This window comes from Panthera tigris, chromosome C1, assembly GCF_018350195.1.
Source record: "Panthera tigris isolate Pti1 chromosome C1, P.tigris_Pti1_mat1.1, whole genome shotgun sequence".
Lineage (NCBI taxonomy): Eukaryota > Metazoa > Chordata > Mammalia > Carnivora > Felidae > Panthera > Panthera tigris.
Window position 1 is genome coordinate 62,174,122 of NC_056667.1, and position 538,818 is coordinate 62,712,939.

Here is a 538,818-nt window from a genome sequence, read left to right on the forward strand (position 1 = left end):
TTTAGCAAATAGTATGAACTTAGAGTATCCATTATATATTAGTGATTATTCTAATTACTTCAATTAAAGAATGTCAGAAACTAATGAGGTTTGGTGAGCTCCTAAAGGATTTTTTTCAAGTCTAAACGTTTTTGAACTTTAAACTCAAGTCTGTTACAAATATTTTTGAGTTGCATATTGCTGAGATTTATCTGTATGTTATCTTTTTATCTTTATTCAGAATCTTTTTACTAAAGCTATAGGACTCGAATATATTTGTCCTCCAAGTACACTTGAAATTCTCAGTCCATCATGTTTTCTTATTAAACTATATATTTTTATTAAACTTCTTTACATGATAGCTTTACATATTTTATTGGCTGAATCTGAGGAATAGTGAGTTCAAGAAATAAACTTGCTAGAAACTACATTTAAAACTAGCACAACTGTGGTGAAGGAGTAACTTCAAGAGCAAATTTCCAGGTCATAGAATTGATTTGACCGAAATGTTAGAGGAAATCTATTCCTAGTTGTCCAGTTAATAAAATCTATTTAAAGACTAGTACTTGGTATGTCAAGGGCAGGCAGAGGGGGCAGGGAGAAGAAAACTAGCCTAAAGGGACTGAGTCCTCTTCTTTTTCTAGCCTCCTTTAAGTCATTTCTGAGAGTCCACTGCATCCTAGATTTTGAGTTTGTCTCAGTTTGCTTCATTCAGTATACTTCGAAGTCTTTTCTTGATAATAATTTTATTCCCCTGTCTGCTTGCTCTTGGCAACAGCTGACCTGGCTACAAGCCCAAAACATGGTAAATGACAAATCACTACCAGATGAATCTGCAAGTTTTACATAGAGTGTTTCCTCCAGGCTCAGAACACTTTGAGGCCCAATAAAATTACTGGAATGATTCAGAATCACAGTGAGATCCATTTTTTTGTGGAAACCCTCTAGTTCTGCTAGACAATAAAGCACTAATGAAAAGTCCCATTAATTTTCAAAATCAGAATATATAAAATAAATTATGACAGGCAAAGAAAAATTGTAATGGTGACTAGAAAGAAAGTTACTAAACAAAAGATATCATGATAAATTCTCAGCTTTTAAAATATTTTCCTAAGTAGTTTTTTTAATAAAAAAAATACCATAAAAATTATGCATGATAATTCTGTATTGAAACAGTAAAAATCAATTCCTCAAAAATAAAAAAAAATCACACAATCTGACCATTAAAATGTTTGACTATATATATTACATATATAATATACATTTTAAATATTTGTGATGATACAGTATTGGTGTATATTACTTTTTATTTTGTTATTTTTTATGATAAGACTTTTTAAAGTTTTACTTTTTAAGGCTGCATTATTGGGTTTATGGATAAGTTTTTAAGGATAATTTTTCTAGGATCTAATGAACTAAAAATAAACTAAAATAGAAAATTCAGGTCTATGACAAATCCACACAAAAAAAATACACCTACCCATCTGAATTAAAAGTAATTCTTCTGGATATTTATAATATGCAATTTTTCATCTCTTAGGAGTCTTAAGAATCTACCTTTCTCGGTCCCTAACCATAAATATCAGATTTAAAAATCTTACTTTATCAAAACTTGTTCTGAAAAATGGTTGGAAACCACGTCCTAAATATATGTGGTATAGTTTGGGGGAAATGTTTATGACATATTGATGGTCATGTATACAAGTAAAAATGTCCAAGGTCTATCAAAACGGAACATCTGTAAAATGCTTTGTAAAAGAATGTAAAAGAAAAAGTTATAAATCAATTTGTGGGAGTTTAAAACAATGCATATTTGCCCTGTGCTTTGCAGATTTGATTTATTCTCAGACTGAATGATGCTTACAACATTTAGCCTTTGGCAAATCTCAAGAAACCAAATTTCTCTATAATTCCCTTCTCACTGAGGTATCCTCATTAAATTTTGGTTTCCTGGCAAGCTCTTGCGATCAGAAGGCCCAGGTTTTAATCCTTTGCCCTTCACTAACCACACACATTTAAGAGTGTCACTAAGCAGGGGCACCTGGGTGGCTCAGTCAGTTAAGTGGCCAACTTCAGCTCAGGTCATGATCTCACAGTTTCTGGGTTCGAGCCCCACATAGGGCTCTGTGCTCACAGCTCACTGCCTGGACCCTGCTTCGGGGATTCTGTATCTCCCTCTCTCTCTGCCCCTCCCCCACATGTGCTCTCTTTCAGAAATAAAAAATAAACATTAAAAAAAATTTTTTAAAAAGAATGTCATCAAGCAGGAGCCTCAGCTTCTACACCTTGAAAAACGGAAACTTGGTAATGGCTACTTATGATAGCCTATTTAAGAAGGATTACTTTTAGGATCAAATTTGAAGTGAGATTATACATTGGCAAAATGCTGTTTGAAAGTATGCAGTACTCCATATAAGAAATCCTATTCCTAGGGCTGTTTTCTATGGCCTAGCAATATTCATGCTGCACCCTCTCTTCCATTTTCACTCCCCTTTCATAGGAGTTGATTCAAAATATCACCCTTCCAAATCCTAGCACTCAGTTCAATTATGTGATCATAAGAAACCTAGAACACTACCTAAGAAAATATAAGTGCAGTTCTCGGGGCTTTCTAAAAGCCCTGTTCTCGCCATGTTGTCTAACTGATTAGAAAGGTTCCCCCTTGGAATTAAGGCCTTGGCAGAAGAACTGTAAAGACCTACTTACAAAAGGCTTTTGCAAACTGCCCACTTCTATCTTTCCCCTGAAACTATAACCCAGACAAGGCAGATGTGAATTTGAAGTGAATACACCTCATTCCTACAGTAGGAGGAAGACATACACGGGAGTTACCGACATTAAAAAAACAAAATGGGTATATAAAATGAAACACGAAAGTTTATCCTATTGCCAGTAAAAGAACAAATCTAGAATTACTCTGCCACTCCCACTCTACCCCCTCTACCCCCCATCCCTCTCAAAAGGTACAGTTTGGCTATGAGACTAACTCCTGAAAGTTGCCATTTTTTTTTTAGGTGAAAGTCTAAAGGAGTTTCAGGGTTTATTCAAGTTATCATTTTTTTTAACATTGTACTCACAATGAAGAAACCAAAGACTATGCTAAACACAGAAATAGCAACCCCTTATCCACAATCTACTGTAACCATTGGGAGAAGTGGGGTACATTATAGGGGATGAGCATTTTCCCTAAAATTATCATCTTTTTTGAAACTTTGCCCAATGTACTAATATCAAGAGAATTTAACTGTATTGTCTTATGGGGGTATTGTAAAAAAAATAAAACCAAAACAATGCAAGCTTTTTAGATTAGTTAAGAAACTGGCTGGAGCATCATCCTTTTCTGTCATTGATTATTACCAGTTTTAAACTGCAAATTTGCAATGAATGCTCTATTCGTCAGGAAAAAAAAAAAATTACTATTGCATGAGCAAGATAAACTCCCTTGGACCTTCCCAGTTTGCAAAGTTCTCTTCCCAGCTTCTCCCTGTCTTCCTCCCTGGCTTGAAGCCATTGCCTACGGAGGGGCCACCCAAGACTGACACCGAATGAATTTCAGGCAAATTCCATAGGTCAGCCTGACTTCTCTAGTACAGAGTACTAAAGTAAATGGTTATAATAACTAAAGCAGCATTGTCCACAGGCTCTGAGTGTTTAAGGTTGATGCCCCTCCAAAATGAAATTTCAGTGAGCTGAAGATAGAAGTAAAAGAAACTTCAAAGGGTCACGTCTAGACGACACCTTCCTGTCTCAGGGAATTGCCTTTAACCTCCACTCAGATGCAGATGAGAGAGAAGGAAAGCCTGTCAAGCCTCATTGACCATAGGTAATGGTACAGGGTAATTTCTTCTGATAATGTCACCCAAAAAGGAAATCCTACAGACTAAACCGATTAAGACCTCAAGGGAAATATCATATGAACAAAATTGTTTTTTGTTTTTTACTTTTGGGGGATTGTGGGGAGGCGAAAGCGTTGTGGATGGGATTTTTTTAAGCTGATTCACGTCTTTTTGTGCAGACAAAGAAAATGGAACTAAATTTGAGGAAAAAAATGTGATATGTAACAACAAATATGCCTTTTACAACCCCCCCCACATTAGATATTTATGAACTCTCCAATCTTTGGTTCCCCACAATCAGAAACCATGTGCCTTTTCTAAGACAGTTATTACTTTAAAAGGAAATAAAGTTGATTTTGGTAAGTTGGATAAATTAAATCTTCCCATGTGTTTCTGAGATGAGATAGAAAGATAGGACTTGTGATTGAACTGATTATATGCGAATATATATTTAACATGAACATATTTATAGAACACATGTATTCATCTATAGTGACTAAAGAAATAAGTAGGAACATTTAATTCTAGTATTTTCAAGTTAAGATACCTTATGTGAGTAGATGTTTATTATGATACTACATATTTTTACTTGAAATTGATTTTTTAAAATAAGACATGGGGCACCGGGGTGGCTCAGTCGGTTAAGCGCCTGATTTTGGCTCAGGTCAGGATCTCACCGTTCGTGAGTTTGAGTCCTGCATCGGGCTCTGTGCTGACAGCTCGGAGCCTGGAGCCTGCTTCAGATTCTGTGTCTCCCTCTCTCTTTCCCCCTCCTCTGCTCATGCTCTCTCTCTTTCTCTCTCAAAAATGAATAAACATTAAAAAAATTTTTTTAATAAGACAAAATCTTTGTTTTAAATTATTTTATTTTCTCCTTTTGTCCAAATATCCCCTTTAAATCACCTTTTGAAAAGAACAAGTGTTTTAGTTCTTTACTATGACCACTGATGTATTTTGAAATGTATGTGTATGTTAAGGGAATGTGCTTGACAGTCCAAGAAACTACTTGTGATGATTCTATAGTTATATGAATGTGAACAGACTGTGAAAAGCTGATCTTGCCAGCCATCCCTGGCCTGTTATATGGGTGGAAATAACTTTTTTGTTAAGAAATCTACATCTTTCAGACACTGTAGCTAGTTAAACCTATAGTAGCTAGTCAAGTGGATCTATCTTCTTATTTACCAGGGTGGGCCCTACAGTATTCTGCATTGTTTGAAAATAGGCTTTGGTGTACCTTTCTTCTCACTCAGTTTGACATCGTACATAGTAGACCCCATCCATGTGTCATCCTAAGACAGAGAAACAGTCACCTCTACACCTTCCCCCATGCGACTGCATTTTTCTGCAAAATAAGACTTAGACATGATTGTCACACTTCTTTTTAAAAGTTACCCATGATACTCTAGAACTTCGATTTGGTGAGAAGCATGAAACCATACTGTCAGGCACATTTGCTAGCCTTTTCTATTTGGTTTTCTGCTTTTCTTTGAGCATGTTTTTAAACAGTGTGACTCAGGGGTGCCTGGGTGGCTCAGTCAGTTAAGCGTCCAACTTCAGCTCAGGTCATAATCTCACAGTCTGTGGGTTCAAGCCCCACATTGGGCTCTGTGCTGACAGCTTTAGAGCTTGGAGCCTGCTTCAGATTCAGTGTCTTCCTCTCTCTCTGTCCCTCCCCCACTCATGCTCTGTCTCTGTCTCTGTCTCTCTCTCTCTCAAAAATAAAAAAAAATTTTTTTTAAATGATAAAAAATAAACAGTGTGACTCAGGTATCAACATTCTTATAGACCATCAGTTATTTGTTACTAATGAAATTATATGCTTAATCTGAAGAGAAAAGAATTCTCTCCACTGGTAAAAGTCAGATTGGAAACTTCAAAGCTTTTATTATTTTTAAGTTACTATTTTTCAAGTTATTAGTTTATAAGTAGTATATGTTATTAGGTAATTAAGGTTAACAAATTTTACCCAGGAGAAATCTTTTAAAAACTTGCTTATTAAAAATTCCTATTGGTGCACCTGGGTGGCTCAGTTGGTTAAGCACTGAACTCTGGATTCTGGCTGAGGTCATGATCTCATGGTTTGTGAGTCAAGCCCCACAATGGGCTCTGTGCTGACAGATCAGAGCCTGGAGCCTGCTTTAGATTCTGTGTCTCCCTCTCTCTCTCTGCTCCTTCCTGCTCATGTGTTTTCTCTCTTTCTCTCAAAATAAATAAGCTTTAAAAAAAATAAAATCTTTAAAAAAAAATTCCTGTTTTCCTGATTGTAAAGGTAATTAGAGAAACATTTTGAAAATATTTGAAAAATGGAAAAGCATTTAATGAAGAAAATAAAAATCACCAACATTTGATACATTATATTCTATTCTTAATTTCCCCCATATATTATTTCACATATGGTTGAGATCATATATATGATATTTTTTAAATTATTTTTTTTTAATTTTTTTTTCAACGTTTTTTATTTATTTTTGGGACAGAGAGAGACAGAGCATGAACGGGGGAGGGGCAGAGAGAGAGGGAGACACAGAATCGGAAACAGGCTCCAGGCTCCGAGCCATCAGCCCAGAGCCTGACGCGGGGCTCGAACTCACGGACCGCGAGATCGTGACCTGAGCCGAAGTCGGACGCTTAACCGACTGCGCCACCCAGGCGCCCCTTAAATTATTTTTTAATATTTATTTATTTTTGAGCAACAGAGAGAGACAGAGTATGAGCAAGGGAGGGGCAGAGAGAGAGGGAGACACAGAATTCAAAGCAGGCTCCAGGCTCCGAGCTGTCAGCACAGAGCCCAATGCTGGGCTCGAACTCATGAACCGCGAGATCATGACCTGAGCCGAAGTTGGACACCCAACCAAGTGAGCCACCCAGGCACCCCTATGTAAAATTTTGTCATTTGAAAGTCTCTTCAGAAAAAAAACTTTAATAACCATATAATATTCTATTCTAGAAATATACTATATCTTAAAGATTCACCTATATTGGATATCTTGCTTGCTCCAAATAGCATGCTATTAAACACAACAAAAAAAGTTGTACTCCCTTTGTACAAATCTGAGTAAATATTTAGGATTCTTTGCTCAGGATACATTTCTAGACAGCTGAGGCAAAGGGTATGGATTTTTTTTAAGGTCTCTCCTCCCTAATTTAAAAATAAAATAATACTCTTTGCTCAGTAATTGTAAATAAAAAAGCAGTAGGGAAAAAATACCCATAATGTTCCTCCTCGTGTAACTGCATTTTGTCACATTTCCTTCCAGTCTTTTTTCTTTCATTTTATCATAACTGTATATATACTTTTGTATCTAACCTTTCTCATCTAATGTATCAGAAGCATTTTTCATATGGCATTCAAATAATTTAGTTATTATAAATTATTGCATTATGTTCCAATCATGAAGCATGATTTACCTAACCATATCCCTAAGAATGTAGATTATTTGCAATTCTTACTTGTTACAAGAAAGGTTGTGTCAAACACCTTTGAGTATAAACCTCAGTGAGAATTTATATTATCTCCTTGCATAGATTATTTAAAAAGGAAATGCTGCCTTATAAACATTTTATAAAGTTTTTTGCTACATAATGCTAAAAGCTGAACCAGTTTTTCTCCCAGAAAGGGTATAGCTGAGCCTCACCCTCACCAGCATTAGTATCAAGATCTGCTAATCTGATTATTTGTATTTTTTCAGTAACTATAGTGGTTGAAAAATCGTTTCATATATTTCATAACCATTTGTAATTCCCCTTTTATAAAATAGTCATGATTTATGCCCATTTATTTATGAGATTTCATGCTTATCATACAGAGTTGTATGAGCTCTTTATCAAAGTTTTCAATTCTTTTCCATATTTATTGCAAATTTATTTCATCTTGTTAGAAAATTTATTGTTTAGGGGAGCCCAGGTGGCTCAGTTGGTTAAGCATCTGACTTTGGCTCAGGTCGTGATCTCACAGTTTGTGAGTTCAAGCCCACATCGGGCTCTGTGCTGACAGCACAGAGCCTGCTTTGGATCCTCTGCCTCCTGCCTCTCTCTGCTCCTCCTGCACTGGTTTTCTCTCTCTCTCAAAATAAATAAATAAACAAATAAGAAAATTTATTGTTTAAATAATACAAAAGACAAATTGCATTTAACATGTCATAGTTTATATATAAATAGTACCTAAAAAATTCCCTGAAGTATTTTAAATATTACTAAAATAATATTGTGTAAATTATTCATGAGTACTCTCTCTTAAGAAAGGCTAACTTCCATTCATATGAATATCAACTCTAAATTAGCAGTGTTTAAATTAATAAGGCTTTTCTGAAAGTAGGTTAAGTGTACTACCTATCTTTTGTCACTTTAAAGACTAGGGATGACTATAAAATAATGATAATTTTATTTTGTTTTCAAAGTTTATTTATTTTTGAAAGTGAGAGGGTGTAAGCAAGCAGAAGATGGGCAGAGAGACAGGGGGAGAGAGAATCCCAAGCAGGTTCCACACTGTCAGCAAGGAGCCTGATGTGTGGCTCAAACTCAGGAATCACGAGATCATGACCTGAGCTGAAATCAAGGGATGGGCGCTTAACTGACTGAACTATCCAGGTGTCCACATGGTATTTGTTTTTGTTTTGTTTTTAAGTTTATTTTACTAATTTTGAGAGAGAGAGAGAGCATGGGAGGGACAGAGAGAGGGAGAGAGAGAATCCCAAGTAGGCTCTACACCATCAGCAGGGAGCCCGATGTGGGGCTTGAACTCACAAAAGGCAAAGTCCTGACCTGAGCTGAAGTCAAGAATCAGTTGCTCAACCAACTGAGCCACCCAGGAGCACCCCTCTTTTTTTTTTTTTTTTTAACATAGAAAAGCCTGAGAATGTACAGAGATACCACTAGATCCAAACACTCCTATAGGGATTTCTTTTACAGATATTCCTTTACCTTTTTTTTGTTTGTTTCTTTCTTTCTTTTATTTTCTCTCTCTCTCTTTTTCTTTTTTTTTTTTTTTTAGAAACTTTAGACTTGGATACATCAAATAAAACCAATATCTGAGGGGAAAAAAATAAAAATCCATAATAAGGGGAAAAAAAATTAACTGATATGGGCCATAACAGAACCCAGAGACTATGTTCTTCTAATTGACAAATTTGAGGTGTTTCATAATTGACCTTTTGACAGAAAATGACCTATTAAATTTGCATTTTGTGGTTTTTGGTGTTAAGGTCTATATAACAAGCTAGGAAGGAGTATAAAAGTATTTCCAGAAGGTAAGAAACAACATATAGCATCAGCTTCAGGTCCTCTACAGCATCTTTAATTATGAAAGAGTAAAATAAGCACATAATGATATTTTTAAGTGCAGAAAAATCTAAACAAATTTGGCAAAATACTTCCTTTCATTACATTAATAGTAGGAAATAAATTTCACAAAAATACTACTTAATCCACTCGAGATTATAAAGAAAGTATTTTAATCACAAGTGTAGATATTAGGTCAATATAGGCATTTATCATGATTCAACAAAATTGTCAAGTGACAGATTATTTTTCTAGCTTCACAAAGTCTTTTCAAATAATTTTATTTAGTTATATTATAGATTTTGAAAATTATTTTATAAATTCTAGAGAGCTAATGAAATTATTACTCATGCTTCTTATTTTGATGTTTTGGGGGGTTAGCAAATTTTGAGTAAAAAATTACATTTTTAATATCTACTTGGGTAAGGAGTTGAGTCATTCATTTTATAAGTAGAATATATTTATTTTAATGTATTAGGAACCAAGCGGCCAATGAATAATAATAGCTTCTACATAAGCATCACATTACCCATAAATGATTCACTCTTGTAGAAGCTTAACCAAGCATATATATTAGAATGTATTAGGTAAAACCTTGCCAAAATAACAGATTATTTTCAGAAATAAAGCAATTCCAACTTGATTTACATCCTTTTCTTGATTGAAAAAAAATATGATGCAAATTAAAGCTAATTCATATATTCTCTATCAGTAATAAATTGGAGGAAGGGGAATAGTAAAAGGTCATCACACACATAATCTAATTTCAATATATGGGTCTCCTTAATTTCTTTATAAAAGATTGGAAAACTTCCATGTTTTTCCCTCACAAATATGCTCATATATTAACATTTCACTGACTGAAAGCACAGCCATTTTTCTCATTAACAATGAAATCAACAATAGGCATTTTGAGAATTGGTACTTTTTCCATAGGATCCAAAAAGGAAACAATCAAAAAAACAAAAAACAAAAAACAAAAAACAAAAAAAAAGGAAACAATCTTTTATCATTTAAAATGTAACCCAATCTGCATATGAGATATTATGTGGTTTTTTATTGTAATTTTACAGTAAGTATATATACATAATACTTGCAGTTAGAAAAATAATAATAATATTTAATGAGTCCCAAAACATTTTTTTTCTGATTTACTTTCATGGAAAAAAAAAAAAAAAAAAGGGTTTCTTAACACAGCAATACATGTTTACATGTATTAGGGGAGAAAATGTTAATAGTCCTAAAAAATGAAGCCATGAAGTCATCATATCTACTGTTATAATTAATCAAATCAAATCAAATAGTTCACAAATAATTCACAAATAATCTGGCTCAAAATTATACTTTCTTTAAACAATTGCTATAACTAGGGATCCATGCATGGCTTTCTCTTTGAGAATGTCTGAATCATCTAAGTACCTCACGATCATTGCTGTTCTTTCTTCCAAAGTAAGTCAAACATAAAACAAATCTATCCTGATTCACATACATATAAGAGCTTTGTGTCCAATGATTTGGATATCATGAAACTGCTGGAGCCATGCCTTTGACAAAACAGATGGAATGCAGCTAAGAAAATAAAAAGTAGTTTCCAACTCTAAATGCACTGTTACTTTGTCTAAACATAACTCATTATTTCAAATTATAAAATATAAAAATATATCTAGTGCTGGCATACTTTGTGAAATGCAAAAGAAAACAAAATAACCTAACCTCTTCATTGCAGTGTCTTTAGTTTGATTGAACACAACAATTATTTCAAAATGCCTTTGTCAAGGTTTTTGGTTTTTTGGTTTTTTTCCTTGACAGTGGCTTTGAACATTTTGGAGCAGATTAATTTCTTATTTGTGGTCACACAGAGAAATTCATATAAAAGTAATGCCTAATTGTGACCCAAAAAGATGTTTGTAATGAACTATAATCTTCATTAATGAATATGTATTATATTATTGTTAACCATACATAACTATAATTAACAAAAGATTACAGATGTTAACTATCTTTATAATTCCACCTACATTAAATATTATGTAATCTTATACAACTTAATTATAATTATTTAAGTATACTGATTAAAAGAATGAAACTGCATATTCTAATAGCTTTTCATATATAAAGTAGTATTTTAATTTAATAGCTTTTTATATATAAAGTAGTATTTTAATTTTTATTGTTACTTAAGAAAAGCTTAGTTAGGAGCATTATTTCCTTAGCTGTTTAATATGTTGTTTATCAGGAGGCAAATAAACTATTATAATTTCTACAAAGTGTTTATTTCTTTTTATTGTTTTGAAATTTCATTTTAGTAATGACTTCAACAGTCCATACACAAAATATCCAAAGAAATGTATAACTATTTTTAAATGGTTGTTTTAATATCATTTTTCCCAGAAAATATTTTACTTCACCAGCTCAGTAACAAGTTAATCTGTCAGGCCTTAATATTGTTATTTCCCTTCACAGTAATAACAGCTTAACAGAGAATAAAGATGTCAGGGGCAAAAAAAAATACTGAAGGCCCTTGCTATTTTACCTTGAATAAAGGCTCACTTTCCAAATTCTTTATCAAAAACAAATAATAAAGGGCAGCTGGGTGGCTCAGTTTGTTGAGCAACCAACTCTTGATTTCGGCTCAGGTCATGATCCCAGGGTCATGGGATCCAGCCCCATGTTGGGTTCTGCACTGAGTGTGGAGCCTGCTTGGGATTCTCTCTCTCTCTTTCCTTCTCTATCCCTCTACCTTTCCCCTGTGCATAGGTGTTTGTGTGCACATGTGCACACTCTCTAAGATGAAAGGAAGGAAGGAAGGAAGGAAGGAAGGAAGGAAGGAAGGAAGGAAGGATGAACAAATGAACTTGGGGCAAAGAGTCTATTAAAATATACCTTATTTACACTCTAATTTTGATTAATTGCCTTTATACACTCATAGATAATAAATTCAAGGTATTACTAACCAAAATTTTAAAAACATTATAATAACATATTTTCTATAATGTGGTTATTTTGTAAACTTTTTCCAAATAGAATTACAACTCTTCATTGGGTAATTTAAATGAAATTTTGATTATTTCTTGTATCATTTTAGTCATTTCATAAATCTATACTTAGCATTTTTCTATGATAATTTAGGATGTTTTCTGAACAGTATTATTTAAAACATTTTTTGTTTGTTTCCAAGGAAAAGAATTTTAAAAATGGCCTAAAATTAGAAATGTTTTACTCGTAATTTAAATTTTTCTGAGACTCTCAGCCTAGTGTTCTTTTAAAAACAAAACAAAACAAAAACAAAAACATAAAACAAACCAGCCACGTTTACCAATAGATAACAATAGCTAGGCAACCAAAATAAGTTATACTTGAGTATTAAGAGAGGTTTTTTTTTTATTTCCTCTTTCTCCCAGGTACCTAAAATCCTTTCTAAAGACAAAATGCTGATTAAACTATAATATTCTAGGTAGATCTAACAGTAGTATTGGCTGAAAGACAAGTAATGGCATTTATCCATTATATTTTTATTGAACATAAAATATATAAACTAATTAATTCCTTGTGAACACTATAAACACATCAAATACAATATTTACTTATAAACTGCTAGATTTGTAATGAAGCATTTTCTTATACTTACAGATTTATTAGGAGGAAAAATGAAAAGATACTAGAGCCCTAACCTAAAAAGATCAGCAGTAAACATGTTTAAAACTGCATGTACTATACATTAGTAGCTTACCTTAAAACTACCAATATCCTAGAAAGTCTCTATTACTAATGCATAGGCCTTTAGTCAATTAGCTATTGCCACCACGACTGCTGACCATCCAAGAGACTTAGAGGTTGTCAATTGGTAAGCCTTAGATAAGCAAAATGTGAAAAGAACCGAAGCCAAAAAAAAAAAAAGAAAAAAGCGCCATGTAAGTCCTCGGCCCAATTGTGTTCTCTAATACTCAGTCCTCATGCCAGAGAACTATAGACTTTCCCACTTGACCTCACCATTAAAGTTTCTTCAAAACCAGAGTTCAAGCCAAAGAGAGGCAAACACCTGAAGATAGTGATATTTATTGTAAAGTTTTTAAAATTCATTTTCCCCAACAATTAAAATAGTGAGATAGTGAGAAAGGTCTAGATGAATGGTATATAAAATAGGTAGAAACCTTCAACTATCAGAGCTGAAGCATAACTCTCTAAATTTTTGGCTGGCAATATCAATAATATGTATTTACCCCCTGGATTTCATTATTTTCAGAAGTGTTCAAGTGGAGGTTTTAATTTCCTCTTCGTTCTATTTAGGACAGATGTATATGTTAAGAGACATTTACAAAAATATGAAATTACTATGCTTTACTTTAAAACACATAACTTTTCTCTGTTTATAACCTCAAAATTCATGAACATATTAAAATTTATTTTAATATATCCTTTATTTCTTGAAAATCAGGAAAAAGTAATCAATGAGGAGTATTTGCCCCATGTAATTCCACAAATTGGAAATTATAAGCAAAACAAGTGAACAGTAATTCAATAAAGAGAGAAGAGGCAATACCCCAAAGCAAACTCTCAAAAGCATTCCGGAGACAGTTTAAAGTTTAGCAAAAAAGAAAGTCTAAATTCTTTATCAGACGCTGAATTAATGACTGAGTTATATACCCCACAGCTTAAAACTATTTTGTAAAGTAAAAAATGGTGAAATTGACTTGATGGTTACTTAGACATGTAAAATACTTTCTTAAATATGGAAGCTTCGGCTGCATCATGATAAACAAGCCAGTTGGACTATTATTTTTCTCTGATCTAAACTACTAGATCAGCTAGCAGCTAGAAATAATTGAGAGATGTGGAAAACCTCTTTGCAAAACAGCTTTGTAAATAGCATGTTTGTGCTGAAAGTGAGATAAGTAGTAAATACTTAAGATTATCTCAAGCCAGCAACTTTTGAATAGTGTTTGTCTTTGAGGTTTTTTTGGTTTTTTGGTTTTGAGATTCCTCCTGTCCTGTAGACAATGAGGTTTTGGTACTGTTGGCTGTCTTTTTTAAATTGTTTTTAACATTTATTTATTTTTGAGAAACAGAACAAGAGTAGGGGAGGGGCAGAGAGAGAGAGAGAGAGAGAGAGAGAGAGACAGAATCTGAAGCAGTCTCCAGGCTCTGAGCTATCAGCACAGAGCCTAAAGGGGGGCTCAAACCTACAAGCACTGAGGTCATGACCTGAGCCAAAGTCAGACGCTTAGCCAGCTGAGCCACCCAGGCACCCCTGATATTGTTGCCAGTTTTTTAAACTATATTCATCAGCTCCATAGGGTCATGGCCTGTAGGAGGGAAGTAAAATTTCATTTTTTCCCACTGTGTTCCACATCCTTCAGTATCTGGCCATGAATTTATACATTTATACAATAAATATTCATTGAGTACCTACTACCAATGAGATAAATAAGAAATAATAAGAAATATGTTTTAATGGACTTTTTACCTTTAAAAAAATTCACTAAGATTTATTCAAATTAAAAAGTTTGCAAGAGTGTTTACAGTTAAACTATTTATCATAACTTAGCTTTGCTCTTAATTCTTATGTTTTTTAATTATTTGTTTTATTTACTTTGAGATTTTAGAGAATTTGCCTATGTCTACTTTCAGGGTTGAATTAAGTTGTAAATCTTTAAACAATCAGACTTAGCAGTAACCTTGAAGAAGAGAAACAAAGAAGGACTTTTAAGTTTATTTTGAAGGATGTAAGAAAATTCCTTTGGAGAGAAAAGATGGAAAGAACTATAATACCCTACATTGGAAAATAGGCTCACAAATATTTTTGTATTATCATCTATTCCCATGTATAGGAAAAATTATTTCAAGAGTAAATTGTTTAATGTCTATGTCAGCTATTAAGCATCAAAGGACCAGGAAGGACTATGTCTGTTTTGTCACCAGTATGTCCCCAGCGTCTGTCAGTGCTTGGCAAATAGCAAGTACTCAATAAATATTTCGAGAGAATATCTTCAGGACATTTTTTCCATTCTCTTGCTGAGAGAAGACAAGGTCTACTGATGTTCTCCTCATCACTTAGGTTATCTATATATGTTTTTAAAAAAAAGTTCTAGGGGCACCTGGGTGGCTCAGTCGGTTGAGTGTCCGACTTCAGCTCAGGTCACGATCTCGCGGTCCGTGAGTTCGAGCCCCGCGTCAGGCTCTGGGCTGATGGCTCGGAGCCTGGGGCCTGCTTCTGATTCTGTGTCTCCCTCTCTCTCTGCCCCTCCCCCGTTCATGCTCTGTCTCTCTCTGTCTCTCTCTGTCTCAAAAATAAAAATAAAAAACGTTAAAAAAAATTAAAAAAAAAAAAAAGTTCTAGTGGCTCAGTCAGTTAAGGGTCCGACTTTGGCTCAGGTCATGATCTCATGGCTCATGGGTTCAAGCCCAGCATCAAGAACTGTGCTGACAGCTCAGAACCTGGAGGCTGTTTCAGATTCTGTGTCTCCGTCTCTCTCTGTCCCTCCACCACTTTCACACTCTCTCAAAATAAATAAATAAATAAACAAACAAACAAACATTAAACAATTTAAAAAAAAGTTCTATCTACTCTCCCCCTTGGGGGAAGAAGAATCTTAGTGCCACAGCTTTTTCCTTCTCCATGGAAGGGTTTAGACTTCACCTTCCTAAGGGGCTGGCTGTGAAGGGAAGACCAACAATCAGCACAAATTGGAGGAAGAAATGTAGTTAACCCTTAGGTATGTAACTTTGTAATTCAAATAGTGTCTGAATCTATTTGTTATTCCATGAGGACTTCCCAATGAGTTTTCACTTAACAGGAAGTCTTTTTGGATCTCATCATATAAACTCTTTAGAAAATTCCAAGCAGTTCCAAATTCCTAGGTTGCACACTATCTACCAAAATCAAGTTATTTGAATTTATATATGAATTACAATAAAAACCACTGTCAAAATTCTTTGTTATGTTCCGTAAGTGCTAATGAGCCTTTATCCCTGTGGCTCTTTTTGTTTGCACTTAGAAAGCCCCCCATAATTTATGCTCCTACAAATTTATAATGTTACCTAAGAATTATTTATTGCTATACATTTTAAAAAAATCTCTGATACATTATCTCATTTGATCATCACAATGATCCTACAAGATAGTCAAACAAGTTATTATCTTCATTTTATAAATGAAAAACAGGCATAGAAAAGTCACAAGGCTAGTAAGCAGCATAGAAAAGTCTTTTAACTCCAGGTTCAGATTTTTTTAAAGAAGACCTAATGCAGGGATCCCAAACTACCAATCTTCATAAGCATCTTGACATTCAAGTTTTTTTAAATCAATATTAATTTTGAATGTACATAAGCAAGGTATGTCACAGGCCTACAACTCCCTATTATATTTTATTGGGCCCCTTCCCACATTCGTGTTACTACCTGGTCACTGAAGTTATCTGCATTCAGATCCCATCAAGAAGAACAGCCATTCGTTTATTCAATGATCCATCCAATTGTTCATCACAGTACAGCCACTCTTCGAAACACTAAGAATCTCTAATTTCATAAGATATGGTCACTGCCTTCAAAAAGTTTTCAAGCTAGTAAGGGACTCAGATAAACCCACCTGGACAACTGGGTAGCAGGTAGAGGAATGTACAAAGTGCCAGCCAGACAGAAAGATCAGGTATTTAAATCAGAATGTGGGGATCAGATAGAAGACAATCATTGTATGCCTAATTTAAGTCTCCATTACCTCTCTCATTTTGGCTTTCAAATGGCATTCCAGAGTGCAGCTTTCAAAATTTAAATTCTGAGTCTTTATTACCTATTCTGTCATATAGAATGAAAACTACAGAGACACCCTCAGATTAAGCTCAAATCGTTACAGATTTGTGTTAAATTTTGGTAACTATGTTTTGGAGGAGAGTCTAAGGCTACAATTCTACAACATATTTAAATAGATCTTCAATGTATAATGGAAAGGCAGAGAAAAGACATGCCTTATTTCTGATCAGTAAAGGAAATTATAGTCATTGTAGCTAGATTAAAGCCACCTCAAATGTTTTATTTCGCACTATGTATATACCACTGTGTTGTAAGTACACATGATCTTATACCAAATTCAGGGAAGGTAAAAAGCCACATAAGCAAAATTTACCTAAAAGGAACTTACCCAGTTTTCTATGTATTACCTAAAACTCACTAAGCTTCTAGATGTAGAAAAAATTGTATTTTTAAAACTATTTGTTGATTTGTTAAACAGGCTCTGGCTCAACCACAACATGAAAACTTCTTAGGTTTCACATCTCGGAATTTTTACCAAAAACCCGAATTCAGTCACAGATTGTCATGTGACGGTTTTGTATTCAAGTCTTTAAACTCTTAGCCTCAAGGCTTAGTATGTATAGAAGTGCTATGAATGTACTGTTCTTTGTTTTACACCTTTAACCATTCTCAATAAATCATTTTGGATGTTGCTCTTGGTTGAACCAAAAATATACAATTCAAGATAAACTATAGGAGTAATGTAATCAGGGAAATACAAAATCAAAACCACAATGAGATACTACCTCACACCTGTCAGAATGGCTAACATTAACAACTCAGGCAACAACAGATGTTAGCGAGGATGCGGAGAAAGAGGATCTCTTTTGCTTTGTTGGTGGGAATGCAAGCTGGTGCAGCCACTCTGGAAAACAGTATAGAGGTTCCTCAAAAAATTAAAAATAGAACCACCCTACCACCCAGCAATTGCACTACTAAGTATTTATCCAAAGGATACAGGAGTGCTGTTTTGAAGGGGCACATGCACCCCAACGTTTATAGTAGTGCTATCAACAGTAGCCAAAGTACGGAAAGAGCCCAATGTCTATCAACTGACAAATGGATAAAGAAGATGTAGCATATATATATATATACACACACACACACACACACACACACACACACACACACACACACAATGGAATATTACTCAGCAATCAAAAAGAATGAAATCTGCCATTTGCAACAACATGGATGAAACTAGAGTGTATTATGCTAAGTGAAACTGGAGGAAGACAAATACCATATGACTTCACTCATATGTGGAATTTAAGATACAAAACAGATGAACGTAAGGGAAAGGAGGCAAAAATAATATAAAACCAGGGAGGGGGACAAACCATAAGAGACTCTTAAATACAGAGAACAAACAGGGTTTCTGGAAGGGTTTTGGGTGGGGAGATGGACTAACTGGGCAAGGGGCATTAAGGAGGACACTTGTTGGGATGAGCACTGGGTGTTATATGTAGGTGATGAATCACTGGGTTCTACTCCTGAAATCATTATTGCACTACATGTTAACTAACTTGGATGTAAATTTTTTAAAAATAATTAAATAAATAAACTAAAGGAGTAATGTAGAAGTACATGTTGACACAGAGGCTCTGTTACTCATCCATTTCTTCTCTCCTCCCTGTGTTAGTTTCATCCTTAGGCATTTCTTTCATGGCCTCAAAATGAATATATTTGCAACATGCTTCCTTGTTTATTTTTATGGAAAATAAGGACAATCCAATATTCTGGGGATCAAACAAAATTCCCAAGCATCATTTTGATCAGACAATCTTGTTTCTTTCAACAATATTTATTGATCACTTACAGTACATCAAGTACTATTTTTGCTACTGAGGATATAGCAATGAACAAAACATATTCCTTATTTTTGTGTAGCTTAAGTTCCTATAACCATTTCAGAATCAATCACAGTGAGGACTAGTTTACCCCCCATTAGTTTGGAACTGGTGGACTTAGGGTTAGGATAAATCCTAATCAAACCACATGGCTACTACACGATGCTGTAAGGAATAAGATATTGGTAAGACAAATGCAATCTTTATCACTCTGACCTGGTAACATTTTGGCAATGGATATTGATAATTACTTGATCAATTAATATGGAATTCTATATGAGTTGAAAAATATATACAGAATTATTTTATATGGAAATAACCTATACCTTGAGGATAATGGAAGTAATCTCCTACAGATGTGAAATGAGCTGCAAATCCCAGCCAAACAGGATGAGAAGACTTCTGTTCTACTCAGCTACTACTGAGATGTCAGCCACACAAAACGAAAACAAAAACAAAAACAAAAACAAAACTTTGGCCATGCCAGTGTTTTTACCACCATAATTAAAGTCAGGATTATATTGTATAACATTTTTTAATGTATATTTTTAGAATATAAAAAATATATAAAATGTGTATTTTTAGAATGTAAAATATTGGGGTGCCTGGGTGGCTCAGTTAGTTAAGTGTCTGACTCTTGATCTCAGGGTCATGAGTTCAAGCCCTGCTTTGGGCTCTGCACTGGGTGTGAAGCCTACTAAGAAAGAAAGAAAGAAAGAAAGAAAGAAAGAAAGAAAGAAAGAAAGAAAGAAAGAAAAGTAGAACATTATCATGCTCCAGACCAAGCATATAGTGTTCTAGTTTCCCCTTCAGTTTCTTCCATGGCCAGTCTTCATCCTTGACTTTAGTCCACTTCCCTACAAATATCCACTAAGGACACCTGTATAGAGGATGGCCAAATTCATTATAATTATCAGAAAACAAAAAATGCATGTCATACTCATGATGGGTGGGAAGTCTTCTTGGAAGAAAGGACAGAAAGAATATGTTGAGCTTATTAACAAATGACCTATCAGATCATGTTACCCATTTCTAGCTCTGCCTCATCTGCATCATTAGTAGGGTTTATTTACACCAAACTCTAACGCTGAATTACCAAAAATAAGATGTCAGAGCTACAGCCTTAGGAGAATTACACTCAGCTGTGCCTGCAGTGGACATTAATTAAACAACCTACCAACTGCCCAATTCGATGAATATGGCTGTTCAAAGAAAAATCACCTCCAGCTTGAATGGAAATGTTCAAGAAGGCAGCATTTAAGCTAGGCTTTAAAGATTGAGGGAGAGGCACTGAAAAAAAGAAGCCTGCTTAGGCATTTCTCATTTTGTTAGACTTGGATTCATACTCTGGGCTGGAGTCACTTAACTTTTAAGGTAATTCTGTCTAGCTTTGGAGAAGGAACTGCTGTTGGTTAGATGTGAAAATTCAGTCTCAACTTGGATTCAGTAAATAAACTATGACATGATGGTACTCTTTTTATTTTTTTAATGTTTATTTTTATTTATTTATTTATTTATTTATTTATTTATTTATTTATTTATTTAGGGGGGAGAGTGCAAGCAGTGGAGAAGCAGAGAGAGAGAGAAGGGGACAGAGGATCCAAAGCAGGCCCCATGCTGACAGCAGAGAGCCTTATATGGGTCTCGAAACTGCAAACCATGAGATCATGACCTGAGCCAAAGTCAGAGCTTAACTGAGCACCCCCCTCCCATTTTTTTAAATATTTGTTTATTTTGAGAGACAGAGTGTGATCAGGGGACAGGCAGAAAGAAAGGGAAAGAGAATCTCTCAGGTGACCTCCATGCTTAAGGCTAAACCAACTGAGCCACCCAAGAACCCCAACATGATGGTACTCTTAAACAGAGGTATAACCTAAAGAAAAATTTCTCTCTGAGGGACAGTCATAACTAAGATTTCAAAGGTGGTTTGAGAAAAGCTCTTGAAAATCTGTGAACAGTGATTCGCCTTTAAAAACTATCAAGATTTTCAATGATAACTTACTCTGATGACCCTTATCTGACACCCCCCCCAAAAAAAAAAAAAAATTGGAGGAACTGGAGCTCAGAAAGTTAAGTGATTTGCCCAAGGTCATCACACATCTAAATATCAAAGGGGCTGAAACCGAACTACACAGGTCAGCAGAGTACAAAGTCAAGAGCTTTCATTTCAGCTGGAGTGGAAGCAAGGAGTTGAGGAAAATGGAGAGGATCAGAAATGAAATGTGTGACAACACCCAGTATGAATTAACTGATCACATAAAGAGATCTGTGATTATGGTGAGACGAAATGAGACGCAATGTCCTCTAAAAGGAAAGCATAATACAGACTTACTCCAAAAACCATGATTAAAACAGAAGACAATTAAAATAAAACATCTCCTCAAGGGTAAACGGCATTCAATTAATTCAGTCAAATGTTTGCTCCTTTCTCTCCTGGTATTTTTCATCATTGTATATAAAAGATGGAAATTATACTCTAAAACTACATTCTAAAAACTAATCTCTAAAAGTGTTAGAAAGAATAAATTTAATTTGGCTTTAATTCTTGTGTTAAAGAAACTTAACATCTATAATTTTTACTCTAAATTCCCAACAAAACTTTATATAAATAAAACTTTTTTAAAAGTCTGCTAAACAATCACCAATTTGTTTGTATGAAAAATAAACTCAGCCTTGTAGCTTTGTGATAATTAATTCTGCAAGTTAGCAAATATATGCTGGAAAAAATAGCAAATTGACTTAAATGACAGTCTTTGTAGAAGGCTCCTCTCCTTTCCTAATCACCTATAAAAATTTACAGTGATGAAAATATAAAATTATTTTGCAGGAGAGAGGGAAGTGGTAAGAGGAAAATAACTATTTTAGATTTTAGAATTAAACCTAGAATTTTTTTCTAGCTCAATTCAGTGTCCCACCACTATTCTTTCAGCAGATTCTACAACAGACCCAAGAATTAATTGTGATGCAAGGCTCAAAATAAGCGAGCAGATGTGTCAGGAACAGGAAGCTAATACTGTCCCCTTTCTACACATGAAAAAGTACAGAAAATATAAGTTATCTCAGAAGCCATACAGCTTTCTGGAGATAGTTCACTTTTGTTCACTTTGTCCCAAACGAATGTCTTTAAAAATTTTAAAACATACAGAAAGTATTGTTGTGAGATCATCTGATACCTTACCAATTCAAAGCCCAAGGAGTAGACAGAAATCATTACAGATTGCAGGGATGAACTAGTTGTATTATTGTCAGTCTCCTTAATGGACTGGAAATTTTCTGAGAGCAAGGACCACCCGTGTCTTAATCTTCTTTATATTCCTAGCACTGGTATTTGTAGGTGTTTGATAAATTGAACTCATGAAGATGTATATAGTGTTCTTTCAATGATTATTGACATTCATTTTGAGATCATCTCCCTTTTATACTGATGTAACTGCAAAAAAATTTTAAGAAAATACATCTAGTTACTTATTCTTCTAATCCCAGGTTTTAGTTGAGTATAACCATGAACTAAATATGTGTAGGAAAAGGCATTAGACCTTAAAGGGGCACACAGAAAATTGGTGCAAAACTCCAGATTGACTAAATCAGGTTTGTTATTTTATCCATTAAATAGTCTAAGCAGATTAATTGGAACCAGACATGTGAAGATTCGTAAGGTTTGCTTTTTTTTGGTAACATCAGTTATTAAAAACAAAATTTATAGGTTATATTTCAGCACATCTAAATGAACAGTTTAAGGAAAATATGGATCTTGATAAATAATTTTTTAGAAGTGTGTGTAGGCAAAATGTTATGAGACTGGTTCCCTTTTCTATAACCAGATTTATCTCACAAAGTACTAAATTCCAACAGTCTTGCATAAATAATGCCAATTACCTACATCACCACAGATATATTTTATATAGAAATGAAATACACCAAAACAAAGATTTGTCTTCCTAAAGAAACAAATAGAAAGAAACTATACACCTCTAGGCAATTATCTAATGGTCACACCTTTAATCACAGCATCTGCAATAAAAGCAGTCTGTCCAGGTAACAAGTGCAAGAATGTGACAACCTATTTTGGGCAGATTTCAATCAAAGGGAACTTCTTTGTCAATTAAAGAATACTGATTTCCCAGAATGAATGTCAGTGGCATATTAACTCAAATGTCAAGGCATATATTTCTGGGCTTATAACTAAACTGTCATGTGAAATCATTTTTAAGGCTTTATACTGGGATATACACATGGGCTACAAACAAAATAGGTACTGTATCAACAGGAGTGTTGCATTTTAGAAAAGATTTTAAAAACATGCACCATGTTTTCACTTTTTCACAACTCACTTTTTCAACCCAATTCCAGTCTTGTAATTGTACCACTATTAGCTATATATGCTTAGCCACTAAATATAAATACTTGAATATTTTTTGAATTGTCACAAAGAGCTCTACTTTTAAAGAGTTCAGAAGTGGGTATCATTGCTTGTTAGCTTTTGATAATAGTATCTAAAACCTTTATGAGTGGCCATAGGATAAAAAGAATAAAAAATACCACTTTAGTTAGGCTCAATAAGTTTATCTGAATGTGTTACACTTAATATATATTTGATACAGTCACCTTACAATGTTATTCCACTTTATTGTTTAAACTACATTATTTTACACCTTTGGGCATAGTGTCAAGAATGCAAATTCCTAAATTTAGTATATGTAATGAAGAAATACATAAATCATCAGACCTATACATTAACTCCCATAGCCACCGCATCCAAATTTGTGTGTGTGTGTGTGTGTGTGTGTGTGTGTGTAGCAGTTGTTTATGTGGGTGATTAGTTGATTTTAATTTAATAGTTTTGTTTCCAAATATTTTTATTTTTAACATCTTTACTATTTTAATATTGTTCTTCCTACCCAACATTTAGCTAAACTTCTGTTGACCTGCACAAATGTGTTTCTGATGTCTGTCAGCAAGTATAAAAGCATAATTTCATTAAAGTGTATTATATATGCTTGGGACTGAGAGAACATTATAAAATGAAGAAGTTTGGCTAAAGTTCAACTGGGCATCAAATAGCACTGGCAACAACTTTCTTAAACAGATGGTGTAAAATCTTGCTAACACAATAGTGTGTGCTTAACACAGGAACAATATCAAAAACAGATGTGCCACAAATGACCAAAGTACCAAACAGAAACAATAAACATGGATATATATTAAAAACGATGCCCTTGCCAACTGAAAAAAACAAAAGAAAAGAAAAGCAAAAGCAAAAGAAAAACACCAAACAAATGCATTTCCTTGTCAAATAAGAAATGCTACTGATATTTTTCCACACCAAGCTTGGCACACACATATTTTTCCCTTTGGCTTCCTCATATGTATTGATATTATACCCCTGTCAGGGTGGCTAAGATTAAGAACATGATTTTGTTAGACATGTTAAAAAAATTAATCATAGTAAAAGAAAATAAGAGAAATTTAGCAGATCTGTGAGCTCCTAGCCATCATTTGAAACTGAAAATACTCTCATCAGCCCAGAAAAATCTCTCTCTCTCTCCTCTCTCTCTCTCTCTCTCTCTCTCACACACACACACACACACACACACACACACACACACAGACACACACACACCTTTTAGAAGAGTGTATACAGGTGCCTGGTCAGTTAAAAGGATTTGCCCGAACATTACACAGCAGTATTAAAGTACCAAAGGACTATGACTGGCACTGAAACTAAAGCCAAGTAGAAGAAACTCGAATCCCTTATACAGGCCCTCTGAGGCTGTAATCTTCTCCCCTCCCTGGATTCAGCTCAGGCCCACCACACCTAGGGCCTGGCCTGCCTATGTAGACACCGGTGCCTGGAGGAAGACTCTTCCACAGGCAACTTGGAATCCGCAGCGGGTCTCGCATCTGTATGTCCCGCGCTCCGGCCTTCTTCATTCCTCGCTCGGGCATCCCGAGCCTGTCCACTTTACTGAACAGCTCAGACATACGTTGTTCTGGCCTGGTCAGGCTTTGCCCCATTACCTTGCTTGTGGTTGGCTTGGGTTTGGGGTTTTACCTCTACATTTAACAGCTTTCTCTGGGGTACTAGGATGTGCACTCTGGGGCTTTTGAAGACTTGAGCAAGTTACCTACCTACTTACGGGCAGATACGGCTGAGGGGAAGAAGGGCTTGCTTGGGTCTTGGGCTTCCTCAGCAAAGAAAAGTCTCAACGTCCTCTGGAAGCCAGATCTGATTACTGGAGACAAACGTTTCGCATTTGAAACTCAACCTTCCTCCCTAGGGTCGCCCACGGAAAAGGGCGCGAGGAGGGCAGTGGTCAAACCCACCAACACGCTGAGCCTGACTCAGCCTGGCGGGGAGTAGGCATGGGAGCTCAGAGCCGCGGCCGTCCCCCTCCCCGAGTTTGGATTAGTGATGTGGGGTTCACGCACGGTCCCCGGCCTGCCTTGCGGCCCAGAGCACGTTTCTGGGCTTTCTCCCTTTGCTGCGCGCCGCGCGCCCACACGCTTGCGCCTCCCGGATGCGCCGCGCGCGGCGGGGTGTTCCCGGCTAGTCCGGGGCTGTAGCCTGGCTGGGACCAAGACCCAGGGGCTTGAACGCCGCGAGGAGCTGCGTGGGGAGTTGCCGCCAAAGACTGCCGCCGGCGGGGAAGGGCCTCAACCCCCACAGGAGGCGGCCTGCAGGCCTCCGCCTCGGGCTAGGGGGGTTACCAAGGAAATACAACAATATTTATGACCAGCAGGCGATGAGAAAGTGTTCTCCCAGCACGCGATCTACCCCCATCCTCCGTCAACTTCTCATCCCTCTAGTCCGTTTCCTCCGCGGGTTCCACACGTGCATCTGAGCCTTATATAACTGACCACGGACCAAGGGCGGAGGTCAGGTCCCTGCAGCCTCATCCCCCGCTCACCCCCGCTCCTGAGAGAATTCCGTCTTCCAGGACTCCAGGAGAAAGGGAGGAGCCACACGACCAACCAGCCAGGAGTGGGGACTTGGCTTTACACTCTGCAAGGCTCACACAATATCCTTTACATAAAGCAAGGTTGAGACCTTGGAATAGGTTTGCATCCATACTCGGCCGCTAATTTGCCATGACAACTTGGCCCTTCTCTCTGAGCTTTAGGTACCCCATCTGTGAATTGGGTATCCTGATATATACCTCGTAAATTATAACGCATTTGAAATCTGGGCGATGTGAATGATATATAACAATAAATGATATTTCTTATCATAAAAGGATAGCTACATACATGTACACATTCATCTCTAAAAATTCAAAGGCTTTTTAGGAAAAGAAAACATCTCAGCCAGGAGGGGGGGCAGTGTAAATAATTAGATATTATGGTTTCATTTACTAACTGCTTTTTCCCCCCACCCTGATATTTGAAAGACAGATTTACATGGATTAATGCTCGTATTTCTTTGATACCAGAAGTTTTCCCCACAATATCCCTAAAATTAATTATTGCAGGACGGCAGAAGTTTTCTGAAAGGAAGAGGAGGAGGAAACCTTGAAAAGACACCTGTGTACTAAAAGTCTCCAAGAAACTGTTGCCTATTGTTTCCGATGACTTTGAAATTCAATAGTAAATGCAAACTATAAAGCGCTGAGGCAGGTCAAGGCATTATTCCTGAAAGATAATGAACTTGAAGGCACCCTTTTTTAAAATGCCCTTCTGAGTCCTCCAGAGGAAGGGGTGACTACTCAAAGGAAATTGGGATTACATTCTTCTAAAACAATTTTTGCCACGTGGGTATGTTTGCAGCAGCTTTGACTCTGTTGTGCAAACTTTCTTGGTTTGTCTGGCAAGATACTCGGGTCTTCAAGATAAAGCGTGAGTGTTTTCCTCCCTTAGAGTCAGCATAAATTCAACAATAAGGGGCCTGGTGCAACCATCCCAGATATAGAGACCTCTTTCAGCCCTTTTCCAGAACTCAGGGCTAATTTCTGAGTCCTGCAAGCTACTGTTCCTGCTCAGGACCTGTTTCTGTTGGAGACCAGCTGGGTCTGGGGAGACATTAGGCCAAGCCACCCAGGCACTCAGGACAGGCAGTTATGACCTGGCACTGAGACGGGATTCATCCTGTTTAAGACTCCATCTATTGCCATGAGTCTCCTCCATGTTCTCCTGCTGTTTTGCAGACTGAAAACAGGGGTGCATATTCTTTCCAGGCCAGAGAAGACTGAGAGCACCAGTATTTGGCTCCACATGACCTTGGCTTCCATCCTGACTGTCCACCCCAGGTCCCCTTCTTGCTCTGGAGCAAGCCAAAACTTATGCTGACTTATGTCTGGCCAACACCACACAGCATTTCCATGTATGCAATCAGAAAGGGGCCATGGAAGCTTACCTGGCCACTTTCACAATATTCAGAAGTTTGCACAAATTCAGAGGACTCGGGGTGTTATGGAGATTTCTGACGTCCAACATGTTCCTACTTCAACTCCTAACAGCCTCCTCCTCTGCAACTGAGACTCAGACCCTGATGGTTTCTTAGACACCCAGAGTAGGTTTCCAATTTAACTGCAAATATTGAAGTCCGAAGGACCCTCAAGAAGGGTGGAAATGAACCATGATGCCAGAAGACCCAATGGAGTTGCAAGTCTCTCACCCTAAAAGAAAAGGAAGCCCAGGAATTCCCTTAATTTAAATTGTCAGAATCTCCATGCCCTTCCTGCCTCACTCTTCTAAGGGATTAAAAGATTTGAGTTCTGGACAAGAAAGTCCCAATGTAAAGAAGTAGCAAGATAGAACTAAAAACACACAGGCTGTACCTGCCAGCACATACTTTCTTTCATTCAAAAAGCCATCCTTTATTGCCTGGTACCAGGCACTAAACTAGGTTTCAGAGAGTCAGGAACAACACAAGGTTCCTGCCTTCAGGGTGCTTGCAGCCTACAGGAAGATCTGGTGGGGTCAACATTATTCACCCGTTTTGTCCGGAAAACTGTTTGCCACTGAAGTGGCAAAAGAAGGTGCCACGAGATGACCTGTGCACAGCCAGAGCAGGGCACCATGGGCTCTGCTGCATTCCACGCAGTGACCGGAACTTTGGTCCAAGCCAAAGGAAAGTTCCAGAAGTGAGTGTGGTCTTTCCGACACAGGAGGTAGGGAAAGCTGAGTTCACTCGTTCAATCCAGGCTTTGATCCACTTCCTGATGATTAGCCATTGGGTTCTGTAATTTGCAAAGAAGAGAGAGATTTTTACCACCCAATTAAAGGCTCGATTCTTTTCCCCCCTTTGTGGCTGGTTTGACACTCCAAATCTTTCCATGGAATTTAACCTGGGCACAGTGAAAATGGAGGTAGGAAGAGGGCGCTCTTTGCCACTGGATACCAGGTGCCCTGTATCTCGGGGCAGCCTGAAGCCACAGCTGGTAGCTGGACCAACTGTGCTGGAGCTGCAACCCAGGCCAGTTGGACTATGTAAAGAATCATCTCGGGCATCCATGATGGGTGAATGAATCCATTAATTGAAGGTGTCTGTTTTTGAACTCCCCACAAGGAGGGCAACCCTGGGGAATGGTTAAAAGGCAGGACTTGAACTTGGCCTGTGGGTTCCAATTTCAGCCCAGCCTGGTAAAATGGCCTTAGGGGAAGTTACTGAAGTAGGGTTATACACCTCAGCACCAGTGGGGCATTTGACAAGTAATGAGAAACGACTATGATTACCGCCACTTTCACAATAATCAGAAGTTTGCACAGACTGACAGGAGTCAGGGTTCCAAGCATATCAATGTGCCAGATTAACCCCCAAATAAACAAGTGACAAAGGAGAAGGAAAAGTTTTTCATTGTGCCTTCTTGGGCCAAAATGCCATGGTAGAGTGGTTCCCAGCTGCGAGCTCTTCTCCAGCATCTATGTAGCTCTGAGGGCCCTGTTTGGTATTGGCGACCGGATCTGTTGAACTCCTAGAAATAGACAACTGGAAGCCAGGTGGATGCTGAGGAGCACTGGCCTCCCTGTCCTCTTCAACTGGGGTGTGAGACCTTTGGCGACGCCTCTGCATCCAGACCTCTCTTAGGGCTGCAAAGGAGGACGCAGGGGGGAGCGTAAGAAGATTAAGAAGAATCTACTGCACGTTTGGTGAACACATTTCAACGTCATTAGTGCTGTCATCTCCATTTTACGGATGAGAAAGCCGAGGTGTTAAGTTATTAAATTGCTCTGGAATCCATTATAGGTTTGACTAACTTCAAATCCCATACTCTAAGAGCACGTTGCCTAGTTTCTTCAACCTTGAGCTCCCACGAATGGACGCAGGCAGTCAGAAGTAGGGAAGAAGGAAGGGAGGAAGAGAGAGGGAGAGAAGAGGAAGGAAAGGAAGAAAACACTGCCGCATTTACAAGAACTAGTCTCCTGAAGCAGAAATCCATGTAAAAAGTTATTTAACTTTAAAAAAAATTGTGTTTCAAGATTATTCCGCAGGCCTTTTTTTTTTTTTTTTTTAAAGCATCATTTTACCGGAAACATCGGAAAAGCAACGACGGGGTGTGGCAGTGTTGTGGGAAGATGTTGTCGCCGAGATTGTGGGCGGGACCGCCCGGGTTTGCGTGGGGCGCACCCACACTGGCTAGCAACAGGAGCTGTGTGTTCTATTATCCAAACCGGATCGAACTCTACGAATAGGAGACTCACACAGCCCCACTCAACCCGAGAAACACTCTCAGGCGCCCACGTTTTTGCCTTTAAACGCTGGCTTCCTTGCTCCCTGGCCGGCGTTTAGTACGACTCTCAGGGATCCCTGGGGAGGAGGAGGGTGAAGGGAACCCTGCGGGCTAGGCTTTCCGTCCTCCTTTTAGATTAGTGGGCTCCTGGCTAGATTCGCCCTGTGAGCCTAGTAGGATGTACATTAAAACACAGGGCGGGGAAAATACGGGGAGGAGGTTTAGAGAGCTGTTGGGTTTTGGGTTATTGCGGGTTTTTTTTTCCCCCTCTCTCCACCTCCTAGTTCGGTTCTTACAGAGTTGTGTGGACAGAGGTCTGTAGAAACAGGTTAGAATCAGGTTTCCCCTGGTCCTGCCGCGTTGCTTATTCTCAACGGTAAAAATGCATGTAAAATTAGCTGCTCCAAACCACAAGTGTGCTTAAGGCGAGATTGTGGACTTGGAAATATCACAATGGGTAAATAGTGAGAAGTGGACTTCCGCGCTTTGTGCAGTAGCATTTAGTCCGGAGCGTCCCAGACTGCGTCTTGACAAATTTCGGGCTCCACAGGGCTCCTAACTCTCATCACTGGTATCACTGGTCCCATCAGGCGAGAAACGCTTCCCCGCTCTCCTTCCGCAGAGGACTGGGCGAGTTTACTCGCGCTCTTCAGGGACGAGCGCACCAGATGAAAAGAAACACCGAATCCACGCGTACTACCCTCTCGGACGCAGAACTTGGCTTTCAGTTGAGTCTCTAGAACCGCAGGAGACCACTGGCCCCGGCAGGCGACTGCAGTTAGCGAAACGGACGCCTGGCGGGGCGGCAAAGCCCAGGAGGTGTCTGCGCGCCAGTGCGTTCCCGGCTGTCCCGCGCATAGCACGCTAGCCTCGCTCGGAAGCCCCCTGAGCCTCGGCCGGGCCCGCAGTGGGGCAGAGACCAGGGGGTCCCAGACCGAGGCCCTCGCCACGTTTGGGCGTCCTCCACTGGCGTGAATAAACACGCTCCTCACTTCCCCTCAGAAACTGTGTGACAAGGTCTGAGAAGAAGCCTGGGACCGGTAAGTCCCAAGGTGAGCGCGTTGCCCGCTGCCCGATCTCCGAGGGGTGACGCGGTTCTGAGCTGCTCCAGTCTGGGAGAAAGCCTCTGGAAGCTATCTCCTTCGGTCTCTTTCCAAATTAGTATATTAATAATGGTTAGACGGGGTGGGAAAAATCAAAGAAAACACTCCAATCCCTGGACCAACTGTGACCTTCGCAGTTTCGGAGCTCTCTAGGCTGACTTTTTTACCATCATGGGTAAAGAGGTATCCACAAGAATCAGCCAGAAGCTGTGCCTTCTCATGGGCGCGAAGGTCTTCCCTACCTCACCCTCTCACAGTGCTCTGGCCGGCCCCAGGCGCGGGACCGCGGGGGCCGCCAGCGAGGGTCGCCGGCGGGGGAAAGCGTAGGGGTGCGACGACTGGCGCTGGTTCTGCGCCCTCGGGCCCAGGAGTCGCGGACGCGTCTGGTTTGACCGTGCTTCCGCCCAGGCCCCAGCTGTGCCTCGCCCAGGTCTCCGCAGGTCTGACCCGAGCGGGTTCTCGAAAGCCGGTGGAAGGCTGGAAGCCGGGGCGCGCGCGGATTCAGGAAGCCAAGATGCCGAAGGTTGCTTGAGGAAACTCCAGGTTAAGTTCCCTCAAACATGTGGTTACTCACCGCGAGGAGCTCAGAGGCAAAGGGTTCAATAGTCAAGTTGGTGGGGACTTTCCCTACTTAAAGTAATAATTTGCTAATTCGGATCTATTGCTTTTAAATATCGAGTTCCAGAGACCTTTGTCAATGCAGGCTTAATTTCATCCTACTGATGAAGGATGTTTATAAACGGCTCCTGTGGAGGAAGCCGAGTGTGAAAATATCAGTTTTATGCCTTTTGATAAGAATAACCGAGGTGGAAGGCTTATTAGGCGATTACAAATTTCGCAGCTGCTCGCCGCCCAATTAGGCAGCTCTTCGCGGTGAGTGGAAACTGTAGGGGTCAGAACCGGCTGGTGTTCCCGCTCTCCATTCCCGGACCTCCAATCAAGGCCTGGCTCCCCGAGACCCAGACCCCTTCCCTGACGCCCTCCGGGTTTAGGGAGACACACCGAGGGCCTCCCAGCTCGCCAGGGCCTCCTCCCAAGCCTCTCTGGGGTTTTTTTGTTTGTTTGTTTTGTTTTTTGTTTTTTTCCCCCCTGAGCCTTGCAAAAAGCCCTGCAGTCCAGGGGTGTTGGTTAGTCCCTTGGGTGGGCTTGCGGTCTCTGATTTTCATTTAAGGATTTTCACTTAAAGCCATCTAGAAATTTCTAGTAGGTCGGAATCGCCCCCAACGCGGGCCATTTCTCTCCCACCTGCAGAAACACAAGTTGATGTTTTTTGGTGCGTCTTCCTTCGACCAAAATTGGCTTCAATTGGAGTTTGGGCTAAAAACCCTTCTTACAAAGACAAACAGAGCACTGGTTTTTAGCGCAAGAACCTAACTTTGCAAAGCAGCGGGCGAACTTTTCCTTTGCCCCCGCGGAGGAGGAGCGTGGGTAAGAAGTGTGACGCGAGCTCCAAGAAGCCGCGCCACGTTCAGGAGCAACCCCTCGGTGTCTTCACCCCTGACAAAGGGTCAGGAGGTCCTTGGGCCCAGCACCAATGGGACGCTCAGCACCGATATTCAGGGCAAGTACCTACACACACACCCCTCCTCCCACCTCCGCACGCGACCCCAGCCAAGGCTTACATTGCCGAGCACATTGAAATAGACTCACCGCCGGGAGGCCTACAGTGCTAGGCTGTGGGCGCACAATCACATCGCGGGAAAAGGTCTGCGTCCGGCAGTGCGTCAGCAGTTAAGTGAACGCCAGACCACTCTTTTAGGTCTTCTTATGTCTGACGACCATTCCTCTTCTCCATGCCCAGAAGCCTCTAAAAGTGAATCATTTCCAACACTGATGCAGAGATAGGGGCTCTTAGATCAAGATTAGTATTTTGAAAACTTGATTGAGAGCCGAGCCGACTGATTAGGCGAGGGTGGGTGGAAAGACCGCATAAACGCCCGCGCCCCCGCCCTACTTTCCCAAACAGCTCAAAAGCGCTCTCGGGATTTCCGAATGACCCGTGCGATGAATTCTCCCGGATAGTAGCCAAACAGTACCCCAGATTCACTTTGCAGACCCTAATAAACAGAAACTGTAACTAAATCTCTGAACTGGATCTTTATTTCTAATTTTTCAATCCTCTCTATGCACGGCCTGATAGAGCCAATGTTCTGACGACTCTCTTTCCATTCGGAAGAGCCATCTCGAGATTGATGCTATTTCATGGAAAATGCATTATGTGGATTTTCCCCCAAATACTAATTTTTGCACTTGATGAAAAACACAAGAGTTTCTGTTCTCCACGCACAGGTTAGCGTTTTGAGAAGAAGTTGGTCCACCCTAAGTCTTCAATTCTGTAAGAGGGCACAGATCACAGCGTCCTCTATCCCCCCTCTTCGTCATAAATTTAAGTGAGATCTCCCAGAAAGGACCGGAAGGGGGATGGCTGATATTAACGTGTGCGCAGCTGCACAAAAAGGAAAACAATGGCAATAGGAAAATGCTCTAGGGACCCTCGTGTTTATGGGAGAAAAATGTACTTAAGGGAAAACTAAATTTGCAGTGGTTGTTTTGTCCCAGACTGTTATACAGGCTCACTGCAGTACAGGAAAGGCTACCTATCTCTGCTTATGCCCCTCCTGTAGGCTGCTGTTGACCTTTTTAGACAAGAGTCCTTCCATCTTACTCTTTAGACAAATAAGGCAAGGAGATAAGAATCTGTAAGATTATATATATATGTGTATATATATATATATCGCCATCTAATTGAAGCAACACCACATGATTTTACTAAAGGCCTTTAGGATATAGAGACTCCCAGGTATTCTTATGTTTTGCTTTGTTTTGTTTCTTAAAAGGGAAACTTGGATATAAAAATTATTGTTAAATAGTCCCTTTACATACTACATAATGAAGTAAAATTTGTACCATAAAGAAGCTATTTAAGGAAACATACCCTCCAATCCTAATCAAAATTATGGTATTCTGAGAACACCGCCCCCTTCGCAAACCCGCAGCCAAAATTTGAGGCAGGAGCTGGTCCCTTCTAGGGCTTAAATTTTGTCTAGGAGGAGATGAAAGAGCAATACTATTAGCAACATACTTTTGTCTTTCTTGTAGCCTTGATTTCAAATCTAGTCGCAAATCATAAGCTTTTGTGCTGCTCAGATGTTCCTTCTTTATCTTAATGAGAAAACTTTTCGCAAAGGGAGCGCCAACCTCTGATAAGTCAGCCCCCAGGCTGCCAGGGAGCGGTCGAGTTCCCCGGCTACACAGGAGAGCTGCATGTTTCAGAGGAATGACTAAAAAGTTTAAGTCACTCAGACCTCCGCTTCCCCTTCTGCTTGCTGCAGAAAGAGATGTAACCTGAATCTTTGTTTAGGTTTTGGTTGGGGAGCGAGAATTAAAAAGCCACGGCAAATGCAGAGAACAGATTTTTTTTTTTTTTTAAGTCAAAAGTTAACAGGCCATTCCCAATGTTTTTTTTTTTTTTCTTTAATACTAAATCTGGAGTAAGTTGGCTTGCCCTGATAAAGATCTTAACATGTACAGAAGGCGGGTTTTCCTTAAGGAGGTGAGGCTATTCCTCCAGGAAAAGACTTCCCCCCCCCCACCCCCACACACACACCCCCTTCCCTCCCTTTATGCAAGGTTCCACCCTCTGGAAAACAAAACTTTTTTTTTTTTTTTCCTTTTCCTGGAGGGACAGAGTTCAGTGAAGTTGGGATAGGAATCTTAGGAACAGCCCGTCAGTGGTAACGGCCACAGCGGCCTCTTTGGACGAAGACTTGTTTGTAGCTTTCTTACTCTTCTCGGGGTCGGCTTTTATTAGTGTGTTGGGGCGGGGGAGGGGGACAGACCGGCAGGCACGGACAGCCGCTGACCCTCTGGAGTTGGTATGTGATAAGCAGCCCTAGCAGTGCCATGTATTGGAAAAGCGATCAGATGTTTGTGTGTAAACTAGAAGAAAAGGACGTGCCGGAGCTGGCAGTTCCCCCTAAGAAGGTGAGCGAGCCGACGTCTGGCCAGACCAGCTGAATTGCAGTTTCCTTACAACGCGAGCTGTTTGGGCTCCTAAACGAGGTTCAGAAATTACCTGTAACGGCCTCAACTTCAGACCTGGCAATTTTTTTTTTTTTATTACGTAGTAGCGTTAGTCAGTAATCATTGCCTCCCCTCCCCACAAGCTCACTTAACCTCAGGCATGGAGACTGTAATTTGGGAGACGAAGCCTCGAGCCTAAGGCGTTCTCGGGTACATGTGAGTCTTGCTTTTGTTCTATTTGCCGTGGTGATTGATCTTGGCGGTGGGGAAGAGCGTGTCGGGAGGGCCGGGCGGCTTTCGGGTGGGACTAGAGGCTTGGCTCCGTGCGTGCAGCTGCCCGCGGGCACTGGCCCGCGCAAAGGCGCGGAACCCGCCGCCGCGCGACCCGCGCTGACGCGGGCGCACGCACAAACACAAGAAGTCGTGGCTCCTGGAAGGCCCTGGGGCATCCCAGGGAGGGCCAAGAGGGCCATTTTACTTAAAATACAAAAAAAAAACCCAACAACAACAACCCCCAGGGCACGCGAATCACACCTTTCGTCTAGTCTAGTAAGTGGGGGAAAACTGACAAGCTCTCACGTCACTCTGGAGGCAGGACCCGTGGGTGTCTCGCGTTTTAAGTTTGAAAATCATCTGCAGCCTGTTCGAGCGCGGCAGAGGGTCCCGCACCGGATACCGCTGACTTGATCTTTGCTGGGACGGTGGCGGGGAACACCCGGCGAACGCGGGGCTTTACTGCTTAAACTCTCCTCGTGTCTGCGAGGATGCGGCCTCCGTGTGGCGGCGCTGGGTCCAGCCCAGGGAGCGCACCGGAGGGTCCCCGCTGAGGGCCGGGGGACTCCCAGGTTCGGACAGTATCTCGTCTGGTGCAGCCAGAAGGAGGACGAGGGAGGCGAAGAGTCAGAAACGCAGGTGTGGGCCGCCGGAGTTCGGCACCCCCTCCGCGCAAACAGGAGTTTTCGTAAACGAAGGCAGCAAAAGCCTAGGAGAGGCTGCGTTTTCGTTTAGGAACAAAACTCCAGTAAAGGCTTGGGAACACTTGAGTAATGCGCGCTGTTGCTTTAAAACAGTTTGACCGAGGTTGGGTGAGTTTTAATGGCACAAATTAAATTCAGCTGGATATTTTCCATTATTCGACCCGCTTTTTGCGCTGGTTAAAAATAATTCTCTAGTAGCTCAAATGTTGACTTACTGAGCAGTAAGTGGCAATTTACACCTTAAAGAAACGAGTGTAAATCAGTCGCAGCTCTAATTGCTGTAAGTTTACGAAAGAGCTGCTGGCTCGGTTTAATCTGAAGCATTTTCATTCAAATCGTCATCGGAACAAACACCAGGCTTCTTAAATCCCGCTGTAATTAGCTTTCAAGTATCCTATTAAACCTCTTCACCTTTCGGGCTATCCAATTCAAAACGCTCCTTTTTAAAAATATATATGTGTCTTGCTCTTTTAATTGAGGTTATTAAAGAAATCAAGTTTCTTCCCCCACCCCCTCCTCAATCCTCTTTTCTTCTCTCCCACTCCACCCCCCCTCCCTTCCCGCCCCTTGCACCCGCTTTAGTCTGGTGGTCCCCGCTCCGCCGTGATTGACGTCTAGAAAGAAAATGCTTTGTGCTGGGATGATTGTTATTAACTTGTTACCCCCGGTAGGGGGGCGGGGAACCGACTTGCTTCGGCGAGCGCTAGGGACCCGCAGCCGCGAAAGCGCCGCGGCGCGCCGGGCAAGCCTTTAGCGCCCGGGTGGCCGCCTCGCCGCGCGCTGGGGCTGCGCAGCCGCCGCCCGCGGCGGACAACGGAGAGGCTGCGCTCCCGCGCGTTTGCTCGCGGCCCCGGGGCCCAGGAGCCCTGACGGCTGCACGCGCGGCCGGGCGCGCTGGGGGCCTTCATTAGCCCGCTCCGCGTGCCAAGAAGCCGAGGCTCTGGGCTGCGCTTGCCGGCTCTGAAGTTTTCCTCATCGTTTTTCCCCATTTTCCCCTTCCGCTCACCCCGCAGTGCCCGGGGCTCATGTCGGAGGATTGCGGGCGGATTGCAGCCCTGGCGGCCGGGAGGACTCGGAAAGGCGCCGGGGAAGAGGGACTGGTGAGTGGGGAGGGACATGGCTGTTGGAGGCTGGAGGTGTGGAGACGGCCCAGGACGAAAGGCCGCTGTCCGCGCTCTCTTCCGTGGGCCCAGCTGGCCCTCCAAGGACCGGGTGCAAGGAAGGCCTGGGGCAGGGCGGGGTGGAAAGCTGGGCCGGCTGGACGGTGGTGCAGGGCTGTAAGGCGCCCTTGGGTCCTTGAGGTCAGGGTCAACAGCCCCAGCGGGTGGGTGGCAGGAGCTTGGACTTGGCGGGGGGGGGGGGGGGGAGGAGGAGTGAGAACAGGAAGGGAGACCTCATGAACTGGGGGTGGCCTGAGGAAAAGGAGGGGAAGGGGGGGATCCCGGTGGGTCGGTGGGATGAGGAGAGGAGGAGGGGTCTAGAACCGCCTGAGACTGCGCCTCACGGCTTCCTTCAGGTGAGCCCCCAGGGAGCGGGGGACGAGGACTCGTGCTCCTCCTCGGCCCCGCTGTCCCCGTCGTCCTCGCCCCGGTCCATGGCCTCGGGCTCCGTCTGCCCCCCTGGCAAGTGTGTGTGCAACAGCTGCGGCCTGGAGATCGTGGACAAGTACCTTCTCAAGGTAGGGTGGAGCCGCGAGGCCCAAGGGGAGCGGGGTTACTCTAGGAAAAGAGAAAAGTTTTTCCTTCTTTTCCTTTCAAGTTGTCTCTGCAGGTTGTAGGCTTTCTCAGCAGAACAGCCCGGTCCAGGGAGAAGAAATCTTAGAATCTCCCATGTTGTAATACAGCTTGTTGATGACACGTCGTGGTCTACAAGTGCCGATACCCCGGGTGGACGTACTGGAGTCAGCCACCTACTTATAGAAAAGCAAAAGTGGGCTAATCCTTTTACTCATTTGGAAACAGAGTCCAGGTTATGGTCCCTCCACCCCCGATAACACCCACACACCTGCCTGCTTCTAAGAGCTCCTGGTCAGTATATGTTGGCTGATTCCCCTTTGCAGTGTCTCCTTTGGTAAGGACCACTGCAAAGCGCTTTAAAGGGCCTTTTCTGGACAGATTTTTTACATAGTCTTATTTTTAGTAAGTTACTTCAGGCTTTTTCAAAGAAAAAATTTGTAGGAACATTTAAATAAAAACCGTTTTCAGGCTCTTATTAAGAGCCTCTTGTTAAGGCTTGATACTTGGAGGCCACCCAATGCTTTTTTTCATGTCACCTCCAGTGCTTGTGGGGAAAAAAATAGAAATTGATATAAAGTTAGACCAAAAAAGAGAGAAGGAGGGAGGGAGGGAAGGCGGGAATGAAAGAAAACAGAAAGGAAAGCAAAAAGAAAGAAGAGAAGCGTCTATGGATGCCTGGGATGAAGTGCTTCATGTGGTAGTTGGAGAGGTGACTGTCTTAATTGGTTTCACTTCTTAAAATATTGTGCGGGAGTTTTGGAGTCAAAATTCTGGTAGGCCACAGTTACCCATGCCATTGAATGAAGGATCATGGTCCCATGTGTCTTAATCCTAATACCATGGGTTTTCAACTTCAATGGCTTTTTAAGACTACTATTTAAAATAATCTCTCCTACACTAAATTAGTAGCAAGCCAATTCACTTTCTATTCCCTCCTCACCAATCTGTCCACACCCAACATCCCCATTTTTTCAAAAGGATTAATTTTAGAGAGTATGAGTTCAAAAAGCTAGTTATTGGGCTCCTTTAAATTTCTACCTCAGTGTATAAAGCTGCTTAATCTGTAAAGTGGGAATAAAACCCTATAGATACAACCTAGATAAAGCATCAAAAGAAGTTTTGGTGAAAAAATTAAAAGTAACTAAATCTTAATTGGTGGATTGATTCTTAAAGTTGACAGATTAGCATGGCTTTCTCTTTAAATCTGCATTCCTAGGATACCCTTTTCACTGTTTCTAGACCTGAGCCTTTCACTGTTTCTAGACCTAATATCTCAAAGTCATTTTTTGGATCAAAATTAATTTATTGTCAATGAAACCTCTTCATAATTAGCATAATCTTTAAGAATGTTTCTGGACATTCTTAAAGGCTATAAAGGCTTTTCTAGCTCCTCCAGAGAGAATCTAGAAAAAAAGGGTATTACAAAGTGACTCTTAACACACCTCTGAAATACATAAGTTATTTCTAGTGTTCACTTTTATATGTTAAAACTTTACTTGTACCTCATATTATTTACTTGTATGATGTAAAATATCTAAGTTACCTAAATGAGTTACATAAAGCTTTTCTTTGTAGGAATGTAATCCAGTGAGGTCTTCTATGCACACCCTTATTCTGTCCCTTTTGTACATATTAGTATATTAGCTCTAACTAAAGTTTGACACTGTATGATTATATAAAAATGTTGAGTTTTTTTTTTTAATTTGTATACTTATTCTAAAAGAGAACTTTAAATTCAATTTGAGTCACTGGTGAAAATTGTTGGATCTAGACCTAGTAGAGTATTTGAGGGTACAACGATCTATAATAAAAACCATTTAATACAGAAAAACATCACCTCATGAGGGAAGTAAAATGGGGTTAAGACAAAAATGTAGGAGAGGAATTAGATGGGTCTTTGGCTTCATCTAATATTTCAGTGCCCTGTCGTTTGGGTAGACTTTCTGGCTTGGTCTTATATACATTTATATATTGGATCAATACCAGCCATCAGGAAAGGTCTATGTTCTTCAGAATTTTCTCTTTACCTTACTTTTCTTTCTGGAAAGTAATGGAAGATGAGGAGGGTTTTTGTTTTTTTTGTTTTTTTTTTGTTTTTTTTTTTAAGTAAACTTTAAGAAAAGGTAGCAAACCAAGCATTAGGTTTGGCTTTAGGAAGTTAGAGGGTGGCCATGACTCTGCCCTGAAGCCTGAATCTACACTTGCTTGAGGAGAAGAAAAAAAAAAAAGATCCTGGATAAGATCAAAATTTAGAAGTCCCTAAGCATTGAATACTAAAGGAAGCTTATATTTTTAAACTTTAATTGGACTATGTTAGGAAAAAATAGAAGGGAAATACACACTTATTTCTAGGACAACATTAACCATTGTTAGTACTTTTTTATTCTGACTTCCTCAAATTCATTTTCTTTCTTTCTTTCTCTCTCTTTCTTTCTTTCTTTCTTTCTTTTTTTCTTTTCTTTCTTCTATTTTCCAAGTTTTCTCATGTAATAAACATTGTAGTTCAAGATCCAAACTTAAAATTTTAAAAATTTTACCAAAATGATATTCTCATTAATGCTTTGGAAGGAGGCCCATAACTGTAATTAGAAGTAAGTGAAACTTTTTCCTTCAGCTTTAAAGTACCTTTTATGTTTTGTATCACAGAAAAACATTTTGAAGAGTAGTACTAATCTTGGACAAATTATTGGACAAATAGGGCTTTTGCTACAGTATTTCATGATAAAGACCATTTCACAATTTCCCATTTTCACAATTTCCTAAATATTTGAAACATTAGATCCACTTGTAGGGTGTAACTGTGTTTTTGCATCATTGCAGTTTTTTCATATGAAATGAAATTATGCTTAATTAGTGAAGCATAAACTCAGTTCTTGTGTGCATTTAACAAGAGCAAACTTTGGGAGCGTGTGTTATGTACAGGCAGGTTCAATCCTGTACACATCTTCATTCTTGAAAGCTCAAGTTGTAGTGCTTATAGTATGATAGCAACAGTTTAAGGTGAGGGTTATGATTTGTTCTCTGAATTGATAATATTTCACGTGCCTATTTAAAAAATATAAGGTGGCGTGATTTATTAAACCCTATTTTATGCCTTACTACTTGAAATACAAATGGCAAACAGTGCCTGGGTGCCTTCTTAGAACCACTTATAATCAGATTAATTTTTTCTCCAGTAATCAAATCATTAGGTAGGGTTACCAATACTTTACTCCTTGATTCTATTATTTAATGTTAGAAAGTAGCCAGGACTTCTGCCATATCAACAATTAAATCTACCTTAGCCATTACTGTTTGGTAAGGGAAATGGATTGCCTGCCTTCTTTATAAGGGTAAGTATCTTACAAGGCTTCTTTTTCACCGTCTTTCTCTCTCACTTTAGTACACCATTTATAATTGGCCAGAAAGTAGATTGAGAAGGTGTGTGGCTTGACTTCTTCAGCCACCAGGTTTCATGGCAGGAAGACCTTGGTAAAAGAAAAAAATAAAATAAGCCTGTATGTAGGATTTCAGAATGACCAAAATTTTCCGTGTTCATAGAAGTTTGATTTCAAAAAGAAAAAAAAAAAGCACACACTCCGATTTCTTCAGACAAATTAAAAAAATAAACACAAAATAGAAAATATACAGTTGTGATCTTTTGTGGTGTCTAAAAGAGACTATATCTAGACCGATATTTGTGTAAATGACACCATTTAGATAGAAACATTCAGAGCATATGTTAAAATATTAAGGATCTGGGTTTTAAAATTGCTCAGTGTGCAAAACCGGTGGATGGTACTCTGTAAATATGGTATTAAAATGGTTTCTTATTTCCCTTTACAGGTGAATGACCTGTGCTGGCATGTTCGGTGTCTCTCCTGCAGTGTCTGCAGGACCTCCTTAGGAAGGCATACCAGCTGTTATATTAAAGACAAAGACATTTTCTGCAAACTTGATTATTTCAGGTACGCTATGGAATATTTTTAGCAGGCACTCCAAGAAATTATTTTGCAAAGAAAATTTTGTAAATAAGCTTTCTGGTCTGGTTTTACATATTAAAAACCCGTTTTCTTGTATAATGGATTTCAGAATGAGAATGCTTCACATTTTTAAGGTATAGCTTCTACTAAAACAAATAAAATAAGCATGTTTATGTGTTTTAAGAATTCGATATACAAACACTAATTTAAAATAATTATTCCCACTTGGAGGAATGAAAGTTTGAGATATTAAAAAAAAAAAAAGGGAAACTTCTTGCTGTGCATTGATAAAATATAAAATAAAAGATGATTTATTGTGACAGAGACCCTTGTTTGCAGGGCATGATAAGATAAAATGACATAATTATGGGGTGGGGGGAATCAAGATTTTGTTAAGTGTTTATCAATTTACTATAGAATAATCCCTAGCTATACCCTACAAAATGTCAGCAGTTTGGAGACTATGATAAATCATATAATTTAGAGGAACCAACCATTCCAATATCAAATACACCAAGTTTGATTATTCTGTGTGAATATCTGATTTCTTTTTGTCTCTTCTTTGATTTTTGTTTTGTGAGATTGTATTGGTCTAAGATATTAACATTTTCTCTATGAACTCTCTAAACATTTCTTAAATGTATAGTTTCTTCTAGGATATAATTCAGTTTTTAATGGATAGCTATCTAGAAATTGAAATTATCCCTAAGCATGATTTTTTAAAATTGCTATATCTTTTTTTCTTTATTTGCATTTCCAAATGAAGAATAATGTTTATTGTGAAATTGATACTATATAATGAAGTTTGTAATACCAATTATGTTGTTTATTCTCAGCTTCAGAAACTGGTTTCAGAGAGTTTAGTGATTGATTTGAATAAAATTGCTAATTTAAAGCAATTCATAAAACGTAGAGTCCTTTATTTTATAAAGTCACAGAATTTTATAATTACTAGAAACATATTTCTCATCAGGTTTACTCTCCATTTCCTCAAAAATAGTAGCAATTTGTCTCCTCTTTGACTTAAAATATGAAACTCTTTAATTTTTTAAACATAATTTAAAGCTTTTTGAAAGGTTTGGTTTCAGAGACCTATTGAAAATCTAGTTCTTCAGGATTTTCTTATACTTCTTATTTTATTATATTTTGAAATTTAGTTTTAGGATTCAGTTCTTCAGACTGACTTAAAAAAACGGGCAGTCCCTCTAACAATATATTAATGAATAGAAACAGACACCCATCTAGTTTGATGTGGATATGTATTTCTCCCCCTCCTGTGGCTAGTGATATGATAGCTTATTCACCATTGGAAACATACCTGAGTTTTCCTTCCTCACCCTCAGGGTGAAAGTCTTCTGTTCTACCCATTTTTTGATACTATCAGTTTTAAATGTTTAAATATTTTAATTTAAAAAATATTGAAAGCATTTTTAAATTATCTCAATTTGGTTTTAAGAAGTCATTTATCTTCAGTGGTATGCTTTTACACTTTTAGGTGTCAGTCTGCAATGTATGTATGTTTGTATCTTGAGTTTCTAGGTAATTTATAAAATATAAACTTATTTATATTTGTTACAAAAGGGATATTGAAACTCATACTGCATTTATTTTAAAAGGAAAAATCCAGTCTTCCTTTAACGTAACAATGAGGAGTTTTTGTTTTATAAACAGGTTTGAATTATGACAGTTATGTCAAGTCTTGATTGCTTACCATATTGACTTCTAGAAAAGTAATTGATTCCTGTTTCACTTTCAAAAGATTTAAACACTTAGGTTAATCTAGTGAGTATTATGATGTGTTAGTTTACTCTTAGGCTTATAAGTATCTCATCAAACATTAAAATCTTTACCTGCTGCTCTTCTATTTATGTAGAAGGTATGGAACTCGCTGCTCTCGTTGTGGGAGGCACATCCATTCTACTGACTGGGTCCGGAGGGCCAAGGGGAATGTCTATCACTTGGCATGCTTTGCCTGCTTTTCTTGCAAAAGGCAGCTTTCCACGGGAGAGGAGTTTGCTTTGGTGGAAGAGAAAGTCCTCTGCAGAGTGCATTATGACTGTATGCTGGATAATTTGAAAAGAGAAGTGGAAAATGGTAAATATATACTTAAAATACTTTAGAGTCTTTGGGGACGGTGAATACAGGGAATAAAAAAGATTTTTCCTAAGGTCATTTTAATGCATTATTTTGTGCAGTGTAATTGTGGTAAAAGTCATTAAGCATATACTGTTAGTGATGATCTCCATCTGTTTATTTACAGGGAATGCCATGGCATGCGTATTAGCCTTGTACCATATTTTCAGGCAGCAGCCTTGAATTTAGGGTCTGTTTGGCTTTTCGTAACCAGTTTTCCTGTGTTTGTCTCCTAAGGATGAATCTTAGATATGTGCTCTTCTAATTTTTTGCACTTTTGACTAAAATATACGAGCCTATAAGTGGAGTGTTGTTTCCACAGAATATTTGTAGTGTGTTTTAAAACTTAACTCCCAGATTTGGACAATTTACAATTTTGCACTGAGCCAAGAGATGCAAGAAATATATTACTGCTTGATCAGTAGAGCCATTTGAGTTACTAGTATATATGCTGTTGTTTTTAAATGCAGGTAATGGGATTAGTGTTGAAGGTGCCCTCCTCACAGAGCAAGATGTTAATCATCCAAAACCAGCAAAAAGAGCTCGGACCAGCTTTACAGCAGATCAGCTCCAGGTAGACATGACAATGAATTCATGATTTTTGAATTCCCTCCTGATGAAAATAAAAAACACACACAAAGAAAACCCAATCCCTCCTCCCTCCAAAAAAAAAAGAAAAAACAAACAAACAAACCCCAAAACAATCTCCATGCTGCCTAAAAACATTTTCATGTTTTCAAAAAAGTTGGCCTGTGCTTTTAAAGAAAGCTAACTTGGTGAATGTATGAAAACATACTTATTTCCCTAAAATGTTTATCAATATTCTCAGAGTCATGATCTGGTATTAGTCATTCAAGTTTTATTTTCCTGGGTTCTATTGGTATTAATGTCAAAGTGCAAACAAAATGTTGATCTGTCCTGGTAAAATCAATGTAACTCAGGCATTTATTTACATTACTACCTATAATTGTGATAGAAGACAAAATAGTTTAAGACTATTAACAGAAAGAGACATACAGTGTGTGGGTCTGTGGGACACTAATGTGCTGCCTTTTTAAGAAATTGCGATGAGCCTTTTAATGGCTAAGATTGTACATTTTCTGAATAGGAAAGAATTGAATATGCCTTACCATAAACAGGAATCTAGTTATTGACTCCAGTCAAGTAGACATTTTCTTCTTTTTAAAAGGGATAAAGGGAGGTAATTCTATATGATGCTAATGGTTGATTATGTCTCCTGAAAAAGGAAGGATTATTTTCTGTTTGGTTGTCCTAAATATAATTGTTATAAATTCAATCCATGTCACTTGTCAAGAAAATAATTAAATAATTACTTATAATTAAGTCTACACATATAATGATTCTTTCTGGCATTTTTTCAGATAAAGAAATCACGTTTTCTAAAAGATTAATGTGGATGAGGTATTTGTTTTATATTCAGGTAAAGTAACATTTATTGAGCACCTACCTTGTACTGCTGGGTGCTTTACACATAGTATTGGCCTTAGCTCAAACTTTAACGGTTAGTTATACAACATTAACAACTGAGTAAAAGTAATATTCTGAAAATCACAAATAGTATTCTAAGACTTGCCAGTATTTAAGGTGAATATAGTAAAAGGGTTTCAGGATAAATTTTTTTATTTGGAGAAAGATTAAGAAAGAAATCTTGATGTGATACAAATATTCCAAGGGAACTTGGATTACATAAAACCCTAAATTAGGAGATATGAGTACCTGTGAGAGACCTGGAAGCAAAATATCCAGTAGCTACAAAATGTCTGAGTTAAAATAGAATTTCTAGTATAAATATATTCTGTTTTTAAAATGGGCTGTTTCCATGAAGGTCTGGCTATAATTTTAATAATTATAAGTCTGACAGTAAAATTTTATATGAAATTAAAGTTATTAAAATTGTGAAAATTTGAAACAACTTTAGGTAGATATACCATTTCATACAGGAAGATAATCATAGGTACTGATTAAAGAGGGAATATTTGTGAAGGTCTTTGTGTGTCGATTCCTACACTAGGCATTTATCTACACTGTCTCCTTTAATTCTTAACAATAATTCTTTGATGTAGGTAGCCTCTTCCAAGAGGTGTAGGAACTCCCCTCAAATCAGACTACCAACGGAATGGCAGAGAAGAGATTTGCAAACTTCCCCAATCCTTTGGTCTTTTGCTTGGCCTCCAAACCATGAGTGGAATAAAAGTTCCACTTAATAACAGCAGCAGCTAAAACAAGAGTTAGAGTCTGAATCTTGTATATTAGCCTCATAGTTTTAAATTGCACACATGCATGAGCTATTTGTATCATCACATGCATTTTTATATGAAAATGTGATCTGACTCATGAGTTTTTAAAGATGTATTTGGGAATCATAGGTTTTAAAAAATGAAAATAGAAATGACACGCTTTCAAAGCATATACTCATTTTTTTTTTTTTCAGTATTTATTAGTATCTATTCTGTGCCATGAATGGCTGAAACAAATGAGATACAATCTTTGTCCTCAAGTGATTTTTTATATCTTGGGAATCTGGGATACATAGCTGTAAAGTTGTTTTTTTTTTTTAAGTGTTTGTTTATTTTGAGAGAGACTGCATGCCTGTGGGCAGGGGGAGGGGCAGAGAGAGAGGAGAGAAAGAATCCCAAACAGACAGCACTGTCAGTGAGAGCCCAATGCAGGGCACCATCTCAGGAACCATGAGATCATGACCTGAGCTGAAATCAAGAGTCAAGCGCGTAATAGACTGAGCCACCTAGGCGCCCCATAGCTGTAAATTTTTAAACACTTAAATCACTATATTTTGCCAGAACCTCTGATACATCAGGCAGTGTACCCTTTATGTCAAATTGTCCTTTCAGAAAGCTGAATATATTCTAGTAGTGCTTGAATTCAGCAAAATAATAAAATACTGTAGATGATCAGTAAGTCAAGACTATTAATGAAGCACTGCTTTGGACAGAGGAGAGTTAACATGAGAAGAATAAACAAGATGATTTCCCAAAATTATTTAGAAATTTATGGGAAGAAAAGATTTTAAGATTCACAAAACAGAACAATATTTTGTGTTGGCAAGAATATTTCAAATATTGCCCCATGTGTAGAAATGGTATTTAAGAAGTTCCTGCCAATATTATGGTTTGCTTATTGTAGTTGGAAGCACTTGCTCAGTGATTATTAATATTAAACATTCCAAGGTTAGCAACTACTTTAATCTACTTTCAGATTGAGTTGGTCAGTTGCTACTATGCAGATGCCGGTCATCTCTGAGATTTCCTGGCCTTAAAATGATGAGTGTCTACAAAGGTTCACTCCTTGACCACATTAAAAAGAGCGCAGAAAAGGAGTGGGGTGGGTTTCAACATCATTAGTGACTGGAGAACAATGAAATTAAGTAGAAATGAAAACATTTATTTTGTGAGATTAAACATTGATAAGCATGTATTATTTTCCCTTTAGTATATACCAATTTTAAACCATCAGTATTCATTTAAGTTTTTGCTTTATTCCTTGATGAGAAATTGCTTTATTAAATGTAACTTGGTTCCATTATTAAACTTGTGAATTTGAAATGCATTTGTGAAAAGCATGCTGTCTTTTGTTTTATAAATTATCAATAATGGTCTAACAAGCAAATCCTTAAATATCTGTTTAGCTTTTCTTCTTGAAAAATTAAAATATAAAGACAGTTAACTTGCTCATTCTTTTTTCTCTTTGAGATGTTACATGCTCAACTACATATAAACACAACTATTTGTACATGACAGTGTTGAAACAACACGTTTTGAATAAGAAAGGGAGAATGAGGTGAACTGAATGAGATTATAAACTTTTAGGCCATTCCTGCCCATTTTTTAAAGTAAAAATACATGTGCTGTTTACAGAGAGTGTGTGAACAAATATGGTTGGAGAGGAAGTCAGGAATACCTTATTCTAGAAGAGTCACTCTTTGGAACTTAAGTTAAAAAAATTGCAAACCTCATAAGGTTTCCTGGAACAACATTGGTCTTTTTCTCTACACTATCTTCAGATTTTTCTCACGTTGTCAGGGTCCATTCTGTTACAAACACTTAAGCATGTACTATGTGATGGGAAAGGGTATTAGCTCTTGGGGAAATGAAGAGTAAGACATTTCCTTTGCCCTCAAGATGCTTACTTTCTGCTATTGAGAGCTATACTTGCCAATGAGTTATTTAGCTACCTTGTGACATGTGTAGTGGCAGAAGACTGTATTATATGAGGAGCATAGTGGAGCGTGCAATTAATTTTGCCTATTGGAAATGATGCTGAGGCCACTGGTGCTTAAGGTCTTTAGGTAGGTTGGTTACCCCCATCCCATACCTATGGACATGCATAATCATGTTGGATGACAGACTCCCCTGTTCCATATTTTATACTAGTTCCCTAAGTTGATTGGCTTTTAAGTTATAAAATTCAAATATCCCTCTTGATTCCCATGATTTCCTCTTCAGAAAGAATACAAACCCCTTGACTTGTGCTTTACTCTGATATTCCCTCTCCATGTTTCTCCTTTTACTTTGTATTCTTGGTAGTTATTGACATGTCCATATTTTTGTCTCAAAAAGTTGAGGCCAGGGACAATTTTTTCATATATCACTGTCTCATGACCCTTGGCACCGTAGTTCTAATCCAGAAGTCCATATTGAATCACCTGGGAGCTTTTTCAATATACAGATGGTTAGATCCCAGGAAGTTCTTATGGGTGTCAGATGGGTGTCAGATCCCAGATATTGTTTTACATAGAACAAGTGTTCAAAACAATTAATGTTGGACTAATTACAATTAAATGGTATCTATCTTTTGCACTGTATGCTATTTGCTGACTGATGAAAGTTATAGTATGGGCCTGTTTAGCTCAGTAGCAGTTGGAGATAAATGTGATAGTATTTTTGTATTTTTACAAGTTTTCTAATGCAAGAAATTTTTAACAAAATGGAAAAAATTAGTAAACAGGCTTATACCATTTATTCATTTCATTTGTATGTTGTAAGAAAGGAAGAAGAGCAAAGGGGAGCTCATTTTTAACAGCATAGTTGAGAGAGAAGTTTTATGCTGAAATGGATTATTTTTTAAAAGGTTTCAATATAGCAACTTGTTTGTAAATTTACAAGATATGCTTTCTTTTCATTTATACATATTTCCCCATACTGATTTTCAAGTAATAAAATACAAGTATCCTATCTTCTTGTTCATGTCTTATCTCTCCTGTCATCAAAATGCAGAAGATTGAGCTTCTTATATATAACTATTTACTACCTATACTTTTTTTTTTTTTTAAAAAAAAAACAGGTAATGCAAGCACAATTTGCTCAGGACAACAACCCAGATGCACAGACTCTCCAGAAACTGGCAGAAAGGACAGGCTTGAGCAGACGTGTGATACAGGTGATTATTTTTAAGGTTAATCAAGAGATACTAAAAGTTCTATTCTAGGCCTTTATAAGTGTGCATTAGTTTTTTGTGTGTGAAGAAATGGCAAAAAACATTTGCTTTCTATTTTAGGTCTCTACACTCTACTTCAGCTTTTTAACTCTGATAATTGGCTTGCAAGGGCTAGGCTTCCAATTGTTAATGACTTTGTGCGTAAGTTACTTCATTCCACGCTCACAGCAACCCTAAGATCCTCAAGCTGAAAAAGGCAAATATGGTTCCAAGCTAGATCTGGTTCTGAAGCCAGTAATTTTTTTTCCAACTTTTCTGTGATTGTATAAGTGAGTGCGTGTGTCTAGGGGTGAGGTTGATGGCCTTTGTTAAAGATCCAGGTAGAGATAGTGGTATGAATAAAGTCAGGGAAGGATAAATTAGAGTGAATTCATTGAAACGTAAGATTTATATTTGCAAATTGTGAGAGCTGAAAGTGCTGGAACTGAACTTGGAGGGACCTGCAAGTATAGAGTTCTCTCCTGAGCAGGAGAAAGCCATGGTATGTGAATTCAGGAAGAAAGGGCTAGTGGCAGTACATGGGAAGAATTAGGGTAGAAAGAAGCTAGAGATATATGGTTAGTTGGGATACCCAGCAAAGTAGTCGTTTTTTGAAGATAGTCTTAAATGAGGTAGTGACCTAGAGTTCACTGAGAAACATTTTATTGATTGCACAGATGGGAGAAAGACAGGAAAAGGACCTGGACACTCTAATGGGACACTAGCTGTGCTAGTCATGCAGTGATTGTGGAATTTGGGGATTTAAACAAGTATTTTAAAAGATGATCAGGACTAAGCAAAAAGATCCAATGCCATGAAATTGGGTAAAATCCTTTAGAACAAGATCATAAACAGTAAAAAGAGAAGAATGGACTTTAGGGAGAGAGCAGGGTAAGAGATACTATTTGAAAGGGATGCAGTGACAGCTGGGATCAAGGAATGAGTCTAGTATGGAGGCATCATGGAAGCCAGAGGAATGTGTTCAAGGTGGAGGTGATCAACTGTGTCAAGATCTTATAGAGAAATCAGGGAAGTGGAAAATAATTTTAAGTAACACTCAAGATTCAAAAAGTTTAAGGAATTAATGCAAGTAACCATAACCAGCAAGATGAAATTCAGTTGCAGGGAGCAGGGGGAGGTAAAGTCCAACATTATACATGTGTTTCATTTCCTCAGTTGAGTGCTTGATAAATAGGTGCTCATTTTTCAGTTTATTCTTGTTAAGGCTGAGCTGTTTCATAATTAATAAATCATCTATATAGAGTATCTGATGGGGAAAGACCTGATGGTACTGCAGCTCCTCTAAAGACTTAGATTCTCAGTGGATTTGGCTGACAGCACTCTAATGAGGTTCTCTGAGGAAGTGAGCCACACAACCTCAATGCTTTTCAGATATCCAGGGTATTGTGTTTATTTCAGAGTGCCAGATTTTAAAAAGGGGTCTAATAAGGAACCAATCTGAACAGACTGCTTCCTTTAGAGGCAGGCTAACAAGGTCATGACAGAACTAGAAATCATGTGCTAATATTAACAGTAACAAGAATACTTATCTGGAGATGAGATGCTAAGGGAAGGAATAGGATAAAAAGACTAAGTAACTTTAAGTATATGTGGAAGGCTGCCCTGCAGACTAGCAAAATCAGGTCTTTGCAAAGGAATATAGGAAAAAGCTGAGTTTACTCATAATGAAGAACTTTTTCAGCATGAAAGTCTGTGAAAATGAGTGGGCTGCCATTGGAGATAGTGAGTTTCCTGTGCCTGAACATGGAGCTTCCTTTGTTGAGATAGTACAGACTGAACGGGTTGAAGGTTCTTCTAATCTGAGAGTCTATACGTTCAATGACCATGATTGCTCCAGCTGAGTCAATTCATGATTATTATGTTTTAGATTATTTTGAATTTGGAAGCAAAGGAAAATGAAAGATTTTCTGAGGTTTCTTATTATTTCAATAAATAATGACCCCAGACAATGTCATGTGATTTCTAAGTATTTAGGTCACCAGTATTATGTGCAAGTTATCTTGGATCCAAGTACTAGAACCTGGAGAATATATTGTTTGATGGTGGCTTCTAATATGTGAGGATTGGATTTAAATATTTTTGATAGGACGGCAAAGGAAGGAACATGCAAATATATATATTATTTGTATATATACATATCGTCCTTCGTGGTAATTTTGAAGAGTCAATTTCTGTTATCTCAGATAGTAATCATAGTCTCTATGTCCAGTCTACTTCCTGGGATTGGGCACATTTTAGAAAAATTAGAGTTTTGATTACTAGGCCTTGATTTTAATGTGCAAACTAGGTTATCCAACGATTAGGTAAAAACAGTGGTCTGATACACAGAGACAGTCTCACCTTTACCAACTAAAGTCTGCTTAGCGAGATATTAGTAACAGCAGATCTTTGTTGTACTGAAATCACAAAATATAGATGATTTTACTTTTAACACTGCCTTCAGATACAATCACCGTTCACATACCCTTTCCAATAGGTGAATTATGAATTGTTCATCTTATGGAAACAGGATAAAGCAATGCTATTTCTTCCAATTAGTGTCTTGGGAGTACATATCCATATTGAAATTTACATGATTTTTATTGTTGCACATCTTAAGCATTAAACAATTTAGTTTATTTCCAATTTTTCATTATCATAAAAAATGCTGAAATGAACAACACTCTATAAACACCTTGCTCACTGGTTCAATAGTTTCCATAGGATAAATTTCTAGAAGGGGGGTTGTTGAGTCAAAAGCTAAAACATTTTAGGGCCTTTAAATAATTAACTAATAGTACAAAAATCAGCTTCCAGAAAGTTCATACCAGTTTTTTCTGCCGGGAGCTACATATGCAAGTTCCCTTTCACTAACTCCTACAAATCCTGAATACTATCATTCTTTTACATTCTTTCTAATTTTGGCAGAAAACCTCATTGTTTTTGTTTATGCTTCTTTTATTATCAATAACTTTAACATGTTTGTTTATTTCGTAATTTTAGAAATTGTATGTTTTTAGTCCACTTTTCTATTATGTGGTTACTTTTCCATCTTACTGATTTTTATTGTTATGTTAGACTTCCATAGTTTCTTTTTCATTTATTTTCTCCACATAGAACTTTTATATTTTTATGTATTAATATCTCTCAATACTTTTTTCTTATAGCTTTGGCCTTTTTTATACTTCCTCACCTAGAAGTTATCAATATTAACTTTTGTTTTCTCTTAAACATTTATGGTTCCAGTTATTTCCATCTAATTTTTAATTTACCTGGAATTGACTTTTGGTTACTAGTGAGGTGTAGGGAGTTTACCATTTTTTTCCTCACAAATGATTAGCCAGGTTTCTCTAAATCAGTATTATCCCATTCATTCTCAATAATTTAAAATTCCATTTTTTTCATACACATAAGTCTTCTGTTTGGCTCTTTGGGCTTTCTCAGAGATTCATCTTATGGATTAGTCTTTGCTTTCACAGAATATCTACATAGCCTACTCTTAGCTTATAGAGTTTACAATTTGGAACTCAAAATATTTTAAAGTTTTTTTTAACTCTTTTAGAGGTTTGCAAAACAGAAGGAAGAAATTTTGAGTCAGTGAGGAAGGTCAAAAGTACTTGTATTTGAATTCTAAAGCTGGGTAGCCCTCATGTCAGAAGTTATTTTCTAAAGTCTGGAATTGTCAACTATATTTTTCTGTACAAGTTACATGACATTAAAATTTTTTTTTAATGTTTATTATTTTTGAGAGAGAGAGAGAGAGACAGAGAGCAAGCAGGGGAGGGGCAGAGAGAGAGCAAGACACAGAATCCAAAACAGGCTCCGGGTTCTGAGCTGATGTCAGCTCAGAGCCCGATGAGGGGCTCGAACCCACAGACCATGAGATCATGACCTGAGCTAAAGTCAGCAGCTCAAATGACTGAGCCACCCAGGTGCCCCCATGACATTTTGTGTTTACAAACCTCTCTGCTTGATTACCTATTGATGATCTTTCCAAAGAGCTATTTGAATCCGTATTAAGGTAATTTTTCTATTTATGTCATACCTTTTTCATATTATTTCCAAAATCTGGAATTTTTTTTTTTTAAACTACTGAGTAGGTTCCATCCAGTACATAATTTATTGGAAACATAAGATACTTTGAAAGAACTCTGGCAACCATAGTACCATGTGTATTAGGTTGCATGTAGTCCCCTGGGATACATGTCTTCTGGGTACTGTTGGGGAAAAGACTGGTGACAGCCGTTTTCTCTTACAAGTTTGAGAACGTGTGAGTGTATCTTCTTGACTGGGTGGGTGACAGTAATGATGCTTACTGTTAAGGAACCTGTGGAGGGAACTGTGAAGACTCTGGATTTCTATTTACATATCTAAGAGCCTAATACTCCAGAAAATGGGGGAGAAGGCTGTGACTTCCCACTACTTTTTCTTGATATATGCCTACATCTTTTTCCTGAAACTTCCTCAGGTGGTACCTTTCAGCCACCTGGCCAGGGATGCATACCCCATTGCATTAATTTTTTTTTTTTATTTTTTTTAACATTTAATTCATTTTTGAGAGACAGAGCACAAGTGGGGGAGGGGCAGAGAGAGAGAGGGAGACACAGAATCCCAAGCAGGCTCCAGGCTCTGAGCTGTCAGCACAGAGCCCAACGTGGGGCTTGAACCCATGAACTGTGAGATCACGACCTGAGCTGAAGTTGGATGCTTAACTGACTGAGCCACCCAGGTGCCCCTACCCTGCTGCATTATTAACTTCTGTTACTTTAGTTTTAACTCCTTGAGTTTATACTTTGAAAGCCCTCTATTTTTGAGTCCCAAGGACAGGATGTGTGTTTGAAATCAGGTCAGCTTTTTTATATAAATCTTTTTGCAGGTTCCTTCTGTTTGACATTATTCAGCCCCAATTCCCTTGTGCCATCAAACACCTACCAGCCCAGGGCAGAAGCTTATGTCCTTGATCTCTCCCTGGCCCTCTGTCCTGAAACTAAAATGTTCTTTGTCTTAATTTCCTAAAAGTTTTTATTCCTCCACTTCTCTTTCTCCTCATGACGAAGTGTTTGGAGTGACAGCAAATAAGTGCTATAATATTTTAACATTTTAATAGAGTAACACTCTATAGTCTAGTTTCATCTAGTGATAGGGAGTTCGAACACAGGCAGATTACTTACTGGAAGTATTCTGGGCAGCCTAGCCTCCCTCACCCTGACCTGGAAGCAAAACGATGCTTGCCCTGAATTTGATTCCTTTATTTCTATGATAGAGTGGACCACTCTTTCATGATTAGCTTTTTACATTTTGTGAACTGTTTTACTAATGGATATGTTTGTATTTTATTTTGCTTAAATATTACTCATTTTTTCTTATTATACACCTGACCTTAACATACTTCTTAGGGAATAGTCTATGTATTCACTAAGAAAAATTGAACTCAGCAGGTTAAAATGTGATTGGAATAACTGAATCAAGAGGTTTGTAGAAAGCTTTAAGTTCTCAGTAGGGATTTTAGTCATTTGGGAAAAGATTTGAAATAAGTCCAGCAGGTGTCTAAGAATACATTTAGTTGTTTTTTTTTTGTTTTGTTTTGTTTTTCTGATTAAAATGGCTTTTTTGTTTGTTTTTCTTTTTGTCCCAAATGCCAGTGGTTAAAGACGAGGAAACTTTTCTGGAATTCTCGAACTTCCTCCCTTCCTTTTTATTTTCGAAGATGCCAGTGTAGTATAGAATTGGCTTTTAAATAAATCACCAGATAGTTATTATTTGAGCAAAGAAAATGACCATTGATATTTGTGCAAATGTTCTCTTCAGTCTATAGAACTGTTTAAAAACCTTACTTAGATTTTTTTTTTAAACTTTTATTTCTTTTGAGAGAGCACATGCTCGTGCACTCAAGTGGGGTAAGGGCAGAGAGAGAGAGAGCGAAACAGAGAATCCTAAGCAGGCTCCGCACTGTCAGTGCAGAGCCAAATTAATGCGGGCTCAGTATCAACATGAGATCATGACCTGAGCTGAAATCAAGAGTCGGCCTCCCAACCGAGTCACCCAGGTGCCTCAAAAGCTTATTTCAATTTGTATTGTGCTTATATGGTAGAGAAATTTAGGATACATTTCTTTTTCTTTTTTAGCCTTAATAGTGAACAGTTTGACTGACAGGGGATGCATTTCTTTTTAAACTGAGTTGATAATGTACTCAAAAGCTGAGATGTGACGTACCTATATTGCTTTTCTCCTCCCTCAGGTGTGGTTTCAGAATTGTAGAGCACGCCACAAGAAACACGTCAGTCCTAATCACTCCTCCTCGGCCCCAGTCACAGCAGTCCCACCCTCCCGGCTGTCTCCACCCATGTTAGAAGAAATGGCTTATTCTGCCTATGTGCCCCAAGATGGGACGATGCTAACTGCGCTGCATAGTTACATGGATGGTAGGTATCCCAACCTTTAACAGCTGTTTCCCAAGCAACCAATAAGTGATCGTTTCTAATATTAGATTGTTGATAGGACTCATATTTTGAAACATTACCTCAGTAGTAGATGAAAAATATTGTGGGGAAGTGCAGTAGGGGGCAGAACTGTCCAAACATTCTTATTTCTATAACAACATTTTGAGGGACAAGTTTAACACCCACTTTACAGCTAAAATACAAATATTAATAATGACTATTAGTGCTTGATTTTTTACTTAGGACGTTAATTTTTTTTTTTTTTTTTTTTTTTTTTTTTTTTTTTTTTTTGCTTTTCACCTGGTATTTAAATAATTTATTTTCCTATGGTCAGAGAAAGTATTCACACTCAGACTTTTAGATTGGAATTTACGGAGTTTTGTCAAAGAAACTTTTATATTGAAGCAAAACATACATATAGAAAAGTGTACACGTAAAAAGTATCCAGCTTGGTGAACTATTACAGTGAACACATCCACGTAAATACTGACTAGATGAAGTAGTAGGACATAATTAACACCCCAGAAATCTGTCTTATGTACCCTTTCAATCATTATCCTCTTCTTCCATAGCAGCATTGCCTCGACTTCCAAAGTCATGTTTTAGTTTTGCCTGTTCTTGAGCTTTACATAAACTGCACCATATGGAACGTATTCTTGTGTATCTCACTTCTTTCCACTACATTGTTCGTGAGATTCATCTGTATTGTTGCAAGGATCAGTGATTTGTTTTATTGTTCTATAGAATTCCACTGTAGGAATATACCACAGTTTAACCATTTTATGGTTGATAAACATTTGTGCTTGAGCGTGCTTAGGCTTTTATGAATATGCTGCTGTGGACTTTATTGTGCATGCCTTTTGGTGCACACTAATTCACACTTCTATTTGGAATACACCTGGGAATGAAACTTAGGGTCACAGGCTATACATACACTCAACTTCAGCGGATTCTGCCAGTTTCCCATAGTGGTTGAACCAGTTTACACTCGGACCAGCAGTAGGTGAGACTTCAAGGTGCTCCACATCCTTGCTAACACTTGATATGGTGTGACTTCTTGCTTTTAGCCAATTTGATAGTTGTGTAGTGCTTATCTCCTTATTTTAATTTGCTTTTTCCTCATGACTGGTGAGATTGAACATGTTTTCACTGGACATTTGTATATCCTTTTTTTGTGAAGAGCTTATTCATGTCTTTTGTCTGTTGGTCTGTTGGTTTGTCTGTTGTTTTTTTCCTTGATTTATCTTCGTTCTTCCTATATTCTGCATATAAAAAAGTTTTTTGATGATTATATGTATTGCAGACATCGCCTACTTTTCAGTGGCTTGCCTTTTTATACCCCCTTAAGGGTATGTTTTGTTGAGCACAAGTTCCTAATTTTAATATAGTTCATTTCATCAGGTGTGTTTCCCCCCCCCCCCCCCCCATTCACGGGCAGTGCTTTTTTTGTGACCTGTTCAAGTAATTGTTTCTCTCAAAGATAATGAACATGTACCTCTTATACTATCTTCTAGAAACTATCTTCCCTTTGATCTTTAGATTTACAGCCCATCTGGAATTGAATTTTGTATGTGGTATGAAATAGGAAGCAAAGCTCTTGTTATATTGATTAAAATACCAATGTCTCAGCTGTTTTATAGTGCTACATTTCTCATAAATCAACTGTTCATATAATGTAGGTGTCAATTTCTGTACACTCTATTTTGTTGGTCTGTTTATTTTCATAATAATACCTTAGTGTTTTAATTACGCAAAGCCTACAATTCTTTATATCCAGTAGAAAAGTCTTTCTACTTTCTTGTTACTCAAGTTTGTGTTGCTCATTCTTGACCCTTTGCATTTCCATAAATTTTACCAGCTTGTCAATTTCCACCACAAAACCCACAAACAATTGAAATTTTGATATAGTCTATTAGACCAATTTGTAAGAAACTGCCATCTTAATATCACCTTCCATACTATGAACTTTGTCTATTTATTTAGACCATCTTTAAGTACTTTTTTTATATTCCAGAGTTTTTGGCTTAGCACATCTAAGGTTCATTCATAAGTATTTGTTTTGATGCAGATGTTAATGGTATTTCCTCTGTATGTGAAAATCTAGGTTGCCAGCTATTTTTCCCCCCAGGACTTTGAAGGTAACATTGGGTTCTGGCTTGCACTGTTTCTATTGTTTAGAATATGGGTAGTTAATCTGATGCTACTTGTTGAAATAAGCTATTGGTCTAATTCTTGCTCTTTTGAAAGTGAATGTCATTTTACTGCAGCTTTTCTCTTTGTATTTGTTTTTCAGTTTTATTATAATGTGCCTAGATATGCTTCTTGAATATGTAGTTTGATGTATTTCATTTAAGTAAAAGTCTGTTTTTGTGTCTTTAAATATTGTTTCTACCCCTTATGAAAATATCCCATATTTTCCACCCCTTTGAACTTCCATGTATTGAGGTATTTTCTTCTGACTTCTCTCCAGTTCACTAATTCTCTAATATGCTGTAAAACTCACCCACTGAGTTCTTAACTTCAGTTATTGTATCTTCAGTTTTAGAATTTCTATTTCATTCTTTTATAGTTTCCACTTCTATGCTGGAATCCTCTATTTTTGCCACTTTATTCCTTAACAAAATTATTATATTAATTATAGTTATATTAAATTTATGTCTGATAACTCCAATATCTGGATCTCTTTGTTTTCAGTCAAGTCATGTCTTCTTATTTGCCTTTTCATTTTTATTGCACTTCAGACATTGTGTATGAAAAATTAGAAATAATTTGAGACTCCGGATGATCTCTTCCACCAGAGAGGATTTGGTTTCACCTCTGGCAGAAAGTTAGGCTAGGATAAGATCAACTTAATCCAATGAGGCATCACTGCTTACAAAGGCTGGTATATTTCTGGGTCACTATTTGTGTTTAGCCTTCTAGGATCCCAGACAGAGCCTGTGTTTTGTTTCTGTTGTTTTAAATGAAGGCTTCTCTTCATTGGTCCCTGATCTTTCGTGTTTGTTCCCCACCACCCAGCCAAAGTCTAAATCCTGAAAGTCTGCTCCAATTCTCAGCCTGTCAGACATTTCTTTTAAAATTGTCATTAAACTTGGAGGGGGTGGAGGGTAGTAGCCTCGGTTCATTTCCCTTCTCTTCTGGGACTTGCTTTGCAAGTTCTCACTGTCTCGGTATCTTTCAGATGCCTTCCAACAGATTTGTAAAAATTTTGTCCAGCTCTCCTAGTTGTTCTCAGAGGGAGGTTTGGTTTGAAGCATCATAGCCCTTGCTGAGAATGGAAACCTCATTTTAAGTTTGGGTTAAATAAAAAAATCAGAGCCTGTACCATGGTTGCTATTATACTAGCATTAAAATTGTATGTGTTCACATGAATGACTATAGTTTTGCCTGAGTCAAATGTGCTTTGATGTATGTTTAGAGAAGAGGTGGTTAAGCATTCATAAATGAGAAATTGGGGGTCATCCTACAGACACCTTTATATGGAAGCTAGCAGTGTCTCTGCAGACAAAGCTTATGTTTTCTAGCTGCAAGGTAAAGTGCAGTGAATGGGGTATGGATGGAGGACATTAAAGTGTCAAAAGCTTGTGGCCCCAAAAGAGGTTTTGGGGGTAAACTATTCCTGGATTCTCATTTAATACTATATTCATTGTGCTGAATAAGTTAATGCTTCTGCTGAGGTTAGTGGAATGAGTGTAGCTTGGTGCCCTCAGCTATAAAGAGTAATGAAAGTGCATTGCCTTGGATTGTTTTGGTTTGTTTTTAAATCAGTTTTATTCACCCTACAAAACTGATCCACGAATTTCTTTCTATTTTATAGCTCATTCACCAACAACTCTTGGACTCCAGCCCTTGTTACCCCATTCAATGACACAACTGCCAATAAGTCATACCTAATTCCTTTTTTCAGGGATAGAAATGATTAAGGATATAATCTTGTCATTTATTATGTATAAAATACCATTGAAAAGATATTAATGTTAATTTTTTATTTAACACTCAAAGCATTTTCGACATCACTTTGCTGCCCAGGTATGTATCTATTGTTGGCCTGCAAGACACTTTTATTGATTCTTCATTTTTTGTAAAATTTATGTTTACAAGAAGAAAACAAATCAACTTTTTTTTTTTGTATTGTCTGGAAATAGTTCACTCTAGTGTGTATCTGTTAATTTATTTGTCATCAAAAGAGCACTTTGCCTAAAAAACAAAAGGACTGACAAGTGTGCAACATGTTTACAATCCTTTGTGAAATCGTAGTTTACCCTTAGTTTGTATCTGTAAGTTATTGTTATAAATATTACCTGTATTTTTTGTTATATACAACTTTATACTTTGAAGCTTGTATCTGTGAATTTTGCAACTGCAATTTATTTTGCCAATGTTTTCTGAATGAATTGAATAAAGCTTCTGTTGTAGCATGCCATGCAAACACATTATTGTGTTTGTGGTTGATGAATTATGGCTGTAAATAACACTATAGTTTAATAAGCCCACCCCTCCAAGTTTATTAAACATTTTCCATTCTTGTGAAAGTTTCAACCAATTTGTCCTTTCTTGTGTGTGCTTTCAACATTAAGTCGACGTTAGTCTCTTTCAAATATAACAACTCTTAATTTTAAAAAGTCATTTTGTTTTGAGCTGCGTTTTGAGTACATTTTAATAGGAAACTTATTTGTAGACGATTGCACTTACTCAACAAAAGAACACGTGAAAACATCTGATTTGGCAAATTATCCTTTTAAACTAGCTAATAAAATTAATGTGAAAGAAAAGGTAGAGCACTTTTCCAAATGATCTTTTTGGGTAACCCAAGTCAGAAATGAAATATGGGCCATAAGAATATATTTCTTCAGGGGTGAAAAAGGAGAACTAAAAGTATTTGGAGTTTATGAGCAATGTTTCTAGAGCAGACTCTTTACTTTTTCTTCCTAGTGAACACTCTTTAGGGATTGTGATTCTGAGAGCTGAAATCTAAACCCCAGGACTTTATCCTATGTAGCAGTGGACGCTTGTCTTGGAATTACAAAAGTAAGTGGTGCCACCCTCACTAATTTTTGGATTTAAAGAACTTAATCAGTACTCACTTCTTGTTTTTCATATACCAGTAAGGGAAAAAAAAGGTAATGGGATAAAAAACAATTCTTAAGAATCTTAAGTTTAAGTCTTTGTTTAACTTAGCAGATTCACATCTGGCTGAGGACTGGAAGTAATAGTGGAGTATTTGTAATTCTATTCTAGTAATCATAAATGCAACCAGAAAGCAATCACGTGGTTGTAAGTAACTCACTATCTGCCTCAAACCAGAAGTAACAAGCCTAAGTTTCACTATGGGAGAAAGGAGGAAAAAAAGCTTTGTTTTGTTTTGTTTTGTTTCGTTTTTAACCTGCTACTCCAGTTAGATTTTTTTTTTTTTTTTTTTTGGCCAAAAACGAAGAGTGTAGCCAATAGTCACTCTAACTGATCGTGTGAGATTGATACTAATCTCCATGGGTTTTTGTCTACCTGTCCCAGGCACGAAGTGGTGAGGTCAGCTTTACCTCTACCAGATGTTGAGACAAGCTCTTCTAGTCTAGCCAAGCTCTGCACTGTTAGCAGTTTATAGCATTTCCCAGCTGGATGTAACTGGCATCATTTAGCTTGGGAGGTGCTTGATTGTGAGTCTTTCTTTCTTTTTCTTTCTTTCTTTCTTTCTTTCTTTCTTTCTTTCTTTCTTTCTTTCTTTCTTTCTTTTTCTTCCTTCCTTCCTTCATTTCTCTTTCTTTCTCTCTCTCTCTCTCTCTCTCTCTCTCTCTCTCTCGTCATTTTCCTGTGCTTACCACCCTCTGACTGTTCAGAGTTTTTACAAACCATATCACTACACTTTTTAGTTCTGAAGATGAATGCCCAAAGTTGAAGTAAAACTTCCATAACAAAGAGGTTCAAAGCTGTCAAGGTGAATGAGATTTATATCCTGCACATAAAGCTGTTAATAATGAAATGAGATAGATAAGAATGCACTAAAAAATTTACACATAATACAAACATACGACTGTGTTTTCATTTCTACTAGTGGAAATCAGAGATCCTAATTTTATAACATTAGCAAAGAATTGGAGTATTTCCGTATTAGTAATAGTGTAAGCATGTAGGCACAGTGCTTATTTGCTTGAAATTGGGGGTGATCAAACAACTTTTGTGAGGATTGAAGGAAGATTTTTTATCATTGGATTAGCAAAGACCTGGGTAACATAATAGTTATCTTTTAGGGATTCAGAGATTCATAACCTATGAGAGAGTAAGTAAGGGATTAAGAGAGCATAACTTTTTGCTATGTAAATCAATTGAATCACCAATTCAGACATTGAAACTAAAGTCACATTAAGTGATTCTTATTAGTTGTACAAGGTGGCATTAACATTTAGCAGTACTTCTATATTATGCAAATGTCATTCTTAAAATCCCACATTATTTTAAATTAGAAGTACATTTGTTTTGAGTATCATAATAAACATTATTAGAATCATATGTGTTTTTAAAAATTGTAGGAACTTGAACACTGATAGCTTGTAGTATTTCTTGGTAAATTATGTATATAATTATTCTAGTAGCATTATGACACTGGATAGTATCTTGGGACTTTGTTATGACATTGAGGACTATACCTATTAGTAAAAGAATTTTTTTTTTTTTATAATTAGAGGTCATTTGGATTGCAATACAGTAAGTACCAAAAGTATATTAGCCCAGGAAAAATTCTTATTGACCCCCCCTCCCCACCATGGGAAGTAAGGAACTGAAATTAACACTATTTGATTTTTGCTCTTGTGAAATGCAACTAAATTTTTTAGAGAGATAAATACATTTGATTTCAAAACAAGTTCAAGTACACAAGATAGTGTCTAATAAACATCTGCTTTGATTCAGTCACATAGTAAATGCTATTTTATAGCTTTCTCTTTCCCTTTAATATTATAATCATCTTTCTAAGTCAAATATTCACCTGCAGCATCATTTTAATATATAGCACTATATTGCTGGGATGAAACAAACTTACCAGATATATAGATTGTCTCTAATTGTTCATATAATGAACATATATAACATCATAAGTACTTTTAGTATGTTCTGAGTGCCTTAGATGTATTTTGTTAAATATTCATAGCCACATCATGAAGCAGGTTCTGTTATTATCAGCCTTATTTTACAAGTGTGGGAATTAAAAAGTAGTATGTCCAGTATCTCAGTAAGAAGTAACAAAGCCAGAATTTGAATCTAGCAGTTCAGTGATACTAGATACCACATTTTTTTTTTCCTTAAGTTTATTTATTTTGAGAGAGAGCCCTTGAGTGCTCAGGAGAGAAGCAGAGAGAGAGAAGGAGAAAGAATCCCAAGCAGACTCCACACCATCAGCACAGAGCTGATGCAGGCAGGACTAGAATCCACAAACCATCAGATCATGACCTCAGCTAAAATCAGGAGTCAGACCTTTAACCTGCTGAGCCATTCAGGCGTCCTGTAGATACATTCTTAACTTCTGTACTTCAAGCACTATTTTAAATAATACCATGATGCACATGTCATAGCTACCTTTTTATTCACATCTATATTTCCCAAATATAAATTCTTAGAAGTGGAATGGATGTGTATATACAATTTAAAGTCTCTTGAAAGTCATTAATTGTCCCCACAATGCTGCACTAATTTACATCTCCACTAGCAGTGTTTGAGGTATTTTCCAAAGCACATGTCTCTCCAGCCTACCAGCGGAATTAATATCTTAATTATTTTTCCAATTTGGTAGTCAAAAAGATTTTTTACTGCTTGATATGGGATTTTAATTTACATTTCAGAAAACTAATTTCTTGCAAAAGGGGTAAAGTTAAACACAAGCCACCACTTTTGTTACCTTTCTTCCTTTAGTTATTCTACATTCATGGCTAAGTGAACATCCTTTAGGATTTGTTCTGCTCAGGTTTCATTCACTTGCAATCAAATATTTTTCTTTAGTACCTGGCACTTTTTATACCATCATGTTTTATTAGTTTTGTTGATGATTACATTGTCACCTTTATTTACATGGTCCCTCACATCTTTCTAATGCTTTTCTGTATATTATCATGTCCCCGTATGGGGGACCTGAAATTTAAGGAACATTGACGAATATAGTTAGACTTTTGGTTTTGATATGCAAGAGGTCTCAAGAGCATCATATTATTTCAATAAATCTGTGTAAAGACATCAGGAGAATAAATTCATAAGTTCTTCCCAGTTGCCTGGATTTCATAAGGCACTCCAAAGAAGATAGACTTCCACAGGCCTAGAGGATGTGAATACCCCCCTGCAGGAACTGCTCTTCTCCCTTTCTCAGTTGTGTCTGTATTTACAGTACTTACCAAGGATCTGTAGCTGGTGGGAGCTGACGGCAGAGTTTAGGAGTGGAGTGTGTGTGTGTGTGTGTGTGTGTGTGTGTGTGTGTGTGTGTGTTGGGAATATCACAGCAAGAGAAACAGATGTTAAGAAATAAGGGCTAATGAGTCTTGGGAGGGACTTGCTTTCCATTGCATTCCACTGTGTAATACAGTAAACACTAGACAAATAGTTAAGTGAATGAGGTTGAAAGGAGAATAATACTTGAGCATCCTAGGAAAACTTCAAATTCTAAAGGAGTTCTCCTTAATTTCTCTGAATATCCTTCCATCTTTCAGCAAATATATATACCTATGGCATTTTATATATTTACATGCCATCTAGTACATGAGATATAGGGCACCTGGATTTTAGCACATTCTGTGATGCCAATAAATATATAAAAAGGATCCACTTAACCTCCCTGGAAACCAGTTTCCTCAACAGTAGAAGGAAGATTTTTATGAGGCAAAAGTGACATGATGAATGAGAAACACATAGTAAAAACATGATCTATTAATTTAGGAGGGTGGGGGTAGTGGCAGAAGATGAGGCAAGCCCAGGCTGGATTGTTGGAGCATGAGAAGTCTGGCAAGCACGGCTCCTACCCCCGTCAACCCCAGGAGGACAGTGCCCTATCCATTTCTTTAAATAAAGTCAGAGGTGGAATATCTATGCTGGTAATGAGTTCCATCTTCTCATATGAAGTTCTTCTCTTATCCCAACCTCAGCACAAATGGAAAACATCTATTGGTTTTCCACATAAACTCACTCCTTGATCTTAAAGAGTTTTTCAGACTAGTAGAGGTGTTACCTTCAATAATTTGGGTGTAGAAAATCTCTATATGATTTAGCTTACAGAGGTGATGTGAATGTTTGCCAAAATATGTTTTTTTTTTCACCCAAAGGAGTTATGATGCTACATTTGAAAATGGAAACCATTGTTACAAATTCAATTTCAAAATATTTACTTCCCGGAACGAGGGTGAAGTCTCTAGAGAACCACTACTGGTTATTAGCTCACTTCTTTCAGATGCACTGGAATGAGTCTTCTACTTTGCCAGCATGGTTCTGAACCACAAAATTTCATCTTTGGTTGAAACTCCTCCAAGCGTGAGACCATGTGTAATTCTCCTAGTTCATCATTTATCTTTTAGAACATGGCCTGCTGCATTTCATGACAATTGTAAAAAAAAACATGTCTTAGGAGTCTTGGTGGGCAAAACTAGCTTCACAGCCTCTTTAGCAGAGCCTGGCACTTGCAGGAGATCAGTAGTAGAAGGAAGGTGGTAGAGGGATCAAGAAAATTCTAACAAAGACGTGACTCCCACCCTCTGACAGGGTTGCACTCCTGTTAGGATGGCAGAAGGGAGATTGTACTGAAACTAAGTGGAGATAGTCAGAGTTGGCAGGGAATTCATGGATTCTGATGAGCACACTGGGCTCACATGCGGCTGGAAACAAAGTGCCACGTACCAAAGAGGGCAGAGTCTGGGTAGTATTGAGCTGATTCAGGAGCAGGCAGGCCATTTGGCTCTAAGAGCAGATTTCTGGCCTCTGTGAAGCATGTGTTTATTCTGATCTGTCATGGACATGTGTGGAAACTGCATGGTGGTACCAGGGCTACAGAAGATGCATTACAGACAAAGTCAAAACTGAAAAGATTCTCAAGTCATATAGTCTGAAGTCCTGGTTTTGCCACACTCCATTGGTGTGACTCTGGGAAAATTATCGAATTGTGCCTTGGTTTTTTCATAAAAAGAAAAAAACAATAATAATAGCCCCATCCCCAAATGGTTGTTGTGAAGATGCAATACAATGCCTATAAAGTGCTTAGTGAGATGTCTGGGGCATAGCAAAGAGGGAAGATGCCACAAGCCTTCACACTAGCCTTCCTTCTCCTTTCCCCAACTCTCTTTTTCTGGCTAATAACTACTCATCTTCTAGGACTTACTCAGGCATCTGAGTTTCTGCTCAGACATCATCTCCAGGAAACCTTCCCTGGCTCTTCCCCACCCTCTTCCCCATCCCAGCGTGGACCAGTTGTTGCCTTTGTGTTCCCATCATTTCTTCAAAGGATAGCTCTATATTTCACCTTTTTTTTTTTTTTTTTTTTTTTTTTTTATAATTTTCTTTGTTCAAGTTTGTCTTAAGACTAGACTTTGGGAAACATCAGAATGAGGATCGTTCATGTTAGGGTCTCTAGAACCTAGCAAAGGACACTGACCCAGCAGTTTCTTTACCAGGGCTGACAGCTTCATGCCAGCCTGAAGGCAAGCTCCTGGGGGCAGCCTTTCCCCTGCCTGCTTCTCAGCTTGGGCTGCCCCATAGCCCATGGAAGGTCTCCAACTTGGATGGACCTGTTTCTTGTTCTCTTCAGCTAAGCAAAACAGACAGTTGGGCCATTATCGAGTAATTCAGGCAAGAGAAGCAGCCAAAGCATATGTTTTTATCTGAGTTACTCAAATTGGCTGATTCCCCAGCCTGCAGTTACTAGGTAATTGCTCAATCTTCCACTTGGCTTTTGCTGTGTAAATGTGGCCACAGAGCCTTTTCATTTATTGAGTGGCTCCTCCCATCCTCTACCGAATACAGCTTAAAACATAAAATTTACCTTTCACCATGCCTATGGTAGCTGTTCAAGGCCACAGCTGACCTCACTCCAGTAATCTTGTAGGCTGAAATGTTTGGATATGAGGTTGGTAATTGTCTTTTTTATCTGTGTTTTGGATAATCTGTCAACTCTCTTTTTGGTATGAAGAGAGAAGAGCCATGGACATACAGGATACATACACATGTGCACACACGAACACAAACAACTCAGTCATGTTACACATTGGAAACTTTCTATATCTTGGCCTCGGGTTCAGGAAATCCCTTTCTCAGTAACCTATGGCCATGGCTCACTCTAGTCAGGGAAAGATCACCGGGTTTGGTTTCAGATAGAGCCTTGTTCCAACCCCAGCCTAGTCCAACTTTATTACCTACGTGACCTTGGACATATCATTTACCAATTCATCACAGGCTGTTTGTTTTACCCTTAAAGTGTTTGTAGAATCTACCTACTTCCTTACATCTTTACCACTAACGGTGTAAACCATCATTTTTCATCAGGGCTATTAAATTAGCTACACAGTTATTTTCCTGGCTTCCACCTCTTCTCTAAAATATATTCACACAGATCTATTTAAAACCTAGGTTAGCATGTTTCTGCTCAAAACACTCCAGTGGCTTCCCTTCATATTCAGAAGAAAATCCAACATCCTCCATAGCCTTGAAAGGCACTTATTACCAGGTGGCTGCCCCCAGCTCCAGCCTGTTATTTTTTACCTTGTCTCTTGCCCTTGTCCCCACTCACTCACTCACTCCTCTGCTCTCTTGCTTTCAGCACACTGGCCTCCTGGGCTTCAGGCAAGTGGGCAGGATAAAATAAGATTTTCAAGATTTAGAAGAAGGCATCCAGTCTGCCACTTTCTGACTCTGTAACCCTGGGAAAGTTGCTTAAACTCATGGACCCTGTTTTCTTTTTTATAAATGAGCATACAATTATCCACACTGCAGGACTGCCATGAAGATTAAATAAATGAGAAAGGAAAGATAAAGCAGTTAGCCCAGTATCTGGCGTATTATCAGCCCTAAATCAGGAACTAGTGGCTACTAAGAGTGAGAGGTGACTGAAGCAGGGGAGAGGGGAGAGGGTTCTCTGAAGCAGGAAAGCAGCACTAGAGCTTTCCCTAAAACACTAAGAACAGAATAACACTCTCCCTTACAACCGGGTCTTCAATTTCAAGCCCAATTTCTGCTGAAGTTCAGCCTAAGCTTCTTCTTTTGATGTTGTTAGAAGAAATATTTACACTCCTAACTATCAGTTACCCATCTAAATGCACTGTTAATCTCCTCTGTGCAGCCACCCTCCCAGCCCACAACTCATTGGTCTAAAGGAAGCCAATCCCTCCAAGAATGTATTCCTCTGAAGCCTGATTGATCGTGATTGCCTTTCATGGCTCCTCTCCAAATTCTCTATATCACTCTTCAGCTCTGGGTCCTATTCAATACTGGCTTCACTAATGCTGAGGAGGAACTCCCAGTCTTTGCCAGAGAAATTGGCTCATATTTCAGGCTTCATGGGGCTTCCCTGGTTTCACTGCTACATGAACACTGGTAATCTGACACCTCTGCCAACTTCATTTTTGCTTTTTTCAGCAGATACCCAAGGGCCACACTTCTCCATTGCCAAAGGAGTAGCCAGTATTTGCCATTCAGACTCTTACCTTTGTGCTAACATGTATCCACCCTAGCCCAGTGTCTCATGCCTGCTGAATAATTTTCTCTATTGAACTGTAAATTCAAGACTTCAGTGCTCCTGGGTCAAGAATTTCTTTTGGACTGTGGAGTCTAAGAATAAGTGGATTTGAGACCAAGCATCTTCTACAGCACTTGGAGTTTTATTAAGCTAAATGAGCAAACAATATAAAGCTGTGTTTAATAGCCCAGGGAATTTGGTAAGTGCTGTCCCTTTGGCCTAAATAATAACAGAGAATTACTCAATTGGCCAACAAACCAAGGAAAAATAAAAAACTTTCCTATGAACTACCTTGACTTTTTAAACTTCCCCAAATTGACCATGTTATGTAATCTTTCAAAGGACCTGTGGACATCAGGACTCAGAGAGTGCTTTTAAATCACTGAAACATAAGCCCCATCTATGTCTTTACAAACCAATGGCTAAAAAAGAGTAATATGTTTTAGATAGTGCTCTAATTCAGTGTTCCTCGAATTTTAAGGTACTCAAGAGTCATCTGGAGACCAGGGAGATGTTAGAAATGGTTATACCCAGAGATCCTGATTTGCCATATCTAGGATGGGGATCAGAAATCTCTGTCTCTCATATAAAAGCACCGTGAGGTACCTGCAGCAAATGGTGAGAGATCCCACTTTTGAGAAACCCTGAGGCAGTAGGAGGAGATTTAAACAGCAGTTTTTTGATAAATGATTGTGTCCTGTGCAGGTGCTAATTCACACTCTTTGCCCTTATCAAGCTGCTGTTAACTTATCAAGGGTTTGTTGTAAGCTGGGGCTTACAGTACTTATGTTTACTCACAAAAATATCACAGTGTAAATTATTCTTATTCCCACTTTATAGATGATACAACTGGGGTTCAGGGTAGCCAAAATGTTCCTAGTAAGCTGGAATTTGAACCTAGGTCTTAGTTTTGTTTTGTTTTGTTTTGTTTTTTTTCCACTACATATGTCACCGTGAAGGTTGAGAAAGAGTGAGACAGGTGGCCTGGGAGGGAACCAACCAAGGCACACTCAGAGCTAAATCATCCCTGGGAGTTCAAAAAATTATAATGAACATTGAGTCTGTTTTGTTTGTACCAAATATTCCTTTTGCTGATTTTTTTTAATTCCATGAAATCTTTGACCGAGATGCTATTTGGCATTACACAGTTGCCAAAATGTGAGTCAGTCCTCTGGATGACTGCTTGTTAGTACCCTACATCTACATATTTTCAAATATTCAGATGTTTTGGATAGTCACAGAGACACTGGCTTCAGACTAGTTTTCTAATTTTCAGGTAGGAAATCTGAGTCACTCAGTGACCAAGAGATGGGGTCTTTTTTCTTTCTTTCTTTCTTTCTTTCTTTCTTTCTTTCTTTCTTTCTTTCTTTTTCTTCCTGTTTCTTTTATTTCTTTTCTTTTCTTTCTTTCTTTCTTTCTTTCTTTCTTTCTTTCTTTCTTTCTTTTTCTTTCTTTCTTTCTTTCTTTCTTTCTTTCTTTCTTTCTTTCTTTCTTTCCTTTGTTTTCCTTCCTTTCTTTCTTTTGGTACATTTTCTCTCCTTGGTATGCATGAATATAGCCACTTCTTCCAAAAACAGTTGGGACTCAATATGCTTGGTGTTGTCAGAGGTCATTCTCATATGAGAATCCTTTTCCCAAAGAGGCTGGCAGCTGGAGGTAAAGGGAATCAGTGTTAACAGGTATGTCCTCCATGCCTCAAGAAAAGTTTGCCCAAGCTGGAACCACAACATGAATGGTTTGCTTTGCTTTTTAGAATTGTGCTGTTTTTAAGATGGTGAAACTTGGTGTGAGCGGGAAGACAGCACTAGGGAAAGACTGCTGTCTCATCTCAGATTTCAGTTGATGCTGTATAACTATTTCCCTTCCCTTCCCTTCCCTTCCCTTCTTTCCTCCAAAGAAATAATGGTAAGCAAAGGCTGTATTAGAGACTGGCTAAGAGAGAAGGAGCCTGGTGAGTCTGAGACTTTGCTGATGAACTGAATAGAGAGAGTGGCTTTAGCTCCTACACTGAATGTTGAGTCAACATCTTGGCAGAATGATTGGTGTTTGTGTAGGTCAAGAGATCGTGGACTAGAAACTTCAGGGATGCTCTGGTAAAATAATAGCGTAGAGATTTGCACAGCAGCTGCATGTCTCATCCCTGGACTTGCCAAAGCTTCCCCCATCTTTCATCTCTTGAAGCACAAGAATTCCTCTCTTGCAACAATACTTTAATTCCATTTTAATATCCTTATCCATCAAATGGGGTTTTACAGTCTAATTTCATGACCTTATAGCACACAAACTATACTCCATATCACAACTCTTTGGACTGCTTCGTATAGACATGTGGGACCATTACATTAGTCCTGAGGATCTTCTGACAGTCACACTTGAATATAATTTGCAAATTATTTTACCCTTGTAAGTCTGGGCCTAATAACCATTGCTTAAACAGGAGATCTTAAAAGAGAATAGGGATAATTTGATTGTAGCCACTGTTGAACTTGTCCATCCAAATCCTTTTAAAGCTTTCTTTGACAAAACATAACTTCTAGCTATCGTGAAATGAGACTGCCTGGAAAAGAGGCTTACCTCTCTGCCAGTGTATGACTTTCCCCCAACCTTTTGTGCTTCATTTTATTTTCCATGACTTGAAATGAAACTCACATCATTTCCCTTACCAGGATATTTTGAGGCTCAGCAGGAATTTGGTTGGGACATATTTTCCTGAGCATCTGCCTGAATTCTCCTGCATTGAATATTTTTTAATCCCCCTTCTTTTAGTCATGCTCAGAGACTCAGTGCCTTGCAGGATGCTGGAACAGTCTTTAGAGATCATTTCATCCAGTACCCTCAATTTACTCTCTCTGAATCCACATGCCCCTCCCTTCTAGCTTGTCTTTAGAGATGGAAACAAAAATAATCCATTTCAGGCCCCCTGCATGAATCTCTGAGGATCACCCTGGGCTCTGCTAAATGATTTGCTTGCCAGTGGCATCTCTGTGGGATCACTGAGCTGCTCCCAAGTCTTCACGACAGTACCTGTTTGTACCTTAAAATAACTCTTAGCTGGAAACCCTAACGTCAAACTCTGAATTTTGTCATTCTGACTCTTTTCAGCCCAGTCTCTTTCTTTTGAAGAAAGGCTCCAGCATTAAGAGTTGATCGTGAGCACATTCAGCCTATTCTGGGAAGCTTTTGGTAGCCTCCATTTCCACAAAGGAAGGGAAGATCTCTAGGGGAGGAAAAAAAAGACTGTATTACTACTTGACATTTAGTAAACATTTATTATGTGCCAGGCACTGTGCCAAATACTTACCCAATTTTTTTTTAATTTTTATTTTTTGAGAGGTGGGGGAGGAACAGAGGAAGAGGGAGAGAGAGAATCTCAAGCAGGCTTCATACCCAGCATGGAGCCCAATGCAGGGTTCCATCCCATGGCTACCACGAGATCACAACCTGAGCCAAAATCAAGAGTTGGAAGCTCTACCGACTGAGCCACCCAGCTGCCCCTGTGTTAACTTTCTTTAATCCTACCTATATCCCATAAGTTAGTTATTAGGGTCCCTATTTCACATTTGAGTAAACTAAAACATAGGTCACGAAGTTTGTAAGTGGCAGAGCCAGGACTTAGATGCAGGCAGTTTAACTCCAGAATATATATTCTTAATCATTATGCTACTCTGTCTCCAAAAAACTAAGACATAAACAAGAAACCATCTTAAGTTACCAACTCAGGGAATTAAAAAAAGGACCTGATCTTTCAAATATTTTAATGAAATAATTCTAAGACCTTCTAGGATCAACAAGTGTGTCTTTCTTCCTTTCTATTGTAGTAGCTTCTAGACTCCCAACTATATAGTTCCTCAGTCCTAGAAGGTCTCTATATTAGGATGGTCCTAAAGAGGGAACACTTTTTGTTCTGTGTTGAAGACTCCCTTCTTCATATGGTGTCACTGAAACATTGGTAGCCTAGTAACTTAGTCATGATCCCCCACTCCTCAGCCTGGCAATCCTGGAGCCTGGTATAGCCCCTGTCCACTGAAGTAGGGAAGTGACATCAAGCTTGTCCTGTCTCTGGTGTAGCTGGGTGTTCTTCAGGTACAGAGAAGACGATGTCTTTCTTCTGAATCCCCACACTAGGTGTACTCACCTATTGAATCTCCCTACCCCCATAAACCCAAGTTCTCAATCATTTTATATGCTTGGTTCTATAGATTCTCTTTCATACACACACACACATGCATGCACCCTACACTCTGCAGCCATTTTTCCCAAGATAGGTCTGTAAGAGCTTAGAGCCTAGGACCAGCTCCTTCCTCTAATTATGTGCTCTGGTCCTGAACTCCAGCCTCAAAATCCATCTTATTTCCTGTTTCAAGATAAGTGACATTTCCTTTAGAGAAATCCCCTCAATCCACCCCAACAACTTTGTATTCTAGGTAGGACATGATAAAGTGTTACAATTCATGGTAGCAGATGGAGTATGTCTTCACCACTCCTGGTCTTCATGAGAAGGTACTTTCTCTAAACACTCTTGGCTGACTGACGCACCCTTTACACCTTCCTTCAGGAACAGGCATACTAGATAAGTGAGGTTAGGAGGAGTGCTAGGAATGCCCTCATTCCTCTCTCCCTTCAGAGCCAGCTGCCCTTAGGGAACAGGCATTCTGCTCTGCTGTTATTACAAAATGTGACTTATGTGCACAGCAGCAACAGGCTTGGCCCCAGAATTAGACGGACTGAGCCATTTAGTCAGCCTTGGAATGTTTTAGCCCCTGCTCCATGTGGGGCTACCCCTGTGCACTCTCTGCATGGGCTAGCAATAGCTATAGTTTTCACTCATTAAAATCATCCCCAAGAGCTGTGCATTATGCCATCCAGTCCTCAAACCATTCCTTCTATAGTTTCCATATGTTATGTTGTGGTTCCCATGTTAAACATGAGTAAATTGGAGCTTCGATTGGTCAAGTGATTTACTAAGGCCATACAGCTAGTCTTAGCCCAGGTCTTTTGAAAACAAAAATTAGGGGTGCCTAGGTGGTTCAGTCAGTTGTGTGTCTGACTCTTGATTTCAACTCAGGTCATGATCTCATGGTTCGTGAGATCAAGCCCCATGTTGGGCTCTGCACTGACAGTTTGGAGCCTGCCTGGGATTCTTTCTCTCCCTTTCTCTCTGCTTCTCCCCTGTCTGTCTCTCAAAATAAATAGATAAACACTAAAAAAATTAGATAAACCTTGTATGTCGACACTTTGCTTTGGGGGTGTCTGTATAATTCTAAGGGATCATAAATGAAGGAAAGGGAAAAGTGAGGCAGAAGAAGGGATAGCAAATTCAAAAGAGTACTTTACTATGAGCTTTTCTCCACAATGGTTTGCTTGGTCACAGGGGCTTTTCTAGAAAGTCTGAACAACCATGTGGAGCCATTGTATCTCAGCACAATACATCTTGGAGCGAAAAGCACACCATTATCTATTGGCTCCTTCCTATCTCCTGTCTTTATTTTTATCAATATTTATCTATGTGATGTTAATTTTCCTTGTTGGGGAGACAGAGTCTCCATGGGTTCTGTCAGTTGGGCCTTGGTACTGAAGTCATTGTGACTGCTGCCATGAATGTGGGCAGAGATCACAAGCAGTATCATAGGGAATGACCTCGGCTGTGTGTGGGTGAGTTGCCAAGAAGGTGCAGGACTAAGCACAAAAGGTGAGTCTGATACAGGTAGTAAGTGGCAGGGCAGAGTCATACCCAGGGCAGTGCTTTCCCATATAGAGTATAGTCTTGTGTCCACTTATGTTCTAATTCATGTTCAAGGAATGAAGAACTTCTCCCAAGAAAAGTCAGTTCAGCACTGTGCTTGGTACTTTGAGAGGTACAAGATGAGCTCTTTATCATTCAGGGTCCTCCAGAGAAATGACCAATCAGATATATACAGATAGAGAAAGAGAATTTAATTTTAAAGAACTGGCACATATGATTTATTGTTGGGGATGACAAGTCTGAAATATGTACAGGAGGCCAGAACGCTAGAAATGTAAGAGTTGATGTTGCAGTCTTGAGTTTGAGATCTGCATGGCAGGTCAGACAGGCTGAAAACTAAGGCAGGGTTTCTGTGTTGCAGTGTTGGACCAAATTTCTTCCTCTCCAAGAAACTTCAGTTTTTGTTCTTAAGACCTTCAAATCATTGGATGAGGCCCACCTCCATTTATTCAAGTCTACTTGCATGCAACATCCAAGCCAAACAACTAGGCACTATAGCCTACCCATGTTGACATGTAAAATTAACCATTATAGGATTCATCCTTCATCTGGAAATTATGATATTAGGAATTACTTGCTGGGGACACTAAGAGATATTGGAAATCAGCAGACTTGAAGTGACTGCAGTTTCCAAGTAGAATCTATAACAGTTGCTAATTCTTTTATCATCATAAAGTTTCCTTCCAATGCCTTGGGGCTGGTCTGCATTCAACTTGGTGCGGGGACACTTTTGGGCTACCAGCAATGAGGTTTTCTCAGGTTTCTGTTTAGGAACAGCTGCCCAGATGGATTCTTTGTGCCTGTATCCATGACAAAAGTCTCCAAGGAAACTCTGAGAGGTTTAAATCTCTCATTTGGGGAATAGAAGAAGGAAATGGTTTGAGAGGACATGGTGATCCCTTGGCACAGGTATCACCAGGGCAAAATCCTTCAAACTGATAACATAGTAGAGGATGGTTTCTGGGAACATTGGTCATTTACTTTGAAGGCAGCTCTGAAAGGGCATATAGCTGTGATTTCCTGAGTATCAACGATGATAAAGACATCATGTTAGGCACTCAACACAGAGGATTCAAAACAATAGTACCAGATAGGTATTTAATAGATGAGAAAATTGAGAAAGAATTTCAATAACTCACCCAAGTTCCGCCAGTAGGTAAATGGCCTACCTAAAAAGAGCTCTTTTTCATTATAATTAGAATTGAAAACAGCTGATTAGCTGTGCTAGCCCAAGGTCAGAGTAAACTTGCCTAAACTGCTGTCTTGCTTACAGGAGGTGAGTAAGTGAATGAGTCATCACAATGTTTTTAAGTGGGTAAGCAGCCTTTTATTTGTCAGCATAACCCTCTTCCAATGACGTCTTACATCAAACCTCAACGTATCAGAAACACAATAGTGTACATACTCCAGCTGATGCAAGGATGGAGGAGCCAGAGCATCCTTTGAGACATTCCTGTTTTCTTTACCTACAGCCCCTGAGGCACTGCCATAAAATTACAAAATAAGGCCAAAGTTTGGAAAAGTACCAACTGATTCAAGCCCCCAACTCAGCATGAGAGTGCACTATATACCTGAAAAAGTCCTCTTTTGGGTACTAAGGTGTTAATATGGAACTCTCCTTATTTCAGTTCCTGTTGACAGCAAACCCAAATTCCAAAACGAATTGTGAGATAGACTGCTATGGCTGAGAAACTGCTGGAGGAGTTGTCTACAACATATAGGGTATGAAAGGGTCAAGTTCTTAGAAATTGGAAAGGTCTTCATGGAGGAACATTTAGAGAGTCTCTTCCTTACCATCATCTCAATTCAAGGGAAAGGGGCTTCCCTTTCAGTGGTCCACTTGCCTCCTCCAGCTGGCAGGTGCAGGGACCAAGGGAGGAGAAATAGAGAAAGGCCTGGCCAGCTAGAACAGAGGAGAAACGCTTCTGCATTGGGAAGGGCCTGCACGTTGTATCTGTATAAGGGAAGCCATTGTGGGGGTTTTGTTTAATGGCCAGCCAAAGAACACTAAAGTCTCAGCAGAAGAGAAGCTGCATAAGATTACTAGGGGCGGAAGGGAAAGAAGCAACTGTCAGACTAGATTGTATTCACCCAGGTCAAGGGCATTGTGGACATGAGACCATGTAGCAGATGTATTGGCCTCTCTTGCCCCCATCATCTCTCCTTCCTTCCTTTGCTTCTGCCTGGAATGGAATGGTCAGAAATCAGTGAGCGGGCTGAGAGAGGAGAAACAAGAGGCAGGGAAACAGAGAAGGGCCATTCCAACATCTCAGTCATTTTGTTGTTGTCAGCAAAACTCAATTCTTTTATTGTCATTTAAAAAAAAAATTAATTCCAGTATAGTTAATATAGTGTTATGTTAGTTTCAGGTGTATAGTATAGTGACTCAAGAATTCTATACATTACTCAATGCTTGTCAAAATAAAGACTTATTTCACTTAGCAATATGCTTCTTACATCCATCCATGTTGTTGCAAATAGCAAGATTTTATCCATTTTTATGGCTGAGTAATATTCTGTTGTATATTCTTTATCCATTCATCTATTGATGGACACCTATGCTGCTTCCATAATTTGGCTATTGTAAATAATACTGCAGTAAACATAGGGGTGCATATGTGTTTTCAAATTAGTGTTTTCATATTCTTTGGATAAATACCCAGTAATGGAATTATGGGGTCATATGGTAATTCCATTTTTAATTTTTTGAGGGAAATCCATACTGTTTTCCACAGTGGCTACACCAGTTTGCATTCCCACCAGTTCACAAGGGTTCCTGTTTCTCCACATCCTCACCAACACTTGTTGTTTCTTGAGTTTCTGATTTTAGTCTTTCTGACAGGTGAGAGGTGATATCTCATTGTGGTTTTGATTTGCATTTCCCTAATGATGAGTAACATTGAGCATCTTTTTGTGTGTGTGTTGACCATCTGTATGTCTTTGAAGAAATGTCTGTCCATGTTCTGCCCATTTTTTAACTAGATTATTTTTTTATTGGTGTAGAATTGTGTAAAGTGTTTACATATTTTGGAGATTAATCCTTTATCAGATATGACATTTGCAAATATCTTCATCCATTTAGTAGGTTGTCTTTTAGTTTTGTTGATTGTTTCCTTTGCTGTGCAGAAGATTTTTATTTTGATGTAGGCCCAATAGTTTATTTTTGCTTTTGTTTCCCTTGCCTCTGGCAACCTATCTAGAAAATCTTTGCTACAGTCAATGTCAGAGAAATTACTGCCTCTGTTCTCTTCTAGGATTTTTATGGTTTCAGGTCTCACGTTTATGTCTTTAACCATTTGGGGTTGATATTTGTGTATGGTATAAGCCAGTGGTCCAGTTTCATTCTTTTGCATGTAGTATCCAGTTTTCCCAACATCATTTGTTGAGGAGACTGTCTTTTCCCATTGCATATTCTTGCCTCCTTTGTCAAAGATTAATTGACCATGTAATCATGGGTTTATTTCTGGGCTCTCTATTCTGTTCCATTGACTATGAGTCTATTTTTGTGCCAGGCCCATACTGTTTTGATTACTACCACTTTGTAGTATATCATGAAGTCTGGGATCGTTATTTCTTCCGTTTTTGTTTTTTTTTCAAGATTGCTTTGGTTATTCAGGCTCTTTTGGGGTTCAATATGAATTTTAGAATTATTCTAGTGAAAAATGCTTTGGTACTTTGATAGGGATTGCATTAAGTCTGTAGATTGCTTTGGGCAGTATGGGCATTTTAACAGTATTTGTTCTTCCAATCCTTAAACATGCAATATCTTTCCATTTGTTTGTGACATCTTCAATTTCTTTCATCAGTATAGTTTTGAGTACAGGTATTTCACCTCCTTGCTTAAGGGTTTTCCTAGGTATGTTATTATTATTGGTGCAATCGTAAATGAGATTGTTTTAATTTCTCTTTCTGCTACTTCATTATTAATGTATAGAAATGCAGTGGATTTCTGTATGTTGATTTTTATATCCTGAGACCTTACTGAATTCATTTCTCAGTTCTAGTAGTTTTTTGGTAGAGTTTTTAGGGTTTTCTACATGTAGTATCATCCCATCTGCAAGTAGTGAAAGTTTGGGGGCACCTAGGTGGCTCAGTTGGTTAAGCATCCAACTTCGGCTCCGGTCATGATCTCACAGTCCGTGAGTTCGAGCCCTGCGTTGGGCTCTGTGCTGCCAGCTTGGAGCCTGGAGCCTGCTTCAGATTCTGTGTCTCCCTTTCTCTGACCCTCCCCCGTTCATGCTCTTTCTCTGTCTCAAAAATAAATATTTTTTAAAAATTTAAAAAATAGTGAAAGTTTTATTTCTTCTTTACCAATTTAAATGCCTCTTATTTCTTTTGTTTCCAATTGCTGTGGATAACACTTCCAGTACAATGTTGAATTAAACTGGTAAGAGTGGACATCTTTGTCTTTCCTGAACTTTGGGAAAAGCTCTCAGTTTTTCAACACTGAATATGATGTTAGCTGTAGGATTTTCATATATGGCCTTTATTATGTTGAGGTATGTTTCCTCTAAACCTTTGTTGAGGGTTTTTATCACAAATGGATGCTGTATTTTGTCAAACACTTTTTCTGCAGCTGTTGAAATAATCATATGGTTTTTACCCTTTCTTGTGTTGATGTTATATATCACATTGATTGATTTGTGAATATTGAACCACCCTCACATCCTAAGAATAAATCCTACTTGATCATGGAGCCTAATTGTATTAATGTATTGTTGGATTTATTTTGCTAATATTTTGTTAAGGAATTTTGCATCTATGTTTATCAGAGATATTGGCTTGTAGTTTTCTTTTTTGTTATGTTTTTAACTGGTTTTGGTATCAGAGTAATGCTGGCCTCATGGACTGAATTTGGAAGCTTTCTTCCTCTTCTATTTTTTGAAATAGTTTGAGAAGAATAGGTATAACTCTTTTTTAAATGTTTGATAAAATTCACCTGTGAAGTTGACTGGTTCTGGAATTTTTATTTTTATTTTTATTTGTTTAAGTTTATTTATTTTTGAGAGAGAGAGAAAGCATGCAAAAGTGGAGGAGGGGCAGAGAGAGAGGGAGACATAGAATCCAAAGCAGGCTTCAGGCTCTGAGCTGTCAGCACAGAGCCCAACGTGGGGCTCAAACTCACAAAACTGTGACAACATGGCCTGAGCCAAAACCAAGAGTCAGACGCTTAACTGAGCCACCGAGGCACCACTGGTCCCAGAGTTTTTAAATTACTGATTCAATTTTATTGCTGGTAATTAGTCTGTTCAAATTTTTCTATTTCTTCCTGATTTAGCTTTGGTAGGTTATATGTTTCTAGGAATTTATGCATTTCTTTTAGATTTCCAATTTTTTGGCATTTAATTTTTCATTATATTCTTTTATAATTCTTTGTATTTCTGTGGTGTCAGTTGTTATTTCTCCTCCTTCATTTCTGATTTTATTTTAGCCCTCTCCTTCTCTCTCCTGCTGTCTCTCTCTCTCTCTCTCCTGCTCATGCTCTCTCTCTCTCTTTCTCTCTCATGAGTCTGCCTAAAGGTTTATCCATTTCATTGATCTTTTCAAAGGCTGAGCTCCTGGTTTCATTACCTGTGCTACTGTGTGTTTTTTTTAGTTTGAATTTCTTTTATTTCTGCTCTAATCTTTATTATTTCCTTCTTTTCCCTGGTTTTGGATTTTCTTTGTTTTTCTTTTCTAGGTCCTTTGGGTATAAGATTAGGTTGGTTGAGTTTTTTCTTGTTTTTTGAGGTAGGCCTGTGTTACTATAAACTTCCCTCTTAGAATAGCCTTTGCTGCATCCCGCAGATTTTGGAATGTTGTGTTTTTCATTTTTATCTGTCTCCACATATTTTATTTATTTCTTCATTGATTGTTTGGTTGACCCATTCATTGTTTAGTAGCATTTTATTTAACTTCTATGTGTTTATTATGTTCTTTCCAGATTTTTTCTTGTGTTTGATTTCTAGTTTTATAGCACTGTGGTCAGAAAAGATGCATGGTATGTTTTCCATCTTTTTGAATTTGTTGAGGCTTGTTTTGTGGCCTCACGTGATCTCTACTGGAGATGGTTCGATGTGCACTTGAGAAAAATGTGTATTTTGCTGTTTAGGATCCTATGTTCCAAATATATCTGTTATATCCATCTGGCCTATTGTGTCACTCAAAGCCATTGTTTCCTTGCTGGTTTTCTGTTTGGATAATCTATGCATTTGATGTCAGTGGGTATTAAAGGTCCCCTACTATTATTGTATTAGTATCAATTACTTCCTTTATGTTTGTTATTAGCTGCCTTGTGTATTTGGGTCCTTCCATGTGGGGTGCATACATATTTACAATTTTTATGTTGTCTTGTTAGATTGTTCTCTTTATGATTATATATATTACATATATATAATATATATGTAATATATATTATATATATGTAATATATATGTAATATATATATATAATATATATATATAATAGTGTGTGTGTTTTATCTTTGTTACAGTCTTTGTTAGAAAGTCAGTTTTTTTTCTGACATAATTATTGCTACCTCAGCTTTTTTTTTTTTTTTTTTTACTTCCATTTGCATGATAAATGCTTTTCCATCCCTTCCCTTTCAATCTGTGTGTGTTTTTAGGTCTAAAATGAGTCTCTTGTAGGCAGCATATAGATGGGTCTTGCTTTCTTATTTTTTTCCCTTTCCATTACCCATGTATTTTGATTGGAGCTTTTAGTCCATTTACATTCAAAGTAATTTTTGATAGGTATGTCTTTATTGCCATTTTGTTACTTGCTGTATGGTTGTTTTTGTAGTTCTTCTCTGTTCCTTTTTTCTCTTGCTTTCTTCTTTTGTAGTTTGCTGGCTTTCTTTAGTGATATACTTGGATTCCTTTGTCCTTATTTTTTGAATATCTATTATTGGATTTTGATTTGTGATTACTGTTAGGTTTATATATGACATCTTAGGTATAGCAGTTTATACTAAGTTGATAGTTGCTTAAGTTTGAATCTATTCTTAACATTTCTCCCCCAACATTTTAGGTATATGGTGTCATACTTGACATCCTTTCATTTTGTGAATCCCTTAACTGATTTTTATAGGTATATCTTAATTTTACTGCTTTTATGTTTCCTAATTTGCCTACTCCTACTTAGGGTCTTTCCTTTCCACTCAAAGAGTCCCCTTTCACATTTCTTGTAGGGTGGTTCATTGGTCATGAATTTGTTAAATTTCTGTTTGTCTGGAATTCTCCTTATCTCTCCTTCTATTCTGAATATGCCTTGCTGCATGGGATATTCTTGGTCAAATGCTTTTTTTTTTTTTTTTTTCTTTCAGCACTTTGAATATATCTTGGCACTCCCTTCTGGCCTGCTATATTTCTGCTGAAAAATGAGCTGATACATTTAACTGTCGTCTTTTCTCTTGCAACCTTTAAAATTATTTCTTTATTGCTTTTTTATTTTTTGGCCATTTTAATTACTATATGTCTTGGTGTCAACCTCCTTGGGTTCATTTTGTTGGGGGCTCTCTGTGCCTGCAAGATCAGGATTTCTGTTTCCTTCCTCAGATTTGGGAAGTTTTCAGCTTTTATTTCCTCAAATAAAATTTTAGCCCTCTATTTTCTCTGTTTTACTTTTGGGATCCCCATACTGCAAGTGTTATTATGCTTGGTAGTGTTGTTGAAGTCCCTAAGTCTATTTTCTTTTATTATTTTTATTTTTTCCTCTCTCCTGTTCAGTTTGATTGCTTGCCATTACTCTGTCCTCTTGGTCACTGATTCATTCTTCTGATTCCTTTAGTCTACTATTTAATCCATGTAGTGTATTTTCTAATTTCAGTTACTGAGTTCTTCATCTCTAGTTCTTTTTTATGTTTTTTATCTTTGTCAAAAGTCTTACTGAGGTCCTCCACTCTCAAGCCCAGTGAGTATCTTTATGACCATTACTTTAAATCCTCTATCAAGCATAGTGCTTATCTCCATTTCATTTAGCTCTCTTGCTGTGATTTTGTCCTGTTCTTTCATTTGGGACATATTTCACTGTCTCTTTATTTTGTCTACTTCAGCTATATCTTCTGCTCTTGATAATAGTGGCCTTATGGAGAAGAGGTCCTATAGTGCCCTATAGTGCACTGACTCTCTTTCTCAGAAACTAGCACCTCTGGGGTGTCTCCTGTGTGTATTATGTGCACCTTGATTTTATGACTGAGCAGCTTTTGCCTTCAGTTTAGACATCTGCAATGGACTGTGGGACAGAGTTTGGTCCCTGTGTCATTAGTGGGCTAACCCAGGGCAGCCTTGGGATTGAGTTGAGACAGATCAGGTCTTTGCCAGAGACGCAGTAGTGCTGACCTGCAGCAGACCATAGTGCCATCAGGGTCTGCATTGTCTGGGGGCATCTTCAGCTGTCAGGATGAGATGGGCCTGTTTGGAGGTGGCAGATCTGCAGAAGTGCATAGGTGTGGGATGCATGGTGTTAGCAAGGAGGGGACCTGGTGCTGAGGCCTGGCTGGAGGGAGCTCATTTGCTGGAGAATGCAAGGGCATGGTGCCCTGTTATGTAGTGGGTATTGGTGGTATGCAGCTGTCTATGTGTTTATGCCAGGGGGTAGGGGAGGCCAGTGGTGCCCACTGACTCCTTTGTTCTTAGAGAAGTCTCCCAAAGGTCCCTGCCCCTCCAGCACAGGCTCTGAGATAAATAAATAAAACTCCCTCCTGTATATTCCAGGTGTTTTTCAAACTGCTGTTTCTATGCTGTATCTCTGTAGGGCTGTTTATTGTGTTGTCTTTTTTTAAGAGTAAGGACTTTGGGGGTGCCTGGGTGGCTCAGTCAGTTGAGCATCTGACTCTTGGTTTTGACTTAGGTCATGGTCTCATGTTTTGTGAGTTCAGGCCCTGTGTTGGGCTTTGTGCTCACAATGATAAACCTGCTTGGAATTCTCTGTCGGCCCCTCCCCCACGTGTGTGTGTGTGTGTGTGTGTGTGTGTGTGTGTGTGTGTGCGCGCGCGCGCGCGCATGTACCTGCGCTCTCAGTCTTTGTCTCTCTCAAAATAAATAAATAAACTTAAAAAAAAAGGAGTAGGGACTTTATTTCCTCTCACTCTCCTAGCTATCCCATAAGCCTACTGATTTTTTTGAATATGTTTTATTTATTTTTGAGAGAGGGCACAAGCAGAGAGAGAGGACAGAGAATCTGAAGCGGACTCCACGCTGACAGCAGCAAGCCCATATGGGGCTGGAATTCATGAACCGTGAGATCATGACCTGAACCAAAGTTGGCCGATCATCTAACTGAGCCACTCTGGTGCCCCTGATTTTTAAAGTTCTTGGTGTTAAGCCCCACTGATTATAAGAACTCACAAAAGAACTGATTGAAAACTCTGTTTGTCAAAGCCAAATGTTAAGGGCGTTTGTCTTTTCTGAGTGGGTTCCCTGGTGTCAGAGTCTATTTCTCTCCCTTCTGCATGCCCGCAGTATCTCTCTCTCCTGTGAACAGTCCATCAGTCTGTTAAGCTTGGAAAACCACTCTCTGCCCTTCCTATCCTCTCTGATGTGGCCTCTTCTCTGTATTTAGCTATGGAGCATTTGTTCTGCCAGTCTTCAGGTAGTTTTCTGGGCTCTTTATACTGATGTGGGTGTTATCTAGTTGTATCCATGAAACAAGGTGAGCTTAGGGTCCTCCTGTTCCTCCATCTTCCCTGGACCCTGTCATTTCTAATTACTGGTGTGAGGCTGTGATTTTTTACCTTAAGTAGCTGTAGAACTTTCTTTCACTTAAAAGGGAACAGAAAAGTCATGTAATTGCCTCAGTTTTTAATCCAGGTTAGGGCAACACAATTCTCAAAGAGCAGGTTTAAAGAGATAGTGTGAAGTGAAAGTCAACTTTCATTTGTGTTTATAACCCTCACACTTTGCTTATCCAACATACTGATTTAATTTCATATTATACATTTTGTGACTTTTTTTCTGTGGATTCTAGTCCAGTCTCCAGGAACTCACAGACCAAGACTGTATATGACAGCTCTTAAAACATTTAATGGAAGTTTGTCCTGTCTCTCCTTAATCCCTTATCCCATGTTCATTTTTCGTGGATCATACCTTCACAGTTCCCTCTCCCTGGATCTCCCTTTTCTGGAACTTCTGCCGTTTGTCTTGCCTCTCATCCATGTGCATCCCAGGTCTAGGTCCAGCACTGTATGTGTGGAGACGATTCTTCTTTGTTGACTGTGAGGAGAATTCTTCATGTTCTTTAATGGGCAATCACCTCAGGTAAAAAAAAAAAAAAACAAAAAAAACCTAGCTCCAAGCATGTGAAGACTTCTGAGCTTTGCTTTCTCTTCCCTCCATTATTAAACTCAGTCCCCTAACCTTCATTATGAAGACATCTGCAATGATCTGGCACCGGTAACAGTGGCCACAGCTTTCAACTTCCAGCCTAACAATCAGACAGTTTTATCAGTCCCCCTTTCAACACACTTTGTGGGCATTGCCTGTTTTTAACCACCTTCTGAGCCTTTCCTTTGTCCTTCAAAGAGGACTTTATGTTCCTTGCTACTTATTTTTCACTGACTTTGGCATGTATCAGCACTAACTATTCCTGACATCTTGGCCTGTTTTTTAGAAAACCCTCCTACTGTACTTCAAAAGGGACTACTCCCTAGAAATGGTATCACATAGCATCTGCCTTTGTAGATAGTGCCATTGTCATTTCCTAAGATATCTTTTTGGTAAACAGCTGCCTCCTGCCTGTATCATCAACAGGTAAACAGCATCATCAAAATATAAGCAGGCTGCTTCTTTCTTGGAATGAAGGAAAACAAAACACCAGTGAATAAATAGAAAATTAGGATGCTTTCTTTCTCCTTGGCATTCTTGTATTTAATTAAACCATTTTCTAAAAAGAAAGTTTGCATCAACATTTGGCTGATTTGAATGCAAGTTACTAACTGGGTTAGCCAAGCAAACCATGAATTTATAAAAATATCATAAATATAACTCAAACCTTAAAGTGAAGTGTAAGTCACTTGATTCTCTTCAATGTCAGTACATTGGGCACATGCAGCTGTGGGTACGATGTAATGTATGGAATGGGTCTAAAGGCAAGTTTTCAGCATCAAGTGTGTCATACCTCAACCTTCCAGAGATTTTAAAATTTCACCAGAATTCATAAAGTAATGGTATTAGGTTGAGGTAGTAGTTGTATTTTTTTCAATTGCACTCACGTAAGTTTAATTTAGTGCCAAATTCTAGTATGTAATAAAAATACAAGTTAAAGGCTGTCTGGTGGTTAAAGCTTGTTTTTTTCTTCCACCTGCCTTACTGAGAAAGCCCCTGAGAGGCCTACCTTCTCCACTGAATGGCCTATTTGAAGGCCTCCATTTATCCACTGTTGCTGACAACATCAATGCTGAGAACATTTCTATATGATACATTCTTAAGATGAAAGTTTCTTAAAACCTTGAAGAAAAAGTTATAATTTCCTCTGAGTGTATCTGTGGTAGGATTCTTAAATCTTGGGCAGTCCCAACTGTGGACACCTTGGATAATGTCAAGAACTATTTCAGAATTCTCCTACAAGAACTCAAAGAGTAAGTTAAAATAGAAAAGTAAATGTCATTCAGACCCTTCTTCTCCTCTCCTCTTTTGCCCAAATAAATTGCAGTTAATTCTAGAAAAACCTAGAATCAAATCCATTTTCCTCTCTCTACAGAGTAGCTTTTTCTAGATTCCTCATTTATGTTAACTGGGCCAGTGTGCCTAACAGAGAAGACACTCAATAATTACTTCCTTGCTTGAATTGGATAACTTACCTAAAATTTGCAATATCATTGTATTTTTAAATTTATTTGATTTTACAGTTTTTATATAGGCCACACAACATTGTTTTTTAGAGGTCTGAATGCTGAGAAGAGAGAGATCTGTTAACATTAAGGACACAGAGTTGCTTAGTGGCAAACCTAGAGTTAGAATGGTCATCTTCTAACTTGAATTTTTTGATGTCTTTACCAGATTCCACTAATCTTTAGTATGTAAAACTAAATCTTTATATATTGTAACTTACTAAGACAAACAAGAAAACCCAAGAAATGAAGACACCCATATATTTTCTGATTATGTTGCCATCATATTTAGTAGCCCTTTGCTGAAACTAATATCTCAGAGTAATATCAAATGTTAGTAGTGCCATAAAAATGATATAGGAAATTATATTAACCCACTGGATTTAAAATGCATTCTACTAATCAATAAAAACATCCTTTCTAAAATTGATATTTTTATTGTTCTTTTCCCTCACCAGATTGTAAGCTCTACAAGGGCAAAGACCAAGGCAATTTTGTTCAACATTGTATTTCCACCATCTTGTTGTGCCTAACTAATAATAATAATTTGAATGAATATGAATATTGGCCATTTAATCAACTGCTCAATGATAGTTACTCATTCATTAACAAGTGGGTTATTTGCTAGGACTCTGCCAAAATAAGGGTGAATAGGCCATGGCCCCTTACTCAAGGAGTTCACAGCTCAAGGAGGAAGAGAGACTTATAAATAGATGTTTGTCACACATAATGGTTATCTCTAGGAGATGTTTGAACTGAACACAAATGAGGGAATGGCTAATTCCACCCTGAGGAATCAGAAATGATTTTCAGAGAAATATTTTTCTCAGCTGTGTCTTAGAAAGTGAGAGGCCAGAGAGAGAGAAATGGATGAAGTGTGCAAAGACTCTTCAATAAAGAAATCTAAGGGAAAAATATTTTTTCTCAAGAACTTACAAGTTAAGACTATTTAAATTGACTTTCTGGGCTTTTGTTTTGCCATTCAGAATCAAACAGATTATTCTCCATTAATCAAATTCTTTTTCCCCCTGTATTCTTTAGTTTCAAATGCAAAGTTGAAAACAGATTGTTACCCTTAGCCACATTCTCACATGATGACTACTTTTCCCCAAATCCGGAAATTGTGATTTGAAGTGAGAGTCAAATTTGACTACATTTGTGCCCCTTATTTTGTCTTCACAACACTGTTTTTTTTACATTATGAGATGTAAATATCATTTCTCAACCACATAAGATTTATATATCTTGCCATAAATGAATAACTGCTCAAAGTAATAAAATCAAGATTCTTTAAAACAAATCTTCAAAACACCATTTATACTAGTCCAAGAAATTTAAAGGTATATTTGGTAGAATCAATTGTATTTAACCATGAAAATGTTAATTTTGTTCACTTATATCTGCATATTCAGATTTCTGCATTTCTCTTAAAGAGAAACAAAACATTGCAATGTTTAAAATGTCTGGAATAACAACCTTTAGGGAAATAAAAGCCACCAAGTCTTGTGCCAGTAATAGTTTTATTATGTTATATGAAGTATTAACATGTTTACTTAATATTTTGTCCCAAGAGTTGGAGTTAAAAAAGAGAATTGATTATGCTGATGGTTACATGACTCTACATTTGTTCAATGCATAGAATCATAGATTTAAAAGGTCAGTTTTATTGTACATACATTTAAATTTTTTTAATTAAAAAAAAGGGAGGAAGGGAAGAAAATAGACTTTGTTTTATAATTTGGAGAAAACTAAACTTTGGGTCTTTCTCCTGAGACTGCTCTGGACTGTTTTCCAGAAGGCAAACACTTGGTACATTTCAAGCAGAATAATTAAAATCAATCATCCACACAGCCAGGCCAAGAATGAAGAGCAGCAAACTTAGGATTTGACAAGAAGGAAAGAGATCCAAGACAGGAAATTGACTTGGTCAGACGTGTGGAAAATCAAGGCAACCCACAAGGCCATTAATGAAGGTCCCCATAAGACAGCCTAGCCTCTGCTTCTGCACCCCGCCCTCAGCTCAGGCTCTCTCTCCAGCTGGGAGGATTTATTTCAGGGAAGCTGTGCCAGCATCTTCCAAGGGAAACACAGTCGGAGCACGTTTACCAAACGATGCTACAAAGGAGGCGCAGGTGGCACGCTGGAAGAATCTTCCTTGGGATCAAAAGAAGGAGCCAACCACAGCCAGTAGCCCTATCTCCATCTAAGGAAAACTCAGCTCCACTGAACAGATATCTCAGCTCCAAACAAGGGAAAACCCAGATAAGAAGGCTTTGTCCTTGGAAAACAATAGAAGCAGTGTCTTTTCTTGTTTCCTGTTACTGGACCAAATTGAGAGGCAAATACATTAAGGTGGTCACTAGAAATGACCTAAAGATAATGGGACTGAAAAGCGTTAAAAGGGATATGGAAGTGGATTAACATCACTGGATAGAAGCCAGTGTTACATCAACACTGTGCAAGGATTAACCAAAGAGGATATAAACTAATGCATGACCCCAAGCCAAGCACTTCTGTTAGCCCAACAATCTGTAGGGTTAGAACTAATGCTTGCTGAAAGTTCTACAAATTTACATGAAAAAGAGGCAAAACATGTATGATCACTTTCTAAGCAGTTGAATGTTTGAATCCTAGTGGTACCAGTTACTGGTAGTATGACCATGAATAGGCTATTTAGTGTGTTTGTGCCTCACATTCTCTATCTGTAAAATGGGGAGAATGTTAGTGCCTATTTCATATAGTTGTTGTGTTAAGTGAGTTAATATATACAAGGCACTTGTTAAAGTCCCCAACATATAGTAAGTGCTATATAAATGCTAGTTAGTATCATTGTCATAAAATAAACATTCCAGGTTAGAGTTGGTCTTGGTATGCCAATACTAAGTATGTTCTGAAATAACCCAAAAACCTGGCCAAGGTCTGGGAACTATGGAAAGAGGCTAGTTTACAAAATTCCTGAAGTTTTCTTGCGGAGACATTTGCTAAGACTTATATGGGTTCTTTTGGGATTTCTAGCCATATCTTCCTTGAAGCCAATTTTGGCATTCCTAGTTCCCAAGGCCAATACTTTTAGAGTGACAGTGAAGTGGCATAAGCCCTGGGTTGGCAGTCAGGTGACAAGTACTTGGCTGAGGTATTTTTCTGAGTTACTTGTCAAAATCACTTCTTCCTGGGCCTACAATTTCTATTACAAGAGAGGGGTAGACTAGATAACATCTGTGTTTCCTTGGAGTTGTGTTTTGTTTTTTTTTTTTAATTTTTTATTTGCTGTAAAATGACTTTGTAATCTAAATACCTTCTGGGTATCTATACCTAGACACTCCCTGCAGACTTCTCCACCTCTATAAGCAAAGAGTATTTCACCTTTCCTATTATCCCATGAGCCCTATATCCTTTCCTTCCTGAGATTCCTGAGAATGATCCCATTTCTTGGTCCCAGTGCAAAGCTTCAGATGCCCTGGGTTGTCTCTCCACATCTCTTCTCTGTCTCTTCCTTCGTCTTTGAGCAGCTGCTTGTGTTCAGGCTCTCTTTAGCCCTCCTTTGACCTGAGCTGCTTATATTTTAATGAGCACGCTGATCACCTGGGAATCCTGTTCTAATGCAGATTCTGATTCTGTTGGTCTGGGACAACCAGTTTCCACATTTCTAACAAGCTCCAGGTGGTGCCAAAGCTGCTGGTTACCTACCACACTCTTGGGAGCAAGGCAGTTAGTCTAGTGAGAGCCCCAGAATCCAGATGTTTTCTTTTTTAATCCAATTTTCAGGTTAGTATTCCTAAACTTTGATCCTGTTCTTCCTGCTAAAATATTATGGCTTGCATAATTGAATAGTAAATAAAATCTCTTCACAATAAAACCTCAGCCAGTGCTTCTGCCTTAACTCCTACAATCCCTAGCCTACATCTAATCTAATTTATCTAAGTAGCCTACATTTAATCTGCCTAGTTGCTTTCAGGATGTGTTTTTCACTTTCTGCTTTCATGCCTTGCACAGGCTCTATAATGTGCTTGAAATGTCATCATACTTTTTTTATTTCTGTTACTCAAAGTCTTTTTTACTTTATTATTATTTTTTTATTTTAAAGAGAGAGCACACACACATGTGAGTGGGGGAGGGGCAGAGGGAGAGAGAGAGAGAGAGAGAGAGAGAGAGAGAGAGAGAGAGAGAGAGAGATTGATTAAGCAGGCTCCACGATCAACTCAGAGCCCGACAGGGTGCTCAATCCCACTACCCTGGGATCATGACCTGAGCCAAAATCAAGAGATGGACACTCAACCAACTGAAGCACCCAGGCGCCCCTGTTACTCAAATTCTTGACTCAGATATGATTCAGTCCACAAAACATTTCTGTTTCCTTGAAAGTCATCCTGTCCTTTAAATACCTGTGGTACTTTGTTTACTGTCTTTATGGTGATTCACATTCTGCTTTGTAATTTCTACATATGCATCTGCTACCTCTCCCATCAAACCAAGGGTTTCTTGAGGAGGTGCTTCAAAGCAGGAAATAACGGTTTAAAACAAATGAATGGAAGCACTCTGTCACTAATTATTTAAACTTATACAGGCTGAAAATATGAAACAAATTTTAAAAAGGCTTAGATAGCTTCTTACTGCATTGCACGTTAGCCATTACTGAGGGTGACTAGGATTTTGGGGGGCATACCTTCTACCTTTCACTCATTTACCTTGCATTTCTGAGTGCTGTCTCTATGTAGGACTCCATGCTGAGGGCTGTGGCAGTACCCAAAGAATAAGGCCAGCATCCTGAAGGTTGTTATCATCTGGTGGGAGGGATGGTAAGGAGCAGGCATGAGGCATTTCACCATGGGTTGCTTGGGACATGGCCTGAGGCAGAGTCCTGGACTGGAGGCTCAGTAAGTCTGGTTCCTGACATAATTGTTATGTTCTAAGAATCTATGACTCTGGAGATAGTATACTTACTAAACAAACACCATGAGGATTTGTGCAGAAATGTGCTTTCAATGTAATGCCGCCTCTGCATTTGATAGCCTTCCTTTCCAGCATTTATAGCCACCACCTGTGCTTTCATTATTCATTTCAGTGTCTCTGTCTGAGGCTGAGACACTTAATTTTACAGTGCCTCAAGGGAAAGCAGGGAGTTTCTCTCTTGGACTTAAACCCTTCTATTAACTCATGAGTGATTCTCCTAAGAATTAAGTCTCATGGACACACCCATTGCCTATGATAGGAAGATCAGAAAGCATTGTCATGGCATCCTTAAAACTTATTGGTGAGGCTAAGTGAAGACTAGTGATTTTGTGATTTCTGCCTCTCCTGAGAAATTACATTGTTAAAAGGCTTAAATATGTGATTCCCAATCATTCCTCCTTATATTCTGAGAATTAGAGAATTTAGAGCTTGAAGTTTAGGGATAGACCTCATTCCCTCATGTTTTCCTCAATGAAGAAACTAAGACACATGATCACACATTAGCTTTGTGGCCGAGACCTTAAAATTAAGTCTTCTGAGACTAGGACTAAATGGTTAAGTGGGAAGAAGAAAACATTATTTGTAACTATATCTATCTATATTTTATATCTATAGCTATAGCTATTTTTGTATCTATCTACCAATCATCAAGCTTTGTGAGGTGTCAGGTACTGTGTATTTAGTGCTTTAGATGCCTTATCACATTTAATTTTAATAATTTTATCCCAATACCAAGAGGTAGGTGTCATCCCAACTTCACTGAGAAATCTGAATTTCAGAGAGGTAAAGTACCTTGTCCAAGAATGAATGTGTGAATGATGCACCATGCCTCTAAACCCCTTCTCAAGGGAAGACTTTACCTGGTAGCCAATAATAGCAAGGGGCCCTGCCAGCTGGTGATATGAGAGGAACAAAAAGGAAACAGGCTATTCTTATTCCACCTTGTGGGTTATTCTCTCTTTCTTTCTTTTTTCTGGTCTCTGAGACTCATTGCTCAATCTTTCTGGACTTCATTCCAATAGGCTTCCCTAGCTCTTGTGCTCACACCCACGAGCACAATGGATACATCTATCAGATGGTATCCATTCCTGGGGCTTCCATGGTCCCCCTTCATCAAACATTTGTTATGTTAACTTCAAGCCCCTGTAGTCATTCATCAACATTGTCTGCTATGCCTGCCCCAACAATGCACAAACCAGTGTTCAAAACATGGAATTCATTTCTCTCTCTTTTCATCTCCCTTTTGGAATTCCCATTTTCTTTTTATCTCTAACATCTTTCTCCAATATCTTATATCTACCCTCAGTCTCCTTCCAAAGACAGTGCAAGTCCTGCCTTCTCCATTAAGTCTTCTTCCATCTCATTCACTTATTAAAGAAGCATTCAATGAGTAGCTATATATAACAGGCCCAGGAGAGAGTAGAGAACAAGAGAGACAGTCCGTGCCCTCACTGAGCTTATAGTCAAGTGGGGGGCTATAAATAGCTTGTAATGACAGCTATGGAGGCAAAGCACAGGGCAGGGATAATTTAATATACTTTTATCTCATCCACATTACCCCCATGCAGAAAGAGTTTGCTAACTATGAAGTTGAGTTTTTTTCAAATCTGAGAAAAGACCTTGTGGCAGGATCTATACCCATGCATTTGCCTCTGGGGCATGTGAGTATCATTGCTGTACTCTGGGGTCTTTGAGGACTAGGATACCTCATAGATGGTTGATATTCAAGTGGTCAGTGCCAGGTGGGAAAAATTCTTGGAGCAGCTCTGCATGGATGTAAGCACATCCTGGATCAAGCAGCTGCTTCTTCAGGGGCTTACTGGGTGGTACTGGCAGGAATTCCAATTCTCTGGAGCTTGAATGAAATACACATGGCACACTTTAATGTGAATTCAGTTAAAAGCTGGCTGGAGAACAAATGACAGCCAAATAGCTTGCACTGCCATACTTGTGAATTTTCCCTTTGAAGACTGTGTCAGTACTATTCTTCCCTCCAAAATCACCATGTTAGAAACTTAATGAGGGTTTTCAGTGGTTTGGTGAAAGATAGCAGCACACAACAGGAAATATTTTAGATCAGCTTTTATTTCTGTCCTTAAGGTCATTATGGTATCTGGCTAAAAGCTTCTTGCAGAGATAGAGATTGTTTTTAGTATTTCTGAAATAGTAGCAATGGATGAGATGGACTCACACTCATGCTCATACTGTATTCTAGGCACATACACCATACCACCCTCTGAATACACACACAGTTGCACTTCTTCCACACGTGCAGGCACACACACTGTGGGCACAGTGCTCTGAGGCAATCAAGGCCCATCAAAAGGCCTCCCTATTTGTGGTTTATTTTCTGCTTTTAAGTTCCATTAAGTACCATTTGAGAGTGACTATTTCTTAAGAGCCCACCCCTGGTAAAACCAGCTAAAGAGGAGGTTTTATGCTCAAGACTAACATGCAAAACAACAACAAGGAGAACAATGTGTCAGGAACAGACCAAAATTATTTTAAAAAGAAGTTCCAAATAGCAAAAATAAAACAACTTTGTTTTCCAAAAAAGAGTTAAATTAAACATCTCAAGAAGTAATTTAATTTTAAAATTATAAATTAGGAAAACGTAGGAACATTTTTAACATTTGGTATGTTTTATACCATATTTTTTGTTCCTTTAACATCTACTTTTTATGAGCTTGGAAACATATTTTGTGTTCATATATCCTCTACCTCTTTCTATCATATAAATGCTACATTAGCAGTCTGAAAAATACCCTACTACTTCAAGTAAATCATGTGAAAAAGAACATGATTGTACAATTCCTAACATCTTTTAGTAGTTTGATTTCTCTTGATGTCATGTTCCAACAACACAGTGGTATTTCAAGTTTCCTGTTAAAGATGGCAAAATAATTTGCCTATTTATCAGTTTACATGGCAAGTTGAAATAAACACAGTTATTTACATGACATGGCATAAAATGATTTCTAGCTTTCCTTTTTTTTTTTTTAATGGCCACCAAAAGATAATTAGGACCCCACCCCCCCAAAAAGGAATACTTGACTTTAAGCTTGGATTTTTTTCTTGGCTGATTTTGTTTATGATTTGTGGGACCATATTGTTCTGCCTCAGGAAAATAGGAGCCCTCATAGAAGCCTGAAACAGTTCCCAAGAAAGGCCTGAAACCTGCATTTTATTGGGGACCTTCTGCCTGGGAAGCCACTGTAAGAAGCAGAATGAAAAAGATATTCCATAGATCTACAGAAACTTGAGTAGCAGGGCCTGTGGAGAAAAGCCACCAACCAGACATACAGAGTGCAGATCTGTGGCCCCAATTTTGAAGGCTACGATTGTTCAGTTGTACAACTTTAAATTGAAATGTTATTTGGTTTTCAGCATTACTTAGAGAACAAGTAAAGGTTAAGAGACTGTAGAAATGCCATCCAATTTACCAACTTCACCAGCCTGGCTTAATGCTGGAATTTAGAAAAAAGAAGGTGACAGTGAGGAAGTATGAGTCAGAAGAGCTGAAATCTCGGTGAAATTTCCCTTGGCTACTCAAAAAGGGTCTGTCATTAGTGAGCCAAGAACTCAGGCTTTGTTAAGTACATCTCATTTGAGATTTGAAATGAAGCACCAGGGAAGGATTGAGAGTGACCCATGTTCTGAGGACATTTACTCTGGCCTGGCTGTGGGGGTGGTGATGGGAGGAGGCCCCTACTGCTACCATGCCCTTCACTAGCTTCTCAAAGAGGCCCAGATAAGCTGTCTGCTGGATAGAAGGCAGTGGTAAAGTCAAGTTCTCAGGGGGCCTGGGAAGTTCTCAGTCAAGAGAACATCATTAATGGCTACCAGGCACAGAGTGTTTCTGTTTAATTCGCCCTCTCAATCACAGGCACGATGCACATGATGCCATTTCAAGCTAAGAAAGCTTCTGAGCAGTTAACACCTTGTCTGTCCATGGTCACATAGTACCAGGGTTAACTTGGAACCAAAGCTTACCTGATGCCTGCTTCTAAACTCCATCCTAACATCCACTGTGCTCTATTCCTGGTCTCTGTCATTTGCCATTCTTAGTGTCGTGGTGTTCAGAACTCATTCCATGAACCTGATACTTTATACCAGAACCCAAGCTTCTAGTGGAAGTCTTCATTTTTATTCTTCCTTTTCCTCTCCCAACCCCATTTCTTTGCAAGGACCTTATTAAAACCTCAATTTCTTATAGGCAAGGGGAAATGAAATAGAGAGTGAATTAGAGTGAAGAGAAATACACCAGCTTCTCATAACAGCAAAACTTTGGCTAAAATACCGGAGCACAGAGAAAAGGAGGCAGATGTTTTTTAATCCCTTAATCATAAATCATGTTGGGACATCATTCTTTTTTCTTTGTTTACTTGGGCTAAATACATCTATGTGATTGATTTTGTTATAAAGTTTCAATGTTTATCAGAAGATGAAAACTATTTTATTACTGGCTTCTAATTTGTTGAGTTTCTTTTTCAATAAATTTATGAATTACATTCAGAGGGCATCCCACTTTCTGTAACATTGCTCTCTTGTATCCTGCTAGAGACTTTTTAAATCTATCCATAGCTTTTTCTATTCTTTCCCTGGATACCAATGCTTTTCCCAACATCTTCCCTTCTTTTCTTCTCTTTTCTTTTTTTTTTTCCTGTGCACTGCAGACACTGTTGCAGCAGAAGAAATTCACCTGGCTGGAAAAATGTAGAGATTTCGAGGTTAATCTAACAATGCATCAAGTCAGGGCTCCCTTGAATTTGCATGCAAAGTGGAAACATCTTTTCTTGATAAGCTTCTCCCACCCCTTTTAAAACACAGTGCTTTTTAGTAGCAAAGGGCCAGAATATTAACATGCCCGTATTTGCAAGCCTTCAGTAGAAGGGCATTTTACTTCATTCACAAGATTGTTTTCTCCACTTCTTTAAATTAATCCGAATCATACAATAAATTCAAAGGACTGGAAGAAAAATAAGGCATTAAAAAAAAGTTAGTGACTTCAAATAGTTAAATTCATTGCTTTTTAAAAATTTTAATTACATATAGTTAGCATACAGTGTTATATTAGTTTCAAGTATACAATATAGTGATTCAACAATTCTATACATGACTCAGTGCTCATCATCTTAATCCCCATCACCTATTTCACCCATTTCCCCACCCACCTCCCCTTTGGTAACTATCAGGTTGTCCTCTATTGTTTTTAAGTTTGTCTCTTTTTTTCTTTGCTCTTTTTTTTTCTTAAATTCCACATATGATTGAAATCATATGGTATTTGTCTTTCTCTGGCTGACTTATTTCACTTAGCAGTATATTGTGTATAGAATATTACTAGGCCATTGAAAAGAACCACATCTCGCCATTTACAATGACATGGATGGATTTAGGGAGCATACAATTAAGTGAAATAAGTATATGTATATGACACTTCTTCTTTATCCATTCATCAATTGATGGACACTTGGGCTGTTTCTGTAATTCCATAATTTGACTATTGTAAATAATGCTGCAATAAACATAGGGGTGCATATATCCTTTCAAATTAATGTTTTCATATTCTTTGGGTAAATACCCAGTAGTGGAATTACTGAGTCATATGGTAATTTTATTTTTAATTTTTTGAAGAATCTCTATACTGTTTTCTACAGTGGCTGCACCCTTTTGCATTCCCACCATAGTACATGAAGGTTCCTGTTTCTCCACATCCTCACCAAAACTTGTTTCTTGTGTTTTTTATTTTAGCCATTCTGACAGGTGAGAGGTGATATCTCTGTAGTTTTGATGTGCATTTCCCTGATGATGAATGATGCTGAGCATCTTTTCATGTGTCTGTTGGCCATCTGTATGTTTTCTTTGGAGAAATAACTGTCCATGTCTTCTGCCAATTTTTAATTGGATTATTTGTTTTTTTGGTGTTGAGTTATGTGAGTTATGTAAGTTTAGAGACTAAACCATTATTGAATACATCTTTTGCAAATATCTTCTCCCATTCAATAGGTTATCTTAGTTTTGTTTGTTTTCTTTGCTGTGCAGAAGTTTTTTATTTTGATGTAGTCCCAATAATTTATTTTTGCTTTTGTTTCCCCTGCCTCAGAAGATGTGTCTAGAAAAATGTTGCTACAGCTAATGTCAGAGAAATTATTGCCTCTGCTCCCTTCTGTAGGTCTACATTTAGATCCTTAATCCATTTTGAGTTTATATTTGTGTTTGGTATAAGCCAGTGGTCCAATTTCATTCTTCTGCATGTAGCTTTCTAATTCTCCCAACACAATTTGTTGAAGAGGCTTATTCACATTGCATATTCTTTTCTCCTTTGTCAAAGATTAATTGACCATATAATTGTGGGTTATTTCTGGCCTTTCTATTCTATTCCATTGATCTGTGTGCTTATTTTTGTGGCAGTGCCATATTGTTTTGATTACTACTGCTTTGTAATATATCTTGAAATCTAGAATTGTGCTACTTCCAGCTTTGTTTTTCTCTTTCAACATTGTTTCAGCTATTTCGGGACTTTTGTGGTTCCATACAAATTTTAGGATTGTTTGTTCTAGTTCTGTGAAAAATGTTGTCAGTATTTTGATAGAGATTGCATTAAATCTGTAGATTGCTGTTGGTAATAGGGACATTTTAACAATATTTGTTCTTCCAATCCATGAGTAAGGAATATCTTTTCACTTGTTTGTGTCATCTTCAATAGCTTTCATCAGTGTTTTATAGTTTTCAGAGTACAGATCTTTCACTCCTTGGCTAAGTTTATTCCAAGATATTTTATTATTGTTGGTGCAGTTATAAATGGGATTGCTTTCTTAATTTCTCTTTCTGTTGCTTCATTATTAGTATATAAAAATGCCACAGATTTGTTTACATTGATTTTTATCCTGAAACTTTACTGAATTTGTTTCTCAATTCCAGAGTTTCTGGTGGAAACTTTAGGGCTTTCTATACATACTATCATGTCATATACAAATAGTATGAATTTTACTTCTTATCATTTTGGATGCCTTTTATTTCATTTTCCTTTTTTAAATTTTTATTTAATTTATTTTTAAAAATTTACATCCAAGTTAGCATATAGTGCAACAATGATTTCAGGAGTAGATTCCTTAATGCACCTTACCCATTTAGCCCATTCCCCCTCCCAAACACCTCCAGCAAACCTCTGTTCTGCATATTTGAGTCTCTTATGTTTTTATCCTCCTCCCTGTTTTTATATTATTTTTGCTTCCCTTCCCTTATGTTCATCTGTTTTGTATCATAAAGTCCTCATATGAGTGAAGTCATATGATATTTGTCTTTCTCTGACTAATTTCACTTAGCATAATATCCTCTAGTTCCATCCATGTAGTTGAGAATGGCAAGATTTCATTCTTTTTGATTGCCGAATAATACTCCATTTGTGTGTGTGTGTGTGTGTGTGTGTGTGTGCGCGCGCGCACGCGTGTGTGTGTGTACACATACACACACACCACATTTTCTTTATCCATTCATCCACTGATGGACATTTGGTCTCTTTCCATACTTTGGCTATTGTTGATAGTGCTGCTATAAACATTGGGGTGCATGTGCCCCTTCGAAACAGCACACCTGTATCCCGTGAATAAATGCCTAGTAGTGCAATTGCTGGGTCATAGGGTAGTTCTATTTTTAGTTTTTTGAGGAACCTCCATACTGTTTTCCAGAGTGGCTGCACCAGCTTGCATTCCCACCAACAATGCAAAAGAGATCCTCTTTCTCTACATCCTCGCCAACATCTGTTATTGCCTGAGTTGTTCATGTTAGCCATTCTGACAGGTGTAAGGTGGTATCTCATGGCTTTGAGTTGCATTCCCCTGATGATGAATGATGTTGAGCATTTTTTGATGTGTCAGTTGGCCATCTGGATGTCTTTTTTGGAGAAGTGTCTACTCATGTCTTTTGCCCATTTCTTCACTGGATTATTTGTTTTTTGGTTGTGGAGTTTGGTGAGTTCTTTTTAGATTTTGGATACTAGCCCTTTGTCTGATATGTCATTTGCAAATATCTTTTCCCATTCCGTCGATTGCCTGTTAGTTTTGCTGGTTGTTTCCTTCACTGTGCAGAAGTTTTTATTATGATGAGGTCCCAATAGTTCATTTTTGCTTTTGTTTCCCTTGCCTCCAGAGAGGTGTTGAGTAAGAAGTTGCTGCGGCCAAGATAAAAGAGGTTTTTTTTCCTGCTTTCTCCTTGAGGATTTTGAAGCTTCCTGTCTTATATTTGGGTCTTTCATCCATTTTGAGTTTATTTTTGTGTATGGTGTAAGAAAGTGGCCCAGGTTCACTTTTCTGTATGTTGCTGTCCAGTTTTCCCAGCATCACTTGCTGAAGAGACTGTCTTTATTCCATTGGATATTCTTTCCTGCTTTGTCAAAGATTAGTTGGCCATATGGTTGTGGGTCCATTTCTAGGTTCTCTATTCTGTTCCACTGATCTGAGTGTCTGTTTTTTTTTTTAATGTTTTTATTTACTTTTGAGACAGAGACAGAGCATGAGCAGAGGAGGGGCAGAGAAAGAGGGAGACACAGAATCCAAAGCAGGCTCCAGGCTCTGACTGTCAGCACAGAGCCCGATGTGGGGCTCAAACTCACAGACTGTGAGATCATGACCTGAGCTGAAGTCAGACGCTTAACCAACTGAGCCACCTAGGCGCCCCTCTGAGTGTCTGTTCTTGTGCCATTACCATACTGTCTTGATGATTACAGCTTTGTAATACAGCTTAAAGTCCGGGATTGTGATGCCTCCTGCTTTGGTTTTCTTTTTCAAGATTGCTTTGGCTATTTGGAGTCTTTTCTGATTGCATACAAATTTTAGGATTGTTTGTTCTAGCTCTGTGAAGAATGCTGGTGTTATTTTGATAGGGATTGCATAGAATATGTGGATTGCTTTGGGTAGTATTGACATTTTATTTTATTTTTTTATAATTTTTTTTAATGTTTATTTATTTTTGAGAGAGACAGAGAAGAATGCAAGTGGGTTGGGCAGAGAGAGAGATAGTCACAGAATCCGAAGCAGACTCCAGGCTCTGAGATGTCAGCACAGAGTCTGACGCGGGGCTCAAGCTCATGAGCTGTGAGATCATGACCTGAGCCAAAGTCAGACGCTCAACCGACTGAGCCACCCAGGTGCCCCAGTATTGACATTTTAACAATATTTGTTCTTTCTACCCAAGAGCATGGAATATTTTTCCATTGCTTTTGTGTCTTCTTCAATTTCTTCCATAAGCTTTCTATAGTGTTCAGTGTATAGATTTTTCACCTCTTTGATTAGATTTATTCCTAGGTATTTTTGGATTTGGTGCAATTGTAAATGGGATTGATTCCTTGCTTTCTCTTTGTGTTGCTTCATTGTTGGTATATAGGAATGCAACCGATTTCTGTTCATCAATTTTATATCCTGGCACTGTTGAATTCATGGATCAGTTCTAGCAGTTTTTTGGTGGAATCTTTTGGGTTTTCCATATAGAGTATCATGTCATCTGCGAAGAGTGAACGTTTGACCTCCTCCTGGCCAACTTGAATGCCTTTTATTTCTTGGTGTTGTCTGATTGCTGAGACCAAGACTTCCAATACTATGTTGAATAACAGTGGTGAGAGTGGACATCCCTGTCGTGTTCCTAATCTCATGGGGAAAGCTCTCATTTTTTCCCCATTGAGGATGATATTAGCGTTGGGTCTTTCATGTATGGCTTTTATGATCTCGAGGTATGATCCTTCTTTCCCTCATTTCTTAAGGATTTTTTATCAAGAAAGGATGCTGTATTTTGTCAAATGCTTTCTCTGCATCTATTGAAAGGATCATATGGTTCTTGTCCTTTCCTTTAATGATGTGATGAATCACATTGATTGTTTTGCAGATATTGAACCAGACCTGCATCTCAGGTATAAATCCATGGTCATGGTGAATACTTTTTTACTGTATTATTGGATCCAGTTGGCTAATATCTTGTTTAGGATTTTTGCATCCATGTTCATCAGGGAAATTGGTCTATAGTTCTACTTTTTAGTGGGGTCTTTGTCTGGTTTTGGACTCAAGGTAATGCTGGCTTCATAGAAACAGTTTGGAAGTTTTCCTTCCATTTCTATTTTTTGGAAACACCTATTCAACACAATAGGTTTTAACTCTTCCTTAAATGTTTAGTAGAATTCCCCTGGAAAGCCATTTGGCTCTGGACTCTTGTTTTTTGGGAGATTTTGGATTACTAATTTGATTTCTTTATTGCTTATGGGTCTGTTCAAATTTTCTATTTTTTCCTGTTTCAGTTTTGGTAGTTTATATTTTTGTAGGAATTTGTCAGTTTCTTCCAGATTTCCCATTTTATTGGCGTATAATTGCTCATAATATTCTCTTATTGTTTTTATTTCTGCTGTGTTGGTTGTGAACTCTCCTCGTTCATTCTTTTTTTTTTAAATATGAAATTTATTGTCAAATTGGTTTCCATACAACACCCAGTGCTTATCCCAACAGGTGCCCTCCTCAATACCCATCACCCACTTTCCCTTCCCTCCCACCACCCATCAACCCTCAGTTTATTCTCAGTTTTTAAGAGTCTCTTATGGTTTGCCTCCCTCCCTCTCTAACTTTTTTTCCCCTATCCTCTCCCCCATGGTCTTCTGTTAAGTTTCTCAGGATCCACATAAGAGTGAAAATATGTGGTATCTGTCTTTCTCTGTATGACTTTTTACACTTAGCATAACACTCTCCAGGTCCATCTACGTTGCTGCAAAATGCCATATTTTATTCTCTCTCATTGCCAAATAGTATTCCATTGTATATATAAAACATAATTTCTTTATTCATTCACCAGTTGATGGACATTTAGGCTCTTTCCATAATTTGGCTATTGTTGAGAGTGCTGCTATAAACATTGGGGTACAAGTGCCCCTATGCATCAGTACTCCTGTATCCCTTGAGTAAATTCCTAGCAGTGCTATTGCTGGGTCATAGGGTAGATCTATTTTTATTTTTTTGAGGAACCTCCACACTGTTTTCCAGAGTGGCTGCACCAGTTTGCATTCCCACCAACAGTGCAAGAGGGTTCCCGTTTCTCCACATCCTCTCCAGCATCTATAGTCTCCTGACTTGTTCATTTTAGCCACTGTGACTGGCATGAGGTAATATGTTAGTGGGCTTTTGATTTGTATTTCCCCAATGAGGAGTGACGTTGAGCATCTTTTCATGTGCCTGTTGGCCATCTGGATGTCTTCTTTAAGAAGTGTCTATTCATGTCTTCTGCCCATTTCTTCACTGGATTATTTGTTTTTTGGTTGTGGAGTTTGGTGAGTTCTTTTTAGATTTTGGATACTAGCCCTTTGTCTGATATGTCATTTGCAAATATCTTTTCCCATTCTGTCAGTTGCCTTTCAGTTTTGTTGATTGTTTCCTTTGCAGTGCAGAAGCTTTTTATCTTCATGAGGTCGAAATAATTCATTTTTGCTTTTAATTCCCTTGCCTTTGGGGATGTGTCAAGTAAGAAATTGCTGCGGCTGAAGTCAGAGAGGTTTTTTCCTGCTTTCTCCTCTAGGGTTTTGATGTCTCACATTCAGGTCCTTCATCCATTTTGAGCTTATTTTTGTGTATGGTGTAAGAAAGTGGTCTAGTTTCATTCTTCTGCATGTTGCTGTCCAGTTCTCCCAGCACCATTTGTTAAAGAGACTGTCTTTTTTCCATTGGATATTATTTCCTGCTTTGTCAAAGATTAATTGGCCATACTTTTGTGGGTCCAATTCTGGAGTCTCTATTCTATTCCATTGGTCTATGTGTCTGTTTTTGTGCCAATACCATCCTGTCTTGATGATTACAGCTTTGTAGTAGAGGCTAAAGTCTGGGATTGTGATGCCTCCCACTTTGGTCTTCTTCTTCAAAATTACTTTGGCTATTCGGGGTCTTTTGTGGTTCCACACAAATTTTAGGATTGCTTGTTCTAGCTTCAAGAAGAATGCTGGTGCAATTTTGATTGGGATTGCATTGAATGTGTAGATGGCTTTGGATAGTATTGACATTTTAAGTATTTATTCTTCTAATCCGTGAGCACAGAATGTTTTTCCATTTCTTTGTCTCTTCTCAATTTCCTTCATAAGCTTTCTATAGTTTTCAGGATACAGATCTTTTCCATCTTTGGTTAGGTTTATTCCTAGGTATTTTATGATTCTTGGTGTAATTGTGAGTGGGATCCGTTTCTTTATTTGTCTTTGTGATGCTTCATTATTAGTGTATAAGAATGCAACTGATTTCTGTAGATTAATTTTGTGTCCTGCAACTTTGCTAAATTCATGTATCAGTTTTAGCAGACTTTTGGTGGAGTCTGTCGGGTTTTCCATGTATAATATCATGTAATCTGCAAACGTGAAAGCTTGACTTCATCTTTGCCAATTTTGATGCCTTTGATTTCCTTTTGTTGTCTGGTTGCTGATGCTAGAACTTCCAACACTATGTTAAACAACAGCAGTGAGAGTGGACATCCCTGTCATGTTCCTGATCTCAGAGGGAAAACTCTTAGTTTTTCCCCATTGAGGATGATATTAGCTGTGAGCTTTTCATAAATGCTTTTTGATGTTTAAGTATGTTCCTTCTATCCTGACTTTCTTGAGGGTTTTTACTAAGAAAGGATGTTGAATTTTGTCAAATGCTTTTTCTGTACCGATTGACAGGATCATATGGTTGTTATCTTTTCTTTTATTGTGATGTATCACATTGATTGATTTGCAAATATTAAACCAGCCCTGCAGCCCAGGAATGAATCCCACTTGATCATGGTGAAAAATTCTTTTTATATGCTGTTGAATTCGATTTGCTAGTATCTTGTTGAGAATTTTTGCATCCATATTCATCAGGGATATTGGCCTGTAGTTCAGGCCAGTTTTTTGCTGGGTCTCTGTCTGGTTTGGGAATCAAAGTAATTCTGGCTTCACAGAATGTGTCTAGAAGTTTTCCTTCCCTTTCTGTTTTTTGGAACAGCTAGAGAAGGATAGGTATTATCTCTGCTTTAAATATCTGGTAGAATTCCCCAGGGAAGCCATCTGGTCCTGGACTCTTATTTGTTGGGAGATTTTTGATAACTGATTCAATTTCTTCATTGGTTATGGGTCTGTTCAAACTTTCTATTTCTTCCTGTTTGAAATTTGGAAGTGTGTGGGTGCTTAGGAATTTGTCCATTTCTTCCAGGTTGTCCAGTTTGTTGGCATATAATTTTTCATAGTATTCCCTGATAATTGTTTGTATTTCTGAGGGATTGGTTGTAATAATTCCATTTTCATTCATGATTTTATCTATTTTGGTCTCCCCCCCCCTCCTTTTTTTGAGAAGCCTGGCTAGAGGTTTATCAATTTTGTGTATTTTTTCAAAAAAACAACTCTTGGTTTCATTGATCTGCTCTACTGTTTTTTTTTTTTTTGTTGTTGTTGTTGTTGTTGTTTTAGATTCTATATTGTTGTTTTCTGCTGTGATCTTTATTATTTCTCTTCTTCTGCTGGGTTGAGGGTGTCTTTGCTATTCTGCTTCTATTTCCTTTGGTGTGCTATTAGGTTTTATATTTGGGATTTTTCTTGTTTCTTGAGATAGGCCTGGATTGCAATGTATTTTCCTCTCAGGACTGCCTTTGCTGCATCCCAAAGCATTTGGAATGTTCTATTTTCATTTTCATTTGTTTGCATATATTTTTTAATTTTTCTATAATTGCCTGGTTGACCCATTCATTCTTTAGTAGGGTGTTCTTTAACCTCCATGCTTTTGGAGGTTTTCCAGACTTTTTCCTGTGGTTGATTTCAAGTTTCAAAAAAGTATATTCTGTTGCTTTGGGATGCAGAGTTCGAAATATATCTATCAAGTCCATCTGATCCAGTGTATCATTCAGGGCCCTTATTTCTTTATTGATCCTGTGTCTAGATGATCTACCCATCGTTGTAAGTGGAGTGTTAAAGTCCCTTGCAATTATCACATTCTTATCAATAAGGTTGCTTATGTTTGTGATTAATTGTTTTATATATTTGGGGGCTCCCATATTTGGCGCATAGACATTTATAATTGTTATTTCTTCCTGATGGATAGACCCTGTAATTATTATATCATGCCCTTCTTCATCTCTTGTTACAACCTTTCATTTAAAGTCTAGTTTGTCTGATATAAGTATGGCTACTCCAGCTTTCTTTTGACTTCCAGTAGCATGATAGATAGTTCTCCATCCCCTCACTTTCAATCTGAAGGTGTCCTCAGGTCCAAAATGAGTCTCTTGTAGACAACAAATAGATGGGTCTTGTTTTTTTTATCCATTCTGATAGCCTATGTCTTTTGGTTGGAGCATTTAGTCCATTTACATTCAGTGTTATTATGGAAAGATATGGGTTTAGAGTCATTGTGATGTCTCTAGGTTTCATGCTTGTAGTGCTGTCTCTGCTACTTTGTGGTCCTTGCAACATTTGACTCACAGAGTTCCCCTTAGGATCTCTTGTAGGGCTAGTTTAGTGGTGATGAATTCCTTCAGTTTTTGTTTGTTTGGGAAAACCTTTATCTCTCTTTCTATTCAGAATGACAGACTTGCTGGATAAAGGACTCTCGGCTGCATATTTTTTTTGTTCATCACATTGAAGATTTCCTGCCATTCCTTTCTGGCCTGCCAAGTTTCAGTATATAGGTCTGCCACTACTCTTATGGGTCTACCTTTGTAATTTAGAGCCTGTTTATCTCTAGCTGCTTCACAATTTTCCCTTTATCCTTGTAATTTGCCAGTTTCACTATGATATGTCGTGCAGAAGATGGATTCAAGTTACATCTGAATGGAGTTCTCTGTGCCTCTTGCATTTCAATGCGTTTTTCCTTCCCCAGATAAGGGAAGTTTTCAGCTATGATTTGTTCAAGTACACCTTCAGCCCCTTTCTCTTTTTCTTCTTCTTCTGGAATTCCTATGATATGGATATTGTTCTGTTTGATTGCATCACTTAGTTCTCTAATTCTCCCCTCATACACCTGGATTTTTTTAATCTTTTTTTCAGCTTCCTCTTTTTCCATAATTTTATCTTTTAATTCACCTATTCTCTCCTCTGTCTCTTCCATCCATGCTATAGCCACCTCCATTTTATTTTGCACCTCACTTATATCATTTTTTAATTCCTCATGACTATTTTTTAGTCCCTTGATCTCTGTAGCAATAGATTCTCTGCTGTCCTCTATGCTTTTTTCAAGCCCAGCGATTAATTTTATGACTATTATTCTAAATTCTTTTTCCGTTATATTGCTTAAATCAGTTTTGATCAATTCGTTAGCTGTTGATACTTTCTGGAGTTTCTTTTGAGGAGAATTCTTCCGTTTAGTCATTTTGGCTAGTTTTCTGTCCCTTATGCATATTAAAAGCTTTGTGCTCTGCACCTGCAACCACTGCTATATTAATGGAGGCTCATACACTGTCCAGGGTCTGGCCCTTCAGGAGGTGTTTTTTCAGGGATTGTTACTTGCTTTCTGTTGTTGTGACTTTGGTTATTTTATTACCCTACTCATAGTAATATTTTGTACCCCTCACCAGGTGTGCTTTGATTTATTCCTTGGTGTAGCCCTGTAAAGGAAAACAGATAAACAGGAGACAAAGAGACTCAAACACGCAAACAAATAACACAAACAAACAAAAACCTAAAGACTAAAAACAAAAAACCCAAAAACACTGACTACAGATAAAGAAGAGGGTGGAGGCAGTGCTGATAGTAGAGCATATACAAAAAGAGAAATGACTCGGTGCAGGGGATGAGTAAACGTTGATTAGGCAGAGAGACTAAATGGCTTAATCCAGAGAGAGAAAGGTAAAGAAGGAGGCGTGGAAAAGGAGACAAAGATAAAATTACTCAAAGTAACTACATGGCTTAATTATTCTGGAGAGAAAGAAAGGAGTGTAAAGAAGGAGGTGTAGAACATGTATCAAGACAATGAATTAAATATGCCTGTTTAGACAGACCAATAACCAGGATAACTAGCCTAGGGGAGGGAAGAGATGAGGAGAAATGGGGGGTGGGGCGGAGAATATATCTATATATCCAGAGTTGACCTAGAGTTAATCCACGCAATTGCTTGCAGGTAGTAGCTGTCTGCAGGGTCTTTGCGATCCGATCCGGTGAATATGCAGTTACTCAGTACAAGGGGGTGTGGTTTGGTGTTTTCTGGACCCACCTCCACTATGGGCCCCAGGAGTGATCCCTGAGGTCCCGCCTTTGGGGGGGGGGGCGGGGGGCGAGCGGGAATGGTGCTCTCCCAGTGTCTTCTCCATGGAGCAGGACCTGGTGGACTCTGTTTGAGTTGTCCTCACTGTGCAGCGGGCGCAGACAGGGGCAGTCCTTCTCGCTCCACCAACTCCCCTGACCCTGCACTTGGCTAGGATTCAAATTCTTTCTCCATGCACTCTGGCACTGGGGAAGCACCTCTCAATGCAAGGATGTGTGGTCCTGGCTGGCTTTGTCTGTGCCACCACACTACAGGGAGAACTGACTTCTCCTATTGCGGACGAGAGCCGCGGCCCTTGCTGTGAGACCAAGCTCCCGGAGTGACAGATGCAAGCAGGCTTTGTGTTTTCCCACAGCACTCCCAGGAAACAGCCACCTTATCCTCCTGCAGACTGTGCCCTCAGCCTAGCCACTGCACCTGGGGTGGCGGACGCAGGCAGATTCTGTGCTATCATGCAGTTCTCCAGGAAGGGAACCACTTTCTCCCTCCTCTTTCATTCTTGATTTTATTTACTTGGGTCCTTTCCTTTTTCTGTTTGATCAAACTGGCTAGGGGTTTATCATTTTTTAAAAATTCTTTCAAAGAACCAGCTCCTGGTTTCATTGATCTGTTCCACTGTTTTTTGTTGTTGTTGTTGTTGTTGTTGTTGTTGTTGTTGTTGTTGTTTTGGTTTCGATAGCATTGATTTCTGCTCTAATCTTCATTATTTCCTGTCTTCTGTCTTCTGCTGGTTTGGGGTTTTATTTGCTGTTCTTTTTCCAGATCTTTAAGGTGTAAGGTTAGGTTGTGTATCTGAAACCTTTCTTCCTTCGTTTGGAAGGCCTGCATTACTATATACTTCCCTCTTATGACTGCCTTTGCTGCATCCCAGAGGTTTTGGGCTGTGGTGTTATCATTTTCATTGGCTCCCATTTGCTTTTTACTTTACTCATTAACTTCTCGGTTAGCCCATTAATTCTTTAGTAGGATGTTCTTTGGTCTACAATTATTATCTTTCCAAATTTTTTCTTGTGTTTGATTTCTAGTTTCATAGCATTGTGGTGTGAAAAATATGCACCATACGATCTTGATCTTTTTGTACTTGTTGAAGGCTGATTTGTGTCCCACTGTGTGATCTATTCTGGAGAACGTTCCATGTGCGCTAGAGAAGAGTGCATATTCTGCTGCTTTAGGATGAAATCTTCTGAATATATCTTTTAAGACAGGTCCAGTGTGTCATTCAAAGCCATTGTTTCCTTGCTGATTTTATGTTTAGATGATCTGTCCATTGTTGTTAAGTGGGGTGTTAAAGTCTCCTACTATTATGGTATTATTATCAATGAGTTTCTTTATGTTTGTGATTAACTGATTTATGTATTTGTGTCCTTCCACATTTGGAGCATAAATGTTTACTATTGTTAGGTTTTCTTGGTGGATAGACCCCTTAATTATGATATAATGCCCTTCTTTATCTCTTGTAACAGTCTTTATTTTAAAGTCTAGATTGTCTGATATAAGTATGGCTACTCTGGCTTTCTTTTGTCGATCATTAGCATGATAGATGATTCTCCATCCCTTTACTTTCAATCTGAAGGTGTCTTTAGGTCTAAAGTGGGTCTCTTCTAAACAGCATATAGATGGATCTTGTTTTCTTATCCATTCTGTTACCCTATGTCTTTTGATTGGAGCATTTAGTCCATTGATGTTTAGAGTGAGTACTGAAAAATATGAGTTTATTGCCATTATGTTGCTTGTAGAGTTGGAGTTTCTGGTGGTGTTCTCTGGTCTTTTCTAGTCTTTGTTGCTTTTGATATTTTTTTTCATCTTTTTTTTTTTCCCTTCAGAGAGTTCCCCTTAACATTTCTTGCAGGGCTGGTTTAGTGGTCACAAACTCCTTTAATTTTTCTTTGGGAAACTTTTTATCTCTCCTTCTATTTTGAATGATAGCCTTGCTGGAAAAGAATTCTTGGCTGCATATTTTTCTGATTCAGCACATTGAATATATCCTGCCACTTCTTTTTGGCCTGCCAAGTTTCTGTGGATAGGTCTGCTGCAAACCTGATCTATCTTCCCTTGTAGGTTAAGGACTTTTTTTTCCTTTGCTCCTTTCATGATTCTTTCCTTGCCTGAGTATTTTGTGAATTTGACTATGATATGCCTTGCTGATGGTCAGTTTTTGTTGAGTCTTATGGGAGTCCTCTGTGCTTCCTGAAATTTAATACCTATGTCTTTCCCCAGTTTAGGGAAAGCTTTCCACTATGATTGGCTCACATAACCCTTCTACCCCTTTTTGTTTCTCTTAATCTTCTGGGACCCCTATGATTCTGATGTTGTTCCTTTTTAATGAGTCACTGATTTCTCTAATTCTTAAATCGTGCTCTTTTGCCTTAGTCTCCCTCTTTTTTTCTGCTTCATTATTCTCCATAACTTTGTCCTCTATATCACCTATTTGCTGCTCTACCTCATCCATTCTTGCTGCTGTGACATCCAATCAAGATTGAAGCTCAGTTATAGCATTTTTTTATTTCATCCTAACTAGCTTTTACTTCTTTTATCTCCACAGAGAGGGATTCTAAACTATTTTTGACACCAGCCTTTTATTTCATTTTCTTATCTGATTGCTGTGGCTAGGACTGCTAGTACTAGTTAAGTAATAGTGGTGAGAGTGGACATCCTTGTCTTGTTCTTGACCTTAGGAGAAATGCCTTCAGTTTTTTAACATTGAGTATGATGTTAGCTGTGGGTTTTTCATATATGGCCTTTATTATGTTGAGGTGTTCCCTCCAATCCTACTTTGTTGAGGGATTTTATCATGAGTGGATTTTGTATTTTGTCAAATGCCTTTTCTGCATCTATTGAAATGATCATATGGTTTTTGTCCTTCTTTTATTGATGTGATGTATAACATTGATTGATTTGTGAATATTGAATCACATTGCATCCCAAGGGATAAAATCCTGCTTGATTGTGGTGAATGATTGTTTTTATGTTTTGTTGGATTGTGTGCTAATATTTTGTTGAGGAATTTTGCACCTGTGTTCATCAGAGATATTGGCCTATAGTTCTGTGTTTTTGTAGTGTCTTTATCTGGTTTTGGTGTCAGGGTAATGCTGGCTTCATAGAATGAATTAGGAGTTTTCCTTCCTCTTCTGTTTTTTTGAATAGTTTGAGAAGAATAGGTTTTTAACTCTTCTTTAGATGTTTGGTATAATTCATCTCTGAAGCCATCTGGCTCTGGAATTTTGTTAGCTGGTAGTTCTGTGATTATTGATTCAATTTCATTACTGGTATTTGGTCTGTTCACATTTTCTTTTTCTTCCTGATTCAATTTTGGGAGGTTATATGTTTCTAGAACTTTATCCATTTCTTCTAGGTTGTGTTTGTTGGTACATATCTTTTCATAATATTCTCTTACAATCTTTTGTATTTCTGTGGTGTCAGTTGTTATTTCTCCCCTTTCATTCAGGATTTTATTTATTTGAGTCCTCTCTCTGTTTGTTTCTTATTTAGTCTGGCTAAAACCTTATTGATTTTGTTGATCTTTTCAAAGAGGCAGCTCTTTGTTTCATTGGTCTGTTTTATTATTTATTTAGTTAGTTTCTATTTTGTTAATTTCAGTTCTAATTTTTATTATTTCCTTCTAATGATTTTTCAACTTTGTTCTTCTTGTTCTAGTTCCTCTAGGTGTAAGGTTAGTTTATTTATTTGCAGTTTTTCTTGCTTCTTTAGACAGACATGTAATGCTATAAACTTCCTTCTTAGAACAGGTTTACTGCATCCCAAAGATTTGGGACTGTTGTGTTTTCATTTTCATCTGTGTCCATATATTTTTTATTTCCTCTTTGATTTTTTGGTTGACCCATTCATTGTTTAGTAGTATATTATTTAATCTCCCTCTATTTCTGTGCTTTCTAGGTTTTTTCTTGTGGTTGATTTCTAGTTTCATAGTGTTTTGGTCAGAAAAGATGTATGGTAGGACTTCCATTTTTTTTTTAATTTGTTGAGATTTGTTTTGTGGTCTAATATGTGATCTCTTCTGGAGAATGTTCCATGTGCACTTGAAAAGAATGTGTTTTGGGGTGCCTGGGTGGCTCAGTGGGTTAAGCATCTGACTTCAACTCAGGTCATGATCTCATAGTTAGTGGGTTTGAGCCCTGTGTCAGGCTCTGTGCTGACAGCCCAGAGCCTGGAGCCTGCTTCAGATTCTGTGTCTCCCTCTCTGCCCCTCCCCCCACTCACACTCTGTCTCTCAAAAATAAATAAATCTTAAAAAAATTTAAAAAAAGAAAAGAATGTGTATTCTGTTGTTTTAGGATACAGTGTTCTGAATATATCTGTTGGATCCATCTAGGATCCAATGAATTAGATCCAATGAATCACTCAAAGCCACTGTTTCCTTGCTGATTTTTTTGCTTGGATGATCTATCCATTGATGTAGGTGGGCTGTTAGAGTCCCCTACTACTATTATATTAGTAGTGATTACTTCCTTTATGTTTGTTATTAACTGCTTTATTTATTTTGATTCCACCATGTTGGGTGCATAAACATTTGCAATTTTTATATCTTTTTGTTGGATTGTACCATTTATGATTATGTATTGTCCTTCTTTATCTCATTACCATCTTTGTTTTAAAGCATATTTGTCCAATACAAGTATTGATAGTCCAACTGTCTTTTCACTTACATTTTCATGATAAGTGTTTCTTCATCCTTTCACTTTCACTTTCTGCATGTGTCTTTAGGTCTGAATTGAGTCCCTTGTAGCAGCATATAGATAAGTACAACTTTTTTATCCATTCTGTCACCCTATGTTTTTGATTGGAGCATTTAGCCCATTTACATTCAAAGTAATTATTGATATGTGTATAGTTATTGCCTTTTTGTTACTTGTTTTATGGTTGTTTTGGTAGTTCTTCTCTTGTTTTTCTAGTTGCATATCTATTACTGTTTTTTGATTTGTGGTTACCATTCATTTTATATATAGCACCTTCTGTTTATAGCAATCTATATTAAGCTGATGGTCACTTAATTTTGATCTCATTCTTTACTCTTTTCCCCTCCACTTTTCAAGTATTTGGTATCATATTTTACATCCTTTGTGTTTCACTTGACCAATTTTTACAGATGCACTTAAATTTTTTTTTTTTTTTTTGCTTTTTTGCTTCCTATTTTTCTTACTCTTTCTTATGACTTTTGTTTTCCACTTACAGAGTTCACCTTAACACTTCTTGTAGGGCCCCTTTAGTGGTTATGAATTCCTTTAACTCTCATTTGTCTGGAAAGCTATCTATCTTCTATTCTGAATAATAGCTTTGCTGGGTAGTGTATTCTTGGCTGCAGATCCTTCCCTTTCACCACTTTGAATATATCATGACACTCCCTTCTGGCCTACAACATTTCTGCTGAAAAATCAGCTGATTGCCTTATGAGGTTTCCCTTGTATGTAACTGTTTTTCTCACTGCTTTTACAATTCTTTCTTTATCACTTCATTTTGCCATTTTAATTAAAATGTGTCTTGGTGTGGACTTCCTTGGGTTGATTTTGTTGGGGGCTCTCTGTGCCTCTTGGATCTGGATTTCTCTTTTCTTCCCCAGATTTGGGAAATTTTCAGCTATTGTTTCTTCAAATACATTTCTGCCCTCCCCGCCCCCCCCCCCCCCACCTTGTCTCTCTTTTCCTTCTGGGATTTGTATAATGGGAATGTTGTTACACTTAATAGTGTTGCTGAGGTTCTCAAGACATTTTTATTTTTTATTTTTTCTCTCTGTTCAGCTTGATTGATTTCTATTACTCAGTCCTCTAGTTTGTTGATCCATTCTTCTGCTTCCTGTATTCTAGAATTTATTCTATTTATTATAATGTTAATTTCAATTATTGAGTCTTCGTCTCTGATTGGTTCATTTTTGTGTTTTCTCTCTGTTAAGGGTCTCACTGAGGTCCTTCAATCTTTTCTCAGGTCTAGTCAGTATCTTTATGATCATTACTTTAAATTCTCTAGCATGTATATTACCTACCTCCATTTTGTTTAGGTCTCTTGCTGTGGTTTTGTCTTCTTTTAGGAGACATATTCTTCTGTGTCCTCATTTTAGCTGTCTCTGTTTCCTTGTACTATGTCTCCTGCTCTTGAAAGCAGTGGCCTACAGTGCAGTGTTGCCTGTTCCCCAGAACCTGGTGCTTCAGAGGTGTCTCCCATGTTGTGTGTGTCCTACTGTTGTGGTTGAGCTGCATTTGCCTTTTGTCCATTCATCTGTAATAGCTCCCTTTTCCTGTTGTGGGCAGGGTTTGGAACATGCATCATTAGTGGTCCAATCTGGGGTGGCCTTGGGCTTGACTTTCATCAGACTAGGCATTTGCCAGAAATGCAGTAGCACCAAACCACATGGTCCTTTTTCTTGTTTCCCTCTGAGAAGCTCTTGTTGGTAGGTGGGGCCTACAGTCAGATAAGAAGTCTGCCCCAGTCCCTTGCTAGGGCTGCAGTTGGATTGGTAATTATCTTCCCCTCTCCCTGGAGCAGGAGTCACTTTGGAGTAGTTCTGGCCCCTGTTGGGTGCTTGTGTACTGCCGGGCTTTGGCACTGCTTTAGATGGGCTTCAGCAAAGGATGTATCAGAGGGGACAAGTCTGCAGTAGAATATGGGGCAGGGTGCATGTTGTTAGCAAGATTTGTGTGGGTCTGCTGGGGGAGAGGACCTGGAGCTGCTTTATAAACTGTTGCTGCAGGGCTAAAGGGAACGACTCTGCAGCAGAGTGTGGAGGCAGTGCTTGTGGTGCTAGCAAGGTCCCTCGGTTTGCTATGGGAGGGGACCTATAGCTGCCAGGCAAAACTCCTGCTGAGCTGGAGGAGGCAAATCTACAGAAGCATACAGTGGTGGTGCACACTGTTAGCAAGCTAGATAGTGTTGACACTATGCTCATTTCTGCAGGTGTCTGTTTATCTAGTCTGAGAGGTAGGGAAGGGAAATGGTACCCTCTGGCAATTTTGTTCCTGAAGCCTCCCAAAGATCCCTGCCCCTTCAGCACAGGCTCTGAGATTAGTAAATAAGTCTCCCTCTGGTATACCCCAGGCACTTTTCAAAGTTCAGCATCTGTGCTGTACTCTGGGGCTATTTGTTGTGCTGTCTCTTTAAGGGTGAGGACTCAGATTCCTATTGCCCTCCCAATTCTTCCAGAGGCAAGCCTGCTGTTATTTAAAGTTGCAGGTTTTAAACCCCACTGACTGTAAGAACTTGTGAAATCTGCCCCTTTGGTTTTCAAAGCCAGATGTTAGAGATTCCTCATCCTTGTGTGGGTTCCCCATGCCTGGTGTGCCTGGTGTGAAGTTCTCCTCTCCCCTCTCCATACTTATAGCATCCCTCTTTCCCAAATACAGTTCTGTGGGTCCCTTTAGCTCCAAACTGCATTTCTGTCCTTCCTACCTTCTTTGATATAGCCTCTTCTCTGCATTTAGCTAGGGATAGTCTGTTGGGCCAGTCTTTGGGTTGTTTTCTGAGTTATTTACACTGATGTGGGGATTATCTACTTGTATCCCTGGAAGGAGGTGAGTTTACGATCCTGCTACTTTGCCATCTTCCCTGGAACTTTCAAACTGATTGCTTTTAAATGTGTCACATAACAGACTCCATTCTTCCCAGCATAGAAACCATTAGAGAAGATATTGCCAGAATCTGTGCCATTTTGGCTACCTTTTCTTGTAGGAATTTGGAAAGTGGTGGAGAAATTGGTTAATTTGACCTGATAAATTTAAGAGGGTCCATGACCTTGACATTACTCTGATGTCCAAGCCTTGTATAATGTGGTATTCAATTTTCATGAATGAATCAGTCACATTTCTTTTAATGTGGGTTAGCTTTGTTTTCTGGGGGGTGATAGATTAGTAAGGGCCATAAGTAACTCAGCTAGATCCTGAGAGAAGTCTTCAATATCCATGTTAGTTCCAGGACAAAAAACATGGTTTATGGAAAGTTACTTTGGAAAAGTAAATTATTCCTGTTATATCAGTAAGCCATTTCTTTTCATCTATGATTTATTGAATTGTATTCTTATAATCCTATAGCTATAATTTAAAAACAAACATTTGCAAACACTTAAGGATAATATTTGCAAGAAACTGGAAAGAATGTCAAGACACCATTTCATATATCATGGTCTGCAATAATAATTTTAGTTCAATTTTGTCCCATCTTATGCCAACAAAGACTGATTTATAAAGCATGTTCCCTACTCCAGAACCAGATAATACTGGAGATAATTATTGTGCCTGGTTAGAGTTTAAGAGCAATTTCCTGAGGCACCACTTGTAAAAGTGAAAGAACATACATTGGAATGAGTGCTGTTCAGCTATATAGTAAAAGAAAAATACAAAATTGTTGCACAGAGCCTGTTTTCCAATATTAGTTTAAATAATAACTACATTATGCCTGGCAATCCCCCAGAACCTTTAATATTGTGATTTTAGTGTATGGATTCACAAATTCTTTTTAAACTTTGTAGGCGACACAAAAACATCTAATCATAATCCAATTTCAAACACTTTATTTAGAAATATGATTAGCTCCTTATCATCTAAAGTAGGAGTTAATAAGATTTAAAGCAGAATTTAGATTTCTTCTGGAAACCAAACTATATCTTTATTTTAAATAAGAATCATTAATTAATATCTAATTCAATTTGTAACATTTTAAAAGGACATTGAAAAATGTAAGAATATTGTTTTATGTTTTCATTTAAAGAAATCCTTTAAATATTAAAGAAAAAATTAATTTTGAAGATTTAACATAATTCAACTAAAAAATAGATTCTTACATATTTGTCAAGGAATAGCTAGACCTAAGAAATCTTTTAGCTTAAGTTAAACAGTGATAGGTCTGCTTAATCTTGCTTTGGGAAACTATTGTTAGTCAGTGTTGACATTTTGTAGGTTCTCTAAATTCATCCCTGCCTTTAAAATGATGAAATTTGCTTCATACAATGTTGGTAAAACCAAAGGAGGGACAGAGCAAACTTTTGGCAAATTAAAACAAAGACCAACTAATTCAGGTCACTGGGTTTTAAAAAATCCATCTCTTATCCATTCGTTTTGATATATTTACTTTAGATAAATTATCAGTTTCCATTATTTGATCTCACAATCAGTGCACAGCTAGAGAAAAATAGAAATTTTTAAAAAGATAAATTTAGATGTTAAAAAAAATCACCTTTGTTGATAAAGAGAAGATTCTGTTATACTATGGTAGGTTTTAAACACTAAAGCTTTTCACATTTTCTAGCTTAAAGAAATAAAAACGTTTTTTTTATCTAAATCTTTATTAGAAGAAAAAAAACATTTAAAACAATGAGTAACATCAAATTTCATTATTAAACATTTTAGTTATCAAAGATATTTAGACAATATGTTCCTAATATTTCTGCACAGCAGAAGCACAATGATTATAGAGCTCAGACTGTCATGTGCTCATGTGAGTTTTTTTGGCATAAAAGAATATCTAAAGTCACATTCAAACAAATGTGATCATAGATAAGCTGACAGTAACTTACTGTTGATTCTCAAAGCTTTCACAAATTATCATATTTGATGGACATTCCCTTGGGGTAAATACTTTAACATTGAGTAACAAACTGAATTCATTTTCTTTCAAGTTAGTAGTACTAGTAAAATTATTTAAAATTTAATTACAAATTATGTTCTGTTTATATTAGCACAATAAAAGTTAACATTATAAATAAACTGATTATTTCATATCAAAAGTTAGAAAATGAAATAAAATACATAGAACACTCCTTGATGATGATAATCATTTAAAACAGAGCTAATTCAGTACATGACAGCTATGAGCACCCTTTGCAGGGGTAGAGTTTCCCTTTATAATTTTTCAAAGTGTCCCTTTCCAAACTGTATAAAAACACTGAGAAATGTAGTCTTACACCTATTGTATTTTCAAAGATCTACTATAGAAAAGATTAGATTTTTAAACTTCTCACTTTTAGTGTAAAAAAAAAAAGATCAACAAGCATCCTTTCAGGTTTTTTTTCTTGCGTGTAGTACACATTTGTGAATGTCCACTAGGCGCAAGGGAAATTGTTTATGCTGCAAAACGTACTCTACATAGTCACTAGGATCTCAAACATACTGAAATGACAAGTGGTTTCCAGTCAGTGAGCTAAGAGGGAAACAAATGCAAGAAGACTTGTTTCAATCACTAAACATTGCAGGTTCTGTGTGTGTGTGTGTGTGTGTGTGTGTGTGTGTTTAAACGATGTTTGTAAACTTGCCCACAAAAGCTGGGTAATATTAAACAGCCAGTAAGGCACTTTGTCAGAGAGGACGAAGTAGTAAAGGCTGGATGGTTGGCAATTTGTTTAATAGGAAACATTCTATACTTAGAGCAAAATCTGGAGCAGGCAGTCCTTTTACCAATTTACTGTCAAACGGGAGTTGGGAAAACTTTAAAATTTTCTCTTTCAGTTTGTTTACCAATTTTCCCTGCAGAAGTCTTTTAGTTGCAATTTAAAAAATATATTAGGAGATATCAATTCAAATAATGTATCATTTTTCAATCCAGTATTTAAAAGAATATGAACATATTCACTGGTGTTTTCAAAACATCCAAGCCACTCTATTTAAAAATGAATTACAAAACAGAAGATTTTAGTATAAAAATGTACCATGTTATTAACAATTCCCTTGCGACTTCAGATGGCTTCACATATTACAGTATAAGCTTTGGTATTAAACATGCAAATAAAAGCCAACAAGGTCATGAATACAGTGTTCCCAACACAAAGCACTTATGAAGCTAGCGTTGTGCAGACACAGCAGATGAAGATTTGGTAACACACCGCTGCACGATGACCACAGTTTGCACTTCTAAGGCTTCTTAGTTTGCATACTTGACTCGTTCAGAATCTTCAGGAGAGACTGACTCATGTAATAGGGCCTTTCAGTAGAACCATCGTTTCTTTCCATATCTTCCACTAGGAGGAAGAATGGCACAGAGTAAATATCAAAGCAAAACTGTAAGAGAAGTAACGTCGCCATCTACTGCATACTTGCTTTACAGCAGTTTAAGATTTTTTTTAATAGCACAGTTTTGGCATCAACATTATTGTAAACATACCTATGAGAAAACAAGCAGCCCTTGTTATTATGTTAGTAAAATATTATCTCATTGTGTGTACCAGCTCATATTCTGTCAATATGCATGCTTCTCAGTTGCATGATTGAGGAAATAACTTTTACCTTCTTTTGGATAGCAAACTTAAAAAAGAAAAAAAAAAAAAATCCCCCAGGAATTTCTAAATTCACCTTCAAATTTCTGAAAAGTAGTATGTACTCAATTCACTTCCCAAATTACCATATGTGTCAAAATTTCTTTTGTTTTGCAATCAACAATTTATGTAGCATAGTTTTAAAAAATAAGATTTGTGAAATTTCAGTATATTTTAAACTGCATGTTTTGAAAAAAATGTTTTTTGCAGTTATGACTTTAATTGCTTTGTAAGATAACAGCTTCTATTTTTCCCCCTCAAAAACAATACTCATTTTTACTATCAATTACACAAAAAGTAACTAGTGGGGAATATTTTTTCTGACTAGAAATAAGCCCATATATAGTTAAAACTTCTACACTTAAAGGACGAATCTCTAAGTAGTAAAGAAGTTATTTAAAAATATTGAGCCAAACAGCATTCCTTTTCCTATGATTTGCACCAACGGGTTATATCCTTAAAATATAGCCAGTTTTAGAATGTGCCTCCATTTAGGCAGTGAACACTTTTACTCTAGTGAATTTTTTGGTCTAACCAGCATATATAATGTTAAATATTTAATATACGGGCCCCATCTAGTCTAAGATTCTAAATGCAGAAGTTGTGACTATTAGAAGTCTCCAAATTAATCTTTGTCTTAATTTTCTAACTCCTGGAACAGCCAAGAATGTAAGGAGAAAATAAGCCAATCAGTTTCTCACATGTTGATTTGTATTTTATTCAAGTGATTTTCCAAGTTTTATGTGTATCAGAATCAGCTAGAGAATTTTATAATAATTCACAAGCTGCCCTGCACCCAAATACAACATCTCAGAATTTCTTAAGGAAGGGGCACAGGCATCTATATTTATAACAAGTTCTCAGAGCGATTCTGATGCATACAAAACAATTAAAATTGTTTTGTTTCATGATTATGTATCAACATTAGACTACTCCGAAAGGGGATTTATTTCCTATCACTTTTCAACACTTGAGAGGTAACTATTTACTAGATCTCAGTTGTAACTTCTTTACTATTGACTAATAATTATAACCATCCAGAAAGATAGATTATCACTCTTCTCTGAATTATGATTCAAGGAGAATGAGAGTGAAGAAGGCCCTTGGTCAAGATGTGAAGACAAGTGACACTTTTGACTATAATGCTCTCAAGAAACTAAGAACAAGATGGTGGCCGTTATAAAGACCACTGTTTTGAAAATCTTTCTTATTTAAGCTGTCACAGAGTTAGTCTACATCTAGGTTCCCATACTTCAGAATCATTAAAGAAATTAGTTTTTATATTAACTTGTGGCACAATGATACATTTCTGACTCTTTTTAATAAAAATTCATGGATCATATTTAGATCAAAATGTTAGATCAACACGTTCCTTTCTGTCAACAATTAAATAATTCTTATACACAAGTTTAGTGTAAAAGCCAAAACAATACTCCTTGATTAAGTGTTCCTTTTGGGGTAACTTTTATACCATTAGCCAAATCATACAAACGTGCACACAGAGATTGGGCAGGAAAAGTGCTTCAGTGTCTGATTTATGCTTTGCTCCACCATACAAAAGACTAAGGGGATGGTTGCCAGAAACGAACTTATTGCTCTGGCCAGCAGGGGTGGAGTATAAAAATAACTTTCCTGCTAAGCTCTGAGGGAGATTTCCTAACCCACAGTATATACCCCTGTAAAGGTACCAGACAAGGTACCTATGGAGTGCTTAGGTATATTTCCTTAGAGTAAAATCTGAAGGTCTTACTCATCTATTCTCTTTCCCCAAAGTTGAACTCAAACTAAACCTTTTGTAGAATGAAGCCAAACAATGTCTTTAATCTAGAAAAACAGGTTTGCTTATAAAAACAGGCGTGCTTATAAAAGACATAATCACTCTTCTGAAACAAATCCATTCCAGTTTTCTATATGGCAGGAATAGGGAAATAGAAATTTGTCTCTGTTTGGGTTAGAGACAAGAGGCATGCATTACATGGCCATTTCAGTTTTGTTCAGAACATTTTCACAGTGGCCAGAGGTTCATATCATTGGAAATGGTATTCCAGAACTCAGATTCAGCTTCACTATGAATATAATTACACTAAAATGAAGTGGGCTATGAAGGTTTCACAGTAATTTTTACCTAATAATGCTCTCTATGGAACTTGCATAACATTAACATCTCTATGTATATTATGGTCTTGAATCATGTACTGAAATATACTTCCTAGAGAAACATGAATACAAATTTAATCACAGTTTAGATAGCTGTCCACTAGCTTGAGCAGCTATATAGGCATAGTACCATATTTACAAATTTAGTACCATAAGCTGGTTAACTCTATCAATCTTTTTTATGGCTAATTGACGATACATTTATAGTGCTTTCAAAAATTGCCTGAATGTCTTTTACAAACACATTTATAAAAAGAAAGGCTATCAAAGTGCTGCAATGGGAAACAGCACTCTGAGTTATAAAAGTATTGTTTTAAACACTTTCAGCTATAGGCTTTAAAAATATGTTTGACATTTACACCTTGCTCTTCGGCTGGGACCACAGTCTATAAAGTATCCTAGTTCACAGAGGCTACTGTCATCAAATGTCTGTCACCTCAAGTGGTACCAGGTTCTGGCTTTTCAGCAATAAGCATAGAAATTTCACATGACTCAAAAGCCTCATTTTTGAGTTACACATGATCTAATTTACAAAACTTCTATTTAAAAATGAATGTCACTGTTTGGAGCTTTTCTACTCTTTCTGCTTCTGGGAAACTAGTTGCATCTTGTTCAGAGTTCCGTGCAGGGTAGGGGCTAGGAAGTAGGGTTTTTCTGTGGATCCATCATTTCTTTCCAGATCTTCACCTGTATATGCAGCAGCCAAAGCAGGCAAAAGCAGCAAGCGGCAGCACAATTAAATATTTTTAGAAATTGGAGAGTCAAACAGGGAAAAATCAGAGAAATTAGTGTTAGAAAGTCAAATATAAGACAAATTAGTACCATTAAGTTGCTGATGCTCGACAAAGTAAGAAATTTCAACTTCTGACAGGAAGCACTAAAACTTCCTAAATCCCCCCCAATGCTCAAAGAGGTTTATTTTGGTAGTGTAAAGGCTAATAAGATCTTTCATGTCCTTTCAAAAGTATTATCTCTCAGTGGTGACTGTTCATTTCAGAACGGTAAAATGTCACATCCTCGGAGATGAATCTGAACAAAAAGTGTATGACCCTGTGATAAATGTAGAACAATAATTCATTTTCAGAGTTCAAAGTCACTTTTAATGGTAGTCCACACCCTAATGTTACAGATGAAGAAAAGGGAGGCCCGGCTATACGAAATGATCCTCCTGAAGTCAAAAGCTCTGAGGCAATCGGAATGAGGTGAGGATCCAGCCTCTTGTCACTTAGTTCAGTTCTTGTCCTACTTAACTATATAAGGCATCCTGTTTTAAATCCCTTCAGATTGCATTAGAAAACTAATGTTCTCTGACTTCACGTAATACATGAATTTAACTTCCTATTGTGCCTAGGCTAGTAATTAAATGATGGTGTGTTCACTAACACATATTGGGTGTTTCAGGGAAAGCATCAGAAGGATGCTGAGAAGCAAAGACAAGTCAGCGTGTAATTAGCTTTCCTAAAAGCTACATGCAATTTGCAGCAGATAATATCTATCAATAAACATACAAGTACAACTTAATTCTATGTTTTCACTGGTATATTAAAAAAGATTTTGTTATTCATAGTCCTTATTATGACAAAGGATAAGAAATATATAAAATCATATAGGATAATTATGGATTTATGGAATAAATCTAAATTATTTTTCATCCTTATCTTTTAGGAATGGTTGGATGATTTAGATTTTTGCATTAGACTTCATAGTGACCTTCCTTACATACAAAATGAAAAGCTAGGGGGGGAATATGATGGACACTGAACATTTTTGTTCTTTCACCTTCATCATATTTCTATATGATAGATCATATATCTATATTGTTATTACCATTTGAGACATTGTTAGGATGCCTAGTATGGATCACATTAATAATCATCTACAACTACTACTGTTTTCTCGTACTGGGACCAGACTTCTCATTGCCTTGTAATGTAAAAAAGATGCCATGTTTCAGGGCACCTGGATGGCTCAGTCAGATAAGCATCCGACTTTGGCTCAGGTCATGATCTCAGGGCTTGTGAGTTTGAGTCCCGTGTCGGGTTCTGTGCTGACAGCTCAGAGCCTGGAGCCTGCTTTAGGTTCTGTGTCTCCTTGTGAGTTATGCCCCCAAATAAATAAATAGTCAGTTTTATTCAACTGGATCACTCAATAATGCCTTCACAGAATGTTTTCTCTGCTTTTCTTAAGAGCAATGTGCCAGAGAAATGATCTCTCAGAAGGTACAGCTGTATGGCTAACAGTTTGTTCTTTCATCCTCAGAGCCTACTTTATTAGCCTGAAAGTGAAGGCCAGATCAAGCTCCTAAGGTGCTAGGTTCTCCAGGGATTTTAAGAGGAGATACTGATAGAAAACCTATCCATTCTGAGTTGCACATGCCACCCAGAAGCACAGCAAAGTCAGTGATCAAAGTTCATAGGAAGTATTTTAACTCTAAGCATCAGAACTGATCTGTTTCGTGGGCATTCTCCTCTATGAATCCTATCTGTCTAGTATGAATTGGCTGTATGTGTCTTTGAAACCATTGCCAGCTTGGCTCTATCAGAATCTATAAAGGCTCTCTTCAAAGAATTCCTAAAGTCCAGTCTCAAAGCCCAGTCATATTCTCAGTTCTGTTAATAAAACACAAGAGAATCCACTCATTATCATAAATTTGAAAACACTAAGAAATACTAAATTTGAAAGTACTAACACCATGCCATGAAGCCTGAGGTTCATTTCAGTGGCTGACCCTGCTGTGCTTTGCAAACTCCATTCTCTCAGATGTTAAGGTTTAAAGAGCATCTACTAAACAATGTCTCTTTTCAAATAAGCACTATTTGGTAGTTGCAGCCAGGTCATAGCAAATCCACAAGCCAGCTAAGGACATGGGTCTTAACCTTCTTATCTTTCACTTACTCTCCAAAGGGAGGAAACACATATACTGAAAACTTACAGAAGCAGATGAAAATTGTATCAACACACATTGCATAGACGCTGAAGAACCCATGTGCAACTAGGTAAGATCCAATAATGACTGTCTGTAAATGAGTAAAGAAAATGAAGATGTTATTAACTCAGCCAGAAGAACAATAATGCAGCTTTAAATGAAAGTCATGAAGAGAAACTTTGAAGTACCCTATGTTAGAAAATATTTCAATATAAAGACCAAGGAAATCCAATGGTAACGTTTTTGGGTGCCTTGTACTGGGATTTAAATGTATTAGATTACCTGCCAGTTGTTTTACCCCTATCCCAAATGCCCACCAAAAATATCCCAATTTTTTTTTTTTTTAAGGCAGTAAAGCATGGGAGTTAACGTAACACACTGCCCAGGTTTGAATCACATGTCAGGCTCTCAGTTAACAAGTTACCTAACCTCACTGTGCCTGCTGCCTCCCATAAAAAGTTATTGGTGGGCAAGGGAAGAATGTGAATAGCAATAATATTTATGACATATGGAGTTAATTGTTATAGATACTGCAGGGCTCTGACATATGGAGTGAGTTAATTGTTATACATACTGCAGGGCTCCTCCCAGGTCCTCTCCAGCTGCTGCATCTATCCCCCAGTTAGGAATGTAGGCTGCTGATGACTGAGCAGGTTCCCTCATTAGGAATTGCCCTCACTGCAGGGACTGCCTCACCCAAGCTTATAGCCCCATCTAGGGGACGACCCCTGGCCAACAGCTGCCTGATGCAGCATGCAAATTCTTTTGTCAGAACTTCCTGTAATTATGTCTGAGGGCTCAGCTATAAATGCAGCATCGGTCAGCTTCTTCCTTTGCCCATGTCTGCCTCCTTACTTCCTTTTTCAAGGGTATCTCAGGAGAGCACTTCGTAATAAACCTTCCACATGCAATCCTCTCTCTCAGAGGTTGTTTCTAAGGAATACCGTCTAAAGCAGAATAAGGCTTGGCACGAAGTAAGACCAATAATGTTAGCTGTCTTTATTTTTCTAATTCCTTTTTGCTTTTTCTTCTGTCATCTCTGATCAATCAGTCAGTGTTACCCAGTTGCTATGAATGAATTGTGACCTCTCAAAATGCATATGTTGAAATCTAATCCCCAATGTGATGTTATCTCGAGGTGAGGTTTGAGGGAGGTAATTAGGTCATGAGGCTGGGCCTTAATCAGTGGGATTAGTGCCATTGTAAGAGGAGATAGGAGAGATGATGACCTCTCTCTCCACCATATTACGATACAATGAGAAGGTGTCCCTTTGCAAACCAGGAAGAGAGCTCTCACCAGGAACTGAATCTGTGGGCACTTTAATCTTGGGCTTCTTAGCATTCAGAACTGTGAGGAATAAATTCTTGTTTAAGCCACCCAATCTATGATATTTTTGTTATAGAAGCCTGAAGTAAGACATCAGCTCTTACCAGCAAAGGTACCCAGTAGTAATTTAAAGATGTTGGTCCTTCTATAATCGTTGGCAATCTTTGTGTGAAGAGTAAGAAGGCCAGCACACCTACATTGGAAAGGCAGAACATGTCTATTATGTACTTGCAAAGGAATAGTTTTTTGTAGTAAAGGAGTTTCTCCTAATACCTTCTAAAGTTATGTTTATTATTATTACTTACCTATACATCCAGTAACTAGAATTTTCCCCAGGATTAGTACAAAGTCTGTAACGTTATCCATAACTGCAACTCTAAGAATCAGAAAAAAGAAAGTATAATTTTGTGTTTAAATTACATTTGTTACTTGAAATTTATTAAAGTAAATAATTCATGGGGTGCCTAGGTGGTTCAGTTGGTCGAGCGTCTGACTTCAGCTCAGGTCATGATCTTGCTGTTTCTGAGTTTGAGCCCCGCATCAGGCTCTATGCTGATAGCTCAAAGCCTGGAGCCTGTATTCGGATTCTCTCTCTCTCTCTCTCTGCCCCTCCCCTGCTCAGGTTCTGTCTCTCTCTCTCTCTCTCTCTCTCTCTCTCTCTCAAAAATAAATAAACACTAAAAAAAATTTTAAGCATTTAAATTTTTTGAGCTCATTTTGATATGTCTTTGATGGAAATTCTATTTGGCATTTGTTCAGTGCAAGGAATGAAGACAGCCTCTGGGGATTAAGTTCTGACTTAATTTTGATGAAGTAAACAGAAGATGGCATTGTCAGGCACTATTGGTGTCAGCCTATTTTGAAGCCTAAGACACCCTGACTCCTGAGGATGTTTCATATCTTCCCTGGTTTTGCTATTCAGACTCTGTCAATTTTGGGAGAGGGAAATTGCCAGAAACATGATGTTCGTGTAGAGAATTTCTTGAGTAGTGGGGATAATAAAAATGTATAAAATGCAAGTGGGTGTGAAGATATAGATGAATGAGGGAAGCAACAATTCTAAGATATAAAAAGAAATAGTATGAGAGAGTAGATTTAAATCTATCAAATTGAAAGATAATATTCATGTCTAAAAGACCACCATCACTTTAAATAACATGTGAAGTATATGATGCTCAAGGTTCACCAAATTGTCTTTTGCAAATTCAACCTGATTACTTACTTACTTTAAAACATTTCTCATCAGCAGATTGAAAGCCTCTCTTGCTGACTTGCAGAAGTTTTTGCCATATATTGCAATCTGAAGAAAACAGTTGATATTATTCTAGAGTCAGTAACATACCCTAACAAGACCAATAGACAACCCAGTGAGAGGAAAATGAATTCATTTTCACCCAAACAGCTACTCTCATTCCTCTTTCCAGCATTTGGGTATGTGAGAGACATGGGAACTATGTGTTCTCAACTCTGCACAGCTGTCAGGGGCATTGACAATAAGGTGCACTTCAGATGCTATATGCTTGTAAACTCCATGGGAATTAGACCACACCAAACAGAGGCATGTCTTTTTCTCAAATATCAGGACATGGCTTCTGTTCTTTGAAGTGTTTTGGCTAGGGTTTATTGTAAATAGGTTAAGTGTTGCAGCATTCAAATTAATAATTACTCTCAGGAAACCAATGCCTTTTGATACATTTGATTTACTCATTAGGAGATTCAATACAGTATTCTCACTGGAGGTAAATTAATGACAGTTTGAATCTTCATGACTATTTGGATCACTCCTGCAGACTCTGTCATGGTGATAACAAACCAGTATCATAAGGTTGTAGTTGCTAAATTTTAGAATTATACTTTTGGAGCTCCTATTTTAAAAAATCTCTTCAGTAGCTTCCCTATTCCTAAATAACATATTCAGTTAGGCCCGGTCAATGCCCACACATTTCAACATAAGATTTCTTAAAAAGACCATTCTGTATGTGAATCCCAGGAAGGTATTTTTTCTTTTTCCTCAGAGTGATGCATAGACTCAGCTTTCTTCCCACTAAGCTATGTCAAAGACACACAAAATCTTTTCATTCTAGCACATTTTAAAATTTCTAAGGTAAATATTTTCCCTCTTTAAAAAGATATTAACAGTAATAATGAAGTACAGTTAGCATACTACTCAACTAGGAAAGCATGGCCCTGAATCATGCATTGGATTCACAAATCCTTATATCATCATGGTGGTAAATTCAACTGCATGATGTAAAAAGTGTTAGAGATGGGAAATGTAGACATGGGGTTGGGGTTTGCAAAGAAGAAACTTAGTAAATAAAAAGTAATCTACTTACCATAATATAGGCATTTCTGTTCAAAAACTTTACCACTGTTTCCAAACACCAGAAACAGCATTTCAGGCAGCATTGTAGAAATTTAGAAATATTGTTCTGGGCCTCTATGAAAATGAGATATTCAAATTGATGAATTATTTGTGACTAAACTCTAGGAATCAAAAACACAAAAACTTTAAAAACAGGCTTTTAATTTTTTTCAATTGTGGTAAAATATACATAAAAGTTACCATTTTAACCATTTTAAGTGTATTAATTCAATTGTGTAAAATACTGTACAGTTCAGTTCAATCCAGTAAGTGCATTCACAGTGTTGTACCACCATTATCACTATCCATTTCCAGAACTTTTCATCTCAAATAGAGACTCTGTGCCTATTAAACAATCACTTCATTCTCCCCTTTTCCCAGCTCCTGGTAACCTCTGTTGTATTTTGTATGAATTTGCCTCTTCTAGATACCTCATGTAAGTGAAATGATACAATATTTATCTTTTTGTGTCTCGCTTATTTCACTTAACAAAGTTTTTAATGTTTATCATTTCATTCCTTTTTAGAGCCTAACAACATTCCATTGCAGGTATATATTACATTTTGTTTATCCTTTTATCTGTTAATGGAAATTTGGGTTTTTCTACCTTTTGGCTACTGTGAAACTTGTGTGCAAGTCTCTGTTTCAATTCCTGTTTTCAATTCTTTTGAGTATATACCTGTAGAAGTGAAATTGCTGGATCATATGGCAATTCTACCTTTAGCTTTCTGAAGAATCACCATAATGTTCTCCACAATGGCTATACCATTTTACATTTCCATCAGCAATATACTAAGGTTCCTAGTTTATCTTCATCCTACAAATATTAGTTATTTTCATTTTTTAAAATAGTAGCCATTCTAATGGATGTGAAGTGGTACCTTCACATTACACATAACCACATTACAGTTTTGATTTGCATTTCCCTAATGAATAATACTGAGCATCTTTCCATGTGCTTATTCGTGATTTGTGTATCTTCTTTGGAGCAATGTATATGCAAATCCTTTGTGGAAGGGACCAAGATGGTGACATAGGAGGTTCCTGAACTTCCCTCCTTCTGCAGATGCACTTAAAGTACAGCTACATGTGGAACAATGTCTTCTGAGAAAAAAACAGAGACTAACTGAATGACTCCTACCCCATCAGCAAACTAAGAAAATGACCATAGTGAAACGGGTAGGAAATGTTTAGACAAACTTCCTGTAAAGCCAATTTCTGGCACAGAACCATACTATAAGGAAGATACCCCCCAATATCAGGCTCTTCCTGAGGAGTGAAAGGTTTGGACAGCACATATAGAATTCCAACTTTTAAGGCAACCACACAAAGCACAGGCCGCCAAAACTCTTAGCTCTGAAAGCCAGTGGGGTTTATAACCACAAGTCCCACAGCACTATGCAACACAAATAGGCAGTTCTGTACAAGCACATATGGTAGCACTCATTGTGGTTGGACAGTTGAATTCATCCAATTAGAGAAGCAAAAAGAGAAAAGAATGGATAGAGTGATGGATGTATTGGACACTACCAAACAGACCAATATGGAGGTGCCAAAAGGAGGAGAGAAAGAAAGGGGCAGAAAGTTTATTTAAAGAAATAATGGTGGAAAACTTCTCTAATCTGGAAAAACAGACAGACATCCAGATCCAGAAAGCCTAAAGAATACCAAAAAAGATGAATCTAAAGAGACCTACACTGAAACACACAAAATTAAATTTTCAAAAGTTGAAAGGTAGTTAAAAGCAGTGGTAGAAAAGTGACTTTTACCTCCTTCCATATGATTATCAGATTTTTCAGCAGAATACTTATAGGCCAGAAAAAAGAAGTGGAATGATATATGCAAAGTGATGAAAGAAAAAAAAAGCTGCCAAGGAAGAAACTCAGTGTGGCAAAATTGTCCTTCACAATGAAGGACAGATAAAGTTTTCCTCACAAAAGCTGAAAGAGTACATCACCACTAGAGCAGCCTTACAAGAAACGAAAAAGGGAGTTCTTTAGGCTGAAACAAAAGGATGCTAATTGATAGCTGAAAATATGTGAAAGTATAAAACTCACTGATAAAAGGTAAATAAATAGTTAAATTCAGAACACTCTAAAATTGTAATGGTGGCAGGTAAATCACAACTCTAGTATAAAGATTAAAATACAAAATATTAAAGATAACTACAACTACAATATAAAATCTAAAAATATGTAAATTGTGTCACCAAAAACACCGTAGCATAAAATGTGGGGAAAGTGTAAAAATGTAGAGTGTTTGTACATATTCAAAATTAAGTTATCAGCTTAAAATAGATTGATAGAACTATAAGACATTTGACATAAAATATACAGCCAGAAAATAATTAACAAAATGGCAATACAAAGTCCATAACTATCAATAATGTAAATGAACTAAATTCTCCAATCAAAAGAGTGAATGGATTAAAAAAAAAAAAACTCAACTATAAGCTACCTACAAGAGTCTCAGTTCACCTTTAAAAACACAGACAGGTTTTGAAATGAAAGTGAGGGATTGGGAAAATATTTTTCGTGCAAAAAGAAACCAAACTAAAGTGGGAATAGCTTTACTTATATCACACAAAATAGACATTAAGCCAAAAACTGTAACATGAAGGCCATTATACAGTGATAAAGGAGTGTGTTCATCAAAAGAATATAAAAATTATATTTATGTACCCATCATTGGAGTACCCATCATTTATAAATGCAAAAATCCTCAACAAACTATTAGCAAACTGTATTCAGTAGTATATTAAAAGGATAATACACCAAGATCAAGTGGATTTATCCAAGGGATATAAGGATGGTTCAATACATGCAAATCAATAAATGTGATGTACCACATTAACAAAATGAAGGATAAAAATCATCATCATCTCAGTAGATGCAGAAAATTAATTTGACAAAATTCAACCTCCTTTCATCATAAAAACTCACAATAAATTGGTTATATAAGTCATCAACATAATAAAAGCCATATATGACAAGCCTACAGCTAACATCATAATCAATGGTAAAAAGCTGAAAGCCTTTGCTCTAAAATCAGGAAGAAAACAAGGATGTCCATTCTTGCCATTTTTATTCAACATAGTAATGGAAATCCTAGTCAGAGCAATTAGGCAATAAAACAAGTAAAAGGCATTAAAATTGGAAAAGTTGAAATAAAATTGTCTTTGCAGATAATACAATAGTATTTATACAAAACCCTATAGTCCAGCAAACAAATACTATTAGAACTAATAAATGAATTCAATGAAATATAGGAAACAAAGCCAATATTCAAAATTCAGCTGCATTTCTATATACTAACAACCAACTATTGGTAAGAGAAATTAAGAAAACAATCCCATTTAAAACTGCATCAAAACCAAGAAAATACCTAGAAACAAAATTAACTAAGGTGGGGAATTACTTGTGTATTGAAAACCATAAGCCATTGATGAAATAAAGATACAAATAAATGAAAATATTCCATATTCATGAGTTGGAAAAATTAATATTATTAAATGTACATAATATCCAATACAATCTACAAAAATCAATGTAATTCTTATCAAAATTCCAATGGAATTTCTCACACAAATGGAAAAAACAATCCTAAAATTTGTTTGGAAGCACAAAAGACTGAATAGCCAAAGCAATTAAGAAAGAAAAACAAAGCTGAAGGCATTACATGTCCTGATTTCAAACTATATTACAACGCAATGGTAATCAAAATAGTATATAGCACTGGGAAAGAAATAGACACACAAATGAATGGAACAGAATAAATGGAAAGCCCAGAAGTACACCCATGTATATATGCTCAATTAATTTTCAAAGAAGGAGTCAAGAATATACAGTGGAGAAAGGTTAGTCTCTTCAATTCAGTTGTTTTGGGAAAACTGAATGTCCACATGCAAAAGAATAAAATTGGACAATTATCTTAGACCACACAAAACAACTCAAAATGGATGAAAGATTTGAATGGAGACCTGAAACCATAAAACTCCTAGAAGAAATCATAGGGTAAGCTCTTTGACATTGGTCTTAGAAATGACTGGATTTAATACCAAAAGCAAAGGCAACAAAAGAAAAAATAAACAAGTGGGATTGCATCAAACTAAAAAGCTTCTGCACAGCATAGGAAACCATCAACAAAATTAAAAGGCAATCTATGGAATAGGGGAAAATATTTGCAAACCATATATGTGATAATGAGTTAATATCCAAAATATACAAGGAACTCCTAGAACTTAATAGCAAAAACCAAAAAACAATAACCCAATTTTAAAAAATGGGGGGCGGGGCACTGGGGTGGTTCAGTCAGTTAAGCATCCAAGTTTGCCTCAGGTCATGATCTCATTTGTGAGTTCAAGCCCCACATTGGGCTCACTGCTGTCTGCCTGTCAGTGCAGAGCCTGCTTTGGATCCTCTGTCCCTCTCTCTCTGCCCCATCCCCACTGCACTCTCCCCAAAATAAATACGTAATTTTAAAAAATGGGCAAAGGACCCAGACAGACATTTTCCCAAAAAAGACATAAAGATAGCTAATAGGTACATGAAACAGTGCTTGACATTACTAGTTATCAGAGAAAGTAAATAAAAATTACAATGAGATAGAAGATAGGATGTCTGTTATCCAAAAGACAAAAGATAAGGATGTGGACGTGTGGATGTGGAGAAAAGGGAATTCTTGTATACTGGTGGTAGGAATGTAAATTGGTACATCTACTATGGAAAACAGTATGGAAGTTCCTCAAGAAATTAAAAATAGAACTATCATACTATCCAGCAATTCTACTTTTGTGTATATATTCAAAGAAAATGAAATCACTGTCTCATAGAGATATTTGTATTCCTATGTTCACTGCAGCATCATTTACGATATAAATGTATGGAAACATGTCATTTAATGGATCAGTGGATGAAGAAAATGTGGTATAAACACACAAGGAACATTATTCACCTTTTAAAAAGGAAATCCTGCTTTTGCAGCAACACAGATGAACTTGATGGGCATGATACTAAGGGAAATAAGTCAAATAGAAGAAGACAAATACACATGATATCACTTATATGTAGAATTTTTTAAAATGTTGAACTCATCTTAGAATGGGGGTCACCACAGGCTGGGGAATGGGGAAAATATGGAGAACTGGTAAAAAGTACAAATTTGAAGTTGTAAGTTGAAAGGGTGAAAAAGGTAATGAAAAAGGTCTTAGCATCCAATGCACAACATGGTGAATATAGTTGATAATACTACATTGTACAATTTAAATTTGCTGAAAGGTAGAATTTAAGCATTCTCATCAAAAATAATGAGAGAGAAAGAAAGAAAAGAAAAGAAAAGAAAAGAAATGGAAGGAAGGAAGGAGAAAAAGAAAAGATAAATATATGAGGTAATGGACATGTTTGTTACCTTGAATGTGGGATTCCTTTCACAACGTATGTATATATCAAATCACATGATGTTGTGTAATATAAATATATTACAATTTTGCAAATTATACCTCAATAAAGCTGAAAAAATTTACATAATTTTAAGAATCCTTTGCTCATGTTGAATTGGATTGTTATTGTTGAGTTGTAGAAGCTCTTTATATATTCTGAATATTGCTTATCTGGTAGATGATTTGCAAATATTTTCTCCTATGGTTGTCTTTTCATTAGTAATGTCTCTTAGTAATGTCTTTTGATGCACAAGCTTTTTGTATGTGTGTGTGAAATCTAATTAATCTTTTTTTTTCTTTTGTTGCCTGTGCTTTTGGTGTTACATCTAAGGAATCTTCATCAAATCCAGCGTCCACAAAGATTTCCTCCTCTGCTTTCTTCTAGAGTTTTACTTTTGTTTTAGTTTTTGTGTTTAAGCCTTTGATCCATTTTGAATTGATTTTTGTATATGGTGTAGAATATGGGCCCAACTTAGTCCTTTTGCATGTGGATATCCAGTTTTTCTAGAAATGTTAATTGAAAAAATGGTCCTTTCCCCATTGAATGGCCTTATATGTGAGGGTTCATTTTAGGGTTCTCTATTCCAGGTCTCTGTGTCTGTCCTTATGCCAGCACCACACTTTTTTTTTATGTTTATTTATTTTTGAGACAGAGAGATAGCATGAGCTCTGGAGGGTAGAGAGAGAGAGAGGGAGACACAGAATCCGAAGCAGTCTCCAGGCTCTGAGCTGTCAGCACAGAGCCCGATGCAGAGCTTGAACTCATGAGCTGTGAGATCATGACCTGAGCTGAAGTTGGACACCCAACCGACTGAGCCACCCAGGTGCCCCCCCCCCCCTACTGTTTTGATTACTGTAGCTTTTTTTTTTTTAATTAATGTTTATTTTTGTGAGAGACAGAAAGCAGGGAAGGGGCAGAGAGACAAAGAGACACAGAATCTGAAGCAGGCTCCAGGCTCTAAGCTGTCAGCACAGAGCCCGATGCGGGGCTGGAACTTGTGAACCACAAGATCATGACCTGAGCCGAAGTCGGACGCTTAACCAACTGAGCCACCCAGGCACCCTGATTACTGTAGCTCTATATTAAATTTTGAAATGAGGTATCTGGGAGTATTCAACTTTGTTCTGTTTGAAGATTGTTTTGCCAATAAAATATTTTAAAGTGCATTCAAAGTAGAGTTTGTTTGTAAACTATATGTGTTATGTGTAAAGGTTTATGCTGATGACATCTACATTTATATTTTAATCCTGACTCGTCCTGAGCCCCAGGTTTGCTTCACATCTCCACCAGGCCAAAACACAGTTTTTCATCTTTTCTTTGAAATGTGCTTCTCCTGGTTTCTACATCTTAGAAAATAACATCACACACACATTTTCTCTCTTTTCTTCACCACTGCTCCTCTTCCTATCCCCTCCTGCCCCATATCCTCTCAGCAAGTCCCACTGGCTTTTCCTTCCAAACATATCCCTGGCCTGACCACCTCCATCCTTATTATCCTAGTCCAACTTGTAGTCATCATGTTCTCCCCAACTCTCTGCCCCAATCTATTCTCTTCACAAAAGTCAGGAAATCTGAGAAAACATAATTCTGAAGTCTTACCTTTAAGATGGCGGTCTAAGTATTCTAAGACTATTCTAAATATTTGAATTGATGCAAGAATTAAAGATCCAAATGCTAGGGATCCTGTGTGATATCTGGGTAGAGATAAAATGGTAATGAAAGTTAAAATATCTTTACTATTAACTAAAAGTATGCTAAAAAATTGTAATAGGTAAAAAGGATCTGCAGGCAGATTGCTAGGGAAGAGCTGCTTACACTTTCTTATTCAGACTGATAAAAGTCTTCACAGAGGATTTTAAATGATAAACGTCTATTTTGCCCTTCATCTACAAAAATGATACCAATAGCACATTACAGTCAAATAGAATGTTTGGGTGAAGCAATGGAGAGACACAGCTAAGTTAACTCTTAATTTTTAATTTGGTGCCCTCCCCTACCACTTTTCTCCAGAAACCTATGGCTTTTTTTTTTTTTTTTTTTTTTTAAGATTTTAGGTAATCTCTACACCCAGCATGGGGCTCGAACTCACAACCCCAAGATCAAGAGTCACATGCTCCACCAACTGAACCAGCCAGGTGCTCCACCAGAAACTTACGGCTTTTACAAGGATTTTGGCCTGGTTTGGGATTATAAAACTGTGGCTGTAAAATCAGACATAGCTAGTGGACATCCATGAATTTTAAATCATGTCTTTGACCTCATTTTTACCTTTCCACTTGAATTACATAAGCATAAGACTGAATTACAAGCACACTAAACACAACTGAGAAGATAGATGTAGGGCTCAATGTGAAACTTACCGTATAGCTCGTCCAAATGCAGTAAAAAGTGGATATGGTGGGATATCATCAGGTTTTTTCAAGGCCCAGTAATAAGAAGCAAAGGCACCAGCAAGGGCACACTGACCCAGTGCAATGACGAAGTTTATAAGCCAGAGAAAGACAAATAGATTGAATATCTGGAAGGTAGGGATGTACTGATGGTACAGGCTCTTTCCACCATAGAAAGCAAAGTTACACTGAGCCCCAGGGCAAGCTTTGGCAATTTCAGTTGTATTAAAAATCTGCACTCAGAAAAAAAAATACAGATATCATATTAAATGCCATTCTAAGATAACACCTTTCCTTTCTCCACTTATGTAGCCCCCAATTGCATGTCCTACTATTCCCCCATTAGCTTCTGCTGTTATTCCTATTTTCTCTCCCATCACTTTATATTATTCTTTAATGAGCTCTGGAAGTGTTTGATTTTCCATGATATGTTCACCACTCTGCCCCCGCTAAAATTTCACATTTATTAGTGTTGTTGACCATACCTGCTTGTTGGGTATGTAACAGAACAGATGAGCTCAGGAAAGAATAGTGCTTTCTCTCTATTCTGCCTGCCATTTTCAGTGCTCTCCTAACATCTGATCCACCCTTCCCTTCTTAACAGTGATTCCCATTAATGCCACTATTTCAGAATGATTTTTACAATTGCTAGGTGAAATGTAGTAGACTTCTGTATTGAAGTAAGTTAAAGAGTTAGTTTCTTTTACTTACCTCTGGGTCACAGGTTGTATTTTCATGTTTACATTGCCCTTCTGGGGTTATGACTTTGTATACAGGTACCCCTGATGTAGCCAAGTAACTGGGTTAGTCTATTAAGGATAAACTATTTGCTGGTAGATTGAAAGTAGATAGACAAGAAAATAATGCAGATCACTCAAAAGTCCACTGAGAGATTAACTTCAAAAAAACTTCTAATCTTTTAATAATTCATACATTTTTCAGACCCAGAATGATAGAAGATGGGTTAGCTGTACTGAGTGATCCCTTAACATTAAAATACAAAGGAATTTTCTTCAGTTATTGCCAAGAAGAAGTACCATATGTGAAGACAAAACAAAATCTACCATATGACCTATCTGAGGGGAAATTCAATCAGTAGAAAAACTTTTTTTTAGAGCTTAGCAAAAAAAAAAAAAAAAAAAAAAAGGAAAAACAAAAATAAAAAACCTTTAGTGTGTTTCTAGTCTTCCCAGGATGGAAAACACTGGACACAAACTCTTGGTTCTTGAATAACAGAGTGGACCTGAGGTTTAAAGATGTCAATTACCAAAGGATACACTGCTATCACCGCCCAGTAGGAAATACAGATGGAGAGGAAAATGAAAGTTAAAAGTGGATAAACTAATGTAGTAGGGATATATCCAATGGCTCTGAAATAAAACAATAGTTGAAATTCAAAATGATCCACAAGATATAAATTCTCAAAGTTTTCTCTGTTTACACTAGAAATAAGCTTTATACTGAAGTGATTCAAGAACTGTGGTAATAACTATTGACCCTTTTTTGCTAATCATTCTGGCATATTCTTGGTTGGCTTTACATTTTACTTAAGTTTTATTTATTTGTTTTTAGTAAATTAGAGGCCTTCTTTTAATGCTCATATTTCATTCCTGCCAAAAGTTCCCCAAAGTTCCCCAAGTTTCTGTGTGACTCAAAGATTTGATACCCCAAACTTTTTCGTCTTTGGCTATTTCCTTATGACTCAAAGATTTGATACATCATAATCATAGTACTTCCTTTTGTTTATATTCTTAGACTTTCAAAATTGGAGAGAACCTTGAACATCATCTGATCAAATGTGAGAATCCCTCCCTAATTCAGGAATCCCTTCTATACTATTTTCTAAATATGTTTGTTTCTAGTAACCACATTGAGTGGTAAAGACTTACTTTTGTATGACAGAGCTTATTCTCTGTCATATGAAATTTAGAAAGTTCTTCCTCATATCCTGGACTGTTACTCATCCACTACCTTTTGGAAAAGAAATGTTCACCTTTTTCATATAGCAGCCCTTCAAGTTACTATTCTTTTATGTTCCAGTATAATCATTCCCTTGATATTTTCTCATAAGTCATAGTGTCTGCAATGTTCACCATCCTAGTAGCCCTGTTCCTACTTTTGAATGATCTTTTCAGCATATGACACTGAAAACCCAATACTGTTTGATTTAGCCACTGAGAATTATGATGGAACCATTTCCACTCCTAATGCATTGGCATATCTTAGATTCCTTTTGCATTTGTTACCTCGTTCACCTATTTGAGCTATGTTTTGTCACCTTTCTGCAGATACTGCTGTTAGGTGAATCATTGAGAATCTCATGTTTACCCTGTATTCTCACAGCAATTTATTCCAGCTCTAACTTCCCCTTGGAAAAAAAAAATCAACCTGTCATAGTTGTATTGCCCTCTACCCCCCCCCCCCCACACACACACAGAGGTGTAATAGTGGGGCAAGTTACAGTGAATTACAGTATCATATTACTTAATAAATAAACCCAGAATATCAGTAGTTTTCAGTGGCTAATGATTGGGCTTCAGTTATTATGGGAAGGAGGGTTTAACAAACTTCTTGTTAACTATTTAAACCATTGGATTCAGGTGGCACTATTATAATTATAGATGACAATTTTGTTAAAATAATCCTTACAGATGATTTAAAATATTTGCTCTCTGGTCATTAGAACTTAGTTTCCATTGTTCTAAATAGAAAGATGGTCTGTTGGCTTTATAGTAATGCTTTTCTTGTTTCTTCCATGCAGTATTCAAAAGTTTAAAGTGTTATCCTCAAGTGACTTTTTGGAATAGTTTAGAAACTGTAGGTGTCATTACCTCCCTGCATGAATTTTAGTGTTTATTTTATAGCATTTTTTTAAGTTTATTTATTTTGAGAGAGAGAGAGGCAGACAGAAGGAGAGAGAGAAAATCCCAAGCAGTCTCTGCACTGTTAGTACGGAGTCTGATGGGCTTGAACTCACCAACTTCTGGGCTCAATCTCACAAACTGTGAGATCATGACCTGAGCCTAAAGCAAAAGTTAGATGCTTAATTGACTGAGCCCCAGGAGCCCCTATTTTATAGCATTAAAATTTTTTTTTCAATGTTTGTTTATTTTTCAGAGACAGAGCATGAATGAGGGAGGGGTGGAGAGATCAGGAGACACAGAATCTGAAGCAGGCTCCAGGCTCCGAGCTATCAGCACAGAGCCCGCTGCAGAGTTGAACTTACAAACCGAACCATGAGATCATGACCTGAGCCAAAGTTGGAAGTTGGATGCTTAACTGACTGAGCCACCCAGGCACCCCTAGAGCATTTCTTAATAAAAAATTCCTGAATTAAGAGCTATATATATAAAATGTATAGTCTGGTGCTCCTAGAATCAATTATTCTATTAGCAAATTTTGTCACTCATATAGAAATGGTAATAGCATATAATTGACTATAGAATTATGGTGATTTAAAGTTTTGCAAATGATCTTAACCATCAATATTAACATATGATTCAATATGGGAGTAATACAATATACAATACGAGTTACTTTTATATAGCACCTTATCACTCTCACACGTTATTATCCTAATATACATTTGGTGTTTAAAAAGTGCTAATACATAGACTAATAGGTTTGAGCCCTATTTCACCCTATGATAATTGAGGTTTGGAGATACTGAAGGATTTGTTAGCATGACCTTTCTAATTATTGGCAACGTCTGAACTTAATTCCTGATGGAAAGCAGATTTCTTTAACAAGTCTTCTTAAAGGGAAAATCATCTGGGGCATCTACACAATAGACAGTGACTGATTTGACTGACTGATACACATATGAGTTTCTCCATCAGGGTCTTACTTGCTCCCTTCCTTCAGCAGGGCAATGGAGATGCGGATTCGTTCCCTGAGGAAGATCAGCATGAGGATGATAAACACTTCAAGAAGGCAGAGTATTACCACTTTAAACAGGAAAAAAAAAAAATTAGTGTGTGATACAAATCAATCCAAAAAAACAAACTTTCTCCGCAAAAGTTAGGACTGAATTTCGTGATTATTTCTGCCAATTCTGACTCTCCATAATTTAAGCAGTGCTACCTCTCCCCAAATGCCAATCTTAGAAATTCACTTGCAAAACCTCCAGGAAATGCTGAGAAGTCTAGATTAAAACCTTTAGCTAGAGTTTGAACAACTCAGTGGATCAGGCTTCCATTTTATCTATAGAAACATTTCACACCATTTGTAAAAATGAGACAGAAGGAAGGGCTGCTCTAGGCAGTGTTATTTTAGATGTGTTCACTTACACTTCATTGATTAAGAGAATTACAGAAAAAACTTTTTGAGCTGTCGACCCTGCTCACAATGCCTCTTCATTAATTGACCTTGCTGACTGACAGGGCAGGCTCTTGCCTGCCACATTTTTATTTTGTGACTCCATTCATCATGGCTACCATTGATAGAATCAGGGTATAAACCCAACTCCAGTTGTCTGATCAAAGTCTCAGAATTAGAACTAAGGGAATCTACTTCAGTTTTGAATTAAAGGTTATAAAGCTCTTGACCTCTGAGTTATACAAACTCAATGAACTGTGTCAAAACCACCTTTACGTGAAGTGAGTGAATTTGCAAAGAAAGAATGAAGTATATGTATATTAAGGAAACAGAGCAGAGAGGAAATCTTGGGTTCTTTTGGCTTTCTGTTTCCCGGATCCAAATACACTTGAAAGTCCAGCTGCTTTTCTGTTGTTTTGAGTTTGATGAGACACTTCTATATTCTTATAATAAGTCCCAATGCCTTGCCCCTAGCTTGTTCCAATTTTCTTTTTGGCTACCTTAAATTAATTTCTTTTTACTTGAATCCAGATGGTCCTAATTATTATATTTCCTCAATTCTAAGATGCATATTTAACTTAGTAATAACTTTTTTAGGAAAAATAAGAAAATCCTTCATTAAACATCTTTTCATTGACCATAAGATGCATCCTGACTTCAGAGATGTTAAAAAGTGAAACATTATGGATCTTAAAATTAAGGAAATACAGCACCGCTAATAACAATCTGAAACTATAGAAGAAACTTAAGGGAAAGCTATAATTCCCATCTGTGAAAGAATCTGTTCCATTATATCCTTGCTAGACAGTAATTCTGCTCATGCTTGAACACTTCAAGTGACAGGGCACTCATTTCATTCTATTGTTATACCACCAAGATTCTGATGTTACAGCACATATCACTTAACATCTCCAAGTAGAAATCAGCTAACCCAGAGATGTGAGAGGATCTTAGTAACGTATCATCTCGCCACTATGTCTTCTTTTAGTGAAATTATGTATTTATGTTTTCATGCATATTTGATTCTCTTAAATTGAGTCCACAATTATGGGGTATAGCCATATTAAGCTAAAATCATTATCTTAGAACAAACCTAATATAAGATATGCCAGAATCACTCTATATTCTGAAATTGCGTTGATAAACAACGTTGCATATTAAACTTCTCCCTTTACAAAACTACATATCTAAAAATGATTACAAGGATTTTATTGTCTTTTGAATTTAAATATTATATTCTTTTCCTGTGTTTGAATAAGAGCAAAGAATGGAAATCTGGTTTTTGAGACCCTGTAGAGAAGTTGGTGTTATTCTAACTTCTCAGAGGAGGAGACTGGGATAACTAATAGCAGAAATGAGAATAGAACCATCTCCTAACACTACCCCAAACTCATAAAAATGATAATTTTTGTATGTATAACTGCTTATTTTTAGTGTTTCCATCAATGAGTGTAATTTCACATTACGCCTTTCTCTTTGGTACCTAGAATTTTGTCCAAACAGAGCAAGTAATCAATTATTGTCTGATAAATGGGTTGTGAAAGTAGAAGCTCATTTGAGGAAAGACTGGTATTGCTAGACTTGAAAATAAAAGCAAGCTCTGTATTTTCCTCAAAGGAGATCCTTTAACTTCTTCAGTGGCAGATTCTGATCATGTCAATGATTTTTGTGTGGAAGGCACTGAGGAGACAGCTGTGGGAAGACCACAGAACCTGTAGCTAAGATCCATCTGATAATAAAATTAGAGGTTTCAAAACATAATGGATGAGATTCATCATCTTTAGACATGGTAGGTAATCACAGTAGATTTCTGACAACATATGGAATCATTCAAATTCAGGAAAACTGTTGAGGATACAAATCCTAAGATGCCTCTGATTTTTAGTTAGAAAGAAATGACTACAAATGAAATAATTCTTCTGCAACATATTTGGGGGGAAAAAGTGTTCTATGAAGGGAACTAATCTGCATAAGAGCTGCACATGGGAACCAAAGAACAAGGATGTGACATTTTGACCTAGCATTGCCCGAGAAAAAGAAAAGTCAAATGTGGCAGAAAAAAGGGCTAGGTCATCAAGCTTGGCATGAGCCTATAGAAAAAGTCTCTCAAGATTATACAACCCTGCTAAAAAAAAAAAAAAAAAAAAGCTTCTCATTATTAATTTTGTTGCTCACATGCCTTCATCCCAGGAAAGCAGTGTCCTAGATGGAATATGTCTGCATTCTGGTCAGGAAGAGTATCCTATTAGTGTAAACAACTAAAATGGAAGGCTGGTGACATGAGATGGGCCTGTCCTTGAAAACCTGATGACTTCCGGGTGAAGTGATAAAAGCAAGTTTTCACATTATGGGGATGGGGCCCCTGGACCTATGATGCCCCCATCAAGATATTACTCCCCTCTGAGGCTCTCTCTGGGTTTCTTACCAGGCCTCTTGGAATATGCTTTCCCTGGTGCTCTAACTTAAATAATATGAAGAGTTTCTTTTAAAGCAACATGTAAATAGAGATTATTTTTAAATCTTGAGTAAAGAATATTAATCTCCGTGAAGTGGAAAGAATATGATAAAAACCATTCTAGGAATATAAAAGTGATCTCTGAAGTCATCTTGCTGTAAAAATTTTTTTAATTTACCCTTAACTAATTCAATAATCTGAACACTTCAAAAATGTAAATTCATTTTGTTAGTTATTATTACAATTCCTATAATAGTTTAAAAGTCTTGCTATGAAAAAAAATGTTTTTTTTCTGTTTTTAAAACAAATTTGAAAAATCCAACTTTTTTTCCTTTCAAAACACCTTTCTTGGATATCAAGTTAATGGCTATAAACATCCACATCCAAAACATTTTAAGTTGAAGGCAAATAGCATGAGATCATTGTAAGGTAATATTTCCTTAGATTATATAATAAATTTCCCTCAATGACTTTTCCATTTACTGTAGCTAGTAAAATCATAGACACATTTACTTTTATGACATTAGTGATAAGTATATTTAACAGGTTACACCAACCCAAGATTTCCTTTAGGCAAAAAAAAAAAAAAAAAAAAAAAAAAAGATTTCCTTTCATTATTAAAACTTTAACAAAACCAGTTTTTAAAATCCACTCACTAAATGTGAACCATGTTTGTTTCAGTTGAAAGTACATGCTTATATCAGTCTGAATCCCGATGTCATATACAGTTAGATGAGAATTTGGCTGTCCCTGAAGATTGCAGTATTCCTGGTAACAGTGGCCTATTCCTTGAAAAGAAAAGAAAAACAGACTAATATAAAATGTTATTTTCTGAAATATAAACTATACACATCACACATATCTACAAAGGCAAGATTCATATTTACGGAGTAAACATTTTATGTGAACCTAATATTCTAAATGTGCTGTTGTATTCAAATAAATGTTACCAGTATTTGCCTGGCTCACTGTGGCAACATCTGGCTTTATATGTCCTTTTGACTAGAAACAACCTCAGTGTCCATCGACAGGGACTGGCTAAGTAAATTATGGTATATTTGTATAGTAGAATACTATCTTTTTATATAAAGAAGAGAAAGTGTACTGATATTCAATGATCACTGAGATATTTTGTTAAGTGAAAACAACAAGGCACAAAATGACATAAAAAGTGTGCTGTAATTCATATAAGAAGTAGAACAATCTTTATATATACTTTCTTGTGTACACATAAAGTATCTCTGGAAGGATACACAGAAATACATTTTTTACTTCCAGAGAAGGAAACTTACTGACCAAGGAGTAAAACGAGAAGGCAAATTTCACTGTATAAACTTTATACCTTTTGAAGTTTGAAGCACATAAATAATACAATCTATTTAAAAAGCAAATTTTTAAAAAAGATTTAAGTTGAAAAAGGAGTGCTTTTGAATTAAAAATTTTAGGTGAAGTCATGTCTTGATAGAATTATCTAACGCATAGTCTTATCAAAGATTGTATCCAGGCAAAGCAAATATGGACTGACTAGATTTCCCCAAGACACTGTATTGCAGACTGTATAATGACTTTTTACATAGTCTAGATAAATTGGGAATAAAAAAATAGAGTTAATGAGTTTATTTTTATGACCAATGAGTATGGATTAGGTCCATTGGAAATGTCCAGGCAATAATAGGAAAAACTGCTTTAAAAAAAATAAAGTTTATTTATTTATTTAGAGAGAGAGAGAGTACACGCAAGCAGGGGAGGGACAGAGAGTAAGGGAGAGAGAGAATGCCAAGTAGGCTTTGCACTATCAGTGCAGAGCTCGATGTGGTGCTCAATCCCACAAACCATGAGATCATGACCCGAGGCGAAATCAAGTCAGTTGCTTCCCTGACTGAGCCACCCAGGCACCCATGAGGAAAACTTCCTTTTAAACCCCAACTGTAAACTAACAGGTTGTTTTCTAGATATCAGGTAAGAAAGAGGGTGAGGTCCATGGAGAGAGGCAAGACTAGACTAGAATGGACATTTGTTTCTCAAAGAGATATAAGACAAATCTCTTTCTGGTCCTGCTTTCCCAGTGTATTTTTAAAAATTCCTTGGGCGCCTGGGTGGCTCAGTCGGTTGAGCGTCCGACTTCGGCTCAGGTCATGATCTCGCGGTCCGTGAGTTCAAGCCCCGCGTCGGGCTCTGTGCTGACTGCTCAGAGCCTGGAGCCTGTTTCAGATTCTGTGTCTCCCTCTCTCTCTGACCCTCCCCCGTTCATGCTGTGTCTCTATCTCAAAAATAAATAAACATTAAAAAAAAAATTTAAAAATTCCTTTAAAAATGAGGGGCGCCTGGGTGGCTCAGTTGGTTGAGTGTCCGACTTCAGCTCAGGTCATGATCTCACCGCTGGTGAGTTTGAGCCCCGTATCAGGCTCTGTGCTGACAGCTCAGAGCCTGGAGCCTGTTTCATATTCTGGGTCTCCCTCTCTCTCTCTGCCCTCTCCCGCTCGTGCTGTCTTTCTCTGTCTCTCAAAAATAAACATTAAAAAAAATTCCTTTAAAAATGTTTTTGGAATATCTGATACATACAAAATTATGTAGTCAAATGAACACATATAGATGCATCACCTAGTTTAAGATTTTATAATCTTAATTTTGCTCTAATTAAGCAAAATAAATTTTTGTCTTCTGAGATCTCATCCTCTCCCTGCCTCTCCCTGCCAAAGAACAATTATTCTGAATTTTGTGATTATTCTTTTGTTGTAAGAAAAAGATGTGTTGAAATCGCTCAAGAGTTGGGGCACCTGAATGGCTCAGTCGGTTAAGCGTCCGGCTTTCAGTTTCAGCTCAGGTCATGATCTCAGTTTCGTGAGTTCAAGCCCCACATCGGGTTCTATGCTGGCAGTGCAGAGCCTTCTTGGGATTCTCTCTCTCCATCTCTCTCTGCCCCTCCCCTACTTTCACTGTCCTGTTTCTCCCAAAGAAATAAACTTAATAAAAAAATAAGAAGAGATCTCCCAAGGGAGATTCATAACTTATACAAGTTTTTTATGATTTATTTATCCTTATGGTTTATGAATCTTGAATCTATTTCATTAGATGCATATATGTTTAGAATTGGTATATCTTTTAAGCAAATTCAATCCTTTCTAGCTATAATAATGCTTTTTATTCTAAAATCTATTATGGCAACTGCAGGTCTCTTTTGGTTAATGATTTAAAATAAATTTATATTCCTTTCACCAATTTTTTCCACCCTCCACCATCCCCACCTTCCACCTCTGGCAAATATCATCTGTTCTCTGTATGTACAAGCTTGTTTTTTTTAATTTTATATTTTTAAGTTTTAATTAAAATGTAGTTGACCTACAACATAACATTAGTTTCAGGTGTAGGGATTCAATAATTCTATACATGACAAAATGTTTACTATGGCAAGTATAGTTACCATCTGTCATCGTATAGTTATTACAATTTTATTGACTGTATTCCCAGTGCTGTACTTTGCATCCCCATGGCTTACTTTATAACTTGAAGTTTGTACCTCTTAATTTCTTTCCCTGATTTCATCCATCTTCCCACTTCCCTCACTTCTGGCAACTACCAATTTGTTCTATTTATGGGTATGTTTCTGTGCTTGTTTGGTTTTTTAGATTCCATATATACATAAAATCATGTGGTATTGGTCTTTCTCAGACTTACTTAATAGCCTCCAGATTCATCTATGTTGTTGCAATGGCAATATTTCATTCTTTTTTATCCATTTTTTTTAACAATTTCTTTATCCATTCATCCATTGTTGGACACTTAGGTTGTTTCCTATCTTAGCTATTGTAAATAATGCTGCAATGAACATGGAGATGCATATGTCTTTTTGAGTTGGTGCTTTCATCTTCTTCAGGTAAATACCCACATGCGGAATTGCTGAATCATATGGTAGTTCTATTTTTAATTTTTTTTAAGCATCTCCATACTGTTTTCCATGGTGGCTGAACCAATTTACATTTCCTCCCAACTTGTGCAGAAGGGTTCCTTTAGCTCTACATCTTTCCAACACTTATTTCTTCTCTTTTTGCTAATATGTGTGAAGTATTATCTTATTGTGGTTTTGATGTGCATTTCCCTGATGATTAACGATGTTGAGTACCTTCCCATGTAGCTGCTGGCCATCTGTATACCTTCTTTGGGAAAATGTCTAGTCAGCTCTTCCAGCCATTTTTAAACAATTTTGTTGTTGTTGTTGTTGTTTATTTTGTTTTGTTTGTTTTGTTTTTGGTTTTTTGGCTACTGAGTTTTGTGAGTCCTTTATATTAGCCCCCTTATCAGATATCTGATTTGCAAATATTTTCTCCCATTCAATAGGTTGCTTTTTCATTTTGTTGAGGGATTACTTTGCTGTGTAGAATCTTTTTAGATTATGTAGGTTCACTTATTTATTTTTGCTTTTATTGCTTTTGATTTTTACATCCTGTTAACAAAAATCATTGCTAAGACCTGTGTCAATGAGCTTACTGCCTTTGTTTTCTTCTGGAATTTTATGGTTTCAGGTCTTATATTCAAGTCTTTAGATTCATTTTGAGTAAATTTTTGTATATAGGTGTAAGAAAGTAGTCCAGTTTTTCCAACACAATTTGTTGAAGAGACTGTCCTTTCCCATCGTATATCTTGGCTCCTTTGTCATAAATTAACTGACCATATACGAGTGGGCTTATTTTGGGGCTCTCTATTCTGTTCCACTGATCTATGTGTCTGTTTTTATGCCAATACCATACTTTTAAAATTACTATAGCTCTGTAATATAGCTTGAAACCAGGGTACATTATGCCTCCAGTTTGGTTCTCTTTTCTCAAGACTGCTTTGACTTTTTGGGTTTTGTGGGGATTTTTTTGTGGTTCCATACAAATTTTAGGATTATTTGTTCTACTTCTTTTAAAAGTGTAATTGGAATTTTGATAGGAATTGCAACAAATCTGTAGATTACTTTGGGTATTATGCAGATCTCAACAATATTTATTCTCCTAATCCATGAGCACAGAATATCTTTCCATTTATTTGTATCTTCTCTAATCTATTTATTAATGTCTTGTAGTTTTCAATACATAGGTCTTTAACCTCCTTGGTTAAATTTATTCCTAGGTATTTTATTTTTCTGATGCAATTTTAAATGCGATTGTAAATGGATAGATTTCCCAGACAGAAAATCAGTAAGGAAACATCAGCTTTAAACAACATGTTAGATCAGGTGGACTTAACAGATATAAACAGACTATTCCATCCAAAACAACACAATACACATTCTTCTCAAGTGCACATGGAACATTTTCAAGGATAGATCATATGTTAGACCACAAAACAAATCTTAATAAATTTAAAAGAACTGAAATTATATCGATCATCTTCTCTGGCCACAGTGGTATGAAACTAGAAATTAATTACATGAGGAAAACTGGAAAATTCACAAATATGTGGAGATTAAACAACATGCTACTGAACAACCAATAGGTCCAAGAAGAAATCAAAAGGTGAATAAAAAGTACTTGAGACAAATGAAAATGGAGAAATAACATACCAAAATTTGTGGGATACAGCAAAAGCAGTTCTAAGAGGGAAGTTCATAAGGACACAGCTTATCTCAAGAAGCAAGAAAAGTCTCAAACAACCTAACTTTAGAACTCAAGGAACTAGAAAAAGAATAAAGGAAGCCCAAAGTTAGAAGGGAAAAAAAAAGATTAGAGCAGAAATAAATGTGATAGAAACTAAAAAGATAGAAGATCAATGAAACTGAGAGCTGGATCTTTGAAAAGATAAGCAAACTGGACAAGTATTAGCTAGACTCACCAACAAAAAAAGAGAGGACTCAAATAAATAAAATCAGAAATGAAAGAGGAGAGGTTATCACTGATATCAAAGAAATACAAAGGATCATAGAAGACTACAGTAGATCCTTAAGCAACATGAAGGTTAGGGGTGCCTACCCCTGATGCAGTCAAAAAGCCATGGCTCCCCCAAAACTCAACTACTAAAATCCCAGAGTTGACCAGAAGCCTTACTAATACCATTAGCAGTTAATACTAAATATTAACATTTAGTATTTAGTATGCTATATATACTAGGTACTATATTCTTATAATAAAGTAAGCTAGGGAAAGTAATATTATGAAGAAAATTGTAAGGAGGGGCACCTGGGTGGCTCAGTGAAGTATCTGACTCTTGATTTTGGCTCTAGTCATGATCTCATGGTCTGTGGGTTCAAGCCATGCATCAGGCTCTGCACTGACAGCCTATTTGGGATTTTCTCTCTCGTTCTCTCTCTGCCCCTCCCCTGCTTGTGTATACATACTTTGTCTCTCTCCCTCAAAATAAATAAGTTAAAAAAAAAAAGAAAATCATAAGGAAAAGAAAATATGTTTATAGTACTGTATGTGTGTGTGTGTGTGTGTGTGTGTGTGTGTGTGTGTGTGTGTATACACATATATAAAACCTGAGGGCACCTGGGTTTTTTTTATATATGTATACACATATATAAAACCGAGGGCCACAGTGTGGCTCAGTTGGTTGAGCATCTAGCTATTGATTTTGGATCAGGTCATGATCTCACTGTTAGTGACTTCGAGCCCTGCCTCAGGCTCCATGCTGACATTGTGGAGCCTGCTTGGGATTCTCTCCCCCTAACCCTCTGCCCCTCCCCCACTCATTCTCTCTCTCTCTCTCTCTCTCTCTCTCTCTCTCTCTCTCTCAAAAATAAAGATTTTTTAAAAATTTTCATTTAAGTGTACCCATGCAGTGCAAACCCATGGTTCTCAAGTGTCAACTATATTAAGAAAAATTATATGCCAACAAATTCAACAACTTAGAAGAAATGCATAAATTCCTAGAAATATACAACCCACCTAGATGGATACATGATGAAACAGAATATCTGAACAGACCAAACTAGTAAGAAAAATGAATCGGTATCAAAAATCTCCCAACAAACAACAGGCCAGGACCAGATGGCTTCATGGGTAGATTCTACCAAAATTCAAAGAAGAATTAATACCATCTTTCTCAAGCTCCTTCAAAAAATGGAAGTGTAGGAAACATTTCTAAACTCATTTTACAAGGCCAGTATTATTCTGATGCCAAAATCAGACAAGGACACCACAAAAAAATTATTGGCCAATATCCCTGATGAATTTAGATGCACAAATCCTCAACAAAATATTAGCAAACTGAATTAAACAATACTTTAAAAATATCATATACCATGATCAAGTGGGATTTATTCCAGGGATGCAAAGATAGTTCAGCACCCACAAATCAATAAATGTGATGTGCCACATTAATGAAATTAATGAAATAAAAGATAAAAATTGTTTGGATCATCTTAATAGATGCAGAAAAAGCACATGACAAAATTCAACATCCATTCCTGTGTAAACCAAGATTGCTTATTGAGCAATTATTATGTGCTAAGCAGCTAAACACTATATGTACATTATTTTAAAAAAATACTCAGAGTCTGGGGTGCCTGGATGGCTCAGCGGGTTAAGTGTCTGACTTCGGCTCAGGTCATAATCTCATGGTTCATGAGTTCCAGCCCCATGTCAGGCTCTGTGTTGAGAGCCTGGAGACCGCTTCAGATTTGGTCTCTCTCTCTCTCTCTCTCTCTCTCTCTCTTTCTCTCTCTTTCTGCCCCTCCCCTGCCATGCTCTGTCTCTCTCTCTCAAAAATAAACACTAAAAAAATCTTAAAAAAATTCTCAGAGAGCAAAGGAACAAACCATAAGAGACTATTAAAGATAGATAACAAACTGAGGTTTGATGGAGGGAGGTGGGTGGGGGATGGGCTAGAAGGGTGATGGATATTAAGGAGGGCATTTGTTATGATGAGCACTGGGTGTTGTATGTAATCGATGAATCACTGAATTCTACTCCTGAAACCAATATTGCACTGTATGTTAGTTAATTCATTAGAATTAAGTAAAAATTTGAAGAAAAAAATACTCAAGAGTCCTATTGTGTAGTTGAAGACACGACAAATTAGAGAGACTATGTACTTGTAGAGGGTCACACAGTTAATATGCAATGAACCTGGGATTGTGCCTTTTCAATCTCCAAATTCATGCTTATAACCCCAGTTATATAGTCTCTCCTATGTAACTCTTAACTTGTTCTGGTCAGTAAGAATTGTTCCACTGATGTTCAAGGGCACTTGCCCACAAATAGCCTGGCTTTTTCTCTGCTTAGTATGATACATCCACATTGTTGTTTGCCTTAGTAAATAGGCTATTAGTAGCAAATGGTTGGTTTCCCACGATGTGGAGAAAGTCAGTTGTCCAAGATAGTAGCAGAGGTCAGTTATATGTAATATTATACTTCTCAGTCTCACTAGACATTTCCCCACTCAATGCATGGTTTCAAGCTGATTTGCCACACCATTAATTGCTGAGTTAGCACTACACCTAGGGAGTCAACGGGGAGCTGAAATTGGTTATTTCATCTGCACTTGTGATATATTGACAATCTTTCTCCCTCTTGCCACTGTCAAACTGGCACTACTGCCAAACTCGGATTTTTCTTGCTCCCTAAAACAAGTTAGTGAAATCAATACCAGACTTTATTGTCCTTCCCTTCTTGATGACAATAAAAGTGATTGAATCACATGCCCAGACTCTAGTGGTAGAGGGCAGAGTTTATTTTGAGCGCTAAGCGAAACACACAAAAAAGACTTTTAAACAAAAAGCTTTCTTGGGGGGCGCCTTGGTGGCTTGGTCGGTTAAGCGTTCGACTTCGGCTCAGGTCATGATCTCACGGTCCGTGAGTTCGAGCCCCGCGTCGGGCTCTGTGCTGACATCTCAGAGCCTGGAGCCTGTTTCAGATTCTGTGTCTCCCTCTCTCTCTGCCCCTCCCCTGTTCATGCTCTGTCTCTCTCTGTCTCAAAAATAAAATAAACGTTAAAAAAAAATTCAAAAAGCTTTCTTGGGAGTTTTTCGATTAAGGGGTATCAGTTCTTACATTCCTCCACCAGTCTGACCCACCTCTTCACATGCAGCTGCACAGTAGGAGCAGATAAAGAATACCTACAGAGACGTAACAACTGTCTAGAAACCAATTGAGGATAACGAGGAGGACAGTAACAATAAACCAACACATATTGAGTGTTTCCTGTTTTCCAGGTATTGGTCTAAGAGCGTTATATTCATTGTCTCATTTAATCTTCACAATCTTGTAAGATGGAGATACTATTATTGTGCTAAGGTTACGAATAAGGAACATTATTGGGTTTTACAATCATTAGGAAACTTTTCCAAAGTTCTTTAGTTACAGGTTATGGAATTGGGATTAGAATTCAGGCTAACCACAGAACTGGGAGATTCAACTGCATTTTTATATGGATATGTGTGAAGTTCTTCTTCGAGTGACAAAAATAAGAATTTTGCTATTTTTTGTGTCTGCTACCATAAAACTACATTGTCAATCCAAATGGTATTGTAGGGGAAATCACTTGAATAGAAACATCTCAAATATTCATATATTGACCCAAATATGTATTAGCAGACTAAAAGGAAACTGCCATAAGTGTTATATTGTTCCTTGGGAGAGACTTCAGTGCCTTTTTTGGTGTTCACACTGTACCTGTACTGCTTTTGAGGTGACTGAGTTTTTCATTAGATTTCAACCTTTATGTACAGTAACCCTCCACCCAAAGAGTGTAATTCAGAATACTTGACTCTAGAGGGTGATGCCTCATTATGGAGTACGGGCCAATTATTAGAATGTGTGACAGTACCTGTGTTAAAAGTATTGTGTTCGAAGAGAAAAATAGATCACACTTCTGTAACTATGCAGACCTAGCCTATGACCAGACAGAAAATTTAAAGGAATAAAATAAGTTGTCTGAAATATTTTTTATCAGCCTGAAAGGTATTCTTTTTATCTCCTTCTTAATAACTATGAGGCATGAAACCAAAGGTCAGTAAGGAAAAAGAGTAGAACATTTGACAGCACTTTTTTTCAAGATAAAGAAGATAAAAGTTATAGAAATAATATATGCAAAATATAATTTTTCTCAGTTTAACACTTTAGGGGTAGGGGAGTAAAGAATAATTCAATTCACTGCCAGTAAAATGCTTTCTGGTAACTGATACTGGCCATAAATTGATAATGAAAAGAAAAGGACTACTTTGAAATTTGGTGATTTTAAAAGGAGTGATACTTACCATAACCTATAATTCCAATCACACCCACCATGAAGACCCAGAAGAGTAATCCAGCTATGTATCTCAGGAGTATCACAAACATCCAACTAAGGAACATGGCGATAATCAGGCCACTAGAGGAAATAGAAGACAATACATAAAGGAGGCCACGTGTGCTAAACATAACATAATGTTAACAGCAAGACAACACTTTTTTTTTCTATTCAAAATCATTCTCTTTATTTTACCTAGCTATAGAAACATTTATAATATTAAAATGCATAAACAATAGTTCCTATTAAGACTTTTATATGAAACAGTAGGACCATCAGGAACTTCATACCTGAGTCAATCTTTGTGTACCTGGCTAAGCTGAAGTCTGGCAGTAACCATTATTCAAGGAAAAAAACAATTCCTCCAATCCACAGTTTTGGCCTATCTGCCACAGCTGCCCATGCCATATTTTTCCCTTCCACACATCTCACTAAGTCATAAAACATATCCGTGATAATTTGTGCTGTTCTGTCTACCTCTTGACTGATGGGAGGAAACCTTATGTAACAGAACTATCTAGAAGCAAGAGAGCAGTCTTAGGGCAGAAAAGAAAAATAATTGCCCTCACATAGTTCCTGAACCCTTTTGTAGTCACTATTATGGTGTAATTATCTAATAGTTTGTGATGTCTATCACCAGACATATATTTCAGGTCCCCAGTGATCTATGGGTCATTATATGGAGCCATGATAAGGCCTCTGTCTCTCCTGGGCCATGCGACTTTATCAAGCCATCAGCAGCATGACTATTTTTTTTTTCTGTTTTAATTTCTTCCTGGAGTTTGAGCTAGTACAGATGCTTCTCCCCCATCCAACCCATATATCCAGGTTATAGTCATACTGAGTTCCTCTTGTTACTTTCATTAAACAGAACTCATAAGAGTAGAAATTTGGATGATGCTTCCATTAAAAAGATAACTCTGATGCTCTTTTTAAGTTTCCAAACATAGAAACACAGCTTGTTACATTTATTGAGTTCATTGTCTCTAAGTATTATCTTTTTTTGTTTAAGAATTTTTTTAAATATGATATTGATTGTTAAATTGGTTTCCATACAACACCCAGTGCTCATCCCAACAGGTGCCCTCCTCACTCCTCACTGCCCATCACCCACTTTCCCCTCCCTCCCATCATCCATCAACCCTCAGTTTATTCTCAGTTTTTAAGAGTCTCTTATGGTTTGGCTCTCTCCCTAACTTTTTTTTTTTTCCTTCTCCTCCCCCATGGTCTTCTGTTAAGTTTCTCAGGATCCACATAAGAGTGAAAACATCTGGTATCTGTCTTTCTCTGTATGACTTATTACACTTAGCATAACACTCTCCAGTTCCATCCACGTTGCTACAAAAGGCCATATTTCATTCTTTCTCATTGCCACGTAGTATTCCATTGTGTATATAAACCACAATTTCTTTATCCATTCATCAGTTGATGGGCATTCAGGCTTTTCCATAATGTGGCTATTGTTGAAAGTGCTGCTATAAACATTGGGATACAAGTGCCCCTATGCATCAGCACTCCTGTATCCCTTGGGTAAATTCCTAGCAGTGCTATTGCTGGGTCATAGGGTAGATCTATTTTGAATTTTTTGAGGAACCTCCACACTATTTTCCAGAGTGGCTGCACCAGTTTGCATTCCCACCAACAGTGCAAGAGGGTTCCCGTTTCTCCACATCCTCTCCAGCATCTATAGTCCCCTGATTAGTTCATTTTAGCCACTCTCACTGGCATGAGGTGTTATCACAGTGTGCTTTTGATTTGTATTTCCCTGATGAGGAGTGACGTTGAGCATCTTTTCATGTCCCTGTTGGCCATCTGGATGTCTTCTTTAGAGAAGTGTCTATTCATGTTTTCTGCCCATTTCTTCACTGGATTATTTGTTTTTCAGGTGTGGAGTTTGGTGACTTCTTTATAGATTTTGGATACTAGCCCTTTGTCTGATATGTCATTTGCAAATAACTTCCCATTCCATTGGTTGCCTTTTAGTTTTGTTGACTGTTTCCTTTGCAGCACAGAAGCTTTTTATCTTCATGAGGTCCCAATAGTTCATTTTTGCTTTTAATTCCCTTGCTTTTGGAGATGTGTCAAGTAGGAAACTGCTTGCGGCTTAGGTCAGAGAGGATTTTTCCTGCTTTCTCCTCTAGGGTTTTGATAGTTTCCTGTCTCACATTCAGGTCCTGTATCCATTTTGAGTTTATTTTTGTGACTGGTGTAAGAAAGTGGTCTAGTTTCATTCTTCTGTATGTTGCTGCCCAGTTTTCCCAGCACCATTTGTTAAAGAGACTGTCTTTTTTCCATTGGATATTCTTTCCTGCTTTGTCAAAGATTAATTGGCCATACTTTTGTGGATCCAGTTCTGGAGTCTCTCTTCTATTCCATTGGTCTATGTGTCTGTTTTTGTGCCAATACCATCCTGTCTTGATGCTTACAGCTTTGTAGTAGAGGCTAAAGTCTGGGATTGTGATGCCTCCTGCTTTGGTCTTCTTCTTCAAAATTACTTTTGCTATTCGGGGTCTTTTGTGGTTCCACACAAATTTTAGGATTGCTTGTTCTAGCTTCGAGAAGAATGCTGGTGCAATTTTGATTGGGACTGCATTGAATGTGTAGATGGCTTTGGGTAGTATTGACATTTTAACAATATTTATTCTTCCAATCCATGAGCACAGAATGTTTTTCCATTTCTTTGTCTCTTCTTCAATTTCCTTCATAAGCTTTCTATAGTTTTCAGCATACAGGTCTTTTACATCTTTGGTTTGGTTTATTCCTAGGTATTTTATGATTCTTGGTGCATTTGTGAATGGGATCCATTTCTTTGTCTTTTTGTTGCTTTATTATTAGCGTATAAGAATGCAACTGATTTCTGTAGATTAATTTTGTGTCCTGCAACTTTGCTGAATTCATGTATCAGTTCAAGCAGACTTTCGGTGGAGTCTATTGGGTTTTCATGTATAGTATCATGTAATCTGCAAACGTGAAAGCTTGACTTCATCTTTGCCAATGTTGACGCCTTTGATTTCCCTTTGTTGTCTGATTGCTGATGCTAGCACTTCCAACACTATGTTAAACAACTGAAGTGAGAGTGGACATCCCTGTCGTGGTCCTGATCTCAGGGGAAAGCTCTCAGTTTTTCCCCATTGAGGATGATATTAGCTGTGGGCTTTTCATAAATGGCTTTTATGATGTTTAAGTATGTTCCTTCTATCCAGACTTTCTCGAGGGTTTTTATTAAGAAAGGATGCTGAATTTTGTCAAATGCTTTTTCTGCACCGATTGACAGGATCATATGGTTCTTATCCTTTCCTTCATTAATGTGATGTATCATATTGGTTAATTTGTGAATATTAAACCAGCCCTGCAGCCCAGGAATGAATCCCACTTGATCATGGTGAATAATTCATTTTATATGCTGTTGAATTCGATTTACTAATACCTTGTTGAGAATTTTTGCATCCATATTCATCAGGGATATTGGCTTGTAGTTCTCTTTTTTTGCTGGGTCTCTGTCTGGTTTGGGAATCAAAGTAATGTTGGCTTCATAGAATGAGTCTGGAAGTTTTCCTTCCCTTTCTATTTTGTGGAACAGCTTGAGAAGGATAAGTATTATCTCTGCTTTAAATGTCTGGTAGAATTCCCCAGGGAAGCCATCTGGTCATGGACTCTTATTTGTTGGGAGGTTTTTTTTTTAATGTTTTTATTTATTTTTGAGACACACAGCATGAGACAGAGCATGAGTAGGGGAGGGGCAGAGAGAGAGAGGGAGACACAGAATCCGAAACAGGCTCCAGGCTCCGAGCTGTCAGCACAGAGCCTGACGCGGGGCTCGAACTCATGGACTGTGAGATCATGACCTGAGCTGCAGTCGGATGCTTAACTGACTGAGCCACCCAGGCGCCCCTGTTGGGAGGTTTTTGATAACTGATTCAGTTTCTTCGCTGGTTATGGGTCTGTTCAAATTTTCTATTTCTTCCTGTTTGAGATTTGGAAGTGTGTGGGTGCTTAGGAATCTGTCCATTTCTTCCAGGTTGTCCAGTTTGTTGGCATATAATTTTTCATAGTATTCCCTGATAATTGTTTGTATTTCTGAGAGACTGGTTGTAATAATTCCATTTTCATTCATGATTTTATCTATTTCGGTCCTCTCCCTTTTCTTTTTTAGAAGCCTGGCTAGAGATTTATCAATTTTGTTTATTTTTTCAAAAAACCAACTCTTGGTTTCATTGATCTGCTCTACTGTTTTTTTTTTTTTAGATTCTATATTGTTTTCTGCTGTGATCTTTATTATTTCTCTTCTGCTGGGTTGAGGGTGTCTTTGCTGTTCTGCTTCTCTTTCCTTTAGGTATGCTATTAGGTTTCATATTTTGGATTTTTCTTGTTTCTTGAGATAGGCCTGGATTGCAATGTATTTTCCTCTCAGGACTGCCTTTGCTGCATCCAAAGCATTTGGAATGTTCTATTTTCATTTTCATTTTTTTGCATATTTTTAAAATTTTTCTATAATTGCCTGGTTGACCCATTCATTCTTTAGTAGGGTGTTCTTTAACTTCCATGCTTTTGGAGGTTTTCCAGACTTTTTCCTGTGGTTGATTTCAAGTTTCAAAAAAGTATATTCTGTTGCTTTGGGATGCAGAGTTCAAAATATATCTGTCAAGTCCATCTGATCCAATGTATCATTCAGGGCCCTTATTTCTTTATTGATCCTGTGTCTAGATGATCTACCCATTGTAAGTGGAGTATTAAAGTCCCCTGCAATTATCACATTCTTATCAATAAGGCTGCTTATGTTTGTGATTGTTTTATATATTTGGGGGCTCCCATATTTGGCGCATAGACATTTATAATTGTTATTTCTTCCTGATGGATAGACCCTGTAATTATTATATCATGCCCTTCTTCATCTCTTGTTACAATCTTTCATTTAAAGTCTAGTTTGTCTGATATAAGTATGGCTACTCCAGCTTTCTTTTGACTTCCAGTAGCATGATAGATAGTTCTCCATCCCCTCACTTTCAATCTGAAGGTGTCCTCAGGTCCAAAATGAGTCTCTTGTAGACAAAAAATAGATGGGTCTTGTTTTTTTTATCCATTCTGATAGCCTATGTCTTTTGGTTGGAGCGTTTAGTCCATTTACATTCAGTGTTATTATGGAAAGATATGGGTTTAGAGTCATTGTGATGTCTCTAGGTTTCATGCTTGTAGTGCTGTCTCTGCTACTTTGTGGTCCTTGCAACATTTGACTCACAGAGTTCCCCTTAGGATCTCTTGTAGGGCTAGTTTAGTGGTGATGAATTCCTTCAGTTTTTGTTTGTTTGGGAAAACCTTTATCTCTCTTTCTATTCAGAATGACAGACTTGCTGGATAAAGGACTCTCGGCTGCATATTTTTTTTTTTTGTTCATCACATTGAAGATTTCCTGCCATTCCTTTCTGGCCTGCCAAGTTTCAGTATATAGGTCTGCCACTACTCTTATGGGTCTACCTTTGTAATTTAGAGCCTGTTTATCTCTAGCTGCTTCACAATTTTCCCTTTATCCTTGTAATTTGCCAGTTTCACTATGATATGTCGTGCAGAAGATGGATTCAAGTTACATCTGAATGGAGTTCTCTGTGCCTCTTGCATTTCAATGCGTTTTTCCTTCCCCAGATAAGGGAAGTTTTCAGCTATGATTTGTTCAAGTACACCTTCAGCCCCTTTCTCTCTTTCTTCTTCTTCTGGAATTCCTATGATACGGATATTGTTCTGTTTGATTGCATCACTTAGTTCTCTAATTCTCCCCTCATACACCTGGATTTTTTTAATCTTTTTTCAGCTTCCTCTTTTTCCATAATTTTATCTTCTAATTCACCTATTCTCTCCTCTGCCTCTTCCATCTGTGCTATGGCCACCTCCATTTTATTTTGCACCTCACTTATATCATTTTTTAACTCCTCATGACTATTTTTTAGTTCCTTGATCTCTGTGGCAATAGATTCTCTGCTGTCCTCTATGCTTTTTTCAAGCCCAGTGATTAGTTTTATGACTATTATTCTAAAGTCTTGTTCCATCATATTGCTTAAATCAGTTTTGATCAATTCGTTAGCTGTCGCTACTTCCTGGAGTTTCTTTTGAGAAGAATTCTTCCATTTTGATATTTTGGGTAGTGCCTGGGGTGGCTCCAAACTGCAGGGCACTTCCCCTGTGCTCTCCAGAGAAACTTGTGTTGGTGGGTGGGGCCGCAGTCAGACCTGATGTCTGCCCCCAGCCCACTGCTGGGGCCATAGTCAGACTGGTGTGTACCTTATCTTCCCCTTTCCCAGGGGCAGGACTCACTGTGGAGTGGTGTGGCCCCTGTCCGGGCTAATTGCATACTGCCAGGCTTATGGTGCTGCTTCGATGGGATCTGATGTATTAGCTAGGGCGGATCTGCAAGGTGCACAGGGCGGGAGGGGCAGGCTTAGGTCCCTTTGCCATTGATGGTCCCCTCTGGGAGGGGTCCTGCAGCACCGGGAGGGAAGCAGACCCGTGGGAGGCCTGGATCCACAGAAGCACAGCATTGGGCATTTGCATGGTACAAGCAAGTTCGGTGATGGGAACTGGTTCCCTTTGGAATTTTGGCTGGGGTGTGGGAGAGGCAGATGGTGCTTGCCAACACCTTTGTTCAAGCTGAGCTCTGTCTTCCAGGGCTCTCTCTCCCTCCCAGTGTCCTCTCACCCTCCCTGCTCTCCGAGAGCAGAGCTGTTGACTTTTAACATTCCAGATGTTAAGTCCCACTGGCTGTCAGAACTCACGCAGTCCAACCCCTCCCCTTTTGCAAGCCAGACTTGGGAGCTCTGCCTTGCAGGGAGAGTTGCTCCTCCACCGTCCCGGCTCCTTCCTGCCAGTCCGTGTGGTGCACACTTCCTCTCCACCCTTCCTACCCTCTTCCGTGGGCCTCTTGTCTATGCTTGGGTCCGGAGAGTCCGTTCTTCTAGTCTTCTGGCGGTTTTCTGGGTTATTTCGGCAGATGTGGGTGGAATCTAAGTGATCAGCAGGATGAGGTGAGGCCAGCATCCTCATATGCCACCATCTTCCAAGTATTATCTTTTAAAAAATCTTAATAATTGTTGTCACTGGATAGATGACAGCATTGTATCAAAGTAACTTCTCAGGTCATATTCTTGCATATTCTTTCTATATACAAGCCACGCCCTTTTAAAATCACAGATACTTGGGGCACCTTGGTGGCTCAGTCGGTTAAGTGTCCAACTTTGGCTCAGGTCATGATCTCACGGTCCATGAATTCAAGCCCCACATTGGGCTCTGTGCCTTGAGCCTGCTTCAGATTCTGTGTCTCTGTCTCTCTGACCCTCCCCTACTCGTGCTCTGTCTCTCAAAAATAAATATCAAAAAAATTTTAAATAATAGATACTTTAATGCTTAAATATTCAATATGTTTGAAGGATTATTCTATGACATAGTCCAAGGCAAATATTCAAAAAGATCAGGGAGAAAAATGAAATATAACTGTCTATTCTGTTTTTAATTCCTTCATAAAATTCTAACTGCATAAACTAAGGGCCAGCACATTAGTCTTTGGCTTTATATTTATGAGATAGATGGAGAGCAAAAGAGTTGGAAATAAAGGGAGTATTTAGGTCCTAGTGGTGTGAGTGGTGTCTACATAGGGTTTCACTGTGTGTTGGGAATGAGGTGAACAGGAAGGTCTGCCATAATGCATACTTTTTTTCAGATAGTAATTGAAAAGCCCAAAATAAAGAAGAAATGTGTAACTTATCTAGTAATATTTGAGTCTGACAATAGAGGAACCAGTTTAACTCCTATCAAGTATAGACTATACTCTCTGCTATGGAGAGATATTCTGAAATGCTGATAAACACTGATACTAATTATTGTGTTTAAGACAAAGCATTGAAGTGAGTAAACTCTCAAAACACTATCTAGTTTTACAGCTCTACAAACTAGTCACTAGTATTTTACACACATTACAATTTTGACTTCAGTAAGCACCATATTGTTAAATCTCTCTCTCTTATTTTCCTAGTGGTTATAGAACTGTTCCTTGAACCCACATTTTTTATGCATCTTCTATGTTCCAAGAACTGCCTGAGGAGTTAGAAAAATGGAGGTGAGTTAGAGTTACCACTGTAAAGAGTTCAGAGTTTATCAGAGAAAAAGAACCAGGTAAATAACATACAAAATTCTAGGTGCTATACAGATGATAGCTATGTGTGTGTGTGTGTGTGTGTGTGTGTGTGTGTGTGTGTGTAGGTACGCGCATGTGTGCAACACACACACAGTGGATAGGTGGGTAGGAGGAACACAGAAAGAAAAGAAATTAACTATATCTGAAGAAGTCAAGAAAGACTTCATAAATTACACAAAAGCTCATTTTAAAGAAGATGGAGTTGCCCAGGACACAAAAATTGAGAAATGCACATGCTATTTGATGTGTTGAGAATATAGGATTAACCAAGCAACATGGGTGGAGATGAATCTGGAAAACTAGTTGGACCAGGTTGTAAAGGGCCTGATAATTATCTGAAAAAGTTTTCTGGTTTTTTTTCTTTAATTTTTTTAATGTTTATTTATTTTTGAGAGAGAGACAGAGGGTGAGCAGAGGACGGCAGAGAGAGAGGGAAACACAGAATCTGAAGTAGGCTCCAGGTTATGAGCTGTCAACACAGAGGCCAATGTGGGGCTTGAAACTACAAACTGTGAGATCATGACCTGAGCTCAAGTCAGACGCTTAACCGACTGAACCAACCAGGCGCCCTTCTCTTTGTTTTTTGATCACGAGGGAACCATATATGCTTTTAAGTCATAAAAGCCAGATAGTAACCACAGCCTTAAATATACCAAACACATGTACCTGCTTCAGTAGAGTAACTGCATTTCCCCTTACCTTTCAGGAATGCAAATCATATGTCTGCAAATTTTTAATCTCCTCCTCCCTTCATACATTTTTTTCAGTTCTGCATAACTACAGTGACCTTTGATAATGGTAATAACAAACATTTCGTGCAAAGGATGTGTTTAAAAATAAAAATGATCCTTTGGAGGGCAATGGAAAGATAAATGAGAAAATAGAACCAGAGAAATAAGACTACATCCACTGTAGCATATGATAGGAAGTAAATGTGCTACAGATGTTGTTCCTGCACGACTTGAAGTATATTATATGTATGTTTATACTTTTACTGGTAATTTAATGAATAGAGTTCAAATTTACATTCTTATAACCTTTGTAACACCGGTAAATCTTCATCCTATGTGAAAAAGAAAATGGCAGGAACTAAGATTTGAGTCAACCTTTTATTCACAAATATGGATGGGGAATTTGAAGAAAGAGTTCTACAAGGACAAAATCAGGCTGGGGATGGAGAAGAAACCAATGTTTTCACTTACAGGAGAATCCAATACCAAGTTGTTGCATAGTCTTCAAATATTTTCATTCCAATTGTCCTTGCATCAAGTATTTTATTGACACGGCTGAATTCAAAGAAGGAAAAGATCAATTATTTTTTGATCACCACTAAACAGAAATGTTCATGTTATGATAAAAAGTGTTTTGCAAGCTGCTGTTCAAAACATTTTTATAAATCATTTATCAAAAGTCACTCTTTCCCCAGCCACAACAATATGTGAGATGTCATTTTGGTAGACTACAAAGGTGGCTATAGCTACACACACAGAGAATGTGACATTCAAGAATGGTGAACAGATCCTTTTCAATGTATATGACATGTCCTCAATATTGCAGAAACCTCACTATAAGAAATGAATTTAAATAAGATTAGCCTTTAACTTACAAAATCCATAGAGTCAAGAATAAACATCATCCTTAATTCCCTTTTCTAATCCTCTGACAGCTGTGCAGCAGGAAGATACCATGGGGCACATCCAGAAAAGTCCACAAATCATTAGTGTCTGGTTTGATCAGTTATCAAAGAGAACACACTTAACTACAACCTGTTGCCCCTTTGCCCATGTGCCCCAGTTACAACACCCCTCCTTCCCCTAAGGTAACCACAATCCTGACTTTTATGATAAGAATTCCCTAGTTTTCATTTTAGTCTTAACACTTATATAGGCATCACAGTATAATTTAATTTAGTTGTGCTTATTTTTAAATTTTTCTATCAATGGAACTGTACTTGTACTATTATTTTGTGGTTTCTTTCACAAAGCTTTATATTTGTGAAATCCATCCATGTTGCTATGACATTTTAAATATGTAGGACCTACACTATTCTACTTGGACTACTGAAGTCTTTCAAGGAACAGAAATATATTTTTGGAATATCTTTATTTTTCACTTTTAATTCAACAACTGAGCTATGCAGTGATACTCTGTGTGTTTGTGCACACACGTGAATGGATGCACGCAGGGAATTATATTCCCCAATAACCTGAAACATCATGATACATACAGCAAGGGAAACAGTAAATTGACTTCACTGTAGTTAGTACGTAGAAATTGATATAGTTCTGAAACAGCCTTTCCTAAGACCCTCTTCCCTTTACAACATCTGGCAGTTTTATTATTTCAGTCATTTTTTTAAATAGTGATTTAAAAAGCATGTTTTTTTTTATTGTGTTGATTCAACAAATAATGTTAAGGACTTCCAATATGCTTACTGAGGTTTCATTTCTATACCTGTTAATAATGAAAGATTTAACCATTTTGAAAAACATCATTCCTCTTTCTAATTCTCTTTGGTTTCTCCTTTACCTGCTTTTCTTAATGAATATACACCAATTTCTCCAATCCACAGTGACATGTATATTTCATAATAATACATAATTCTTCCTTTATAACATTTAACCTAATGGAAGCTTTAGTCTTGTGCACGATAACAGAATGCATCCAAACTAAAAATAAAAATGTAAACAAACATACTTTGCAGCTGCCCTGAGTTCTATAGCATTTCTTGTCTTTCCACTTCCATCTTCAAATGTCGTCTTATTTCCTACTGTGAGAGTGCCATTTTTAGTAGAGAAGTCAGGGAAACATCTCTGGAGAACTGTAAAAAAATAAAATTATGGTAATCACTTTTCTACGTCTTCCTATGTGATGTTCTCCTTTTCTTAAGCTTTCTTTTACAATCAAATTTTTGCTGGATAATGTATAAATTGCTCAACATGGGTAATCGCCCATTACTTGATGATCAGGAAGGCCTTTTGATGGTTCTAAGACTGATATAGATAGAAAATTTGATCACAATCAGAAGCTACACTCTAAACTTGTTGATTATTTTGCACATGGTACATTCATCAAGCAGCCAATAAGTAAGATGCACAGCACAGGTTTTAAAAGAGTAATATTGATAACGTATCTAACATTGTAAAAGCATTTTAATAAAAAGGCTTCATTTACTTGTATGACTAAATTTACTTTTTCTTATTAAAAAAATTCTAGATATTCCTTGAGTGAAACTTTGAAAACTGGAGATTCGTGAACAGTTCCTTAAGAAAGAAGAACAAGTTCAAACTTTAGGCTATTAAGACAACTGAATTTTTATTTGTGAGGTCTTAATAATTTGTCTCCCTTCCAGCTTTCTTATTCACAGGGTTTTTGGAGGAGCTGGAAATAGAAATTCTAAAGCTATCAAAATGGTCCCCACACAAAGCGTGGACTGTCACCACAATTTCTGAGAAGTTACCTCACTGTTAAATCTTCTATGCACTTATTTTGATTAAATAGAATCCTTGTTTCTTTACCTATCTGTATTCCTAAAAATATTTCAAAACCCCAATTTTAAATGAGGAGGGAAGAGAAATCAGAAATGGATCATTATTATATTTTTTGGTACAAGAAGCATCACAGATTTGCATGGGTTTGCAGGCAGTTTAAACTTGAAAATATTAAAGCAGTTGATGTAGGGAAAGAAGAAATAGGTGTTTCCCAAGCCTTTCCTGACATTTCTGTCTTAAAATGATCTCTTGTCTACCCACACCCACCTTCTGTAGCATTTAAAACATGGCCCATTGCTTCAGTATCCTCCACATCTCTCTCTGGTTCTTCCCTGGCAAATTTGACATAGTAGCCTCCACCAGCTGCCTCTATTCCCTCTCAATCCAATCACATTCTTCCCCCATCATTACAAGGAAACTGGCTTCCCAGTGATCCCAATGGTCTCCTAATTGCCAAAACCTCCACATATCTTTTAGTCTTCATCTTGCTTGAACCCATTATCTAGTACAGTGCTTGGTATATAACGGAACTCGGCACTATTTGCTATTGAATTAACTTTTCTGTCTTTGACATGGTAGGCAACTCCTGCCTTTTGAAATGCTCTTCCTTTGGCTTACATTCCCAGATTCTCTCCTGTCCTCCCTTCAGCCTTTCTGTATTTTCTTCCCCTCTCCACTCCTTAAAGATGACTGTTTCTACCTACAAAGTCCCCTAACCTTTTTCTGGGCAATTTCATCCAGTCGGTTAGTTTCAATCACTAAATGTGCTCATTTTATATTTGGAAAGTAGAGAAAATATGAAGGAAGATACAAAACAAGACATAGTCCTACTACCCACAATGAACTCTATTAACATTTTAGATGTATTTCCTTCCTGTTTTTCTTCTACTTGAAATTTTTTCGAGAGTCATAACCATAAAATAAATTCAGCGCTTTCCCTGGTTTCTTTAATATTACTTATTTTCTTTTATAACCTCTTAAATGAGTAAATTTTACTAGGTGCATACTATTCCATTAAGTACTATACTTAGTCCCCTATTGAGGGAATACAAGTTGATTGAAATGTTTACCATAATGTCTCCTTTACTATACTGTGAGGGACTATGCTTTATTCATTTTTGAATCCCCAGTATATAGTTTATATTGTGTGATTTAACCAATCTTTACTTGTAAGGGCAGGGATGTTTTATACTTTCATATCCATTTTATCTTCAATGACTAATGATTCATTTTTACCTTTTTGTAACATTGTTCTTGGCTACCGACACTTGTTGCTCAGGGGCTTCCTGGCAAAATGTAGTTGCTTGCAAGACCTTGCTTCAGGGTCCTCAATGACCCAAAGAAAAGGGATGGGGGGGCATGTAAGACATTGTGTTTGATGGTAGCTACTTCGATGGCACCTGACTTTCTACTCCAATAGAAAAGGATACCTTTGTACTTCAATAGAAAAAAAGAAGAAAGAAGAGAGGAATGCCCATAGTTTTGCCACCTCCAAAACACTTACTATTTTGGCATATTTCTTTGTGATCTTTTTCTTTGAATAGTTTTTTGTTGTTGTTGTTTATTTTAATTATATATGTTTGTCATTATAATGCATATAAAATTTTATTTAACATTATAGTATACATACAACACTTATATTTAATAATTCTGAAATATTCCATTTAATGAATACATCATAATTTATTTAAGTACATTCTTGTTCTTGGATATCAGAGTGTTTTATTCTTTTTTTTTATTTTTGTTTCTTCCAGATAACATTGTGCCGGACATCTTTATGTAAAAATATTCTTCTTTGTAGTTAGGATATTTGTTAGAAATGAAAATTAGTGATTATTTCATTTTTTTAAAAAGTTAGATAAATTTTATATAAACTTTAAATAAAATTTATAAGTCTTAAAAACATAATATTGATTCATTTAGGAGATACATAAACATTTTAAATTTCAAATTATATGACAAGTGTATGTCCCACTTTCACTCCTGAGGCAACTTCTGAACAAATTCTTAGGCTGATTTCAGGCACGAGTGTACAAGATTACATCCTTGTATGCTTACATGTGCTCACAGAGCACCAAATAATCAATCTTATTAGGCTTTTAAAATCAATCTTCAATCTTTTTTTGTGTATGTTGACATAGCAAAACCCCAAAACTAACAGAACTCCAATGGAAATATCCCTGGCTGGAGTGACAATGGGCTTTAGCTTTGGCTTCTTCCTAATTAATTCTGGGACACTAAGCCAGTCATACAACTATTCTTGGTTTCAATAGTGAAATAAGGGAACTGGATTAAATAACTGTTTGGTATATTATGAGTTCAAAGGTAAGTAAAAACCACTTACATGGTTTACTTGGAAAAATCGCTATTGGACAATCATCATCCAGTAAAACTTGTGTGAGAGTCTAAAATGGAAGGGAGAGTATGTTAGCATTTCAAAGGCTGTGTAATGACAACTTTTATTTTCAGTATAAAAACTGTGTCCTTTAAAAATTTAACTCCATAATTATCTCATTATTCCAAACTACTCTCCTAATAAGAGGGATTTTAGGATTGTCACACACCCATACTTTTTTTTGACAAACACTCTTAAATTTCCTAACTGTAATTCAAATCAATAATAAAACCAGACCCACTGAAACCAAGGCACATCTTTGAAAGCATGTATCTATGTCTTAGTCACATTCTGAATCTCTAAGTCTTGGGTTTTGCTTCTGGAAAAACAGTATCTTCTCTAATTAAGAAGCCATTAATACCACTTAACATAATAAGGCTTTAGAATTCCTTTATAAGTCTCAAATCTAGATAAGGTTTGAGGGTTCTTTTTAATGAATAATTATCAAATTGGGTTTGAAAGTAAAATGCTACTTGTTACTAAGTAGCCATGGATCTTCATCACCACATTAATGAAATGGTGACGTTAATAAAATGAAATGACATTAACTCCTAGATCTTCACAGCATACACTTCATTCAAGTAGAGAATTTGTTGGTTTCGGGGAATAAAGCTAACTTACCAGACTTAACGAGTCTTTCCTAACACCCCAAACCTACAAAATGATATACTATAAATGGTATATGTATGTTTGTATGTACATGTGCATTTGTGTTTTAATGGAACAGTACCTAAGCATTTCTTAGAAGATTTGGGAGCTTGTCCATTACAAATGCTCATGTTACACTTGAGATAGAAACAAAAGTTAAATTCTTCTCTAGCTTTAAGCTTAAACCCACATACCTTTGCAGGCTTAACAAAAGTGGACTTGCAGAACTGGCTGTAGTACGTCCAATAGTTTTTGTTTGTTCTGTACGTAAATTGTATTTCCATGTAGGTTAAAAATTTTTCTGGGCACTTGGAGACACAGATCTATGAAGAAAAGGAACACAGTGGTGGGAACTGAATTGAGTTAAGCAAATCAAGGAAATATCCATAAGGTTAGATTTCTAAGTTATTCACCACTATAAAGAAACTTAGAAACTTAAATCAATTTTCTAATTTATGTAAAAAATAAAATGTCATGCACTAGTTATCACTCTCTACTCCTTGCCCTTCAGTAATGATCTGTGTTAAACAAATCAGATGTTGTACAATGATGGAACTGTTTTTAACTTCTGATTTTGAGATAATTATAGATCTACTTGCAGCTGTGAAAAATAATATATTCCACATACCTTTCACCCAGTTTCACCCAATGGTAGTAACTTGCACAATTATAGAGCAATATCACAACCAGGAAATTGATATTGTTACATCCACTAACCTTTAGATTTCACCAGTTTTACGCACGCTCGTGTGTGTGTGTGTGTGTGTGTGAGCATACAGTTCTATGCAATTTTATCATGTGTAGATTAATGTCACCACTACCACAAGACAGTGATGGACTTTTAACAAATATTTTCTTATTAGTCTCTCAGTTAGTAGATAAGAGTATAATGCAAGATTAATTTTGCCTATGTAGCTTATGCATTTTCAGGGTTAGAATCTTGCTTCCTTTCCTACATATAGATAAAATAATGATTAAAAATGCTCCAGATATTGATAACTTATTCCACTAATTACTATCAGTGACAGTGAATAATCAACAACAGTTCTCAAAATATGAGTATTTATTACCATAAGAAACTAACAGAATTAGGGCTATGTGGCAGGCAATCATTACATTGTCATTTAACCAACACTCTGTCAAATGTGGACAGAGAGGTTACCAATGCAATCATTTTACATTAATGAACTTAGTTAGGGGGCCTATTAATGCCAAACCAGATCACTGTGCTAGCAGTCCACAGAGCCGATGTGGAATGACTGAAATCCAATTAGAAACTCCAGAGAGAAAGCAGAATCCAAGAAGATGCAGTCTGTTGACTTTGTTTTTGCTTGTAGTTAAAACAAACAAAAAACAAAAACAAAAACAAAAAACAACGATCCTATTAACCATGAAAGTTGCAGTCCTCGTTCTCTCCTCCATCTCCAGTTGTTCCTTATGAAAGCCTTCTCAGCTCTGACTTGCTCCATCTCCCTGCTGTGCTTTGGTAACCTGACTGGTCAGATTCTAGCTCAATCCACTGCTACTGAGCTGACACCTCTTTCCTGTCTGCTGGGTCATGTTTCTAGTGTCTACAAAAATTTTTGGTGTCAGGCCCACAGCTAAGGTAGGAGGTGAATAAGTAAATGGATACCTCAAACCCCACAGTTAATAATGTTTTGTAGTAGCAGCAGTCTAAATTTCTTCTGGAAGTTCTGACAAGGCAAACAACCTGTCTCTACATTCATGTCTCTGTAGGCATTTTGTCAGTTTCTCATACATACATAGGCTCTCTGTCTCTCTCATACACACACTCCCACAGTTCTAGATGAAATACTGAAGTTTCACAGGTATCTTTCTACAAAAGGCGAAGAACTGTTTAGGGACGTTCAAAGCATCCAGCATGCTCATATCTTTTAGAAGAAGGCTAAGCTTATTATCAATGCAAATGTCAAAATTTCATTCTGATCGGAGCTGAGCTGAACAAACTGTTAACAAATTGGGAGATACTTTACAGACATTTAGACTTTGACAATTATAGGACTTTGAAAGGTAACTTCACTAGTTCCCCCATTGGGTACATTTAAATGGATTTTTAAAATGAACACTGAAAGTACTAATGCTTTCACAGGCCTAAATGACAGTAGGAACTACTGAGTTGGGACCATGATGAGTTCTGTATTATGTAGTATACATACATACAATGTACACTACATATTAAAAATGCTGTGTATGCAACATATACAAGAAAATAATTAAAATGGCAAAATGTAGTTTGTTAAAGAGAATCACATCAAATTTCATCCCAGACACAAATGAGCTGTTAAAAAACAATACAGTTACTGCTTTTTACTCTCCCAATCTATCAGACCAATTTTTTCACTTCAAATTGGGTGCTGATTAGTAGCAATCAACATATAATTAGCTAAAAATGAAGGTCACATTGAGGTCGGGTATCCTAATTGATCATAGTCTGTCCTTTAAATGCTTGCAAAACATGTCTGGACCATGCTGGCAGTTAACAAAAAACATAATGCATAAAAATATGGCTTGGGTCAGTAGATACACTAATGTCTGGCAGACTAAAAGCAAGTCTCCATTATTGGCAGCTAAAATATATCCTGACTCAATTCTGATTCTTTGGGTAATCACAAAAAGGCACTTTAAATGCAGCTCTTCATCATTATTTTTATATCTTCAATTCATATAGATTTAATATTCTAATGCAAATAAGAATTTGGTGAGTAGAAGAGAGTTATACTGATGGTTAAAGCACTGCATTTACTATGAAAAAAGCATGATCTAGTAAATAATTTATAGTGTACTTAAATATAAATAACATACATACATGAGTACATAAAAAAGCATAATGTATAGGATATTTTTGTATGTATGTTTCCTCATGGAAATGATGGATGTGTATAATAGAAAATTTCCTAGACTGGGAGTAGAAAGATATTAACTAATTCATTCATTTATTGCTTCAACAAATACTTATTGATCACCTACTCTGAGCCTGTTCTAGGCACTGGGGACACAGTAGTGAACAAAATATAAAAATACTTGCCCTTAAGCTGTTTACCTTCTAGTAGAGGGAAGATGATAACAACAAATAAGTAAAATTGTTTGTTATAAAATGATAATAAGTGCTATGGAGACAAATAAAGCCACAAAGGAAGTTAGGGGATAAAAAGCAGTTGAGTGGGATTCCAGTTTTAAATGGGAACTCAAGGGGGCACCTGGGTGGCTCAGCCGGTTTAAGTGTCTGACTCTTGGACTTTTGATTTCGGCTAAGGTCATAATCTCATGGTTCATAAGATCAAGTCCCATGTCAGGCTCTGCACTGACAGCACAGAACCTTATTGGGATTCTCTCTCTCCCTCTATGCCCCTCCCCTGCTCATGCTTTGTCTTTCTCAAAATGAATAAATAAACTAAAAATAAATAAATGGGTAGTCAAGGAAAGCCTTGCTAAAAAAGTAACATGTGAGTCTTGAAGAATAGTGATCAAGCCATAGTCATTTGGAGAAAGAGTACTCTAGGCAGGGAGAACAGCAAAGTCTAAGGCTCTAAGGCAGGAGCATTCCTGGATCCTTCAGAGACAACATACTAGCTGTATGACCCGAGTGTAGTGAGCAGAGGGATAGTAACAGCATATGTAGTCAAGAGTTGGACAGAGAGTGAAGGGTCCTGTAAGGCCATTGTTAAGACTTTGCTGTTAATCTCAGTAACTTGAGAAGCTATGGGGACGAGGACTGAACAAAGGAGAGATATAAATGTGAGATATTTAATAGGATCACATTGGCTTCTGGGTAGAAAAGACACTGTAAGGGGTTGAAAGTGGGGTAAGGATAGAGGCAGAGAGACCAGTCAGGAGGTCATAGCACTAATCTAAAGAGATAATGGTTCTTTGAAAAAAGGAAGAGATAGTAAAAAGTAGTTTGGTCCAGGGTATATTTTGAATGGAGACCAGAAGAATTAGCTGACTGTTCACACATGAGTGTAAGAGGAAAAGAGAAAATCAAGGATGATACCATGGTATTTGGAGGTGGCCTTAACTGAAACAGCGACGATTGTTGGGATTGGAGAAAAGATTTAAGGATGAAGTCAGAGATTAGGAATTGAGTTTGGACATATTAAATTTGAGATGTCAACTAAATATCCATGTAGAGACATTGCACAGGTGATTGCATATCAGGATCAGGAGTTCAGAGAGCAGACTTTTCTGGACATGTAAACTAGCGAGGGCAGCATGCAGATGATGTTAAAAACAAAGAATTGGTGAATGAGATCACCAAGGGAGTAAATGTAGATTTTCAAAATGGCCAAGTTTAGTGATAGGAGAGAACCCCAATGTTTATACGATGTTGGAAAGATGAATAAAAACCAGCAAAGGAGACTAACAAGGAATAGCCAGAGAGTTGGGAGGAAACAAAGAAGAATAATTAGTGCCCTGAAAGCCAAGTCAGGAAAATGTTTGAAGGAGGAGGGCTTGAATAAACAATGCTGTTCGATCAAATGCATGTGGAATGAGAATTAGCCATTAGTTTAATAATATGGAGGTCAATGGTATCATTTGGAGGCAATTAGAGTAGGAGTAAAAGCCTGAATGAGAATGAGAAGAGAGGATTTAGACACACTGAATATAGACTACTCTTTTGAAGACTTGCAAAAAAGAGGTACAGAGATATGGAGCAGTATCTGGAAGGGGGTGTGGGATCAAGGAGATGACTTAGTAGAGAAGGAACAATGGTAATAAAAAAAATACCCACAAAATTTCTGCAATGATGTGCTTGAGTATGTGAAAGCAGGTGAGATATAATGCATAAATGGATAGGCTGACTTTAGGAGGGCAGGCAGTTCATACACAGTGAGACAAAGAAAAGCAGAACAAATATATGAACATAAATGACACTTGCTAGGCAAGAGGATGTTACTGCAGGAGCTTTTAAAAGTTGTCTTCTGAATGCCTGTACTTTTTCAGTGAAGTAGGAAGCAAAGTCGGAGGCTGACAAGGAGATTGGGAAGGAGTTCTTAGGTGTTGGAGGTAAGAAGAGAAGGTATGGAAATGTTTTCTAGAAGAGAAGACTAGAAAACAGATAAGGGGTCTGTAGTGTGGTTGTGAGACAGCACTGAGGGACACTGAGGTTAGTAGTTCTGAGTCTAAAGGACAGTTATGTGTATTTTCTCCAAGAACTCACAGCTGCCTGAGTTCAGGCATAGAATAATAGGCAGAGAACCACATTTAAGTAGGGATGAAGTTCTGCCAGGAAAGAACAGCTAAGTGGGAGGAGGGCATAGAAATTGAGGGTTTTTATAAGGGAGTGAATTTAAAGAGGGACCTTGAAATCTAAGTCAGACAAAGAAAGAAATGCAAACATGAGGGAACTGAGGGATGCTGTGAAGAGGTTAGCATTAGGGGTTTGTAGGTCCTGGTGAGTTACAATTATGGGAGTTGGAATGTGAGAGGATGTCTGAAATTGATATTACAACAGTGGCGAGTACTGGTACTGACATGGTCAAGGATTTGGCCTTGGGAGTGGGTGGCTATGGTAGAAAACCAAGTCTTGTGGTAGAGGTAGTCACAGAACTAAGATGTCAATATCTCAAGTTGGCTTTAGTCTCAGTGGTAAATAAGAGATCAAAAGTCTGAGAGAGACATGAGGAAGAAAGAAAGCAAACAGATTTACTAACTAGATCAGGGAAGATCTTTGGCAATGGTTTACTGGCACATGGAGCAAAGCAGCAGCAAATAGGTTAAAAGCCTATTATGTTTTTGAGGCAGTTGTGCTGCTACAGAATTCATGAGCTAACCTGAAAAGTCCTTTGACTGTTAAAATAATCTTTGAGTTGCTGAATTTACACAACATAAAGGGAGCTTTAGAGCTCTATGCATCCCCCCCCCCAGCAGATATCTCCAATGCTCAGTAGTGATGTGGTCTGAAGCTAGCAGATAGGAAATAACCCCACAGTTGGTTGAGTAAAGGACTTATAGGATGAAATGGAAAATATAATCCAGGTCAAATAAAGCACCATTCTCCAGTGCCATGCACTACAGACCACTATGTGTTTATCACCCTTCCCTTTCTGAATGGGAGTTTGTATTCTAATTATCCTAGTCCCATTCCCCATTGTTCATTTAGTGGAAAGACCTGATAGACAATGTATCACCCATAGATCCTGAACTTTGGGTTAAAGACAGTACTACATGGGACACTGGGTTGTCTCCCTTGGAAAGAAGAAAGGTATTCTGGAGGACAGATGGACAGACTATGGAAGACACAACTAAATGCCCACTGAAGTCTGTGCCTCACCCCCTAACTGCATTACTTTAGTCCTTCTTTCTTGCATGCATGTGTGAACATATAAAACTAATATATATGTTGTATGAGTAGAATTTCAATATGTGACACTTCTAATCCAAGGCTTTTAAGAGCAGAGATGCTTTATTCATCTTCTATTTCCTTCTGGCAGGTGGATACAGATGATGAGAAGGACTTAAGACAGAGCCACCAGATGAAAGAAGCCTAGAGAAGAGTTGCCTACTGACCATAAACACTAGCCTTAAACTGTTATATGATCAACAATAAACTTTATTGTGTTAAGTCACTGAAAAACTTGAGTTTATTAGTTATAGTAGCTAGCTTTTCTCTTCCTAATACTGGTCTGGAAAAAAATACCACTTCTGGGGGTAGGTGGTTGGACAAAATCAAAGAGGTTCCTTAGCGATGCTACATTTTGATTTTATATGAGTAAACACAAGCTCATGCTTAGGTCTTCCCACCTTCCATAAATTCATCATTAACCACACACACACAGAATTCAAACGGAATTCAGGTGGAATTTCTAACATTCAAGGTATTTTTTGTCTTACCTGTGTGGTAGGGCACTGTAGGTTTATCACCACGGAGGGACTGGTACAGCTTAATAAGTTAAAGTAAAACAATATGGTCTTGTTCCTGTTAAGAAAACAACATAAAATAATCGTTTTAGTGACTGTGGAATGTGCCATATCATTTCAGATCCTAAATACTTTTAATATAATGACCTTTAAAAATTGGCTTCATTTTCTCTAGGCAGCTACAATATAGTTCCCAACTCCCCTTTAAACTGCCTAACATTTAAAGCTCCTTTTTGTAATAGTAAAAAGTTAAAATAATCAAACTGTGCATTAATAGCAGATTGATTAAATAAAGAATTCTACATACACAAAGGAGATTTCATTGTCATTGAACATAAAGTTGAGGGGTGCCTGGGTGGCTCAGTCAGTCAAGCCAAATCTTGATTTTGGCTCAAGTCATGATCTTACAGTTCATGGTTTCAAGCCCTGTGTCAGGCTCTGAGCCTGCTTGGGATCCTCTCTCCCCCTCTCCCTCCCTCTCCCTCCCTCTCCCCCCTCTCCCCCCTCTCCCTCCTCTCCCCCCTCTCCCCCCTCTCCCCCCTCTCCTCCCCTTTCCCTCCCTCTCCCCTCCTCCCTGGCTTGCATGTTTCCCCGCTTCAAAATAAATAAATAAACTTTAAAAAAAAAGAAAAAAAGAAAATAATGTTGAAGAAAATGTTTAATGGATAAATTCACAATACATTAATTTTAGGAAGCAGGTTACTCTGCCATTTGGCAACTCATGGTTCTCTTTTGAATCTCAATTTCATCTGTATAATTAGGATAATACCAGCCCTACCTACTTCACAGAAGTGTTGAAAGGAGATAAAATAATATATTGTGGACTCATGACAAGTGGTTGTCCAACTTTAGTATGTATCTCTAAATCTTGGGAGTGTTTGTTGAAAATTGTGATTCCTGACCCCTTCTCTACCTTTGAGAGCCCAAATATTAGCAATAAGAGGCCTAGGAATTCACATTTTTTTCCTTTTTCTCACCAGCAGATTCAGACACAGGTGGTCTATAAGCCATACCTTGAGAGAACACAGCCCTAAACATTCAATGTCCCCAACACCTTGTCAAGTCCCCAATTAATTAATTAATGTGACTACATGCATAGCAGAAAATGCATAAAAGAGTGTTGAGTAATACTTTTCCTACTGACTCAGAATCACCAAATAGGACCCAAAGGTAAGAATAAAGAAAGCTCTCCACAAAAATTTCTGGCTAGACTCCTGCATCACTTCTACAGTCTTCCTGCCCTGGTCTATGTAAGCAAAAAGGTGGGGGTAGGGAAGTAGACTAGAGATAGTTGTATTGGTAAGACAATGATCACAATTTAGAGGATTTTCCATCTCCTCCTCATTGAAGTTGTGAATTGTTTTTTTCCCAATTCCAAATTACAGAGGGCTCTGAGAATCACTCATAAAGACTGAGGGTACCTGTAGGAAGAGCAGATCAGCATGTCATTTTCCAACTGTATACCTCTTCTGTGGCAGACTTATTCATCAGTCTTCTGTGCCCATTTTGGGAATGAGAAATGAGACCCAACGAGACCACAAGAGGGTTAAAAAAAAAACCCAATGGGGGCAGCATCGAAGCAGCCTATTATAGGAGGATATGGAATCAAGTAAATGGGCTTGCACCTCCCTGGTGATACCTCATCTGCCATCAAGAGACAGGAGGTGAGTCACCAGGGATAGAGCTGAAAGGGTTTGGATACAGTCAAGCCAAAGCTGATCTCTCAAATGAAAGGACTATTTAGTAAGGATTTTCCCAGAGAATTTCTCCTTGTATACCATGAGAGAGCCAATTTTTGGATGCTTCCCCTAAAGAGGGTGTTGATGGCTAGTTAATTATGTTTTAGCTGTAGTAGCAACAACCACATAGGACTAGGGCAGTGGCCAGACACTCCTTCTCCTTCCAGCCCTCACAACACAAAGAAAGAACTAGAACCAGAAGAGAGGGAAAAGAAGGAAGATAGCAAACCAGGCCCTCTCTTCCTGTCTCAATTCCCTTGCAGGGTTCAAACTTGAACTAGGGGATTGGAAAAAATGAGATTCAAATATTAAACTGGACTACACTGAACTCTACAACAATAGTAAGGGCCTGGAAAGATATGGAATCTACTCGAGATGTCAAAGAAGAAAGACTTGAAAGAACTTTGTTAAGGGCAGTGATGGGGGAAAAATAAACCAATTTCATGTTTGTAATCCTATCAAGTTCAGATGACTCAAGAATATGGCCATAAATTTATACACAGTATTCACAAAACTACTTCATGATTCCCTAAGAGCCAGCTTTGCTCTTTCAGCACTCAAACAACCCTACCACCCACAGTCTTGTGGTACATGTGATTCAAATTTGTACCTAAGCAAATGAATCAATTATTGACAGGTCATGGATCACTGGAGTTCCATGGGAATAGTTAAAACTATGAATTGTAAATCACTAGGTGTCAAGTGTCTCCCATAGGTAAAATTGATTTATAAACTGCAAAATGCTACATAAACTCAAGTTATTCACCAGATTATGCTATTGTCAAGGGTAAGGTTTATACCTTATTTACCTTTATATTCCTATCTTGGCAACACTTAACCTAGTACTTGGCCCATTCCAGATATTTACTAAATGTTGTAGAATGAGAACAATTCGAGAATAAGTAATTGTCATTTAATCTTAGAGTCCTCCTTAGTTTTCCAGCACAAATCTATAGTCACTCTATCAGTGTATCTGATATCCTTAAACTTCAGTGAACCTCAGATTCCTCAGGTACAGAGTAGATGATGGTGGTTGCAGCTGAACAATTCTGTGGGAGTGACTGAGGAAGTAACTATTTAACTTAAATTATATTTCCACCAAAAAACAACAAAATATCATCAACTGAAAACTACTAATTCAAGAGGATATACCATGCACTTAAGCCTATCTCTCCTATTTCCTGAGACTCATAGAAATAAAAGAATGAAATTTTTAAAAAGTAATAAACCTCAGGGCACCTGGGTGGCTCAGGTATTGGTTAAGTGTCCGACTTCAGCTCAGGTCATGATATTAGAACTTGGCAGTTCGAGCCCCACATTGGGCTGTGTGCTAACAGTTCAGAGCCTGGAGCCTCCTTTGGTTCTGTGTCTTCCTCTCTCTCTCTGTCCCTCCTCTGCTCATACTCTCTCTCTCTCTCTCTCTCTCTCTCTCTCTCTCTCTCTCTCAAAAATAAATAAACATTAAAAAAATTTTAATAAAATTAAATTTAAAAAGTTATAAACCTCACCATGCAAGCTAAGGGTAGGAAAAACAGGATCTATTCACAATTGCATAAAGGAGTTCAACAATTTTTGGAAGAAGGAAAACATATGAGAGTGTGTTGAGTAATGAATGCACCACACCAGGGCATAGAAGAATGGGATACAATTTGAATGTTAGAAATCATGAGATGCTGATGGTGCTTGGGTGGCTCAGTAGGTTAAGGATCTGACTCTTGATTTCAGCTTGGATCATGATCTCCTGGTTCATGAGATTGAGTCCCACATTGGGCTCTGTGCTGACAGCACAGAGTCTGCTTGGGATTCCCTCTCCCTCTCTCTTCTCTGCCCCTCCCTGCTCACATGCATGCTTTCTCTCAAAATAAATAAACTTAAAAAAAAAAGAAAGAAAGAAATCATAAGATATTGGATTCAGAATTGATAGTGAAAAATGTGGCTGAAAACAAGATTAATTGAAGGTTTATATACAGATTTACAATGCAAATCATCACCTTTCTGCTTCTCCCATACCCCTGCACTTGGAATTCCAATGTCCAGGAAAAATAGACAAAACCGAGGCCTCTTTTGTGGAACCTTCTGGGGTTAGCAAGGACTTGTATGGGATTTGGTGCCCCAGCCTACAAGCCTTCATATTCTGGCATTTTGAAAGCCTATGCCTGACAGCCAGCTTCCCATCATTTTATGCTGTAGTGAAATCAGAAAGCAAACATGGCCCCCTCACCCTAAATAGGACAGAGGTCTCCCAGGAAAACTGACCTACTAATGTAGCCATGGAATGAATTCACACAAGCAACTTAGGTCTTTCTTTAGTAATATTGGATGATCAAGTAGAATCAGAAAAGTAAGGAGAAATCAGAATATGAAAGAAAAAGACTAAAGTAAACAAAACTGATGCTGGATGAAATCAAATAATTTAGGGCATAGGATGGACATTAAAAAAAAATCCAGTATTTTCAAAATAATTCAAGCAGATTGTCCATTAAATAAAAACACTATGTCATTACAAAGGAATAATGAGAGAATAAGATGGTTTTTAAAGATTAAAAATATGAGGAAGATGGAAGAGGAGGAGGACCCCAAGCTCAGCTTATCCCATGGATACCTTATTCCATGGATATCTTTAGCAAATACTTGGTCTGACTCAACTCAAGTGCAAGTAGGCCACAAACTGGCCCATTAATATAGGGACCAAACACTGCCCCAAAAAAGGAAAGAGCCACTGTGGATGACTCAATTAAAGGCAAATGCAGCACAGCCACAAGAGTAGGGCACACACAACATACATAAGAGACATTCCTAAGGTGCCAGATTCTGGTGAACAGGCGACATTGCAGTACAGGCCACTATAGGACGTCTTCTTCATACAGCCATTACTTTCAAGAGAAGAAAACATAGCAGAGATTCCTAACACACAGAAACAGACATAGAGTGTTACACAAAATGAGGAGACAGAGGAGTTTGTCTTAAATAAAAGAACAGGACAAAATCACAGCAAGAGAGCTAAGTGTAATGGAGGTAAGTAATAGATATGCCTGATAGAGAATTTAAAGTAATAGTCACAAAAATACTCAATGGATTTGAGAAAGGAATGGAGGACTTCAGTGAGACCCTCAACAAAGGGATAGAAAACATTAAAAAGAACCAATCAGAGATGAAGAAACAATAACTAAAATTAAAAATACACTAAATGTAATGAATAGTAGACTAGAGGAAGCAGAGAAACAGATTAGTGATCCCAAGGACAGAGTAATGGAAAGCAATCAAGCTGAACAGGAGAAACAAAAAAATAATAATAAAATTTTAAAAAATAATAATAATACAAAATGAAAATAGACTGAAGGACCTCAATGACACCATCAAGTGTACTAACATTTGAATTATGCAGATCCCAGAAAGAGAAGAGAGAACAAAGGGGGGAGAAAATTTGAGGAAATAGTAGCTGAAAACTTCCCAAATCTGGGAAGGAACTAGAAATCCAGATCTTAGAGGCACAGAAAGCTCTCAACAAAATCAATCCAGGAAGGTCCACATCAAGGCACACAGCAATTAAGTTGGTAAAAAAAAAAAAAAAAAAAAAAAAAAAAACTAGTGAAAAAGAGAGAATTTTAAAAGTAGCAAAAGAAAATAAAACAGTTGCATACAAGGGACACAAGAAAGCTATCAGCTTATTTTTTCAGCAGAAACTTTGCAAGACAGAAGGGTGTGGCATGATATATTCAAAGTACTAAAAGAAAAAAACCTCCATCCAACAAGGCTATCATTCAGAATACAAGGAGAGATAAAGAGTTTCCCAGATAAACAAAAGTTAATGGAACTCAGTCTTTCATTTAAACCAGCCCTACAAGAAATGTTAAAGGGGACTCTTTGAGTGGAAAGAAAAGACCATAAGCAGGAATAAAAAATGTAGGAAGCACAAAAGCAGTAAAATTAAGTACATCTATAAAAATCAGTCAAGGGATTCACAAAATGAAAGGATTTAAAGTATCACATCATACACCTAAAACATGGGGAGGAGAGGAGGAAAGAATGGGTATACATTTCAGTGACCATCAACTTAGTACAGACTGTTAGAAGGATAAGACGTTATATGCAGAGGCACCTGGGTGGCTCAGTTGGTTAGATGTTGGACTCTTGATTTTGGCTCAGGTCACGATCTCTTGGTTCAGGATTTCAAGTCCTGCATCAGGCTCTGCACTATCAATGGAGCCTGTTTGGCATTTTCTCTCTCTACCCTACCCCACCACTCCCCTGCTTGCACACACTCTCTCTTTCCCTTAAAATGAATAAACTTTAAAAAAAGATGTTATACACAAACCTAATGGTAACCAGAAATCAAAAACTAGCAACAAATATGCAAAAATAAGGAGAAAGGAATCCAAGCCAATCATCTAAAGAAAGCTAACAAACTGTGAGAGAGGAGAGCAAGATAAGTAACAAAGAAGAGCTACAAACCCTCCTCTCCCATAAAATAACAGGAAAATGGCAATACATACCTATCAATAATTACTTTGAGTATAAATGGACTAAACACTCGAATCAAAAGACACTGTGTGATAGAATGGATAAAAAAACAAGACCCATCCATATGCTGCCTATAGGACACTCATTTCAGACCTAACAACAGATGCAGATTGAAAATGAAGGATAAAAAAGCAATTATCAGGAAAATGGAAGTAAAAAGAAAACCAGGGTAGCAATACTTATATCGGACAAAATAAACTTTCTAACAAAGACTGTAAAAAGAGTCAAAGAAGGTCAGTAGATAATGATAAAGGGAAACATCTAAGAAGATATTACAATTATAAATATTTATGCACCAACACAAAAGCACCCAAATACATAAAACAGCTAATAACAAATATAAAGGAAACGATCAATAGTAACACAATAATGGTAGGAGACTTTAACACCTCACTTACATCAATGGATAGATTATCCAAACAAAATCAACAAGGAGACAGTGGCTTTGAATGACAAATGGACTAGATGAATCTAAAAGATGTATCAGAACATTCTATCCTAAAATAGCAGAATACACATTCTTTTGAAGTGCACATGGAACATTCTCCAGAATAGATCACCTATTAGTCCACAAAACAAGCCTCAACAAATTCAAAAAGAAGGAAGTCATACCATGCATCTTTTCTGACCACAATGCTATGAACTAGAAATCAACCACAAAAAAAAATCTGAAAAGAACACAAATTCGTGGAGGCTAAATAACATACTACTAAACAATGAATGGGTCAACCAAGAAATCAAAGAGGAGATAAATGAAAGTGAAAACACAATGGTTCAAAATCTTTGGGATCCAGCAAAAGCTGTTCTAGGAGGGAAGTTTATAGCAATACAGGACGACATCAAAAAGCAAGAAAAATCTTAAATAAGCAACCAAACCTTATACCTAAAGGAGCTAGAAAAAAAAAAAAAACAGTAGAAGGAAAATAAAAAGAATAAAGATTAGAGCATAAATAAATGAAATAGAAAGTTAAAAAAAATTGAACAGATCAATGAAACCAGAAGCTGGCTCTTTGAAAAGATCAACAAAATTTATAAATTTTAGCCAGACTCAGAGAGAGCAAGAGTGAGAGCACATGTGTGAAAGAGGAATCAAAGAAAATCAGAAATGAAAGAGGAGAAATAACTGATACCACAGAAGTATAAAGCATTACAAGAGAATATTATGAAAAAACATATCAACAAATTGGACAACCTCAAAGAATTGGATAAATTCCTAGAAACCTATAATTTCCTAAAACTGAATCCAGAACAAATAGAAAATATCAATAGACTAATTATCAGCAATGAACTTGAATAAGTAATCAAAAAACTCCAAAAAAGCAAAAGTCCAGGACCAGATAGCTTCACAGGTGAATTCTACCAAACATGTAAAGAATGGTTAACACTTGTTCTTCTCAAACTATTAAAAAAAAAAAAATAGAAAAGGAAGAAAATCTTCCAAATTTAGTCTATGAGGCTAGCATTACCCTGAAACCAAAACCAGCAAGGACACTATAAAAAAAGAGAACTATGGGGAAGCTTGGGTGGCTCAGACAATTAAGCATCCAACTTTTGACTTTGGCTCAGGTCATGATCTCACAGTTCATGAGTTTGAGTCCCATGTTGGGCTTTCTACTTACAATGCACAGCCTGCTTGGGATCCTTTCTCTCTCTCTCTCTCTCTCTCTCTCTCTCTCTCTCTGGCCCTCACTTTCTCTCTCTCTCTCTCTCAAAAATAAATATTAAAAAAAGAGAACTATGGGTCAATATCTCTGATGAAGACAGATACAAAAATCCTCCACAAAATACTAGCAAATGGAATCCAACAATACATTAAAAAAATCATTCACCACGACGAAGTGGGTTTTTTTTTTCCTGGGATACAAAGGTGGTCCAATATTTGCAAATTAATCAACATTACACATCACACAAACAAGACAAAGGATAAAAACCATATGATCATTTCAATAGATGCAGAAAAAGCATTAGACAAAGTACAACAACCACTCATGATAAAAACCCTCAAAAAGTAGGTTTAGAGTGAACATACCTCAACATAATAAAGACCCTAAATGAAAATCCCACAGCTAATAATTATGTTTAATGCTGAAAAACTGAGCTTTTCCCCTAAGAATCAGGAACAAAACAAGAATGTCCACTCTCACCACTTTTATTCAACATACTACTAGAAGTCTTAACACAGCAATCAGATAAGAAAAAAGAAATGTAAGCCCTCCAAATTGATAAGGAAGAAGTAAAAGTTTCACTATTTGCAGATGATATGATACAATATATAGAAAACCCTAAGGACTCCACCAAAAAAAATACCAGAAATGAATAAATGAATTCATTCACTGAACTAATGAATTCAGTAAAGTTGCAGGATACAAAATCAATATATAGATTTCGTTGCATTTCTATACATGAATGATGAAATGGCAGAAATAGAAATTAAGGAAACAATCTTATTTACCATTGTGCCAAAAATACTACCTAGGAATAAACATAATCAAGTAGGTGAAAGACCTGTACTCTGAAAATTATAAAACACTGATGAAAGAAATTGAAGATGACACAAATAAATGGAAAGATATTCCATGCTCATGGATTGGGAGAATGAATATTGTTAAAATGTCCAAACTACCCAAAGCGATCTACACATTTAATGCATTCCTGATCAAATGATCAACAGCATTTTTCACAGAACTGGAACAAACGTTCCTAAAATCATATGGAAACACAAAACACCCCCAAATAGCCAAAGTGATCTTTAAAAAGAACAAAAATGGAGGTATCCCAGATTTCAAGATATACTACAAAGCTATAATAATCAGGGGCACCTGGGTGGCTCAGTCGGTTGAGTATACAACTCTTAATTTTGGCTTACGTCATGACCTCAGTTTGTGAGATCGAGTCCTGTGTCAGCCTCTGTGCTGACAGTGCAAAGCCTGCTTGGGATTCCCTCTTTCCCTCTCTATCTTCCCCTCCCCTGCACATGCTCTTTGTCTCTCTCAAAACACATAAACATTTTTTTTTTAAACTATAGTAATCAAAACAATATGGGACTGGCACAAAAATAGACACATAGATCAATGGAACAGAATAGAGACCCCAGAAATAAACCCGTGATTATACGGTCAAATAATCTTTGAAAATGGAGGCAAGAATGTACAATGGGAAAAAAATCTCTTTAACAAATGGTGTTGGGAAAACAGGACAACTAAATGCACTAGAACAAAACCAGACCACTGGTTTACTCCATACGCAAAAATAAACCCAAAATGGATTAAGAATCTAAATGTAAGACCCAAAATCATAAAAATCCTAGAAGTGAACAAATGCAGTAATTTCTCTGATGTTGGCTGTAGCAACATTTTTCTGGATCTGTCTTCTGAGGCAAGGGAAACAAAAGCAAAAATAAACTACGAGGACTACATCCAAATAAAAACCTTATGCACACCAAAGGAAACAATCAACAAAACTAAGCATCCTACTGAATGGGAGAAGATATTTACAAATGACATATCTAATAAAAGATTAGCATACAAAATATATAATGATCTTATACAACTCAATACTCAGAAGACAAATAATCCAATTAAAAAATAGTCAGAAGAGGGGCACCTGAGTGGTTCAGTCAGTTGAGAGTCCAACTTCAGCTCAGATTATGATCTCATGGTTTGTGAGTTCGAGCCCCATGTTGGGCTCTGTGCTGACAGCTCAGAGCCTGGAGCCTGCTTGGGATTCTGTGCCTCCCTCTCTCTGCCCCTCCGCTACTGCCCCCCCCCCACCATTCACACCCTCTCTCAGTCTCTCAAAAATGAATAAACGTTAAAAAAATTTTTTTAAAGGGCAGAAGGCATGAACAGACATATCTCTGAAGACATACAGATGGTCAACAGACACATAAAAGGATGCCCAACACTGCTTATCATCAGGAAAATGCAAATCAAAACTACAACGAGATATCACCTCACACCTGTCAGAATGACTAAAATCAAAAACATAAGAAAAAACAGTGTTGAGCAGGATTTGCAGAAAAGGGAACCCTTATGCACTGTTGGTGGGAATGTGTACTAGTACAGCCACTGAGGAAAACAGTATGGAGTTTCCTCAAAAAATTCAAAATACCATATGATTACCATATGATCCAGTAATTCCACTAATGGGTGTTTACCCAAATAATAGAAAAACACAATTTAAAAATATATATATATATCCCTGTGTTAACTGAAGCATTATTTATAATAGCCAAGATCTGGAAACAGCCCAGTGGGATCATACATACCATGTACACACACACACACACACACACACACAAACACAGACATAAATACATACACAGTGGCATACACACACACACACACACACACACACACACACACATAATGGAATATTACTCAGCCATAAAAAGAATGAAAGAATAAAAAAGAATGAAATCTTGCCAGTTGCAATGACATTAATGGATCTAGATGGTATAATGCTAAGTGATATGAGTCAAAGAAAGACAGATATTATATAATATTTCACTCATATGTGCAATTTAAAAAACAAAACAATTGAACAAAGGAAAAAGGGAAAATGCAAAAACAGACTCTTAATTGTACAGAATAAACTGATGGTAACCAGAGGATAGGTAAGGGGGTGGGGTGGGGAAGGGTAAAATAGGTAAAGGGGATTAAAAATCACACTTATCATCGTGAACACTTAATAATGAATAGAATTGTTGAATCACTACACTGTATACTAAAACATTGTATATTAAGTATACTGACATTAAAATAAAATTTAAAAATAAAATGTAATGAGGAATGGACTGACAGACTTCTAGCATGACAGAATGCAGAGCTCCATAGTTCCATTCACTAGCAAAACTGTATAGATTAAAAAACTGTTTTTATCATAAATATGCATTTTTTTGTTTTTAGAAATTTTAAAATAACTTTCCTATTATCAATGCTACTTTAATGTTTAAATTGACAAATCACAAGGTATATATTTGCTTCAAGACAATAAATGCTAAATATTATCAGAACAAACCAATGATGTTTTCTGACAAGCAAATATTTCAAAAGTCATTACAATAGCCATAGTAAACTAAATTACTTGAAGAGAAAAAAAATTTTTAAATATGATTACCAAATTTTAAAAAATAACAAAAGAACTAAAAAACATTTGAGAAACTCTCCTAGAATACAGAATAAAATTAGATGAAAAATGTAAGGAGAAAATAAAAGGCATTAAGAGAAATCCAGGAGGGAGAGGAGCTAAGATGGCAGGGTAGTAGGAGGACACTGGGCTTGCCCCATCCCTTGATCACAGCTAGATAAATATCAAATCATTATGAATAACCAAGAATTAGATCTGAGGACTGACAGAGTAAACCACACAAATAGAGGGAGAGAAGAGGTCACATTGTGGAAAGTAGGAGGTGTGGAGACATGATTTGGGGAAGAAATGGACTGTGGGTGCTGTGGAGGGGAGAGAGTCCTGGTCACAGAGAAAGGCCAAAAAGAGAAAAAGAGAAAGGGAGGGAAATGCATAGGGGACCACATAAGGAAAACACTTCCCCAGAGCAATTACTGGCAAAGTCAGAAGGGGTGTTTTTTGTGAGTTTTACAAGTAGCAAGGCTCAAAGACTGGAGTTTTAGAGGTCAGCACTGTGGCTGGTGTGGAGCCCAATGGGTGGGGCTGTGCTCCTGTGAAGGAGGGGGGAAGATAGCCTGGGAGCAGATGGTGAGACCTAAGGATCCCCTGGGATGCACTGGGATAGACAGTTCCTCCTTCTTGGAGTGCAACTGGGAGAGGTTGTATTGCCTCTCCAGGCATCATTTCTCAGCATAAACTAACTTCAGTAAGTAGTACAGGGCCAACACTGACTGCCTAACCTACTTACACCAAGCCCTGGCCCCCACGGTGCAGCAGGTGCTGCTCTTCTTGGACAAGTATGCTGCTTTTCTTGGACAAGTGTGCCTGAGAAGCAGCAAAATATCCCAGAATATCAGCACAAACACCCACACACACCATGTCTACTGACCACAGAGTTCTGCAAAGCTTCAGCCCTGGTGGAAACAGATCAGGTCTTAACAAGCAGACCACAGCACGCCTAGTTAAAACTCATCACACTTTGGCCAAGGTTCAAACACTCCCCACTGCAGGGAAAGAGAAACTGCAGAAGATCGACCTGAGGTAAAGAGCAGTCAACACAGTACAGTGCACACAGCATACACCAGAGACACTTCTGGAAGCATCAGGCCTTAGGCAGTGTATGACTTCTTCTTCATAAACCCATTGCTCTCAGGAGCAGGAAACCTAACAGGGTTTCCTAACATACAGAAGAAGACAGAGATCTAGACAAAATGCCAAGATAGAGGAATTCATCCCAAAAGAATGAACAAGAAAAGGTCACTGTCAGGAATCCAATTGAAACAAAATAAATAATATGCCCAGTCCAGAATTTTTTTTTTTTAATTTTTTTTTCAACGTTTTTTAAATTTATTTTTGGGACAGAGAGAGACAGAGCATGAACGGGGGAGGGGCAGACAGAGAGGGAGACACAGAATCGTCTCCTCTGAGGGAGACTCAGAGCCATCAGCCCAGAGCCTGACGCGGGGCTCGAACTCACGGACCGCGAGATCGTGACCTGGCTGAAGTCGGACGCTTAACTGACCGCGCCACCCAGGCGCCCCATGCCCAGTCCAGAATTTAAAGCAACAATCATAAGTATACTAGCTGGGCGTGGAAAAAGCATAGAATATGCCTAGGAATCCCTTATCACAGAGATAAAGACCTAAAAACTAGTCAGGCTAAAATGAAAAATGCAATAACTGAGATTTGAAACCAACTGGATATAATGATCACAAAGATGAAAGAAGCAGAGAAGTGAATAAGTGATATAGAAAACAATTATGGAAAATAATGAAACTGAAAAGAAGAAAGAACAATACTGGATCACAAATGTAGACTCAGGGAACTCACTAACTCCATAAAGCCTAACAACATTCATATCATAGGAGTCTCAGAAGAAGAGAGGGAAAGGGGGCAGAAGGCTTACTTGAGGAAATTATACCTTCTCTAATCTAGAGAAGGAAACAGACTTCCAAATCCAGGAGGAACAGAGAACTCCCATAAAAATCAACAAAATCAGGCCAACACCTAGACATATTGCAGTTAAATTTGCAAAATATAGTGATAAAGAAAAAAATCTTAAAGGCAACAAGACAAAAGATGCCCTTAAGTTACAAGGGAAGACAAATAAGGTTAGCAGATCATTCCATAGAAAGTTGGCAGGCCAATAGGGAGTGGCATGATATATTGAACTTACTGACTGAGAAAAATATGCAGCCAAGAATACTCTAGCCAGCAAGGCTGTCATTCAGGATAGAAGGAGAGGTAAAGAGTTTTCCAGACAAACAAAAACTAAAGGAGTTTAGTTAACTAAACCAGCAGTTTGGTGGTCACAAAAGCAACAAAGACTAGAAAAGAACACAGAATATCACTAGAAACAATGACTTCACAGGTAATACAATGGCACTAAATTCATGTCTATCAGGGGCACTTGGGTGGCTCAGTCAGTTGAGCATCTGACTCTTAATTTCAGCTCAGGTCATGATCTGACAGAGAGATCAACCCCTGCATCGGGCTCTGCACTGACAGTATGGAGCCTGCTTGGGATTCTCGTTCTCCTTCTCTCTCTGCCCCTCCCCTGATTGCTCGCTCTCTCTCTCTCTCTCTCTCAAAAAAATTTTTTTTTAAATTTATATCTATCAATAATCACTCTGAATGTAAATAGACTAAATGCTCTAATCAAAAGACACAGGGTGTCAGAATGAATAAAAGAAATAAGACCCATCTATATGCTACCTACTAGAGACTCATTTTAGACCTAAAGACATTTACATATTGAAAGTGAGGAGATGGAGAACCAACCATTATGCTAATGGACACCAAAAGAAAACCAGAGTAGCCATACTTCTATCCGACAACTAGATTTTAAGCCAAAGACTATAATGAGATGAAGAAGGGCACCACACCATAATAAAGGGGTCTATCCAATAGGAAGATCTAACAGTTGTAAATATTTATGCCCCCAACTTGAAAGCACCCAAATATATAAAACAGTAACAAACATCAAGGAACTCATTGATAATAATACAATAATAGTAGGGGACTTTAACACCACACTACCTCAATGGACAGATCATCTAAGCAGAAAATTAACAAGGAAACAATGGCCTTGAATGACACACTAGAGCAGATGGACTTAACAGATATATTCAGAACATTTTATCCTAAGCAGCAGAATACATATTCTTTTAAATTCACATGAGATATTCTCTGGAATAGATCACATACTAGGTCACAAATCCATCCTTGACAAGTACAAAGCAGCACAACATACATTCTTTTCGAGTGCACACAGAACATTCTCCAGATTATATCACACATTGGTCACAAATTAGTCCTCAACAAGCACGAATAGATTGAGATCATACCATGCATATTTTCAGACCACAATACTATGAAACTTGAAGTCAATCACAAGAAAAATTTGGAAAGATCACACTCACATGAAGGTTAAAGAACATCCTCCTAAAGAATGAATGGATCAACTATGAAGTTAAAGAAGAAATTTAAAAAAATACATGGAAACAAATAATAAAAAACACAACAGTCCAAAGTCTTTGTGAAACAGCAAAAACAGTCATAAGAGGGAAGTATGTAGCAATATAGGCCTGCCTCAAGAAGCAAGAAATAACTCAAATACACAACCTAATTTTATGCATAAAGCAGTTGAAAAAGAAGAGCAAATGAAGCCTAAAGCCATCAGAAGAGAGGAAATAATAGAGAGTAGAGCAGAAATAAATGATATAGAAAGAAAAAAGAAACACTAGAACAGATCAATGAAAACAGGAGCTCATTCTTTGAAAGAATTAACAAAACTGATAAGCCCCTAGCCAGACTTATCAAAAAAGAAAAGAGAAAGGACCCAAACGTGAGAGAGGAGAGATCATAACCAACACCACAGAAATACAAACTACAATAGAATATTATTAAAAATTGTAAGCCAACAAATTGGGCAATCTGGAAGAAATGGGCAAATTCCTAGAAACATATAAACTACCAAAACTGAAAACAGGAAGAAAGAGAAAACTTGAACAGACCAATACCATCAAAGAAATTGAATCAGTAATCAAAAATCTCCCAGTAAGCAAAAGTGTAGGCCAGATGGCTTCCCAGGGGAATTCTACCAAATATTTAAAGACGAGTTAATACCTACTCTTCTTAAACTATTTAAAAAAATAGAAATGGAATGAAAGCTTCCAAACTCATTCCATGAGGCCAGAATTACCTTGATTCCAAAACTAGACAAAGACTCCACTAAAAAGGAGAACTACAAGCCAATATCCTTGATGAACACGGATGCAAAAATTGTCAACAAAATACTAGCAAATTGAACCCAACAGTACATTAAAAGAATTCACCGATCAAGTTGCTATTTATTCCCAGGTTGCAGGAGTGGTTTAATATTCACAAATCAATCAACATGATACTACATTATAAAAGAGCCATATGATTCTCATAATAGATGCAGAAAAAGCATCTGACAAAGTACAGCATCCATTCATTCATTCATGATAAACATTCAACAAAGTAGGGATAGAAGGAACATACCTCATAAAGGCCATATATGAAAGACCCACAGCTATTATTATCCTCAATGGGGAAAAACTGAGAGCTTTTCCTCTATAATCAGAAACAAGAGAGGGATGTCCACTCTCACCACTGTTATCTAACATAGTACTGGAAGTACTAGCCTCAGCAATCAAACAACAAGGAGAAATAAAAGGCATCCAAATTTGCAAGGAAGATGTCCAACTATCACTATTTGCATGACATTACACTTTATGTAGAAAACCCAAAAGAATCCATGAAAAAATTGCTAGAACTGACACACAAATTCAGTAATGTCTCAGGACACAAAACTAGTGTACAGATATTTGTTGCATTTCTACACACCAATACTGAAGAAGCAAAAAGAAAAATCAAGGAATCAATTCCATTTACAATTGCACCAAAAACCCTAAGATACCTAGGAATAAACCTAACCACAAAGGTAAAAGATCTGTACTCTAAAAACTTATAAAACACTTATGAAAGAAATTGAAGAGGACACAAAGAAATGGAAAAACATTCCATGCTCATGGATTGCAAGAACAAACATTGTTAAAATGTCTATTCTACTCAAAGCTATCCACACATTTAATGCAATCCCTATCAAAATACCACCAGCATTTTTCACAGAGTTATAACGAAAAATCCAAAATTTGCATGAAACTGCAAAATACTCCAAATAGCCAAAACAATCCTGAAAAAGCAAAGCAAAGCTGGAGGCATCACTATTCCAGACTTTGTACATTACAAAGCTGTAGTGATTAAGACAGTATGATACTGACACAAAAACAGACATATAGATCAATGGAACAGAATAGAAAACCCAGAAATGGACCTATAACTATATGGTCAACTCTGTCAAAGCAGGAAAGAATATCCATTGGAAAAAAGACAGTCTCGTCTAAAAAAGGTGTTGGGAAAACTAGACAGTAACACACAGAAAAATGAAACTGGACCACTTACTTACACCATACACAAAACTAAATTCAAAATGGATGAAAGACCTAAATGTGAGACAGGAAATCATCAAAATCCTAGAGGAGAACACAGGCAGTAACCTCTTTGATAGTGGCCGTAACAACTTCTTACTAGATATGTCTCCAGAAACAAGGGAAACAAGATCAAACATAAACTATTGGGACTTCATCCATATAAAAAGCTTCTGCACACAAAGGAAACAATATTCAAAACTAAAAGGCAACCTTTGGAATGGGAGAAGATATTTGCAAAGGACATACCTGATAAAGGATTGGTATCCAAAATCTATAAGGAACTTATCAAACCCAACACCCTCCCCAAACGATTAATCCACTTAAAAATGGGAAGACATAAATAGACATTTTTCCAAAGAAGACATCCAGATGGCTAACAGACACATGAAAAGATGTGCATCACTCATCATCAGAGAAATACAAATCAAAACTACAGTGAGCTATCTCCTCACGCCTATCAGAATGGCTAAAATTAACAACTTAGGAAACAGTAGATGTTGGTGAGGATGTGGAGAAAGGGGAACCCTTTTACACTGTTAGTGGGAATGCAAACTGATATAGCCCTTCTGGAAAGTAGCAGGCAGGTTCTTCAAAAAGTTCAAAATAGATCTACCCTATGTACAGCAATTGCACTACTAGGTATTTACCCTAAGGATGCAAAAATACTGATTTGAAGGGATACATACACCCTGACGTTTATAGCAGCATTATCAACAGCCAAATTATGGAAAGAGCCCACATGTCCACTGACTGATGAATGGATAAGGAAGATGTGGTATATACATATATATAGCATTACTCAGCCATCAAAAAGAATGAAATCTTGCCATTTGCAACAACGTGACTGGAGCTTTATGCTCCAGTATTATGAGTATTATGCTAGAGTGAAGTAAATTAGCGAAAGAAAAATACCTTATGATTTCATTCATATATGTTATTTAAGAAACAAAACAAAGGAACATAAGGGGGAAAAAGAGAAAGATAAACTAAGAGACTTTAAAAAACATTTTTTAATGTTTATTCATTTTTAATGTTTTATTTATTTTTGAGAGAGAAAGAGAGACAGAGTGTGGGTGGGGAGGGGCAGAGAGAGGGAGACACAGAATCTGAAGCAGGCTCCAGGCTCTGAGCTGTCAGCACAGAGCCTGACAGAGGACTCGAACTCAGAAGCCCCAAGACCATGACCTGAGCCAAAGACAGAGGCTTAACCAATTGAGCCACCCAGGTGCCCAATGTTTATTCATTTTGAGAGAGAGAGCGACAGAGACAGAGAGAAAGCGCGCGTGCACGAGAGAGAGCGGGGGAGGGGCAGAGAGAAAGGGAGACACAGAATTGGAAGCAGGCTCCAGACTCTGAGCTGTCAGCACATATCCCCATGTGGGGTTCAGAGTTATGAACCATGAGATCATGACCTGAGCGGAGGTAGGACGCTTAACCAGCTGAGCCACTCAGGCACCCCAGGACTCTTAAATACAGAGAACAAACTGAGGGTTGCTGGAAGGGAGGTGTGTTGGGGGATGGGTTAAATGGGTATTAAGTAGGGCACTGGTTATAATTAGCACTGGCGAATTAATTCACAGAAGTGCTGAATCATTAAATTCTACATCTGAAAGTAATACTACACTGTATGTTTACTAACTGGAATTTAAATAAAAATGTGAAACTTAAAAAAAATTAAAAGATGAAGCCAGGAGGTCCAAGATTTGAGTAACAAGAGTTCCAAAAACACAGCCAATAAAATGTAAAGAATGAAAACACAAAGAGATAATTGAAAAAATTTTCCAGGCTGATGAGTCCTAGTTCTTCAGAATTAAAGGACCCAAGACTGAACAAAAAGAATTTAAAAAGAGAAAAAGACCTACATCACACTGTGAGATTTCAAAACTCTAAGAATAAAGAAATGATTTTAAATTTTTCCCAGGGAAGACAGTTACCACAAGGTATGTGAACCACACTGGCATTGAACACACTGAACACCAAAAGCATTGAAGCAATGTCTTCAAATTTGACAAAATTGTCTTTAAAGCTACAAATATATCAGTAGACCATCAATCAACTATAGAGAGAGAAAAGAAAAATATTTCCAGAGACTCAGCAAATATACCTCCTGTGCTTCCTTTTCTTAGTAAGATCATTAAGAATTTCTCCATCACAACTAGGGTGTCCAAAAGGAAAGAAAGAAATTGGCCTATAGGAAACAGTATATGGGACACATATTAAAAAAGGTGTTTGTTGTTCATCTAAAATTAAAATGTAAGCAGTCATTCTATGTTTTTGTTTGCTAGAGCTGGCAACTCTAAAATCAGGGTCTGATCTTATGAGGTAGACAAGTCCCAGAATTAAAGCTATTTAGTAGGCCTACAATTTGCCAGGTCCCGAGTGAGAGAAAACAGAAGCTCTGCAAGGTAGGCCTTCAAAGAAAAGGGGGCCTCTGAAAAATGGTGTGATTGTGATGGTAAAAAACCTTGTGGCCCTGATTAAACCTATTCAAATAAAAAAGTACAACACCTTCTAGGTCCATCCATGTTGTCACAGACAGCAAGGTTTCATTCTTTTTTTTTTTTTTATGGCTAATATTCCATTGTGTATATATACCACAAAACAATTGGACAAATAACGACAACAAAAGAGAAACAGACTTGTAAATATAGAAAATAGGCTGGTGGTTGCCAATGGGGAAGGGATAAGGGGATAGGCAAAATAGGTGAATGGGGATTAAGAGGTACACATTTCTAATTATAAAATAAATAGGTCACGGGGATGAGAAGTACAGCGTAGGGAATAAAGCCAATAATATTGTAATAACTTTCTGTGATGACAGGTGGTAACTACCCTTAACATGGTGAGCATACAGAAATATATAGTTGTCCAATCACTATGTTGCACGCCTGAAACTAATGTAACATTAGAAGTCAACTACAGGTCCATTAAAATTTTTTTTAAAAGGAAAAGAACTTGCTGGCAAATAAAATATTATAAAGAATGTCAATGCCCTATGTTAAAGCAAACAAAAATGTGGGATGATACCAAGCCACTAAAAGAGCATAGGATTTGACTTTAATACCAGTGACCTAGTAGACGTGAAAATGTAATGGCCTGGTATTGAATAACATTTACACAGTTATAACAAAAGTCTCTTGTTTCCAACTTCTAGAATCAACCTACCAGTAGTTCTATCAGTAGAACATGAAAGGTCTGTTAAAGTTGCAGAACTGAACTTAATGACAAATTTGATTCTATAAAGGGTAAATATAGAAAGTGGAAGGTGAAATGGAAAAGAAGGAGGGAGAGAAGGGTAGTAGGATAATATCCTCCTTTTTTATAAAAGAGAAGTCAAAACACTGACAAAAGTTAATGGAACAAGAAATAGAGGCATTAGTATACTATTTAAAGTCACAAAAGTAACTATGTGAAAATCTAAAGGTTAGTAATCTAACTGCAAACAAGGGAGGAAGACGGGATCAGGAAAAGAGATAATATAAAGGAATTAAATATTTTTCATAGCAGGCTGTCAATGGCTACTTCTAACGTTAATAAAGCACAAAACAAAAGAATACATATATTATTTAAAGTTATGCAAAAAAAAAAAAACACCAGAAGAACTAAGACCAGTGTAATAGACTGAATGTGTTCCCCTGCAAATTCATTTATTGAAATACTAACCCCCAATGTGATAGTACTAGGAGATGAAACTTTTGGGATGTGACTGGAGCCCTTGTGAGCAGGATTGCTCTTATGAGAGTGCTCTTATGAGAGACCCCAGAGAGCCCCATCCTCCATTTGAGGATGCAGAGTGAGGACTGCTGTCCTCAGGGTGGGGAATGGGTCCTCACCAAGAACCTGACCACGCTGGCACCAAAATCTTGGACTTCCAGTCCCTAGTACTGTGAGAAATTAATTTCTGTTGTTTATAAGTCCCTTGGTTTATGGCATTCTGTTATAGCAGCCTTAACTTACTAAGAGAACCAGAGAGAGAAGAGATGGTCTCTGTGGAATGAAATTGTGGGTAAGGAGTGCGGACAGAAGGCCATTGCTTTTATTGCTTTTATAAGCTCTTCATTAATGTTTGGTTTACTTTCACATGTATTTATTGTACTGATATAGATTTTAAAAATTAAATCAGGTAGTAAGTACACCTGGACTTGTAGTGTATTCAAACAAATTTGTGAGAACTCTTTGCCATTTTATGAGAGGTTCTACAGCAAATTGAAGACAAATTTTATTGCTTGACTTAGATGCCAAATTGATGCAAAATTTAAATGGAAGGGTTTTGTCCTCTTAATATTACTGTTTCTTTAACTAAACCTTATAATAAGGGATGGGTATTTTAATCTAATTTGGTAACTGTGCCGCATCAGACAATATTCAAAATTGTTTTAAGCACTTGTTATAAGCTGAAGTTTTTGTAGTAGCCAGAAGGTGGCATCAAAATCAATTGAGTGGAAATCCCCAAGAAAAGGAGCATACTCAAATATCAAGAATAACTTCCCTAAAACTCAACAGGCAGAGAGAGTTACATCAACAAAGCACTCCATTTCCTTTGAGGTCTCTCTTTTTCATCTGTTTCAACATTTTAGAAAACCCCCAGTGCTTCCCCTAGCATCCTTTTGGTTAGGCATGGATAAAAAAAAGCACACAGTAGCCAAATTCTACATCCTGAATACTACCACACCATCTCTTAACATGGAATTTACACTTAGTTGTAAGGAATGTCTTTGAGAATGGAGAATCTAGTGGTGTTGTGTGTACATAATGACACTAACAAGTATAAATACCCTGTTACAGTCCAACAAGTATTTTCTGGACTGTATCGTTTGGGATGCCTAAATTAATGCATTTTACAATAGTAATTTATTTGTGTGTGTTTTAATTAAATGATAGTTTACCCATTTATATTCAAGATTTTTAGGACTGGTAAACATACGTTATAGGACTATATCATAATTTATTTAATCAATCTCCTATTGATAGTAATAAAATGGAAATAGCCTAAATGTCTACTATTTCTTTTTTTTTAATTTTTTTAACATTTATTTATTTTTGAGACAGAGAGAGACAGAGCTTGAATGGGGGAGGGTCAGAGAGAGAGAGGGAGACACAGAATCTGAAACAGGCTCCGGGCTCCGAGCTGTCAGCACAGAGCCCGACGCGGAGCTTGAACCCACAGACTGGGAGATCATGACCTGAGCCGAAGTCAGACGCTTAACCAACTGAGCCACCCAGGCGCCCCAAATGTCTACTATTTCATAGTACCTATATCACTATAACATTAGAAAATTTTATGCAAATTTCCACTAGATAAGTTTCTAGGATGAAAACTGCTGAATCAGAAAGAATATACAAATTCTATAAATATTGTATAGAGGCCACTTTTAATATTTATTTATTTTTGAGAGAGAGAGAGCACAAGCGAGCACATGAGCAGGGGAGGGGCAGAGAGAGAGGGAGACACAGAATCTGAAGCAGGCTCCAGAATCATGACCTGAGCCGACTGAGCCACCCAGGCACTCCAAAGCCACTTTTAGACAACAGGCTTGAGCACTGGAACATGATTGAGGCAGAAGGGCCCAAAGTGACCAAAACCCCCTGGCTGGATACAGACAGGCCCATCAGGCAGCCTACCTCAGAATGTCCATAGGCCCTAACCAATAAATGGGCTACTTATAACCAGTCATAGTTACCAAAACAGGATATTCCATAGGTCACTGTACCTCCTCACCTTCTTCCTTTAAAAACGGTCCCTACCCACTGCCCTCCTTGCAGACAGCCTCTCCTCTGCTGTCCGGCCCACAGCTCCCTTGCTCCGTATTCAATAAACGTCTCTCTCCTTTGTTGCCTCAGGTGAATTCTTTTCACTGTCTGTGCCACCAGCTTCCACGTGATTGTCATCCCACATTTGGAGGCCTCATCCACTCAGGTGAGATATTACATTTAGACACCATATGTTTGATAAAATGTGATAAATATTATATTTCACTACTACAGTAGAAAAGGATATGCTTTTTTCTCCTCACTTTGATCAACACTGTCAGATTTTAAGGTTTTTAATTTGGTAATAAGCAAAAATTTTAATTTGCTAATAAGCAAAAAAAAAATGTATTAATTTGCATTTCTTTAACTATGGGTGAACAGTGCTATTATTATTGACCATTATTTGTTTTCTGTTTACGACTTTTACCAACTTTTATATTGAATGACTGTGTTTTCCTCCTTGATTCTGTAGCAGTAGTTCATATAATAAAGCTATTGACCTATTGTCAGATATATATACATTGAAAATATTTTTTTCTGGATTGCCGTTTATCTTTTAACTTTGTATACAGTGAGAAAAGTGGTAATATAGTGGTAATATATTTTCAAATAAAGACTTCTTTACCCCATAATTCTATAAATATACCCCTGAATTTTCTTCTTTTACTTTATTGTATATTTTATATACAGAATCTTCAAATTTTCAGGGCTCATTTTGGTGTAAGGTAGGAGATAAATATCCATTTTATATTCATAAATAGCATTTCAATTAATTCAGTATGATTTAATAATTCATCTCTTTGCTACTGACTTGAAATCTCATCTTTATCACATTCCAAATTTATACTTGTATTTATTTCTTCCTGCCTATTTCTAGGATACTTCCACAGTGCTTTAAGTGATTAAAATATAATATTTTCATAAATGTTTTCGCTTACTATTAAAAATCCTATCGTTTGAACTTTCTTGTTAAGTTTTCAAATTAATATACACTTATTATAAGAATTATAACAATTGAGAAGCTTAAAAATATACATTGGAATAGCACAGATGCAGAAAAAATATAAATTATATATTATATAATTATTGTGTGATAAATATGGTATCAGAAATCAGAGGGGAAAAGAGCATATTATTCACAACTATTTGGAGATAACTGCATATGCAACTGGAAACACATTTGATTACTACTTCAGTCCCTCTACAAAAAAGAAATTCCATGTAGATTAGAAATTTAAATATAAAAAAGGAAGCCATAAAAATATTACAGAAATATAGGTGAATGTTCTTTTCCAGAGTAGGAAAGCAATTATAATCATGACACAAGATCCAGAAACTATAAAGGAAAATCAATAGAATCACTCCTTGAAAATATAAACATAAATTTTAATGACTCCATTACATGAGAGAAGTCCTAATTTACTATCATCTACATATTGTTGGATCTCTGTATGGTTTCCAACACATTGTTATTATAAATAAGACATTAACGAACATATCTTTATTTTGCTTTGTTTTGTCTTTGAATAATCTTTACGTGCTGAAATTTGTGATCTCCCATTTTTGTTGGAAATAAGTAGGTCATTGGCTTGGGTGTAGAACACTTATTGTTACAGAGGCCTTTTTAAAAATAGCCTATTTTAAGAGCCAGAGACATGTGTAGGATTTTTTTTTTTTTTTTTTTTTTTTTTTTTTTACTACCTGGTGCTTTCTTTGTCCTTCATAGTATGAAAGTTTTGTTGGCAATGTCTATGATTTTTTGAGTTACTGAGGTTAAAATAAGAATGCCCACCCTACTTGAGGATTTAATCCACTCTCTGATAGGCAAGGAGGACCTTTTTGTACAGGTCAGCTTGTCTGCCATAAACTCAATCTGACATGATTAAGGATTTGACCCTCCCCCCTGCCCCACTACCCAATGTCTAGGTTTTTTTTTTATTATCTGTAATGATTCTACTCTGTGAATTTTATTAACCCTTTCCTGAATCTATTATTTAATTTGTATATCTTTTGGAATAATAAGCTCCCAAGTTATGGGTGGGCAACATAGGTAACACAACAAATGTTCACACACACACACACACACACACACAATGTTTTGAGCCTTGTTTTTTCTTGTTTTTAGTGGTAGCAAGGGCTGTTGTTTCTGTTTTTCATCCATTCAATACCAACTTTTATAGAAACTGAATTGGTTATGAAGAACTAGGAGATCTGGTAAAAACCCAGGTATTGCACGAAATGGACCAGTGAGAAAGAGTAACATTGTTTCAAAAGTGAGATTTATGTTTTGTCTTGTTTTTAGGGTAAAAAAATAGAAAACTTGCCTTCAGAAATTGGAAACTTTTGTTATGATTAACATTAGAAAGGAATTTGATAAAACATTCTCCCTTGTTTGCTTCAGCTAGTCAGTCACTGTCTCTAGTAGCCAAGTAGCCTTGAAAAACCTACCACTCGCTGAAGACTTTCTGTGTGCACCCCTTTGGGAAGTAAAGTGATTTGCCAGTAGGTACTGTGGCAAAAACAATTCTAACTGCACTGTTTGGCTACTTAGAACTCAGCCTTCCAAAAGCCCATTTCCTAAGAAATTTTAAAACACGGCTTCTGATAAAATCATTCGTCCAACTCATCCATCATAATTATACTTTTACTAAGCAGAATCTTCATGCATCCCAATAAAATGCTGTATAACAATGACAACTTGTCCTAAATCATATAGTAGGAAATTTCCCAATTCCTTACAAATTGTCTCTAGGAAAAAAGGGAGGGAAAACTTCCTTTATGAATTTTAATCTTACTAAGCCTACTAGGATTAATGTAAAAGTGATTTTGTCACTAGCTAGACCCCAAAACCTGGCCTTTACTGCTCACATGTTTGTATCCACCAACACTTGTCCCACATTTCCCTTAAGCTCTACTTATCTCTTAACTCAGACAAAGGACCTTATGGGCATAGCATCCTGTGATGGCAAACAAAACTACCCCTCAAGCAATAATGACTTTCTGAGGAAGAGCTCTGCTGGTCCAGACCACCCAGACCAGTTTGAGCTAATCCCACAACTCACTCCTGCACAAATGGACCACGGGGTGACTTCTGGAATGACCAACAATAACCTTTACCTAATTATAGTACTAAAATCTCTGCCCAGCATGGAGCACAAGCCTCATTTATGTAACATATAATATACATATAGGCATGTTTCTTTAAGGTACATGTGTGACCGTATGCCCACTTCTACATACAATGACAAGGCTTCCCTATTAAATATTCATCCTGACCCTAAATAAAAGGAACACTTTCACTCTTGCCCAGGGAGTCACAACTTTGGAAGTTATTCCTGCGATTTCCTTATTTGGTACAAATCAAGTTTCCTTTGTGTGACAACTCACTTGGTGTAGTTTCTATCTGTGACTCACCAAGGAGCAAACTCACGTTGGTTTGGTTACAATTCCTAAGTTCCAGCTTAGACAATAAAACCAGACAAAGGAAAGGGGTCATACTCACTCATTGGGGGTGCCCTTCTGGCCACAAAAGTGGCCCTTGCTGTCTGTAGGGTAGGCCACTCTCCTGGGGTCGCCATGTACCCAGGCTGCAGGAACAAGAAAAGACAAAAACTCTATCAGCAATAGCCGACTAAAGGCAGTCTGATTTGAGAAATTAGAATGCATCACTGCAACACATTAACCTCTCCCCTCAGTCACAGGAGATTATTGATTTTCTTCAAAGAGTAATTTCTTAATGAAAAGTAAAATAAAATATGGATGAATCAGTCAGAAAACACATTTCTCTTAATCTCTCAGGATTCATCTGGGTTGTAGCCAAAACCTGAGGTAATGCATTTAGAAAATGACATTTATTAGAATGTGAGTTAGAGGGCACACTACAAATGCTTGGTTGGCTGAAAGACACTTTTTCTAAGGCTTAAAACTGGATGACTTCATAGGAGAGCTAATAAATTTACAGCCAATATTATGATGTCATCCTTTTGGGTTATACATAAGTGAAAACCATTAAAAAATTCAAAGGAATGAAACTGTAATGTCTAATTCACATTAACTGGTTCTTTCTGACTTCATGTGACATTCTAAAGGCAAATATTAGCAACTTTAGTGCAATATATAATAAAGATTTGCTGTACATTTTGTCTGTTAATCTCAAAGCTTACTACAAATACCAAGTATTCTCAAACTTCACAAAAACAAAAACTTGATTCTGTTTTCCCGGAAGATGCTGGGCTCTACCTCATATAGACTCATCACGCTTATTTTCCAAGAATTAGAAACTTGACTGACAGCTAGACTACAGAATGACAGAAAGTAACATGTGTTATCTAACTGAAGGTTTCTAAACTTTTTTAGTTTGAAAAATCCCTAAAAACTCTAGAAAATGCATTGGTCATGTAGTACTACTTGCCTCTGCATACAGAAAACAGATCTCTTTGTCCGTTGCTTCCTTTAACATGTGCCCAGCTATATCCTCACCCACATTTATCGGATTTGACAGTTCATGTAATAATTCAGTCACCCTTATGTACATGGCCTGTGTGACTTGAGAAGATACAAAAAAATCAATTCTGAATGAGGATCATATAATATGGAAGAGAAATTTTTCACAATTTTTCTCATCCACGTCTTTCCTTTTAGTATCTAAGTACCCAGAAAAGTCTCCTGTGTCTCATTCTTTCTTCAATGTCATGAAGGCCAAATAGGCTTCATCTTCTAATAGTCTTACAAAATCTGACTACATTCAGGCAGTCCTCTGCTGCCTTATCTTCTTGTCTTTATTTCCCAGAAGAAAGTAGATTATAAATAAAGAATTTAAATGTCATCTAAGCATTCAGTGGACAATGTCTCTGGATACTATTTAATTATATTGTTTTTATATATTATTTTTGTCACATTTTGGCTAAAACTAAGAGGTTCAATTTTACCTATCTTCTGTAATGTATTTTTAAATTTTTCCCTGAAATATTTTATCCCTTTTCCATACAAATATTAATTCAGAAATGGCACCTGAAGGAGTATTTAGATTAGCTAGGTTGGCTACTTAATATATTTATGGCCCTGAGTAAGTTGCTTGTTTTAGTCTTGGCTTTCTAATTTGTTACTGTAAAAATGGGTATAATAATGCCAAACCCCATAAGAATGTTGGTAATATGAAAGAAGATAATATAATAGAAAGCCCAACTGCTTGGCATGAAGTATGGACTTGGTAATGTTAGTTCCTGTCTTATTTAGGTTTCCCCAAAACCAAACCCTGAGACAAGGACTTTGCTACAGTTAGGTTAATTTGGGAGATAATTCTAGGAAGCTCATGTGGGAGTGAGGGAAGGAAGAAAGCCAAAAAAGGGAATATTAACAAGTGGGATACTGTTGGGAGCCATGGTGACTCCATCCTACTGGGCCCTTCTGAGGAACCATATAGAACATGCTTGTTGGTGGGCGTGATGACATAGTCTACCATAGCCGCAAGCAAACTCTGAAGAACCGAGGGAATGTGGGGTAGGACATCAGCAGAATCTGCTATGATTTCCTTTCCCTTTTTCATAAATCAATTAACCAAAGAATTTGCTAAATGGCCATTGTGTGTGCTGTATGAGAAGTCAATTTATGTCAGATTTCTTAAGAAACGCATGAAAAGGAGACGATAAAATTTGCAAGAGCCATAGAGAAGAGATGGGACCTGGGAAAGACTGAAAAATGACTAGGACTCGGACAGGTGGCCAGGAGCAGGGAAGAAATTACAGACTGAGGAAACAATAGAATAAGAGCTTTGGTGTATTAATTGCTCACAATGTATCAGGTACTATGCTAAAAGTATTACATCCATTGTCTCATTTGAGTCCCACAATAGTTCTATGAGGTTGATATCATTTTCACCTTAACTCTATAGATAACTGTAGCTCAGAATTTTATTTACTTCTCAAGGTCACACAGTTTTTCAGTGGCATAAGCAAGGGTTTGAATTTAGGTATGTTGCTGTCTAAGGCTCAAGCTTTAACCACTGAGCTATCAAAGCTATAATGCTACCCATTAAAGGATAAATTAGGAATGAGCCTGTTAACAGTGGGAAACAATATGGATGTCAGCAACATGAGGATCCGCAGTATGTTGGACACATATGGTAGGAAAGGAGATGACACCAGTAATTTTGGAGCCTTTGTCATTTGGAAAGAAAAAGCTTTGTACTTGGCAGAAGAGGGAGAGTATCTGGTTGAGAGGCATCGGATGCCTGGGAACAAAGGAGAAGGGGGCGGGGGAGATCTAATTATCAAGGGAAGAATTCTTTCTTGATTCTGTAGTTTTGAATTCTAGCAGGTGGCTGTGTTTACTGAGTTGCTGCTACACCTCTCCAGGCAGACTCTGGCACAGAAGTTGTGCTGCAGATCATCTGTGTTTGAGCTGTAACATCAAATCTGTGACCTAGAAGCTTCAAGAGCCAGTTCAACCAAGTCCCCACAGTCAAGGATATCTAGTTTTCTCTTTAATTTTTTAAAATTTATTTTGAGAAAGAGAGAGCATGCACATGCACAGGGGAAGGGCAGAGAGAGGGGGAGAGAGAGAATCTCAAGCAGGCTCCTCACTGTCAGCACAGAGCCTGATGCAGGGCTCAGTCTCACAAACCTGGAGATCATGACCTGAGCCAAACAACTGAGCCACCCAGGCACCCCTAGTTTTCTTTATCTTCTCTATCAGTTCCTGTCTTCCCACACCTGCACTGGAAGAACTTGACTGGGGAAAAAAAAAGAGGAGAACAAGGAGATGTGCAACAGCAGCATTTTGTCTGTTAATAAATTAAGGGATTTCTCACATTTTACTCCTTTTTTTGGAATTTCTCTATTCATGGCAATTTTAGGAATGTGCCGTACAATATGGTAGCCATTAGGCACTCATGTCCACTGAGCATGTAAATGTGGCTTACCTGAATTGAGACACATAATAAGTGTAAAATCCACACCAGATTTTAAAGACAGTATGTAGAAAAAAAGTATAAAAATTTCAATAATTTTTATATTGAGAATATCTGAAATGATAATAGTCATTCTTAAATATATTATTAAAATTAATTTCACTTGTCTCTTTTTAGTCTCTTAAATATGGCTACTGGAAAATTTATAGATGACTCACACTTTGTTTTTCCCAGACAGATCTGTTCTAGATTATTTCTCCACAGTTGTCAAGGGCTTTTCATATAAGGTGATTAATAGTGCCATAACATCACATATTTTTGTCAGTCCTTTTCTAACCCCATTATGCCCAATGCATCTTTTTTTATAACTAATAATTTGCCACATTCCTTTTACAATCTTGAAATAATACAGGTAACAATACTTACCCATATATAGACTTTCTTTTAAAATATCAATAACATGGGGCACCTGGGTGGGTCAGTTGGTTGAGCACCCAACTTCAGTTCAGGTCATGGTCTCATGATTTGTAAGTTCGAGCCCCGAATCGATCTCTCTGCTGTCAGCGCAGAGCTCATTTTGGATCCTTCCCTCTCTCTCTGTCCCTGCCCTGCTCATGCTCTCTCTCAAAAATAAATAAAATAAAATATCCATAACATGTCCTAATGTAATGTAAATGAGAAATAAAAAGAAAACTTATAATTAAATAGTGTGCAAATCAACGTGCAAATGCTCACAAGTGACTAAATCAAAAGACAGTGAATTAAGTCAGTACATGCACCTATAAATAGGCTCATTGAATGTAACAGCTATAACTACGAGAAGATGCAGGTGTATCGTGTAGGAGACTTAAATAATACAAGTGTGCTGTCAGTGATAGACTTCTCCTAAATGAACAAATTATAGTCTATTTTAACAAAAAAGTACACTATTTCTTCAAATTCCCTTGGTATTTACTGAAACTATGCAAAAATAACATTTGTTACTTAAAAATGAGTTGTCATCTCCATGAGAGGGACATGGGAAAGTCCGGCAAGAAATGGGACATTTCCTGGTTGTGTAGGACTATCCTAGATATTACAAGACATCTACCTTTCCCAGATCCCATCCACTAAATGCCAGGAGTACTCCCCTTAAACACTGTGACAATCAAAAAAAAAAAGATTCCCTAGGCAGTCCTACTGCTTTGATTGAGATCCATTGCTTTGACTGAGATCCATTGATTTGCATGTTCATTCACACTCTTATAATTTGAGATATATATACACATATATACGTGTATATATACACATAATACGCGTGTATATACACGTATATACGCGTATATACATACACACATATATATGTGTGTATATATATATATATATATATATATATATATATATATATGTATACACACACACACACACACACACACACACACACACATATCCCAGATTATCTTTTTTTGCTTCCAGATTTAATGGGGGGATATGCTATCATGGAGTTCTTTCTTTTTTTTTTTTTTTTAATTTTTTTTTAACGTTTTATTTATTTTTGAGACCGAGAGAGACAGAGCATGAACAGGGGAGGGTCAGAGAGAGGGAGACACAGAATCTGAAACAGGCTCCAGGCTCTGAGGTGTCAGCACAGAGCCCGACACGGGGCTCAAACTCACTGAACGCGAGATCATGACCTGAGCCGAAGTCGGATGCTCAACCGACTGAGCCACCCAGGCGCCCCAGTTCTTTCTTATAATTTATTCCCATTTACTTTTATTCAGCTGATCACTATCTATGGTGACTTTCAAATATGTCCATAAATTATTTCACGTTTTTCCGTGGAGTCTGGACTAGACTTGCTTCTAATGAATACAACGTGGCAGAAATTACATTTGGGTGACTTCCAAGAGTAGGTCATAAAAGGCATTGCAGCTTACTCTTTGCTCTCCTTTAGATCACTAGCTTTAGGGCTTGAGGTACTCGGAAAGTCCTATAGAAAAGCCCACATAGTTGTCAACAGTCACTAAGAACTGAAGCTTCCTGCCAACATTAATGTAAGTGAGCCATCTTGAAGGCAGATTCTCCACTTTAGTCAAATCTTCAGCTGAATGCAGCCTTGGTTTAAAATTGACTACAGCCTCATGAAGCCATGAACTCAAAGCCAGAGCCACCTGGTTAAGCTGTTCCCAACTTCTGACCACAGAAATTGACATGTGAAACATTCCTTGCTTTATGTTGTCAATTTTCAGGGTAATTTGGTATGTAGCAATAGAGAACTAATTACCACATAGCTTTTAGAAATATTTTATATACTTGAAGGATTCAGTTAAATTATCTTTATGTTCTCCAATATAAATATTTATAATAATTAAATCCTCTTTTCTATTTGATTTATTTTGCTGTGTTATTTAACTCACAGCTACAATTGCTAGGATTTTAGTAATTTTTGTTTCTTCACTACATGATTTAATACATGGAGTCCTCAAATTGATTTAGATATTCCCTAGGACCTAACTAATTATACACTATCTAATATCTATTAACTTTAATTCTTGGTGCACCTGGCTCAGTTGGTTAAGCATCTGACTTAGGCTCAGGTCATGATCTCATGGTCCAGGAGTCCAAGCCCCCATGTCAGGCTCTGTGCCAACAGCTCAGAGCCTGGAGCCTGCTTTGGATTCTGTGTGTGTGTCTCTCTCTCTGCCCTTCTACCTCTCGTGCTCTATTTCTCTCAAAAATAAACATTAAAAAAATAATTTTAATTCCTAAAGTCAATATGAAAAGCTTTAAAATGCCAATCTAGAATATGGTGAAACTCCCACTCATTCATTCATTCATACTGAATTTTCAATCATATTTCCATCCATTTAGTCATTCATCCATTGGGCCTTACTTGTGATAGGCACACAAAGACTCTGAAGATATAGAAGTGAACACATTCATATTTAGTAGAATACTATTGTATAATTAACACAATCTCCCTAAGGAAACTATGTTTCACCCTGATTGGCCAGTGCAGAGAGAGGATGGCTTCTGGAGAATGGTAATGAATTATCTCTAGCTTAACCAAGTTATGACCTCAATTTTAACTGCTCTTCAAAAGTTGTAGTCTTTCTACTAGAACAAATTAAAGTGGCCTCTGCCACCTTGGATGCAACAGTTGATCTGACAAAAGTTCTCTCCCTTTGCCAATAAGTAGAAAACACCAAGGGAATTTGCTTTCACCTGGCAGAAATAGTACTGCATCCTCACTATCTTTCTTCAAGGTCATAGGACTTCCTAGCTCTTTGCCACAATTTAGTTTGCAGGGTTTTGATGATATCTTTACTCCACAGGATACCATGCAGATTCCTTACATTGATGGCATCCTGAAGAAAAGATCTGGAGAATACTGGAAAGCATGTAATCTCAATGCCTTAGAAAGTCTTATGTATTCTGGGGCACCTGGGTGGCTTGGTCGGTTAAGCATCCGACTTCAGCTCAGGTCATGATCTCATGGTCCGTGAGTTTGAGCCCCGTGTTGGGCTCTGTGCTGACAGCTCAGAGCCTGGAGTCTGCTTCAGATTCTGTGTCTCCCTCTCTCTCTGCCCCTCCCCTGCTCATGCTCTGTCTCTCTCTCTGTCAAAAATAAATAAACATTAAAAAAATTAAAAAAAAAAAGAAAGTCTTATGTATGCTAATGTATGGGAAATAAATCGCATGGAAATGCAAGAGTCTTCTAATAGAGACCTTAGGAGTCCAGTAGACCTATCTCTTTCAAAGTGAAAGATAAGTTGCTGCACCTTGCATTCTCTATTAAGAAAGAGGCACAACTCTAATCACCTGCCAGATATGAGTACAGCCCAGAGAATAAATTTTTTTCAGATAATCCAGGCTATTGTGCAAATCTATATGCATAATGGACTCAATGGTGCTTAAACTATCTGTCAGAACAGGATGCTGTATGGGGCCTGTGACAAATGCCTTTTTAAGAATCACAAGTGGAGTTTCCCAGGGTTTTGGAGAAAACCCATGTTGTTTCAGCAAATAACAGTTCTTTTGAGAAGTTGCTCCTGGACTCTGAATGATCATTTAATGACATAAGAAGCCCATTATAAACTGGATGTTATCTGATCCATCAAGCCTAAAATTAGCTGTGCCCAGAAGCACTCCATTATTGAGTAGAAGAGGTATAGTCATATAGTGCTTGAGAAGATCATGAAGGCACAAGAAACTTACATACGAAAATTGCTCACAATAATAGTGTGTTGACTCCTGAGGCACTGTCTTAACAAGTCCCCATGACTCATGAAAAGGGCCCTATGATAGTTGACTGGGAAAGATAAAATTAAACCAGATTTATAGATGGCTAAGGAGGATCTGTTGGCACTGATCAAGGGAAATTTTCCTCGTTATCTACTTTAGCTGAAAAAAGAGATGAGCTGAATCATTAATCTATTTATGAACAGAAGCCAACAACTTCATCACGTTATCATGAACTGTAAATTAAGAACATTAGACAATCAGTATCAAGGAAGTTTGAGAAATAACTAGAAGGACTGACCTCAAAATGGACCTAGAATATGAAGATATTGATGTTCCATGCGGTTGCTTAGTCAAGACCCTTGTGTAGAGGTATCTTTCAATAATCAAAGGTTAAAGCACTCATTCCATGATTTTGTGAAAAAGTAATCATGACAACAGGGATGAAGATTATGTGGGGATTAGGATAACATGGAGTTTCATTCAGAAAGGCTGACTTGGATCCTAACAGTGCTTATGTGACAAATTTGCTAGCAGTGAATGACCAACCCTGAACCAGCCAGCCTTATGGAACAGTTGAATACCCTATGGAAAATCCAGTTAAAGCACTACTTAGGAAGCAATACCTGTCAAGGTTAGGTTGTTATTTTTTTAGAATACAGCAGGATTCTAGTAGGAAATACAGGTTACACTCACACAGGATAATTGTAAAGGGTTGAGCAAATATTTACAAAGTTATAGGTAGAGTTATGGGAAACCAGACTTGGTACAGAACCCAGAGGATGGCAACAATTGGGAGTCACTTCCACCTCTATGCCTGAAGGGACAAAGAAGGAAAAGGTTACCCAAACTCAGAAAGAGAAGCCAAATGAAAAAAGCAAAACTGATAAGAATTAAAGCCTTAGGGAGAGAGGTATAGCTACCCTGAAGTGACCCACCAGCAAGAGAGCCAAAAGAATACATTTCACAAACCCCTTTTCCTTCCCTCCAATCTACTGTTGATACCTCTCACTAGCAAAACCATATAGGAAGCCACAGGACAAGAGAGCCTGTTGATGTAATCTGCATGATTTATATACGAGTCTCTTACGGAACAGAGGAGGGTGAAGAGCAGGTAGAGAAGGAGCCCAGAGGGGAAAAGGAAAAATACTCAGCCTATATCCTCAGTAACTGACAAGACTACCCAAGATTAGAACTGTAGATATATTCAACAAGACGTTTAGGACTTTATTAAGAACAAAAGAGTAAACAGAATAACCAGAGATAAAAGATTTCAGATTCTCTTTTGTCAGAAGTTACTGCCACAAGGGACGGCAAAAGAAAAGAGCAGAAAGACACACATTCTATATTTCAGAGTCGGAAATGGGAGGGGTGAGAGTAAAAGGTAAAAGAGGGAAAATATATTTTAAAGAAAGATTAAATAGGCACACACACACACACACACACACACAACAACAACAACAACAACAGCAACAGCAACAACAAACCCAAGGAAGTGAAAGAAAATGGAAAAACAGCCAAATAGCCAAGAAACTAAATTAGTTTTTCACAGCATCTTTGTTGTATTCTTTATTAGCAAAACCGACTCTAAGCTGCGTACCTTAACATACTTTTTCTAGTTATTCTAGATGTTTGCCTATCACTATTCATGATCTGTTTAAGGTTTTGGTTCACATTAGAAGATGTGTCTTTCTGCTTTTTTAAGGTAAAGAAGTAGTTAGAAATAATGAGGACAGAAATTTATTTGTTCTTTTCTTCATTCATTCCACAAATATTTTTCAGTACTTACTATGTGTCAGCACTATGCTAGACCCTGGTTGTATAAAGGTTCTTGCTAGAGGAGCCTAGAGTCTATCGGGGGAAAGAGATCTTAATGAATAAATTGTAAACATGAAATTTCAATTCTGACAAGTACTGCAAAGAAGCAATAAATGGCACAAAGCCAGGGATTCATAGAAGCAAATGACCAAATGAGAGAGGTCGGGGATGATGTCCCTGGAGAGGTAATGCAGGAGCTGAGACCTGAAAAATGAATGGAGGCACAAAGAGGCTTCCATTAGATGGATACATGGAAAAAGGCCCTGTGTGGGGTAGGGCATGGTGGGTACTAGAAAGGAAAAGGAAAACACTGTGGTGCATACACAGGCTGTCTCATGGTTTCACATGTGGATGGACAGGCAGTATCTTAGGTTATTTTCTATAATGAACTACAGAGAGATGGTTTTAGCATAATAAGGTTGTCAGAGTCAGCATACAACCCACAGCAGAGGCGCTGTTCTCTTCCTATTCAAATTTTCCTTGAAAAAGTCAAGGTCACCATATATTCAGTATCACTCATCTTGGTGTTTGCTTAATTGTAGTTCCATAATTGGCAACATACCCTTACTTCGTATGAAGGAAGATCTCTCATCATTCCTGAAAATTGACATAATTTATTACATCTGAAAATGCTACATGGAATATTCACTAATATCTAGTAGCAAATATACCTTTTTTTCATGGGAAATCGTTTGAGGTCTTCTTGGCCAAAGCAAAACAAAACAAAGAATAAGATACTGCCTGACATTTTATTTACTCTATAGGACAAGCACTAACTAAAGGAAAAAAACCAAATCTATGTATCGATTACCATAAAGAACATGCTCCTCTTTTTAGTGTGTACTTAATACGCTAATTTTGCAAACAACCACTGAATGTAAACAATGACACTGCCGCAGAGTAAACACATACTCAGGCTCACGTGGTTAAGATGAAACTGTTAGAGTATTCATTGTTTTTGCTTGCAAAAGAATATCCACTTCCCACTGACTCTTTTGACACTTGCTGTTTTAAGCCCAGTGTGTGAAATTAACAGGGGAAGAGAAGGAGAGAAAAGCATTAGGAGGATATCATGGGGTTCTGCTCTGACCTCCTCTTAGTAATCTCTATTACTTACAAAGAATCCTCATCACCCTCTTCATTAAATAAAAGTCAATATTGTATGGTGGTTAAGAGCACAGGCTCTAAAATTAAATTGTCTGGGTTATTTTGGTGAATAAAACCAAATGACAAAGTGATATAGCAATCGATATAAATCTAGATCAATCATCCCCTAATTTTCTCACTGTCTTAGAAATAACTTCAAAAGACCACTTTTAGCTAAGCAGATACATTTGTGTGCGGGGGAGGGGTGGGGGTGGGGTTGGTGTATATAAGAGAAACAGAGGAGAAATTATTTGTAAAATACTACTTGAGTAATTCATAGCAGATAAGCAAAGGTTGGTAAAAGATGGGTGAAAATTTTACTCAAGAAAATTATCTTTCACTCCTATCAAGGAAATGTATGTTACTGAAGTACCAGGAGCAAGCATTATTATCTAGTATTAGCTCTCAATTTCAACATTTGCAAAGCATGTTCCTGTTGTGCTCTAGGGCTGAGTCAGAAGTTGCAGCCATTAAAAAGCCCTCTGTCAAGGAGAAAATGTGATTAGACCAACTGCTTGCACTGACACTTAAAAATTAACTGCAAATCTGTTTGGGGCAGCTAAGACATTCCCTAAACACTTGCTGGTTGGGAATGTTGGCTTTCAAATCATTATTTTGTATCCCTTAAAGGTACATTTTAACTGTTTTAATATGTGAGAAACAGGCCTGCCAAATTGTGCTTATGGCTTTTTAACACAAGCAATTTACAAATGCAATGAAGCAGATAATAGGACACATGATACCGAATTTGAAAATCTGTGTTGATGACACTTCTGCTGTAGAAACATTTTTGGAAGCAGCCCTGTATCCAGTTGCCTGGATAAGAAAAATGTTGTTTATCATTTCACAGGTGGCCTCTTCCACCCAATGGTGAGTTTAGGGTCATGTCCTTGAACACAAATCAGTCTCTCTCATGCTAACCATATTCCACTTGCAAAGATCTGGAATGCATGCATTCAGCAAAATAAAACAAACAGAAATAAATCTCACTCAATGCTAAAAAAAATCTATTCAAGTAACAGTCAAAACTAAGTCTTTCCTTTCGTAAGATAAAGAATTCCAAAAAAAAGGAAGTATAGGTATATAGTTTATTTAATAAATGTTTATATATTTGTAAAGAAAGAAAAAGGACATTTAATACTGGTTCTGGTTGACACAACAGATTTTTCATTGATTAAAGCTTACTTGACTTCTGGGGAAAGGATGGGAAGGACCCTAAGCTCACTTCTTTCCATGGATACAACCAGATAACATCCACATAAGTGTAAAAACCCAGAAAACTACCGAAAGACTGGGAGAGCAGACTCTCCATAGCTAAATGTAGTGAAGAGGCCACATGGAAAATATAGGAAGGGCAGAAACACAGTGGGGAGCTAAATGGACCCACACGACTGCCCATGGGAGGGATGCATGCCATGCGCACAGGGAAGAAAGAGAAACAGAACCTTACACTCCAGGCAGGAGGCCTGCACTTTGAATATGAATACCCATAATATTTAGCTTTGAAAACCATAGGGGCCTAATTTCATAAGGTCTTAATATCATGGGGCTTAACATCTGGAACTTCAAAATCAGCTGCTTGGCTCTAGGAGGGCCAAAGGATGATAAACCAGAGTCCCCACCCTTAAAGAAACAGTATAACAAATAGCAACTCTGAGATACAATATAGAAGTAGTTTTTTTTTTTTAAGATTTTTATTTTTAAGTAATCTCTACACCCAACGTGGGATTCAAACTCACAACCGCAAGGTCAAGAGTTGCATGCTCTATTGACTGAGCCAGCCAAGCGTCCCTAGAAGCAGCACTTTTTAAAAATGCCTGGGGTACAGGGGATGGAGATGTATTTACTAATATTAGAGCCTGTGCTGGAGGGGCAGGGATCTTTGGGAGACTTCTCTAAGAACAAAAGAGCCAGCAGGTGACATGTCCCTCCTCCACTCCCAGCCTAAATACACAGGCACCTGCAGGAACTAGTGCAGCCTGAACACTTTCCACCTAGTGTGCTAACAGTATGCCTGCCCCTGTGGGCTTTTGCATATCTGTCCCATCCATTAACAGCTTCAGCAGAAATTCCCCCAGGCAGCTGAAGGTCCACTCCTGAAGCGGACCAGTGAGGACACTGCTGGTACCCACACACTCTGCCCCCACGTTCACCTGTAGACCTGTGCTCTCCAGTATTCCCGTCAGCAGAGAACACCCAAAGCAATGACCTTCAACAACGAGATAGAAAACATAAAAAAAGAACAAATCAGAGATGAAGAAACAATAACTAAAACTAAAAATATACTAGATGTAATAAATAGTAGACTAGAGGAAGCAGAGAAACAAACCAGCGACCTGGAGGACAGAGTAATGGAAAGCAATTGAGCCAAATAGGAAAGAGAAAAAATAATACAAAATGAAAATAGACTTAGGGAACTCAGGAATACCATCAAGCATAATAACATTCACACTATATGGGTCCCAGAAAGAAGAGAAAGAGAGAAGGGGGAAGAAAACTTATCTGAGGAAATAACAGCTGAAAACTTCCCAAATCTGGAGAAGGAAACAGAAATCTAGATCCAGAAGGCACAGAAAAGTTCCAATAAAAATCAACCAAGGGAGGTCCACACAAGGACATATAGTAATTAAAATGACAAAAAGTAATGATAAAGAGAGAATTTTAGAAGTAGCAAGAGAAAAGAAAACAATTACATGCAAGGGAAACTTTATAAGGCAATGAGCCAATTATTTTTCGCAGAAACTTTGCAGCCCGGAAAGGGATGGTAGGATATATTCAAAGTGCTGAAAGAAGAAACGGGAACCCTCTTGCACTGTTGGTGGGAATGCAAACTGGTGCAGCCGCTCTGGAAAACAGTGTGGAGGTTCCTCAAAAAATTAAAAATAGATCTACCCTATGACCCAGCAATAGCACTGCTAGGAATTTACCCAAGGGATACAGGAGTGCTGAGGTATAGGGGCACTTGTACCCCAATGTTTATAGCAGCACTCTCAGCAATAGCCAAATTATGGAAAGAGCCTAAATGTCCATCAACTGACGAATGGATAAAGAAGATGTGGTTTATATATACAATGGGATACTACTTGGCAATGAGAAAGAATGAAATCTGGCCATTTGTAGCAATGTGGATGGAACTGGAGAGTGTTATGCTAAGTGAAATATGTCAGGCAGAGAAATACAGATACCATATGTTTTCACTCATATGTGGATCCTGAGAAACTTAACAGAAGACCGGGGGGAGGGGAAAGGGGGAAGAAAAAAAAAGTTACAGAGAGGGAGGTAGGCAAACCATAAGAGACTCTTAAATACAGAGAACAAACTGAGGGTTGATGGGGCTGGGGGAAAGGGGAAAGTGGGTGATGGGCATTGAGGAGGGCACCTGTTGGGATGAGCACTGGGTGTTGTATGGAAACCAATTTGACAATAAATTATTAAAAAACAAAACAAAACCAATGTACTGAAAGAAAAAGACCTGTAGCCAACAATGCTCTATCTAGCAAGGCTATCATTCAGAATAGAAGGAGAGAGAAAAAATTTCCCAAACAAAAGTTAAAGGAATTTACCACTAAACCACCCCTACAAGAAATGTTAAAGGGGACTCTTTGAGTAGAAAGGAAAGACCATAAGCAGGAATAAAAAATGTAGGAAGCACAAAAGCAGTAAAATTAAGTACATCTATAAAAATCAATCAAGGGATTCACAAAATAAGAGAATGTAAGGTATGACACCATATGTCTAAAATGTGGAGGCAGAGGAGTAAAGAATTGACTCAAACTTAAGCAACCATCAGTTTAATATAGACTGCTATATGCATAAGATAAACCTAATATGGCAATCACAAATAAAAACCTGTAATAGATAAGCAAAAAATAAATACATAAGAAGGAATCCAAGTATATGACTAAAGAAAGCCAATAAACCATGATAGAGAGTAAGGGAAGAAAGGAACAGAGAATAACTACAAAAGCAACCATAAAACAAGTAGCAAAATGGCAATAAGTACATACATATCAACTATTACCTTGAATGTAAATGGACTAAATGCTCTAATCAAAACACATAGGGTAACAGAATGGATAAAAAAAAGCAAGATCCATTTATATGCTACCTACAATTCCCAGACCTAAAGACCCATACAGATTAAAAGTGAAGGGATGAGAAGTATTTAATATACAAATGGAAAAAAAAAAACCATTAATGAAAGAAACTGAAGATGATACAAACAAATGTAAAGATATTTCATGCTCATGGATTGGAAGAATATTGTAAAAATGTCTGTACTACCCTAAACAATTACAGATTTGATGCAATCCCTATGAAACTACCAACAGCATTTTTTACAGAACTAGAACAATCCTGAAATTTGTATGGAACCACAAAAGATCCTAAATAGCCAATGCATTCTTGAAAAGGAAGAAAACTGGAGGTATCACAATCCCAGATTTCAATATATACTACTACATAAAAAAAACTATAGCGTCAAAACAGTGTGGGACTGGAACGAAAATAAACAGATCAATGAAACAGAATACAACACCCAGAAATAAACCCATGATTATGTGGTCAGTCTTTGACAAAGGATGCAAGAATATGCAATGGGAAATGACAGTCTCTTCAATAAATGGTGTTGGGAAAACTGGACAGCCACATGCAAAAAAAAAAAAAAAAAATGAAACTGGACCACTTTCTTACACAATACACAAAAAAGAAACTCAAAATGGCTTAAGGAGCTAAATGTGAGACTTGAAACTGTAAAAATCCTGGAAGGGAGCATAAGCAGTAATTTGACTATTGATTATAGCAACATTTTTCTAGGTATGTCTCCTAAGGGAAATAAAAGCAAAACTAGAAATGCCTAGGTGGCTCAGTTGGTTGAGTGTCCAACTCTTGATTTCAGCTCAGTTTATGATCCCAGGGTTGTGGGATTGAGTCCCACATTGGGCTCCATGCTGAACGTGGAGTCTGCTTAAGATTCTCTCTCTTTGTCTCTTTCTGCCCCTCTCCCCTGCTCATGCTCTCTCAAAAAATTTTTTAAAAAGCAAAAATAAACTATTGGGACAACATCAAAATAAAAAGTTTCTGCACAGCAAAGAAAACAATCAACAAAACTACCTACTGAAGGGCAACCTACTGAATGAGAAAAGGTATTTGCAAATGACATATCCAATAAAGTGTTAGTATCCAGAATATATAAAGATCTTATACAACTCAATATCCAAAACAAACAATCCAATTTAAAAATGTGCAGAAGACATAAACAGATATCTCTCCAAAAAAGATACACAGTAGACCAGCAGACATAGGAGAGAATGTTCAACATCGTTAATCATCAGGAAAATGAAAATCAAAACCACAATGAAATATCACTTCACACCTGTAAGAATGGCAAAAATCAAAAACACAAGAAACACCAAGTTTTTTTAGCTAGGATGTAGAGAGACAGGAACTCTCATGCGCTGTTGATGGAAATGCAAACTGGTGTGGCCACTGCGGAAAACAATATGCAGGTTATGGAGGTTACTCAAAATATTAAAAATAGAACTACCATATGACCCAGTAATTCCACTACTGGGTATTTACCCAAAGAATATAAAAACACTAATTTGAAAAGATATATGCTTCTCTATGTTTATTGCAACATTATTTACAATAACTTAAGATATGGAAGCAGCCCAAGTGTCCATCGATAGATGAATGGATAAAGAAGTGATATATATACACACAACAGAATATTACTCAGCCTTAAAAAAGAATGAAATCTTGCAATTTGTAATAACATAGGTATAGATAGTATGCTGCTAACTGAAATAAGTGAAAGACAAAATATCTTATGATTTCACCCACATGTGGGGGAAAAAAGCCCACACCAACAAAAAACAGACAAACCAAGAAACAGACTCAACTATAGAGAACAAACTGATGGTTATGGGTGGAGGGTGGGGATTGGTGAAATAGGGGAAGGGCATTAAGCATAAACTGATCAGGATGAGTGCTGAGTAATGTATCAAATTGTCAAATTACTATATTGTACACCTGAAACTAATATAACACTGTATGTTAACTATGCTGGAATCAAAATTTTTTAAAGAAAAACTTTTAATTTTTATTTATTTATTTTTAAAGTTTATTTATTTTTGAGAGAGAGAAAGTGTGAATGGGGGGAGGGTGGAGAGAGAGAGGGAGAGAAAGAGAATCCCAAGCAAGCTCCACACTGTCAGCAGGGAGCCCGATGCAGGGCTCGAATCCATGAACCTTAAGATCATGACCTGAGCCGAAGTCAGATGCTTAACTGACTGATCCACCCAGGCACCCCAAAAGAAAACTTTTTTCAAAAAGAAAAGCTTACTAGAACAACTTTAAAAATAAAGGAGGTGAGTCTGGGTGGCTCAACTGGTTAAGCACCTGACTCTTGGTTTCGGCTCAAGTCATGATCTCACAGGTTTTTGTTCAAGCCCTGTGTCAGGCTGGCAGTGCAGAGCCTGCCTGAGATTCTCTCTCTCTCCCCCTCCTTTATGTTCTCTCTCAAAATAAACAAACTTAAAAAAAATAAAATATGGGAACTAGAATGCTTTATATTTCTTACTTTTTTATTGGAAGAAATGGTTTTCCTGTGCTAAAACAATGTTTCCAAGCTGTGATCAGATAGGCATGCTCATTTTCATTCCCAAGTAGACTAAAAACATAGTGGGACATCCTATCAGAGCCACTGCCCATCACCAGTTTCCCCTTACCATGAACATTAGGATCCTACCACCAAGCTCACAAACTATAACAGGACACCTGGGGAGGCATAACTTATTTAATTATACTTATTTATTAGTAAGATGAACTGTTCATTGCTTCCGTGTATAGACAGAATCAAAGTCAACTTGGAATTATTTTTGTTCCTCAAAAGGTCAGTTGAGTGACCTCTCAGTTAAGAAAACATGGTTTCTCCCCTTTTTTTTTATACTCCTTGGTTTGGGGAGGATCAATTTTCTTTATAAGAAAGAAGAATTCAAACTTTTCTCCCTGAGATTTTAATTTAGGATGGAAATGACTGACCTTGAATTAGGTCTTAGGGCCAAAAGGAATTTAAATACTACAAAAGGGAACCTGCCTTGAAGGCAGAGACTGAGCTGGTACTTAGGCATCATAAGGGCCTAAAAGAGTAGGGGCTGCATTCAGACACTAGTCATGCTTTGAGGAGAAATGACTGATCACTACCTAAAGACTTAAAAGCTATATTTTGCGGAGTATTTGGCTGGCTCACTCAGAGGAACATGTGACTCTTGATCTTGGGGTCATGAGTTCGAGCCCCATGTTGGGTGTAGAGATTACTTAAATTTTTGTTTTTAGAGAGAGCACAAGTGGGGGGAGGGGCAGAGAGAGGGGAACAGAGGATCCGAAGAAGGCTCTCCGCTGACAGCAGCAAGCCCAGTGTGGGGCTCAGAGTCACAAACCATGAGATCACGACCTGAGCTAAAGCCAGACACTCAACTGACTGAGCCACCAAGGTACCGCATTAAATAACATTAAAAAAAAAAGCTCTATTTTTGGATCCTAGTGTAGGAAACCCTACAATAGTAGAAGGATCCAGATGAGTAACTGACTAAGAAATGATACCAAATAGCACCAACCAAAATGTCAGAGCTCCAGTAGACTATAAGGTTTCTCTCTCCACCTAGAAACTGGAAGTAAGACTTCACCTTCCTGGGCATTTTGGGGCAGTTCAAGTCAGGGAAGGGAATGATATGCTGGACTTCCTGAAGCAATGAACAGAAAAGTACACATGTGACTGTATTATTACCCCCATATACTTTAATACCAGAAATGATGGAGTCAAGTTTGACCACATTTAGATATTAACTTAGCTATTTTGTTTATTTTCTACCTCATCCTATGAAGGATTTAAGACTGAATTATGAAGAATTTAAGCCTCCTCCTCTCTGTACTTGGTACTTTCAGTCCTACTGAGAGGTCCAGTGGACTCATGATGACCTTCCTTTAATCTTTTGCAATGATCTATACATCACCTGCATGTCAAGGCCCTTAACTAGTCTTATTTGGCTTAGTTCATTTCTCTATTAAAGAAGCAATCCTAAGCTTTACCAGATTCAAGGGAAAGAGACACAGGCACATACCTCTTGGCAGAAAGAGGGGCAAAGAAGTCACAGCCATGTATTAAAACTACTATAGTCCAGCCTCTGGCCACACACTGTTTACATTCCCTCCACAATCAAATACGTTTATACTCTCCCAAGGTCCTCAGAAGCCTCATCCAATTAAAGAATCAGGCTCAGGCTCAGGGTCTGGATCTCATCACCTAAGTAAGGCCCAGGTGTGGATGATGTTCTTCAGAGCTGGTGGTTCTCCTAAGCACAATCTTTAGCTAGATCACTGAATTCATTAGGTACATTTCTTGCCTCCCACATTACCATCTGCCGCAGCAGGAGCAGCAATGCTGCCAAACTTTCAACACTATGTCACAAGGTGCCCTTCTCTCCTGTTTCTAATTGCATTTTTCTCACTTTCCTTCGAACTCTGACAGTTTCCTCAAAATCCATTGGGTTTCTGAACATGCCCTGGTTTGAAAACCAATGCCCATGTGTTAGGTTTTGTTAAGTAGCATCCCTCTTCCAGGTACAAAATTTTGTTCTGCTTATCTGTTTTTACACCCCTAAACCCACTAGCTTAATACAACCATTTTATTTTGCTCATGATTTCAGCAGTTAGAAATCTGGGGAAGGCTCAGCTGGGGCTCTTGAGATCTTTTATGCAGTCACATGTTGCCGGGGGCTTCAATCATCTGAAAACCTTATGAAGCTGATGCCAAACACTATTTCTGGGAGCTCAGCTGAGCCTGCTGATCAAGTTCCCTACACAGGGCTTCTCCACGTGGTTTAGGCCTCTCACAGCATGGCGAGAGTTCTCGGCTTGTTTACATTATTTTACTTTCTTGTTAATTTCCTAGCATCTCAACTAACAGGGATAATTATCCCTAAGACAGAAAAACAAAAACAAACACAAACTTTGGACCCTAACTTCAGGTGCATCCCACGTAAACACAACGAACTAACACACTTAACTGGAAATACATTTGAAAAGAAAAGAAATATGACAAATTCCATGATTTGGATCATACGTGGAATTTAAGAAAACAAAAAGGAAAAATAAAAAGACAAACCAAAAAAAACAAAAACAAAAAAACCCAAAAAACCAACAACCAGACTTTTAACTATAGACAACTGATGATTATCAGAGGGGAGGTGGGTGGAATAGGGGAAGGGGATTAAAAGTACACTTCCCTTGATAAGCACTAAGTAATGTATAGAATTGAATCACTGTATTGTACACCTGAAACTAGTATTTTAACTATACTAGAATTAATTTTTTTAAAGAGGAAATAAAAGAAAAAGAAAAATTTATTAAATGTTAAAATTCTGCTATTATTGCATAATGTTAGCACAAGGATAACAAAGGACAATTTGCATAATAAATATTCCAATTCTTTTTTCTAGCTAGTACAATAATTGAATAGCAACCATCAGTGAAGTGGGACAAAAGAGAGCTATTATCATAAACGTTAGTTTGATCTTTCAAGGAGATGTGATTACCTTCTATCCAGACTCCACTTCTGCTTTTCATTAGCAGAATGTCAAGTGCCTTTGTTGCATCCAAGTGTTACCTAGCTGGCCATATTCCACATAAAGGGCAAAGAACAGGTTGTTTTTTTGTTTTTTTCCTCAGCTGAATTTGTGAGAAACATGGCTCTTTCATGGTAAAACTCCTTACGAAAAGAAATGGATGGAAGATAGGCCTTAGAAGGTCCTGATCTAACAAAATGGCAAAAGATGTCAAACCACTATTAACCTTTAAAATAAAACTGCCAGTTGGTTTACCGGCAAAAACAGGTTTACCTGGGAATAGCAGAGCAAGCTACAACAAAACTGAAGAGGAACACTCCTTTAATAGGGCAAAAAAGGAAGTTGAGAGGGCTATTATAATCAAAAACTCAACTGGAGTAACCTGGGAAGTGAAGTATAGTGGCTTTTCATGTGCTGAGTTGTGACTGTCTCTCATTGGCTGGGCTGTTGCTGGGGTGAGACTTTTCTTCCTTCTGCAGGGATAGTAAAGTAGCAGCTAAAGCAGGACTGACCTTGTTGAATCACTGTATTGTAAATCTGAAACTGCTATAACACTGTATGTTAACTATACTGGAATTAAAGTTTAAAAATAAAATAAAAACACTTGTATCTTTTAAAATAAATAAGTAAAGTCCTACTGAGTTGGGGGGTACCTCTCTTCCCATTGGATGTGCAATCAATGACGAGTGGCAGGCAGGAGAGCTCCTCTGTTGGCCTCCCAACTCCATCTTAAACAAGATTTCCTTGGGGCATTCAGTGGCTCAGTCGGTTAAGTGGCCAACTTGGCTCAGATCATGATCTCAATGGTTCATGAGTTCAAGCCCCACATTTGTGCTGCTAGCTCAGAGCCTAGAGCGTGCTTCAGATTCTGCATCTCCCTCTCTCTGCCCCTCTCCCACTCACACTCTGTCTCTCTCAAAAATAAATCAACGTTAAAATTTTTTTAAAAATATTTCCTTTTATTGATTTTCACACTACTTATAACATATTGGTGTGACTGAGATAACATCATCTTTTCTCAGGTGAAGGTATATATTCTTTCATGCCAAAAAATTTTTCACACTCCTGGTAACCTCTGCTAATCGTTTTCTGCCGTTCTTCCTTTAAATCCAATATAAGACATAACTGAAGAGGTAAGTTTATTTTAGACTAGTTAGACTATTTGTGGTTCAGGAATGAGAAAAGTATATAAATACACACACACATATGTATACATGTATATTCAGTAAATTTTGTGAGTCATTCATTTTAATCAGTGGCATCAGGATTAATGTGGAAGAATCACTAAATCCAGTATTGAACACAGTTTTTCACTGAGGAACATTTATCCTCCAACTTATTTATATTAATTAAGGTATTTATAAACCAAATCCGGAGATCTTAAAGAAGCAAAGTCCTTATTTTGCTCCATAGGGAATGACGGTGTGCACTCCCATCCCTTTTCTCTACTGTGTCAACAGGAGAGTGGCAGTGGCTTTCCCAGTTCTATATAAGGACAGAACACATTTCTCTGTGGATTACAACACACTGGCTCTGAGATATGGAGGAGACTTATTTGTTATGCCAGAAGATCCCCTGATGGAAAGATTCCAAGCAAACTAAGAGATCCTTGTGAAGTTTCTGTGTGCATTCAAACTTTAATAACCAAAATTATGGGTTGCCATAGAGAGATAATATAATAAATTAATTTAAAAACAATTTCTTAAAATTCAGAACTGGAATACACAATGGCAGCAAATGAAATACTGCCTAGCAGTATTATGTACTATTATTTGTATACCTGGATATCATTTCATTTACTTCTCACAACAGCCCTGCAAAGTAGGTAGTGTTCCTATATTTCACAGATGAGAAAATTGAGGTTAAGAAACCAGCCCAAGTCCACCAAATAATGCAAGCAAACCCTAGATCAACTTGACTCCAACTCTTCTTTCTCTTATGCAACCAATTTCAATTCTATGACAAAAAGTAAAAACAACCAAAAAAATTAGATCAGAAAAATGTGTCCCAAAGTTAGAGAAGCTAAAATTCTGTTAATTCTGTAAGGAAATTTATGTTGTAATATTCAATTTATAGACTGTGTATTGTGCTATAATGGCTTTAATGTTTTCAAGTTAAAATACTCTGAAGAAATAACCAAGGAATCTTCTGAAGGTCTTAGAAAACATTATTTAATTTTGTGGTTTATTCTCCTTTATTCTTCTCTCCCTACTTTTCTTCCTGCCTTACTTTTTTGAATTCTCCAATTCTGTATAGCTTTTGCATAATATTACTGAGATGATCTTTTGGAAATTAGTTTTAATTGCTATTCTCAAAGTATTTCTCTTAATGGGAGATAAAACTGAAGAACAGGGAAGAGCATTTTCCATTGTTTCCAATGTAGGCACAGCTACTTATGCATTCTATCCACACTAACTCTAGGCCATTCATTATTGGTACTAGAATTAATGAAGTTTTCTGGCCCCTGCTCTAATAATAATATATTAAAGTTTCCTAAGTCAGCATCTAAGGGGCAGGACTTAAGTCTCAGAGGGAAATAGTGATATATTTACATGCAATTGCGAAACTTTTTACAGAAAATATTCACTATCCTCTGCTAGTTTTTTAAAAATGCAAATAATTTGTATATTTATCCTCTTTATTTTCACTTTCATAGAAAAATCTTTAAGCTAACAGTAAACAACAGAATATCTCTTTCTGGTAGGCAAAGACAATGAGACTTCTTAAACATCAATGAATTATGTGGTAAAATTCTTAATGATTGTTCCTTCTTTTAAATTTGCTTATAAAAAGAAAAGTTTATGTATTATCTCAACTAATCTAGGTCTTGGTACATATTAGTAAACAGCAACATGAACATAATTAGCAGCTTAACAGAATTTCAAAAGTGATTAAAAAGAAACCATAATTTTTTTTTCCTTCTTTATAATTGTACTTACTTAAGTAATTAGGGTTTGTCTTTGAATAAATTACTTTGTGTTTATTATTCATTGAATCTGCTACCCAATGAGTACTGGTGAGGCACATTCCCTCCAGAAAAGACAAGAATCAATAATAACAAGGCTTTGTGAAGAAAATGATTAATTTTAAAAATGGGACATTGACTTAGTTACTTCATTAGCAAATTTTACGTATCTTCTATACCCGTATTTACTCACCCAAAAGTCCTAAAAGAATGTAGCCAATAATGCACAGTATGAAGATTATGCAGCACAGAACATCTGTACAACTCCTAAAAACAAAAAGGAATAAAGAATTAAAAGCGATCCAACATGACATCTTATTTAGTGAACAAATATGGGAAAGGGGAAAAATAATAATTGTGATATGCCATTTTATACCCAGTAATTCTGAAAGGTTTATCAGATGTATTTCTGTAATCAAAGGCTTCATTAGCAATGGAGTGGTCATAGCTCCATGATTAAAGAAGTTTCCCCAGGATTCTTCACGTTTATTCTCTCTTGCTTCTTTATTTGTAAGATATTTTTAGAGACTGGAATATAACAACATCAACATATAAAACATCTATTTCTCCCTTTCTCCATTATCTTTCTATACACATATTTAAAGCATACTATTTATTAAATAAATGACCGACTACACAAACTTTCTATGGGGTGTAGAGGTGCAACTATACTAACAATAGTGTATCTAATGCATTAAAAAACAAAATGGCTCAAAACTGTACTTTTACCAACTATTCTATAAATTAGATATTGCCAAATTAGGTTTAGAGAGAATCTGGCTTGATAGAGATTCAGTGATTTTCTAAGAATCACAAATCAGGCTAAAATCCAGTAGAGATGCTCAATTCTTTCAACTAAAGTATTTCCTACTTCTAATATTATATCTTGTTCAGCTTATAAGTGGTCTGGAAGGCCAAATGCTTGAAAGTGAAAAACAATACACCTATTCTCTACTTGAAAACTTAATGAAAAATGTATTAGTAAAGAAAAAAGATTAAATTATTTGAGAGGATTAAAAGTTGCACATGAGAATTTTCATAGCAAGAACTTCTGGCTCTTGAGGGCATATGGATATATACTCTAATATTTTAGCACAGGGAGGTTGAGGTTACACACTATTTTTTGTGATGGTGGTAGTAATAATAACGAATAGGAGTTGTACAGTAACAGACACAATAATACCTTACATTGATAAAGCCCTACTATACCTTTACTGCATTCACATACATTGTGAGTTTCTTAAGGATACCTTTAGGTTTTTAGGTGAGTTGACTTATTTAAGGTCCGTGAGAGAGAGGTAGAGAGAGGGTAAGGTAAACCAAATATCTAGGTCTCCCATGCCTAACACTTTTAATTTAGTACTTATTCTAATATTATTTCAATTTTCTGTAAAGCCTCAAGTTAGCCATATCTAAATTTTTTTCACATGTTCCTATTACCTCAATAGGAAATGAATCTTTCATAGAGAAAGTTAATCATGCTCAATCCAGAAACAAACTATCATTTGCTTAAATCCAAATACAACCCAGGAATTTTAAATTTCATTTTGTCTAAGAATTATGAGAATAGTAGTAAAAAGGGAAGAAACAGGTGCTCTAGCTTTCTTTCTTTGACAGTCACTGAAAAGCAAAAACCTGCTTGGGGGTGAGGTGAGTATCTGGTTCACATGAATTCTGACATATCCTGTTCAGGATCAGGTTTTCATCCTGTCAGAGGGGTTGTTAAATTGAGAGCAGTTGTTAAATTAGTGTGATGCCTGCAGATAGGGAACTAAAGGAGGGAAAATTAGAACGCTGGTGTGCCTTAATTAGAAATCTTGGAGTTGTCAAAGCCCTTGTGTTTAATAATAACTACCAAGAAGAGGGAGAGTGGGTGTGACCAGAAGCATCAGCCAAATTGGCCACCATCTTGTAATTATTTTCTATAATATGTTTATATCTATATACTCACATTATATATAATATGTACTATAATGCTTTTTATAATAAACTAATATTACATAGCATTATAATGTTACATATTTATGATGCTATGTAGCAAGCACAAGGAAGGGTAAACATACTAGAAAGATGAATGTAGGAAACTTACCAATCTGAAAGGACAAGGCACAAAGAAGCAGACCCCAAAAGGAAATTTTTTAAGACTAAAACCCATACTCATCAGCTACTGGCACTGACAAATAGGCATTAGTTGGAGTTTTGGTCCAATTTAGGTTTTACACTATGGTTTCTCTCTTTTTTTGGTGCCAAGGACAGGCTACAGCACCATGGACTACTCCAGGCCCACACAACCACCCCCCAGCAGTTCCTATCATAGTGGAATAGCATTTCTCAATAATTCACACTTTCAGGTGTTGGGGATTATATTCTGAGACCAGGGAGGATAATGTATTCAAGTCTGCTTTGTTTTTCTGGTACACGGATTTAGAGAAAGAGTGGACCATACCCCCTGGCCAGACTGCTTAATTTTATATTATTTAAACACAAAAGAATGTTGAACAAACTGAAAATTATGAATAGAAAATTCATCTCAAAAAGCAGGAGAGTTTTTCTAGATAAAACATTCCTGTTTCTGAATTTGTTCCTGTAGTGATTTGTTTCCTTTTTTCCGTTTTTGTTTGTTTTTTCATGGTCCAGTCTATTTATTTAAGTTATCTCCTCCTAAAGCAAAGGGATGGAATATCAGTATACTGGTCATCATTCAACACAAGTAAGGAAGTTGAGCTTAAGGTCCCATATACTTTTCTCCTCCCAGTGCAGAGTCATGGTCCAGACCAGTGCTGTGGTCCCCACTGGGTAGTGGTCCAAGTTCTCTTTATTCATCTTCATAGCCAGTCAGAAGTGGATTCACATGAGTGTTATGAAATAGAGTGTAATTACCATCTCCCCATGTAAAGGGCTTGGACCTGATGCGGAGATGGGAGTAGGCGACAAAGAACTCTGCTCTCTTGTGCTCTCATGGTGTGACTTCAGGAATATGTTCAGCACTATCAATCCCATGCCGGAAAGCACTACAAAGTAGGTGAGGGCATTCCACAGGCGAGCTGAACCCTCATCACTGTGGTTGCCACTCCACCTAGACCCGTTCAACTATGCCCAGGACCCACCTAGCAGCCCCAAAATCTGGCACCCAGCTGCCTCCGCCATTTTCAACATGAACCTCTCTGTTATTTTAGAAATTTCCTCTTAAAATAGGGGTGTGGGTGTGTGCCCACGTGTGTGTAAAATCAGGAAATTACAATTACCTGCCATTTTTCCCCATTAATGCTTTTCTCCCTTTCCTCAGATATACTCCGTCCGGGGAGGGGGGGGAATACTGTTTAGGAAGCTATTGGGAGCACCTGGGTAGCTCAGGTCACTATCTCACTGTTGATGAGATACAGCCCCTCTTGGAGCTCTGTGCTCACAGTGAAGAGCCTGCTTGGGATTCTTTCTCTCTCTCTCTCTCTCTCAAAATAAATAATAAAGAAACTTAAAAAAATATAAAACTATTGGAAAATTGAATTTGGACAAAATATCAAATATAACTTGGGCACCATTTTGTGAGGAACATAGCAGAAGCTTAATTCAAATTTTTAGAAGTCGTAGCATCTTATTGTTCATCTCTTTTTACTTCAGGGCATCTGTCATAATCCTAAGTATTCTATAGGAAATGAATTGTTTTTATTTTTATTTTTTCAAGTTTTAATTTAAATTCCAGTTACTTAATGTACAGTGTAATATTAGTTTCACATGTAGAATTTAGCTGTTCATCACTTACATATAACACCCAATGCTCATCACAAGTGCCCTTATTAATGCCCATCACCCATTTAACCCATCCCTCACAACCACCTCCCCTCCAGTAACTCTGTTTGTTCTCCACAGTTGAGAGTCTGTTTTCTGGTTTGCCTCTCTCTTTTCCCCACTATGTTCATCTGTTTTGTTTCTTAAATTCCAGTTATGAGTGAAATCCTAAGTATTTGTCTTTCTCTGCCTTATTTCGCTTAGCATAATACTCTCTAACTCAATCCACATCCATACAAATGGTAATATTTCATTCTTCTTATGGCTGAGTAATTATCCATTGTGTGTGTGCATATACACATATATATACACACACACCATATCTTCTTTATCCATTCACCAGTCATTCGGCATTTGGGCTCTCTCCATAGTTTGACTATTGTTGATGAAGTTACTATAAACATCAGGGTGCATGTATTTCTTCAAATCAGTATTTTTGTATCCTTTGGGTAAACACCCAGTAGTACAATTGCTGGATCATAAGAGTAGTTCTATTTTTATCTTTTTGACAAACCTCTATACTGTTTTCCAGAGTGGCTGCACCAGTTTGCATTCCCACCAACAGTGAGAGGGTTTCCCTTACTCCTCATCCTGGCCAACACCTGCTGGTTTCCTATGTTGTTAATTTTAGCCATTCTGACAGGTGTGAGGAGATATTTCTCTGTAGTTTTGATTTGTATTTCTCTGATGATGAGTGATGTCACACATCTTTTCATGTATCTATTAGCCATCTGTATGTCTTTTTTGGGAAAATGTCTATTTATGCCCTCCCATTTTTTAGCTGGGTTATTTCTTTGGGGAGGGTGTTAGGTTTGGTTAAGTTCTTTATAGATTTTGGATATTAATCCTTTATCAGACATGTCCTTTACAAATATCTTCTCCCATTCCAAAGGTTGCCTTTTAGTTTTCTTGTTTCCTTCACTATGCAGAAGCTTTTTATCTTAAGTCCAAATAGTTCATTTTTTATTTCCCTTGCATCCAGTGACATGTATAGTAAGAAGTTGCTGTGGCCAAGGTCAAAGAGGTTGCTGCCAGTGTTCTCCTCTAGGATTTTGATGGTTTCCTGTCTCACATTTAGGTCTTTCATCCATTTTGAGTTTATCTTTGTGTATGGTGTAAGAAAGTGGTCCAGTTTCATTCTTCTCCATGCTGTTGTTTAATTCTCCCAGCACCATTTGCTAAAGAGACTGTCTTTTTTCCGTTGGATATTCTTTCCTGCTTCATCAAAGATTAGTTGACCATATGGTTGTGGGTCCATTTCTGGTTTTTCTATTCTGTTTCATTGATCTATATGTCTGTATTTGTGCCAGTACCATACTGTCTTGATCAATACAACTTTGTAATATAGCTTGAAGTCCAGAATCATGATATCTCCAGCTTTGTTTTTCTTTTTAGGATTGCTTTGGCTATTTGGGGGTTCTTTTGTGGTTTCATACAAATTTTAGGATTGTTCTAGCTCTGAGAAAGATGTTCTTAGTATTTTTATAGGGATTGCATTAAATATGTGGATTGCTTTGGGTAGTGTAGACATTTTAATAACATTTGTTCTTCTAATCCATGAGCATGGAATGTTTTCCCATCTCTTTGTGTCCTCCTCACTTTCTTTCATAAATGTTTTCTAGTTTTCAGAGTACAAATATTTTACCTCTATGGTTAGGTTTATTCCTAGGTATCTTGTGGGTTTGGGTGCAATTTATAAATGGATTCCTTCCTTGATTTCTCTTTCTGCTGCTTCATTATTGGTCTATAGAAATGCAAAAAAGATTTCAGTGTGTTGGTTTTATATCCTGTGACTTCACTAAATTAGTGTATCAGTTCTAGCAATTTTTTTGGAGTCTTTTGGGTTTTCTATATAGAATATCATGTCATCTGCAAATAGTGAAAGTTTGACTTCTTCCTTGCTAATTTGGGTACCTTTTTTTCTTTTTGTTGTCTGATTGCTGAGGCTAGGACTTCCAGTACTATGTTAAATAACAGTGGTGGAGTGGACATCCTGAGGAAAAGCTCTCAGGTTTTCCTCATTAGGGATGATATTAGCTATTGGGTTTTTACATGTGGCCTTTATGATGAGGTATGTTCCCTCTATCCCTACTTTGTTGAGGGTTTTTATCATGAATAGACGTTGTACTTTGTCAAATACTTTTTCTGCATCTATTGAGAGGATCAAATGGTTCTTATTCTGTCATTAATATTGTGTATCACGTTGATTGATTTGAGAATATTGAACCACACTTGCAACCCGGGAGTAAATCCCACTTGATCGTGGTGAGTGAGTCTCTTAATATACTGTTGGATTCAATTTGCTAGTATCTTGTTGAGAGTTTTTCCATCCATGTTCATCAGGGATTTTGGCCTGTAGTTCTTCCTTTTAGTGGGGTCTTTGTCCAGTTTTGGAATAAGGGTATTGCTGGTCTTACAGAATGAGTTTGGAAGTTTTCTTTCCATTTCTGTTTTTTTTTTTTTTTAAGAACAGTTAGAGAAGAATAGGTATTAATTTTTCTTTAAGTGTTTGGTAGAATTCCTCTGGGAAGCCATCTGAGCCTGGAATTTTGTTTGTGGGGGGATTTTTGATTCTGATTCAATTTCTTTGCTCATTTTCGGTCTGTTGAAGTTTTCTATTTCTTCTTGTTTCAGTTTTCATAGTTTATATGTCTCTAGGAATTTATCCATTTTTTTCCAGATTGTCCAATTTGGTGGCATATAATTTTTCATAATATTCTCTGATAATTGTTTGTATTTCTGTGGTGTTTGTTATTTCTCCTCTCTCATTTGTGATTTTATTTATATGGGTCCTTTCTCTTTTCTCTTTTGATTAAGTCTGGCTAGGGGTTTATCAATTTTATTAATTTTTTCAGAGAACCAGCTCCTGGTCTCATTGATCTGTTCTACTGTTGTTATAGTTTCTGTATCATTTCTGGTCTTGAAACTCGAAGTCAACCACGGGAAATGAGTTATTTTTAAAAACTAAAGATTTAATTTGGATAATTTTAAGACTCTCAAGACAGTTATAGAAATAACTAGGTGATACCAGCTCATGGTTGAAAATCATTCTCAATCATATTTTAGCTAGAGACCTCTCATAGCTGTACCTATACCTCAGGTGGATTCATTTTTACTTTCATGGAAAGCACTAAGAACCATTGTGCTAAACTAAAATGTGTTGCATCCCACCGGGTCCCAGAAAGAAGAAAGAAAGAATAGTTAAAGAGAAATATGCCCCAAGTCTCTCCCTCACCCTACCTCCAAATCAAAGAACAACTTTTCCAAAACAAGATGCTCACTTTCACATTTATCAGAAAGCTATTCAAAACCCTATTCAGATTGAGCTGCCCTGGTGTAAAAGTATTTTCAAAAGTTAAACTACAGAAATACCGTTTCTAACATATCTATTTTTCCAAATTGCAATATGAAGAATATGATCCCAATTGTATTATGTGTTTGCAGATATCCCCATCCTTCCTATCTGGAACCCACAAATATACTATGTCTATATTAACCTCAATTTAAATCCTGGGAGTTTCCTTTGACTTTCCCTTTCTTAGCTTATCTTTTATATTCAATTGACAAATTCTCTTGACTCCTTTTCTCTAGTGTGTCTTTCATCTACCCCTTCCTTTCTATTCCTGCTACCTGGATTCCGTCCAAATTCTCTGATCTTCTCTTCAAGCTATTGCCGTAGTCTCTTAATTGGACTCCTGCATATAGTCTCTGCTTGATCCAATTCAGTCTGCACATCACTGATTATCACTGTTATGTGATGATGTCATTTCATTGTTTAAAAAATGGCAGTGCCTCTCCACCATCTATTTAGTAATTTCCAAATGTCTTGGCTTTATGTTTAAGAACCTACAAGTTCAATCCTAATTCAAGCCCCACACTATCTTTCTAGCTTTATCTCCCACCATTCCTCTCAATGTGCTTCAACCAACTTGGGCTTTTTCATTCATTGAGTACACCCATGCCCTCTCCCTTGACTATACTCAGGGTTCTCTGCTAATGCCCCTTTAGATTTCTTCTCTTGGAATAACCCATATGTCCAAATTTGCATGGAACAGCCAGGGTTTAGTCCTGGAGTAACCATTATCAGTGCTCCCTTTTACCCACAAAAGTGTCCCTGTGTGGATCTCCAACCCATCTACAAAATCCCTCATGATAGGATTCTTTTCCTTTTTTAGGGTTGAATAATACTCCGTGTGTGTGTGTGTGTGTGTGTGTGTGTGTGTGTGTGTACCACATTTAAAAAAATTCATTCATTTGGTAATGGACATTACATTTTGTACATATTAGCTATGGTGGATAATACTGCAATGAACATGGGAGTGCAGATACCTGTTTGTGACCCTGATTTCAATTCTTTTGGATAAACATGGATGAACTTGGAGGACACTGTGCTAGGGAAAATATACCAATCACAAAAGAACAAATACTGATGATTCCACTTATATGAGATACCTAAAGTAGTCAAATTCATAGAAACAGAAAGTAGAACAGTAGTTACCAGGCACTGGAGGGAGGGGAAAATGAGGACCTGCTGTTCAATGGGTATAAATTTCAATTACACAAGATGATAAGATATAAGAGATCTGTGGTACAACATTGTGCCTACATTTAACAATTTTGTATTGAGCACTTAAAAATTTGTTAAGAGGGTAGATTTCATATTAAGTGTTCTTACCATAGAAAATTATAGAATGTAAAACATAATCACTGCTGGGTCACTATATACAGGAATATATTTGTTCAGTGTCACATATTCTTTGAATTTAAGATTTTTCTAGGAATGAGCTTAATATGGTATCAAATGAGTGAATAGAAATGTAAAAAATAATTAAATGTAAAATTTTTTAAAATTAAAATTCCGTCCTTCAACTCATTTCAAATATCACCACCTCCTTCATGAAATTTTGACGTAAGAGTTCCCTCTAATCTTTGTAGACTTACAGAAATTTTGTTTGTACATCCTCAGAGCAACTATCTTCCATTTATTATAACCTAGACCAAGGGGTTAGACTAAGCTAAATTTAGTCTACTGTCTGTTTTATATAACTTGTGAATTAAAAGTGGTTTTTATAGTTTTAATGGTTAAAAAAATTTTATGACATACAAATTATACAAAATTCAAATTTCAGTGTCCATAAATAAAGATTTCTGGGAAAGAGCCACACTTATTTGTATATATTTATATTTATATTTACTTATATTTATATTATCTAAGGCTACTTTTGTGCTACAGTGGCTGAGTTAAATAGTTGCAGTAGAAACCATCTGGCCTTAAAAACCTAAAATATTTGCTACCTGGACCTTTATGGAAACCTTGCAGACCTTTGACCTACACCATAAAGTCCTCTATGGCAACATTTGGTACAGAGCCTTGCATGTTACAGAAATACAATCACATGAATGATCACTAAAACACACCTCTTACTGCTGACAGGCTAATGTATCATAAGCAGGCTCTTGTGAAATTAAAAGTGCTAGGTCTCAAATTTCAGGCTTTTGTGGGAGGAGGAGCTCTCTATATAGTGACATGTTGTCTGGGGATTCAATTTTTTTTGTGTCAAGCTTAAGCTTATGACCTGGACATTACTGTCTCCAGTAAAATAATTCAGCACCAGTCTGTCTCTCTGTCTCTGTCTCTGTTTCTTTCCCTCTCCCTCTCTCTCTCCCCTCGCCACCCCCCACCCCCGCTCCCTTCCTCCTCTGCCCTACACAACCCCATGAGATTAAATTAGGAGGTAATGAAAGAGTTTTGTTTGTTAAATGCATATTTCAGTTCTACACCAGTTCTTACTCTCCAACAACTGTCATTCTGCTTTCTTTTCAGGGACAGTTTTCTACCTTCATTCAGAAACTGATTCATTTACTGGTTTTCTTTCTTTGTAGCAGATGAAATTCCAACGATATCAGCCATTCTGAAAGGTCATTATTATCAAGCATTAGAGCGAGAATGAAAGTCCTAAAAGTCATTATTCTCTGACAGATCATCCATTTGTGTTTAATGATTCAGTTTAGGGATTGTCCACTGCCTGTAATTCCAGTCGGATGATCACCTCCTATTCTTAAGTTCTTGGTGTCACCTGCATACATCTGTCTACAACATGGCTGCGTTTATAACTCACAATTTAGAAGCATTGCTCCTCTGTGGTTCTGCTGGCACCTGCACAATGCCATTAAAGTCATCTGTTACCTCTCAGATTCTTACTGCAGAAGTCTGTTCCAGGAAATAGGACTGCTTCGCCTCCATGAGGCTTTATTGAAGGACAATGCACTTTGGGGCCACCCTCCAAGCTTCCCTGAGATACAGTTGGCAAACTTCAGAGTGTGGCATGAAGTGGACAGATCATCCGAACTGATGGTAATAAGTCAGCAAACTCAAAATTTGGGCTATTCAGGGTAAAATTTTACGTGAGTTAAAAAATGTTTTACCTCTATTCCTCCACTCTTCACTATTAGTAGAGATTTGGGTAATTTTGTGAGAGAAACATTGTTTAAGAGGTTGTGTTTGAAGGGGTTAATTATATCTTTTCCACATGTTCCCAGCTTCTCTTCTCCCTTCCAGACACCTTGTCTAAAATTTTTCTATTGTTCTGTTCCCACAGCTTCAGGTTATGTCATGTACTCTGTGTGTGTGTGTGTGTGTGTGTGTGTGTGTGTGTGTGTGTGTGTATGTGAGAAAGTTGAGATCTCAGAAATAAGTTATACTTATAACTTCTACAAGGATACTAAGAGGTTAAAAGAATATCTTGAAGAATTACACTATTACTGGAATCAGGAAGCTATAAATGAGTTTTTAATTATAAGAATAGGTTTTTTTCAGGTGTTCAATTTTAATGCAAGGTTTTCAAATCTCAAAAAAATTTTAAGGAAATTTTACATCTACTTTAGAAGATAATTCTGGCATCCAATCATTAAGAAAGGAGTGTTAATTTTGTGAGATTATTATTTTTTAACATTTTTTAAACTTACTGTAATAAAATACACCAAATAACTTGATATCCTAAGAAATTATAGGATGATGTTGATAATGTAGTTCAAATTTATTAGATCATATAAGATGATATTTAGATCTCAAAAATTTCTCTATCCTCTATGGATAATCTTTTCTTCTATCCAGTTTGCATTTGGGTTTCCATTGCATTGAGAGAGTAGCTTTAACCAGCTGTGGTTTATATTTTCTAACTGTAATGAGGGAGACAGAACCTCATTTTTTCATACAGAGAAGTTTAAGTGATGTCTATATAAATGCCTTTTTTGTTTCAAATGGGACAAGGTCAGACATAATTGGTTTTACTGTGTGATTCATCATCTTTGTAAAACTTGCATAATATTTAAGGATCTGTCAGTAGGTAGAAACCACTCAACAAATTGCTAGTAAAGTGAGAGCCAGATCATAGTTATTGCCCATATTACATGTGGCATCATGAATAAAAGGTACCACACAGAATAGGTGGTAGGAAACCCAGCTTAGAACAGCCTTGGAACATTAATCCAAAGTTATTAACTAATTTTAAAGGTAACCCATAACAGTTTGGAATGCTCTTTAATCTTCTTGAAATAGGTTAGACTCCCTAACACATAGAAATTTTGAGTAGGTGCTCAAAATATTTGTTGAAACAATGAACTTCTGAAAAATTTCATGACTGAGATGGCTATTGAAATTCAGCGATTAAATTTTTCTTAAAACTTCATGCCTTCTAATAATTATATTATAAATAGCTAATTTTTTAGTAATCAGGCATGTACATTAAATAGAGATTACTATCTGTCACCAAAACTTTTAATAATAAGAAATAATGGCTTATTAATGATGGGAGTCTCGGAAAATTGCACGCCCTTTGAGCTAGTAAGTTCTTTTCTAGTAATTTATACCATGGAAATATGTATAGAAGAAGCAAGAATTTATTTATAGGGATTTAAAACATTGTGCTCTTTATAATGAAGAAAATATGGAAATTATGTTTAGAACAATTATATGAAAACACATTCATAATGTATTCAGTAAAAAGTAGATCATGGAACATGTTCGTACGGTTATAAGTTTTTATAAAATGTGTATAAATGCTTAACAAGACAAAAGAATATACAAAAAAATGTTAGTGGTCATTATCTCTGGGTGATTCTGTTTTTCCTTTTTACTTTATCTGTTTTTTTCAAAGCTTCCACAATAAACACAAATTGCATTTATAATAGAGACACATAGGCTAGATTTTACAACTACAAATAGATTGCTGACTTATCTCATTATACTAATTTCTTTCTGATCCCCTCAAACTATGATCTTCTGGTTTCACTTTTTTCTTGATCATTATTGATTAAAATTCAAAACACACATCTCTTTTGTAGTCTTTAAACAAAAAGTGCTACTAAAAGTGTGTGTGTTGGGTGGGGGGAGGCATTGTTTTCTGATTAATCTTTCTTAATGCTCAAACATTCCTAAGTGGGAATGGAATTGAAAATATGCATCCAAAAATGCCTCATTAAAACATCTTTCAAATCACAACTACATCAACCAGTGACCATAATAATCTCATGAGCTATATAAGATACAGACCCCGAGTTTTTATTTGAAGCATGTCATAAAATGAAGAGTTGGCCTTTAAACTTTCACTAATCAAGTCTTTATGATTTGATGTTATGCCTATTTTTGTCATTTCCTCTATGTATATTCAGCAAAGCTGAATAATAAAAACCCCTCTGTTAATTATCTGAAGATAATATTTATTCAGTGGAGATCTTAGAACTTTGTCTCTGCTTAGAATATTTATTACCTCCACACTTACCCTTAACAGGGTGTCCTAAAATCATCCTAGTGCTTTCAGGACACAAAATAAAAATTTATTTTGGAAATTAATTTAGCAATGCAATCACCTCAGTTGTAAAACATTTTTATACCTATAATTGTTTGAGTGCCCATTAGATAAAGGAGTAAATTTAAAATAATTTTAGGTAAGACTACATAAGGAATTGGGGAGTAGTTGCCTCAAGAAGGGGAACTGTGTGTCTGGGAAGAAATAAGGAAGACCTACTTTTCACATATATCCTTTTGTAACTTTTAAATCATGTATCAAACATAAGAAATAAGTAAATTTTAAAATAAAGTCATTTGAGTATAAATTTGGCATTATTTTAGAATAGTAATGACCTCAAATAATGTCAACTATTAACCATGAAAATGAATGGGGGGGAAAGAAATAAACTTAATTTAACAGAAATTAAACTATAAACTATATGGCTATAAAGTCATTAGGAATATACTCTAACTAAAATTCTTTATTGGGATTACAGATCTACCCACTCATCTTGATTGAAAGATTGAATTGATTGAAAACAAGTTTTCTCCACCATAAAAATTTTTCACTTGTTTATTTTAGCAATTATTTCAATATTCAAAGGAAAGCAATAAATGCAACATGACAAATTTAATGGCTTAACGATATTGGAAAGGATACTAGCATGCTTATTGGTAAATCTTTACTGTAAGGTGGAAGGTCTCTATCAGTTTTAGGGAGAAAAATTAACAGATTTGTGAGATGGTATAAGAAGAAGTAGAGAGTTTTCATTACTCATCCATAGAAAAGAAGCATGGGCATTCAACACATGTCTATTGAATGAGTAACTGAAAGGGTTACCTGAACATTAGACATTAATACACGGTAGACATTTTCAAAAATGTGTAAAAACGCTGTGTCCCTCTGTTCTCAAACTGTTCAGCAAACTGCTCAGCAAAGAAATTTCAACCATCTGTTAGAGACTGAAGTAGTATATAAATTCTTTCTTTTCTGTAAATATTTGCTGATATATTTTATTCTACAAGTTGTATATACTATAACAAAGCATTCCTGGTACTAAAGGATAGGGTCATGCTTATTAATTTTAAATAGGACTTAAACTTTTTAGGGTTTTTAAGATAAAACTAAATGTTTTCTAAATATTTATTGATTTGAAGTTATTAAATACAGTCTCTGTGTAATTCAGTTTAAATATGAACCTGTGTATTAGTTAAGAATGTGTTCAATTGCAAATACCAGAAAATTTATGCTAGAAACAATGGCTTAACTCCAAGGAATTTATTTGTTCCATACAACAAGAAATCCTACAGTTGGCAGTCCTGAGCTGGTATGGTATGTCATTCACTGATGCCATTAAGGACCTGACTCATTTCATCTTTCTACCTCCTTCATCCTTAGCTTATAGACATTCATCTTCATGCTATACCTCATGTCACACGTTAACTGCTGCACTCAAGATATCTAAATTTATTCTATCAAACTTCGTCTTTTTATGTAAAAAAGAAGGTCCTTCCTGTTTCCTTTTAGTTCATTGGCCAGAACTGTGTCTCATGGCCATCGCTTGCCTAGAAGGTGGTAGGGAAAATTGAGTGTTTAGCTTTTTAGCTTCTTTAATGAAGGAGGAAAGAGAAGATGGTTTGGAATGGATGTTCAGAGAGACAAATTACAGAATGTACCACAGCCACTAGTGAGATTACCTAAACAACCATAAATATAAAAATATTTCCCCATTGTAATTATGGGTAGTGAACCCAAATGGATTATGCCAAAGAATATGTGTTTTTCTCTGCAAATATTATTAAATAATAAACGTATTTTATAAGATTAACATAGGAAAACTCGATATTGTATATTCTCTCAGAATTTAAGTCAAACTAAGATTAATTTCATAGCCAACTATATTCTAAAGCTGATACCAAAAACAGCAAAATAACAAATTGTTAGATCTTATTTTTGAATAATTTTATATTTCATATTCAATTAAATAATTCTTGACGTTCATGTTCACTGGAATGGGTCTTGAAATTTAAATCCAGCCATAGTAAATATATACAAATGCAATTGTCCTAAGCTGATTATTAAAATGCAAAGCTTCTTTAAGTTAATATACATCTTTTATTAATCATTGGACATAAAATGTATCACATACTATGCCAATAAGTCTCTTTTATTTCAACATAAGATATTCAGAGTAGCATCTTAACAGTAAGTATGGGAGTCATTAGGCAATCTCATATTTAATTTTATCTAAGAATGGTCCCAGTTTTCTTATAACAAAATACTACGATGCATCATACATAATGGGTCTCAGTTCCTGTTTTTATCATCTTTCCTGGCATTCTGAGTAAGTTCATGGAAGACCCATATTTTCCAAGGCTTCCCTAAACATAAGTCCTTCCTCCTTAGGGTTTAACAAAATGACCCTAGCAAATTTTTTTCAATGGCCATTTGTTAAGTGTCTATTATGTGTTACTATTATGAGACGTGTATATGCATGTGCGCCCATGAGTATAAGAGAAGGAGAGGGGCAGGATTGAGATGAAGGGAAACCAAGACTGTTAGGAGAGAGGAGATATAAAGCAGAAAAATAATATGACCCTATCCTTCAAATGCTCTATTTTTCATAATTAAAAATAAAAGATTAATGCACCTAGAAGATTAACATTAGAAAATAAATACAGTTTAAAATATAGAGGTAAAAATAAGTACTATTGGTAGAAAGGATCTAGATGGTTAGAGTGGAAAAATCTCAGTGAGACTTAGAGTATGTAAGACATGTTAATTACAAGAGATGAGTTAAGATTTTGAATTAGGGAGACTCTGACTTGTGGAGAAAAAAGGTTTCTTCTAGGCAAAAAAGAAGTACAGGAACAAAGATGTGAAATTGAGGATGGCTGATGGGATTAAGGAAACCAGGTTGGCTGACATTCTTATTGGTAGAAATTATAAAAACAGACTACAATATATCCTAGAATCAAAAAGACTCATTCTTTCATTTATGTAATATTTACTTGATACCTATTCTGTGCCAGGTACTGTAGTACATTCCATAAACACAAAGATGAACCAGACAGACAAGATGTCTTTTCTTATGGAGCTTACAAGTTAGTGTGGGAAATAGGCAATACATAAGTAAAGATCAAAAAATCAAATGATGATTGATTATATGATAAGTACTAGAAAGAAAACAAATATGATAGTGTGGAAGAGAATAATAAGGGTTGGGTACATGGGAAAGTGCTCTCTAAAGAGGAAGTGAGTGATGAAAATTCATACAGAGTCACAAAGACCTCAAATATCCAAAGCAACCTGGAGTAAAAAAGAACAAAGTTGGAAGCATTACACTTCCTCATTTCAAAATATATTACAGAGCTATAGTAATCAAAACAGTATGGTACTGACATAAAAACAGACTCATAGATCAGTGGACCAGAACTGAGAGCCCAGAAATCACCCCCTACATATGTGGTCAACTAATATTTGACAAAGGAATCAAGACTACTCAGTAGGGAAAGGAGAGTCTCTTCAACAAATGGTGTTGGGAAAACTGGATAACCACATACAGAAAAATGAAATTATACACCTATTTTATACCACTCACAAATACTTAATTCAAAATGGATTAAAGGCTTAAATGGAAGATCTGAAACTATAGAACTTCCAGAAGAAAAATTAAGGAAAAACCTCCTTAGCATTGGTCTTAGCAATGTTGTTTGTTTGTTTGTTTGTTTGTTTGTTTGTTTTAAGATATGACACCGAAAGTATAAGCAACAAAGGCAAAAATAAATAAGTGAGACTACATCAAACTAAAAAGCTTCTGTATAGCAATAGAAACCACCAACAAAGTGAAAAGACAACCTATAGAATGGGAGAAAACATTTGCAAACTGTATATCTGATAAGGGGTTAATATTCAAAATATATTTAAAAAACTCAACACAACACAATAGCAACAAACAACCCAATTAAAAAATGAGCAGAGGATCTAAGTAGATATTTTTCCAAAGAAGACATACAGATGCCCAACATGAAAACGTGCTTTCCATCACTAATTATCAGGAAAATTCAAATCAAAGCCACAATGAGGCATCATTTCACACCTGTTAGAATGGCTACCATAAAAAACAAAAGATATGAGCACCTGGGTGGCTCGGTCGGTTGAGTGTCCGACTTCGGCTCAGGTCATGATCTCATGGCTGATGAGTTTGAGCCCCGCATTGGTCTCTGTGCTGACAGCTCAGAGCCGGAGCCTGCTTCAGATTCTGTGTCTCCCTCTCTCTCTGCCCCTAACCCACTCGCATTCTGTCTCTGTCTCTCTCAGAAATAAATGAACATTAAAAAAATTAAAAAAAAAAAAACAAAAGATAAGTGTTGGCAAGGATGTGCAGAAAAGGTAATCCTTGTGTACTATTGGTGGGAATGCAAATTTGTACAGTCCCAATGGAAAACAGGATAGAGATTCCTCAAAAAATTAAAAATAGAACTACCATATGATCCACAAGCTCACTCCTGGATATATATCCAAAGGCAATGAAACAGGATCCCGAAGAGATATCTGTACTCCCACGTTCATTGCAGCATTATTCACAATAGCCAAGATATAGACACAACCTAAGTAAAAACTGATGGATGAATGGATGAAGATGTGAGATAATTATATATAAATTTCACATACATACTTCAATGGAACATTATTCAGCCATCATAAAGAAGGAAATCCTGCCATTTTTGACAACATAAAGGGAATTTGAAGGCATTATGCTAAGTGTAATAAGTCAGAGAAAGACAAATTCTGTATGTTATCATTTATGTGTGCAATTTTAAAAAGCTGACCTTGGGAAACCAAGTAGAATGGTGGTTACCAGAGGGTGGTGTAAATAGGGAGATGTTGGTCAAGAGTATAAACTTGCAGTCAGAATCACAGTGTAGTGATTATAGTCAACAATACTATATGATATACTTCCAAGTAGCTAAGAAACTAGTCTTAAGTGTTCTCACCACAAAAAAGAAATGGTAATTATGTGATGGGATGGAGGTGTTAGCTAACACTACAGTGGTAATCAATTTGCAATACCTGTGTACCAAATTAACACACTGCTCATCTTAAATTTATATAATGTTTATGTCAATTACATCTCAATAAAGCTGGGGATGGGTGAAATAAAGAGGTGGTGGGGATTGTGTTTCAGGCAGAGTAAACAAGAAATGCGAAGTCCTGAGAACAGGTGAGGCCAGGGTTGTTCTGGGAACTGACAGATGGGCCGTGTGAACACAACACAGAGGAGAAAGGGTGATGGTAGTGCATGAGGAAGTTGGTAAAACAGAATGACTTAATAGTCCTCAATTTGAACTTGTCTACCAGTCCAGTTACCATATTTTATATATTAAAGGACTTTAGAGTTCAAGGCTCATTCTGACATGCATTATTTTATTTGGATCATTACAAAAACTTTATATAAAGTTGATAGGAGAGGTGTTGTTAACATCATTTTACAAATTGGGTAACTCGTGACCACAATTTCAGTTCATTTTTTTACTGAAAGTGCTTGAAAAGGGGAGTAATATATCAAAACGGTATTTTAGTTAGATTTATTTGGCACCAGGATGGAGAATATATTGGGATGAAGGCGTGAGTGCAAAAGGATGGGAATTAGGAAAATGAGGGCTGAGCTAGCGGATGGCAAGACAGAAGCGACTGAAACCAGGACCAGTTCTGCCTCATCAGCATCACCAGCCTCCCATGCATGTCTGTTTTCCTGGGTCACCAGGATATTGGGACGATAAATGTCACAGCATGGAGACAGTTTACAATTCCACAAAGATGCCTCATGGACTGGAACGGATGTGAATAGATTTCTCCCTAATGGTTTCTAACACAGAGGGAGAATGGGAAGCTCACAAATCTTTCAGCACAATCTTATATTTATCTCTCCTACAGTCTTCAAAGCGCTCTGTTCCACTTTTCTATTATATCAACTTGATAAGAATATATTTTCTCTGAGCTTTTGGAGATCAAAGATCTCATTTTTCAGTTTTCTGAAAAATGTAGTTAGCTGACATCTGTCTTTTCTGTAATGGACATGAAAGGTTGCTCTTTTGTTGGTTTTAATTCCCAAGGGCTACATAGAAAGTGAGCTGGCCCTGAATGCTCCTGGATGTAGACTGTCCATTACTAACAATACATATGACAAGTTATTGAATTGTGTTGTTTCTAGCTCTTGTCAACGGCATATAAGTGGGCAAAGACAGAGGAAAACAACAGGAAGAGAAAGAGAAAAGTGACATCTGAAGGCAAGACAAAACCAAGAGAGAAATTAGCTGAAAAGAGAATTAAAGAAGAAAAATAAAGAGAAAAAAGTAGGGCTCCTGTTGAAAATCAGAATTAAGGTAAAGACTGAGAAGGAAAAAGGCAAAAGAGAAGAAATCAGAGAAACAAGACCAAGAAAAATGCAGGGAAAATATTAATATGGTATAAACAAAAAAAAAAAAGAGAGAGGCTATACATAAGGACACTTACTGAAATCTGTTATGGCTTGGAAAAAATCTAAAAGCAGGTCCATGCATCCAGTTATAAAAGTAGTAATGCATGTATATGCAAAAGAAATGTGGATGATAGTTATTAAATTACCTGAGATTTAATTTCTTTACTTTTAGTTATAGTTTAAGTGATTTGAACAAATAATAAAGGTTGTATACTAGAGCAAAGTTCAAGGACATCTGTTTTTTGTACCCATTGTTCCCCTTCTTAAAACATTTATAGCTAATTCCTTTCTGATACAACTACTATGTGTCAACTACCAAAAAGCCAATCAACAGACCTGTGTTTCTCTTTCTGTCTATCCTATTAATTCTCTTGGAGAATCTACCTAAACTTCATGTCTATGCAGCCTGGTTCCAGAAGGGCTGCTAATTAATGCTGAGTAACAGGAAACATGCAAGCATCATCTTTCATACTTTGATGTAAAAACTGTGTGCGTTCAGTAGCAGTTTATTATGGAAAGCTGGGATATTTGCAGACTTTCACCCTTACTTCATCTTTTAGTTACTGGATAAATGTGCCAGGGGCACCTGGGTGGCTCAGTCGGTTAAGCGTCCGACTTCGGCTCAGATCATGATCTCACGGTTTGTGAGTCCGAGCCCTGCATCGGGCTCTGTGCTGAGAGCTCAGAGCCTGGAGCCTGCTTCGGATTCTGTGTCTCATTCTTTCTCTGCCTGTCCCCCACTAGTGCTCTGTCTCTCTCTGCCTCTCAAAAATAAATAAATGTAAAAAAAAATTAAATGTGCCAAAGTGGGTGGAGGATCAGCCTGTCTTTAGATTTTAATTGACTCTAGGGCAGCAGTATCAGCAATAGCCACAGCTGAGATACTGCCTAAAGACTTAATAAAGCCAAATGAAATATGCTGGGTACAAAAAGAACTGGAGTTTACTTTAATTAATGCAAGTGTTTGGAAAGGTAATTGGGACTCCTAAAACTCTCTTCTCATGGAATCCTCAAATAACTGAACCATCCCCAACTCTTGATGAACACTTCTGTTGAGCTCACTGGTAGCTTTTCAGAATTTTAATCCATCAAATTTGATCTTAAATTTAGGAAAGTAAGTTAATATGATTGCTTCATCTTGGTTTATGTTCACCAAGAGTTTTCCCAGAAGAATAAAGTCTTAATTTTAAGTAGCTGAACTGTAGTACTTAGTCATTCTTCTCTGCTTCATCTTGCTGTAAAACAGAGGGGAAGATATTCAAAATACAGTCACTTCTCAATCTGGGCTTTCTCCTTGAGGTCAACATCGCCTTGAGGATGATAGTCTGGGAATTTATGTTCTATCTAAAGTTAATACCTCACAAGTCTCTTAGCACTGCTTTACTTTAGCTTTGAGTCCCAAGTTACTGTTTCTATCAACAACGCAGAGTAGAGGGGTGGAAGATGAATTATGCAACATCTGTAAAGCGTGTAGAACTTCCCACAGAAAAAGGTGAGTTATGGGGCGCCTGGGTGGCTCAGTCAGTTAAGCATCCAACTTTGGCTCAGGTCATGATCTCATGGTTCGTGAGTTTGAGCCCCGTTGTGCTCTGTCCTGACAGCTCAGAGCCTGGAGCCCGCTTCCAATCCTGTGTCTTCCTCTCTTTTGCCCCCACCCCAACTTGTGCTCTGTCTCTGTCTCTCAAAAATCAATAAACATTAAAAAAAAATTTTTTTTTAAGATTTAGGACTGGAAAGAGTTTGTACCAGTCTAAAAAAATCATTTCTTTTTACCATCTAAGCTCTGAAATGTGCCAATAATATTTAATATTGGTTCTCATTTTACTAGGCAGACTATCACAACACAATATATTGTGATATATATTGATTGTGATATGTACATATATATTATGCTATATATATATATATATATATGATTGTGAAAATATATTTAAAATATATTTTTAATGTATTGCCAAACATGAATTTCCCAGGAAACCACAATTATTAACTACTCCATCCATGAAATCCTCTTACCTGGTCTTCCAGAAAAACTCTCTCACATGCCTACCTCTTTCATCTCTGTGCACCGTCTCGATCTTCTTCACAGACTGTTCTTTCTCTACCTGCATCTTAATGTTGCAGGTGATCCACCTTACCTTCCAGCTCTAATCCAAGGTTGATCTCATCTGTATCTATATGGTTTCCGAAGCTTCAGCCATGAACAGCCCTAACTTTTCTCTTGAATTCCAGCCCCTTATTTTTAAATTGAAATGTCCAAGATTGAATTCACTATCTATTGCTCTCAGAGGTCCAAAATTTTTCTTTCTTTTCATCGTCTATTTCTATCACTCACTCTTTCACTTAACCCAAAAATTGTGCTCTTCTTGACTCCCCTCTCATCGTCCACATCTACTTGACTGACAAGTCCTACTGATTCTCCACCCTACAATATCCTGCTTCCTTTTCTTCAATCTCACTGCCACTGCTTAGTTGAGGCTTCATCGTCTCCTATCAGGACTGATACCACACTCTCCAAATAGCATCTTGCTCTCTCTGAACCATCGTACACACATCATAAAATACAGAACCTGACATAAATCCATTGGTCAAATCCTTTTAAGATTCTCAACTGCTTACAAAATAAAATCCAACTTCTTAGTCTGGCCTTTACTAAGCTGCTTAAAATTACTTTCTATGTTCTATCCACTCTCACAAATAACCTATACTCTCCCAAATGTTAGTGGCTTTGTATTTGGTTAAACTATATGAAATGGCTGATATTTAACAGGTTTGACCTTTAAAATGGTCATTTCATATGGCTCAACTAATAATGTTTTTTTCTCTGCCTGAATGCCCTTTCACCCTTACTTGTCAAAACATCAAGAACCAGCTCAAATGTAATCTCCTCTGGGAGACAATTATTGGCCACACTAGGTTAAAGAGCAGATACCTTCTCTGTGTCCCCTTAACACTTTTTCATACCTCTGCCACAGAACTGTGTGTTTTAATTATTTGTACATAATTGACTCTGCCACTAGAATGTGGGAAACTTAAGGGCAGAACGTGGGACTTAATTATATCTATAACATTACTTCTAGAACAATGTCTAATTAGGAATTAATAAATATTTGTTGAATGAATGAATGAATGAATGAATGAATTTATTATACAAAAAAGCTGGAAAGTTTTTTGGTTACAATGAGAGGAGGGGCGCCTGGGTGGCTCAGTCGGTTAAGTGTCTGACTTTGACTCAGGTCATGATCTCACGGTTCGTAGGTTTGAGCCCCACGTAAGGCTCTGTGCTGACAGCTCAGAGCCTGGAGCCTGCTTTAGATTCTGTGTCTCCCATTCTCTCTGTCCCTCCACCACTTGCACTCTGACTCTCACTCTCAAAAATAAACATTTTTTTAAAAAATGAGAGGACATTGTGATTTAATATATTGTAGAATGCTTCTTTCCTCTTTTTGTATCATATCCCCCTTTTTCATTTTTACTGGATAATGCATTTGTTCTTACCAGATGGATTTAATGTTGTCCTGAAAGAAATGACAACATAAAACCAGTCCACGTGGTCAGAATGAACCTGTTATATGTATGCAACCCACATGAAAGCAGACGTGTATGGTTCAACTAGCAAAACTGCAAGAGGCAGCAAGCAGACATAGGCAGCAGCTATAAGTTGAATGATTCTTAAGCAATTCTGAGATTGTTTCCAGTAACATTCAGACAAAAGTTGTTTTTTACTCACCAAAAGCTATGGAGATCAATGAAAGTCCTGAAAATGCATGGAGGACATTCATAGGCATTGCAAAATGTGCAGGAGGCATTTTACAGCAGACATTTTTGCAGAGTCTATTTATGTTGAAAGAAGGCACACCTCCAGCATTTTACAAATCTGTGGAATTACTAATTAAGAAAAGAAAATCCCAACAGCAATAGAAAGAGAAAAAAATGAGTGTACACTTTATAAAAACTGGACTGCACATATGACTAGAATATTAGATCTTCTCAGACCATATAATATTCTATATTCAAGAAGTATGATTTTAGGGGTGCCTGGGTGGCTCAGTTGGTTAAGTGTTCAACTTCAGCTCAGGTCAGGATCTTGCAGTTCGTGAGTTCGAGCTCCACATTGGGCTCTGTGCTGACAGTTCAGAGCCTGAAGCCTGCTTTGGATTCTTTGTCTCCTTCTCTCTCTGTCCCTCCCTGCTCATGCTCTGTCTCTCAAAAAATAAATAAATGTCAAATAAATAAATTAAAAAAAGAAGTATGATTTTATACACACAGCCTATGAATGCTCCAGTTTTTCAATCATCTCCAATAACAAGAAGGTGGTCACTTAGCTTGGACTTATCTAGGGATAGACAGGATATACAGAGCAAAAGCGGGTCAGTGCAAACCCAGAAAAGGCCAAGACCACAGCAGGACTGAGACTAAGGAAGCACTTAACTGGTACTAGGACAGAGACCCTTCCCCCACCAGTTTTCCCACATATTAATTGAACAGAAGTGGGAATGAATAGTAGAATCATCGTGTTTTGATGCCTACATAATAGATCGTTGCTGAAATTGCTAAGATTAGTTGAACAATTATACACTGCAAATTCCTTGGGTTCAGACACTTATTCTCAATTAATGTTTCTATGTTTTGTGTTTTTTAAAGTTTATGTATTTCTTTTGGGGGGGGAGGAGCAGAGAAAGAGGGTGAGAGAGAATCCCAAGCAGGCTCCACACTCCGTGCAGAGCCCAACGTGGGTCTCAAATTCATGACTGTGAGACCATGACTTGAGCCAAAACCAAGAGTTGGATACTCAACTGACTGAGCCACCCAGGCACCCCAATGTTTCTATAATATTATCACAAAATTCCTTTCACACACAACTGAAGATAAATTCTTAAACTAAGGGGATGCATACATCATTTAAAAACACTATCCTGGTTGGGCACTTACTCTGATAATGTTTATGTATATTGTATTCAATAATAACAGAGTTGACAATCAAATTAAAATAAAATAAAAACATTATCCTAGTGGGCAGACTGAACATCCCATGTGTCTTAGCTCAGGCTGCTATAACAAAATACCATCGATGGGGTGGCTTAAAGAACAAACATTTATTTCTCACAGTTCTGGAAGTTGGGAAGTTTGGGTTCACACTGCCAGCATGGTCAGATTCTGGAGAGATCTTTTTTGACTTACAGATAGCTGCTAATTTGCTGTATCCTCATCCCCTTTTATGGTGGAGAGAGAGAGTTAGCTTTCTGATCTTTTCTTATAAGGGCACTAATTCCAACATGAGGACCTCACCCTCATAACCTCATCTGAAGCTAATTACTTCCAAAATCCCTACCTCCAAATATCACTAGGGGAGTAGGGCTTCAAAATATGCATTTTGGGGGATATAAACTTTCAGTCCATAACATCAGGTAAGTAGCATCTCCCATACTATATGGTGCCAGTGTAGAACCTATTCCAGGTTGTATATACTATCTATTTTTTCTATATTAAAACCTCTTACTAAAATAGAGTTAAAGGAGATTATTTAAATTTACCATATAGACCAAAAGTAAGAGGCACGTTTAAACATTTGACTTTTGTAAGTATATATTTAATTTTTAGCAAGATGATCTGGTCTGTTTTAGCCAAAACACAGATAAAGTGGAGTTTCATGACATGTGCATATGGGTTTCATACAATGGGTTGAGGCTTCATGTCCTTGAATCTCAGGACACAGAAAATCCTGAAAGAGACAAAAGAATGCCAGATACAAATGCCAGGTTAACCTACGTTGTCTTCTGGCTTTCAGTGCAGAAGCCTCATCCTTGGCTAGCTCTTTAATATTCTACTCTAAGCTTCATTTTTTGGTCCAGAGCTTCTGGCCAGCATCAGTCTTTGTGGATCCCTTGTTACATGGTCTCCTTGGTATTCTTGGCAGCTGTCTTATACGGAGAGGTGAACACCAGAATTAAGTGAAGGGCAAAGCCTGCTTCCTATTTTTCAGAGCCAATATTCAAAGTTAATCTAGTATTCTTCATTCCAAATATCCAGCCCAAATCTCACGTCCAACACATATCTCCCTATACCATATTTTCAAGGCCTTTCTGGATCTGCAAATTTTCAGAGATGTGTGCTTAGTTAACAAAAGCACATCGAGACTATCAAATAAGAAGGCCCACAAAACTCTAGCTAAGCTGACATTTTGATGCTAGGCTGGTAAACAGTGGGTTATGTTGATTTTTATTTAGCTCCATACAATTCTGTAGAGATTTCTGTGTGCTTTGGGATACATTAATATTTGTACAAAAGAGAAATAAAATCTTTCCTTCTCTCTCCACCCTGAAACCCCAGGCAAATATATCCTCTCTGAATATATGAGCAGCAGACACGAAGTAGCATTTGTTCCACATGCCATATCAACTCAGATGACAGAAAAATGTATAAACATAATTGCTGGTTCATAGTTTTTTTTTGAAATTTGTTACAAAGCCTTTTTTACTTTGATTTTCATGCAGTATGGACCTCAATAATACCTCTCAATCTACTCTTTTAGAGGTAATACTAAAAGATGAAGAAAACTCTTAGCTCTGTTAAAGTAGTTTTATTATTGATTTATTTAAGTCATTACTAACTCTAAAAGCAGTAAAGGAAAAGGATCTTGGGTCCCAGACTCAAGATCTGCCCTTTAGTTTCCAGAATTTTATTCTGCAGACCCCCAAAAGAGGTAAGCCTACTAGTGCATTCTTGCCTCCCTGCTAGGAGAGACAAAGTTGTATCTGTTTAACTCTAATGTCAGGTTTAGTTTGGACTGTCTTGGGCCATTCATGTCTTAGCTTTCTTACATTAGTATGGATTATAGAGACAGAAAATAAAATGATTATATGTGAGAAGCCCAACAGAAGGCTTCCAAAATATAGTGGGTAATATAATAATAAATCCCAGACAAGGAAAGAAGATAGACTTCAATAAAAGTAACAGATGATGAAATAAATGACTTAAATTTAGAATACAGAGTGAACTTTTCTCATTTCATTGTCCTAGTACGTTTGTTAAATGCTTGGCTTTTGCACTTGAGTTGGAAAACCTGTTATCCGTCACTTTCCAAATCTCCTCTCCTGCATCATTTTTACTCTGATTCTTTTAAAAGATTTTAGACCCTTTTAGCATATGTAAATAGAAGCATAAAGAGAAGATGATTACTTATAAACAGAAAAAGAAAGTTAACTATTTGTAATTCAAATATGCTGGAAAGTCAAGAATGTATGGCATATAAGTCTCAAGTGGTATAGAATTTACATAAAGGCTTATACTTAAATTTAGTTACCTACCAGCAGCCTCCAAAAGAAATAGAGCTTTGAAAAAATAATAGAGAATGCTATCAAGCTATATCTGACTAGCAGCAGAAAAAAACATAAGAGCACTCAAAGAAATTCATAGAAAGAGAAACGAACAAGAAAACACAAGGGAATTCTTCACACAAAACCTATAAATGAAAGATATTTTAAAAGCATGATTTTATCATTCATTTGCCCTGTAGCAAATATCAAAATTATGTGATAAGTCTTTAGAGACTGAATACAACATGACATTAATTTGTATGGAAAGAAATACCTATGCTCTGTGCTCTGAGCAGGTTTAACATAACCAAAGAAAAAGCCAAAAAAATGTACACAGTTTTTCTTGTAAGGGAGGAAGGTTAAATCCATTCTCTAAGCCTAAGGATATAAATTCATCTTTAAGTTATAGCCTAAAGGGCTGAATATTAATAGTTGCCACCTTTCCCTAATGGGAGCAATATTTTGAATGACAAATAGATGTTCATTAAATAGTATGGATCATTTAATTATATGTGTGTCTTCCTAACTGTTTAATATTAGAGAGGTATGTGACCTAAATAATAGTTTTGGTTAGATGACCTTATTCTTAAGGGTCTCTTTCTGTCCAATTACCAAGCAAGCTTTTCAAATGCACTCAGAGATTTAATTCACAAATCCCTTAAGAGCCTTCTGGTAAAAGGTTGGGGCAGCACAAATAAGCTAATGATACATGACCTTGTTTCAGAAAATCAGGCTGGGATTCTAAGTGAGTATGCTTATTTACCATTGTTGTATTGCTAGAGTAAGGCAAAAAGCAAAGAAATATGAATTTTTACCATAAATATATAGGAGAAAATGCAAATTAGAATTTTATATCATTTTATAATAGGTTGATTATTTATATCTTTATGATATCAGAAAAAGCATTTATTTCTCAGAAATTTCTATCTATATATAATTATAGATATCTCAACTTTAATAAAAAAAAGTCATATGCCTTTATTTATTGGCATTTTGTCTCTAGTGAATTCATGCTCCATCCTCAACAAGTTTACTTTTTTCCAATTTATCATTTTAACAACTAACAAATCCTTTCTTGCTACAAATACTAATTTGAAAATTGGATTATTTGAAGGGAAAAAAACAGATAGAAACAATATTATATAACTCATATTACAGCCCCAAATGTATGACAAGTTCCTATCTTCCCAGTGAGAAAATTAAAAATGGAGGGGAGGGATCAATCAAAATACAGTGAAGTTGATAAAATAATTAAAGATCAACTTGTATATTTGATTTAAAAGTTTTACACATGCACTTGTAAAATTGCACATTAAATAAATATAAATTATATATTGATTTGATATTAATGAGTTTTTCTTTTTAAATTTCACCAAAAAATCATTTGATTCGTCTTTAACCTCCATGTCTTTGTCATCACTGGATTTCTTAGTCACAGAGTCTAGTTATTTAGACCTCTAAATTGTCTGAGATACAAAGTTTTTTTAACCTATTGGTGATACTTCCACAGGAAATTTAATTCCATATTTCCCATTTGCAGTCTCCACATTGTAACTACTTACGGTACTACTTTAAAATTGATCTTTAATAGAGCATTTTTACAATAACATCCAATATTTCATATGGCCAAAAGTAACAAATCTATATTCTTGCCCACTCTCTTTTTAAAATCTCATTTCACCAGGCGATCTCGATAGCAATCCCAAAGTAGCTTTCTGTTACTTGCTCATGTGTCTTCTCCAAATATCACTTAATCCTTCTAAATAAAATAATTGAGAAATCACTCAGTCATTGGGAAATATTCTTAAGACTCCAGAAGTATTCAACAACCAGAAAAAATTAGAAATTTGGGGTATTTTTGAGGAAAATATGGGTCTTTTAAATTTTTTTAACATTTATTCATTTTTTGATAGAGATAAACAGAGCACAAGCAGGGAAGAGGCAGAAGGAGAGGGAGACACAGAATCTGAAGCAGGCTCCAGGCTCTGAGCTCTCTTAGCCCAGAGCTCAACATGGGGCTCAAATTCACAAACTAGGAGATCATGATCTGAGCTGAAGTCAGCTGCTTAACTGATTGAGCCACCCAGGCACCCCAAGAAAAATATGGTTTTAGAACCATCTTCTTAGTCTGATGAAAGACTAACTTTTGATGCCAGATAGCCTAGCTGCTCCTTCAATATACCTGCTTTGCCACTAATGAGTTCCATGCCATTGGAAAGTGACTTGCTCTCCACCAAGTCTCAGCTCCTTATCTATAAATGGCAGTTAGAAATAAAAACCTTGTAGAGACGTCCCGAGATTAAACTGCTCTGGGGATGGATCAAATGTCTGATGCATACCCTTTTCAAAGAAGGAATCACCTTATATTTGAGTTCTAATAGACACCAGCACATTTATTTTGCGTGTACTATATGCCAGGCAATGTACTTGGTACTGAAGACTTAAAAGTGAACGGGTAGACTCATGGCTCACTCTTGTAGTGTTCATAGTTTTAGAAAAGAGACTTAGTCAAATAATCCCACAAATAACTATGTGTGGCAGTCCTCCAAGTGACAGGCTGGGCTCTTGACCCCACCCACCCAGAGGGTATCCTCAGCATTTTAATCATATCCATCAAAATGGATCCAGCTCTCCAAAGGAGTTGAGGAATAGAAGTTTGCTGAAGTAATCATGGGGGGGGGGGGCCGATAGGAGGACACATGCTATATGACAAATGTCAGAAACATGAAAACATTCCCCAGTTGGCATTTTTTTGTTCTCCAAAAGTTCTTCCCTTCTGCTACCCTGTTTATTTCCTCTTCTTCCATCCATCACACAGATATGATTTTCCTTGCACTCTAAGCTTGAATTTCCACTCATCAAAAAAGAAAAACAAACAAAATGATGCCATGAAATGAAATGTGACAGATTTACTGAAAAATGGTCTCAGAGAAATACAGAAGGAAGAACTGTAGACTCATAACCTGGAGACCTGGATTCAAACCCCACCTTTGACATCAAGTCATCAGGCAATCTTGGGTAAGCCTTTTCATTTCTCTAGTCTTTTGTTTCCCACCCCAAAACAGAATGCTGAACCAAATAAACCCTCAAGTTCTTTTTAAAGTAAATAGATAATTATGATTCTGTGTCAACAAAAGTATCAAATGATACTAAATCTTTTAAATTCTACAGTTGAGTTCAATGGCTAAATATGTTTAGCTAATTCTTCCTGCTTCTTTAGATTTGGCTTCATAGTTAGTTGCTTAACATATTAACATCTGTGTTTGTAAGATATAGTCTTTCTACAAAAGCTAAGTTTACTTGGGGTAAAAAAAAGGCGATTGAATTCATTTAGCACTCTAGTATTTCAAAGCAACCAGCCAACAACTGCATTGTCTGTTTTTCATGTCAGGCTAAGAAGAGTGAAATTTACTGATGTTTTCCTAACCCAAGCTTCCCTACTGTGCAAAATGAATAGTTAAGCAGAACATTAGCAGAACAGCTTCATTTCTAACTCTAGCAGCGAAGACTTCCCACCACTGTGACACAGAAGGATGCACACTTAAAGACAATACATTTATTTCGTGGATATGAACGTCTTTTGACTAGAAAAAGAAATAACAATCATCTGCAGTACTTTAAATAGAAAACATCTGTTTTTCTTAACATACTTCAAATACTTTGAATTTCCTGATTAGTTGTTATATGAGAACTGTATTTCTGAAAGACATAATGAGGCAGTTTAAAGATGAGTCTTAAATGATCTTTAAAGCAAAGTGAAGAAAAATGCTCATGCTCTGAGTAAGGATAGTTACAGCAGACCCATAAGCTCTGTAGTATGAACAAATACAAAATAATTCTCTCAACGATTTGCATTTACACCAAAAGTTCCATTAAGTATTGCAAGCAAAGGAGGATGATATAAATGAGTGGAGCATAGTGCTATATGAATGAAAATACAGTTCTGTAGTCTTATAGCATGGTAACAAAATCTAAGATGCTATTAAAGCAGTTTTTGCTTGACTAAGCCAAACATGAAGATTTTCAAAGTAATGACATGAAGCATCTTTGTGAGCATTACACAAATGTGTGCATACGTCAAAGAGTAGGCTCAAGAAGTGTATATTATGCAAACACATCTCTGGGTAATTACTCCAGGCTGGAGGGTGTATATTTATTTTGGCCACATCAGCCTTTCCGCAGCAATTTGTAATACAAAATGGAAAGGATCATCTATTTTTCTCATTAAACTTTATAAAAGATGCATTGTATAAATATTTCCAGGTGACTTCTTTGTTTTATTTTTTACCCATAATTCTTTTTCTGCTTCATGGCCAAAAAAAAGGTAGTTATCATTAGGATATAAGTATTTCAAGACAAATGCCAAAGATAACAACAAGGAAACAAAAATATCGAATCTATGAATGGTAAAGTTTAAGGGCTTCCTGCTTTTTTTAAAATCAGCCAAACGTGTATTGAGAACCTATTATATACCAGACTCTATACTAGGAAATAAGAATCCAGAAAGAAAGAAAAGCTTCAAGGGACTCACAAACTATTCATGGATAAAAACAGATAAAGAAGCAAGCAAAAACCCCTCAGTATGATCAAGGTCATAAATGGAGTATGTATAATGTATAAAATATTTAGAGAACACAGACAGAAGAGCAATGGATTCTGCCAGAGAGTAACTAGGACTAAGAGTTAGACAAGAAATATGTGAATTTGACCTTTACATATAAGTAGAAGACCAAGAAGAGTATTGAGAACATTATTTCTTCAAATTATGTGGATAATAATAAAATTTTAAGAATCTAATGCATTTTCCTTCAAGACCTCTCTTCAAACACTTATGACTTTGCTATGTGTCCTGATGAATTGATTTCCCAGATGTAGTGTAAGGTTAAAAACAGTATAGAGAGCTATTAGAGCATGCTGTTATCTATATAATGAGGGGAATACACAAGATATATATGTATGTGTATATGTATATGCATGCAAATGTATAGTTTTAAATGCATACATTTATTTGAAATGCTACACAATTCACTTATAATATTTGCTATCTCTGAGGCAGGATTCTGAGGCGCTAGGGACTCTATGCCTTTTCTGTACTGTTTGAATTGTTCACCCACATGTACTACCTAACTAAATAAATGAATAAATTCCTTAGAACACTTTCTATGGCTCTTGCAACTAGTAAATAACATAGTCTTATCTTACTCTGAATATTCCCAGGAGTGTAAAACAATTCAGCGTGTGTCATACCAGCTTCTGATTTTTAAGGGAATTAAAATATAACTCTCAAATCATGACTGTTGCCAAAGGGCTTCTCACATTTTAGCACACTCAGGCAATAAAAGTTAGAGACATTAAGAGAAAATACTGTGTTCCTCATTAAGGATGCTGAGACTATATCTACCCAATATCAAGATAATTAGTCAATATGACCAATCCAGTGAAAAAGCTGGCCTAGTTCAAAGAGGGTAGAGCTCAATTTAAATAAATTTAACTAGGTGGGCTCAGCTCCTAATGCAAACTGGACTTTTCACCTACCAGAGATGAAGCCCTATGTTCAGAATAGTATTCCACATACTGAATGAAGACTTTTTGCCTTTACAGATTTTTTGAAACTTGGAATACTTTGTCTTTTCTTGCAAAATACTCATCCATCTTTTAGACTCAATTCAAAAGCCCTCATGTACATTAAATCTCATCTTTATCACTTAACTGAGCTTTTTCTTCTATAACTGGAAATTCTATTGCTCTTACAGTTACCATCATGGTTTAGCACTTAACAACTCTCGAAAGTTTATGTGTGTTAGTTTTAAATCCCCAATGGAATTGTAAATAATACAGATAGCATATCAGGTTAGGGAAGTAGACATGGTCTACTAATCCAAAATAGATCACAGAGTCAATAAATAGCACACCAAAAGTATAATAACATAGATTAGGGAACCAAGAATGTAAAATAAATTTACAAATTCAGCACAGATATTATGCACAAATATCAAAGCCAGAGTTTTAAGCAGGAAGGTGTTAGCAATGGGATAGCAAATCAAACTTCTTCCAGAAAGGAAAAGATGGAGTTTCATTCCCTCTTATTGAATAAAATTAAATTAAATTATGGATAATGCATATGGAGAAGATGGCTTATGTGGTTGTACCTTTGGTTTCCTAAATCTGAAAAAAACAAATTGTGATACCAAATGCACAAATGTAAAATAATAGTACCTTCTCCACTTCTTCTGTACTTACTGTGGGGGACAAGGGGGATCTATAAAATGTTATGCACATTACAATGGAGTATTTTTTTTCTTTTTTTTTTTTTTCTTTTTTTAAATGTTTATTTTTGAGAGAGAGAGACAGAGAGAGAGAGACAGAGCATGAGCAGGGGAGGGGCAGAGAGAAAGGGAGACACAGAATCTGAAACAGGCTCCAGGCTCTGAGCTGTCAGCACAGAGCCCGACGCGGGGCTCGAACTCACGGACTGCGAGATCATGACCTGAGCCGAAGTTGGACGCTTAACCGACTGAGCCACCCAGGGGCCCCACTGAGCCACCCAGGCGCCCCTACAATGGAGTATTGTTAAGAAAGAAACATTAAGAATAAAGCACATGGAGACCATCAACTCTGATTTTTTTACCTGAAATTTTGAGCAAACAATACTTATTTTAATTTTCAGCATTGAGCTTCTTTTTTTTACTATGTCTGCCAAGAGAGCATCCTATGAGGAATAGGTGACATTTACCAAAAAACAGAAGATAAACTATAATTCACAGGGCCACAATGTTACTAACATGAAGGAATTAATTCTTGCAGATATTTCACCAAATAAATAGGAGACTTCTAGTTGAAATAAACTCATAATGACCTGAATTCAAAAGTCTAGAGCATGTAAAGTGATATCTATGTGTGTAAATCATGAAAAACAATGACATCTTGGACAAATTTTCAGCAAGTAACTTAAATCAAAATGACAATATTACATGTGTTGGGAAGTTTTAGTCTAATTTTATCATGTCCTGACTTGGTCCATTTGGGTTTATAAAGGTTCACAATAAGAAGCTGTTTTTTGTTTTGTTCTGTTTTGTTTTTTGTTTTTTATTTTTGGGGGGTTTTTATTTTCTTTTGTTTTTTCTCTGAAAGGCTATATATAGAATTTGGACAAGCTCATATCAAGTCATATCTGAAGGGTCATATCTGAGTGATAGTTTCATTGCCAAAATAGAAAGGCATTTCAAGTAATGCTTCATTGACATTTGCATACACTTTTTTTTTGTAAATATTTTTTATGTTTTATTTTTTATATTTGAGAGAGAGACAGAGAGAGAGTGAGCAGGGGAGGGGCAGAGAGGGATGGAGACAGAATCTGAAGCAGGCTCCAGGCTCTGAGCTGTCAGCACGGAGCCCAACACGGGGCCCGAACTCAGGAGTGGTGAGGTCATGACTTGAGCTGAAGTTTGACACTTAAATGACTGAACCACCCAGGCTCTCCGCATACACTCTTTCTACAACAATTCCTTATTTAACCAGCCAATCAAAGTAATCATCAAAAAAGCCAATGCACAGTTTGGAAAAGATTTAAATTAAATACGAATACCTAGATAAAATTTAATAACATTTCTTCACTAATTTTTCGTCACAGATCTAACTAGAAAATCACCTTCGCATCAAAAACTTGCATAGTCATTGCATTAAGAAAAGTAATTAAGGTCACATACTAGTGAGTGGAGAAAATTCTACTAGGCCTTGACTTTCTGCCTCCTGATATGCTCTTTCTACTCCTTGGTTTTCTGTGGTTCTATTAAGACTTGGTAACCTGGCTCCACACTGCTGGTGTCTGAATGACTTAGGAATTCCCTAATGGGATGCCGCTACTAAGATTGCCTCCACAGTCTTCATCTCACGTTATCCAGCCCAGTCACAGAGTGAGTGCCACACCCCAGGGCCCAGGCCCTTGGAAGCTGCCTGTTGCCTTCACCCCTATTGGCTTCCCAACTCTGCCCACTCACTGGTCTCCTGCTCCAACTGCATGCCAAGTACATTCAATTTTTTAAACAGAAAAATATTTTCTTTCCCCAATGTCCTGCCAAAAGAATTCACACTTAAAGTATACAATGATGGATTGAGAGCAAATGAAAAACAAATTCATTCAGTTGCAAAACAGCCTGACTGAAACAATGTTTGAAGAGTATGTGGTAATAAATTCTTCTGATACAGGTATATGGTAAAATGGCATATGGTATATAGACATATAGTAGTAAAGGTAAACATTAGCTTTTCCAGAAAAAAAAAGAAGCTGTGGGTCTGTTAGAAACATTTTAATTATCATCATAGTAAAGGTGAAGGGTCAAATGTCTGTGTTGAATGAAACATCAAGGATACTATTATAAAGTAACAACAGACCCAAATGAAAATGGGCGCAGTGGGCAGTCTATCTTCCTCCCGGCCTCACACAAATTCATTAAGCTGTGTTCTATGGCAACTCTTACTACTAAGAGGTTCTGCTGCCCTAACTTCACGGCTTGGGGTTCTCTCCTGAAATCAGAGCATTACATGATCAATCACATAGTCCTACATAACTCCCTTAACAAATCCCCAAAGGAAAAAGAGTCCCAAATCCTCATCCTGCCTTTTAAACTTCTCAGTAATCCCAAATGACCTGCTCAGCTTCATTCCCAAGGTGTGTTTCACCCTAGTCTCTGTTCCAGCCCCTCTGGAGCGCCACAGAATACACCATGCACTCACATGCTGTGGTCCACATGGAGATGCACCACCCAGATTCCCCTTCAAGAAGGACTTGCTGCCTGGCTGTGGCACGTGTGGTCTTAAATAGCCTCTAGCCCACCAGGACCTTCAGAGTCCACCTCAGCTGTTTCCACACCACGTCATGCCCTCCCAGGACAGCTGGCAAACCAGGAACTGAGCCAAGTGGGCTCATTGTGTGAGCCAAGTGAGCCAAGTGTGATCATTTCAGAGATACTCCAGACCTCTGGGAGGGACAGTACTCACTCCACAGCTCCCTGCTGGGTGGACTGAGGCTTTGTGGTAGCAGTTGGACATCTCCCTCTGTGCAATCCCACTTCCTTCCCCCTTCTTTTCACTGGTGTTTATCCCTAATAAAGAGCTTGCACCCCAGACTCCAGTTCAGCATCTGCTTCCAGAGAACTGAATCTGCAACACCTGCTTCCATGAGTCTGATTCTCTTCTTCATTCTCTATCAAAATCATTCTCCTCTTCTAAGGTCCAGCTCAAATGATACCTTCAAGAAATATTTCCTCATCCTTCCAATATGGAATAATTATTCATTTCACTCATTTTGCTCTATTGCCCTGAATTATGCCTGTATCCCTGTGTAGCAAGTTGATAATTTTTATATTAAAGTTAGTAGTTTAAATTTTAAGTTTTTTGAGAGTGTAGTCTGTCCTATTCACTTCTGTATGCCCACAGTGCATAACAGATAAGAGTTATGAATGAAAGAAAAAACTAATGCATGATCTAGAATCTACCTAAACCTCTTCTTTTTTCCTCCTCCATTATAGCAAAAAAAAAATGCTGCCAATATTTCCTCTCCAATATTTCATACATATGCCCAGCCTCTCTATTTTTTTTTTACCTATATGTTATATATAGTCCCTGCTTTCCACACTAGCTAAGCACATCTGCTTGGTATGGAACATGCTTATCCTGTCTTTAAGCCATCACATAAAAAGTGTCTCTTTGACAGCATGATCCTTTCTTCAAAATATCATTCAAGATCCTCTTTGTATGTGAATTACCCTAAGGTACTGCCATCCAATTCCAGCTACCTCAGGATCTTCTTGTTCACATAATTTAGGCATCTAATTATGTGTCTAAAAATCATTATGCTCCATCAGAACAGTGACCAAAGTTTGTCCACCCTTAAATCTTTGTAAGACTAGAAAAATAAACTATACGGGAAATGCAAAACATACATATTCTGGATTAATAATTGATAATGTTCACCTTCTCACTTTCCAAAATGATCATTCCATACTTTCTCCTCTCAATCCCCATGCACATAGGCCTGCTACCACCTCTACTGCCACCATTAGCCCATCCCTGTCTAATGACCTTACCTCATAATTCACTGAGAAACTAGAAGCCAGCAGTAAGAATCTCCCTCTTCTCATCATCAGAAATATTGACATCTTATTCCCTGCTTACCATCTTACAGTATGGACTAGGAATCTCTGTTCCTACCTAAGGCCAATGTCTGATCATGTTCTAGATTCCATCTTCAGGATTTTCTTTCTATAATGTCCCCTTTCTCTTGCATCATCACTGTCCTGGATCATCTCCAGCACCACACACTACCATGTTGTAGTATCTTCTATCTTTAGAAAACTCTACTTTGATCCCAGATTCCCCTCATCTTCCAACAAAACTTATTGAAAGAGTTATCTCTAATGGCTACCTCCAGGCTTTCACCTGACATTCTCTAAGTTTCCCCAGTCAGACTTAAGTGCCCACTACATCATTGAGATTGAGATAATGAAGTCACTAATGACTTTTGTGTTGCCAAATCCAATGGTTACCTCTTAGTTTTTATCTTACTTAACCTCCCAAAGCAATCAACACAGTTGACTCCATCCATCCATCCATCCATCCATCCATCCATCCATCCATCCATCTCTTCTTGTAATACTACATTTAGCTTCTAAAATGTTTCATTCTCCTTGCTTTTCTGCTAACCCATTGGGTGCTTTTTCTATCTCCTGTGCTGGTTCCCTTAAATGTTGTCAAGTCCAGAGTTTGTCCTTAGGTATATTCTTCACCCTCTTAAGTGATCCTATCCAGACACTTGGTTTTAAATATTATCTCTATGCTAATGACCCTCCAACTCTCAATATCCAGCCCTCACTTTATTCTTCACTGAGCTTCAGAGTCATATATAACATCATCATAGGAATATCTATTCTGCAACTCAAATTTAACACAGTCAAAACAGAAGTCCTGCAATAGCAAACTTGCTCCTCCCCTAATCTTTCCATTCTTTGTATAGAGGATCATCATCCACTCAGTTGTTCCAGTTACCTATCTAGCAGTTATCCTAGACTCCTCTGTTTCTCTCACTTCTCACCTCTACTATCAAAACATATATTGAATCTATTCACATCTATCCTTCTCCACTATCACCACCATGGTCCAAGTCACTGACTCCTCCACTTAGATGACTGCAAAAGCATCCTATTGATCTCCCTGCTGATGCTTTTGGATTCTTAAAAGCTATTCTCCACACAGCAGTAAAAATGAGTTTTAAGAACATGTATTAGATTAACTCACTCTTCTAAAACTCTCCAATGACTTTCCGTCACACTTGTACATACAAACTGTAATGTGCTTGCCGGAATCACCTACAAACCCACTCCCCAACCTCTCCCCCTTCTATCATACCGCACTCACACCAGGCTTCACTCTGCTCTTTGAACATACTAAGCTTATTCCTGCCTTAGACACTTTATGTTTTGCTATTTCTCTGTCTGAAGTGCTATGTTCTCAATCTTTGTACAGCTAGGTCCTCCTTATTATTCAAGTCTCATTTCATTGTCAGCTCTAAGAGGTCTATTGTGGCCACAAAATCTAAATTAAAGCCCACCCCCATTCTCAGCTAGGCATTATCATCACACCATCCTGTTTTGTTTTCTTCCTCACAGTTTTCACTTTCTGAAACTGTCACATTCATTTTTCAGATGTTGTCTGCCTGTCTCTTTCCCTTCCAAAAACCAGAGGCCTTGTTTATCTTGCTCATAACTATATCTTGAATGCCTAGGGGATATTGGGAGAATAATATATGAACAATAAATATTTGTTGAATGAAAAACAATTAATATTAATCTTTGGAATAGTAGCCACGTATGACATCCATAGCTGAAAGCCAGGTCTTTTGTTCTCTTCCACAGCTTGTACTTCCCACATTGAACCTTAAAGTCTTTTCAGTTGTCTGTTTCTTCTATTATCTAATTCCTTGAGGAAAAGACATCCTATCTTTATATTATCACCAACTAGCATAATTCTTATCATAAAGTTAGATGTACTATAAATATTGGTTTAAGGAACAAAGGAAAACAGGGATGGGGAAGAAGCAAAGTGACATAGAACCTATAAATAAATATAAGGGTGAACCTCAGAAGAGTCTGAATAATGGCTATAGTGCTATCACATTTGAGGCAAAACAGTTACCATATACAGGCATAAGTAAAGCTTTACTAATAGATTTGAACTCTAAGACTTTAAAGTCATATTTAAAGTTCTTTCTGAGAAGCTATCCAAATTCTATACCATCTTCAGATGACATTAGTGTAATATGGGTGTTCAAATTCCTAAATGCAACTCTCAGCTAAGAGGAGCATGGTATGAGAGTTCTCTGAGTTATTGGCATTATCAGGGCTTATGAAATCTACCTTAGACCAATATTCAACTCAATTAGTTTTCATGAAGTGTCCACAGAAGGCATGACACTGTATGCAGTGCAGATCCCAGAATGCTATGTCAAGGCAGGTCAGAGATTTATAGGTCCCAGTGTAAAAAGTTCAGTTTATTCTGTTTATCTCATTCATTTTGTGTTAGAGAAAAGCCATTAAAATGTTATGACTATTTTCTTGACCTATGATCCAAATCTGAAAAATTAAGGTCCAAATTGCTACACTTGGCACCCTGTGATAAAGATCATATATTATCTTCTCAGGACATGGAGATGGAATTTGTTTATTTTACTTATTTTTTTTCATAGAAAAGTAGACCTGAAAGATGAAGATTCAAAGAATGTTAACATTTATAAGCATAGCTATGAAAGAAATAACCCTATTCTTTATAAGCAGAATTCCATCCAAGGAGTAGGTGCTCTAACCAGTGGTATATTGAGGTGGGGGACAGGGCAGGGAAGAGCCAGCCCTCATCATTAATTACACTTATACTGAATGTAGATCTCTGTCGTCCAAGAGACTGACAAGCCAGATGACAAAACAATACATGAGTACAAAAGTTAAAAAGCAAGTGTATGTATCATTCATAGCACAAGCTGCAGGATGACAGTGGAGGGAAGGCACTCTGAGACTAGGGTCAGAAGAAGTGGATCCTGAGCCAGACCATTAAGCAAGGAAGACTACCACTTTATGTAACAGTAAGGTGCTTCCCCAAAACTTGAGAGAATAGAAAATAATACTACTTTCTAAGAGTTAAACTATGAAATCAACACATAATTAAAGCAGAGACGTATGTAGTCACTTCAATGATACTGTAAGCTTCCCAGTCCAGCAAGCCTAACTTTAAATTGACTGAATTTATTAACAAATTTAAGGAGAATTGCAAATAATGATCAAACAGCATCGCCCTTCCAAACACTCTCCAGGTTAGGGCACCAAGTCAAACTGATGTGAAGATCCCATTCTGTTGATAGACACCATAGGCAGCCAGCACCTGATGTCACTAGACATCCCACTCATGCAATTCCCTTGTTCTAACTATATACTTATCAAGCAACCTATTGATAATTAAGTTTCTCATGCAGTTTGTCTCAAGGGAGCAATGTGCTGGTCAGGTCAACATGAAGACCAGGTCTGCTCAGCAATTAAATTTCTTAACGTAAATTACTGTATTGGCATTCTGGTTTTATACATCAGTCTCTTGTGAGCTTTGTTAGTGCCAGCCACCATCCCTGAGTTGTTGTTGTTGTTGTTGTTGTACTTCCAGGACAGTGACATAATAAGTTTTCAGACCCTGTAGAAGTATACAGGACTGGTTTGGTTCAACAGAAAGCTCATTCAAGGGTTTCAAAACCCTAGAGAGACAGAGTGGCAGGGGAGACAAAGAGAGAAGAGAAGAGAAGAGAAGAGAAGAGAAGAGAAGAGAAGAGAAGAGAAGAGGACAAGAGGGGAGGGGGGGAGGGGAGAGTAGTTTAGGCAGATACATTGAGACAAATCTGTGTAGAGATGTGAATATAATATTAATGTTCATGCAGTGGGAACTCACTAGTGAAACTTGAGTAGGAGGTGCAACATGATCAAAACTGTTACTCACAGGTCTACTATGTGCAGTTCTGCTTAGCAGAACTCATGGTTCAGTTGAGTTAGCCAAGCAAACAACTAACTACAACACAATATTATAAGCACACAGAGAACTCTGCAAGCACCAGAGAAAGTACCTGCAGTTTACTCTAGGGATGATCAGGGAAAAATTACATTTTTTATTCTACTTTAATATTCTTTCAAACTTCCCTCTTTATTTAGATACTTTTTTAGTTAAAATAAACGTATCAATATTTCAAAGAGCCTCAGAAGTGTATTTCTTACTTTCTACTAAATATTCCTACCTGGATATGCCATAGGCATCCTTAACTCAACATTTCAAAATCTAAACACATGACTTGTCTGCTTTTCTTCATGTGTTCCCTACTTTGGTGATTGTAACCACAATCCATCTGGTTATTGGGCATAGTCATGCTAGATTCTCTCCTCAACACCCAACATACAATCAGTCCTAAAGCCTTAAAGGTTTTGCCTTTTCATTACCTCTTAAATTTCTTTTCTCCCAGGGCCATTGCCTTAGTCCAGGTTTTAATCATTTGTCAGGCAGATTACTGAAGGAGTCTTCTAAATGGTTCCCTACCTTCATTCCAACTAGCTTCTATCCTTTCCAGCATGTTTTCAGTTTTAAAGCTAGGATGATAGTTCATTTAGTCATCCAACAAATGCATATGTGTCAGGGAATTTGTAAGTCCAGGGGATAGAGCGATGAACAAAATATACAAGGTTCTTGATTTTCACTGACATGATACTATAGACAAGACATTAATTATGTAAGCGAAGAAATGAATAAAGCAGTTTTTCAATAGTGATAAAACGTATAAAGTAAATACAATTAATTCATGTAGCAGAGAGTGACTATGTTAACTAGCTGCAATTTAAAACCTGAAACTACTAAAAAAAAAGAGAGAGAGAGAGAGTGTGTATGGCTGCAGGACTGGATTGTCATTAAGGCATCTGGGGCAATGACAGTTAGGAACAGGATGATAAGAGGAAGCCAGTCATGCAAAAGTCTGGGAGCAAAATATCTCAGTCAGAGGAATAACAAACACAAAGTCCCCAAGGAGGATGCAAATTTAGACTGTTCAAAAAATGGGAAGAAAGCAAGTGTAGCTACAATGAGAAGTTAAAGAGAGAAAGAGTGATAGGGGATAAGGTCAGTGAGTTACACAGAGGGCTCTCGCAAAAGGCCCCATAAATTTGAGTTTTAATCAAAGTGCTATGGGAAGCTATTGAAAATATATAAGTTGAAGAGCTGCATAATTTCATCTGTGATTTGAAAGTTCACTCAGGGTCTTGTGTGGATAATGGATTTAAGAGAAGCAGGAGTGAAAGAAGGAGGACCATTCTAGATTTCAGTGCAAAAGTATAGGTGGTAAAAGGAAAGATGGATAAACAGTTGATTTGGTGACATATTATGGAGTTATATCAATAAGACTTCCTATTGGAGTGAATATGGGAGATGAGAAAAACAAAAAGAAACCAAGGATCTGTAACATGATGGATACTGGTGTCATTTTCTGAGATGGAAAAGACTGAGGCAGGAGGTTTTAGAACTTTGGAGCAGGAGTAGGAATCAAGATTTCAGCTGAGCCAAATTAAGTTTGAATAAGTATTGAGAATCCAAAGACAAATGTTGAGTAGGCAGCTAAATACAGAAACATGGAGGCCAATGGAAGGGCCATTGGTAGCAATAGAAGCTTGAGGGTCATTGACATACAGATAATATTTAAAATTATTGGCCTAGTGTAAAAACAGACTAGAGAAAGAGAAGAAAAGGCCAAGTCCTGTGGCATTCCAACATTTGGAGATCAAACAAAGATTGAAGAAACTGAAAAGTAGAAGCCAGTGAGGTGAAAGAAGCTTCAGGTGAGTATCATGGCAAGGAAGCCAAAAGAAAAGAACATTTCAAAAAGTAGAGAGTGGTCACCTTTGTCAAATGCTGCTGTGAGGTTAAAACAAAAGTCACCACCACTGCACTTGGAAAGATTGAGATCATTGGTAACCTTCTCAAAATCAGTCTGAGGAGAGTGCTATACAATAAACCTCTACTGGAGAGAATATGAAGGAAGAGAGGAGGCTACAAACCATTTTGATTTGTAAAATAGTTTGAAATAAAAAGCCTATATCCATAGCACTCCCTTTGAAAACTCTCAGCCTCAAAATCTGAAAGGAAATTAAGAGAAATAAAAATAAATGGTGTCATAATTGGTATAACAAAGAGCACACCAATTATTTCAACAGGTAGCCAATATGGGAAGTGCATAAATTTAGGAAACAACATTGTGTCCTCACAATAACTTGAGATGTCTACTTGATAATGGCACTTCAGAATTCACAAGAGGGCATCAGTACAGTGCTTTCTATGTGTGTCACTTAAGCCAGAAGCTGGACTCTTCTGTACTTTGGCATTAAGAGTCGAATCACAGTCTTGAAATTTTAAGATTGCAAAGGACTTAGAGGTCATTTAGTCCAACTTCTTTATGTGAATGAATCCCCTCTACCACATCTGTAATGAATGTTTCTCCTCTCTCATCTTGAGAGTTAGTGAATTTGCCACCTCCGCCCAATGCTTCAGGTAGAAATAAATGCATCTTATTACATTTCAGATAGATTTTCTACCTTTTATAATAATAGTTATTTTAAGCATTGTGAAACCTACCAATTTGATTAGTATGAGTCATATGTCCTTCATCTATTTTGTGTATAGAGGAAAAAGGTAATTATGGAACATGTAGGCCTTTTATTTCTATTTACCTGTCTACCTATATGCTGCCTCTTTCCAAGAAAAAAAACTTAAATGAAATGATTTAAAACACCTGGGTGCAAGAGAGTTATTAAAGTAGAAATAGAAATTCAAATTCCCAAAAAGAAATTCTTGACTCAAAGGCTAATGTAGTTGCTGGCATTGAAATTGAATTTATCAGTGGGCCTTCTACAATTCAGTACAAAAGAAAAATATGCTGGATTACACAGTTCTCTTTATATAATGGAAGAAAGTATACTAATTTGCCATTAAATTAAAAATTTATTTGTTCTAAATTAACAAGAGGAATTTCTCATGCAGCATCTTATAAAAGAGCCTTATGTCTTTGTTTTCTATGTGCATTCATTTTCATTGCCTAATGTACTGCTAAGGGTGCTAGACACTCATTTTTACCAAGCTCACAATCTCAACCCAATGCAAAACAACCTTTAAAAAAATTCTGTTGAATAAAGGGGACAAAATGATGTTCTTGTGAACTGAGAGAGGTGTATAGAAGACGGCTGACTGACAAGCAGAGAATGGTGTAAGAATTGGCCTGGATCTCTGATAATACTTTGTATCCTTCAGAAGGGAAGTGATATCTGTAAGCAAAAGAGGTTATTAAAGCTCATTCTGTTGCCAGAGGTAATGTGAAGAATTTGGGATTTCTCATTTGCTCTTTAAACACTCTAATTGTTTTTCCAGGAAGGGCATTATAAAATCCTGCAGCCTGAAAAGTTACAAATGGGTCAGCTGTGTCTTTCTGTCACTAAGCTCCTGTGGTTTTACAACACTTTCCCCTGTTCTTGGATTGAAGAGTGGGGGAAGTATGCCCACATAATGACCATTTCACCTTTTAAGGCCTTGTGGTGCTGTGGCATCACAAAAGGCCCTCAGTAAAAAGGCCCTCAGTAAAAATAAATTACTTTCCTCACAGTGGTTATCACAGTTTTTTGGACTTTACCTGGACTACCTGGTTCCATCATTAAATTCTAAATAAATGAAGACAGATCTCAACTCCTTCCCCACACCTAAAGCCAGCCAGGTTTAACTCTGCTCTCTTCTCTATGGCTAGAAAAGGCACACCTACGTGGATGGAACTGGAGGGTATTATGCTAAGCAAAATTAGTCACTCAGAGAAAGACAAATATCATATGACATCACTCACATGAGGACTTTAAGATACAAAACAGATGAACATAAGGGAAGGGGAGCAAAAAGAATATAAAAACAGGGAGGGGGACAAAACAGAAGAGACTCATAAATATGGAGAACAAACAGAGGGTTGCTGGAGGGGTGGTGGAAGGGGGGATGGGCTCTAAGTGGGTAAGGGGCATTAAGAAATCTACTCCTGAAATCATTGTTGCACCATATGCTAACTAACTTGGATGTAAATTAATAAATGCATTTTTTAAAAGATTTAAAAAAATAAATAAATGTTATGGAAAACAAAGGAAGAAAAGGCATACCTATAATCTGTATTTTGTCTGTCCAAATGTGACAGCAATTTATATTATAATCCTCATTATTACTACCATATACTACTTCTACTTCTACTACTACTACTATTGAATCTGGATTATATCTAGTGGTCCCTTAAGGCCAATAGGCTAGGTTCAATTAGCACAAATTAGTTATTGGAAAATGAATGTAAGTGCAGTAAAAGTAACCTACATACCGAATGAGGCTGTTTGTATACTGGACAACAGAACGTATTCATGGTGTTACCATGGAAAGAACAAGAGATTTCAGACTTACTCTAAAGAAGGCATTGGTGCACCCTCAAATAAGTAACCCCAAACAAATGACTTGGCTTTTTACAGAATTAGAATAAACTGAATACACATTTGTTTAAAGCCGGAATATTATAGGCACGTAACAGTAAATGCTAACGTACATGCTGATGGTTGGCAGCTCAAAACAACGATAGCATGCTGATCGTGCTATTCATGCTATTTCACCTAACAGTCTGTTATGACATACAACTGCCAGAAATCAAGGTGAAAGCTAAGCAAAACCCAGCTGCCAACAGCATAATTTTCTCCTCATTCTTACCTATTCCACCCTGTAAACCCCTGTTTTGATTAGCAGGAAGCCTGGGAATAGAGGGTAAAAATAATAATAAAAGAGGCCTATGAATTACTGGATAGTTTTTAAATGCCATACAACTTTGAGAAAGAAGCACCAGTTGAGACAAGTACACATTTCCCTAGAGCAGTCTAAAATATCCTACAGCTTACATGATGCCTTGGTGAATGGTTATCTCCAAGAAAGCTGTCTGTTTTGGGAAGCTGCGTAGCACAAATACCTGGTGTGGAAGAAGTTGGCATAGCAACTTTGCATTTACAATGGTGAATCACACAGTAAACAGGTGCATCAAACAACTATCAAATGTGTTTGCTTCTCTACAAAGTGGTTAAATCTTATAAAGCATTTTTAGGCTTTTCTTTTTGAAAAACACAAACTCTCCGGTCCAATAATTTAAGGCAGTTCATTTGCTGAATAGGACAGGATATCCATGACTCATGGAAAGATTTGTTCTCTGTATTTTCTCTACATAAAGAACGTGACATTTAGGCAAAAAAATAAGTCATTTGCCCTTCATAACAGACATAATTCTCCATTGACCAGAAAATGGTACCAAAGATAAGCTTTCTGTGTTTGTCAAGAAATATATTTCCAAGAAAAGAATTGCTTACCTTTTGGCAACAGGCCCTTTGAAATTCAGATCAAATGTCTTTGGATCACCTGCATCTAAAACAAAGAAGTTTTTAAGCATATATGCCAATGAAATGGCAAATAAATACATATACAATATTAATAAAGAAAAATCTACAACTTGGCTACTGCCCAGTATAATGCTGTATTCAATCTTTGGTCCAAGGAAACATCAGTTTTGCCTTGGTTACATCTGCCAATCCTTTTCCCTCTCTCCAGCTAGAAGCAAGACCAGGAAAAGTTGTTAAGGACCATATTCTGTGCATACTGTACACATACCTCCCTTTGTTCTGGATAATAACATTATAGATTGCATCCAGGGTAGCAAAACTTGGAGCTCTTCTGGTCTGCAAAGCCATTCTACCATCTGCCATCATCAAGTATTGCATACTTGTGAGGTGCAAAATATAATAGAGATGCTTACTTATCTAGTTCTCCCCTTTCTCTCAGTAGATTAGGCTTTCCTTCAAGAGGTTGAAATATTGTTGGTCTCTGCCACATTGGCTATATGGTATATACAAGTCACTATCATACTATATAAACATTATTTTTAATTGATATTTTAAGATCCTACCAACTGAGTCACCAGGTGCCCTAGGATGGAAGTTATTTTATACATCTTAGGCCACATCATGACGCATTGTTGCATCATGATTGTGATATATTACCCTCATTTGTAAACCGTACAAGGTACACACAGAATGGTTTTTTTCCCCTGGCATGTACTGTGTAAGCAGACCCAGGAGCAAGTTCTGTAAAATCATTCTGGCCAGGGATCTGTATTTTGCAATCCCACCCCCCCTCCCCTGCTTCCTCTAGGGATTTGTCCTTTGAGAAGGCTTAGTCCTGGAATTAAAGACAACATTCCTAAACAGAATGGCAAAACAACAACAACAACAACCACCATCACCAAACGCATGTGTCAGCAACCTGACTCTGCCTGTAAATGGGGAAATGAGGTCTGAGGACTCAGAGACCTCTTTAGTGTAATCATCTGCTGAGGACAAAACAACAGGAATGTAAAGACAAACATGCAACAGAAATTCAAGAGCCAGTCAGTCAGTGAATATTCATAAAGCACCTATTATATGCTGAGAGATCCAAGGGCACAGAAGATATTTAAGGCATGGTCCCTATCTCAGAGACCTTACAATTGGTGGGACAAGATCAATGCATTGATTTATTCAACAAAAGTCCTTAAGAATCTTTATTTACCAGGCCCTGTGTTGTAACACATGAACACTGAACATACCATATAAAACAATTAATAAAGAACCATATTATGTGGTATCAGCCTTAAGTGTTATAAGACTTCTAAGAAAGTAGGTTTCATCAAAGACTAGAAGAGTCACAAGGGTTTCATTCAAGAAAATGAGACTTTTGTGAAAGATTAGAATAAAACAAAAGGCAAAGAAAAACATTTTGTGTGAGTGAAACTAGAATTCTGTTAAATTCAGTAGCTATTTATTGATCACATGTTACATGTTCTGCATTGAAAGAGACACTGCAGGGGATACAAGATTTAGTGAAACGGTCTCTGTCTTCAGCAAGCTAACTGATGAGCAGGGAGAGAAATAAGAAAAGTACCAAAATTGTTATAATACAAGGCAGAACATTATATCATAAGAGGGGTACAAAGAAAGTGTTATGAGATCCAGGGAAGGAAATGTCACTTTCAGCTGAGATTAGAGCCACAATATATTAAGTTAGACAGGTGAAGTTTAGACCTGTGGTGATGAATGAAGTCACCTAGGGTAGATATGATTAGCATGTTTGTGGGGATAGTGAAAAGATCAGCCTGATTGGAATAATAAATAATGGGATAGGAGAAGGGGGGAAAAACTGAATAGATACCATAGGATCAGACTATAGAAAGCCTAAAAATCTGGGATAGAAGATTTTGTCTTTGGGGTTTTTTTGTTTCTTTTTTTTAAGAGAGAGAGAGAGGAGAGGGAGAGAGAGAATGTGTGCACAAGCAAGGAAACCAAAGAGGTGAAAAACCTATATGCTGAAAACTATAGAAAGCTTACGAAAGAAATTGAAGAAGACACAAAAACAAAGGGAAAATATTCCATGCTCCTGGATAGGAAGAACAAATAGTGTTCAAATGTCAATACTACCCAAAACAATACACATATTCAATGCAATCCCTATCAAAATAACACTGGCATTCTTCACAGAGCTAGAACAAACAATCCTAAAATTTGTATGAAACCAGAAAAGACCCCGAATAGCCAAAGCAATCTTGAAAAAGAGAACCAAAGCAGGAGGCATCACAATCCTGGGCTTCAAGCTGTATTACAAAGCTGTAATCATCAAGACAGTATGGTAATGGCACAAGAACAGACACTCAGATCAATGGAACAGAATGGAGAACCCATAAATGGACCCACAAACATATGACTAATCTTTGACAAAGCAGGAAAAAATATCCAATGGAATAAAGACAGTCTCTTCAGCAAGTAGTGCTGGGAAAACTGGACAGCGACAGGCAGACAAGTGAACCTGAACCACTTTCTTACACCATACAAAAAAATAAACTCAAAATGGATGAAAGACCTAAATGTAAGACAGGAAATCATCAAAATCCTTGAGGAGAAAGCAGGCAAAAACCTCTTTGACATTGGCCACAGCAACTTCTTACTCAACAAGTCTCCAAAGGCAAGGGAAACAAAAGCGAAAATGAACTATTGGGACCTCATCAAACTAAAAAGTTTCTGCACAGCAAAGGAAACAATCAGCAAAACTAAAAGGCAACTGACAGAATGGGAGAAGGTATTTGCAAACGACATATCAGATAAAGGGTCCGTATCCAAAATCCACAAAGAACTTATCAAACTCAACACCCAAAAAACAAATAATCCAGTGAGGAAATGGGCAAAAGACATGAATAGACATTCTCCAAAGTAGACATCCAGATGGCCAACCGACATATGAAAAAATGCTCAACATCATTCATCATCAGGGACATACAAATCAAAACCACAATGAGATACCACCTTACACCTATCAGAATGGCTAACATGAACAACTCAGGTAACAACAGATGTTGGTGAGGTTGTGGAGAAAGAGGATCTCTTTTGCACTGCTGGTGGGAATGCAAACTGGTGCATCTACTCTGGAAAACAGTATGGAGTTTCCTCAAAAAATTAAAAATAGAACTACCCTACAACTCAGCAATTGCACTAGTAAGTATTTATCCAAGGGATACAGATATGCTGTTTCGAAGGAGCACATGCACCCCAATGTTTATAGCAGCACTATCAACAATAGCCAAAGTATGGAAAGATCCCAAATGTCCATCAATAGATGAGTGGATAAAGAAGATGTGGTATATATATACAATGGAGTATTACTCAGCAATCAAAAAGAATGAAATCTTGTCATTTGCAACTACATGGATGGAACTGGAGGGTATTATGCTAAGCAAAATTAGTCAGAGAAAGAAAAATATATGACTTCACCCACAATAGGACTTTAAGATACAAAACAGGTGAACATAAGGGAAGGGAAGCGAAAAGAATATAAAAACAGGGAGGGGGACAAAATATAAGAGACTCTTAAATATAAAGAACAAACAGAAGATTGCTGGAGGGGTTGTGGGAGGAGAGATGGGCTAAATGGGTAAGGGGCATTAAGGAATCTACTCCTGAAATCATTGTTGCACCATATGTTAAGTAACTTGGATGTAAATTTAAAAAAAAAAAAGTGCTGAAAGCAGGATCTGGCACATAGTAAACCCCCAGTGAATATTCATTATTAGTCAATGTAATTACATGAAAAAAATAAATAAAACTTGATGAATGACGTGGGGTGTAAAAGAGAGAAGTCAAAGATGGCTTCAGATCAAGTGACCAATTCTTAATCACTTTTAGTCTTTTTCCCAGGCTTAAGGAGAGATTGATGCCACTGAAACAGTTTGAGAACATTAGTAGGTGGAAGAAACTGTAAAATTGTTATAAGAAAAAGAGCATGAGATTGATTTTGAAGTGATATCTGATTGTAAGTCTAGCATTCAACCAGAGTTAAACTGGAGTCTTGGGTCAAGTCTTAAGATAAATATGTGGAAGTCACAGAATTTATATCATGACAAGTGATGAACTCCACAAAGAAGAACTGCAGGACCTGTCAGTTATAATGTTACTATAGCAACAATAACAATAATATTTAACATGTTTTTAGCATTAAATGCTAAGTGTACAGCATTCATATGCATTATTTTGCTTACTTTGATACAAAAACCTTATTATGTAGATAGATTGGAAACCATTACTAGCCTCACTTTACATATGAAAATAAAACAAGGCATGGAGAGGCTAAGAAGATGCCCTACCTGGGATCCACACTCTGTGTAGTCTTATTGCAACAGAACAGATCCCACTGGCCTTCCCCTGCAATGCCAACGTTGGCTTCTACTCCAAGGGGAAGCATGTAAAATGTTTCCTGTTTGAGATAGTCCATATATACTTCAATGTCGAATTCTCTGACACATTGTCAATTTCTCTTTTCCTGACTGCTTGTCTAATTCTGCCCAACTGGTAACTGACCTCCTCTCTAATCCATAGGAGTGGGTAGATTTCTCCCATATGCCTGTTCCTTGGCAAGCAGGAACTGAATCTGGTTTGGACACTAGACCCAAGCTGAGCCAGTCATTCCTGGTCACTGTATCCCAGAAATTTTGAATTAGAATGGACAGTAAGTTAGTCAGTGGGAGATTAGAACTGCAAAACATAAAGCCTGAAGACCAGGGAAGCAGAGAACACTAGCTTTCAGAAAGAAATTACTGAAGCAAATACGTTAAGTGAGACAGAGGTGGAAGTCCTGGTGGGCTGTATAGCTTCTTGGTCCAGTTCCTACCTAAGGCCCAGGGTTGTTTCATGAGATACGTTGTATACTTACACCAAATTCCCTTTTCTTGCTTTTTGCTAGTTCATGTCCCTTATAGCAACCAAAAAGTCCCACTTATAAACTCACTCTCTTGTCTTGATTTAGGTTTCAATAATTCATTTTAACAACACATTGTATTCTTGCTATGAACAGAGTGGAGATTCAAGAATGAATTCTTGACACTAAGTCTGCCTTCATAAGTCTCACAGTTGAATAAGACACATAAACTCAAAAGTATAATTTCAACACTGTGTAGTAGAGCCATGATAGAGACATGAAGAGGGTACCATGGGGCACAGAGTGGGGTCATGAGTGGATAGGTTTCTCCAATTCCTGACTGACTCAACTTGGGGTCCATGTTCTACCTGCCCTCTGACCCCTGTGCTCTTAGACTCGGATCTTCCACTCTGATGTGGAACACTAATGTTGGTATTCTTGCTGGTTCCAGGTTTTAGTTCACAAATCTGGCTTTACAGCTTAAAAACTGTTTAGGGATACAAGTTACCAGCCCCTCGCACCAAATACTACAATTCTCTTGGTCTGGGGTGGGCATGAGAATCTGTATCTTTAATTGTCCCATCAGATAATCCTAATATATAATCATATTTGGAGACCACCAAGACTACTTGATTTTATTCTGAATCTCATTCTTAACCTCAGTCTCAGTTTGTACATAATTCTTAATTCTAGCTGTTCATAACAGACCAAAGTTGATGGAGTAAGAAAGAGAAAAGAAGGTCATCATGATGTGTATGAGCTTTGGGAAACACCACAGTTAAGGGTAAAAGGTAAAATTAAACAGTTACCGAAAAAGAAACAGAAAGTGACATTCAAGAAAGCTAAAGAATTCCATGAATGAGAGATTATGAATTCTACTGGAAAATGATTACTAACTGAATGCTTATTTATACGTGGGACTGCTGTAAGTACTTTGCACATATATCTGCCATTTTGCACAATTACACATAGAACACATGTGAGTTGTACTCCCTTGCACTATGCAAATCCATGGTATATTTATTATGTTATTTAATGCCCCATAATTCTGTGATATATGTCATTGTCAAAATTCCATTTTATAAATGAGGAAGTTGAGGTACAGAGGGGAAGCTAATTTGCCCTATTACCCTTAGCATAATTAGAAGGTACATGGTCTGATCCCAAAGCCTATGTTGAGCCACTTGACAGAAAGTTGCTCATTGGTGATCTCAAAGAACATCCACAGATGAGTGGAAAGAGGAAGCAGACGAAAAGGGCTTAGCAACTTATATTCATCTTTTTGTTTATTTATTTAAATTCAAGTTAGGGGTGTCTGGGTGGCTCAGTCAGTTAAGCGTCCAACTTTGGCCCAGGTTATGATCTCGCAGTTTACAGGTTCGAGCCCTGTGTTGGGCTCTGTGTTAACAGCATAGAGCCTAGAGCCTACTTCAGATTCTGTGTCTCCCTTTCTCTCTGCCTCTCCCCCACTTATGCACTTTCTCTTTCAAAACTAAAAAAAATAAAATTTAAAAAAAGCATTTAAATTCAAGTTAGTTAACATACAGTGTAGTCTTGGTTTTAGGAGTAGAACCCAGTGATTCATCTCTTACATATGATACCCAGTGCTCATCCTGAAAAGTGCCCTCCTTAATGCCATTTGCAACAATGTGGATGGAACTAGAGTATATTATGCTAACTGAAATAAGTCAGAGAAATCAACTTATATTGATCTTGTAATTATTCACTTTTTACATTAAAGATAGTCAAAACTGGTTTAAAAGTACCTGGGCTGGAGGGGCACCTGGCTGGCTACCAGTTGGTAGAGCATGCAACTCAATCTCAGAGGCTGTGAGTTTGAGCCCCACATTTGATGAAAAGATTACTTTTTAAAAAAGGTACCTAGGCTGGCTTCCAATTTTGGTGTGATTTGCACTTTACAAAGTTAAAAAGTGGATCACAGTGTAAATGAAGTGCCATTGTCAAATCTGTCTGAAAAGCTGACACTTTCTGATTGTAAATCCTGGCTGCCTTTTATTTCAGTTGAAAATACACTAAACTAAAGCCACAGTCAAACGATAAGATTTAGCTGATTCCATATAGTAATGACAGCTGGAAAGTGATGACTTCAGCCTGCCCCATGTGTTGGCAGAACTTGTATTGTCATGCAAATTTTCTATTTCCTGAAATCTATACAGGCCCTTGCTTTTTCAGAGGCCCTCACAGTCTCTAATTGCATCTCTGGAATAAATAGACTGAGAGGCCAGCTAAGTGAAAAGAGCCACAATGCTTAACTATCCTATGGCTTAGCTAGTTGAATACAATCATATTTCTAACTTACAGAAAAAAATAATTATAATTAGGCAATCATTTTAATACCTCCTTAAGTTCATGTGATTCTCCGATCACCAAAATTATTTGACAACAGAATCACTAAAAACATTTATAATATAAGTTACTTATTATAGATAAAGTTGTTATTTTACTCATACAATACAATTTTTCTTCTTAGAAATAATTCAGGAAGATTAAGAAGAATAGTTCAGGTAATTAATTCAACTCATGGGTGTGGATTTCACATAATTTTGTTGAATGCAAATCGTAAGATAAAGCAGCAAGTTATGCTTGGAAAGACTCTTTTCTTTAAAAGCAATCTGTTTCTCAAAGAAAAATAACAATATAACTACCATTGATCAGTTACAAAAAGCAAAATTTGGGGAGAGGAGTTAAGTTGGCAGAGCAGCATGGAGACTCTGAGCTTGTTTCATCCCTGAAATGCAGCTAGATCAGCACCAAACCATTTTGAACACTTAGGAAATTGATCTGAGGATTAACTCAACAATCTGCATAACTTGAGCCACAGAACTCAGCACGCACATGGTGTGGAGAGGTGAACTGGGGGAAAGAAAAGCCACAGAGGGTAGGGAGCTGTTCTTGCAGAGAGAGAAAGAGAAAAAGGGATAGTGCAGCACATTGGTATCATTCAAGAAAACATTCCCCCAAAAGTAGCTGGAGAGAAAGAGAAAGAGTGAAAACACTCACAGGGGACTGAACAAGAAATCTGTTCCCCAAAACCATTGATGGGAAGAAAGGAGAGGGTTTCAATACCACCAGGATTCTATAAACAGTGGAGTACAGAGTCTGAAGTTCCAGAGCTCAGTGCCTGGCAGTGCTCTCGTGAGGAAGTAGGATAAATCCCCAGCAGCAGGCAGCAGGGTCTAAAGGGTCTGTGTGCCACATGGGGAGAGGTGGTTCCCCGGCTTGGAGTGCATTTGATAGAGGCCATATGGCCTCCTCACAATAAAGGTCCCAGTGGACCTCAGAGAGCAGCTGGTATTAGGTATTTGCTGGTATTAGGATAAAGGAACCAGAATGGGATGAAACCTGGTTCTGACTATGTACTGTGATTTGCCATAATCTCTGAACCTCTGCCACTGAGCGATATTTTCTGGGGCAAGCTGGCACCCAGTCATTGCTCAGCGAGACCCCTCCCCCAGAAAGTCAATTGACGTCCAAGATGCAGGGATCTCTGAAGTGTGGAGTTGTGTTTTATCTGAGATAAAACTCTGAAGGAAGGTGCCACTTGGCAGGTGGACACCTTGGACACAAACAGTGTACAGGCAGGAAGTGGACAGAGGCCGAGACAAAGGAGGGATGCTTGATCATGGGTTGGTCAGAGAGTGAATTGAAGTTCCTGTGCCAGAGACTAGGGAGCTGGGTGAAGCCATTTCCACCTCTCCCAGGCAGGAACATACTTGCAGGAGCATGGGGGCCACACTGATCCACTCCAGTAAGTTAAGCAGCACCACCTATTGCAGAATGGAACTATTACACCTAGCCCCACCTAACTGTGCCCTCCAAGCATGTCCCCTGGAAGACCAACACAAGTCACACCACCTACTTAGTGTACAGACTATAGAGGACTTCATAGTTTCAGTTCTAGGGGAAACTGGACAAAACCTCATTAGGGTTTCATTTTGTTTGTTGGTTCATTTATTTGTTCATTTTCTTTGCTTTTGTTTTTATTTAAATTGTTTTCTTTTTTTCTTTGTTTTCATTCTTTTCTTCTTTCTTGGATACAGAAAAAGAAATTTTTATTTTTTTACTTTATTTTTTATTTTTAAAAATTTGTTATGCTATTTCATTTCCTTTATTTCATTTTATTCTATTTTATTATGTAATTTTTTAATTTTTTAAAATTTTTCTTACTTTTTTCTTTTCTTTCCTTATTTTCTCTATTTCATATTTTGTAAAAATTTTTTAATGTTTATTTATTCTTGAGAGAGAGACAGAGAGACAGACACAGAGAGAGACAGAGTACGAGCAGGGGAGAGGCAGAGAGTGGGGGACACAGAATCCAAAGCAGGCTCCAGGCTCTGAGCTGTCAGCATAGAGCCTGAATTGGAGCTCAAACCCACAAACCATGAGATCATGACCTGAGCTGAAATTGGATGTTTAATGGACTGAGCCACCGAGGCACTAATTTTTTTTGTAATTTTTTTTTAATGTTTATTTATTCTTGAGAGAGAGAGAGAGAGAGACAAAGAGAGACATAGCAAAACCAGGCGAGGGGTAGAGAGATTCTCTATTTTATGAAGCTCCGTTCAACAAGCAGACCAAAATACACTACGATCTAGCTTCCTTTATTTGATTTTTTGTTTTGTTTCTAATTTTTTGATTTCCATTTTTCATTTTATTAATTATTTTCTTCCTCCAAAAAGACAAATCAAAGAAATTCACCTCAACAGAAAGAACAGAAAGAAATGACAGCAAGGTGCTTAATCAACATAGATATAAGCAAGATGTCTGAACTAGAATTTAGGACCACAATAATAAGAATACTAGCTAGGGTTGAAAAAGAGCATAGAATCCCTTTCTGTGGAGATAAAAGAGATAAAATCTAGTCAGGACAAAATTAAAAATGCTATAACTGAGATGCAATCCCAAATGGAAGCCACAACAGCAAGGATGGACAAAGCACAGCAGCGACTAAGTGATATAGAAGACAAAATATGGAGAATAATGAAGCAGAAAAAATGAGGTACACAAAGGCAAAAGATCATGATACAAGACTTAGAGAACTCTGACTTATTAAAAAGAAATAACATCAAAATCATAGGAATCCCAAAAGATGAAGAGAGAGAAAGAAGGGCAGAATGTTTATGTAAGCAAATTAGAGCAGAAAACTTTCCTAATCTGGAGAAGGACACAGACATCAAAATCCAAGAAGCACAGAGAACTTCCATTAGATTCAACAAGAACTGACCATCAGCATGGCATATCATAGTCAAATTCACAAAATACACAGACAAGGAAAAAATTATGAAAGCAGCAAGAGAAAAAAAAATCCTTAACCTAAAAGGGAAGACAGATCAGGTTCACAGCAGACCTATCCACAGAAACTTGGCAGGCCAGAAAGGAGTGGCAGGATATATTCAATGTGCTGAATTAGAAAACTATGCAGCCAAGAATTCTTTACCCACCAAGGTTGTCATTCAAAATAAAAGGAGAGATAAAGAGTTTCCCAAACAAAAACTAAAGGAGTTCATGACCACTAAACTTGCAAGAAATTTTAAGGGGGACTTTTCGAATGGAGAAAAGACAAAACAAAAGAAAAAAGTCCAAAAGCAACAAAGACTATAAAGGACCAGAAAACATCACCAGAAACACCAACTCTACAAGCAACACAATGGCAGTAAATTCATATCTTTCAGTACTCATTCTAAATATCAATGGACTAAATGCTCCAATCAAAAGGCATAGTGTATCAGAATGGATAAGAAAACAAGACCCATCTATATGCAGCTGACAAGAGACCCATTTTAGACCTAAAGACACCTGTGGATTGAAAGTAAGGTCATGGAGAACCATCCATCATGCTCCCAGTCACCAAAAGAAAGCTGGAGTAGCCATACTCATATCAGACAAACTAGATTTTAAAATAAAGACAGTAACAAGAGATGAAGAAGGGCATTATATCTTAAGGGGTCCATTCAACAAGAGATCTACCAACTGTAAATCTTTATGCCCCCAATGTGTAAGAACCCAAATATGTAAATCAATTATTCACAAACATAAAGAAACTCATTGTTAATATTACCATAATAGTAGGGGACTTCAACACCCCACTTACAACAATGGACAGCTCATGTAAGCAGAAAATCAACAAGGAAACAATGGCTTTGAATGACACACGGGACCAGATGGACTTAACAGATAAATTCAGAACATTGCATCCTAAAGCAGCAGAATAGCCATTCTTCTCAAGTGTACATGGAACATTCTCCAGAAGAGATCACATACTGGGTCACAAATCAGCCTCAATAAGCACACAAAGACTGAGATCATACCTTGCATATTTTCAGACCACAACACTATGAAATTCAAAAACAACTACAAGAAAAAAATTGGAAAGACAATGAATACTTGGAGATTAAAGGACATCCTACTAAAGAATTAGTGGATTAACCAAGAAAATAAGAAGAAATTCAAAAGTACATGGAAGCCAATGAAAATGAAAACACAAGATTCCAAAACCTCTGGGATGCACCAAAAGCTATCATAAAGGGAAGTATATAGAAATCCAGTCCTTCCCAAAGAAGGAAGAAACGTCTCAAGTACACACCTAACCTTACACCTAAAAGAACTGGAAAAAGAACAGCAAATAAAGTCCCCAAACAGCAGAAGACAGGAAATAATAAAGATTAGAGCAGAAATAAATGATATCAAAATAAAAAAAAACAGTAGAACAGATCAATGAAACCAGGAGCGGTTTCTTTGAAAGAATTAACACAACTGATAAACCCTTAGCCAGACTGATCAAAAAGAAAAAGGAAAGGACCCAAATTTTAAAATCACGAATGAAAAAGGAAAAATCAAAACCAACACCACAGAAATACAAACAATAATAAGAGAATATTATGAGCAATTATATACCAACAAACTTGGCAATTTGGAAGAAATGGACAAAATCTAGAAATATATAAATTATCAAAACTGAAACAGGAAGAAATAGAAAATTTGAACAGACCAAAACCAGTAAAGATATTGAATCTGTAATCAAAAATCTCCCAACAAACAAGGGTCCAGGGCTGGATGGCTTTCCAGGGGAAATCTACCAAATATTTAAAGAAATGATAACACCTATTCTTTTGAAGCTGTTCCAAAAATAGAAATGGAAGGAAAACATCCAAACTCATTCTACAAGGCCAGCATTACCTGATTCCAAAACCAAAGAACCCACAAGAAAGGAGAACTACAGACCATTTCCCTGGTAACCATGGATGCAAAAATCCTCAAAAAGACACTAGCAAACTGGATCCAACAATACATTAAATACATTATTCACCATGATCAACTGGGACCTATTCCTGCAAATCAGGGCTGGTTCAATATCCACAAATTATCAATGTGATACATCACATTAACAAAAGAAAAGATAAGAACCACATAATTTTCTCAATAGATGCAGGAAAAGCATTTGACAAAATACAACATCCTTTCTTCATAAAAAAACCCTCAAGAAAGTAGGGATAGAAGGATCATATCTCAAGATCACAACGTCCATATATTAAATTCCCACCACTAATATCATCCTCTATGGGGAAAAACTGAGATCTTTCTCCCTAAGATCAAGAAAACAAGTATATCCACTCTCACCACTGTTATTCAACATAATGTTGGAAGTCCTAGGCTCAGCAATCAGATAACACAAAGAAATAAAAGGCATCCAAATCAGCAAGGAGGAGGCCAAATTTTGCTCTTTGCAGATGACATGATATTCTACGTGTAAAATCCAAAAGACTCCACCAAAAAACTGCTAGAACTGACACATGAATTCAGCAAAGTCACAGGATATAAAATCAATGTACAGAAATGGTTTGCACTTCTACACACCAATAATGAAGCAGAGAAATCAAGAAATCAATCCCATTTACAACTGCATAAAAAAATCATAAAATACCTCGGGATAAACCTAACCAAAGAGGTGAAAAATCTATACACTGCAAACTATACAAAGCTTATGAAAGAAATTGAAGCAGACACACAAAAAATGGAAAACATTCCATGCTCATGGATTGGAAGAACAAATATCGTTAAAATGTTGATACTACCCAAAGCAATCTACATTTTCAAAACAATCCCTATCAAAATGACACCAGCATTCTTCACAGAGCTAGAACAAACAATCCTAAAATTTATATGAAACCAGAAAAGACCCCAAATAGCCAAAGCAATCCCCGAAAAAGAAAACCAAAGCTGAAGGCATCACAATTCCAGACTTGAAACAGTATTACCAAGCTGTAATCATCAAGACAGTATGGTACTAGCACAAAAACAGACACATAGATCAACAGAATAGACAAGCCGGAAATGGACCCACAAATGAATGGCCAACTAATCTTTGGAAAAAAAAAAAAAAGAAACAAAAAGAGTATCCAATGGAAAAAAGATAGTCTCTTCAGCAAATGGTGCTGGGGAAACTGAACAGCGATGTGCAGAAGAATGAAACTGGATCAGTTTCTTACACCACACACAAAAATAAATTCAAAATGGATGAAAGACCTAAATGTGAGAGAGGAAACCATCAAAATCCTAGAGGAGAAAACAGGCAACAACCTCTTTGACTTCAACTGCAGCAACATCTTACTTGACATTTCTCCAGGGGCAAGGGAAACAAAAGCCAAAATGGACTATTGGGAACTCATCAAGATAAAAAAGCTTCTGCACAGCGAAGGAAACAACAAAACTAAAAGGCAACCAACAGAATGGGAAAAGATATTTGCAAACGACATATAATGTAAGGAGTTAGTATCCAAAATCTATAAAGAACTTTGCAAACTCAACACCCAAAAAACAAATAATCCAGTGAAGAAATGGGCAAGAGACATGAATAGATACTTCTCTAAAGAAGACATACAGATGGCTAACAGACACATGAGAAGATGCTCAACATCACTCATCATCAGGGAAATACAAACCAAAATCACAATGAGATACCACCTCACACTTGTCAGAATGGCTAACATTAGCAACTTAGGCAACAACAGATGTTGGCGAGGATACAGAGAAAAAGGAACCCTTTTGCATTGTTGGTGGGAGCACAAACTGGTGCAGCCACTCTGGAAAAGAGTATGGAGGTTTCCCAAAAATTAAAACTAGAACTACCCTATAACCCAGCAATTGCCCTATTAGGTATTTATCCAAAGGATACAGGAGTGCTGATTCCAAGGGGCACATGCACCCCAATGGTTATAGCAGCACTATCAACAATAGCTGAAGTATGGAAAGAGCCCAAATGTCCATCAACTGACAAATGATAAAGAAGATGTGGTATATATACAACAGAATAATACTTGGCAATCAAAAAGAATGAAATATTGCCATTTGCAACAACATGGATGGAACTGGAGGGTTTTATGCTAAGCGAAATAAGTCAGTCAGAGAAAGACAAATATATGATTTCACTCATATGTGGAATTTAAGATACAAAACAGACGAACATAAGGGAATGGAAGCAATTACTATATAAAAACAGAGAGAGAGAGACAAACCATAAGAGGATCTTAAATACAGAGAACAACCTGAGGGTTGCTGGTGGGGTGTTGGGTGGGGGGATGGGATAAATGGGCAAGGGGCATTAAGGAGGACATTTGTTGGAATGAGCACTGGGTATTATATGTAAGTGATGAATCACTAAATTCTATTCCTGAAATCATTACTACACTATATGTTAACTAACTTGAATTTAAATTTTAAAAAATAATAAAATAATTAATTACTTTTAAAAAATAACTCATGGGGATCTAAGCATGGTGACTATAGTTAATAATACTGTATTGTATATTTGAAAGTTGTTAACAAATTAAATCTTAAAAATTCTCATTATAAGAAAAAAAATTCTGTAACTATGTATGGTGCTGGATATTAACCCGACTTATTATGTGATCATTTTGCAATATATACAAATATCCAGTCATTATGTTATACACTTGAAACTAATATAATGTGTTTGTCAGTTATACCTTAATCATAATAATAAAAAATAATTTAAAAAAAAGCAAAAATCATAAACCTTTAATATTGTTTTTTCAAGTATATTCTTCAGAGAATGTAATGTGGTTTAGAGAGCAAAAAGAGAACTGTAAGTTGGGACAAAGCGGGAATTAGAGCTATTATTAGCGACCAAGTCAGATAGCTTTCCAAAACCAAGGAAAAATGATGTAGTAGAAAATTAAGTCTTGCTTTAATATTCTACAACAGCTAGTGGAAAATTGTGAATAATTAAATACTTGTTTTACCCTTTGTTTTTCAAACATGTTTATGATTCTGTGTATAAATGAGGTCCTGCCACTTCGTCTGAGGAAAAGATTCCCTCTCCTCCAAGTATCAACAAAAGATAAGGGACCGTGTCTTTGCCATTTCTTACAGGGAGAATATTCCTATTTCTTAGTCCAATACACATGGCCTCCCACAAACTGACCCATCTCACCAGCCTCATCTTCTACCATCCCTCACTTCAAACTTGATCTTCTAGCCATTCTGTACTGCTATGATTCCAGCCTAAATCAGGTGTTTTGCATAGTGCCCTTTGAACAATATGCCTTTCCCCTCTTTGTTCTTGGATAATGGCTAAAGAAATCATATAGTTTCCTTACAAATTACCCACACATCCTCTAGGAGAAGAACAAGAACCAAGACATTCTACTGGCTACTGTGCCAGTGGGTGGAGCCCACTTTGACTAGAGATCAGTGCTGAGAACTTTCATATAACCCCATATAACTTTCATATATTCCCAAAGTAGCTCATTGCATTCATCTCTGAGACATATATACTTATTATTTGCATTGTTGCACTTGGTACACTATATACCACAAGGCATTTGCTGTGGTAGAGAGATGCCTGTGTCCTAATTCCCCAAATTTGTGAATATTTTACTTTACAGGGCAAAAGGCACTTTGTGGGTGTGATTAAGTTGAGAACTGTAAAATGGGGAGATTATCCTGGATTATGTAGGTGAGCCTAATATAATTACAAGGGTCCATAAATGGGGAAGAAAGAGACAGAAGTGTCAAAGAAGGATATGTGACTATGAAAACAAGGTCAGAGTGATGTGATATGAGAAAAACTCAATTGGCCATTGCTGGCTTTGAAGATGAAAGGGAGTTGTGTGCCAAGGAATGTGGCAGTCTCTAGAAGCTGGAACAGTAAGAAAATGGATTCTTCCCTAGAAGATTCATTTCTCTAGAAAGAAATGCATTTGGGCCCATGCCTTCATTTTAGACCATTAAGACTTATTTTGGACTTCTGACCTCCAGAATTGTGAGATAAAAAATTTGTGTGATTATAAGCCACCACATTCGTGGTAATCATTATAGCAACAAGAGGAAGCTAATATACATGACTATTTCTCCTACTGGATTCATAGCTCCTTTAGGGCAGACACCAGAGTTTGGTTATTGTTCTATTGCTATTACCTACTTTGGTGCCTCATATATACATACATAACAGGCACTCAATAAATGTTTTTGAGGTAAATTTTTTTTAATGTCAATGTAATTTTGAATTCATATCTTTTATTTAGGTAATGAAAACACAAATAGGAGATCAACCTTGACAATTACTAGCTAATCACTGCAGATAGATTTCACTTGGAATAAAGGCAAGTTAATAGACTCCTAGAATTGCATTGATGTGAAAAATTACTCTCTCTATTAATTCAGCATTCAATTTGTAATGTCAGTACCAGTAGGAGGGATGCCTGGGTGTTCAGTTGGTTAAGTGTCCGACTCTTGATTTCAGCTCAGATCGTGATCTCACAGTTCATGGGATTGAGCCCCTTATAAGGCTCTGAGCTGATAGCACAGAGCCTGCTTGGGGTTCTCTCCCTTTCCTTGTGCCCCCCACCACTAGCATGCTCTCTCTCTCTCTTTCTCTCTCTCTCTCTCCCTCAATAAATAAAGTAAACAGCAACAACAACAACAACAACAACAAAAAGACCAGTAGGAGCTTACAAAGGAAGTAATGAAGACATTATCCCATACTAGTGAATAAAAATTGGGTATCAAATTATGTGGTATCAAATGTTATCTCTGCCACCTATGACTGTATGATCTTGGGAGAATTATAATTTTTCTCTCTGAACATCCATTATGCCATCTATAAAATGATAAATAGCAAAAAAAAATTTTCTTTCATAATGAAAAAAGAATTTCTGCCTTTGGGGTGACCATGGGAAGGAGTAAAATACATGTATATTACCCTCATAACCAAAGTATATCAGTGTAGAATCCATGCAACCCAACTTAAGTTGAATTTTCACATTGACCTTAGGGACACCAATAATTCTAGAAAGGTTTCCATGACTAAGCTGGATGTGACACTTATGGAGTAACTTAATAGCTTTTTGGAAGAGAGGAATTTTAGGATACTTATGTGTCAACTGGGAAAGCCACACAAAAGCACATGCTCTGCCAGCGCAAAGAGCTATGCCTCGGTGAGGAGACAAGAAAGCAGTTAGAAGAACGACACACCAGGAGTTGGGGCAAGATTTACAAAGCCCCTCAAGTCTTCTGAGAAAGTAATACAATTGACATCCTTTTGTGCATCTGAATGATGCAGAAGAAATAGGAAAGTTAAGGCAGAGGGACCAACAAGAAGATTGCTGTTGTATTTCAGACATAAGATGGTAAGAGCCTGACTGACGCTGCAGCAGTGAGAGGATGAGGCAATCCCAAAAGCATTACAAAGGAACACATTTGGTGGGGGTGAAATAAAGGGCACGGTGACATGTTTCATCACCTAATGAAGGCAATGCCTCATGCAGAAAATGATGTGCATTCCAGAAGTTCATCTAGGGCAGAAACACGACCCCACATTGGACATGGCAAGATTAATGGAAATGCAAATGAGACTCCTTCAGCATCGATTCAAATCAAACAATACTGTGGTACCATGACCTTAAGATGGTTGTTTTTCTCCCAGTCTGACTAATTTCCTAAACATATGGAATGATAAATCACCCTATGTTACATCAAGAATGTCAAATCTCCTGCTTTAAGAAAGGTTTTTCTAATCAGTGTTAGTTTCTAAGAAGTTTGCATCACCATTTGAAATAATTTGCCCTATACGAACATGCGTCATTTACATTCAGTTGAACAACCTCCACTTCCACTGAACAGGCAAAAGAAAACATATATAAAATACTCGGGCTGCTTCTTCATAGACTGATTTTATAGGCAGTGCTGAAAGATGCACATTTAGGGGCATTGGAAATGCACTTCTGAAAAAATGATTTTTCTTGACTACTGTCACAAAGCAGTGAATTTGTGCTATAGAACAGCCATGAATTATTGGATAATCACATATCTTCTCAGAATGAATAAAATTCTGAATCAATATTGATTTAAAAAGAGAGTCTAGAAGCAAACAAGAACATGAATTGAGTTGGAAGGTTATCAGCTTGGGGTTGCTAATATTTCTTTCTAACCATATTTGTATTTTATTGCTCAACATCAGGCACTCAAAAAAAAAAAAAAAAAAAGGAGCCATGACATACTTTAATTGCACTGGAGCAACTCCTTATTTTCTTTCAGTACCATAGGTTGTGCATTTCATTATAATGCAAGACCCTATTCCCTTACCTCCTAGAAAATATAACAATTTCACTACCAGAGATAGAAAATGAAGAGTATATTTACTTGCCCTAAATAAAAAAATAAGTGACTTCATCTTGCCTTTCTATCTGCAGAATTCAGCCAATAGAACAGTAAAGGAATAAAGTTTAGAAGAAATGAGTTTTCATCATTATATAGTTATAAAAATCAAAAAAAGGAGAAAATTCTTTAAAATTATAATTGAGTAAAAAACTTTTTGTTGAACTTAGGAATAAACACTACTAAAGAAAAATAGCAAGGATTTGTCAATTTATCACAAATGCATAAAACAGTTTGGTAGCCAGTGATAACATCTCTCCTACCTCCTCATATTGTTCACAGGTTATTGATGAGAACAAAATTAAACAGCACATTAACTCTGACTTTTGCCACAACTCAAGAAGATGGAAGATAATAATCACTGGAAAAACATCCCTATTCCTGGGCCTGAATGTAAGGGAGAAAACACAATTTAGTGCACACTTTCTATTCAACAAATAAAAACTACAGGTGAAATATACTATTAGAATTTATATTAGATGAATGCCTCTACTTACAGGATAATTGAGGAAAAATTGTGGTAAACTATGGTCTTTCATCAATGGGTCAGACTAGCTATTTAGAATGACAAAAGGGGGAATAGCAGACAACAGGAATTACACAGAACCCACTGCATGACCCACCCAAAAGTGTATCTCCATTCAGAGAAAAGAGAAAGAGAGAGATTCTTCTTGTTCAGGGCTGGGATGGGGGGGGGGGGAGGTGGGGGAGTGGGTATGTGTTACAAAACAAGATAATCACTTGGAATGGATGCCTGGGTACTTATCTCACTATCTCCTATAGTCCTGTCTCCTTGGATCAAGTCAAAGATAAAATAGCCTGGATTTTATACTTGTAAATTCTATATAGAATCTGTGAGGCAGAAATGCTCATGAATATTTTTTCCTCACAAAATGGATTTTTCACAAAGAGATGGAACATATTGGAGCTCATTGTCAAAAGAAAACTTTGATCTTACTTCTTTTACATTCTAGATAGATTTGGAGGTGAGAATGAAAGACTAGGGAAGGGGAATCTAACACTGAAGATGAGTTTGTCTCATAATCTGGCATGATGGTAGTAATATAAAACTGTGAAAATAAACCCATAAGTAAAAGTCTACCTGTTAGCTCTAATTCCAAAAGTATGAGAGGTTCAACTCCCTCCCACCCCCACAAAAACTACAAATTCTGGATATAAAACTTAAAGAATATCTTCTTAATAGCACTGGAAAGCTGACAAAACAGTGAAGTAATACCAGTCCAAAATCTAAGTGAAAGTGGGAACCCAGAGATAAAGGTACTACTAAAGCTACTATAGCCTCAAAGATATTTACCAACTTAAAAAAATTCAAGAAGCAAGGGAAACAGAAGACACGGACCAGAGGCTACTCAAGATAAGGAGTCAAATAGGAAAACATCACTTCACTAAGTTGGAACTCCAAAGGGCTACAGCCTCAGAGTGAAACCTACCTCACCCTTAACAAAATCACCTTGACACTGAGCAGAAAGATGGGAGAACACCTTCATTTGAATTTGCAGTGTATGTGAAGTATTCTCAGAAGGATGGGGGGCAATCTGTAGGTATTCCTAGGCAGTTGACAAACAACACACCTCCATTGGAATGCATATTATTCTAAGAATGTTCACAAATCATTTTCCAAAGAAAATATGCAGCAAACAATAATAAAAATAATAAATCACTTAAGGAAACAAGATACCACGAAAGAACTAGATAATACATAGAAAACAGAAATAGACCCATAAAGTCTTAAGATATTTACATGCTTAGTCCCAGATTATAAAACAACGATGCTTACTGTTTTGTTTTGATTTGCTTTGGTTTTTTTCGGAGATACAAGACAAACTTAAAAATAAATGGGAAGAACTATTTTGAAAAACTACCTAGCAGATTCAAAAATAAAGCAAATCAAGTCTGGAAGTGAAAAACACAACAGGGGCGCCTGGGTGGCTCAGTCAGTTAAGCCGCCGACTTCGGCTCAGGTCATGATCTCACAGCCCGTGAGTTCGAGCCCCGCATCGGGCTCTGTGCTGACAGCTCAGAGCCTAGAGCCTGTTTCGGATTCTGTGTCTCCCTCTCTCTGACCCTCCCCTGTTCATGCTCTGTCTCTCTCTGTCTCAAAAATAAAAAATAAACGTTAAAAAAAATAAAAATTAAAAAAAAAGAAAAACACAATAGATAAAATGTAAAACTCCATGGAGAAGCTTGATATCAGATTAGACAAAGCCAAGGAGACAATCGGCAAACAAGAAAGTAACTCAAAATAAATTATTCAGAATGTAGACGAGAGAAACTAAAAATGGAAAATATCAAAGATTAGTTGATACACTGAGCATAGAGTGAAAAGTTTTAATATATGTCAAATCAGATTTCTGGACAGAGAATAAAGATGTTGGAGAGAGGCAATGAAAGAAAATTACTGCCAACATAGAATACTATATCTAGTGACAATTTGTTCAAGAAAAAGAATGAAATAAAGAAACTTTCAAGCAAAAAATAAAAAAGTGTTTGCCATCAGTAGAACTTCATTAACATATATTTCTGAGAGAAGAAAAAGTGACCCAGATGGAAGGTCTTTGATGAAAGAAGAAATGAAGAGTGAAGAACTACAGGGGAGGGAAGGAATGATCACTGGCTATATAAATAATAACAATAAAGTCTTGTGGAGTTAAATAAAATGAGAAAATTATGGCAGTAATAGAATGTAATCCAAGAATTGAAACATTATAGTCTTCTTTTATAGAAAAGGGTGAAATATTAATAAATTTTTAATTTGAATAAGTATGCATACTGCACTTTTTAAAAGAGTAGAACTAGCATATATTACTTTGAAAATAGTAGAGGAAGAGGGGCACCTGGGTGGCTCAGTCGATTAAGTGTGGACTTTGGCTCAGGTCATGATCTCGTGGTTTGTGAGTTCAAGCCTCACAACTCACAGCCTGGAGCCTGCTTTGGATTCTGTGTCTCCCTCTCTCTCTCTGCCCCTCCCCTGCTCTCTCTCTCTATTTCTCAAACATTAAAATAAATAAATAAAAAATAAATGTATAGAACTACAGGGAGAAATTACAAAATCCACAATCATAGATTTTAAGATATTTTCTCGGTATTTCTCACTATTATAAAACAGATCAAACAATCAGTAAATGTACATTTTCCTCAACACATGGTGATAGGACAATGGATATCTATAAAGAAAAAAATAATAAACTTGGAGCTCTACTCACATTAGACACAAAAATCAATTCCAGATAGAAAGACCTTAAGTGAAAAGTTAAGTTATAAAGTCTTTATGACCTCAGAAACAGGATTTTTTAAGCAATAGTACAAAAAGTACTAGTCATAAAAGAAATAAGTGATAAATTTAACTACAACAAAAATAAGAAACTCTGTTCATCAAAAGACTCAATAAAGACAGAGACATGACATCCATAGAGGATAGTAGTAACACTATAACATTTCATTATTAATACCAAGGATATATAAAGAACTATGGGTCAAAGAGAAAAAAATGACAATAGAAAAGGGAGCAAAAGACTTACGTAGGAACTTCAGAGGAGGAAATCCAAATGGTCAATAAATAGTAAAGTAGTATTCGTATTCAATCTCATTAATAATTAGGCACATGAAAATGAAACCACAAAAAAGAAGTAACTATACACCTTCCAAACTCTTGCAAAAAGTGAAAAGTTTGATAATAAGGGGTGTTGACAAATATGTGGAGTAGTGGAAACTCATGCACTTCCTGTGAAAATAAAATCCGTAGAACCGCTTTGGAAGTTTGGCATGACCTGATCCTATGACAGAGCAATTTCTGTCCTAAACTGTATCCTGAACTACTGCATAGGTGTACAAAGATATACAGACGATAATGTTCATGGCAGCATTGTTTGTAATAGCCAAAAATTCAAAACAACTCAATGGCCACTAAAAGTGGAGAATGTAAATAAATGATGGTATAGTCAGACAATGGAATACTAAGCAGTTACCTCCTTGCTAGAGGTAACCACTATCCTGGGATTTGTGATAATCTTTTTCCTATTTTCCTTGTAGTTTATCATCTCCTAAGCACTCTTCAATAATATAATTTAATTTGGGTTATTTGGAACTTTCCACAAATGAAATATGAGGTGGGATTTTTTTTTAGTCTTCTGTTATCATCATGTTTGTGAGATTCATATAGCTATATGTAAGCTTTCTCTCTCTTTCTCAGACACACACAGAAACACACACATACTCAACATGGAAGAAAACAAAATTCTACTATTTCCAAACAGAAAGTCCCACAAAGATACTCATATTACTTCAGACATTCAGGTAGTCCAAGTTCAGAGATTCAAACAGTCCATTTAATTAATGGACATGAACAACAAGCTATCTGGCATCTTGATTTCAGCTGCAAAGCCTGTGTCACCTTAGCAAGTGACTTCTCTGGTTCAAAATACAGTCATATTTCAACTATGTATTAGTCATCTTATTTATGGTCTGTCTTCTCCACTAGAATACAAGTTCTAAGAGGACAGGGGCTTTGTTTTGTTTCCTACCGTATGTTCCACTACCCAGAACAGTAGTTCAGGTTCATAGTAGCCACTGGTTCAATATTTGTTATGAACAAGTAATGAAGTGTCTCCTAAAGCTGTCCTTTTAAAGTTATTTGTGCTACTATTTTATATTTATTCTCCCACATAGGCTGATGCCAGTTAGGCTTTTCATAATGGTGTGCATGCAAGTATTGGCCAGAATGCATCATAAAAATGACTTAAGAAGTGCTGTGCTCTCATATTTTAAAAGCCTGACAGCCTTTCAGATTTCCAACTTGCTTTCTGAGAGAGATAATGATGAGTTTGCAAGACAGGAGTAAGACAGTGTCACTTTTTAGTCACTTGGGTTATTTCAGTGATGTTTCTGTCAACAGTTGACCTCTACTGCTTAAGACAGCCAGGATGGGTGGTACCTCTAGCCTTAGGTTCATAAAGAAGAAATAATATGGGGTAAGATTCCCAACATTTTTCTAAGGATAATTCTTTCAGATTTTATTTACCAAAAAGGCCTGCAAACTAACATGTTATTTTCCCTCTCACTACTATTTTTTTAAATGAGTAAAATATTTTAGAGGGGTTTTAGTACAGTTTCTACTTCTAAAAGACATTGATTCTATGCGCAGAATCACTGTAGCTCTCGGTTTCTTTAGCCATAGATTCCCGTGTTGATTTCAGTGACATAAGAGAAAGTTCTCAGAGGACTGAGGTGGCATCTTTTAGAGCAGCTTAATGGAAAGGTCTGCACAGTTGTGCACAGGTGGGTACTTCAGGCTGAAGATAACTCAGGTTACAGGCCAATTCCAATCATTCCTGCAGCTTCCTAATGGTGGGATAGCTGAATTAAGGCAGCTACAAGAGTTTACAAAATCAAATGCTCCAACCAATGCGTCCAGCCAATCAAGTGATCCAACCAACACTTGAACACTTAACTAAAGCCTCCTAGGTCTTCTCAATCTTCCAGGGACTTGACAGAATTTCTGAGACATTTGTTTTTGACTCAGGATTAGGCAGCCCTATGTTCTCAAGTAAAAAGTAGCTCTGGGCATTTTTCTATGCCAAAATGATACCAATCCAAGGAGAGATCAGTACTGCCTTCCACTTAGGCCAAGATTAGTATCAATGCAAGAGTGAGAAACATTTCTACATTGTCTCTGAAATTTGTATCTATTTCTTAATGTTCACTTTTCCCCCACTCTTACTAAGATGTGTTTATCTATTTAGTAATATATATTTAGTCAAAACTCTTAAATTATGGTATTACCTGCTTAATAAACAAAAATTTCCCATGCATGTTCTAAATCATGGAAGTTTTACAACAGAATATAACCAGTGTTACTGCACATGAAGAAATAAAAAGCTCTCAATGGATTTAAAAGACAACTCAGGGTGCTGGGGTGACTTAGTCTGTTAAGCAGCCTGCTCCTTTTTTTTTTTTTAACTCAAGTTAGTTACCATACAGTGTAGTCTTAGCTTCAGAAGTAGAACCTAGTGATTCATCTCTTACTTATGACACCCAGTGCTCATCCTGAAAAGTGCACCCCTCAATGCCCATCACCCATTTATCCCATCCCCTTACCTACCTCCCCTCCAGCAACCCTCAATTTGTTCTCTGTATTTAAGATTCTCTTATGGTTTGCCTCCTTCTCTGTTTTTATCTTATTTTTCCTTTCCTTCTCCTATTTTCATCTGTTGAGTTTCTCAAATTCCACGTATGAGTAAAATCAGATGACTTCTGTTTTTCTCTGACTGACTTATTTTGCTTAGCATAATACCTCTGCTTCCATCCACATTGTTGCAAATAAGTGGCAGACTCTTGATTTCAGCTCAGGTCATGATCTCATAGTTTGTGGGTTTGAGCCCCACGTCAGGCTCTGTGCTGACAGCCCAGAATGGGTGAGGAGAACACTTGTTGGGATGAGCACTGGGTGTTGTTTATAAGCAATGAATCACGGGAATCTACCCCCAAAACCAAGAGCACATGGTATACACTGTACATTAGCCAACTTGTCAATAAATTATATTAAAAATACAAATTAAAAAAAATAAATAAAAAATAAAAATACAAATAGATAAATAAAACAAAAAAGTATCACATTTTCGTGAATTTTAAAAAGTATCATGATTATTATTACTGTTTTACAATAAATAAATAAATGTGTAAAATGTTTGACACATCCTAGGTTTTCAATGAAAAATTTCCTTTCTTCTTCCTATTTTCCTAAGAAGCAGCTAAATTTTAATCCCCACGCCCATGCACCCACTCTATATTCTTTTATCTTACTAGTGAGAATTTAGAAAAAGAGAAGGGATAACCTTTAATCTTCCTTTCTTGGCTTTGGCTTCTGGTCCTTTTCTGTCCTCCAAAACTACCACTTTTGGGCTTTTCTGACCCACCCAAATGGGCCTTCACACACCCCATCTCCAACAGTTCTTGAACTTAGAGACTTAGGCAATCTGTGATGCTGTTCAGTGACAGAGAGACCTTAAAATACAAACATGTCCTGACCAAAGTTGATTTTAACCTCCGAACAGTTTTCTCTGCATATCAAATAGAACTGATTTTATTTCACTGATCACTTAACACTGTGAAGCACGACCAGAGACACAAAGATGAGAAAGAAACAAATCCTTTAGGAAGAGAATTGCAGTGTAGAAGTGGGAATGCGCACACACACACACACACACACACACACACACACACACACACACAGTAACACAGGAAGAACTGAGTGCTTTGAAGAGGAGTATAACAAATAAGAGGAAAGGACAGTTCACATTTGGCTGAGGAAACCAGGAAAGCCTTTAAATTAAGAAGGTGGCATTTGAGCTGGACTTTGAAAGTTGAGAGAGAGACTGGGTGAAGGAAGGAAAATTTGGTATGGGGAAATTCAGTGTGTCAAGGAAATAGTGAATCACATGAGAGGAAAATGTATAAATATGGTTATAACTAGGTAAAGTTAATGACACATTCACATCAGCTAGTTTTACCACATCAGCTAGTTTTACCAACCTTTCTCTCAAATCTCATTAGAGAAACCAACAAGCATGATGGCTTCCAGAAAACCTGTTCCAAAACTAGAAATGCTGAACAATAATTTGCCTTTAAAATTTAATGTGGCTTTTGCACTACTCTTTTTCCAGTCCTGTGCTTCTTCAGTGTCATTTAAAAAAAATTCTATGCTTTTTCTTAGGAAAGCTTTTTACTCTATAAGCTACTTTGTATCATAATAGAAACTGTACCTGATTCATAGTTTAAGTACTTAGCAAACATATGAAGAATAGAACAGAAAATAGACAAGGTTGAGCAGTCAAGTTTCTTTAGCACATATTTTAGGGGAAAAAATGTTTGAAACAATGTAAATCAAGATGCAGTGAATATGTGAAGCACAAGGGGGATGTTATGATTACAGAAGCTTGATTAGCATGCATGCCATATTTGATATACTTAAATTGTTAGTGATTGTGCTAATACTAAACTTTATATATTTTAGACCCAGTTTAGTACGTTCATTATATGAGGGGTGCCTGGGTGACTCAGTAGGTTAAGCATCTGATTCTTGATTTCCAAAGTTCAGGTCATGATCTCACCATTCTTGAGTTCGAGCCCTGGATCAGGCTCCATACTATCAGTGCAGAGCCTGCTTGGGGTTCTCTCTCTCTCTCTCTCTCTCTCTCTCTCTCTCTTCCTCAACAGATAAACTTAAACAAATGTGTTCATTATATGAAAAGCCAACTTTTTGCATTGCATTTTTACATCATGTTCCCTATGCTTAGGAAATATATTAGTTTGTATTTTCTCAAAAGAGCATTTAGCTATGTTTATAAAAGTTTAACAAACAACTAACAATTTTTTGTCAATATTTATTCAGGCTGGTATCGCATCACTAAGCCAGGCATTGGAATAAAATGTCAGCATTATCAAGAAATTTTGCTTTAGGGGCACTTGGGTGGCTCAGTCGGTTAAGCGTCCGACTTCGGCTCAGGTCATGATCTCATGGTTCGTGGGTTTGAGCCCCGCTTCGGGCTCTGTGCTGACAGCTCAGAGCCTGGAGCCTGCTTCTGATTCTGCGTCTCCCTCTCTCTCTCCCCCTCCCTCCCCTTCTCACGCTCTCTCTCTCTGTCTCTCAAAAATAAATAAATGTAAAAAAAACATTTTAAAAAAAGAAATTTTGCTTTAACCAGAATTATTTGACAGAGTAACCAATCAAGAAAAATAAAAAGTCCCCTGCTAAGTATCACATTTAACAAGACCATCTGACCAATCAAGGACAAGGTCCTTGTCACAATCACTGACTTGAGTTATTACTTGTTCTGAAGATCCCAATGGGCTCTGGCATAGGTGGCATAAACTCAGGGGGGTTTCTGGTTTTTTTTTTTTTTGGAAGATATGTTTGTAAAGTCTGCTTTAAGTGGGTACCTTGATATAACAATAAAATCAGTCTTGGCTCTCCCTCTCTCTTTCATATTGTATACATACACAACACTCCACAAATTCAAAGCAAATGCTCAAAATCAAACATTGGTGTCCTGAAAATGTATTCCCAAAGATGTCTGTTATTGTCAAAGGGAATTCTGCTCCCTGAGGCATATGCAACTATGAGAATGTTCTGTATGTTTACTGCTTAGACACTCTGCTGCAATCTATTTCAGAACACAAAGGTTTCTGTATGGAACATTAAGTACTAACCAGTTAAATGCACATTAAAATTTGTCAACAATACTAACCTACAGTCCAATGGAGATTTGCCTCCCTGGCACACATCTTTCATATTCTTATGGTTTTATGCAAGACATCCAAAGAAAGCAAAAGTAATTCCTTCCCTTCTTACTACTTACATACTTCAGTATAAAACAAATAATCTGTTAAGCATCATATCAGAAATATTTTTATTTATTTTTTTTAAATTTTTTTAACGTTTATTTATTTTTGAGACAGAGAGAGACAGAGCATGAACAGGGGAGGGGCAGAGAGAGAGAGAGACACAGAATCTGAAACGGGCTTCAGGCTCTGAGCTGTCAGCACAGAGCCTGACGCGGGGCTCGAACTCACGGACCGCGAGATCATGACCTGAGCCGAAGTCGGACGCTTAACCGACTGAGCCACCCAGGCGCCCCAGAAATATTTTTAAACAATGTTACTTTTTGTATTTTTGGTTTTAAGGATGATTAAAACTTTTAGGAATTCCTAAAACAAAGAGAAGAAAGAACTGGTGTGGAATAATTACTTGTTCTTTTCAATGCAATGATTACAATTGAGATGATAACAGTGATTCGCAGAAAGAATCTGCCATGATAGAACTTTCTATTTTGAGAATATACCATTATTTCATTTTCTAAGACAATTTAAATCAATCTCCAAACAGAGGTTGATTTTCAATTTTGTAATAATAATTTCACCACACAAATTATTACTTAAAATCAAAATCAAAATTTATTCATTCTTTATTCACATTTCCAATTAAATGCCATTCTGTTGTTTCATCAATACAAAAAACAAATAGCTTTCTTTGTCAATAACTGAAGAAGTTAGCTAAGCTTATGAAGAAAGGAAAGATAAAACTTCACCAGAGGATTGAAAAATAAAAGTGGACCAGGTTAACCAAATACCAGATTTTAAAGTTTCCTGTTTCTTTGCCATGTTACTACTTTCAGCTCATAGCTGCAAGCCCCAATCATACTTTCCCATGTAAACTATCCAGTTTTCTCAGCAAGCACTGAGCAAAGAAACTATTAATGTTTAAAAGTGAAATTGAGGGGGGCCTGGGTGGCTCATTCTGTTAAGCATCCGACTTTGGCTCAGATCATGATCTTGCAGTCCATGAGTTCGAGCCCTACATCTGGCTCTCTGGTGGGAGCTCTGAGCCTGGAGCCTAGGAGCCCACTTGGAATTCTGTGTCTCCCTGTCTCTCTGCCCTTCCCCCGCTCATGCTCTGTCTCTGTCTCTCTGTCTCTGTCTCTCTCTCTCTCAAAAATAAATAAACATTAAAAAAAATTTTTTTAAGTGGAAATCTTTTCCACTAAGGATGGTCCTGAAATTATATTTGTAAACACTCCACCCTCTGGCTTTAAAAGTCAGACCTAGTAACCTGGCAAAGAATGTCCAGTTCCTAAAACTAACAGTATAGACTTTCCTTTCGTTCTAGGAGGAAAGAATTTCTGGGCTCCTCATATTCATAGCTCCTAACTTCTACCTATACCTATCCACAACTGAAATAACTATTTTAGGAGGGAGACTATCACTTTAGTGACTTGTTTATTGGAATTATTTTATGTAAAACAATTCCACTCTTTATAATTCTTTTCATCTCTCCAACTCTTGGAATTGACTCAGGCAGGATGTTGATCAGAATGTTCCCAAGCATTGTTTCTTATTGCAAAGATGGCCAAGGTGTGTTTATATAAATACCTAAAGGTGACCTCTTCCATGCAATTTATGTAGAATAAGTATTCCTGACCTCTTGCCCTTGTACTAAAGTGTTCTCTTCCCACTCTAGCCTATAAAAGCACACCAAACTGTGTGATAAATATGTAGCTATAAAAGTAGACAGAAATAAATGAATGGGCACTCTTGTTAATATGTATCATGGATCTCTGATTGTAAACATAAGGTAGGGATCTAGACCCATTTTGCATAATAAGGCATCCTTGTTATCTGGTTACAAAAGCAAGGGGATATTTGTTAACATTTTTAAGCTTTTAGGGGAAATTTAAGAATATTTTAAAGTCTAGGTACAACCAAAAACCACAAATTAAAAGTATAAACACAAAAAAGCATCATGTTGAAAGAGCCCAGGTTCTAAGATCGGAGCCTAATCCTGGCCCAGCACAATCTGAGGGATCTGGGGCATGTTCTTTAACCCTTCTAAACTCGGTCTCTTAACCTGAAAACAGAGGGATTGAAGATGATCGTTAAATTTCTTCAGGCTCTAAAACTATTGGCATATGTTAGGTCCTACATAAATGCTTGTTGAATAAAAATGCCTATAACTGCCAAAGATCAAGAAATAGTGAATTCAGGATACAGTCTACCCAGACTTTCCTGTTCTAAAGTGGAGAGAGTGGAGTACCAGGAAGCTTCAGAGTTGGTCTCATAGGCTTCAGAGAAGGGACAGAAGCAATAAAGTTTGAAGCAGAAACCTGAGCAGCCTCAGTAGAGATTATTACATATAGGTTGTATTCAGAACATTCAAGGGAAATTCACAGGTGTATCTTGGTTTCCTGCAGAGATCAAACAGGAAGCTGAGTAGCACCCAAAAGCTGTGATACAATTGTGAATGGGATCAGTTTATTTGTCTTTGCTTTGCTTCATTATTAGTGTATAAGAATGCAACTGATTTCTATACATTAATTTTGTATCCTGCGACTTTGCTGAATTCATGTATCAGTTCAAGCAGACTTTTGGTGGAGTCTATCTGCAAAAAGTGAAAGCTTGACTTCATCTTTGTCAATTTTGATGCCTTTGATTTCCTTTTGTTGTCTGATTGCCGATGCCAGAACTTCCAACACCATGTTAAACAACAGCGGTGAGAGTGGACATCCCTGTTGTGTTCCTGATCTTAGGGGGAAAGCTCTCAGTTTTTACCCATTGAGGATGATATTAGCTGTGAGCTTTTCATAAATGGCTTTTATGATGTTTAAGTATGTTCCTTCTATCCCGACTTTCTCAAGGGTTTTTATTAAGGAAGGGTGCTGAATTTTGTCAAATGTTTTTTCTGCATCGTTTGACAGGATCAGATGCTTATGAAGGAAATTGAAGAAGAGACAAAGAAATGGAAAAACATTCCATGCTCATGGATTGGAAGAATAAATATTGTTAAAATGTCAATACTATCCAAAGCTATCTAGACATTCAATGCAATTCCAATCAAAATTGCACCAGCATTCTTCTCGAAGCTAGAACAAGCAATCCTTAAATTTGTATGGAACCACAAAAGACCCGAATAGCCAAAGTAATTTTGAAGACCAAAGCGGGAGGCATCACAATCCCAGACTTTAGCCTCTACTACAAAGCTGTAATCATCAAGACAGCATGGTATTGGCACAAAAACAGACACATAGACCAATGGAATAGAATAGAAACCCCAAAACTAGACCCACAAAAGTATGGCCAACTCATCTTTGATGAAGTAGGAAAGAATATCCAAAGAAAAAAAGACAGTCTCTTTAACAAATGGTGCTGGGAGAACCGGACAGCAACATGCAGAAGAATGAAACTAGACCACTTTCTTACACCATTCACAAAAATAAACTCAAAATGGATGAAGGACCTGAATGTGAGACAGGAAACCATCAAAACCCTAGAGGAGAAAGCAGGAAAAGACCTCTCTGACCTCAGCCACAGCAATTTATTACTTGACACATCCCCAAAGGCAAAGGAATTAAAAGCAAAAATGAACTATTGGGACCTCATGAAGATAAAAAGCTTCTGCACTGCAAAGGAAACAATCAACAAAATGGAAAGGCAACCGATGGAATGGGAAAAGATATTTGCAAATGACATATCAAAGGGCTAGTATCCAAAATCTATAAAGAAGTCACCAAACTTCACACCTGAGAAACAAATAATCCAGTGAAGAAATGGGCAGAAAACATGAATAGACACTTCTCTAAAGAAGACATCCAGATGGCCAACAGGCACATGAAAAGATGCTCAACGTCACTCCTCATTAGGGAAATACAAATCAAAACCACACTGAGATATCACCTCATGCCAGTCACAGTGGCTAAAATGAACAAGTCAGAAGACTATAGATGCTGGAGAGGATGTGGAGAAACGGGAACCCTCTTGCACTGTTGGTGGGAATGCAAACTGGTGCAGCCGCTCTGGAAAACAGTGTGGAGGTTCCTCAAAAAATTCAAAATAGATCTACCGTATGACCCAGCAATAGCACTGCTAGGAATTGACCAAGGGATACAGGAGTGCTGATGCATAGGGGCACTTATACCCCAATGTTTATAGCAGCACTTTCAACAATAGCCAAATTATGTCCATTCTTATGGAAAAAGCCTAAATGTCCATCACCTGATGAATGGATAAAGAAGTTGTGCTTTATATATACAATGGAATACTACTTGGCAAGGAGAAAGAATGAAATATGGCCTTTTGTAGCAATGTGGATGGAACTGGAGAGTGTTATGCTAAGTGAAATAAGTCATACAGAGAAAGACAGATACCAGATGTTTTCACTCTTATGTGGATCCTGAGAAATTTAACAGAAGACCACGGGGGAGGGAAAGGGAAAAAAAGTTAGAGAGGGAGGGAGGCAAACCATAAGAGACTCTTAGAAACTGAGAGTAAACTGAGGGTTGATGGGGGGTAGGAGGGAGGGGAAAGTGGGTGATGGGCATCGAAAAAGGCACCTGTTGGGATGAGCACTGGGTGTTGTATGGAAACCAATTTGACAATAAATTTCATATTAAAAAAGAAAGCTGTGATACAAAATCAGAGTGGGAATGAGGTAGGCTAGTGAGAGGAATCAGTGCTTTCAGAGACAGGGAAAAGCAGGCATGGAAGGGAAAATGTAATTTCCCTGTTTAAGGAACAAGAAACTGAGAATTTAATAAATTTCATCTGAATATAGTTTGTGGCCACCAATTCCTTAGTAATATGACTATTTTTGTTGGCTCTATGAAATACCATGCATGTGCTACAGGGAAGAATTACACTAAGAGGCATGTTAGGAAAAAGAAGTGAGTGGGATTGGAGCTGTGGTCTCAGTCTGATATGGAGAAATCACTTCATTTTTCTGTTGCAAACAAGTGGAGAAGCCAAACCCAGTTTGTCAAATCCCTTAAACTTCATCTATCTATGGGCTGTAAGGATATGTAAATGAGAAATTACAGGCTCACCCCATTTCCTAAGGCAAGGAGCCAAAAGTTTGTTTTTCATTAAGAAAAGTCTTTTTAAAAATAGACAACTTCATGCAATTTGTCAGATCTTTATTGCACTTGCTTGAGCAAGTTACATAATCTCTCCTATGCCTGTTTCATCACCTGTAAAATGGGAAAATAGAACCAACATCAAAGAGTCATTGGGTAGATTGAGTAAATTAGCATATGTAAGGCAATTTAGAATAGTTTCCAACAAAGAGTAATGCTATATACACAACTATTTTAGTATTGTTGTTAATAAAAGACCAGGAGAGCAGCTTTCCTAATTCTCAAGAAAATTCAAAAATAAAAAACATTTGGGAAATAAAATGAATCCCACTCCAGAATAGCCAACTTTATCTGTTTTTAATAATTTTGAAGAGCAGGCAGGCAAAATCCAAACCATTTCAAGAATTAATAATGAGAGAGAATACACATTGCAGCTACTTAATGCAAACTATCAAAAACTAAAATGAAGGGTGTCCTATTTAAAAGCCTAAGGAGACCATATATTTTAATCAGTTTCTTCTTCTAAAGACCCTTGTTCACACAGATGTGGAATAATTGATTGCAATATTTTGTGCCAAGAGGTAGTCAATAGTACGGAGAAAGAGAAAGAGAGCTTGGATTGCCAGGGGAAATAAAAGCTCCAAGGTAAGGAAAGAGCTCTTTCCCGGGGAATCAGAAGTCAACCTTAAATAACATGTTTTGCCTAAAAAAGAAATGTGCCCTTTTCCCTTAAATTTACATATGCTCCTCTCAAGATGTCTCTAGGCTCTCTGGAATTTCTATGTGGAGTCAAACCTGTTTTAGCAATAATTTATAATTGTAACAGCTCTAGCTAACATTGATATTCTAAGAGAAAAAATAAGGAGCAATTAAGATTATCGTAATATATTTTAATCCTGGCATTTTGACCCTAAGGACACTTAAGACAAAATACAACTTGACCCAAGTAAAATTAGATCAAGTAGAAATAATTATGTCAAAATAAAACTAGCAATGCTAAGCATATATATATATATATATATATATATATATATAGTGAAGCATTTTTTCTTTTTTAATAAAAAAAGTTGAAGAATCACATATTACTAACAATAATAAACACTGCAAAAATTGACCTTAGAAGAAATTAAACTTTTAGAGAAATAGTTAACAAAAAATAGAATTGACACTAACTAAAACTTCTCATGGTAAAAATTTATTGACCAAAAATTGATAGAGGAATCATATCATCCTGTAAAATCCACAAAAATATGTCACGAAGTTGATGAATCTTAATGTAAAATAAAACAATCAATGAATCAAATATTTATTTTAAAATTGACACAAAACATGGTAGTCTAATTAAAATAAGCTTAGTAGAATAAAAAAGGATAAAACCATAAATAGTTTAACACTGCTATTCAAAAATTAAGAAACGAAATTAACTAATAGAAGGTATTTTCCCCCACCAAATAAAAGAATAGTTTACTGACCCAAGTTCATTAATGTTGGCATAAATCTGATTTAAATGTGAGTATACAGAAATAGTCAAAATATCCTCGGGTTTAAATTGGGTCAAAATGTCATATGCAAATTGTGGGGGTCAAAAAAGTAAGGGCAAAATAGCCAATAACCAAAATTGTGCACTGTCCATTGGACTAATATAATATTTGCTCTTGTGACTCCTACATTTATATACTAACTAATCTAAAACTGACCAAAATGGTACATTAAATAAAGTGTGATTAGAGGAAAAAAGTAATATTAACTCATCATAATTGTGATGATATATAATTGTGCTCTGATAATTAAAAAAATTTTTTTAATGTTTTTATTTTTGAAAGAGAAAGAGAGCGAGAGGCGAGGGCAGAGAGAGAGGGAGACACAGAATCTGAAGCAAGCTCCAGGCTCTGAGCTGTTGGCACAGACCCCAACAAGGGGCTTGAACTCACGAGCTGTGAGACTATGACCTAAGCTGAAGTCGGACACTCACCCAACTGAATCACCGGCCGTCCTAATGTGCTCTGAAAATTTAAAAAGCAGTTGGTTATTTGCTCAGTTCACTACTTGATTTTGAGAATATAAGAGTAGTTATAAACAGATTCTTCTGTGGAGAATAGACTTGTTAATGAAAGCATAACTATGTTTAGGGCAATAGCTAAAGTATGAAAACCAGTGAGGAGGCTATTGTAAATATCAAAATAACAAAGGACAGTTGTTTAAATGAAGTAATACAGTGGAAATGGTCAGACTAGAGGATTAGGGATGAAAAGATAGGTAGACTGGGTTTGTGGGATCTGAAGCTGAATAAACCAGTCTGGAGCAAGATAGAGCAAAAAAGGCCAGTGATATAAATTTAGGAGGTGGCAGCATGTGTATGGTCTTTAAAAACCGTAAGAAACTCTTAAATACAGAGAACAAACTGAGGGTTGCTGGAGGGGAAATGTCTTGGGGATGAGCATTAAGGAGGGCACTTGTTGGGATGAGCACTGGGCATTATACATAAGTGATGAATCACTGTGTTCTACTCCTGAAGCCAATATTCTAGTATATGTTAACTAACTTGGATATAAATAAAAATTAAAACGAGCAAAACAAACAAACAAAACTGAGATGAGATGAAATCACCTAGGATAACGTAAAAAGAGAAAATGCATACTGGGGATTCCCCAACATTTGGACTCTAAATCTTAGAGATTGGGCAGAGGAAGAGGAGACGTCAGAGAGAAGGGAGGAAAACCAGAAGACCAGAGAGTGTGGTATCATGGAAGCAAAAGAAGAAAATATTGCAAAAAAGAAAATGGCTAGATGTGTCAAATGTTGCTGATGGAGAATAAGGTGAGAAAGAAAATAATTCTCCATTGGAGGAGCAAGATAGACATTTTTGGAAATGTGGATAAAGTGTTTCCTGAAGTAGTTCAGATACAATTCCAGTTGGTGTGGGGTAATGAAAGGATGAGAGGGAAGAAAGTGGAGTCAGTGCCTAAAGACAACTCTAATGAGGAGTTTCCTATGTGAAAAAGGAAAGAAATGGAGTGGTAGGTGGAGCATGATAGGAAAGTCAATGGAGGCTTTACCAATTATTTCAAGGGGTTGATATTTAGGCATGTTTATACAATGGTGGGAATAGTGCAGGAGAGAGAGGGGACAATTTCATAGCAAGGTCCTTGTGGGAGGTACCAGCCTAGAGGAGACAAGGATTCCCCTTCCTTGTAAGAGCAGAGGAGGTAGAATACATGGGATAAAGTCACCAGCTTTGCTGGGCCTCAGCTTCTTTGGAATAGGAGGCTGTTGAAGCATGTTTTCCATGGTCTACTCTCAACTGTACTCCAATTCTCCCAAGCTCACCTACATTATTAAACACAGTTAAGCTTTCATTAACATAAGGTTCTTGAAAAGACATCTAAATGTTGAGTAAATGGTTCAAAGAAATAAGACAAAAAGGGCACCAAATTCACCTGCCATGCCTATTCACCCATTCACCCCCTAACTCCTGGGTATAACACTCTTAGGATCTGCAGGTGTTTCTTCTTTTTTTTTTATTTTTTTTTTTATTTTTAATGTTTATTTATTTTTGAGACAGAGAGAGACACAGCATGAGCAGGCAAGGGGCAGAGAGAGAGGGAGACACAGAATGGGAAGCAGGCTCCAGGCTCTGAGCTGTCAGCACAGAGCCTGACGCGGGGCTTGAACTCACAAACTGTGAGATCATGACCTGAGCCGAAGTCAGATGCTTAACCGACTGAGCCACCCAGGCGCCCCTGCAGGTGTTTCTTCTAATATAAATGCATTTTCAGGGGATGCAAAACCAACAGTTCCTCCAACTTAGCAGTGAGTTCTCTTACATATATCTTCTCTAGGAGAATGGAAATAGCCTAAGATCTCAAGGCAATATTCTACATTGGAGTTTCTCCCTTTCCTTGAAAACTCCTTTTCATTCAAGCAGAAGCAGTGCTCTGTGGTCTATTATACCAGCTTATTATATCAGGTTATATCAGAAGTGAAGCGCTTATTCTTCATTGGCTCATTTATCTCAAAAATCATGTCAGAAAGATGACAATTTTATTATAGTCCTAATTATCCTCATTAAGACAAGGTTTATGAATGAAAATATAATATCATATTGAACAGTAAAACACAATTTTAAATCATGATATATCTTGAGTAAGAATAACTCACTGACTCCTGATAACCCAAAAAAGACTTGGCTTCTATGTTTTTCAAAAATAGGGGGAAAAATCTGCTGGTATATCTTTCACCCCTAAGGTTAGAAAACCATAAATGGAAATTTATAAAATAGCTTCTACAAATGATTATATTACCTATCTTTCCACCTTATAGGATCCTATGTGATCAAATAAAATCTGTGTAAGGGAACTTTAAAGACTATAAAATGCTATATAAGTTTAAGCACAAACCCTAGAATCTACCCAGGTACAATTAAAGTACACAAGCATCAATAAAGAGGCTTTGAGAACAGAGATAGGAAAGTGCAAATGTGATAACCTTTTCAGTTGAGGATTTGGGATCCAAGGAATGTTGGAAGTCACAGCAGAGAAGTACTTGGATATCTCAGGGGCAATGAGAACACATAAAGGAAGAACAATTCTTTAAGTCTGTGCAGCTCAAACTTTTATTTGCAAATGAATCACTTGAGGATCTTGTTGACAATGAAGATTCTGATTCAGTAAGACTGGGGCGGGGCTTGATTCTGCATTTCTAACAAGCTCCCTGCTGTTGGTCCGGTCCACAGACCAACTTTTAAATTTCTCTTTTTTTTAATGTTTATTTATTTTTGAGAAAGACAGAGTGCAAGCTGGGGAGGGGCAGAGAGAGAGAGAATCTGAAGCAGGCTCCAGGCTCTGAGCTGTCAGCACAGAGCATGAGGCGGGGCTCAAACTACAGACTGGGAGATCATGACCTGACCTGAAGTCCAGCGTTCAACGGACTGAGCCACCCACGCACCCCTCCACAGACCACACTTTGAGTAGTAAGACTCAACTATACGGGGCTAAGGTGTGAGCCAGATGTCACAAAAAGAGGACTGGGTAAGATAGTGTCATGAAACAGCCAAGAGGCCTGACAATAGAGATCTTTATTATAAAGAGAGATTTAAATAAGACATATGTGTTAAGGTCATAAACTGAGATTCAAGGGTGGAAAGAAAGCAAGATGTATGGGATGACCTGGGGTAATGAAGCATCAGCAGCTATAAGATGTTCTTCCTGAGGGATTTTTTTTTTTTATATAGCTCTAAGAGAGGAAATCCCTTCAGGAGGAAGAAATCAGCCACTTGAAAGAAGGACCAAAAAAGTCTTCAGTAATTAGTCTTTACCAATCAAATATTTAGGTGTTCCTAGATTTTGAAAGAATCATGTATTCCTTAATAGACTGACTGTCATGAAGAATTCTTAGACTAACTTATCACTTAACACTCAGACTATGACTTACCATAGGTATCATCTTCTAAGTAAGTAGTGTCTGATGTTTCTTCTAGGAAAAAAAACAAAGGGCAAGCAAATCTTTATTTGTAGGGATCAGTGATTCCGAAGCTCTATACCCATCTCTCCCTACCATAAGAAATCCTAGTTCTTCAACCTTAACACAGAGAATAACATAAGGTGTATTGTACTAGCTAAACAGATACTTAATGCCCATAGTCACTAATCATGTGGAAGTTAATCTTAGGAAGTTAAAAACAAAATTGCACAAAGATACTGGGTTTAGAGGTTGGAGGGTGGGGGAATAAAGTTTTTAATTCTTCCATTTTCATCCATGCCTTGTACAAGGTGATATGTACAGTCTTGAAAAATTCAGCACCAAGAACTAAGGCACTTTGTTTACTTTCATTTTATGCTTCTGCTTAAACCTCAGAAGATGCATTAGTCATGAAAAACTTAATATGCATTGAATACTTTCAACTACATGCAGAATAGCCAGTATAGACTACAGAGAAGAGATGTAACTCAAATTCTGCAGCCACAATTGAACCACATTACATGTGGGGGAGGTGGATGTGGCAAGTTCCATAATGAACAGTGATAACACACTAAAGTTTTATTGCTCAAATAATCCCATCCATATGGGAAACAAAAATATTAATGCTTTCTATGAACGCTCCATTCTCTGTTACTTTATCAGCCTTGTCAAGCCATTAACGAAAAGCATTCTCACTATAGAATTGATGGGCAGAAATTACAACCCTTGATCTAAGCATCCATGTTTCACATCAATCTAACAATAGAAAACCATTGAGAGTCAGAGTTGGGATAAAGATTCTAGAGAAAGTGAGCATTTGTAAACTGTGTTCACTGGGAAAGATAATGATAATTAAAATAGCAACCAATTCTTGAATACTTACTATACGCTAGGTGCCATGATTCATTTACATTATTTCTTTTAATATTCACAACAACCATTGCCGTAGTCAGAGTAATCAATTCTCCTCTAAAAATAAAAAGCTGAAGTTCCCAGAGGCAATGTGCTTCGGGTCTAATCTTTGCTTAGTCACCACCCTGCTAGTAAGTGGTGGATCTGAAAATCAAACTTAGGTTTATGTGGCTCCAATGTCCACTCATAACCAGTACAACTTCCAGCCTCTAGCACTCAAATGGATCACAAAAATAAAGATAATTTACAAAAATTTTAGGACTCCCCTCATCCTGCACCACACCTGCTTTAAAATAGCAATGCTGGACCACATTCATTAGAATGATAAGCATTAACTGATTTCCCAGCTTTTACATGGGGGGTATATAGCCAAAGAAAGCCCCCGAAATAAGAATGGCCATCTCTCACTGTTTTATTAGACCTAAAAGCATGTATATTGAAGGCTGAGTACTTGAGAGATAGAATAAAATATTAAAATCCAATATCAACTGCTTCATTCCTGTTCCTGGGCCCTAAGTAACTAGACTTGCCTTTTAAATCCTCCAAAATAATAAAAAACAACAAAATTTCATATTTTTAAAAAAATTTTTTTTAGCGTTTTTTTATTTATTTTTGAGACAGAGAGAGACAAAGCATGAACGGGGGAGGGTCAGAGAGAGGGAGACACATAATCTGAAACAGGCTCTAGGCTCTGAGCTGTCAGCACAGAGCCCGACGCGGGGCTGGAACTCACGGACCGCGAGATCATGACCTGGGCCGAAGTCGGCCGCTTAACCGACTGAGCCACCCAGGCGCCCCACAAAATTTCATATTTTAAAAAAGATGTCGCAGTGTTTTTTTGTAAAAGGCCTAAGAACGTACTATTCTAATCAAATGTTAGTTCGTACAGTAACAGAGGTTAGCCCCTGCCTCAAGCTCCCTACTCTGATCTTTCCCAACTCCTCCAGGTATATATACTAATGAACTCCACCCACAGGCTCAGGCCCACTGGAATCCTTGCTGGGTATGGCAGGAAGCAGAGTAGTAACCTCAGCCCCAGCAGATGGAGAAGGGAATAAGCTACTCCTGCAATGTAGGTGCTTTACAGACACAGTTAAATCCTCAGCAACTATGGACTAAAAGTGTAAGCATTCCCATTTTACAGATAGGGTATATGGAAACTCAGAGTGTTGAAAGTACCAAGGTTGCATAGTCTCATTGTTTAAAAACAACAAAGCGGACCTAGGTGCTGGTCTCCCTTACCCAGATAGAATATCATACAATATAATTTTGACTCCTTCTTCCTAGAATTTGCACAGTGAGTTAAAAAATCAAAGTTCTTTGTCTCTTTTTTTTTGGTGTGATCAATTCATAACATGGTAGAACCAGCTTTCTGTACAACCTTATATCTTTTTTAAAAAGTACGAGAACATCCATACATCATGCAGACTGCCTTGTGGATGTGTACAAACACCAATGCCAAATTATTTTGACCCTGGTAATTTGAGAACTGGAATCTCAAATGAGATCAGCTCCTGGATATGCATCCTGCCTACTTATGGCTAGTGCAGTAGCCTCAGTATGTAGTTGGAGATGGGAACTATTGGACTACCCTTCCTAATCTGATTGCTGTGCCTTTTACCACCTTCATTCCCTTTTGTCTTTCTTGCTCGAAGGGTCTTCCTTATTTTTTTTTATTTTTTAACTTTTTTTTTTTTTTTTTCTGAGAGAGAGAAAGAGAGAGACAGAGCCTAGGGGCAGAGAGAGAGGGAGACACTGAATCTGAAGCAGTCTCCAACTCTTATCTGTCAGCACAGAGCCCAACGCAGGGCTTGAACCCACAAACCCGGAGATCATGACCTGACCCAAAGTTGGACGCTTAACCAACTGAGTTATGCAGGCACCTGCTTGAAGGGTACTAAGGGGATGAAGACAGGTTGGAGATAGGGATGGAGGAGGGATTAGCAATGAGCAAAGCCAGGCTGGAAATTGGTGAGAGTCACACTCTTGCTGTGTCAGTCTGGAATCTTATTAAAAAGAACCCGGCCCCTAGTCCTACATTCAGGTTCAGCATTGCTAATAGTGATTCAACCGTATACTATGTTTCTCCTGATGTGATGCATTGGAGATCATACAGCATATGTAGAATGTATTCTGGTCCAAAAATGTTTAACAGGAATACATCAAAACCTAACCTACATTTTATAGGAAATACAGGAGATAAAGAAACAATGTGAATGATACCCCTGGGAAGGAACCAAACAAATCCAGAAAATGAGATATTCTGCAGGACAACTGACAGGACCACATGTCAGTATTAGGAGAAAAAGGGACCTTGCTAATTAGAATATTAGAGACCTAAGGGACATAACCACCAGATCCAAGGTCCGGACTAGATTAGATCCTGAGATGGACAAAATGCTATAAAGACATTTGTGGGGGACAACTGGGGAAATCTGAATATAGGATGAATATAAGATAAAATTAACATTTGTTGAACTGGAAAAGTGGAAACTGTTTACCAAAAAAAAAAAAAAAAAAAAAAAAAAACAAAAAAAAAAACAGGTAGCAAACAGCATAAAAAGCAAAATCTCTCATAAACAAATACTACAAATCTGGAAGGAAATATGAGAAAGGTTGCATGTGTGGGTGACTGTAGCTGTGGTACTTTATTTAATTTTATTTTATTTTGATATATTTTCTAACTTTCTACAATGTGCATAAAATGGCTTTTATATTGATAAAAAAATATTTTATACTGCAGTATTCCAACGCACTGGCTTGGATATGTCTGAATATAAAAAGTACTCAGAGTCATGATGCTGCCATTTATCTGAATTTCTAACACTTTCTCGTGGCTGGAACCTCCACTGCTGTGTCCTGCATGCCAACCTCTGGTGCCATTGCCCACCCAAACTGTACTTGGCTTACTCAGTATACTGCAAGAAAGCAGGTGGCTGGCCATGTAGAGTCAGCCAATACAGCTGACATCATTTCGCACCGTGTCGTGGCTTCATTAACCCCTGCTACAGAGACCTGGCAGTCTGCAAGCCCAGGACAGATGTGATACTAAGCCTGTATCATCTGAAAAAGAGGCTGTTAAAACCAGTCTTGCTGAAAGGGAGAACTGGAACCAGGGTGTGGACACAACTGTGTCCACAAAGTCATTATTTCCTTCCTTCCATAATTTAGTCATTCATTTAGCAAGGATTTATTGGCCTCTTACTCGGTATCAAATACTATGCTAGACACCGAGACTACATAGGTAACCAAAGGAATCCCTCCTTGTCCTCATGGAGTTCTTTGTAATGCATCAGGATGAGAGACTTTGAGCAAATAAGCACAACAATAATTCTTTACTTGCAAATGTGATATGATAGTTGCTATGAAGAAGTATATTGTATGAGGGCAATAAACCAGAAATTTAAAGGATGAGTAATGGTGTGCAGTCTTGGCAAAGGGCATAGCATGGGCAAAGACCCTATGATAGGAAGGAGCTGGCAACTATGGGGAACACGAACAAAGCCAGTAGGGTTGGAAGACACTTGGGTGAGAGGCTGAGTGATGTGAGCTGCAGCTGGAGGAGCAAGAAGGGGGGCAAATGGACACACTGACCGCCTTATAAAAGGCCCACGTTGCGCCCCACCTAGATGCCCTTGTGGAAATAACACTTGAGCACCTGAGGTCTGAGATGGACCTGACCCTGCTGAGTATCATCTGTAACCTTTTACGTTCTCTAAAAGAAGAACTGCTGTTGAATCTTAAAAGGTAACAAGAGGGGCACCTGGGTGGCTCAGTCGGTTGGGCGTCCAACTTCCGCTCAGGTCATGATCTCACGGTTTGTGAGTTCGAGCCCCGCGTCAGGCTCCATGCTGACAGCTCAGAGCCTGGAGCCTGCTTCGGATTCTGTGTCTCCCTCTTTCTCTGCCCCTTCCCCACTTGCTCTCTCTCTCTCTCTCTCTCTCAAAAATAAATAAACATGGGGAAAAAATTTAAAAAAGGTAACAACGTTCTGAGTATCATGGTCAAGTACTGGAAACAAAATAAAGATATTATCCTATGCATGAGGAACCTTTTTTGCGGTTCTAGTAGCCACGATTTAAAGAAATCTGTAATGGAGTTAGGGACAGTCCAGAGAAAGTCAAGAGGGAAAGGGCCAGAAAATGTGGTCCACACATAACGCACTTCCCTTAAAGAGACAAAAAAATGATGGTGCTGATGAGGGCACAGGTCTGGGGGTCCCAGGCACTCCTCACAGGGGCAGCCTTGGCAGGACCGTAGTGCTGAAGTGGGCAGGCTGGTAGGTAAAGATGACTGAGGTGTATGAAATCAAAAGCAAGAGAATGGTTATAGGTAAGAAGTTGAACACTACCTTTCAGTAATTAGAAATGGTGTATGTTTTTATGGAATGTAGAAGGTTTGAAAACTCGTAAGCCTGAAAAAAAAATACATTTCATACAGATAAGATGAAGTTCTGCTTTCTGCTTGGCCACAGTGCGGTCAGAGAGACCTGGCCTGGCCCTGCCCCTCACTCCCTCTGTTTGCTGTGCCTGTCTCATTTGTAAAATGGGACAGAGTGCTATCACAGGGCTGTTGTGAGAAATGAATGACACGATACTGAAATTTTCACCGGTGTCTGCCACATAAAAGACACTCGGTGAATGTTAATACCCTTCCTTATAGAACATGGAAGCTCTGAAGGATGCTGGCATGTGAAAAATAAAAGAGGTGGTAAGCTGTGATTAAGAAAGAAGAGCTTATTTTCTAAATCACTGATATTTCTTGAGATAGCCTGAACTATGCAGAAAATATATGCACCTCAAAATACACTCAGTGGTATCCCTTCCAAAACCACAATATTGCAATAGATGATCATTGATATTTATATATGGCAGGAGTCTCCCAACACTCTTTTTAGAATCAGAACCTAGACAATTTTGGCCCAAGGCTATTTCAATGTTTACCCACTTGATTGTCTAGGAACTTTTGCCACTATGTAGAGGAGGATGTCTATATACAATGATATATATATATATATATATATATATATATATATATATATATATACATATATATATATATATGTATAAATATGAATACACACACACATTTTCCAGGATCCTTGAACTCACTTTTTTTCACCTGTTCCTCCCTTTCAATCTTCTCCTCAATTAACTCATCATTGTTCCAGATATTCAGATATAATCTGTCCTACTATTTTTCTTTGAAAGAGAGAGAGCTCACTTGTGCACAAAAACAAGGGAAGAGGCAGAAGGAGAGGAAAAGAGAGAATCTCAAGCAGGCTCCCCACCCAGCATAGAGCCCTAAGCAAGGCTCAACCCTCATGAACCATGAGATCATGACCTGAGCTGAAATCAAGAGTTGGATGCTCAATCGACTGAATCACACAGGCATCCTTAATCTGTCCCACTTTTAAATCCTCCCATAACAGATGTCTTGAATGCTATAATGTAAATTAGTGTAATATGCTACATGTTTTAGAATAAAACTGAATAATTTATCCATATTTGTATTAACTACATTTTAAAAGACCCAAAGAAAAGAAACATAAAACACAAATTCCTTATAAAAGTTGAGGCATCCAACGGATGCATGGCAGAGAAGAGGAAGTAGAGAATAGGTATGACAATAATTATGCTATTTCCGACTTCATCATGCAATTATCTGCTATATCTATTTATAAGTCATGTCACATTTCCCAACATATACTATTGTCTCTTTTCATTTGTGATTTAAAAAAAAAAGCCAATTCCTCTGTGCCCAAAAAATGACCAAGAGTTCATTGAATAAAGAAGATCCATGTGATATCATCTTAAGCAATGTCATCTTAAGTATATCCATGCCTCTAGGTTTCATCACCTTTGTCCAGATCAACACTATCCTTTGAATGAGGAAAGGTGCAATCTCTTTCCATACCAGCCTCTGTAATATGTCATGGTGATGTATGGTGGGGCAGGTGAGAAAAGGAAAGGTAAAAATTCAGTAGAAGACAGAATCTAACCACTGCATATAGAAACACAAACTTGAAAAGAATTCTCAAATTTGTGAAAAACTGATATCATTGATTTTACAAATTCCTGCACTGTGTTTTGGGGAGGGAGGTTGTAGAAATGGTGGTTGCCATATTTATGTGCTATTTTAAAATAAAATAGTTTTGTATTGTTTTTATTCATTCAACCAAAATTTCTTGAGTACCTGCTCTGTGCTAATAATGTAGCACTAAAAAATAGCAAGACCCTGCCTCTGCTTTTGAATAGTTTATGATCCAGTGAGGATGTGAATTTTACCATAGCTTTTGGGGCAGTGACAGTATATAAGGGCATCACCATTATAAGATATGCAGAAGCTAGATGTTTGAAGTATAGAGTCTGGAAGTGAGCAACTTTGGGGATTCAAATTAGACTATTGGCATAATAGTACAGCCCATTTTTGAATGCCAGTATGCCAATGTCAGAGTTTTATCCAGGTCCATAAGACTTAGAATCTTACAATCTCAACCCATTCCATTCTATTACCTTAAGCATCTTTAGAGAGGAAGGGGTGGTCTCAAGAGCAATGAGGCATTCAGAGTTAAATTTGTCCCATGAAGCAGTTTAGGCAAATTTGTATAGTACCAAGATACTGGTCAATTCCCTGACCTTCAAGAGACATCTGAAGGTTGGTGTAAAGATCACTTCACATAGACTCATCTGCCTTTGGAAAATATCCAATGATATTTCCCCATGTAAAGGTCAGAGGTAAAAACAAGAGCAATACTTCAGTCCAGATAGTGGACAAAGAAGAAAAAGAGCACAGGTTGAACAAGCATAAGCTACCAAGGATATGATGTATTCAATACAGAAAAATATTAAGCAGTCACAAACAGAATGTGAGGGGTTCTTTCTTTCACAGTCATTGACCCATAACAGAATCCAATCACCACAAAGGGAACAGAACCATGATCCTCAATGAAAAATGAGAACTCTGGCATGATCGGGGTGGGGGGGGGGCAGGGAAGGACAGGAAAGAGAAAAATAAAGACAAAGAAGTACAGAGAGATCATTATATATGCACAGCTATACTCTTAATAAGACTTTTTTGGGGAATATTTTTCCATCTTTATTCTAAACAGCTGTCACACCATGGTGTTGTTGTCTTGGGGTTTAGTTAGAATACATATCAAAATATAATTGTTAGTTCAGTGTAGCCCATATCCTTAGATGGAAATATTCTCTGTTGGATGACAATTTACTATGATTTGTGAATTTTGCAAGATTTTTATCTTGAGCTCCAAATGAGTTGAGAATGACACTTTTCAGCCTACCTTCATTCAGTATTTAATAATTTTAGAGCAGATTTTATTCACTAGGATTTGATGGGGGAAAAAGTAGAAAGAAAATGTAGCATTTCACAATACTGTTCAAACATAAAGATAAGGCATTTTTATGCAATGACATTGTAATTTTATTTTACTTGACTACAAGATCTTTAAGTGCAAAGATTATGTCCTTTTATCTCTCTATCTCCCATGCACAGCACAGTGCCAGGCACATCTCATTTGCAACAAATATTGAATGAATAAATAAAAGAATCAGTTTCAATGGGGAGAGGGTGCAGGTGAGTTCTGTTACCACACAGAATAAGGAGAACCAATTTGTAACATGATTGCTTCCCTAATTATATCGTGGGCCCATTTCAAATATTTCAATCCAGTGCTCTGTACCTTAAGCCTCGACATGCCTCAGAATCCTTCTCAACACGGTACTCCAGGCAGCTACACTCCATTAAATCAAAGTTGGCATTTAGAGTAAAATCTATTCCTATCACTGCAGTAAAGGTTTCTATCATGCAATCCATAAGAAGGAAAAATTTTTCCAAAATTTCTCCTCTGGTATCAACATACATATTAACAATTCCAATAATTGTAATATGCATGAACATATACACTTTAGAATCTGTTGTTCTGTCTTCTTCTTTCTCTCTTACAAGTTAGTATGCACATCCAGAAGTCTTGAGCAGAACACAGACCCAGCACAAGGCAGCTCTTGTTGATATCCTTGTTATAAGTAAAATAAAAATGTGCACTTAGACTATTATGACATTTATAAAATTTGACACTAATGTTTCTGTTACCTGAGAGCTTACATATTTATTTAATATCTGTCTAGATCACCATGGATTCACTACTACCTGGGACATATGAGGTGCTTCATAGATATTTATTGATCAACTGGATTATAAAATTCTCATGTCTTGTGACTTCCTTTCTCCCTACTGTAGACAGTTACCATGCCGAGCATTGGCACCTGGGGCAGTTTCTGCCTCCTGACCCCCACAGAATAAGCCACAATAAAATATGCTACCCAAAAATTACAAATTTCACTCTAGCCAGGTCTCTGGGTTAATGTGACCCAGGTCCAGTGGTACATTTTTTAAGAATCCTCTTTCCACTGGCAAGGTGGCAGGCGGATTGTGAGAATACTCTGTTGCCCCATGCCAAAAACAAAACAAAACCAAAACCAAAAACATGTATCTAGAGATAAAGAGTTCCAGGTACCATACATGAACTGAAAGCTATACTTTCCTTAGCTTTCTACCATACGTGGCCAGTCTTAACTTCTCTTTCCTTGTTGTCTTAGTGTCTTCTTTATGCTCAGTTTCTGACGCCATGCATTTTGAGCATGGATAGTCAAGCTCAGTAATCAGAGAAGAACTCTTATTCTTTCAGCTTTTTTCTATCAGGTTCTTTTCTACTGAGACTAGATCTTGATTCATTATTCCCTCACCCTCCTGTCTTTTAGCTGAAACTTGAGTTGTCAAAAGCATCCTGTGCCAAAAATGTACACATTTTGCCTAATTGTCCTTGATCCCTGCTACTCTCTTTTCTAAATCAGTTCCACACTGGCCACTGACTTGGTCAATGTCAGGTTTGAAAAAAAAAAAACAAAAACTTGGCTTTTTGTTTTGGGTTGACTTTTCCTTTTTGTGAAGGCAGGACTGTACCAGCAATCCTTTCAAAGGATTTCTCAATCCAAAAGTATTTACTGAGTACCTACTTTATTCAAAACTGTGCTAGGCACCAGAGCTAACAAGGAATTAGATAGACACAGCCTTGCTCTCATGAAGCTTACAGTCTAATAAGTGAAGAACATAACCAACTAATTTACAGTTGATTATCAAGTTATGAGGTGCAATAAAGAAGAGGTATGGAGGCAGGTACCTGGGCGGTTCAGTCAGTTAACTGTCAGACTCTGGATTTTGGCTCAGGTCATGATCTTATGGTTCATGAGTTCAAACCCCACATCGGGCCCCATGCTGGCACTGCAGAGCCTGCTTGGGATTCTCTCTCTCTCTCTCTCTCTCTCTCTCTCTCTCTCTCTCTCTCTCCCTCTCTCTCTGCTCCTTCCCCATTTGCATGCATGCTCTCTCTCAAAATAAATAAACACTAAAAAATTAAAAAAAAATAGCCATGAGGTACTGTAAAAGCATTAAATAAGAAAACCTGACTTTTGGGGCACCTGGGTGGCTCAGTCAGTTAAGCGTCCAACTTCAGCTCAGGTCACGATCTCGCGGTCCATGAGTTCGAGCCCCGCGTCAGGCTCTGGGCTGATGGCTCAGAGCCTGGAGCCTGCTTCCGATTCTGTATCTCCCTCTCTCTCTGCCCCTCCCCTGTTCATGCTCTGTCTCTCTCTGTCTCAAAAATAAATAAACATTAAAAAAATTTTTTTTTTAAAAAGAAAACCTGACTTTGCATTGAGAGTCAAAAAAAAAAAAAAAAAGCTTGTATTAAGTACTAACAGGCAGGAATGAAATAGGCTATAGTTTAAGAGGATGAGTGTTCAAAGCACAAGGAACAACACCTGTATAGCCTATAAGGAAGAAAAGAGCGTGCACATTAGAGGAGCTGCTGAAAGTCTAGCATAATTGGAAAGAAGAAAAAAAAGGAAAAGGAAAAAGAAAAGAGAAGGCAGAAATAATAGGTGGAAGGCTTTTTGTGGGGCCTTGTAGTCTAGAAGATTTATCTTTACTCTGACACCAGTGGGAAGCCATTGAAGAGTCCTAGGCAGCGGAATACTGTGTATTTTTCAAAGATCAGTTTGGCTGCAATGTGGATAAAGAAGGGAGGGAAATAAGGATGATGCAAGGAGACCAGTCAGGGGAGTGGAGCAGTATTCTAGGTGAAACATGATTGTAGCTCAGTCAAGAAAATGCCAATGCCAATTACACTGACACAAAAGGTATTTGATTGAAAAAGTGACAGAATATGGCCAGAGTTATGAAGGAGGGGGAAAAAGGAGCTCATGATAATACCTATGTTTCTGGATTAGACAACTAGGCAGATGGTTGTACCAGACACTGGGATAGGACATGAGAGGCATGAGATGAGTTTGGAAGATTGATGATGAATTTGTTTCTGAACTTACATTAGATCTCTAAGTGGAGGGATCATGTTGGCATTGGACATATGGGGCTCCAGCCCAGAGGAAACATCAGAATTAAAAATGTACATTTGACAGAGAAGCTGTGGGCAAAGGGGAAGAAGCACTAAGGAATGAGTCCCAAGAGGACAGAAGAAAGCCAAGGCTAATTGCAAGCCCATATGGAAAACATGGGCTGAGGATGTTGAACCAACAAAGGAGACTAAGAGATACCAGGAAAGCTTTTATTTATTTTTCAAATTTTCTATACTTAGATTGCCTCATAATAACTAAAAGCAATAGCCATTATTTTGAAGTGAGAAAATGAATCAGAACATTCATGGCAGATCATCTGTGCTACATTTTTAAAACCATAGGATTGTAGCAACTAATAGTCCTAAGCACAAAAAGCACAAAAAATACCACAAAGTGGCATTTACCTTTGCTTTTACCCCTCAAACCCATCATCCTGTGGCACTAAAAATATAGTAAAGTAGAGGAGTTGTGATATTTAGGTATCTTCTTGGAATTACACATTTTCCTAATAATGATGCCTAGTCCTTATCCCATGTCCCTCAAGATGTAGAATTCACTATTTCTCAGCTAGTACAAACATCCATCAACAAATACTTGTTGAGTGTCTACTATGTGCCAGACCCTGAAATAGAAGGATATACAAAATAGCCACAGATCCTGACTTCTTGGAGTTTATAGTCCACAAGGCAAATGACAATTAAATATAAGCACACAGGGGCACCTGGGTGGCTCAGACGGTTGAGTGTTGGACTCTTGATTTCAGCTCAGGTCATGATTCCAGAGTTGTAGGATTGAGCTCCCCCCATGTTGGGCTCTGCGCTGAGTGTTGAACCTGCTTAAGATTCTCTCTCTCTCTCTCTCTCTCTCTCTCTCTCTCTCTCTCTCTCTCCCTCTCCCTCTCCCTCTCCCTCTCCCTCTCCCTCTCTCTCTCTTTCTCCCCCATTTGTACATACTTTCTCAGAAAAAAGATATGCACACAAATAAAAATATAACTACAAATTATGTTCAGTGCTATGAAGGAAAAAACTAGTGTCCTATGACAAAATATAACAAGGAACCTTAATTTTTTTGCACACATGGGCGATGAAGGATCAGGGAAAGAATCACTTTGAATAAGTAGCATTCAAGCCTATGTATAAAAGATGAGTAAGAGGTACCCAAGAAATGATTAAGGGAAGCATGCCAGGCAGAGACAAGAGTATGCATGGTAGATCTGAGGAATAAAACGATTTAACCAGTGTCACTGGAGGGTTTGAGTGGAGGAAAGAGCAGTTGGTAAAGGATATACCTACAAAGGAAAGAAGGGGCCAGATCACACAGGGTCTCTAAGCCAGGGAAAGGATTCAGGATTTTATCCAAAATGCAATAAAGTTGTGGAGGAAATTCATATTTACATTTTAAAAGATCAATTATATTTTTTAACTTATGAATTAATTAAATATAAAGCTGGTGAAAGAAAAGTTAGGCAGGGGGAACTTTGCTTCTGACGATGAAGGATTAAATGTTATGGATACTACCTTCCCATCATAAATACCTCGCACAATAGAAAGATAAAAAAATAAAACAATAGTTTTCAGAGCATGGGCCTGTGGTCTCTGAGAGAAGGGAAACAAACCAGGTAAACCTTCCAGTTGCCCCAGATCATTACCTGGAAGTAGGTCCAGGCCACAGCTCAGAGAAGGAAACCTAAACAGAATTCAGCAATTTCATAAGAGGTCAGAGTTTGAAAGGGCAGAGATGTCTAAAATTTGTAGGCAGAACATCAAGAATATCACAATATCAAGTGGTCTGATACTGATGTAATCAGAATTCTGGAAAGGAGGAGAGGGGCCAAAAAACATTTGAAGAAATAATGGATGAGATTTTTCCAAATATAATGAAGACTATAAACTAACAGAGCCAAGAATCTCAATACACAACAAGCACAATAAAGATGAAGAAAACCATACCAGAGAACATTACATTCAAACTAAAGAAAGAAAGCAAAATAAAAAAAAAATCTTAAAAGCAGTTAGAGAAAGACAACACAAATACAGAAGAAGAAAGAATGAATGACAGTAGACTTTTTATCAGACATCTAAGAAAATGAATGACATCTTTAAAGCACCAAAGGAAAAAAAGTACTGTTAACATGAAAAAAAAAAAGCCTTTAACATGAAGATGAAATAATGGCTTTTTTCAGACTAGCAAAAGGTGAGAGAATTCACAGCCAAAAGATACATATGTTATGTTAAAGGGAGTCTTTGGTAAAAAGTTGAATCTACTCAAAGGAATGAAGAACAACAGAAATGGTAAATATATAAACATTGAAATATAAAAACATTTTTCTCATTTTTTATCTTTTAATTGGTAATAGACGATAGCAAAATAATAGCAGTGTATTGTAAGATTTATATGACACATGAGGAATTTAAATGAGCCATATTAACCAGACCAAGGACAGGGGGAGGGTAATGGAAGCATACAGTTGTAAGATTCTTATATTATACCAAGAGTGTCATTATATTATTTGAATGTATACTGTTGTAAGTTAAACATGTATACTGTAAACCCTAGCACAACCACTAAAAAATAAAACAGATAAGGATAGCTATTAAATCATTGGTGGAGATAAAATGAAATAACAAAATAATCAAAAGAAGAAAAGAGGGAAAAAGGAACACAGAATAGAAGGGACAAATAAAAATGAATAGCAAGATGCTGGGTTAAAATGCAACCCTATTGATAATTAGATTAAAAGCAAATTGTCTAAACACTTCAATTAAAAGAGAGGGATTGTCAATTTAGATAATAAAAAAGCACAAGACTCAGCTATCTGCTGTCGAAAGAAACACAAATCCCAGGTAGGACTATTTTTTTCAATACAAGTTCCTGAATTTCTTAGGCTTTGAGTGCTTCGAGTAGGCCCTATAGGTCTTCAGACTATTGTGTGTATAGCTTTCTTCGCTCAAAAAAAATTTTTTTTCTTGATAAATTAACATTGTTTTCCCAATAATAAGTATGTTTTGATAGTTGTACAGACTGGTTTCTAAAGGAATCTACAAAATGCAAGCATACCTGAGGCTAAAATTTCCTTTCTCATGCTTAGCTTGCATCTATTACCTTTTTCTAAGTGAAAAAGAGTTTATAGCCTATAGTTGGAGTAGTGCTTTCACAATACATGCCCTTAGAAATTTCTTCCCTGACACTTGCATATTATGAGCCATACTTGTTGATGGCTATGGAGTAAATTCATGCATTTCACAGAAATGAAAATAGCAAGCATTTAGATATATAAGAAATTATCTTTTGGGAATTTAACATATTTTTATTGTTTCAGAGGGGGAATTGTTTTATTTTACTCACAGGACTATTTTCAAACATAGTATGGCCCACTTCAAACATCGCCCTTTCAAAAACAACAGTTATTTACCATGAAATCGTTTTTTAAATGGTAACCATATGCTATTAGTATAAAAATATACATATGCATTATAAAATCATTCTATGCCATTTTAATTAGCATAGGTAGAATGTGATACGTACAACCTATCTAGGACTTGTTACTCTACAAGTGCTTGATGCAGCCACCATTTTAAGATAGTCTATCTGGTCCAAGGACTGCAAACTTGAGGAAGAAGTAACAGAGATGCTTGTTTCTTATTCTATGTGAAGAAGGATAGAGACTGGTTGGAGATTTTAATGTGGGCCATTAGCCATATGTGCGAAAAATGAATGGATGGCAGTTATTCTTCTCATTTTAATTTTTCTTCCAACAGGATAGGACGGCCAATGACCCACTGCACTATGGTGTGCTATCCTTCCTTTTGCTGACTGCATGGGGACATTGTTTCAGAATCGTACTTAGTGGTGCCCTAGTGAGCTGAGAAATTTAGGAAGGCTTTCTCTTCTTTCATTAAGACCACCATTTTGCATATAGCTCTTGAAGGGCCAATTACCAGTTATTCATTTCATACATGCCATTAGCTCATTGCTGCATTGCTAAGGGAGATCAAAACATAATAGGAGAAAGGGAAAAGCATAGCTGAAAAAAAAAGCTTTTGTTATGCAAACTTTGTCTGTACCTCATAAAATCTTGTGGGATAAGAAGTTGAAAATTTTACTTGCCAGAAACCCTCTTTAGAAGAACACTGCTAGGGGTGCCTGGGTGGCTCAGTCGGTAAAGCGTCCGACTTCGGCTCAGGTCATGATCTCATGGTTTGTGAGTTCAAACCTCACATCCAGCTCTGTGCTGACGGCTCAGAGCCTGGAGCCTGCTTCGGATTCTGGGTCTCCCCTGTCTCTGCCTCTCCCATGCTCACGCTCTGTCTCTGCCTCTCAAAAATAAATAAATGTTAAAAAAAATTTTTTTTTAAAAGAACACTGCTAATCTTTGGGAAAAAGTACTCTGGTGAGCCATTTGAATATATATCAAAGACTATCATGGAACTATGTGTCTTGTCCATGTGACAAGGAGAGGGATTTGGGAAGAAAGATGTGATCATACAATGTGGTCACACTGTAGGACCTCCTCAAGTATTCAGTACAATTACTAAACTCAAGAAATACTTGGTAAAAGAGAATTTGGGGTGGGGAGAAATAAGAAACTGAGCTTTTTACCAGAGTGATGTGATATAAAATTTGGACAGCATGTGTGGAAAAGTAAGTGCTCCTTCTGGAGTAAATACTACTAGGAGCCAATGCTTCCAAGTTAGAGGGACTCAATAGTTCTCAGAGCTATGCTTTGTGTATCAGGATTAGTTAAGGACACAGCTGAATTCTTCACTAGGCTGCCAGTTCACTGAGGGCCAGGAGAGTCTTATTCTTGAGGTTAACCAGCTGCCCACAGGGCACAGCACTGTCTTGCAGGCCTTTAGTGATTAGCTGTGCAACATACAAACGAAAACAGTTGTCTTATAACAAAAGAACTTTGTTTCACCTGACAATATTTGCAAAGATAAAATCTGAGAAAATAAACTTTAGTTTAGGCAAATAATCAGTATCCCAACTGATACCACACACAACAGTAGTGATTAGAGATGCTTGGCTGGGAGAAATGTCGATGTTGCTAACAGAAATAGTGAAGTCAGAAATAGAAACTTCAAGTGTGGAACAAGTTTTATATGTTAAGATGCTATTAGAATACTTGGCAGTTGTCTAATACCTTGAGCATGAGGGAGGCCTTATTTGTTCCATTTGCTAGCAAGGGCTACATGAATTTCTCCACAAAGCACGATGAATACATGGCCAAACTGAAACTTAGGCCTACATTTGGACTCTAGGTCTAGTGCTCTTTCTACTGCCCATAGCTGCTTTCTGCTATAGACCCAAACTAAACAGAAACCAACCCTCTTCCTCTTCTATTCCTGCTGTCTTTATGTGCTAATTAAAAAAAAAAGGGGGGGGGGAGGGAAACCTTCCTTTCATTTTCTCTGCTCCAAAAATTCTCAAAGCTCAAGCTACTTCCATTCACGGACACTAAAACCTGATTCTCAAATGCATCTTTTGCAAGGATTGGAAAAAAGCATTCTCTGGGGTGGGCTATATTATTCTGACTGCCTGAAAGAGAGCAGAAAGCTACAGTACTCTCTGTGGGATGAACACCTACACCCATTGCTCATGCACATAGCAATTTCATATATACACCATAAAACAATGCTTAGCAATCTGCTTAGTAAGGTCAAGCTTCCTCAGCAAACAATGAAATACAAACATTGCCTAGTGCAGTTTCCTATGGCTAGTAGAATTAAATTAGATAGTTGTCTGCTTGTTATATGAATCTTCTACCAACTCAGCTGGAGCCAACAGAAATATTGATCTAACACAGAGTAAGGAAGCCAATATTTTTGAATGATGGCTTGACCCTTGGTTATTTCCCTTAAAATGTGTATTTTTAATAATTTATTTCCAATCTTAAACTACTAATTAGAGTCTGTGAATTAGGAATTCTAAGAAACAAAGCTTTTGTATCACATTTTGCTACGTTACTAATATTCAATTAAAGAATGAAGAAGCAAACTGAGAACAAACTGAGGGTTGATGGGGGGTGGGTGATAGGTATTGAAGAGGGCATCTTTTGGGATGAGCACTGGGTGTTGTATGGAAACCAATTTGATAATAAATTTCATATATTAAAAAAAAAGAATGAAGAAGCATAAAAGCTCAATGTTTGCCGTGTTAATACTTGCCTGGCTCTACGTGTCCTGCCCCCTTTAGGAAATTGCCACTGGCTCCATATTCCCTGCTCCCAGGACAGACTTATCTGTTTACTAGCTGTCAAAGTAAATCTATAGTACTGAATAACACCATCAGAAAGCTTGGGATAGGCCTTGCTGAGCACACAGAGATACACTTGCATACCCATTAAGTTGAAATTTTGCCAAGAACCTATTAACCAATCCTAATGAACTGCTGTTTTCCATTTAAAACACCATTAGTTTCCTATGGTTTGTTGCTCAGGGTATAAACAGCAAAAGACACCATCAAGTGGTTAGGAAAGGTGTTGCTTTGCTGGAAGCATATATGTCTCTGGAAAATATGAACTTGGCTTTGTTATGTGTCACTTTCTTTCCACTTCTGGAAATAATCAAGCATTCCAAATATTTAGGGTCACTTTCCAGAATACAGAAGGATTCTTTAAACACATCTCATTGTTTAAAGGATCTGGATATTTATTTTGTTGCCTGCTGTGCAAAGGCTTGCTTTGTTTCTAACAATTATTATATAATACTGAATGTATAGAACCAACAACTGTCAGTCCATACCTCTGTATTAATAGATTAACAAAGACCCCATCCCCCAGTGTCTGAAGGTTTTCTCTAAAATAGCTTTAAATATTTGAGACATTATAATACTTTTTAATGCAAAGTCCTTTATAATAACAAGGGTCTGAGTTTTTGGGTTCTGGTGTGTGTGTGTGTGTGTGTGTGTGTGTGTGTGTGTTTTGAGTCTGAGTTTTATTGATAGTGAAAATAACAAGTTAGTAGAAAAAAAGCTTCTGATTTTGTGATTTTGCTTTGGTTTTGAACATCTAAGAAGATGAAAGATATAATATCAAGATGTCAAGAAAATTGTTTTTTTGTTTTACTTCAAATAATACATTCTCTGCATCAATTTCAGGGAACACGATTTTAAGTTACAGTACCTCAATATAGTTTTTTTCTTATAAAGAAGATGGAAAGTGAAAGATTCAGTGAGCCAATTATATCCTCAACTCAGCAGATAACAAAAACCTTTACAAACAATTCATTTAAAAAGTACAAGCAACACAAAAATTAGTAAGTACATTTCTAGAACAACAGGAACCATTTGGTGGTAGGAAGCGTTAAAAACAATAGCATCGTTCCATTGGGTTCATTTTTTCATACCACTTTCAGCCCCTTTCCAGGTTGTTAAAACTTTTATCATCTTGTAGCTCTTTAAACACAACCTGTCCAAAAATTGAGACAAGACAGTAAATTAACCAAGCGTGTTCTCCATGTGGAAGGTGAAAGCAAAAAGGAAGCCAAGCATCGGTGCAAGTACAGCCCACCCTGGGCTTACATCTCCCTGGGGGTGCCCACATTGCATCAGGCACATTTCCAAACTTCATTAAGCATTTGGTGGTTGATTGATTGAATAATAAAAGACTTGTGGATAGTAAAGAACTTTGTAAACTGGAACAATTAACAGAGAGAAGGGACAAAACTAATTGCGTGAAAATGGCAGATGGTCGATAAAGCTGTGGCAACCTGAAGTCTGTAAACTTGCAGAAGCATTGCATTTTGAAGGAACGCTGTCAGCAATCAAGGGGCTGAGACCTAGTGGAAGAGACAGAGGCTGCACAGATGATTATCTTCTCGGGAACCCAAGGGCTGTCAAATAGATAGGCCAACTTAATTAAGAAACTTGTTTTAGATCTGCAGTTTGTCCTAATCTTTCTCCTGGAGAGTGAAGACCATGGGTAGTAGCAGCCCCTGCCCAGATTCCACCGGTAATAACAGCACCATATTCTGAATTATTTGAACATACCATGCTATTGGCCCTTGTCAGCCTTGGACTTCATGGTTCTACCAACACTGCAGAACATTGGCAGTACATTGGATAGAAAATACCAGAACAAGGCTACACTAGGACAGGTCTCATTGCCAGCACTCTCAGACCCAGTCAACCTTCCTTCGGTTTTCTGTTTCCTTGAGGTAAGTTTTTCCATGCTTTCACCTCTTTTTGATTTCATTAGTCTCTAAGAAACAGCCCTTGGCTATTCTCATAAGAAAGGAAGGCATCTGAGAGATTTTACTTGTTTTATTGGCCAGGGAGGCCAATACACTTAACTTCTACTGAGTACACTTCAGCAGAAAGGAGAAAGGCTCAAAGTTGAACAATAAAGGATTGTGAAATTCAGATGCTCAAAACAGGGCTATGCTGAGGAGGACAGAAACTAGGTATGTTCTTTCCAATAGGCTTCAGCAGCCAAGCTAACCTGTAGCAGGATGTAGTTAATTTAAGTTGGAAAAAGTTGACTCTGGAAGTCACCCATGTATAGATTTGTTATTTTGCTTTCTTGTCTCTTAAATTTTTTCTCTTATATATTTATTTAATTTTTTCTTTTACTTACTTTTTGTTGCTGTTAAAGTTCATTGAAAGGCAACATAAAGAGCAGAAAAAAGCATAGGCTATTGGTGAAAAGATGAGTTTGAATGTTAGTTTTTCCCATTATCTTTCTAATTCCCAGTTTCTTCATATTGAAAGTGATCCAGTGCTTGCCTGGCAAAGTTGTGGTAAAGACTGGAAAGGAGACATGAAAAACTCGGTATATGACAAACAGTCAAAAGTGGTAACATCTGTCACCATCTATTTTGGGAAGGAAAAAAAAAAGAATCCCAATCTTACTTCAGAAGAGCTAATGAAAAAGGTTATATTTTTACAGCTAGGCCAGGATAGTGAGGTCCAAAAATGTGGTGCTCAGGAAAGCACTGGTCCAGCCTACCAATCTCTCAATATTTCTCTCTCTCTCTCTGTCTCTCTGTCTCTCTCTCTCAGACTTGCTATGGTTGGTTGGTCCTTGTTAGGAAACTCTTTCTCATTATGGTGACCACATACCAACAAATCCATTCCTTAACTACAATATGCGGAATATTTCTCTCATATAGTCTCTCTCTATTCTCAATCTTACCAACTTCTTTTGGGGCCTTAAGGACTTTCTCCTGGATTACATGTTTTCTTAAATAATTTTTCTTACTCTGATTTCTTTTTCTGTCTATCCATTCCATATATTATTGCTAGATTGATTTTCCTAAACCACAGTCAGATTTCTGTCACTCACTCTGCTCAAAAACCGTTAATAGTTCCCTAGAACCTATGAACGAAAACACAAATTCCCAGTGAATAATTCAAAAACATGTACAATCTAGGCCTGAGTTATCTTTCCTGCTTTATCTCTGTGGCCATCAGTCAAACAACTTATTCCCTCAATACAAGCATACTATCTCTTTTCTTGTCTTTCCCTCATGTGAAATGTCTGTTCTCTCATCTCTGTATGTTTAATTTTCAGCTCAGATGCCCTTTTTCGTTGAAGCCTTTCCTTGTTTGTTTCCATGAACTGTCTTTCCATCCTCTGAATTTACATATCACCTCCTTACCCCTCCCTGACTCAACATAAGCAATGGAGGTGTAGGGTTTATGTCTTTTATGTTTTGTAACTCTCAGTGCCTGGGATAAGGTTTCACATGTTATAGGAAATCAATAATTATTTTTAACTACATAAATGAAGAAATTGAAAGTCTTTTGGAGGCAAATCTCTATGAAAGAAATGACAAAATAGACAAGAGAACGAAGATACATTTTCTGATTAATCGTATAAAATGATACTTCAGAAAGTCAGACCCAACTAGTCATAGTAAGCATTTGTCTTTTTTTTTTCCCTACTGGTTGCTCAGTATCTGAACTCCTGTCCTTTGTTTAGAGAATGTCCCACGTACGAGAGAGTTTACTACCTACGACAAAACTGAAAAGGAGACTCATTTTCCCAGCAGGACTGGGGCAGAATCCATCCTGGTGGTGCTGATGGCAGCAGCAATGCAGTTTCCAGGTGTCACAGTGGCATCTCTGCCAACAAGACAAGCCATAGCATCCAAGAGCTCAAGCCCTTACAGGACTTGTGCTCGTGAAACTGACTGTTTGTGGGAACCCAGCTCCACTTCATTCTGCCTCTTTTCTGGGGTTGGGTCTCCAACATTCCCAGCAGCTCTGTCAGCTACACTGATTCTTTTCTATAAATCTACTTCTTGCCTAAGTCAAACAGAGTTAGGCCCTGCTGCTTGTCACCGCTCACCCTGGACGGATGCACCAGGCTTGCAAAGTTGTTGGGGGACCCTCTACACCACAGCAAGATCCTCTCAGCTATGTTTGCATCCTCATTATTTCTCAACATTAAAAGTTAACAGCCCTACATGCCACCTACATTAATTTTTAGGCAAACATGTTTTAAAGTCAGATTGCATGTTGATCTCTATAAATAACCTATCATTTATTTCTCCTAAACAAATCAGTCTAAATTAGAGCTTGCCATCAGAATACCAGTCATGCATTGAAATTTCAAAGCATACCAGAAGAGCAAAATGCCTCCATAATAAATGCTCTCAGGATTGGGCTACTTCTATTTTGTAGACTTACAAAATACTAGTAATAGTTTGATTTTACACTTCTGATATGCCTATAAACTCAGAATTTTCCTAACAAATGTGTCATTAATTAATCATGTCTCAGGGAAACCCCATAATTTATAAATAAACCAGATATAAGACATGGTTTTGTTGTTAAGAGCATGAAATCTCTCGTCTGGGGTAAAATCTCAGGCTGTAGTGACATCTTGGACAAGCTACTATCAAATCTCTTATGCTTCAGTGTTCTCTTCTTCAAAATGGGAATAACGAAGGGTTGTTTTGTGAGGATTAAATGAGATATGATACACTCAAAATGATTAAAAGAGCAACTGACTCTTAGTAGATATCTTTGAAATATGTGCTTTTATTATATTCTTGAATTGATATATGCAGGAAAACTATTGGAATGTATGACAGTCATTTGTGCTATTAATCAAATAAAATTCTCTTCCCTTCTAGCACAGGGCATTCCCTACCTCTCTATGCTTGGGTGGAGCTATGTTTCTATCTCTGGCCAATGAGCAAGTAGAATAAATTAGAGTGTTTAAATGGCAGTATGAGATTCTCCAGAGCACTTTTCTTCCCCTCTGGCATGCCAGGTAGGAATGTTTGATATGGTGGAAACTAGAAGACTAGAGTAATTAAAATGAGCACAGGTGCTCTGTTGCCCTAAGATAGATACATTACATGAGCAAAATATAAACCTTTGCTATTTCAAGACAGTGGCATTTAGGGGAGTGTTTGTTATGTAGCATAACTTTGAATACCCTGAATAAAGCAGAAAGAAAGGCAGTTATCTGGAAATTTCAATTAAATATTATTCTCTATTCAAGTGAATGACATCCTTAGGAATGCCTACAGTGGGGCAATATCAGTAAAGAATAATTTAAAAATGCTGCCCAGGTTGATGATATCCCCAAATATCTGCCTTGTCTCAGCCTTTCCTATGGGGTCTGATATTTCATCCTGAAGATATTTGAAAATCACTCTCAAGTTGGTCCTTTAAATAAGCATAAAATTCTGGGATAAGAAACTTATAAATCTTAACACATTCAAATAAATGTGGTTATCCAATCCATTTCCAGGAAGAATCAGGGCAGCATTAGAGTTATTTTGGAGATAAACATGAAAGGTTTTTCTCATATATAATTCAGAAAAGAATTATATATATATATATATATATATATATATATATATATATATATATATATATATGAAAATCATGGAAACTGTTTAGTTATAGAAATAATTATCCCGGAGGGGAGGAGTTAAGATGGCAGAAGGGTAGGGAAACCCTAAGCTTGGCCCATCCCTCAAACACAGCTAGATAAGTATGAAGCCATTCTGAACCCCCAAGAAATTGAGCTAAGGGCTGAGAGAACAAACTTCACATCTACAGGTAGAAAAATGGCCACATCATGAAAGGTAGGAGCTGTGGAGGTTGACTTGTGGAGAAAAGAATTGCAGGTGCTACGAAGGGAAGGGAGCCCTGATCACTAAGAAAGGAGTGAGACAGAAAAAGAGAGAGAGAAAGAGTGAAATACTCCATGCACATTGCACAGGGTATTACACCAAAAAAAGCTCTTCCATAAAACCATTATCTGGGAAAAGGAGAGGGGCTGACTACCACAAAGTTTTATGAGCAGCAAAGCACAAAGTCTGAAGTTTACAAATTTGTACCATTGCCTTAGTGGTGCTCCAGTGGGGAAGGAGGGCAGAGACCCAGGAGCAAACAGTGTGATCTGAGGATCCCCCTGGTCACATGGGGAGAAACAGTTACCCTTCTTGGAGTACATTTGGGAGTGTTGGCACAGCCTCCCCAGGGACAAATGAACTGGCAGCACCAACATGCTGCTGTGTTCACTAGCATAGGAACAAAGGCACTGGCTGAAGGCAAAAAACGTTGGTGCTGGCTTTTTTGCTGTGCCTTACTATCAACTCTGAACAGCTACGTGTTCACTCAACCATTTTCTCAGACAAATCGGCACTGACCACAGCCTGGAAAGACTCTCCCACAGAGGACCAGTGCAGGTCTGAGACAGGTGGGTCCTTAAAATTGAAGTTTTGAAACCCAGCTGTGTGCCTGAAATAAAACACAGGGATACTGTGCCACCTGGCATTCAGACAGTTTGGGCACAGACAGAGTGAAGGCAGACATCTGACAGAAGCCAGGACACAGAAGGGATGATTGTTTGCTCTTCTGTGAGGACTTCCTGAAGAGTGGCAGGCATGAACTCCCCACTCCAGGACAAGAGAGCCAGATGATACCATCCCGCCCCCCAACCCTCATCAGCACTGACTGATTTCAGTGAGCAACACAACTCCACCCCAGTGGAGGCTGCTTACACCAAGCCCCACCCCCCCGTGCCCTGCAAGTGCATCTCCACTTGGGCAATTCTGCCTAAGAATCAGCACAGCAGGACCCTCTCCCAGAAGACCAGCACAAAACCCACACCTGCACCAAGTCCATTGATCACAGGGTGCTGCAAAGCTTCAGCTGTAGGGGAAATAGGATCTGGCTTCTTTTTTTTTCTTTCCCTTTTTTTGGACCTCTTCTTAATATAGCCATTACTCTCAGGAGCAGGAATATAACAGGCTTTCCTAACAACCACACAAAAAAACAGTGTCCTAGACAAAATGACAAGACAGAGGAATTCACCCCAAAAGAAAGAACAGGAAGAAGTAATAACCAGGGATTTTAATTAATACAGATAGAAGTAATATGCCTGAACCAGAATTTAAAAGAAACAATTATAAGGATAATAACTGGGCTTGAGAAAAGCATAGATGATAGTAGAGAATCCCTTACTGCAGAGATAAAAGAACTAAAAACTAATCAGTCCAAAATAAAAAATGCTATAACTGAGATGCAAAGCTGACTGGTTGCAATGATAATGAGGATGGAAGAATCAAAGAAATGAATCAGTGATGAGGAAGATACAATTATGGAAAATAATGAAGCTGAAAAGAAGAGGGAAAGAAAGATATTGGATCATGAATGTAGACTTAGGGAACTCAGCAACTCCTTAAAGCATAATAAAATTCATATCATAGGAGTCCCAGAAGAAAAGAAAGAAAAAGGGGCAGAAAGTTTATTTGAGCAAATTAGAGCTGAAAATTTCCCTTATCTGCAGAAGTAAACAGACACTGAAATTCAAGAAGCACAGAAAACTCTCATTAAAATCAACAAAAGTTGGCTATCACCAAACATATCATAGTCAAACTCACAAAATAAACAGAAAAGGAAAGAATCCTGACTGTAGCAAGGGAAGAAAATTTCTTAACCTACAAGAAAAGACAGATCAGGATCTCATCAAATTTGTCCCCACAAACTTGGCAGGCCAGAAAGGAGTGGCATGATATATTCAATAGGCTGAATGGAAAAAATGTGCAGCCAAGAATACTTTATCCAGAAAGCTGTCATTCAAAATAGGACAGATAAAGAGTTTTTCAGACAAACAAAAACTAAAGGGGTTCATGACCACTAAACCAGCCCTGCAAGAAATATTAAAGGGAACACTTTAAGTGGAAAAAAAAAACAAAGTGACAAAGACTAGAAAGAAACAGAGAATATCACAGGAAACATCAACATCACAAGTAACACAATGGCACTAAGTTCAGACCTATCAATAATCACTCTGAATGTAAATGGACTAAATTCCCCAGTCAAAAGACACAGGGTATCAGAATAGATAAAAAAAAAACAAAAACAACAACAAGATCCAGCTATATGCTGCCTACAGGAGACTCATTTTAGACCTAAAGCCACCTGCAGATTAAAAGTGAGGGGATGGAGAACCATCTATTATGGTAATGGATGTCAAAACAAAATCAAAAAATAGAGTAGCCATACTTATATCAAACTAGATTTTAAAACAAAGATTATACGAACAGATGAAGAAGCTAAATCATAATAAAGAGGTCAATACCTCAAGAAGATCTAATAATTGTAAATTTTTTTGCCCAACTTGGGAACACCCAAAATTATGAATAACAAACATAAGCAAACTCATTGATAATAATACTGTAATATGGGGCGCCTGGGTGGCTCAGTCGGTTAAGTGTCCGACTTCGGCTCAGGTCATGATCTCGCGGTCTGTGGGTTCGAGCCCCGCATCGGGCTCTGTGCTGACAGCTCAGAGCCTGGAGCCTGTTTCGGATTCTCTGTCTCCCTCTCTCTCTGCCCCTCCCCTGTTCACACTCTGTCTCTCTCTGTCTCAAAAATAAATAAAAACGTTAAAAAAAAAATTTAAAAAAAGAAATAATAATACTGTAATACTCCTACACTATGTACTGTAGGAGACTATAATACTCCACTTACAACAATGGACAGATCATCTAGGCAGAAAATCAACAAGAAAACAATAGATCACCTAGGCAGAAAATCAACAAGGAAACAATAGCTTTGAATGACACAGTGGACTAGATGGACTTAACAAATATATACAGAGCATTTCATCCTAAAGCAGCAAAATTCATTCTTTTCAAGTGCACACAGAACACTCTCCAGATTCAATCACATATTGGTCACAAATCAGCCCTCAACAAGCACAAATAGATTGAGATTATACCATACATATTTTCAGATCAAAACACTATGAAACTTGAAGTTAACCATAAGAAAAAACTTGGAAAGACCACAAATACATAGAGGTTAAAGAACATCTTACTAAAGAATGAGTGAGTTAACGAGTCATTTCAAGAAAAAATAAAAAATATACATGGAAGCAAATAAAAATGAAAACACAACAGTCCAAAACCTTTGGGATACAGCAAAGGCAGTCCTAACAGGGAAGTATATTGCAACATAGGCTTACCTCATGAAACAAGGAAAGTTTCAAATACACAACCCAACTTTACATGTAAAGTATCTCGAAAGAGAACAGCAAATAAAGCCTAAAGTCAGTCAAAGAAGGGAAATAATAAAGATTAGAGCAGAAATAAATAATGTGGAAACAAACAAACAAACAACAACAGCAAAAAGGTAGAACAGATCAACAAAACTAAGAGCTGGTTCTTTGAAAGAATTAATAAAATTGATAAACCCCTAGCCAAACTTGTCAAAAAAAAAAACAAAGAAAGAAAAGGGACCCAAATAAATAAAATCTCAAATGAAAGAGGAGAGATCAAAACCAACAGCACAGAAATACAATTATAAAAGATTATGAAAAATTATGTGCCAACAAACTTGGCAATCTGGAAGAACTGAACAAATTCCTAAAAACTCACACACTACCAAATCTGAAATAGGAAGAAATAGAAAATTTGAACAAAACAATAATCAGCAAAGAAATTGAATCAATAATCAAAAATCCCCGGGGTGGGGGGCACCTGGGTGGTGAAGTAGGGTAAGCATCCGGCTCTTGACCTCAGTTCAGGTCATGATCTCACAATTTGTGAGTTCAAGACCTGCGTCGGACTCTGCACTGATGGTGAGGAGCCTGCTTGGGATTCTGTCTCTCCATCTCTCTGCTCTTCCCCATTCTCTCTCTCTCTCTCTCTCTCTTCCTCTCTCTTCCTCTCTCTCTCTCTCAAAATAAATAAATAAACATTTAGAAAATCTTCCAACAAACAAAAAGTTCAAGGTCAGATAGCTTCCCAGGGGAATTCTATCAGACATTTAAAGAAGTTAATATCAATTCTTCTCAAACTGCTCCAAAAAATAGAAATCGAAGGTAAACTTCCAAACTCATTCTATGAGGCCAGCATTACCTTGATTCCAAAACCAGACAAAGACCCCACTAAAAAGGAGAATTACAGGCCAATATCCCTTATAAACATGGATGTGAAATGCCTCAATAAGATACTAGCAAATTGAATCCAATAGTATATTAAAAGAATTATTCAACACAATCAAGTGGGATTTATTCCTGGGCTTCAGGGGTGGTTCAATATTCACACATCAATCAGTGTAATAAACCACATTAATAAAAGAAAATATAAGAACCATATGAATCTCTCAACAGATGCAGAAAAAACATTTGACAAAATATAGCATCCATTCTTGATAAAAACCATAAAAAAATAGGTATAGATGAAACATACCTCAACATCATAAAAGCCATTCATGAAAAACTTACAACTAATATCCTCCTTAATAGGGAAAAAGTGAGAGCTATTCCTCAATGGTCAGGGACAAGACAGAGATGTCCACTCTCAGCATTACTATTAAGCATAGTACTAGAAGTCTTAGCCACAGCAATCAGACAACAAAAAGAATAAAAAGCATCCAAATCAGCAAAGAAGAAATCAAATTTTCACTATTTGCAGATAACATGATACACTATGTAGAAAACCTGAGTCCACCAAAAAGTTGCTAGAACTAAGACATGAATTCAGCAAAGTCGCAGGATATAAAGTCAAAATACAGAAATCTGTTGCATTTGCATACACCAATAATGAAGCAGTAGAAAGAGAAATCAAGGAATTGATATCATTTACAATTGCACCAAAAACAAGAAGATGCCTAGGAATAAACCTATCCAAAAAGGTAAAAGATCTGTACTCTGGAAACTATAAAACATTTATGAAAGAAATTTAAGAGGACACAGAAAAATGTGAAACCTTCCATGCTTATGGATTGGAAAAACAAATATTGTTAAAATGTCTATACTACCCAAAGCAATCTATATATTCAATGCAATCCCTATCAAAACACCACCAACATTTTTCACAGAGTTAGAACATACAACCCTAAAATTTGGAACCACAAAAGAACCAGAATCACCAAAGCAACCCTGAAAAAAAAAAGAGCAAAACAGGAGGCATCATGATTCTGGATTTCAAGCTTCATCACAAAGCTGCAGTCATGAAGACATTATGGTACTGGCACAAATACAGACACATAGATAGTGTAACAAATAGAAAACCCAGAAATGAGCCCATTACTATATGGTCAATCCATCTTCAACAAAGCAGGAAAGAGTATACAATGGAAAAAAGACAGTCTCTTCAACAAATAGTGTTGGGAAAACTGGACAGCAACGTGCAGAGAATGAAACTGGACCACTTTCTCCTCACACCATACACAAAAATAAATTCAAAATGGATAAAAGACCTAAATGTGACACAAGAAACCATCAAAATCCTAGAGGAGAACACGGGCAACAATTCTTTGTCCTTGACCAAGCAACTTCTTACTAGATATGTTGCTGGATGCAAGGGAAACAAAAGCCAAAATGAACTGTTTAGACTTCATCAAGATAAAAACTTTTGCACAGTGAAGGAAACAATCAACAAAACTAAAAGGCAGCCTACAGAATGGGAGAAGATATTTGCAAATGACATATTGGATACAGGGTTAGTATCCAAAAATCTATAAAGAACTTATCAAACTTAAGATCCAAAAAGCAAATAATTCAGTTAAGAAATGTGCAGAAGACATGAATAGACATTTTTCCAAAGAAGACTAACATACACATAAAAAGATGTTCTACATCACTCAATATCAGAGAAATACAAATTAAAACTACAGTGAGATATCACCTCACACCCTATAAGAATGGCTAAAATGAACAACACAGAAAACAACAGATGTTGGCAAGGATGCAGAGAAAAAGGAACCCTCTTACACTGTTGGTGAGAATACAAAGTGGTCCAGCCACTCTGGAAAATAGTATGGAGGATCCTCAAAAAGTTAAAAATAGAACTAACCTATGATCCAGCAATTGCACTACTAGGTATTTGTCCAAAGGGCTCAAAATACAGATTCAAAGAGGTATATGCACCCCAATGGTTTTAGCAGCATTATCAATAATAGCCAGACTATGGAAAGAGCCCAAATGTCCATCAATTGATGAATGGATCAAGAAGATGTGGCATGCACATATATGGAATGGAATATAGTATAATGGAATATTACCCAGCCATCAAAAAGAATAAAATTTTGCCATTTGCAATGACGTGGATAGAGCTAGAGTGTATTACACTAAATGAAATGTCAGAGAAAAACAAATACCATATGATTTCACTCACGTGTGGAATTTAAGGAACAAAACAGATGAACATATGGGAAGGGGGTAAAAAAGAGAGAAAGAAGCAAGCCATAAGAGACTCTTAATGATAGACAACAAACTGAAGGGTGATGGAGGGAGGTAGGTGGGGGATAGGTTAAATGGATGATGAGTATTAAGGGGGGCTCTTGTTATGTGTGCATTGGGTGTTATATGTAAGTGATGAACCACTAAATTCTACTCTTGTAAACAATATTACACTATATGTTAACTAACTTAAATTTAAATAAAATTTTGAGAAAAAAAAAAGAAGTATCTGAGATTCATGCTCACTTTATATTAAAAGAGACGCAGCCAACTACAAGGACGACCAAGTACAGCCTTAGTGACTTGTGTAAGGCCACTTGGTAAGTTATTGCAAGCTTCATGTCTGACACCTTATATCAGGACTTTAGCCACTATATCCTGATGTTATTTTGCCAGTTCTAAGGCAAGGAGCCAAGATGGTTGAAGAGAAAGAGGTAATAAAGCAGACATGTAGGAAGGAGAAGTAAGGATGAGAAAGGTCTCTTCCTGACATGGAGTCTCATTCCTCAGTGGTTTACATCAGAGAACCCTGTGTCCTTTCTTTTGTATAAGCAGGCCTAGGTTTATTTCTTTTACCTACCATCCAGAAGATCGTAACTCACTTATGTGCTTGATTCCTAGATCTACCACTTACTAGCTATTAGAATCTAGGCAATTTTACTTAACATCTTTGTTCCTTAGGTTTCTTCTCTGTAAAATGATAATAGGGGTTACTGTTAGAATTAAATAAGACAATGAATGCCAAGTGCTTAGACTGGTGCCTAGCATACAGCATGCATGCACTAAATGTTAGCTGCTATTACTATTTTCATCATTCGTTTTCAGTGGAGTCTTTTCACCAGAGAACCCCAAAAGCACTGACTGCATTGCCTGTAAAAGTACATGAAAATTAGTCATAGATTTTCCAAGTCAAGGAGAACAAGTCTCTGTGATTTTTATAATGCTGTCGCTATGCCAAGGTAACATATCAGTTGCTCGCCTAAGCAATTGCTACATTTTTAGATCTTTCATCTAGTTAACTACACACTCTTCCCTGAAAATTGAAGATTGGACTTAAGTTGGACCTAATGCAGAGAAGTACCTTAGCACATTTTCATTGAGTCTAGACACCCTGGATTGTTTTCCTCTCCACATTAACCATACCAATGCATAGTTAGTAAGCTACTTGTGTCCTGCACACTCTGTTAGATGTTCCAGTACCTACATCTGTATGATTTCCAGCTGCAAGATACAATGATACACATGTTTTTCCTCACCTTTTCCTTTTTCATTCTAAAACTCACTTCCAGTTAAAGCCACTTTCTCAATGTCCAATCTGCCTTAAAAAAACAAGCTGACCTATGTAGCCTCTATCCTTCAGACTCTTAGCCCTGGATTATAAGATTTGGCTGTAGGTAGGGGGAATAAACATAGAAATATGTGACTTCAGGTGAAAATAAGAAAATTAAAATTCATTAGTTTTCTATTATAGGCAATCATCCTGTTTACACCCTCCCTATTTATGCATTATCCTTGTTAGCAACTCAAGGACAGTAACTTTGTCGTATTAATCTCTGTATCTCAGAATTTAGCACAGTGCACGATTACCAGTTGGGACTCAGGAAATGTTTGCTCACCCAAATTAAACTTTAAGAGTGTAAAATATGATTTGATCAGATGTTCTCATTGTGGAAGTTGCTAATCCATGTGATTTTGGAAGCTAAATTAGCTTATCCAAGAGAGTCCTATTTAGCATCATAAACTAAACCTGACAGGCATTCCCAGTGCAAGCACCAATTTATAATGATTTATTTAGGAAAAAATAAATGACAGCTGTCACAAGGTACATATACCACCTGTGCAACTCTGCCATTTCAGTGTCTGATCTCACTTTGGCTTACAATTATAAGAGTATGGAAGCATAGAGTTGTCAAGAATCTGAAAGGTTATCTACCCAATACCCCATTTTAAAGATAACAGAACTAAGATCCTAAGCAATACATAATTGGCCTAAGACACAAAGCTAGTTAGTGCCAGAGGTTAAGACTCAGATTTCCTTTCTTCTAACAAGTCCATGTCTTCTTTACAGAACACATACTTAACAGATGGTCACTAAGGACACTATTTTGCATGTTGTATAAGAAGTGGTTCAACTCTGGTTGAATGATAGAATCCTCTCTGTAGCTTTTATTTATTTATTTTAGTTTTTTGATGTTTATTTACTTTTGACAGAGAGAAAGACAGTGTGAGTGAGGGACGGGCACAGAGAGAGAGGAAGGGAGACACAGAATCCAAAGCAGGCTCCAGGCCCTGAGCTGTCAGCACTGAGCCTGACAGAGAGCTCGAACTCGTGAACCTCAAGATCATAACCTGAGATGAAGTTGGATGCTTAACCAACTGAGCCACCCAGGTGCCCCGAATCTTCTCTGTAGTTTTTAAAGAGGATGCATGCCTGGGCCATATCCTTATAGATTCTGATAGTGAAGCTGGGGCTTGGTGACAGTTGAATTCACTGCCAATTTCAGCAATAACTATTTCTGATATTTCAACCATAACCACTTCTAATAGAACATCTTAAATTTTTGTTGTTGTTATGAGGTGGTTCTCACTGGAGGAATATATTCTAACAAACCAGAGATTCCAGGGTCAGTAGGCCTAGATCCTAACTGTCACAAACTAGCTTCATGTTAAAACTATGTCCAAAAGAGGGGCACTCGGTGGCTCAGTCGGTTGAGCATCCAACTTTGGCTCAGGTCATGATCTCCCAGCTTGTGAGTTCAAGCCCCGTGTCAGGTTCTCTGTTGACAGCTTAGAGGCCTGATGCCTATTTTAGATTCTGTGTATTCCTCTCTCTCTGCCCCTTCCCCACTTGCACTCTCTCTCTCTCTCTCTCTCTCTCTCAAATATAAATAAACATTTAAAAATTAAAAAAAAAAACTATGTCCAAAAGAAAAGACAGGGCAGAAGATGATCACATCTTTCTTGGGCAAAGGAGGGATATGGTGTCTAAGCATTGATGCATTCTAAGTACTTATTGAATACCTACTATGTGCTGGCACTGTGCTAGGCACTAAGGATATGACTGTGGAAATAGACAAGGTTATGGCCCTCATGGAACTTACTGTTTTGTGGAACTCTCTGATATAAAAGGATCTGTAGGGGCACCTTGGTGGCTCAGTTGGTTAAGCGTCTGACTTTGGCTCAGGTCATGATTTCACAGTTCATGAGTTTGAGCCCTAGATCAGGCTCTGTGCTGACAGCTCAGAGCCTGAAGCCTGCTTCAGATTCTGTCTCCCTCTCTCTCTCTGCCCCTCCCCCACTCATGGTCTGTCAAAAATAAACAAACATTAAAAAATAAAAATAAAAAAATAAAGGGATCTACAAGAATTGTCAAGGGAGCAATTCTGGACAAAGTCATATACAAAGACAGAGGATCCTAAATTGTATGATGTGAAGAGAAATGCAAGCATTTCCCCATGATAACTGCTAGTGTATGGGAATGGTGAAAGATGATAGCACTTCAGAAAGGACTGGCTTTGCTGTGTGTGCCAAGAATCTTAAGCTTATCTCTTAGGTCAAGTTATCAGACTTTTAAGTACGAAGTCCTGAATCTTGTTAAAAATGCAAATTTGAGACACTGTCCCCAGAGAATCTGATTCAATAGGTTGGAATGGAGCCCTTGGATCTGCCTTTTTTACCCAGCACATCAGGAAATCTCAAACAGGTGGTGAGAACCTCTCCTGCAGTTGATGCAAGACAGTCTCAAGAATAGCTAGACATTTTAGAAAGATCAGTGGTCTTGAGTTCAGGCCTCTAGGTCCCTGCCAGATTCAGCTCCCTCTCTACTGTTCCCCAACACTTCTTCTGTAACTCTTGTCTAAGCACAGAATTCTATCCCAACTCCCTGAACTCATGCCATGAGCAGCAGCAGCAGCAACAACAAAAAATCAAATTCTTACCAGAGATTACAAAGTGGGTTTTGTCTACACTATGAAGTCAAGTCAGGTGAGAATTGGGGCATAACTGGACAATTCCATATGAAAAAAAGTCCAGACCTAATTTACTGAATGGGAAAATCTCTCCAGTGAGAAGAATCGACCCAACAACCTTAGGTAAATACTGGCTTAAATAAAAAGTATTGCAGTTGAATACATTAGTTCCTATCAAGGAAGCAACAAAGAAAATACTTGGAGAGCCAATGAAGCCATTAAAAATTCTGGTCACTTCCATAAAACCTCAATGGTGTTTTGGTTTTTTTCCCCACTTCAAGCTATCATGATTATATTACCAGACCAATGAACTGTGTTTCTAACCATTACAAAATCAACAGCCTAAGGTGGCATACTATGTGTGGGATTGATTGGGTTACGGTATTTTAAAAGAATGTGAGGTACCAAGTCATTATTTCAATATTGTTTAAAAATTAATTAGAACTTTGCAGAACTGTTTCAGAATGTCAAGGTTTAATTAATCTATTTATTTAATAGATCCTTCATTCGACCTTCTTTGCAGAAAGCCTGTGGATTTTTCAGCATTTAATAGTCTAGTGGGGAAGAAGAAGAGTGGATTTTTGTTTTTATTGGAGAGCTGAAATACACTCATTGTCTTTTTATCATGTTAGTAACTCTTTGTGTTTCAGGTAAAGCATTATTAATTCATGTCCAATGAGAAATACAGAAGACTTTTGATGATGTAGCAAAAACTAAAACATAAAAACAGCCCTCTGAAGGGAAGGGGAGGAAAAGATCAGTCATTTAGATGAAAACATATAATTCAAGGAGGTGGCCAAAAGTATGGCTTGTTTATTTCCTAATAGTCAAGAAGAAATCTGTTTCAAATTTAAGTCCTTTTGAGGGGCGGTGGGCAGGGTTGTTGGGGGGGTGCAGATTATTTTACAATGTAGAATTTTTAAAGCATTTCTGCCTTCATTTTATTCTTGTCTATATGAAGACAGTTGCCATTTAGGACATATGAATGTCAAGGCAGTTCTTGTCAATAATGAAAATAGAATTCCCTCTAAACTCCTCCCCATTCATTTTAGTGAACAGTTTTTATAATGCATTAAACCAAGGTTAAGTTTTCTTGTCAATTCTGATCTCTCCTCAATTGCTCTAAACTCTCAGAATCTATTTCCCATGCTGCTTGGTGAAGCTTCCTCAAATGATTCTTTATTAAACAACACCTTAGCAGCAAAAGCAAGTTTGATGCAAATTGAATTGAAGTAAGAATATTCTTCACAACAAACCCAGCTTCTTTTCTCCCACAATAAGTCTGTCTCAGCTAATCCCCTGCAGACACTTTGTGCAGCTCACACAGGAGGAAACAGTCACCCCTGCCTCAAAATGTAAACAAAGAAAAGCTCTCTTTGCTTAGGCTCCTCCTCTGTAAGACTATTATATGCTCCAAACACTCTCCTGTGTTTATGAACAAAAGCATAGTTCTTTAAGCTCTCAAAAATGTTTAAATATTATGTATATCATCACACATTCAGACGCTGACACTGCTATTATTTCACATGACCACCAATTGACTCCAACAGGAGTCATTTCCTTAGAACGGCCATTATTATCTACATAGCAAGTAAATTACTGCCTGGAACACACTGTTTCTGTGTAGCTGCACTACTGGAAATTATACCCAGCTCCATCTTGTAATATTGTCTTAAATGACTAGGTAGAGTCCTAACAGCACCGTACCCCCAATAATATTTCAAATGGTGTTCAGAGAGCTCTGTTCACCTGAAAAATGTGAACCTCCAGCCCACAGAAAAAATACTATTATTATGTCATTTTGCAAACATTATCACAAACAATAACACGCGGCAAATAAATCAATTGTTAGTGTGGATTAAAACTGCGAGCTCTGACTGTGGAGCTCTGACTTCTTTGGTTTAAACTCACCCTTGTCCCCACCCACCTGAACATCCCCTAGGCCAAAGTAAACCTCTCCATCAATGCCTAGGAGCTCATCCCCTCCTACCTGTTGGCATCTTGGTTCTATTATTTCTTCTTCATCTTTTAGACTCAGTCTCTCCCTCTGCATTGCCTCCTTTCCCTCTGCTAGAGACTTTCCCATCAAAAAATAATCTTTCATTGACCCTGATTTTCCCTTTAAATAACTATCCTATCTCCCCACTTTCCCTCACTTCACAAATGAGAGGCAAATGCTCAATAAATATTTATGGATTAAATGGGTGAAAAGAAATCTATTTCCCTATAGCTTCATTTCACATTTACTCCTCATTCCACTGCAATCTAATAAAAGTACTGAGCCCACTCCTCTACTAAAACCAGTCTCCAGAGGTAGCCAATGATTTTCTAATTTAAAAATCCATGAGCTCTCTTTGCCTTTCATTCTACTTGACCTCCACTCACATTGCTAGCCAACCTCTATTATTAATATTCCCTTTCTCGAGTTTCCTTGCAATATCCTAAGTTTCCTCTTGCTTATATTACCAATCCTCCCAAACTTGTTGGTGACCCATTTTTCTAACCCCTCCCTCTGCTTACTCTATGCTCTTCCAAGAGGAGTTCCCAACCACTGACCCAATTTCAACTACCTTCTCTGTCAGCATTTTTCAAACTTATAATTCTAGTCCTCATTTTTCTTCTACTTCTCAGACTTGCCTTTCTAAATTCCTTTTGTACCTCTCCTCACAAATGTCATATTGGAACCTCAAACTTGATAAATCCAAAACATAACTCAATCTGCCCTCCCTTCCATTCTTAAGCCTGCTTTTCTTCTGTGTTTCCACCTGAATGAATAAAAGTACCATCCTCCTGGTTATGTAGCTGAAAACTTTAGAGCTTTTGAGGCTATTTCCCTTGCCTGCAACTGCACTTGGCTTTAAGTCCTGTCGATGCTGTCTCTAAAGTGTCTCTTGATTCTGCTCCATACTTTCATTACCCTTAAAATGTCCTACCTCAAATTCTTATAATCTTTCAATTAGAACATTATGGAAGCCTATTAATTGATCGCCCTGCCAACGGTCTCATCCTTCTCCAACTCATTTTTTGTATAGTAATAGACTAAGTTCTCTGAGAGTGGGGATGGCTTTGTCACCTGTGTATTTCCTCCACACAAGAACTCAGTACATATGTGTGGAACAGAACTCTCATTGCCAACAATTATCTTCCTAGTCCAAAACACAAATCTGACCCTGTAAATTCACTGCCCCAAAATCTTCAGTGACCCTTGCTACAGAATAAACAAAAACAAAAGCAAAAACAAAAACTCCTTAGCATGACATTCAGAGTCCTCTGTGGCCTGCTCTGAACCTACTTCTCTGTCTGATCTCCTACCATATGTCTCCATCTCCTTGCCCTCCAGCCACACACACTATATACATAGATATATACATTCCTATGGCTGGGAATATCTGTTTTCTATCTCTGCCTATTGAAATCCTATTCAACTTTTAAGGTCAAACCAAAATTCTACCTCTTCAATAAAGTGTTGTCCAATTCTTCCCATAAGAAATAACTGTTCCCCACTCTGTGTACTCTAGCACTTTGTACTTCCTTCTAGCACACAGTGCATTGCTCCCTGCATTACAGGTAGAGACACAAGAGTTTCCTCAGTCAGACTGAAGCAAGCTCCTCAAGGTCATCAAGAGTCCCCAACTACACTTATGCCAGTGCCTCACAATAGTAATAGTGTCCAAAGTACAGAAGGGCCTCTGGGAAATCACAGCAATGATAAAGTAGGGTGGCACAAAAACATCAAAATGATTAGCACTGTCTCTAACACCAGCTGGTATTAATAGGTGAGCAATACTTTTATGAACTTTCTGAGGGGAGACTGTCAAAAGAATATCACCTTGCTTGTTAAAAGATTATCTTAGCTAAGGAGAAATATAAGTTGTGTGTGTCTAGTGGCTTTTTATTAATGCACATTTCTTTTGATTTATTGTTAACACTATAACTGCTCCTTTGAATTACTGAACTGTGTGCCACAGTGATCCTGAGTAGGATTAGCCCCCAGAGTGGGCCACTGTTGAAGACCTACTTATTTATCTTCTTATTTGCTTTAATACAAAAGATGCATCTCAAGAAATCAAGCAATTCAAAGCCCAGCTGTTCAACAGGTTACATTAAGGGATGTTAAATTTGTCATTCAAGGGCTACTAAGAGATAGAGAGAAGTGAGATCTGATCACTGGGTTCAGAAATCTGGAGCTCAGTGATAATCTTGATGAGTTTGGATTTACTGAAATGATGGGAAAGAATGCCTGATTGGAGTGGCTTTAAGACACAATGATGGCTTCCACAGAATGGTTAACCAGATTTTCTAAAAGAGCCTTTTTGCTACAAACCAAGTACATCATGAATAATACATACTGTTTTTAAGAGCTGCTGGTTTTGCAGGAACTAAGAAAAATATCCAAGCATCTCTACCACCACGACTGAAAATTAAAACAAAAAACCCAAGAACTGAAATGTAAGTAGGCGGCACTGTGCAATACCAAATAAGAGGAAATGGGGTAAGTTGAATGCAAACAAATGCAGATACCAACCTTACTAACTAAGAGTAAGCCATGAACTAGCTGTAAGACACAGCACCCTAGCCTCAAACCCTTACATTATCCAAATGTCTCAAAGGGACTAAAGTGGTCCCAGGTTGAGAGTGAACTGGGCTCTGAGCAGAAGCAAACGCCAATTTTTCTGGAGAAAAGCATCCCAATTTAGGCCTGAAGTACTCTCTCAAAGTAAGATCAAATAATTATGAGCTTACAATTAAATAAAATTAAATTAAAAATTAAATTAACAATCTCCAAACACATGAGCAAGAACCAACCAAAACAATAAACAATAGTGTTAGACTCTTCAAAGACTTCAGATATTAAAATTAACAGTTAAAAACACAAAGGGAAAAACTGTATGTTGAAAAAAAAACCAAAGACATAATAAATGAAAGTATAAAATAAGCAGGTAGTAAGAGGTAAAAACAATGACTAAGCAGACTGAAAAAATAACTAATAAAACTTTTAGTAATTAAAAACATTATTTTTGATATTAAAAACTCAATGGATGGTCTAACAGCATTCTCACATGGCTGAAGAGAGGACAGATATGAATAGATTAGAAAGCAGCACAAAAAGATGTGTAATTTTTAAAGAGATATAAGAAATATAAGAGAAATGAAAGATAGAATGCAAAGATCAAATGATCCTCTATCTAAAGTCCAGAAGGAGAGAATTAGAGAATGGAGGAAAAGCAACACTGGAAGAAGTACTGACATAGAATATTCCAAAATTGACAAAAGACATCAATCCACATATACAGGAAGCACAATGTCTATCACTCAGGGCAAATGAAACACATCATGCCAAAACACACTATCGTGAAAACTGAAGAAGTGAAAACGAAGAGACAATCTTAAAGCAGTCAAAAAGAACATAGATGTTAAACCTAAATCTTGGCAGCAAGCGTCTTAATGGAAAAATGGAAGCCAAGAAGAGAAGGAAAATGTTTTCAAAATAGCACTGAAAAAATATGCAATATAGATTATTCATCTATTCATTCATTTATATTTACTAAGCAGCTACTCTGTGTCAAGAACAGACAACAATCACTGCCTTCATGGAATTTACATTGTAGTAGTGGGGACAGAAGATAATTTAATTAAATATGTCAGATGATATGGAGAAAAAGCACAAAAAGGGGATGATAGTCCCAAGGGAAGGGAGAGTTTGTAATTTTTAATATGGTGCTCTGGGAAGGTATCACTGAAAAAGTGATATTTAGACAGAGACCTCAGGAAGTGGGAGTGGGGGCAGCTTAGTGGGTACCTATAAAGAAAGCATTACAGGGAGAGATGGTAAGTTGAAAGGCATGTGGCAGCTCAAAGGCATGTTTAAGGAACAGCAAGAATGCCAGTGTGGTGACAGCAGTGGAAGTAGGTAAGAATGGTAGGAAACAAAGTTGGAGAGACAGCAGAGCTAGGGGAAGGATATCACATGGAACCTTCCACATGACTTTTAGAACTTAGGCTTTTACTCCACATCAAATGGAAAACCCTTAGAGAGTTTTGAACAGAGTCATCTCATGATCTGATTTACATTTAAAAAAAAACTTTTTTAAATGTTTTTCTATTTTTGAGAGGGAAAGAGACAAGAGTGCAAGCAGGGGAGGAGCAGAGAGAGAGAAGGAGACACAGAATCTGAAGCAGGCTCCAGGCTACGAGCTGTCAGCACAGAGCCCGACCTGGGGCTCAAACTCACAGACCACTAGATCATGACCTGAACTGAAGGGAGCCACCCAGGTGCCCGTGATTTACATTTTTAAAGAAAGGCAAGGGGAGAATCAGGAAAAACCAACTGGGAAGCTATTGCAATAATCGAGGTCAAAGAGGACGGTGCCATGTACAAAGGTAGTAGCAATGCAAACGGTGAGGAGTGGTCAGATCTGAAGAAGTGTCAAAAGGATTTGTTATGGTTTTGAAGTGGTTTATAACAGAGGAGTTGTAGATGGACAGCTGGAAGGATGCAATTGACATTTACTCTGAAGAGGAAAACTGTGATCAGAGCAGTTTAGAGGGAAGACCAAGAGCTCAGTTTGGAACGTCCTAAGTTTGAAATGTGTATTACTCACATGGAGATGTCAGAAGGGATACAGGAGTTTGGAATTCATTTGTAAGGTTTGGACTGGAGACATAAATTTGGGAGGCGGCAGTAAATAAACAGGGCCAAACAAAGACATTTTCAGATAAATGGCAACTGAGTTTACCAACAACAGTCATTCATGAAAGGAATTTCAGGAAGAAAGGAAATAATCCCTGAAGAACTCTAAAATTTAAGAAGAAATGGCAAACAGTGATTCTTGGAAATTCTGCTATAAATAAACATCATCAACATAAAATAATGATAATGATAATAACATTATTTCTGGCGTTCAAAATTTTAAACGGCAAAAACATTCTGGACAATAGCATATATGACAGAAGGTTAATTAGAGTACAAATGTTGGAGGATCCTTGAATTGCTGAAGAGGGAATTAAGATCTTAAATTATATTAGATTAAGTGTCTGTGGTAACATCTCAAGGGTAAGTAGAAGGACAGAAATAGTGTATAATTTTCAAACCAGTATATCAAGCTCTCTCAAGGAGAGTGCAAATGGCATTTTGCACTGGTCAGTTGTTCGCTGTGCAAAACTGTCATGCCCACTGCAAGATATTCAGCATCCTCAAATTCTCTGCTTTCCAAATGCTAGAAGCACCCAGTCCAGATACTGTAACAACAACGACATCATCAAACACCTCCACGTATTTCCAAATGCTTGCAAGGAAGGTGCTACGTGAGCCTAACATGAAAACCACTCAAGTTCATGGATGAAACAAGCAAATTAATTTAAAATTTTAGCCACACCCCGCTTTTTTTGTAGGGTGGGTTGGGGGAGGGTACCTCCATGACTCAGTTGGTTAAGCATCTGACTCCAGCTCAGGTCATGATCTCACAGGTCATGGGTTTGAGCCCCACATCGAGCTCTGTGCTGACAGCTCAGAGCCTGGAGCCTGCTTCAGATTCTGTGTCTCCCTCTCTTTCTGCCCCTCCCTCTCTCTCTCTCTCTTAAAATAAATAAACATTTTAAAAAATATTTTAAAAGTTTAGCCACACCCAAAAATAAAAGGCAAGAGCAAAAAAGTGGAGGAAAAAGGAACAAATAAAGAGCACAAAAAAGGAAAACACAAATCCAAATATATAATTAATCATGACAAATGTAATTGAACTAAATTTGCCAGTTAGAGTGTTAGTTGGATTTTTTTTTTATTATCAATGGCATTGTTTATAAGAGACATACCTAAAACTTAAGGACACAGAAAGACTGAAAATTTTAAATCTTAACATTAATAATAATACAAGTTTTGGGAAAGAAAATTAGGTTAGTTATATAATTACATATATTAGAAGATAAATATATTATTAGATAACATATATTAGGTGATTTCAATTTACTTCAATTATTGCTTGGCCAAGCACACAAAAACCACAAATAAGCTATATATGATTTGAACAATTCAATTAGCAACTTCAAATGTGTGTAAGATATAGATGTATGTTATTTTCATTATATTTTTCTGCTATAAATATGTGTATATATTTGTATGTGTATATATGTGAGTATATGTGTGTGTGTGTGTGTGTGTGTGTGTGTATAATCCTACACCTAACAATTGAAGATCACACATTCTTTTTACAATCATTATCATGATTCAGCTAATTTCTTCATTGAGTGATTATTGTGTGCTAAGGAATATTATAGGTACTTGACAGATATTAACTAATTTATTTAGTCTTCATAAAGCTATTATGAGATAGGTCTAAAGTGCAAAGCTGAGATCTGACCCTAGGTAATTCCACTCTAGTGTCTGTTTTTAACCATCACAAAACATCCTCTAATGAAACATTTTCAAAATGTAATCACTTTTAAGGGCATAGTGCAAATTTCTACAAATTTAACAAATTGATCATACAGTGGCTAAAGAAAAAAAATACTCACAGCAATTATTAAAGAAGGTAAGGAAGACTTGATTCAAGGCTACTGCAGTGGAGTTGTGCAGTAGGGGAGAGAGAGATTAGGCTCAACTCCCTAACAAAGACCTTCTCCTTGACCAAACTTGAGTCAGGTTTCTCTGAGCCCTCTTCTTCAACAGGCCCCAAGCTTGCACTCTACCCTTGGCCCACTTGGTCCCCAGTTTTAGCAAGAATGCTGCTGGGTCAGTTAAGCAAGAATCCCCCACCCCTGATATCTGATCACCTTGGCCTCCTTTCAGCAAGAATCTTGTCAAGTTGGTTTAGCCAGGACCCCCCTATTTAGTAATCCATCCATTGATCTTCCCTTTGCTCCTTGGCTATAAATCCCCACTTGTCCCTGTTCAGACTTGAATCCGATCTCTCTCCCTTATTGCAAAAGCCTATTGCAATTGTCCCCTTCTTGAATAAAGTCTTCCTGTCTTTAACAAGTTTTGAATAATTATTTTATTTAACACAGTCCACATTCTCTTAACACAATGCAACTCAGAAGTTAATATTATATAACAGAAAAAGGTAGTTTTAAATCTTAATAAATTTGGATATTTAAGGCATACATATATAATCCCACATACTTTAAATAACTCATGGATCAAAAAAATAAATCATAATTAAAAATTTTTTAACTTGGCTCTGATTAAATAAAATGTTGCATATTGAAAGTTGGGGGAGTGTGCCTGGGTGGCTCAGTTGGTTAAGTGTCCCACTATTGGTGATCTCAATTGTGAGATTGAGCCCCACATTGGGCTCTGCGCTGGGCACGGGGCTGCTTTAGATTCTCTCTCTCCTTCTCCCTTTGCTCCTCTGTGCATGCTCACTCTCTCACTCCTGCTCTCTCAAAAGCAAACAAAAGAAAGAAAGGAAGGAAGGAAGGAAGGAAGGAAGGAAGGAAGGAAGGAAGGAAGGAAGGAAGAAAGAAAGAAAGAAAAGAAAGAAAGAAGAAAGAAAGAAAGAAAGAAAGAAAGAAAGAAAGAAAGAAAGAAAGAAAGAAAGAAAGAAAAAGTTGTCAGGTTTTGAAAACAATACTATGATGGAAACATTAAGTTTGCCATTGTCTGTAAGTCAATAGCAGCCAAATATTAGCAATTTCCTATGGTTTAACCTAACTAAATCTGTAGCCTCAAATGCTTACATTAGAAAAGAAGAAAGGCTAAAAATTAATGGGTTAAGCCTCCAAATGAAAAAAATCAGAAAACAACAGAATAAACTCCAAGAAAATAAAAGAAAGTAAATAAAGATCAAGTATTTTAAGTAAACAGAAAAAAGCCTGCCTTTGAAAAGACTGAAAGAATTAAGAAAACTCTAGTTGATATGATCGAGAAAAAGGAAACCCAAATAAATAATACTCAGTTTGAAAGGGATGTATAATTACCTATATAGGGTAGGTTTAAAAGATAATAAAATACTATGAATAGCTTTATGCCAATTTTTGAAAACTTATACAATATGTATAAATTCTCAAAACAATGTAATTCAGCCAAACTGTTTTGATAAGAAGCTGGAATACTAACTATTGAAGCACTTAAGTGACTAGTCAAAGATCTGTATTTTTAAAAAGACCCACATTATTTTATAGGCAAGTTCTACCAAAGTTTTGAGGAACATATTTCAGTATCCAAAACGTTCCAAAGAACAAAATGTGAGAAAATACTCTCATACTCCTATGTATGGCCTAGTATAACCTAGTATAATCTTGATTGCAAAAGCACACAAAGTCAATTATAATAAAGAAAATTATTCTTTATTACACAGATATAAATTGCAAATTAAATATTTATAAAATAAATCTAGAAATATAGAAAAAGGACTGTTACCAGGAATGGAAGGATGGTTTAAAAAATAGAAAAATTTATAAATGACATTTCTACAATTATCAGTTAGAAAAAAATCATATGATCATATGTAGATTTTGTAAGAGAACAAAAATAAACATGCATTCATAATTTTTAAAAATTTTATCAAACAAAGAATAAAAGTAAATTTTCTTAATTCAGTAATAACTTTCTACCAAAAAATCTATGGCAAAATCACTCTTAATGATAAAATCTTAGAAGCATTCCCTTTAAAATAAAGAAAAATGATATCCATTATCATTGCCTATATTGAACACTTACTGACATCCTAACCAGCAGAGCAAATACAAAAAGGAAATAAAGGTTATAATTATTGGAAAGAGAAAACAAAATTGTGCATATCTGCAGATGATAACATTGCCTATTTAGAAAACAAAAAGATTCTATAGATAAATGATTACAATCAATACAAAAGTTCAGCATAATAATCGAACCTATGGTCATTCCATATATATCAGCTGCATTTCTACATACAAACAACAGTTAGAAAATGCTAATTTTAAAAAATAACATTTATATAAGCAAATATAAGACATTCAGAAAGCCCTATGTTGATAAAAATATATGATGTTCATGGGTAGGGAGACTCAATATCATAAAGATGGCAATTCTCACCAAATTTTATCAATAAATCCAATGCAATTTCAATTAAGAATTTCAACAAGACTTTGGAGGATTCTAAAATTTATGTGAAAGAGACTAAAGCCTAAGAATATCTCACACACCTGAGAAAGAATAAGTGGAAATTTGTGCTATCAAATAGTAAAATATTATAAAGCTATAGAAGTTAAGTATATTTGCTATTTTAAAAAGATAAATTGACTGATGGAATAGAATAGAGTCTCCCAAAAGAGACTGATTCATATATGAAAATCTCATGTTAAAGAGTCATTCATACAGGGGCACCTAGGTGGCTCAGTAGGTTAAGCGTCCAACTTTGGCTCAGGTCATGACTTCAGGGTTCGTGAGTTTGAGCCCTGCGTTGGGCTCTGTGCTGACAGCTCAGAGCCTGGAGCTGGCTTCGGATTCTGTGTCTCCCTCTCTCTCTGCCCCTCCCTGCACTCGTTCCCCCCCTCCCCCCCCTCAAAAATAAACATTAAAAAAAAAGGAGTCAGCCATACAGAACATTGGGGGGAAAGAGAACTTTTTAACAACTAATACTAAGACAACTAGTTATCCATTAGGAAGAAAAATAAATTGATTATCTCTACCATACATTAATATCAATTACAGATTAATTAAAACTTAAATGTAAAAGGCAAAATCTTACAACTTTTAGAAGGCAGGACAAAAGCATGTTTTATGGCATTTGTGCAGAAAAGAACTTCTTAGACAAAACAATGTATAGAGATGTTGAATCACTATGCTGTACACCTGAAACTAATGTAACATCGTGTGTCAACTATACTCAAATAAAAAAATTAAGACATAAACAAGTATTCCCCAAAGAGGATTAAAAATTTGTTAATGAACACATAAAAAGTTGATCAATCTCATGAATAGTCAGGAATATGCAAATTTAGACCACAATAAGATACCATTTTACACTGATGAGACATCCTCCTTGATGCATATTCTTTTGACATCCTCCCCCCTCCCCACCCACCTCACTAACCACTCTTACCAATTCTCCTTTGCTGAATTTTGCTCCTCTTCCTGATCTCTGAATATTGGAATGTCTGAACTCAGTCCTCAGATATATTCTCTTCATTACGTTCTTATGTGAGTTTACCTAGTCGCATGGCTTTAAATACCACAAGCTAAAGACTCACAAATTGGTATCTGCAGCTTCTACCTCTGTCACGAGCTCCAGACTTGTATATCCAGCCATCTATATGATGTCTACACTTGGATGTCTAAAAGGCATCTCAAGTTTAACATATCCAAGACAATTTTCTTTTTATTTTTCTGCCCATTCTTATTTCTGCCCGGTCTTCTACAGCTCAGTAGATAGTGCCACCATTCATCCAGTTGCCCAGAGCAGAAACCCAGTTTTTTCCTTTACTTATCTTTATCTCATACCACACATCCAATCCATCAACAACTTATATGAGCTTTACCTTCAAAATATACCTCAAATCTGGGGTGCCTGGGTGGCTCAGTCAGTTAAGCATCTGACTTCGGCTCAGGTCATGATCTCACAGTTCATGAGTTCAAGCCCTGCGTGGGGCTTTCTGATGTCAGTGCAGAGCCTGCTTCAGATCCTCTATGTCCTTCTCTCTGCCCCACCCCTTCTCTCTCTCTCAAAAATAAAATAAACACTAAAAACCTTTAATACACACACACACACACACACACACACACACACCCAGTCTAATCCTTGCCACTTCCACCACTACTACCCTGTGGTCAAAGACACCATCATATCTTTTCTGTATCACTACAGTTAGCTTCCCTGCCTCCATACTGGCTCTACCCCCACTCCCAGTCCCTTCTCCACATGTAGCCAGAGTGATCTCTTATAAACATAAATCAGATCACACACTCTCATGCTTAAATCTTTCCATGCTTGATATTGTACTTAGTACAAAACCCAGAGTCCTCACCCTGGTCCATCTGACCCTAGATGATCTGGCCCTGGCTATCTCTTTAACACCATTCTCCCCACTACTCTCACTTCACTTATTCTGTTTCAACCATGTCAGCATTTTTACTATTTCCAGCAGGTGTCAAACTCATCTCTACTTAAGGGTCTTTGCATCAGTTCAATAGTGCCATAGAAAGTTTTAGGTTATTCATTCCTTTCATTAGAGTTTCAGTTAATTATTACCTCTTGAAGCTGATATTTTTACCCAAAAGAGTCTTCATCTTTTTCTGATTTATGTTTTCTTGACATCATGGATGGCATTCTGTTTCATACACTTTTTGTGTATCTCTCCCACTAGAGAGAAAGTTCTGTGAAGGTAAAGACTTTGTCCTATTCACCGTTTTGAACTGTGGATAGTAGCTGGCAAAAAATGTTTGTTGGTCAAGTGAGTTTGGGCCCATTTCAAATAGCTTTGGAAGTTACAACTGAATTCTCTCTTTCTAGTTGGCAAAACTATCTACTAAGTAATTTTGTTTGCATTAAATTTATGGATTTATGTATCACTGTACATTCTAAAGTAAGCTCACTTTCTAGTAGAATAATTGTTTCCTGTATCAACTTTCCAATGTTTAAAATAATACTGAAAGATTTGGAAGTAGAATGCCTACAGAAAGTACTATTTAGATGCAAACAGCTCATTCATCAGCATCATTCCAAATAAATTATAGTATCTCCTAATTTGATAATGAACTTCCACTTCGATAAGAAAGCATAGTCCTATGGAAGGTACCCTGGACTGGACATTAGAAAATTCACAGCAGAGTCCTTCTTCAGTCTCTGGTGAGTATATATACCTATTATTTAGGAATGCCTGGGTGACTCAATCGGTTGAGCGTCTCACTCTTGGTTTTGACTCACGGTTCAGGAGTTTGATCCCACATTGGGCTCTGTTCTGTCTGTGTGGAGCCTGCTTGGGATTTTCTCTTTCCCTATCTCTGCCCCTCCCCTTCTCTCTCTCTCAAAATAAATAAATAAACTTAAATAAAACTGTTATTTAATAATTCTGCTAAATACAAACAGCTGCCCTAAGGTACTTCCAATGAATTCTCTATGGATAATTAGAATTATTGACATAGGAATTAGAAAATATTCTTTTTATTAAGATTATCATAAAATTATTGAGATATTTCATTGATTTCTATGTCTTTGAACTTATAGGAAAGGTTCATAAAATTCCAAAAGAGTTTAATACAGATTTTGTAGAGTAGGGATAATTGTCATAATAACAAACCACTTATTTTACCTCCTAATACTTCCTTATTTAAGTATAATTAACATATTATATTACTTTCAAGTATACAACATACCTACTAATACTTTGATAATATAATAATTATGTCTCAGGATAAATAATATAGGAAGTGTTTTGATAAAAATGTTTTTTGGTAATATTTTAAGCACCATAGAAAACAAGAGATGCTGAAAATCTGTATGTGGGTGGTTGTCCTGATTTTCAACAGGAAAGAAGATGGATTCTGAATACTGAATGTCGCTTATATTCCAAGCAAAATTATTAAGTAGACTATTAAGTACAGAGAATATAAGCCTTTCTTAAAAATGAAGGTGATGACTGTAGTTTCACATAGTGTTGGAAGTCCTAGCATCAGCAATTAGACAACAAAATAAAATAAAAGGCATCAAAATTGGCAAAAAAGATGTCAACCTTTCACTTTTCACAGACAACATGATACTCTATGTGGAAAACCCAAGAGACTCCACCAAAAGACTGCTAGAACTGATACAGAAATTCAGCAAAGTCGCAGGGTACAAAATCAATGTACAGAAATCGGTTGCATTTCTATACACCAATGAAGCAACAGAAAGATAAATCAAGAAATTGATCCCATTTACAACTGCACCAAGAACCATAAAATACCTAGGAATAAACTAACCAAGATGTAAAAGATCTGCATGCTGAAAACTATAGAAAAGTTATGGAGGAAATTGAAGAAGACACAAAGGAATGGAAAAACATTCCATGCTCATGGATTGGAAGAATGAATATTGTTAAAATGTCAATACTACCCAAAGCAATCTACAAGGGAGGCATCACAATCCCAGACTTTAGCCTCTACTACAAAGCTGTAACCATCAAAACAGCATGGTATTGGCACAAAAACAGCACATAGACCAATGGAATAGAATAGAGAACCCAGAAGTGGACCCAGAAACGTATGGTCAACTAATCTTTGACAAAGAAAGAAAGAGCATCCAATGGAAAAAAGACAGTCTCTTTAGCAAATGGTGCTGGGAGAATTGGACAGCAACATGCAGAAGGATGAAACTAGACCACTTTCTTACACCATTCACAAAAATAAACTCAAAATGGATGAAAGACCTAAATGTGAGACAGGAAACCATTAAAACCCTAGAAGAGAAAGCAGGCAACAACCTCTTTGACTTCAGCCACAGCAATTTCTTGCTTGACACATCTCCAAAGGCAAGAGAATTAAAAGCAAAAATGAACTATTGGGACCTCATGAAGATAAAAAGCTTCTGCACTACAAAAGAAACAGTCAACAAAAACAAAAGGCAACTGATGGAATGGGAAAAGATATTTGCAAATGACATATCAGATAAAGGGTTAGTATCCAAAATCTATAAAGAACTTACCAAACTCAACACCCAAAAAACAAATAATCCAGTGAAGAAATGGGAAGAAGACATGAATAGACATTTTTTCAAAGAAGACATCCAGATGGCCAATGTACACATGAAAAGATGTTCAACATCACTCATCATCAGGGAAATACAAATCAAAACCACATTCAGATACCATCTCATGCCGGTCAGAGTGGCTAAAATGAACAACTCAGGAAACTATAGATGTTGGCGAGGACGTGGAGAAACAGGAACCCTCTTGCACTGTTGGTAGGAATGCAAACTGGTGCAGCTGCTCTGGAAAACAGTGTGGAGGTTTCTCAAAAAATTAAAAATAGAACTACCCTACAACCCAGCAATAGCACTACTAGGAATTTATCCAAGGGATACAGGAGTGCTGATGCATAGGGGCACATGTACCCCAATGTTTATAGTAGCACTTTCAACAATAGCCAAATTATGGCTATTCTTATGGAAAGAGCCTAAATGTCCATCAACTGATGAATGGATAAAGAAGATGTGGTTTATATATGCAATGGAATACTACTTGGCAATGAGAAAGAATGAAATCATGGCATTTGCGGCAATGTGGATGGAACTGGAAGATATTATGCTGAGTGAAATAAGTCAGTCAGAGAAGGACAGATAGTATGTTTTCACTCATATATGGATCTTGAGAAACTTAACAGAAGACCATGGGGGAAGGGAAGGGGAAAAAAATAGTTACAAACAGAGAGGGAGGTAGGCAAACCATAAGAGACTCTTAAATACAGAGGACAAGCTGAGGGTGGATGAGGGGGTGGGGGAGAGGGAAAAATGGGGGTTGGGCACTGAGGAGGGCACTTGTTGGGATGAGCACTAGGTGTTGTACGTAAGTGATGAAAAATGGGAATCTACCCCCAAAACCAAGAGCACACTTCACACAAATTTAGCCAATTTGACAATAAATTATATTAAAAATAAATAAATAAATAAACAAATAAATAAAACCATTAAACTAATAAATAAAGAAAAAATTCTTAACAGCCCCCCTGCAAAAAATGATGGTGATGATTTCTAGAGACCAACAGAGGTAAGCTAAAAAATATATTCAAGCTAAGTTTACCTCATTTTCTCTTTCCTTTCTTCCTTCCTCTTGATTGGAATTTTTCTTGCCTTGTCTGTCTTTGTTGTTTGTTAGGCTAGATTGATAAATCAGCTCAAGTCTATCAAAATAAATATATCTAGGGTTCCTTAAGTCAGTTTTGCTTTTCATCATCCCTGAGTAGTTTGAGAAATACAAACTTGGTGATAGCAAAATTAGATAAAATTATAACTGGCAAAGCTTAACCTTATAAAAAGAATGAATCTGTAACAACCCAGAAAGAGGCATCTAGTTTTGAAATATTTTTATCAATTACTCAAATACAGATACAAAATATTTAATCAAATATGTAAATGACTCAAAGCCAAAAGAGATAATGAATGCTTCTCATCTCAGTGAATGACATTACCATTCATCTAGTCCAGTCCTCTCCCACCACCTGGAATAATTAGGCTAAGTTGCTGAAACAAAGCAATCCAAAAATACAGTGACTCAACCAAGATAGGAAATTGTCTCCATCACACAAAAAAATGCAAAGTGAGTAAAATCGAGCTATAGAGGAGACTGTGCTCCACAAGGTCACTGAAGAAGCTGTTTCTTCTATCTTCTTCTGCCAGTCCTTAAGTTAATGTTTAAGTTTGCGTAGATGGAAATTGGATCATCAGCACCACATCCATGTTCCAGCCAATGGAATGGGCTGAGTCCAAGGGCAAGCAGCCTTGTGTTTTAGGAAAGGACCTGGATGTTGGCCCAAATTTAGTTCCATAATCACATCTAACTGAAAGGGAGCTTGACAGATGTAGACTCTAGTTAGGTGGTTACAAGTATGGTTTAAGTCAGTTTGGGGTAGGTGGTACTATCTCTAGAAGGTAGAAAAGAAAAATGGATACTGGAGACAACTAGTGATTTCTGCCATACATGTCCCAAAATCCAATTCATCACACAGTTAGATCTGTTTGCCTCCTATATATTTCACAAAAACTCCCAGTTACCCATTTACCTCCATCTCCCTTGTCTGAAGTATAGTCACATCCAACCTGTTTTATTACAATAACCTCCTAACTGGGTTCCCACATTTGCACCATTCTTTGTCCCAAATCCATTGTCATTGTTGCAGTCATTTTAAAATGCAAATCTAATCATGTCATAACTCATTAAAATCTTTCAATTGCTTCTTATTGCTCTTAGGACTCACTAAGGAACACTAAGATCCTACACTAAGATTTTACTCTCTTTTCCTCTGATCTCACCTCTCACTATTCTCCTCTCTACATCCTACTCCCTTCTCTGTGCACTCCAGGTACATTTGTCTTCTCAATTTCTCACCCACAGAATGCTCTCACCTGCCACAAAGATCTTGAACTTGCTAGTCCCTCTAACAAGAATGTTCTCTTCCATTTGCCTCACTGACTCATACATCAGCTCTCAACCCAAATTGCTTTTTCAGGGAAAGCTTCCCACAGGCACAGATGATGCCACATTCTTTACTGCACACTGTCATAGCACTCTGTAATTTTGTCATTGTTTGTAATTATACATTTATTTTTGTGATTATTGGAACTAGGGAAATCTGCAGCTTCCAATGATGTCTTTCCATGTCTGTTGTATTCTCTTCCCTGGGCACAGACATTCACAGTGCTCGTGTGGCTTACAGAGAAAGACCTTAAGTCACAGTTTCTGATAATATTAACTTTCCTTGTTCATTCCTTTACCCAACCTTATCTCTTGCAATCTCCCTCAGCTAAGAATCTAGGTGGCAGGTAACCGGGATAGCTAGCCTATGTGGCTCCCCTTTCTGCACCACTCCCATGGAGTCTTACGTGTGGAACTAGAACTGAACTTGGGTATGGAACTTGGACTCCACAGGACCATTCCTCACTTCTGTTGCCCTCCCCTGCCCCAACATCTATTCATTTAATCAAAAGATCACTGAAAAGGCCCTTCTGGTCTCTGCCATGTATGTTTCCAGAAATCTACTTCACTCAAGGTCTGAGAAGGTTTACTTTAGCTCTCAGTGGTCTCTCATATTTGATCCACGTTTCACTATATTTGGCTGATAGTCTTCATAATTCTTTAAAAACATAAGAATTTTCTTTCTTGACTTATATTCTTTGGAGATTTGGGAGGCAGGGTGTGTTGTTTGTTTGTTCATTTGTTTGTTTTATTATTTTTATGAGTTTCAGGCAGGAAAATAGCAATCAAATGGCTTTAGGTCATCATTTTTAACTAGAAGTATCTGTAGCTGTGAGTAAATGCTAACATGCCAGGAAGATGTGTCTATTTATTCTGTGGTTTCACACCTCCAAGAGAATACTTGCCCCACTTTAAGAAGCACTTTATAGTCTACTTAAACAGAATTCCCTCCAATAAAGCAGAGAATATTACAAAATAAATATCTGTGGACTTCCCCAATAGGTCCACACACATTTTAATGAGAGAAACAGACTTTTACAACACACATGGGGAAACAATGTAGATTCCTGAGCCTATGAGTAAGCCCAGATCTAAGATTATGGAACTGCAAATGCTTTGTTTGCCAAACCTCTTGCTTCTAATTGCTCTTCTCTAAAAACTGTATAGATAAATATCTGGCATAGTGAAAGCACATACTAGTTTCTCAGAATGTTAATTCTTCTCCTTTTAATGTAAGAAGGAAAAATGCTCTTGTGCTTTAAAGAAAGCTTTATTAAGTGCCTACTATAAGGCAGGGACAGTGAAAGACACTAGAGGACCCAGTCTAGTGGGGGAGAAAGACAAGTAGACACAAAAGGACAATCAGTACAGTGCTGTGATAGCAAAGAATGTTTTGATAACACAAAAGTGGACTTCTAATCTGTCATAAAATGGGAATGTGGGAAAGAGGAATGGGCACTTCCTAGAAGAGGAGGTGCCGAAGTCAAGTTGTCAAGCTTAAAGAATAAATAGTAACAAACCACACAGAGAAGCAGGAGGAAAGGTATTCCAGGAAATGGAACACCATTATTCCTGTAACAGCCAAGAAGCTAGACCATGGCATTTCCAACTCTAAGGTCAGTAAGGTGGGACAACAGAGTGGGAAGAAAATGGCAAGAAATGAAGTGTAAGAAGAGGAAAGCGCCACATCCTTTGAATCAGTTCAGCAAACACTTATTGAGCACCTACCATGTACTAGACACTGAGAATACAAGGACTAAGACACAGTCCCTATTCTCAATAAATTGTAACCTAGTGAATGAAACCTAGCACATAAACAGAGAATTTCAACATTATGTGATAAGTGAATCCATAGAGAAGGGCACTCATCTCACCTTAGAAGAGTTAAGAAAAGATTCGTCTTAGCCGAGTCTTAAAGAATAAGAAAAACATAACCAAAACATGGACCCATAGGAGTTAGAAAAAGTATTACCAGCAGAAGAAAAAAGAAAGTGCAGGCTTGGAGGTGATAAGTGGTACATTGTTTAGTATATCAACCAAACATAAGTAATTCAGTATTTCTGGGGTACAAAGCATGATACAAATGTTTGGTCATGAGACTGCAGTAAAAGGAAAGAGAATTAATGTCCTGCTAAGAACCTTAAGCTTTAACCTATAGGTGATGCAGAACTACTGAAGAGCTTTTATCTGGAAAAGCAAATATATAATATGCTCTGATAATAGTATAGATCATGGATTTGAGGGAGACCTCTAGTCAAGGTCTACAGGCTTGGAGGACAATCAGAAAGCTATTGCAATAATACAGTAAAGAGATTCTGAGGGCTTGAACTAAGGTAGTTATAGGTGGATAAAGAGATGGAAATAAACTTGAGAGATAATCAGGAAGGCAAAAATAAGTTTATTGAATGGGAATGTTAAAAAATTAGGGAAAAGGAATAAGGATAGTACCTAGTTTTCCAAAAATTAAGGAAGAAAATACCTACCACGTGTTGAAATTACATTTACTTATATTAGTACATGATCTCAGTGAAGGAAGGAAGTGTATTATTTGTGATTGCTTTTCCAGTGCCTAGCCCAATGCCTTCAAAAAGTATGCACTCAATATGTATATGCAGAATTAATGAGAAAAAGCAAGGGATTGGTGGAAATGATGAGTTTAGAATTGAATATGATGAGTTTAAAGATACCTGTAGAATTTCCAAGTAGAAATTTCCCACTGAAAATAATATAGGTTTAGAGCTCAGGAAAGAAAACCAAGTGAAAGAGAATTTGATGCCATCAAAATAATTGAACCAATGGAAACAGATGAGCTCAGAGAATGAGAGGAGGTATTGGCAAAGGATAGTGTCCTGGAAGTGTCACTTAAACAAAACTTTTACTTTATTTGACTCAGTGATTGGGAAAGATGAACAAATTATGCAGACCAAGATCCAAAAACAATCAGGACCATCCACTCTGCACGGGAATTTCCTGCACAAGGAAATTCAGTAGCTGTCAGAAGTTATGTGCTGTGCCCAACATAGCCAGCACCCAAGCCCAGATGCTTTGATTCAAAATGGAATACCTTTCCTTCCATACCTGCAATGTCAGATTATCAGCACACCATCATAAGAATTTGTGATGCACAATGCAAGGGCAATAATCATGGTCTGCAAGTTGCCTAGAATCTTTTATTTTAATAGATCCCCAACTTATTACGGAAGGAAATAACTCAGCAACAGCCAGACATAAGAGATACAAGGGCAAAGATTGGGGAAGGTCTTGGAGTGCCCATGCCATCTCTAGATGCGTCTTTCTCCCTAAATCTCCATTTGATCACCAACACAGAAGTTCTCTGAACACTGTCCTTTTCGGGTTTTTATTTATTTTTATTTTTTTAATATAATTTATTGTCAAATTGGCTAACATATCAGATAAAGGGTTAGTATCCAAAATCTATAAAGAACTTGCCAAATTCAATAGCTGAAAAATAAACAATCCAGTGAAGAAATGGGTAGAATCTTTTAAATGTTCAACCAATATCAATAGTAATTGAAACTTAAATTCTTAACACAGAAGCAGTTCTCAAGTATTGCTCTTAAAACCAAGAAATAGACGTAGGAAATAATTCTTGGGAGAGCTGATTTTATAACTGGTTTGTTCGGGTAGCAGGTGTTCTTGAGAGTAAGGGCAACTATATTAAAATTAACAGCTCTATATGCATAGAACATAAACTACACAAATGGGCCTCACTGAATATACATTCTCTGCACTGTTCTTTCCATATGAATGAGCACTGCTGTGGCAGCTCTCAGCACTTGTTCTTGAACTCTGGAACTCTAGCTACAAACGAGGTTTGTAACATTATGATAATGAGAAGCTGTATTTCAAAAGAGATCATTATTAAAGTGCTCTGCCTTTAATTTGGGTTGCCTTCCTATTTCCGCCCAACTTTATTTGGAATGAGTTGCAATCTCTAACCTACTACCAGTAACAGAAGCTCTGTGTGATCAAGACAATAAATATATTCACAAAAGGTAAACACAGCTTTTGGGGCTTTAAACATCTGCTCTGAAAATAAAACTTTCACAAATACACAGTCATGGGCAAAATGAAACCTTTCTTCCAAGACTTTTTGTATGGAACTGAGAGGTCTAAAACACAAACAATGGTCTTGTCCCAAACCCAATGTGCAGATTTAGCTAATTCACATGTGATGCTGATTAATTATATGAGCCTTTATATACCTGCAGGGAACTCTCAGAGTCCTTTGGACTGCTTGAGATACAATTGTTCAATGGGGCTAAAACTCTGCATTCAAGATTTCAGCTCTAACAAGATCTAGATATTGAAATGGAAATATCCAGGGGTGCCTGGGTAGCTCAGTTGGTTAAGCGTCTGACTTTGGCCAAGGTCATAATCTCGCAGTTCGTGAGTTCCAGCCCCCCACCCCTGCCCCCCCACATTGGGGTCTGTGCCAACGACAGCTCAGAGCCTGGAGCCTGCTTCAGATTCTGGGTCTCCCTCTCTCTCTGCCCTTCCCCCACTCTCTCTCTCTCTCTCTCTCTCTCTCTCTCTCTCAAGAATAAATAAACATTAAAAAAAAAGAAATTCAAACATCCAAAAGATCTATCGGTTTTATTACTATTTTTATTTCCAATGTGCTCACAATAGGAACAACCACATGTCAACATTTAGTAAATCTTTGCCCCATTTCTCTTTTCTACCTTAGAAATGTAAGACAGATGAGAAACAGCTTATATTCAATTACCTCCTAGGTGGAAAATTTCTTCAGTTTTAGCCAGGAATTTGAATGGTTTTTCCATGCCTACATAACTCATTATCTACTTTAAAATCAGTCTGACATCCTTGGAAAATTACCTAAATATAGAAAGAATTCTATAGCTATTTATCACCACAAGCTTAGTAAAAAAGGGGGAAAAAACCTACAGCAACACAGTGCCCAAGAATAAGGGATGATTACATAAAGGCTAATATATCAATTACATAAATTATTACACACCATTTAGAAGGATGGTTACGCAGATTACATAGCTACATGAAAAATGCTGCTGGCATTAGAAGTCTTCACATAAACCAAAGAAGTGCATTCTCTTAGAATCCATAGAAAACAGAGCATCATGTTTGAAAATTATTTTTGTGTTGTTCCCTGATAGTTCTCACCTTCACCCTTCTCTCCATAAGACAATATTATTTAGGTCACCTATTTCCACATATGATCTTACTGAATCCTCCAAAAATCCAAAGAGGTAAATCATGTTAGTACACTAGAGTCATTACCATTATTAGTAGTATTATGAGTGGTTTATCCCAAGACCTTAGGGATACTTAATTGTCTTTTGGGGATCCCATTCCGACAAGTCAACCAGTTACCAAATTTTAATTGCTAAAGTAACTAAATACCTCCTTTTCTAGCAAAAAACCAAAGTCCTCATTATTTAGACACTGGCTAGACCAGCACTGTCGAATAAAAATATATTGCAAGGCATGCCATTTTAAATTTTCTGTAACTGCATTTAAAAAGTAAAAAGAAACAAATGAAATTAATTTTAGTGATATCTTTTATTAAGCCTGATACATCTAAAATATCATCAATTTCAACTTGTAATCAACATAAAAATTATTCATGAAATATGCTAAAATATTTTTTACTAAGTCTTTGAAGTCTAGCTTGTGTTTTATATTTACAGCTCTTCTCAATCCAGACTAGCCATATTTCAAGTGTTCAGTGGCTGCATGTGGCTGGGAGCTAGCCATCTTGGATAGTGAAGACAGAAGACTTGAGTGACTGCTGAGAGAATGTTGAAAATACTTGTACAAGATAAATTATGACATAATAAGCATTGCTTTTTAATACCATGTGCCTGCCATTTAAGACAATAAAATTATGTAATTCAGAAGTATTATTATCATTCTTAGCTGAAAGCATTTTTATTCCTTTTTCCTTTCGGTATATCATTCTGAAGCTAATATATCTGTAACTTATTGAAAAAACATTAGCAAATGTTATGGAGTATAATAGAATAAAAATATTGTGTCATTGGGCTAAGACGTCCTGGTTGTCAGACAAGAAGTAGTCAAGTATCTTGTATCTTGCAATGAAAGGAGGAGGCCTTCAAGGATGGCATGCATAGTTCCTAAGCACCAAAAACTTTTTTTAGAAGCAAGTATTGATAACTAACACTTTATTTCATCATATTAAAGGTATTCCCACAGTTTAGGTGTTTTTTCAAGAGGAACTAAGGACTGACCCTGGAAAGATAAGAGCTTTTGAGGGGTGCCTGGATGGCTCCATTGGTTAAACATCTGACTCTTGATTTCAGCTCAGGTCATGATCTCACGGTTCATGATTTTTGAGCCCCGCATCAGCCTTTGCATTGACAGCATGGAGCCTGCTTCAGATTCTTACCTCCTATCTCTTTGCCCCTGTCCAGCTAATGCTATCTCCCTCTCTCTCTCTCTCTCTCCGCTGTCTTTCTCAAAAATAAAAAAAATAAAATAAAAACTTTTAAAAAGATAAGAGTATTTTGATAAAAAACAAGTTTTCAAATCAATTCTCAGGACAAGAAGGATTTAAAAACAATAACAGGGGTGCCTGGGCAACTCAGTTGGTTAAGTGTCCGACTTTGACTCAGTTCATGATCTCACAGCTCATGAATTTCAAGACCTGCATCAGGCTCTGTGCTGACACCCCAGAGCCTGGAGCCTGTTTCAGATTCTGTGTCTCCATCTCTCTCTGCCCCTACCCCACTCATACTGTCTCACTCTCTCTCTCTCTCAAAAATAAATAAAAATTTAAAAAATTAACAACAACAACAACAACAAACTCCTGAATGAGGCGCACAAGTGAAACTAAAAGCTCCATTTTTTTCAAAATACTAGGGTTATACTTCACAACCACCATTTAAAAAAAAAATACCCAAAGATGGGAGAGGATGGGTACTCAGAGAAAACAGAGAATGTATAATTATGTCTCCTTGTGAATGTTTCTCACCCGCAGCCACAGCTAAAATTAAGCCTCCAAATTTGAAACAATCCTTCCACAAAAGCTAGTTTATGAGAACTCTTCTGAAGCATAACAATAGAGTTTACTGTCTAGTGAGGTCAAATACAGTGAAGTAAATAGACTTGTAAATTATCACATAGTGTGTGATCACTGGCAAAATATGGAAGGTGTCATGGAAGCACATTCAAGGGGCTAAAACCCAGACTTGAGGAGGAGGGCATACGACTGGGGTTCAGCTTCCTGGAGAAAATGAAGCCTAAGCTAACCCTATACCATTGGTAGGTGTTAGCCTAGTGAAAGGAGTTTAAAGAAGAGGAAACAGGTTCCAAGGCCAAGGTGGGGAGAAGCACAGCATGTCAAAAAACCGAGAGAAGTAAGGAGGGCCAGGTAGAGAAGTAAGGCTGGAGGATAAAATAAGGGGTGTGAGCCTGTGGCCCCTTGTAAACTAAGAGTGTGGACTTAATCTTCAAAATAATGGAGAGCCCCTAAAGGCCTTGAGTGACTGTCTATGCTTTGATATCCTCCATTTTTGGGGTTCTTAGCACCCTAATACCTTGAAAACCCTAGAACTAAAGCATTTTACAAGAGTTTCAGGGGAAAAAGCAAAAACTATTTAAGCACAATAGTTTCAAGTACAACAGAGAAAGAAAAAAAAGGAAATTCAGTCAAATTCATTCACTGAACATGGAAAGTTAGTATTTTCTCAGTGAGTTCTATTTTTTCCCCCTTTTTTATGGTCTGGTTGTGGTTTCTTTGGAGTTTCATAAAATTAATGGCTTGTAACATCTCATTATAGGGCAGTCTAAAGGTACCTTTCTCATCACTGCTTGAATCTCTGCCTTAAAGGGGATCCCCAGGATGGAAATTTTTCTGAGAGATGGACTGTTGTTCTATTTGAGGCCTTCCTTTCAACGTGGGAAAGTTGTTTCAAATCCCTCCCTCGATCTAATACGTGCACACGCATGCACACAGACACACACACATGCAGACACACACACACACACACACACACACACACACACACACACACTCTGAACTACATAAGAACAAGGACAAAAGAAAGGGAGAGAGGAATGGCATGGTCAGTTTTCAAAATCATTGCCTGTGCCTGACCATATCCTTTGTCTCCCATTAACGGCCCTGAGAAAACAATCCCTCAATCAAGCCGGTCATCCTCTTGAAAAGATAAAAACATAGCTAATGCCTCTTTTTCACATATCATTTTTTTGGCTTTCCTTTTCTAATTTGTTCAAGGTGTTCTCTCCGGCATTCCACTACCCTCTATTTCTTATTAATTTTTCTTCCACTGACTATCTCAGACTGGCAGCTTTTTCTTAGCTCAGTCTTTAAGCCCTTAGAGTCATTGTTTAAGGTCATTTATTCTATCCTCTGAGAAGATAAAAAAGAAAAAGCTACTTAACATCCTCTGTCCTAAAATTCTGCACATTCTTATGGACCATAACCAGGGAGCCACTAAGGCTTTTCTTCTCTGTTCTATATTTGTAATGTCACCTCCTAATCATTCTTACTTTCCCAGCCCCGATCTGTTTTGTGGATCTCCTAGAAAGTCTTTTCAGGGTCTCCACATCCACACAAAGCAGACTGGGAGAGATTAGACACATTTTAATAGAGCTCTGGCTATTCAGGACAGTAGGTAGAGCATGTATCCCCAGGTTTAAAAAATAGTGAAACCCAACACAATGCCAGAGGGAACTGAATCATGAGCCTCATTGGGCATTTATTCCTTCTGCTCCCATGCCACTGGGAATAGAGCTCTTAAACAAGACCAAGGAGCAAAGGAGAAAAACTAGAATAAAAAGGCTTCATGGCAAAATTAAGGTATCTTTAGGGTGAGCCATGCAGGAGAAAATGTGCTGAGCACCTGTCTGTAGTACATTTCTGGTTCAGTCATGAGTATCAACTTAATTCATTCTTCTGAGAAGAAAGCCAAGACATTTTTAAATGCAGAGCTGTTTAGACTTGGTACTCATTCTGCAAAGTTAATAACATTTTTGAGGGTTCATTAATCTCAACAAGGCTGAAAAAATACATTTTCATGTTCTTGCTCTCCAACTTCGTCTTTTTTTCCCAACTATCATCTTTACAGTATATTTTTACATAAATAATTGGTTATGGCTCAAATTAAAATAACTTTGACAAATTATCAGTCAGGGTAAGGGTTTTTGAGCTTGCACTGGGATGTGAGATAACAGCACCCCAGGGTGTCTCAGGACCATGTGTTATCTTATGATAACATTCAACTCACTTCTTTCTAGGCTCATAAAATACAAGTTTTTCATCTAACAGCTGAAATGACTGTGTTCTGTTTAGATAATACTCCCTTGCTGAAAGGTTAGTTGCAATAGAATTTTTCTGATTAAAGTATAAATGTGGTATGTATGAGGACTAGGATTCGTGTCCCTGGCAACCTGGGTGTCCTCAGAAGCTTTGCAATCCTGTTCTCATAATCACAATTCCTATAATGCTTCACAGACCACAGTGTCCTCTATATTAAAATCCTTCTCCTCATAGATTAACAAGTGGCAAGCCTTCATTCCTACACATATTATAATCTTTCTTTGTGGCATGCACTAAAGACCTCTGGTGTGATGAATTGTCATCTCCCTCAACTTCAAAGGTAACTGGCTATAAAATTGTTTTATGTTCTTAGTATTCCTAGTCCTCGAGTAAAAATACTAGCTGTAATTCATTGTCAGCAATGTGGTATTATTCATAAAGCATTCAAACTGTACTTTCCAGTTTTAGAATGCCATCAGAACTTCCTGATTGAATTACAGTCTAGCATTCAGCTGGGTGTCCTTTTTTCCGCATGAAATTACTCACAAGCATTTCCCAACATCTCTAGGGCCTATATGGAAGTTCCAAAGAGAGAAGCACTTTGCATAATCCTTCAAAAACTTCTTCAGGGACCTTCAAGAGCCAAGGACTGAATAAAGCTGTTAAAATTAATGCTGGGTAAAAATTAAAACAAACAAACTACTTGTAAAATGAAAATGTATTGGTAGTTTTCCAAAGAGAAAAGATGATGTCTAAAGATATAATTCAATTTCGTTGGCTGGTTTCTAAAGCAAAATTCCTAAATTGATGGCATGGGTTTAAACCAACTGTGTCAGACAGTTTTTGGTAAGGTAGAAGGGAGAATGGGGTTTTACTTATTTGTTTATGGGGAGGGAGACTTGTTTTGTGCTGTTCTTTGCTAATAACATTTACCTTTATGCCCCGGTCAAAATCCATTCACACATACACGTTTCGCTAATCTCACTACCTTGGTTTGGAAACATCTCTATGTTTACTTTCAAGAGACGATAATTTTACAGGTGACTATATTCAGCTTCTCTGATTCTAACACATAAACAACAACTTATTTTTATAAGTTCTTTCTCTTGATTGAGCATTATTTTTTTTCTCACATGCTCCCCATAATGTTATAAATTACCTTCCTTGTTAATAAGATGGTATTTTTCTTTGCAGTAGTCCTTCTAGATTTTGCCTGATGGCAGTATGTCCAAACCAGCTATCAGTGGAATATTTAGTACGAGGTAATGTAACCAGTCTTCTAAGTGCAAGCTCTATGGCTTTGCAGTGTGGCTGTGTCATAGAAAATCAGAGAAGCCAAGTAATTTAGTCCATAAAACATGACATTATTTTATGCCTCTATCTCAGACTCTGAGTATTTGTTTTAGACTTGTTTTGTTTCTTCAAAACTGTATGCTAATAAAAATGTGAGTTTTGCTGCCTCGTTGAATATTTAACACTCCTTCATTAAATCAGTTCAGTCAACAGCAGATTTTATTCTAGGATCCGGGGAGAGAAAAATGGCAGCAATCTAATAATAGAAAGGCAAAACCCTCTAACAATATATATTTTTATTTCATTATCATACATTCTGCACCTTCCACAATTTCCAAGGCACTCACTGTCTATAGTAAACTTGTCTAGTCTAGACCTACTAGATTTGTTTGGTGATTTATCATTAAATAAAGCCACTTAACACTGCATAATAAAGCTTAATTAAACATGCCCTAGGATAATTATCTTTATGTATACTTACAGTCACCTATTAGAACAAATTATTTCAATCTTATAATACTAATCCTTTCAGACACATTAATACTAATATTCTCCTCTAACTTTAACATTTCCTGGATTGATAATCAGCAACCTGCAACTATTGGCATTCATAAAATTAAGATATAGGCCTCTGACCAACCTTCATAGTAAGACACTTACGTGGAACTTTTGACTACAATGTTTTGTTTTGTTATTGCCAACTGATTGGCCAAGTTAATTGTTTGCCTTCTGGGGTTTAGGATTATGTGGCTGAAGCACATTTTCCAAACGGCAATATAAGAAAGAACCATAATCAATGGAATTTTATACCCTAAATTTCTCTTATTTAAATATATTTAATCTATGATCTTAAGTGTGCTTGCTTAAAAAAAAATCCAGAAACTTCTGCCTTCCACTAACCTTATGGTAAACAATATAACTGCTCTTTTTTCTATAATTTGGTTTATAAGGCACCCCTTAGGCAACTGGAATTTTCAAATAATTGTGAATTTTTTCCATAGTGCCACTCTACTAAGATGGTCCTACAAAGTCCACTGGTAAGAGATCTCCAGAAATTCAACTGCCTGCATTAAATAACAAATGGCATAAAATAAAAACTCTGTGCATCACCCCTGAGTTATTCACACGTCAGCAGGAAACTAAGTGAGGAGTCTAAATTCTGTGTCCTTTCCTATTTGCCCTCTGTGTCATTTATGAAAGAACCCCTCATAAGGCAAAATAACATCAATAGTGATGATTTTACGCCTCATCTCTTAAATATTCACACCTCAGCAAGAAGCCAAATGAAGAGAGTGGCCTTTATGTCCTCTGTCTAGGTGCCCTTTCAGTAACATTTGAGGGATCCTTCCAAAAGACAAATAACAATCACAATAGCAAATTTATTTCAGAAAAGGGAAAGGCACAGTGAAAAAGGTATCTAACAGAAATTTCCATAGACGAGCTTTGCAATTATCTCTTGCTTTGCTACTCATTTTGGGAAACACCACCCCTCCAACAGCAAGAAAATCAGTTTAGAATCCTCTGAACAAGCATCATTTCACTGGCTACTCAGAAAGATCTATTTTCTTCCAACAATATTTCATGATTACTTGTCTGGCCAAAATTCCACGTCACCATCCCTTCACCTAAGATATCTCGGATATCCTAGTATTTCACCACTTCCACCAGCTTCCCTTTGTTACCATTCCCCACTATTTTCACTGCTACCCTAACATCTATTTCTCACGAAGGACACCCAGCCAACTCTAAACTTTTCAGAGAATAGGAAAATATTAGAGGATTAGGAATCAGGGCTTAGGAGACATTGGCTCTAATCAGAGAGGCACTAGAGTACATGAATTAAGAGTGAGGCTCAGAGAGGTTAAATACATTGATCCAATCCCAGCTTTACCACTTCCTAGCTATGTGACTGTGAGGTGCTTATTTAACCAGCCACGGCTTCTTTTTCTCATTGACAAAATGAGGATTATAAACAAAACCAAGGGAGTTATCAGGATTAACAAGGTAGTACATGAAAAGCATTTAGAACCATACTCAGTAGCCTAAGTGTTGAATTCATGTTAGCTATTATTATTAATCCCTATATACTTGCATTATGCTAATGGTAACAATCTTTCATGTTTCCATGTCCTTGTCTGAAAAATGAAAAGACTAGACTGAACTATCTCTGAGATTCCTTTTGGTCTTAAACTATCAAGGGCTTGAGTCTATGGGCACCTGAGTGGCTCAGTCAGTTGAGTGTCTGACTCTTGATTTCAGCTCAGGTCCTGATCTCAGGGTCATGAGATTGAGCCTCATGTGGAGCTCTGTGCTGTGCCTGGAGCCTGTTTGAGGTTCTCTCCCTCTCTCTGTCTCTCTGTCTCTCTCTCTCTGTCTCTCTCTCTCCCCCTCCGCCCCTCCTTTGCTCATGCTCTCTCTTTCTCTTTCTCTCTCTCTCTCCCTCTCTCTCAAAAAGAAAAAGAGTATGAGTCTAATACAATTTTTTTAACTGTAAGATTTTAATAGCAATCTTCTCTTTAACTTGCATTGTGGACGAAAATGGAAGATCATAAAATAAACATATGGCATAGTCCCTGCCTTTAAGAACCATAAACTCTTTTGTTTTGAAGAGTAAAGGTAAGTTTCATTTTTCCCCTTCAGATATATTTTCTTTTCTTCCTGTATTACTTCATCAGATTTCCAGGAAAAGCTGACACAGTAAGAAAACTCATTGATAAAATAAATGTTATGGGGGCTCCTTGGTGGCTCAGTCTGTTGAGCATCCGACTCTTGATTTCAGCTCAGGTCATGATCCCAGGGTCCTGGGATTGAGCACTGCATGGGGCTCCTTGCTGAGCATGGAGCCTGCTTAAGATTCTCTCTCTCTCTCTCTCTCTCTCTCTCTCTCTCTCTCTGCCCCCCTCCCCATCTTGAATGTTCTCTCTCTTTCTAAAAACAATAAATCAATCAATCAATCAATCAATAAATAGTGTGATATGTTACAAAATAATATGAAGTCACATGAGTGTGCTAAGTTTACCAGCTAGATAATCTTGAAAATTGAATAAATAACATTTATGGGGAAAATATAATAAATTATATTTTCATTCACATTTGACTAATATTTACTGAGCATCTACTATTTGTGGGGTATAATAATAAATTAGAAAAGCTTCTAATGTGAACATTTCGAAAAGAGTGATGGACAGAGGAGATGAATGGTGTGCCACCTCAGGACCAAGGGAAAACAGCCTGAGAGAAAGAGCAGTGTTACTTCAGAAGGAGACTCATCAATCCTTTATAACTAATGCTACTATTATTATTAACAACATCCTAGACCTCAAAAGAAATTTAAAGACATCTTGTTCCCTAAACTTACAAATTATCTAAGAGCATATGGGATAATTTACTTATCAAGAAGTCCTCATAAACTGAAAAACAATGAAACAGATATTCTCTAGCTAGGGTTTAGAAAATATGATAAGAAACATCTAAATGCAGAAATAAATAAGATCTTGTAATCAAAAGTTGCTAAAATGTTCTGAGGACTAAATTCCCTCTCTATTTGAAGAAGAAAGAACATATGTAATTATTCTTTTTTTTTTTAAGTTTATTTATTTATTTTGAGAGAAGGGCAGGGGGGAAAAAGGAGAGAGAATTTCAAGCAGGCACTACACTGTCAGCACAGAGCCTGATGTGGGGCTTGATCCCATGAACCATGAGATCGTGACCTGAGTGGAAATCAAGTCAGACACTTAACTGACTAAGCCACCCAGGTGCCCCTAAAATATTCTTTATTTAAAGACTCCTATGCACAAACTTCTTATTTCAAATACATTTCAAAAAAGCATTATGTAAATACAAGTTAATTGTTTTACTATAAAAACAATAAATAATAAATAAGGGTACTGGACTAGATTATCTCAAAGGGATTTTCTAATTCTAAACTTATATAAACTGCTTTATCTTGGTAATAATATATTAATATGACAATGCTGGTGCATTTTCAAATATTCTAGTTCCTCCACAAAGGAAACTTTGGAAGACTCTACTCAAGACAGCAAATGAAGTGACTGCTGCTAAGAGAATATGAAAAAAATGTGACATATCTGTCCCTGATACAGACAAGAAAATTATTTCACACCTAAGCCAATCAAGCAAGCCTCCAGGAAAAATTGTTCTTGAAAAAAATGCAGGATAAGATTCTGTGTCTATGCGTGTCTGTGTGCATGAGTGTGTGTGTAAGGTATGATATTGGATAACCAGTTTGAGTGGGTTTTTTTAATGAAAATAAACACAGCTAACTATACTGAATTCTATAAATACAAGCCTATTTTTATGTTTTTCCTATCAATTTTCCAAAATTCATCCTTGAATTTATCTTTGAAGAAGGTAGTTTTTGACTTCAGAGTCAATCTTGCTTTTTGAAAAGCAGAAGCTTTTTAGCTGTCAAAAGAAACTGTCATTTTTTGTTCAGCAACCTACTGTTCTTGATGTTGTATTACACACTGATAAAATACATAGGGAGGACTTAATTGCTTACTTCTTTTATGCTTTCCAAATATAATATGGAAATGAGATGTTGGTTGAATTTAGGCCATGTGGAGACTTATTTCACATATGGAGAAAAGGCAAAATAATTCAATATATTTTACGATAAAAGTGCACAGCAGCTAAACAAGTAAAATGTTGGAGATCTACAGTTCAGTTCCAGCCCTGACGCCAGGGTCACTCATTCAGTCAACAAGTATTGATTAAACACCTGCTTTGTGTGTCTGCCTCTGAGTTTATAGACCCTGAGAGGTCAGAATAGGGGAAAGACAGAGACTAAATAAATCTATAATTATAAACTGTGACAAGTGAAATGAAGAAAGAGACTAGTATAATGAGAATGAATAACAGGAAGAGAGGCATTGATGGAGTAGTCAAAAAAACAGCCTCCCAGAAGGGATGATACTTGACTGCAACTTGAAGTATAAGAATGGAAAAACCATGCAAATAGGGCAAGGAAAACAGCTCCGGGCAGAGGAAAATGCATGTGCAGCGGCCACGAAGCAAGATAAAGTTTGGCACTTTCAAAAAAACTGAAGAACAGTGTGAATCACATACCCTGCATAGAAAACGATGTCCTAGAATTAATAAATTATCCAGATCCTCAAGAAATAATCCACAGAAGCTATCTGCAGAGTTCAGTCAGATCTCACTGGACTGTGATCACTTCCATGAGGTGCTTGGGGCAACATACTACATTGATTTTTGGCTAAGTCAAAATGAAAGTTAAAAAGTACAGAACGATTTCTATATGGATTCACAAAGGACTGTTCAAATAATCTGGATTTTTAAAAAAATCATTCTCATCTCTTATATTGAATCCTCCAGGTTCATTCTTATTCAATTATGCATTAAGGTGTTGGCAGTACCCAGAAATACTTGAACTTTATCCTTTTCTTAGAATGAAATGACTTATTTCTCTAAGACAAATTCTGCCATGTGAAAATGAGATACATGTGGCATTTCCCAATAATTATAGTAGTAATTTATATGTTCTTTGGTGAAATGCTCTGATGACATATATACAACTTGCTAAAAATGTGTATAATTAAGTCGAATGTCTGTGATAGCTGAGACCAATTCTAAAACTATGATAGCCATTCTCCAACCCAAAATGAAAGGAGTCTTCATTAGCAAAAAGAAAGACCAGCATTTATTTTGTGAAGTTAAAGAGTGGATACAAACAATAAAAAAATTCGGTTAACATGTATAAGGAAGAGAAGGGTCAGAGAGCTATAGTGAAGTAAAAATAGAGATTCTCCAAACTTCTGCTCCATAACTCTTGCCTCACTGACTAAAGTGTGTTGACCAAAACAATTTGGATGGAAAACAGGAACATCCTGCCAGCTCCCAGATGCTCTATCATCATTTGTGCACAGCGAATGACCATGGCTATAGAATACAAGGTCTATAGCTAGGTTGTTTGTTTTTATTCAGGGCTTCTTCAAGCTTAAACCCTTGAAAAATCAGAAGCAGCATTAAAGAGGGTCCTCTTTGTTTTGGCAAGTAGGAGCATCAACCTGAATGGCCTATATGTGCCAATAGAGTCTGGGTCACATCTCCTTTTGTGATGGAGTGAAGGAATGAACGGAGGATACTGGCAAGTCAAGAAAACACATAATAACAGGGGCGCCTGGGTGGCTTAGTCGGTTGAGCGGCCGACTTCAGCTCAGGTCACGATCTCACGGTCTGTGAGTCCATGAGTTCGAGCCCCGCGTCGGGCTCGGGCTGATGGCTCAGAGCCTGGAGCCTGCTTCCGATTCTGTGTCTCCCTCTCTCTCTGCCCCTCCCCCGTTCGTGCTCTGTCTCTCTCTGTCTCAAAAATAAATAAACGTTAAAAAAAAAATTTTTTTTTAAAAGAAAAAAAAAAAGAAAACACATAATAACAAAACAAAAACATTGGTCAAAGAAGCTGACATAAAATAAGTAGATTTTCATATTCAAGAAACATTATTTAAGAACAAATAACTTAAGTCTCCAACTTTTTGAACAGTAAATCTACTCACTTTTAACAAGCGAAACAAATTATTTATTACTACTAAAGAAAGAATATCCTTTACTCAATTTCATTATGCACTAACCCATATAAAAAATTAAGGAAAGAACAAGAGGCCACGTAAATTATTACCTGCTGAATCTCCCTTAGGGTATTTGATTTCTAATTAGAATACTAAAAACCACACCCATTAGAACCTCAACTCCACATGAAAACATTAAATTGTAAAATGTTAAAAAAACAACAAACAAACAAACAAACATAAATAAACAAACAGGCCCCTGAGTGGATCCGTCAGTTCAGGATCTGACTCTTGATTTCAGCTCAGGTCATGATCTCAAGGCTCATGAATTTGAGTTCAACACTGGGCTCTGTGCTGACAATGTAAAGCCTGCTTGGGATTCTGTGTCTATCTGTCTCTCTCTCTCTCTCTCTCTCTCTCTCTTTCTCTCTCTCTCTGCCTCTCCCCTGCTCTCTCTCACTCTCTTTCACTCTCTGTCTCTCCCTCTCAAAAAAATAAATAAACTTTTTAAAAATAAAATAAAAAAACAAAAAAACAATAAAGTTAATAAAATATCATAAAAAATAATGATGCAACAATGCCTTCTCTTAATATTTATTTTTCCTATAATAATCTATTCTTCCTGTAAATCACTACATAAAATCTATCACTCTGATTTTCTCATATCTCAGCTAAAGGAGGTATGACTAATGCACTGGAAATCTAAGAATATGAAGAAATGTTATCATTTACAGTAATTACTGATTAAGTAAACAGTTACATTTCAACATTGATACTAACTTGTTTATTCATTTAAAATTGGTTATGTCTTTAATGGAAGGCATTTCGGGTAGCTTTGTGAATTACATGATTTCTCATAGGTGATACATATTTATCACCTACAAGGTTTCTTTTTTCTGGGTTTTCCATTAAAAACACATTGGGATAAAGGCTTTTTTGTTTGTTTGTTTGTTTAATGGTACTGGTCTCTCTATAGAAGTAATGTTTACTATTTATGAAAAGAACATTTTTCTCCAAACTATTTCTTGTTGGCATCACAGGTCAACATCTGAAGGATAAATACTGAGTCTTTTTTTTTAATATAATTTATTGTCAAATTGGTTTCCATACAACACCCAGTGCTCATCCCAACAAGTGCCCTCCTCCCTGCCCATCACCCACTTTCCCCTCTCCCCCACCCCCCATCTATCCTTAGTTTGTTCTCAGTCCTTAAGAGTCTCTTATGGTTTGCCTCCTTCACTCTCTGTCATTTTTCCCCTTCCCCTCCCCCATGGTCTTCTATTAAAAATACTGAGACTGTTTACTCAACTCCTGCTTTATTATTACCTGCTTTATTTACAGTCTTCATCTATCTGGTCTTTCCATTATTGCTCTTTGAAGAGATAATTTGTAAGAGATGCTTTGAAATAACGTTAGAGTTTTGTTCTCTCCCCAAACTAAGCCATGTGTCCCCACATGTTAAACACAGACTTTTCTCCCTCTCAGAGCCTATTGTTTTCTGTCCATCCTTCAACACTCCTGACCATGTCCACTGCATTATTCCAGTATGTGTTCACACAGGCAGAAGGCAGAGGCCAGAGAGACAGGATGGAACAGCATTTAATATTGAGATTTTATTATTTTCTTTAATTTTTTTAAAATTACGTTTCTTTATTTTTGAGAGGCAGAGACAGACAGAGCATGAGTGGCGGAGGGGCAGAGAGAGAGACAGAGAGACACAGAATCCAAAGCAGGCTCCAGGCTCTGAGCTGTCAGCCCAGAGCCTGACGGGGGCTCAAACCCATGAACCGCGAGATCATGACCTGAACCAAAGTTGGACACTCAACCGACTGAGCCACCCGGGCACCCCAATATTGAGATTTTAGAGGTATATTTTCAGAAATAACAAAGAAAGTATTGTTACTGACATAGGAATGTATCTATAAGGAATCATAATGCAATAGTTTTAAATGCTACAATCTGTTTTGGTGAGATGGAACCTGCATTTTGACCAACAAAGGTAGCACGGGTATAAATGGGGTATAATATTATGGATAAACTTCAAATGAAACATTAACAGTAATTTCTTCTAAGTGCAAATAACAGAAACAAATTCTCACTCGAGTTTGCACTGGGAAAACAGAAAAGAAAGATTAATTTTACCTGAAATGGTCAGGGAGAGAGCCATGTTCTAGGTGAGCATAGCCAACAGCAAAGGTGATCTGCCTGGTATCCAACTCCCCTTTCTTCCCTGCTGGAGAGCCCTGATTTTGTCCAGTATCTACCCTTTCCTATCATCCCTCCAAAGTAAATCGTATTAATCCAAGGCACTCATATTAATCCCATTCCCTTTTCCAGAAGTTGGTTTGGTCAGGGCATGTGGCCCAATCCTGGCAAATGAGCTGTGAGGAGACAGAGGTCAGCAAGAGTTTAGAGGGAAGATTTCCCCACTCTGGAAAACAGACACATGGGAAAAGATGTAACTTTTTCAGCAGGACATTGTGACTGGTGGTGATGTTATCTTGCAACCACAAAATAAATTAGCCTGATGTCAAAACTGATACACTGAGAATAACAGACTTTTAAAATGGCAAAAACCTTGGTTCTCAGTGATGTCAATAAGATTTGAATTAACCAACCCTGGAAATATTAGGCCCCATAATATATTTTCTTATTAATTCATGTGAGTTAGGAATTTTCTGTTACTTGCAGTTGAAGGATGAGTATGAATTTGATACATGGAAGGGGAGGAGCCACACAAGTATAAGAAATAAGATGCATAAAGTAAAAAAAAAAAAGTGAGAAAGAACACCTCTGTGTGATAAAACTGGATGAATAAGTACATTTTTATTTTTTTACTTTTTAAGGCACTTACTGGCTCTGTGATACCTTATCCCCTCCTCAAATAACATAGTTTTTCTCAGAAAATCTCTAGTGTTTAGGGTGTCATAGAGTTTAGCAAACTCACACACATGTGCATGTATACACATATACATGTGCACGTGCACACACACACACACACACACACTCTGTGTTAATTAAGATTTTGGTAACATTGCAGGGTCTTCAGGAAAATAAGAATAATATTTGCTCATTTCTAAAGAAAGGTGATTTTGTCTTAGAGAAACAACTCTGACACGTTTTTATGACTATGACAAGTGCAGTCAGAAGGTAGAATATGGGGTTTTCATTTCTTCCATTTTTTTTTATTTTACCCCATTGTTTTACTTGGCACTACCCCAAGAAACACTGGAATTCATTTTAGTGACTTTATAGTATTAAAAAGTATCTTCAAATAGCCTGTAGCTGACTGAACACTATGGGTATGGTACCTGTTTTAATGAAAACAGGGATGTATCAGGCCTGCAGTTCATCTCTCCATGGAGGAGATTTTCAGCCTCCTTTGCTCTTTTGCTCATCCTTGAAGTATCACATTTTAAAACACAGGGAGGAGGTTGATGTGCCAAGCCAAATTTTTTCTCTTGAAATGCACATCATGTGTAGCATTTCAAAGGTCATTCTCTAGACTTTGTGCTTTTAAATTACAACAACAGGAAAATGAAATGAAAGCATCTAGCCTGTCAAAACCTTAGTAGCATAACAAGCATTTTTTTTCAGAATATACAGAAAGCTTTATTCAAGAAGGTATTTTTGAGTTTCTACTATTTGCCCAGTGGCTATCATAGTTCCTGGCACAAAGGAGGTATGCAATAAATATTATCTGAATGAATGAATAAATGAAGATTACAAAAATGAAATGGAAACAATTCCTTACTACAAAGAATTACAGTCTAATAAGGGAGACATAGACAGATATAATTATTAGGCAAGGTGATAAATTCCATAAAGGGAATAAAATGTGCTAAGAAACCTATAAAGAAGTAATTAAATACACATAGCTAAGACAAAGAAAGCCTTACTCATAAAGGCAATAATGGAAATATAGTGCTAGAACAGGATTAAAATTAAGGATAGGTCATGTTCCTAATATGGTAAAATAGAAAAATGGGTGTAGTAAATAGTTTTTATCTTCTAAGCACCTTTTCCCCTTTCTTTTTGTAACAAACCCCACCTCCATCCTGCGTGACCATGGTGTCAGCACATTAAACAGACTGGGTCAATCATGCTACCCATCAACTTGGGCACAGTAGTTTAGACAGGGATGGGGAGATGTCCAAAGTTGGGGGGATCAAAACCCTTCCCTAGGGCTTTTCTACATGGAGCTCGCAGAGTAGTACCCTTTGTCATTTGATTGAAAAGTTCTTCATATATAAGCCCTGAGGTGCCAAAGAGCACGACTCTCTCCCATGAAGAGGCGCATCTACAGTAGAAGAAAATAAATACCAAATGCAGAGAAATGGAAGAAGTGTTATAGAAGCGTTTAGGTTCCTGATTTCATACACTTGCAGCTTCATCCTTGCTCTTCACAATTACTTGAGCTAGTAAAGTCCCTTTTGTTTAAGATACTTTGTGTTAGAGTTCTGATTTTTGAAACTGAAACAACAATAACACATAGAGATTATACGAGGGCCTCAAGCCTTTGGCTATGTCTGACCATTTCCCCCATAATTAACGCTGGATGGCATTTAAGCTTTACATGTTCAAGCCAGCTGTCAAAAAGGGCAAAGGCTTATGTATATACCAGTTAATACATATGCACTATCAACACATATGCACTTAACAATACAGCCTCAAAATACATTATGCAACAACTGATATAATTGTACGAATAGATAATAAATCAGTAACAAAGAGGAAAGCTATTAGAGAAAAGACACATATTAGGGACAACAGGAGAGTAATTAGATCTACAACAGAATCATCAGCCATGAAAGAGACCAAACAACAACGTAATAGCATCTTCAAAATCCTGAGGGAATATATGTAGAAATAAAGATAAAATACTGACATTTTCAGATACATGCTGATTAACAGAATATAAAGCAAACCATCCATAAATAAAATAAGTACTTGAGGATATACTTTATCTGAAAGAAAAGTAAACACAGAAGAAAGATGTGGTTCACAAGAAATAATAACCACAGAAATCTATTCTTTGAGTATTACTATACATAATTATTAATGACTACCAAAAAAGTAACTTACTTTATGTGTTTAAAAAATTAAAAACTAAAATTCTAGACAACAAAAACTAGAGAGAAACATGAGAAGGATGCTAATCAAATTTTTTAATAGAATTTATTATCAAATTGGTTTCCATATGACACCTAGTGCTCATCCCAACAGGTGCCCTCCTCAATGCTCATCACCCACTTTCCCCTCTTCCCCACCTCCCATCAACCTTCAGTTTGTTCTCAGTATTTAAGGGTCTCTTATGGTTTGCCTCCCTCCCTCTCTGTAACTTTTTTTTTCCTCTTCCCCTCCCCCATGGTCTTCTGTTAAGTTTCTCAGGATCCACATATGAGTGAAAACCTATGATATATGATATTTGTCTTTCTCTGCCTGATTTATTTCACTTAGCATAATACCCTCCAGTTCCATCCACATTGCTGCATATGGCTAGTTTTATTCTTTCTCATTTCCAAGTAATATTCCATAGTATATAAAAACAACATCTTCTTTATCCACTTGTCAGTTGATGGACATTTAGGCTCCTTCCATAATTTGGCTATTGTTGCAAGTGCTGGTATAAACATTGAGGTACAAGTGCCCTTATGCGTCAGCACTCCTGTATCCCTTGGGTAAATTTCTAGCAGTGCTATTTCTGGGTTGTAGGGTAGATCTATTTTTAATTTTTTGAGGTACCTCCACACTGTTTTCTAGAGTGGCTGCACCAGTTTGCATTCTAATCAATGGGTATATAAAATAGCTAAGGTTTTTGTGATGTATGGGCAGTTGGATAAGAATTCAATCTAACTTTAAAGCTGTTAGAAAAAAAAACATAATTATCTACAAATCAAGACTTCTATTTCTGATAATGTGTTGGATTGAATAACCTGAAACTATGCCATTCATTCATTCCTTCAGCAAATGTTTCTTTTTTTAAAGTTTATTTATTTATTTTTGAGAGAGAAAGGGCACAAGCCACGGAGGGGCAGAAAGAGACAGGGAGACACAGAATCCAAAGCAGGCTCTAGGCTCTGAGCTGCCAGATCCCGATGCAGGGCTCAAACCCACGAGCCATGGGTTCATGACCAGAGCTGAAGTTGGACGCTTAATCAACAGAGCCACCCAGCTGTCCCTCAACAAATGTTTCTTAAAACCTAGTTTCTAGCCCATGGTTTCCAATAGGTCAGATGTAATGGAACACTACACTGCACATGCTCAGCGTCAGCTTTCTCTTTTCCAAACATCTAATCTTACATACAATTCATCTATGTTTTTCTATGCAAAGGGATTAAAGCCAGACATGGTCAGTGGTAGAAAGAACATACTATTATCAAATCATATTCTTTAAATCAGCAGGCATGTCAATTTTCTATGAAATGAATTTAATCTAGTTACAAATATGGATTATTTTCAAGATGAGAGAACTCATTCATAGTTCAGCAAATATACTTCCTCTCTCAAATGACAAAATTATATGCAGTACTTTGCAAGTCAAATCTTCACTATTAGCAAATAAAATCAAACAGGTTTGCCTAGTGTTTTACATATTTGTCAATACATCTTATACACTCAACTGAGACACAGGAAATTTCAGCTAGGGGTAGGTAGCTTTTTGCTGTTCAACCTCTCTTTCTCCTTAAATGATGATGGGAATATTTTTCAATACGTTTTCAGTTCATGTGAACATACTTAGTCCTTTGTCAAATGTATAGACTTAGCCAATGTAAATATGCTTAAAAAATTATTATCCACTATAGAAGGGATAGCTAGCTATTCACAAAACCATTGCAACCTTCCTCCTGGGCATACTATACTACACTTTCCAAGCTCCCTTGCAGTTAGATGTGGCTTAGTTCTGCCTAATGCAATGTTAACAGAAGTGATAGCTACACTACTAGGTCCTACCATAAAACCTTCCCATCCACTATCTGGTTGTCAGTATCCAAGTGATCTTGGAAGCCACCTGTTAAAAGTGGCAAACCAATGAATGCCACAATGTTCAAACGGCTGAGTAGAGCACAGTCCCTTTAATCCTGATTTCCTCCACCCCCAACACACAAATATACCATGTGGACCCCCCTTGCTATTAGGGGAGCAAGAAATAAACTTCTACTATGTTAAACAATGACAATTCCAAGGTTTATTTGGCACAGCAATTAGTCTCTTTTAATTAATACAGAAAATCATTCCCTAAAATGGGGTGTTGCTATAAGAAAAACTAAAATATATGCCATTGGCTTTGTGGCCAGGAAGTGGATAACAAGGAATTAATATCAGAGGCTGGAAAGATAGAGGTCTGTGGTATACAGCAGCAAAACATTTGGTAAAACTACAAAAACCTAAAGATAGATCATGTGCCCACTGACCTTATGGCTCTTCCCAGCCAGAGATTACACTTCCCAGTCCCCCTTGCAATTAAGTAGGGTCATGTGGCCAGCTCTCACCATAATAGGAACAGAAGTGACCTTTGACATCACTATTTCCCTCTTTATATCCTTTCTATCAGCATAATCTTGGAAACCCTATATTTAAGATGGAGGCTCCACCAAATGGAAGGCACCTAGGTGCCTGAGTCACTGCTTGGAAAACAGTCAACTCCACCAATTAGAAGTATGGGGTTTTAAAAATTTTTATATGAAAGAAAAATAAACATCTATCACATTAGAAAGATAACACACTTTTAGACTTTTTATGACAGCAGATACCTTAACTGATAAAACAATCCGAAGCTTACATGTCACAATGAACCAAATCATTTATGCCCATCAACACAATTATTGTTAAAGTCAAGAAAATTACTTTGGTAAAAGAACCCTGAAAACAATCAAATCAATAAGCATTTCCTTTCAAAGTCAGTATGTTAGGTACAAAGTTAAAAGAACAGGAAAGAGGTTCTGAGAACATAGTCTTGAATGCCAGCTCTACCATTTACTAATTGTAGAGCCTTGAATAAATAGATTTACCATCTTGAAGCCTTCTTGTTCACACATATAAATGAAGAGAATCTACCCTACTTTGTAGAGTTGTTACGACAATATAACATATACAACATGCTTAGGGCATTGAGTAAAGTACTCAATGATTCTCTTTCCTCATCCTATACTAAGTTCAGGGTATTAAGTGAACCTTAGAAAATTAGTAGTTTGTATTGGAATATAAGGTAACTCTTGAGAAAATTTAATTTAGTAAAAGGCTCCAATCACTGGCCCTGGTGGACGTTAGAAAACACAATACAAGTACAGAATAATAGGGTGAAAGAGAGACAAAGAGCCAGCCTTTCTATCACATCTCAGTAAAAGTCCCTCGGGAAATTATTTCCTTCTTATCTCTTGATTTCTCTGACCCTCCTCAGTCACATTCTCTTTTGTCAAGCACTGAAAGCCTAAAAAGCTTAAAACAAAATATATAATAAATCAGGTATTTCTTTGTGAGCTTAGGTTTTGTTACCTAACCAGCACAAAACTAAACATACCTGCTCTTCCTCCTTTTTCAAGTTAATCTCACATTATTAGGTGAGTATTATCAGGATGAGCATTCTGATAGGCATAGCTAATAATAATAGCAATACTGTAATGTTTGCTAAGCATTCTATAAAGCCCAAAGAACATTCACATCCATTTTCTCATTATAATGAAAGAATCATAATCAAGTAATACCAAGGAGAAGTAAAACCTTGCAGCCATGAATTTCATGAATCAAGGAGAGATTACAGCGGTTTTGTTAGTCATCAGTAAGCTGCCACATCACTCCAAAAGACAGATGAAACAGTTTATAATCCAGGTTCTTTTACAGAGTATTCTTTTTGAGGATCTGTGCTTCTCTGATGAATTGTCATCTGAGTTAAAAGCTTTATGAATAGAGAAATGACAGATGTCAATGAATAATACCAAAGCCAAATGCTTCATAAAATAGCATTACACAGCAAAAACAAACAAACAAAAAACTTCTGTTGTTCTTTTTAAAAACTTCTTTCTCTCTAGGCACACACATGCTAAAAATGGATACAACAAGACCAAAACACACATACAAAGGTGATCATTCAGACACAAGGTGAATAAAATGACTGAAGTTCTTTGTGATGAGACAATGCATAAGATAGATTCAAGTCTTAAAAGCAAGTGTAAAAATCAATGCATGGTATACAGTAAAATGCCAACAATAGTTATTAACAAAAGCAACAGAGGAAAAGCAGCAATTTTATGAACCAATGGCCAAATTCCACACTACAAATTCACACACACACATGCACATGTGCAAATGCTCCCATGGAGCTTCCCTTAGTACAGAGCTTCTTTTAATTAACTGGAAGCTCTGTGCCTACCATGTCTTGCTTGCCTGCAGAGGGAAGCAAAAATTTAGTTCAATGAAACTAAACAACACTGATCAAAGGACAAAAAAATATTTTTTCCTGTATATCTGACAGCATGTTTTTAGCCAGCAGCATTTTACTTTCTCATTGTCTCATGGGAAGTCTGAATTCACAAGAAAGTAGTCAATTACAGTGCCAACCACCCTGGACACCCTCAATTAATATTCATGCATGAAGAGGATAAGGATAAATTTCAAGATCCATACTTTCTAAAATAGAAATTGGTTTGGCCTGTAAACTGACATGCGAAGAATTACTATCCTTTAGAAGCGGTTCAAATTGGGCTTTAGCATATTTTTTTAACAGGTCCAAGTGCTATGAACAGAAGAAGGCTGGCCCTAAAAACTCAAGAGGGGAGTTCTAGTCTATGCTCGGCCAGCAAATTGCTCTGTTCATCCTCAATCCACTCAACCTCTCCTGAGCGCTAAATTTTCTTATCTAGCTCATAATCTTCTTGCCTATCTCACTGGGATATGCTGAGAATTAAATGAGATTGAAGTTAGAAGTGTTATATGAACAAAAGATATCACCGACTCTATGTTTTATTCAAAATGACACTCACAGGAAGTGGTCCAACATGGTAGCATAGGAAGACCCTGAACTCACCACCTCCCATGGGCACACCAACTCTACACCTACATCTAGAGCATTTCCTCCAGAAGAACTGGAGTTTGATTGACCACCTTCTGCACAACAATAAGTACAGGAATCATACATAGAAGGATAGTAGAAACAGAGACATGGTAATGATGGGAACACAAACTTGCCTGCTCTGGCAGGCAGCAAAACAAAACAAAACAGAAGCTTAAAGGGCAACCAGTAAAAAATGAAGGAAATCCATTTAATCACCCTGGAGTCTGCCAAATGATGGGGGAAGTGCTGGAATTTTCTCCATGGTCAGAGGCACCAGTAAACCCATTGTTTATGTCCCATTCTACTTGGATAGCACAGATAGGAGCAGAGTCCTCAAGTTCTAGCTGGTCTGCTAGAGTCACCCCAGTGAACCCCAGGCCACAAGCCCACACCATCTCCAGCCATCCTAACAAGGCAATCCCAGCATGATGTACCCCAGGACCCTCCTGACCTGCACTGAACCCAATCATGCTGCCAAGGTCAACCAAGTGCAGTGTGCCCCAGGACCCATTGGCATATGCATGTGCTAGCTTCATCTGTCCCACTAGGGCAGTCCCAGTGAGGGACACCCCAAGACTCCCAACCCTGTACTCACTCTACCTCCAGCTGGCCAGCCAAAGCCATCAGGTGCTTGCAGTCTACACAGGGCACATTCCTATACAAGGCCACTCCTTCAAGACAGGGAGAGGTAGCTATTCTGCCTAATTCATAGACATAAACACAGAAACTCAAATAAAATGAGAAGACAGAAGAATATGTTCCAAATGAAAGAATAAGATAAAACTCCAGGAAAAAAAAAACCTAATGAAACAGAGATGAGTAATTTAACTGATAAATAGTTCAAAGTAGTGGTGATAAAGATGTTCACTGAACTTGGAAGAAGAATAAAGGAACACAGTGAGAACTTCAACAAAGAGACACAAAAATATAAATAAGTATTTATTTATAAATATAAATAACTAGGTAGTTATTTATAAATATAAATAAGTAGTTATTTATAAACATAAATAACTAAATATTTATAAATATAGTTAATATTTATAAATATAAATAACTAAATAACTATAAATAAATAAACAGAAGCCACAGAGCTAAAGGATATAATAACTAAGCTGAAAAATACACTATAAGGAATCAGTAGCAGATTAGATGATACAGAAAATATGCATCAGTGATCTCATAGACAAAATTTTGAGAATTACCTAATAAGAATGGCAAAAAGAAAAAAAGAGTTTTAAAAAATAAGAATAGTTTAAGGGACCTCTGGAACAACATCAATCATAATAATATATGCCTTAGAGAGGTCCCAGAAATAGAAGAAAGAGATGGGCAAAAAACTTAGTTGAAGAAATAATGGCTGAAACCTTTCTTAACCTGGGGTCGGGAACAGACATCCAGGTACAGGAAGCACAGAGAGTCCTAAACAAGTTGAACCCAAAAAGGTCCATTCAAAGACATATTATGATTAAATATAATTATAATTAAAATGGCAAAAGTTAAAAAGAAAATCTTTTTTTAATGTTTATTTATTTACTAAGAGACACAGAGAGGGAGAGACACAGAGATAAAGAGAGAGAGAAATGAAGGGCAGAAAAAGAGGGAGAGACAGAGAGAATCACAAGCAGACTCCACCCTGTCAGCACGGAGCCCAACATGGGGCTTGAACTCGCAAACTGTGAGATCATGACCTCAGCCAAAATCAAGAGTTGGACCCTTAATTGAATGAACAACCCAGGTGCCCCTAAAGAGAAAATCTTAAAGGAAGAGGAAAAACAAATAGTCACATACAAAAGAAACCCCATAAGGCTATCAGCTAATTTTTCAGCAGAAACTCTGCAAGCCAGAAGTAAATGGCAAGACATATTTAAAGTGCTACAAGTGAAAAACTTGCAAACCAAGAATACTCTACCCAGCAAGGCTATCATTCAGGACTAAAAGAAAGAGAGCTTCCAAAGTAAGATAAAGCTAAAGTTCATCACCACTAAGCCAGTCTTATAAGAAATATAAACAGGTTTTTTTTAAGTGGAAAAAAAAACATAACTAGAAATAAGAAAAATACATGAAAGACAAAACCTCACTGGTGAAGGCAAATATATAGTAAAGGCAGTAATTCAGCCACTTAAAATGTTAGTATGAAGGATAAAAGACAAAAATAAGAAAATCAACTATAACTACAATAAGAAGTTAAGGGATACACACAGATAAACATGTAAAATCAGACATCAAAAGCATAAAACATGAGGGAGAGTGGTAAAAATATATTATTTTAGAATGCATTTAAACTTAACCAATAATCAGCTTAAAATAGACTGATTATAGGGGCAGCTGGCTGGCTCAGTCGGTTAAATGTCCGACTTAGGCTCAGGTAATGATCTCACAGTTTGTGGATTTGAGCCCCATGTTGGACTCTGTGCTGACAGCTCGAAGCCTGGAACCTGTTTCAGGTTCTGTGTGTGTGTCTTTCTGCCCATCCCCTGCTTGCACTCTGTCTGTCTGTCTGTCTGTCTCTCTCTCTTTCAAAAACAAATAAACATTAAAAAAAATTTAAATAGGCTTATTATATATATGTATATATGTCAATATATACGAACCTAATGGTAATAACCACAAACCAAAAACTTACAATAGATACACAAAAAATAAAGAGAAAGATAACCATCGAACACTAAATATAACACTAAAGAAAACCATCGAACTGCAATGGAAGAGACTAAGAGAAGAAGGAACAGAACTACAAAACAATAGAAATCAATTAACAAAATGGCAATAAGCATATACCTATCAATAATCATTTTTAATGTAAATGGACTCAGGGTGCCTGATTGGCTCAGAGTGTTAAGTGTCTGACCCTTGACTTCAGCTCAGGTCATGATCTCACAGTTCTTGGGTTCCAGTCCTGCTTTGGGTTCTGTGCTAATGGTGCAGAGCCACCTTGGGATTTTCTCTCTCCCTATCACTCTGCCTGTACTCTCACTCTCTCTCTCTCTCTCTCTCAAAATAAATAAATATTAAAAAATAAATAAATAAATAAATATGAATGGACTAAATGCTCCAATGTATAAAAAATAAAGAAGGTGCACCTTGGGGCATCTGGGTGGCTCTGTTGGTTGAGCATCTGACTTCAGCTCAGGTCATGATCTCATAGTTTGTGGTTTGAGACCCATGTTGGGCTCTGTGTTGACAGCTCAGAGCCTGGAGCCTGCTTCGGATTCTGTGTCTCCCCCTCTCTCTCTCTGTCCCTCCCCCACTCATGCTTTGTCTCCCTGTCTCTCAACAATGAATAAACTTTAAGAAATTTTTTTTTAATTTTTTTTAATGTTTATTTAGTTTTGAGACAGAGAGAGACAGAGCATGAATGGGGGAGGGTCAGAGAGAGGGAGACACAGAACCTGAAATAGGCTCCAGGCTCTGAGCTGTCAGCACAGAGCCCGACGCAGGGCTCGAACTCACGGACCGCGAGATCATGACCTGAGCCGAAGTCGGCCGCTTAACCGACTGAGCCACCCAGGCGCCCCAAGAAATTTTTTAAAAAATAAGAAGGGGCACCTTATTGCACCTGGCTGGCTCAGTCAGTTAAGTGCCTGACTTCAGCCTAGGTCATGCTCTCATGGTTTGTGGGTTCGAGACCCACGTTGTATTCTGTGATGACAGCTCAGAGCCTGGAGTCTGCTTCAGATTCTGTGTCTTCCTCTCTCTCTCTGCCCCTCTCCCACTCATGATCTGTCTGTCTCTCAAAAATAAATAAATGTTAAAAGAAAAATAAAAAATATAAATAAAAATAAATAAATAAATAAGGCCCATCTATATGCTTCTTATAAGAGCCACACTTCATATCTAAAGACAAAGACTAAAAGTAAAGAAAGAAAAAGATATTCCATGAAAGTGGAAACAAAAAGAAAAGAAAACAGATGTAGCAATAATTATCAGACGAAACAAACTTTAAAGAACAGCCTGTAGCAAAAGACAAAGAAGTCAATCCAAGAAAAGGATATAACATTCTAAATATTTATGCACTCAACATGGAAGTATATATAGATGTATATATACATATATCAAACATGAACAGACATAAAGGGAGAAATTGACAGTAATACAAATGTAGGACACTTTAATACCCAACTTGTATCAATGGATAGATCATCCAAACAGAAAATTAGTAAGGAAACATTGGCATTAAACAACACATTAGACTAGACAGACTTAATAGATATATACTAATCATTTCATCCCCAAACTACAAAATACATATTCTTTTCAAGTGTACATGAAACATTCTCCAGGATAGACCACATATTAGACCACAAAACAAGTCTCAACAAATCCAAGAAGATTGAAATTATATCAGACCTTTTTTCTGACCACAGCAGTATGTAACTAGATATCAGTTACAAAAACAAAACTGGAAAAAAAAAAAAAACACAAACAAGTAGATACTAAACACATTACTAAAAAACCAATGGTCAATGAAAAAAAACAAAGAGGAAATAAAAAAAAAAACCTTGAAGCAAATGAAAATGGAAACATAACTTTCTGAAATCTATGGGATGCAGCAAAAGCAGTTTTAATAGAGAGGTTCATAGCAATACAGGCTTACCTAAAGAAGCAAACAAATAAAAATTACCAAGCAAACAATTTAACTTTAAACCTAGAGGAATTAGAAAAAGAAAAACAACAAAGCCCAAAGTTAAAAGAAGGAAGGAAATACTAAAGACCAGAGTGGAAGTAAACAAAACAGAGACTAAAATAAACAAATAAATAAGAAAGAGCAATTAAACTAAAAGTTGGTTCTTTGCAAATATAAACAAAATTGATAAGCCTCTAGCTAGACTTATCAAGAAAAAGAAGGCCCAAATAAATAAAATCAGAAACGAAAGAGACGTTACAACCGATACCACAGAAATACAAAGGATTAAAAGAGACTACTACAAACATTTAAACATCAACAAATTGGAAAACTTAGATATGGATAAATTCCTAGGAAAACACAGCTTTCAAGAGTGAATCACAAAGGAATAGAAAATCTGAATAGACAAATTACAAACAGCAAAATTGAATCAGTAGCCCCCCTCCCCCAAAAAAGTCCAGACAATACAGCTTCACAGGTGAATTACACCAAACGTTTAAAAAAGAGTTAGCACTTAACCTTCTCAAATTATCTAGAAATTGAAGAGGGAGAAATGCTTCCAAAATCATTTTATAAGGTCAGCATTACACTGACACCAAAACCAGACAAAGACAACACACACATGCACACACACACACACACACACACACACAGAGTGGGGAGGGGAGAGAAAGAGGGAGAGAGAAGGAAAGAGAGAGAGAGAGAGAGAGAGAGAGAGAAGGAAAGAAAGAAAAACAAAAATATAGTAAATATCCCTAAAAAACATGGATGCAAAAATCTTCAGCAAAATATTAGCAGACTAAATTCAACAATACATTAAAGGATCATATACCACAATCAAGTGGGATTTATTTCAGGGATATGAAGATGGTTCAACACCCACAAATTGATGTGATATACCACATTACCAAAACGAATGATAAAAATTACATGATCATCTCATCTCAAAAATGAAAAAAAGCATTAACAGAATTCAACATCAATTTATGATAAATACCCTCAACAAAGTGTGTTGATATGGAACGTACCTCAAAATAATAAAGGTTATATATAACAAACCTATAGCTAACATCATACTAAATGGTGAAAAGTTGAAACCTTTTCTTCTAAAATCAGAAACAAAACGATGCCCACTCTTGCTACTTTTATTCAGTATAGTATTAGAAGTCCTACCCACAGCAAGAAGAGAAAAAAAAAAAACAAAACTAAAAGCATCTAAATTGGAGGAAAGAAAGAAGTTAAATGGTCACTATTCACAAATGACATGATACTATATGTAGAAAACTTTAAAGACTCCACCAAAAAAAAAAAAACTATTAGAATAAACGAATTCAGTAAACTGTAATTGGATGCAAAATTAAAATCAGTTGCTTTTATACACTAATAGCAAGCTATCAGAAAGAGAAATTAAGAAAACAACTCCATTTACAACTGCAACAGAAAGAATAAAATACCTAGAAATAAATTTAACCAAGGAGGTGAAAGACCTGCACTCTGATAACAATAAAATACTGATGAAAGAAACTGAAGAAAATACAAATAAATGGAAAGATACTCCATGTTCATTGATTGGAAGAATTAGTATTGTTAAAATGTGCATACTATCCAAAGCAAGCTACACATTCATTGCAAATCCTATAAAAAGTTCCATGGCATTTTCCACTAAACTGGAACAAAAAGTCCTAAAAATTTTATGGAACCAGAAAATATCCCCAAATAATCAAAGCAATCTTGAGAAAAAAGAACAAAGCTGAAGATAAAATGCTCCATGATTTAAAACTATACTACAAAGCTACAGTAACCAAAACAGTATGGCACTGGCACAAAAACATGTTGACCAATAGAATAGAAAAGAAAGCCAAGAAAAAAACTCACACATAACATGATCAATTAATCTATGATAAGAGAGGCAAGAATATACAGTGGGTAAAACACAGTTTCTTTAATAAATTGTGTTAGGAACACTGGACAGGTACATGCAACAGAATGAAACTGGACCACTATCTTATAACATATACAAAAATAAATTCAAAACGGATTAAAGACTTGAATGTAAGACCTGATACCATAAAACTCTTAGAAGAAAACATAGACAGAAAGCTCTTTGACATTGGTCTTCACAACATTTTTTTAAACAGTCTTCTCAGACAAGGGCAACAAAAGCTAAAATAAACAAATGGGATTATATAAAACTAAAAGTTTTTGCACATGAAGGAAAACCATCTACAAAATGAAGAAGCAACCTACTAAATAGGAGAAGATATTTTCAAATCATACATCTGATAAGGGATTGATATCCAAAATACATAAAGAACTTAATTTATTATCCAAAAATAATACTAATAATTCAATTCTAAAATGGGTAGAAGACTTGAATAGACATTTTTCCAAAAATACATAGTGATAGCCAACAGACACATGAAAAGATGCTCAACATCACTAACCACCAGGGAAATGCAAATCAAACCCACAATGAGAAATCATCTCACACCTGTCAGAATGGCTATATCAAAAAGACAAGAAATAATAACTATTGGTGAGGATGTGGAGAAAAGGGAACCTCTGTACAGTATTGGTAGGAATATAAATTGGTGTAGCCCCTATGGAAAATAGTATGGAGTTTCCTCAAAAAAATTATAAATAGAACTATCATATGACTCAGCAATTTCACTTCTAGCTATTTATCCAAAGAAAATGAAAACACCAGTCCAAAAAGATATATACACTCCTATACTCATTGCAGCATTATTTACAGTAACCAAGATATGGAAGCAAACTAGTATCTACTGAAAAATGAATGGATAATGAAGATGTGGAGTATATATACAATGGAATATTACTTAGCCATAAAAAGGAATGAACTCTTGCCATTTGTGACAACATTAATGGACCTAGAAGGTATTATACTAAGTGCAAAAAGTCAGACAGAGGAACACAAATACTATATGATTTCACCTAAATGTGGAATCTAAAAAACAAAACAAAACAAAACAAAACAAAACAAAAACAAACTCATAGATACAGTAAACAAATTGTTGGTTGCCAGAATGTTGAGGGTTTGGAGGGGGGGGCAGGCAAAATAGGTAAGGGAGATCAAGAGATACAAACCTCTAGTTATAAAATAAATCAGTCATGAAGACGCAATGTACAGCATAGGGAATATAGTCAATAATATTGTAATAACTGTAGGGTAAGGGGTGGTAACTAGATTTATCATGGGGACCATTTCATAATATATAAAAATATTGAATCACTATGATGTACACCTGAAATTAATAAAATATTTTATGTCAAGCATATTTCAATAAATAAATATATATGTAAAAATTAAAAACAAAGTGACACAGCCACAGGAATAGTTACAAAAACATATGGGCATCACTGAGTAGTTTCACATGATCTCAACTCTTTCTTAACATCTCTCAAGTAATGTCAATTAATTCTTCTCCTTAGACATCCAGATGGCTAACAGACATATGAAAAGATGCTCAACATCACTCATCATCAGGGAAATACAAATCAAAACTATGATGAGATACCACCTCACACCTGTCAGAATGTTGAAAATGAACAACACAAGAAAAAACAGATGTTGGCGAAGATGTGGTGAAAGGGAAGCCCTCTTGTACAGTTGGTGGGAATGCAAACTGATACAGCCACTCTGAAGAACAGTATGGGGGTTCCTTAAGAAACTAAAAATAGAACTACCCTACGATCCAGCAATTGTACTCCTAGGTATTTACCCAATGGATACAAAAGTACAGATTTGAAGATGTACATGCATCCCAATATTTAGAACAGAATTATCAACAATAGCCAATCTATGGAGAGAGCCCAAATGTCCATCAACTAATGAATGGATAAAGAAGATTTGGTATACATATATATTGTATATGTTACTCAGCCATCAAAAAGAATGAAATCTTGCCATTTGCAATGACGGATGGAGCTAGAATGTATTATACTAAGCGAATTAACTCAATTAGAGAAAGACAAATATACTATTCATTCATATGTGGAATTCAAGAAACAAACAGATGAACATATGGGAAGTGGGAGGAAAAAGAGAAGAGAGGGAAACAAACCACAAGCATCTGACTCTTGATTTCGGCTCAGGTCATGATCTCATGGTTTGTGGGATCGAGCCCTGCATAAGGCTTTGCACTGACAGCATGGAGTCTGCTTGGAATTCTCTCTCTCCTTCCCTCTCTGCCCCTCCCCCACTCACACTTTCTCTTTCTCTCAAAATAAATATACTTAAAAAACAAAAAAGAGGGGCACCTGGGTGGCTCAGTAGATTAAGCGACAGACTCTTGGTTTCAGCTCAGGTCATGATCTCATGGTTCGTGGGTCCAAGACCTGCATCAGGCTCCAAAGCTGCAAGCATGGAGCCTGCTTGGGAATCTCTCTCTCTCTCCCTCTCTTTCTGCCCCTCCCTCATTCACACTGTCTGTCTGTCTCTCTCTCTCTCTGTCTCAAAATAAACTTAAAAAAATTTTTTTAAAAAGAAAGAGAAACTGTGCCTATATAAACAGTCATAGAACTATTCCAATAATAATGTTCATCCAGTTTAATCCTCCATTGGCCATGGCATAGCAATACTCTGAGTCACCAAAGTAAGAGCTCGAAAAGGTCTCTAATGTGTCCACATCAGTAGGCTGGATATGCAAAATCTGAGAGAATGTACAATACTTTGAAAAGAGAAAGAGGTTTTTTTTTAAATCCCGAATTTTGTTTCACTTACATATTTTTCCCTATACACTGAGGGGGAAATTTTTATTCCAACCCTTTTCATTTTTATGAGCTTAAGTTGGCAAAGTGACTTCATATATGTGTGTATGTATGATAAAGTTCTCTTAAGATAAATATAATTAATATACAAAATTTCCATTTCCTGCAAGGTTTATATTATTCTACAAATGAGTAATTCTCACTTTTATAATTTTAATCTTGGGCTATAAAAAATAAATAAGTAATAACTGGTGTTAGAAGTTAAAATAATAGGGGCACCTGGGTGGCTCAGTTGGTTAAACGTCTGACTTCAGCTCAAGTCATGATCAAACTCACAGTTTGTGGGTTTGAGCCCCACATCGGGCTCTGTGCTGAACACTCAGAGCCTGGAGCCTGCTTCACATTCTGTGTCTCCCTCTCTCTCTGCCCCTCCCCTGGTCATTCATTCTCTACCCTCCCCCCCCCCCCGCCCACTCTCTCAAAAATAAATAACCATTAAAAAATTTTTTTGAAAGAAGTTAAAGTAATATTTACCTTTAGGGGAAGTGGTAGTGATTGGGAGGGAACATTGGAGGGATTATAAGGGGGCTGAAAATGCATATTTCTTGACGTTGGTGGTGATTACAGGAATGTAAGAATCAATATGTTTGCCCAGAAATTTACAGCTTTGACCAAGAAGGCTTTACATGGGAAATGAAAGTGGTAAGGTTAAAACGCTCAGTTAAAACTATAAAAATAGAAGGGTTACTTTGGAGGACATGAATGATATTGGAAGAAGACTCACCATGAAGGAAATATTCAATAATTTACATGAGAAATCCATTTGTAAAGAAGAGGCAGGAATGAGTTATGATCTGAGATGTCTATACTCCAAAGCACAATGGGTAATAAATTTAAGATACTAACACAAGGAAATAAATGCAACTTTATTTATAGAATCAGTAAATATTATTTACTGAATGCTGATCACATATTAAGCCCTGGATTACAGAGATGAAATACAGTGCATGTAAACCTCAGTGGCTGAGACCTACAGTCTAGTGGATGAGGCAGATTAGGGAACTAACAACTATAGTATTTTAAATACTAGTAGAGATGCATATGAAGAGATGAGGGACATCTAAATCAAACCAGAGGGTTAGGGAAAGCTTACTAAAGTAGGCGGTCCTTAAATGAGAGTCTCGAAGAACAGAAAGAGCAAGGACAGTCTAGACAAAGGAAATAATATATTTCCCAGACTTGACAGGATAAACTCACATCTAGATTTCAGAGATGACAATGCATATTTCAGTGAAAAGAAACCTGGATTGGAGAAAAAGCAGTGCTACGAGTAGAAAACTTGTAAGAGGACTAAAGGAGAAAGAAAGAGACCCGAGACTACTCAGGGGATTTCACTATTTGGAGGCTATGAATGTCACACTCCTAAACATATGTTTTAAAAGCAAAAAGAGAAAGAAAACTTAGTTTACTGAATATCTACTATGTCGCTACTAGACATTGTGTTAAACACATTCACATATACCATCTCAAGATATGGCAATTATGGAGGGCTTCAAAAAGCTATGCATCTCACAGAAATCTATTTGCTAAAAGCACTGTATCTAATAAATTCTTGGTGTGCCTTGATAAGAATCCCTGTTTGAAGTGTTAAAAGGAAGCATAACGATATTGCACTCTGAACTCAGTTTTGATCAACAAAGATCAGAAAATTAGTTAATGAAACAGAAGTGGTATTAACATTGGGGAAAATCCAAAATGTTATCTTAAATCTGTTATAGTCAGGGAAAGGACTGCTAAATATAGTCAGACTTGCATTCTAAATATAGTCAGACTTGTTACTGGACAGTACTTTCTAAACTTTTCAAGTATAGGGACTTCTTTTATAACACAAATCATGTTTTACAGAACCTTTACATGGTAGTTACATCAGTTAGTTAAAAATACTTTTTAATTACAAAAAATAGACTTTACACATATGTGTGTTGAGGGGTGATTGAACAAGCATTACTATCATAAAAGCAAATATGATTTTTAGAATTTGCCTGGTTGCACCTGGGTGGCTCAGTTGGTTAAGTGTCCGACTCCGGCTCAGGCCATGATCTCACGGTTTGTGTGTTTGAGCCCCTCATCTGGCTGGGTGCTGTCTCTCAGGCTCTGTGCTGACAGCTCAGAGTCTGGAACCTGCCTCGGATTCTGTGTGTACCTCTCTGCCCCTCTCCCGCTCGCACTCTGTCCCTGTCTCTCAAAAATACCTAAACATTAAAAATTTTTCAAAAAAAATAGAATTTGCTTGAACATTTTTTCCCAAGAAAGTAATTAGAAATGCAAAATAACATAAATACTAAGTACAGCAGAGTGCTTTTCATTTGAACAAACATTACCTATCTATAAAATCCATTTTAATATATTCTGAGTACAATCTCACCAGCACTGTTTTTATCAGGTATTAACAAAGTGCAAAGTATTGTGAATAATATGCACATTTATGAAACCTACTCTTGTAGAATGATATACAAGGTTGGATGCCTGCTCCTGCCAGCAGGAAGTGAACAATTTCTCACTTTGGAGAAGTGCATTATATCTTTGAGGCTAACCTGGGGTCATTTAGTAAATTGTCTTTTCCAAGCACTAAATAGCTACCAGCTTCAAATAGTTAATGAACCCCATAAAAAGCAAGTGATTTAGTTCTTTCTCCCTGGTAGGGTCAAGCCAGTCTATTCATTAATCCTCTCCCCATTCAAGTGAGTCAGGGAAGGCACACATATTATAATCCCAATTACATGACTGGGACATTTAAGTCCAGAAGTGCTTACTGACTGGCACAAGGCCACAGAGAAGTTATGTGCAGAGCTGTGACAGGAACTCATAAGCCTCTGGGTCCAGGGCTAAGTCCACAGAGCAATCTTGTAGAGGTGCTATGGCTTGGCCTCGATAAATCTGAAAATGTCCTCATGTAAATAAGCCCAGTTCAACTTAAAAATAAAATCCTTAAGATATGGATTTCTCTCTGAAAATGTAATCCTACTTAAAGGAATTATTTTATAAATGAATAATGAAACATTGACTCACAATTTATTTACAACAAGAAGATTTCTACATCTAAGATGACTGAATGCAGTTCATAAATAGTACTAAAACCAGAAATCCTTTTCTTATGACATTGAAAGAACTGGATTTACTTTGAAGCCTGGGCCCCAAAGATGGCAATCTGCATCACATAATTAATGAAAGTTCAGGTAGAATGACTGACAATTCCTTCATCTCTGCAGATTACTGGGTTGAGTTGTTGAGCAATCCTGAACCCGATTTTTGGTTAGAGACTCAAACTGATTTAGATAAACATATTAACAGCTGCAACTTATCCAACAATCATGCAATGATGATTTGGTGCCATACACTATAAGGTGTTCAGGTATGTGAGCACAACAAGTTGACACCCTCATGAAGCTTATGACCTAATGAGAGAGACAATCAAATATGCACAAAAGTGGATATTACAAAAGGCGATGTGTGCTATGAAGAAGAAGTCTGGTGAGCATTGGGTTGTATAATGGGGGGTAGTGCATAATCACCCATTGTAATGGGGTATGAGTGAAAGATTAAGCTGTTGGGTATGATTCTTCAGAGAAAGTATGAGTAAAGTTAACTAGACAAAGAGGGGCAAGGAAGGAAATGGACAGCCATATGATCATATTCCATATTCAGGTTTTCCTTCTATATTTTATGCCAGTTAAATTTCACTTTCTGTTACTGGAAAACAGTAAATTTTTTCTATTAAAAAGTATTTGCCTATCTTATTTTTATTGCTAATTTACTTGGGGTGATTAAAGTATTCAGAGCTCTTTGTCCACTCTCTTACTTAATTCTATTTGATCCTTATACCAACTCCATCAATTAGGTAGGATAATACTGTTAGGCTCATTTCACATATGAGAACCTTGAACCCAAGATAGAAGGATTTATTCAATGTCACATTGTCAGTCATCAGTGAAGCCAGAATTGGAATCTAGATCTGACTTCAGGTCCAATGCTATTAAAGGGAGACTCAGATCTGGACCACACAAATAACATTAAACAGAAGAAAGAAGTTCTAGAGTGACTTGTATACATGACCATCATTTATAATTTTGGTGCAAATTTCATCTTACAGCTTGAATTAGATGAATTGGCATAACATATTTTTCAAATGTGCTTGCCAGTATATATGACTTTAATAGAGGAATCGTGTTTATCAGAATCCAATCATTTGGCTTCTCAAATTCAGATATTTGTTAAATATTTTATTCATAGAACTCATAATCTAAGGATGCTGTAAAGTGCATTTTTGTCCTTAATTTTATCCATTTTTACTAGATAATGGATGACATAAACCACATAATTTATTCAACCACATAAACCACATAATTTATGACATAAATCACATAATTTACTAGATAATGGATAACATAAACCACATAAAACTTAAAATATGCTGAGTTGATAGAAATATAACAGAGTGCTATTAGTAAATTTAAAGCTCGTCTTAAATGGCATATACAAACAAAAATATGTTTCATTGTATACATCTAAAACAATTTTAGTTAGATTTAAATTTCTAGTTAAAGACTGCCAACCAATACCTTGAAAATGAATGCCATTCAACAATGCTGATCAATACATAGCTGGAAATACAAGAGGAGTTTCAATCTGAAGGGAAAATTATTCTTTTCCTATTACCTCTTCTCTTTATTGCATGATGAGAATGTTTAATTTTACTCTTTTTTATTTTTTTAATCCTTTTGTTTCAAGTTTCATTTAAATTCTATTTAGTTAACATATAGTGCAATATTGTTTTCATTGGATCATCACTTACATATAATACCCAGGGCTCATCACAAGTACCCTCCTTAATACCCATCACCACATAACCCATTCCCACACCCACCTCCCTTATACAGCAACCCTCGGTTTGTTCTCTATAGTAAAGAGTCTCTTATGGTTTGCCTCCTTTTCTTTTTTTTTTCCTTTCCCCTATGTTCATCTGTTTTCTTTCTTAAATTCCACATATGAGTGAAGTCATACGGTATTTGCCTTTCTCTGACTTATTTTGTTTAGCACAATACTCTCTGGCTTCATCCATGTTGCTGCAAATGAATCTTACTCTAATTTTTAAATCAATAATATGTAAAGGACTGCTAATCTATCATTTTCTATTAAAACTACACCTTGTTACTATTAATAGGAAAAAAAAATCTAACCTACTTGGCTCTTGTTTACAGCCTCTTTTGTTACATTTACTAGAACCAAATATCAGTAGCTAAAACTTGATAATAGCTCTATACTTGAATCTAACCTCTGAGCCCTTCAGAGCTGATCCACATTCTTCTACACTGGCCTTTAAGCCAACATTTGTCTGTCACACCAAGATCCTGAGGGTGACAACAACTATAAAAATGTGTTACATTTCCAGGTGAGTCAATGCAGCTGTCCTGTGAATTATCAGATACTCTACATGTGCTAAAGGAAATGCTGACATAGTGTCCAAATGAAAAATGAAACATAGACAGGGAATGAATGAGCTTCTTTTCTTTTTGGACTCCTTCCCTCCAATCTGAGATAATTCTTTTCATCTTTCCCTTTACCAACAAAAATTTGATTTAGAACAGGATTATTTTTTGGTACTTAATTAGTATTTTCAAACACATTGTCGGAAAACATACTGATTGCATCAACTAAGCAGTCTGTTTCAGACTATGCAAAGGTAATGACAGACTTTTTATTTAAATATCCAATTATGAATAAAGGTGAATTATTTTGACATAATTACTCAAGGCCAGAGAATTGCACTGATTTATAAGGACAAACCCAGACCTTATGTCCAGTACTAATTGGGGGCACTGTTATAACTGAAAAGAAAATGTGATGTTTGGGTCCAGAAACTATAATTTTAACTTGTCTGAGTTATGTAAAGGTCTTTCAGGTATAAGATTCTTACAGATGGAGAGCAATTTATTAATAACATTTATTATAAAACAGACATGAATAAGATCAGAAAACTTTATTTTAAATAACTGAAAGGAGTCTTAGAAATTATCTGGTCCAGGGGTGCCTGGGTGGCTCAGGTGGCTGGGCATCCGACTTCAGCTCAGGTCATGATCTCATGGTCTGTGAGTTCGAGCCCAGCATCAGGCTAACAGCTGTGCTAACAGCTCAGGGCCTGGAGCCTGCTTTGGATTCTGTGTCTCCCTCTCTCTCTGCCCCTCCCCTGCTCATGCTCTGTCTCTCTCTGTCTCAAAAATAAATAAAAACATTAAAATTAAAAAAAAAAAAAAAGAAATTATCTGGTCCAAGTATAATAGTTAGGGCTCCTATGAAAAGCTCTTGGTTATTTCAAAAATTTTGTATTAATCCAAAATCTGAAATGTTGTATCAATATGAAATATTACATAGCATGGAATGCAATGGTTTTACATATCATTCTTTTTATATGTAACATGTGAGTTCCTTATCTAAAGCATGAGTTCCCATGGGTAATAAGCAACAGTTTGGCTGTGAACTAGTTAAATCAAGGCCTAAAACTGTTCATTTATGTGGCATAAATAAATGAATGAACTGATAGATGAATGTGAGTTCTGTGTTAGACTATGACCAGGTCAGGTACTACATATGCCTACTCCCCTAGAAGTTTCCAGCATCCAGCATAGGATACAGTATTATAGTAGCCCCACAATAAGTTCTATCAAATTGACTCTTTGGGGCGCCTGGGTGGCGCAGTCGGTTAAGCCTCCGACTTCAGCCAGGTCACGATCTCACGGTCCGTGAGTTCGAGCCCCGCGTCAGGCTCTGGGCTGATGGCTCGGAGCCTGGAGCCTGTTTCCGATTCTGTGTCTCCCTCTCTCTCTGCCCCTCCCCCGTTCATGCTCTGTCTCTCTCTGTCCCAAAAATAAATAAAAAACGTTGAAAAAAAAATTTTTAAAATTGACTCTTTGACCCTTTTCTTGCAAGCTAGAGTAAGACTGCTTGAAACTTCCTGTCATATGGAGTATTGAAGCATATCATGAATATGAAAATCTTAAAACCTATTTCAAAGTGGTTCAAAGAAGCTTCTTAGAATATCTCCCTCATTACAAGTCTCTAAAATAGTTATGTTCATGGGAAGAATTGGGTATGACTCCATAGATAATCATATTTATATGATGATTTATAATCATATTTGGAGGGCCAGACTATTTTTAAAGGCTGTTGAAAACAATGAGGAATCTCTGGACTCAAGCCAGAGAACATTTTTTTATTAAAAAACAATTAATATACAACCTAATATAACTGTATGTTATAAACTAATATATGCTGGAATTTAAACATAATATTAACTATACTGGAATTATGTTAACTATATGTTAACTATACTGGAATTTAAAACATAATGTTAAAAATAAATATTAAAAAAGAATAATTAACATTGTATTGTATTATTTTTGAGTGTACAACATTGTGAATCAATATTTAGATATATTATGAAATGGTCACTACAGTAAGTCCAGTTATTATCTGTCACCACACAAAGTTGTTAACAATATTATTGACTATATTCTTCATGTTGTACATTACATTCCCATGACTTATTTATTTTATAACTGGAAGATTATACCTCTTAACCCCTTCACCTATTTCATCCAACCCCTCCCCTCTAGCAACCATCAGTTCATTCTCTGTATCTATAAGTCGGTTTCTTTTTTGTTTTGTTTGTTCATTTGTTATGTTTCCTAGATTCCATGTATAAGTGAAATCATATAGTATTTGTCTTTCTCTAGCTGATTTATTTCCCTTAGCACAGTAGCCCCTAGTCTACCTATGCTGTTGCAAATGGCAAGATTTCACTCTTTTTATGGCTAAGTAAAGCCATTGTGTACATATGTATGTGTGTATATTTACATATGTGTATATGTACTCATGTATACAAACACACATATATACACATTCATTTATCTATCGATGGACACCTAGATTGTTTCCATATCTTGCCTACTGCAAATAATGCTGCAATATACATAAAAGTGCCATATGTTTAGGGGCACCTGGGCGGCTTGGTCGGTTGAGTGTCCAACTTAGGTTCAGGTCATGATCTCACAATTTGTGAGTTGCAGTCCTGCATCAAGCTCTGTGCTCAGAGCCTGGAGCCTGCTTTGGACTCTGTGTCTTCCTCTCTCTCTGCTCCTCCCCCACTCACTGTATCTCTCTCCTTCAAAAATAAACATTTTTTAAAAAACATTTTAAAAAAGAGTGCATATGTCTTCTCAAATTAGTGTTTTTGTTTTCTTTGGATAAATACTTAGGAGTGGAATTGTTAGGTCATTTCCATAGTGGCTACACCAATTTACAATATTTGTTCTTCCTATCCAGGAGTGTGGAATATTTTCCCAGGTTTTGTTGGTGTCTTCTTCAATTTCTTTCATAAGCTTTCTATAATTTTCAGTGTATAGATTTTTCACCTCTTTGGTTAGATTTATTCATAGGTATTTTATGGTTTTTGGTGCAATTGTAAATGGATTGATTCCTTGATTTCACTTTCTGTTGCTTCATTGTTGGTGTATAGGAATGCAACTGATTTCTGTGCATTGATTTTATATCCCGCAACTTTGCTGAACTCATGAATTAGTTCTAGCAGTTTTTTGGTGGAATCTTTTGGGTTTTCCATATAGAGCATCATGCCATCTGTGAATAGTGAAAGTTTGACCTCCTCCTGGCCGATTTGGATTTTTCCAATACTATGTTGAATAATAGTGGCAAGATGGACATCCTGGTCTCCAATAAGAGAAATTCTTTTTTTTTTTTTTTTTTTGAAGTAGGCTCCAGGTCCAGCATGGGCCCAGTGTGGGGCTTGAACTCCCAACCCAGAAATCAAGACCTGAGCTGAGATCGAGAGTTGGATGCTTAACCAACCAGGCACTTAAAACTTCTTAATTGGGAGAAACATGTTAGGGAAATTTCCTTCTTCAGTTTGTACCTTTTCTAAGTGAATCTGCATTTGGAGGTGTTGTTTCATTAGTGACTAGAGCAGCTGTCTTTTCCCTTTCCTTTCCCTGAGTCTACATAGGATATGTGGGAAGCTACTGCAGCAATTCAGAAGCACAAATGAGCAGAGCCAAGGTGAAACACATATTAAATACACTAAGAAAGAGAGAAAGCCAGCACAGAATAACAAAGCACATTAGAATAAAAAGAAGCAGCCATAACACTGAGTGTAAAAGAGACCTTATGACCAAGAAAGTCAAAGAGGAACAGAAGTGGGGCAAATAGTTCAAGAAAACAAAAGAAGGAAGGCAAAAGTGGGGAAGAAAATGGCAACACAAAAAGGGTAGGAGAAAAGCAAGACACCAAAAAAGAATATTTATGTTTGGACGACTCTAACCCCAATGAGACATCTGACAATAGGTCTGAGCTGCACACAAAAAAGATGACTGCAGACAAATAGAAGGTCATACAAAACAAGGTGGGAGCACACAGAAATATACCAAAACAAGAACAACAAAAAATTAGAAAAGAAAAAATAAAAAACAAATAAACTCATAAATAAATATCAAAGAAAATACTTTCCAAACATCAACAATTGTGGATTATTTTCAACAATATCTGTTCCTATCCCTAAGTTCCCCACAATCAGCTAAATACCTATACTAAGTCTAAAAAGAGCTCTCAGTTTGGAGTCCAGAAGAGCCATGAGAGTTCAGCAGTCATTTTACCATTCCTTCTATTTTAATTCTCTAAGATTTCCCAAATATTTTGAAGCAGTGACAGAGAGAGAGGTTATTAAAGAGTGTTATAACTACCTTTTTTCATCCAGGAACCATAAACCCTAAGTCCTGATTCTAGAGACATTTTGAAGCAAAATGGTACAGGGAACACATAAGTAAGAGAAAGTAATTGGTAGTCCTTGGTTATAAATTCATATGCTTTCACACGTGAGATTTTTGTCATTATAAACCTCAGGATGAATGCCACTTGTGAGCAGTTGAATTTCCAGGACATGTTCCAATTTCCAATAAATTTGGTATATCCATCCAGTAGAAAATTATGGACTCATTAAAAAAAAGCATTCTCAAAGAGTACTTAAAGAAATGGGGAAATATTCATAATATAGCTTTGAGAAAAAATATACTAAATTTTATGTCATAGGATCCCAATTATTTAAAATACATACACATAGGCATATATTAAATAATTTCTTTAGAAAAACTAAATTATGTCCACATTGTGCAGGACAGCAGCCTATACTTCTCATTTGTAGCTCTCACTGCAATGGTTATTACATATTCTATTAACAACTCTTAAACTGCTTGTCTTCTATACCTCGATATGCCCAGCACCCAGCACTGTGATTGATCCATATTATGTAGTAAATGTTTCTAAATAAATTAAGGAATAAAATAAGAAACAGAAGAAGACTGGAAATAAACAAACAAAAATGACTGAAAGTTGTTTTCTTAGGGGTTATTTGATAGAAGTGACATTTTCTTCTTTAAAAAGTTGTATGTTAAAAATTATAAAACAATTATCTTCTATAACCACAAGAACTTATTGGTAAAAGAAGTCAATCTCCAAAAAGCACATATTATATGATTCTATTTATGTAAGATGTCCAGAAAAGGCAAATCAATAAAAAAGACAGATTAGTGGTTGCCTAGGACTAGGGGATAGGGAGTGAATGCTAAAGAGATTTCTTATTGGTGAGGTGAAAGTATTCCAAAATTAGATTATAGTGATGGTTACACAATACTGTAAATATGCTCTAACCATTAAATTGTATACTTTAAACAGAATTATATAAAATGAAAGTACATCTCAATAAAACTGCTTAAGATATTTAGATATTTTAAATATTAGTAAAGATTATTTCATTACAAGTTTTTTTTTTTCAATTTGAACCCACAAACAGGCCTTCAGGGGTGTAGCTCTGGATATTTCCTTAAATTTTCTTTTTTCTTTTCTCATCATATTTCAACAAAAGACAATAGAGAAAACTTTAGTACAAAACGTGGGAATAAGATATATTTCTTAGCTTGCAAACTAGGTTACCTTCTGGATTTACTACACTATTATTTGTACACCCTTCCCCAATACATACACAAATTTTTCCATAATAAAACATAGGAAAACCTATTTTATATTGGAAAATATGCAGCATTTCACAAACAAAAAACTTTTGGATGAGGAAGCTGTTACTTCTTACTTCCTTAAGTTTACATGACTCTGACTGACCATCCTCTCCTAAAAATAAGATGCCCTTGTAATGTAATAACTCTCTAATCACTTAGCTCCAAGTTATCTAAATTCATCATAATGCCTTTTGTAAGATGGAAATTGGTAGGTAGGGTTTTCCCTGAGAAAGTAAGACATTTCTTTGGATTGCTGAAACTCTCTGGCAATCTGTTAATTTCCTTCAGAGACTAGAGTGTGAGATAATCTCGAGGCAATTGGTGAAAATGCCAAAGATGGAGGGTCATGATGCATGATGCTAGCAGGACTGGCTCCATCATATGGTGGGGTGGGGTGGGGTGGGGAGACATTAAAATGGCCCAGCCACTGAAATCATAAGATCAATTACTGCAACATATCAGGATGGCCACTGAAAGCCATTTTTATCTACACTCTAAATTTTAACTTTAAGTGCTATAAATTTAAACTCTATAAACTTAAATTCTTTAAATTTCATACTCTATTTTCGACTTTAAATTTCAACTTCTTAAGCAAAGACTTCTTAGTTTTTAATAATACATAAAATCCTACATATTAAGAGAACTTGGTTATAGGATTATACTTAAGGGATAAAAATATTGTTATGGTGAAACAATTTCAAAATAGGAGTGAGCAGATAAATTTCAAACTCACTTAATCTTGCTTAATTAAGAATGCCTTTAAACTTCAAATTCTGAAATTGTTCTGCTTTGGCTTTTATGAATGCTAAACATGGGCTTTCTCTACTAAGAGATAGAAATGGATGGATGGATGGATGGATGGATGGATGGACGGATGGACAGATGGATGGATGGATGGGGATAATAGAATAAGGAAATGAGAGAAAGGGAAGGAGAAATAAAACACTGAGAATTTCAAGTGGCTGAAATTGAAGGACAGAAGATAACTTGGGTCTGAAAGACTCATAAAATGAAAAAGTTAAGTTAGAAATTAAAATAGCACCATGATCTGAAAATATACATGGCACCCCTATGTTTACTACAGCATTATTTCCAATAGCCAAATTATGGAAGCAGTCTGAGTATCCACTGATACATGAATAGATAAGGAAGATGTGGTATATATGTCAAATGGAATATTTCTCAGCCATAAAAAAGCATGAAATCTTGCCATTTACAACAACATGGGTGGATCTAGTTATTCAGAGAAAGACAAATACTATGTGACTTCACTCAAATGTGGAATTGAAGAAACAAAAAGAACAAAGAAAAATAAAGAGACAAACCAAAAAAACAGACTCTTACTTATAGAGAACACACTGATGTTTACCAGAGGGGAGATGGGCAGCATAGGGGGATGGGTGAAACAGGTAATGTATACAATACAGTGTTGAATCACTGTACTATACACCTAAAACTAATATAACACTGCATGTTAACTCTACTGGAATTAAATTTTTTTTAAAGTAACTCAGACACAAGTGCTTGGTGTTATTATTTTATATCTAGTAAACAAAATATAATTAGATTTTTTAAAAATAGCACCATGATAACTAAAAAAGAGCATTGCCCACTTTGTATTATGCTTTCATATATTATGACCAATCTAAAAGGGAGAAGGATGGAGAGAGGGGGAGAAAAAAGAGCATGCATGCTATTTTTTTTAACGTGTATTTGTTTTTGAGAGAGAGAGTAGAGCTGGAGAGGGGCAGAGAAATAGGGAAACACAGAATCTGAAGCAGGCTCCAGGCTCTGAGCTGTCAGCAGAGAGCTCATTGCGGAGCTCGAACTCACAAGCAGTGAGATCATGACCTGAGCTGAAGTCGGATGCCCAACTGACTGAGCCACCCAGGTACCTGGAGCATGCATGCTATTTTAAGCAGACACTGTTTTTCAAATATCCATTATTTACTGAAAAAGAAAACTCTGTCCTATTTAAGACAGCGGTGTTATATGTTCAAGTTTGTTTGACAGGGAGAAGGGCCAGAGTTTTAAAATTACAACTCAGCAATATATCCCCAAGCTGAGTTGTCCTGACATAGGGTCACAGAAGTTGAAACACAATAATATCAAACCCATTAACAGAAAAGTTATCATAAATTCAAAATGTGGTCTATGTACAGCAATAAACTCTGCTCAGCCTTACACAAGGACACAAAAGAGGAAAGCATAAAAGTAGAGAGTAGAGGTAGCACCCAAATTTCAGACAACACGGTAGATGCACTCTGGAATGTTGCACTAAAGTTGGAGGAAGGCAACCACATAATCACTCTTTTAAAATCTATTCACAAATGGACTAATTTAAAAAGCCAGAAAAAAATGTCTAAGAGCAGAGAAATGGCATAAGCTCTGGAAATATATAAGCACTGGGGTGGAGTGCAGACAACACTGATGTAGGTATCAAGGATCTCCTGTCACCTCTAATTCTTTAAAACTGGGGAAAACCACAACTTCTCCATGTTTCATTTCTTCTTCTGAAATGTGGATGTTCTGCCTGACTTGCCTCTTGAGGTTGCATTGTAATGGCCAAAGAGCTAATGTTTCTAAAAACGTATGAAACATCACAGAGTACTATACAGCATAAAGTATCATACTTTGAGGTTAAGAATAGATTAAGAAGAGATGAGAACTCTCTGTATCTCACATCCAGTCTCTTTTCTTTCCTGGTCTAGTATCTTCTATGGAAAAAGTGCTTCTGTCATAGTGCCTCTCTGTTTTCCTTTCAAGAACCTCCACAATCAGCAATGTCCGCTATTTAGAAAAGAGAAACCTAAATGGAACAAGTTTTAGTCCAGCCATGCTTCATGAAATCATCATAGTTAAGGTTCTAAGTTGAGTTTAGCTGCTAAACTTCAGCCAAACCTCCTTCTCCTGTGTTAGGAAAGAAGAGTCGGCCAGATTCATTCTGCCATCCCGTCATCACTCAGGCAGTAATTGGCAGTAGTGGTGGACTGACTCTGGCAAGAATCTGTGGGTGATACTCTCCCCGCTCACTATTCTTCTTTTGTTGAGTTAGAACTTGTCCCCAAACAAGCCAGAACTAAACCACATATGCAGTGTACTCTTTGAAAATGCCTTTCTTATTCTGAACAAACAGCTTTTGAAACAGTAGATAAAAAGAGGGATCAAGAGTTCTTTCAGTGATTTAAATTGTGTTTCCTTCACTTGTCAATGCCCTGGAGTCTGTTTGACTTCTGTTCCCTTCTTCAATGTGCGGGTCATCAACATTGAGGGAAAGCAGAGAGAGCAGCTTTTGAAAGTACAAAGAGGGAAAGGTAATCAGTCCTCCTTCAGTTGTTTCTCCTTTAAGCCCTGCACAAACCCATTAGCAAATGGATATGATAACCCAATGCAAGTATAGGTGGAAACCAGTACATATTGAGCATACACTATGTGCCAGGACCTAAAGTACGTGTTTCTATACATTGATTTCACACAGCCGATCCCATTTACAGATGATAAAAATAAATACGAATTACCTTGGTAACAATCAAATAGATCCCAAGTGATTACCAAAAACTCACCAGGGGCCCCTGGGTGGCTCAGTCAGTTAAGCGTCCAACTCTTAATTTCAGCTCAGGTCATGATTTCACAGTTTGTGAGATCGAGCCCCTAGTCAGGCTCCATGCTAACAGCATGGATATTGCTTGAGAGTCTCTCTCCCTCTCTCTCTGCCCCTCTCCCTGCTGGTGTGTGCTCTCTTTCTCTTGTGTGTATAAAATAAGTAAATAAACTTAAAAAAAAAAACTCATCAGAGAGAAAATACTTATTTTCCCATTGTTTGCCTGTTTAGCAATGTGGATACATGATGCCAGTATTTACATGAGCCTTCAGTCTTGTGGATAAGACTTTGAAGACAGACCTAGGTTCAAATTCCTATTCAGTCATTTTTGGTCATGTAATCTTGAACAAGATACTTTTACCATTTACCATTGCCAGTAGGCTAAATAAGCAATTCTTTATCAAAAACTCATAGCTTAAGACAAATAAGCTAGGTAAGGAGTATGCTGCTATTACTCCTCTATACAAGTATTATTTCTAAGCCAGTGATTCTCAACTGAGAGCTATTTTGCCTTCCAGAGGGCATTTGGCAATATCTAGAGATTTTATTGATTGTCACAACTGGGGTGGGGTGCTATTGACAAGTAGTGGGTAAAAGCCAAAGGTGCTATTACTACAAAAAGAATTTTCTGTAAATAGTACTAAATGCTAAAATGTTAATAGTGCCAATGTTGAGAAACTCTTCTTAAAGGGAATAAAGTATTCAAAGTTGGAAGCAGATAAATTTGTTGAATCCAACTTAACAGTATGGTATTTTACTTACTTAACAGAAATACAAATAAGGCAATTTTGAGACAGAACCTTAAAAATCTTCATATACTTTGATCCAGTCACTTCACTTTTAGAAATTTATCCTCATGAAGTAATAATAAATGCATCCGAAGATTTATGTAAGAATAAATAGATTAGAAAATTTGAAAATGCAAATGGTCAATTGTAGGTACAGTGATGATAGGGTGATATATAATTTGTCTTCCAAACTGATATGACTCTGGGAGTAAAGGGGGGTGCTTTAATAATTTTGCAAAACAACAGTCATAAATAAGAACTTCCCTGGACAAACCAGGATATATAGTCCCCTGGTTGTAAGGGAACAGGGAAATAAAGTATGCCACATCCTAATTATGAAATGGCAGACAGCCAGCAAAAAATACTCTAAAGAATATTTAACAATATAGTAAATTGATAATGATATAATACTAACTATAAAAGGCTGGATAAAAAAACTTACATATCAAAGTTTGTAATATATACACTTAGAGGCTTTGAAAGAAGAATGGAAAGAAACATATCAAATAGTTAACATTGGTTTACTCACTGTTGAGATTATAGCTAGGGTTTGTTTTTCTCTATATTCAAAATTGCTATAATCATTTTTTTAAATAATGACTACGTCCTGCTTCTTGAGAAAGAAATACAATTATATACCAGTTAATGAGGGAAAATTATTCTTCACAGAAAAATGCCAGCTAATAAATATAGAAAAAATTGTATACAAATTAGAAAATCACAATTAGGAAATCATTGGCCATTGCTAATGATATTAATTGTTTCCGGCAAGGAACACTGATGGATGCTAAAATCTTTTAGGTGAAAGATTGTTGGTTATTCACAAAGTTTCAGGGTATTATCCCATATAGTACTTGCTAATTGTAAAAAGGGAAAAAAAATGCCTTAATGAAGAAATCTGGTGATTACCATAGGAACCAAATTATCAAACTTAACATAATTTTAGTGGAAACTCTGGCATTACATACCTTTTGTAGTAACATAATGTGTAATAAGGACATCATCTATGCAATACTCTTGCCAAAAATGTTTAGATCTACTTTCACTTTGCAGGAAATCCAGATAATATAAGAACTAGGAAAACAACACCATATGGGACAATTAGACAAATAAAGAATGTGGGAGCAGCCAAAAGACAACTGTCCTGTAATGTCTTTAAAAAGTAAAAGCTATAAAAAAAAAAAAAAAAAAAGAAATAGAAACTTCTAGATTAAAGGACATTGGTAAAAACTAAAAGCCAAATGCAATCTCTGAATCTTATCTGAATCCTGACTTTTAAAAAAGAGATCTAGGGGCACCTGTGTGGCTCAGTTGGTTGAGCACCTGACTTCGGCTCAGGTCATGATCTCACGGTCCATTGGTTCAAGCCCTGCATCGGGCTCTGTGCTGACAGCTCAGAGCCTGGAGCCTGCTTCAGATTCTGTGTCTCCCTCTCTCTGCCCCTCCCCCACTCATGCTCTGTCTCTTTCTGTCTATCAAAAATAAATAAACATTAAAATAAATATAAAAAAAGAGATCCAAAAATTATGTGGACAATTGGAAAAATTTGAAGATAACTTAGTTATTTTCATTATATATATTAGATATTTAATTCCCTTAAATGTGTTGGTAAAATTGTGGTTATATAAAACATTTATGGTAAATATCACAATATCTGCAGCTTATTTTCAAGGCATTCAGAAAAAATACACATACTTACATGAAGCAAATATGGCAAAATATGAACAATTGTTGAATCAAGGTAATTAGTATACATGTGTTTATATTATAATATTCTTTCAACCTTTCTGTGTATCTGAGAAAAGTTTAAATATAAAATTAAGGAAAAATTTTAAAGTTACATTTGAAGTAATGTAATTACATTTAAAGTGATGTAACTGGGGCGCCTGGGTGGCTCAGTCGGTTGAGCGTCCGACTTTAGCTCAGGTCACGATCTTGCGGTCCGTGAGTTCGAGCCCCGCGTCAGGCTCTGGGCTGATGGCTCAGAGCCTGGAGCCTGCTTCCGATTCTGTGTCTCCCCCTCTCTCTCTGCCCCTCCCCCATTCATGCTCTGTCTCTCTCTGTCTCAAAAATAAATAAATGTTAAAATAAATAAATAAATAAATAAATAAATAAATAAATAAATAAATAAAGTGATATAATTAGTAATCCCAGAGTTAACCATTGTCTTTCCAGAACCAGATGCATAATAGCTACATGGAATTGGAAATCCCACAACAGCCTCCTGAGGCCTGAGAGTCTTTTGCCTTGCAAGGACCAGCTCTTCGCATTCCCCTTCTATTGATTCCCTCAGTTCCTGTGATTTATTTCAGTTCCCTTCCTGTCCAACCTCAGGTGCTACCACCTTCACTATCTACTCCACCTTTTATGGTCCTTGTTTCCCCAAGCATAATGGGAATAGAGCATAAACCAATCAGGCACCCACATTCTTTGAATCCTGCCTTTAACGTACAATTACACTTGGTCTTAGCCAAAAGGCCAGAAGCGATGGCTTGAACGTACAATTTAAAAAAGAACAATCGCTCTCTCTTTGGAAAATTTTATCTCTGAGAATCCTATGGACTCAATGTTTGAGTCCTCTCCAAATTGATATGTTGAAACCCTAATCCCCAAAGTGATGGTATTTGGAGATACAGCCTTCAAGAGGTAATTCGGTCATGAGAGTGAAGGCCTCATGATGGGATTAGTGTGTGTGTGTGTGTGTCTGCCTGCCTATCTGCCTCTCTCATTCACTCTCTCTCTCTCTCTCTCTCTCTCTCTCTCTCACACACACACACACATACACACACACACACACACACACAACTATAAGGCAACTGTCCACAAGAAACCAAGAAACAGGCTTCTGGCAAATCTTGGACTTTCTAGCCTCCAGAATGGTGAGGACTAAATGTTGTTGTTTAAGCCACCCAGTCTATGATATTTTTGTTATAGCAGCCCAAAGGAACTAAGACAAAGAATTTCCAGAGTGAGCAATTCCCATTCCTCCAACTCTCTACTTCACACAGCAACAAGCACATTCTCCCTCCCTTCGCCACCCTGCCAAAGTTTAATAGGTTGGAAATTCTTATGCTAGGATGTCTATACTTCTTATTCTTGATGTTTTCCTTTATTTTACCTGGTAAGGGACAGGTGTGTCATACTATAACACATAGAAAGCCAAGGAAGCATTAAAAATGGCCTACTTTGGGTGACTTGGGAACAAAATACACACAAAAGTAACATACTTTTTAAAAAAGGATTTCTAAAGGCCTTGGACATCTCCAATCCTAAAAGTAAGCATATCTGGTCCTATATGAGAATTCCAATTTTCAATTTCTTTGCCACCTATTGACTGGTAACATTTCCAAAGAACAATTTTACTTCTTTCATTTTTAGTTGATTTCTCTGTTTAGCAAGACTGTGCTTTAATTCATTTAATTTTATTTTTTTAAATCAATGTCTACAAGACCCTCTCAGTCAATGAGTCACCCTTGCTGTCCATTAGCCACCTTTCTGGGTTGTTCACTGACCTTTTTGTCCTATGTAGTATTGCTGTAATATTGTAGCACTTTTCGGTAGCTTTATATGAAATTTTTTTGTCATTTTCCACCTTTGGTTTTTCTGTCATTTTTAAACTCTGAACTTCACTCTGTAATTTCTCAGCTTCTATTTTGAACTTGACATTTATTATGTGCTTTTGTGTCCTTAATTACTTTTTGCACTTTGGGGTTGATCCATGTTGGTCTTTTCTAATTCTACTATATTGATTGCTCTACAGCAAGCCTTCTCTCCTCTAAGAACACTGATTGTCTCTAAACTATTTTCTTTCTTTCCAGTGCTGAGAACCAGTGAATTTTTTTCTACTTGTCCTTTCCAGGAAATCTCAGGCTATCCATAGCTGTGGCAACCAGAATCTATTTACTTATACTTCTTCATAATTGCTTCTTTTTATCATTAACTCTGTACTCAGGTTTGAAAAAGAAATCGCAATGACAAAAGGTGGAAGATACATATGTGTCAAGACCAGAAAAGACATTTTCAGGAGGATATTCAGGAAGCAGCAAAGACATAATAATTGACAAAAATACAAGAAAGAGGAAATAAGAACGGTTCCTTAAAGAATTATAAAATGGGAAATACAAAGTTAAAAATGACAAACACTTCAATCTTATAAAAGTTAAGAATAAATAACTTTAGTGTGCCAGATACAATGGCACCAGCTACTAAGAATACCATCATTTGTCAAATACAGGCTACCATCTTCTCAAATATAAACTTCTGCAATAGTCTCCCCATTGGTCTCATTCTCTCAAGTATTATCTCCCTCCAGTTTATTCTCCAGAATGCCACCAAAGTCATTGTCTTAAAATGCATATCAAATCATTTCTCTGTTGGAAAGCCTTTCAATGGCTCTGTATTCCATCCAGAATAAAGCTCAAATGTTTACAAAACCCTGTATGTCAGGACTTGGTTTATTTTTCCCAAGATTTATATGCTCCAAAAAAAACATTCTTTACAATCTTCCTCTGAGCTTTTGTATATACTTTTTACCCCTGCCCAGAATGTTCCTTCCTGCCCAACTCCTTTTGGTCCATCTGATGCCTATTCATCCTTCATGTAGATGCCTTTTCTTTTCTGACTCCTTAACTAAAAGCTAAGTACCCCTTTCTGTATACTACCATGGTTCCCTATCTTCTCCTATCATGGCATATTACAGTGTTATAGTATTTTGTTTACTCGTTTGCATTACACTCTAGTCAGCAAGCTATGTGATAGCAATGGTAACATTTATCTTTTTCTTGCCCCAACATTCTAGGACCCAGCACAGAACATGACCCCTAATGATGCTTGATAAATACTTTCTTGGATGGATATTGTACAAATATTTAGGTGATAGGATCGTCTAGTAACCCAAAGCTTAACTTGAACCCCAATTTCCAATTCTTGTTGAAAATCTTTCTGGAATAAATATTGCCGACCCTTGGTATATATTTTAAATAAGGATCATTGGTAAGTTACCTTTGGTATGTGGGGCAATTGCTGCTTCTATTATCTCTTTCTTACCATAGAGAGCAAAATAGAACCTCTCAGGTCGAGCAGGGGCCTGTGTCAAGCAATGCCGAAAGGAGTCAAAGGTACCGTAGCTACAAGATGTCACCAAGACCAGCATCAGCTGACACCCCAGAACTGATAATAAGCAGAAGCAGACAAGGTCTGCAGGGGCCCAAGACCGATTAAACCCCTTTAAAAAGGGGAGGATTTTTGCAGCAAACTGTCAGACTCTACAGACGCGACCCTCTATGTCTGACCACTTAAAAAAGGCAGCTGCTGCAGAAGGCTTTGCCCGATTGATCTCTGAACAGACCTGAGATCCTTCACTGCTTGAACATAATGAGCATTAAGTGCCAAGAGCTGACCCAGACCAGACAGAGGCCTTATCTCAACTGCACGCCCACAGACTGACTTTGCCTTTGGTTCATTAACTCCAACACCCTTCTGTTACCTTTGTTGTGTGGTTTGTCTTATGTTCTGCTCTGTGTGCTGTGTAAGAAGCCAAGTTTAATCACATGGTGAAATGTCATTGAGTTTGGAATCCTGAACCTGCTTTATAATTGTGATTAGCTTTGCTTTATGATTGAATAAAGCTGACATTGTGGAAAGAGACAATTCATGTGTGTGCCTTCGTCACATGCTCATGACACCTACCAACCATTAGGGCTTTTGGTTGGGACCCATGCTGTCCAAAATTCAGCAGCTGGTGTTCTCATAGCACCCATCTAGCCCTCTTCACCTGTTCACTCCACTGAAGAGGCAGAGTAGCCTCATAAATGGCATCTCACAGCATTCTTAGCCTGACAATAGGACAGATCAAACATCTTAGCACTCTTTCCAAAGACTGCCAATCTCTATATATTCTGTAATGCCTCAGTCTAGTTTTCTGCCTTAGTAAATCTACTAAAATAAGAACAATTAAATTTCTTTGGGATAACTTAGTAGCTTATAAGATCTTGGATCACCGTTCTAATTATAGTGTTCTGGGAACTGTAGATTTTAGAGAGGGAGAAAAGTGGGTTGAAACTACACCAACACCTTCTAGAAGTTTCTGAAATCAAAGACCATTTAATTCAATATATCCTGTTTGATGTTTTAAAAATTTCATTCCCTTCTCCTCAGAATTTATTCTGAAAGTACAGGAAATTCTGTCAAGTAAGGGTTCAATAAAGAGATACTGAGTTGAATCAGATTTAAAACATTTTCATACCCAAAATTTAATTTACCCATTAAAATAATATCAAACTTTTAAGAGAAAAATTCCTAAGAAAAATTACATGAATTACATATATGTCATAAATAGAAATAATAGTACTCCCTTGATTTTGCAGGAAATGACAAATTTTAATGCCAGGAAAAGGGAATAAAAAGTAAAGTTTAAGGTAGGCTCTCCTCCCCTCTCTGGTGACCCCTGCTTTTGTATATGCTGACTGATCTGTGAAATGGTGGTGGTGGTTTGTGGTCGTTGGTCCCAGGGATTTAGCACCAACATTTGAAACCCCAAAGGGGAACTGCAACCATTATGAAGAAAACATAGACGGAACAAATGGACGCAGGGAAGTCAGAACTGGTACTCAGAATAAAGCAGCATTTTTTGATGAAAAAAAAACAAAACTGGCTACAACATGGTTCAGGAGAATAGGTAAAGGAAATTTGGTTGTCCTCCTCCATGTTGTGAAGGTTCACCTCCACCTAGAGGCTGTGAAGTTTTTGTAGGAAAAATACCTTAAGATATGTATGAAGATGAATAAGTTAGTTTCTGTATTTGAAAGAGCTGGGAAGATATATGAATTTTGACTTCTGATGGAATTAGTGGTGAAAATCGAGGTTATGCTTTTGTGACGTGTACTATAAAAGAAAAAGCCCATTAGCCATCAGAATTCTTAATAATTATGAGATTTGACGAGGTAAGTTTACTTGTGCATGTTTAAGCTTGGATAATTGCAGGTCATTTATTGGAGCTATTCCTAAGGAAACGAAGAAGAAATTTTGGACAAAATGAAGAAAGTTACAGAAGGAGTTGTAGATGTCATTGTTCACCCAAGTGCAACTGATGAAACCAAAAATCATGGTTTGCATTTGTTGAATATGAATCTCACAGAGCCACTGCTATGGCTGGGAGAAAACTAATTCCAGGTACACTGGAGCCATACCATTCAAGTAGATTGGGCTGATGAGGAAACGATACAGAGCTAAAGTTCTTTATGTAAGAAATTTAATGATCTTAACTACAGAGGAAACAAAGCAGAATTCAACAAATTCAAACCTGGTCCAGTTGAATATTCGAGTAAAGAAACTTAGAGATTAGGCTTCTGTTCACTTTTTCAACTGAGAAGATGCAGTGGCTGCTATGTCTGTTATGAATGGAAAACGCATTAATGGAGCAAGTATGGAGGTAACACTGGCAAAACCAGTAAATAAAGAATTGAGACAGCATATTAGTGGTCAGATTAGCCCTAATTCTGAAAACCTCATTGTGTTTGCTAACAAAGAAGACAGCCACCTGAAAACTCTATGCAAGCCACCAACTCTTCTAGCTAGTCTCAATAGTCAGCATAGCCCAAGCCCCCCTGAAATTGAAAGATGCACTTATCCATTTTTTCCTGGAACAAAGCTTACTCCAAGCGGTATGTATTCTTTAAAATCCAATCATTTCAATTCTGCAGTAATGCATTTGGATTATTACTGCAAGAAAAATAATTGGGCACCACCAGAATTTTTACTTATTTCTTATCTAAGTCAAGATGAGAAAGTATTCTTGTATATAAAATTGTTATTCCTGCTATTGCAAATGGATCCCAGAGTCATGTTATACCAGACAAACTGTACTACATTACAAGATGCAAAGGAACTGTCAGCCCAGTTTACATTACTTCATTTGGACAGGGAACACAAGATCTTCAGCCTGGACTATGCAAAAGAATTTGGAGAGAATAAAGAGACTACAATTTCTGTTGCAGCTCAGTATATAATCTTTCTCCTGTTAGTGCTACCCTCTCTTCTGGGACTTCTAGCATGCTTCCTTATACCTCAAGGCCTTATTCTTATCAAAGCTATCCCTTGCCACCAATAATATCACTTGCTAATGGCAGCCATATTGGACAGCAACTATATATCTCCAACTAGGCCTCATTCTTCTAAAGAAGATATTGTAAACTTGAGTATGGAAGTTTCTTTGTAAAGCTTGCAGATTAAAATACTGTTTTATTTCAGAATTGGGTTTGCACATTTGGTTTTCAAATGATAAATATATATTAATTTCAACATAGTAAACATCAATCGTAATTCAGAATAACCTACTGTTGTAGAATTTGTAAAAATGCTAAGTTTAAAAAGTTATTCAGTGGTTTCTCTGCATAAAAGTATGGCAAATTACTGTTCCATTTAAACTTTTGGGATTTGAAATACTTGTAATTCCTGAATGGGCAATAGAACCCAGCAGTTTATGTTAAATTTTGCATAATAATTTTTCTAAATAGCATTTCAAAATATTTAAGCACTTACAGACAATGGTTACACTAGATTTGATTACCAAGGATCACTATCTGTATTAGAGATTATGACAATTATATACCCAGAAGCATCTATTATGTAGAATGAAATGAAGGGCAAAAAGATTAAGATGCAAATTTTATGCAGTGATAAAGAAAAAGCAGTCAACCATTGTGGTCCTTGAAAATAACTATGTAAACATTTTAGTTAATTATTTGTTATAGAAATAAATTATAATTTTGCTGTCAATGTATTTCAGGTTTTTATAGTTATGTTTCTAATGTGGTTTTGATATTTACTGTATAATTATTTCAATAATAACTGTCATGGTTTTTTAATGTTGAAATCATGTGTTGTTTAATTTTTGTACTCGAATTCAAATTCTTTGACATTAAATATGTGATGCTTCTAAAAAAAGAAAAGTTAAGCTTTTGAGCATTTGAAAGGATATCCAAATCAAAAATACTTTTCATTGGTTTATTAACAGAAAAGAAAAAATTAAAAGTAATGTTGCTTACTGCCCAAACTAAGAGTATAATTAAGAAACCATCTTCATTCCACTTACTACTAAGAGTAGTGAGTATACTGCTACCAAAAAGAAAAAGGAAATGTGAAACTTCATGTGAAGGATACATAAAAGTAAAATAAAGTGCTATCTAAAATATAGGTAGTTTATTGGTGAGTGTGATTTAAAATCGAATGCTTTCTGAGTTAAAGAATGTGGGATAATCAACATGTCAGTGTTAAAATAGGCCATAAATTTTCAAAAGAGGCATCAATGGAAATAAACTGTGAAAAACCAATTTTGGACAGTCCTAATCTAAAACAACCTTAGTTCTCAAATGTATCTGTTCATTTGCTTCTTTTTATTTCTAACTATAAATTTGCTGACAGATGTTGTGGCTCATTATTGTCAATTAAATTTCTGTCTATCTTCTTTGTTTATCCAGTAATCACTCACAGTCATACCCTCTGATTTCATTCCTACCACAAATAAACTTCAGTGTGTTACCAGTGACCCCAGCATTTTCCAGTATGTTCTTCTCATTTCTATCAGACATCATAACTAGCAACTGACTCTTAAAAGTTTTTTCCAGACCAGCACTGACAGAAGCCACACCTATCCTATAACTCTATCCAATAGATTTCAGCCAAGGAAAGTGAATCAGAAATGAAGTCACATAAAAGGTTAGGCATTTGAACAGCTAAGTAATGGATATTAAATTTAGGAAATATAAGATAGTTTCCTGCCCAGGATCTTTCAGAATATCTTATGTCTGGAACGCTAATTATAGCAAAGGGACTATTACAACTTTACCAAGATGTGCTGCACAAAATAGTAACATGGAAAGATGCCCCCCAAACTGACTTCCATGATCAGTAAATGTAGAAGCAGCTGTACAATATAGCTTTTCTCTTGGACATTCAGAAAGTTCATTAGCATATTAAAAGATAAAAGAAGTCTGGCCATAAAGAAACTTGTTTAGCTTTGTTTAACTGGTATTTGTCAAATCTTTTTGACCACTGAACACCTATGAAGATCCTAGAGAAGTGGTATCCCAAATAGACTTAAGGAAAAGCTGACCTGCCCCGCCATTCATATGTGCTGCTTTTTCTTGACCACCCCTAGGGCTACCCCTTAGGACTCCCCAGGGGACCTGGGCATTAGTCATATGATGCCCTAGAACAGTGCTTCTTAAACTTGTATGTGTACACAGCTCTCTAGGGATTTTGTAAAAATGTAGATTCTGATTCAGTAGGTCTGCAGTAGGCCTGGAGAGTCTGCATTTTTTTTTTAATTTTTTTATGTTTATGTATTTTTGAGAGAGAGAGAGAGAAAGTGAGCAGAGGAGGGGCAGAGAGAGGGAGACACAGAATCTGAAGCAGGCTCCAGGCTCCAAGCTATCAGCAGAGAATACAATGTGAGGGGTGGGGGGTGGGATGGGGCTCGAATTCATGAATGTGAGATCAGGACCTGAGCGGAAGTCAGACACTTAACTGACTGAACCTCCCAGGCTCCCCTGGAGAGTCTGCATTTCTAACAAGGCTTCAGACAATGCTGATGCTGCTGTTCTCCATCACATTTTGAGTATCAAGTCTCTACAGGGCCACTGCAGTAGGAAAATCATCACATCTCTAATCTCTTCATCTTATCCTTCCTAATAATAAATCCTCCTAAAATATTGATCTTAGGGTCGTAAGTTCAAGCCCCATATGGGTATGGACATTTCTTAAAAATAAAATCTTTAAAATCAATCAATCAATCAGTCAGTCAGTCAATCATACATACATACATACATACTTTCAATATCTATCACTTTGCTGGCCAAAAACTTTCAGAGGTTCCCTATTCCCTTCTATGTTAGTGATTCAACAATAGATGTTTATTAAAACTTTACTGTGTGGCAAATAGATACACAGCTCCTGACTTACAGTTGAGAAGCAAGTAGGTGAGTAAGAAACAATATGCAGACTCTTGGTGGGAATGCAAACTGGTGCAGCCACTCTGGAAAACAGTATGGAGGTTCCTCAAAAAATTAAAAATAGAACTACCCTACAACCCAGCAATTGCCCTACTAGGCATTTATCCATGGGGTACAGGTGTGCTGTTTCAAAGGGACACATGCACCCCCATGTTTATAGCAGCACTATCAACAATAGCCAAAGTATGGAAAGAGCTCAAATTTCCATCGATGGATGAATGGATAAAGAAGATGTGGTATATATATACAATGGAGTATTACTTGGCAATCATAAAGAATGAAATCTTGCCAGTTTGCAATTACATGGATGGAATTAGAGGGTATTATGCTAAGCGAAATTAGTCAGAGAAAGACAAATATCATATGACTTCATTCATATTAGGACTTTAAGATACAGAACAGATGAACATAAGGGAAGAGAAGCAAAAATAATATAAAAACAGGAAGGGGGACAAAACATAAGAGACAAATTTGAAGAACAAACAGAGGGTTATTGGAGGGGTGTGGTAGGGGGGGCTAAATGGGTAATGGGCATTAAGAAATATACTCCTGAAATCACTGTTGCATTCTATGTTAACTAACTCGGATGTAAATTTAAAAAAATAAATTAAATTAAATGGTAAAAAAAAAGAAATTACAACTGAAAATAAGTTTCTCTTATTTTCTGATGGTTACCAGAGGGGAGGTAGGTGGTGGAGGATGGGTGAAATAGGTGATGGGGATTAAGGAAGGCACTTGTGATGAGCACTCGGTGATGGAAGTGTCGAATCACTGTATTGTGTACCTGAAACTAATATTATACTGTATGTTAATTAACTGGAATTTAAATAAAAAAATTTTAAAAAGATTTAAAAAAAAAAAGAAAAAAACAATGTGCAGAATGCTAAGAGCCCAAACAAGAAGGGAATAACTAATTTCTTGAGACCTCTGTTTCTTCATCTATAAAATGAAGGTTAAACTAGACTCGTGGTATTTCATCCTCCATGTACATTGCAATCACTCATATCATCCTAACACAGAGTCTCAGCCCAGACCAATGAAATGCTGGCTGTCAGTACCCCACATTCAATAGGGAATAGCAGCTCTTAAAATTTCCCCAGGTGCAGACAAGTTTGAGAACCAATGGACTAACCAATGCTTCCCAAAGTGTTGCCCGACTATCAGTATCACCTGGAAACTTATTAGAACGACAATTCTTGGGCGTCATTTCAGACCCAGTGAATCAGAAACTCTGGAAGCAGGGTAAAGAAACCCGGGTTTTAACCAGCTTTCTGGGTGATTTTGATACACTGTGAAAACCACTGGATTAGATAATCAGCAAATTTCTCTCTAGGTCTAAAATGGTATCATTCTTTGACCTCAAACAGCCTTTTCAAGGACTTTTGTTATCCATTCTTTATAGACTAATAGCATAAGCTCTGAAACTAGACTTCCCAGGTTTAAATCCCAACTCCTACACTTAATTTTAGTTCTCTGGGTTTTAGGTTCTCATCTATAAAATGAAGATAATGTAGTACCTTTTCCCACAGAGTTGCTATGAAAATTAATGATTTTGTATATGTAACTCACTTAGTAGAGTGCCTGAGAAGTGTTTCAAGTCATTACTCAATTGTCACTCTCACATTGAGTACTTCACAGCCACTCTGTCCAAAACTGCAACCCACTACTACAATTCCCTTTCCCCTCCTCTGGTTTATATTTCTCCTTTGCAATTATTACTCTGTAACACGTATCTCACTTGATGCTTTGTTTATTATCTGCCTTGTCCCACTAAGATGTAAACTCTATAAAATCAAGGATTTTCCCATTTTGCTAAGAGTTGTATCCCCAGTGTCTAGTGCAGGGTCTGGCACATTGGAAGTACTCAACTGGTGGGATGAATGGGTGAATAAATGTTAATATTATCAATATTAATATTATTAGCAATCCAAATTCTTCTTATTGAAACACAATAGCTTAAACTTCTTGTTTATTGTTCTAAATTGTGCTTATATCTTATTACATGCTTTATTAAAATTCTGTCTCATACCTAACAATGCCCTTTTATTAACTTCTGCTCAATACTTCTTCAATATTACCTGACAACTCTGATGGCTTCAGCCCTCTAACTCTCTGAATATCTACACAGTGTTACTGTCTATACTATTTAACACCTATTGATCTTAATTAATTATCAATGGAATGAGTAAGTTCTAAGAAATTTACTGAAAGAGGCTGCATCTGTCATGCAACAAGCATTCATGAAAAATTAGAGAGGAAAGGAATCATGGGAAAACTTACCATTAATTAGTTATGTAATCCTCAAATAACAAAAATGGTGCTCTACCTTTTACAAAGTACCTTTATATACATCAGCTAGTTTTGGCTAGGTGATCTCAAAGACTATGTCTCCTCGCTTTCAAATTTTCAAAATGTCTTCAAGTATGGGGAGACCATTTTTTGAAGTGAAAAGTTAAGAATAAATCATGAAAGTCAAAATTGAAGCAGATAATGACCCAAGAAGTTGTTAAGTTCAGGGATAGTAAATCAGATCAGTGGTTTTCTTGCCACCTACCCCCCCCCCCCATACTCCTGTCAGTCAGGTCTGGAAGAGGCCCACCATTATCTCCAATGCAGCCCTCTAGGCAGCCATTACCAACTGATCAGAGCTAACAGAGAAGGGGTTTGAGCTAACATTTGCCATCCTAACCTAGTCTAATCATCTTGGTGAAAGCAAACAAAACTGATGCTAAGAAATTTAAAGTGACTCATCTGGTCACATAGATGGTAGCAGATCAAGACCAGAACCAGCCTCCTGACTCCCCTCCAGGATTCTCCCCACTGCCTTTCCTCATTTATTTCTGAAATTCAGGATTTAAATTTCTATTCTAAAGCAATCAAAACACAGAAAGCAAACCTTTGGCAGAGAGTTTTCATATTAATGCTCATGAATATAACGTTGAAATCAAAAATGACAGTTTTGAGTCAAGTGATAGACAGAGTTGTTTAGTCTGTTATTTTTCAGTTGGGTTTATTTACCGAAGCCTAGAATGTGTCATGACTGGAAATAGACAAAACAGATTATTTTAATTCCACTGTCCTAGAAAAAGAAAAGGAAAATAGTTTTCATTAATAGGAACTGGGCTCAAATCCAGTCCCAAAATAACTTATACTACTGAATCAACTTTTTAAAGGTGACATTTCTCTCATTAATGGGCATGCACTATTATAAATATAGTTTAATCACTAAATTTAAATTACAAGAAAAACATATTTGAAGGAATATGAAAAAATAAGAGATAATGGAGAGAAATAGACATCTATTTTAATATAAATAATGGCCATTTCCTCATCATGGAAATTGTGCTCACATTTTAGAATTATAATTTTCCAGATCCTCTCCCTAAAGCAGTTTCCTAATATTGCAATCACCTTTGCAACTCAGTTGGAATGAAACTGACTTGTCAAATTTTACCCAGCCAATTGATAAGTCTGTCTTGATTAACTCTCATTTTTAGTTATACTGTAATTGAAGCTGCTTTTTTGGGAGAAACCATCATCTAACACAGTTAGAAATTGCCCCTGGCACTGTCTGCATTACCCAAGAAAACCAGGACAGCAAATGGCAGTTCTGTTACCTCACAGAGTTAATCCATTTTAGCAACTATGTTACTTAGTTGCAAGGTAACAGCTGTTGGCCCCATAGCTTATCCTTTCACCCTGAGAAAGTGAGCCCAGCTCTTATTTGAGGGTAGGATGAGGAAAGTAGCAAGTACACAGAATTTCTTCTCTTCAACATGGACCCTGCCACCATGCCAGAGGGGAAGGAGTGAATGCTTGAAACAGGTAGATGCAGTTCAGGGCCTATACTGCCCCTGCTCCACAAAAAAGGGCAGTCAGCTCCAGGGTTCTCCTGGGGTCTGGATATCCACAGGAACAATCCATGTGGGTCTCAGGAAAACCTAGCCACAAACTGATGCTTGCTAGGAGAGCCCTGGAAAACTGGAGTGATTTTCACCTCAACCCTCTTTGTCAGTTAAGATCACTGGTGGTCCATGATTTTGGTCAGAACAAGAATGAAACCAGGAGCTCTAGTCAGACCCCATCATGTTGGCCCAGGCATGGGACCTTTAGGCAAACAGGATAGTCAAGACAAATCATGACTTCTAGAAAGCAGAACAATAGTTCCCAAGGAATGTTTGTGAGATACTGGAACACTCTACCTTCTGGCTTAGGTATTCCAAAAATGCAGAGATCGCTTGCCCTGCAGCACGTTATTATTATTATTAGTTTTAGTTTTAGTTTTTATTTATTTATTTTTAAGAGAGACAGAGACAGTGTGAGTGGGGGAGGGACAGAGAGAGAGAGCGAATCCCAAGCAGCCTCCATGCTGCCAGAGCAGAGACCAATGCGGTGCTGGAACCCATGAAACTGTGAGATCATGACCTGAGTAGAAACCAAGAGTCGGACACACAACCAACTGAGCCACCGAGGTGCCCCTCCCTGCAGAACATTATTGAATCATTTTTTAAATCAACCCACTTTCTTATCTGGAAAAGGGACAAGTACCCTGCCTAACTTAGAAGAAATTACTTTAGCTGGCATCATAGACATCATTCACAATATGGAAGATCCTTTAAACACTACTATTTACATTTTTAAAACTCAAATTCCTTGAAAACTTGCTGTATGCTGGCTGATCCAACACAGTAAATAGAGAATAAATTTGAGTTGGAAAGACTTGCCTTGGAATTAGTTTTGTCATTCCTAGTTCTGTGACCATGAACAAGTTACTATCGTTGAGTCCTAGGTTTCTCTTTTATAAAATAATCATAATAAAATGCATTTCACAGTGTAGTTCTGAAGATGACATGAAAAGCATAGGAAGTGGCATAAACATGCCTGCCCCATGAGAAAAAATAAGTAAATTTCTTCCCCTATTTCCTTTTTTCTTACAAAAAAAAAATCCATGTTAAAATGCCTTTGGATGTCATATATGGCTTAAAAATTTAAATAACATGCCAATGTTTGGATAAGTCTATGAACTGTAGCTTATGTAACTAATTTGAAGCAACTAATATTCATATATGTAATTACATATAAAATTTCAATGAATAACTGCAGTCGTCTAGTTGAACAATTCAAATTGGTAGCATAATCTGGATTTCTTTTTCCAGAAATATATTGCAACTTTATTTTTCTTCCTACCAATCCCATTATGTTAGGAGAGAAAAAGGCACAATTTACCCCTCCTCAGTTGAATAATAGCAATATTTTATGGCCTCTTTCCCATGGAGTCTTCTTTTTTTTTGTTAGATTGACATGTATCTCTCAAAATATGTCTGCTAATCTGTCTTCCAGAGCCTGCTTATGGGCCTCTAATATTACAAATATAGCAGAGCAGTGTTTGGAGCAAATATGTATAGTCTTGCAAAAAAAAAAGAGGGGGGGAGGGAAGAAAGGTATGTTTGATGCATTTAAATAGTAACGGTACCATGGCCAAGAACAACAGCAGGCTTGTCCATCTGTCCATCATGAAACTGAGTTGTACCTACTAGTTATCAACAGGAGGTGGCCATGTGGGCATCACACTAAAATAGAAATTCTGTCACTCGGAAGACAAGGTGAGGAGGGAAAAAAAGGATTAACTATTTCAGAATCAATTTCTGGGTTAGAATGATGAATACAAAGAATTGCTCCATGTTTCTTATTCACAGACTATAAAATTTTTATTCATTCTTTTACTCATTCATTAAAGATCTTCTGGGTGCTTTTTAAAATTTTTTAATGATTATTTATTTTGGAGAGAGAGGGACAGAGCACAAGCAGGGGACGGGCAGAGAAAGAGGGAGACACAGAATCTGAAGCAGGCTCCAGGCTCTGAGCTGTCAGCACAGAGCCAGATGTGGGGCTCAAACTCACGAGCTATGAGGTCATGACCTGAGCCAAAGTCAGACACTCAACCGACTGAGCCACCCAGGCACCTTCTGGGTACTTTTCAGAAGCCAGACACTGTGCTATCCATTATGGATCCAGAGAATAATTTCCTGAGTTACCTGGCTGGCTCAGTCAGTATAGCATGTGAGTCTTGATCTTAGGGTCATGAGTTTGAGCCCCACGTTGGGTGTAGAGATTATTTTTTTTTAAAAAGAATAATTTCCTTCTTTAAGGAATTCTGTTCCATGAAAGAGACAGAGAAGTAAACAAAAAATTATAATACAGAAAGAAGACAGCCAACGTATATACAATATACAGTGGGAACCCAAAGAAAGAAGTAATTAGCTATGCAAAAACATGCCAACTTTACAAATTTGTGATTCATCTTTGCACAGGAACCTTGTGAATCTCTGTAATATTTCAGTGCTGTTATATGTGCTATATAAGAGAGGTCAACCAAAGAAGTAGAATAAAAAAATGTAAGAATTAACAGATAGGTCTTGATCAACTGTTTGCCTTAGGGTGGAAGAAAAAGTGTTATTGCCTTTACTTGCATTTATTGCAGTCCTTTTTTCCTTAAGTATGTATGTATCCTTAATTTTTATATGATTTTTAATCTTATTAACTCTGTCTAAATATGTCATTTTCTATTTTCTATAAGTAAGTTTGAGAGTGTGACCACTGGACAACAGATAGATACAGATATGGATACGGATGTAGATCTAGATACATTTTTAGATGTACAGGTAAATGCAGAAATAGCATCTTGGCTTCTGGAAATACGAATTATGATATAATTCTTAAATTTTACAGTAAAGCATTTTCTTTAAGGCAGTTTCCTAACAGAAGAGTGAATATAAGGCATCGCATTTATTGGCATTTAGCAAAATTAAAATGTTAAGGCAAATAAATCTTCAGTGTGCTTTAAGACCTACTATAAAGACCTCCTTTCAATTGCAGAAATGAATAAGGAGTGAATTGAGGCACTCACATTTAAGCTAAAGTAGAAAGTCTCAGTAAACTGTCAGCTTGAAAGTCCAATTTGAGGGGCGCCTGGATAGCTCAGTCGGTTAAGTGTCCGACTTCGGCTCAGGTCATGATCTTGTGGTTCACGAGTTCGAGCCCCGTGTTGGGCTCTGTGCTGACAGCTCGGAGCCTGGAGCCTGCTTCCGATTCTGTGTCTCCCTCTCTCTCTGACCCTCCCCCCATTCATGCTCTTTCTCTCTCTGGAAACATAAAATTCACATCAGTTTCACATCAGGTGAAATTTGTTACTCCTCTCTGAGGCAATTTTTGGTGCTAGACCATTTACCCATTGGTTATCTCTGGCATTGGCATTTCTCTTTGTTGTCCCTGAAGCCATGTACCTCCTACAGCTACATGCATAAAAATACTGTCGTTCCTTTCCATGACCCTGCCCCCCAGTTACAGAAGCTAAAGGCACATTCTGGAAATACAGCATGAGGCATTAGCACCAGGTACTAGCACCAGGCTTACCCAGAGTCTGGGTCCGCCTTAAAGAACCCACTCCAAAGAGTAACAACCATCACTCTCCGTGCCTCTGTCCTGATGTCCTGTCCTGGTGGCCACCAAACTGAAATGCCCTATCCCCTGACAAACTCAAAAGAACATAGTCACATTGTTACTAATACACATCAATCAATCTGACAAACACAAAAGTTTTAAATTTTATCTCTCGACTTTTATCTCAATTTTAGACACATAATCAGCCTTTTTTACATGCCAAAATTTCATTTGTACATTACATGTATATAATGAAAACCCCAGTGCCCATATAGAGGTATTTGTTTAATGGTTTTATTCTGTCTGTCAATTCTGTATAAGTAATTCTCGGTCACTGCTCTTGATGTGTTTCTCTTACTATGAAACCAAGCACAGCTTCACAGGTAATTTTGTTTACTGAATATTCTGTACTGATGGTGGTGGTGTGGGTGATGTTGCAGCTTCTCAGCTCTACTTTAAAAAGTGTAGAAGTGTTTGGGGCGCCCGGGTGGCTCAGTTAAATATCTGACTGTTGATCTCAGCTCAGGTCATGACCTCAAGGCTTGTGAGTTCAAGCCCTGCACTGCGCTCTGTGCTAATGGTATGGAATCTGCATGGGATTCTGTCTCTTCTTCTCTCTGCCCCTCCCCTGCTTATGCTCTCTCTCACTCTCTGTCAAAACAAATAAATAAACTCAAGAAATATTTTTAAACAAAATAAATAAAATAAAATAAAACACAAAGTGTACAAGTGCTGCCCTATGAATGGACACGTTTTTGCCAAGATCTGTGCTATTTCCTATGACTTTTGTCATAGATTTCTAATCATCATAGTTTTTTTCATTCTTTACATCTGTTAAAACTTTCCCAAAAGTGGGATTAAAAAATAAAGAGAAAGACGTTCTTACAAAATGAGTTGAGTGATGACTCAAGCCTAAGGAGTTTGACTTATAAATGCCATAGAGAAAGGCAATTATTCATTTACGGTCTAAGGCCTGCAAGCTGCTTGACATCAAATGGAAGTCAATCGAAGCATCAAGTAGTAGAAGTGAAAAAAAAGGTGGATGTTACTGTGAATGAAATGGTTTCTTTCTGATGGTGGAAGTTGTGATGTCTTTTCTAGATTATCAGATAGCCAATATTTATAAAAGAGAGATAAATATTAAATGAGCAACAGGGAAAAGGGCTAGGTAATACTCAACTTACAAGTGCATCATGGGTCCACAACTCCAGGAACATGCCAATTGTTTACCTTTGAGAAATTATTTTCCCTTAAACCACTGTTGTACATGGCAGCAATGTTTTGCTCTTAGCTCACACGAGCCAAAATAAACTACAATGTAGTTGAAGTACAATGTGGCCGGAATAATTCTACCTCAAATACACTCAGGCATTTGTAACACAATTCTGAATCACAATTTGTGAACAACCATAAAACCACCATTTCAACAGCATATACATACTACTTCTCAGGTACTGTGCCAATACACTCCTTACCTTGGTCTGTGAAATAATTACTGTTATTCTCTTTTACAGACAGATGAGCAAACAGGCCTAAAAGACTAATTTTCCCCAGATATGTGTATGTTAATAACATTATATAACTGCATGAAAGAAAATGTCCTTTAAACTGGCTATTCCCCAGTGTTCATAGTTTAGGCACAACTGTAATCCCCACTCAGCGGATAACTTCTGGATGTACAATCCCCTGTAACACACTCATAGAAGCAGGGGTTCCTATTAGTGACCAGCCACACAATGCAATGCATTTACAGCCTTCAGGAACCTTATGTAGATTTAGATACATTATTGGGCCATTTTTAAGCATCTTGTTAAATCTTTAGATCCTATGTTTAATAACCCTTTTAATCTTCTTAAAATACGCAGCCAAAGATCAAAGCTGCTGTTTCAAGTTCCACATTGTATATCTTCCATTTTAGTTTGTACTTATGCAGCATTTTACTTTTTGTTCATAGCTAGGAATAAACTTTCCTTCATGAAGGAGTAAAATTTGCACTTAAAGAAAACAGCATTAATTTTCAATAAACATTCACTAAGTAACCACCTTTTCCAAAGTTAAAGGCTAGGTCTGAAGAGGGCAAAAAAAGTGGATGAGACCTGGTCTGTGCTTACCAGGGGCTTAAAACCTAATTCTGGAGATAGAGATATAGGAATGAGGGTTAAAATTTGAAGGGAAGCCCCATGGTCCCTCTCCAAGGAACACCTGACAGCATTTTGCTTACTTCTCTAAGGAGCAAGCTCTGGGCATGTCACAATATGAGGAAGGGGCTTAAAACAATAATCCTCTAAAATAAATGTTAAAGATTCTGCTTATAGCAATAACTCTTCAGGTAGAACGACACAGGGGAAAGGGAGCAGCTTCAGAAGTGACTTGAATATGCATGAGGATGTGCTTTTACTAACTGCATAGCCCCCACTCACCGAATCTACCCCAGAATCACTGCTATAGGGAGGATCCAGACGCAGAAGGAGAGGATGAGATGGGAGGTCTTGAGATGGGAAAAGATTGAGAACCATAATGTCTAACATGCTGCAGTTTTTCAGGTACAGCTCCCAATGTGTATATTCATTTTTCTATCATCCTTATTTAATATTGAACAAATAATATTTTACACAAAAGTCCAGATCGAGAGGGACTTAATTCGAGTAGGTGATTACCTTCATCACTCATAAAGAGGCTGTATCTTCAGAAGGTGGCCTGAATCACTGCACAGTTGAGCTGCTTAAAAGAAGTCTGTGATAAAAACAAGTATGGAGATGGTTATCTAAAGCAAATGATTTTAACTTATTAAAAACGAACATTTTGGGAATATTCTCACAACTACACTTTACACTCCCTAAAAACCTAGAGAATTAGCCTAATTCTCTTCTAACACATAAAATACTACAGGTATCTACTCTCTGCAGGAAACTGTTTTCTTCTTTACTATACTGAAATAAAATTCTCACTGCCTCCTAAATCCTGGTCCTTATTTTTATTATCTACTCTCACACTTCACATCTACCTGTAAGATGCATGCCTAACCAGTTGATATCTCTATCCTGTCTTCTGCTTATATGCAACCTTTTTTCAACACTCCCATTTATGGTTTTATGCGTATCTGCCAAATTGGTGGTAGATGGCATTTTTCTTTTCAGTTTAGCTCTGTGTTTCCTAATTTTAGGTCAAGTATTTTAATGATTTTACAACACATAACTTATTGTAAAAATTTGTTATAAAAAAGCATTTTTAAAAAAATTTTTTTAACATTTATTCATTTTTGAGAGTGAGAGAGACAAGAGCATGAGCAAGGGAGGGGCAGAGAGAGAGGGAGACACAGAATCCGAAGCAGGCTACAGGCTCCGAGCTGTCAGCACAGGGCCCCACGTGGGGCTTGAACTCACAGACTGCAAGATCATGACCTGAGCTGAAGTCAGATGCTTAACCGACTGAGCCACCCAGGCACCCCAAAAAAGCATTTTTTAATGAAAAGGAAAAGCTAATTTTACCATGTAGACATCACTATTAAAATGTGGTCATTTTTTCTGTCACTCCTTTTTTTTTTTAAGTTTTTTAATTTACTTTGAGAGAGATTGAAACAGCACAAAGTCGGGGGGGTGGGGAGGGCAGTGCAGAGAGAAAGGGAGAGAGAGAATCCCAAACAGACTCCACACTGCCACCATAGAGCTCAGTGCCAGGCTCAAACCCACGAAGCCATGAAATCATGAGATCATGACCTGAGTCAAAACCAAGAGTTGGATGCTTAACCTACTGAGCTACCCAGGCCCGCCTGTCAGTCATTTTTCTATATATGTTTTGTAACTTTTTATTTTGAAATAATTTTAGACTTACAGAAAAGTTCCAAAAACAGTATAGACAGTTCTTGTATACCCTTCACCCAGCTTCTCCTACTGTTAACATCTTCCATTACAACAGAATAATTATCAAAATCTTCTATGCATATTTTGACAAGATTGAGATCATACTTTTTGTTCAATCCTTCTTATATTTCATGATAGCATAAGCATTTCTAACATTTAAAAATTTTCAAAAAAATAAAAACTATTATTTTATTGTCCAAGTAATGTCCTATTTCATCAATGCATATTTTACTTAACTATTTCCATGTTGTTGGACAATTAGATTACTTGGTAATTTCTTCTTTCATTAAAAAAATCCTTATCAACACAGGTTATAATTTTTTAAAATATCTACCAATTTTATAGGTCAAAAAATGGTCTTGGGGCACCTGGGTGGCTCAGTCGGTTAAGCATCCAAAGTCGGTTAAGCATCCAATTCTTGATTTCAGCTCAGGTCATGATCTCATGGTTGGTGAGATGGAGCTTCATGTCAGGTTCTCATGTCAGGTTCTGCGCTGACAGCACGGAGCCTGCTTGGGTTTTCCCTCTCCCTCTCTCTCTGCCTCTCCTATGCTCATGGTCTCTCTCTCTCTCTCTCTCTCTCTCTCTCTCAAAATAAAAAACTTAAAAAAGAAATGGTCTCTCATTTGAAGTGCTTTTTTTTGTTACTATTGAAAGTGAACATTTTAAATGTTTGCTAGTTATTTTTATTTCATCTTTTGGAAATTATTTAGGTTCTTTTTGTCTATGTACTTACAGATGTCTGAATATATTACTTACAAATTTGTGTAAAGCTTGCATATTAAGAATATTAAGCTTTGACTCAAAGATTACAAATATTTTTACTGTTTAATAATTGCATTTTAATTATTTGTTTTGTATTCATTTTGGTAATCCCAAACAATTTTGCTAATTGAAAACAAAATGTCCCTTTTATAGCAATACTTTGTAAACTGAGATCCACCAACTATTAAGCATCTTGAAGATATGACTCTTGGGAATTATGGGAATTTATTTCCTTAAAAAAATATTCATATATTATTCAAATTTGACAAACACTGAAATAGGTATAATGGTCAAAAGAGAAATCCCAGGTTATAATAAGACGTCATGTCATACAAAATAAAAAGTTCATGAAAGGATCAACTTGCATTTCACATTCTTTAGGGTTGATTATATTATACTATTTTAATGTCTTAAAAATATCCAGAACTGGGGTGCCTGGGTGGCTCAGTCGGTTGAGTGACCAACTTCAGCTCAGGTCATGATCTCACGGTTCACGGGTTCAAGTCTCGCGTCGGGCTCTGTGCTGACGCTTGCTTTGGATTCTGTGTCTCCCTCTCTGCTCCTCCCCTGGTCACACTCTGTCTCTCTCTCTCTCAAAAATAAAGACTTTAAAAAAAATTCAAAAAAACTATTCAGAACTAAACTGTAAATTAAAAACTAATTTCTTTTTTATTACCACAAACTAAAAATCAGAAAGCTATATTACACTTCAGCAACACCAAATTGCTTAAGAGCCCCCAAATAGCCTGTGCTTTTGTACATCTCCCGCCTCTACCCTTGCTGTTCTCTTTGCTTGTACTCTCTACCATCCCTCCCCTTCCACCCAGTGGGAAACTCCTGGGCCTCACTGCCATTCCCTCTACCATGCCACTCCTTCCTCCCCATTGTCTTAACTATTGCATCTCCTAACTTCTGTAACTCCTCTCTGTTTGCTTTTGCTGTCACATATTAAATTTGCCTTTATAGCTGTCCTTCTTCCCCGATTGTCAGTAATCTAAGAATAGGAGAGTCAGCTCAGCCATCACTGTAGCCCCAGTGCCTAACAAAGTTCCTGATGTATAATAGGAGCCCCATTAGTGTTTATAAAATGAATCAAATTATCCATATAAGGTAACAGTCTTCTGGGAGAGTTGTAAGAAACTCAACTCTGTGTCTCGATTATACTGATAAATGCTACTGCAAGTTCATCTACCAACTGTGCTATCAGTTCTGTCTCATATGGTCCACAGTTTCTCTTTGGCACTGTCACAATTGATTTCTATTCAGTGACAGTGACTCAAGCAGAAAAGAACACCTTTCCTCAGGCAGATGAGAATCACTCATTTTCCCCCTCTAATGGTTTATGTTGAATAATTTCAAACTTACAGAAGAGTTGCAAGCATAAAACAAAGAACTGTTGCATACTCCTCAACCAGATTCACCAATTGTTATCATTTTGACATATTTGATGTCTTTCTCATTACACACACACACACACATAATGTATAACATAATGTGTAACATTATAACATCGTAATGCATAACATCAAGAATCAAATCTCAGTTTATCTGTCACTGGTCATATTAACTTTGATGACCCAATAAGGTAGTGTCAGCCAGATTTCTCCTTTATAGACTACCATTTCTCACTTTGCAATTAATAACTAATCTCTGGAGAGGTATTTTGATAATATATGTCATTCGTCTTCAGGCTTTTATCACCCATTGATTATTCTCCTGAATCAATTCTTTCCACAACAGTTCCAAAATGGTGATGAAAATGAACTAGCCAGGAAAAGCAATGGAAAGAGTATTTCAGGCCAAAAAATAGCAAGTGTGAATACTCTAAAAAGGGTTAGTGAGTTGGCAGAACTAAATGGAAATCAGTGGGACTGGAATATATTGAGGGAAGAAAAAAAATGCTTAAATGAGAAAGGACAGGCAGATTATGTAAATCTTTGTGCACCAAGGGAAGGAATTTGGATTATAATTGTGATGCTTTTAAGTGGGAAACCACATGATTTTCATTTTTAAAAGATTACTCTGGCAAAGTGAAAACAGGTATTCAAACAAAAATAGGTACACAAACATTCATAACACAATTATTCATCATAGTCAAAAGTGGAAACAACCTAAATGTCCATCAACAGATGAATGGATAAACAACATGTGGTATATCCATGCAAGGGAATACTACTCAGCCATAAAAAATGAAGCACCAATACATGGATGAACCTTGAAAACATTATGCCAAGAGAAAGAAGCCAGGCATAAAAGGTCACAAAAGTACAACTCCATTTATATGAAATGTCTGGAATGGGCAAATTCATAGAGACAGAAAGTAGACCAGTGGTTTTCAGAGGCTGAAGGAAGGAGAATGGGAAGTGACTGATCAATGGATGAGGATCCTTTTTGAAAATGAACTGGAATTACTGATGGTTGCGATACATTGTGAATGTACAAAAAGCCACTTAATTACACACTTTTAAAATTGTTAAGATGATGAATTTTATGTTACGTGAATTTGACCTCCAAAAGGAAAAAGCCCACACTTTGGACAATAAATTGGTTTGTAGGGGAGGAAGCTAGTTACTGCAGAGGGAGTCCATAACTGCTCTAGAGCAATGACAGCAGAGGCAGAGAAAATGGGAAAGATCAACTGCATATTTGGGAAGTAAAATTTACAGGATTTGCTGACATCTGTAACTGAGGGGGACAGAGAGGTCTAGAAGTATTCAGAAGCTTCAGATTTGGAGGATGAACATGTTTTAAGAAATGAAGAGTTCAACTTCAGACATGTTAGCCATGAGATGCCTCAACCCAATCTGGACTATCCTATGTTACAAAAATTTCACTTTCTGGGGTGCCTGGGTGGCTCAGTCAGTTAAGTGTCTGTCAACAGCCCAGGTCATGATGTCACAGTTGATGAGTCTGAGCCCCTCATCAGGTTCTGCACTGGTAGTGTGGAGCCTGTTTGGGATTTTCTCTCTCTCCCTCTCTCTCTCTCTGTCCCTTCCTACTTGTACTCTCTCTCTCTAAAAATAAATTTTAAAAATTTCACTTTGTAGTATATTACTTTAACTTTTCTAGACTTGTTTCCTCATCTATAAAACAGGAATACTAATGGTATTTACCTCAGATGGTTGTTCTTAGAATTAATTTAGGTAATTGATAGAAAGCTCTTACCACAATTTCTAACACATAATAAATCTTCAATCACTGTTTGAGATTACTCTTATTATAATCTTTGTCCTGATTATTATACTTATTCTATATGCTGCCTATCTGTTCCTCCTTCCAGCACCTACAGATGCTTGGCTGGTTGTGAGCAGTCTCAGACCCTCCCAATCTGCTCTGTCTTGTTCCATCTGAGTCCACAACTGGCCATTATTGGAGACGTATTGACAGAGGGACCTGACTGACTGAAAGTAATATTCAGATCCCTTAGACAGGCAAGTACCTTTCTATGGTGGAGAAGGCACACTGGGCTCAAATAATGGCATAACAATTTCCTTATTAAAAGCATCCAACTCATTTTCTTCTACTTTTATACTTCCTTAGCATCTTCCTGTCCTTAATATTTTTTTCCAAGCTTTCTTCCCATGGGGAAAATATGTGCTAACAAACTGACATGAATATTCTAGTCTACTTGGCAGTTAATTTCTTCATAGAGACCTGTAAATTGATGTTCTTCTGGCTTATAATCAGACTCATAGGTTTAGTTACAAGGAATCAATATGCCTGAGCCTCTTAACCTCTGCGTGACCATATAATAACCCAGAGGTTATTAACCTGAAAGCTGTGTCAGACTCTAGGTGATGATAGTCACTATGACGCACATACTATAACACTAGGCTGAAATAGTCATCCAGATATAAAAATACAATATTTCACAGAGTAGTGGTAAGCATTAAATGAGTTAATATATATATTAAAGTGCCCTGGCACGTTAGGCTCTCAATAAACATTAGTTTATGTTTTTAATTTTAAATGCAATATATTACATATATTTTTATATGCAAACCATATGCAATCCAGTAGGAAGAAAAATCCAAGTTTGAAAAATTTACAGATGAACTGAAATGAAACCAATTTTTTTCCCTACTTCATCCCAATCTATCCTTAACCCTCCCTTTTCTAGTTTCCTTTTTAGTGTTTTCTCATTTCTGTAACTACTTATGCAGTTGGCTGTCTTCATAGTTTATCACTCAGCAATGCTTGGAGGATTAATGCCAATAAAAGTGGTATCTGAAAATAACCTTATATATTCTGAGGAATAATTTACTCACAAGCTCTGTTATCTTGGGCAAGTCACTAAGCCTAAATACGTGACTGTGTCTCATCAGTCAGTAACTGTGCCTCATCAGCCCATCCTATAAAGTCTCTTAGTGTTCTTTCCATGTCTAATATTCATAAACTATATTCACTACTGAATCCTTAGCACTTAAGCACAAAGTAGGTGTTATTGACATTTATGTTGATGATTGTATGGATAGATGTTAGGGCTATATTTTGTTCAAAAATCTGATAAATAAGCCCATTTTTTACAATAAAGTAGATGGAAACCAGTCACTAGTTATCCATAAAAGTTTAAAGTTCTTGTAGAAAGAAAAATGATTGACAAAAAGTCCATTGACTGATGGTAAAGAACAACTCTCATGTAGGTTTTCAATATGCCAATCTCAACGCCATTATGATGGGTGAGTGAACAAGTGGGTGGATTGATGGATCAATAAACAAAATCCTTTATACAAAAAATATACTTTAAAAATATACTTTTTTTTAAAGCATGAATTTCCCAGCCAGCAATTTTTTCATTGGGGCTTTTTTCCCCATGTCAGAATACCAGAAAGCCTTGCTCGCAATAACTATCCCTCTGGAGTTTCTGTCACGTTTAAGAAATGATGACACCATTCAATACTGATTATAATAACAGGATGTAAGTGGAGCTTCCGTTTATGGCTCTTTGATTTTGTAGTGGCATATTTACTTTCTAGAAATGATCTTTAGCTCTCTATCTCACCTGTTCCATATTTGTGACTGTGAAATAATTATAAATGATAACCTTCCCACCTCTTTTGCCTTTGTTAACAAACAATTTAAAGAATATGGGGGATCGGGGCCCCTGGTTGGCTCAGTCGGTTAAGCGGCTGACTTTGGCTCAGGTCATGATCTTGTGGTTCAGTCTGTGAGTTCGAACCCTGCATCGGGCTGACAGCTTAGAGCCTGGAGCCTGTTTCAGATTCTTTGTTTCCCTCTATCTCTGCCCCTCCCCCGCTCATGCTCTCTCTCTCTCTCTCTCTGTCTCTCAAAAATAAATAAACGTTAAAAAAATTTTTTAAGAATTTGGGGGATTTTTAAAAATTCAATTTAAATCTATTACTGCTGGTATATAACAAAAAAAACAGGACAACAGTTTGAAAATTAACAAATCAGTTCAAGAATGAGAAAACAATCTTACAGAAGTTTCGTTGTCTTTTCTAATAAAACCCACATGTTTCCAGAAAAAGTATTAGAACTATATTTCTGTTTTGTTTTTTCTTTTATCCATAATCACTGTAGCCTAAATGAAATTATATTTTCTAGACTTCAGTTCCCCTCAGTTCAATTTAGTTCAATTTAACAAACATTATAGACTCCCTGCTGGGGCCAGCCACTATGCCAGGTTATTAGGAGTCAAAGATTAATAGGACATATTTTCTAACTCATGAAGTTCATAGCTTAATTAGTACGTTATTTTTTGTTTGTTTTTCAAAGCCTCTGTTCCATTCCAATTTCAACCAGAATTGCTCTGCTTTTACCAGTTGTATGTTTTGGAGGTTGACTTAAGATATTACTGTTTTGAGACATTTAAAAAGTCACTGATCTAGAGGCAGCAACAGACATTTAAATAAATATAATGCAGTGTTCTACAAGTAACAACGGTGTTTTCTCAGCCTGGGTTCCCCAGAATACAGGACCTAAGACAAAGGAGTATGATCCAGAGGATAAGAGTTAAGAAAGAGGGAACAAAGCAGAAAAAGAAGGAGTCAAAAAAAGATTCATTATTGAGTTGACTAGCTGTATAGATGGCTGGATACTCATCCTTAAAGAACACCTCCTGGGGGAAAAAAGCTGAAATCGTCTGTCCATTACTCTGCTCCTCACTAATCAAGAGTGTTCCCTCAGGGCATTACGCCCCATCACTCCTGGGTTGCACATGCATGAGACGCGGCAAAATCCCAGAGGTGTCCCCTGCTACTTCGCTATCCAGTAAAGAAGCCATGGGGATGTGGGGCGGGAAACAGTGAGAGGTAAAAGTGCACAGGCCTGAGGCAAGGTACTGTCAGGCCGTACCTGCATGAAGATGGACAGCATTTTCACAGATATTGTCACAGCAGTCATGGGTTGGAGTAAGAAGGCCAAGAGAATTTGAATGGGGCACAAGAAGCATCTGAACAAGTATATAAACAGAAGTAGAGCAGAGTAGAGAATAATTAATTCTGCTGGAAGGAGAAGGGCCAGGAAAAGTTTCACAAACAATTCCTCAGAAAAGTTCTTCAAATGGCAAAAGGGGGTAGGTATTTCAAACAGAAAGAACAATATATATATGTATGTATATAATGTATGTATATGTATATATGTATATGTATATATATGTATATGTATGTATATATAATGTATATATGTATACAATATTTCTTTAGAAGTAACAACAGCAAGACAATTGTACAAGAACCTCAAGTAATAGTAAGAGCGCTGTCAAATTTACTCCTGAACTATAAAAACGTGCTATCTAAAATTTTTAGTACTTGATAAAATGTAACACAAATCTTCAAATCACTTTGCCAAAGATCAAGCATGTTGGTTACGGAGACATATCAGTTATTTTCCGTTGGAGATTTCAGACTGCTGCCAAGAAACTAGCACATTGAACTAAAACCAACAGAAGTGGGTATTCAAAATGGGCACAGTTTACTACCCTTTGTCATCTATGAGCATGGCACTTGCACATTGTTGAGTTGCTATTCCACTCAGAGAAAAGGAAACGTTCATATATAAATCCTGCCTTAATACTACTGGTTAGCTACTTTTTAAAAAGAAAAGAATTAAAGATCATATTCAGAAAATCCCCAAACTTTCATATAGAATTACAGGACGTGAGCTATATATAATTTTTCTTGTTATGATCAACAATTTTGTGATATTTTGATGGAGGTCCTGAGACCTCAATATTGAGTCAGTATCATAAAACCAACACTGTCTAATCTGAGAAAAATATTCATGTGGAATCAAACTCATCCAAAGGGAAGGAAAGTGCAGACTGATCTTGGTCACACATTCCCCCCCCCAAAAAAAATCAACAAAATATAAAATAACTCCCCCTCCTCCTCCTCCCTCCCCCCTTTATTTCTCCTCCTCCTCCTCCTCCTCCTCCTCCTCCTCCTTCTTCTTCTATTATTCTTATTATTATTACTATTATTCATTGTAACTATTATTATTAAATAAAATTCATAAACTCACTGACAGAGATTCAAGATTACTGAAAGGATCAGGAACTCACTATATAAACATTAAGTGTTTACCAACAATCTGCCAGTTCAGACAACAGTACCCACCACAGATAGATGTGCAGACACTGACTTGCTCACAAGAGCAGCTATCTACTGAAAAGAAGTCTTACAAACACAACACCATAGGGAAATAAGACTGTATTATTCTTAAAGTGTTAAATGAACTGTACAGAGTCTTAGAAACTAGCAATAAATAAATAGTTCCTGACAAGTATTAATTGTCTGACTCAGACAAGAGTAATACAAAATAGTAATGAGTAGTCAAGGAAAAGAAAGCAGAACTGGAACAGGGTTTTTAAATGATGGACAAAATTTGAATTAGAAAAGAACAGAACCATTTAAGTGCTAGGAACTACATAAGCCAAAGCATAAGCTGGAAACACATACAGGTCGTGGGAGTTGGCTGGGTCACAAAAAAGATAGCACTGACTTTCATGGTCAGTTAGCACCAAGCACTGGGTATGATAATGTTGGACAGTTAAGTTAGGGGCACTGAGTATTATATGGAGAAGTCTGAATCTGATCTAGTGAGCAGTAGGGAGTGACTGGATGTAATAAAGGAGAAATAAATGGTCAATATACAGATGAAGACACCTACAAGAATCATAGTAAGTCTCAAGTTTGAGGGGAAACCTGTGAGGAAAATGCTAAAGCTTTGATGGATGTGAGAGAGGAACCAATATATCAGTAACTTATAGCAAACAGAAGAGATAGGGAGTGATTTCCAGATAGCATGCAATTCAAATGAGATTCTGAGGATCTGTGCTACAGGGAGCAGGAGAGAATGAATAACACCCACTCTAGGAAGCCCCATGGGAAACTGTCCTTGTGGAACAATCAGGTTTCTGAAACAGCAAGGAAATAATAGAGGAAACATTCTATGGACTGAGGAGTTGGAGAAGTTGGTCATGGGATCTAATGAAAATTAAATGAGTAATTTAGATAAAGTGCATAACACATAAATGATTTAATGACACATTCAGGGCCAGTGTTAAACCTCACCCCCACAATCTTACAGGGAAGGGAATCTTATTACTCTTAAAACTACTACCTCATTGCATTACCATCCATACTTCTACTGAGTGGCTTGCTTGATCAGGCCACTTCAAATCAAAGTACTTTCGTAGACATTTAACCCCTTATCCCAAAACATCCTTTCAAATATAACAAAATTATTCATGATTATTTATGATATAACTTCAGAAAAGTTGTCAATCCCTGAATTCATCCATGCTTAGTACTTTGTATAGTGCCTAGCATAAAGTAGGTGCTTAGTGACTACACATTCAAATGTTTATTACATGAAATCAAAAGCACAAGTGAAAAAAGAAAAGCTAGATACATTGGATGTCATCTAAATTTACTTTTTTGTGCTGCAAATGATACAATCAAGAAAGTGAAAAGACATTGTATGTCAGCTACACTCAATTTTTAAAGAAGAATGTGAAAAGACAACTCACAGAATGGGAGAAAATATTTGCAAATTATATATCTGATAAAGGACTTGTATCCAGGATATATAAAGAACTTTACAACTCAATAATAAAAAGACAGTCCAATTAAAAAATGGACAATGACTTGAATAGATATTTATCCAAGAAGATATGCATATGGCCAGTAAGCACATGAAAAGATATTCAACATCATTAATCATTACGGAAATGTAAATCAAAAATACAATGAGGGGTGCCTGGGTGTCTCAGTTGGTTAAGCGTCCAACTCTTAGTTTCAGCTCAGGTCATGATCTCATGGCTCCTGAATGAAAGCCCCACGTTGGGCTGGGCACTGCCAGTGCAGAGACTGCTTGGGATTCTCTCTCTCCTTCTCTCTCTGTCCTCACTCTCTATCTCTCTTAAAATAAATAAACTTTAAAAAAAAAAAAACTACATCTTCGGTGGCTATAATAAAAAAGACAGTAACAAAGAGCTAGTGAGGATATGGAGAAATTGGAACCCTTAGACATTGCTGATAAGAATGTAAAATGAGGGGCACCTATCTGGCTCACTCAGTAGAGCGTGGGACTCTTGATCTCAGGATTGTGAGCTCAAGCCCCAACTGGACATGGAGCTTACTTAAAAAAAAAAATTATAAAATGGTGCAGCCATTTTGGAAAACATTTTGAAAGTCCTCAAACAGATAAATATAGAGTTACCATGTGACCCAGCAATTCTATTCCTAGGTATGTACCCAAGAAAAATGAAAATATATATCCAGAGAAAAACTTTTACACATGTGCTTATAGAAGGATTATTCATAATAGCCCAAAAGTAGAAACACCCAAATGTCCATCAATTGATGAATGGATAAACAAAATGTGGCATGTTCCCATGCAATGTAATATTATTTGGCCACAAAAATTCTGAAATGTCCAGAACATGCAAATCCATAGAAATAGTAAATAAGTGGTAGGATTGGGGTATTTGAGGGAAAGGGGAGTGACTATTAATGGGATTGAGGTTTCTTTGAGAGGGGACAAAATGTTCTAAGATTAGATTGTGATGAGATGCCTGGATGGCTCAGTCATTTAAGCATCAGACTCTTGATTGTGCTCAGGTCACGATCTCACAGTTCATGGGTTCAAGCCACATCAGGCTCTATGCTGACAGTGCAGAGCCTGCTTGGGATTCTCTGTCTTTGTCTCTGTCTCTGTCTCTGTCTCTCTCTCTGGACATCCCCCCACCACTCACTGTATATCTCAAAATAAATAAATAAACATTTAAAGAAAAGAAAAGAAAAGAAAAGAAAAGAAAAGAAAAGAAAAGAAAGGAAAAGAAGATTGTGATGATGGCTGCACAATCCTATGAATACACTAAAAACAAAATTGGGGGCACCTGGGTGGCTCAGTCAGTTGAGAGACCAACTTCAACTCAGGTCATGACCTCACAATTTATAAATTCAAGCCCCGAGTTAGGCTCACTGTTGTTAACACAGTGACGACTTCAGATTTTCTGTCTGCCTCTCTCACTGCCCCTCCCCTACTCTCTCTCTTTCAAAAATAGATAAAATATAAATAAATAAATAAATAAATAAATAAATAAATAAATAAATAAATAAAATAATAAATAAAAACAAAACTGGACACTAAAATGGGTTATGGTGTGGTATATGAATTAAATCTTGAAAAAGAGGTTTTATGAAAATAAAGTTTTAAAATTTTTGGCTGGTTTCTATTTGTCTCAACAAAGTTTTATCTATGATGGATTTTGTCCTCTACCTTCCTATGGCCCAAGACTGAGCAAATGCCTCCAGGGATGGAAGTAATACCAATTTCTGCTCACTTAAACAGATTAGTCCCTCAAAATCTTTTTATCACCTACTATGAATCACTTACTATATTGACAAATGGGCGTACCTCTTATTTATATTGCTAACTTAGTTACATCTAAGATGTATACTTTCAGTGACCAAAACCTAAACCAGGTTGATAATTAGTTATATACTCAATTCTATTTAGCTACACCTAATGAAACAATTCTAATAGGGTTAAAAATCACCTCTGATTGGTGCGCCTGGGGGGCTCAGTCAGTTAAGCATCCAATTTCGGCTTAGGTCATGATTTCACAGGTTGTGGGTTAGAGCCCCGCATTGGGCTCTGCTCTGACAGCTTGGAACCTAGAGCCTGCTTCAGTTTCTGTGTCTCCTTCTCTCTCTGCCCCTACCCCCGCTTGGTCGCTGGCTCGCTCTCTCTCTCTCTCTCTCTCAAAAATAAACGTTAAAAAAAATCAGCTCTGACTAAAACTACTTGAAGACTCCTATACACCTGTCCATGGGCTAATTCGACACTCTGCTAGCTATTTGATTGTGGCTTCTGGCAGCAAGCAAGACGTCAGTCTATATTTTCATGGATCACTTTTCACTGAAATCTTTTCTCTGCATGATCGAAATTTCCTATCATAATGTGTTCTTTGTAACATGTGAAAAAGTGGAGAAATCAATTATGTGTAATTAGACATGGAGTCTCACAGTATACTATTAGAGTTTATTATTAGTAAATTTCTTGACAATAGAAAAGGCAAGAATAGAAATATTACAATGAAGCTATGGTAGGGTAATTTATTCAAATTACTCTTATCTTAAAAGAAATTACTTTACCCTGCTTAATTTTTTTCCTCAATAGTATTTAATGCAAATTGGCATACTTTACATGCATTTGTCATTTTATTTTATTGTCTTTCTTCTCCCAGGAATATTTGTAAATAGTACAAGAACACTGATTGTTTTTTTTACTACCATATCTTCAGCACCTATAACATACAACATTTTAGGGCTCAATATTCCCATATTGTAGGTGATCAATAAATATTTAATTAATTTATCACTTAGAAAGCATTGAAGAGTCCTATGATCCTTGGCTAAATAAAATTAAAAACAGAACATCAAATGCTTTTAAATTTTTACTATTTTATATCACACAATCCCTCCAATTTCCTGCAGACCCCAACTTTACTATGTGCAGAACAAGATTTGGCATTTTCCACACAATGAACACAAATGTTTGGGATTATCGTTTACTGTCATATTATGGTTATTTTAAATTTATTGCTTATTATTGTTGTAATTTACCATGAAGCAATGCCTATGATCTGATTCACATACAGGTTATTTCTTATCAAAAACCACATTAATGTAAGATTTTTCACGATAACAAATATAATTTTAGGATTTTTAAGTAAAATTTTGATTAATATCATCCTTGTAGGTAGTCATATTAGACTCTAGTATTTCCGATTTTTATTATCCATCTTTTCTTCCTTCTTTGCCCTACTCCTATTGTCATCCCTCTACAGAAAATGTTTTCAATTCTTAAACATAAAAATAAATCCAAAAATTATAGCACCATTTTCTGCCTAATCTGGTTTTTTTTATTATTTATAAAACAGATTTTTAAAGTAATTGCTAAGATAATATTGTAATTTTTATCCTTCTAATCTTTATGAAAGTTTCCCTTAATCTTCCCCTTTTGCCAACTCAGGATCTGTGTCCTCCCACACAGTATCTTCCTCTATTAAATAAGTGACACCATTCACTTCGCTTAATTGTCTATTTTTTGCTGCTGCACTTTGTTCTATCTATCATGACATCAAAGTGGTCTTCAGGACATCCGGATGGCCAACAGGCACATGAAAAGATGCTCAACGTCGCTCCTCATCAGGGAAATACAAATCAAAACCACACTCACATATCACCTCACGCCAGTCAGAGTGGCCAAAATGAACAAATCAAGAGACTATAGATGCTGGCGAGGATGTGGAGAAATGGGAACCCTCTTGCACTTTTGGTGGGAATGCAAATTGGTGCAGCCACTCTGGAAAACAGTGTGGAGGTTCCTCAAAAAATTAAAAATAGACCTACCCTATGACCCAGCAATAGCACTGCTAGAAATTTACCCAAGGGATACAGGAGTACTGATGCATAGGGGCACTTGTACCCCAATGTTTATAGCAGCACTCTCAACAATAGCCAACTTATGGAAAGAGCCTAAATGTCCATCAACGGATGAATGGATAAAAAAATTGTGGTTTATATACACAATGGAGTACTACGTGGCAATGAGAAAGAATGAAATATGGCCCTTTGTAGCAACATGGATGGAACTGGAGAGTGTTATGCTAAGTGAAATAAGCCATACAGAGAAAGACAGATACCATATGGTTTCACTTTTATGTGGATCCTGAAAAACTTAACAGAAACCCATGGGGGAGGGGAAGGGGAAAAAAAAAAAAAGAGGTTAGAGTGGAAGAGAGCCAAAGCATAAGAGACTCTTAAAAACTGAGAACAAACTTAGGGTTGATGGGGGGTGGGAGGGAGAGGAGGGTGGGTGATGGGTATTGAGGAGGGCACCTTTTGGGATGAGCACTGGGTGTTGTATGGAAACCAATTTGACAATAAACTTCATATATTGAAAAAAATAAAAATAAAAATAAATAAATAAAAAAAATAATAAAAGCCATCTGAATCCAAAAAAAACAAAACAAAACAAAACAAAGTGGTCTTCAATATGTGAAACAACTCAAAAAATAGTTCACAGTTAAACATCATGAAGTTTTTCCAAATATACTGGTATCTCACATTTTAAAATTTTTGTCTGTTTTGAGATTATATTGTTTGGGTTCCTTTCCACTACTAAAACGTCTGTCATTTTTTTCTCTTTTGTAGATAATAATTAGGTTTTGTGGAATTTAAAATGTAGATCACATATATCTTAATATCATTAAGATAGTATAGTTTAGCATAGTATAGTTTTATATAAGAACATTTTATAAAAGTATGCAAATAGATTAATCCTTGTTTGGGTGGGAAAATAAAAGGAATCTGGATGTAAATAAAGCTTCACAGTAAAATTTCAGGGATAGTTTTCTGGGAGATGTAAGTTAAGCATTTGCTGAGGTTAACAATACAGAACCAATTGCCTTATCAACTGATTAACATTGAAAGCAAGTATATAGTGATGATAAGTGTAGATGAGTATTTTTTAAATGAATAGATGTGGCACACCTGAACAAAAAGGGCCTTATTCAGAAACCAGTCTGTAACAAAGAAGTATTTTATCTGTTCTATGCAGTCTGAACTCCAAAAACCTGAATGAAATGTTCTACCCTGTCAGTCCAGTTTAGATACTTTAATACTATTTAGAAAAATTATTTTTATATAATACTTTAAATGATAGTCATAAAGATTAGTTGAGAATAATTAAAGAAATGTGGTAAGATAAATTGTGGGGTGGGGGACACCTGGCTGGCTCAGTCAGTTGAATGTCTGACTCTTGATTTCAGTTTAGGTCATGATCTCATGGTTCGTGAGTTTGAGCCCTGTATTGGGCTCTGTACTGACAGTGCAGAACCTGCTTGGGATCTTCTCTCTCCCTCTCTCTCTGCCCATTCCCTGCTCATGCTCTCTCTCCCTCAAAATAAATAAACTTAAACAAAATTGTGTGTGTGTGTATATATATATATATATATATGTATATGAGCATTTATATATATATATATATATATACATATATATATATATATATATATATATAAATTTAAAAGAAAAGTTTGATTGGGAAATATTCAGATAAGTAATAGAGAACATAAGGCAAAAATCTGAATTATACTGCTCAAATTTAAAATCTGTACCCTACAGTATACAGAAGAAGAAAAAAGACTGGTTTATTTTTTAAAATTTTTTAACGTTTATTTATTTTTAAGAGAGAGAGAGACAGAGTGTGAGCAGAGGAGGGGCAGAGAGAGAGGGAGACACAGGATCCGAAGCAGGCTCCAGGCTCTGAGCTGTCAGCATAGAGCCCTTGAACTCATGAGCCATGAGATCACGACCTGAGCCGAAGTCAGATGCTTAACTGACTGAGCCACCCAAGCGCCCCAAAAAAGACTGGTTTATTACCCATGTCTCTACATATTTAAATTTTTTTAATGTTTGTTTATTTTTGAGAGAGATAGAGACAGAGTATGAGCAGGACAGGGGCAGAGAGAAAGAGGGAGACACAGAATCCGAAGCAGGCTCCAGACTCCAAGCTGTCAGCACAGAGCCCGACATAGGGCTTGAACCCACAAACTATGTGATCATGACCTGAGCCAAAGTCAGACACTCAGGCCAGCCAGGCGCCCCTCTATGTATTTAAATGGTATAAAGTTATAGTAAAAGATTATGGCCATCAAAGATATCAAACATATTTTCACCTCATACATCAGAATACTATCTAAATACATGCTGGCTCCTTGTTACAAGTTGTAACATGCTAATTGAGAATCTTGAACCAGGAGCAACATGAAAAGTATTGTGATCTACTAACACTAAAACCAAAGTTACTGATGGCCTCTGCAAAAAAAATTAGAGCTATTTCTCCTTTGTGTAGAATTAGTTTCAAATTAGGCATTCTAATTTTATGCTGAAGTGATCCACTCAGGTTGGGGAAGAGCAAATTTGATTTTCAAGCATCAATGGGCATTTGCAAAAACTTATCAGTTTGGCTATGAGGATTTTATGAATGGATCACCTTCCTCTCACAATAACCCCAGATGGAATATCAGTATCTGAAACTGACCCGGAACCATTAATTTTGAGAATGAGAGAACAAATAATTAAAAATTATTTATAAATTGTTGCCCATTACAAATATTTACCTGAAATCTCTACCCCAGGTTAAATCTTAATGAGGTCACCTATCCATCATCATCGCTAAGCCAGACCATTTTCCTAGACCATAACTAGTAAGGGAATCTTTCCATCTATTTCCATCTGAAAGTCTCACATTAAATTATGCTAAACAACAAGCATTCACATTATTGAAATGATGCAAAACACTGATTAGTTCATCCTCAAAATGTTTAACAAGATCTCAGCAGGAGATTAAGGGAAGTCTAAAGAGAACAATCAAGCTCATGCTAAACAGGAAAATTCACCTAGTCTTACAAAATTGTCATTAATGCACAAAGTTACAAGAGCAATAACTATGGCCAATGCCATACCTTCATGTACAGGAACAAAACTCAGAACTAAAATTTATATGAGTGCTTTATAGAAATGGGATCATTCTGTAAATGGTGCAGCTTTATGTTAATGTTTGCCATAACGAGGTCCAGCACTTTTCCTATTAGAACTTGGCAGAACTATCCTTCCAGATGGTCATAGTCATTTCCATTTTTACTACACACATTTCTTTCTCCTTCACTCAAGGCAGTAGAGTGGAAAGGTGTCAGATCCAGGTTCAAGTCCTAGCTTTGCACTTACTACTTTTGCAAATCATTTTACCTCTTTGACTCTCAGTTTCCTCTTTCATAAAATGAGGGTAATGATTCCTACCTCTAGGAGCTAGTATGAGAATTAAATAATATAATTTATCCAAAGTGCCTGGCATTGGAAAGCTACTAAATAAATATGAGAGGCTTTCCCAACCTGGTATGGATAGAGCTTTATAAGTAGTAAAGTATCATTTGAGACACAAACTTTTGAAATTTTGTGCTATTCAATTTTTCTTCCAAAACTTAATATTGAAGGTGCTATTTTTCACGCTGATGCACTATTCAAATGTAAAAAAGAAAAAGGAAAAGGAAAAGAAAAACATCATTATTTTTAAATAGCATGCATTCCACTTCAGGCTATCTGTTCATGACAATGATCCAGGAACATTATTGCTATAATGAGGCACTTCTGAAATCAGTTTTTGGGGCCTGTGAGAACCGGGAGAAATAAAACACCACCAGAAGTTATTGAGACCCAGTGCCTCATGATTAGAGCATCAACTCATACAAAATTAAAAGGGGCAGGAGTTATTCCAGTACTAGTTATATCAGGATAAAAATACGTGTAATAGTCATCTTGAGTCTACTTGGAACAACTAAAGTTCTTCTACGAAATTCAGAAATCATTAGATAGAATCAAATTATCAATAAAAATGCCTTTATTTTTCAAAGGTCTAAGGTTGAGTCTATAGAAAAAAGGTCAATGCCAAGTATACTTAAAGCGGTTTTTCTCATTGTAATTTTAAGCAGTCATACAAAATAGCAATGGTACAAAGCCCTATTACCAGTGTGAAAATAAATCATGCTGCCAAAAGGTAAACATTTTTATCATCTTTAACAACCTTTTTTATCAAAACCTTTGTCAAAATATAGTTACATTTTTAAAAATAACTCAAAGATGTATTTACATGTGAATGATGTGTAAATTATATTATTACGTTATTTTGATACAATACAGAACACAGCAGAAAAGATTTCCTTCAAAAAGTGGATTGACAGGGGAGCCTGGTTCAGTCCAATGAGCAACTAACTCTTGATTTTGGCTCAAGTCATGATCCCAGGGTTGCAGGATCAAGCCCTGTATTGGCCTCCACGCTGAGCATGGAGCCTGCTTAAGATTCTCTCTCTCCTTCTGCCCCTCTCCCCTGCTAGCACACACACACACACACACACACACACACACACACACACACACATTCTCTCTCTCTCTCTCTCTCAAATAAAAAATAATAATAAAATAAATTTTAAAAAGTTTGGACTGACAATGTATTTCTTTAACAAGAGCCATAAAAGATTTTAGCACAAACTTAAAGAAATGGCTCTTATATGTTCTGAAAGTAACAAATAACAACAGCTAATACTTATTTAATATTTTAAAAAAATGAATAACCAAAATTTCCAAAATCTGTGTCTCAAATGCTACTTTACTATTTATAAAGTTCTTAACAATTCTATGGTGTGGGTATTATTAATATCCCTAGTTTACTGTTGAGAGGATAAAGGCAAAAGAGGTTAGTGAATCTGTCCAGAAATCATATAATTGTAAGTGGAAGATCTGGATTTCAATGTCTGACTCTAGAGACTACACTTTAGCTATTATGTTATGTCGTTCCATCTCTACCTCATGTTTTCACTGGCCAAGTGCTGCGTAAGAATGTTGAGTGGAAGCAAAGGTGGGTACTCAATCTACATGGCCTCTTTTAGTTTCCTTAGCCTAATAATTATATGATCTTGGAAGTGGGTAAGTTCAGAAAGAGTCATACTTCTTCAAGTACTCAGTATCCCTGGTTTCTTCAGGCTGTTGCACTTTATTCCAAAGCTAAATGTGGAACAGAAAAGATGCTACCTTCTTAAGCACAGCTCAATACCACATATATGACAACCTTAGAAGTTTCCCAGAAAATGTACCTCCTGCTGTAGCATTAGAACCATTCTCATAATTTGGAAGCAGAAATATCTGATAGCAGCCAAGCAGCAATATTCTTTTACAGATTATAAGCAATATTTGCTAAAAGAATAGGTGAAATCAGAAAAAGAATGTTCATAGGGTACCCAGAGGCTTTTGAGGAATTGCTCATTCCAAAATCCTAAGAAAAGAGAATTCCTATAGGGTAGTCTGCTTCCATATGGTTGGATGTAAGCAGAAAGGAAAAGAATCTTCAGAGTGAATTACTAATAGGTAAAAAAGAAAACTAGCAGAGTGTGATAACACTTCTACCAGTTGCTAACAGAAAAGGTAGCTGCAGATAACTTTGAAGGGACATGTGAACTAAAACAAATGCCTAAGGTTTAAGGTCCGAAAGAGCAACTAAGAGACTAGAATAATTCCAAATGCAGCTTAATAAGGTTGAGGAAAGGAAGCAAAGGCCAGTTTGGGGATGATTTAAGCTTTCCCATTTCTCTGAGATTATTTTCTGAATTAATTTTATTCCATACAGATATTCAAGGGAAAAGAAAAATAGAATATAGGCTACTTATTATTGGTAGAGCAATTTCTCCGAAATAAAAGCTCATAACTTATTAATGTGTAGCTATAGCTACCCTATAGCTGCAATAATGAGCACATATTTTCAGCATATAATTAAATACATGTACCTCGACACAGGGCATCCTTCCCTACTAATAACACTAATTTATGGATTGATGCCGAAGAAATGGACATTGTGGGAAAGCAGTAGATACTGTTTTGTATTTTTTCTCTATACAAGGAAGGCTTCTCATGGAAGTCAGCAAAATAACTGTTGTCACTACAGCAGTAAATAAGTTTAAATAGAAACTCTAATGTTCAATTTCCTTTTAAAGTAACCTCTACACCCAATATGGGGTTCACCCTCATGACCCTGAGATCAAGAGTTGCATGATCTCCCAACTGAGCCATCCAGGCACCCCTCCCCCCATCATTCTGTTTTCAAATTAGTTTCTTCTTCACTGAATTCAAATATCACCTCCCCTTAAAGTCATCTCTGATCACACATCTGCAAATAACCTCATGCCTGCTAAGTCCATGACACATACACGTTGACCTCTCTTCACAACACTTAAAGCATTCTGTGTGGATTATCTACTTGGTAGAACTCAAGCTCTTTGTAGGTAGAATTCATGTCTAATATGTTATTTTACCCTCCATATATAATGCCTGATCCATAGTAAATGCTCAGTATAATATTGGTTAGCTGGATTCAGATTCAGTATAATAAAATAAGTACTCAAAGTTACCTGCTCTTCTGAGATTTCATTAAAGTTATAATAATCATTTTGGGGCGCCTGGGTGGCGCAGTCGGTTAAGCGTCGGACTTCAGCCAGGTCACGATCTCGCGGTCTGTGAGTTCGAGCCCCGCGTCAGGCTCTGGGCTGATGGCTCAGAGCCTGGAGCCTGTTTCCGATTCTGTGTCTCCCTCTCTCTCTGCCCCTCCCCCGTTCATGCTCTGTCTCTCTCTGTCGGCTCCGAGCCATCAGCCCAGACCCTGACGCGGGGCTCGAACTCACAGACCGCGAGATCGTGACCTGGCTGAAGTCCGACGCTTAACCGACTGCGCCACCCAGGCGCCCCGAAAAAAAAATTTTTTTAAAAACTAACCCATGATATCTCCATCTGGACTCCTCATAAGCAGACTCTAGATAAGGATTTGGATACAAGCAATTTATGGGAGAAGTAATCTTAGGAAATTTAGGAAGAGGGAAAGAGAGTCCTGGAACAGAGGAGAGCCAATAAAGGCTTCATTATCAAACAAGACCTTAGCACCTGTGTCTCACTCCCGCTAGGCAACTCTGGAGCTAGTATAGAACATGAACCTGAGAGTTATCCCAACAGTAGTGTAAGGGAGCTGTGGTATTTACTCATCAATTCTTGTTAGACATCAGTTAAGGGCTGGTGGGAGGAGACACACTGTCTCTGCCCCCATGGGCAGGCAGAGCAAACTCCTACAGCTGGACAGAACTTTCTAAGAGTTGAAGGTGCTGGCAGGTGAAAAATAGGATAGGTGCTGGGAAATTGGAAGTGAAGACAGGATAGATACCAACAGCATCTACTGCACACAACAACAAGAAGAATGGGGAGAGAACCATAAGTGGGCATGAATTTTCAACAGATTCTCGGAAGACAGAAAGCAGATGTAAGGCTAGTGACGAAGAAAGAGACAGCCCAGAGTACACAGGGAGAAAGGCTAAAGCTCAGGAAAAGTGGCAGTGGGGGTCAGGGAGGCTAGGATGGTGGCTCAATCTATTTTATGGAATCCCAATGTCAGGAATGAGACTCAGAAGTTGACAGTGAAATACTGGGCTGAAAACAGGAGTTAACTGCAAGCCTGTTTTGCAGGAAGTGGCAAAATATAGCCTACCATCTGTTTTTGCATAGTTAGTGAGCTAAGATAGTTTTTACATTTTATTCATGTTTATTTATTTTTGAGAGAGAGACAGAAACAGAGCACAAGCATGGAGGGGCAGAAAGAGAGGGGAGACACAGACTCTGAAGCAGGCTCCAGGCTCCAAGCTGTCAGCACAGAGCCTGATGCAGGGCTCAAACCCATGAACAGTGAGATCATGACCTGAGCCAAAGTCAAATTCCCAACTGACCAAGCCACCCAGGTGCCCCAATAGATTTTACATTTTTAAAGTGTTGTTTAAAAAAAAGAAATACTGGGGCACCTGGTGGCTCTGTCAATTGAGCGTCCGACTTCGGCTCAGGTCATGATCTCACAGTTTGTGGGTTCAAGCCCCGCGTTGGGCTCTGTGCTGACATCTCAGAGCCTGGAGCCTGCTTCAGATTCTGTGCCTCCCTCTCTCTCTCTGCCTCTCCCCTGCTCATGCTCTGTCTCTCTCTGTCTCAAAAATAAATAAAAACATTAAAAAATTTAAAAAAAAAGAAATACTATGTGACAGAAGCTGTATGTAGTCCACAAAGTCTAAATATTACCATTAGCTCTTTTTTTTTTTTTTAATGTTTATTTATTTGAGAGAGAGAGAGAGAGAGAGAGAGAAAGTACTCAGGGCAGTGGTGGGTGGGGACAGAGGATCCAAATCAAGCTGTGTGCTGACAGCAGAGAGACTGATATGGGGCTCAAACTCACAAACCATGAGATCATGACCTGAGCCAAAGGCAGACACTTAACCGACTAAGCCACACAGATGCCCGTACCATCAGATCTTTACAGAAAACATTTACTGAGCCCCAGTTTATAGAACACTCAACTGACATACAAGCCCCTCCCCCATCCCAGGAAGTAAGACTACCTGAAGTCAAACACTTAACCATGCACAAAAAGTCTGAGCTATCTTTTCTGACCATTTTACCTCCTGTGTGCCCTTCCTTAAAAAATTAACTTGACGGGGCGCCTGGGTGGCGCAGTCGGTTAAGCGTCCGACTTCAGCCAGGTCACGATCTCGCGGTCTGTGAGTTCGAGCCCCGCGTCAGGCTCTGGGCTGATGGCTCAGAGCCTGGAGCCTGTTTCCGATTCTGTGTCTCCCTCTCTCTCTGCCCCTCCCCCGTTCATGCTCTGTCTCTCTCTGTCCCAAAAATAAATAAAAAACGTTGAAAAAAAAAATTTAAAAAAAAAAAAATTAACCTGAGGATGTAAGCCAGAAAGAAAATATACTATCCAAGAAACAAAGAATGCTATTCAGGGGAGGGACAAAGTAAGTCTCAGGACCACTGCTTTGAAAAGGCCCTAGAGAGGAGTCAATACAGGCTATACCTAAGGGATATTGTGTCCCAAGAGGGAGGAAAGGGGAACTGAAAAAGATAAAGATGTGATCAAGTCTATAGGTGGAAAGTTTAAATAGTTAATTCACTAGGATTTGAAATTAAGAACATTCTCCACTGAGTGGCAGAGAAGACTCAACATTAGACCCATAGGGAAGGAAATGTAATATCAACACTCTGCAGTAAATAATAATTATCTGGTCATATTAATGAAAATGTTGTTTATTGACTTAGAAGATTGGGAAGTAGAAGGAGGGAAAAAATGGGAGAATTATAGTTTATCTTATAAAGTGGGTAGTGAAGAGTACTGTCCACAGCTAATGAAATAGGAAGTGAAGATTTAATTATGTTGTTCAAGTGCCAAAGGTAATCTGTATGGAAACAGATTATCGATTATTCAATGTAGATAAAGGACAATGAGGAGGTGAAGAAGAGTTCAGTCCTAATCTAGCATATCAAGAAGGAAACAAAATTTGTAAAAATTAAATAAATCAATAAATATTGGTGTATCTACCTTACAAAACACATTTCTTTATATATATTTATATAAAGCCACAATATCCACCCACACCCTTCCCTACCCCCAGAGGTGACCAGCTCTTAACAGTTTCTGTTTTGATTCTTCCAGTAGTTACCACTCTATCTCTGAGATAGAGTAGTTTTTTATAAATTCTTCTGTATTGTTGGACCTTTTTAACCACATGAATTTATTATTTCAATCAAATCCCATGTTTGTCAATGTATGGATAAATGAAAATATTCCTCAGAGTGTCCCCTTCACAGGTAATGTAAAATAAATGTCCTTAAATGTTACAGAGTCTCATTCTGACTACTAATGGTGACATAAGATGAGTGACCCCACCCCAAATGAGCCCTACTGCTACAAATGATGCAGGTTCATTTTATAAAACAGAGGCTGCTCTAATAAATATCATGTAAATTAGCACAAAATAAAACAAAATGGAGTGTAATTCAAGCAATGAAGCCAGGAAAAAAGTTTCATTTCTCTTCCTATGAGAATGTTTGCTGCTTTGAGAAATAGGTCCATGTTTTCACCAAACTGAGGTTCGAATATAGTGCTTGCATCTTCTACCTGGGTCCAATATTTATGGTAAAGATAATTGTGCACCCCATGCACTGTACCCAATGCATCAGCAAACATGGCAAATCTAGAGACTGTCAGCAAAAGTCTCAACTCATTTCAGTCTCAGCTGAATAAGCTTCATGAGGCAGCATTTGGAAAAAGCTAACAAGCAAAGAAAGCAGAATGCATAAAACTAGCACCCTGAATTGCACCTAGGAGTAAACTGTGGAACTAGAAGATGAGAACAATGTTCTCCCTGTGGCTTATCCTATTAAGAAATCAGGCCTTGGGGCACCTGGGTGGCTCAGTTGGTTAAGCGTCTTAGACTACTCAGGTCATGGTCTCGCAGTTTGTGGGTTCAAGCCCTGCATCAGGCTCCATGATGACATGCTCCCTGCACCTGGCTCTGAGCTGATGGGCTCCGAGCTAGGAGTGGGGAGCCTGCTTGGGATTCCCTCTCTCTCTGCCCCTCCCCGCCCTTGCACTCTCAAAATAAATAGATAAACTTCAAAGAAAAAGAAAAAGAAAGAAATCAACCCTCACTCATTTCCTGAGTTGCATTTTCTAAAGCTGTTCCAGGTAGACTGCATTGCAGCAATCAAATCTCAAGGAAACCTGGACAGAAAATATACACTGATATTGTTTGGTGAGTGATCCTAACAGTGCCACTTGGCTTTAGCATACCTGACTTAAGCAAGAATATCCTAAGAGTAAATTCTGTACAACCTGAAATTTATGCAGTTTTAAATAACAGATAAACAGGTAAATCTTGATGAAATATTAAAAATAATAAATATTCCTGACACTAAACTATAACCCAGCAGGGCTGATAAAGCAAACTGCTTAATAACTTACAAGCAGAAACAGATCTGGCTTTTAGGCAAAGCTGTGCAGTAAGTAAACTTCAGTGACCCATCTCTACTGGAGCCTCGCTCCTACAAACACCCCATAATCCGACACCTGCACCCTTCAAAATTAGCCAAATGCTTTTTCTACATTATAAAACACATCTCTCCTAGATGTGGCTCTGTCCTCTTCTGGACCCAGTTCATTAAGCAGAAGTATTATGCCCATATTGTGGGAATCTGAATAATACAAGCAGGGGCACCTGGATGGCTCAGTAGGTTAAGTGCCTGACTTTGGCTCAGGTCACCATCCCAGGGTTAGTGTGTTCAAGCCCCACATCGGGCTCTATGCTGGACAGCTCAGAGCCTGGAGCCTCCTTCTGATTCTATGTCTCCCTCTCTCTATGTCTGCCCCTCCCCTGTTCGCACTCTGTCGCTGGCTCTCAAAAGTCAATAAAATAAATGTTAAAAAAATTTAAATAATACAAGAAAATTATTTAAATGATGAAAGATACAGAAGGAGAAAGATTGATTATGCATTTATGAATATTTGTATACAATATGCCTAAGAACTAACAGGAGTCAACACAAAAGGCAGCACTCACTATTCATGCCTTTGGGGTAATGAACAAGGACAATGAAGAATTGAAGGAAGTCTAAGGGAAGGGGACTCTGGAAAGCACAGTCCAGGGAAGAGGGGTGCTATCACTCCCATTTTCTAGAGAAAATTTATGACACAGTAAGATGCTTATAAAAGTTTATACAAAATTCAAAAATCATATTCTTTTCTTAAAGCTACTTAATTTCTACACCCTACACATTTTTAATATATAATCAAGCTTAACTCCAAGTCATACACTGCTTCAATGCAGCATAAGATTAAATTCCCTCAATAAATTATATTGTTTCACTAAATGCTTCCAGCCACATGTATTTTTATTTGCACATATGAAATATAATGGGCTCAGACTTTAATGCTTTGGTTTAATCATGCAGTAACACAGCATACAATGTAAGAAAAAAAATTAGCTTTTTACAATATTGTACTTATTCTGATGGGACCAACCACCAAGTGACAAATGATTCATATTATTGACTATGCACTACATTTATATTGATTTGGTGAATGTATTGCTGAGTAGTTAATGGTATGTCAGCCATTCATTTACAAATACATATTTCCAGGGATATCATGCCAAGATATAAAACATTTCCCATGAGCTAGTAGGAATCTTAGCCTAGATCATAAGTAATTCTTTAAAACCTGAAATTCCACGACTGTTTATACAAATTATATATAGTCCATACTAACGCTATCCTACTTAATACAGAGGGTATGTATTTAACGTTTTTTTTAAATTTATTTTTGAGACAGAGAGAGACAGAGCATGAACAGGAGAGGGTCAGAGAGAGGAGGAACAGGGGAGGGTCAGAGGAGACACAGAATCCGAAACAGGCTCCAGGCTCTGAGCTGTCAGCACAGAGCCTGACGCAGGGCTCAAACTCACGGACCGCGACATCATGACCTGAGCCGAAGCTGGACGCTTAACCGACTGAGCCACCCACGTGCCCCAGAGGGTATGTATTTAAATTGCAATAATTTGTTTTGCTGAATTATATTTGGCACAATGTAACACAAGTTATCTGGGCTGGGCTGGGCTGGGCTTATATGGAGAAATTAACTGACAAGAGGATACCTAAATAGCTGCCATGTGGTAAGTTGAACAATTATGAGCACACTGGGGCAAATGGAACTGTAAGGATATACTAACCCTGAACAATGCCATTAGCTATGGACTCCTAAGAGATCAGAACATTGGGTCAACAAACATTTAAGAAGTATCAGGAGTTTCTCTGAAGCTAAGATACTGGAAAGCTTGAGATTAAGACGCATGATACAAACAGTGCCAGAAATACAGTGATCAAAATAGGAACTGTTACCACAGTTATTTAGAGCTATGTAATACGGAAAAGTCTTTCCTGTGGAGGCCAAACTTAGGCAAACAGCCTTGAGCAATGGAATGCAGAAAGGGTTGCAGTGACCACCTGGCTGAATACAGACAAGCCCATCAGGTGACCCTCCTCAAAATACCCATAGGCCCTAACTGACCAATGGGCTACTTAAAATTAGGCACAGTTACCAAGAAAGGGAAAATTCCATATGTAGCCATATCTCCTCACCTTCACTCCTTAAAAGTAGCCCCCTCGCACTGCTTCATTGCAGATAGCCTCTCCTCTGCTGTCCTGCCCTACGCTTCCTTGCTGTGTATTCAGTAAACTTCTATCACCTTTGTTCTGCCTCAGGTGAATTATTTCACCTCTCATACCACAGGCTTCCACCCAATCACCGCCCCACATTTGGGGGCCCTGTCCAATCAAGAGACACCCCATTTAGGCACCACATTTCCCTCTCCAGCTAAACAAATATAGAGAAGTAGCTGTCTAGGATAAAGGTGAAGAGAGAGAAATAGAGCTAGAGATAGCCACAGACACAGATAGTGCAAACCACTTAAGTTTGGTCCTTTAAGGCTCAGTTGGTTAAGTGACTCTTGATTTTGGCTCAAGTCATAATCTCAGGGTTCATGAGATTGAGTCCAGCAGTGCAGAGCCCGCTTGGGATTTTCTCCTCTCTCTCTCTGTCCTTCCCCTGCTCATATGCGTGCATGTGCACGTACATCTCTCTCCCTCAAAGCAAGTAAATAAATTTTTTTCTAAAAAGGTCCTTTAAAAAGAGCCATCTAGGGGCATCAGTCAGTTAAGCTTCTGACTCTTGATTTCAGCTCAGGTCATGACCTCACAATTAAGAGATCTAATTGGGTGTGGAGCCTACTTAACATTGTCTCTCTCCTTTCTATCTCTCTCTCTCTCCCTCTCCCTCTCCCTCTCCCTCTCCCTCTCCCTCTCCCTCTCCCTCTCCCTCTCCCTCTCCCTCTCCCTCTCCCTCTCCCTCTCCCTCTCCCTCTCCCTCTCCCTCTCTCTCTCTCTCCCTCCCTCTCTCCCTCTCTCCCTCTCTCCCCCTCTCCCCCCACCCACCCTTTCCCAGCTCATGTGTGTGCACTCTCTCTCAAAAGCAAATAAAAATAATGAAAAAGAACCATCTATACTGCCAGATGTCCTAGATCTCATGGGTGGTAGGACTTTTCCATGTTATTATTTTATATGACTCAATATGATGATACTCATTTCTAAATTCCTTAGATGTAGACACCTCAGTGTTTAAAATCAAGAGCTGTGGTATCAGACTGTGTGGGTCTTAATCCTGGCCCTCTTACTTCCTGAGTGAATAAAGAGAAATTAACCTTTCTATACTGATAACTTTGCAGAAATGGGACAATAATACTAACTACCTCATAGTATTGTAGTAGTGAGGATTTATCTCTACTTGGATGTCTAACAAGCATCTCAAATTCAATATGTCCAAAATGAATTCCTGATCTTCCCCTTCCAAACCTGCTCTTTCCATGGTCTTTGTGTCTCCACTGTAATTTTTGTTTTTCACTGTTCAGGGCAAAAGCCTTGGTCATAATTGATTCTTCATTTCTTCTCAGATACCAATATCCTATTAGCTCCAACTTCCAAATAGATCCAGAATCCAACCACTTCCCACTACCCTCCACCACTATGCAACTCTGTTCCAGGAACCATAATCTCTGCTTAGACTACTCCAACAGCTTCCTGATTGATCTCCTCTTCCTATGTTTGTTCCCCACAGTCTATTCTCAATGCAACAGTTAGAGGAATCCTGTTAGAATGTAAGTCAGGTTGTGTCACTTCTCTGAGCAAACCCTTCATTGGCTTTGCATCTCTCCCCAAATAAAAGCCCAAGTCTACATGATTAGGTCCCTCATTGTCTCCTTAACTTCATCTCCTATTACTCTCTTCATTTGCTCCATTCCTGCCTCCATGGACTTCTCTGCTATACCTGCAATGAATGTGCAAAACTACTCTCATCTCAGGACCTTTGCACTTGTTCCCCCTTTCTGGGTCTTTCTTCTTCTAGCTATCTGGATGTCTTCAGCACCTATTTCAGGTCTTTGCTCAAATGTCATGGTCTTAATGACAGCTTCCTTGACTAATTTTTTTACAGTTAAAGAACCCCTACGTTCACTTATACGCTCTTTCTTCCTTTATGCCTTTATTTTACCGCAAAACTTATCACCATATAATACACTGTATTTTACTTATTAATTCTAATTATTGTGTGTCTTCTCCCACTGGAATATAGATTCCCAGAGAGCAGAGGTTTTTCTCTGTTTATTTTCCAGTACACATCTTCCAGAGCCTAAACTAATACCCATCACAGAGATGTTTCACAATAACTATTTATTAAGTTATTAAGTAATTGAACTTATTAAGTACAAAATATTTTAAAATGTATCTGACACATACTAAGTGTACAGTATTACGTGTTGTTTATCAGTGCATTTTCTCATGTAATCACGTCTAGTTTTTTTAAGTCTCCTCAATATATACTTTGATCATAGATTATTTTAGCTTCAAAGCAGTTTACTCTTTCTTAATGTTTTGTTTTTTATGTCTTCAATATGCAATTAATCTAACACTAAACTCATGATCATAAAGGTCCAAAGACATTCCCTACAAAGATGATCAGTTAAAAACTAGTTTTTAATTGCCTTTAAACAGATATTTTATGCCCTTTACACAGTTCTAAATACATTTTCCCTAAGTACATTTTAAGTAAGGATAATTACAAAACTTCCTAGTGATATATAATTTGTATACATTTCTCTATTCATTTTCTATGATTTCTTAAAGGCTATGAGCTAAATGAGTGTAAACAATTAAAAGAATTTTATTCAAGCTCTGAAATAAATTACAAAAGGAGCAAAGAAATCAATCTGGTGCACGATTATTGATGTGGAAATGTTAGGGTTTGGAGCAGATGACCAAGAAAGAATTCTTGAGCTACCTTCTGAGCAAAAAGGTGGTTTTATTAAAGCATGTGGACAGGACCCATGAGCAGCTTAACTCCTAGAGGAAGTTCTCTCTGCCTGTCTCAAGGACTTGTCAATGGGCTTTAAGTTGTAAGGAAATTTAATTTTTTTTCTTTTGCCTTTGTTTCTCATGTATATTTTCTTCCTCTATCATTCTCTTTGCTTCTGTTTAAATTCCATACAAAATAGGATCATAAGTCAAAAATATGAACAGTACTTAGGTAGCTGGAATCCAACACAACTAGAGCTCTCTTAATTAGTGCTTCTCCATGTCAGTAGCACAATGATAGCAAATGTTCTCATATTTATTCTATTAGAAAGCCTTGATTATTTTGCATAGCTTTGGTGGTATAAGCATTTTATTGTATTATAATTTTTGCCAAGTATATGAATGAATTTATGATGTAATGAATTACATCTGTGTAATTCTATCTACAGGTATGAATTTCTAATGTATATATAATAATCTTTAATTAACCCAAAATTTTACTTATCAAATACCTCATTCTCCTCCCAACCAATAATATAGGTATATTGTACCACATACATTTTTACACAGCACTTTAAGTTTCAAAAAAAAATCTATGTAGCCAAATTTCAGCATTTGGAATATAAAAACATTAGCAAAATCTACCATGTGAGCTAAAATGGTACATGTTATCATAAAAATTCTAATCAATTACAGTATTCTTGATTAAAAACTGGGTATTTGGGCTTTAAGTGTTCATTTTAAACCGAAGAATTTATTAATTTTTTTAAACCAAATAATTTAAATCCACAGTTTAAATTCCTAAAGATAGGGGGCTTAGTCAGGAAATGAAATGGTCTCTGAATTATGACCATTAATTTACCAGGAAAGAGTTGGTTGTAATCAGAAAAGTGTCACAACTTGGAAACCTACTGAAATTCAAAATGAAGGGAAATGCCTTAATGGATCAGCTACATTTGGCCTAAATATATAAATTTAAGTCAAAAACCATAGAATAAGAATAAATTCTAAGCCCCAGGGAAAATATTTTAAAAAGATCTCCTTTACTCCCTTCCCAATACTAATATATTCCTATTCATCATGAATTCTAAATGGATGCCATTTTTTTCATGGACCCAATCCATTTAAGAAATGACTTTCCTACTAATTACACCTCTTGTCAAGAGTCATATATAGTAGGTTAAGACCTTGAAATGTTTTTGAAATGACAGAAGATGAAAATAGTTTTCTCAATAGATAGGGATTGGAGAAGCCAGAATACATAAGAGAACAAATCTAAAATGACTCCAGACTTCGCTTTAACAAAGAAAAAATTTTGAGCAGCCAAAATTCAATTATCTACACTAAAAAAAGTAGTCAATCTATCTCAATCTGCCAACCAGGAGGGGAAAAAAAAAGGCAGGGGGGTGGGGGGAGTGGTGGTGGTGAGGAATTCAGGGAGGTAATACAAAAGATTAACTCTTAAAATCTCAAGTCAAGCTTTTGTATGTTAATAATCCAGCTTTTAAAGAGTTAGTATAGCATTTTGCATATGTATTTTTACTGTCTGAAAATTGGAAACAATCTGATAAGCATGTCTCTATGATTGTACTAACATTAGATAAGCATATATTTATAAAACATTAAAAGCAGAGAGTGTTATCCAGGCATTTCCCAAAACAAAAGATAACATAACGAAACAAACAACCAACTACCTACAACAGAGAGTAAAAAGATTATATTTCTAGGGACAAAAGATGCAAATCTAAGTCCCAGATATACTACTTTTACTATAAGAATCAAAAAATAAAACAAAATCTGAAGTTAAGCTTTAAAGAATATTTATTGACAGTTGTAGGCAACTTATTGCCTAGGCAATAAATGAGAAGCAAAATTTGCAGCATCCTGAACAATAAATTACCATCCCCTAAAACAGAGAGGGTGAGCTTATCATATGATTAGCTCTAAAATTTGCAACTTGAGAGTCATATACAAAGTACTTAAGAGTTCTTATGTTGTCCCATCCATATAGCCCATAGTCCTCTGTTCATGGAGAAGAAATAGAGTAAGCATTAGATAACCAGGCTTATTAGCAGAAAGGAACGTGACATCTCAGAGTTAGTTCTACTAAAGGATTTGTAGGACCTACAGAGAATATGCATTAGGATCAGTAACTTAGAATATTTTAGAGAATAATTTTTTTAATTAAAACTTTAAAGATAGGATTAGTGCCTATGGGCAGAAAAAAACTTTTTCTCAGATACGTACTACCCATGATGCCTAGCTGTAAGTATGTGTCAAAAAGTTAGAAATATCCTAAGGCAATGAAAGGTTTTAAAAACAAATGATGTTATTCAATTTTGCCCGTTTAAAACTCAGACAGGACAGACCCTGAAGGCTGATGAAAACAGCCAAATTCAACATATAATGACTCCAATGATTTAATTCTTTCATTACCCAGAGAGACAATTAGCATTAGTAGATGGAGGCTTAAAACAGAAATTGCAGGGGAACCTAACACTTTACATTACGATGTACGATTAAACTTTTCAAAAACCAAAGCTCATTGTCTAAAAATTAGTAATGGAATCTATCTGTTAAAATTGTTCCATGTTGTATCTTGGCTTTAACGAGATGATGGAGGGGTGCCTGAGTGGCTCAGTTGGTTAAGCAGCCGACTTCGGCTCAGGTCATGATCCCACTATTCATGAGTTCAAGCCCCACATGGGACTCTGTGCTGACAGCTCAGAGACTGGAGCCTGCTTCAGATTCTGTGTCTCCCTCTCTCTCTACTCCTCCCCAACTCATGCTCTGCCTCTGTCTCTCAAAAATAAATTAACATTAAAAACTTTTTTTAAATAAAGAAAGAAATGATGGAGCTAGCTAAAATGAACAGGCCTATATTCAAAAGGCTTGAGTCATTTTGGCCCACTGGCATAAAATAATAAAAATGCCAAGTAGTTAATACCACAATTAGGACTACCAATTTAAAAGCTGCATTGTCAGCAATGAAAAATGTAATTTCAGAATTATAATGAAAAGTCTCGTATCATAACTCATAAAAATGATGTATATGGGATGTGATAGTAGGGAAAGGTAGCCAGTATTCCAAAAATAATATATGGGCCCCACTTATATACAAAAGCATATTCATGGATATGATCTAATTTCGCCTCTCGTTTAAATGAAATGATTCTATATATTAGCTTTCTAAATTGTTTACAATTCAGAAAGCAGAATCCTCTTCCATCTTTTTTCTTTTCCTTACAATTTACCTGTTAAAGAAAGTAGGACCCTCCTTATTCATTATCGCATGAAGTAGAGAGAGCAGCAGCCAAGAAAGAGCTTCATTTTTCTCTCATCATTTCATGCTAACACTCTGTCAGGTCTCCCCTCCTCTACTTTTTGACAACATCTCTTTCAAATGTCTTTTCATAACAGTTTCACTATCAGGTATTTTAAAAATTCGGTCTTGTCTAAATCAAAGCATTAATTTCATATAAGATTTGGGGTTTCTCCTTTCCTACCTGCTCAGAAATGACTCCTGGTGGGTGGGAAGAGAAGCAGAAGGAAAATACGGAGGAGGGCTCTGTTCTGTTCTTTCATACTCATTTCTTCCTTCCTAACCCACCCCCATCTTTGCCCCTTGCGTTTCTAGATCCTGGAAGATGCAGGGATCTAAACAAAAGTCTTGTTTACAATTCTCATTTGACTATTAAACGCACTCTGCATGACAGGCTTCCAAATATTGGACCTCACAAGACATGTCTGTGGAGTCCTTTGGTCTTTATGTTTCCTGCAATGGACAGTGAACTCTTCAACTGACCTGTTATAATCCAGCCCTTCTCAGCTTTGCCCCGGTAAGCAGCCCTTTTAGATTGGGTTCACTTGGCTCACAGAAATTACAATGTTAGTGCAGTTTGAGAAACTGCTGACTCCTTCCTTCTGACCCTGCAGTCAAGGGCAGTTCTATTTAGTTTCCTATCTTCAGTCTTCGCCAGAGAAGCAGAGACCTGTTATGATCATACTTTGCCCCAAGTTACGGGGGTCCACAAGTCAGCTTCCTTCAAGAAAATGCTCATAATCTGCTAAGGTAGAGGCATGGGTAAAGCCTAATAGTTCTGCACTTTTGCAAACATCTGGCCAGGGGCTGAGCTGCCAATCCACCAATTCTTAGATAACTCTAACTTTTAAAAGCAGTGTAGCTGGGCATCCCCAATACTTGATTTGGGGTTGAGGAAAGCATCTCCATCCCCTCCCTATAAAAGAAGAAAAAGAAATGCCACATTGCTTTCAGTGCCTATGAATTCCTTCAAAAGATCTTATATGAATCTCTCTTCTAAATAGACCACAGACATGGGGCGCCTGGGTGGCTCAGTCGGTTAAGCGTCCAACTTCGGTTCAGGTCATGATCTCGAGGTCCGTGAGTTCAGGCCCCGCGTCGGGCTCTGTGCTGACAGCTCAGAGCCTGGAGCCTGTTTCAGATTCTGTGTCTCCCTCTCTCTCTGGCCCTCCCCCGTTCCTGCTCTGTCTCTCTCTGTCTCAAAAATAAATAAAAAACGTTAAAATAAATAAATAAATAAATAAATAGACCACAGACAGACGACAGGATTGGTGATCTGACCGACTTTCAGTAAATCCAGTGGGGCTGTGTCTAACGCACAGGAGGTAATTGTCACCTAGTGTCCTAAGCTTTGAATTCTCAAATTTTTAAGACAATAGATCATCTCCCATTCCTTATGTTGTTATAGATGTGAAGTGACTTTTGAATAAAGCTACTATAATGGGACTTAGTCTTTCTGAATTGCCGCCAGACTACTCTGAAGGGAGAAATCCAAAATATGGGGCTGGAGGGGCACCTGGGTGGCTCAGTTGGCTGAGTGTCCGACTACGGCTCAGGTCATCATCTCACGGTTCATAGGTTCAAGCCCCGCGTTTTGGCTCTGTGCTGACAGCTCAGAGCCTGGAGCCTGCTTCAGATTCTGTGTCTCCCTCTCTTTCTCTCTCCCCCTCCCCTGCTTGCACTCTGTCTCTCTCTGTTTCTCAAAAATAAATAAACATTAAAAAAATTTTCAAAATATGGGGCTGGAGGCCCTCACCTTAAATGGCTCTGTTCCTTTAAAAGCTATTATTGAACTGCTTCTGTGATTCAGCCCAGGGGAAAAGAGCATAAGGCAAAGGTCATTAAAAGGTAAACAGAAACAGCAGCACATTATCCTAACTGCATTCTTCCCAGTGTAAATAAGCCCATCTGCTTCAGTTGTTACACTAGCAAACTAGTCCAGGTACTACACCACACTAGAGTATAAAATCTGTACCATAATAAAATTGGCAGGGCACCTGGGTGGCGCAATCAGTTGAGCAACGGACTCTTGGTTTCTGCTTAAGGTCATGATCTCACGATTAGAGGGATCAAGGCCTGTGTGGAGCTCCATGCTGACAGCAGGGAGCCTGTTTGGGATTCTCTCTCTCCCTCTCTTTCTGCCTCTCCCCTGCTTGCATGCGCGCAAGCACGCGTGCACTCACGCACACGCGCGGTCTCTCTCTCTCAAAATAAATAAATACACTTAAAAAAAATAAAGGGTGTTTTTAAAAATAAATAAAAATAACATAAAATTGGCAAATGTATTCTGAATTTGCAATGAATTAGGACACTCTCAGTACATCTATTAGCTAATTAGAAAAGCTAAAGTCCTCATATTTAGAAGATGGATAATTCACTAACATTTTCTTTAAGATTTAGGAAAATAGGGGTACCTGGATGGCTCAGTTGGTTAAGCATCTGACTCTTGGTTTCAGCTCAGGTCATGATCTCATAGTTAATGGGTTTGAGCCCCGTGCCGGGCTCTGCCTGACAGCAGGGAGCCTGCTTTGGGATTCTTCCTCTCTCTCTGTCCCTCTCCCACTCACGCTCTCTGTCTGTCTGTCTCTCTCTAAATAAATAAACTTTCAGAAAAAAAAGATTTAGGAAAATAAAATCCAACCATAAATACTATACTAGTTTTATTTTGTTTACAATTTCTAAGTAAATTTAATGATTAGGAAGGTAAATAATCCTGTAAATGTCACATAACTAGCTTCCTTACTCTAATTTTATACATATAAATGTAGTTAAGTAGAATGGGAAAAAGCTGAGATCCAGAGTAGGAAAATCTGGGTTCACATTCTTGGCCCTAAGACCTACTGGCTGTGTAATTTTAAGCAACTCACTTCATCTCACTCAGCCTTGGTTTCCTAATTTGTAACATAGCAATGATAACAACATTGCAAGGTTGTTATGCTTTGTAAAGGAGCTATAAATCATTTTGCCAATATTACCTTTCTCTCTCTTTAACAAAACACTTTTTTTCTGGTACATTATACAAGAGGAATTTACCTGACTAATTAGGGGCACAGTCCTTGATGTCAGACAGTCTCAGTAGTCATTCAATGTCAGTAGGTATTTGTTGAACAAATAATGAAATACTTTTCTGCCTCATCCTATGTCAGAACCCTAGTCAAATTATGTATCACCTCCAAGCCTCAATTTTTATGCATGTAAAATATGCAAATAAGAATAACTACTTCAGTGCTTCTCAATCTCGGTACAAATTAGAAACTCTGGAGTCTCTGATTTAGTAGGTCTGAGGCAAGGCCTAGACAAATAATACACTTCTGCTTCACACGTATTTGGAAACTAACCCAGAAGTGAGAGTCACTAAGCCCTCCTTCTCAAGGCTATTGTGAAGATTAAATGAGATGATGTATAAAGACACTGAGCACATACTTAATTCATGCAACTGTAGAGATTATAACCTGCTTTTATAAAACATTTTATATAAATTTATTTATAAAAATATTTTATATAACATATTTAAGAAATAATCAGTGAATTATTAAAGCAGTGGTTCTCAAACTCAGCATGATTCTAGTGGGGAGTCAGGACGCTTTTTAAAAACAGATTGCTGGGCCCTGTCCCCAGATTATCCAATTCAGTAGTCTTGAGGGGGAGCCCAAGAATTTGCATTTCTAGCTAGTTCCCAGAGGCTGCTGATGACACTTTGAGAATCACTGCATTAGAGAAACATTAATCATCCAAAAATTATGTACATATAAAGTAAAAACAATAGGCAGGGAATAAAGTGTCAACATTTTATAGTTTAGATGTCAGCAAGGTTAATTTTGTTTGATGATTTGAAATACAGTCTCATATGATTACACCTTTCTCAACAAAGCCTCAACTGACTCCCTAGGGTGAATGGGAAGGTCATACCTTTGCAGTCCCACTGCAATTTGTATCGATTTGCCGAATATCGTTTCACTCAGCTTTGTATGGAAATGAACTGGTAAGGCATTACTTTCCCCCTTGAGTAGAAAGCAAACTCCTTGAAAGTAGAGATCATGTCATACATATCTCTGTACCCTCAGAGCCCAGCACAGTGCCTGCAGACATTCAATAAAATGCTTAATGAATGAATGGAAACTCAATTTGGATAGAGTAATTTTGTGATTTTTTTATTGTAATCCCCTGGTAACTCCCCAGGAAAGTCTAGTGGTATACAGACAACCATCTCCCTGTCATATTTCTTTCATTAGAGCAAAGGTTCTCAAAGGAGTTAAACTCTCCTATCACCCTCCTGAACAGAAGTTTGGCCTTAAACCAAAGAAACAATATCAATAGCAACAATTTACAAGCATATAACAGTTTGTTTTACCAATAGATTTTGTAACCTGAGGGCTCAAATTCACAAAATTAGTTAGTGGAATATTAGAAATAAAATAGTCTCACTCTGAGCCGAACACTCCTAAAGAATTTCTTCTTCACTCTGCCAGCTCATCTACTATCTAATGTGAACCTCATCAGTAGTTGCTGCACCACTGAGAGCTCACTTTCTGTGCTGAGGCAAGATTGCTTATGTCAGGAGAGTGCTTTCCTTCAGATGGTGCCTTGATAATTTACTTATTTTTGTTATTATTATTGTGGGGTTTTTTTGCATTCAATTAGGTGGCTCAGCTCTTATTTTCAGGCTAGGATTATTTTAAATATTAATTCAAATCCTGATTAGAAACATTTTGCAACATAGCCTGATTTAAAGACAATGAAACAGCATCCTTAAGAGGAAGAAAGACAAACAGCTGTGACCTTCCCCTTTTTTAAAAGAGCTCTGAAGGTCATTCCAAAGACTCTGTTCCTGGAACAGCTATTCTGCAATCAACACAAACTCGGAGTTTTTTTACTGCCTCTGGGAACTGTCTCTGGCACTCCCAGGTGTCCCTAGTCTCACTCTTTTCTTCTCTTGCTACCTTGATACAGAATACATGTTGAGCATCAGACATCTGGCAGCATAATTGGATTTCAGGCCAGTGTGAGAAACTGAATGTAAACAGAGTCAGCTGTGGGTACAAACAGGGCAGAAAAAAGAAGTATGAAAACACGGGCTGACCTTGGGGCGCCTGGGTTGCTCAGTCGAATAGGCATCCAACTTCAGGTTATGATCTCACGATTCATCGATTCAAGCCCCCCATCGGGCTCTGTGCTAACAGTTCAGATCCTGGAGCCTGTTTTGGATTCTGTGTCTCCCTCTCTCTCTGCCCCTCCCCTGCTCATGCTCTGTCTCTCAAAATTAAATAAATGTTAAAACACACACACACACACACACACACACACACACACACACACACAGAGGCTGACCTGGAAGCAAGCTGGGTGGAGCACCTTTGTTGTAAAAAAGCTAGCTTTGACTATAATTCCAATTTTCTGCAGTTCTCCCATTTCCGGAAAATGGGAAGTAGGGGAAGGCAGGCAGGCAGGAAGGGAAAGGTGGAAGGAAGGAAAAAAGGAAGGAAGAAAAGAAGGAAGGGAAAGATGGAAGGAAAGAAGGAAAGAGGAAGAAGGAAGGAGCAAAGAGAAAGAGAGGGAGGAGAAAACAAGAAACGAGAATGAAACAAGCATTTATTGAACACCTATTACACACAACATAATGCTATATACTTTGCCATTTGTTATGTTATTTAACTACCACACAATAGTCTTGTAAGGTAGGTATTATTGTCTTCATTTTTCACATAAGGAAAGTGAAGTTCGATGAGGTTAAGTAATTTGTTCAAGATCATATAGCTGGAATTTGAACACATATCTGTCTGACCCCAAAGTCCAGAAAAAAAAAGAAAGCAGGTAGGCTCTGGGAAATATTGTTAAAAATGATAAGAAATATCATTTCAGGGAGGGAACATATGAGCAGGAATAATAGGAAACTGAATTGAGATGTGAGATTGTTCTTTCTAGAATAAGATATCTGAGTCCTAAACCTAGTCCATTATGTTTTTCTTATTAAAAAAAAAACATTCATTCATTTCCTCAACAAATCATTGTGGAGCACTGAGAGTGAGTAAGACGCTTTGCTAGTAGCCATCAAAGATACACCTGTGAACAAGGCATGACATTTTTGGTCTAGTAGGGAAGAAAAGTGAGTATACATACAATTAAAATGGTTTGATAAATGCTAACAGGTGCAACCTCAAGGAGGTATGGACATACTTAAGGCATGCATAATTAAAGGCAAAATTAAAGCACCTTTCTTCTACTTTCTTGTATTGTGTGTATTTGCATGCATGTGCGCATGCACACACACACACACACACACACACACACACGCACACACACACACACCACTCTAATTCCAGGACGTAGGTGCAAGACCTCTGTTGCTCCATCGGCCATGTCATCCATAAACAATAGAGCCAATTCCAGAGCATGTGGTGAAAGAAACATTGATCTAAAAGTCAGATCTGAATTTTAATCTAGACTTGCCAAGTTCTGGCTGTGTAACACGGGAAAATGATTTTAACCTTTCTGAGACTAAGTTTACCCATCTGAAAAGAAGTTAAGCTAAATCATTTATAAAATCTCTTTCATTTTTAACACATCCTGGAGTGTTGCTAATCAGAAATTGGTTGAAAACTATCTTAAAACTTCAGACTTTAATACTTATGACTATTTCAAGTTACATTATTTTAAAAGTGTGCTGAACCACAGTCACATGAATTTCACAATCAATATTAAAGAAGGTAAGTAAAACTGACATCACAAATGGAAATACATCAGCTTTTGAAAAATTGAAATGAAAAATGAAGTTCTAAAAGGGAAAAAAAGACCATGTTTAAATATAGCATGAGAGTCTGTAAGTCAGATCCAAATGTCATTAGTGTCCTCAAGTGAAAGGAAATATTAAAAGATAGAATTTTCCTCATCTTGTATCATAATATCTGACTATCTACAGAGTAGAAAAATAAGACTAAAAGTTAGGAAAGCTGAATTTCAGTGTTAATAGTATTTCATTTGTACATCAACCTTTTTAAAAAGTGTCCATATGTCAAATGTAAACTGACATTCAAAATTATAATGAAATCACCAAGTGATACGTAAATTGATAGTAAGCAACAAAAATTCTTTGGTAAAGATGGTTCCTCATCCTTTGAAATGGTAAAAATAATATCTATAAATTTTCTCTCCCTCCTGAAGATTAATGAGTTAACAATTATAAAGGTTTTATACCTTGGAAGAATGCTAATAATGCAATAGAGATAGGCAGGGAATATACCTTTTTCTTTTACATCATTTTTAAAAAAAGAAAGATTAAAATCACAATGTTAAATAATAATGAACTGCATATCAAGCTAGTTTTTCAAGATATAATATATAAATTAATTTGATAATCCTTAAAATCATACTTGGTATTACACAGCTGCAGTTCTTAATGAAACCATTTTCAATAAATTACTTTTTGTTAACCAAGACTAACCCAAAATAAGAAAATAATTATATCAAAGGAGGGAAGGAAAGTAGGGAGGGTGGGAGGGAAGAGAAAATATCTCTCCAGGTATTTCAGAAATAATTCTAGAGTAATGAAATTTAAAGATTCCAAATGTGGAAAAGCCATTTATTAGGAACTAACTAAAGAGTATCTCTAGGTGACAGTGATGTATCCTCTGGAAAAGACATTGCCTAAGGGCAGCCTTTCAAGCTTTATTCACCACCCTCATCCCATCATCTATATTTTTAAATCAGAATTTTCCTGTCTAAACATACCAGATTCTCAGTGTTTCAAAAACATCTCAAAGGGCCTGACCCAGAAGTTATTTATTCCCTGTAGATCATGGAATCAACTTTTTCTACAATAAAAAAACTTTAAAAATTTTTTATTTTAGAGAAAGAGAGAGAAAGACCATGAGCGAGCTGGGCAAGGGGCAAAGAGAGACGGGGAGAGAGAGAATCCTAAGCAGGCTTCATACTCAGCTTGGAACCATTACCCTGGCATCATGACCTGAGCCAAAATCAGGAGTATGTACACTTAACCAACTGAGCCACCCAGGAGCCCCCACAATAAAAAACTTTTGATGAGTTGAATAGTTCCCTATGTGAAGTCTTAAAGAAATAAAAACAGTAACAGTTCCTGATAATCCAGAAATAGATTCACATTATGGATTACTCAGACATGGTCTGGGGAACCATTCCTACTACATATGGGAACAGCAACACCTGCTCTGAATTCTATCTATGGTCTCAGTTCAGTGGCAGGAACAAGAACTGTATCCATTCATTGCAGAAGAATGACATCCCAAAATTCACTCATCTATTCATTCAGCTAATTATTAATGAACACTTACTGTTAGGCACCAAGATAAAGATTCAGTTGCCTCTACTTTAAGATGTTTAAAGTTTAATTTCATATTCATGAGAAAATGTACTGTCAATAAAGGAAGAATAGGACAAAAAGAAAAATGAGTATATAAACCTTAGGAGTTCTGATTAAAGGAAGATAATTTAGCACCACTTTCTTCTGTACCTTTTTTTCTTAGAACTCAAGCTATTAGTACATATCAGACCTTGGAATAACTTTCTAGTGAATTTTCTGATAATTTATAACATTATTACAAGATAATACTGTTACAATTTGGAGCTAACATCAGATCTTCTACTAACTAATCAGTACAATTCCCTAGATATATTAATTACAAATTCACTTTCCTTTTCATGGGCCACACTTAACTTTTTAGACTTAGATGCTACTGGGTCTCTTTAACCTAAAGACATAGTTCAACACAGTAAACATGCACATACATACACACACAGGGACAGATGTTTATTAAACCACTATATTTGTAGAGAAATCCTAGAAAATTCAGTTGATTATGTTATTTATGTAAACACAATGCAAGAATCATTAAACCATTAAAATTAAGAAGAATATATAAAATATAAATATGTATATTTGATTTATTCAATAATATATTCATTTAGTCTCTGTGACATGCCCAGAGTTACACCAGACATTTTATATAATCAGGACCCTCAAGGAGGGATGCTCATAGCCTAGTAGTGGGTATCTGTGGAGGGACCTAGAGAAGGGGATAGCCAATGGGCACATGGCAAATCCCAGGCACCATGAGGTAGCAGTCCTTTGTTGCAATCCACTAAAACTCAGGTCCAAATCAAGGCACATTACAACCTAACCAAAGCCAGGTTTGACCCAAGAAAACTAAGTCAAGATACAGAAAGACTGAAAGAAGCCTTAGGAAAGAGCAGAAAGTTTCTAGACAACTGGCTTGGGAATAGGGTGCTGTTCTCCCAGGCACCAAGTACAGACTGGCTGGCCTGAAACTGCCTGATAGTATCACCAGAAGAGTGGGAGGCAGGCATCAGCGACAGTGACACTCTGACCCTGGGATGTTAAGCTACTGATTTTGTCAGATTTTTGGTTCTTTTTGCTTCAGGGTGGTGGTAAAGCTAAAGATCCACAGGAATACTGAGAAAGGAGATGGACTCAACATTTTAAATCCATCTAGGAGCACTAATAGAAGCATGTGCAATATATCTGGTAGCCCTAAAGAGGAAATGCTTACCTGTGCCTGTAGGGTAGGGGCAGGGCAGTGCCAGAGAGGAAGATGGGGGAAGTTTCATAGAGAAAGTAGTGACATTTGTGTTGAGGCCTGATGGATTAAAAGAGATTTTTAAGCATTACCAAAAAATCTAGTATAACAAAGTGAAGTATAAAAGAATGTGTGTGGTCCTCAGTGTTAGAATGGTAAGATCTTTAAGCTTAGAATAGATGCAGAAAGTGGTGGGAGATGAAGCAGAAAAGGTAATCATGGGTCAGATCCTAGAAAGCCTTGTATGCCTTGTTTTTATCCTGGGTAGGTAATGGAGAGCCATTATTGAATTTTAGGGCTGTGGAGTGATCAGATTTGCCTTGTAGGAGTATCAGATTTTCAATGTAAAAAAAAAAATAATTAGAGGTGATGTAAAGCTAAACATGAGGAGACCCGTTAGTGTATAGGTGGTTCAATCCATACTAGAAATGATGAGCACTCAATTATATTTCTGAATTACAGAAAAGTAGATACTTAGGATCAATAATAGTGACTGACTTGATCAGGGCTGAGTAGAGGCATGGAAAAAGAATCAAGGATAACTTCAGATTCTCAACTTGTAAAACCAGGTGGATAAAGATGCCATAAAATAAAATTGCAGCTATGCAAAATTATACATCAACAAAGAATAGATGCAAAAAAAAAAATGGTGGTGGTGAGGACCATAGGATGATTTGTTTCCCAAAACTTTTTCAGTGTTCTATCATATGTACAAAATTATTTGGGGCTACATCTAGGTTTAAATGAAAGTTCTGCAAATTACTAGTTTATAACTTGAGTAGATTATTTAACTTCTAGGGATTTAGTCTCAGCCAATATTAATTTGTTTATAATTCACCTTGTTTCAAAGAAGATTTACAATAGTTTCTAGGGGTACCGAGGTAGCTCAATGAGTTGAGCATCCAACTCTATTTCGGCTTAGGTCAGTATCTCACAGTTTCATGAGTTCCAGCCATGCATCAGTCTCAGCGTGGAGCCTGCTTGGGATTTTCTCTCTCCCTTTCTCTCTGCTCCTCCCCTGCTCGTGCTCTCTCTGTCTCTCTCAAAATAAATAAATAAACTTAAAAACAAATAAAATAGTTTCTAAAAATACATACAATTCAACAAAACAAAATATATAAAGAGAGACGATGAGAAACAAAAATAAATCCATAAGTGAATGACTTATGATCTCATAGTCTTGAGCAAGAAGGGGACCCAGACTCAATTCCAAGCTTCCTAGCTGTCCACCCCTTGTGAGAGACATCATGAGTTCTATGACTCACTTTATCCATCGTTAGTTAATGACATTTCAGAGAAACTTCTCCATCAGATACAACACACATACTCTGTAAAACAGTGATCAGCACAAGAAAGAACATCTGGAAACTTAATATGATGTCAAGTATCTCAAGATCAGTCAGTGTTACAACAGTTAAGCACAAATCAGCAAAAGCACTTCTATGGGGGGCCAAAATAGCACAAGCTGGATAAGGAGCTATTTCAAGGTCTGGCTGATTCCAAGAAAAAGTTTTAGCATATCTAAAGGAATGAAAGGACTACATGTTTATTCAGGAAATCCCTCCTAAAGAGTCCTCCCATAAAATTACTCAAGAACACCATCTGGAGTGCCTGGGTATCTCAGTTGAGCTTCCGACTCTTGATTTTGGTCCAGGTCTTGATCTCATGGTTCATGAGATCGAGCCCCACCAGGCTCTCTGCTGTTAGCAGAGCCTGCTTGGGATTCTCTCTCTCTCCCTCTTTCTCTCCCTCTCTCTCTCTCTCTCTCTTTCTCTCTCTCTCTCTCTCTCTCTGCCCCTCTCCAGCTTGCACTCTCTCTCAAAAATAAATAAATAAACTTTAAAAAAAGAAAAAAGAAAAAAGAATGCCATCTAACCACTTTCCCATCCCCAAGGTCTTGATGATTATTGAACCACTGGTCTAACAATGGCAATTCTCAAGATTTTTCTGCTTCCATGTTAAAAAAAAAAAAAAACAAAAAACAAAAAACAGTTTTCAAAAATACAAGATGTAGCATAAACCCATTAAATAGGGACAAATAATGGAAAGGAAGTCTAGACTCACAAAAATTCTAAATACTCATGATATTTCAGTCCTTTTACTGTAAGCAATTAGCTTTTTAAAATGCCCATTAGTTGGGGCGCCTGGGTGGCTCAGTCAGTTAAGCGTCCGACTTCAGCTCAGGTCACAATCTCGCGGTCCGTGGGTTCGAGCCCCGCGTCGGGCTCTGGGCTGATGGCTCAGAGCTCAGAGCCTGGAGCCTGCTTCCGATTCTGTGTCTCCCTCTCTCTCTGCCCCTCCCCCGTTCATGCTCTGTCTCTCTCTGTCTCAAAAATAAATAAAAAACGTTAAAAAAAATTTAAAGAGAAAACCTCAAAATAAATAAATAAATAAATAAAATGCCCATTAGAATTTCTCAAAGACTTGCTTTAGTAAAGTATTTCTAATTTATATCACTTTCTACCATTTAATGCTGCCCCAAACTTGAAAATGGATTTTCCCAAGTCAGTTAAAAAGGTTACATGTCTCTTCTGACCCACATATACTTGTGTATAATCTATTAATTTGTTTCTTCATCATACTTAGGGCATTAATTCAGGACCAGGTAGTGAGAATTTACAGAAGTTAAAACAGAGTCTTGATCTTAGAATTAGGTATGTGAAGCCTATGTCCTTTAGTCTTTGTGTTGTTTCTACAGATCATTAAATAAAAGTTTATGTGTGGCAGTGTGGTAATTATTCAATTTAGAGTTTCCACAAAGTTTTACAAAGTATCCATTTCAATGTCAGACTTTCTTAGTGGTTAAGAAGATGAGAAAAGAGGTAAATCCCAATGCTATTCTTTGTAACTTCAAGTCTATCCTCCCTCAAACAGCTAAGATATCTCTGGACACATTTATTTATGAGCAAAAACTTTCTTAAACAACATAATGGTCCTTCTTTATTCACTGATACTCTTTCACTATAGTAAAGGTGTTAAATCAGCAGAATCAATGTCATTGCCATGGGAAAAGAATATGATGACATTCTTCTGCAGCCAAACAAAAGAACTGTGAATAAGAGGCGGAGATCAGTGAGTAAGAAGAAAAAGAGCTTAATTCAAACTGAAAAATGCTATTAATATTTGAATTTGTAAAGTATGAATATCTATTAAATAGCTTCCATAGTATTTCTTTTTTCATTTTATGACTTTTTATTTTTTTATCTAATTTTTTTATCGTAGGATAAACTTTAAAATGACTTTCGAGTTTTTTTGGTAAGGCAAACATGGAGTGATAATAAATTTTTAATAAAATTGTATGGTCAATTTCAAAATCTTATATTTTCAGTGGGGAGGGGGTGTCTCTGGATTTGAACACTGAAACACAAGCCAATGAGCTACAAAATTTATACTAAGAACCTGTCCTGTAAGTTCTCCAAATGCATACATTTTAATTGCTTCTTATAAAACTGGATTTTGAAAAATAATTTACACAGTGAATATGGCAATACTTTTTAAAATTTTTATTTTATTATTATTTTTCAATTCTAATATAATTAACATATAGTGCTGTATTAGCTTTGATCCTACAGGAAAATTGCTCTAGCACTTAGGACCAGTCCTGACTTTGGTCAGAGTCTTCCTTACCTGATAGGATTAGTAAGAGTGCAGCTCTCCACTAAAGTCCTAGTGGCCAGAAGAAGCCACAAAAAAGTAGTCTGGGAGGCTACTCATCCTTTCACATTAAAGAGAGAGAGAGAGCTAAAACTTAACAAAGCATTGTGTTCCTGATCCTGTGTTTCACAAAATATTCAGACAGATGCAGAACAGGAATCAGCAATGTGAAATTGTTGTTCCTCAACTGAACAACAAAATTTTTACTGTGATTTCAATGCTTCTTTAATAATGTGAGCCCTAATGAGAAACTACCTAAGTTTATTTAAAAAACTGCAATATGCAATGGCAACCACCAGAAGGAAGGAGAAAGGCAAGGACAAAGAGAGAACAAACCAACAAAAAAAATGAAATATTTTTAGTTTGAACCCTAATTATTGTTAAAAAAATTGTGCCTTGTCTAAACATAGAAGATGAGATAGATAAAGCCAGCTCTTCTGGATTCCTTTTTCAGAAGTAGCTTCCTAGCCTCTCTCTGGAAGAATGGAAAAATGATGGGGCTAACCCAGAATTTTGCAACCTCAGCGCTATTGACAGTTCAAACCAGATCACGCTTTGCTGTAGGGACTGTCCTGGGCATTATGGAACGTTTAGTAGCATCCCTGGTGTCTACTCACTAGATCCCAATAGCATTACCCAAGTCATGACTGTGAGATTGCCCACAGTCACTGCAGAAGTGCATCTGGTCAAGAACTACAGTATTTTAAAAATTTTCTTTAGTTCTTTTGAGCCTTCCACCTGAGAGGATAGACTACTGCAGCCAGCAACACAATGACTGATAAACCTTTCTCTTCTGGCAACTTTCTCCTATTGTGGCATATTTTATTAAATATTTCACCTGGAGCTCCATTGATACACCTCTTTTAATGCTATATTCAATATTTCTTAAATATGTATTTATTTATTTTGAGAGAGAGAGAATGAGAGCAGGGAAGGGGCGAAAAGAGAAGACAGGATGACACCTATGTCCATGCTGACAGCAGTGAGCCCCATGAGAGGCTTGAACCCATGAACCAGGAAATCATGATCTGAGCTGAAATCGGAGACTTAACTGAATGAGCCACCCAGGCTCATTTTTAAGATAGTATATTTAAAGAAAGAAAAAGAAAAAGAAATGAAATAAAGTCATTCTACACAAATTCTTCCTTACCTCCCCAGGAAACTGTCATGAAAAGCAGCCATAAAGTAAAAGAGTAAGAGAGGTCAAAGACAAAAAGCACACAGTAACACACGACAAGGAACAAAATCTGCTATTATTTCTCAGATGTTAAGAAAATCAAATTCTCTTCGCTGCTTTTCCCACCCCAGCCACAGCACCTTTTCTTTGCTCCCTTTGCCAACACACCCTTTAAGAGTTAACTAAGTCGTCTCTAATCTCCTCCCATCTCTTTTAACCTGTTCCATTCAGACCATCACTGCCACCACTACAGTTAAACCACCCTTGTCCGGGTTTGCAGTGACCTTCACATTAATAAATCCTGTGGCCATTTCTAAGCTCTCATCATACTTCACTTAGCAGCAGCATATGACACAGTTGATGACTCCTCTCTTCCTTTGCACAATTTCTCCCTTGGCTCCAGAACTCCACACTCTCTTGATTTCCTCCTTACTCACTAGTTGCTCTTTTTCAATCTCCTTTACTAGTTTCCTCCTCTTCTCCCCTTTCTCTTAATAATGCAACAATCCTGGGCTCAGATAATTTATTTCCATCTGCACTCACTTCCTAGTGAGTCATCCAGTCCAGGCTCTTAAACACCACCTATGTGCTGATGACTCCCAAACTGCCTCTCTCCCAGATTCATATATCCAACTTCCTGCTTGTCACCTCCACTTGAATATCAAATAAATGTTTCAAACCCAGATGTGTCCAAAAGTGAGTTCCCAATCCTTCCCCCTAAACTTGCCCCACCCACAACTTTCTAACACCATTTGATGGCAACTTCATCCTGTTAGTTACTCAGGCCAAAAACTGTGCAATCGTCCATAACACCTAGCTTTCTCTCACCTTCCACATACGGTTAATTCAGGAAACCATATTAGCTTCACTTCAAAATACATTCAGTATCCTTTCACTTCCCATGTCCTTCACTGCTGCCATGCTAATGCCACCAGCACTTCTCAACTGAAATACTGCAAACATCTCATTACTGGTCTTCCAGCTTCTCTCCTTGCCCCTATAGGATATTCTCAACACAGGAGTCACAACAATTCTTTTAAAATGTAAGTTATATCTGGGGCATCTGGGTGGCTCAGTTGGTTGAGCATCCGTCTGACTCTTGATTTTGGCTCAGGTCATGATCCCAGGCTCATGGGATTGAGCCCCACATCAGGCTCCACACTGAGCATGGAGCTTGCTTGGGATTCTCCCTCTCTCTCTCTCCCTCCCTCCCTCCATTCCTCCCTCCCTCCGCCTCTCTCCCTCACTCGTGTGTGCTCTCTCTCTCTAAAATAAAAAAGTTAAAATTAAAAATATATATTTTTAAAAATTCATAAAATAATAAAATGTAAGTCACAGCACATTACTCTTCTGTTAAAAACTTGCAGTGGTGCTCCATTTCATTCAGGGCTGAAGCCTTTATTTTATTTTATTAATAAGCAAATAGTCTTTTTTCAAAAGTAATCTCTGTGCCCAATGTGGGGCTTAAACTCATGACTCCAAGATCAAAAGTCTCATGCTCCACCAACCAAACCAACCAGGCACTCCCAACTAGTCCTTTATATTGTCTAAATTGTCTAGAGGTCCTGTCTCATCGTCCTGACCCCTTTCCTATTTCTATTCTCCTCTCTAACTCCACTCAGCCTCCTTTGTGTTTATCAGACATTCCAGATATATGCCAAACTTTGGGTCTTTGCACTGGCTTTTCTCACTTTCTGGAAGGTTATTGTCCTGCCATGAATAACTACTTCATCTTCTTCAATATTGCCTTTCAATTAGGCCTAGCCTAACCATCATATTCCTACTTACAACTGACCTCTCCATCATCCTGTTACCAGTGTTGCAAATCCCCCTTACCATGAATATTTTTTTTCTTTTTTTCACAACATTTTTCAATTTTTAATATCAACAATTTGCTAAATGTTTATTTTCCATTGTCTGTCTTCCCTATCTAGAATGTAAACCTGACCACAGCTCCATTTTTTTCTGGTAAGTCCCTCAGAATTGTGCTTAGCACAGAGTAAGCATACAACTTATATTTGTCAAATGAATGAATTAAATAAAGTGCACAAATATCCCATCCTGAAGTAAAAGGGATGGCAGCATTCTTTTTTTTCTTGATCCTTTTTCTCATTTTCCTGGTCATACATCAAAGCACTAGTTGGCCTGGGAGGGAGAAGGATCTCCTTTTGGCAGAAAGGAACAGATAAATAGAACTTAGGAGAGGTTTTTATTGGAAGATTTTAGGTTTTAAGGGACTTTCTGCCTTTTCAGTTTGGGGATCTGTGAAGTCTTGGGCTGTTTGGGGGATTTTAGGACTTTTATGTCCCGTTTATCACTCCGATGTTTAGTTTGTTGGGGCTTCTAGTTGGAAGTACGTTCCAAAATAAGTGAAACAAAGGAGCTAGGGATGAGGACCAAAAAAAAAAAAAAAAAAAAAAAAAAGGAGAGGAAACAGGCTGCTAAAAAGAACTCAAGGACAACGGAAAAAAGAACTTGAGGTTTTCAGTCCAATTCACTAAAGTAAGCTCACTAAAGTAAGACAGTGGGCTAAAATTTAAGGCCAGTGCTGATATTAGCAAGGAAAATTGTAAATCAGAGTGTTCTTTTTATTCTCAGGAGACTGAAAGTGGCAGATAGGTACAGGAGAAGCCCTAGAATAACTGTATAAATAAGTAAATTAATCCCATTATAGTAGAGGGTTTAAAAAAAAAAAACCACATTCTTCCATACACATCTCCCTAATATATATATATATGTACACACACACACACACACACACACACACACACACACACCACTGAGAGGGTCTCTATCTCCCAAGATAGAAGCACAAAGGTAATGAAACACATATGTATTCATTATCTAATGCTATGTAACAAATTACCCCCAGATTTAGTGGCTTACCACAATAGTAACCATTTATTATCCCTCACAGTTTCTGTGACACAGGAATCCAGAAGCAGCTTGGTTGGGCAGTTCTGGGTTAGGGTATCATAAAGTTCAGTCAGATGTTGACTGAGCAAGGGAAAACTGAAGGCTTAACTGGGCTGGAGGATCTGTTTCCAAGGTAGATCCCTTATATGGCTGGCTCTCAGCAGGTGGCCTCAGCTCCTTCCCACATGGGCCTCTCTACAGGGATGCTTGAATGTTTTCACAACATGGCAGCTGGTTTTCCCCAAAGTAAGCAATATAAGAGAGCAAAGGATATACAAGAGCAAGGCAGAAGCCACATGCCTTTATGTACAATATAGCCTTCTACTGTACTTTACTGGTTACACGGGTCAGCCCAGATTCAGTGTGGGAAAGGAGAATGTAGGGTGTGAATACCAGTAGGCAAAGAACATTGAGGCCATCCTGAAAGCTGGCTACCACCACAGTCAAATGGCTTCACATATAAATGACAAAATAATCCTGATCTATCTTAGAGTTGACTAGGATGCATCATTTCTGTTTACCCATTTCAAAACGTGAGATCCTTTATTCACCTTGCTTTGCCTCCCCATCTCTATCACCTTAGCAATGTATTTTTAATTTAATTTGTTTAAGTTTATTTATTTTGAGAGAGAGAGTGTGTGTGAGCAAGTGGGGAGGGGCAGAAAGAGAGGGAGAGAGAATCCCAAGCAGGCCCAGGGCTGTCAGCGCAGAGCCAGATGCGGGACTTGAACCCACAAACTGTGAGACCATAACCTGACCCGAAATCAAGAGTCAGATGCTTAACTGACCCCCATTTTTAATTTTAAAAGTGGATTGCAAACAATAAAGTTGTGACACTTCTGAGGAAAATATAAGAAGATATATCATGCTCTTGATTCAGCAGGGGAAAAAAAAACTTGACGATCTACCTCTCTATGTTAGAGTTGATTAACCCCGAGGAAAATGAACAGATATTAAAATATTGGACATAGACAGAGGAAAAAGAGTCACAGGGCTTGTTTATGCCTCTATCCAGAGTGAACAATTTACTCTTAGACCTCAAGAAAGCACCTAATGTCTTTGTATCTCAATTTCCTCATATGCAAAATGCAGATAATATTCATTCACATGTATAAAGAGTGATGTGTGAATATAAATTGGGAACTGAGCTCTATTTTATATGTACCAAGATATATATCTTCAATTATGTAGAATGCCTTTACAAAGAGTAAACTTGATCAAATTCAAGATATATATGTCTTGATATAAATTATATAATGATATCTTATTATATATATATAATTATATATAACAAGACATATATGTCTTGACTTAAATTATATACGTATACATGCATATAATAATATATAATATAATAATATACATGCATGTATACATATAAACATACACAACCAAGATATAAATCTTGGAGAGGCACCTGGGTGGCTCAGTCAGTTGAGCAACTGGCTTCAGCTCAGGTCATGATCTCACGGTTCATGAGTTCAAGCCCCACATCAGGCTCTGTGCTAACAGCTCAGAGCCTGGAGTCTGCTTCAGATTCTGTGTCTCCCTCTCTCTGCCCCTCCCCTGCTTGCACTCTGTCTCTCTCTCTCAAAAATAAATAAACATTAAAAAATGTTTTTAAAGATATAAATCTTGGCTTATATAGAATATGTATTCACAAATAATAATCTTAACCAAATTCCTTACATAGACTATTCATATGTCGCAGCAGCACTCACCTCTTTCTCATTCCTCCAATAACTCTATGAACACTGAGCACTTTTTCTAACTCAAACATACTGTGACAGTCAGTAGTATGGAAAAGAGATGATGTCATAAACACATTGTGTTACAGTATCACTAAGGGCCAGATTCATCCTTAGTTACATAATCCTTGAGGTATACCAGCCTTGCTAGACTCAAAAGAGAGACTTGGAGTACAAAAAAAGAGAAGGAGGGGGCTAAACAAAGCCCTGAAGCTATAAAAATTCTTAGTATATTCTTAGTATATATGCTTGGCAAAGAAGCAGTTTGGATGTAGAAGAAGGCAGTGGAGAGCTTCAAAATAATTATTTATATCTTCTATTATATCTTCTATACTTATAGAAGTAGTCACCACTACTTTCTAGTCACCAATGCTCAGGGAGCAGAAAATCATCCAACAGACCCCATTTTCCCCCGGCCAACATCTCCACAGTAAGATCAGAGACCCAAGAGCCACTCTCCCTGTTAACTAGCTGTCAAGCGGCTACCTCCAACAAATGGCAGTTGTTATAATTAATTATTTCATGTTGCTTTCATCTGTAAGATTTGTAATCCATAAGAAAACCTAAGAATGATTAATAAAATCAAAGCTATCTTTTAAAAGCCTGTATGCTTTTATTGTTATAAATGCTTCACAAGTAAAAGATCAGTCAAAAGCATAAAGGTACCCTGATTTGAACTTCCTTTGTGCTCGAATTAGAGTGTTTCTTTTGGAACACCCTCACATCAGGCTTCTGCGCCTCTTGGCAAAATCATGAATTGGCTGATGTTGTCTTAGAGGCTTTCCTAGGTCTCCTTTCCCACCATCATTCTTCTTTCATGGACTCCATTCTGTTTCCTAGGAATCCCTCCCGCTGCCTTCCACATTCCACCCACTGCACAGTCAGTCATGTTCCAGACTTTTTATAATTCTCCTTTCTAACATTACAATATGTTTTTCCAAAGATTTAATTTCTTTGAGAGGCTTGCTAGGTGGGTAACTAACCTGATAATCTTTACCACATTCTCTTTAAAATTGTTTTTCAATCAGAAATTTCTAGAAATGCTATCAATATCTCAGCACAAAATATTGTAGGTGTTTTGGTAAGTAGTAGAGAGGACACTTGAGTATAACTAGACCTTTCAGAAAAGTGAAGTTCAGGGGTGCCTGGGTGGCTCAGTTGGTTGAGAGCTTGACTTCGGCTCAGGTCATGATCTCACAGTTTGTGGGTTTGAGCCCCACATTCTGTGATGACAGCTTGCAGCCTGGATCCTGCTTCTGATTCTGTGTTTCCTTCTCTCTCTGCCCCTTCCTCCACTCGTACTCTGTCTCTCTCTCAAAAATAAACATTAAAAAAAAAAGAAAAGTGAAGTTCATTGGGTTGTTTCACTTGGCCTAAGAAGTTGATGTGCATGTAGGGGTTCAGGACAGATCACCCCTATACACACACACACACACACACACAATGCGCCACTTTGGCATATGGATTCATTTGAGCTGAAGGCACTTGAGACCCTGAGGGCTCAAAAGAAACTTTTGTCCCTCCCTTAACCACACCAAAGAATCTAAATTGGGGGGGGGGGGTCTCTCCCAGAATAAGGGTTATTAACAGAAATAGATTTTATTGGAGTGACCCATCTGTATGGTATGACAGACATCTAATTACCAAACATCCGCTCTTCTTATCACCCTGGGAAATGCATTCCTTTCCTCTGAAATCCCAGACCTCTACCCACCTTCTCCTTAGTTCAGAGTAACAAAGATAGTTCATTTTGCCTGGTTGTCTTTGGAATTTCCATGTCTATGGATCTATTAAATTTGATTTTCTCCTGTTAATCTGTCTCAGATCAATTTATTTCTTAGTCCAGCTAGGAGGCCCTTTGAGGAGACAGGAATTAATCTTGCTCCCCAACATATGAAAGCTGTTCTCTCTAAAATCATCCTTAAGGATAAGAATATAATCCCAAACATCTAATGTGTATCCATCCAGTTGGCTTTCCACTGCAGTTAAAATAAAATGTATAATCCTGCTTAGGGTCAGAAAGATCTGGCTTCTCCCTACCTGTCTCTACCTCAGACCTTACATTCCAGCCAAACCAGCTTTCCTTCTGTACTTGAACATGTCAAACTGCAACCTCATTCCTGCCTTAAGACTGCTATGTTTCAGTACTTGGTATGCAAATTTTACTTCATTTGGTTCCCAGCTCAAATGTCACCTCTTCAGATAATCTAAAGTAACCTTACGATCTCTTTCTAGCACATCATCTTTTCTTTCTTTTTTTTTTCCATGATATGTACGTTTTAATCCCCATCACCGATTTCACCCATCCCCCCACCCACCCTTCCCTCTGGTAACATCAGTTTGTTCTCTATAGTCAAGAGTCTATTTCTTGGTTTGTCTCTTTTTTTTTTTCCTTTGTTTGTTAGTCCTATTTTATTTTCTTCATGGTATTATCATTGTGAAATTTTCTTGTTCATGTATTTGTTTACCTGCTCCTTCTAGGTCCCTTATTAATGTACTCTTCATTGTCCATCACGTTCATCACTGTGTCCCTAGTGTTTTGCACAGACCTGACACATATCCAGTACTCAGTAAATATGTGCTGAATGAATGCATGAAGATGAATCCAAGCATAATTTAACCATTAAACTTAAATAATTGAGAAATCCTATACTGATATTGGAAAGGAGGAGCAGTGTTTAATATCACCATAACTAATGTAACTAACTTGTGTTTATAAGACTTTGATTGATCATGGACTACAGCATTTTTTAACAAAATTCTGTTAATATTGGATTCATAAATATTCCATTTGCCTCTTTGAAAAGCTGTCCTTTTGATGAGGTATCACAAATAAATGTCAGTATTCCTTGAGAAGTATGGCGAACTCATCTTATTCTTCTGTCGGTGTTAAGAAATTACATTTCCCTTTGGCCAATTTCTGTCTGTTCTAGGTATGTAGTGTCTATTGCTAGGACTTCAGAAGCCAATGAGCAACTTGCCTGTCACATGCTCCAACAAATGATCTCTTCCCCCATGCAGTGTAGCTAAGCAGAGAAGCAGCTTTCCTAAGATGATAACCAACACAGCATAGAATATTATTAAACCTATGGTTTATTATCCTGCAAAGTTTACCTGAGCAGGCTGCCAAAAGAAAGAAAAAGGCTAGCAATTTAACAATTTGGTTTTCTACCAGGCAGTCCCTATTTAGCTGGTTGTAACTTAGAAGCAGATGTCTGAGAGCAAGCAGTTCAGCAAGCCTGCAGTCAAATGCTTTTGTAGAGATCTTCTCTTAAAAGGAAAAATTGAGGCAAGTCAATGGGTTACAACTTTCTGGGCTTGCTTTTGTTATCTATAAAGTATCACCACTAAACCTGCTTTGCTAAAGTGAAACTCCAAGGATTAAAAAGAGGGGGGGGGAGCATCTTTCCTTCTAAGAATTATTAAATAAACCAGTTTTAAAAAAAGAAACCCAAAATTAGTAGAGAGGGGAAAAAAATACCCACAAATCAGTAAGCGCTAAATAACATAACTTTCCCTTTAAGGAAAACATGTAGCATAAGAAAACCTTATTTTTAAAAACTGCAATGAAATTTCTTGAAACCACACATCCTAGGAAAGCTTGGTTTTTAATTCTTCCAGAGGAACTATTAACACTTAAATGACAAAACTCTATTAACCTCTATTCTTCAATTATTTCACTATCAAATTAAATGTAAGGAAATACACACAATCCTATCTTGGCATCCAAAACAAAAACTTCTTGGTGTTTTTTTTTTTGGGGGGGGGGGGAAGGAACTAAAGAGGAGGTGTCTTTTTCATCAAACCTCTTATACTAGTTCACTTCTCATTAATTTGGTCTTTTTTGTATTTGTTGTGCTTCTGCCCAGATTAATTTCAAGAGTAAGACCAACTGTAGCTGCCATGTACTGTAAAATTTTTCCACTGTTCATGGACCATTTACAATCGCAAGGTTTGGGGTGGGTATGAAATGTATTCCTGCCAATGGATAGTCCCATCAGCAATGCTGAAAAACAGTCCTTCTGTTTCGCTCATCATGCCATATGGTTCCATAAAAAAGGAGCTAACCAAAAGTGCAACTAATGCACCTTGTCAATCTTGGTTTAGAGTAATGATCTGATATTATGGTAAGGAAATTGTAGATGAGTATATTCTCTCATTCTTCCTTTAGTCATCTACCACTTTAAATATGTACTGATTCATTGGAAGAAAAAAAATTCAGGCTTAAGACCTTTTCTATTTTACAGGAACTGTAATATTTTAAAGAAAATTATTATACATATATTACAGTTTCAAACAGAACCCCGGTGTTTTGTAGTAACATCTTCCAAAAGATTAAGGATCATGGTTTTAAACCCTTTCCAATAAGTGATTTGAGAACCCCGGAGCAATTAAAAAGCAAGCTGAAGCACCAAGATAAAGTTGTGTCCCCCTAGTGACCTCTAGAGTGGAGCTAAGCTCCCACAAGCAGGACTTGGGGAAAAAGCAAGAAGCACGCCAAAGCCTAACGCGCTGCTAACACCAAGCCGTTACCTTCAATAATGTATCCACTGGCATCTCAGAGGGGTGGTCCTATTCTATATAACCCTAAAGCACAAGAAGTCTCCGCCTCCCCGGCCAGGAGACGCATTGGGTCGAAATCCAACTTCAAGCACCGTCCCTTCCTCCTCCCCAAGTTGCTGAGGTCCAGCCCTTCCCCACCCACCCAGGGGCACAGACTTCTGCGAGCGTAGTGTGGAGCCGACTTCCACCTCTCCACAGTGCTGCACACAACCTCTCGGCCACTACCGGTTCCCTTGCACGAGCTTGGGAGCGGGAGGGAGCCGGCGACCGGCGACCTCTACGAGTCCCCGCTGCGGGCTCCTGAGGCCAGTACACCGGCTCCCGGCGCACCGCACTCTGAGAGTCCAGACGCACCCTCCCGCCCCACAAAGCGAGATGCAGCTCAGGAGGCTCCCTCCCGAGCTCTTTCTTGTCCTCTCTGCCATCGCTTCTCCTCCCCTGAACTTTCCAACTTTGGAACCCCCGGTTGCAAAGGAGCAACAGGGGGGAATTGCTAGACTAGAGTCACTGCCTGCCAACCCACGTCGGGAAGAAGGAACTAGCCCGCAGGGACCTGGCCGGTAGCAACTCTTGACCTTTGGGCAAAAGAAGACCCAGAAAGCTGCTACCTCCTCCTCAGGATGGAGGTAAAATGGATGCAGAACTTGTCACCCTATGGATGAAGGGGCGGTGGGAGGGGAAAGGTTGGGAGGTGGGAATAGAAGAGACCAAGGGGAAAAAACTCCCTCTCCCTCCCTCTCTCTCTCTCTCTCTCTGTCTCACACACACACACACAAACGCGCGCGCGCGCACACACACACACACACACACACACACACACACACGGGGAAAACCTCTCAATCTCTCTCCCTCTCTCAATTTCTCTCCCACGCGCGCGCGCGCGCGCACCGACACACACGCACACGCACACACACGCATCCTGTTTCCGATAAGGATGAGACGCTAGGAGCCCAGAGTCTCCCGTATCCCCACTACCCTGAGGGGGAAACGTGCAACAGATAACCTAGCTCTCGGAGTAGGAAAAAGGGTGGGGTGAGAGAAAGAATCTCCAGGTTTCCCCACGTTAGAAAAAGGGGACAAACTCCTGTCAGAGTCTCCCCGGAGGCACAGGGAGGTGCAGCAGTGCTGAGGTCCCTCCACCTCCCGGAGAAGGCAAACTCTTCCCCTGCAGGCTGCCTACCACCTGGCGGAGCCTGGATGTAAACAGGCCGGCCCCAGGGGCGGACCGCGGGTGCAAGGTGGGATGGGCCGAGGTGAGAACGGAGCGGAACTCACCCTTGATGCTGGAGGGCTTTCTCTTCTTGGCCATCTTCTGCCCCCGTCCCTCCCCCAGACCCCCCGCGCGTTTCCTCCGGCTGCCGCCCGGCTCCCGAAGCCCGCTCGGAGGCTTCCCGGCGAGCTCTTGCCGCGGCACTCAGCTCAGCGAGCTCTTTGTTGCTGTGATGGCATCTGCGAGGCGGCGGCGGCGGCCCGGCTGCGCGCTCGGCTCGGCTCGGCTCGGCTCTGCTGGGGCGGGCGCCGCCGCCCCTCTGCTCTCGGCCGCGCCGCGCTGCGAGCCTGGCGCTCGCGCTGCTGTGGCCGCTGTGGCTGCGGCGGCGACTGTTGATGCTGCTGTGCCGCTCCAGCTGCTGGAGGGGGCAGCGCAGGGTCCCCGGAGCGCCCGCCCAGAGCTGACCTCCCCCTTGCCCACACCCTCCCTCCCCAACTCCCCCACCCTGGTGTCCCGTCTGAGCCGCCAGCTCCAATCCAACCAGTGACGGCGCCGTCATCTAGCAGCCGCTGCCAGGGAAGGTGGCGGTGGCAGCAGCGGGGGGCTGCTAGGGGAAGATGGGAGCCCTTGGCTCTCTGGGGCCAGGAAGTAGAAAGCCAGGCAGCCCGACTCTGGTGGAGCCCGCATCCTGCCGGCCTGCCTGCCTCCGGACCTCCGAAACCCTCTCCCAGGCGGCAAGACGCGATGGGGGGCTCGGGGGTGGGGGCGAAAGACACACGTATCCATTGGCCAACAAGAACTCCAGCCAACTGCGAGAAAACGAGCACTGGCACTATCGACCCGGCCCCACCACCGTTCTCCCCAAAAAGCCTCTTCCGGGGCACCAATCCTGATTTCCAACCGGGCGATTAGCCCCGGGGCGCGCGGATGCCTCCCTCCAGAACCGAGAAGGGAAGAAAGAGTAAAACTGGAAGCTAGTGGAGAGGAGAAATTAAATTCGAGGCAGCCCATCCCCAGACACTTGGAAGAATGACCTAGTTCACGCCCTAAGCCTCCTTATAACGAGGACTCAAGACAGTTTCCTTGGGGCTGTGGGAATAGAGGGAAGAAAGTTCAAGCTCTCAGATGTTGCAGGGACTCGGGGAGGGGGGGGGGGTGATTTCGTGGCCTCCGGTACAAACTTTGTCCCAGTGGCCGCGTTCTTTCTCTCTCTGATTGGGGATTTGGAAAGATTTCATTTTCCTGGAGGAGCTGTCCTCTGGCGTGCTGATCAGACGAGGAATCTCTCCAGTGTCCTAGGACTGCAAGAGCATGCAAAAGTTTAAGACACATCTAAGAATATAACCAGGCTTTAAAAGAAGGGCAGAAGGGGTAAAGCGGGGAGGAGGTTACCAGTGTGGGAGAAGGATACAAAATCTCTTTTTTTTTTTCCTTTACAGGAGCTGAGTTTTCCCCTAAACCTACTTGCTATTTCACAGTGATCTTATTAACACTTCTTTCCTTTCCCTACATTTCCAACCTAATCTGATTATCTAAATATCCAGTGATTCTATTCAGGACCAGTAGCCAGAAGTTGCCCCAGCATCAATGTGGTGTAACAGAAAGAATACTGGAGTCCAAACCCCTGGTTTTATTTTTTGACCCTGGAACTTCATGGCTCTGAAAATTTGCACAAGTCGTTTAAGTCCTCTATTCTTCTGTTTTCTGGCTTATAAAATATCATCTCAAACATTCCTTGCAGCTCTAATAAATGTCCTGAGATTTTTTTTTTGTCACAAAAACTTCACACATTATTTTTTGCACTCTTTCTGAATTTAGCTTCACATAATGTATTATATTGAAGTAAGTAATCTGACACACATGTGAAATACCCAATTCCTCTCACAACAAAGGCATGTATCAGATATAAAACACAAATAGCAAGCTTATTTTAATTAGAAAATAGGCCCGATCTCTGATTTAATTCAAAACTACTCTGTCATAGGTGCCTGGTGGCTCTGTATGTTAAGCTTCAGACTTCCACTAGGGTGTTCCTGCGTTGGAACCCCACATAGGGCTCTCCACTCTCAGTGCAGAGCCTGCTTCAGATCCTCTGTCTCCCTCTCTCTCTGCCCCTCCCCTGCTCTCTCTCACAAAAATAAATAAACATAAAAAAAACTACTCTGGCATGCCTTGGTGGCTCAGTCAGTTAAGAGGGTTCACATTGGCTCAGGTCATGATCTCACAGCTGGTGGTGAGCTGGAGCCCTAATCATGGGGCTCTGTACTGACAGCTCAGAGCCTGGAGCCTGCTTTGGATTCTGTCTCCCTCTCCCTCCGCCCCTCCCCCACTCATGCTCTGTTTCTCTCTGTCAAAAATAAATACACATTTTAAAAAATTAAAAAAAAAAAAACTACTCTGTCGGGATGCCTGGCTAGCTCAGTGAATAGAGCATGCCACACTTGATCTCAAGTGCCAGGCATTGGAGCCCCACCTTGGGGGTAGAGCTTACTTTATTTTTTTTAAAACTTGTTTTATTTCTTTTTTTTAATTTACATCCAAATTAGTTAGCATATAGTACAATGATTTCAGGAGTAGATTCCTTACTGCCCTTTACCCATTTAGCCTATCCCCCCTCCCAGAACCCCTCCCATAACCCTCAGTTTGTTTTCCATATTTATGGGTCTCTTCTGTTTTGTCCGCTCCCTGTTTTTATATTATTTTTGTTTCCCTTCTTTTATGTTCATCTGTTTTGTTTCTTAAAGTCCTCATATGAGTGAAGTCATATGATTTTTGTCTTTCTCTGACTAATTTCGCTTAGCATAATACCCTCCAGTTCCATCCACGTAGTTGCAAATGGCAAGATTTATTATTTTTGATTGCCGAGTAATACTCCATTGTATGTATATACCTCATCTTCTTTATCCATTCAGCCATCAATGGACATTTGGGCTCTTTCCATACTTTGGCTATTGTTGATAGTGCTGCTATAAACATCGGGGTGCATGTGTCCCTTGGAAACAGCACACCTGTATCCCTTGAATAAATGCCTAATAGTGCAATTGCTGGGTCATAGTTCTATTTTTAGTTTTTTGAGGAACCTCCATACTGTTTTCCAGAGTGGCTGCACCAGCTTGCATTCCCATGGAGCTTACTTTAAAACAACAACAACAACAACAACAAAAGCTACCTTATCACCTCTTCAAACTCTTAAGGTGTGTAAATATTAAGCTTGTAAATATTCTTAGTCCATTTCATGTGTTCATATTTTATCACTAAGTACTAATTATTGCCTATATTAGAACAATGTCTTGCAATTTATTAATTACTGTTACATACTTTATTTCATTTAATCCTGTCCACACACCTATGAGTTTAGAGGGCTGGTCCTGTCTTCCATGTTTATAGGTAAGAAAATGAGGTTCATGAAGGTTTACAGACTTATATACAGGTTCCAGCACTTCTATGCAACTCTACTAACTCAATACCAGGCTCTTTCCATGATATCAGTCTATGAAATAGGATATTTCTACTTCAGACCAGAAACAAGTTCCTTTTTTCTTTTCTTTTTTTTTAAATTCATTTATTTTGAGAGAGAGAGTGCACAAACAGAGGAGGGGCAGAGGGAGGGAGAAAATCTCTAGATCTAATGGGACTCCATCTCATGAACCATGAGATCATGACCTGAGCTGAAACCAAGGATTAGAAGCTTAACCAACTGAGCCACCCAGGTGCCCCAAAAATTGTACTTAATTTTGCTAAATTCAATTGACTGTCATCTAACCTCTAGAACCATACCCCTCTAAAAGGAAGCTAACAGGGAGCATTTTTGCACCCACAATAAGATGTATACTTATTATAGTTCAATCCTATAGAAACCCAAAAGAAACCAAAGAAGGCATTTGGGAGGACCAAGAAACCCTAAAGCTAGGTCTTTGCTCAAATTACCCAGAAATTCCTCTGAGGGAAGTGGCACAGACCTGACCTAAATAAGGCAGAGTATGGATGGAGGGATAGTCAGATATTATATAAAGATAGTTTGCTATGCATGATACACAGATGAACAATCAAGATTTTATGCAATATATATAAACAACTAAAATAGTTTTATTTGATACTTCAGTTGGCCTACTCAAGGACAGAATGTTTAATCTGACCTCTTCTAGTTTCCAATTAATCTCTTTACCCCTAAAATATTCTAAAACTGACTACAGTAACTTCCTCCATTGTAATTCCTGTTTATTACATTGCTCCTTTACTCAGTCTACCAGTTACCAACTGATTCTTTCATATGTGAGTGAGGAATTTGCTTGTGAAATAAATGGCATACAAAATAATTATATTGACAACGGGCCAAATTATATTTCCCATCCATTTCTCTTCTCTATTTTTTTCTATTCAACATTTATTCAACGAATATGTATTGAGTTATACTATGTGCCAGTCACTATTCTAGGTCATTTGTTATACAATGAAGAAGTAAAACAACATGGTCCATACATTCATGATATTCACAATTTTATAGGAAAGACAAAATTAAGCTGTAAAGTCCTTATGGAAACAGCATGTCCAAAGGCCCCCCAGTAGGAAACTCAGGATTAGAGCAGTGGTTTCCAAATTCCAAAGTTACCAGGCATGTCATCAATTAAAAAAAAAAATTATAGGATACCTGGGTGGCTTGGTTGGTTGAGCAACCGACTGGTAATTTTGGCTCAGGTCATGATCCCATGGCTCATGAGATCAAACCCCATGAATGGCTCTGTGCTGACAGCATGGAGCCTGTTTGGTATTCTCTCTCTCCCTCTCTCTCTGCCCCTCCCCTTCTCTCTCTTCTTCTCTTTCTCAAAAATAAACATTTAAAAAAATTTGTGCCCACACAACTCCAACTATATTTATTTGGTTGCATTTACATTGTGTATACAATTAATATATTATGTACATTATAAAATATACACAAAAAGTTGGGTGTTTTAAAGGATAAGGTTTTTAAAAATGCATTTTCTTGAACACCTTCAGAGACTGTTGCTTTAAAGGAACTTAAGGAAAGCTTAATGTGGCTGAAGTGTAGTATGTGATGATTTTAAGCAGGGAAAATATGGTCTACTTTACATCCTAAAATACCACTCTGATTACTACTGTATGAGTAATTGGAATAGCCTAATAATTATATAGTTTGGGGGTTGCATGAGAGTCAAATTTGCACACTAAGACTCAGACATGCTCTGGAGCTCATCTGGGCTAAGAAGCAATGCACTCCATAGTAATGAACACAACTAGTGCCCAGATCTTGGTTTCTAAATACCATTGTCCACTCAAAAGAGACAATGATTCTTGGAGAAATGACTCCAGGTCTGTAACACCCAAAGTACTAAGTGAACCTGGAACATCTTAATGTGCCAGAAAGCAAGGAAATGCTCAAGACTAGTGAGATCATCCAGAAGGACAAAGGAGCCAACTGGAAGTAGTTGCTTACTGATCAAATATATGAAAATTTGAGCCTCAAAAAGAATAATGATGATAATAGATTATAATACATTGAATAAAATAAAATAAAATTTATGAATCCACAGTGATATGAGAGAAAGAAAGAGAAAGAGAATTTGAGCTATTTTTTTTTAAAGAAGAGAGCTAATAAGTGTAGAAGAAATGATAGAATTAGAAAATTATCATTTGACAATGTCCAATATAATAGCTAAGGATCATTAACTGTTGCTAAAGCCTTTGGACAGAAAGTTGTTGGGAATGTGATATTCATATGATCTCAAAATATTATTCCATATATTATTAATTGAAAAGGAGAAAATGTATCTGTATAGTGGAAAATTTGTGTGGTTACCACTTTAATTAAATAATCAAATTTAGCAGCACTAATAGTTGTACAATGTGTCATGTGTCTTGTGATGAGACTCATTAAGAAGTATGCAATTGTCACCTATGTAATTTTCTTATCAAAAATATTTAACCTAAAACTATGGGGTGCCTAGCTGGCTCAGTTAGAAAAGTATGTGCCTCTTGATCTTGAGGTCATGAGTTCAAGCCCCACATTAAGTGTTGAGATTAATAAACTTTTAAAAAATACATTTAACCTAAAACTACTTATGAGGAAACAACTCAAATCCAAAATGTGCAATTCTGTAAGACACTGGCCTGGACTTGTTTTTTTGTTTTGTTTTGTTTTGTTTCGTTTTGTTTTGTTTTGTTTTTAATCAATAACATGAAAATAGCCAAAGAATTGTTCTATAGAATAAAAAGGTATAAACACCAAATACACTGCATGAAACTCAACTGGATTCTAGACCAGGATGGGGAAGGTAAATCACTTATAAAAGACATTTTGAACAACTGGATAAAGTTAAATATTGACTGTATGTTAGATACTGCAGAATTAAATTTTCTTACATGTATTGGTAGTATTGTTGTATAAGAGAATGTCCTTATTTGTATGAGATGGATACTGAAGTATTGAGTTGAACATACAAAAATGAGTAAATATCAACAATTTCACAAGGCTAAACATAATATTAAGACATGAATGCCATGATGTCTGCAACTTGCTTTCAATGGTTAGGCAAAAATAACTGGTAGATGATATATAAATAGGTAAGTAGGTAGCTAGCTAAATAGAACAAATAAGGCAAAATGTTAAAATTGATGAACCTTGGCAAAAAAACAGAATGGTCATTGTAAAAATCTTTCAAATTTTTTATTGGTTTGAAAATTTTCAAAGTACAAAGTTGAAAAATGGGAGAAGAAAGTGAAAACCTCAGGCTTTACCAATTAAAGGTAAAATAATTTATTTAGGGGACACCTAGCTGGCTCAGTCAGTAAAACATGTGACTCTTGATCTCAGGGTTGTGAGTTTGAGCTCCACATTGTGTGTGGAGATTACCTAAAAACAAAATTTTCAAAAAAGTTTATTTAGGATAAACTCAGTCTCTTAGAAGATTAATGCTCAATTTTTTAAATTTTTTCCCTCCTCTCATTCTTTCTCTTAACCCTGTCATCTTTTGAGATCAGGGCACAGAAGAAGTTTATAGTATTTTAGCAATAGCACTCTGGGGGTGTTGTCTGGTCTATATGTTGCCCTTCTCTCCAGGCATGCATATAATGCCTGGCTGATGAATAAATAGCTTGCCTCACCTGGGCTCTGGGCATTGGATTGTATGTTCACTGTGATCACTGCCAAAGAGACCAGGAGTCTGATCTCTTGACATAGACAATGCATGGTGATTGAAACTCAGGCATCTCCTCCTGCAGACCAGGATGTCTACATTAATTTTCACTGATGCTGCTGATCCTCTGAGACTTAGCAGTATCATCCATCTGGACCTCAACTTGGAGTTGCCCACTCATAGCTACCACTATGATGTTCCTTTGAACAGAGACGTCTACTGAGCCCTCCTCTGCTGTGATTTTCTGACATGTATGTTAATGCTTATTTCTAAATTGCCTTTTATACCTCCTCAGAATTGCTCAGGAGCCTCTAGATTTCTTCTACAATATGCATTAGCTATGAGAAAACAGCTACTGTTCTGCCAAACATACTATGCCTTTTTTCCCTTTTTTTTTTTGCCTCTGTGGCTACCCCATGTTAGCAAAGGACTTCTCCCAGAGGCTTCTAGCCTCTCTTCCAGTGATGTTCCCAAATTCTTCCCAGAAATATCAACACATTGAATTCCACTGTGAGTAAAGGACGCTGTCTTTATCTCTTGCTCACTTGTCTCTCACACATACCCCTTAACTCTTTTTCTAGCACTTTCTAATTTTCATATGGTGGGGCTTCACTTGGATAGTGTCATCCATCCCTTCTCCATAACGGCTTATTGTAAAACTCTATTTCCAAATAACTAAACTTTCATCTTGGTTTGTAAAGTGACACTTTTGGAATTTAGATGCCTCTTTTACGTTTCAAAAAGCCTGGATTTCATCTGTTGAGTTTCTCAAATTTCACATAGGACTGAAATCATATGATATCTGTCTTTCTCTGACTGACTTATTTCACTTACAAAGAACAAACTGAGGGTTCCTGGAGGTGGGATGGATTAAATGGGTGATGGGCATTAAGGAGGGAATTTTTGGGATGAGAACTAGGTGTCACAAAAGAGATGAATCACTGGGTTCTACTCCTGAATTCAAGACTACACTGTATGTTGTCTAACTTGAATTTAAATTAAAAAAAAAAAAAGCCTGAATTTCAACACAATTTCTTCACAAGGGACTTGAGAAAGTTGACTCTGAGATTCAAAACTAAGCAAGGATCCCTTTTCTCTAGGTGGATTATACCTTCTCAGAAGCAATGAATGTCAAGGTTTAGGCAAATGGTTTACAAAGAATTAAATATTCCTTGGTTTCCTAGGTCAAAAACATTATCCTCATTAGGGTTACCAAAGGACATTAAATTGAGATGGGGCGCTTGGCTGGTTTAGTTGGTAGAGCATGCTTGATCTTGATCTCCGGATCCTGAGTTTGAGCCCAGTGTAGACATTATTTAAAAAAAAAAAGTACATTGAATTGCGAAATCTGAGCTCTAGTCACCACTTGTCTATGATATGATTTAGGACTCTGGTTGACCACCATGATTAAAAAAATAATACCGCAGCAGTAATTACTGATCTCCTATTATGATGGCTAATGATACCGTGCCTTTTATTTCTTTTATTTTCAGCACTCCTGTCCCAGCCCCCAATTACTATCCTAAATCTTCACTATTTTCCTCTAGTCTCTGGCCCCAACTTTTTATGTGAGAAAAAAATCAATTCTTACAGTTTAAACTGCTGATGTGCTTTCTGACATAAACAGTCACTTCCCTAACTGATACAGGTGGGTATAGATGCACTTTGTAGATACGGTGGCAGAAAGTTTGAAAAGATTCTAATGGCTTCTACTTTCTCTGAAGTTGGAGATAAAGTTACCTACTGAGTTTGAGGAAATAAATTGTAGAGAAGAACATCTGAGAAGAATAGAATATGACATACCCACTGTGGAGAATAGAAGAAAGGGATAACCAAGGAAACACTGAAGGAATCCTGAGCATTGTTGAAGACAAGATGATGTTGAAGACAACGGATTTATAATAGAACTAAACTATTTTACTCAGTCAATGTATAGTACTAGAAAAGGTAGACAGTTGAATTAATCTTTAGGGTATGATTTGTAGGAATGATCTAAGAGAAAGGTAGCAGTTGAAGAGATCAACAAGGATTTGAGAGAAGGATAGTAAATTGAAGAGGAAGAATGTATTATGGAATCTAGTCAGAATAGGGATGGTTGTGACAAAGAGCAGAGACTGATCATCTCACTCTCCAGCTAAGATCATAGGAATGTGGTTCTACAGCTTATAGAAAAATGTCCCAAATCCTCAACATGCCTACCTGGGAATGAGCTGATCCAGCCTCCTCCTCTTATGTCACTTTTCCCTTTGGTCTCTACACTCAGGCTATGCCAGAGTGGGCTGCAAGAAAGTAATGCAAATATATAATTTCGATGAATACTATTTTCTTTCTTTCCCATGTGCACCCCCTCAGCTTGACTTTCTAACCAAATCTTTTTGGCTTCTGTGAGCTTATTTTTCATTAGCTAAGCCCCTTTTCTCTATTACTGGCGACCCCACTGTTGATTTTTCTTTTCTTTTCTCCTTGAAGCTTAATTGGTCTCTCTACCTCCATTCCCTCACTTCTCTGATCCATGTTCACATTCACAGACTCCTTGGTTATGTTCCTATTACACAGAACAAAGCACATTACTCTTCTACCCTGAAAGCCTATATCATGGAAGCATAAGCTTCCCATATCATGCAAAGTTTTCCATTATTCCAGCTTCCTCTCTTCTACATTTTGTGCTCAATGCTATATTCTCATCAAACTGGACTCCACTATTCCATAAATATGTCACATGTGTACATATTTTTTTTGTTTACATTGCTCCTTCTTCAATTTTTTTTTTCACCTTCCATCTCCACCTTTTAAAGTCTAACTCATCCTGGAATATATGATATGCAACCCAATCTGCTAAGAAGTAATCACTCCTTTTGTACATTATATAGCATGCTGTTTGTGCCTTTATCATTAATATACATTTTATTTATCTTATATCTTAGTAAATCGTGTGGATGTCTGTCTCTCCATTGACTAGATGGTCCATTAGAGTTGAGATTTTTGTTTTAGCCATTATAAGAGCTCCTTAGCTCCTAATTTACTGATAAGTAGCTCTTTGGCTAGAACAGTGAGCGATGTCACTGAAAGAGTACTTTTGGGATCAGGTCAGGGAGTCCCTGAATGTCAAATTATGAAGAAGAAAGGCCATTAGTATATAAAAGGTATTTAATGAATATTTTTTAACTGAAGAGCAGTCAATAATCCAAATATCTTCTTTTTCATTCTACAGATTCTAACAAATTTTCCCATTTACATAGGGAAGGAAAGTTTTCCCTTATTCTTTAGAATGTCATTCATTCATTCTATTTTTCTTGAGTGTCTGCTATGCTGATTAAGAGTGGTGAGAATGGTCATTCTTGTCTTATACCTGATCTTAAAGGAAAAACTTTCAGCCTCTCACCACTAGGTATGATGTTATTTATGGGTTTGTCCTATATAGAATTTATTATATTAAGGTATATTTCTTCATGCCAAATTTGTCGAGGGTTTTTTTTATCATGAAATGATGTATTTTGTCAAATATTCTTTTCAGTATCATATTATTTTTATTATTCATCTTCCACTCTAATAATTAAGAATTATTTTTTTTGTTTTCCATTCTATTAACATGGTATACTACATTTATTGATTTGCATATATTGAACTATCCTTGCATCCCAGGAATAAATCCCACTTGATCACCCATGCATGTGTTCGTGGGGTCCACGGAGGGAAGGGAAAGGGCAGAGAGAGCAGGGGACAGTTTTCTGAGGCGGGTTCTGAGCTGACAGTAGAAAGCCCGATGTGGGGCCTGAACTCACAAACCATGAGATCATGACCTGAGCCAATGCTGGATGTTTAACTGACTGAAACACCAAGGCACCCTGGTGTATGATCTTTTTAATGTGTTGTTGAATTTCATTTGATCATATTTTGTTGAGAATTTCATAGATATTGGTCTATAGTTTTCTTTTCTTATAATATCTTTATATGGATTCGATATTGGGTTAATTCTTGCCTCATAAAAAGAGTTTGGGAGTGTTTTCTCCTCTTCAATTTTTTGGAAGTTGAGGTTGGCATGAATTGTTTAAATATTTGGTAGAATTCACCAGTCCTACTTTTCTCAGTTGGAAGGTGTTTGATTACTAATTCAATCTCCTTATTGTTCAGATTTTGTATTTCTTCATGATTCAGTCTTAGTAGGTTGCATGTTTCTAGTAATGTACCAATTTCTTCTAGGTTGTCCAATTTGTTGGCACATAATTATTCATAGTAGACTCTTATGTAGTTCTGTGGTATCAGTTATAATATTTCCTCTTTCATTTCTGACTTTGAGTCTTCCCTTTACTTAGTCTAACTAAAGCCTTGTCCATTCTGTGTATTTTTTTTTTTAAGATTTTATTTTTAAGTAATCCCTACACCCAACATAGGGCTCGAACTCAAAACCTAAAGATCAGGAGTTGCATGTTTGGGGTGCCTGGGTAGCTCAGTTGGTTAAGGGTACAACTCTTTATTTTGGCTTAGGTCATGATAGCAAGGTCTGTGAGATTGAGCCCCGCGATGGACTCTGTGGTGACAGAGCCTGGAGGCGTGGAGCCTGCTTGGGATTCTCTCTGTCCCCTCCACAATGTGTATACGTGCATGCGCTCTGTCTTTCTTTCCCTCTCTCTCCCTCTCTCTCTCTCTCAAAATAAATAAATAAATAAATAAATAAATAAATAAACATGAAAAAATATTTTAAACTGTCTCTAAAAAAACAAAGAATCACATGCTCTACTGACTGAGCCAGCCAGGTACCCTTTTATGCATGTTTTCAAAAAAACAGCTCTCTTTTTCATTGATCTTTTCTATTCATTTTTCTGGCCTCTATTTCATTTACTTCTATTCCAATCTTTGTTATTTTCTTCCTTCTGCTAACTTTAAAATTAGTTTGTTCTAGTTCCTTGAGGTGTAAAGTTATATTGTTTACTGGAAATCTATCTATTTTGTTAATTTATGCAGTTATCACTATGAACTCTCCTTTCAGAACTACCTTTGCATTGTCTATAGGTTTTGGTGTGTTGTGTTTCCAAATTTTCATTTGTTTCAAGTTTTGTTTTGTTTTTTAATTTCTCTTTTTATTTCTTCTTGGACCCATTGGTTTTTCAAGACTGTTTGCAATGTTCCAACTCTCCTTTTGTTGATTTCTACTTTCATGCTATTGTGGTTGAAATAATATTTAAAAGATTCTTGGTATGATTTCAATCTTCCTAAATTTGCAAAGACTTGTTTTGTGGCCTATCATATGGTCTACCCTGGAAAATGTCCTCTGTGTACTTAAGAAAACTAAATTCTGCTGCTATTGGCTGAAATGTTCTCTATATGTCTGTTAGATCCATTTAGTCTAATACATGGTTCAAATCAATGTTTCCTTGCTGATTTTCTGTCTGGATGATCAATCCACTGCTGAAAGTGGGATACTAAACTCCCTTCTTATTATTGTATTGTTGTCCATTTCTCCCTTCAGATCTGTTAGTATTTGTTTAATCCTTCTAGGTGCTCCAGTGTCAGATTGGATGTATTTACCATTGTTTTATCTTTTTGATGAATTGACCCCTGTCTCATTATATAATGATCCTCTTTCTTTCTTGTTACTATTTTTGGCCTAAAGTCTATTTTGTCGGATACAAACATAGCTATTCCCTTCTTTTGATTTCTACTGGCCTGAAATATCTTTTTCCATCCCTTCACTTTGAGCTTGTGTCCTCAAATCTGAAGTGATTTTCTTGTAGGCAGCATAGAGTTGGTCTTGTTCTTTTATCTATTCAGCCACTTTGGATCTTTTGATTGGTGAATTCAATCCATTTACATTTATTTATTTATTTATTTATTTATTTATTTATTATTAATTACTGATATGCAAGGACTTGCTAATACCATCTTATTAATTGCTTTCTAGTTGTTTTGTATTTCAACTCTTCCACTTTCTTCTCTTTCTTCATACCTTTGAGAATTGGTAATTTTCCATGGTGGAACACATCCCTCTCTTTATCTTTTGTGAATCTACTATAGGTGTTTTCACTATGGTACCATGAATCTTATATCATAAAACATCTTATAGGTTAAAAAAAAAAGTCCATTTTAAGCCAATAGCAATGTAACTTTAATCACATACAAAAGTTTCACCCTTTAACTTCCTTCTTTTGATTTTGAGGTCACAATTTACCTCTTTTTATATTGTGTATGCATTAAATTATAGTGGCTATAGTTAATAATCACTTGCTTAACATTCATACTATAGTTAAATGGTTAACACATCTTCATAGTACAGAATCTGAGTTCCTAAATCTGACTGTACATTTACCTTTACCAGTGTGTTGTATATTTTCATGTTTTTGTGTTACTAATCAGCATCTTTTCATTTCTTCTTGAAAAACTCCTTAAAGTATTTCCTGTAAAGCAGGTCTAGTGGTAATGAACTCTCTCAACATTTGTTTGTTTGTTTTTCATTTTTTCTTGGAGAAGTCTATTTTTCCTTCATATTTGAAGCATAACTTTGCCAAATAGAGTATGCTTGGCTGGAAATTTTCTTCTTTTTGATATTTTGAACATATCATTCCACTGTCTCCTGCCAATAAGGTTTCTGCTGAGAAATCCAACAACACCCTAGTGGGGGTTTCTTTGTAAGTTTCTTTGATTTTTGATAGTTTTCACTATACGTGTCTTGGAGAGGGTCATTTTACATTGAGGTAATGGAGTGATCTATTAGCTTTGTGAACTTAGATGTCCAAATCTCTCCCCAGGTTGTAACAATTCTCAGCTATTATTTCTTTAAATAGATTTTCTCCTGTTCCCCTTTTTCTCCTTCTGAAACTCCAGTTATTCTACTATTTGTACATTTAAAAGTGTCCTATAGGTCATGTAGGCTATCTTCACTCGTTTTCATTTTTTTCTTTGTTCTGCTCTGACTGGATTATTTCAAAGTTCTTACCCTTTAGATCAGTGTTTCTATCTTCTGTTTGATCTATTCTGCTGTAGATGGTCTCTACGGCATGTTTCATTTCATTCACTGGATTTTTTAGTTCCAGAATTTCCATTTGGTTCTTTTTTATGATTTCTATCTCTTTGTTATATTTCTCATTTTGTTCATGTACCGTCTTCCAGATTTCATTGAATTGACTTTTTGTGTTTTCTTGTATCTCACTGAGTTCCCTCAAAGCAGCTATTTTTGAAGTCTTTATCAGCTAAATTGTAACATTTTATGCCTTTGAATTTGGATATTGTAGGATTATTGTTATCTTTTTGTGATGACATGTTTCCTTGATTCTTCATGTTCCTTGGGGTTTTGCATTGCTCTTTTAGCAGTTGAACAGCAGACACTTCCTTAAATCTTTACTTACTGTTTCCTGGTGGCAGATCTTTTTGTTAGACCAGCTTATCTCTGGTAATTTCTCCAGCCTTGTATGGCTATACCTGCTCTATACTTCTTGCTCCCTCTTGTGGCATAATTCTTAAGATCATATGTCTTACCTGGTTCTTAGAGCTCAGAAGGCTAGCTACTGGAAAACTTACTTTTGTTTTACAGAAAGTGGAGCTATAGCTCCAGTAGTTTCTCCCTGGCCCACAGCTGGCTTCTTTTGTAAGGGGACTCTTTACAGGAGCTTGGGGCACTCAGGAGCAGACACAAGGAGCTGGCTATGGGTTTAGCTCTCAGGGCATTGGGGATGCCTGTAGGCTAGGTGGGGATATCCTCAGGTAAGTTTCTCCCAGTGGTTTATGGATACGCTTCCTACTGGAGTCTTGAATGCAGTCATCAAAAACTGCATCCCTTTAATTCCCTTCTGATATTCTTATGTGTCCCTTTCCTAATCTCCCTCCCCCAGTCATGAAGGCCTTGCTTCAATACTCTGGATGCTGCAGGAGAGAAATGGGCTTCTCCAGCAGTGTCACCAGCAGAACACCTAAGGTAACTGAGCATTCATTCCCTGCTCTCCCCCTCCCCCCACAGGGTAGATCACTGTTGCTAGCCAGTTCAGCCCCACACTGTTGCCTTGGGGGAGGAGTAGCCCTGGCAAAGCTCCTCTTAACCCTCTTCAGTGCATCCAATTTTGTATTCTTTTTTGCTTGAATGGAATGCTAGAATCTTTCTTTGGGAAGCTTGAATTTCTATAAAATCTCTCTTGTTCATGGGTGTCTCCCAAGTCAGCATTTTCCTGGTTTTCCTCAACCAGTGGGGAGAGTGGCTATGACTAGTTCACAAGATCTTGGTGGTTCCACAGACCATACCAAGATCTGTCTACTTATTACCCGATGCACAGGTGGGCAAGACTCCTCCTGGGTACCTTGGTATATGGTGCTAGCCCCACAATTCTTACAGAGGTACTTTTGTTCATGGATGGATGCTGAATTATTTAAATGGGGAGGGAAGCAGAAAGGAGAGGTATCTTATGATATTGACATCATTCCCCTTCTTCTGAGTGTTTACTATGAACTAGAAGAAAACTTATAGTCCATCCAACTAAATGTCCCCAGTTCAAATGAGGCCCAGAAAATTGAAATGATTTGCTGTAGATTTGTGGGTGTTTGTTTGTTTGTTTGTTTGTTTTAGAGACAGAGAATCAATAGCAGGCTCCACACTGAGCATGGAGCCATGGGGCTTAATCCCATGACCCTGAGATGACCTGAGCTGAATCAAGAGTCAGACGCTCAACTAACTAAGCCACTCAGGCACCCCTGGCATATGTTTTACAACATAAAACATATGTGGGGGGAAAAATGACTAGCAGCTAATCTTCTGGATTGAAAACTTCCTAACCCTAAGCTTCTCAATTTAATACAAAAATCTTACATACTTATGTATGTAATAAACAAATTGATGGCACCTTAGAAACATATGAGGAAAAAGACCCTGATTACCAAATTCAAAATTCAAAAATATGAAAAAGGCTCCTCTTTATCTCAGGCCCTCATTGCTTTATATCTGATTTTATAAAACCTTCCTAACTTATTTCGTTACTTTCATAGTTTCCTCTCCGCAAATTCATCTCATCTCTCTCACAGACTTCATGCCAGCTCCCAAACCTAAAATGAATGTTTCATTGGTCACATTTTTAAAAATCCTGACTGTTCTCCATTGATTAAAGAACAGAAGATTGATTAAAGGATAAAAGACAGGTCTAGATTCAAATCACGGCTCTTCCCTGCCACTTGCCTTGATAAGCCGTGCTTCAAACAAATCAAACATTATGACCTTTAATTTATGCAACTGACAAATGGGAATAAGAGAGTTCAAGGTGTAGGGGAACCTGGCTGGCTCAGTCAGAGGAATGTGAGACTTTTGATCTCAGGGTGACAAGTTTGAGCCCCACTTTGGATGTATACAATTACTAAAAAATTGTAATTTTTTTTTAAGTGTAAGGTTTAGATATTAGATTTCAACCAAATCTAAAAATCCCCTTTCACATAACTTAATTATATGAATAGTAAATGGGGAAAAAATTTTAACTCAACAAAAATATATCAATAGCAATCAAACAAGGAGAAAGGTCATGTGATAACCTTAAAAAATTGGTGGTTCTCAAGTAAAGAAAGACACAAGAGCTTCCAAGAATTTCCCAAACACTGATCAGAGCAGTATGCAAGGCTCTCAACATCATCCTCCAAATGAGCACTATGTGGGGAAAATGAGCAAACACAATCCTGAAAAATCTAAACCACCCCCAACAACCTGTGCCACAACATGGAGAAGAGAGATTCAGATGAGACATGGGTAGCACTTTGAAGAGAAAGAATTTTCCACTGGAGGAAAAGTCCCATTCCAAGTATCTTTGTGTATGACCAGAAAAGGGAGCTATTGGGACCTTCTATTTTAGGATCTTCCAGCTGTGAGAAAAATGGACAGGATAGCAGAATAATCATAAACACCCAGAGTTAATTATCTTCAACAATAAATAGTGATTTAGCAGAAAGGAAAAAAGAGAGGGAGAGAGTAATTAGGACAAGAGTCTCTGAGGAAAGGAAAGCAGAGGCATGCTTCATGCCTGAAAGGAAGTAACTATGCACGTATTATTGATAGAGGGCCAAAACTCTCCATTTATTATTTATCTTTTCCCCAGAGGAGGAAAAAGCCATGTCTGGGAGGAAAAGAAATTGCTACTGGGGAGAAATGGGTGAAAAGGGGAAAATCAGTGACATTGAAGTAGAGAACCCAATAAACAAAACAAAACAAAACAAAAGTTTAGATTACCTGCTCTAAAGGAAGCAAAGAACCCAGGACTTTGATGATTATTAGAGGGTATAATCCAAAGCTCAATGACAATTCTTTTTTTTTTTTTAATTTTTATTTTTGAGAAGGAGAGAGACAAAGTACGAGATTGGGAAGGGCAGAGAGAGAGGGAGACATAGAATCTGAAGCAGGCTCCAGGCTCTGAGCTGTCAGCACAGAACCCCATGCAGGGCTTGAACTCTCGAACCCACAAGTACACAAACCCACAAACCCACGAACCATGAGATCATGACCTGAGCCACAGTTGTACACTTAACCGACTGAGCCACCCATGTGCCCCCAAAGCTCAGTGATATTTCTTAGTGTGATGAAGGTAAACCCCAACAGGTGTTCAGAGTTTAGTACAAGAAACATTTAATAAAACCCAGGAAAGCAGAGCCACAGGTCGTCCAGCCAAAACCGTATACAGCCACAGTTGATCTCTTCCCTTGTCCCTGAACTTAAAGTAATACAAAAGCAAGTGGAATTCACCCACAGGATAGCAGAGCAAATAGGAGGTGTAGACAACATTGCTAATATGCAATATAAAAAAGATAAAAAGGGCACAACTTTACAAACACATGTCAGCAACAGTAGATAAATATGAGAAAGGAGAATACAGATAAAGAAACCATTCTAGAAGTTAGCAGAGCCCCCTCCCCCAAATCCTGCAACTGCTTCATGACAGAGATGTTAAAGAGAACATAAAATCCGTTTTTAAAAATAAGATGTAAAGCACTATTAAAGAAATAAGTGGGGAAAATGCAATAAAGCTAAGAAAACAAAGAACCATACCAAACAATTATAGAACTAAAAAAAAATTAGAAAGCCCAGAAACAGCTCCATCAAATATAATTTTAAACTTCAAACCCATTCAAATTTAAATTCCTTCTATCTCCTAACCTATGTGAGGTAGTGGGTCAAAGTTAGCTGCTTTTCCCTTTTTGGTTTCATCCCTCCAATTTGCTAGTCACTGTTTCTGATATCTGGGGAGTAGGAGGGCAGGTGTTGGGGAAATGGGGCAGTTTTTATGGCAGCTTCAGTTGTAATCCACCCAAGAGACCTCTAGGTGTCAGTGTATAGTGTTCACTCTATAAAGTATCTTTGTGGCTTCCTCAGGAATTCCCTGTGGTTGCCTGGTCGGCCTCTTTTCTGTCTGCTCTGGGATTTCTGGGATCTACCCTCTGTTCATGTCCCTCAGTCAGCACACCTGGTTAAAATCATTTCCACAGGGCCCTTATCAAATCTCAAAAATATTCCCCTTTATCCTGCCATGGGAGGAAGTACTGCCTAGTCCCAAAGCCCCTTTGTGTTTTGCCACAACACAGGGCAATTCCAGCCACAGCATCTCACCTTTAGCGTATTCACTGGTAAGACCTTCAAGTTCCTAGAGACAAGCACAAAGCTTTCCAAGTGTCTCCCTAGAAAAGCCTCTCCTTGGCTTGAGAGAAGGGGGCATCTGCCATATTCTGCCTTTTGTTATTATTATTATTGTTATCATTATTGGGCTATTTGGTTAAAGTTCAAAGATAATGTGACCTGAATACAAGGTTGCCTTTACTCCTACTTATTCCCAAAGCAGCAAATAAACTGCCATTGATAAAAATAAGAAGAGGCCAGTGGATGCAGCTCCCCATGGTTTCTGTACATTCCACAGAAGCCCATTTGACAGTCAGTGGGACTGGCAGCCTGCCAATGTTCCAGGTCAAAGAAGAATATGGACTCACTGTCTTTCAGGTCAGCTACATCGATACTCAGAAACAACTGAGAACACCAACAGAAGGCTATAACTCTGCTAGGCAAGGAGCCATATTCCCCAGCGCATGAAATTCTTGCTGTGTCCGCACTGGGGCAATCTCCTCTCAGCAAGCTCTGCAGTATCTAGGAGTTTCCCTTTGTGTCTATTTAGGGGATTTCTGCCATAGCAGAAATCCGCATCAGAGGGAGGTAGCCTCCCTCTGCATCATAGCCTCCTTCCGCATCAGAGGGAGGTAGTGAGGTGGGTGAAATGCCAGTACTCTGTCACCTCCTCTTTAAAGATATCTCTTTCTCTTCAATTTCAGCCTCATACATAGGCTGGGGACGAGTGAACAGCTAAAGCTGGCAGAACTAGTTTAGGATCATGAATGTAGCAAAGTTCTACATGATTGGTTTGGCACCTCTCTCTAGAACGATAGGCACATATCAGTTTGTTGTTAGCTTTGGGGGCCCCCAGATAGAGCATCCAGTTATTTGTTTACCGTATCCTGACTTATATTATAACTGCTGGGCATTTGTGACTTACTTCAGGCAGAAACTGTATCATCCATCTTTATTTTCTCTGAAGTGCTGGAGATGATACCCTCTCACTGAAGACAGTTCATAAATAGCTTGAAAAATTGAATTTAATTTTAAGGAAAGACCAACTTTGCCCTTCCTTTCTACCTATGCACATACTACTCCTCCTCACTCTGCCTTTAGTACTGAAACAAGGCTACCTTTCCCATGAAGTAGTCCCATCCCATTCAGCCCCATGAATTTCTCCTTGTTCCCAAACATCTCCAAAGCTTGGTTAATATGCTGTTTTATATCACTACTTAAATGTATATTTATCTTGCCTCTTCAGTGTGACCCTGAGTTCTTTAATAATATAGGCCATCTTATACTTACTTCTATAGAGAAGTTCTTAGTAGTCAGTAAATATGAATACCATGTTAAATCATATAAAAATCATTTCTTCTACACATATTTGAGAAGGAACACCTCCATTTTTTTGTTTGTGTTTTCTATTGCACTGAACTAGTGAAATTCAGACAAGTATCATCATAGCACGTTAGAGCAAGAGGGCTTTAGAGATTATCAATTCTGCATAGTTTACCCCATTTTAATGTAGCAGTACATTACAAATGTTGCCTCCCTTCACCCTCTGTTGACCATTCTAGTAACTGCACCTTTTTGAATCTCATTTCAGAATGACCACCATTTCTCCAAGTTCCTAAAATTGGCAAAAGCCAGTTTTTTAATATGTTATGTATAATGCTACTTGTTCCACTCCAGGAAAATTGAAATTCTATTATCCATAGGTAATATTCATTTAGGCACTTGGGCTCTGTAGCCAGAATGTGTTCCTAAGCCAATTCTCCCACTTTGTACTTTGGACAACATCTCTGTCACCCATTTTCCTGATCTGAAAATGGGAATAATAAGAATAATGACCTTGTAAGGTTGTGTGAGGCTAAATGAATTAATGCCCGCAAAATACTTAGAATAGTACCTGGGAAATAGCAAGACCTCATTATTTGTATTGTTTGGTGCTGGTGGTAGCTGTGTTTAATAAATTTCATATCAACGACAAGTTTTTTATTTGGTTCTTTCTAGTAGGCTAAGCTCCTAGAAAACACACACAATCTCTGCTCTATTTATCTTTAAGTCTCTAGCACTCTGTACAGTGGCTGGCACATAATAATCACTCAGCAAATGTTTGTTAAATGCAATTTATAAATAATGTGATTATTAAGAATACAAGCTCTGGAGGCACCTGGTGGCTCAGTCAGTTAAATATCTGACTTCAGCTCAGGTCATAATCTCACGGTTCATGAGTTTGAGCCCCGCATCGGGCTGTGTGCTGACAGCCCAGAGCCTGGAGCCTGCTTCGGATCCTGTGTCTCCCTCTTTCTCTGCACCCTCCCCCACTTGCACTCTCTCTCTCTCTCTCAAAAATAAATAAATATTTTTTAAAATGTTTTTAAAAAAAAGAATACAAGCTCTGGATTCAGACTACTTCTGTTCAAATTCTGGCTCTGCCATTTACTAGCTAAGTTAACTTAGGCTTAACTTTCCTATACCATTATTACATACATACAATGATGGTGATTATAACTGCTTTCATAAGATGATTGTAAGAATTAAATTATCATATACCTGAAAAACACAATAAGATCCAGCACATAGTAAACAATCAATATATGTTAAATTACATTATTTGTAAGGATTTCCAAAAGTAATGTTTATAAAGTAAGATAAGTAGACATGTAAGAGCATCTGACAGACCTGAGTTTGAGTCCCACTGTAGCCGGTACACAGGAGTGCAGGAACACCTGTCTGGGGGCCCCAAACAGATCAGGTTCAGCCACTTGCCACTGGCAAAATCCAAAGGCAGAGAAACAAGTGGTTGTGAAACAAGAAAGGAATTTATCTCAGTGAGGCCAACGCCAGGAAGACAGCAGACTAGTGTCTCAAAGACTGTCTACAAAATGGTGAAAATACTTCCAGGTTTCTATAAGGAAAATGTAGGGCAAAGGTGGGTGGGTGCATGCAGTCAGGCAGTGAAGGTCAAATCAATCACCATAGAGGTCTTTTTACCTTTAGGGCAGTCCTTATTGCTTCTGACGCTCCCATCTGGGGATGCTTTGCTTCAAGGTCTTCCACCTGAGCCTGAAAAGAAAAGCTAGTAAAAACAAGTAAAAAGGGGCCAGTCAGATGTCTGAGGCTGGATACTCCCCTTGCATGCTTTTGGCTTCTGTAAGATAGGATACGCTTCAACCCAATTTGAAAAGGTATCCACAAATACTAATAAGGACTTTATATTTCTAGCAGCTTCAGGCATTTGAATAAAGTCCACTTGCTAATCTTCAGAGAGATATGGACCCTGATATTGAGTCCCATGCAATTTGAGAAATCGCTCTGTTTTAAGATTATTCCTAGAACAAGGCTAACATCTTGGAAACTCTTAGTGAGTGTTCTTCCTTTCATAGCAATTATAAATATTTACATAAGTTCAATAAGAATCTGTTCTCCTTTGTAACAGGATACTATTAGAGACATCAGTTATATTACCAAGGCTTTTACTAGAATGTCATATTTAAGAGAGACATGCATAGACTCAGATATGACCAGACAGCTTGAAGGAATTAAGGTTGACTTTTGGAGCCAATAGAGCCCCTTGGAAATGTTGGCCTGATACCTTGCTTACAGAGTTCTCAGCAGCTTTACCAGGTGAGTACAGGTGCAGGTGCAGGAAACCCCAGAATATTTTGGGGACCTGAAGGAAAGAAGAGAAACTCACTCAAATCTTCAGGCATTGCAGGCAAATCTGACGGCACATATTTCGCTTGACTTCTGGCCTTGAGAGGCTATCAAAAGTTCAATCTAGAGATTCCTTATGAAAAGGTCCAGCAAAGCAAATTTTAAAGAACGTATGTGGTCAATCACTATTCTTACTGAGCTTACATAAATAATGAGGCCAAGTTTGTTAAAACTGAAATTGTTTTACAGATTAGTCTTGATTCGGCTATCTTCAAAAATAAAGATGATTTAATTTTTTTAAGTTCATTTATTTATTTTGGGAGACAGAGAGAGAGGGGGATGGAGGGAGAGGCTGTGAGAGGGAGAGAGAGAATCCTAAGCAGGCTTCGCACTGGCAGCACAAAGTCCCACCAGGGCTCAAACTCATGAACCATGAAATCATGACCTGAACCAAAATCCAAAGTGGGATGCTTAACCAACTAAGCCACTTAGGCACCCTGGAAACAAAGGCAATTTTAGAGAGAAAAATTATGTTTCAATAACACATCTTTTTGGATATAAAATTCTAGTTGTTATTAATTGTCTTTAAATGTTGTTGTTTGCCTAAGCTAGATAATTTGAGGTAAAACTTCAGAGAAATTGCCACAATAGCTCATATAGACAGTCTTCGTGCTTGCTACCCTGTGAGAATAATAACAGGAGCCCATGGGCATATGATTATTTGAACAACTGAACAATAGGATGGCCTTGGATATAAGGCAGCTCAAAGAGCTCAAGCAGCTCAAGGAAGAACTTGTGTCTTTTTTTCCCCAATGTTTTTCTTCACATATATATATTTTTTCAAGTTTTTATTTAAATTTCTGTTAGTTAACATACAGTGTACTATTAGTTTCAGGTGTGCAATTTAGTGATTCATCATTCACATACATACTCTGTGCTCACCACAAGTGCCCTCCTTAATATTCATTACCCATTTAACTCATCCCCCTGCCCACCTCCCATCCAGTACCCCTCAGTTTGTTCTCTATAGTTAAGAGTCTATGTTTTCCGGTTTGCCTCTATTTTTTTTCCCTATGTTCGTCTGTTTTGTTTCTTAAATTCCACATGAGTGAAACCATATGGTAGTTGTCTTTCTCTGACTGAATTATTTCACTTAGCATAATACACTCCAGCTCCATCCATATGGTTACAAATGGAAAGATTTCATTCTTTTTGATGGCTGAATAATATTCATATATATACACATACATACCACATCTTTATCCATTCATCTACTGATGGGTATATTGGGCTCTGTCTATAATCTGGCTATTATTGATAATGCTGCTATAAACATTGGGGTGCATGTATCCCTTTGATTCAGTATTTTTGTATCTTTTGGGTAAATACCTAGGAGTGCAATTGTTGGATCATAGGGTAATTCTATTTTTAACTTTCTGAGGAACATCCATACTGTTTTCTAGAGTGGGTGCACCAATTTGCATTCCCACCAACAGTGCAAGAGGGTTCCTCTTTCTCCACATCCTTGCCAACATCTGTTGTTTCCTACATTGTTCATTTTAGCCATTCTGACAGGTGATATCTGTGAGGTGATATCTCATGGTAGTTTCAATTTACATTTCTCTGATGATGAGTGATGTTGAGCATCTTTTCATGTGTTAGCTATCTGGATGTCTTCTTTGGAAAAATATATATTCATGTCCTCTACCCATTTTTTAACTGGAACATTTGTTTTTTGGGTGTTGAGTTTGATAAGCTTTTTTTTTTTTTTAGTGTTTTTATTTATTTTTGAGAGAGAGAGAGCATTTGGTGGGGGGAGGGGTGGAGAGCAAGGGGAACAGAAGATCTGAAGCAGGCTCTGTGCTGACAGCAGAAAGCCTGATGTGGGGCTCAAACTCTCAAACTATGAGATCATGACCTGAACTTAAATCAGATGCTTAACCAACTGAGCCACCCAGGCACCCCATGATACATAGTTTATAGATTTGGGATACTGCCCTTTATCAGATATACCATTTGAAATATCTTCTCCCATTCCAAAGGTTGCCTTTTAGTTTTGTTTACTGTTTCCTTCACTGAGCAGAAGCTTTTTATTTTGATGAAGTCCAAATAGTTCATTTTTGCTTTTGTTTTCCTTGCCTCAGGAAACATATCTAGTAAGAAGTTCCTTTGGCCAAGATCAAAGAGGTTATTGCCTGTGTTCTCCTCTAGGATTTTGATGGTTTCCTGTCTCACATTTAGGTGTTTCATCCATTTTCTATTTATTTTTGTGTATGGTGTAAGAAAGTGTCCTGTTTCATTCTTTTGAATGTTGCTGTCCAGTTTTCCTAATATCACTTTTTGAAGACACTGTCTTTTTTCCATTGGAGATTCTTTCCTGCTTTGTTGAAGATGAGTTGACCATACAGTTGTGGATTCATTTCTGTGTTTTCTAGGCTGTTCCATTGACCTATGTGTCTGTTTTTGTGCTAGTGCCATTCTGTCTTGATCAGTACAGCTTTGTAATATAATTTGAAGTTCAGAATTGTGATGCCTCCAGCTTTGCTTTGCTTTTTCAAGATTTCTTTGGCTATTTAGAGTGTTTTGTGGTTAGATACAAATTTTAGGACTGTATGTTCTAGCTCTGTGAAAAAATGCTGGTGGAATTTTATAGGGATTGCATTAAATGTGTAGATTGTTTTGGGTGGTATAGACATTTTAACAATATTTGTTCTTCCAATCCATGAGCATGGAATATTTTTCCTTTGTGTCCTCTTCAATTTATTTCATAAGTATTTTATAGTTTTTAGAGTATAGATCTTTTACCTTTTTGGCTAGGTTTATTCCTAGGTATCTTATGGGTTTTGGTGTACAATCAATGGGATTGTAAATGGTATCAATTCCTTGATTTCTCTTTGTGCTACTTCATTATTGGTGTATAGAAATGCAAAAGATTTATGTATGTTTATGTTGTATCCTGAGAATTTATTGAATTCGTGTATCAGTTCTACCAATTTTTTTTGTCTTTAGGGTTTTCTATATAAAGTATCATTTCATCTACAAATGGTGAAAGTTCAATTTCTTCTTGCCAATTTGGATGCATTTTATTCCTTTTTGTTGTCTGATTGCTGAGGCTAGGACTTCCAGGACTATGTTAAATAACAGTGGTAAGAGTGGACATCCCTCTCTTGTTCCTGACTGTCGAGGAAAGCTCTCAGCTTCTGCCCATTCAGGATGATATTAGCTGTGGGGTCTTTGTATATGGTCTTTATTATGTTGAGATATGTTTCCTCTATCCCTACTTTGTTGAGGGTTTTTATCATGAATGGATAGAACTCGTGCTTTATTAAAACTGAATGTTGTGTATATATCCCATATAATTCAGCTAATATATCCAAATTAAGGCAATATCTAATTCCTCCAAGCTTCTCCATGATTGGGTTTCTTCCTGGTTTAGCAGAAATGGATTATCTTGGTGGAAAACACATATTTTTACTAGCACTAATAGTAATTATTCTAGGTCTTCTTCTTCACTGCAGGAGCTATTGTCATTGCATGTTCTGTACAAATATGTTGAAAAAATTATGATGAGGCCTCATGCACACCTCTGATTCAGACAATCTGCAACTAAGAACCCTTCATTTAATCAGATAGCCCAGGATTTTGATGATTCCCAATAGTCAGGGTCTACAATCCCTTTCAACTTGAAGAAGCTACAAAGGATGAGACCTTTGCCTTTCAACAGCCCTTAAGAATAAGGAGGATCAAAATCCCATAGCAGCAAGATGAAACAGAGAAACTGAAGGGACCCTATAAAAGGACTGCTTTTTTTTTTTTTTTTTTTTTTTTTTTTTGCTTTTTTTCCTGCCTCTATTCCTGCTAAGATGCTAGGACCTACACCCAGCTTTACATGTGCCTTATAGTATGTCCTCCTTGTAAAGGTTAAGGAGTTAATGATTTATTTGGAGACTTCCAGTACAATAAAATAACATTTAAGGAGTGATTGAGTGAGGTTGTCATGTATGTTTTCTAGACCACTGATTCAGCAAGACCCCTGGTTCCAGAGCATTAGTGACTTATGGAGGATATCTAAACACTTGTCTTTGTTTTAACCATTTCCTGGATGTCTGAGAAGACACCTACACTGGAACACAATCAATAAAAACCCCAAACCCAGAGCAAAGAGGAAACTCACTTTTGTTTCCTTTCTGAGTCTCCCAGACATTCTATCTGCATCTGCACCCTCTCTATAACTTCAGTAAACTCTGTTCTCACTTCCTGTTGGCTAGTGTTTGGTTTCTATCCTGTGCAAAGCCAAGGACCCTCTTGGCTGCTCCTGCAGGATCCCCTCTGAGTCCTTGGACCCAGGCAGCCTGCTATCACTGATGCTACCACTCATTAGAAATGTGTCTTGAACATGTTGTATAGCCTCTAAGCCTTAAGTCTTGATCTAGAATGCAGATAATACTATCTCCTTTCCTACCTCTATTGTGAAGATTAAATAGAATATATATAATGATTAACACTGTGCCTGAGGTATTATAATCATTTGACAAGTGATTTTGTTTGCTGATGTAGTTCTTGTTTTTATTAATATCTTTGCTACTAAGGAATTTAACATCTAGAAAAGAAACTAAGAAATGTATAAAGAACTATAATATAAAGTAAAAGTCACAGAAACTAAAAGTTAACAAATGCTTTGATAATTTATTAGTAGATATCAACAGGGGCTGCAGTGATATTGCCTAAAAGAGATAAAATTTCCAAAGGGAAAATAGGAAATAGGTAGACGTCCCAGGCAAAAAAAGTATGACATGAAGAAAGGTGAACAAAAACTGAAAAGTAGGATGCATAAATCTTATTTGGGCAGTAGAGAAAGAGGGACACAATTGGTAGATTTATTATGAAGTTCTTCACCAAACTATTGAGTGTTTCTAATGTTCTAATGTAGACCTGCACAGTCTAATAAGTCATTAGCCCTATGTAACTGTTAAGTTCTTGAAATATAGTCAGTGCTACTAAGAAGCACAATTTTTAATTTACTTTAATTTTAATTAATTTAAATTTAAAAACTGAAAGGGCATCTGGCTGGCTCAGTCAGTAGAGCATGTGATTTTTGATCTGGGTGGGGGTTGTGAGTTCAAGCCCCACATTGGGTGCAAAGATTCCTTAAAAATAAAATGTTAATACTTATATCAGACAATCTAGATTTTAAAATAAAGAAGGTAATAAAAGATGAAGAAGGGCATTATATCATAATTAAGGGGTCTATCCACCAACAAGACCTAACAATTGTTAACATTTATGCTCCAATTGTAGAAGGACACCAATATATAAATCAATCACAAACATAAAGAAACTCATTGATAATAATACCATAATAGTAGGGAACTTCAACACCCCACTTACAGCAAAGGACAGATCATCTAAACAGAAAATCAACAAGGAAACAATGGCTTTGAAAGACACAGTGGACTGGATGGACTTAACAGATATATTCAGAACATTTCATCCTAAAGCAACAGAATGCACATTCTTCTAGAGTGTACATGGAATATTTCCAGAATAGATCACATACTGGGACAAATCAGCCCTCAACAAGTACAAAAAGATTGAGATCATGCCATGCATATTTTCAGACCACAACGCTATGAAACTCAAAATCAACCACAAGAAAAAATTTGGAAAGATCACAGATACTTGGAGACTAAAGACCATCTTACCAAAGAATCAATGGGCTAACCAAGAAGTTAAAGAGGAAATTAAAAAGTGCATGGAAGCCAATGAAAATGATAACACCACAGCCCAAAACCTCTGGACCACACCTAAGGCAGTAATAAGAGGAAAGTATATAGCAATCCAGGCCTTCCTAAAGGAAGAAAGATCTCATATATACAGCCTAACCTTATGCCTTAAGGAGCTGGAAAAAGAACAGCAAATAAAACCCCAAACCAGCAGAAGACAGGAAATAATAAAGATTAGAGCAGAAATCAATGCTATCAAAATAAAAAAACAGTAGAACAGATCAATGAAACCAGGAGCTGCTTCTTTGAAAGAATTAACAAAATTAGCCTTAGCCAGATTAATTAAAAAGAAAAAGGAAATGACCCAAGTAAATAAAATCAAGAATGAAAGAGGAGAGATCACAACCAACACTGCAGAAATACAAACAATAATAAGAGAATATTATGAGCAATTATACGCCAATAAAATGGGCAATCTAGAAGAAATGGACAAATTCCTAGAAACATATAAACTACCAACACTGAAACAGGAAGAAATAAAAAAATTTGAACAGACCCATAACCAGCAAAGAAATCAAATTAGTAATCAAAAATCTCCCAAAAAACATGAGTCCAAGGCCGGATGGCTTTCCAGGGGAATTCAACCAAACATTTAAAGAGTTAACACCTATTCTTTTGAAGCTGTTCCAAAAAAATAGAAATGGAAAGAAAACTTCCAAACTCATTCTATGAAGCCAGCATTACCTTGATTCCAAAACCAGACAAAGACCCCACTAAAAAGGAGAACTACAAACCAATTTTCCTGATGAACATGGATGCAAAAATCCTCAACAAGATACTAGCCAACCGGATCCAACAATACATTAAAAGAATTATTCACCACGGCAAGTGGGATTTATAGCTGGGATGTAGGACTGATTCAATATCCACAAAACAATCAATGTGATATATAACATCAAAAAAGAAAGGACAAGAACCACATGATCCTCTCAATAGATGCAGAGAAAGCATTTGACAAAATACAGCATTCTTTCTTGAAAAAACCCTCAAGAAAGTGGGGATAGAAGAAACATACCTCAAGATCATAAAAGCCACATATGAAATACCCACTGCTAATATCATCCTCAACGGGGTAAAACTGAGAGCTTTACTCCTAAGGTCAGGAACACAACAGGGATGTCCACTCTCGCCACTGTTATCCAACATAGTATTGGAAGTCTTAGTCTCAGCAATCAGTTAACACAAAGGAATAAAAGGCATCCAATTCGTCCCGGAGGAGGTCAATCATTCACTCTTCAAAGGTGACATGATACTCTATGTGGAAAACCCAAAATATTCCACAAAAACTGCTAGAACTGATCCATGAATTCAGCAAAGTTGTAGGATATAACATCAATGTACAGAAATCCGTTGCATTCCTAAATACCAATAGTGAAGCAACAGAAAAAGAAATCAAGGAATCAATCTCATTTACAATTGCACCAAAAGTCATAAAATACCTAGGAATAAATCTAACCAAAGAGGTGAAAGATCTATACACTGAAAAATATAGGAAACTTAGGAAAGAAATTGAAGAAACAAAAAAATGGGAAAATATTCCATGCTTCTGGATTAGAAGAACAAATATTGTTAAATGTCAATACTACCCAAAGCAATCTACATATTCAATGCAATACCTATCAAAATAATACCAGAATTCTTGGGGCACCTGAGTGGCTTAGTCAGTTGAGAATCTGACTTCAGCTCAGATCATGATCTCACAGTTTGCGAGATCCTATGTCGAGCTCTGTGCTAACAGCTGGAGCCCCACATTGGGCTCTGTGCTGACAGCTCAGAGCCTGGAGCCTGCTTCAGGTTCTGTGTTTCCCTCTCTCCCCCCCCCCCCCCCACCAACCGCTCACATTCTCTCTCTCTCTCTCTCTCTCTCTCAAAAATAAAACAGTTTAAAAAATAATACCAGCATTCTTCACAGAGCTAGAACAAACAATCCTAAAACTTGTATGGAACCAGACAAGACCCCAAATAGCCAAAGCAACCTTGAGAAAGAAAACCAAAACTGTAGCCATCACAATCCCGGATTTCAAGACGTATTACAAAGCTGTAATCAAGACAGTACTGGCACAAAAACAGACATGCAGATCAGTGGAACAGAACAGAGAACCCAGAGATGGACCCACAAACATATGGCCAACTAATCTCTGACAAAGCAGGAAAGACTACCCAATGGAATAAAAAGATAGTCTCATCAGCAAATAGTGCTGGAAAAACTGGACAGCGAAGTGCAGAAAAATGAACCTGGACCACTTTCTTACACCATACACAAAAATAAATTCAAAATGGATGACAGGCCTAAATGTAAGGTAGGAAGCCATCAACATCCTAGAGGAGAAAGCAGGCAAATACTTCTTTGACCTTGGCTGCAGCAACTTCTTACTCAACACGTCTCTGGAGGCAAGGGAAACAAAAGCAAAAGTCAACTATTGGGACCTCATCAAAAAAAAAACTTCTACACAGCAGAGGAAACAATCAGCAAAACTAAAAGGCAACCGACGGAATGGGAGAAGATATTTGCAAATGACACATCAGATAAAGTATCCCGAATCTAGAAAGAACTTATCAAACTCAACACCCAAAAAACAAATAATCCAGTGAAGAAATGGGCAAAAGACATGAATAGACACTTCTCCAAAGTAGACATCCAGATGGCCAACCGACACATGAAAAAATGCTCAACATCACTCATCAATCAGGGAAATACAAATCAAAACCACAATGAGATACCACCTCACATCTGTCCGAATGGCTAAAATTAACAACTCAGGCAACAACAGATGTTGGCGAGGATGCGGAGAAAGAGGAACTCTTTTGCACTACTGGTGGAAATGCAAACTGGTGCAGCCACTCTGGAAAACAGTATGGAGGTTCCTCAAAAAATTAAAAATAGAACTACCCTACGACCCAGCAATTGCACTACTCAGTATTTATCTAAGGGATACAGGTGTGCTGTTTCAAAGGGGCATGCACACCCCAATGTTTATAGCAGCACCATCAACAATAGCCAAAGTATGGAAAGAGCCCAAATGTCCATCGATGGATGAATGGATAAAGAAGATGTGGTATATATACACAATGGAGTATTACTTGGCAGTCAAAAAGAATGAAATCTTGCCATTTGCAACTACGTGGATGGAACTGGAGGGTATTATGCTAAGTGAAATTAGTCAGTCATAGAAAGACAAATATATGTCTTTACTCACATGATGAATTTAAGATACAAAACAGATGAACATAAAGGAAGAGAAGCAAAAATAGTATAAAAACAGGGAGGGGGACAAAACATAAGAGACTCTTAAATATAGAAAACAAACAAAGGGTTGCTGGAGGGATTGTGGGAGTGGGGGATGAGCTAAATGGGTAAGGGGCATTAAGGAATCTACTCCTGAAATTATTGTTGCACCAAATGCTAGCTAACTTGGATGTAAATTAAAAAACAAACAAATTTAAAAAGTACAAATACAAAAATAAAATAAAATACAATAAAAATGAAATAAAACGTTAAAAAAAATTAAAAACTGATGTATTCCATCTAAGCCAGCAATTCCACTCCTGGGTATTTACCCCCAAAGGATTGAATACAAGGATTCTAACAGATATTTACATGCAAATGGTCATTACAGTATTAATCTCAAAAGTCAAAGGGTAAAAGCCCAAGTGCTTTTGGAATGTGTTTATTTCGGGGTGCCTGGGTGGCTCAGTCAGTTAGGAATGTGTTTATTTTAATGTTTTATCAACAAATGAATCGATCTTGTTGGGGAGCAAGAATACCTCATTCCCTTCACAGGGAGCAAGAACTCCTTTCCCCTTCAAGGTCCTTCTAGCTGGACTAAGAATCGAATTGACTTGAGATGGATTAACATGAGAAAATCAAATTTAATAGGCATACATACTGGACTCCACACCGACATGGAAATTCCAAAGACAGGCAAAATGAGGTACCTATGTTATTTTGAACTAAGGAGATGAGGGTAAAGGTCTGGGATTTTAGAGAACCAAGAATTCATTTCACAGGGCAATAAAAAGAGCAGATGTTTTATAATTAGATGTTTGCTTTACCATACAGATGAGTCACCCACATAAAATTAATCTCTGCTAATAACCCTTATTCTGGGAAAGATCCCCAATTTAGATTCTTCTGTGTGGTTAAGGGAGAGCTAAAATTTCTCTTAAGCCTGCAGGTTCTCAAGTGACAAAATGCCAAAGTGACACATTGTGGGGATGGGGTCTGTTCCAAACCCCTTCAATATCAACAAATGAATAAACAAAATGTAGTATATACATATAATAGAATATAGTACAGCTATAAAAAATGGTTATGATACAACATGAGTGAACCTTGAAAACATTATGCTAAGTGACACAAAGGACAAATATTTGGGGATTTCACCTGTATGAAATATTAACATTGGGCAAATTCATAGAGACAGTAAGTAGATTAGGGTTGCCAGGGGTTAAGGGAGTGATGAATGAGGAGTTATTGCTTAATAGGTACAGAATTTCTGTGTAGGTGAAGAAAATGTTTAGATATAGAGAGGGGTATGGTTGTACAACATCATTAAGTGTAATTCATGCTATTGAACCACACCCTTAAAATGGCTAAAACAGCAAATTTTATGTTATATATATTTTATTATATTAAAAAATTGAACAGTATAAAATATTTTTCTGTTAAACATATCTTTATTGTTGTGGTAGCTCTACATTTAACTGTCACATTGTATAAGATGTTATTATAAGCAGAAAGAGCTAGGGGGTCCCTGAAAAAAAAGACAAAGCATAGCTTTCTTGACATAAGAAAAGTCATTTTAGGCTCTCATCCATCTTGTGATCTATGTGTGAGCTGCACTACTTGCACAAAGCACATTTCTTGCAGAACTTCCTAGGATAGGTTGAAACTGCAGAAGACCCCAGTAGATAATGATTTTAAGGGAACAAAAGAACTTAAGAACAAACTATCAGGCCAGGAGATAGCCTAATCATATAGGGGACAATAAATCAGTGGTAAAGCTCCCCACACTAATTCAAAAGTGAAGATTGGCCTGATGCACACTCTTGCATTATCTTCACAGGATCTAAACCCCTTTGAGCACTCAATACTGGACAAACTAGAATCAGAGAATTGATGATACTGATCCTTACTGGCTTGTGAGTTTGACCTGGACTCAGTCGCTTTAAGATGAATTTTGCCTCAATTCCATGCTGTATTTCCCACTGTATTCCCACCTTAAAGCTTCCCCAGTTTTGTTGTTGGGGAGACACTGCTTTGGGAAAGATCCCTGGTGTTTTCCTTCACTTGTTGCAAGTAAAACCCTTCTTTTTCCTATTCTTTGCCTTGGTTGTATCTTTTGGCTTGACATCAACCAAGAGGCAAACCCAGTTTCCTGTCACTCTCCACGGTGAAAACAAAAACAAAAACAAAAACAAAACAAAACTTCGAAATCAACCACCTAGAATTAAAACCAAAAGTCCAACAAATATTGTTTTAATAATTTATAACAGGATCTGAGCTTTTAACTTTGGCCACTCATAAAATGGATTGGATTTTTGCACACACAAATGAAATTTATATAAAAAACTGATAAAAGAATAATTATTTCAGTCATGAAAATTTGATTAAAAAGTTTTAAGAAAAGACTAAAAATGAAAATGGTATTTTACAAAAAGTGTAAGATTGTCAATTAAACCAGCAAACAATTGGCTCTAGAATACAAGACCTTTTGAACAGTATCGAAGACTAGTAAGTTCAAATATTGGAAAGTTATAAACTTTTTTTTTTGCTAGATTAGTCATACAAAATGAGACACTGTCACAACTATATATCCATGCAAAAGATTGAAGCTGTACCCCTATCTCACACTGTACACAAAGGTAACTCAAGGGGCGCCTGGGTGGCTCAGTTGGCTAAAGGTATGGCTCTTGATTTTGACTCAGGCCATGATTTCACAGTTCATGAGTTTGAGCCCCGCATCAGGCTGTGATCTGACAGTGTGGAACCTGCTTGGGATTCTCTCTCTGCTCTCTCTCTCTGCCCCTACCCTTCTCATCCTCTCTCTCTCTCAAAAATAAATAAATAAGCTTAAAAAAAAAAAAAAGTAACTAAAGATGGATCGTAGACCTAAACGTAAGACATAAAACTCTAAAACACTTAGAAGAAAACATAAGAGTAAATTTTCATAACTGTGGGTTAGGCAAAGCCTTGTTAGATATGATAACTAATGCACAAGCCACAAGAAAAAAAACAGATAAATTGGACTTCAGCAAAATTAAAAACTTCTTTGCTTCAAAAGACACCATCAAAAAAGAGAAAAAAATAACCATTCAATGAGAGAAAATATTTGCAAATAATATATCTAAAGAGGGACTTACAATATATAAAGAACTTTTACGACTCAATAATAGATAAATAGCTAAATTTAAAAATGGGCAAATGTTCTGAGTGGATATTTCTCCAAAGAACATATACAAATGATCAATACACACATGAAAAAATGCTTGACATCTTTAGTCACCAGGGAAACGCAAATCAAAACCATAATGAAATATCATTTCCCATAGCCTATAATGGTAATCATTAAAAGGACAGATAATAAGTGTTGGAGAAGACAGAGAAATTAGACCCTTCAAATATTGCTGGTGGAAATGTAAAATGATGCAGCTTCTTTGGAAAACAGTTTGAGAACTCCTCAGATGTTAAACATAGTTACCATATGACCCCACAATTCTAGTCCTAGGTATATACTCAAGAGAAATTAACATATACATCCATATAAAAAAATATGTACATTGATGTTCATAACATCATTTTTTGTAATAGCCCAAAAGAAACAACCTAAATGTCCATCAACTGAAAAATGAATGTGGAGTGGCTGCCAATGGGTAAGGAGCTTCTTTTTGAGATGATGAAATGCTCAAACATCAGACAACTGTGATAGTTGCACAATTCTGTGAATATACTAAAAACCATTACATTGTGCATTTTAATTTTTTAAGTTTATTTATTTTGAGAGAGATAGAGATAGCGTAAGCAAGGTAGGGGCAGAGAGGAAGAGGGAGAGAGAGAGAGAGAGAGGGAGAGAGAATCCCCAACAGGCTCCACACTGTCAGTGCAGAGCCCTACGTGCGGCTTATACTCAAACCGTGAGATCATAACCTGAGCTGAAACCCAGAGTCAGTAGTTTAACCAACTGAGCCACCGAGGCAATCCACACTGTGCATATTAAAAGTGTGGATTTGAAAGTGAATTTGAAAGAAATTAAATCAGTTGTCAAAAATCTCCCAACAAATAAGAGTCCAGGACCAGATGGCTTCCCTGGGGAATTCTACCAGACATTTAAAGCAGATAATACCTATCCTTCTCAAGCTATTCCAAAAAATAGAAAGGGAAGGAAAACTTCCAGACTCATTCTATGAAGCCAGTATTACTTTGATTCCTAAACCAGACAGAGACCCAGTAAAAAAAGAGAACTACAGGCCAATATCCCTGATGAATATGGATGCAAAAATTCTTAATAAGATACTAGCAAATCTAATTCAACAGCTTATAAAAAGAATTATTCACCATGATCAAGTGGGATTCATTCCTGGGATACAGGGCTGGTTCAACATTCGCAAATCAATCAACGTGATACATCACATTAATAAAAGAAAAGATAAGAACCATATGATCCTGTCAATCAATGCAGAAAAAGCATTTGACAAAATTCAGCATCCTTTCTTAATAAAAACCCTCGAGAAAGTCGGGATAGAAGGAACATATTTAAACATCATAAAAGCCATTTATGAAAAGCCCACAGCTAATATCATCCTCAATGGGGAAAAACTGAGAGCTTTCCCCTGAGATCAGGAACACGACAGGGATGTCCACTCCCACCGCTGTTGTTTAACATAGTGTTGGAAGTGCTAGCATCAGCAATCAGACAACAAAAGGACATCAAAGGCATCAAAATTGGCAAAGATGAAGTCAAGCTTTCACTTTTTGCAGATGACATGATATTATACATGGAAAATCCAATAGACTCCACCAAAATCTGCTAGAACTTGATACATGAATTCAGCAAAGTTGCAGGATACAAAATCAATGTACAGAAATCAGTTGCATTCTTATACACTAATAATGAAGCAACAGAGAGACAAATAAAGAAACTGATCCCATTCACAATTGCACCAAGAAGCATAAATTACCTAGGAATAAATCTAACCAAAGATGTACAAGATCTGTATGCTGAAAACTATAGAAACCTTGTGAAGGAAATTGAAGAAGATAGAAAGAAATGGAAAAACATTCCATACTCATGGGTTGGAAGAATAAATATTGTTAAAATGTCAATACTACCCAAAGCTATCTACACATTCAATGCAATCCCAATCAAAATTGCACCAGCATTCTTCTCGAAGCTAGAACAAGCAATCCTAAAATTCATATGGAACCACAAAGGCCCCAAATAGCCAAAGTAATTTTGAAGAAGAAGACCAAAGCAGGAGGCATCACAATCCCAGACTTTAGCCTCTACTACAAAGCTGTCATCATCAAGACAGCATGGTATTGGCACAAAAACAGACACATAGACCAATGGAATAGAATAGAAACCCCAGAACTAGACTCACAAAAGTATGGCCAACTAATCTTTGACAAAGCAGGAAAGAATATCCAATGGGAAAAAGACAGTCTCTTTAATAAATGGTGCTGGGAGAACTGGACAGCAACATGCAGAAGGATGAAACTAGACCACTTTCTTACACCATTCACAAAAATAAACTCAAAATGAATGAAGGACCTGAATGTGAGACAGGAAACCATCAAAACCTTAGAGGAGAAAGCAGGAAAAGACCTCTCTGACCTCAGCCACAGCAATTTCTTACCTGACACATCCCCAAAGGCAAGGGAATTAAAAGCAAAAATGAACTATTGGGACCTCATGAGGATAAAAAGCTTCTGCACAGCAAAGGAAACAATCAACAAAACTAAAAGGCAACCAACGGAATGGGAAAAGATATTTGCAAATGACATATTGGACAAAGGGCTAGTATCCATAATCTATAAAGAGCTCACCAAACTCCACACCTGAAAAACAAATAATCCAGTGAAGAAATGGGCAGAAAACATGAATAGACACTTCTCTAAAGAAGACATCCAGATGGCCAACAGGCACATGAAAAGATGCTCAACGTCGCTCCTCATCAGGGAAATACAAATCAAAACCACACTCACATATCACCTCACGCCAGTCAGAGTGGCCAAAATGAACAAATCAGGAGACTATAGATGCTGGCGAGGATGTGGAGAAATGGGAACCCTCTTGCACTGTTGGTGGGAATGCAAACTGGTGCAGCCACTCTGGAAAACAGTGTGGAGGTTCCTCAAAAAGTTAAAAATAGACCTACCCTATGACTCAGCAGTAGCACTGCTAGGAATTTACCCAAGGGATACAGGAGTACTGATGCATAGGGGCACTTGTATCCCAATGTTTATAGCAGCACCCTCAATAATAGCCAAATTGTGGAAAGAGCTTAAATGTCCATCAACTGATGAATGGATAAAGAAATTGTGGTTTATATACACAATGGAGTACTATGTGGCAATGAGAAAGAATGAAATATGGCCCTTTGTAGCAACATGAATGGAACTGGACAGTGTGATGCTAAGTGAAATAAGCCATACAGAGAAAGACAGATACCATATGTTTTCACTTTTATGTGGATCCTAAGAAACTTAACAGAAACCCATGGGGGAGGGGAAGGGAAAAAAAAAAAAAGAGGTTAGAGTGGGAAAGAGCCAAAGCATAAGAGACTGTTAAAAACTGAGAACAAACTGAGGGTTGATGTGGGGTGGGAGGGAGGGGTGGGTAGGTGATGGGTATTGAAGAGGGCATCTTTTGGGATGAGCACTGGGTGTTGTATGGAAACCAATTTGACAATAAATTTCATATATTAAAAATAAATAAATAAATAAATAAATAAATAAATAAATAAATGAATAAATAAAACTGTGAATTCGAAGGTACATGATTTATAAATCAATAAAGCCATGAAGGAAAAGAAAAAGAGAGAGAGAAGGGGAGGAGAAGGGGATGGAAGAGAGGAAGGTAGTGTAGAGAAGAGGAGAGTAAAGAAGATGAGAAAATGAGAAAAGCAAGGGCTGCACTTGTGGAGTTTTCCCTCAATAAGGAATGAAGAATATAGGGAGGGTTATAAAGAGAGATTTGAACACAGTTTCAGAATGAAAGATAATAAATAAATAGAAAAAATAGAGGGACCAAACAGACCATGGATTATAAATTGGATCTACAGCTTTCTTGGAGAGATGAAAGTAAAATACTACGATTCTTCCTATTGCATAACTTGATTAGTATACTATTATTTCTATTATACAATTGTGTACAGGTTGGGTTATGTAGGTCTCTAGCCCTTTATTAAGTTTATATTGTAAAAGAGGTTTGTACAGAGAGCACACAGGAGAAACTACTTGATTTGACATGCAACTTTGAGAATTTCACAAGGTGACATTTGAGCTGCCTCTCACAGCATGAGTAATAATCAGATGGGGATGCAAGAGGCAGGATATTATATGTAGGGGGATCAGTTTATGGAGAGGCATGATGGTGTTAAAGAGCATGGCATAGAAGAGAAATATGAGGGAGAGGGGGCAGATAAGTAGCATGAGGTTAGGAAGTAAAGGTTCTTTTCTATTACGGAATGAAGCTTTAAATTTATCCTATAAATAACAAGCCAGGGTAGGTGTTAAAATTATAGATAGGATCAAATTTTCATTTTAGAAAGATAAGCAAAGAGGTATATAAGAGGAAAAGGCTTAGGACATGTAACTAATACCGTGGAGCTCTGCCCTTGAGATTCCCTCTTCAAGGTCCATGATATCATTCCCACACTATTATGGATATTAGCTCCTGATAGGAGCTAATTATTGTAAAGCAGATTGTCTGGATCTGAAACCCAGTACTGCCACTCATTAATTGTGTAGCTAGGGACATATTAAATAATTGTCCGGAGTCTCAGTTTCTTCACCTGTAAATTGGGATGCTAAGAGTATTTATTTTGCAGGATTGTTGTGAAGAATGCCTTACTTACATGTAAAAGTAATTCTGAACAGTGCCTGGTACATAGTAAGAGCTCCATGAATATTTATTAGAATTATTATTCATAAAGCTAATGAATTTCAGCTATGAATGCCAGGTACTCTGTTAGGCTCTGGCAGTATAAAACTAAATAAATCATAGTCCTTGCTTTCAAGAAATGAATACCTAGATGGAAAACAAGTATGTAAATCATCATATGATAATACAGAGTACTAAGTACTAATATAGATGTGGAAAACTTGCTTTGAGATACAAACAAAAAGGGAATTTAGGGCATGAGTAGTTATTTGTTTGTTTTTTATTTTATTTTTAAGTAATCTCCGCACCCAACTTGCGGTTGAACCCACAACCCTGAGATCAACAGCCACATGGTATACCTACTGAGCCAGGTGCCCCATGATAAGGCATTTAAACTTGATTTGTAACGGACTAGGAAACTTGGAAGGTTTTAAGCAAGGAAACAGAATTTCTAGACTTACATTTGAAGAGAGATAACTCTAGAAGCAATGTAAAGAATACATTAGAGGAGAAGACATTAATTTTGTGATTATTGTAGCACACCAGACAAGAGAAGTTTATAGGCCTAAACTAACAGAGGGGAAATAGGGATGGGGAAGAAATGTGTGGGAGAGCACAACGAGCAGTACCTAATGACCGTTAGATGAGGCTGTAAAGGGGAAGTGTGAATCAATGAGGACAACAAGGTCTCTAGGTTTGGGTGATGTCCTAGATAATGGTACTATTAATCAATAGGAGTATAGAAAGAAAAACATGCTTAGGGGAGAAGGTTCTTTAATACTTACAGGTGTTTTGATTGAGGTGCTTATGGTATATCAGAGATCAGAAGAGAATTATGTATTTAAGATTTGTCAATAGTGTCTAAAGTTGAGGCAGCGGTTGAGACTGACCAAAAAAGAAAAGAATTTGGTGGGGAAATTTATAAGAATTAAAGCATAATAAGGCACACAGGCATGCCTTTAAATGGACTAGCCATTAGATTCTCTTGAGTTAGTTTTTCCCAAAAAGACATTACAATAGTGCTTAGTACTTTTATTCAAGGCATAGTTTATTCAAGGCATCCTTTCTTCCATTATCTAGTACCTCAGTGGTATACTTATAATTCAGCCTAAACACTTGATATAGTCTTGCCAAATTATTGTATACACTTTTGACCTTCTTTTTATAATGTTTATTACAATTATATAATAATAGCTACACTCATATAGCAATTATTCTATTAACTCATTTAATTGTCACAACATTGCTATGAGGTCAATATGATAAAAAAATGAAAGGATTATTAATGACTATGACACCATGTTTGTTATCTTATTTCATCATAATATTTGAGGGTAATAGTTATAATTAAAGTAATTTTTATCTTACAGGTATATTATATGATATCATTGTTTCAAAAGTACACAAATAAAACAAGAAGTACTTATGTGATTAAAACATAGCAAGTGGACTCCAGTTCTAATCATTATTTTGTAAACTTGAAGAGTATTTGATGAGACAGAAAGGACTGAAGTGGATTCCTGAGAACTTTTATCCAAAATTCACTGTATTGACAACTTATCAATCAAACATGCATAGAATATTAATTATGTGAAGATACTTACTAGATAGGATGATAAAGATACAGTGGAGTCACATCAAATCAGCCTGACTTCAGAATCCAACCACATCACCTTTATTTCCACGCCATTTCTAATCTTTGTCCTCCTAATCACAAATAAGCCATTATAATCTAATCTAATCTATAATACGTATATACAGTCTTAATATGGAAACACAATGAAATAAACATTGCAGACAGCAGGAAAAATTTCAGAATACCCACCTGAGGATTCATGGTGAGGAATATGGAGGCTTAACTAAGATGGAAAAGCTGAAGAATGATCTAACCTCTGTACACAGATAGCAATCAAATGTACTCCATAGCTGAAAGCATAAGGTTTCTCAGAAAACCCATAAATAATTGAATTTGCTTTCCCTAATAAGTCTTGCTATCCTTTTCCAGGACAAATTGTTCTTTTGCTAGTTTTTAGCCAATCAACCTGCCCAACAAAGAAGATTCATTGTTCTGCTACTAGCTTATGGTTCTTGTTTTAATAAACCCTGCCTTATTTTTTTTTTCGATGACAGTCAGTCTATGGTTGATTACCTCCCTCATATCTAAGTAAACTCAGCTCTGTTTTTCCCAGCTCTGTTTTCAACCCAACTAAATGACTCTGAGCTAGCAGAAGCCTACTGAACCAGCAGAAGCATACAGCCTAAGAAAGCACCTCATCTAGACCCCTTAAGTACTGGGTTGCCTTTTCTCACTTCTGTGAGTGTCATTGTTTAGGGATCAACCTTGTTGGCTCTTGATGCTGAACCTGAGTCTTGACCAAATCTGATTTTTGTCCACAGCTGCTGTTTAATGTTGGGCAGCTGTTTTCATGGTGGTCTCTGACAGGTGACAGGAGACTGGGTAATGTGGTTGTTCCTTTATGTGCCTTAATTGTTTGCTTGTCTGTCTTAGAAATTCTGATATTTGCTCATATCTGTTTGCTCCCAGATCTTGAGATAATATAGTCAAACTTGGCTGGTCTGAACCTTGGAGTTAAAAAACTGCCCCTGTCACATCCTACCTCCCTGATCTGTTAAATTTTTCCAACCACTGCTAGAACTTCATGTTGTTTGTCTTATGCCCTTTATTTTCTTTTGCCAGTTCTTTGTAGGTCTTTGTATTGAAAGAAAGAAGCCATTTCCCTTCTTTAGAAAGGATATCTAAGTTATCTATTACTGTGTAACAAACCACACGAAACTTAGTGGATTGAAACAATTTATTATTTTTCCAAATTTTTGTTGAGGTTCTTCTGATCTCACCAAGTCTCACTCACACAATTGCAATCATCTGTGAATTCAACTGAGGCTGGATGTTCTAGAATAACTTCTCAATCATGTTTGGGATCTCAGTTGGGATGGCTGGACTCCTAGGCCGGCTGGGCCTCTCCATGTCTTTCATGTTGGCTTGTTCACGCAGTGGCAGAAGGGTTTAGAGAAGACAAGACCCAATGTACAAATGCTTATCAAGTCTCTGCTTGTCTGTGTTTGCTGATATCTATTTGGTGGGAGCAAGTCACATGGCCAAGTCCAACATAAATGTGGAAAAGATATGTAACGGATACAGAGAAGTGTGATACAGAAGGATAAGACAAGAAAATTAGTCTTTTATAATACTCTTCTTATAATGGCAGCTCTTTCTGTGCCTGGACTGATTACCTCTCATTATCTCTCTTTCTCTTTTGGGAACCTTTTCAAGGTTAATGGATGATAAAGATCTACTGCTTGTGCACACTATAGGGATGTTCAGTTCAAAAATATCTATCTTCAAAGGAAAGAAAACATGGAAAAATTGAAATTAGTTTTTTATAGGCTGTAAAATAGAGCTGGACTTCTAAAATAGCTTTCCTTGGTGTGCATATCAATTCTGTGCATAGGCTTGAATGTCATTGGAATGGGAATGACTGCTTCTGACTTCTCTGGGGCTTTGTGACAATCTGAGAAAACTGAAGGATTCAAAGTGTATGGTTTTTGTTTGTTTTGTTTTGGTTTGGTTTAGTTCCTTCCTCTTGGAAAAGAAATAAGGAAGTCCCATGGAAATATGCACAAATAAGCTGAGTGAAGATGTGAGGCAGAGCTTTGTGTAAACTACAATGAGGTATAACAAAATCTTACAATAGAACTTACAAGTTGACCATGTCTGGAAAGTCCTCTCCAAAAAACACATAATAAAATATGGGGAAAAGCAACTTTACATTCTTCCAGAGTGCCCTTCCTTGCCCATGGTTTTAATGAGATTTGTCTGCTGAATATGAAATATTTTCTAAACAAACAAATGGCACAATTTTGTCTATTTCTTAAGAAAAATTTAAAATTAGGGATGCCTGGGTGGCTCAGTCAGTTAAGCGTCCGACTTCAGCTCAGGTCATGATCTCACGGTTTGTGGGTTCAAACCCCACATCAGGCTCTCGGCTGACAGCTCAGAGCCTGGAGCCTGCTTTGGATTCTGTGTCTCCTTCTCCCTCTGCCCTTCCCTCATTTGTTAAATGTTAAATAAACATTTAAAAAAAGAGAGAACATTTTTAAATTTAATTGTAAAATCTAAAAGGAAATCCTGTTCTGATTGACTTATAAAGACTAATAAGAAATTCAGCAATCTTCAGGAAGCATATTAATACTATAAGTTTGCTGACAATTTATAAAAGCTTCAGAGCCTTGTTGACACTGTAATTCGGTGAAAAAGAAGAAAAAAGTATAAGTAGAGGAGGAATATGAGAAGAAATATGAGGAAGAGGAGGAGGAGGAGTTGCTTAACTGTAAATTAAATTAACGGCTTTGGTTATAAAATTTCAAGATAAAAGCCAGAGAAATACCAGTGGTTATCAGGCTGAGAAACAATGGGGGGGGGGAAATTCTTAAAAAACAGTACTTTTATTTTATTATTATTATTTTTTTACTTGAGAGAGAGAGAGCATACGTGGGGAAGAGAGGCAGAGGGAGAGAGAGAATCTCAAGTGGACTCTGCACTGAGCATGAACCCAACACAAACCTTGATCCCATGACTCTGGGAGAATGACCTGAGCTGAAATCAGGAGTCAGTTATGCAACCGACTGAGCCACCCATCGCCAAAAAAACCACAGTACTTGTATTTTATTTTTTTTAATGTTTATTTATTTTTGAGAGAGGGGGAGAGAGAGAGAGAGAGAGAGAGAGAGAGAGAGAGCATGAACGGGGAAAAGAGAGGGAGACACAGAATCCGAAGCAGGCTCCAGGCTGTCAGCACAGAGCCTGAGACGGGGCTCGAACCCACAAACAAACCACGAGCTTAGACTTAGCCGAAGTCTAAGGGTTAATTGACTGAGCTACCCAGGTGCCGCAAAAAACAGTATTGTTAAACAAAAGTTTTAAAGTTTAAATAATTGTTATTTAATACAGGGGAAAATTATACAAGAATAAGTTTAGGTTTTATTTCTATCAAGGTGAATCCTTGAACAAATTAATCGGTTTGGTAATTTGAGTTTAAAAATAGTTATATGTTCTCCCAGATTTTAACATAATGTGAAACATGTTAGCATAATATTATTTTCTCAGGGAAAGATTAATTCTAACTTCTTAGATTTCCTATACTGATGTTTTACCTCCATTAAATGTTTAAAGTTATAAAAATATAAAAATTACGGTTCAACAATCTTTTGAAAGATTTACTTCTGTGAACTTCAGACAACACTGCAAATCATACAGTTCTAGTATCTCTGTTCATACTGCCTGTAAATTTTTTTTTAAGTAGGCCTCATGCCCAGCAGAGTCCAAACAAAGTAAACAAAACATGGGGCTTGAACTCATGATGCTGAGATCAAGACCTGTCCTGAGATCAAGAGTTGGATGCTTAACCAACTAAGCTACCCAGGACCCCCCCTCCCCCCCAAAATTTAAATATCATAGTTCTTTGAATAATTAAGATCAACAGATTGTGTTAAAGATCAACCTCAAACAAGATTTCCAAAATTCCTAACTCACTGAAAACTTTGACTAGTGTTAAATTAAGTTCATTAAGTTAAAATAGCCTTAGACTACCTCGACAATTCATAAGTACATGTAAATTCATAAAATACAGAATACAAAAACAAGTAAACATAGTTTTATCATACATATGTATGATATTATATACATTTTCATCATCCATTAGCTACTAGTTTAAAAAAACTTTATTAATCTATTTTGAGAGACAGAGTAAGAGAGAGCACAAGCAGGGGAGGAACAGAAAGAGAGAGAGAGAGAGAGAGGGAATCCCAAGCAGGCTCTGCACTGTCAATGCAGAGCCCGATGTGGGGCTCAAACTCATGAACCCTGAGATCATGACCTGAGCTGAAATCAAGAGTCAGTTGCTCAATTGACTGAGTCACCCAGGTACCTCTATTTTAAAAGAGATATGTAAATACCTTTAGGTCATGTCTAATACACATGGTCATGTTTGCACTTATACTTTATAAATATAAAACAGATGTAGATAGGTATTCATAGAAAATAAGCAACTTTCATTAGATTCCTTTCAGGGCTAAAGGGCTTGTCTATGATAGGTAATTCTCAGTTACCTATCTCCTAGTTCTTCTGTGACTGAGAATACAGAAGTTAGTTACTTTGGTTAAAAATGTAGCTAAAATGGGTGATATACTCATTACAAAGAGATATGAATATAAAAGGATGAATATGTTTTATCCATTTGTTTATCAAGGGAACTATTAAAATTATATTAAGATGATGAATGTAATATATATAAATATCTTACATATTAATAAGGCAAGTGTATTTTTTGTATTTTTTAAATTTTTTGAATATGAAATTTATTGTCAAATTGGTTTCTATCCAACACCCAGTGCTCATCCCAACAGGTACCCTCTTCAATGCCCATCACCCACCCTCCCTTCCCTCCCTCCCACCATCCATCAACCCTCAGTTTATTCTCAGTTTTTAAGAGTCTGCTATGGTTTGGCTCTCTTTTTTTTTTCCCTTCCCCTCCCCCATGGTCTTCTGTTAAGTTTCTCAGGAAGGCAATTGTATTTTAAAGCTAAAGATAAAAGTTCTAAATTTGTCATTTAACCATATGTATTTAAGTATGTTTCAAAAATGTACATATAAAGGTAATAAATCAGTAAACAAAAAAATTTTTTTAAGTGGTGATAATTCAAATACTTGGTCTCTGACTATTTTCTATGCTTTTTTTCTCCATCTTTAATATAATCGATATACATATCGATATAATCGATATACATTATTGTATAAGTTTAAGGTATATAACATGTTGATTTTGTAAATATATACAGCACCACCATAGTGTTAGCTAACACCTCCATCGTGCCAAGTAATAAAAATTTCTTTTTTATGGTGAGGACATTTAAGATCTACTCTCTTAGCAACTTTCAAGTATGTAATAGAGTATTACTAACTATAATCACCATGTTATAGATTAGATCCCCAGAACTTATTCACCTATAACTGGAAGTTTGTACTCTTTAACCAACATCTCCCCATTTCTCCCAGCCCCCAGGCCCTGAAAGTCTCTACTTCTGTGGGTTCACCTTTTTTTAGATCACACATATAAGTGATATGCAGTATTTATCTATGACTTTACTCAGAATAATACTTCCAAGTTCCATCTATGTTGTTACAAATGGTAGGATTTACTTCTTTTCCATGGCTAAAGAATATGCATATACAGTATATATATATATGCACACACACACACACACACATATATGTATATAATATAGGGGCAGAGGGAGACAGACAGAGAATCTTGAGCAGGCTCCATACTCAGCACAAGTCCGACACAGAGCTCCATCCCACAACCCTGTGATCATGACCTGAGCCTAAATCGAGAGTCAAGATAAGGTGCTCAACCAACTGAGCCACCCAGGTGCCCTCTGATCTATTACATTTTTAAAGTGCACATACAAAATTATGTATGTAATAAAATCCAACTCTGTAAGAAAAACATTATGAATGTGTGTTCTATGCAGAGAAAAATCTAAAAGCTATATACCAAAATATTAACATTAACCATTGCTTATTTTCTTCCTCATACGTACTTACCTTTATTTTTGAGATTTTTAAATAATTAATGAGTACTTATAATCTGATGAATCATTCTTATTCTGAAAAGAAGTCAGTTTAGACCTTGTGAAAACAATTGGCCATGGTGCCAGTTCCACTGTCTTCTCTGTTCTTAAGTACTTTGCCTATGCCTAAACTTGCCTTTGCTAACCCTAGATCTGGATAAGGTTTTCTTGCACCATGATTGTGGCATACCACTCAGTCACTTATAACCTTGATCTCAGAGTTTTAACTTTGAATCCATGAGACTTTCCTGGTCAGAGTTCATGACTCTTCATCCCTATAATTAAATACACACAGGGAGCGCCTGGGTGGCTCAGTTGGTTAAGCGTCCGACTTCGGCTCAGGTCACGATCTTGAGGTCTGTGAGTTTGAGCCCCGCGTCAGGCTCTGGGCTGATGGCTCAGAGCCTGGAGCCTGTTTCCGATTCTGTGCCTCCCTCTCTCTCTGCCCCTCCCCCGTTCATGCTCTGTCTCTCTCTGTCTCAAAAATAAATAAACGTTAAAAAAAAAAAATTTTTTTTTAAATAAAAAAAATTAAAAAAAAATATACACAGCTCTCAGGGAAGTATAAACTGGTTCTCAAGTTGAAGACTTGATCTTTCAGCTACAACCAATTCACTCACTGATAATTCTGTTGACAGGTAATCCCATTAGCAAGTTTTGACTTCCTGTAACAACCCAGCTCAGCTGTGGACTCTATAGGCCCTGTATTCCAAACTAAAGGCAATATTCCACAGGCAACCAGCCGAGCTGTTTGTATCACTTTGGATCCTAACTCCTTAGACTAGATAGGAGATAAACAGTAAATGCTGAGATTTTGACTACCTAAAATCTATTTTAATGAATAAATTTTTGAAAAATATAGAATACTTAGAAAAAAACAATAACTAGACATAAGGGAACCATATGCTGAAATAACATTACCGATTCAAAACATTCATATAGGAAAGAATTATTACAAACCATCTGGAGGTAGGATAGTTGGGAGGGTGGTTAATGCTTATTCCAGCCTTTTCTTTC

The 538,818-nt window shown here is 37.3% G+C and overlaps 2 protein-coding genes and 1 pseudogene across 12 annotated transcripts; 2 read left to right on the plus strand and 1 right to left on the minus strand.

Moving 5' to 3' along the window:
- The first annotated feature begins 36,501 nt into the window (after positions 1-36,501).
- Positions 36,502-59,265, plus strand: LHX8 (LIM homeobox 8). The gene is made up of 8 exons (XM_042996716.1): positions 36,502-36,600; positions 37,017-37,178; positions 41,062-41,183; positions 43,072-43,292; positions 43,802-43,905; positions 48,651-48,746; positions 55,021-55,204; positions 59,040-59,265. The coding sequence occupies exons 1-8, from the start codon at positions 36,526-36,528 to the stop codon at positions 59,114-59,116; spliced, it is 1,041 nt and encodes a 346-aa protein (XP_042852650.1). The 5' UTR covers positions 36,502-36,525; the 3' UTR covers positions 59,117-59,265.
- Positions 59,266-117,252: 57,987 nt separating this feature from the next.
- SLC44A5 (solute carrier family 44 member 5) lies at positions 117,253-485,931 on the minus strand. Of its 11 annotated transcripts, none has more exons than XM_042997591.1 (24): positions 431,934-432,009; positions 411,796-411,901; positions 306,677-306,718; positions 268,232-268,286; positions 222,578-222,651; positions 199,204-199,288; positions 173,018-173,102; positions 166,360-166,488; positions 165,467-165,527; positions 162,329-162,452; positions 160,834-160,917; positions 151,424-151,536; positions 141,906-142,037; positions 138,325-138,424; positions 135,755-135,847; positions 135,189-135,276; positions 134,448-134,710; positions 133,687-133,781; positions 126,621-126,724; positions 125,511-125,584; positions 124,590-124,660; positions 124,389-124,477; positions 122,964-123,048; positions 117,253-117,580 (listed from the first exon to the last, which is right to left on the minus strand). In XM_042997591.1, exons 1-24 carry the CDS (start codon positions 431,937-431,939, stop codon positions 117,474-117,476), a joined length of 2,265 nt encoding a protein of 754 aa, XP_042853525.1. In that variant the 5' UTR covers positions 431,940-432,009; the 3' UTR covers positions 117,253-117,473. The 11 variants fall into 11 exon arrangements, with proteins under 11 accessions (XP_042853525.1, XP_042853524.1, XP_042853529.1 ...); XM_042997590.1 differs by lacking the exon at positions 117,253-117,580 and adding an exon at positions 120,470-120,718; XM_042997595.1 differs by lacking the exons at positions 117,253-117,580; positions 411,796-411,901 and adding exons at positions 120,507-120,718; positions 485,798-485,931.
- On the plus strand, positions 413,445-418,798 carry LOC102969831 (annotated as a pseudogene).
- Positions 485,932-538,818: the final 52,887 nt, after the last annotated feature.

Excerpts from the sequence above, each read along its gene's own strand:
- SLC44A5 (XM_042997590.1), bottom strand. Across the intron at positions 166,489-173,017 it reads TACAGTGCCCTACCACACAG|ATCTGTGTCTCCAAGTGCCC; the intron begins GTAAGACAAAAA and ends TTTTCTTCATAG. Across the intron at positions 135,848-138,324 it reads CTGCTGAAGGAAGGGAGCAA|AGCCATTGGATATATCCCTA; the intron begins GTAAGACCCTGA and ends GTTTTATTTCAG.
- LHX8 (XM_042996716.1), top strand. The coding sequence starts at position 36,526 with ATGTCGGAGGATTGCGGGCGGATTGCAGCCCTGGCGGCCGGGAGGACT. Across the intron at positions 41,184-43,071 it reads TGCAAACTTGATTATTTCAG|AAGGTATGGAACTCGCTGCT; the intron begins GTACGCTATGGA and ends CTATTTATGTAG. Across the intron at positions 48,747-55,020 it reads TGAGCAGACGTGTGATACAG|GTGTGGTTTCAGAATTGTAG; the intron begins GTGATTATTTTT and ends CTCCTCCCTCAG.